Here is a 576,716-nt window from a genome sequence, read left to right as displayed (position 1 = left end):
TCTTTGTGACCCCATGGTCACATGCTTCTATGTCCTTCTCTGTCCTCCACTATCTCTTGGAGTTTGCTCAGATTCATGTCCATTCAGTCAGTGATGCTATCTAACCATCTCATCTTCTGCTGTCCCCTTCTCTTCCTGCCCTCAATCTTTCCCAGCATCAGGGTCTTTTCCAATGAGTCAGCTCTTCTCATCAGGTGGCCAAAGTATTGCAGCTTCAGCTTCAGCATCAGTCCTTCCAATGAATATTAAAGGTTGATTTTCTTTCGGATTGACTGGTTTAATCTCCTTGCAGTCCAGGGGACTCTCAAGAGTCTTTTCAAACACCACAGTTTGAAAGCAATTCTTTGGCTCTCAGCCTTCTTTATGGTCCAATTCTCACATGCATTCATGACTACTGGAAAAACCATAGCTTTGACTATATGGGCCTTTGTTGGCAAAGTGCTATCTCTACTGCCTAACATGCTTTCTATTGTCATAGCCTTTCTACCAAGGAGCAAGCGTCTTTTAATTTCATGGCTGCAGTTACTGTCTGTGGTGATTTTGGAGCCCAAGAAAATAAAATCTGCCACTGCTTCCATTTTTTCCCCTTCTATTTGCCATGAAATGGTGGGACTGGATGCCATGATCTTAGTTTTTTAATATTGAGTTTTAAGCCAGACTTCCCTGGTGGCTCAGATGGTAAAGAGTCTGCCCCAAATGTGGGAGACCCAGGTTCGATTCCTGGGTCAGGAAGATCCCCTGGAGAAGGAAATGCAACTCACTCCAGTATTCTTGCCTGGGAAATCCCATGGACAGAGAAGCCTGGCAGGCTACAGTCCATGGGATTGCAAAGAGTCCGACATGACTGAGTGACTAACACACCCAAGTTTTAAGCCAAGCAGTAAGCTGAGAAAGGCTAATTGGTAAGGATTGCTTTGGTTTCTAATTTGCATTATAATTTAATCTTGTCTAAGGCTCCTTCCCATAAATTCCTGAGTTACTTAAGAAATGCTTGATACAAATTGCAATATATGAGAGAGAAGATACTTTCTCTGCTACTTCAAAAATAAATATGCAATCAAAATAGCAAATGGGTTATAGCATATATCTTCTTCACAGGATGAAAAAGCAGGTTCATTTACAAATAGAATGGATCAGAACTAGAAAATATGTTAGTAAGGTCAGATTTACCTGATTACTGATTATGGATGAAGCAATTCTAAAACTACTTTAAATATGTTATAGAATGAGTGAATGCGTTAATATGGTTGGGAGTCACACCACACATGAAATTGAGAAAGACAAAGAAAAAAAAATACTCTGAGATGGGAATGAATTGGAATTGTACATTCCTGTGCAAACTCCTGATTTCTAAAATATGAATCTGTGCACAGATATGGATGCATGTCAGTATATGTATATATGACCATGTATGTGTGTGTGTTAGTGTTTTTTCATAGCCCTGGCTGTTGAAAGGGCCAAGAAATAAACATAGCACAATAAAAAGAACCATACGGTGACAGACATTATATATCTATTATTATTATTCACTTAACCCTGGGTTCCTTATAAAAATGACTGCAGGATTGGAGCAATTGAGATGGAAGATGATCCTGCAGCATTAGCTATGCAAAACAGTAAGGAGAGATAAAACAATTATGTGGGTCTGTCACAAGAATATGGGAGCTTGAGTGGGCTCCCACAGCAAATCTGGGTTACTTTGAACATCAAAATAATTATGAACAAGAATAAATTATAAATTTAAAAGAGACAAATAGATAAATAAGTGGGAGGAGGAAGAAGATCTTTTCTTACAGTAAAATACCAAAATAACGGTTTACTAGTAAGGCTCAATATTTACTACCCTTCAGAGAATCTACTAATTGTATAGAAAGTGTAGTAACCACAGGCTGGAGAAATTAGGTGACTCTTTGCCTTGACCCATAGATCAAAATTGTCATCAAAATGAAGGGTGGCTACATATCAGTGTGCCTTCAGATGTGACTATCTGAACAAGATACAATATCGCTTTGGTATCTTTCCAGTCATTTGTGCATAATCTGAATCTAATTATGAGTGATACATCATGCAAATCCCCAAATGAGGAACAGTGCTGAAGAAAAGAGGGAGAGAGAGAGTTCTTCAAAATGCTGATATGAAAAGGAAAGAGTGTGAAGATGTTTCAGATTAAGAAGACTAACTCATCAGAACTAAATGAAAAGCTTACTCTAGATGATTTTATATGGGAAGACAAGCAATTTTATAATGAACATTTTGTATCAGTTAACAGAATTGGAATATTTAGGGTAGATTAGATAAAAGTATTCTATCAATGTTAAATTTACTGGAATTGATAACTGTGAAAAAATATTCATATTTTCGCCCCTATCTTTGGACTGTCAGTATCATGCTTAGAAAGATAGAATGCTTTGCTATTTGGGAATAAATAATACTGGAGAATAACAATTTAAATTGGGTACTCAATTTTTTGGTATGGTTTAATTTGTATTTTCTATTTTAAAATGAAACTAAAATGTTCAAACCATTTTGTATTTAACAATGAGTAATTACCAATAAGCTTAATATTTGAATGATGAATGAAACAAATATTTATTGGTCTTCATTTATTGAGGAATAATTTTTCTGACAAAGCTTTATGGTATCACAAATTTACCATCCTTTCCTCTCATTTGACTTACCTAAGTAACCCCTCAAAAATCATATTTTTGTGCACAAAAAGATTCAGCGTTTTCTCAGATGTGTTAATTCCTTGATGGTCAAAATGTTCTCTTCTGTGATACCTACTGTTCTCTCATACAACTTTGTCCAAAATTTACATGATTCAAACACACATGTTCTTCATTCATTTTTGCTTATTTACTCTTAGAAATTAGTGGGTTTTTTCCTTGTGTGTCTATTCAAACTCCATCATACCTTTACTGGTTAATAGTTTGGCACTGAATCTCAGTAGTTGTCCAGCATTTTATTAATAGTTTCATAAAATCTTGATGTTGCCACTTTTACTTTGTCATCAGTTTGCTCTATACTGTATTGTATTCTTGCAAGAATTCAGCATTTCACAAAACACTGACCATAAAAACACAAGGAGGGAGGGAAATTTGAATTCAGACCAATTTTATGAGTGTTCAGTTCACTAATAAATAATATTGTCTTGTGATTATTTTGCTTCTTCATTTACCTTGTAACCATGGAAACATGGAAAATGAATATTGGAAAATTAGAACCACTTGTATATGTTTCCTGGCATATACTTCTACTCCAAGCTATTCTCCTAAAGATTTTGAACCTTGTCCAGAATGTCTTGCTCCAACAATTACAGCACAGCTCATGTAAGACTCTACCACACCGAATCTGAAACTGGATGAAGACCAATCCTACCTAATTTGCATAGGGACCTTGAGCTGAAAGGGCTAAAGTAGGCTAGGGAAACCCTGGTTTTGTTCCAGTATCATGCAAGAGGACAGAAGAAAGTACTCTCGAAAACAAAGAACAAATTAACATCAAATTGCCCAGTTAAATATCGGTATATGTCATCTACAAAAGAAAAACCTGTAGGCACATGGATGTTGTCTGTTAAGATCCATCCATTGATCCAGTCAAAGAATATTTAGTGAAGATGTTCCATGTATGAAACACGACTGTATTCTACAAGTCAGAGGTGGTAAAGAGGGAGTGCATGAAATGAAAAGAGAGTGAGGAAGAAATATTGTTTACCTGATGCTCTACCTTCATAACACTAAGGAATTCTTATACTCCTGAACAGTGATTTACAGTGGAAAAAAATTATCCTGAAAATAAGATTGAAATTAATGATTTTTAATATTACAACAAGTTGAATTGTTTTAGCATGCCTCAAATCTAAAATCAGTTTTTATTTAACTGATTAGCAGTTAAGAGGGCTTCCTTGGTGGCTTAGCAGTACAGAATCTGCCTGCAATGCAGGAGACCTGGGTTTGATCCCTGGGTCATGAAGATTCCCTGGAGGAGGTTGTGGCAACCGACTCCAATATTCTTGCCTGAAGAATCCCGTGAACAGAGGAGCCTTGCAGGCTACAGTCCCTAGGATCGCACAGAGTAGGACACAACTGAAGCGACTAAGCCGCAACAGCAGCAGTTAAGACTATATTGTTCTCTGGAAGAGGAAACCACTGACCCAGCACACTGGTGTGAGCTGAGGATAAACATTTAATAAATAAATAAATTGCATGGACCCAAGCGGAGCTAAGATGCATGTGGTTATGAAATCATACTTCCATTTGTAGGCCTCTGTTCTACAAATGTGGCGTAAGGAAACATTTATACAAAGCTTCACATGCAGTTTAATGTATTACATTCTTTTAGCAGCTAGAATATAATAGTCCAAAAATCAATTCCCACAGGTCACATGAAGAATTTAGCGGTTTCAAAACAAGCAAAACTACATCCTACAGAGAGTACTACAGCCACTAGAAAATGTTTGATTCTAAGTTTTGAGGCTTATTTATCACAACAAAAACTTAGTTGGTTTTATCTATTCTCATAAACTTCAGATCTTTGTAGAATCTACAAGTTGAAAACTATGCCTATAATGCTAGGGCTTCTTTTCAATTTTCAATGGATTGTTTCTCACTGTTTGTTATAGTATTTATAGTTGGATTACATAACAGGATCATGCTTCCTCAATTATTTTGTTAAAAAGTACCTAAATAATTTAATGAGATTAACAGTTGGACACTCTGCAAATGTACTTAACATTATTCTAATCAGTCATTTGTTAACTGTATGTGCACAGCATTATAATAGGGCTAGAGGATTACCGACATGAAAAGAATACATTGGTCTCTGTACTGGAAGGTCACAGTCTAAGATGGAGATTAAGTCAAATATGAGGAAGTTTATTGATTGTGACCAAAGCAGAATGTTCCTTGCAGAAATCAATAGGGAAAAGAAAAAGAAAAAAAAATGCAATTATATCCACAAAAAATTACTTGCAAAGTAACCAAATATTTAATATAAATATAAAAGCTTAATTTCTCTCTTTACTAGATAAAGGTGGGAGTCATCCCCACCGGTCCAGGCATATGCTGTGCGACCTTAGTGCCAGCTTGGAGATCTCCCTCACGGAAGAGGTGGAGGGCAATGCCACACAGAATCAGGCAGTTACCAGCGCAGTGTGTCAAGTGTTCCTCCTCTTCCTTCTTGTGTCTTCCTCTCTTTTGGCAGTCAAGAACTTAGGATGAATTAGAACCTCTGAAGGAAATTACTGCAATGAGTCTCCCACCAGCAAACTCCCTGGCAAATGTCCCTGACTCTGGACGAGAGGCTCTTTGTAAGAGATCTCTCCTTCTTTCCTGCTGGCCAGGAAGCTTGCTGTCTGCACTCTGGAATTTATATTTGAGCTGAAGCTTGACTTTGCTCTCCGCTGAACTCAAAAAGCTGAACAATAGTAATAGCTAACATATATTGATCATTACAACGTGCAGATCCAATACTAATTGTTCTGAAAACATAGCCTTACAAAACAAATGAGCCCTCCCCCAACCTTCAACTCATGACTGAAAAATGCCCTAAGACTAGACAACTACCATTTAGGAAAAAACCTCAGATAATCTAGTATCTGACTCATTTACGGGATTCATTATTGATCACAGTATTATTTAATGACATATTGCTTAGACTTTAAGAAAATAAATTTGATTTCTCTAACATCCACTGCCATCAGCTGATGACAGAGATTTAGCCAGAACCAAAATATTTCGCTCTGTAAGACTCACTATGTCTCATCTGAAAGAGAAAGCATCATATGATTGAAAAGCACTCAGTTTGGAATTCAATTGCCGATTCAATCCAACTTATGTTTCCAAAGTCAGCACCCTCTTTTACTAACTTGTGATGGCAATCAAGTCATAAACTCATATGTAAAATGACTGATAATATGAGACAGTTATGTATTTTTCAGGATGACAATACATATAAAAAGTTTTTTGAGATTTTATATACACATTAATTGGTCTTCCCTGATGGCTTTCAATCTTATGATGGATTTAGAAAAGGCAGAGGAACCAGAGATCAAATTGCCAACATCCATAGGATCATCAAAAAAGCAAGAGAGTTCCAGAAAATCATCTATTTCTGCTTTATTGACTATGCCAAAGCCTTTGACTCTGTGGATCACAACAAACTGTGGAAAATTCTTTAAGAGATAGGAATACCACCTGGTATTTCTGAATGCAGGTCAAGAAGCAGCAGTTAGAACTGGACATGGAAAAACAGACTGGTTCCAAATCAGGAAAGGTGTATGTCAAGTCTGTCTATTGTCACCCTGATTATTTAACTGATATGCAGAGGACATCATGAGACGTGTTGGACTGGATGAAGCACACGTTGGAATCAAGATTGCCGGAGAAATACCAATAACCTCAGATATGCAGATGATACCACCCTTATGGCAGAAAGCGAAGAAGAACTAAAGAGCCTCCTGATGAAAGTGAAAGAGGAGAGTGAAAAAGTTGATTTAAAACTCAACATTCAGAAAACTAAGATCATGGCATCTGGTCCCATCACTTCATGGCAAATAGATGGGAAACAGTGACAAAATCACTGCAGATGGTGACTGCAGCCATAAAATTAAAAGACACTTGCTCTTTGGAAGGAAAGTTATGACCAACCTAGACAGCATATTAAAAAGCAGAGACATTATTTTGCCAACAAAGGTCCATCTAGTGAAAGCTATGGTTTTTCCAGTAGTCATGTATGGATGTGAGAGTTGGACAATAAAGAAAGCTGAGCACCAAAGAATCAATGCTTTTGAACTGTGGTGTTGGAGAAGACTCTTGAGAGTCCCTTGGACATCAAAGAGATCCAACCAGTCCATCCTAAAGGAAATCTCTCCTGAATATTCATTGAAATGACTATTGCTGAAGCTGCAACTCCAATACTTTGGCCACTTGATGTGAAGAGCTGACTCATTTGAAAAGAGCCTGATGCTGGGAAAGATAGAAGGCAGGAGGAGAAGGGGACGATAGAAGATGAGATGGTTGGATGGCATCACTGACTCAATGGACATGAGTTTGAGTAAACTCTGGGAGTTGGTGATGGACAGGGAGGCCTGGCATGCTGCAGTCCATGGGATTGCAAAGAGCTGGACACAACTGAGTGACTGAACTGAACTGAAATGGTCGCTCAGAGGGTAAAGAATCTGTCTGCAATCCAGGAGATCTGGGTTCCTGCGATGCGGGAGACCTGGGTTCAGTCCTTGGGTTGTGAAGATCCCCTGGTGGAGGGCATGACAACCCACTCCAGTATTCTTGCCTAGAGAATCCCCATGGAGAGAAGAGCCTGGCAGACTACAGCCAATGGGGTCACAAGGAGTCAGAAAGGACTGAGCATCTTTCACACACATACATATTAATTAGATTTTGGTTTATGCTATAGTAATATACATATTTTTCTTAGAATCAAAAACTCTTTCTCATCTTGATATCTTCCTTTAGCACTCAGCACTATGCCCCATCCTAAATAGGAATTCAGTTAACGTGTTCACATTTGTATTGTTTAGATTCAACTTTTCAGTATGTAAATTACACATTATTTAGTAAAAACTTTTAAACATAAACTGTTAGCATTTTCTGCAAAACATCTTGTGAGCAGATTATTTTATATCAGTGTTTCTGATTTATATTGAAATTCCTATGAAGTGACCTCTAAGTGTTAAAACTAACAGATATGTATATATCCTCATAATAGTTGTAGAGATAGTTCTTACTGTTAAAAGATTATCAGGAAAGAAATAACATTATTGAGACGTTAAGTGTTTTATCCAAAGGCTGGAGTGAGTTAGTGAACCCCTGAGAATTGAGCGAATCTCCAGATCATTAAGAGGACATAGTTTCCTGGTCCTTCCGTCAGACTGGGTAACAGGGACCTTTTGCTCTGGATGCCAATCCTGAGAGGACCCCATGTATTTCAAATTGACACACAACACACCTAAGGAAAGTTTTGGAAAGTTTCATAACAACTTGGACCAAGATAAAAATCCACCCAAAAAGAACATTCAAACAAACTGAGTCACTCAGGCCAGAGGGATATGAATGTGTGTGTGTGTGTGTGTGTGTGTGCGCGTGTGTGGAAGGTGGTAAGATGAGCAAATCATGGCTTCTATCTGAGGGAAATAAAAAATATGACTGTTTTTGTTTAAGTTTCACTGTGCAGGTCTTTGAAGATGGGTGACATAGCTCTTAGAACTGCCCAGAGATGTGGAGTTAGAAAAGTGATAATGTTGAGGAGCTACTCTTTCTGCACTCTCTGGGGACTTTGTCCTGGCCGGGCAGGTTCTGTCACCACCAAGGCCCTGCCTCCAACCTGCCATGTCACGTCAGGTCTCTTCTAAGAGAGACTCAGAGACTATAGGATGGAGGAACTGAGGGGAATAGTCCAGGCCATGAGGATAGTTTGATTTATAACTTGTATGTTTTTAGAAATATGTCTGTGGGCTTCTTGATCTGAATTCTACAAATGTTGGGAGACGGTCCTTTCCACATTCTTTCATTTACTCTTCTTCTCTCAAAAGCCTGATACAAAAGTCTTATTCATCTCAAAGGCAATAATAGTTGGGAAAGTGAAAGTGAAGTCGTTCTGCCGTGTCCGACTCTTTGTGACCCCATGGACTGTAGCCTACCAGGCTCCTCCGTCCATGGGATTCTCCAGGCAAAAGTACTGGAGTGGGTTGACATTTTCTTCTCCAGGGGATCTTCCTGACCCAGGGATTGAACCCAGGTCTCCCACATTCCAGGCAGACACTTTAACCTCTGAGCCACCAGGGAAGCCAACAATAGTTGGGAGAAGAGTACAGATCTATCCTAAAGCTTCCCCAAATGCAATTGTCGAATAAGCTAACAACAGTGCCACTAAAGAAAACTAGATCTGACAAATGCATGTTCATTACAAACGTACTAACAAATTTGAAGCTTCCTGGAAATTAATTTAACTCTTTCATATTTTCAGATGATAAGAAATTTGAAGTCAAAGGACTGAGTGAGTTTCCCCTGTTTATTTTTTTTTTAATCTAATACCCGTATAGTGTGCCAAGTAGTAAGTGAAAAATAAGAGGATACCAAGTGACTTGGAGATTCTAATTCAGTTACAATGGTCATTTGAAAAGATGAGGCCATTAAAAGGACATATGGATAAAGGAAAGAAGTGAGTCACTTGAATGTACAGAGGAAGAATGTTGAACATGGAGAGAGTAGGCAGATGGGTATACATTTGTTGGTTTGAGATAATGAGTAACGTGGTAAAAAATGGGGTCAGAGAAGTAGCCAGGGCCATATCAGGTAGGGCTCTGTGCACATGGTAAGGATTTTAGTTTTTACACTGAGTGAGATGGGTGAAAAGGAAAGACTGAGACCAGGAGAAGGACATGCTGTGACTTATGAGGACAAAGGATCAGGGTGGTTGATATGTGGCAGAGTTTGGAGGAGGTAAGAGAGAAGCAGGGAGACCAATTAGAACCCAGGACATTAAGGGCAATTTGGTCACCCAATGTTCTTTCTGCACACTCTACCTCCTTTTGTGTGAACAGCCGTTCTTGGAAATTCACAACTCTTTGTTATCTTTAAATTTGTTTAATCTCTCTAATATTTCCTTTCAGAGGCAAGATGAGACATTGTTTCTTTTGCCCCTTCTTTCCTTATCTTTATTTTTAGTTGATAAAGCAAATTTGTTAAGATCGTACAGTGTTTTCTGATGCTATTATTACTGTCATTCTATAAATTGAAGCAAAATTAACACATTAAGTTGACAAATACCAGTGATGGGTTTTTTAATTCGGCAGAGTCTTTGATAGTACACTTCTCTCATTTAAATTGAGCCTGCTATATATGTACATTTATGCTAAATTTATGCATTTATATTTAATTATATTTTATGTACCACTGTATATTCACATATAGGGTTTCCCCGGTGACTCAGCAGTAAAGAATATGCCTGCAATGCAGGAGATGAGGGTTTGATAATTGGGTTGGGAAGTTACCCAGGAGGAAGGCATGGCAACCTACTCCAGTATTCTTGCATGGGAAATCGCATGGACAGAGGAGCTTGGCAGGCTACAGTCCATCAGATAGCAAAGAGTCAGACATGACTGAAGCGACTGAGCTTCATACATATAGTATTACAATATAAAGCATTATAAAGATATATGTCACAAAAAATTATAAAAGTTGAATATAAATAGAATTGGTAAAATTATACCCCTGAACTCTGAAAGATCATTCTGTACATCCCTGGAGGGTGCTCTCCACTTTGAACACTCACTAAAGTTGTAGAGGCTTAATTACATGAAAGTCACTGCCTTTGAAACCGGAGTGCCTACTGCCAACTCTTCTTGGAACCACAAAGTCTGTGCATGAATTTTGAGATTTTGAGGCATCTCAAGGACAGAGATGAATATAACAGGGGTATGGGAAAAGTCTGAGAAGGTGAAATTGATTCAGAAAAGGGATAAAGACAGAAGAGAAAGAATGCAGAGGCTCATCCACGGGAGCTGAAAAGAAGTATTCTGCTCTAACTTCCATGTTCTATTTTTCTGACTAGCTAATCATGACATTGGGCTTCCCTGATGGCTCAGTTGGTAAGGACTCTGCCTGCAATGCAGGAGACACAGCTTTAATCCCTGGGTCAGGAAGATCCCCTACAGGAGGTAATGGCATCCCACTTCAGTATTCTTGCATGGGAAATCCCATGGACAGAGGAGCCTGGCAGGCTCCATGAGGTCACAAGAGTTGGACTCGACTTGGTGACTAAGCAACCAATCATGGTATTGCTTTCTTTCTGTATTATAGCTATATACTTTTCGAGATATTGAAGCCATTAATCACAGGTTCTTCCCTAGTTAAGTCTGTATTCATAATCATTACATATTTATGTCTCTCTCTATACCCATCTCCATATTACTATATAGAGATATATATGAATGTCTGCCTATCTATCGATCTATCAATCTATCTGTGTATCTTATGTGTCTATCCATCTGGCATCCAGCTGTCTCTCTCTATTTATGGAATTCTTATTGGTGTACTTCTCTTAGTATACAGATATGTCAAGATTTATGCAGCACACTCTACCGTGGCTTCCTGAGAATGGGGAGGACACATATTTAACCATCTCTTCTGCATTCATTTTCCACTACTGACATGAAAATATCCAAATTAATGGATATTTAATTTGAAAAGTGTCCCAAATGTACACACACACACAAAAAGAGCATTTCATAATGACTTCAATAGGAAAAATAATTGAAATTTCCCATTATTACATGCACAAACTAAATGCAATTCCAAATACCCTTAAGATTCCAGGTGAATCAGGAAGATACTACATAATTCTTTGGAGTAAATCATCATAGTCTCTTTTTTCCCAATTCATTAAATGGTTTTTCTGTTGAACCAATAAGCTTCATCAACAGACAGTTTGACTTTGCCTTCAAAAGACTTCCCCCTCTAAGGAGGTAGGTAAAATCTCATATGAACTTCAGAAATTTGCTAGGCTTCTCATAAGGCTTTCTGATGTTTGCTGCTTCTCATAAATGTGACTGAAGCCATCTCCTCAGTTCCACTCTGTTTTCAATTTTTATTCCCAAAATAATCTCTTTAGGTTCAAATTTATCAGTAGGCAATCAGCAAGGAGAACAAAACACTACTTATAAAGATATGTTTTTGAAAGGCATTTTCTCAGGAAGTTCATAGTAACAGCTGCATAATTAGAATTTTACTTTATTTTTTAAATTATGAATTCTATTAAATTTCATTAAATATAGAAAAAATATAGCAAATATCCCTGAACTCACCATTCAGCTTTATCAATCATAAAATGATGACATATTGGCTTATTCTTTGTTTATAGAGCTAATTTATGCTTATCATCCCCTTGCAAATCTTTATGTTATTGCTCATCTCTGTACCTCTGATGAAGAATATATATAATGGCTTTACCAGTGTGCAATATCATGTCATAACATTGCAATACAATAATATTACATAATAAGGAATTTTTGATAACAACACAAATATTTTCAGTAACTTGCTTTTTTATTTTGTTTGTTTTGGAAAAGAAAATATACTGATAAAATATTCTTATAGCCCACATTTTTCTCTCTTTAATTTCATTAAAATGTTTTTATTACTGCTTTTCTCCTCACTATTTCTTTGTTCTCCTTTGCCTTTAAGTCTATGGTTTGATAAGAGATATGCTTCCTGGCTTGATTGTCTGCATTTCTTACATTTTCCCCTATTTTTCTATCTCTATGTTGCTGTACTCTTCATTTTAAATTTCCTGCTCTATATCTTTTAGTATCACTATTAATTTGGGAAAGGAAATTAATGGTTTATTGAAACAACTTTTTATTGTGCTCTCCTAATTCTGTTTTGAAGCAGTCCATTCTTGTTTAATAGATGTATTGTTTATTCAAACCAATCTGAGTACGGAAATTATAATTTTATTACTTACTTTGACTCTCAAAGTGATTTGAGAATTTGTTGTTCTGTTTTATTCAAGTAGGCATTTCTCTCTTATGCTGTTGATTTTCTCCAAGTGTCTTGTGATTCTCGGTTGTCAGTTCATATTTGTGAATAAAAGACCTGGTCAACTAATATGAGTACCTAGTATGGGAAACTTCCACCACTGAGTAGGCTTTTTCCCTAACAAGATTTGTCTTCTAATGGTAGTACTGACCATTGTTCTATAAATACGGATAGAGGGTTTCAATGTTTAACTTCATTTTAGGTTATAGGATAAGGATCAACCCTTCCCCTAATTTCTAGTCCCACAACAAGCTCACCTTTGTTCTCCTATGTCTAGGCTCACGATCAGAACTTCTTAAGTATCAGTTCAGTTCAGTTCAGTCGCTCAGTCGTGTCTGACTCTGCGACCCCATGAATCGCAGCACGCTAGGCCTCCCTGTCCATCACCAACTCCCGGAGTTCACTCAGACTCACGTCCATAGAGTCAGTGATGCCATCCAGCCATCTTATCCTCTGTCGTCCCCTTCTCCTCCTGCCCCCAATCCCTCCTGGCATCAGAGTATTTTCCAATGAGTCAACTCTTCGCATGAGGTGGCCAAAGTACTGGAGTTTCAGCTTTAGTATCATTCCTTCCAAAGAAATCCCAGGGCTGATCTCCTTCAGAATGGACTGGTTGGATCTCCTTGCAGTCCAAGGGACTCTCAAGAGTCTTCTCCAACACCACAGTTCAAAAGCATCAATTCTTCGGCGCTCAGCCTTCTTCACAGTCCAACTTTCACACCCATACATGACCACAGGAATTAAGTAAATTTCTTAAGTATATTATTAGATATTTTAGAAGCAGTTCTCTCCTTTTAAACAGGGGGTAAATAAACTCCATATCATGACAACCATTTGTTTTGTAATAATAAGGGTAGATTTGTAAAAGTTAATGGAGCTGACTAGCTTTTCCTTCAGATTATCCTAAATTAAATACCATGAATTCTGCCCAATAGGCCTGCTGTCGAGACAAGATGGCAGAGTGCTCTGATTTGAGAATAGAATACTTTTACTCTCAAATTTAGTCTTTTGGTACATACAGCTTTATGGTCTGCCAGAATTCTTTTGCTGGTAGGTGTTCTCTTATTTTAAATAATTCTATTTCAATGAAATGCAAAGAAAAGCAAAACAAAATTTGTTTGTGAAACATTTTACTGCTTGAAAAATAGTATCAACTGCTCAAAAATCCTGAGTAATAAACTGTTATGCCCATAAGGAGGTTTTACTATCCAGGCTGCTCAGAATCACTCTCCTTCAATCAGTCCTACATTCAATAGCCACATGTGCTTCCCAGGAGCTAACTTTCATGCCAATAAATTGACTGCATTCCACTATCCCAGGGTTGGAGATTCTGCCAAATTATCTCAGGCAAGGAATGCTTTGTCAGTGACCCTGACGAGGCAACTGGAGAAGCCATCTGTGATGTGAGTGGAAAATCCATGCTTCACTATCATGTAGAAGGGCAGGCTTTATTGGCTCTCAGCTGCCCTTAAACTTGGCATGGAGCTTGATGGCACTGCACTCTCTTTGCCAGTTTTCAGAAGGCTAGAGGGCCTACTTATTTTTGAGCAGTTTTCACACATCCTGCTGCCAGGAAACAGAGTAAATCAGATCCTAGGCCCTGAAAACATGATTATACAGGCAGTCTTTGGCCTACGAAGACGTTATTTGTTCCTCAGTTTTATGAAGCTTAGTTGCCCTACACACACGTATTAGCTTTCTAGACCAGCCCAAGTTAACTCATAATCTAAATGAATTGGAAGTAAAAAGAGCCATAGTTCAAGCTTAAGTGATGCATTTAGTGATTTTTGTACATCAAATCCTTCTCAGGTCCAAAGGTGGGAGGACTGCACCAGTGAAATGAGGAGGAGGGAGACCAGCGATTTCCCTAGACATAGAAGTAATGTATCTTCCGAACTGCATCACCACTCTCTCCTAGTTACCCTCAATTTTCTGTTAAAATATCTAAAAATTAAGATATGAATTTGATTTGTATCTCCCCTGCTTAAAAAATTTCAAGAATGTATAATTTCTATTCCCTGTGACTAAAATGCTCTTCCCAAATGTTTCAAACTCATTTTTTCCCAAGATACAAAATTTTTTGTCAAAGTCATGATAACTACCATGGTTGGTTTTCCTCTACAAGTATGCTTTATTAAAAAAAAGTTATAAAATCCTATGCTTTTCTACATGATTTTTGGTACCATGTATAAGGTGCTGTGAAAACAAGTTTCTAGACTGAGATATAGACTCACTTCAGAAATCACAACTTTCTGTATACCTATTTATATTCCCTGAAATAGTGCTCTGTAAAATATATATAGAAACTATGAATCTACACCATAATTCTAGCTCAAAAAGAGCATAAGTATTTTATATGTTGTTATATGTGATTTTCAAAACTATGAAATTTAAAAACATCATTTCTTCATTGATTTTATATAACAGAAATTCTAGATTCTGCAAGAAAGTCTATTTTTTTAAGCTGAACTGACTTCTGGATTTGCTTCCTCAGGCTTCAGCTTGCCAGGGATTTGCTACAAAATTCAATTGCAAAAAGGCTTGTTTTGACAAATTAATTAAAGGATTAATTATGGACACCCATTCTATAACTTTTGAGTGCCAATACAACTGGAGAAAGATTGACTTGTATTCATTTTATAGTTGACTCATGGATGTTAGGGGATGAATTTAGTACAGTAATGATGTCTGATTTGCTGACACTCAGGAAATAGCTTTATAATTATAAAATATATATAGATGTATAGATATGATACCAAAGTATATATGTGTGTATATATATATATATATATATATATATATAGTTGTTCAGTTGCTAAGTCGTGTCCAACTCTTTGCAATCCCATGAACTGCAGCATGCCAGGCTTCCCTGTCCTTCACTATCTTCTAGAGTTTGCTCAAACTAATGTCCATTGAGTTGGTGATCCCATACAAACATCTCATCCTCTGTCGTCCCGTTATCCTCCTGTCTTCTATCTTTACCAACATCAGGGTCTTTTCCAATGAGTTGGCTGTTTGCATCAAGCAGCCAAAGTATTGGAATTTCAGCTTCAGCATCAGTCCTTCCAATGAATATTCAGGGTTGATTTCCTTTAGGATTGACTGGTTTGATCTCCTTGCTGTCTAAGGGATGCTCAAGAGTCTTCTCCAGCACCACAATTTGTTTTTATCTTTTTTAAAAAAAAATTTATTTATTTTAATTGGAGGATAATTACTTTACAATGTTGTATTGGTTTTGATTCTTCAGCGTTCAGTCTTCTTTATGGGCCAACTCTCAAGAACATGACTACTGGAAAAACCACAGCTTTGGTTATGCAGACCTTTGTCAATGAAGGGATGTTCTGCTTTTTAATATGCTGTCTAGGTTTGTCATAGATATTCTTCCAAGGAGCAAGCATCTTTTAATTTCAGGGCTGTGGTCACCATCCACAATGATTTGGAAGCCCAAGAAAATAAAGTCTGCTACTGTTTTCACTTTTTCCATGTCTATTTGCCATGAAGTGATAAGAGTGGATGCCATGATCTTAGTTTTTTGAATGTTGAGTTTTAAGCCAACTTTTTCACTCTCCTCTTTCACCCTCATCAAGGAGCTCTTTAGATCCTCTTCACTTTCTGCCATTAAAGTGATATCACCTGTATATCTGAGGTTCTTTATATTTTTCCCAGCAATCTTGATTCTAGCTTGTGATTCATCCAGCCAGGAATGAGGTACTCTGCATAGAAGTTAAATAAACAAGGTGACAAACTACAGCCGTGACATTATTCCTTTCCCAATTTTGAAACCGTCCATCGTTCCATGTCCAATTCTAACTGTTGCTTCTTAACCTACATCTAGGTTTCTAAGAAGACAAATAAGGTGGTTTGGCATTCCCATGTCTTTAAGAATTTCCACAGTTTGTGTGATTCACACAGTCAAAGGGTTTAGCATAGTCAATGAAGCAGAAGTAGATTTTTTTTTCTTCTGGAATTCTCTTGCTTTTTCCGATGCTGTAAAGAAAATTATTATATAGGAACTTGGAATGTTAGTTCCATGAATCAAGGTAAATTGGACATGGTCAAGCAGTAAATGGCAAGAGTGAACATCAACATTTTAGTAATCAGTGAACTGAAATGGACAGGAATGGGAGAATTTAATTCAGATGACCATTATCTACTAATGTAGGCAAGAATCCCTTAGGAAAAATAGAGTAGCTCTAAGAGTCAACTAAAGAGTCCAAAATGCAGTACTTGGGTGCAAATCTCAAAAATAACAGAAAGACCTTGGTTCATTTCCAGGGCAAATAATTTAACATCACAGTAATCCAAGTCTATGCCCCAATCATTAATGCCAAAGAAGCTGAAGTTGAATGGTTCTATGAAGACCTATAAGACATTCTAGAACTAACAGCAAAAGGTGTCCTTTTCGTCACAGGGGATTAGAATGTAAAAGTAGGAAGTCAAGTAGTACCTGGAGTAACAGGCAAGTTTGTCCTTGGAGTACAAAATGAATAAAGCAAAAGCTAACAGAGTTCTGCCAAGAGAACACACAGATCATAGAAAACACCATGTTCCAACAACACAAGAGACAGCTCTATACATGGACATCTTCAGGATAATCAATACTGAAATCAGATTGCTTATATTCTTTGCAGCCAAAGATGGAGAAGCTCTATACAGTCAGCAAAAACAAGACCTGGAGCTGACTATGGCTCAGATCATGACCTCCTTATTGCAAAATTCAGGCTTAAATTGAAGAAAGTAGGGGAAATCTCTAGGCCAAATTCAGGTATGACATAAATTACATCCCTTATGGTTACACAGTTGAGGTAATGAATAGATTCAAGGGATTATATCTGGTAGACAGAGTGCCTGAAGAACTATGGAGAGAGGTACATAACATTGTATAGGAAATAGTGACCAAAACCATCCCAAAGAAAAAGGTATATACAATAATCATGCTTTTTCTTCTCCTCCTCCTCCTTCTTTTTCTTCCCTTTTAAGACATTACTTTCTAAGAGTATTTTCCCCCTAAGGTGTTATTTACTTTTTTAAAGTCCCACTTGATACTAGTGACATGTCTAGAGAATGTCTGCCTGAGTTAATCCACATGGCACAGGAAAGAACTTGGAGATTAGCTTCCCCAGCATAGAAGCCCTCTCCAGAGAAATGCAGGTTCTCCCAGAGCTGATGTGTTTTAGAGTTCCTCAGCATCTGAGAAGCTGGGACTGTGCAAAGCACCACAGGCACCATGGTTTGTAGCTTCACACAGACGGTGTCTTAAATTACAGCTCCCACAATGCATGGAAGGATGACAGAACATCCCCCCACCTTACAATAGCGCAACCCAACCAGGACCTCATCAGCCAACATCTCTTTTCATCAGTCGAAGCCCAATAAATTATTCGGCACTGTTTGGATCACAGGCCACTCATTGAATTCTGCATAGTCTATAAAAAACAAATAAAACTCTGTAAACCAAACAAACTTTAGGTTAAAGGGTGTCTTTAAAGCACCAACTGAGTTGTTTGAATTTAAATCTTGAATATTGTTATGGCTGTATCCTACTTATTGAAGTCATGAAGACAAAGAACTATCGCCTACACTGAAGCCACTTAAAATTTCTCTCCATTCACTAGCATGTATTGTCTCTAAAATTGTGGTATTCATTCCTAGGCTGCCTTACATTAAGTAGGAAAACTCTACACATTTAAAAATATTTCATTCTGATATCATGCCATGCACAGAAGATACTCAATAACTGTTTTTTTTGGATGAACTCTAGCATGAAACCACATCGTCACATGCAGCTTTAGGCATAGGAAGGGACCAGAGCTGTCCTCTGTTCCTTTTCCCATAGCAGATACTTGCCACAGCAGACGTCTCAAGGCAGGGCTAATATGCCAACTTATTTCCAGAGTTGAGATGGTAGCTCTTCTGTTCAGTCCAAAGAGAGGAAGATGTATGTAGAGCCAGGAACTATGCAGAACTGAACTCCTCAGCCACAGAATTTTGAATCTTCCATGACAAGCTAGAGTTTATTTTCTATTCTGTAAAAATTATGCAAAGGAAGATAATTTATTTTTCAGTGGTATATTAATTAGCAAAGTAGATAACAAATCTTGTATGTTTACATTCAATCTTATATCATGCAGTTCAGTCATTTGGACTAAAGGGTTAATTACCATATTAGCTAAGGTCACATGACCGAGAGTTGCCATACATTTTAAAAGAACTCTTCAATATACAGACTATTGCTTAGAATATATATCTGACCTGTGCTGTGCTGTGCTAGTTGCTTAGTCGTGTCCAACTCTTTGTGACCCCATGGACAGAGGAGCCTGTGGGCTACAGTCCATGGGGATACTCCAGGCAAGAATACTGGAGTGAATTACATCTGAGAGGAGATAGCATACTCTGCCAGCATTCAGCATACACAGAAAGTGAAGACAGAGTTATAAAGAGTGTGGCAGGTTGAAGGCAAAAATTAACAGTCCCTTACATTTGTACATTAAAACTCAACATTCAAAAAACTAGGATCATGGCATCTGGTCCCATCACTTCATGGCAAATAGATGGGGAAACAATGGAAATAGTGACAGACTTTATTTTCTTGGGCTCCAAAATCACTACAGATGGTGACTGCAGCCATGAAATTAAAAGACACTTGCTCCTTGGAAGAAAAGCTAAGACCAACATAGATAGCATATTAAAAAGCAGAGACATTATTTTGCCAACAAAGGTCCATGTAGTCTAAGTGATAGTTTTCCAGTAGTCATGTATGGATGTGAGAGTTGGACTGTAAGGAAAGCTGAGCACCAAAGGATTGATGCTTTTGAACTGTGATGTTGGAGAAGACTCTTGAGAGTCCCTTAGACTGGAAGGAGATCCAACCAGTCCATTCTAAAGGAAATCAGTCCTGAATATTCACTGGAATGACTGTTGCTGAAGCTTAAAATCCAATACTTTGGCCACCTGATGTGAAGAACCGACTCATTGGAAAAGACCCTGATGCTGGGAAAGATTGAAGGCAGGAGGAGAAGGGGATGACAGAGGACAAGATGGTTATATGGTATCAACAACTGGATGGACATGAGTTTGACCAAGCTTCAGGAGTTGGTGATGGACAGGGAAGCCTGGTGTGCTGCATTCCTGGGGTCGCAAAGAGTTGGACACAACTGTGACTACACTGAACTGAACTGCATTCATAATATCAAAGTATGATGGTATCGCTTTACTGAAACCCTCTTTCAAATGTATTATTGCAATGTAATGTAAATGTATTATTACAAAGTAATAAATGCATTATTACACATTTAGTGTATTATTACACATTTAACTTTACGATCAGGTGAAATTCACTTTGCTTACTATACTTGCATTAAAAAAGTACTCAGTTCAGTTCAGTTCAGTTCAGTCCCTCAGTCATGTCTGACTCTTTGCGACCCCATGAATCGCAGCACGCCAGGCCACCCTGTCCATCACTAACTCTCGGAGTTCACCAGACTCATGTCCATTGAGTCAGTGATGCCATCCAGCCATCTCATCCTCTGTCGTCCCCTTCTCCTCCTGCCCCCAATCCCTCTCAGCATCAGAGTCTTTTCCAATGAGTCAACTCTTCACATGAGGTGGCCAAAGTACTGGAGTTTCAGCTTTAGCATCATTCCTTCCATAGAAATCCCAGGGCTGATTTCCTTTAGAACGGACTGGTTGGATCTCCTTGCAGTCCAAGGGACTCTCAAGAGTCTTTTCCTCAACAGCACTTTATTACCCAGTGGTCATTTCCCCACTAAAAGCTTATGTTTCCACATGTAGAAATAGTACTTTCCTTTGACCTAGAAGTAATTGATAACATATAAAATCATCATTTCCACAGTTTATTGTGATCCACACAGTCAAAGGCTTTGGCATAGTCAATAAAGCAGAAATGTTTTTTCTGGAACTCTTGGTTTTTCCATGATCCAGTGGATGTTGGCAATTTGATCTCTGGTTCCTCTGCCTTTTCTAAAACCAGCTTGAACATCTGGAAGTTCATGGTTCAAGTATTGCTGAAGCCTGGCTTGGAGAATTTTGAGCATTACTTTACTAGCGTGTGAGATGAGTGCAATTGTGTAGTGGTTTGAGCATTCTTTGGCATTGCCTTTCTTTGGGATTGGAATGAAAACTGACCTTTTCCAGTCCTGTGGCCACTGCTGAGTTTTCCAAATTTGCTGGCATATTGAGTGCAGCACTTTCACAGCATCATCTTTCGGGATTTGGAATAGCTCAACTGGAATTCCATCACCTCCACTAGCTTTTTGTTTGTAGTGATGCTTTCTAAGGGCCACTTGACTTCACATTCCAGGATGTCTGGCTCTAGGTCAGTGATCACACCACTGTGATTATCTGGGTCATGAAGATCTTTTTTGTATAGTTCTTCTGTGTATTCTTGCCACCTCTTCTTAATATTCTGCTTCTGTTAGGTCCATACCGTTTCTGTTCTTTATCGAGCCCATCTTTGCATGAAATGTTCCCTTGGTATTCTAATTTTCTTGTAGAGATCTCTAGTCTTTCCCATTCTGTTGTTTTCCTCTATTTCTTTCTGAGGAAGACTTTCTTATCTCTCCTTGCTATTCTTTGGAACTCTACATTCGAATGGGAATATCTTTCCTTTTCTCCTTTGCTTTTCGCTTCTCTTCTTTTCAGTTATTTGTAAAGCCTTCCCAGACAGCCTTCCCATTTTGCTTTTTTACATTTCTTTTCCATGGGGATGGTCTTGATCCCTGTCTCCTTTACAATGTCACGAACCTCCGTCCATAGTTCAACAGGTACTCTGTCTATCAGATCTAGTCCCTTAAATTAAAAGACTCTTACTTCTTGGAAGGAAAGTTATGACCAACCTAGATAGCATATTAAAAAGCAGAGATATTACTTTGCCAACAAAGGTCCATCTGATCAAGGCTATGGCTTTTCTAGTAGTCATGTATGGATGTGAGAGTTGGACTGTGAAGAAAGCTGAGTGCTGAAGAATTGATGGTTTTGAACTGTGGTGTTGGAGAAGACTCTTGAGAGTCCCATGGACTGCAAGGAGATCCAACCAGTCCATCCTAAAGGAGAGCAGTCCTGAGTGTTCATTGGAAGGACTGAGGCTGAGGCTGAAACTCCAATACTTTGGCCACTTCATGGGAAGAGTTGACTCATTGGAAAAGACTCTGATGCTAGGAGGGATTGGGGGCAGGAGGAGAAGGGGACAAAAGAGGATGAGATGGTTGGATGGAATCACCAGCTCAATGCACATGAGTTTGGGCAACTCCGGGAGTTGGTGATGGACAGGGAGGCCTGGCGTGCTGCAATTCACAGGGTCGCAAAGAGTGGGACATGACTGAGAGACTGAACTGAACTGAACTGAAAATCATCATAGGTTTCTCATCAATAGAATAAATGCCAGTTAGCTCTAAATGGCCCCACATTAGCGATCTTCCAAAATTTACATAAATACATTCGATTAAGGAAAGTTTGAGATCCATTAGATTTAAAATATCTTGGGGACAAGCCATTTTTAGAAAGATTTTGTAATATATCATTCCAAAGGTAAACTCTGTCTCAGGCATGGTTCTTTTTCTCCATACTTGATCCATTGGAGCAAAGACTGCTGTAAAAAGACAGAAAACATGGGGTATTGGTTCCAGTATAAAATCACACTTTCACAAATTTAAGTGGACATTTGATGTAGCAATCTCAATATTTATCTTCAGGCATTTCATTTGTACCATTAATTCTTTTCCACTATCCAATTTTTGTCTCATTTTCAACGATCCAATTTTTGTAACATTGTGAATTTCAACGATCCAATTTTTGTAACATTGTGAATTTTCTTCCAATGTACAAGTTTTCTACTCCTTGGCAAAAAACTACATCTACAGCCTTTACATCACTCTTTTCTATTGTCCAATAACAAGCTCTCTAGCCTTTTATTTAATGTCACTTATTGTCTCTAGAATCTTCACAAAAAACAAAACAAACTTGTTCTCAATTAGTCATACACTCTCAAACATAAAGTATCTCCTTCTCAATTATACCAGCTAAAAAAGAATTAAAAAATAAAACCTCTTTTAGTTAATATTCCACTTCCCTCTCTGTGACTCAATAATATCTATGCTCTAATTGATTTTCTCATAGAATAATTTTCTTGCAGTGGACTATATATCAACTGTGTGTGTGTCTGTGTGTGTGGAGGAATTATGAATCTATTCCCTCCAACTTTTAGGCATATTAAAAAAAACTCAGTTCAGACTCTGAGGACTTCTGGATGTACATATAAGATATATACAATTTGTCGTGTGTTGTATATAAATATATATAATCTACTATACATATTTATACATAATAAAATGTAAAGTATGAGAAGTATATGATGTGAGTCTGATACCACATTTCTCCACATATATCTGTGACTTAGAAAACTGCCTCTACCCAGGGCTTGAAATTCTTGTCTCTTTTTAAATCCCCTACATTATTCTTCTGCAATCTAAATTATCTTGCCAGAACACTCACTTCTTGCTACAGGACCCTTAATATTGATTCATTCGACAACAAACATTTATTGAACCCCTGTATGTTTGAACCTCTATTCTGTGCCAGGCTTTGTGCTAAGTATAGCAGAGCCAGACAGCTTCAGAGGGCTTATAATCTCATGAAAGAGGCTACTAACAAACAAGAAAAAAATTTATGCAATTCGCAGGGTTGTTTTTTTTTTCTTATTAACCATAAAATGTTAACACAGTGCTGTAGCTGTGAAATTCTAACCTAAGACCTTTGTGTTCTCTAAATGCTGGGATGATGGTGGTAGAATCTCCTTAGAAACTGAACAAAAATCTTATCTTTAATTGCATAAAACCATGGTAGGCAACACTGTTAAATTTCCCTCAGCCATAGTGGCCTGGAATGATAGATTAATGGAATCAATTGCAATTTTACATTGGATAACAGAGAACAGAATCAGCAAATGAATTTTTTCAACAAGACAGAATGGCCTGATCTCTCCTGAGACATTTAAGTACCTGACCCTAAAGAAAGGAAAAGGGTCATAGCAGCTCTTGTACTGTACAACCTTCCTCTGTCTAAGCAAAATTCTTCTCGTCCCTGGGGATGTGGTGGGTTAGGTGCTTTCTCCTTTGGATATGAAATATTGGCTAAATAGTTTGTAGTTTTGTAGTCAAAGAAGAAGGTGGCTGCCTTCACTTTTCACCTCTAATGAATCTTTAGGAGAGAGATTAAAAGAATAAAAAGAGGTCGAAAATAAGTTCTAAACTTTCTGCTATTTTCTATCATTAATGGAGTTTCAGATTTAAAGATAAGGCCAAATTAGCCATGAATATTTCGAATCCTTAATTATGAATGAGTAACTCAGACTACTGACATCAAATTACTGTTGGGAACATACTATTAATTAACCTCAGAAGTGGGGAAAATAAAAAAAAGAAACAAGTTTTTTCTTTTGCTGACTATCCACCCTAGTTTTGATTATTAAAAATCAGAAATCCAAAAGCAGATATGAGTTCAACCCATATAAAGATAAGACCATGTCCCAAATGCAAATCAGTTTCCTAAAATTTTACTGAAGGTTACACAAACTTGGTAAACACATACACAGTATTTCAAAAAAGAGTTGGAGTTTTTCTTGATGTTGTTAGTTAATTCTGGAAAAAGAGAAGAATGTGGGCTTTGGAATGGGTATGTCATGAATCCTGGATACCTGGTAAAATTATTAACAATCATTGGCCCCAAAATTAAAAGGATGAGAATTTCATAACATATGATAGCAATAAAATGGATTTCCATTTATCTGAAACAGTTTAAGTACAGTTACTATTTCTGTTGTTTGAAAATATGACTTCATTAATTCTGAATTATATTTGCTGCCAAATATGTCAATAGCATATGAATTGCCTGGATTCAAAGGAAGAAAAAATATCAGAAATTTGAACATGATATAACAGCTATCAAAATATTTGTAGAATGCTTATGAATGTTATGGCCTCAAGCTCTTCACTTTTGTGCAATTTCTAAGGTAGAAACTTGGCTAAATGTGTGAAGTCATTAAACTATATCTGACTTTCATGCACTGATACTTGCATTCCTTTACTTTACAAAAAGGCTTTAAGAAATAAGAAGGATTAATAAAGTCATTTATGTTTAAATTAAATATGATTTCTGTAATATGTATATTCATGTTCTCTAGAAACAAAGAGCAAGCTTAAAACTTGCATCTTACATGAAACAATTTTATGGCTGAGTTAGTAATTTCCTGTCTCTAAATGCATATAGTTATTATCTGCAAAAATGTTTTCTTCCTGGAGTTCCAAAACAGTCTTTTGCACATTCACTGGGACTTTAAGTCAAGGATAACACAGTGAAGTTTCATCTAGACAGCGAATGGTCAGAGTAATCCAATCTCAGTTACTAACCCTCTTGAATTTAAAATGTCCCCAAGATATTGCTGCTGTGGTTGTTGTTATCTTAAACTTGGGCTGAATTTTTATGTCCATAGCTACATAAATGAACAAATCTCTTGTAACAGGTTTTTGGAGAGATGAAAGAGAAGAGAAAGAGGATAAAAATAGTTAAAGGATAAAAAAAATCAAATGAATATCTCTTTGTCCTTTTTGAAATGTGTGAATATAAACTCACACACACACAAATATATCCATCTACATACTCAAACATATATATATACATTCATATCCACATTGTCTTATTCAATATCCTTCTAATTATATTATCTTTACAGTATGGAGGGATGATGAGCAAAAAAAAAAAACATGATTCAGAGCAAATAATCATATTTTCTCTCTTGAACTCAACTTCTTAGTATTCTATGCTTCCTTACCTGACATGTCATTTCTGCTCCACCATGCAAACCCCTCAATTCATTTACAACCTTGACATTTGAACATTCTCTCTACACCCTAATAATTTAGTTCCCATAATGTAAATCTCTTAAATTGTGATAGAGAGGCTCAAAATATTAACCATAATTTTATACCAGCCAGGTATATTAATTGGAAGAGAAAATATCAGTTATTTCACACTATTCAAACCCTCCCTTGCTAAGTAATACCACACTGTAGTACAGAATATTTCTATATATAATAGCTTCAAATTTTACAGATGGCCTGTGTCAGGCACTCCATCATTATTTACCACTGTTCTGTTGGGAAAATGTTATTATTCACATTTTACATACAAGGAAACTGAAACATAAAAGGTTAATTACCTGATCCTGATTCTGACCCAAACTCTAATCCTGATGTTAGGGTAAATAAATCCATTTTGAACTGAGATTTTAATTTAGTTGAGTCTTACTCTGTAACCCTTGTCTTTTCTATGCCCTACATGCCCTACATTTTTTAAGGCATTGGTCACTAGCTTTTAATTAAGTGTCAGGTACATTTATGAGGAGACTAACAGCATTTAGAGAATAAGATATAGAAACCCCAATGCAGAGCATTCTGTGTGTAAAATAGAAAAAGCACACATATGCCTGAACTGTCTGGTCCCACTGAGATGAATTGTAACAGCAACTCAAATATCTAAAATAGAGGCACAGTTTTCCCCTGCATCTCCCAGTCACCAAATCATTCATACTTTCCCACAATCAAGGAATAAGTAGTTTTAGTTAAACGACAGTACACTGGGGATGGATAACTAATGCTGTGAGACCTTGTTTACACCTGGATCCAACAATATGTCAGGAATCATAAAATGCCAGTTTTCTTGACAGTTCACTTATTTCATTTATGTTGGAGGTCACCAGAATTTTGTTTTTCCCATAGATGGTTTTATTACAAGAAAAATATCCAATGACACTTAAGGTCCTAGATTTAGATTTTGAGATAAACCTGTCACTGGAACAATGGCATACTGAGAGCTCCAGTGACTGAAAATGCCTGAAAATCTCAAAGAATATATAGACTGAAAGGTTTAGCAGTACAAAATTTATGAAGTGACAATACCTCCATTTCTAGGTTAAGTTCATTTTGTAATTTCAGAAATTATTGACCAGGATTTCTACTTAAGTTTGAAAATATATACTAAATATGTTGATTCCATAAACTCACATTTTTGCCTAAGTTTTCTGGCCCTAAAACCAAGGAAAAAGAGGTTATTTGATTAAAGCTCAGCCACAAAGAGTCAATGTAGCTTTGATCCATTCTCTGTATGTACCATGTTTTTTCATTTATTATTAAAGAATAGCAACTAAGGCACTAATGTTTGGGAGAATGGGTGGCATAAGGAGATAGAGAAGCAATTTATATAAATATTGATCTTCTCTGAAACAGAAGGAAATAGAGGGCCTACTGTTTTGTTTTAGAGAGACAAGTAAAAGAAGTGATGGGGATTTTCCTTACACTGTTTCTATTATCATATGTTCTTACATTTGACCCCCATTAAATGGTGCTTACTACACATGGTGGTGCTAGTGGTAAAGAGCACTACCAATGGTAGTGGTAAAGAGCCTGCCAATGTGGAGACATAAGAGACACATTTGACTCTGGGTCGGGAACATCCCCTGGAGGAGGAAATGGCAGCCCATTCCAGCATTCTTGCCTGGAGAATCCCATGAACAGAGGAGACTGGAGGGTTATAATCCATAGTGTTGCGAAGAGTCAGACACGACTGAAGCAAATTAGCAAGCACACAAATAAGATCGTAAATGTATAACAGTGCTATAAAGTAGGTTTCATTATCTTTATTTTAACAGATTAGAAAATCATGATCATACTAGTTTCCCAGGTTCATTCTGTTAATGAGTGTTGGAATTATTAATAGTATTAGAACATCAAAATGATCTGTGTTGTCTTTACCACACAACAGAACACAAAGAGACATAAGGGAACTTTGAGGGGAAATGGGTATGTTACTTATTTAGTTGTGGTGAAAATTCTACGTGTATATACACAGGTCCAAATTCATCAAACTGTTTTCTCTAAATATGTATAGTTTACTCTATTAAATTATACCTCAATAAAGTTATTTTTAAGTTCAAAAGCATGCATTTTGTGAGAGGAAGAAGAGGCTGAAAATTGACACAAACTATCACACTATTAAAAAGATAAAAGTAATGGGCTAAGTTATGTAATAAGTTAAAAAGACAGACAACTGGATCCCTGTTGATAATATTCAGCAGATATTAACTCCAGGCTTTTATAGCGAAAGAAAAATAAATGACAAATGACTAATTATTTAAGTAACTACGAGCTGGTTTTTCCATTACATGCAGCTGGATGCAGTCCTGAGTGATAAAATATTAAGATATAATGAATGGAGCTCTGCTCACATACGACAAAATAGAATCAATTTGTTTCAGAAATATGGACTGATAAACAAAAACAAATTGGAAAAATAAATATAGCAGAACAGCACAGGAGAAAGATAAATGATGCTAGAGACCAAAGAAGATTAATAGTTATATTTTGAGAGAGTTCAGTCCCCCGAAAATTCGCAATATTTGGGTTTAATAAGTGATAAATAGGAGGTGAGAAGTCAGAACTGGAAGAGTTATTACCAGACAGGATATAGAAGAGTAGCGACTGATCATGAATGAGAATTGCACTCAGCTAGAAGGCAATGGCAACCCACTCCAGTACTTTTGCCTGGCGAATCCCATGGACAGAGGAGCCTGGTAGGCTATAGTCCATGGGGTCGCTAAGAGTTGGACACGACTGAGCAACTTCACTTTCATGCATTGGAGGAGGAAATGGCAACCCAGTCCAGTGTTCTTGCCTGGAGAATCCCAGGGACAGAGGAGCCCGGTGGGCTGCTGTCTATGGGGTCGCACAGAGTCGGACATGACTGATGTGACTTAGCAGCAGCAGCAGAACCTAGACGCTGGTCATTGAGGAAAAATAGAGATTCTGTGTAAGAAGCCTGGTGACCTTAAAAGCATCTCTAATTCTTAACAAAAATGGTTCAAACAAATTAAGGATATGAACAGAATGAAAGAATTGGAAAAGATCTAGTGAGAAACAAATTAACAGAAGACTCAGTTCAGTCAGTTCAGTTCAGTCACTCAGTCGTGTCTGACTGTTTGTGACCCCATGAACTGCAGCACGCCAGGCCTCCCTGTGCATCACCAACTCCCGGAGTTCACCCAAACTCATGTCCATTGAGTTGGTGTTGCCATCCGGCCATCTCATCCTCTGTCATCCTCTTCTCCTCCTGCCCCCAATCCCTTCCAGCATTAGGGTCTTTTCCAATGAGTCAACTCTTCGCATGAGGTGGCCAAAGTACTAGAGTTTCAGCTTTAGCATCAGTCCTTCCAAAGAACACCCAGGACTGATCTCCTTCAGAATGGACTGGTTGGATCTCCCTGCAGTCCAAGGGACTCTCAAGAGTCTTCTCCGACATCACAGTTCAAAAGCATCAGTTCTTCGGCATTCAGCTTTCTTCACAGTCCAACTCTCACATCCAGACATGACCACTGGAAAAACCATAGCCTTGACTAGACGGACCTTTGTGGGCAAAGTAACATCTCTGCTTTTCAATATGCTATCTAGATTGGTCATAACTTTCCTTCCAAGGAGTAAGCATCTTTTAATTTCATGGCTGCAATCACCATCTGCAGTGATTTTGGAGCCCCCCAAATTAAAGTCTGACACTGTTTCCACTGTTTCCCCATTTATTTCCCATGAAGTGATGGGACCAGATGCCATGATCTTCGTTTTCTGAATGTTGAGCTCTAAGCCAACTTTTTCACTCTCCTCTTTCATTTTCATCAAGACACTTTTTAGTTCCTCTTCACTTTCTGCCAGAAGGGTGGTGTCATCTGCATATCTGAGATTACTGATATTTCTCCTGGCAATCTGGATTCCAGCTTGTGTTTCTTCCAGCCCAGCGTTTCTCATGATGTACTCTGCATAGAAGTTAAATAAGCAGGGTGACAATATACAGCCTTGATGAACTCCTTTTCCTATTGAGAACCACTCTGTTTTTCCATGTCCAGTTCTAACTGTTGCTTCCTGACCTGCATATAGATTTCTCAAGAGGCAGGTCAGGTAGTCTGGTATTCCCATCTCTTTCAGAATTTTCCAGACTTAGTCTTGATAAATATAAGGAATTGGAAGTAGCAATTAAGACCAGAGATAATAATTTGTATCAAGAGAAACATCATAAGACAGTCAAGCCAGGAAAGCTTCATTTTTAAAGCAAAATGCATTCAAAATGCTTATTAATTTTGAATGACAGCTGAATGAGATGGTACATGTGGATTTAAGTACAAAAAAATTGCATAACACAGATTCTGATAGTATAGACTATGAAAAAAAGAAAAAAAAATAACTGTGACACCTAAAGTTGCCAATCCCTTCTTTAAAGTATAATTTAATTAATTAATTTGGGCTTCCCTGGTGGCTCAGCAGCAAAGAATCTGCCTGCAATGCAGGAGACATGTGCAGAAGACCCAGGTTCTATCCCTTGGTTGGGAAGATCCTCTGGAGAAGGAAATGGCAACCCCCTCCAGTATTCTTGCCTAGAAGACCTCATGGACAGAGGAGCCTGGTGGGTTATAGTCCATGGGGTCGCAAGGAGTTGGACATGATGTAGTAACTCAACAACAACAAAATGTATTAATTAACTAATTAAATGTAATAATTTCCATTCTTCATTTCACCTTAACAGTGAAAATTTAGCAAAAAAATTTGAGGCTGCTGCTTCACCTGTTTTCTTAAATATGGTATGACTAAATTCATAGAAAGTTAATCTATATGAAAGAATAAGTAACCTAACTCAAGTACTCAAGTTACAGCCATAACTGTAATTATCTGGTTGTATATGAGAAATAGTCTTAGTTAATGTGCTCAAAATTTGTAAGTTGGTTCATAGAAAAAGACAATTCAAGTGAGAAGTTGTAAAATAAAGTTTACTGTATTGTAGACTTATTTTCAATCCCTGAATGACTCCATCACTTCTATGAGATGTTGAGTAGCAGGTTAATAAACAAATATCTCTCCTTCAGGTTTCAACACCATGATTGTTTTGGGATCAAAATTTCTGATTTTCAAACCAGCTGATAAATGTTGCATTAATAACTGTTTGATCTACAGCCAGTATTTTTCTTTAACATGTATCTGGTGATTGAAGTAACCTATTGTATTTTTTCCCTTCCTTCACCATAAAGAGCTATACACAATTGGTTTTCAAGTTTTTCTTTCTATCAAGTGAAATGAAGACCTGGCCTAAAACCATGGAAAAGCAATCTAACTGCAGAGCCTTTTTTAGAGTTTAATGATTTTTTTCACCCACACCAAATTTAATAGTATTTTTAAGGCAATTCACCTTCATCAGCTTTTTCCAAATTATTCAAGTGTTCAAAGAAATGGTTTTCTCTTTCATTTATTTACTTGCTATGGGTTGACATACTATTTTTTAAATTATGTAATTGCATAAGTAAACCAAAATGAACTGCTTTGGGAAAAAATAAACAAACAAACAACTGTTCCTAAGGCTGCTTCTGCTAAGTCGCTTCAGTCATGTCCAACTCTGTGCGACCCCATAGATGGCAGCCCACCAGGCTCCCCTGTCTCTGGGATTCTCCGGGCAAGAACACTGGAGTGGGTTGCCATTTCCTTCTCCAATGTCCCTAAGGCTAGTGAATGTTAAGTATGTTTCAGGGCTATGCAAGGGACTTCCTTGGTGGCACAGATGGTAAAGAATCTGCCGGCAATGCAGAAGACCTGGTTTGGATCCCTGGGTTGGGAAGATCCCGTGGAGGAGGGCATGGCAACCCACTCCAGTATTCTAGCCTGGAGAATTCCATGGACAAGGGAGACTGGCAGGCTACAGTCCATGGGGCCTCTACGAGTTGGACATGACTGAGTGACTAAGCACACAGAAATATTGAACATTCTTCCTGGATTTGGAGAATTTCCCAGATTCTGCATTAGGCTTTTCTGAAACAGAAGCTAGAATTTTTTCTGTCAGTCTCCCTTATAGTTAAGATATGGGCACATTAGGAAGGAGGTTAATTACCTATATTCTCTTTCTGAGGAGAAATAGTGGGTATAAGATTTGATTTTCTGATAGGTACAATGGTGAAGAGTTCCAACAGCAGTGACAGAATCTGATACGAGGTTGTCAGTTACAAACATTGACTGTCAATGGATCCAGTGTACCTGACTGCTCTCCTCCAAGCAACGGCCCTAGAAACTGATGCACCATTTTGGCCATGCCTCTCCCCATAAAACAAGGCGTCCACAGGACAAAAAGGAAATACCCACCTAAAGCATGTGTTCCTAATACATTGTGGCAACTCAAAATCCCAACATTTCCAGACCAAAGGGTCTTTTGTTAGTCTTTTTCAAGCTTATTGCTGAGTCAGTCCTTCTGAAGGCTAATTGTACCATACCTACGTATCTCCAGGCCACAAAAGGCTTAATGTGGACTTAACTGAAGGCAGGAGGAGAAGGATATCCACAGAAATGTTCATGAGGCCCCTCTTAGGGGAAAAAAAAATCAGGTATGTGAGAAGAACAGAGGTCATAGCCAGAGTTCTAAATCTAGTAAGCTGCTCCAGCTCCTCAAAGGCTGGGGCAATCATACATCAAATGGTGCAGTTAAGTTCAGTCACTCAATTGTGTCCACCTCTTTGTGACCCCATGGACCACAGCACTCAGCATGCCAGGCCTCCCCGTCCATCACCAACTCCCAGAGTTTACTAAAACTCATGTCCATTGAGTCGGTGATGCCATCTAATCATCTCATCCTCTGTCGTCCCCTTCTCCTCCTGCATACAATCTTTCCCAACATCAGGGTCTTTTCCAATGAGACAGTTCTTCAAATCAGGTGGCCAAAGTATTGGAGTTCCAGCTTCAACATCAGTCCTTCCAATGAATATTCAGGACTGATTTCCTTTAGGATGGACTGGTTGGATCACCTTGCTGTCCAAGGAACTCTCAAGAGTCTTTTCCAACACCACAGTTTAAAAGCATCAATTCTTTGGTGCTCAGCTTTCTTTATAGTCCAACTCTCACATCCATACATGACTACTGAAAAAAAACATCACTTTGACTAGATGGACATTTGTTGGCAAAATAATGTCTCTGCTTTTTAATAAGCTGCCTGCTGCTGCTGCTGCTGCTAAGTTGCTTCAGTCGTGTCCGACTCTGTGTGACCCCATAGACGGCAGCCCACCAGGCCCCGCCATCCCTGGGATTCTCCAGGCAAGAACACTGGAGTGGGTTGCCATTTTCTCCTCCAATGCATGAAAGTTAAAAGTGAAAGTGAAGTCGCTCAGTCGTGTCCGACTCTTAGTGACCCCATGGACTGCAGCCTACCAGGCTCCTCCATCCATGGGATTTTCCAGGCAAGAGTACTGGAGTGGGGTGCCATTGCTTGATAATAACTTTTCTTGGAAGGAGCAAGTGTCTTTTAATTTCATGACTGCAGTTACCATCTGCAGTGATTTTGGAGCCCCCCAAAATAAAGTATCTCACTATTTCCACTGTTTCCCCATCTATTTGCCATGAAGTAATGGGACTGGATGCCATGATCTTAGCTTTCTTAATGTTGAATTTAAGCCAACTTTTTCACTCTCTTCTTTCACTATCATCAAAAGGCCCTCTAGTTGTTCCTTGCTTTCTGGCATAAGGGTGATGTCATCTGCATATCTGAGGTAATTGATATTTCTTCCTGCAATCTTGTTTCCAGCCTGTGCTTGATCCAGTCCAGCATTTTTCATGATGGAAGTCCAGCATTTCTCATGCAGTCTGGCATTTCTCATGCATAGAAGTTAAATAAGCAGGGTGACAATATACAGCCTTGACATACTCCTTTCTGATTTGGAACCAGTCTGTTGTTCCATGTCCAGTTCTAACTGTTGCTTCCTGACCTGCATACAGATTTCTCAGGGGGCAGGTCAGGTGGTCTGGTATTCCCATCTCTTGAAGAATTTTCCACAGTTTGCTGTCATCCACACAGTCAAAGGCTTTGGCATAGTCAATAAAGCAGAAGTAGATGTTTTTCTGGAACTCTCTTGGTTTTTGATGATCCAACGGATGTTAGTAATTTGATCTCTGATTCCTCTGGTTTTTTAAAATCCAGCTTGAACATTTGGAGTTTCATGGTTCACATACTGTTGAAGCCCGGCTTGGAGAATTTTGAGCATTTATTTTGCTAGAGTATCAGATGAGTGCAATTATACAGTAGTTTGAGGGTTCTTTGGCATTGCCTCTCCTTGTGATTGGAATGAAAACTGACCTTTTCTAGTCTGTGGCCACTGCTGAGTTTTCCAAATTTGCTGGCATATTGAGTGCAGCACTTTCACAGCATCATCTTTTAGGATTTGAAATAGCTCAACTGAAATTCCATCACCTCCACTAGCTTTAGGCCCACTTGACTTCACACTCAGGATGTTTGGCTCTAGGTGAGTGTTCACACCACCGTAATTATATGTGTCGTGAAGATCTTTTTTGCGTAGTTCCTCTGTGTATTCTTACCACCTCTTTTTAATATCCTCTGCTTCTGTGAGGTCCACACCAGTTCTGTCCTTAATTATGCTGTCTTTCCATGAAATGTTCCCATGGTATCTCTAGTTTTCTTGAAGAGATCTCTAGTCTTTCCCATTCTATTGTTTTCGTCTATCTCTTTTCATTGAGCACTGAGGAAGGCTTTCTTGTAGCTCTTTGCTATTCTTTAGAACTCTGCTTTCAAATGGGTATATCCTTCCTTTTCACCTTTGCCTTTAGCTTCTCTTCTTTTCATATCTATTTGAAAGGCCTCTTCAGACAACCATTTTGCCTTTTTGCATTTCTTTTTCTTGGGGATGGTCTTGATCACTGCCTCCTGTACAATGTCAGAAACCTCCGTTGATAGTTCTTCAGGCGCTCTATCAATCTAATCCCTTGAATCTATTTCTCACTTCCACTGTATAATCATAAGGGGTTTGATTTAGGTCATACTTGAATGGTCTAGTGGTTTTCCCTGCTTTCTTCAATTTAAGTCTGAATTTGGCAATAACGAGTTCATGATCTGAGCGACAGTCAGCTCCAAGTCTTGTGTTTGCTGATGTATAGAGCTTCTCCATCTTTGGCTGCAAAGACTATAATCAATCTGATTTCAGCGTTGACCACCTGGTAATATCCATGTGTAGAGTCTTCTCTTGTGTTGTTGGAAGAGGGTATTTGCTATGACCAGTGTGTCATAAGCTTGGCAAACTCTATTAGCCTTTGCCCTGCTTCATTCTGTACTCTAAGGCCAAATTTGCCTGTTACTCCAGGTATTTCTTGACTTCCTACTTTTACATTCCAGTCCCCTGTAATGAAAAAGTCCATACCATTTCTGTCCTTTATCGAGCCCATCTTTGCATGAAATGTTCCCTTGGTATCTCTAATTTTCTTGAAGAGATCTCTAGTCTTTCCCATTCTGTGGTTTTCCTCTATTTCTTTGCATTGATCACTGAGGAAGGCTTTCTTATCTCTTCTTGCTCTTCTTTGGAACTCTGCATTCAGATGCTTATATCTTTCCTTTTCTCCTTTGCTTTTCACTTCTCTTCTTTTCACAGCTATTTGTAAGGCCTCCCCAGACAGCCATTTTGGCTTTTTGCATTTCTTTTCCATGGGGATGGTCTTGATCCCTATCTCCTGTACAATGTCACAAATCTCTGTCCATAGTTCATCAGGCACTCTATCTATGAGATCTAGTCCCTTAAATCTATTTCTCACTTCTTCTGTATAACCATAAGGGATTTGATTTAGGTCATACCTGAATGGTCTAGTGGTTTTCCCTACTTTCTTCAATTTCAGCCTGAATTTGGCAGTAAGGAGTTCATGATCTGAGTCACAGTCAGCTTCCAGTCTTGTGTTTGCTGACTGTATAGAGCTTCTTCATCTTTGGCTGCAAAGAATATAATCAATCGATTTCAGTGTTGACCATCTAGTGATGTCCATGTGTAGAGTCTTCTCTTGTGTTGTGGAAGAAAGATGGGCATGATAAAGGACAGAAATGGTATGGACCTACCAGAAGCAGAAGATATTAAGAAGAGGTGGCAAGAATACACAAAACTGTACAAAAAAGATCTTTACGACCCAGATAATCATGATGGTGTGATCACTCACCTAGAGCCAGACACCCTGGACGTGAATTCAAGTGGCCCTTAGAAAGCATCACTATGAACAAAGTTAGTGGAAGTGATGGTTCCAGTGGAGCTATTTCAAATCCTGGAAGATGATGCTGTGAAAGTGCTGCACTCAATATGCCAGCAAATTTGGAAAACACAGCAGTGGCCACAGGACTGGAAAAGGTCGGTTTTCATTCCAATCCCAAGAGAGGCAATGCCAAAGAATGCTCAAACTACCATACAATTGCACTCATCTCACACCCTAGTAAAGTAATGCTCAAAATTCTCCAAGCCAGGCTTCAGCAATATGTCAACCGTGAACTTCCAGATGTTAAAGCTGGTTTTAGAAAAGACAGAGGAACCAGAGATCAAATTGCCAACATCTGCTGGATTATGGAAAAAGCAAAGAGAGTTCTGAAAAACATCTATTTCTGCTTTATGGACTATGCCAAAGCCTTTGACTGTGTGGATCACAATAAACTGTGGGAAATTCTGAAAGAGATGGGAATACCAGACCATCTGACCTGCCTCTTGAGAAACCTATATGCAGGTCAGGAAGCAACAGGTAGAACTGGACATGGAACAACAGACTGGTTCCAAATAGGAAAAGGAGTACGTCAAGGCTGTATATTGTCACCCTGCTTTTTAACTTATATGCAAAGTACATCATTAGAAATACTGGGCTGGAAGAAGCACAAGCTGGAATCAAGATTGCCAGGGGCAAATATCAATCACCTCGGATATGCAGATGATACCACCCTTATGGCAGAAAGTGAAGAGGAACTAAAAAGCCTCTTGATGAAAGTGAAAGAGGACAGTGAAAAAGTTGGCTTAAAGCTCAGCGTTCAGAAAACGATCATGGCATCTGGTCCCATCACTTCATGGGAAATAGATGGGGAAACAGTGGAAACCGTGTCAGACTTTATTTTGGGGGGCTCCAAAATCACTGCAGATGGTGATTGCAGCCATGAAATTAAAATACACTTACTTCTTGGAAGGAAAGTTATGACCAACCTAGATGGCATATTCAAAGCAGAGACATTACTTTGCCAACAAAGGTCCGTCTAGTCAAGGCTATGTTTTTTCCAGTAGTCATGTATGGATGTGAGAGTTGGACTATAAAGAAAGTTGAGCGCCAAAGAATTGATGCTTTTGAACTGTGATGTTGGAGAAGACTCTTGAGAGTCCCTTGGACTGCAAGGAGATCCAACCAGTCCATTCTAAAGGAGATCAGCCCTGGATGTTCTTTGGAAGGAATTATGTTGAGGCTGAAACTCCAGTACTTTGGCCACCTCATGCGAAGAGTTGACTCATTGGAAAAGACCCTAATGCTGGAAGGGATTGGGGGCAGGAGGAGAAGTGGATGACAGAGGATGAGATGGCTGAATGGCATCACCGACTCAATGGACGTGAGTTTGAGTGAACTCCGGGAGTTGGTGATGGACAGGGAGGCCTGGCATGATGCAATTCATGGGGTGGCAGAGTTGGACATGACTGAGCAACTGAACTGAACTGAATAATGAAAAAGACATCTTTTTTAAGTGTTAGTTCTAAGTCTTGTTGGTCTTCATAGAACCAGTCAACTTCAGCTTCTTCAGCATTACTGGCCAGGGAATAGCCTTGGATTACTGTGATATTGAATGGTATGCCTTGGAAATGAACAGAGATCACTCCGTCGTTTTTGACATTTCATCCAAGTACTGCCTTTCAGAATCTTTCATTGACTAGGATGGCTACTCCATTTTTTCTAAGGGATTCTTGCCTTAGAAAATGGTCAGCTGAGTTAAATTCAGCCATTCCAGTCCATTTTAGTTCACTGGTTCCTAAACTATTTGATGTTCACCCTTGCCATCTGTTTGACCACTCCAATTTGCCTTGATTATTGGACCTAACATTGCAGGTTCCTATGCAATATTGCTCTTTACAGCATCAAAGGTGCAGTTCTGGCTTTTCTGTGGTTTCTGTGGGCTATCTCATATTTCAGACAAGTAATTTTTCTACTTAACTTATCTGGAAGATTCTCCACTACAGGAAACTGACAGTTAGCCTGACTGACTGATGCACTAGATAAGCATATGAGCAACAGATAAGGGTAGAAAGCTGCAAATTTACTGGAGGGCAAGCTCCTTGTTGTCCAGTGTCAGAAATATCAGTCCACTTTGTTTTCAAGAGGACTGAAAAGACTAAATGAACTAGTAAGTTTAATCATTTGAATTCATGTCCAAGGTTGACCTGAAGAGCTAAGAGGACATACTTTGGTACATGTATAGGCAGACTTGGTCAATGACAGGAGAAATTATCAGATTAAAATTCAAAGTGATAACTCAGTTTTTCTGTTTAGTATGCTTTAAATAACTATAAATTATATAGCAAAAAACTTATATCCCAGAGTTCTTTTCTGAAAGAATGAGTCAGTATAATAGCCACAGAATTTATTCATTTTGATAATAACAAGTGCAAAATAAATAATCACAATAGAAATATGCTAATTATCACATTTAATGTTATTAACTTATAATGGATAAATATTATTGAAATTTTTTCTCACTTCTTTTCTTTCTTTCCTTTTTTTTTTCCTTTGTTGAAGGTGGTTTGTTCTGGTAAAGTGCAAAAATGCTCAATAATTAAATTAATAAGGATCTATTTTAAGACTTTCTTTCAATTAAAGACTGTGGCAAGTATATTACTGGTACTTGATAAATCAATTTTGTGATTTTTTTAATATAATTTGTCATCTATTATTTTACTACAAAGTGTTTCCCCATCATGCACACTAATACTGAATTATAGCTAAGTTCTGAGAAGGAAGTGAATTAGAATTCAACATTAGTCGAAACCTAATCCCAAGTTCTTCAAGCAAATAGTTTTTTATTTGACCTATCCAGAATTGGCAAAATTTCCAAATATTTAACACTTTTAGACATTAGCCTTTATAGCAAAAAAAAAAAAAAAACTTTGAGGTTAATTATCAGTAAAGCTTAAAATAGCATGGGATGTACAGGAAATTAACTTACTGTGGTGGGTCTCCACTAGATCTATGTAATCCCAATTTCTAGTAATACACTTCTGTACCATTAACAATTTAATCAATATTAAAAGAAAATCTATGCAATGCATATAAATTTCCACTAGGATTTTGTTTGTGCAGGCCTGTAAATCAGCTTCCCCTATTGATGCTATTTTTCTAATTCAGGCATGTAACCATAACTACTTTTTGTTTTTAAACTATTCTCATCTTGAAAATGAATAAGACTTCTTGCTTAATTTTTCAGAAAGTGATAGGGATGGCAAAACATCAAGTATTCCTCATTGTATGTTTTTTCCACATTGGAGAATACTAACCTCCAAACACAGCATGAAGGGCATTTGTTTTGCTTTGTATTGTTTAGTTTTTGCTATTCACCACTTTGACCATAGTTATAAATTGCTTATTTTAACACCAACAGTGAAAACAATAAATCATACTACCTTCAGGTAATATGAACTCTTGGTTTATAACTTTACACACACAGAATAATGAAAGCACAATACATGTGCTACCTCCCAGTGGCTACTGACGGGAACTACTCAACTGAAAAGCAGCAGTAGAAGCCACTAAGCTTTTTACATATTCTTGAAAATAGTTTTTCAAAAGTGAACATTTAGCAACTAAGACAAATTGCAACTGATATAATAAAACTTGGAGGAGTTTTAAGAAAATGGGCCTGGAAACAAAGTATTGACATCAACTGACATTTATATCCCCAGATAATTTTTAGAGTAATATTTAAATGAGTGTAATAAATGTTTTTATTTTTAATACAGCATTAAGCGTTTATTAATCACTAACTGATAAATCTTTGTTTCCCAGGCACAAATACACATCTTTTAATAACACAGAATACTATAAAGAGGAGCAGATTTTGCCAGAACAGAGAAAAGGTGAGAAGAAGGAACAAATTGAAGAAGCTGAGAAATTTAATGAGAATAGAGAAAACAGAAAGGTGCTAGAAAAATTTCCCTGATATTTTATTAGAAGAAATATTTATATATTCTCCCTTCAAAACCTCTGTCTTTGTATTTTGAAAAAATAAATTCTTAGAAAGATGTTTTTCTTAGCATTAAAAAGTCTCATCTTCTATGAATAAATAGTTTTATACACAAAATTATTGTCACGTTCTACTAATCCAGAAAAACTTCATTACTATAAACAAAGAAAGGGGTAGCTAGAAATACACCCACAGACACGGACACAGTTAATCAGACTATGAAGCAGAAGACTAAGTCCACAGCAAAGTAGTCACTCTTGGAAATATAGACGTTCCCTAAAAAGAGAATACCACAATCCCTTGAGGGCATTAGAATGGTTTTCCAGCCCCACAGAGGCAAATATTCACCAAAGAGTGGCAATACTTGATTAAATTGACTTCCATCTTGAAAAGATGTCCAGGAGTATTAAAAGAAGTCTTCAGGCCAAATCCCCAAGTTGAGTGACTCCTTCAGAAATGAATTTTACCTCTGTCTAAAATCTTTCCCAGTATGCCAGAGTTGACCTCTGCATGCCATCCTGTCTTTGACTTTGAAATTGCTCTTCTGATTTGAGCTATCTGTATACCAGCCATCTGCTCTGACCCATAGAATAGTAATTTCTCAATCCCTCCTAAGAGTTTAGCAGAATCTCTTTCACTTCTGTCCTCTTCTAACTCTTAAACTAGTTGTTTGCTCTGATCTGTTTCCATCACATTTTTGACTACTGAATTAATAGAGTTTTAATTTTTTTTATACAAAAAGAATTATCTGGGCTGCTTATTTCATAAGCTTTTTTCATAAGCTTCCAGATTGCTACCATCCCTCTACTGTCTGGAAAATCCCAAGTCAGTTAAACCTAAGGAGGAGCCCAGAATTCTGGATTTTAATATGTCAGAGTTGAGTAAATATTTATCCATCAATGACCTACCTACCTCTTGCTATGTTCCACTATCCTTTGTTGTTCAATCGCTAAGTCGTGTCTGACTCTTTGCGACCCCATGTACTGCAGCATGCCAGGCTTCCTTGTCCTTCACTATCTCTGAGAGTTTGCACAAACTTATGTCCATTGAGTTGATGATGCCATACAATCATCTCATCCTCTGTTGTCCCCTTCTTCTCCTGCTCTCAATCTTTTCCAGCATTAGGGTCTTTTCAAAGGAGTTGGCTCTACGCATCAGGAAGCCAAAGCATTGAAGCTTTTCTATAATCGAGTTAATGCTGACAATTTGTTCTCTAATTCTTCTGCCTTTTCTAGATCCAGCTTGTACATCTGGAATTGCTCAGTTCACCTACTGCTGAAGCCTAGCTTGAAGGATTTTAAGGATTACCTTGCTAGCATGTGAGATGAGCTCAGTTGTATGCTAATTTGAACATTCTTTGGCATCACCCTTCTTTGGGATTGGAATGAAAACTGATCTTTTTCAGTCCTGTGGCCACTGCTGAGTTTTCCAAATTTGCTAGCATAATGAGTGCAAGACTTTTACAGCATCATCTTTTAGGATTTGAAATAGCTCAACTGGAATCCCATTACCTCCACTAGCTTTGTTGGTAGTAATGCTTCCTAAGGTACTGTCTTCACACTCCAGTATGTCTGCTCTAGGTGAGTGATCACACTATCATGGTTATCTGGGTCATTAAGACCTTTTTTTGTACAATTCTTCTGTATATTCTTACCACTTTTTCTTAACATATTCTGCTTCTGTTAGGTCCATACTGTTTCTGTCTATCTTGCATGAAATGTTTCCTTGGTATCTCTAATTTTCTTGAAGAGATCTTTAGCCTTTCCCATTCTTTTGTTTTCCTCTATTTCTTTGCATTGTTCACTTAATAAAACATTCTTATGTCTTCTTGCTATTTACTGGAACTCTGCATTCAGATGGATATAGCTTTCATTTTCTTCTTTGTCTTTCACTTCTCTTCTTTTCTCAACTATTTGTAAGGCCTCTTCAGACAACCATTTTTGCTTTTGCATTTCTTTTTCTTGGGGACAGTTTTGATCACCACTTTGTACAATGTTATGAACTTCCATTCATAGCTCTTCAGACACTCCGTCTATCAGATCTAGTCCCTTGAATCTATTTGTCACTTCCACTGTATAATCATACAGGATCTAATTTAGGTCTTATATGAATGGCCTAGTGGTTTTCCCTATTTTCTTCAACTTAAATCTGAATTTTGCAATAAGGAATTGATGATCTGAGCCACAGTCAGCTCCAGATTTTGTTTTTGCTAACTGTATAGACCTCCATCTTCAGCTGCAAAAAACATAATCAATCTGATATTAAAGTTATTCTCCAACCCCACACACAAAATAAGCAAGTAAGCAAACAAAAAATTACCCACAAAGTGAAACTGACACTGTAGAGGCTGAAATTTGCATTGAATCCTAGAAAACAACAGTGCTTTGACCACCCAGAGTTATTCTATAGATGTGTCTCAATGTTTCTGAGATCTTCACATAACCTAGTTATGTGATTAATTAGTCAGCTCTCAATGTTTGCCTCATCTGCAGATTCAGAACATCTCATTTTTGAGAAGATTAAATGTTCCCTGGCAGGAGAGTATCTTGAGAATATTCTTGTTCAAACAACCATTAACACTATATGAAATTTTGTTTACTTATTCAAATGGATTACTGTCTAAATTCCCATTGTCTAACTTTTTTTATAGACTAGGTCCATATCTTCTAGTTCTCTTACTTTTTAAATTGGTCCCCCTTTTTCTTTTTCCAGCACCCTAAATTTGATTAGCTGCCTGACAGGATGTATGCTGTTTTATTCTTCCCTGGCTTATGGCCTCACTGGAGTAGTCCACATAATCTATAATAATTGCTATTTCTCCACTGTTTAGATGGATTCCAAATCTTGGCTTATATTGGCTTTTCCCATTAAATCACTGCCAAAGTTCTAGTTTATCATCAAACAACCTTTCCATCATGAAAAGTTATGACTTTGCCTTCTAGTCCCTGCTTCCTGAGAAAAAGTAAAAAGTCAAGAAATTAAAAAGAAATTTTGGGTGTTTCCTGTATCCCCCACCCCAATCATTGCCCTCTTAAATGACATTTCCAATAATTATTTCATGAAGTCTCATGTAGTTCCATAAACTGTACTATGTAACCCCACAAGAGACTTAGCCTACCAGAACCCCTTGATTGATATTTTTCTAACTCTAAAAGATGAACACAGCACTTTGAACCTTTCACGATTTAAGTTGAAGGTATAGGGTGTCCAACAGTATTTGTTAAACAATCCAAGGAATACCAAAATCTTTTATGAGGCAAGGGTCCATCATGTTTACATAAGGCTAGAACTCAATGGGAGTGATGTCAAGGTCAGGAAGAATTTCCCTAAAGTGAACAAAACAAAAACATATCTATACTCAAGATCCTTGTTGAATGAATATATTAAAGGAGTGGCTGTAATGAAATTTTAGAACACTGAAATGAAATACTAACTGTGGTAATAAAAATTGGAAGTTATGAGAAAGAGAAAGATAAATCCAACTGAATGCAGGGTTCCAAAGAATGGCAAGAAGAGATAAGAAAGGCTTCTTAAGTGGACAATGAAAAGAAATAGAGGAAAACAATAGGATAGGAAAGATTAGAGATCTCTTCAAGAAAATTGGAGATACCGAGGAAGTGTTTCATGCAGAGATGGACAAAATAAAGGACAGAAATGGCAAGGAATTAACAGAAGCAGAGAGATTAAGAAGAGGCAGCCAGAATACACAGAAAAAATACCCAAAAAAGGTTTCAATGACTCAGACAAACATAACATAGTCCCTCACCTAGAGCCAGGCATCCTGAGTGCGAAGTCAAGTGGGCCTCAGGAAACACCACAGTGAATAAAGCTGGTGGAGGTGATGGAATTCCAGTTGAGCTATTTCAAATCCTAAAAGATGATGCTGTGAAAGTGCTGCATTCAATATGCCAACAAATTTGGAAAACTCAGCAGTGGCCACAGGGTTGGAAAAAGCTAGTTTTCATTTCAATCCCAAAGAAGGGATTGCCAAAGAATGTTCAATCTACCATACAATCGTGCTCATTTCACATGTAGCAAGGTAATGCTCAGTATCCTTAAAGTTAGGCTTTCACAGTATGTGAACCGAGAACTTTCAGATGTACAAGCTGGATTTAGAAAAGGCAGAGGAACTGGAGATGATATTGCCAACATTTGTTGGATCACAGAAAAAGCAAGGAAATTTTAGAAAAACACATACTTCTGCTTCACTGACTATGCTAAAGCCTTTGTCTATGTGGATCACAACAAACTGTGGGAAATTCTTTTAGAGACTGGAATACCAGGCCACCTTACTTGTCTCCTGAGAAACCTGTATACAGGTCAAGAAGCAACAGTTAGAACTGGACATAATATAATGGACCAGTTTAAAATTAGAAACAAGAGTACATCAAGGCTGTATATTGTCACCCTGTTTATTTTACTTCTACGCAGAGTATATCATGCTGCGCTGGGTGACTCACAAGCTGGAAAGAAGATTGCCAGGAGAAATATGAAGAACCTCAGATATACAGATGATACCACTCTAATGGCAGAAAACAAAGAGGAACTAAAGAGTCTCTTGATGAAGGTGAAAGAGGAGAGTGAACATGCTGGCTTGAAACTCAACAGTCAAAAAACTAAGATCATGACATCTGGTCTCATCACTCCATGGCAAATGGGGGGAAAGTGGAAACAGTGATAGATTTTATTTTCTTGGGCTCCAAAATTACTGCAGAGTGTAACTGCAGCCACAAAATTAAAAGGTGCTTGCTCCTTGGAAGAAAACTATGACAAACTCAGACAAGTGTTCAGTTTAGTTCAGTCACTCAGTTGTGTCCAACTCTTTGCGACCCCATGAATCGCAGCACGCCAGGCCTCCCTGTCCATCACCAACTCCGGGAGTTCACTCAGACTCACGTCCATCAAGTCAGTGATGCCATCCAGCCATCTCATCCTCTGTCGTCCCCTTCTCCTCCTGCCCCCAATCCCTCCCAGCATCAGAGTCTTTTCCAATGAGTCAACTCTTCCCATGAGGTGGCCGAAGTACTGGAGTTTCAGCTTTAGCATCATTCCTTCCAAAGAGATCCCAGGGCTGATCTCCTTTAGAATGGACTGGTTGGATCTCCTTGCAGTCCAAGGGACTCTCAAGAGTCTTCTCTGACATCACAGTTTGAAAGCATCAATTCTTCAGTACTCAGCTTTCTTCACAGTCCAACTCTCACATCCACACATGACCACTGGAAAAACCATAGCCTTGACTAGATGGACCTTTGTTGGCAAAGTAATGTCTCTGCTTTTGAATATGTTATCTAGATTGGTCATAACTTTCCTTCCAAGGAGTAAGCATCTTTTAATTTCATGGCTGCAATCACCATCTGCAGTGATTTTGGAGCCCATAAAAATAGTCTGACACTGTTTCCACTGTTTCCCTATCTATTTCCCATGAAGTGGTGGGACCAGATGCCATGATCTTAGTTTTCTGAATGTTGAGCTTTAAGCCAACTTTTTCACTCTCCTCTTTCACTTTCATCAAGAGGCTTTCTATTTCCCATGAAGTGGTGGGACCAGATGCCATGATCTTAGTTTTCTGAATGTTGAGCTTTAAGCCAACTTTTTCACTCTCCTCTTTCACTTTCATCAAGAGGCTTTTTAGTTCCTCTCCACTTTCTGCCATAAGGGTGGTGTCATCTGCATATCTGAGGTTATTGATATTTCTCCTAGCAATCTTAATTCCAGCTTGTGCTTCTTGTGTATTAAAAAGTAAAAACAGTGCTTTGCCAACAAAGATCCTTAAAGTTAAATCTATGGTTTTTCTGGTAGTCATGTACAGATGAGAGTTGGACTATAAAGAAGGCTGAGCAGCAAAGAACTGAAGTTTCTAAATTATGGTGCTAGAGAAGACTGTTGAGAGTACCTTGTACAGCAAGGAGATCAAACCAGTCAATCCTAAAGGCAATTAATACCTAATATTCATTAGAAGGACTGATGCTGAAGCTGAAGCTCCAATATTTTGGCCACCTGATGCAAAATGAAAGCTGCTCAGCTGTGTCTCACTCTTTGAGACCCCAAGGACTGTAGTCTGCCAGGTCCCTCTGTCCGTGGAATTCTCCAGGCCAGAATACTGGAGTGGGTAGCCTTTCCCTTCTCCAGGAGAATCTTCCCAACCCAGGGATCAACCCAGGTCTCTCTCATGGCAGGCAGATTCTTTACCAGCTGAGCCACAAGGGAAACCTGATGCAAAGAGCCCAGTTACTGGAAAAGACCCTGATGCTGGGAAAGACTGAGGGCAGGAGGAGAAGGGGACGACAGAGAATGAGATGGTTAGAGAACCTCACTGACTCAATGGACATGAGTTGGAGCAAATTCCGGGAGACAGTGAACAGAGAAGCCTGGGGTGCTGCAATCCTTAGGATGTCAAAGAATCAGACATGATTTGGTGACTGAACAACAAATGTCAAGTGTAGATTTGGTGTATGAAATGGTGAAGGATAAGATTGGAGCATTAGGCAGGAGCCATTTTGTTAGAGGCATAAAATGTGTCCCTATAAACTTTTAACACTCTGGAAGTCAACAGAAAAATAAAATCTCACTGAAGTGGTTTGAGTAGAACAGTGAAGTGAAGTGAAGTCACTCAGTCGTGTCCGACTCTTTGCGACCCTATGGACTGTAGACCACCACGCTTCTCTGTCCATGGGATTCTCCAGGCAAGAGTACTGGAGTGGGTTGCCATTTCCTTCTCCAGAGGATCTTCCCAACCCAGGGATTGAACACAGGTCTCCTACATTGTAGGCAGACGCTTTACCATCTGAGCCACCAGAGAAGTCAGTACATGATTATATTTTCAAATAAGGGAACTTATTCTAGAAGAAATATAGAGAATAACTTGGAAAGGTAGAGATTGGAAGAAAAGATATAACTTAAGCTCTGGTGTGGTAATTTCAATAAAATTATTTGTCACATCTGCACACTTTGGTTCTGTGTTCTTGGTATTTACTTTGCCACATATGTCATGCCCTGATTTCACTTGTTTAAGCCATTTAATATATTTTTTCAGGTAAATATTTGCATGCGTGTATGTAAATACACAATGTGTATATATATAAATATGCATATAAATATTTGTGTATAGGTTTATAAATAAGCATACATGTATTCAAGCAATGAACTCCGGGAATTGGTGATGGACAGGGAGGCCTGGCGTGCTGTGATTCATGGGGTCACAAAGAGTTGGACACGACTGAGCCACTGAACTGAACTGAAGTGATTCAAGCATTATTAAATATAAATACACATGATATAATACATGTAGGCATCCTCACTCTTAGGAATATCCCTTTTATTCTAATAATTAAAGGAGTCAAATACATTATCTGTGAAAAAAGTCAATATCTAACCTCACTGAAATGACATATGATGATTTAATATGATATATGAGTAATTTTTAGCCCTTTTAATAAAACCCCCATAAAAATAAGTTAGGGCAATGATACTATTACAAAGTTCTAACTATGGTCAACCACATTTCTGAAAGTTTTATACAAAATAAGCATGTACAGAGTTAAAGAAGCAGGAAGCGCTAGAGGCAAAATATTTTAATGAAAAAAGGGTAAAAATTGAAAATGCTCATAAAAATAGATATTAAAAACATAATAGTATCCATTGCCTTGGGAAGAGCACTCAACAATTACATTCCTCAAACTAGAAATTGATAGCAATGAAATTATTCCCACAAGGGCAACTTAAAAAATTCTAATATAAAAGAGAATCACTCTGGAAAAGACAATTTATTTACAGTCTGAGAGAGATTGATTTCTAATGTGATTATTTAAATGCAAAAATATTATTGAATTTTTATATTTCAGCTTTTATTCATGAAATTCTATTTATATTACTTTCTACATTAAACATTAAAAAATAAAATGAGAACTCATATTGGGTTGCCACTTATTCTAAGCTTGGTAGACTATTCTTTCATTTCATTCATTAAAAAAAGACACGAATTCTATTTTATATGACACTAAATATGTTTTAATAATATGGAAAATAATTTATTATTCTCCACTGTGCTATTAATATTATGGCAGTATATTTTCTCAATAAGAATCCAAATAGTCTCTTCAGAATTAAACTGGATGCTGTACATGCAGGATTATGATTCTTGGTAAAATATCCAGAGTTTTTCACACACACACACACACACATATATATATATATATATGAGAATCAACTACCCAGAAAGATTTACCTTTTCATGCTATTGTTTTAGAAAAGAAGAGGTAGTATGTACTTTTCTCAAAATTAATTTTCTCCCAAAATTTAAAGTTGATATATATATATATATATATATAAAGTAGGATGAAAAATAAGCAATATAGGTATGTAAACTGTTGAGAACTGTATTTCATAGGCATCACGTTTTCTTTTTGTATAAGAAGCCATTTCCCGAGCAAAACAATTGCTTTAAGATGACTCTGTCCTTCTAAATTGGGAATGTCTTTGATTAAATAGATAAGGAACTACAAGATAACAAGACTTATAGTAAATAAAATATATACTTGTTAAACATTACAAAAAATTATCTCCCTTCCTACAATAAACATCAATAAGAAACAACACCAATCTAGTACACACCAAATGCTTTGTCTCGTTCAGATAGAAAGAGAAACACAAGAAAAGCTGCCACGTCCTCCTGGTTTGGGAAGAACTCTTGTGAGTCAAGTTTCTGGGAGAACAACATGGCATCCCTCTTTAAAAAAAATTACTCTCTAATGCATTACTTTGCTGCTGCTGCTGCTAATTCGCTTCAGTCATGTCCAACTCTGTGCGACCCTAGGGACTGTAGCCCACTAGTCTCTTCTGTCCATGGGATTGTCCAGGCAAGAATACTGGAGTGGGTTGCCCTGCCCTCATCCAGGGGATCTTCCTGACTCAGGGATCAAACTTTCTTCTGTCTCCAGTATTGGCAGGCACATTCTTTATCACTAGTGTCACCTGGGAAGCCCAATGCATTACTCTGAGATTCTCTAATGACTTTTTTTAAGTCACTAAAAATGGGGGAAATAAAAATGTGATTTTAAGAGTGTGAATCTGTCAGCTCTTCAGAGTGTTTACACCCAGGCTCTCCTACTTGACCCAAGAAACTGTACTCTTCAAGGAAGCTGCAGTGAAATGCAGGGGAGCTTTATAGGTAGCCACTCACAAACCCACCTATCCTTGATTGAAAAGACTGGAATACACTAAATAGCTATTCAGTGGGGTTAGGGCTTCTAATTACTAAAACTGTGTTTAATATGACCTTTCAAAAATGGCTCAGTACTAAATCAAAATATTAGATCACAATTAAGATAAATATTCTTTGTCAATTCACGTCATCTGATAAAAAGTGCAGTGAGATTCTAGAGGGCATTTGCTTTCTTGACAGGGGGGCTACCTTCCAATACCAGTTGAATGAACACCACAGTAGTAATTTCTGAATAAGTTATTTTTTGCCATATAGCTAATCACCCCAAAATTAGTCACTTCAAAAAGAAGCATTTATTTTTCGCATTTCTTGACTGAAACATGAAAAATACTTATATATTTTTGTGGCTTTACCGGATTGTTCTTATGGTCTAGACCACTTTCCTGGGCTGGATACTCTATGAGGACCACATTCACGTGCCTGAGCGCTTAACTAGTACGACAAGGATGGGTACTAAACATGGATGGCTGATGCCTCTCTTCATGTCTCTTATCCTCTAGAAGTGTAGCCCAGCTTGGTCAGGCCATGAAGGCATAAAGAATCAAGACAGAGGAAGTCTCAACATGAACACTCTCTTAAAACCTCAACTTATGTCATGTTTGCTAATGACCACTGGCCAATGCAAATCACACATCCAAGCCTAGAAGAAGCAGGTGGAGTGATAGAAACCACTTTGACTTGTGAGAATGTTTAAATAGAGTGGTGTTTTTGTCCAGATTACCACAATTTCCTAAAGTTCAAAAAAATCAAAAAAATCAAATTACATTTCCAAATGTAATAATTTTAGTAATTTAAAAGAGAAGTATTTAAATAGCTCAATGTAGCATTTGCTTTTGGTTATGCCAACTAATTTTTATATTTTAAACCTCCAGAAAAATGACAGCATATCAACAAGATATTGAAATGTTAGGCCAGTATGTTTCCCCACCCTGTGTTCATCACATTATAATACTGTTGTTGGTAGAATAATATATTCTCCTAAAAATGTCTACATCCTAATCCTCAGAACCTGTGTATATACTACCATACCTGGCAAAAGAGACCTTGCAGATAAAATTAATTTAAGGATGTTGAAATGGGAAACATTCTGAATTATTCCATTGTACCCAGTGTAACTGAGGATCCTCACAGTCATGCATGAACAAGATGGGTGAGTAAGTTGACGTGAGTCAGAGGGAGATTTGAAGATATTTTCTGCCGTATCTGAAGGTGGAAGAAGGAGCCACAGGCTAAGGAATGCAGGAAGCCTCTAGAAGGTGGAAAGGTCAGAAAAATAGGTTCTCCCTGTCTCTCTGAAAAGAACATAGCTCTGCCAACTACTTGGTTTTATTCTAGTGAAACTAATTTTGGACTTCTAATCTCCAGAACTGTAAAATAATAAATGTATGTTATTTTAAGCCTCTACATTTGTCATACTTTATTACAGCAGCAATAAGAATCTAATAAAAATATGATAGGTATTATTGTTATCTTGTTACCTTTACTTTCCCTAATAAAAGTAAATAAGCATTTAAATTCCAATGCAAATTAGATAAAATGCATGATCTTACTGAAATCTGCCATCGATTATGTGTTCCATTGTTCTATCAAAAGCATTCAACAGGCATTATTCAGATACTCTGTATAAACTTTAATTCTATCTTTTTCCTTGACTTTCGTATTCAGTCCTGCTGCTCCTATATCCTCCAATTTCTGAAGAATCTGTCCTAAATTTTATCATTCCAAATTTACTCTATTGGCTCCAGTCTCAATATTTCCTGATGAAATGATGGCAATGGCTCTCTAACTGGTCTTCCTGCCCCTGCTTTTCTCTAGCTTTATTTATTCTAACCATTGTTTCTGTAAGATTTTTGTCCTTTAATTGTTAAAATTTTATCATGTCTCTGCACAAAAATATCAGTGGTTACAGTCTGCCCACTGAAATATCAAATTATTTAGACTTCCTAAATGCCAATTTACTTTTCTTGGTCCTCACTATTTTCCTTCAATGTCATATTCCGTATCCACACTGCAATGTTTTCCATGATACTACACTTTATTTTCTTCATGACTTTCCCCATGCACTTCTGTTTTCTGAGAATACTTTCCCAAGTAACTATATTTCAAAGCTCCTCTTGGTGAAACTCAAACATCATCTCCTTTAAAACTTTCCTTAGAGCTACCTTCTTCTACCTTTGAAAGCCCACAGATTGTGTTTTACCTCATGACAATTACAGCATGTACCAGATATCTGTTCTCTTACTGACACATATTAGCCTTTTTTTCTGACAATAAACCCCCAACTTTCTTCTATAAATAATATTTCCCTCTTCACTCTATTTACTTCAAGTGGATCTCATTTTATTTCCAACTCAAGGTAAGTGAAGTAGGCTTGGTCAAGTAAAGGCTAATTTTTTTTTATAGTGATTGGTTCATGGTTGACCACATTATCCAGTCAAAAACAATGAGACTCAGTAGGGAGTGTTGCTTAGTCTACTGAGAGAGCAGTACAGGCTGCAGATTCTGGTTGCTTTCTTACCATTCCAGAATCTCTGAAAATGAAACCAACAGTGCAGAAACCAGAGTTGAATGATGAAGCAATATTCTGTCTACTGACAGCTTTGAACTCCTGAAACCAATAGAGCTTGGACTTCAATTATTTGAGTTGTTTATTTTTTTCATATGGAACGTTCTCAGGTCTTCTACCATCTGTAACATAACCTGGAATATACAAACTATAATAGCTTGTATTTTCTTTACTTAGGGACATGGATGGTTTCTTCCAACAGAATAAAACATTGAAATGAAGGTTTATGGATGATATATATTTACATCTATCATATTCCCTTGCTTGTAATAGGAATTTATGTATTCAAAAGAGGACTATCTTTTAATTAGTAAGTTTATGTGTTAAGGATATTTGAATCACAGATCTGGAAAATAATGTTTTCCTATCTTTAAATAGGAGAGTAAAAAGCCATCTAACAAGTTCAAATTATTTTCTGGTTTTACAGATCCCCAGAGGAAGACTATATATTAATATTCTTCTTACTAAGCACAGTTTCTCCAATAACTCATTTCAATGTGCAAACCTTAATGGCTATATATTCATTCTACCATATCTAATTTATAGCTTTTTTGCTACCATTTTATTTCCCAATTAATTTTATTGTTGTATAATGTGATTATCAAACTACTGTCTCCTAGCTCCTTATCCATACTTAAACATTTTGCTTTATGATGCTGTCTGGGGACTTTGTAAACTATTATGTTTTTCCTTTGACAGCTGATGTCCTTTTAATTTGGCCAATAGGCAACATCAGATAAGTTGGTCAATAGGAAACATAGGTTTGGAAAGCAAGAAGATAGAGAATCTTCTCCCTGTCTCCATGCTGTTCTTGTCAGCATTGCCACAGCAGCAGCTCTTACTTTGGCAGTGTCAGTTGGCACCAACCTTCAGCTCCTTTGGCATCCCCCGCTCTGAGACCAGTTTCCTGCACCTTTTCATAAATACACATAGTGATCACGCCATGTGCCAGCACTGTGAGGTCCTTCCTATAAACTTAAAGATTCTGTTATTCTCAACCTCATTCCTCTATTTTCCTAGCTTTAGGAATGGTTGTTATTTCCTAAAATTATTAGCTTTGTGTTATCTCAGTGTTCTTTTTTTCATTCCCTTTATGCATGTTTAACCAAACCTTTGTATATTCTCTGTCAAAGCACCTAGTATGGTTTCTGTTTTCTTGAGTGGACCCAAACTGACACACGTGAATTTACCTATAATGAATTATAATTATTCTATTTCCAAGACCACCATTCTTGTATGAGTTAACATTTTCATGAGGGGTTCAGGATTGGGAACACGTGTACACCCGTGGCAGATTCATATTGATGTATGGCAAAACCAATACAATATTGTAAAGTAATTAGCCTCTAATTAAAATAAATAAATTTCAATTAAAAATATATTAAATTGAATCATTTTCTCCTTATCCTATTTTTAGCATTTCCATCTCTCCCTCAACCTTAGAAAAGCCTGACACACCAATTCAGTGTGCTTCCCTGGTGACTCAGTCGGTAAGGAATCCATCTGCAATGCAGAAGACTGCCTGCAACACAGGAGACCTGGATTCGATCCCTGGGTCAGGAAGATCCCCTGGAGGAGGGCATGGCAACTCACTCCAGTAATCTTGCCTGGAGAATTCCATGGACAGAGGAGCTTGGCAGGTTGCAGCCCATGGGGGTCTCAAAAAGTCAGCCAGGACTTAGTGACTAAACCACCACCACACAATTTAAATATGTCTTTCTGACTTTCAAAGCTTTCTATCAGCTGTTCACAGGTCCCAACACCATTTCACCCACAGTCAAAACTCAATTACTTTTCTCAATGTTCTACATTATGGATAATTAAAAATCCCCAATGTAATTTAATAATTCAAGTCTCAGTTACAATTTCTTTTTCAACAGGAAATGAACCAAATAGATAAACTAGATGAATAAATTATTTTTGTATATGTCATCCCTCCCTAGAAAATGCATTAATTTCTCTATCCCTCTTTCCTTCTCTCTCTCACACACACAAATGCATGCACTGTGATTGTGTTTCTTTTTCAAACTGTGGTGCAAGCCCACCTTCCCATGAAAGTTTAGTGAGTTGCTAGTAATTGTCATTACTGGGCATCCCTGGTGGCTTAGATGGTAAAGAATCTGCCTGCAGTTCAGGAGACCCAGGTTTAATCCCTGGGTCAGGAAGATCCCCTGAAGAAAGGAATGCCAACCCACTCCGGTATTCTTGCCTGGAGAATCCCATGGACAGAGGAGCCTGGCAGGCTGCAGTCCATGGGATAGCAAAGAGTCGGATGTGACTGAGCAGCTAAGCACACAGAAACACAATTGCTGCTACTACTTGCTGCCTGCTTCACACAGGCTAAGCTAACAGTCCAGGGCAAAGGGCAAAGTTTCTCCATTTAACTCAGATATGAAGTTTTTAATAAGAAGAGAACAATAGAGATCTTTTTGACAGAAGTTTTTGCCACAGAGATGACATATAATTCTGAAACTTATATGACATAACCCATATTAATCCTCTAATTTATCAAGTCAACTAGTTTGAAGCCTCACGGAGTACTTGCTATTAAAATTGTATGTACTAATTTATTTATTAAGCACTATTAGTCTTTAAAGGTAGACCTGCCAGTTATGTAACAATGCCAAATTTACAAAAATATTTCATCTAAAAACCAAATTTATTTTTCATAAACTACACATCAGTAGGAGAAGACAATGGCATCCCACTCCAGTGCTCTTGCCTAGAAAATCCCATGGATGGAGGGGCCTGGGGGGCTGCAGTCCATGGGGTCGCTGGAGTTGGACACAACTGAGCGACTTCACTTTATTTTTTCACTTTCATGCACTGGAGAAGGAAATGGCAACCCACTCCAATGTTCTTGCCTGGAGAATCCCAGGGACAGGGGAGCCTGATGGGCTGCTGTCTATGGGGTCACACAGAGTCGGACATGGCTGAAGCAACTTAGCAGCAGCAGCAGCACACATCAGTAGGACCTTATCATATTTCAATAACTATGAATTTATATGCCATTTATAGTATATTTTACCTATTCATATTAAAAGGTGGTATTGGGAACACCCTGATCTTTGAATAGCAAATTTTATATATTCCTCCTTATTTTTAAATACTACATTGTTTAATTATTTTCACAGATATATAACTTAGAAGAATAACTTAATTCAATGGTCTTTCAAAAAATAGAACTTTAATAAATTTGAATGGAATAGTATTTCGATACATTGTGCACAGTACTTTAAATAACATTTTATAAAAAACTTCTATTGCCTATAATGTATAAGTTCTTTAAAGTATTTACTCAGTATATAAAAAGCCTCTAACTAAAAGAGTAAAAGATTCTTGAAAAATTTAATATGCTATTTTAAAGAATTGTCCATATAATCGTATTGTACTAGATAATGAAATACACAGAAGATGTAATTTGGCTGTAATTTAACACAGCATTTGAAATACTTTGTAAATAAAGAAAGTAAAATGTATTAATGCATGTGTTTAATAAACCAGATACATGTAATCATATGTGGCATACATTATCTTAGTACATTCAACCACTTACCAGGTCACCAAGCAACTATTTTGAGGATTTACAACTTGTTCACATTAATGAGCTTCTTGTTTTTGTTTAGTTGCTCAGTTGTGTCCAACTCTTTTGCAGCCCTCTGGACTGTAGCCCATAAGGCTCTTCTGTCCATGGGATTTCCCAGGCAAGAATACTAAAGTGGGTTGCCACTTCCTTCTCTAGGGGATCTTTCTGACCCAGGGATTGAACCCACGTGTCCTGAATTGGCAGGTGGATTCCTTACCACAGAGCCACTAGGGAAACCCATTAATGGGCTTGGGGGGTGTTAATATTAAAGAGAAAGGAAAAAGAAAAGAGGGAAAGCTTGAGGCCCTGCCATTATCCTTAGGAAAAAGTTATTACCACAAGAGTCAGTGAGCTTTGTAGAAAAAAGTGAGCACATTACTTTAGACTGTGCCTAAGGGAAATAAACCACCAATTTAGACCAAGAAGAACAGAGAGCAAGCATATCACACAGGTACAATTACAAAAATCTAAGATTGTGTTTTTCATTAGCTGGCATTTCAAACCATTCTTCACAGTAATATTATGTGTCAATATTATATTCTCAACCTTCCTCTTTCCTACCCTTATAATTGATTTAAACAACTGCTCATTCCCTTCACTACGCTTTTTTCAGAGATGCTTTCCCTGCTTCATGAGTTTAACTTCCTGCCCTCCTGGATTTGTCCTTCCTTGGATCACACTCACTCTGATAATTATTTGCATTCCTTTTCTCATGTTTGGACTTTCCATCCCCTTTCTTTCCTTTATTCTAGCTTACAAACTGTTTCAATCCATTGACCTACACAATCCCTTTCTTTGATGCGGGTTTACCTTCAAGAGGATGATTTACCTGCCTCTCTTCACTGCTAAAATTTTGCAAGACGCGATCTATGTTTACATTCTCCACAGCCTCAATCCCCTCTCTGAACTCACTACTATATATATGCTATACCCTCCCACCCTAGACTTGCAAATCCTTTCACTCACTTTTAATTGCTATACTAACAGAATTCTCTACAAAATGTTGTACTATTGGATACACCCTACTTACAATTCTTTCCTTCATGACTCTCTTTAGAGACTGCCTATGTTTTCAAACTCCTTTGTTGGTTTCACTCATGCCCCTTTAATCATTATTGTTGTCCAGAGTTTCAAACTCCAACTTTTTTCTCACACTTCAGCTTCCTTTTCTATATTCTCTTTGTATAGCTTTAAGAAACAATGTTTTGAAGATAGATAGATAGATCAGAGAAGGCAATGGCACCCCACTCCAGTACTCTTGCCTGGAAAATCCCATGGATGGAGGGGCCTGGTGGGCTGCAGTCCATGGGGTCACTAAGAGTCAGACACGACTGAGCAACTTCACTTTCACTTTTCACTTCCATGCATTGGAGAAGGAAATGGCAACCCAGTCCAGTGTTCTTGCCTGGAGAATCCCAGGGACAGGGGAGCCTGGTGGGCTGCTGTGTATGGGGTCGCACAGAGTCGGACACGACTGAAGCGACGCAGCAGCAGCAGCAGCAGCAGACAGATAGATAGATATAGATGGATGTGTATATAGTATTAATCTAGAGCTACCATAACAGGAAACGACAGACTGGGTGGCTTATTTATTTTCTCATAATTCTGGAGGCTAGAACTTGAAGATCCAGGTACTTGCAGGATTGGTTTTTGATGAAACCTCTCTTTTTGGCTGGCAGACTGATGCCTTCTTGCTAACATGACCTTTTCTCTGTATATGCACTTTTCTAGTGTTTTTTCCTCTTATAAGGAAAAGAGTCCTATTGGATTAGGGCTCCATTTTACAACTTCATTTAACTTTACTTATTTTCTTCAAAACCCTATCTCCAAATACAGTCACCTTGAGGGGGTTAGAATTTCATCCTTCGAGGACTGGGTGGGCATAATTCAATCTGTAACACATACGTAATATTCAAAGCTGAATATTCATTGGAAAGACCAATACTGAAGCTGAAGCTCTAATATTTTGGCCACCTGATGCAAAGAGCCAACTCCCTAGAAAAGACCCTGATTCTGGAAAAGATTGAACGTAAAAGGAGAAGAGGGTAGCAGAGGATAGACGGTTAGATAGCATCAACTGACTCACTGACATGAATTTGGACAAACTTTGGGAGATACAGCCTTTTGATGAGTTTGAAAGAGGGAAGTGAAAAAGCTGGCTTAAAACTCAACTCTCAAAAAACTAAGATTGAGGCATCTTCTCCCATCACTTCACAGCAAATACACAGGGAAAAAGTGGAAATAATGACAAATTTTCTTTTCTTGGGCTCCCGAATCACTGTGGACAGTGACTGCAGCCATGAAATTAGAAGATGCTTGCTCCTTGGCAAAAAAGCTGTGATAAACCCAGACAGCATATTGAAAAGCAGAGATTTCACTTTTCTGACAAAATTCCATGTAGTTAAAGCTATGGTTTCTCCAGTAGTTGTGTATGGATGTGAGAGTTGGATCATAAAGAAGGCTAAGCACTGAAGAACTGTTGCTTTCAAATTGTGGTGATGGAGAAGACACTTGAGAGTCCTTTGGACAGCAAGAAGATCAACCAGTCAATTTTAAAGGAAATCAACCCTGAATATTCATTGGAAGGACTGATGCTGAAGCTGAAGCTCCCATATTTTGGCCACCTGATGTAAAGAACTGACTCAGTGGGAAAGACCCTGATACTGGGAGAGATTGAGGGAGGAGAAAGGGATGACAGAGGATGAGATGGCTGGATGGGATCAACTCAATGGATGAATTTGAGCAAACTCAGGGAGACAGTGAAGGACAGTAGTCCATGAAGTCAGAGAGTCAGACAGGACTTAGTGACTGAACACTAACTACACACACACACACATATACATATATATATATATATATGTAAAGTGAAAGGATATACAGTTGTCCATCTGTATCCATGATTTCTGTACCCACAGTTATGAAAGGTCAACTGTACTATATTATCATGTATGAAGGAATAATGCATTTGTGGATTTTATTATCTGTGAGATTTTCTGGAACTGATTCCCAGCAGATACCCAGATGACTTTATAATATGTGTGTGTACATTTTTCAGGACTTTTCTATGTGGGTATTCTTCTGAGAAACAAAATAATGAAAACATTTTATGGTCAGATGTTAAAAATTATATTAATAACTGCTGCTTCTGGAATAATATATTTTTAAATTAATAAATAACTTTTAAAGCACTTCTAGGTGCACAACAAAACTGAGCAGAAAGTACAGAGATACATCTTGTATGTCCCCATATCCTGTCCTGGCACATGCATAGTGTCCTCCGCTATTTCCATCTCACACCACGGTGGTACATTTGTTACTCGAGAAGAGAGCCTAGAGAAGACCAGCAGAAAAAAGTCCATACTGAGCAGTGGGGCAGGTGTCACAGTAACCACCTAGCCACCTCACCACAGTAACAGGAAAGGGGACTCTGAATAGTTCCACCGTTGGACAATACCTATGGATTACTACAGAAGATTCAGAGAAGAGGTTCCCAGAGAACTCTTCTATAGAAAGACTCATCAGCGTCTTAGAGTAGGAAGTTTTCCTTGCTAGGGACTCTGGGCGGCTGTGGCATATTTGAGGTTTTATTACGCTATAATTTCCTGTTGCAGGGTAGAATTATTTATTGAACATTTTTACTACTAATGTTAAATTTGTATGCAGGTCAGGAAGCAACAATTAGAACTGGATGTGGAAAAAACAGACTGGTTCCAAATAGGAAAAGGAGTACGTCAAGGCTGTATATTGTCACCCTGCTTATTTAACTTATATGCAGAGAACATCAAGAGAAACGCTGGGCTGGAAGAAGCAAAAGCTGGAATCAAGATTGCCGGAATCAATAACCTCAGATATGCAGATGACACCACCCTTATGGCAGAAAGTGAAGAGGAACTATAAAGCCTATTTACTTTTTGAAAGTGAAAGAGGAGACTGAAAAAGTTGGCTTAAAGCTCAACATTCAGAAAACGAAGATCATGGCATCTGGTCCCATCACCTCATGGGAAATAGACAGGGAAATGGTGGAAACAGTGTCAGACTTTATTTTTGGGGGCTCCAAAATCACTGCAGATGGTGACTGCAGCCATGAAATTAAAAGACACTTACTCCTTGGAAGGGAAGTTATGACCAACCTAGATAGCATATTGAAAAGCAGAGACATTACTTTGTCAACAAAGGTCCATCTAGTCAAGGCTATGGTTTTTCCTGTGGTCATGTATGGATGTGAGAGTTGGACTGTGAAGAAAAGTTTAAAAATAAAATAAAATTAAAAAAAAAAAAGAATTGATGCTTTTGAACTGTGGTGTTGGAGAAGACTCTTGACAGTCCCTTGGACTGCAAGGAGATCTAACCAGTCCATTCTGAAGGAGATCAGCCCTGGGATTTCTATGGAAGGAATGATGCTAAAGCTGAAACTCCAGTACTTTGGCCACCTCATGCGAAGAGTTGACTCATTGGAAAATACTCTGATGCTGGGAGGGATTGGGGGCAGGAGGAAAAGGGGACGACAGAGGATGAGATGGCTGGATAGCATCACTGATTCGATGGACATGAGTCTGAGTGAACTCCGGGAGTTGGTGATGGACAGGGAGGCCTGGCGTGCTATGATTCATGGGGTCTCAAAGAGTCAAACACAACTGAGCAACTGAACTGAACTGAATATTAATGTTCTGTGACATTATTGTCAAGATATTTGCACCTGGTATTCAGGATGGTGCCATATGTGAGGCTGTCAAGTGGTGAAACAATTCCAGGTTTCTGGATAAGGAATTGATCTGAGTAAAAGTGCCTTTCTCATGTCATCAAGTTTTGTTTATTTTTTTCTCTTTTTATTTGCTGTTTTTGTAATATTGTCACCTTTGATAAAGAAGATTTGTAAGTAGTGACCACAATGGTATAAATTCCTTTTAATAAAACATTTTAACTACATAACAGACTCTGTATACTCCTTTGATGTTATTGTTCAGTCGCCCAGTCATGTCCAACTCTTTGCAACTCCATGGACAGTAGCACACCAGGCATCCCTGTCCCTCACCATCTCCTGAAGTTTGCCCAAGACCATGTCCATTGCATCAGTGATGCCATCCAGCCATCTCACCCTCTGATACTCTCTTCTCTTTCTGCCCTCAATCTTTCCCAGCATCAGGGACTTTTCCAATGAGTCAGCTGTTTGAATCAGGTGACCAAAATACTGGAGCTTCAGCTTCAGCGTCAGTCCTTCCAATGAGTATTCAAGGTTTATTTCTCTTAGGATTGACTGATTTGATCTTCTTGCTGTCCAAGGGACTCTCAAGAGTCCTCTCCAGCACCACAGTTCAAAGGCATCAATTCTTTGGCATTGTGCCTTCTTTATGGTCTGCCTCACAACTGTACATGACCACTGGGAAGACCACAGCCTGATATGGCTTCCCTGGTGGCGCAGACCTCCATACTACAGATTAAAATTAATTCTGACAGCTCCCAACAAATTGTGCAATATGCGACTTCTTACCCAACAAAAATATATTAATCTGCAAGTAATAAATGTTTCCATAAGAGCTTAGCATACTTTGGAAGTAGGTTGGCATTAGAGTAATCTGTTCCTAGCATAAATATTTTGTATTTGTGCTATAACAATTCATTCTTTGTTCATAAGTATAATTTATGAAAAACATCATCTAGTAAATACTAGTAGCCTTCCCATTTTACAATATTCAAATATTCCCATTTCAATGAATATTCCAATGAAATTGGAATTGTGAGGAAATAAAGTGCTATACCCTAACTCATCTTAGAAAAAGATGATGAAATGGAATAATAAATGTATGTGTCCTAAGTCTTATTAAGTTTATTTTTAGGTTTATTGTCAAGCTCTTTCTTTGCTCATATATTACAATAAACCCCCTCAGAACTGCTGGCTCAGAGAAATTATTTCAAAAAAATTTAACATTCACAAAAAATGTAATGTTGTTACCTTACTAGAAGATTTGAAGGAAAAAAGACTTAAAAAGGCATGTATTGAATTAGCCACTCAAAGGCTAAATTGAAAATAATAAAAAGAATTATTTAGGACATACATTTATTTACTTCATGCTCTTCAATTAAAATCTTGATAAAGAATCAAACTCTGCTCATAGAAACTGCCTTTGTTGCTAAACTTTTGCTTTCTTTAAAAATAAAGATTTCTCTATTTTGTGATATCTCAGTTCAGTTTAGTCACTCAGTTGTGTCTGACTCTGCAACCCCATGGACTGCAGCATGCCAGGTTTCCCTGTCCACCACTAACTCCCAGAGTTTGCTCAAATCCAAGTTCATCGAGTCGGTAATGCCATCCAACCATTTCATTTTCTGTCGTCCCCTTCTCCTCCTGGCTTCTATCTTTTCCAGCATCAGGGTCTTTTCCAATGAGTTAGTTCTTCACATCAGGTGGCCAAAGTATTTCATCTTCAGCATCAGTCTTTCCAATGAATATTCAGGACTGACTTCCTTTGGGATGGACTGGTTTGATCTCCCTGCTGTCCAAGGGACTTTGAAGAGTCTTCTCCAACATCACAGTTCAAAAGCATCAGTTCTTTGGCACTCAGCTTTCTTTATAGTCCAACTCTCACATCCATACATGACTACTGGAAAAACCATAGCTTTGACTAGATGGACCTTTGTTGGCAGAGTAATGTCTCTGCTTTTTAATATGCAGTGTGAGTTGGTCATAGCTTTTCTTCCAAGGAGTAAGTGTCTTTTGATTTCATGACTGCAGTCACCATCTGCAGTGATTTTGGAACCCCCCAAAATAAAGTCTCTTACTGTTTCCATTGTTTCTCCATCTATTTGCCATGAAATGTTAGGACTGGATGCCATGATCTTCATTTTTTGAATGTTGAGTTTTAAGCCAACTTTGTCACTCTCCTCTTTCACTTTCCTCAAGAGGCTCTTTAGTTCTTCTTTGCTTTCTGCCATAAGGGTGGTGTTATCTGCATATCTGATTTCTGCATATCAACATTTCTCTTGATTCTAGCTTGTGCTTCATCCAGCCTGGCATTTTGCATGATGCAATCTGCATATAAGTTAAATAAGCAGAGTGACAATATACAGCCTTGATGTACTCCTTTCCTGATTTGGAACCAGTCTGTTTTTCGATGTCCAGTTCTAACTGTTGCTTCCTGACCTGCAAACAGATTTCTCAGGAGGCAGGTCAGGTGGTCTGGTATTCCCATCTTTTGAAGAATTTTCCACAGTTTGCTGCAATCCACACAATCAAGGGCTTTGGCACAGTCAATAAAGCAGAAGTAGATGTTTTTCTGGAACTCTCTTGCTTTTTCCATGATCCTATGGGTGTTGGCAATTTGATCTCTGGTACTTCTGCCTTTTCTAAATTCAGCATGAATATCTGAAAGTTCACAGTTCATGTACTATTGAAGCCTGACTTGGAGAATTTTGAGCATTACTTTCCTAGCGTGTGAGATGAGTGCAATTGTGTAGTAGTTTGAGCATTCTTTGGCATTGCCTTTCTTTGGGATTGGAATGAAAACAGACCTTTTCTAGTCTGTGGCCACTGCTGAGTTTTCCAAATTTGCTGGCATATAGAGTGCAGCACTTTCACAGCATCATCTTCTAGGATTTGAAATAGCTCAACTGGAATTCCATCACCTTCACTAACTTTGTTTGTAGTGATGCTTCCTACAGCCCACTTGACTTCACATTCCAGGATGTCTGGCTCTAGGTGGGTGATTACACCATCATGCTTATCTTTTTTGGATGGTTCTGTGTATGATATCTACTGTGCAGTAAATACAATTTAGATAAATGGAATATTTATAAGATCAGATTTGTGGTTTGGTTTACAAATTGTGGACCATGTAACAGTGAATCTGTATAGTAACTTTACTATATCAACTCTGAGTTCCCTATGTCTCTTGAATGACTTCCAGGGTATTGCTTATAGGCAACTGGAGAATTTGGGGGAAGCTCTATATTTGTGAAAATGCCATGCTTGTCTATACAATGCTTTTTAGCAAAATGCCGAATTTAAAGCAGTTGAAATAAAGTGACCAGGATGGGAAGAGATGAGATTTGAGCAGATATAAAGGAGACTGGAGCAAAAGGGAGGAATAGGTTATTGGAATTGAAGAAGTTAAAGGAAATTTCAACCCTGGAGGTAGAGCCCTACATCCATCATCAAATGAGCTAGAGTCAGTTGCCTGAGAACAGCTTTAAAGGAGAGGCAGAATTTCTGCATTAGTTTATCAAGTACCTTTCCCTACCTCCCAACTAAAATTGAAAAAAAGAGAAGAAAAAGCTATTACCATGTATTTAACATCTTATAAGGTGGCAAAATTTTAAAAGTTACAATAAAAATAGATTTGTGTCACTCCAAGTTAAGTAATTGAAGGAGACTGTAGAATCTTTTCAAAACAAGCTATTTCAAAATGTATGATTAATGAAAAAAAAAATGGAAGGTGATGGGCAGGAGGGGGGCAGGTTGTCTAGCACATTCCTCCTATAAAGAATTGCCTATAAAGAATCTCAAATTCAGGTTCTGTGTTTGTGACAGTGATGTAGGAAGATACCGAATACACCTCCTCCCACAGGCACACTGAATCTGTAGCCACTATGAGGCAATTCCCTCTGGGGAGAGGAAACGAACCTAGAAGGAGCAACTCACACACACTGGGAAACCAGGGCGGGAACCCGCACTGTAGCAAGTAAGAGAGACTGAGATACAATCTGGTTACGACCCCCACCCCTGGTGTGCCAACCCACAATCAAGGGTGCGCTCAAAACCTCAGCTTCTCCCTGAGGAGCAAAGGACTTGGGCCCCAATAGGCACCTCAAATTTTAAGGTTGCACTTGAGAGACCAGACCCCAAAACGTCTACTTTTGACAGGCAAGGGGAGCCTAACAGGACATGACTGATGAAGGTAAAGCAGTGTCCCGAATGGGATTGTGGAAGAGAAAGAGGCATTAGGTAAAAGCAACAGAAAAATAAAGAAAGCTAGCTTAGTTAATAATATCGGTGTATGTAACTGAGTCATATACCAGGTATACATTGCTGTAGACCTGAAACTGAAACAACTATATTTCAACTAAAAAAAAAAAAAAAAAAAGAAATACATGAAACAATAATCTCACAATTCTGAAGGAAAAAATTCCCAAACTAGAATTATTAAATAATCATGCTGTCATTTACTGATAAGCATAGAATGAGTATTTATTAGACATGCAATTTCTTGAAAATGTATTTCCCCTGAATCTTTTGTCAGGAATCGTGATCATTCCATCAAAATAAGGAAGAAACCAAATAAAGTGGAAAGCACTGGCTCTGGGATACTAGGGCTCTGACCCATGAGAGAGACGAAGGAAATTCCAGGATTACATCTATGCAGCAGACACAAAGATCATTTATACTAGATCACATCAAGAGGACAGAGGGCTCCAGGAGGAATATCTTTAAGAAAAAGAAAATATGCATTTTATTAACTTTCAAATTTGTTAGAATATATTAAGAAGGGATACATATTATTGCAGAGTTTGGTGATTAGTGATAGAAAGAATTGAGAATTGAGTAAATAAAAAATGATGCAATTGCTAACTCCTGGAACACAAAAGGAGTAAAGAAAAGAAATAAAATTATCACACATTGTTGGTTCAGTTGTGGATAATATTTACATAATCTTCATAAGGTAAACTTAGGTTGTGACCTCCCCAAAATTATGATATGAAACTCAGTGGGAAAATAAAAGAAATAAACTTATTTCGGGTGGTGGTATAAAAAATTATAAGCTTCAATACTTTGGCCACCTGATGCAAAGAGCCAAGTCATTGGAAAAGACCTTTATGCTGGGAAACATTGAAGGCAAAAGGAGAAGAGAGCAGCAGAGGATGAGATGGTTGGATAGCATCACCAACTCAGTGGACATGAATTTGAGCAAACTCCTGAAGAAAGCAGAGGACAGAGGATTCAGGCATGCTACAGTCCATGGGGTTGCAAAGAGTCGAACACAACTTAGCAACTGAACAGCAACAATTGAAAAATTATATCCCCGTCTTCCATAATGGGAAATCAGTAGATACTATCTAAAACAGAAAAATAAGAGCAGATACCACTGAAATGTGATATTTAGAAATTTAGATTGCATATATTTAAGGAAACAGCCAGACAGGTGGGAAGTGTTTTTCAATGAATAGTAAAACTCAGAATGGGAGGGGAAAGACTTGTATTTGGGGCTCTAAGCCCATGGGTAGCTTCTTAATCTTCTACATGAGGAACACATGACATTTCCATCAAGAAATCTAGACAAGGTTGAACATGTTGAGGTTCAAAAACCTAAAACTGTGTCAATCCTTAGAGAATTCAAATTAGAAAGATTTTAATGTAATGAGGAAATAAGTTCTTTACATTTACCTGTAAGATATATAAAAAATGAAAATAATAATATATATTCATAACTTTTATCATTAATAAAAAAGATGGTGGGAGATTTCTTTATCGGGTAACCGGTAAGCAACTACTTAAGGCGTCAGAACACTGTTTAGCATCTTTATTCTTAATGAATAAGATTGTAAAAATCCTCCTATAATATGGGAAGAGCCATAGATTACAAGATTTCTGGCATATAATTCCAAATTGACACATAATAAGTGATTTTCTTTTTTACAAAAGTTAAATGAGTAAAGGAGAAGTCCAAGGAAAATAACACTAAAGGATTTTTTTTTTTTTTTGCTTTCAGAACTAATCTGAAGTACTGCAGCTTTGGATAGGGAAATAAAAGTTCTGACCTGAAAAATAACTAAATCACATTTTAAAAGTTCTTTTTGTCTCTTAAAAACTCATATAGAAATTTCAGCCCACTTGCATTTCCATTATCCTCCAACACAGCATACAAAAACCAGAAATAAGTGCTATTTAAGATAATTATATTTGAAAGTGAAGGAGGAGGAAGAAGTAATTAATCACAGCTTCAAAGAACCAAAAAGTTACATGAGCCAGCAAAGTATCCAGAGAGAGATGGTTTAAATTATTAATATGTAATCTATACATAAATAGGTATACTATTATTTACAAAATTATCTAGACATTTTCTTTTTGAATCATAAAACCACGTTTAGGAAGGAGTATCCACACATATTTCAATATTCTAAAATTGGTTACACGGACTCTTTTTTAACATTTTATAAAACATGTTATATTAAACAATTCCTTAATTGTATAATGGGTATACAGAGAAAATTTTTTTCAAAAAATCTCCAGGATCAGAATTTTGCTTTGGAAAAATATGACTAAATGTGAGCAGTTTTATTATGTACTGTCAGACTGAGGTGCTTTTACTGTTTTGAAGTTTATGGCACAATTATGACCCAGATTACTTCTATACTGGTTTCTGAATGGTCTCAAATATTACTTTTCTACAATACAATCCTTTTAATACCAATATCATGTGATCCTGTTATAAATGGAAAGGAAGACTTAGATATACAGTGTGTCTTTTCATGGCTAGGATTTCTTCTTACCTATAACTGTTCAGAACAGAGAAGGAGAGTGGAAGGGAGTGAAGAATCTAACACAGCTAACTGCTAACATAGTCACTAAAACCACTGTGTTTCATCATGCTGTCTTTTATACCTGGAATTCATTTCTCATCTGCCCACTTTCTTACTACTGACAATTTCATTACTTGACAAACCTTTTTATGGCCTCCCTCCACTAAACCCTTCCCTGACTTCTCTCAATGGTTTGTTAATGTCTTTGTATTTTAAGTTGCAGTTTTAATTTTCTATCTCTAACAAAGGGATGTGATGTTCCTCAAGAATAAGAAACCCATCAAGGTCACCTTCACACCCACAGTGCTTAGCAACATACTTGGAAAATCTCTGTTCTTCAGTTAAACGTCTGTCAACGGAATGAAAAAATAAGTTAAAAATTACAAACATAATAGGTGTCTATCCATGTCATCTTCCACTTTATCTTTTGGGTCATTGGTCCTATTCTTACTCTTTGCGTGAGTTCACACTACAGGGCTACTCTTAATCAGAAGGATTTGTTGCAAGTATTTCCCAGGGAGAACCATACTGATCCTTTTTATGAAGGTCTAACTTGTAGCTATGACTTGTGAAAGTTTATTTATGCACCAAAGGAGCACTATTTGTTTTATGGGCCTGCCTGCTGCCTGCCAAGTCGCTTCAGTCGTGTCCGACTCTGTGCAACCCCATGGACTGCAGCCTACCAGGCTTCTCTGTCCATGGGATTCTCCAGGCAAGAACACTGGAGTGGGTTGCCATTTCCTTCTCCAATGCATGAAAGTGGAAAGTGAAAGTGAAGTCACTCAGTCGTGTCTGATTCTTAGCGACCCCATGGACTGCAGCCCACCAGGCTCCTCCATACATGGGATTTTCCGGGCAACAGTACTGGAGTGGGGTGCCATTGGCTTCTCCCGTTTTATGGGCCACTGGTGCTTAAATTGGTACCTGAGTCATTGGGATGTAGTGAGTTAACTGTTAAGCATTGTTTTCCCCCCTGTTCAGTCTTTCCTTTCCTGCTTTCTTACTCGTCTTCCTCTGCCTTGTGTCAGTGATAATGGTTATCATTGCTTATCTCTAGTATTATATTGGTATCAGTTGAAAAGAAGCACAATGTGAGAGTTGTGAGTTAAGTTTTATTTGCGGCAAAATGAGGACTATAACCTGGGGGACAGCCTCTCAGATAGCTCTGAGGAACTGCTCTGAAGTTGGGCTCGGGGGCAGGGGGTCAACATATATACGATTTTGGTGAAGGGGTATATGTGCAGTCAAGCACACACTGCAGCAGAGGCTTGCTGCTAGTCACAGCAAGATGACTCAATGAGTGACTTTAGTGTTTTTCTAGAAAATGTAAGAAGTTGGACTCATAAAATCATCTGAAAATATCTGACTACCTGAAGGCCTGTTCTGCCAGTTTTTCCCAGAGCACAGAGTACCTCATTCCTGATCTCTACTCTGAACTCCTTTCAGGGGATGTTGAAGGGCAGAGACCACCGTGGCTAGTAACATCATTCTTATAGAACCTGATGGCAAGTGACAATTTTTAGTTGGTAGTGGTTACTAAAATAATTCCGGACACTTAAAAGGCCACACAAGCTTCATAAAATAGAATTAGAGTGTCTTGTAGGAAGATTTAGTGAACTGTAGGAACAATTTAGTGTACCTAATGGTATACCTTAGTGTAACACATTCAATTTTATACTAAGCTCAAGGTTTTTCTGAAGGAGCTACATGGGCCTCTTATATTTATTTCTGAGCACTTTCATTTCCCTGCATTTTTTTTCCTATAGAATCTATGTTTGGTGAGAATTTAAGAATAAACAGATAATCTTTGGTTATCTACATGAAATGGAATGTTGCCTTCAATTCTATTATTTTGCATTTACAAAAGAAGCTATTTTAAATAAAGCTGTAACTATGTCTGCCATGACTACATAAGGAAAATCAATCCTGATTAAATACAAATATGCTTTAACTTTCATCTCCATTCTATTTCCTCTTCCTGGAGAGATTCGATGAGCTGTAAAGAAAGTAAACCAATGGGGTTACTGGAAGTGCTTATTCCAGTGAGATGATGCTTCTCTGATGGAGTACTATACACTTACTGGCTCTGCTGTTACCCTGGGTTGTGGTATATGGTGTTTTTTACATTGCCCAGGGCTGCTGCTTGGAGTTTATCAGGTTTTGTTGTTTTCAGGAAATGTACATATATATTAACTCAGAGTTCAAAGATACTAAAATCTTATATTTCACTGTCATTGCAAAGAGACTACTACTATAGCTTACTCTTCATAGTCAGTCTTTTCTTTGTCAACTATAATAACAGAGAAATTAAGTAGATATTCGACATGGAGTAGGAGACATTTACTAGCTATTTGGCTCTATTATAAGATCAGCTACTACTGAAAATGAGAAATATTTCTAACTAAGAGACCAAGAAATCTATCTTTGCTCTCTTACATCGTCACCAATGGCTGACTTTTTTTTTTTTTTTTACCACTTGCATTATGAAGCTAATAGACTCTTTAGGTATTAGGGATGCTTAGTAGATACCTATCGGTCTGATATCTATGAAAGAAGCAACATTCATTCCTCACAGGCAGTATACTGTAACTTCAAAATGTCCCTTACTTGTAGGCTACCTTTGGGTTGTTCCATCTGGATTTGCTCTTCAAATCTCAGTGCTGAGCCAGGGTAGAATTTACCACCAACCTTTTTATTTAGAGAACCTAATTTAGAGTATCGAGAACATCCATTTTCATACTCAGTTCACACTCAGAATTTCTTTTTACAACATTGTCTTGTCCATTACTTGTGTCCATGTGTATAAAACCCCTACTACGTTATAATTTCCTCTAAATATAGAGATCTTGTTTCATTCACCTGTGTGTCACTTCTTTGTCAGAGCCTTGGAAAATCATTCATATATAGTATAAAATGAGTCATTGAATATTTGCATATATATATATATGTATGTATTGACCACCTGGTTCAAAGAGCCTACTCATTGGAAAAAAACCTGATTCTAGGAAAGAGTGAAGGCAGGAAGATAAGGGGATGATAGAAGATGAGGTGGTTGGATGGCATCACCAATGCAATGGACGTGAGTTTGAGCAAACTTTGGGAGATAGTGAAGAACAGAGAAGCCTGGTATACTGCAATTCATGAAGTCACAAAGAGTTGGACATGATTAGTGACTGAACAACAACAGTACGTATTTTATATATATTCCAAGCAATACTAGATTGATTCTAGATGTACCCACAGTAATGAACTCTATTAAATTAAAGTATTCCCTCATTTAATTCTATGGTTTCCTTAGCATGTCTTTACTTTGAACATTGTGTCGCAAGTATGATGTTTTTTAGGTGTTGCTAATATACACTATTAATTCTGTCTTGTTAGCTATGTTGACAAGAGCTGTCTGTTTTCCTGTGATGCTTTTGAATGAACCCAGAGGCTAAAATTTAATTTGCAGACTCAGTGAAAGGCTTGAACATTGCTAAGTTGCTTTCTCATGACACAGAAAGACTCTCATCTGGGACTTCCTGGCTCATATACACAGCCTCCTCACATGTGATCTCTTATGTTTCAAGATGGTAATGCATCTCTAAACTGAAATTGATTTGTAAATTCAATTCATATTAAAAATACCAGGAAGCGAAAGCCAAGGCACTGAATTAGTGAGGCAGATGTAATACAAATATAAAATATAAGTAATTTTGTTCTTGTCACCCTGATCTTCACACATTTTATCTATGTTTATCTTCCTTATTCCAGTTAAGAACATTTAAGAATAATTTAAGCAGCAGAGAAGGATTTTATGCTCAGCAATAACAAAGGCAAGAAGAGAATCCCAAGGTGATATGATGACTGCTGAAGCTGAAGCTCCAATACTTTGGCCACCTGATGCAAAGAACTGACTCATTGGAAAAGACCCTGATGCCGAGAAAGGTTGAAGTCAGGAGGAAAAGGGGATGACAGAGGATGAGATGGCTGTATAGCATCATCGACTCGATGGACATGAGTTTGAGCAAGCTCCGGGATTTGGTGATGGACAGGGAAGCCTGGTGTGCTGCAATCCATGGGGTCACAAAGAGTTGGACACAACTGAGCAACTGAACTGAATGTGATATTCTAGTTGGGATGCTGGAACAGAAAAAAAAGATATTAAATAAAAACTAAGAAATATGAATAATATATGGGCTGTCAAAACTTTTAAAAAAGAGGACAAGAACTTCTTGAATCAAACATTATACCTCACCTTATAAATCTGTATAAGAGATCACTGGGATGTGGTGAGATGCCACTTCAATTTTTAGTAAAAGCTATTCCAGTGAGTTAATGAAAAAGAAGGCTCTGTTTTCTACTATAAATGAAGGAAATTTTTATGAAAAGTACACACCTCTGTATTATATATAGCCTCCTTTTTCACTTTTATAAACATTAACCTTTTGCCCCAGTAAGTTACAGTGTGGACTTAACGGTATGAATAATTTCATTGCTTTTTATCTAAAATCAATTTGAGAAATAAGACAATGTTTCAGTACCTGCCAAAGCCCTGCCATGTATAGAACTTCCATTTCCATCTAAGAGCAATGCCAAGTCACATACTTTATGTTTCTCTGTATCACCACTTTTATAATATGTTATTTCACATTTCCTCTTGAGAATATTTGGCTTGTCCACTCATTCCTAAATCTTATTCTTCATGTAGTTTCTATAGATTTCAGAAGAAGAAGATTCAAACGTACTTCCAGGGTGGAAAAATGAGTCTCTTATTATTATGATTTATAACTTTATCAGGATTACTGCTTTTAGAATCTGCACGGATCATACTTTGTATTAAGAAACCAGTCAGGACTGTAGATTTATTCATGTCAGCTGTGAAATATTTACTCCCTCTACTCCTCTGTAACTTCAAATGTCTTTAGCACCCTTCTCCTCAGCCTTCTGAGATTAACTAGACATCTCTGGTGGGCAACATGAACTCTGGCATGGGAGGCAGAAGATCTGGTTTTTAAAAAAACTAGAATAGAGTTGCATTGTTCACTTAAGAAGGCTTTCTTATCTCTCCTTACTATTCTTTGGAACTCTGCATTCAGTTGGGTATATTCTCTTTCTCCTTTGCCTTTGGCTTATCTTCTTTTCTCAACTAATTGCAAGGCCTCTTCAGGCAACCATTGTGCTTTCTTCCATTTGTTTTCCTTTGGGTTGGTTTTGGTCACTGCCTCCTGTCCAGTGTGATGAACCTCCATCCATATTTCTTCAGGCACTCTATCAAGATGTAATCCGTTGAATCTATTTGTCACTTCCACTGAATAATCATAAGGAATTTGATTTAGGTTATACCTGAATGATCTGGTGGTTTTGCCTATTTCTTCAATTTAAGTCTGAATTTTGCAATAAGGAGCTTATGATTTGAGCCACACTCAGGTTCAGGTCTTGTCTTTGTTGACTGTATAATGTGTCTCCATCTTTCCCTGCAAAGAATATAATCAACCTGATTTCAGTATTGACATGGGCATCTGGTGATGCCCATGTGTAGGGTTGACTTGCATTGTTGGAAGATGTTGTATGTTATGATCAGTGTGTTCTCTTGAAAAACTCTGTTAACCTTTGTCCAACTTCCTTTTGTACTCCAAGGCCAGACTTGCCTATTACTCCAGGTATCTTTTGACTTCCTACTTTTGCATTCCAATCCCTATGATGAAAAGGACATCTTTTTTGTTGTTAGTTATAGAAAATCTTGTAGGTCTTCATAGAAACATTCAACTCCAGCTTCTTTGACATCAGTGGTTGGGACATAGACTTGGAAAACAGTAGAAGAAAACAATAGAATTGGAAAGACTAGAGATCTTTTCAAGAAAATTAGAAATACAAAGGAAACATTTCATCCAAAGATGGACACAATAAAGGAGAAAAATGATATACACCTAACAGAAGCAGAAGACATTAAGAAGAGGCGGCAAGAATACACAGAAGAACTGTACAATAGAGGTCTTAATGACAGATAACCATGATGGCATGATAATTCCCCTAGAGCCAGACATCCTAGAGAGTGAAGTCAAGTGGGCCTTAGGAAGCATTACTATGAACATAGCTAGTGGAGGTGATGGAATTCCAGCTGAGCTATTTCAAATCCTAAAAGGTGTTATTATTAAACTCCAACGTTTCCAGCAACATTGGAAAACACAGTAATGGCCACAGTATTGGAAAAAGTCAGTTTGCATTACAATCCCAAAGAAGGGTAAATGCCAGAGAATGCAGAAACTACCATACAATTGTTCTCATTTAACATGATAGCAAGGTAACGTTCAAAATCTTTCAAACTAGGCTTCAACAGCACATGAACCAAGAACCAAGAACTACCAGATGTACAAGCTGGATTTGGAAAAGGGAGAAGAACTAGAGATCAATATGCCAACATCCATTGGATCATAGAAAAATTAAGAGGATTCCAGAAAAACATGTAGTTCTTCTTCACTGACAATGCTAAAGCCTCTGACTGGGTAGACCACAACAAACTGTGGAAAATTTTTCAGAAGATGGGAATACCAGACCACCTGACCTGTCTCTTTAGAAACCTGTATGCAGGTCAAGATGCAACAGTTAGAACTGGACATGGAGCAACAAACTGGTCTAAAATTGGGAAAGGAGTACATCAAGGCTATATATCATCACCCTACTTATTTAACCTCTATGCAGAGTATATCATGCAAAATGCTGAGCTGAATGAATCACAAGCTGGAATCAAGATTGACAGGGGAAATATTAATAACCTCAGATATGCAGATGACACCACCCTTATGGCAGAAAGTAAAAAAGAACTAAAGAGCCTTTGGATGAAGGTGAAAGAGGAGAGTGAAAAAGCTGGCTTAAAACTCAGCATTCAGAAAATGAAGATCATGTCATCTGGTCCCATCACTTCATGGCAAATAGATGGGGAAAAACTGTAAACAGTGACAAACTTTATTTTCTTGGGCTCCAAAAGCACTGTGGACAGTGACTGCAACCATGAAATTAAAAGACACTTGCTCCTTGTAAGAGAAGCTATGACAAACCTAGACAGTGTATTAAAAAGCAGAGATATCACTTTGCCTACAAAGGCCTGTATAGTCAAAGCTATGGTTTTTCCAGTAGCCATGTGCAGTTGTGAGAGTTGGACCATAAAGAAGGCTTAGCACCAAAGAATTGATGCTTTCAAATGGTGGTGCTAAAGAAGACTCTTGAGAGTCCCTTGGACAGTAAGGAGATCAAACCAGTCAATTCTAAAGGAAATAAACCCTGAATATTCATTGGAAGGACTGATGCTGAAGCTGAAGCTCCCATACTTTGGCCACCTGATATGAAGAGTCAACTCATTGGAAAAGACCCTGATGCAGGGGAAAGATTGAGGACAGGAGGAGAAGGGGGCGGCAGAGGATGAGATGGTTTGGATGGTATCACTGACTGAATGGACATGGGTTTGAGTAAACTCTAGGAGATAGTGAAGGACAGGGAAGCCTGGCATGCTGCAGTCCATGGGGTGGCAAAGAATAGGATCTGACTTAGTGACTGAACAACAAGAATAGAACTGGCTGTTTATTCTTGGATCAATTCTGTTCCCTGGGTATCACTTTTATGACAGATTGGTTACAGTGGGTTCCTACTAAATCTAACAATCTATGGATCTGGTATGTATATGGTAAATAGGAAAATGATGAGAGAAGAAGCAGAGTAAAAAGTTGGTATCAACAAGGGCTACTGCTTCTGCTGCTAAGTCGCTCCAGTCGTGTCCGACTCTGTGCGACCCCGTAGACGGCAGCCCACCATCCCTGGGATTCTCCAGGCAAGAACACTGAAGTGGGTTGCCATTTCCTTCTCCAATCCACAAGGGCAGAAAGGTGTAAATCGCCTAGTTGACCTTTACTGACACTCAGGTTAAGTCATTACCACTTCAGAAAGCTTCTGTGGGCCCACTCCTAAGCACAGCTACCAAGGAAGCCATTCCTCCTGCCCCTTACTAGAAGTAAACTCTCCCTTTCTGATCTCACTTGGTGCCTTGTTCCCTTTATAATCAATGAATGGCTTCTACATTCAATTATAATTCCTTATGCATCTCAAAGTATGTATTAATGAGTGAAAAAATAAATTAATATATGAAAAAGTATTATGTTAATCTTACTTGAGTATACTAAATAAAAATTTGAATGCATCTGGCTATGTCTTCCATGCCTGAGAAAATTAAAAGGTTGAACAAACTGTTTGAAAGTCATTACAGACTCTTTTCACAAAGCATAGAAGAAAACATTAGTATCCAAGCAACAGATAAAATGCTTCTGAATCTGGCAAGCTTAAAGAAAAAAAAAGAAGAAAGACAAGATATATGCTTTAAGAGGAAAGGTACTCATAATTATATCCCACTTTAAGACAGGCAAAACTAAATTCTCAGAGCCTTCAGTCTATCATTCAAACATTTATTGAGGTGCTGGGAAAGAGCCAAAACTGTATAAAACACAGCCCCTCCATTTAAGACACTTCTCAATTAATAAAGAAGATAAAACTGAAGACAAATATAATAAATAAGGTGGAAGGCAGATCAAGTATGCTAGTAATGGTTTAGCTCAAAGCAGCATGACTTTTCAGGACCTCCTTTAGATCCAGCATGGGGCAGGGCATCAGAAAAGACTTCGTAAAAAGGAGCAACTTGAACTTTACCTCAAATAGATGATACACAGGACTTGACGGAGGCAAGAGCAGAAGAGTGGTGTGTGTGGGTGTGTGTATATACACTTATTTTCTTGTTTTCTTTGCTAGATGTGTTCTGTTTGCCCCTTTGGATCCAGAAAGTTGCTTTCTGTTCAAAGAATGACCTGAATGAACTATGGCAGGAGATTCTCTCATGCTTCCCGTTGGGTTTGGCTGGACAATGAGGAGCCCTTGAACAAAACCAGACAGCCTAGAAGGCAGGGAGAGTACTTATTCCCCTAGATCCTGTACTGAGTGATTGTCTCAGACTGACAGAGTTTCTGGACCAATGTCTTAACTATTTTTAAGACAATGCTATTTACACAACAATTTTGCTTTCAATTTCTAGTAACTACTCCACCCTTCCCTAAGACCTAAGGTTAGCTAATAACTACACTCTTCATAACCCTAGGGTCCTGCATTATTCTCTGTAGCTTTCCTAAATCTTTGTAAATATGTTTTTAATAAATTAATTTTCAAATTATTTTAATGTGAACATGCTGTTGGTTCTCTGTTGGAATACTGATACCTACAGCCCTAGTGAGGATAGGGGTGGGAAAAGCACATGTGTACCTATGGTAGGATGATCAGAATACAGAGATTCTACCTATTGGGGAAATCACAAGATGTTATCTGGAAGAAAGTAGAAGATCATGACCAATTCTTCCCCAGTTCTGAATGACAATATTCAGAGACATTTCTGAACTCAAATGAACTTAAGAATGAAGCTTTGTAATTTAGGACCTTTTTCTATATCTCCTTCCATCTTTCCTGAGCTCCAGGTTTCTCCTAAGTGACCATGTGGTGAATCCTCCTCAGGCCCTTGTCTCTTACTCATCTACTCTAAGATGTTCAGACTTGACAAGTTTTCTAAACCAAATTCATTAACATGGACACTCACATGTCATAAAACCAACTGAAACTATATGTGAAAAGTGTAGGTGTATGTGAATTTTTCTTGTGAGAGGGAATTATTGGTTTTCCTCAGACATTTAATTGGTTTTCCTCAGACATTTAACAGGGGAAATAATTCTCCACCCACCACCCCTCCCAACACACACACCCTGCTTTAATGTGAATGACTTGTCAGTTTCTGATACAAAGCACGCGAAGGAACGTAGGGGCAGGCTGAACACTGCCGATGTGTCATGCGTACATCCTGCAGCGCTGGTCCACAGGACGGCCGCAGCAGTGCCCTGTTGCACTCTTGAGTTAAAATGGCTGGACTCTGATCACAAATCTAATTAAACTAGATGATATGAAAATTTTTCTTAACTTTTAGATCCTAAACTTTCTCATGTACAAAATAAGAATAATAAAAAATAAACATAGCAGAGGAACATTATGGGAAATAAGTGAGATATTGTTCTCGAAAACTTCTTGTAAACTATAAGCACCCGACTCAGGAGATTTTTATTTTAAATTAATCTCTTGCCCTTTAGACAGATGTGTGCATGAGTGCTCAGTCCCTTCAGTCGCGTCTGACTCTTGGCAACCGCATGGACTGTAGCCCACCAGGCTCTTCTGCCCATGGGATTCTCCAGCCAAGAATATTGAAGTGTGTTGCCATACTCTTCTCCATGGGATCTTCCCCACCCAGGGATCGAACCCAGGTCTCCTGCATTGCAGGCACATTCTTTACTGTCTGAGTCACCAGGGAAGCCAGCATCTAATGATTTCCAGGTCCCAATGTTTTGTGTATTTTTGTAAATTAGTTCACATCGTATCAGAAAGTGATCACTAACCTAAACTGATTCTGAAACTAGTGCTTTTCTGAAATTCTTCTCTTGACAATTTCTGCACAATTAATTGCAGCAATCTCACACTATTTTACTTGGAAATGTTGAAAAATTGGATTTAACATTTCTGAAAATGCTTTGTCAGGAATAATATGTATTAAGTCATATATTATCACTTTCTCACCCATTATAGGAAAGTTTATGAGGCATCTGAAAAATTACATTTATTTTAGCGCCTTGAATAAATTTATTGTTGTGAATCTAGACAAATTATCACTGTGAAGAACTGAAAGTTATTCAAATTCCACTCCTTTCATTATTGTGTCATTTTGAACAATTTGCCAAACTCCTTTCAGTTGTTTCAACTAAATTTTGGATAGTAATATTTAGTTCCTACAAAGAACAAAGATAAATTCTGTGGATCTTCTTTAAGCTTCCTTTGCACTCCTCCCCCAACTGTGGAGAACTGCCCACAGGCTGCTGGGGCTGTTAAATCAGAGTGAAAGTGTGGGAAGCCTGGGAGTTTGCATTCTTCTCACAAAGATCTTTAATCAACGACTGACTGGTACAGCTCCCATCTAAAATCAGGATACACCTGAAGATACATAGGTTATCAAGATACATAACTTTCCAGACTTCTCCTGTAGGATAAGGAGATGCTAGCCTCCACAGAGCATGTGTTTAAGTTGCTTCAGTCCTGTCTGACTCTTTGCAGCCCCATAGACTGTAGCCCACCAGGATCCTCTGTCCATGGGATTATCTAGGCAAGAACACAGAAGTGGGCTGCCATTTCCTCCTCCAGGGGATCTTTCCAACCCAGGGACTGAACCCACATCTGCATTGGCAGAGGTGTTCTTTACCATAAGCGACACCCGAGAAGCCCTATCCTCCACAGAGCTTTGCCTAAATCTATCCATGTTGCCTTCCTTCCACTTTCCCCTCTTCTTACCCATCCCCTTAGTGGATTCACCCAGGAGCCCTTTGACAATAAATCACTAGCAGAAGTACCCTCATTCCAAGGCCACCACCAACCTAAGACATATAGTGTCCAGAAAACTGTATACAATTGACAATGAGAGGGTATCGTAATAATACCATATTAACATCATTAGTTCTAAAAAGAGTAAATTCTGAATGTGTTTATTTTATTCTCATCAAATAACTCTTGGAGAACCTAGATTACTTTATTTTAGGATCATTTAAATGCATTCATCCAAGGCCACATACAAATTTAATAAAAATGTAAGTTCTTAGACAAAAAAGGAATATATGGGAAAGTATATTGATCAAATAGATACCAAAGAGATACCTATTTACTTAAATATATATATCTCTATATCTTTATCTACAGATTAATCAGATAATCAAACTTTGGGTTACATTTCTATACAGAAAACAAAACCACAAAGAATCTGTGTGTAGTTAATGACATAAGGCAAAATATTATTTGAGAGGTAAATAAAAGGGCCATGAATCCGGAGTCCTCAGTCTTGTTCCAACTGTTGACTTCATATGCTCTTAAGCCTATTACTTAATCCAATTTTCTCAATATTTTGTAAGATGAACTCTGCCCTTTATTTCAAAAGATAAACACATTTCAAACAATGATAAATTGATTAAATTTCTCTGCTAGCAGGTGTCACATTAAGCTTTAAGATGAATCATGATTTATGAGTAATTAAATATATTTGTGGATTGCATTACTCTGAAGAACTGCATTTTTTATCATCTGATTTCCTGCATTGATTCAGAGAGGAAGGCTGGGACTCTGAACCCACAACTGCTCCACACAGGGGGAGCTGTGGGTTCTGAGTTAAGCAGCGAAAGTCTAATGTCACAAGTATGTTGTTTCCCTATGTAGTTTAGCAGTAGGAACTATTAGAAACCATTATTAGGCACCATTCCTTACATATGAAACAAGTCCACTCAGTCATAATTTGTACTCCTGAAATATCTTGTTTAAACTTGCTGACATGGATAAATTTATTATTCCTATTTTTTAGATTGGCAAACTGAGTTTAACTTGCCCAAGGTCTCATTACAAATAGGTAGGGGAGGTGGGATTTAAATCCAACAGTCTGAGCCCAGTCTCTGCCCTTATCTATTATGATACTCTGGTATGAGAAGAGAAAAAAGTCAAATGCTCCCATGAGGTAAGGAGTTGAGGGTTTGTATAAACATTTTAGTCAAAGTTAGGCTAGAAGCATCTATCGCTTTGTTCTAATAATTCAAGTATGCATTGTGACATTATTAAATTCACCTTTTCAAGTCTTACTTTTTCCTTTCTATGTTATATCAAGTCCACAAATAGCAGATGATGAAATCGGGTTCCTGAAACTTGTAACAGGTTTCATATACATTTCTTTCTTTTAAGAATATTATTTATTCTGCTGTCATGATTGTATTGTCAAACATTAAATTATTCTCTGACCTGGACATTTTTACTTATTGATTTAGTGTTTTAAAAAACTCACAAATTCTTACTTTACTTCCCAATGAAGTTGAAGTTGCAAATATTGTGTTTCCACAGCACTGCATGCCAACAGATAGTTTCAATATTTTCTCCTTTTCCTTTTGCTATTTTTGCTATATTTTAACAGATATTAAAAGATTTGCAAAGGAAACCAAGAAGTGTCCTACAAGGAAAGGAATAAAATGAAATGCCAGACTACCACACCATAAAATAGAATATGAAATATTTCTGATAATTGCAGTGACTTAATCTGAGGTCACAGCAGAAAACAAAGTAGGAGAAGGCTGGTTTACACACAATGAAAATCCTTCCTGTTCTACCCACTGTGCCCCTATGTAAATGTTGCCTGTGTGTATAAATGAAAAGAGCTGTTTCAGGAAAGAGCTTGGAATCTAGGAGTCCAGCATTTAGTTTCAGAATGGTATGTAAGGGTACAGCTTAGGAAACCATAGGAAGGATGTCTTTCTTCTTCTCCTGCATCCTAAAATTAAGTAGGATCACAACAAGGTCTCATGACTCTGTTGGCAAATCACGTTAGAAGACAGTGACAGAACTAGATTGCCATGCTGATGTTGATAAAAGAAGGAAGATATTTTAGAAGACATGTGTTAGGAAGTTCAGAGTTGCTTAACTTAATTACTAAGATAGATGTGATATTAATTAATATGCCCCGATAATCAAGCAAACACATAGATTACGTTCAGTTCAGTTCAGTTCAGTCACTCAGTTGTGTCTGACTCTTTGCGACCCCATGAAGTACAGCATGCCAGGCCTCCCTGTCCATCACCAATTCCCAGAGTTTACCCAAACTCATGTCCATTGAGTCGGTGATGCCATCTAACTATCACATCCTCTGTCATCCCCTTCTCCTCCTGCCTTCACTCTTTCCCCAAAACCAGGGTCTTTTCAAATGAGTCAGTTCTTCACATCAGGTGGCCAAAACATTGGGGTTTCAGCTTCAACATCAGTCCTTCCAATGAATATTCAGGACTGATTTCTTTAAGAATGGACTGGTTTGGTCTCCTTGCAGTCCAAGGGACTCTCAAGAGTCTTCTCCAACACCACAGTTCAAAAGCATCAGTTCTTTTGCATTCAGCTTTCTGCATTCCAACTCTCACATCCATACATGACCACAGGAAAAACCATAGCCTTGACTAGACGGACCTTTGTTGACAAAGTAATGTCTCTGCTTTTGAATATGCTATCTAGGTTGGTCATAACATTCCTTCCAAGGAGTAATTGTCTTTTAATTTTATGGCTGCAGTCACCATCTGCAGTGATTTTGGAGCCCAAAAAATAAAGTCAGCCACTATTTTCACTGTTTACCCATCTATTTGCCATGAAGTGATGTGACCGGATTCCATGATCTTAGTTTTCTGAATGTTGAGCTTTAAGCCAACTTTTTCACTCTCTTTCACTCTCATCAAGAGGCTTTAGAGTTCCTCTTCACTTTCTGCCATAAGGGTGGTGTCATCTGCGTATTTGAGGTTATTGATATTTCTCCTGGGAATCTTGATTCCAGCTTCTGCTTCCTCCAGCCCAGCATTTCTCATGATGTACTCTGCATATAAGTTAAAAAGCAGGGTGACAATATACAGCCTTGAAGTACTCCTTTTCCTATTTGGAACCAGTCTGTTGTTCCATGTCCAGTTCTAACTGTTGCTTCTTGACCTGCATATGGGTTTCTCAAGAGGCAGGTCAGGTGGTCTGGTATTCCCATCTCTTTCAGAATTTTCCACAGTTGATTGTGATCCACACAGTCAAAGGCTTTGGCATAGTCAATAAAGCAGAAATAGATGTTTTTCTGGAACTCTCTTGCTTTTTTGATGATCCAGCAAATGTTGGCAATTTGATCTTTGGTTCCTCTGCCTTTTCTAAAACCAGCTTGAATATCTGGAAGTTCACGATTCCTGTATTGCTGAAGCCTGGCTTGGAGAATTTTGAGCATTACTTTACTAGTGTGTGAGATGAGTGCAATTGTGTGGTAGTTTGAGCATTCTTTGGCATTGCCTTTCTTTGGAATTGGAATGAAAACTAACCTTTTCCAGTCCTGTGGCCATTGCTGAGTTTTCCAAATTTGCTGGCATATTGAGTGGAGCATTTTCATAGCATCATCTTTCAGGATTTGAATTAGCTCCACTGGAATTCCATCACCTCCACTAGCTTTGTTCATAGTGATGCTTCCTAAGGCCCACTTGACTTCACATTCCAGAATGTCTGGCTCTAGGTCAGTGATCACACCATCATGATTATATGGGTTGTGAAGATCTATTTTGTACAGTTCTTCCGTGTATTCTTGTCACCTCTTCTTAATATCTTCTGCTTCTGTTAGGTCCACGCAAGTTCTGTCCTTTATCGAGCCCATCTTTGCATGAAATGTCCCCTTGGTATCTCTAATTTTCTTGAAGAGATCTATAGTCTTTCCTAGTCTATTGTTTTCCTCTATTTCTTTGCATTGATCGCTGAGGAAGGCTTTCTTATTTCTCCTTCCTATTTGGAACTCTGCATTCAAATGGGTATATATTTCCTTTTCTCCTTTGCTTTTCCCTTCTCTTCTTTTCTAAGATATTTGTAAGGCTTTCTCAGACAGCCATTTTGCTTTTTTGCATTTCTTTTCCATGGGGATGGTCTTGATCCCTGTCTCCTTTATAATGTCATGAACCTCCGTCCATAGTTCATCAGGCACTCTGTCTATCAGATCTAGTCCCTTAAATCTATCTTTCAAGGGACTCTCATGAGTCTTCTCCAATACCACAGTTCAAAACCATCAGTTCTTCTGCACTCAGCTTTCTTTATAGTCCAACTCTCACATCCATACATGAGTATGTTAGTAAGGAACAACATAGACTTTAAGTAACGGGTGAGGCTTTGGACCAGGAGACAAGTCTAGGATCTGAGTTTGAGTCCTACACTGAGAGTCCAATCATGCCATAGGTCAGATGCCTGCAACCCTGTCATTGGTACCTAAGAATAGACACTCCTAAAAGCAACAAAGAAGACTGGCCCAAGCAATAGGTAAACTTTACCACTACAAGGATTGCCAAATGAAAATTAGAGAAGCTAAAAATATTGCAGGACCTCACATAGCAAGGGAAGAAAAATCCTTACCATAAAATCTTAGCTAATGTGTATTAAATGCCTGTAATATTTTTTGATGACATATTTAAGCTTTCTCTACACTTCAACAGTTACTATACAGAGGAAGAAAATAATTTGCAGTGCTTTATGGGAGAAAGTTCATTCGGCAATAATATTTTAATTTGGATTATTGTGTCAATTAAATGTAGACATTCAGCTAATGGAGTTTTGTTTTAAATCAAGTTACATGTGGCAACGTTTTTATAACAATAAAGATCTTTATTACAGAAGCAGAAAAAATTCAATAGTAGTTGATTTATGCAACTCACCAGTAGTTGCCAGTTTGCCTTAAGAGAATTCCATTTTGAACTGCATCATGCACCACTGAATGGCAGAATTTCAAAGGTTACTTAAGCTAGTACAATCAGCCCAACAGCCCACATAGAACTTTCACAGCTTTGAAACTAAGGAATTTCTGTGTCCTGAGAACATGGAGTAAGCAGAAACAAAGGGTAGATATTCCAAGCAGTCAACTAAAGGTCATTTCCACCTAAAAAGAATTAAACAAAATAGCCAGATTTTACTTGTCTAAGTATCTGGGCTAAACAGCTCACATTGCAACACATTACAATTTTCTTATTCTCTAGCTCTTTACTGTCTCCTTTAAAAAGTGTTCAGGATTCCCTTGCCAGAAAATTGTCCAGCTATTGAAGAAATCCCCAATTAAGTCTCCCCTTTGGAATGTGAATGCCTTAGAGGTGTGGACTGGCTCTTAAGTTTTCAGTGCGTAGCAGAATAACCGGCATTAGAGTAATGTTTCAATAACTAGAGGAACTGAAATGCCTAGTTCTCCTCTCACCTTTGATTTCTTCTGTTTCTAATCATCCTTTTTATTTTCCTCTTCTGATTTTCTAATTATAAACATTTCTTAGATTCTGTGTTGGGCCTTCTTTTTGTCTCATATATGGTATCTTTTTTTTTTTTTTTAATCAATGGTAGCTCAGGTGGTAAAGAACCTGCCTGCAATGCAGAAGACCGAAGTTAGATTCCTAGGTCATGAAGTTCCCCTGGAGAAGGGAAAGACTACCCACTCCAGGGTGATTCGGTTTCTCTGGTGGCTCAGATAGTAAAGACTCTGCCTGCAATGTAAGAAGACCTGGGTTCAGTCCCTGGGTTGGGAAGATCCTCTGGAGGAGGGCATGGGGACCCACTCCAGTATTCCTGCCTGGAGAATCCCCATGGACAGAGGGAGGCTACAGTCCATGGGGTTGCAGACAGTCAGACATGACTGAATGACTAAACACAATGACAATGATATATCAAACTTGATATGCCATTTCTTCTAAGGTATATTTCCATAGCCTCCTCAATTAGATGAATTTTTCTCTCTCTTTTACTCATAGTATTTTGTACCCGAAGGTATGTCAACTCAGTTTATTTGGCCCTACATAATAGTTACTGAAGGACTTGATTTATATATTAAAGAGTGATCACTGTCAGAAATTATAACCAAAGCTAACCATTGATCCAAAATAATATAAGCCAAACTGTTTATGAATGCAAAATCAAAGTTCAATTTTTAATCTGAGAGAACCATTTCAAACCAGAAAAATTATATATATATATATATAGAGAGAGAGAGAGAGAGTTCTAAATCACTGAATGTGAAAAAATAGGGACCAAAAATTGCTCTCTAGAAGTAGAGTTAAGTTTATTTGATTACTACCTTTTTTACAGTTTCCACATTCCAATTACTCGTCTTTCTGCTCGCTCTCAGATGAAAACTTTGCTTCTTATTCTATGGAGAAAACAGAAGCAATAGAAGAGAATTTTCACAGGATGCCATGACTGTAACTATCAAGCTACCTATCTTTCTGCAAATCATTCTGTCTTTACTAGAGTCATTATTGAAAAGCTGTCAGGGTTCCTATCTAAAACCAATGCTTCTACTGCTGCACTGGATCCCATCTCTGCCATCAGTCAAAGACAATTACTCAGTAATTGTCCACTCTGTCTCCTGAATCATCAGTTCCTCACTTTTCATTTTAATATATCCTTCCCATCACAAACAAATGTGCTGACCTGCACGAGGAATTCAAGAAGGAAGGAAAGATTGGAGAAAGGGAGGGAGGAGGAAGGAAAGAAAAAAAAGAAAGAAAGAATAAAGAAAAAGTCCTCTAGATTTCACATGTGCTATCATGCATTTCTCTTTTCTGTTTAAAAAAGAAAATTATTATAAATACTTTCTCTGCTAGTTTTCTCCACTTCTTATACCCCCATCCCTCTCAAACTTACTTTAATCCAGCTTTGACTTCATTGCTCCATAAAGAGAGCTGAGCACCGAAGAATAGATCCTTTCAAACTATGGTGTTGGAGAAGACTCTTGAGAGCCCCTTTGACTGCAAGGAGATCAAACCAATCAATCCTGAAGGAAATCAACCCTGAATATGAGTTGGAAGGACTGATGCTGAAGCTGAAGCTCCAATACTTTGGCCACCTGATGCAAAGAGCCGACTCACTGGAAAAGACCCTTGATGCTGAGAAAGATCAAGGGCAAGAGAAAGGGATGACAGAGGATGAGATGGTTGGATGACATCACCGACTCAATGGACATGAGTTGGAGCAAGCTCCAGGATATGGTGAAAGACAGGGAAGCCTGGTGTGCTCAGTCCATGGTGTCACAAAAAATCAGACATTATTGAGTGAATGAACAACAGGGAGGCAAACGAATGAAAAAAGAGAAAATCTTCATTTCTCTTTTAACTGAAAAACTTTATTGGGTTTTGGATCTCAGGATTAACTTCTCCAAGTCCAGTCACTTGACCAGTGGCCTTCATGAGAGGGAGATGGCCTCCTGTAAAAACTCTAAGGAAATGGCAATAAATGAGCTATGACCAAGTGCCATCAATTCAAGTGCTACCTTAATCATGAATCTGAAGGAGCATTAGAGGTAGGCTAAGGTTGTACAACTACATCAACAGGTATGGACCTCAGCCTTGTCTATGATCATATTAGGGGGGGAGCCAGTGCTCTCTGGACTACACAACCTAAAAGCTTTACACCCCAGTGGGCAGAATCACTTACTCCAAGTGAGATATCAGCCCACTGTGCCCTGTGCCCACACAGTGATGTTTAAATATTGTGTCTATATTCATCATAAAATTGGTATACAATTTTTAAATGTTTTATTTTCCCTTTCAGAGAAGGCAATGGCACCCCACTCCAGTACTTTTGCCTGGAAAACCCCATGGACAGAGGAGCCTGGTAGGCTGCAGTCCATGGGGTCGCTAAGAGTCGGACACGACTGAGCGACTTCACTTTCACTTTCCACTTTCATGCATTGGAGAAGGAAATAGCAACCCACTCCAGTGTTCTTGCCTGGAGAATCCCAGGGACGGGGGAGCCTGGTGGGCTGCCTTCGATGGGGTCACACAGAGTCAGACATGGCTGAAGCGACTTAACATAGCAGCATTTTCCCTTTATCAGGTTTGGTACCAAAGATAAATTGGCATGATAAAATCAGTTATATAATTCACTATCAAATCTGTCAGGGATGAATGGGAAGGGGTATTGGAAAATGGGTAGTCATTTTGCCAAAATTCTCTGTCTGAATCTCAATCGCAATTAAAGTATACTTGAATCAGTTTTCTGAGATCATGATCAGACATTTTCCCAAAGCAAAATATTCCTTAGTATCCTCTGATGTCCTTTAGGAAGCCCAGACTCTTTCTTCCATCCTTAAAGCTTTATTAATGAGAAAATAGTATAAATTTTATTTTATTCATATTTCTCACACAAAAATGCATGAAAATTGACCTCAGAATAAAGAGATCAAAACTGTAATTTTCTGTGTGCTGTTATTTTCTATTTCTGTTAATAGATTTCTTTTGGGTACTTTTAGTGTCTCCCAAATATCTCCCCTCACTCTATCTATCAGTGTATATTTTGGGCTAAAGAATGAAGAACCAAATTTCATCTTTAAAAACTGTATTTATATTAGTAAAGAGAAGTAATGGGAGTAATTGACTGATATATTTGCACTGCTGAATTAAAACCCTAAAAACTATTTTTCCTGACAATGTAAGAATTTTGCTCTTAGTAATATTTTTTGAAGATGCATTTTACTGTTCCTAAATGGAAAATTACTATATAAAAATTATTTTTTCATTTAGTTTTTTCATTCAAATTTAAACAAGTTTTATAATTCACAACATATCAAACCTCACAAAATTATTCAAAGACAGTTTCAGTGTAATTTTTTTAAAAGAGCATTTCCTCTGTATTCTCTATTATGCATTTGCTCATAGGTTAGATTTCATAAGAGAATTGTAGAATTAATATTCTAGTGCAAATAGGATGTAGTGTATCATTTTGGGTACATTCAAATGTACGCAAATAAGACTTCCTGAATAAGCTCTAATAAGACTTCCTGAATCATTGAATTCAATCTTAACATAATTTACTTTAGGAAATGCTAAGTGAATGTCATTAACCACTCAACACATTATATCTTAGAGTGTCTTAAATCTTGTTTCTATTTTATTTAAAATGGCTGGAATAAAATTGCATTATGAGTTTACTGGGGAAAAATAAATGAATTTCTCATAAACAATATGAGTTAAATTTAAAGACATATTAATGCAAATGTGCTTTTACTGGCATTGAGTAAAATGCAAACTCATTGTTTTGCTGTATTCATTACAATGACAACCAAGTCAACTATAGGTTTGATCGCCTATTTAGAAGAAAACTATTTGGTAATTGATACTAGATGAATGTATTTATCAAGATGAAATGAGAATATTTACTCTAAATGATATAATACTACATTGTCTTAATTTAATTGGATTTTTAATTTTTTTAGTATGACAGACATAATGAGAAATGGGAACTACCTGATTCCATTCCCTCTGGACACAAGAACAGAGAACGAGGACATAAGTCAACAGAGACTCAGTGGCTAACAACTAAGTCAAACAAGAACAAGCTGAGGAGGTAAAAGGGAGGTGAAGGTAAACCAGTGGAAAGAGGGGAAACTGAACTGTTCAACAGCAAGGAGGAGCTGAATCGGATACAGGAGTATGAATACAAGGTGAGAAGAATGACAGAAAAACCTTGTAGCTATAGAAGAGAAAAATAAAGTTACAGGAGTTTAGGAGACTATCAAGTTTATACTTAGGATATATTGTTCTCTGTATTAATTTGCATATGACATATGTATTTACAGATTGTGCCATGGGGAACCTGCCAATAGATCATACTTTTATTTTGAATTATTTCATTCAAATTTACAAGCTGCAGTTTATCCAATATAAGGTACTATAGAACAGTTTTAATATTAGTTAGTCTTCTCACATTCACAGGCTCTCAAGAAATTTCAATATTTTTGTAGGTACACAAAAATTAAAGGAAAATGTGCAAAAAGTAATTGACACTGATCTTTCAATGTATTACAAATCTACAGATTAAGAAACTGGATTACCTTTACATTCATCCAACCAATTGAATCTTTGGAAATTAAGAATCAAGATGTTTGGAATTATGATATTTCATTTGTAATGGTAAAGTTTTTATTTTAAATCTGCTAATTTATTGATTAGCATGCCTAAATGCTTTTAAGGACATTATTTTGTAATTCAAAATAATTGACTATTTTTCTCTGTAAGTTATTTCATTTTCCATAAGCTACATCATGATTTGTTCTTAATGTACTTTTCAAAAAGCAATAAAGATAATTTGTTCTTGTGTAACATCAACTTAAAATAAACAACTACAGTCTGTAACTACAGATGAGGTAAGAGTGAACATTTGGAAATTAAAAATAATGAAAGAGAGAAATAAACATATTCCAATTGAGATGGTGTAATAATTAGAACAAGACCAGGAGCTGACTGTGGCTCAGATCATGAACTCCTTATTACCAAATTCAGACTGAAATTGAAGAAAGTAGGGAAAACCACTAGACCATTCAGGTATGACCTAAATCAAATCCCTTATGATTATACAGTGGAAGTGAGAAATAGATTTAAGGGCCTAGATGTGATAGATAGAGTGCCTGATGAACTATGGAGTGAGGTTCGTGACATTGTACAGGAGACAGGGATCAAGACAATCCCCATGGAAAAGAAATGCAAAAAAGCAAAATGGCTGTCTGGGGAGGCCTTACAAACAGCTGTGAAAAGAAGAGAAGCAAAAAGCAAAGGAGAAAAGGAAAGATATAAGCATCTGAATGCAGAGTTCCAAAGAATAGCAAGAAGAGATAAGAAAGCCTTCCTCAGTGATCAGTGCAAAGAAATAGAGGAAAACAACAGAATGGGAAAGACTAGAGATCTCTTCAAGAAAATTAGAGATATCAAGGGGACATTTCATGCAAAGATGGGCTCGATAAAGGACAGAAATGGTATGGACCTAACAGAAGCAGAAGATATTAAGAAGAGATGGCAAGAATACACAGAGGAACTGTACAAAAAAGATCTTCATGACCCAGATAATCACGATGATGTGATCACTGACCTAGAGCCAGACATTCTGGAATGTGAAGTCAAGTGGGCCTTAGAAAGATTCACTATGAACAAAGCTAGTGGAGGTGATGGAATTCCAGTGGAGCTATTCCAAATCCTGAAAGATGATGCTGTGAAAGTGCTGCACTCAATATGCCAGCAAATTTGGAAAACTCAGCAGTGGCCACAGGACTGGAAAAGGTCAGTTTTCATTCCAATCCCAAAGAAAGGCAATGCCAAAGAATGCTCAAACTACTGCACAATTGCACTCATCTCACATGCTAGTAAAGTAATGCTCAAAATTCTCCAGGCCAGGCTTCAGCAATACATGAACCGTGAACTTCCTGATGTTCAAGCTGGTTTTAGAAAAGGCAGAGGAACCGAAGATCAAATTGCCAACATCCGCTGGATCATCAAAAAAACAAGAGAGTTCCAGAAAAACATCTATTTCTGCTTTATTGACTATGCCAAAGCCTTTGACTGTGTGGATCACAATCAACTGTGGAAAATTCTTCAAGAGATGGGAATACCAGACCATCTGACCTGCCTCTTGCGAAACCTGTATGCAGGTCAGGAAGCACCAGTTAGAACTGGACATGGAACAACAGACTGGTTCCAAATAGGAAAAGGAGTACTTCAAGGCTGTATATTATCACCCTGCTTATTTAACTTATATGCAGAGTACATCATGAGAAACGCTGGACTGGAAGAAACACAAGCTGGAATCAAGATTGCTGGGAGAAATACCAATCACCTCAGATATGCAGATGACACCACCCTTATGGCAGAAAGTGAAGAGGAACTCAAAAGCCTCTTGATGAAAGTGAAAGTGGAGAGTGAAAAAGTTGGCTTAAAGCTCAACATTCAAAAAACGAAGATCATGGCATCTGGTCCCATCACTTCATGGGAAATAGATAGGGAAACAGTGGAAACAGTGTCAGAGTTTATTTTGGGGGGCTCCAAAATCACTGCAGATGATGACTGCAGCCATGAAATTAAAAGATGCTTCCTCCTTGGAAGGAAAGCTATGACCAACCTAGATAGCATATTCAAAAGCAGGGACATTACTTTGCCAACAAAGGTCCGTCTAGTCAAGGCTGTGGTTTTTCCTGTGGTCGTGTATGGATGTGAGAGTTGGACTGTGAAGAAGGCTGAGCACCGAAGAATTGATGCTTTTGAACTGTGGTGTTGGAGAAGACTCTTGAGAGTCCCTTGGACTGCAAGGAAATCCAACCAGTCCATTCTAAAGGAAATCAGCCTTGGGATTTCTTTGGAGGAAATGATGCTAAAGCTGAAACTCCAGTACTTTGGCCACCTCATGCGAAGAGTTGACTCATCGGAAAAGACTCTGATGCTGGGAGGGATTGGGGGCAGGAGGAGAAGGGGATGACAGAGGATGAGATGGCTGGATGACATCACTGACTCGATGGACGTGGGTCTGGGTGAACTCCGGGAGTTGGTGATGGACAGGGAGGCCTGGCGTGCTGCGATTCATGGGGTCGCAAAGAGTCGTACACAACTGAGCGACTGAACTGAACTGAACTGGTTGAATAATTAGAAAAGAGCCAGATAAGTATAACAATTTGCACACTTAATGATTTTCAGCCACCAGTTCCATTTTTTTAAAGCATCATCATTCTCAAGAGCTGCTTTTGTATATGCAAGACAGGTTGAGAACACTATGCCTTCTTGTTCCTTTAAAACTTCCCACTCCAAAGAATACTTCATGTGTTGAAAATGGTGATGCTGCAAATTTTGGAAAAAGAAAACACTCTTTATGTATTTACAAATAAATGATTGGGATTTCAATCAGAAGTTTATATATCCCATGAAAACTAACCAAGTATTTTAGATGCTATTTTATAATAGAAGATTCCATTTCTATTTCAAAAGATTAAGTAAGCAATATATAAATAAGCCAAAGAACTGACACTTTTGAACTGTGTTGCTGGAGAAGATTCCTAAGAGTCCTTTGGACAGCAAGGAGTCAAACCAATAAATTCTGAAGTAAATCAACCCTGAGTATTCATTAGACGGACTGATGTTGAACCTAAAGCTCCAATACACTGGCTACCTGATTTGAAGAGCTGACTTATTAGAAAAGACTCTCATGCTGGAAAAGATTGAGGGCTGGAGGAGAAGGAGATGACAGAGGATGAGATGGTTGGATGGCATCATCGACTCAATGGACATGAGTTTGAGCAAACCCTGGCAGATAGTGAAGGACAGGGAAGCCTGGCATGCTGCAGTCCATGGGATCACAGAGTCAGACATGACTTAGCAACTGAACAAGTATAAATAGGCTCACAATAATTTTCACAAACCATTATTTTACTCAACAAAATTTTGGGTGCCTACTTCATACTAGTCATTTTTCAAGGAACTGGGGATACTGTAAATAACCAAGCAAATAAAATCTCTGAATTCATGGAGTATACATTCTAGTTTAAAAAGACATACAACATACAAATATAGTATGTGTATTGGCTCCATCTTCCTGTCCACACTTTTTGTATTCTAATTAGTTCATCCACTGAGGTCCATGTAATTATAGTAACTACATATTTACTTTCTCAAATGTCTCAATAATATTAATTAGATATAAATTTTCTCCTTTTTATTAATTCTTTTCCTTGGTGATAGTTACTGTTTTTTTCGTTTGGTGTTCTTTTCAAAGGTGTTTAATTTCCTAAAAGTATTATTGATCTGCATTTGACTATTTATGTTTGAAGATGAGGTCTTAAATTAACTATTGGTATATCTGGAATTTATTTGGTGGTGGTTTAATCGCTAAGTTATGTCTGACTTGCAACCACACGGACTGTATCCCATCAGGCTTCTCTGTCTGTGGGGTTTCCCAGGCAAGAATATTGGAGTGGGTTTTCATTTGCTTTTCCTGATTAAGAAGTTCTGATACTTATATCAGAAAAACCCTGATGCTGGGAAAGATTGAAGGTGGGAGGAGAAGGGGATGACAGAAAGTGAGATGGTTGGATGATATCACCGACTCAATGGACATAAATTTGAGTAAATTCCTAGAGTTGGTGATGGGCAGGGAGGCCTAGGGTGCTGCAGTCCGTGGGGTCGCAGAGTCGAACACAACTGAGCTACTGAACTGAACTGACTGAACTGATACTTAGATGTATTGTCCTATCTCAAAGGAAAGGTTTAGCTTGAATTCTGGGCTTACATGCTACCAAAAACTTTCACTTCAGAGAAAAATCTTTTTGGATTTATCTTAGGGACCAACTCCATAGTCAGTCAGAAACTGTCTCTCTATTTCCTTCTATCATCCCAAACTCTCACCATTAGTTAGAATTAATTTAGACACTGATAGGCTTTTCCTCGGAGAAGGCAATGGCACACCACTCTAGTACTCTTGCCTGGAAAATCCCAGGGATGGAAGAGCCTGGTAGGCTCCAGCCCATGGGGTCGCTAAGAGTTGGACACGACTGAGTGGCTTCACTTTCACTTTTCACTTCCCTGCATTGGAGAAGGAAATGGCAACCCACTCCAGTGTTCTTGCCTGGAGAATCCCAGGGATGGGGGAGCCTGGTGGGCTGCGGTCTGTGGGGTCACACAGAGTTGAACACGACTGAAGTGACTTAGCAGCAGCAGCAGGCTTTTCCTAGAGCTCCAAATCACACTTGGAATATTAAGATATATGTTTCATTTGTTTAGAACTTAACATCAAGGTTTTATTACAGATTATTTATTACACAGTTCAGCTCAATAGCTACAGAAAAGTAGAGGCAGATACAGAACTGCTCTAAATGCAAACTTTAATTCATTTCTTTAGAGGAACACATCAGACATTTTCTGTTATTTGTATCTGTTAATTCTGACCTGATAGCTTCTCTGAGGTTTTTAAGGAGCTCAGTTCTCACCTAGTCTGGTGTTGGTACTTTTTTCAACTATGTTTTTATATATTACTCTGTGCTTACATATCCATACCAAGTATGCAACATTTTCTTATGTGTTCTTAAATTTTACATTCATTATTTTGTACCAAATAATTTTTCCACTAAGCATTATATATTTGAAATTTCTTTATGAGGATAGATTTATCTCTAGTTCATTCAATTTAACTGTACCATTAATTTATTTTTCAGTTCTAAAGAACAGGTGCCTCTTATTTTCCCCAATATATTTTAAACTGAAATTAACCACAAAATTATTATCTCTTATGCATATCTGCAAGAATTATTCTGAATCTTTAGTTCTCAAAGTTTAGTCTGAAGGCCCTTGGGAGTACATGTGAGGTCAAATGTATTTTTACAATACTACTAAAGAATCCTTTGCCTTTTACATTCTCATAAGTGAATTCACTGAATCATTATTTCCAAAATATCCAATGGGTAGTATAATAAAATTTTGCACGGTTATGAGACCTGTTTAAAGTATAAGAGAGATTAATGCATCTTAGTGTAAGAGTACAAACCATTTATTGACATGGCTACAGAATCCACACTGCAAGTAAACATTTTAAAAGTAATATTTATTGAGTTCTGGTGTAGCATAAAGAAGAATATCCATAATTACATAAAAAGGTTATTCAAATGTTCCTTCCTATTCAACCAAACAACATACTGAATCAGCATGAACATAGACATAATATGAATCTGTGTTCTATTAAGCCAGATAAAGAGACGCAAGCAATGCCACTCTTTCCTCTAATTTTTCTCTGTTTTAAAAATAATTTTTCATTAAATGTGTTATTTTAATATGTAATGAATTTATTATGCTGTTTAAAAATATACCAGTGAATAAACTTTTCCCAATTTTGAGAATTAAACTTTTAAATTTCTATAGGAATAGAGTATATATTCTCTATGAATGTATATATGTGTGTGTATATATATATATATATATATTCTACAAAAGCAAAATTCTTAGAGGCCTTCAAATAATGTTTTATAGTTTAAAGTTATCCTGAGTCCATAAAAGTTTAAAAACTATTTTTATAAGGGTCTACACTTAACATTAAAAATAACAAGGTGTAGGATATGTGGCAATTTTAGCACATACTGAAAGTTATTCTTCAGTCCTGTTGTACCAAGTACAATGCCATAAGCGATTTGCAAGGATCTTTATTTTTCCATATCTCTAGTAACATTTTAAATACTGAAAAATTGCATTTTGTTGTATGATTTTCAATATCATGGGTGTAAAATGATAACCAATTGTGTTACTTTTTATCCCCTGCTTATGACAAAGGGCATATTGCTTTTTAAACCAGATTATAAAGCATGTTCCAGCTCATAATGGTTCAGTTAGCTAAATGAACATCCTGGATTTGCTTTTCAAAGAGTACAAGTCTCACTCCTTACCATTTTCACATATTAGAACTCATCAAAATGTCTGCACAATGTGCCCTAACAAAGAATTTCGGATAAAACAGGAAGATGGCTTTGTGAACATTCTTCACCCTGACTGGATTATGTGTAGCTCTGTTTCCTTTAAATAGCCTAGGTAATGTAAGATTAGCTGCATGTCCTCACTGCAGTGATGTTTTGGCTTCTCTATGTCAGTGAAGTAGGTCACACCACATTACTACTGAAAGTAATATGGTCAGAAGAAATAGTACAGGCTGCAGAGACAGGAAATCTGCTTCTTTCATTTCTTAATTTTTGAAAGAAATATTAAGAAAAAAAAATCATTTTATAATTTGAAGTTGTTAAAATTAGTTGACTACATTTTAATTAGAAGAACTTAATAAACATTTCAAGAGAAAAATGTAAGTTGAGGTCAAATTAAACCATTTAAAAGAAAACATTTAAAACTAAGAGAGCATTTAAAGCATTTAAAAATAAGAGAATTTGCAACCAATTAAAAAATAATAAAATATAGATATTTTAGAAGATTCTAAACATAAAACAAAAAATAAAAGAAAGATGGAATTTAATATCACAAAAATAATGAGCTATGATCAGAAGAATAAGATTTGTGGAAAAAATTAAAAGATAAAATAGTGGTTAAGATTTAAAACTTTTAAAAATCATCATAAAATATAAAAGATGGTTGATATTAAAATGTAAAAACATATCATTTTAAAAACCAAATATTTTAAAGTCAAAAAATTTAAAAATGTTATTATCAAAATTTGCTCTTATTTTAGATGAATGATAGATTACAGTTAGGTAGCTGGACAGACAGACATATATAATTATATATGCAGAGCCTAACTTTTAAGATTATTATTTTCACATTAAAATTACAAATTAAGGTCAAAAGAAATTTCTAGTTTAGGTCTATCCTCCTAGGCAGCAGTTGAGAAAGGGAATTTTCTACTTGAACCTTCAACTAATGTCCCTCTGTTAGTTCCAGCTCACATTCTGGGTCATGAGAACTTATTATACTCCTCTCTTCAGTCCCAGATACTATGGTGTTCAGGTTTCCTAGAATAAACAACCTCTTAGTACAAAGTTCAGTTCAGTTCAGTTGCTCAGTCGTGTCCGACTCTTTGTGACCCCACGGACTGCAGCACGCCAGGCCTCCCTGTCCATCACCAGCTCCCAGAGTTTCCTCAACCTCATGTCCATTGAGTCGGTGATGCCATCTAATCATTTCATCCTCTGTCGTTCCCTTCTCCTCCCACCTTCAATCTTTCCCAGCATCAGGGTCTTTTCAAATGAGTCAGTTCTTCACATCAGGTGGCCAAAGTGCCAGGTAGCTAAACCCAATTATGCTTCTTATAATCCGAAGTCATTTAGAAATAGTAGAAATAGCACCACTAATAATAAACTGAGGACACTGGCAATGTAAGAAATTTACTCTCTATTCTGTTCACTGCACTTCTCCCTTTACTCATTCCTCAAGACCTGTGGAAATCTTGGTAGAAATAAACTCTCAAATTCAAAGCCACTTCCAAAGGTCATCAGTCAGCATCTGTGTTATTTCTTCTATGGCAGGAACTCAGTCTTACGTACCAACCATAGTCACATGAGAGAGACCATGTTGCTGCAAATTCAGTACAATAACTGCAAATTGTCTGTTTTTATTTTAGTTCAACCAGTGATCTGCTTACATGTTAAAAATGAATTTAATGTCTACTTACATAGTAGTATAGTTTACATAGAACTCCAGTCCACAAATATTATAATATTCAAATTATTTAAAGAACTGAAAAAAAGTCTACTTAACAACACCTAAAATTGTGTTATGAAAGATAATTCCATATGAAAAGATGCTCCTCATCATATGGCAACAGGGAAATGCAAATTAAAACAAAAATGAGATACCACTTCAGTTCAATCTCTCAGTCATGTCCGACTCTTTGCGACCCCATGGACTACAACATGCCAGGCTTCCCTGTCCATTAAAATTCCCAGAGCTTGCTCAAACTCATTTCCATTGAGTCAGTGATGCCATCCAACCATCTCATCTTCTGTAATCCCCTTCTTCTCCTGACTTCACTCTTTGGCAATTTGATCTCTCGTTCTTCTACCTGTTCTAAATCCAGCTTGAACATCCGGAAGTTCTAGGTTCATGTTCGGTTGAAGCCTGGCTTGGAGAATTTTGAGCATTACTTTGCTAGCATGTGAGTGCAATTGTACGGTAGTTTGTGCATTCTTTGGCATTGCCTCTTTTTGGGACTGGGATGAAAACTGACCTTTTCCAATCCTGTGGCCACTGCTGAGTTTTTCAAATTTGCTGACATATTGAGTGCAATGCTTTCACAACATCATCTTTTAGGATTTGAAATAGCTCCACTGGAATTCCATCACCTCCACTAGCTTTGTTCATAGTGATACTTCCTAAGGCCCACTTGACTGCACTCCAGGATGTCTGGCTGTAGATGAGTATCACACCATCAGGTACACATCTATTAAAATGGCAAATCCAAAATACTGACAATGCCAAATGCTGCTAAGGATGTGAAGCAAAAAAATCATACATTGCTGGTGGGAATTCAAAATGGTATAGCCACTTCAGAAGACAATTTGACCTTTTCTTACAAAACTAAACATACTTTTACTATATGATCTGGCAGTTGTGTTCCAAAGGAGCTGAAAAGTTATATCCACACAAAAACTTGCATGGAGATGTTTATAGCTGCTTTATTCATAAGAGACAAAATTTAGAAGCAAGCAAGATGTCTTTCAGTAGGTGAATGGATAGGTAAACCCTAGTACATCCAGATTATGGAATATTCAGTTCAGTTCAGTTGCTCAGTCGTGTCCAACTCTTTGCAACCCCATGAATCGCAGCACGCCAGGCCTCCCTGTCCACCACCAACTCCCAGAGTTCACTCAGACTCACGTCCATCGAGTCAGTGATACCATCCAGCCATCTCATCCTCTGTCATCCCCTTCTCCTCCTGCCCCCAATCCCTCCCACCATCCGAGTCTTTTCCAATGAGTCAACTCTTCACATGAGGTGGCCAAAGTACTGGAGTTTCAGCTTTAGCATCATTCCTTCCAAAGAAATCCCAAGGCTGATTTCCTTTAGAATGGACTGGTTGGATCTCCTTTCAGTCCAAGGGACTCTCAAGAGTCTTTTCCAACACCACAATTCAAAAGTATCAATTCTTTGGCGCTCAGCCTTCTTCACAGTCCAACTCTCACATCCATACATGACCACAGAAAAAACCATAGCCTTGACCAGACGGACCTTTGTTGGCAAAGTAATGTCTCTGCTTTTGAATATGCTATCTAGGTTGGTCATAACTTTCCTTCCAAGGAGTAAGCGTCTTTTAATTTCATGGCTGCAGTCACCATCTGCGATGATTTTGGAACCCCAAAAAATAAATTCTGACACTGTTTTCACTGTTTCCCCATCTATTTCCCATGAAGTGATGGGACCAGATGCCATAATCTTCGTTTTTTGAATGTTGAGCTTTAAGCCAACTTTTTCACTCTTCACTTTCACTTTCAGGTCAGGTGGTCTGGAATTCCCATCTCTTTCAGAATTTTCCAGTTTATTGTGATCCACACAGTCAAAGGCTTTGGCATAGTCAATAAAGCAGAAATAGATGCTTTTCTGGAACTCTCTTGCTTTTTCCATGATCCAGCAGATGTTGGCAAGTTGATCTCTGGTTCCTCTGCCTTTTCTAAAACCAGCTTGAACATCAGGAAGTTCACAGTTCACGTATTGCTAAAGCCTGGCTTGGAGAATTTTAAGCATTACTTTACTAGCATGTGAGATGAGTGCAATTGCGTGGTAGCTTGAGCATTCTTTGACATTGCCTTTCTTTGGGATTGGAATGAAAACTGACCTTTTCCAGTCCTGTGGCCACTGCTGAGTTTTCCAAATTTGCTGGCATATTGAGTGCAGCACTTTCACAGCATCATCTTTCAGGATTTGCAATAGCTCAACTGGAATTCCGTCACCTCCACTAGCTTTGTTCCTAGTGATGTTTTCTAAGGCCCACTTGACTTCACATTCCAGGATGTCTGGCTCTAGGTCAGTGATCACATCATCGTGATTATCTGGGTCATGAAGATCTTTTTTGTACAGTTCTTCTGTGTATTCTTGCCATCTCTTCTTAATACCTTCTGCTTCTGTTAGGTCCATACCATGTCTGTCCTTTATCGAGCCCATCTTTGCATGAAGTGCAACTAAAGTAGAACTTTAGACCCGCGAAAACAGAAATATATGTAGTGCCAGGAGAGACAGCACTGGCATTTCATAGAACTAAGAACCTTACTGACAAACCAGTAATCGGAATTTCTACATCCTTTATTTATTTCAATAAAATACAGTGCTTCTGCTTTGAGGAACAAAGGCTTAATCCATAAGAGGAAGTAGATATGCTGGTATTTTTCTACACTGATCCTGAATTTGCTGAAGATTCAAGAATGGTGAATGTTGATCTCATTACTCTTTCTTACACTTTTTTTGAAGCAAAGGAGGGGCACAAGTTGCCAGTCCCAGGCTATAATTCAAATCACCAAGTCCTGCTTCAAATTTGTGATTTTTAAAAAATCATGTACCTTGTCTTCTCAGAGAATTATTTATAATAATGTGAAGCCTCTGTTTTAAATGTTATGTAAATTACATATTACATATTACAAATGATGGTTCTTTTCTTCCCAACTCATTTATCCTACTTAGAATATATGACTGATCAAAACCATGTATGTTGGCAGAAACTTGATGGTTCAGCTCCCCTTTTAGATTATCAGCACTTCATACTTGTAGCAATGAAATTTTATTATTATTTCTCAAATAGTTTATTTTCATTACGAACAGTCACTATTTTAAAAGCTCAAAATGAAAGAGGAATCACTGAGTCCTAACAGCTTGCCCAAAGACTACATTTTGATTTCAAATCTGACTGTATTTTCCCTTTAAGATCTAAGGCTATTTTACATATGAAGTACTAAATAAGTACTTTGAAATTCTGGTATCATGAAATTTAAATAAAATGCATTAAGTATATCTAGTAGGCTTCCAGCATTTCTTGTGATAATTCCAAGTCCCCAGATTTTAAATTGTAAGTGAGATTGTGAAGATTTACTAACATCAGAAGTTCTTCTGGAAAAAAAAAGTTATTGAACTGTTTTAATAGTAATTCATTTGTCATTATAATTTGTGACAAACGAAAGTATAAGTTATTCTGAATGTTTTCCAACAAACTTTCTTCCAAAAAGACAAAAAAGACCATTTAGTGTTATAAAGAATGGTATTTAAAGGCAACCAGTGTAGAATCCAGTGACCTCTTGAAGGTACCTGAAATACAGTTGAACTACAATTATCAAAGCTTTCACAACTCATAATTCTAAATAAGAGTGTTATTTATAAAGAAGTGCAAGTTGATTTTTACATTCAACTTTAGTTAAATAAAGGCACTCAATTATTCTTCCTGGATAAAAAAATGTAATGATACATATACATATAGTTCAAAATACAATATAAAATAATTACAGCTTGTTGCTACAAAAAATAAAGGCAAAAACAATATATGAATTAATTTAGCATTCAATAATACATAAAAATTAGTCACAATCACTGCATCAAATCATTTATACACATCAAAGTGTAGATGGTACTTCATGATTTTTAGACTACTCAAATTTTAATTTACTAGAATTAAAATAATTCTGCAGTTAGATCATAGATATCCCATTTGTATTCCCTGGCCAAATTTTTCTCCTTCTTTCCCTGTGGGTCTTCAGTTGTGTTCTGCCCTCGGAGAAGCACCCCACAAGGCAGAAGATGAGGATTTAACTGATTAAACCCTGTCAAAGATTGAGTCTCTGTATGTTCCAATTATGTCAAAATCCACTGGATCTAAGAGCTAAAATTAACACTAAGTCTCTTCTTGTCACTTGGGCTTTCCAATATTAGCACAAACAGACTTTAAAAAACAATCATTTGTGTTAGTAACTTGCTACTGATGTTTTATATATACATACACACGTGTGTATGTATATATACACACATGCCTTTATATATACATACACACAAAATAAGCCTTATCCTGGATAAGAGGAAGAAAGACCTCCAAAATGTTATTTTGGGTCTTCAAAAAATTGCTTAGAAATATAGTAGGCAATGTAAATGTACAAAAAATGTATAATGTTTTTAAATGAACACAGGAATGTTGACTTAATGTGTTAACAAATTCGTTTTAAAAATAACTGCAATAGGATTGATGGACTATATCTGAGGGAATTGTAAGAACTATTCTAAATCTAGAGCTATGTTCCAAGAAGATGAAATTAGCTCACCCATTTATTTCTCTTGACTTAAAAAAATCTCACTGAAATATCCAAAGAAATTTTTTTTTAAAAATTAAAGAAAACCCACAGTACTAATGAAAGATATAAATGACACCACTGATACACCGAAGCATGGAGGACTTTCTAGAACAGGTACACAAGAAGAGATCAAATTGATGGTATAAAACAATCATTGCTGGGCATACAACATATGGCTTCATAAGCAAAAAGGGTCTCCATGGGAAATAAATAGAAATGTTCAATAATTTTCAAGCTCAGAAATGTTGGAGCTGAGGTACCAGAGCCATGGGTGGTAAGTGTAAATAACTAAAGGACTTGCAAAATCCTAATAATGTCCAGAATGAATTAATACTGAGACATTTTTCTTAACATGGGTGGTAGGGTCTTGAAATAGCCAAGATAAAAAGGGAATAATATCCTACTTAGGCTTGGGCAGGCTCAAGAAATAAAGAGAAAAGTACATCCTTCACAGTAGAAGTTAACTTTCCATGTCACCATGATATTTGCATCCATAATTTTCATTGGCACTCAAGGATCTAAGGAGACACTGCCACAACTAAAATCCCAATAGATACTGGAAGATAAATGGGTCCAAGCATGACTTGGATTGGGAGTGAGTGAGAGTGATGAAAAGATCTTGGTGGATCTTCCAGGTGAATACTCTCTAGCAACCAAAGGCACCAATCTGGTAAATGTCTGTGGACCAGGAAGGAAGGCTCAGAGTCAGTCAGTGCCCACTTGGTACGTGTAGAACTTGCTCACGAATTTCCACAACATGTTTACATTTCAAGAGGGACCCTCAGAAGATGAAAAAAAAAAAAAAAAAACAAAAAACCTGTAAGCACCCCCACCTCCTGCCTCTGGCAACCATTAACCTAAAGTGACTAAAGGGAATCAAAATGTATAATACAAATTTCAAGTTATAAAATAAATAAGTCAGGGGGGAATAATGTACAGCATTGTTGCTATCATTAATAATACCGTATTGCATATTTGAAAGTTACTAAGGGTAGATTACCGAATTCTCATGATAAAAATTTTGTAACTACAAAGAGTGACAAATATTGACTATACTTATTATGGTAAACATTTTGTAATACATGTGAAAACTGAATTATTATGTTGTACACCTGAAACTAATATAATGTTATATGTCAATTATATCTCCATAAAAATTGCAGAGAGAACTCACTCTAGTTATTTATATGTGTCAATACAAACTTTAAATTAATTAAATGCAAACAAAATTGTTCTAACTTTAAAAGTACAGGCTTAAAAAAATCTAGCTATATTGTCGATGAGATTTAAGAGAATGTGACATCGATTAAATTGTATTATTTTGTTCTTAAAAAAAGGAGGCTGAATAGCAAGGAACATAATTGTCTAATCATGAGGTAAAGAGTATGCTTAGTTTTGTAAGAACTTGCAGCCTGTTTTCTAAAGTAACTGTAACATTTTGCATTCCTACCAGCAATGAATGAGAGCTCTTGCTTCACATCCTTTCCAGCATTTGGTGCTGTCACGGTTTTCAATTCTAGCCCTTTTAATAGGTGTGTACTGGTTTCTCATTGCTGTTTTGATTTTCTAGTGATATATGATGTGAAGCATCTTTATATATACTTATTTGCTTTTTGTGTATTTTCTGGTGAATTGTCTGTTTTGATCATTACTCATTTTTTAACTTGTTTAATTTTTTATTGTTGAGTTTTTAAGAGAGTTGTATGTTTATTTGGGATACCATTTTTTAAATCAGGTAATTGTTTTTACAAATATTGTCTCCTCATCTGTGGCTTATCATTCTCATTCATAGAGCATAAGTTTTTAATTTACCCAGATAAATTTAAAACTTATGTCAAAAAACATGTGTTTATACAAATTTCTTCATAATTGCTAAACTTGGAAGCAACGAAGATGTTCTTAAAATAAATGAATGGAATTTTAAAAAAGTGTAGAACGTCCATAAAAGAGTATTACTCAACAATAAAAAAGAAATAAGATATTTCATTACAAAAAGACGTAGAGGAATCTCAAAAACATATTGCTAAGTGAAAAAAGTCAATCTGAAAAGACTACACCATATTTCAAACAAAGTATCCTGAAAAAAGCAAAACGATGGAGAAAGTAGAATGATCAGTGGGTTGCCAGGGGCTCAAGATTAGTGGTGGGAGGGATGAAAAGGAGGGACAAAGAGGAGGAGCATAGGAGGTTTTAGGAGAGTGAAACTATTCTGATAAAATAGTGGTGGATATACATCATTATGCATTTTTTAAAACCCACAGAATATATAAGACAAAGAGGACAGTTTACATTAGGGTAAACTAATGTGGACTTTAGTTAATAATAATGTACTTATACTGGTACATCAATTATAACAAATGTATCATACCAATACAGACAGCAAATACCAGAGGAAATGGCAATCCGTTCCAGTATTCTTGCCTGGAAAATCCCGTGGACAGAGGAGCCTAGTGGTCTACGGCCTATGGGGTTGCAAAGAGTCACACATGACTTAGTGACTGAACAACAACAACAAACACGGATGGAAATAACAGGAGAGACTGTGGAGGGGAGGGACTCTATAGGTACTCCTTGCACTTTCCAAAGGACCTTCCTGTAAACTTAAAACTTCTCTGAAAATAAAAAATTTATTAATTTTGAAAACATGTAGTCTGTCATATAATAAGAACAAAAGTAGCTTTAAAAAAAATTAACACATATTGTTAATAAAGATTAGAATTGTTGTTCAGTTGCCCAGTCATGTCTGACTTTCTGTGACCCCAGGGATTGCAGCACGCCAGGCCTCCCTGTCCCTCACCATCTCCCAAAGTTTGCCCATGCGCGTGTCTATTGTATCAGTGATGCCAGCAGCCAGCTCATCCTTTGATGCCCTCTCCTCCTTCTGCCCTCAATCTTCCCATCATCAAGGACTTGTCCAGTGAGTCAGCTGTTTTCATCAGGTTCAGCTTCAGCTTTAGCATGAGTCCTTCCAATGAGTATTCAGGATTTATTTCCCTTAAGATTCATGGGTTTCATCTCCTTGCTGTCCAAAGGACTCTCAGGAGTCTTCTCTAACACCACTGTTTGAAAGCATCAATTAGAATAGATTAGAATACACCCAACTTAAAATCAAAATGTTGTTTAGAAGGTGAACTCAGGTGGATGAAACTGGAGCCTATTATACAGAGTGAAGTAAGCCAGAAAGAAAAACACCAATACAGTATACTAACGCATATATATGGAATTTAGAAAGATGATAACAATAACCCTGTATACGAGACAGCAAAAGAGACACTGATGTATAGAACAGTCTTTTGGACTCTGTGGGAGAGGGAGAGGATGGGATGATTTGGGACAATGGCATTGAAATATGTATAATATTATATATGAAATGAGTCGCCAGTCCAGGTTCGATGCACGATACTGGATGCTTGGGGCTGGTGCACTGGGATGACCCAGAGGGATGGTATGGGGAGGGAGGAAGGAGGAGGGTTCAGGATGGGGAACACATGTATATCTGTGGCAGATTCATTTCGATATATGGCAAAACCAATACAATATTGTAAAGTTAAAAAATAAAATAAAAAAAAAAGAAGGTGAACTCAGGTGGTTAAGAGCAACAGGAAAAGGAAATTTTAAAAACCATAATATCTGTTTGGAAGTATAATTTACATAGTTTAACATTCACCCATTTTAAATGAATAGTTCAATGATTTTTTTAATACATTTATAGAGTCGTATAATAGCTACCACAATTTAATTTTTAAAACATTTCTATGTAGCCCCAAAATACCCTCATGACACTTTGTAGTTAATCTCAGTTTCCAGTCTTGGCCCAAAGCAATCACTGATGTGTTTTCTGTCTCTATTCAAATATTGAATTATGGAGTCATTCAATATGTAGCCTTTTCTGTCTGTTCTGTTTCATTCATATAATGTCTTTGAGCTTCATCCATGTTACTACATGTGTCAGTAACTTGTTCCTACCCATTTCTGAGTAGTATTCTAATATATATATATATATATATATATATAAAACACGCACACACACTTCATTTTGTTTATCCATTTCATAGTTGATGGATTTTGGATTTTTCACTTTAGCACTGTTATGAATAATGATAACATGAATATTCACAAAGTTCTTTTTGTAAACATTTATGTTTTAGTTCTTTGAATAGATACTTAGAAGTGTAATTGCTGAATTTTATGTTAAATATACATTTAACTTTCTAAGAAACTACCAAACTATCTTCTAAAGAAGCTTAAACATTTCACATTTCTACCAGAAGAATATAGTTTCCATTATATATGGAAAGTTTCCCCCATATCTTTGCCTTCATTTGTTATGATTGGTCTTTTGGTTTATATTCTTTCTAGTTGGTATATAATAACATCTCCTTTCAGTTAGAAATGGAAAACTTGAAAGAAAAATATGAAAAGAAAGAAAAAAAATAAAGAGATGCAAAAACAGGTGACAGGATTTTCAGAAAAGTAAATTGAATGCAGTGAAGAAAGAATAACAAAGATGTGGTTTCAGTGAAAAATATTGAATAAAGATATATACCCAGATGTGCTTTTGGAGACCTTTACAAACTCCAGTGAGAAATTTAAAAAAAGCATGCCAATTTCTATATAAATATTTTACCTGAAATAAAGATAGTCAGATTAATATCAGTCTTATTACTCACCATGCTAAATTCTAGGAGACACCATAGTAGCATTTACCATATTGAAAACAGATGATTTTGAACTTAGATAACCACTCCAACTACCATTCCCCTCAAAAAGGCAAAATAAAATACCCAGTCAACTTGCTTGGGAAGAAATAGGAAAAATATTATAGCTAAATTAAAACATAAATATAAAAGAATATAAGAATCAAAAAATGGTAGCAAGGCATAAATGTCATAAACAAATGATTGCAATATTATATAATACTGCTACATAGATAAATCTTCTGAGAACACAAAGGAGAGACATTTCAACAGTGAATATATAAAAGTGGTCACAATATGTGAAGATCTTTATATTGCAAATTAATTCCTGTAAGAAGTTAACCACAATGAAAGAAATACAGAAAAGCTAAGAAGATGAAACAACTTGACCAACTGAGAATTTTAATCTATGCCATCCCTAAACAAGGATGATGGGCATGTGAATCAACTGTCCACAGTGGCCGGGATATATATCAACCTGACATCAAGACCTTTTATTTACCAAAGCCCATCTAGCAACTGTTGCCTCTGAATGTCTAATCTAACAGCAAGAGATCAATGCTGAGTCCCCATATGGCACTTGTCCTCAGGGATATCAAATTGCAACCAGATGGCAAGTTGACTACAGCAAGTCGCTTTCCTTGAAAGGATCAGAGATTTTTTTTTTCCCACAAGAATAAACATTTATTTCAGGTGTTGGTTGGTCTTACCTGAACATAGAGCCTCAGTTAGCACCATTTTTTGCTTTCTTAAGACTTTAACTGAAACATTGGCTTTTCCTTTGTCTTAAGTCTACCAACACTCAGACTACAACGACACCATTGGCTCTCCTGGGTCTCTGGCCTGCCAATTGCAGATCTTGGAAACTCTCATCCTCCATAATATCACATGAGCCAATTGCTTACAGTCAGTCAATCTCTCTGTCTCTTTCTGTCTCTGTCTCCACTCAGAGAAAGAGAGAGAAAGAGATTTAAGTGGTTCTGGTTCTCTGGATAGTCCTAACAAATCTGATGGAATTGTCGTGTTATTAAAGAAAAGAGTAGGCTGAAGAATTTTACACAGAAACTACATACTTGATTCTCCCTTCAAACCTATAAAATATAAGAGACTAAAGCATGCCTCATATTGTCCTCTTTTTGCTTTATTTAGCTTTGAGCTTCTAAGTCTATCCAGGCACAAAGCAATCATGTTGGGAAAAGCTAGAGTATTTGCTTTCTATTACTGTATATCTGATTATGACAGCTTAGTGGCCTTAAACATCTATTTATTAACTCAGCTTTATAGGTCAGGAGTTCAGCCAGAGTGTGGCTGAGTTCTCAGCTCAAGGTCTCACAGGCTGAAGACAGTATCAACCACGCTGCATTCTCACTTGGAAACTCTGACAGAAGATCTGCTACCAAACTCACTGAAGTTGTTGGAAGAATTAATTCCCCTGGGGTTAAAGAACCCAAGCTCCCTGTTGTATTGCTAGCTGTGGATGGGGGACAGATCCCAGCTCCTAGAGACTGTTCTCAGGTCCTTGCCAAATGGTTTTGTCCAACTCAGCAACAGAGAATAGCCTGTGTATCAAATTCCTTTCTGACTTTGATTCTCCCTGACTACTGTTTCTGAGACTATCCAGAGAAAAAAATCTCTGCTTTAAATGGCTCATATGATTAGGTCTGGAATAGCAGAGATAATCTCCCTGTTTGAGCTTCAGTTCAATTTAGTCGCTCAGTCATGTCTGACTCTTTGTGACCCCATGGATTGCAGCATGCCAGACTTCCTTGTCCATCATCAACTCCCAGAGCTTACTCAAACTCATGTCCATCTAGAGGTGATGTCATCCAACTATCTCATCCTCTGTTGTCCCCTTCTTCTCTCACCTTCAATCTTTCCCAGAATCAGGGTCTTTTCAAATTAGTTAGTTCTTCGCATAAGGACTTCCCTGGTGCCTCAGACTGTAAAAGCATCTGTCTACAATGTGGGAGACCTGGGTTCGATCTCTGGGTTGGGAAGATCCCCTGCAGAAGGAAATGGCAATCCACTCCAGTACTACTGCCTGGAAAATCCCATGGACAGAGGAGTCTGGTAGGCTACAGTCCATGGGGTCGCAAAGAGTCAGACACGACTGAGCAACTTCACTTCACTTCACTTTCGCGTCAGGTGGCCAAAGTATTGGAGTTTCAGCTTCAGCATCAGTCCTTGCATTGAATACTTAAGACTGATTTCCTTTAAAATGGACTGCTTGGATCTCCCTGCAGTCCAAGGGACTCTCAAGAGTCTTCTCCAATATCACAGTTCAAAAGCATCAATTCTTCGGCGCTCAGCTGTCTTTATAGTCCAACTATCACATCCATACATGACTACTGGAAAAACTAAAGCTTTGACTAGACAGAACTTTGTTGGGAAGGTAATGTCTCTGCTTTTTAATATACTCTCTAGGTTGGTCATAACTTTTCTTCCAAGGAGCAAGTGTCTTTTAATTTCATGGCTGCAGTCACCACCTGCAGTGATTTTGGAGCCCGCAAAAATAAAGTCTGACACTGTTTCCTCTGTTTCCCCATCTATTTCCCATGAAGTGATGGGACCGGATGCCGTGATCTTCGTTTTCTGAATGTTGAGCTGTAAGCCAACTTTTTCACTCTCCTCTTTCAGTTTCATCAAGAGGCTTTTTAGTTCTTCTTCACTTTCTGCCATAAGGGTGGTGTCATCTGCATATCTGAGGTTATTGATATTTCTCCCGGCAGTCTTGATCCCAGCTTGTGCTTCATCCAGCCTGGCATTTGGCATTATATAATCTACATATAAGTTAAATAAGCAGGGTGACAAAATACAGCCTGGACGTACTCCTTTCCTGATTTGGAACCAGTCTGTTGTTCTATCTCCAGTTCTAACTGTTGCTTCTTGATCTGCATACAGATTTCCTCAGGAGGCAGGTAAGGTGATCTGGTACTCCCATCTCTTTCATAATTTTCCACAGTTTATTGCAATCCACACAGTCAAAGGCTTTGGCATAGTCAATAAAACAGAAGTAGATAGTTTTCTGGAACTCTCGCTTTTTCAATGATCCAACAGATGTTGATGATTTGATCTCTGGTTCCTCTGCCTTATCTAAATCCAGCTTGAACATTTGGAATTTCACGGTTCACAAACTGTTGAAGCCTGGCTTGGAGAATTTTGAGCATTACTTTGCTAGTATGTGAGATGAGTGCAATTGCCTTGTAGTTTAAGCATTCTTTGGCATTGCCTTTCTTTGGGATTGGAATGAAAACTGACCTTTTCTAGTCTGTGGCCACTGCTGAGTTTTCCAAATTTGCTGGCATATTAAGTGCAGCACTTTCACAGCATCATCTTTTAGGATTTGAAATAGCTCAACTGGAATTCCATCACCTCCACTAGCTTTGTTCACAGTGATGCTTCCTAAGGCCCACTTCAGACTTGACTTCAGACTTCCTGAGGCCCACTTGACTTCGGTCTCCAGGATGTCTGGCTCTAGGTGAGTGATCACATTATTATGGTTATCTGGGTTATGAAGATCTTTTTTGTATAGTTCTTCTGTGTATTCTTGCCATCTCTTCTTAATCTCTTCTGCTTCTGTTAGGTACATACCATTTCTGCCCTTTATTGTGCCCATCTTTGTATGAAATGTGCCCTTGGTATCTCTAATTTTCTTGAAGAGGTCTCTAGTCCTTCCTATTCTATTATTTTCCTCTATTTCTTTGCAATGATCAGTGAAGAAGGCTTTCTTATCTCTGCTATTCTTTGGAACTCTGCATTCAAATGGGTATATCTTTCCTTTTCTCCTTTGACTTTAGCTTCTCTATTTTTCTCAGCTATTTTTAAGGCCTCCTCTATAAACCATTTTGCCTTTTTGCATTTCTTTTCCATGGGGATGGTCTTGATCACTGCCTCCTGTACAATGTCATGAACCTCCATCCATTATTCTTCAGGCACTCTATCAGATCTAATCCCTTAAATCTATTTGTCACTTCCACTGTATTATAGTAAGGGGTTTGATTTAGGTCATACTTGAATGGTCTAGTGGTTTTTCCTACTTTCTTCAATTTAAGTCTGAATTTGGCAATTAGGAGTTCATGATCTGAGGCACAGTCAGCTCCTGGTCTTGTTTTTGCTGACTGAATAATGCTTCTCCATCCTTGGCTGCAAAGAATATAATCAATCTTGTTTCAGTATTGACCATCTGGTGATGTCCATGTGTAGAGTCTTCTCTTGTGTTGTTGGAAGAAGGTGTTTGCTATGACCAGTGCATTCTCTTGGCAAGACTCTGTTAGCCTTTGACCTGCTTCATTTTGTACTCCAAGGCCAAATTTGCCTGTTACTCCAGGTATCTCTTGACTTCCTACTTTTATATTCCAATCCCCTGTAATGAAAAGACATCTTTTTGGGGTTTTAGTTCTAGTAGGTCTTCTTAAAACCATTCAACTTCAGCTTCTTCAGCATTACTGCTCGGGGCATAGACTTGGATTACTGTGATACTGAATGATTTGCTTAGAAACGAATAGAGATCATTCTGTCATTTTTTAGACTGCATCCAAGTACTGCATTTTGGACTCTTTTGTATATTATTATGGCTACTCCATTTCTTCTAAGGGATTCTTGCCCACAGTAGTAGATATAATGGTCATCTGAGTTAAATTCACCTATTCCAGTCCATTTTAGTTCACTGACTCCTAGAATGTCAGTGTTCACTCTTTCATCTCCTGTTAGGCCACTTCCAATTTTCCTTGATTCATGGACCTAATGTTCCAGGTTCCTATGCAATATTGCTCTTTACAGCATTGGACTTTACTTCCATCACCAGTCACATCCACAACTGGGTTTTTTGTTTTTGTTTTTTTTTTTTTGCTTTGATTCCATCTCTTCATTCTTTCTAGTGTTATTTCTCCACTGATCTCCTGTAGCATTTTGGGCACCCTCTGACCTGGGGAGTTCATCATTTAATGTCCTATCTTTTTGCCTTTTCATGCTGTTCATGGGGTTTTCAAGACAAGAATACTGAAGTGGTTTGCCATTTCCTTCTCCAGTGGACCACATTTTGAGATTAACTGTGCCTTAAAACATAACCTCATCACAAGAGCAAATCTACCACATTTACAGTCTTGGAGATCAAATGGGATCTATATACAAGGAGGAATTTGGAGAGCCATCTTGGAATTCTGCCTATCATAATCAGTTAGAGGAAAAATGACAGTTTTTGAAAATTACCAACAAGTAAAACCTAAAATCTTATTTTCACAAATACAGCATTCAGAACAAGTCACTTTTTAAATACTTTTGTGAATAAAAGTTTGCTATATTTTGTGATGATTCTTCATTTTTCATTTCATGACCTGATTATGTGCAAACAATTTAAAAAATAATTAGGAAAAATCAAAGACTAAGCCTAAGGTTCAACTGTATAATGTCCAGGTTTAATTTTTCATTTTGGGTCATTTTACCCCTAGCTCAACTTCTTTGATTCTCTGTCATGAGATAAAACTTATATATTACTAATATAAAACATTGATGATTAAAAAAAAGATATTCCTGCTTGAATGTGCATAGTCCAGTGTGGCATTTTACTCACAAAAATTTATATAAATGTTAATTCTAAAATGATACAAATTGTCCACGTACATTACCATCAATAGCTATAAAGATAATGCTTGTATCACCCTGTATTTTTATTATGGATCTTATGTAAGATACTTTAAAGACTCACTTCTTGTCTTCAAACTATTGCTCTCACACTTCCCACTCCCAACTCTGAGTCATATTCATTTTTATACTAATCCTTTTAACTGTGAAGTAATTTATTTGAGCTGACATTCAGGTACTTCAAGTGTAGTCATGTATATAGTTTTAAATTTAAAAAATTATTGAGGATAGTACACTCATTCTAGACTTGAAATTTTACATAACTGGCTACATTGGCTTTTCTTTTAATTCGTATTTCCAGCTCCAATAATATCTGAAAATTTTTATCTAAAAATTTATACCAGTTGTATTCTTAAATAACACTGGAATTTCACACATTGGATGTTTATTACCAAATTGCAGTTCTCAACTTGGAAGAGGACTAGTTCCCATGGTGATGACCTAGAGCTTCAGATTCTTTCCAATAAAGAAATCAGAATCAACTCCGACTAAAAGCCATCCCAAGGAATCTCCCAGGATTGAGTTAGGAATATATCCACTAATACCTTAAAGTCAAAGACACCAGCAATGGCCAATTGTGACCATAATGTATGATAGCAAACAAGCTCAAATATGGAAGGGTTTCATGAGGATGGCACAAAGTGATTTCTTAATATTTGATCCTGCTAATACTTTACACATCTCTGGAAATATAAAAAGTCAAATAAAAAATCTTTTCTTTGTAAAGCTAGACTAAATCATTGCAATTCTTTGTATGGAAGAAAAAGAGATTGGGCTACAGATGCTGCTTAGCTGGGTGTAAGCAGAGTCAGGGGAAAAGATTGGTATTTTCATCTTGATAGCAGCTGCAGAGCACTGTGGGGCATGTTTCTATTTACATAAAGATTAGTTTAGTTATTCTAGAAGTTTTGGCACTGATAACACAAGAGTGAGAAATCCAAGGAACTCATGACTGTGAAGTAGAAAGATTCTTTTAAGTACCAGTTAACAGGACAAATGGAAGGCAAATAAAAGTTTCTAGACCTTGTTAAACTTGATAAAAACCTACTTAGAATACTACTTTTGCCAAGGAACTTACACAGTTTAAAGCAGAAAGACTACATTTTCTACTGAGAAATGAAGAAATGCTGTTCAGTGTTGTTTCACAGGGGAAGATAAATCTTTAAGTTTATGGAGGCAAATAAACATAATATTTGGACTAGGGAGTGCTTAGCAATGTTGCCGTTTAATTAGAAGTAGAGTAATAATGTGTATTGCTGTTCTGATTAAGACCAGGCAATAAGTGATTTTTACTGTGAAGGCCCAATAATTTTTAATTATTTACCCAAGTTTCTTCACTTGTAAAATGCCATAACATTTATTCTACAGAGAAACATCTTTTGTCATTATAAGAATCATTATTTTTAAAAGTTTCTATGATTGTTTTTCCCTAGTGCTATGCCGGGCACATAACAAAATCTGTTTTGAAAGACGCAGAGAGGTCATCTAGCTAGTCAGAAGGGCAATAGGGAACTATGTCGATAGGGATAGATATTTTTAAAGTACAGATAATTCTCACCTCTTGGAGCTTGCAGTCGAATGGTTTAGTGACAGTGAATTAACTCAAACTTGAGCTTAGTAAGGCCATGGATGTGACTTGGAAGCTTTCTGAAGGATGAAGGGCATGAATTCTATAAAATGAGGCCTTTCACAGAGGAATTCATTCAAAACTGCACCTAAAAGAAGAGGACAGAGAGAGTAACAGTTGTTGGAGAGGGCAGGCAAGAAATGTGCTGTGAGAAGTTGCTTAAAGTATATTTTAAAGTGTTTTGGAGTTGATGAAGAAAATATTTCCAAAATATTACAAAGTTAAGTAGAAGACTCCTGATTTTCTACATAGTTCTCCTTCCCACCATTTTTATTCTGAAATTTTCTTTGAAGGCTTCAAAGGCAATTCATTGTTCTCACTGGCTCTGTTTACATTCATGTAACATTCACATATCATGCCAATATTTGGATAAATCTATCTCGCTCAGTCTCTCTCTCTTTACCTATTTATTCAACAATACTATAAGACAATCAAAATGTATACCTCTGTCTTCTCTGTTTCTGAATACTTATGGAATCTATCTCAGTTAAGCATATATAAAAAATTTCAACAAATGTTTATTAGATTGGATAGTTTGTACAACATATATATGTATAATAACACAAACTTTTTCCTAGATTTTACCATAATATGTTCAACTTTCTCAGATTATATGTGGTATTTTACCTTTGGGTTTCCAAAAATGATTTTCCAATGAAAAGGAAGTATTTATTAAATCAAACAAATAATATAATTGAATAATGATCCATCTTCTAAAGTTTCAAGGCTGTCTCTAACAAATGGATAACACATAATTTGGCATTTCCAGAGGAGATATCATAAAGTTTAGTTTACAGAAACCTCAATCTGTGAGTCCATCTTTGTTTGCCTTCTTTCTCTTGGAAAAAACACAAAGAGAAATTTCCTCTGTATTGATCACTATGTATGGCTTCACAGGGTGAGAAACAGGCAGAGGAAACAGTAGAATGCATGGCTAGAGGATCTGTGTGAAAAAGAGGTCTGCCTCTTGAGTGGTCAAGAAATATCACAAGCAGAGAAAAATGATTGTCAGGAATTCACGTAGGCTGATTAGAGGGCAAAGTGACCCAAGCAATTTCCTGAGATGGAGTGCATTTTTCTCCTGTGTCTTGGAGAGTTCATCTTTATGTCACTGTGACCCAACCAGTTTCCCAGGATACAGCCAGTGTCTATGTGGGGAAGGGCTGAAAGGACAAGTGGATCTGAATTTGTGCTCTTGGTCACACACAAAAATGCAACCTAAATTTAAAAAGCAAGTGTATGTTTTAAAAACAGGCTGTAACACTGAGAAACCTATCATAATAACCAAATGATCTTTGGAACTCTAAAGAATAATGTCACTTCTACTAACAGCTAAAATTTCTCCCATTGTCACCTGATCCTCAGCACTGCTCTCTTTCTCATTCTCTGAATTGGAATCTGCTTTTCTTTCTTCAGCTTACAGATGTTATTTGCCTTAGATCAGGCCCCATCATGTTTATTATAATATTTTTTCCTTTTTTCAGGAGTTTCTCTGTGTCCATTCCCTCCACAGTCCTGTACACCAGTTACCTGTCTCTCTGCTATATCTTCTACCAGGGTGGATTTCAATTACAAGTATTTGTTGTGTCCTTTCATACTTAATTAACTACTAACATACTTAATTTCATACTTTAAAAACTACTAATAACTCTATCTTACCAACTAGAAAAGGTTAATCTTCCTTAGCATAATATACAAAGCCCTTTCATATATGACCCTATCAGTTCAGTTCAGTCACTCAGTTGTGTCTGTCTTTTTGTGACCCCATGGGCTGCAGCACACCAGGCTTCCTTGTCCATCACCAACTTCTGGAGCTTGCTCAAACTCATGTCCACTGAGTCGGTGATGCCTTCCCACCATCTCAACCTCTGTTGTCCCCTTCTCCTCCCGCCTGCAATCTTTCCCAGCATCAGGGTCTTTTCCAATGAATCGGTTCTTCACATCAGGTGGCCAAAGTATGGGAGATTCAGCTTCAGCATGAAGCTTCCAAGAAATATTCAGGACTGATTTTCTTCAAGATTGACCGGCTGGATCTCTCAAGAGTCTTCTTCAACTCCACAGTACAAAAGCATCAGATCTTCGGTGCTCGGCTTTTCTTACGGTCCAACTCTCACATCCATTCCCCTGTGGCTTCCCGTGTGGCTCCACTGGTAAAGAATCCGCCTGGAATGCAGGAGACCTGAGTTCAGCTCCTGGGTTGTGGAGATCCTCTGGAGAAGGGAAATCCTACCTACTCCAGTACTCTGGCCTGGAGAATTCAATGGACTGTGTGTCCATGGGGTTGCAAAGAGTCGGACACGACCGAGTGACTATCACTCACATCCATACATGACTGCTGGAAAAATAATAGCGTTGACTAGATGGACCTTTGTTGGCAAAGTAATGTGTCTGCTTTTTAATATGCTGTCTAGGTTGGGCATAGCTTTTCTTCCAAGGAGCAAGTGTCTTTAAATTTCATGGCTGCAATCACCATCTGCAGTGTTTTTGGAGCCCCCCGAGATAAAGTCTCTCTCTGTTTCCATTGTTTCCCCATCTATTTGCCATGAAATGATAGGACCAGATGCCATGATCTTAGTTTTTCAAATGTTGAGTTTTAAGCCAGCTTTTTCACTCTCCTCTTTCACCTTCATCAAGAGGCTCTGTAGTTCCTCTTTGCTTTCCGCCAGAAGGGTGGTGTCATCTGCATATCTGAGGTTATTGACATTTCTCTCGGCAATCTTGATCCCAGCTTGTGCTTCATCCAGCCTGGCATTTCGTATGATGTACTCTGCATATAAGTTAAATAAGCAGGGTGGCAATAGACAGCCTTGACGTACTCCATTCCCAATTTGGAACCAGTCTGTTGTTCCACGTCCAGTTTCAACCTTGCTTCTTGACCTGCATACAGATTTCTCAGGAGGCAGGTAAGGTCGTCTGATAGTCTTCCTCAAACTCACCTTTACCCATCTGCACACTACCACAATTCCAAGCTAGAACTTTGTGTACATATCAGGAGCTGTGATACTCTAAACACACTTGCAACTCCCCTCCTTGTGTTGTTGACTGCCCTCTTCGGGTTACCTGGAATAGCCTCCACCATTTTTTCCTTCATTTTATTCCTTTGAAACCCTTTCAAATGCCCCACATAGAATTAGATACACAGTATTTTCCTGCACCCACAGTATTTTGTACATAGCAAAATTGATTCATAGTTACTGAACTGCCTTATATTTATGTTTTTTTTTTTTTTTTTTTTACCTCTCTCAAACAGCAGCCTCCAGAAGGACAGGGGTATCTTGGCAATCTTTGAATTGAATTCTTGATCTAAAATAATAGGTGACTGAATGCCACTGATCTGAATAAATCCTTTTTTTTCCTAGTTCAAATTATGGCTGACCTTATAAATTCTCAAATACTTTATTCATATCAAAGACTCTTCTAATTTTCTGCCAAACTGTTCTATATTATTTGAAAATCAGGCTCCAAAGTCACAATGACAACCAGGTAGAAACTTTATAAAAAGCCTCTACCATCTTACAACTTTAGGACAACTGAGTTTTGTGACAACTCAGGAAAACAAATCTTCTCCACTACAGGACTCTCCAATTAGAAAAGAAAACACTAGTCTCATCATGGTAAGAGTATCAAAAAGATTCTAAATTTCAAGTGGGGGAAGGGTCTGCCTCTGATTTTCAACATGCTGTAGGATTTTACTACTCCAAGTGTGGTGTACAGATCAGCATCATTATCATCATCTTGTTGTCAATTAAAAATACAGAATTTCAGCCTCCTTCCAGACCTACAAAATAAGAATCTGCATTTTTTAAACATCCTTAAGTAATTAGTATGCATATAAAGGTTTGAGAAGCACTGCTCTGGAAGAGATTACAATATAACTGTTAAGCCATATTCCTGTGCTCCTTAGAGATGATGGAAATTAAAAGAAATCCTAGAACTGAGGGTCCCCAAGCAATGACTGTACTTTGTAAATTTCCCATTGTGTGTGTGTGTGTGTGTGTGCTAAGTTGCTTCATTTGTGTCTGATTCTTTGTGACCCTATGAACTGTAGCCTGCCAGGCTCTTCTGTCCATGGAATTCTCCAGGCAAGAATACTGGAGTGGGTTGCTGTGCCCTCCTCCAAGGGATCTTCCTAACCCATCCAGGATGAAGCCTTGAGGGTTGCTCAATATCCACAGAAATTCTCTTAAACCCATCTACATCTGCTAGAGATGGGTAGTTGTTAGAGGACACAGAGGTGAGGGCACTCTTGTCCAGCAAAGAATGGAAAGTGCACAGCTTTTGCAAGGACACATATGACACAGTTCAGAGGACTTGTCAGTGGCACAGTGGTTCTTATACCTGTGCCTGAGTGTGCCAGGCACCTTAAAATGATCATAGATTGTGTCTTCCCAGTTGTAAACAAACAAATTTGCATTCAATCCCCTTAATTCTCAGGCACATAACTTGCAACATTTTTCTCCTTCAGCGTTTTCACTTATAAAGGTAAATTAATACAGGTTGAGCTAAGTTTATTGGGTAAAACAAGGAGGGTCAACAAATATTCATGACTATTCGTCACATGCCAGGCACTGGGAATACAGTGATACAAAAGACTGAATTGCTATCTCAAGGATTTTATTGTCATCATAGAATTAAATATGGTGTCTAAATTTCATGCTTTGTTTCATATAAGACTGGCCACACACAAAATATTCCATTGGAAAAAATAAGTTTATATGGCCAAATAAATTTGGAAAGTACCCTTTGATCTGTTTGAACAGTACTGTTTGAATAGTACTGAAAGTACTGTTTGAGGATGAGATGGTTCAGTGGCATCAGTAACTCAATGGACATAAGCAAGTTCCAGGAGTGAGTAATGGACAGAGAAGCTTGGTGTGCTGCAGCCCGTGGGGTCGTAGAGTCGGACCCTGAGCGACTGAACTGACTGACTGCTTGATCACAGTAAGTTTGTGTGTATGTATGTATAGTATGCTTATGTGTAAATACTTATGAATATACCCAAGTAATGCTGTGAGACAACTCTTCATGTGAGAAATAAAGCTTCCCTAGCTCATACATTATGGGCTTCCCTGATGGCTCAGATGGTAAAAAATTTGCCTGCAATGTGGGAGATCTGCCTTTGATGACTGGGTCAGGAAGATTCCCCTGGAGAAGGATATGGCAACTCCAGTATTCTTACCTGGGAAACTCCATGAACAGAGGAGCCTGGTGGGCTACAGACCATGGAGTTGCAAAGATCTGTACATGAATGAGCAACTAACACTTAGGCAGCTTAACTCATACATTATAGACTGTTTCTATTCAATTTTCCTTTCACAAAATAAACTATGTCATTTTTATTTACTTCATCTATCTCTTACATCAACGTTTATTTAAGCATATGCATTCTCTCCCTGACAAATGTCCATACAGTCAATGCTATGGTTTTTCCAATAGTCATGTATGGATGGGAGAGTTAGATCATAAAGAAGGCTAAGCACTGAAGAACTGATGCTTTTCAATTGTGGTGCTGGAGAAGACTCTTGGGATCCCTTTGGACTGCAAGGAGATCCAACCAGTCAATCCTAAAGAAATCAATCTTGAATATTCATTGGAAGGACTGGTGCTGAAGCTGAAGCTCCAATACTGTGACCACCCGATGTGAAGAACTGACTCATTTGAAAAGACCCTGATGCTGGGAATGATTGAAGGCAGGAGGAGAAGGGGATGATAGAGGATGAGATAGTTGGATGGCATCACCAACTCAATGGACAGGAGTTTGACTAAGCTCCGGGAATTGGTGATGGACAGGGAAGCCTGGTGTATTGCAGTCCATGGGGTTGCAAAGAGTCAGACAGAACAGAACAATAACAACAATCCTTCTCCTTTCACACCTCTTCTTTCTTTTTCAATTTTTTTTCTAGCACAGTCTGAAAACAAAAGCTTGGATTTGGATTAAGCCTTAATTGTATTTAGGAATCAGTAAAAGTGACCAGGTTTTAAAAAATTGATATTTTGGTCAATGACATCACTGGTGTGGTGTGTGTGGCATTTTTTGTTGCTGGTGTTCAGTCTCTAAACTCTGCCTTTTCTAAACCTAGCTTGTACATCTGGAAGTTCTCAGTTCACATATCATTGAAACCTAGCTTGAAGGATTTTGAGTATAACCTTACTAGCATGTGAAATGAGTGCAATTGTCTTGTAGTTTGAACATTTTTTAGCACTTCTCTTCTTTGGGATTGGAATGAAAACTGACCTTTTCCAGTCCTGTGGCCACTGCTGAGTTTTCCAAATTTGCTGGCATGTTGACTATAGCACTTTCACAGGATTATCTTTTAGGATTTGAAATAGTTCAGCTGAAACCCCATCAGCTCCACTAGCTTTGTTTGCAGTAATGCTTCCTATGGCCCCCTTGACTTCACACTCCAGGATGTCTGGCTCTAGGTGAGTGATCACACCATTGTGGTTATCCGGGTCATTTAAACCTTTTTTGTTTAGTTCTTCTGTGTATTCTTGCCACCTCTTCTTAATCGTTTCTGCTTCTGTTAGGTCCATACCATTTCTGTCCTTTATCATGCCCATCTTTGCATGAAATATTCCTCTGTTATCTCCAATTCTGTTGAAGAGATGTCCAGTCTTTCCCATTCTATTGTTTCCCTCTATTTCTTGCTATTGTTCATCTAAAAAGACTTTCTTTTCTCTCCTTGCTAGTCCCTGGAACTCTGCATTCAGTTGGCTATATCTTTCCCTTTCTCTCTTGCTTTTTGCTTCTCTTCTTTCCTCAGCTATTCATAAAGCTTCCTCAGACAACCAATTTGCCTTCTTGTATATATAACATCTATCTGCTACCAAACTAAATTTAAAAGCTACCATATATAAAACATGTGAATAACAAGTTCCTACTGTAGAGCACAAAGAGTTGCATTTAATATTTTTTTAATAAACTATAATGGAAAAGATACTGAAAGAGAATATGTACGTGTGTGTGTGTGTGTGTATGTATAACAATCACTTTGCAGTACAGCAGAGACTAGCATAACATTGCAAATCAACTAAACTTCAATTTAAGAAATATTAAATGTTTTACTTCTTTCTCTGAAACCATAGAGTGTGTCATTTTCTTGACTTAAGATATTATATTTTAAAGCCCACAAATTTACAGCTGCCTTGAACCATATAACACTGGAATAAATTACTGTTAAATATTCCTTAACTGTGTTCTTTCTGGCATGCTTGCACACCTACTCTTTTTTGTTCTTGTTGTTATTGAATCTTTTTCCTATTCACTATTCTGTTTGAAAGAGTTGAGGAAAACACCATGGAGTAAGTGATATTTAAAATTATGAAGGATAAACAGAAAATTGCATGTAAGATTGAGTGCTCAATCGCTCGTTCATGTTTAACTTTTTGCAACCCCATGGACTGTACAGCCCACCAGGCTCCTCTGTCCATGGAATTTTCCAGGCAAGAATACTGGAATGGGTTTCTATTTACTCTTCAAGCATATAAGAGTAATTTCTTCAATACTGCAAATCTCCAAAGTGCCAAAAAATAAGTCCACTCTTTAGCCTAGTGTCTTAGTCAGCTTGGAGTGTGATAATAAAGATATCATAGACTAGGTGGTTTGTAAACAACAGAAATGTATTTCTCACAGTCTGGAGGCTGGAAGTCCAAGTTCAGAGTGCAGCCTGGTTAGGTTCCTGTAAGGGCCCTCTTGTGGGTTGCAGACTGCCAACCTTTCCTTGTATCCTGACATGGCAGAAAATGGACAGAAGCAATCAACTCTCTGATGACTCTTCTTTGGGCACTCTTCCCACTCATGCCAGATGCACTCCCATAATCTCCTCTAATCCTAATTATCTCTCAAAGAACTCACCTCCTAATACAGTCACATTGGGAGGGCAGAGTGTTAATTTGGATGGGGAGATGGAGTGGACAAACATTCAATCCCTAACGCTTAGCACTCAGGAGTCTTGACAATTTTGCCCATTCACCCTCCATTTTAACACCCTTCTAAGTGAAGTTTCTTATCTAGTCAAACAGGCCAACTCATTGTTTCCTGAATATAACTTTTATATGTCTCTTTTTGTCTTTGGTGTCATGTCCCCTGCTTCTGTCTCCTTCCTAGCCAACCTCAAGGCACAGCTTGAATCCTACTTCCCTTGAGACGTCTTCCTCCATTTGCCCCAACATATTTCTTTACAATCAATGTCTCTCATTTGACACATTAACAATCTTAACTTATATTTTCACTTATCTTTTTATGTTTAAGTTCTGTGGTCTTTCAGCTATCAGAGGTCAGAGGGTTCTTCTGTAAAGAGCCAAATAGTAAATATTTGAGTACCAAGGGTCATAATCTAGGATATTGTAAAAGTATTCATAAAGCAGAGAAAAATTTTCCAAAATGTCTGATGAAATTTATATATGTTAATAATAACTGAGTACAAATGCATGTAACACAGATTTATTAATGAGAAGAATACATTGCAATTATTTGTTGGGGAAGATAAGATTTTCCTTATTTAGAGTTCAAAGTTAATGCTTTCTATAATCAAACTTAATTACAAATATATATCTATTATTGCTGACCTATAATAAGGTTTTGTATATTTCATCTTTAAAAATGTCTTTTCCTGTAAACAGATATTGTCAAATATTGATGATGCTGATATCAATCCACAAGATTTTAATTAAATATATTCATCACTTTTAGGCTCTTCTCTTGATATTTACCTTTAAGTACGCCACCTAGATAGCATATTCAAAAGCAGAGATATTACTTTGCCAACAAAGGTTCGACTAGTCAAGGCTATGGTTTTTCCTGTGGTCATGTATGGATGTGAGATGTATGGATGTGAGAGTTGGACTGTGAAGAAGGCTGAGCGCCGAAGAATTGATGCTTTTGAACTGTGGTGTTGGAGAAGACTCTTGAGAGTCCCTTGGACTGCAAGGAGATCCAACCTGTCCATTCTGAAGGAGATCAACCCTGCGATTTCTTTGGAAGGAATTATGCTGAAGCTGAAACTCCAGTACCTTGGCCACCTCATGCGAAGAGTTGACTCATTGGAAAAGACTCTGATGCTGGGAGGGATTGGGGGCAGGAGGAGAAGGGGACGCCAGCGGATGAGATGGCTGGATGGCATCACTGACTCGATGGACGTGAGTCTGAGTGAACTCCGGGAGTTGGTGATGGACAGGGAGGCCTGGCGTGCTGCGATTCATGGGGTCGCGAAGAGTCAGACACAGCTGAGCAACTGAACTGAACTGAATGTAATTGTGCTCTGAGGAAATACACTCACTACAATTTATGTGGGAATGGAGATCTCGCTTCTCTTTTTAACTTTTGACACTGCCGGAAGTATATAAAGCAGCATGATATTACTTGTGATTCAAGAATGTTAGTTGTCAAAATGACTTTACTGTTGTGTAAATTCCACATATAAACACTATTTTGTCTCACAATTGTGGTTAAATTCATCAAGAAATATTATCAAGTCTGAAGCAAAAACTAACTTCCAAAGTTGTTCAGTATTTGATAGTAGTATCTGAGGGTGGTTCTTCTTCCTCAGGAAAATTTCACCTCATTCTTGAGCACCACACACACACACACACACAGCAGAAAATAAAACAACAACCAAAAGGACACTGCTAAGCCTTCAGACCCCTCTCTGGTAAGGCAAGTCAGGATATTCAAGTCCACAAGAACAAATGAAGTTCATTACTGGCACTATTGATTCAATAAGACATGATACATTCAAATATTTTCCATAAAGTACCTGTTAATAATACAATGGATAAATCATAGGTTTTACACTCCTTATATTTTTCACAAGCTTTACTAACTTGCTCAACTATGTCCTTTTCTGCTTCACACATATTTTTAACACCCTACGTGTTAAAAACCTTAGAGGGTTCCACTTAAATATGTACTGAATTAAAGTTTTCTAAAAGAGTTGGACATGACTGAGTGACTGAACTGAACTGAAACTTTGAAAGTATTCTCACAGACTGTTCGTAGAAGCTAATCCTTTAGTCACATCAATCTCATCACTGCATTCTTGAAAAAAAAAGTGACAGTGTTGTTAATATTGAGGAACTCATCATGAATCAAGTACAATTACTCAAAACAATCTGCCTGTTTTCCTTTTAATGTTCTCAACAATTCATACAAGTATTCTTGCCTAAGGGCTAATAGACTTAAACAAGTATTTTCCTTTTAGCAAATTTCATCTCCTGCAATCAAGCATGATTTAATTAACCCACTATTGGTAAGTTTCCTTCCCTGCTTGATTAACAAAGGAGATGCTTGGAAACTTTGGTTGTGCATCATTTTCATCTATCTTTTTTTTCTTGGAAAAAAATTCTGTCCTGATAAGGTAACCTTAAATTTTCTAATCTTTTTAGACCATTGCCTTCCCATATTAGAGATATTATTATAGGTATTTAGCATGGTAATGTTCTTTAAACCCAGTTACAGTGTCATTGCTTAAATAACAGAATGTTTTGCCATGTAATTTAATAACAAAATAATCCCCACTCCACTCTGCCTCAAAAGGACAACATTCAAAGGGCACTTATATCTTCTTTTCTTGTTTTGACATAATGGATTTTCACTGGTAATCCATCCATACATACATAGACACACGAAACAAAATATTGAGCTAATACACATGACACTTGAAACAGCCTTGAGTTATAACTGTGTCTCAAAAATTTTGTAGTGAAGTGCACAGTGATGAGCAGAGCACAATGTAAGTTCTATATTCCAGTTACTCAATTCTGTCATTGTAGCATGAAGTCAGCCATAGACACTATATAAACAAATGAAAGTGATGTGATCCCAGTAAGTTTATTTGTGACCACTTAACTTTGAATTTCATAATTTTCAGGTATCAATAACTGTCATTGTTTTGTTATTATCCAATCATTTTAAAATGTTAAAGCAGTCTTAACAAAAGGACTATAGAAAAACAAGTAATGGGTTTCCCTTGCCCACAGGCCATAGTTTGTTGACCCCTAAATCTCTACCACTGTGCTTAATATAAGCCTACCCACAAAGTAGGCAATCAGGAAATACTAATTGTGTAATGTGAAAAAAGACACATTGATGTATTAATTTAACATAGTTTCTGTAAATAGAAGTATATCCTCTAAATCTGTATTAGTTAAAAAATGTCTGTTGTTTATTAGAGAGGAAATACAAGTATACTCTGAAGTATCTATTTGTAAATAGAAGCCAATTACCTACTGGGTATTGGAGAAGGAAATGGCAACCCACTCCAGTGTTCTTGCCTGGAGAATCCCAGGGACGGGGGAGCCTCGTGGGCTGACGTCTATGGGGTCACACAGAGTCGGACACGACTGAAGTGACTTAGCAGCACCTACTGGGTACTAGTAAAGTACAATAATTTGGGCTTACAGTCCATGGGATCATAGAGTTGGACACAGACTTAGTGATTGAACAACAAAAATGTGGGCTTATCTGAAGCCACATCTACCTATTTGGATCAGATTATACTGGTATAAGGAGAAGGCAATGGCAACCCACTCTAGTACTCTTGCCTGAGAAATCCCATGGATGGAGGAGCCTGGAAGGCTGCAGTCCGTGGGGTCGCTAGGAATCAGACACGACTGAGCGACTTCACTTTCACTTTTCACTTTCATGCATTGGAGAAGGAAATGGCAACCCACTCCAGTGTTCTTGCCTGGAGAATCCCAGAGATGGGGGAGCCTGGTGGGCTGCCGTCTATGGGGTCACACAGAGTCGAACACGACTGAAGTGACTTAGCATACTGGTATAATGCTGGATTGTTTTAAAATGTACAATACCAACATTTTCACTTGTTGTACATCTAAATTTTAAAAATAATGCTTTCAATTTTGCCTCTGAAAGAATTCAAGAAGTAACAACTGTAACAACTTATATTCAGATTTTTTTAAACTTATTTGACTGTTTTTCTTATTCCAGTTTGCATCCTTGGAAAGCCACACAAAGTAAATAATTTATTTCTGTACATTGAGACATTGAGTTCTGTTCTTGAGACAAGTGGGAATTCCATTTTGCCCTAAAAACCAATTGAGAACATTCAGGCAGCTTGGAACATTTTCTATTTTGATGCCTGTGGAAAATGAATCCTTATTTAATAAATTAGCCCCATGGGTTACTTATAACATATTCCCAGACTGTAACTCTTTATTATCTACCTACAATGAGTCAGAGCTTGAAACATTCTAAAAATGTTTGGGGAAAAAACAGCAGAACATATGTTTAATTCACTTTATGTATATCCATATTTATTAATTTAATATACATTTAAACTCCTTTTCTTTCTTTTATCTGATCATCTAATTATTTTGCTATGTGACATTATTCAAAATATTAGAGGCTGAGTTAATATTAACTCTCCAAAAGACCACCAGAAACTCTGGTGCTCAAGAAAAACTTATTTTATAAAATCTACTGCATAAGAGAGGGGGGATCAGGGGAAGTTATTTATGCAGATTTAGGATCCAGACTAAATGTTTTTAAGCAGTTCTTAGAAGGTAATGGTTGGATTGGGCAGAGTTTATGATACAGTTGCTTTGAAGTTGTGAGCAGTTACTACTCAATGCAAGTAGTAATGAGGAAAGTCTGATATTAGATAAATATGCTGATATTTAGTGTATTTGTTTTTGACTGCTGCATAATACATCACCCCAATCTTAGGGGCTTAAAACATTTATTATCTCACAATTTCTTTGGGTCTGGGCATAGCTTAGCTGGGTAGCCTTGCTTTCTACTTCACTGAGAAAAGCAGTGAGAACATACACAAGTTCCTTCTACCACATTTGCAAAACCAAGTTCATGAGTTGTAATGAGCTCTGCCATCATTACTAACATGTACAAAGCCTCTCTGCCCATATCCAAGGCCAAAACCTCCATTGCCCCATGTCACCAACTCAAGCACATCAGTAGTTTTCTCTTTCTTCTCACTGTGGGATTTCTTTTTCTCTTATTCAATCATTTGGATCAACAGATAAGCATTTCTATTTCAAAATATAGCTTCTTATATTTAAGATATATATATATATATATATTTAAATTTCTCATTCCCTTTTAGCTAATGGACCAGTTTTATGCATCACTTTATAGAAATTTGAAGATTTTTGTGTACTTACTGCCTCAATGTCTTCCATTCCAATCCTCTCTCTTACCCACTATAATTAAGCTTTATTTCCTTCAATCTACCAAAGTGGTTACTAAGTGATTGTCTGTAAGGTTCACCCTTCTATATTCCACTGTAGATTCAACTTTGTATTGCAATATGTTGGTTCTGGGACTCTGCAAAATACCTTTCTGATTTACCAATATGTGTCACTAATGAGAAGGCAATGGCACCCCACTCCTGTTCTCTTGCCTGGAAAATCCCATGGATGGAGGAGCCTGGTAGGCTGCAGTCCATGGGGTCGCTAAGAGTCTGACACAACTCAGTGACTTCACTTTCACTTTTCACTTTCATGCATTGGAGAAGGAAATGGCAACCCACTCCAGTGTTTTTGCCTGAAGAATCCCAGGGACGAGGGGGCCTGGTGGGCTGCCGTCTAGGGGGTCACACAGAGTCAGACACGACTGAAGTGACTTAGCAGCAGTAGCAGTCACTAATGAGAGTCTGCAAGTCTGGAAAAAGATGAAATGACTTGCTCTTCCTATTTGCTATTATAGGTTTCCTGTCTGCTTCTTTTGTGTCTGTGTGGGTAGGTATATTATTCAAGCAATGATTCTTCACTCTGACAGTAGCAGTATCCAACTGTAACAGCAGCTGAATGTATTTTGCATTGTTTTCAACACTTTTAAAACTGGATTCGTTGTGCCACCACACAGAAGCACAGCACTAGCCAGCTGGATTCTCCTTCTTCAGTCAAGGTCAAGTCTAGAGTAAGGTCAGTGAGGAGCTAAAACACATATTTTAAGAAGGAACTTCCTCTTAAGTTGTGCACTTGCCAATCAGGGACCTGGCCTCAATACAGTAGACTTGTCAGAGCTGGACAGTCAACATTCTCTGCAGATGGGCTTCTCATAGAAGTAAGTCCTATGCATGATTTTGAGCCCTTTGTCTTTAAGCTGTGAGAAATAACAGTTACTTTAAATGCTGCTGAGGAAGTCCTTCCACATTCACACTTTGCCTCAGATTTTCATTGTTTTTTTTCTACTGCATAAGTGGTACTTGGCAACAGCCATTTGATTTCCCTGTCCTTATAAATACTAGATATTCTGAATTCTCAAAATCCTGAGATATTGTGCCAACAGCTGCATTCCCTTCCTCTGTTAGCCCATCCCAGGGAATGTTGTTATGGCACCTTGATAGCATGCCAGAGGTATCGCTTTTCCACTTGCCACTGGTGATAGGGTTCCCAAAGTCAGCAGCTGGCTAGTGGCCCAACTTCAAAATCCATTTTAGAATCAGATTCCTTAGACCACCCCCGGCACCAGCTGTCTAAGATCGGATCTCCTAGAAGATATTCTAAGACAAAAATTTGCATGCAGGACAGAAATTTGGGGAGCACCCTTGGAAATCAGCACTTGTGAGGGACTGGCTAAAAGGAGGAACTGAACTTTAAGAGCCACAACAGAGGCTTCACTTGATCCTATAAGGAACATTAAAATGAGAAGGCTGTTTCGTGAGGTTGCAGCTTGAACCAGGGGGGCTGGGGATCTACAGCCAGCATCTACTAGTCCTTGGTAATGGCTGCCCCCTGTGGAGGGGACATGATTTTGGCTGAGCGCAATTCCAAACAAGAGGTTCAGCCAGACACATTAGCAGTCAAATCCATCAGGAGCCCAGATCTGAGTGCCTCAGTTCAGAAGGGGAGATCTAATCAGTTTACCACAGCATCCATAGCAATTGTTAAATATTATATAACCATTTCTGGACTTCCCTGGTGGTTCAAATAGTAAAAAACCCGCCTGTAATGCAGGAGACCTAGGTTCGATCCCTGGGTTGAAAAGATCCCCTGGAGAAGGGAACAGCTACGGACTCCAGTATTCTTGCTTGAAGAATCCCATGGACAGAGGAGCCTGGTGGGCTACAGTCCATGGAGCTGCAAAAAGTCGGACACGTCTGAGTGGACTTACACTAAATAACTAACACTAATCATTTTTATTTTATAAATATTGTAGAATTATTAATTACAATTAAATGTTAATGACTTTATAACTCTGACATTGAATTTGTGGAAATGCATAGCCTCGATGCATGTTTATCAATCCATATAAAAATAATCAGCCACTTATTAATAATAAATGATGTATTCATACATATAAATATGTATTATCGTAAATATATATGCTAATATTTTAACATATCTCCCTTGGAAATTTTAGTAACCAGAAAAGAGAAGCCTTATCAGAATGAATTATCTTTGTTTTAAAGTCAATTGTAAACAAATTTGTAATTACCATTTCCAACTTTTCTATTTATTTATATTCAACTACTGTCATTTCCTTCTATAACTATGAATGACTAAGAGATTTTGTTTCCATCTTGTGTACTGAACTGAAAATATTCTTAATTTTCACTTGCATGGTAAAAGCATATCATTGGATGACTACTCAGAAATAACTTAAGAAAGTAATTAAATAAGATTAAATATGCATTGGTATTCAAGAATTCAGAGAGAGACGAACTTAGACAAAAAAAGATTTAGAGTTATGAGAAATACATAGTCCATAGTATTAATTGGTTAGAGATGTGATTTTTTTTTTATGTTTAGCAAGATATTATGGTTCTAATCTTGTCAAAAATATTTGAAATAGAGCATATTTTCTATTTAAAAATCCTAGTAGCAGCAAGTATAATCACCTAGTAAAAATTTGAATATATAAAGTAGTATAAGTATACCAATCAGTCTTTTACCGCACACTGTTTAAAGGACAATATGAAAATTAGAGAAAAGGCAGCCTTTTGGAACTATTTGGGTATGATTAACCACATTGTTTGCACATTGAATCAAATCATCATGAAACAAAAGAATATATTGTCAGGGTCCACCTGCTTTCAAAGCTTTCACACATTTTGTAGGAGTGTCAAAATACTACCTCTTTGGAAGATAATTGCATCAAGGAGCTCAAAAACATAAGTGTGCATTTTTGGTATATGTTTATGGAGTACATAATGATTAGTGGAGAAGTGGTAACAGAAAACTCAGTGTTTTTCTTAGATATTTAAATTAATTCAATCAATAAATACTTCTTGGGTACTTTTTTGCCAGACATTGTCCTAGATATGAGGGTACAGCAATAAATAGAAGTGGATAAAGCCCATATCTCATAAAGTTGAGAGACTCAGAAGATACTCAGTTTTTCTTTCATCTTACATCTGGATAATTTAATTAAAAACTATTATTTTAAAATAAAAAAAAAACTTACATGGACTAAGCTTATTCCTAAATGTCCTAAAATTTAAATAAACCATGAAAGAAAAGTCCTGGTAATTTCTGGGATATGTATAAGGTCCTTCCCTCTTATCTAATTAATTTCTACACACTGTGGGTGGCTTTCAGTTCAAAGTTCTTTCACTCACTCACTCTAGGCTAGATGAAGTCCCTTTGCAAAATATTATCTTAGCATTCTATATCAATCCTGCAGAGCATTGGTAAAGACTGCATTCATTAACTTGCATGATTATTTAAGTATTGTTTCTCTTCCTTTTCCTGCTTTTTGATTCCCAGATAATACGCCCCATCAATATCATAGTTCCTTGGAATTTTGCTCTCAAAAAAGTTCTTTATATTATTCAATTAAAAGTTGCTGCAAAAACATAAATTTCAAATATAAAAATAAAGAAAACACATTTAAATATCAAAATGTAACCAATAAGACAATAACTACTTGAAAGAAAGTTCAACTTCTGTAATAACTAAAGCAGTGCAAATTAATAATGCTTTTATCAATCAAATTGGAACAAATTTTTAAAATATATGATGTGCTGAAAAAGACATACATTATAGGAACAGAAGTGCTAATTTTAATAACCTTTCTGGAAAGCTTAAAATACACAGAGTCCTTAAAAATAGAATAGTCTATCTTTTGAGTCATTAATTTCATTCATAGAAAATTAGCTTAAATAATTATTAATATGCATGCTCAAAATTTCTGGACAAAGATTTCCACCCTGAAGTATTTATTATTTTGAAAAAAATGGAAAAACATTGTATAAATTTTTAAAATAAGTTATGGTACTTCCAAATAATTGAATATTATTTTTCAATAAATAACTTAATCTACACTTATTAATTTTATGATTAAAGAATACATAATGTTTAAAGCTATGGGAGAGAATATGGCAGATAAGTAAATAATTGAGAATTTGAGAAGGTAGCTTAATGTGTTGGGGACCTTAGAACATAGGATAAAAAGTTGGAAGAGGGAAGAAATAGAGTTCTTTCCATGATGGGAATCAAAGAAAAGATTACAGGGATACTATAGAAAGCCACCTTCACTATTGGCCTGAGACAAGTACAGGTATAACTGGAAGAGAAATTCCCATGCCCTTAGATAGCATATGAAAAAGTAGAGATATTACTTTGCCAACAAAGGTCCGTCTAGTCAAGGCAATGGTTTTTCCAGTGGTCATGTATGGATGTGAGAGTTGGACTGTGAAGAAAGCTGAGCGCCAAAGAATTGATGCTTTTGAACTGGGGTGCTGGGGAAGACTCTTGAGAGTCCCTTGGACTGCAAGGAGATCCAACCAGTCCATCCTAAAGGAGACCAGTCCTGGGTGTTCATTGGAAGGACTGATGCTGAGGCTGAAACTCCAATACTTTGGCCACCTCACGCGAAGAGTTGACTCATTGGAAAAGACCCTGATGCTGGGAGGGATTGAGGGCAGGAGGAAAAGGGGACAACAAAGGATGAGATGGCTGGATGGCATCACCGACTCGATGCACATGAGTTTGGGTGAACTCCAGGAGTTGGTGATGGACAGGGAGGCCTGGCGTGCAGCAATTCATGGGGTTGCAAAGAGTCAGATACGACTGAGTGAACTGAACTGAACTGAGTTGGATATCAGATAGTTTTCTTTTAAGATGTGAGTTTTAGTATAACATCCACCAGCACACAGAATCTAACCCTTGAAAAACACTTTTAATCATTAGCAATATCCCCAACTCACTTCACAATAAAGTTGTGACCTTCAATGGCTTTCTATAAGTGCACATTAAATAAACAATGATAAAACACAAATGTGGAATATAAACCAGGAAAATTTTAGTAAAGCAATAAAACTAACTTAGCATCCTTCAACAATTTACATAACCCCACATTGTGAAAAGATATAAAATCATCAGCCACCATTTTTCTAAAACTTCATAAACAGCAACGCTACAATAAATCATCATTTCAGTTTTGACAAGAATGGTGTTTATTTTGGGACCTCTCAGGTAGCACAGTGGATAAGAATCTGCCTGCCAATGCTGAGGACATGGGTTCGATCCCTGGTCCAGGAAGACTAAGCCCATGTGCCACAACTCCTGAAATCTGTGTGCTCTAGGCCCCACAATAAAGAGTATCCCCCACTCTCTGCAACCAGGGAAAGCCCTCTCTCACCAATGAAGACCCAGCACAGCCATAAATACATAAAAGTGTATATTTTTAAAAAGATTAGTGTTTATTTTGATCCAAGATAAATATGAAAATGTTGGCTTCCAGGCTTTAAAGAAGCAATGGCTGAGTGAACAAAACAGGGCTCTGGGTCATTAGGTAAAGCTTTCTGAGTGAGTGAAAGTCATTCAGTCGTGTCCCACTCTTTGTGACCCCGTGGACTATACAGTCCATGGAATTCTCCAGGCCAGAATACTGCAGTAGGTAGCCTTTCCCTTCTCCAGGGGATCCTCCCAAACCAGGGATAGAACCCAGATCTCCTGTGTTACAGGTAGATTCTTTACCAGCTGAACCACACTGAAAACCCAAAACTTTCTACTACATCTCTAGTACTGCAGATGGGAAAGATAATCATTTACATAGGACAGAGGTGAGTGAGTCAGGAAGGTATCCTAGCAGTTATAAAAGTCTTTGGAGCCAACATTTTTATGAGACAATTCATTGTTAGGGTTTAGAAAATAGATTTTTAATGATATCATTTTGCTAGTTATTCACATCTCAATACAAATTAATCCACCCCCCATTTTCTTACTATAGGAGACACTCAGAAAGGTATGTAAACATAGGATAACTGAAGAAAGGTCATGGAAAAAATTATAATAAAATTGGCAAAACAAAGGCACATATCATCTAATGCTCGATTTTATTTCAAGTCAAATCTGACCTAGTCTATTTAATAACAAATAAAACTATTTAAAATAATTTCTTTAGAAGATTACTGAATTTTAAGATATGCAATCATTTCAAAACTGTCTCATGCCTAGGGAGTCATAAAAATACCTGCTGAGTCATGGCGATGAGGCATCACCACATGAAGTTTAAAAAGACTGGTTCTTTTTATGACAGTCTTTTTTCTTTTGAAAAAAATCACAGCCTTCAAAAGAGTGTTTTCATAATGTTGACAGGTGTACTGTGATTACTCATCAGGCCATGACTTCATATAAAAACGGTCTTTCCCCCCACCATAGTTAAACCTCCATTCCACTTAAAAAATAGATGCTAGTTACAGATCGCATTCATTAAATTTTCAACAATTCACAGCAGTGGAGTGAATAGGAAAGATGTGAATAAAGATGTAAAATTCAACTGTTTAAGTTGGTTGGCCAGTCAAGTTGATAAAAATAACTGGTTCAAGACACAGCATGGTGGCATGGAAAAAGCATGGAATTTTGGATTAAAGAGATATAGGTTTGAATCTTCTTTTGTAAACACTGGTTTTGTAAGTTTAAACAAGTTATTTAACTTCTTTGTGACCCATTTTTTTTCATGATAACTCTGAATGAAATAATCCATACCTTGTGGAATTCAACTGAAGAATAAATGTAAACATACACACATATACCTTATCTCCCAACTTGTCCTCAAAATGCAAAGAGGACATTTATTTGGTCATACCCTTTTGGTATTCTCTGACCTTCCAAGTTCCTTTTTAGAGAGATACATAAAGCTGACTGAAAGAGAAAATATTCTTTAAAGCTACTACAAAAGCTGTAATCATTTAGAGGTCAGAGAACATAAACTGAAATGAAAAACAGTGGTCATCTGAGAGCTTGATTAGATCACTCATCTCCCGCCTGAGCAAAGCCGATACCTGAACCAGGCCTGAAGCAGGATATTGGTTAGATGGATAGACAGGGGAATCAAGAGAAAACTAGCAGTCATGGAAATAGCAGGGTGGATTGTACCACAGATTTTTAAGGATTGGAAAATTCTTGTGGTGACTTAAAAATATGTTGCTATTTGACTGGAATCTGTGAGAAAGAAAATTCTAGATAAGGAATTTACATGAGAACATGGGGACAAATCCTATCACAGGTGTTTATTCAAGACTGTGACTGTCTAATTACGTGGCTTGAATCTGAGAGAAAAACAGAAAATAAGATTCCTCAAGCTATCTCTCAGAGTTCATATGAAACCCACACTCGCTCCTTGACAGTTTCTAAGTTTTTACAAATCATTGCTTCAGTGGAAGACCTCTCAATATAAATTTCTTAATTTCCTAAAAGCTGCTAATGCCAGTTGAAATTTTAAAGTCAAAAATTACATTTTGTTAAATCTTTATAAATGTGTGTGGATGTGAAATTTTTTCAATCCTCTCATCGAAAAAAGACCTGGTCAGAAATTTCAAGCCTTCTACAACTGAATCATACATCCAGTCAAAGGAAAAAAAGATGTGGTTGTTTTCAAAGATCACTTTGAAATTTGAAAAAATGAACCAGGATCAGTTTATTTTTTTCCTTTGACTCCATGCATGTGTGCTAAGTTGCTTCAGTCATATCCAACTCTTTGTAATCCTATGGACTGTAGCCTGCCAGGCTCCTCTGTCTATGGGATTCTCCAGGCAAGAATATTGGAGTGCGTTGCCAAGCCCTCCTGCAGGAGATCTTCCCAACCCAGGGACTGAATCTAGGCCTCCTGTGACTCCTACATTGCAGGCAGATTTTTTACTGCTGAGCCACAAGGGAAGCCCCAGGAGCTAATATTAAGTAAAACGGTTTTCTTTATCAGCTGTCATCTAATTGATTTTCAATTTTAATAATTATTCCTAATTACTTAGAAAGTTTATATAAATGAAGTTGTTAAACAATATAAGAAGCTTTTAACACTTGTATCAGTTTTTCCTCATTCTGTCTATTCTTAAGAACTCTAGCTATCCAAAGTGGGTGAAGAATCAAAAGAACACTCTGAGAAAATATTTGAAATATTCCACTTCTCTGGATTTCTAAATAAATATTGATTATTAAGCAGAGTACAGTTGAAATTACAATGCTGAATTAAATATATTTTCATTTTCCATTTTCCATTTCCATTTTCATTTTCCATTATGTGGAAAACATAGTCTCTGCTGTTAATTAAATTAGAAAATACTTATTTGAACATTTAATGCCAAATATATGTAAATACATTTAAACTTTTTGCTTATCATATTCATGAAGAAAAACTAAGTACTTAAAATGTAACTTCAAAAAGTTCACACACTTAATATTCAAAGTAGCTAAGGGATAGTGCTATAAACTTATACTGCTGCTGCTAAGTCACTTCAGTTGTGTCCAACTCTGTGCGACCCCATAGATGGCAGCCCACCAGGCTCCTCCGTCCATGGAATTTTCCAGGCAAGAGTACTGGAGTGGGGTGCCATTGCCTTCTCCATAAACTTATACTAGTCCAGCTTAGATTCATGTGTGTAGGTCTTTTAAAGTATTTTTAGTCTCTTTTAAACTGTCCTCTATCTTTGCCATCATGTACTTAGTTTCTTTAAAATATATAAATTTAAATAATCATCCAGATAGTATTTTATCTATTTCCTATATTATTGTCATTTGGAAAACTATCTTCAACATTTCCAAAGAAACATTTATATAATTTGGTACTTAGAGTAATTCCTCTGTCTCACTCTTAATGATCATTATTGCTTTTTACTTGTTGTGGCAAAGTTTCAAAAATAGTGTTTATATATTATATTGGGCTTACCTTGTGGCTAAGCTGGTAAAGAATCTGCCTGTAATGCTGGAGACCTGGGTTCAATCCCTGGGTTGAAAAGATCTCCAGGAGAAGGGAACAGCTACCCACTCCAGTATTCTGGCCAGGAGAATTCCATGGACAGTAGAGTCTTGGGGTCACAAAGAGTCGGACATGACTGAGTGAATATTAATTTTCTAAAGTTGCTGTAACAAAATAACATAGGCTGAGTAGCTTAACCAACAGAGACTTATTTTCCTACATTTATGGATGTTGGAAGTTCAAGATGAAGGTGTTTGCTGGTTCAAGTTCCCCCAAGGCCTTTCTCCTGAACTTACAGATGACTCCTTCTCTCTGTGTCTTCATATGTCCTCTCTGTGCATATATCCTAGGTATTTTTCCATGTCCAAATTTCCTTCTTTAAGGACATTAGTCAGATTGGAGTTGGGCCCATACTAATGACCTCCATTCAAAAACTTAATCACCTCTTTAAAGGTCCTATCTTCAAATATAGTCACATTGTGAGGTACTGGAGGTTAGGACTTAAACATAAGAAATTGGCAAGATACAAAATTTGGCTTCTGTGTAGATCTTTAGAAATACTTGGTTTGCAAATAGAATTACTTTGAAAAACTTTACTCAAAGGTAAACAGTTCAGAACCAAAAATGGTCAAATATTCATGGTCACTTCACTTGAATAGCTGAAATACCTGGAGGGAAACAATTATTTGCAAACAGAAATACCATCTAAAGAACAAAGATAATTCAAGAGAGTTTTAATGTAGTAAAGTCTAGTAAAATATTTAAGTAACTCTCTTTGAATGTAAAAGGCAAAGTTCTTCCCTTACTCACTGTATAAAAATAGAAAAACAAAGATAAGTGCATAATACTCTGAATTCCCTAATGGCTCAGACAGTGAAGAATCTGCCTGCAATGTGGAAGACCTGAGTTGGATCCCTTGGTTGGAAAGATCTCCTGGAGAAGGGAATGGCTACCCACTCCAGTATTCTTGCATGGAGAATTCCATGGACAGAGGAGCCTGGTATGCTACAGTCCATGGAGTCGCAAAGAGTCAGAGACGACTAAGAATAACACTTTCACTGAAATAAAAAGTCAATGGTATTCAGGTGTTCACTAGACACATGAAAGATATTTTTTAGGCTTGGGGAAGAAGGAGAGGAAAAATTGATTTCATGGAAAGAGGTGAATCCTCACAGCAAGTTGTCATCATCAGAGGACCACTGCCATTAGAATCTCTCTTGATAAGGAAATAACTAAAGCAATTCTAAGAAGAATGACGTCTTATGTCAAATATGAAGTTGCTTTCTTATGACTTAGGTAATAACTCTCTGCCTCCCTCAAAACATTAGTAAGCCTTTGTAAATTTCTGCTACACACAAGTTGCTGGTGTTCATTTACTGGTCATGTCTGACTCATTGTAACCCCATGGACTGCAGCGTACCAGGCTGCTATGTTCTCCATTATCTCCTGAAGTTTGCTCAAATTCATATCCATTGAGTCAGTGATGCTATCTAACCATCTCATCATCTGTTGCCCCCTTCTCCTTTTGCCTTCAGTCTTTCCCAGCATCAGGGTCTTTTCCATACCTGAGTCAGTTCTTTGCATCAGGTGGCCAAAGTATTGGAGCTTCAGCAACAGTGCTTCCGATGAATATTCAGGACTGATTTCCTTTAGGATTGACTGGTTTGATCTACTTGCAGTCCAAGAAACTCTCAAGAATCTTCTCTAACACCACAGTTCAAAAACATCCATTTTTTTGCATTCAGCCTTCTTTATGGTCCAACTCTCACATCTGTCACAACTACTGGGGAAACCATAGCTTTTACTATACGGACCTTTGTCAGCACACAAGTACATTGGAGTAAATTGTCAAAACAAGAGAAGGGAAGGAGATTATGTCACTCTAAAAAGTGTGATGCTGAAAAGAAATATTAATTACAGGGATCATTTATGAAGACATTTATGATAAATTAAAAATATATAATCATGATGATGATGATATAAGCCCTTTTGGAAATACTGGAGATAAGATTGGGATTACATATTGTGGGACATGGAATGGGAAAAAGCCATATTGCTCTCTCATTAACATAATGGACAGCCTCAGATGATTGGATACTTTGGAGACATCTATGTTATTCAATCACGTAAAACAAATAACAGTATTTTACTATGAGATTTCCAAAATATGAATCTCTTTCTTGCTTCTCCATCTCTAGACTATCATTGGGCTTTCTCTTTCCATGAGAATCTTGAATGGCCTTATCAATCATATGTTTATTTCTGTTCAAAACCTAATTTTTCACTCAGTACTGCCCTTATGAAAGCATTTTTATCTTTGTTCATTTTCAGTCACCTCAAAACTTTTTATAACTACATATGTCAATAACCTAAGAATGTAAAGTAACTATACACACATATGTATAACTGAATCACTTTGCTGTACACCTGAAACTACCACAACATTGTCGATCAACTATACTCCAATATAAGGTAAAATGTAAACTGAAATGACTGTTGAGTATAAAGGAGATAAGGAATGTAAATACTGTCAACTATTACGGATCAATGTCTTGGTATTTTAGTTTAGTTTTTTTTTTTTAATAGCTTTCTTTTTTAGTATAACAACTATCAAAAGCTATGTCCATCAAAAAGGGGAACATAAAGTTCATTAAAAAGAAGACATTTAACGAAGACAAAAGGGAAAGCACAATGAAAAAAGAGTTAGAAGTAGATCGCACCAAAGTTTTATGTCTTTATTTAATCAGTTCTCCTAAATTCTATTCAAGTGTTTCCTGTTTACTTCTTAATTAATGCAGAACAAGTGTGCCACTTAAAAAACAATTTTGGCAAGTTTAAAGTGGTAAAAAAAATTTAAAAAACACACTAATATGACCCTATATTTTCAATTCCAGCATTAAACTATCTAGCCGACTTTCAGCCTTAACATGGCCTTTTGGAAAGCCCTTTTCATTTTAGCACAATGAAGTATGACTGTGAAAGTTTGTTATTTTGAAAAAAATAAATGAAATGTCTTAACAGCACCATACAAACTGACAGTCAACAAGCCAGTGCTATTGCCTGAATGATGGGTGAGAAGCCTCATGAATGACTGAATATTACAAAAAATAATGAGATGATGTAGCCTTACATAGAGTGGAAGTTTTGAAGGATATCACCAGGTAGTGCATGATGTCTCCAGAAGCAATTCTGTTGGTGAGGTGTGCTGTGCTAAACAAACCTTTGAAAACAGCATTGGTGCTTAATAATAAAAGTCTCCTCCTGCATATGGGGTCTAGGAGTAACACATCATTCATGTAATTCTACTTGATGAGCAAAAGGTATGTTGTATTTCCACTGTCTTATGCATAGGCCATCAGCGAAAGGTGAAGAAGTTACTCTAACTTTGGGTGCATTACTAACTCAAAGTTCACTCTCATAACCAAAGCATAAACTTCCATTTTCAAATGTCTGTAATTCTATAAATATATATATATATATACACATAAATTTGGTAAGATTAAAAATCTTCTCCAATTCTCTAGCTCAAACAGACAAAGATTAATTTCAAATCTTTTCAGCTAACTAGGAAAATTATTGCAACTGTTGATTTTTTATGTTTATTTTCTAGGTAAACAAGGTAATTGTACAGAGTAGAGTAGATACAGTCATAGAAAAACACAATCTAAAAAATGAAACAAAAACAAACAGGTACTTGGACAAAACTGAAAGACATTGAGTTAAGGCTAAATCTAAAGGCTAAGTCTTAAGGCAAGATTTAAGCCTTCATGTAATATATGTGGATATATATGTTAATTAAAGTTTTAAATAAAATCACCCTACATATGAACATCATTTTTATTTTGTAGTCTTTTTTTTTCCTAGAGGTTGCTTAATATTTATTTTGGATTCTTTTTTTTTATTCCCCTATACTCTCTTGTTTCTAATTTTTCAATAATAAATTTGTATTGATTTTAATAAAAAATATTGTTTAAAAGATGATCAACCTCATATATTAATAACAAAATGAATAAATGTTGGCTTCTGCATAAAATTATACATTACTTTAGAAATATGAACTAATCTCTTTATTACCTATTTTCCTTTTTACTTTTATACACAAAATATTGAAATTAAATACTAAAAATGAAACAAAAATTCATTAACATTTGACTATTTTTAAAAAAGGAAATTTAAGCAGAATGTATGACTATCCCACCCTACCTCCACCCCCAAAAAACCACATACAACTATATGTTGAGGCAAGTTACATAAATGATAGGAGAAAAACAGATGGTGATTGATGTTGTACTCAGTAGATAGATTAGAACAGTAGGTGAAGCCAAGTTTTCATTTGAAACAGGCATTCTCTCAAAAATATCACTGACTTAGGTAACTGTGATACTTTTTTCTGATTATAGGGTAGTTCATTTAATGCATAGAATTTTTGTTGTGTATTCAGTGAAGAATAAATTCTTTTTAATGGTTTGCATTTTTAAACAAAAGCAAAGTATCTTACATGGCTTATTTTATACAGCATGCCTATACAAATTAATGCTTGATGCAGATACTAGGGGTTACTCAAAGAAACAGCCATAAGAGTAATGAACCTTTCCACTAGGAAAGAGGGAAATGTCTAGATTCTATCTTCACTAACTATTTAGTTACTAGTTTGGATGGATGAATTTCCTTCATAATTTTTTTCTAAATGATATAAAGAGATCTTTGTAAAGTCAAATTTTGTAGAAACAAAGAGTTATAAAAGCTAAGTGCTGCTCTTGAACACAACAAGCAAGTAAAGTATGTAAGAACAAATTCAAACTCAGGTCCTTTGTCTGGAATCTATATTCCGTTTGTCACACTACATACTACATACTACATACATTAGGCACCAGGAGCATTGGGGACAAAATATGGCCCCAATGCAGGAGTAACTGAATAATAAAATGATGAGTATGATATAAGAAATTATCATACAGACTAATAGGACAGGGAATCTGATATAGGAAAATTATATAGCAGCCCAAAGATATTATGAGTCTAAGCTAACTTCAGCTTTAAGGACACATACAGGTTGAAAGTGAACTACCTGGAAAGTGAAGAAAAGTGGTAGTCGCTTAGTTGTGTCTGACTCTTTGTGATCCCATGAGCTGTAGCCCACCAGGCTCCTCTGTCCATGAAATTCTCCATGCAAGAATACTGGAGTGGGTAGCCATTTCCTTTTCCAGGGGATCTTCCCAACTAAGGGATCGAACCCACATTTTTTATGTCTCCTGCACTGGCATGGTTCTTTACCACTAGCCCACCTGGGAAGCCCTTTTGTGAACTACTTTCAGTTCAGTTCAGTTCAGTTCAGTCACTCAGTCGTGTCCAACTCTTTGTGACCCCGTGAACTGCAGCACGCCAGGCCTCCCTGTCCATCACCAACTCCTGGAGTTCACTCAAACTCATGTCCATCGAGTCAGTGAAGCCATCCAGCCATCACATGCTCTGTCATCCCCTTCTCCTGCTGCCCCCAATCCCTCCCAGCATCAGTCTATTCCAATGAGTCAACTCTTCTCATGAGGTGGCCAAAGTACTGGAGTTTCAGCTTTAACGTCAGTCCTTCCAATGAACACCCAGGACTGATCTCCTTCAGAATGGACTGGTTGGATCTCCTTGCAGTCCAAGGGACTCTCAAGACTGTTCTCCAATACCACAGTTCAAAAGCATCAATTCTTCGGCGCTCAACCTTCTTCACAGTCCAACTCTCACATCCATACATGACCACTGGAAAAACCATAGCCTTGACTAGAAGGACCTTTGTTGGCAAAGTAACGTCTCTACTTTTTAATATGCTATCTAGGTTGGTCATCGCTTTCCTTCCAAGGAGTAAGTGTCTTTTAATTCCATGGCTGCAGTCATCATCTGCAGTGATTTTGGAGCCCAGAAAAACAAAGTTTGACACTGTTTCCACTGTTTCCACATCTATTTCCCATGAAGTTATGGGGCCAGATGCCATGATCTTCATTTTCTGAATGTTGAGTTTTAAGCCAACTTTTTCACTCTCCTCTTTCACTTTCATCAAGAGGCTTTTTGGTTCCTCTTCACTTTCTACCATAAGGGTGGTGTCATCTGCATATCTGAGATTATTGATATTCCTCCTGGCAATCTTGATTCCAGCTTATGCTTCTCCAGCCCAGTGTTTCTCATGATATACTCTGCATATAAGTTAAATAAGCAGGGTGACAATATACAGCCTTGACGTACTCCTTTTCCTATTTGGAACCAGTCTGTTGTTCCATGTCCAGTTCTAACTGGTGCTTCCTGACCTGCATACAGGTTTCTCAAGAGGCAGGTCAGGTGGTCTGATATTCCCATCTCCTTCAGAATTTTCCACAGTTTGCTGTCATCCACACAGTCAAAGGCTTTGGCATAGTCAATAAAGCAGAAATAGATGTTTTTCTGGAACTCTCTTGCTTTTTCCATGATCCAGTGGATATTGGGAATTTGATCTCTGATTCCTCTGCCTTTTCTAAAACCAGCTTGAACATCAGGAAGTTCACGGTTCACATATTGCTAAAGCCTGGCTTGGAGAGTTTTCTCCAATGTTGAGCATTACTTTACTCGTGTGTGAGATGAGTGCAATTGTGCGGTAGTTTGAGCATTCTTTGGTATTGCCTTTCTTGGGATTGGAATGAAAACTGACCTTTCCCAGTCCTGTGGCCACTGCTGAGTTTTCCAAATTTGCTGACATATTGAGTGCAAAACTTTCACAGCATCATCATCCAGGATTTGAAATAGCTCCACTGGAATTCCATCACCTTCACTAGCTTTGTTCATAGTGATGAACTACTTCACCCTCCAGCCATTCCACTGCTTGGTATATATATAAAAGAAATGGAATCTGTATCTCAAACAGCTATCTGCACTTCCATATTCATTGTGTATCATTCACAATGGCCAAAATATGGAAATAAACTAAATGTCCATTGACAGATGAATGGATAAAGAAGATGTGGCATATTATACATATATATATATATCTTTATATATTCCTAGATATGTAGGACTATTATTCAGCCATAGAAAAGAAAAAAATTCTATCATTTTAGACAACTTGAATGAAACTTGAGCACATTATGTTATATGAAATAAGCCAGACAGAGAAGACAAACACTGTATGGTCTCCCTTATAGGGACAATCTTAAAAAAAAGTTCCAAACTCATAGTGTAGAGTAGTAAGATGGTTACCAGGGACTAAAGTAAGGGAGAAATGGGAAGATGCCCATTAATGAATATGTCTTAAGTTATAAGATAAATAAATTCTGGGGATCTTAATTATACCAAAGCCTTTGACTGTGTGGATCAAAACAAACTGGAAAATTCTGAAAAAGATGGCATTACCAGACCACCTGACCTGCCTCCTGAGAAATCTGTATGCAGGTCAAGAAGCAACAGTTAGAGCTGAACATGGAACAACAGACTGGTTCCAAATCAGGAAAGGAGTACATCAAGACTGTATACTGTCACCCTGCTTATTTAACTTTTATGCAGAGTACATCATGAGAAACTCTGGGCTGGATGAAGCACAAGTTGGAATCAAGATTGCCGGGAGAAATATCAATAACCTCAGACATGCAGATGACACCACCCTTAAGGCAGAAAGTGAAGAAGAACTAAAGAGCCTCTTGATTAAAGTGAAAGAGGAGAGTGAAAATGTTGGCTTCAAGCTCAACATTCAGAAAACTAAGATCATGGCATCTGGTCCCATCACTTCATGGCAAATAGATGGTAACAGTGGAAACAGTGAGAGACTTTTTTTTTTTTTTTGGTGGGGGGGTGCTCCAAAATCAGTGCAGATGGTGACTGCATCCATGAAAGTAAAAGACGCTTGCTCCTTGGAAGAAAAGTTATGACCTACCTATAGAGCATATTAAAAAGCAGAGACATTACTCTGCCAACAAAGTCCATCTAGTCAAAGCTTTGGTTTTTTCTAGTAGTCATGTATGGATATGAGAGTTGGACCATAAAGAAGGCTGAGCACCGAAAACTGATGCTTTTGAACTGTGGTGTTGGAGAAGGCTCTTGAGAGTCCCTTGGATAGCAAGGAGATCCAACCAATCCATCCTAAAGGAAATCAGTCCTGAATATTCATTGGTAACACTGATGCTGAAGCTGAAACTCCAATACTCTTGCCACCTGATGTGAAGAACTGATTCATTTGAAAAGACCCTGATGCTGGGAAAGATTGAAGGCAGGAGGAAAAGGGGATGACAGAGGATGAGATAGTTAGATGGCATCACTGACTCAATGGACAGGAGTTTGAGTAAGCTCTGGAAGTTGGTGATGGACCCGGAAGCCTGGCGTACTGCAGTCCATGGGGTGGCAAAGAGCTGGATACGACTGAGCAACTGAAATTAACTGAATACTCAGCATAGTAACTATGCGTAATACAGTATTGTACACTTGAAAGTTGCTAAAGTGTTCTCATATAAAAAAGGCAACTATATGAGATAATTAATATGACTGTGACAATCATTTCACAATGTATACATATATCAAATCATCACATTGTACACTAAATTTATACAATTCTATTTGCCAATTATATTTCCATTAAACTGGAGGGAAAAAAATCTTTAGTGAATCTGCATTGCAAATAAATATATTAATACAATTTACATGAGTATAAATGAGTGACACCAGTGAAAAGGGCATGTCTAAAAGTAATCTCATTTATAATATTAATAGTGGTAAATGTTGGAAGATTCAGACTTTTTAAAACTCTGGAAATCCCATTGCTGTAGCAATCTAGGGAGCATTTATTCAGGAAAAACACTGAAATTTGTTAGGAACAGTGACCTTTGTCATATTTCAACTTGTCCTATTTCTATTTCACACTCAAAAGCTATGCAATAGCCTCAAATCCAAGCTCCCATAATCGTGATGAAAACCAACAACTTGACAGTCATGGGAGAGGTTAGAATGGTGTTGAAATTCTTACAAAGCTACTTTCCCAGAGAACTGTCATTACTGACTGTCTGGTAGTTCCTTTGAAGACTCAACCTGCAAGAGAGTTTTTAAATGACCTGACTCAGAACTGTCTCAGTGCAAACAGCCTTTTCCTAGAAAGCAATTTTTGAAAACAGGGAAAATAACAACCTTTCTGCCAAGCAAGAAAAAAAAAAGAAGAAGAAGAAAAGAAAAAACTAGGGAAAGCAACAGACTAAAAAAAAAAAAATGTTCAAAAGGAAAACTTGGATGAGATATCTATAGGAAGATCTGAAAAACTCTGACACATTCCTAAGATCCTGCAAGACTAACTCAGTGTTCTAAACTGCATGGCAATTTACATACACAATCATATCTACCAAATAAAAATACATGTTCATATATTTTGTTATAATGGTGCCTCACTCATCAAGAGGAGGTTTATGTATCATATTATTTCAATTACTTGCTAGTTGATCTCCTGTTTCCATTTCAGTAACCCCCAAAGTATCTTTCCAACTGCTACCAAGATGACCTGATGATAACTCCTCCATTGAAATTACTTTAATTATCTGTAGACTGTTATTTCAATTTCTAAGTATAGTATGAGATTTACTACAGCCTCCAAGCTCTTCAACACCATCTCTGCTCTTCATTCCCAAGCATGATGCTCTTCTCTAGCTGCACTGAACTAATTTCACTTTTGAGGTCTAGACCAAACTGTCGCCCATGTCTGTCCTTTTCTCATCAAATACTATTTGTTATTGATTACAGCCAAGCCAAAATTGTTTTATATGAGGGAATGACCTTATCATGGAGAAGAAGGAACAGACTCAAAATAAATGGCATAGAATATTGATGCAAGTAGAGACATTAAAAAGCAGAAACATTACTTTGAGAACAAAGGTCTGTCTAGTCAAAGCTATGGCTTTTCCAGCAGTCGTGTATGGACGTGAGAGTTGGACCATGAAAAAAGCTGAGAACTGAAGAATTGATGCTTTTGAACTGTGGTGTTGAAGATTCTTAAGAGTCCCTTGGACTGCAAGGAGATAAAACCAGCTAATCCAAAAGGAAATCAATCCTGAATATTCATTCGAAGGACTAATGCTGAAGCTGAAACTCCAATACTTTGGCCACCTGATGCAAAGAACTGACTCATTGGAAAAGACCCTGATGCTGGGAAAGATTGAAGGCAGGAGGAGAAGGAGACAACAGTAGATGAGATGATTGGATGGCATCACCAACTTGATGGGCATGAGTTTGAGTAAGCTCCGGGAGTTGGTGCCGGACAGGGAAGCCTGGCATACCGCAGTCCATGAGGTCACAGAGTTGGTCATGACTGGGCAACTGAACGGAACTGATTGATGCAAGCATTTTAATCACATCTAACTAAACATACATTTACACTCATTCATATTTTCCTAATCTATTGCCCACATACTTGGGAAGACAAACATTATAAATGAAAGGATACAGGCTGGATAACTTAGTGTTACTGACAATTAACTGAAGACAGGCTGTTATTAATACCTTAGTTTTATGCTATTTGTGGCATGAGACAACCAGTGAATCTTCAACTTTAAGCAATGCAGGTGGATTTGCCATTGTTGTTAGACCTGTTTCTGGCTTAATTCTCTAGTTGAGAATGGGTTTGGGTCCAACTTTAGAGTTCTTTTTTTTCATGAAGTATATGTTCATTTGCCACACACACCTCTGAACATCAAACAGTTGTTGTCATTGATACTGATTTTTATTAACTAATATTAAGTCATTACTTCAGTAGAGTTCAGCACTTTAAAATACAACATAGGTAAGTTTATTGACATTAATAATTCCCACAGTGGTACTGGTTAATCTACTCTATATTTGGTAGAAGGCACAACTATAATCAGTAACACTGAACATTCAATCAAATGTACCCTTTGGCTCACTTTACCACCACAAGGGACAAAAAGGGTATGGACCTAGAAGCAGAAGATATTAAGAAGAGATGATAAGAATACACAGAAGAGCTATACAAAAAAGATCTTAATGACCCAGGTAACCAAGATGGTGTGATGACTCATGTACAGCCAGACATTCTAGAGTGTGAAGTCAAATGGGCATTAGGAAGCATCACTACAAACAAAGCTAGTGGAGATGATAGAATTCCAGCTGAGCTATTTCAAATCCTAAAAGATGGTACTGTGAAAGTGCTGCACTCAATATGCCAGCAAATTTGGAAAACTCAGCAGTGGACACAGAACTGAAAAAGCTCAGTCTTCATTCCAATGCCAAAGAAAGGCAATGCCAAAGAATGTTCAGGCTACCACACAATTGCCGTCATTTCACATGCTAGTAAGGTCATGCTCAAAATCCTCCAACCTAGGCTTCAAGAGTACATGAATCAGGAAATTTCACCCGTGTACACCTGTGGTGGATTCATGTTGATGTATGGCAAAACCAATACAATATTATAAAGTAATTAGCCTCTAATTAAAATAAATAAATTTAAATTAAAAAAAAAGAAATTTCAGATCTGCAAGTTGGATTTAGAAAAGGCAGAGGACATACAGATGGCTAACAAACACATGAAAAGATGCTCAACATCACTCATTATCAGAGAAATGCAAATCAAAACCACTATGAGGTACCATTTCACACCAGTCAGAATGGCTGCAATCCAAAAGTCTACAAGCAATAAATGCTGGAGAGGGTGTGGAGAAAAGGGAACCCTCTTACACTGTTGGTGGGAATGCAAACTAGTACAGCCACTATGGAGAACAGTGTGGAGATTCCTTAAAAAACTGGAAATAGAACTGCCCTATGATCCAGCAATCCCACTGCTGGGCATACACACTGAGGAAACCAGAATTGAAAGAGACATGTGTACCCCAATGTTCATCGCAGCACTGTTTATAATAGCCAGGACATGGAAGCGACCTAGATGTCCATCAGCAGATGAATGGATAAGAAAGCTGTTGTACATATACACAATGGAGTATTACTCAGCCATTAAAAAGAATACACTTGAATCAGTTCTAATGAGGTGGATGAAACTGGAGCCTATTATACAGAGTGAAGTAAGCCAGAAAGAAAAACACCAATACAGTATACTAACGCATATATATGGAATTTAGAAAGATGGTAACAATAACCCTGTGTACGAGACAGCAAAAGAGACACTGATGTATAGAACAGTCTTATGGACTCTGTGGGAGAGGGAGAGGGTGGGAAGATTTGGGAGAATGACATTGAAACATGTATAATATCATGTATGAAATGAGTCGCCAGTCCAAGTTCAATGCACGATACTGGATGCATGGGGCTGGTGCACTGGGACGACCCAGAGGGATGGTATGGGGAGGGAGGAAGGAGGAGGGTTTAGGATGGGGAACACATGTATACCTGTGGCGGATTCATTTCAATATTTGGCAAAACTAATACAATATTGTAAAGTTTAAAAATAAAATAAAATTTGAAAAAAAAAAAAGAAAAGGCAGAGGAACTAAGATCAAATTGCCAATATCCGCTGGATCACAGAAAAAGCAAGGGAATTCCAAAAAATCACCTACTTCTGCTTCATTGACTACGCTGAAGCATTTGACTATATGGATCACAACAAACTGTGGAAAATTCTTAAAGAGATGGGAATACCAGACCACCTTACCTGCCTCCTGCAAAATCTGTATGCGGGTCAAATGCAACAGTTAGAACCAACATAGAACAGACTGGTTGCAAATTGGGAAAGGATTACATCAAGACTGTATATTGTCACCCTGCTTATTCAACTTATGTGCAGAGTACATCAGGTGAAATGCAGGGCTGGATGAAGCACAAGACAGAATCAAGACTGCCAGGAGAAATATCAATAACCTCAGATATGCAGATGACACCACCCTTTTGGCAGAAAGCAAAGAGGAACTAAAGAGCCTCCTGATGAAGGAGAAAGAGGAGAGTGAAAAAGTTGGCTTAAAGCTCAAAATTCAAAAAACTAAGATCATGGCATCTGGTCCCATCACTTCATGACAAATAGATTGGGAAATAATGGAAAAAGTGACAGACTATTTTGGGGGGCTTAAAATCACTGCAGATGGTGACTGCAGCCATGAAATTAAAAGACTCTAAATTCTTGGATTAAAAGCTATGGCAAACCTTGTTGTTGTTCAGTCACTCAGTCATGTCTGACTCTTTGCCACTTCTGGACTGCAGCATGCCAGGTTTCCTAGTCCTTTACGATCTCCCGGAGCCTGCTCAAAATCATGTCCATTTAGTCAGTGATGTCATCCAACCATCTCTTCCTCTGTCATCCCCTTCTCCTCCTGCCTTCAATCTTTCCCAGCATCAGGGTCTTTTCCAATGAGTCAACTCTTCGTATCAGGTGGCCAAAGTTTGAGTCTTCTCCAGCACCACAATTCAAAGGCATCAAGTCTTTGGTGCTCAGACTTTTTTAATAATAAACCTAGACATGGTATTAAAAAGCAGAGACATTACTTTGCTGACAAAGTTCCCTATAGTCAAAGCTATGGTTTTTCCAGTAGTCATGTGTGGGTATGAGTGTTGAACCATAAAGAAGGATGAGTGAGCACCAAAGAATTGCTGCTTTCAAATTGTGGTGTTGGGGAAGACACTTAAGATTCCTTTGGACAGCAAGGAGACCAAACCAGTCAATTCTAAAGCAAATCAATCCTAAATATTCATTGGAAGGACTGATGGCTGAAACTGAAGTTCCAATGCTTTGGTCACCTGATGCAAAGAGTTAGCTTATTGGAAAAGCCCCTGATGTTGGTAAAGATAGAAGGTAGGAGGAGAATGGGACAACAGAGGATGAGATGGTTGGATGTCATCACTGACTCGATGGATATGAGTTAGAGAAAGCTCCAGGAGATGGTGAAGGACAGAGAAGCTGCAGTCCATTGGTTCACAAACAGTCAGACATGACTGAACAACTGAACATCATCAACAACAACAAGCTTAGCTCCAGAAAAAAATAAATTACCTTTCTTTTGTGTACAAAATCACTTTGTAAACGCCACTGTAAGAGTACTTATCTAATTATATTAAATTATTTATATTGTGAATTCAAAGCTTGAATATTTAGAGCAGGCATAACTACTGTATTTTCTTTGTTATATATTTTCAGTGAATCACATAGTTTCTGATATACAACATATACAGAATAATATTTCTTATGTTACACTGAATCTGAAATTTCCAAAATATGATTGAAAATCCAGGAAATAAACTTCTGACCCAAAAAAACTCTTCAGTAGTCATTGAATTCATCACCTCTGCATTCTTATTATTAAATATCAGTCCTTGAGAGGGGTCCGAGGTGGTGGCATTGGAAGACCCTGCATTCACCTCCTCCCATAGACTCAACAAATTTACACCTACATATAGAGCAACTCCTCCTAAAGAACACTGAGGAGTAATTGAACAGACAACATACACAAAATGACTACATGGAAATGGGTAGAAAAGATGGAGAAACAGGAACTCTATCGTTATCACAGTGGCCTGCAAGAGGGAGGGATATTTCTGAGAGGCCAGAGCACAGACTCACCCATTTTAGGACACAGTGAAAAGACAGCAGTTTAAAGGGAACCTAGATTACATGGGAAGAAAATCCATTTACTAACCCTATAATTTCTTTCAAACAGGCAAGAAACTGCTGGAGACCTCCCTGGGGGCTGGAGGTGCTGGTAAGCACCATTGTTTGAGTCCCCCTGGGACTCTTTCCGGCCTCCGTTTGCTCCAGCCCTATCCAGCCCACCAAGGTGACCTCAGTGCAGCAATCGCCAGCGTCTGCCATGGCCCACATCCACTCCAGCTCCAGTCAGTCGGTCAAGGCTCTCAGGTGCAAGAGGTCCACAGAGGAGACAGTCCCACACAGGGCCATTCCTTCAAGACCAGGAGGTAGCTGCTTTGCTTAATTCATAGAAACAATAACTGAAAGTCAAAGTGAGGATATAGAGGAATGTGTTCCAAATGAAAGAACAAAATAAAACCCCCAAAAAAGTTCTAGTGAAACAGAGAAAAGTAATTAATCTGATTAAAGAATTCAAAGAAAAAGTCTTTGGGATACTCACTAAACTCAGGAGAATGGAGAAACTAAGTAAGAACTTCAACAATGACTTAGAAAATATAAATAACCAGAACTGGAGTATAATAACTGAAATAAAAAAAAAAAAACACTAAAGGGAATTAACACCATATTAAATAATACAAAAGAACATATAAGTGATCTGGATTCTAGACTAGTGGAAATAAATCAGAATAGCAAAAGGAAGAAAGAAACTTTTTAAAATGTATATCTGTGGCGGATTCATTTCGATATATGGCAAAACCAATACAATATTGTAAAGTTAAAAAATAAAATAAAATTTTAAAAAAATGATGAGGGTTTAGGGAATCCTGAGACAACATCAACTGTACTAATAGCCTCATTATAAGGACCCCAGAAGGAAAATATTGAGAGAAGGGGACAGAAAACATATTGAAAAAAATAATGCCTCAGAACTTCCCTAAGGTATGGAAGAAAACAGATGTTCAGGTATACGAATCACAGAGAGTGCCAAAGAAGATGAATCTAAAAAGGTCCACACCAACAGATGTTATATTAAAATGAGAAAAGTTAGAAAATTGTAAAGGCAGCAAGATTTAAAAAAAAAACAACAACAACTAATCTCATAAGGAAACTCTATAATACAATCCACCGATTTTTCATCAGAAATTTTAGAGATCAAATGGAGTGGCAGAATATATTAAAGAACTGAAAGAAAAAAAATGTATAACCAGAATACTCTATCCAGTAAGGTTATTATTCAGATTTAAAGAGAGAGAAAAAGTTTCCTAGATAAGGAAAAGAAAATTTACTGGCCTTACAAGAAATGTTAAAGGGTCTTCTTTAAACATAAAAGAAAAGGCCACAACTAGAAACAAAAAGATATATGAAAGGAAAAATCTCCCTAATAAAGGAACATCGATAGTAAAAGCAGTGGGTCAGTCACTTAAAAAGCTAGTATAAGATTAAAAGACAGAAGCAGTATAATCAACTATAACTATAATAAGCAGTAAAAGGATCACAAAATAAAAATATGTAAAATACTGCATCAAATGCCTAAAATATGCAGATGGGAGTAAAAATGTAGTGCTTTGAGAATGCTTTTAAATATAAGTTCAGTTCAGTTCAGTCACTCAGTTGTGTCTGACTCTTTGCGACCCCATGAATCACAGCACGCCAGGCCTCCCTGTCCATCACAAACTCCCGGAGTTCACTCAGACTCACGTCCATCGAGTCAGTGATGCCATCCAGCCATCTCATCCTCTGTCATTCCCTTCTCCTCCTGCCCCCAATCCCTCCCAGCATCAGAGTCTTTTCCAATGAGTCAACTCTTCGCAGGAAGTGGCCAAAGTACTGGAGTTTCAGCTTCAGCATCATTCCCTCCAAAGAAATCCCAGGGCTGATCTCCTTCAGAATGGACTGGTTGGATCTTCTTGCAGTCCAAGGGACTTGGCAGCTTAAAACAGATAACCATATATACAGTCAATATATATATAAACATCATGATAACCATAACCAAAATCCTACTATGGATACACAAAAAATAAAGAGAATGGAATTAAAACATAACTTTAAAGAAATCCATCAAGTCACAAGGGAAGAAACCAAGAGAAGACAGGAACAAGGAAAAAAAAAAAAACTACGAAAATGAACAAAAACAACCAGAAAACAATTAACAAAATGGCAATAACTACATACTTACTAATAGTTACTTTAAATTTAAATGGGCAAAATGCTCTAATCAAAAGACATAGGGAAATGAAATAGATTTTAAACAATTAAGACTTATGTATACGCTACCTACAAGAAACTAATCTCTGATCCAAAGACACACATGGACTGAAAGTGGAAATGCAAACAAGTGGAAGCAAAAAGAAATCTAGGGTAGAAATACTCATATCAAACAAAGTAGATTTGAAAACCAAGCTGTAACAAAAGCCAAAGAAGGACATTATATAATGAGAAAGGGGTCAATTCAACAAGAGGACATGACATAGTAAATGTTTATGCACTCAACGTAGGAGCACTTTAATATATAAAACTAGTATTAACAAAAAATAAAGAAAGAAAAGAAGCAGAATACACATTGTTTTCAAGTAAACATGGAACATTCTCCAGAATAGATCACATTTTAGGTTACAAATTAGTCATAATAATTTTTAAAAATTTGAAATCATATGCAGTGTCTATTCTGATGACAGTGAATTCAACTACAAGGATAAAACTGGGGGAAAAAAACATAAACATTGAGAGACTAAACAATAATCAAACCATCAATGAAAAAATCAAAGAGGAAATTAAAAATACTATGAGATAAACAAAAATGGAATTACAGCTGTCAAAAATCTATGCAGTGGAGCAAAAGCAGTTATGAGAAGGATGTTTATAGTGATACAGGCTTATCTCAAGAAACAAGAAAAACCTTAATTGAAAGGTACATTTAGAGAAACTTTAAAAAAAGAACAAAGCAAAGTCCAAAGTTAGTAGATAGAAGAAAATAATAAAGATCAGAGCAAAAATAAATGAAAAAGAGACTACATCAAAAAGGTCAATGAAGCTAACAGTTGATTCTTGGAAAAGGCAAAACTGACAACCTTTAGCCAGCTGTATCAAAAAAGAGGGCACTGAAATACATAAAATCAGAAATGAAAGAGGAGAAATTATAACTGACAGCAAATAAACACAAATGGCTATAAGATAATACTATGAATAATTATATGCCAACAAATTATACAACCTAGAAGAAATGGGCAATATCCCAGAAACATAATCTTTCCAGACTGAATCATGAAGAAATGGAAAATATGAGTAGACCAATTACTAATAACAAACTTGAACCAGTAACCAAAGAACTCTCCTTAAACAAAAGTCCAGGTCCAGATGGCTTCACAGTGAATTCTGCCAAACACTAAAAAAAGAGTTAATACTCATTCTTCTCCAATTATTTATTCCAAAACAACTGATGAGGAAGGAACATTTCCAAACTCATTTTACAAGACCATCTTTACCCTAGAAGCAAAACAAGACAAAGATTAAAAAAATAAAAAAAAAACAACACAGGCATGTATGCCTGATGAACATAGATGCAAAAATCATCAATAAAATATTCGCAAACAAAAGTCAACAACTGTTTAGTAGGATCACACAGGATGAGAAAGTGGCATTCATTCCAAGGATGCAAACAGGGTTTGACATCCATAAATCAATCATTGTGGTATACCACATGAACAAACTGAAGGATAGAAATCATATAATCATCTCAATAATATAGAAAAAGTATTTGACAGAATCCAACATCCATTTATGATAAATTATTCTTTAAAAAGTGGGTATACAGGAAACATTGCTCCATACGATAAAGACCATGTATTACAAATTTTGAGCTAACATCATAATAAATGATGAAAAGATAAAAGCTTTTTCTCTAAGATCAGGAACAAGACATGGATGCTCACCCTTGCCACTTCATTTAAATATAGCATCAGAAGTCCAAGTCACATCATTCAGACAACAAAAAGAAATAAAAGGCAGCCAAATCAAAAAAGAAATAAAACTGTCACTATTTACAGATTACATGATACAACATATAGAAAATCACATAGACTCTGCCAAAAAAAAATATTAGAACTAATAAATGAATTCAATAAAGTTGCAGGATACAAAATTAATACATGGAGGTTAGCTGCATTTATATCCACTAATAACAAATGATAATAAATCTACGGAAAAGGAGGCAAGAACATTCAATGGGAAACAGACAGTCTTTTCAAAAAATGCTATTGGGAAATTTGTCAGTTACATCCAAAATAATAAAACTGGACCACTTTCTTATGCCATATATATAAATGTAACCAGAGTAGCCATCAAGGTCAACAAAAGAGTCCGAAATGCAGTACTTGGATGCAATCTCAAAAACGACAGAATGATCTCTGTTCGTTTCCAAGGCAAACCATTCAATATCACAGTAATCCAAGTCTATGCTCCAACCAGTAACGCTGAAGAAGCTGAAGTTGAATGGTTCTATGAAGACCTACAAGACCTTTTAGAACTAACACCAAAAAAAGATGTCCTTTTCATTATAGGGGACTGGAACGCAAAAGAAGGAAGTCAAGAAACACCTGGAGTAACAGGCAAATTTGGCCTTGGAATATGGAATGAAGCAGGGCAAAGACTAATAGAGTTTTGCCAAGAAAATGCACTGGTCATAACAAACACCCTCTTCCAACAACACAAGAGAAGACTCTACACATGGACATCACCAGATGGTCAACACTGAAATCAGACTGATTATATTCTTTGCAACCAAAGATGGAGCAGCTCTATACAGTCAGCAAAAACAAGACCAGGAGCCGACTGTGGCTCAGATCATGAACTCCTTATTACCAAATTCAGACTGAAATTGAAGAAAGTAGGGAAAACCACTAGACCATTCAGGTATGACCTAAATCAAATCCCTTATGATTATACAGTGGAAGTGAGAAATAGATTTAAGGGCCTAGATCTGATAGATAGAGTGCCTGATGAACTATGGAATGAGGTTCGTGACATTGTACAGGAGACAGGGATCAAGACCATCTCCATGGAAAAGAAATGCAAAAAAAGCAAAATGGCTGTCTGGGGAGGCCTTACAAATAGCTGTGAAAAGAAGAGAGCAAAAAGCAAAGGAGGAAAGGAAAGATATAAGCATCTGAATGCAGAGTTCCAAAGAAGAGCAAGAAGAGATAAGAAAGCCTTCTTCAGCGATCAGTGCAAAGAAATAGAGGAAAACAACAGAATGGGAAAGACTAGAGATCTCTTCAAGAAAATCAGAGATACCAAGGGAACATTTCATGCAAAGATGGGCTCAATAAAGGACAGAAATGGTATGGACCTAACAGAAGCAGAAGATATTAAGAAGAGATGGCAAGAATACACAGAAGAACTGTACAAAAAAGATCTTCATGACCCAGATAATCACGATGATGTGATCACTGACCTAGAGCCAGACATTCTGGAATGTGAAGTCAAGTGGGCCTTAGAAAGCATCATGACGAACAAAGCTAGTGGAGATGATGGAATTCCAGTTGAGCTATTTCAAATCCTGAAATGATGCTGTGAAAGTGTTGCACTCAATCTGCCAGCAAATTTGGAAAACTCAGCAGTGGCCACAGGACTGGAAAAGGTCAGTTTTCATTCCAATCCTAAAGAAAGGCAACGCCAAAGAATGCTCGAACTACTGCACAGTTGCACTCATCTCACATGCTAGTAAAGTAATGCTCAAAATTCTCCAAGCCAGGCTTCAGCAATATGTGAACCGTGAACTTCCTGATGTTCAAGCTGGTTTTAGAAAAGGCAGAGGAACCAGAGATCAAATTGCCAACATCCGCTGGATCATGGAAAAAGCAAGAGAGTTCCAGAAAAACATCTATTTCTGCTTTATTGACTATGCCAAAGCCTTTGACTGTGTGGATCACAATAAACTGTGGACAATTCTGAAAGAGATGGGAATACCAGACCACCTGACCTGCCTCTTGAGAGATCTGTATGCAGGTCAGGAAGCAACAGTTAGAACTGGACATGGAACAACAGACTGGATCCAAATAGGAAAAGGAGTATGTCAAGGCTGTATATTGTCACCCTGCTTATTTAATTTATATGCAGAGTACATCATGAGAAACGCTGGGCTGGAAGAAGCACAAACTGGAATCAAGATTGCCAGGAGAAATATCAATCACCTCAGATATGCAGATGACACCACCTTTATGGCAGAAAGTGAAGAGGAACTCAAAAGCCTCTTGATGAAAGTGAAAGTGGAGAGTGAAAAAGTTGGCTTAAAGCTCAACATTCAGAAAACGAAGATCATGGCATCCGGTCCCATCGCTTCATGGGAAATAGATGGGGAAACAGAGGAAACAGTGTCAGACTTTATTTTTGGGGGCTCTAAAATCACTGCAGTTGGTGATTGCAGCCATGAAATTAAAAGATGCTTACTCCTTGGAAGGAAAGTTATGACCAACCTAGATAGCATATTCAAAAGCAGAGATATTACTTTGCCAACAAAGGTCCATCTAGTCAAGGCTATGGTTTTTCAAGTGGTCATGTATGGATGTGAGAGTTGGATTGTGAAGAAGGCTGAGCGCCAAAGAATTGATGCTTTTGAACTGTGGTGTTGGAGAAGACTCTTGAGAGTCCCTTGGACTGCAAGGAGGTCCAACCAGTCCATTCTGAAGGAGATCAGCCCTGGGATTTCTTTGGAAGGAATGATGTTAAAGCTGAAACTCCAGTACTTTGGCCACCTCATGCGAGGAGTTGACTCATTGGAAAAAACTCTGATGCTGGGAGGGATTGAGGGTAGGAGGAGAAGGGGACGACAGAGGATGAGATGGCTGGATGGCATCACTGACTCGATGGACGTGAGTCTGAGTGAACTCCGGGAGTTGGTGATGGACAGAGAGGCCTGGCGTGCTGCGATTCATGGGGTCGCAAAGAGTCGGACACGACTGAGCGACTGAACTGAACTGAAATGAATTCAAGACTTAAATGTAACACTTGAAATGATAAAACTTTTAGAAAAAAACATAGGCAGTAACCTCTTTGATGTTGATCTTAACATTGTTTGTATATGTCTTTCCAGGCAAGGGCAATGAAAGCGAAGATAAACAAAAGGGGCTATATTCACTGAAAAAGCTTTTGCACAGCTAAGGAAACCATCAACAAATGGAAAAAGCTGCCTACTGAATGGGAGAAGATATTTGAAAAGAATATATCAGATAAGGAAGGGATTGATATTCAAAACAAAGTATACATACATACATATCAATTTTTTTTTTGGCTATTTCTATTATCTTTAATTGTATTGATTGGCATGTGACAGACAATATTCTGAGGATATAGTAACTTTTTGTTTTCATTTTCTATCACTGCGGCTGCTAAGTTGCTTCAGTCATCTCTGACTCTGTGGGGCCCCATAGAAGGGAGCCTACCACGCTCCCCTGTCCCTGAGATTCTCCAGGCAAGAACACTGGAGTGGGTTGCCGTTTCCTTCTCCTACATATCAATTTTTAAAAACCTATTTTCATAGACAATATACAGATTCCAAACATTCACATGAAAGATGCTCAGTATCACTAATATTAGGGGAAAGAACAATGTGATATCACTCCACACTTGCAGAAATGGAATTCATCAAAAAGACAAGAAAAAAAGTGTTCGTGAAAATGCAGAGAAAGAGAACACTGGAGCACTTGGTGGGAGAGTAAATTGGTGCAGCCACGATGGAAAACAGTCCAGTACTGTTGTTTAGTCGCTGTCGGTCCAACTCTTTTGCGGCTCCATGGACTATAGCCATCCAGGCTCCTCTGTCCATATATAGAGGTTCCACAAAAATTAAAAATAATGCCACCATATGATCCAGCAATTCCACTTCTGAGTATTTATCTGAAAGAAAACAAAAAACACTAATTTGAAAAGATATATGTGCCCTTATGTTTATTGCAGCACTATTTACAATAGCCAAGATATGGAAGCAACCTAAGTGCTCAGCAAAAGATGAACAGATAAGGAAGATGTGATAAAGATATCACAGATAAAGAAGATGTGTATTACACATACACACACATACATATATGTGTGCTCAGTGCTTAGTCGCTCAGCTGTGTCTGACTCTTTGCAATCCTGTGGTCTGCAGGCCACCAGACTCCTCTGTCTACAGGGTTATTCTGACCAGAATACTGGAGTGGTTTGCCATTTCCTCCTCCAGGCGATCTTCCCAACCCAGGGTCTGAATCCACATCTCCAGTGACTCCTGCATGGGCAAGCAGATTCTTTACCACTGAGTCACCTGAGAATCCCATACACACATATATGTGAAATATTACTCAGCCATAAAAAGAATTAATCTTACAGTTTGCAGCAAAATTAATGTACCCAAAGTATTATGCCAGACAAAGAAAAACAAATACCCTAGGACTTCACTTACGCACATAATCTAAAAAAACAAAACAAATGAACAAACAAAACCAGAAACAGACTTATAGATACAGAGAACAAACTGGCGGCTGCCAAAAAGGAAGGAAGAAGTAGGATAGACAAAACACGTGAAGGGGATTAACAGGTACAAATTTTCAGCTATAAAGTAAATGTCATAGGGATATAATGTACTATATAGGGAATATAGTCAATAATACTGTAAACTTGGTGTAGTGACAGATGCCAGCTGGCCTTATTGTGGTGATGATGTCACAATGGATAAAAAATATGGACTTGCTACATTGTACACACAAAACTAACATAATTTGGTATGTTAATTATAACTCAATAAAAATAAATAAATAAAAATGAACCCTTGAATACTATGTTTTTAATGTCTTTTTATTGTTATATGTGACAAAATAGGAAGCATGCATAAACACTTTGGTTCCATTATGGTATGACGGCTATCTCAAGTAATTGCGCATATGCAATTATTTAAGTTGTGAGTTAAATTAGCCACTTTTTTCATGGAATATCAGTTTTATTTGAAAGAAATAATCACAGAGATACTGGTTCACACTTGGAAACAATAGCATTTTTTCCCCAAAATGAACAAAGTAAGCCTCACAAAGAAAATAACTAATAGATTTTTTTTTTTGACAATAAGACATTTTGAGTGTTCAAGAAATTCTGGGAAACTTTTAACTGCCACCATGAACTTGGAGTTTTGTAAATGATTCTAGGAAGAGCAGGGTAATATTAATACATGTGATTTTTTTTTATTTTTTTTTTGCTATTGCCTAACAAACTAGGTCAACGTTTGGAAAATCTGCATATCTCAGTAAACTAATATTTTCCAAATGACAAATGAATGATATTACAAAGTCTAGTATGGGTAAGAGATACTTTTAAAATGTGACATAGAACAATGAATTTTAATGTAATAAAGTAAGAAAAATTCACTGATAAGACATTTCACATTGCAAAAACCCTGTAAGAAACTACCACTTATTTAGTTGGTAATAGTATGCAAATACAATATCTAAAACGTTCTGGAAAGGCTGTTATACCCTTTTCCAACTATTCCTCTGTGTGTGTCTGAATATTCATTATCTATGTCAGCCAAAACAACCTAGTGCAACAGATTGAAACAGAACAGTTATGAGAATCTGCTGCCTTCCCAAGCCAGAGATATTTTTTAATTGTATAAAAGTAAAAGCAGTGTCACTCTTCTCACTATTTTTGTTTGTTTTGGAAAGTATAGCTATTTTTCATTAAAATAGATGAATTTATGTTTAAATGAATTTATGTTGAAGTGCTATGAATTTGTGTTTAAATGAATAAATAAAATTTTACTATCTCAACTTCAATTTCTAATATCTAAAAATCAATTCATATAACCTACATAAGTGAAAGCACTTTAGCATCCTCAATAACTTTTAAGAGTGGGGAAGAGACCTATATCTAAAAGGATAAGAACTTTCTAACACTGCTCTGCTCTCTGTAGTTACTTTCATGCCTTGCTTTTGATATTTTTGTAAGTCTCTCAACACATTCAGCGATGTCTTTGTTTAACTCAGAGCAGTGCTGAGTTTAATTATTTAAGTATATTCTGCTTAAGAAGGAGAAGAATCAATTGTGTGTATGTGCGTAGATGTTTAACAGACTAAGCATAAGCTCTAGTCAACCAGAAAATCCACTTAGGATGAACAATTCATTTCACTAATAGTGCATTATTTCATTAATTTTTAAAAACTCAATGAACTTAATTTTACTTTATAATAGAAAGATATTTAGACTTTATTTTAAACTTAGAAAAAAAGTGAATCTTAACAAATTAGAAAACTATTCACTCTTTTTTTTTCAATTTTTTAAAACTGAAGTATAGTTGATTTACAACACTATTAGTTTCTGGTATATATCCACTCTTTTTGATTCATATTTTTAATCATAGTCTTCAAAAACTGAAAGTCTATTTTTCATTACTCATTTTCATATGTAAATATATCTCACAGATGAAAAGATAAGTTTTATTTTTTAACAAAAATTTACATTCTAGAATTACAAAACCTCAGAAAAATCAGTTAGTCTGTGTTTCTTAACATGTTCAAATACCAATAAACTGATTTAAACATCAGAAGTAGAGACAGGAGGAGCCAAGATGGCGGAGGAGTAGGACCGGGAGAACACTTTCTCCCCCACAAATTCATCAAAAGAGCATTTAAACGTCGAGTAAATTCCACAAAACAACTTCTGAATGCCGGCAGAGGACATCAGGCACCCAGAAAAGCAACCCAACTCTTCGAAAGGAGGTAGGAAAAAATATTAAAAACAAAACAAAAAAGAGACAAAACAGGGAGGGACGGAGTTCCGTCCCGGGAAGGGAATCTTAAAAAGAGAGAAGTTTCCAAACATCAGGAAACCTTCTCACTGCCGAATCTGTGCCGAGCTTTGGAAGCACAGAGGGCAACATAACAGGGAGAAAAAATAAATAAACAATTTAAAACTCGCAGATTGCGAGCCCTACGGTAACTCCCCCAGCAGAGAAGCAGCGCAGACGCCTGCATCCGCCATTAGCAAACCGGGGCTGGGCAGGGAGGCGCGGCGCGGGCTGCATCGCTGAGAGTAAGAATCTGGCCTGAATACCCTGAGCGCTATCTGAGCGAAATAATTTGGGCTAGCAAACCAGACTGTGGGATACCTACCACGCGAAAAGCCAGCCCTAACCTAAGACCGCCAGGCCCGCGCACAGAACAAAGGACTGAACAGAGATAGCCGGCTGCAGACCTTCCCCCTCCGGTGACAGGCAGCCAGAGCCGGAAGGGGGCAATCGCAGCCCCAGAGAGACATTATCTATAAAATTGTAAGCAGGCTTCTTTGCTAACTAAAACTTCTTGGGGGTCTGGACGGTCAACATCTGCCTGAGAAGGTGCGCCGGTTTTACATCCAGATAACCGAGTGGCGGGGAGGCGATAAGTCGCAACATTGGCGCTCGCCTAGGAAGAGCAAATTGGCGCTTGGACCTGGGAAGAGCACAAAACGCAGGCCCAACTGAGTCTGCGCCTCTGAGGACTACCCGAGTGCCTGAACCTGAGCGGCTTGGACCTGGGAGGTGCATGCAGCCCAGGGCCAGCCTCGGATTGTTCCTGGCGGAACAACCTAGAGTCCGAGCAGTGTGGAGAGGGAGGCTACACGCGCCGTGAGCAGGGGCAGACCCAGGGTGGCTGAGGCACTGCGAGCCCACGCCAGTGTTATTTGTTTGCAGCATCCCTCCCTCCCTCCCCACAGCGCGACTGAACAAGTAAGCCTAAAAAAAAAAAAAGTGTCCTCCACCGTGCCTTTTGAGTCAGGGCGGAAACCAGATACTGAAGAGACTAGCAAACAGAAGAAGATATAACAGAGGGAAACGCCTTGGAAGCTACAGGCAATAGATCAAAACCCTGTGGTTACTACGGACTACATAGGAAGGGGCCTATAGATCTTGAGAAATATAAATCTGACCAAGGAACTAGCCAAAAATGAACTGAACCCACAACACCCACAAAAAAAAAAAAAAAAAAGTCCTAGATATATTTTTAGTATTTTTACGATCATTCTTTCTTTTTTTTTTAATTAAAAAAAATTTTTTTTAAGTCCTCTATTGTTCCTTTAATTTTCACTTTTATAACCTATTACTTTGCAAAAAAAAAAAAAAAGACCCTATTTTTTTCTTCTTCAGCAAACTTCATATATATATATTTTATAATTTTTTGACCTTGTTTTTTTTGTTTGTTTGTTTTTGTTTTTTTCTTCTTTTCTTTAACATTGTATCTTTGAAATTCCAAACTCTACTCTAGATTTTTAATTTTCACTTTTTGGTATATGTTATCAATTTTGTACCTATAGTTTTTTTTTATATAATTTCTGTGACTTTTTTTTTTTTTCTTCTTCTCTGTTTCTTTCTCTTCTTCTTTTATATAACATTGTATATCTGAAATTCCAAACTTTACTCTAGATTTTTAATTTATGCTTTTTGGTATTTGATATCAATTTTGTACCTGTATTTTCTGTATAATTTTTGTGACATTGTTCGTATTTGTTTGTTTGTTTTCTCTCTTTATTTTTCTTCTTCTTTTTTTTTTTTTTTTTTTTAACATTGTATTTTTGAAATTCCAAACTCTACTCTAGATTTTTAATTTTTGCTTTCTGGTATTAGTTATCAATTTTGTACCTGTACTTTCTTTATAATTTTCGCGACCTTGTTTGTTTTTGTTTGTTCGTTTTTTCTCTCTTTCTTTTCCTTCTTCTTTTCTTTAACATCGTATTTTTGAAATTCCAAACTCTACTCTAGATTTTTAATTTTCGCTTTCTGGTATTAGTTATCAATTTTGTACCTGTACTTTCTTTATAATTTTCGCGACCTTGTTTGTTTTTGTTTGTTCGTTCTTTCTCTCTTTCTTTTCCTTCTTCTTTTCTTTAACATCGTATTTTTGAAATTCCAAACTCTACTCTAGATTTTTAATTTTTGCTTTTATGTATTTGTTACCAATTTTGTACCTTTAAGGACCCAATCTTCAGGACCCATTTTTCACTAGGGAGTGAGATTACTGGCTTGACTGCTCTCTCTCCCTTTGGACCCTCCTTTTTCTCCACCAGGTCGCCTGTGTCTCCTCCCTAACCCCTCTCTACTCTACCCAACTCTGTGAATTTCTGTGTGTTCCAGACGGTGGAGAACACTTAGGGAACTGATTACTGGCTGGATCTGTCTCCCTCCTTTTCATTCCCCCCTTTTATCCTTCTGGCCACCTCTGTTACCTTCCTCCTTCTTCTCTTCTCTGTATAACCCCGTGAACATCTCTGAGTGGTCCAGTTGTGGAGTGCACATAAGGAAGTGACTACTGGCTAGCCCACTCTCTCCACTATTGATTCACCTCATCTCATTTGGGTCACCTCTAACTCCCTCCTCCCTCTTCTCTTCTCCATGTAACCCTGTGAACCTCTCTGAGTGACCCTCACTGTAGAGAAACTTATCATCTTTAATGTAGATGTTTTATCAATGGTGCTGTATAGAAGGAGAAGTTTTGAAACTACTGTAAAAATAAGACCGATAATCGGAAGCAGGAGACTTAAGTCCAAACCCTGACTCCAGGGAACTCCTGACTCCAAGGAACATTCATTCACAGGAGCTCATCAAATGCCTCCATACCGACACTGAAACCAAGCACCACACAAGGGCCAATAAGTTCCAGGGCAAGACATACCAAGCAAATTCTCCAGCAACAAAGGAACACAGCCCTGAGCTTCAAGATACAGGCTGCCCAAAGTCACCCCAAAACTATAGACATCTCATAACTCATTACTGGACATTTCATTGCACTCCAGAGAGAAGAAATACAGCTCCACCCACCAGAACACCGACACAAGCTTCCCTAACCAGGAAACCTTGACAAGCCACCTGTACAAACCCACACACAGCGAGGAAACACCACAATAAAGAGAACTCCACAAACTGCCAGAATACAGAAAGGACACCCCAAACTCAGCAATTTAAACAAGATGAAGAGACAGAGGAATACTCAGCAGATAAAGGAACAGGATAAATGCCCACCAAACCAAACAAAAGAGGAAGAGATAGGGAATCTACCTGATAAAGAATTCCGAATAATGATAGTGAAATTGATCCAAAATCTTGAAACTAAAATGGAATCACAGATAAATAGCCTGGAGACAAGGATTGAGAAGATGCAAGAAAGGTTTAACAAGGACCTAGAAGAAATAAAAAAGAGTCAATATATAATGAATAATGCAATAAGTGAAATTAAAAACACTCTGGAGGCAACAAATAGTAGAATAACAGAGGCAGAAGACAGGATTAGTGAATTAGAAGATAGAATGGTAGAAATAAATGAATCAGAGAGGATAAAAGAAAAACGAATTAAAAGAAATGAGGACAATCTCAGAGACCTCCAGGACAATATTAAACGCTACAACATTCGAATCATAGGGGTTCCAGAAGAAGAAGACAAAAAGAAAGACCATGAGAAAATACTTGAGGAGATAATAGTGGAAAACTTCCCTAAAATGGGGAAGGAAATAATCACCCAAGTCCAAGAAACCCAGAGAGTACCAAACAGGATAAACCCAAGGAGAAACACCCCAAGACACATATTAATCAAATTAACAAAGATCAAACACAAAGAACAAATATTAAAAGCAGCAAGGGAAAAACAACAAATAACACACAAGGGAATTCCCATAAGGATAACAGCTGATCTTTCAATAGAAACTCTTCAAGCCAGGAGGGAATGGCAAGACATACTTAAAATGATGAAAGAAAATAACCTACAGCCCAGATTATTGTACCCAGCAAGGATCTCATTCAAGTATGAAGGAGAAATCAAAAGCTTTTCAGACAAGCAAAAGCTGAGAGAATTCTGCACCACCAAACCAGCTCTCCAACAAATACTAAAGGATATTCTCTAGACAGGAAACACAAAAACGGTGTATAAACTCGAACCCAAAACAATAAAGTAAATGGCAACGGGAACATACTTATCAGTAATTACCTTAAACGTAAATGGGTTGAATGCCCCAACCAAAAGACAAAGACTGGCTGAATGGATACAAAAACAAGACCCCTACATATGTTGTCTACAAGAGACCCACCTCAAAACAGGGGACACATACAGACTGAAAGTGAAGGGCTGGAAAAAGATTTTCCATGCAAATAGAGACCAAAAGAAAGCAGGAGTAGCAATACTCATATCAGATAAAATAGACTTTAAAACAAAGGCTGTGAAAAGAGACAAAGAAGGTCACTACATAATGATCAAAGGATCAATCCAAGAAGAAGATATAACAATTATAAATATATATGCACCCAACACGGGAGCACCACAGTACGTAAGACAAATGCTAACAAGTATGAAAGGAGAAATTAACAATAACACAATAATAGTGGGAGACTTTAATACCCCACTCACACCTATGGATAGATCAACTAAACAGAAAATTAACAAGGAAACACAAACTTTAAACGATACAATAGACCAGTTAGACCTAATTGATATCTATAGGTCATTTCATCCCAAAACAATGAATTTCACCTTTTTCTCAAGCGCACATGGAACCTTCTCCAGGATAGATCACATCCTGGGCCATAAAGCTAGCCTTGGTAAATTCAAAAAGATAGAAATCATTCCAAGCATTTTTTCTGACCACAATGCAGTAAGATTAGATCTCAATTACAGGAGAAAAACTATTAAAAATTCCAACATATGGAGGCTGAACAACACGCTGCTGAATAACCAACAAATCACAGAAGAAATCAAAAAAGAAATCAAAATTTGCATAGAAACGAATGAAAATGAAAACACAACAACCCAAAACCTGTGGGACACGGTAAAAGAAGTCCTAAGGGGAAAGTTCATAGCAATACAGGCACACCTCAAGAAACAAGAAAAAAGTCAAATAAATAACCTAACTCTACACCTAAAGCAACTAGAAAAGGAAGAAATGAAGAACCCCAGGGTTAGTAGAAGGAAAGAAATCTTAAAAATTAGAGCAGAAATAAATGCAAAAGAAACAAAAGAGACCATAGCAAAAATCAACAAAACCAAAAGCTGGTTCTTTGAAAGGATAAATGAAATTGACAAACCATTAGCCAGACTCATCAAGAAACAAAGGGAGAAAAATCAAATCAACAAAATTAGAAACGAAAATGGAGAGATCACAACAGACAACACAGAAATACAAAGGATCATAAGAGACTACTATCAACAATTATATGCCAATAAAATGGACAACGTGGAAGAAATGGACAAATTCTTAGAAAAGTACAACTTTCCAAAACTGGACCAGGAAGAAATAGAAAATCTTAACAGACCCATCACAAGCATGGAAATTGAAACTGTAATCAAAAATCTTCCAGCAAACAAAAGCCCCGGTCCAGACGGCTTCACAGCTTAATTCTACCAAAAATTTAGAGAAGAGCTAACACCTATCCTGCTCAAACTCTTCCAGAAAATTGCAGAGGAAGGTAAACTTCCAAACTCATTCTATGAGGCCACCATCACCCTAATACCAAAACCTGACAAAGATCCCACAAAAAAAGAAAACTACAGGCTAATATCACTGATGAACATAGATGCAAAAATCCTTAACAAAATTCTAGCAATCAGAATCCAACAACACATTAAAAAGATCATACACCATGATCAAGTGGGCTTTATCCCAGGGATGCAAGGATTCTTCAATATCCGCAAATCAATCAATGTAATACACCACATTAACAAATTGAAAAATAAAAACCATATGATTATCTCAATAGATGCAGAGAAAGCCTTTGACAAAATTCAACATCCATTTATGATAAAAACTCTCCAGAAAGCAGGAATAGAAGGAACATACCTCAACATAATAAAAGCTATATATGACAAACCCACTGCAAACATTATCCTCAATGGTGAAAAATTGAAAGCATTTCCTCTAAAGTCAGGAACAAGACAAGGGTGCCCACTTTCACCATTACTATTCAACATAGTTTTGGAAGTTTTGGCCACAGCAATCAGAGCAGAAAAAGAAATAAAAGGAATCCAAATTGGAAAAGAAGAAGTAAAACTCTCACTATTTGCAGATGACATGATCCTCTACATAGAAAACCCTAAAGAGTCCACCAGAAAATTACTAGAAATAATCAATGACTACAGTAAAGTTGCAGGATATAAAATCAACACACAGAAATCCCTTGCATTCCTATACACTAATAATGAGAAAACAGAAAGAGAAATTAAGGAAACAATTCCATTCACCATTGCAACGGAAAGAATAAAATACTTAGGAATATATCTACCTAAAGAAACTAAAGACCTATATATAGAAAACTATAAAACACTGGTGAAAGAAATCAAAGAGGACACTAATAGATGGAGAAATATACCATGTTCATGGATTGGAAGAATCAATATAGTGAAAATGAGTATACTACCCAAAGCAATTTATAGATTCAACGCAATCCCTATCAAGCTACCAACAGTATTCTTCACAGAGCTAGAACAAATAATTTCACAATTTGTATGGAAATACAAAAAACCTCGAATAGCCAAAGCGATCTTGAGAAAGAAGAATGGAACTGGAGGAATCAACCTACCTGACTTCAGGCTCTACTACAAAGCCACAGTTATCAAGACAGTATGGTACTGGCACAAAGACAGAAATATTGATCAATGGAATAAAATAGAAAGCCCAGAGATAAATCCACGCACATATGGACACCTTATCTTTGACAAAGGAGGCAAGAATATACAATGGATTAAAGACAATCTCTTTAACAAGTGGTGCTGGGAAATCTGGTCAACCACTTGTAAAAGAATGAAACTGGACCACTTTCTAACACCATACACAAAAATAAACTCAAAATGGATTAAAGATCTAAACGTAAGACCAGAAACTATAAAACTCCTAGAGGAGAACATAGGCAAAACACTCTCCGACATACATCACAGCAGGATCCTCTATGACCCACCTCCCAGAATATTGGAAATAAAAGCAAAAATAAACAAATGGGACCTAATTAACCTTAAAAGCTTCTGCACATCAAAGGAAACTATTAGCAAGGTGAAAAGACAGCCTTCAGAATGGGAGAAAATAATAGCAAATGAAGCAACCGACAAACAACTAATCTCAAAAATATACAAGCAACTCCTACAGCTCAACTCCAGAAAAATAAACGACCCAATCAAAAAATGGGCCAAAGAACTAAATAGACATTTCTCCAAAAAAGACATACAGATGGCTAACAAACACATGAAAAGATGCTCAACATCACTCATTATCAGAGAAATGCAAATCAAAACCACTATGAGGTACCATTTCACACCAGTCAGAATGGCTGCGATCCAAAAGTCTACAAATAATAAATGCTGGAGAGGGTGTGGAGAAAAGGGAACCCTCTTACACTGTTGGTGGGAATGCAAACTAGTACAGCCACTATGGAGAACAGTGTGGAGATTCCTTAAAAAACTGGAAATAGAACTGCCTTATGATCCAGCAATCCCCCTGCTGGGCATACACACTGAGGAAACCAGAAGGGAAAGAGACACGTGTACCCCAATGTTCATCGCAGCACTGTTTATAATAGCCAAGACATGGAAGCAACCTAGATGTCCATCAGCAGATGAATGGATAAGAAAGCAGTGGTACATATACACAATGGAGTATTACTCAGCCATTAAAAAGAATACATTTGAATCAGTTCTAATGAGGTGGATGAAACTGGAGCCTATTATACAGAGTGAAGTAAGCCAGAAGGAAAAACATAAATACAGTATTCTAACGCATATATATGGAATTTAGAAAGATGGTAACAATAACCCTGTGTACGAGACAGCAAAAGAGACACTGATGTATAGAACAGTCTTATGGACTCTATGGGAGAGGGAGAGGGTGGGAAGATTTGGGAGAATGACATTGTAACATGTAAAATATCATGTAAGAAACGAGTTGCCAGTCCAGGTTCGATGCACGATACTGGATGCTTGGGGCTAGTGCACTGGGACGACCCAGAGGGATGGTATGGGGAGGGAGGAGGGAGGAGGGTTCAGGATGGGGAACACATGTATGCCTGTGGTGGATTCATTTTGATGTTTGGCAAAACTAATACAATTATGTAAAGTTTAAAAATAAAATAAAATTTAAAAAAAAAAAAAAAGTAAAAGCAAGCAAAAAAAAAATAAATAAATAAACATCAGAAGTATAATTTAAGAACGATATTGACCAGCATTTATAAAAAAAATGACTATGTAAATTCATAATCTCAGAGTTAAACTGAAATGTACCTAGTATGTACTTTTAACACAAACAGAATGGGAAAATTCAGATTTATCATTTTAGCACTTAACTTTAATGGTTAAAGTTAATGGCAGTTTCCTTTGCTGAGTGTTTCATAAGAATTACATCAATTCATTTGGTCATTTAATAAATATCTATTGGATCATCTTTCATGTGCCAAGGATATAGTGATAAACGGATAACCTGAAGTGCAAGAGGCAGTCCAATATATTTTATGTTATTATAATGTAGGTGCAGAAGGAAAGTAATAGAAAAAAGGAGAGAAAAGGGAAGAGGATGGATTACATTCTTTCAGAATGACTGATCAGTAATCCAGAACCTGAATAAAATAAGGGATAGAGTCATGAAAAGAGCTGAGGGAGCAGTGGGTAGACAGAAAGAACCGCATACATAGCTGTGCCAAGCCAAAATAAGCTTAGTTTCACCTTGGGTCTCCGGTATTCAATATCTCAGTTCTTTGGAAGTAGTTACTGCTATTAATCCTTTTCAACATATGAGGAAGGTGAGAATCAGAGAGATAAAATTATTCCTGAAGATCTCTTTGCTAGAATGTATTAAATGCTAGATTTCCACACAAGCAATCTGATTTCAGAATGTGAATTGTGTCTATCAATAAATGATGTCACTTAATATGAATCCGTGATTCTAACGGCTGATCTATGATTCTGCAGTCCCTCATACTAAACTACAAAATCTTATCATGACATACATCATAAAAAATAATTCATTTCTTATAATCTGCAAGCTTTTAAAATTTGAAACCATATTTAAATGCACATTATTTTTAAACTATTAGTATAACACATGCAAATCATGTGCAAGTTATCTTTACACTGTTCTGTTAAAACCAAAAAAAACCCAACAGACTAGTCAAATTTCTAGCCATTACTTTAAAAAAGTGATCAACTGAGAATTTTCATAAAGCCAGAATTAGAAACTCAGAATACAAGTTGGGGTTCATGCTATACATGAACAGTAAGTGACTTTTGCAATAAGATTTGGAAAAATGCAGGAAGCCAAGCAACAAGGCTGAATGAACTCTGGCATGTCCTACCAGGAGACCAGAGTGCAATAAGAAAGCAATTAATTCAGAATCTATGACTTACCTGTATCTAGACATACCATGCCCATCCTCTCCACCCATATACCCACAGCAACCCTGCCTTTATCACTCCGCTCTACCTCTGTTTCTTCTGTTTGTAAAATACATTGTTGTTTTCCCTGGTTGATGTTGTTCAGTCACTCAGTTGTGTCTGACTCTTTGCAACTCCATGGACTGCAGCACGCCAGGCTTCCCTGTCTCTTCACCATTTCCTGGAGTTTGCTCAAACTCATGTCCATTGACTGATGATGCCATCCAACCATCTCATCCTCTATCACCCCCTTCTCCTCCTGGTTAACATTCTATTAATTCCTCCTGTCTTTTCTTCTTGCCTTTCCCCTTCCCTGTTTCTCTTTTCTCACTTATTTCTTACAATACTCATTTGGATGTAACTCAGAAGAGTTGCTGAGGTCCAAAATTATAACTGAAATATACCTTCATGGGAACGTGTGTATCTACATTTATGTGAATGAGTACTTGTGACTGACAAATTTCTAGTTAAAAAAATCCAGTATACATAAAATATGTCACATCTGACAAAGGGGATACTCTAGAGTAGTTCATACTCATTGACTAAGAGATAAAAAATATCTCAACAGTAAATTTGCAAGCCCTGAACATTTTAATCCTCAAAGGATTTTACTAGTAAAATAGGAATTACCCTAAAGAAACTAAACTGTAGTATATATGATATGATCTAACAATGAGTGAGGCAGAAAAATATATTTAATTTTCAAAACAACTGTTAAGGAAATGCAAAGGTGAAGCAATAATTCTGAATATAGAAAAGGTTTCATTTCTAGATATCTGTAGAATTTTTTCTCCACTTCTTCTCTCTTTAATTTTCCTTACAGAAAGGTTTATTGATGGTCTCTAGATGCATAGCTTTGGAGTATGGTAACTAGGCATAAAGGGATAAAAATTAGGGAATATACTCCTTAGAAAGAATGTTAGCTAGACGGGTCAGTGTCTCAAATCTAGTCAACCTAAGGAAGTCTCCCAAATGTCAGGAATGAGTTTAGCAAGGTGCTCAAGGTCTGAAAAGTATCCATCTGGGGAAATTTCCTGAGAGCCAGTAAACTGGAAAGGAACATCAGAGGGCCAGGAGCAAACGTTATTAATTAGTTTTTCCTTGTGTGGGTCAGAAACTTTCAACAGGAAAACAAGTGAACAAACAAAGCAATCTTTCTTCTCTGTTGGCTGACTGCATTGAATTCAAATTTGAGAGCCTGTATAACCGGATTTTTTTTCTGGATCCTGTCCCTAAATTTTCTACTCTGTCTGCAATTGTTCTTCTATATGACTCCATGCCCCAGTTTAACTGATGTTTCCATACTTCTCAGGGACAACATAATGAACCTTTACCTTGCCTTATGCATATCTGTACTCTTTCCCCAGACTTTTTTTCTCTCCACGTCACTTGTCTACCTCTCTTTCAAGGTCCCTCTCATTATACCTCTTTTCTTTCAGACTGCAGATCCATCAGGCTTCTTCCCTTCATATTGTCTATATGAGTAGCCATATCTATATCACATTTGACATAAAACTGTATTTCTTTCTGTTTTAATTCTATTGAGCATAATTCCTGACAGGTATTTAATATTTAACCAATATTAGGTCCATTCTCCTTCTCAAACTATGTTGTATCATCTATTCATTAAGAAAGTAAAATACTGAACAAGAACTCAGTTCTTCCTCAATTTTCTCAAGACAATTATTACTTTATTCTAATGGCATATCTCTGGTGTTTTTTTTTTTTTTCTGAATTGGTTAAGTCTTTTAAAAACGATGCTCATAATGCAAGCCAAATAGCATATGCCGTATGATGTCAAACACTTATTTATAGCTACATGTTTAAGGAAAGAAGACAGCTGTTAGTGCATATTGGGTGGCTTTGCTTTTTCTTGTTTAACATTTTCCCCTTTTGTTCATAGTTACAAAGAAGAATGTTTTGGTGAGTTTCATCAGGGAGAAATAATGTGTGCAAAAGTAAACTTATGCTATTTTCAGCATTGTTACTATTGTTACTAAGCATTGCTAAGTTCTAGGTATTGTTGCTTATTAATGCCACTGGAAAACACACTGAAGAGAAGGTTTGCATTATGTTGTAGATATGTCACCTATTTTTTTTTTCTGTGACTCATACTAGACTTTATTTCAAAGGAAAAAAATGCCCTCTGTAAGTAATTTATTAATATTTTGATTATTGATGCTTTTTGTAAAGGTAAAAACTGATACATCCTATACACAGCAAACAGAATTACCTCTTCAGCTGAAACCTGAAAATCTCGAAATACATAAGATAATGAAGTAAACGTAGTTGCAGGAAAATATGTCACTTATGCAGATTCTTTTTTTTTTTCTAATTTTATTTTATTTTTAAACTTTACATAATTGTATTAGTTTTGCCAAATATCAAAATGAATCCGCCACAGGTATACATGTGTTCCCCATCCCGAACCCTCCTCCTTCCTCCCTCCCCATACCATCCCTCTGGGCTATCCCAGTGCACCAGCCCCAAGCATCCAGCATCGTGCATCAAACCTGGACTGGCAACTCGTTTCCTACATGATATTTTACATGTTTCATTGCCATTCTCCCAAATCTTCCCACCCTCTCCTTCTCCCACAGAGTCCATAAGACTGTTCTATACATCAGTGTCTCTTTTGCTGTCACCTATTTTTGAAACAATACTTTAGTACTTATTTTATGCTATGTTCCTGAGGCCAAGATAAATTATTTTCTCTGCCCTGTAACTCCCATTTTAAATCAAAGATAACGGACTATTTTTACCTTTCAGAATTTTGACAATAGAAATCTCAATATGGTGTGACCAACTTTAAGCAAAACCATCAAGTCAAACATCAAGTATTGAAGCAAAGAGAAATAGGGTGGTAAAATGTCATATTAAAGTCATCAGTAAAGTACAGGTTAGCCATATTAATCAATACAAGATAAAGAGCCAGTGCCATATTATTGTTGTTTGGGTTTGTTTTTTGTTTTTGGTTTGTTCTATTGCAGTCACATTTTATGCACATAAAGATAATAGCTTGTGAAGGAAATCATATTATTCAGGGGCTAGAGCAGGTAATGTAGAAATGGTCTTTCTGAATGGTATTCCTAGGGAACAGAATGGTCGGTAATCTTTGTTTGAGGTTTGATGAAGAGGAAAATAGAAAGGTTTCAGCTTCCAAGGCTTTAAAATTGAAAAGAAATCACTGTAATAATTTATCAAATATATTTTACTCTTTTGTATTTTTAAGTGAATAAAAATCTCAAAGTTACATAAATTGTATAGAGTAGATGAGACCCAATCAGTGTTATAAAAGTGAAGAACAAGGAGAAATACTTTGATAGTCACTGACATATTATCCACTGGTTCATCTGGAAGCTAATATCTGTACTCTTAGGACAAGCATATCCTGGTAGGTAGCCAGGGATCTTAAAGTGTGTCAGAATCATAAAATGTGATGATGATGTAATCTAATCACCTGCATAATTCTGACTTCTCCAAATTCTCACTTTTCATATTCAAAGTAATAATAAGAAGTTCTGTGAGAGCAAGTTTCCATCTTTTCACAACTAGGTTGCTCCCTGTCTTAAATTAGATTTTGTCATTACTCAGATATTTTGCTTTCTCAGTCTTCTTTCTCTGGGCTTTCTGAGCACAAGCAGAACATCACGATTCCCCATGAGACCTCAGATCTGTTCTTTCTTTTTCCTAGCTGACCACCACTGCTCCACTACTGCTATAATTAATTAACTTCATTGAAAGGACAAGCTATTTTCTGTTCCATGTATAATACAGCACTGATACCCATTCAGGTGTTATCTGATTATCATGTTTATAATAGTAACAGCTGGACTCATCATTCATAGCAAAAAGGTAAAAAGAATTTGGGGAAGTAAAGCAGTAAGAGAACGGTCTTTGCTTGCATATAGATTTTGGTATATAGGTTCTTGAAATCTACTTTGCGGAAGAGAAATCAGAGAAAACATGTTGCACAGACAGATACAGCATGTTAATAGATGTAAAAGTTGAAGTTTCTAAAAAAATATATTCTCCCTTTATTGGTCTTTAGATGCAAAATAATTTCCAAAAAAAATTCAAAATGGATATTTGGGGAAATTTACAAGCTGATTCTTACTTGAACGCAAAAGAGCAAAAACATAAGTATGGTCAATAGGCCTTGAGGAAGAAAAACGAGGCAGGTGAAATTGCCGTATGATGTATCAAGACTTACTACAATGCCACAGCAACTGAAAGAGGTGGTTGTGGGTCTCAGAAAGAGAAAATAACTTTTAAAATCAAGAGAAAAAAATACAAAATTCAAGATAGCAACACACTGGGGCAAAACTAGCAGGAAGATGAGAGCAGTACATACAAGTAGCTTCTGTGGTACTCATAATCTTCAAGTTTTTCAGATGTGAATTTTGTTTTATTATGCTTCATAATTCACCTATAAATGTACTATTTTGTATTACATATTGATGCTTTAAATAAAACATTTTAAATACAGTAGAAAATAATATATCATCATTTAAATAAATACAAAAATTAAAACTATACATTTAAGTGCATAAAAAAAAATGTGGCAAGATTCACACCAAACTTGTAACAGCTTTTAATCTCTGAAAGGGAGAACGTATTCAGAAAGAACAATGCATTATTTTGGTGCACTATCTTTTCAACATAATAATCCACTCATACTTTTGCTTCATTAATTTTAAAATATTAATAAAAAGTGTGAACTTGGCCAGAAAACTTCTTAATATAAATCTTTACATATCATTTGTATTATAAGATATAAAAAATGTACCCTCTTCCTGGTTTCACTTATGCCAAATAATATGAGTATCCATAAATTTTTTTTTAACCCAGGAAGTTAGAGTTGGACTGAAGATTACACTGATCTATTCTGGAAAGAGAGCCCAAGTATTTCAGCTAATATGACCTCAGATGATAGACTAGCATAAAAAATTAATATATTATAACTAATATAAACAATATATTTATAATTTATATAATTAAACTGTGCATATTTATATGTGATATATAAAATATATAATAAAATGGAAAATTGAATGTCATGTTTTGGGGGGGTATGCTTAAACACCTAGAAATAGCTGCTATGATAGTCATCGTTACTTAAAATTGTTAGAGACTATATAAATGAATGTAATAACCTAAAATACTTCAGCAATTTATAACAAATGCATCTGCATCAAGGAGTAGAAATCACCTGAGGAGGCCCCAAAATAAATTAAAATCCTTTCCCTTTGTTAAATTTCAGTCACTCAGTCCTGTCCCACTTTTTGTGACCCCATGGACTGCAACACGCCAGGCTTCCCTGTCCATCACCAACTTCTGGACCTTACTCAAACTCATGTCCATCAAGTCAGTGATGCCATCCAACCATTTCATCCTCTGTCGTCCCCTTCTCCTCCTGCCTTCAATCTTTCCCAGCATCAGGGTCTTTTCCAGTGAGTCATTTCTTTGCATCAGGTGGCCAAAGTATTGGAGTTTCAGCTTCAGCATCAGACCTTCCAATGAATATTTAGGATGGATTTCCTTTAGGATTGACTGATTGGATCTCCTTACAGTCCAAGGGACTGTCAAGAGTCTTCTCCAACACCACAGTTCAAAAGCATCAATTCTTCAGGGTTCAGCTTTCCTTATAGTCCAAATCTCACATCCATACATGACTACTGGAAAAATCATCGCTTTGACTAGAGAGACCTTTGTCAGCAAAGTAATGTCTCTGCTTTTTAATATGCTGCCTAGGTTGATCATAGCTCTTCATCCAAGGAGCAAGCGTCTTCTAATTTCATGGATATAGTCACCATCTGCAGTGATTTTGGAGCCCAGGAAAATAAAGTCTCTCACTATTTCCATTGCTTCCTTTTCAATTTGCCATGAAGTGATGGGACTGGATGCCATGATCTTTATTTTCTGAATGTTGAGTTTTAAACTGGCTTTTCCACTCTCCTTTTTCACTTTCATCAAGAGGCTTTTATTTCCTCTTTGTTTTCTGCCATAAGGGAGATGTCATCTGCATATCTGAGGTTATTGATATTTCTCCCAGCAATGTAGATCCCAATTTGTGCTTCATCCAGCCCAGCATTTCGCAAGATGTATTCTGTGTATAAGTTAAATAAGCAGGGTGACAATATACAGCCCTGACATAATCCTTTCCTGATTTGGAACCAGTCCATTGTTCCATGTCCAGTTGTAACTGTTGCTTCTTGACCTGCATACAGATTTCTCAGGAGGCAGGTTAGGTGGTCTGGCATTCCCATCTCTTGAAGAATTTTCCACAGTTTATCGTGATTCACACAGTCAAAGGCTTAGGCATAATCAATAAATCAGAAGTAGATGTTTTTCTGGTATTCTCTTGGTTTTTCTATAATCCAGCGGATATTGGCAATTTGATCTCTGCTTCTTCTGCCTCTTGTAAATCCAGCTTGCACGTCTGGAAATTCTTGGTTCACATACTGTTGAAGCCTGGCTTGAAGAATTTTGAGCATTACTTTGCTAGCATGTGAGATGAATGCAATTGTGTGGTAGCTGGAACATTCCTTGGCATTGCCTTTCTTTGGGATTGTAATGAAAACTGACCTTTTCTAGTCCTGTGGCCACTCTGAGTTTTCCAAATTTGCTGGCATATTGAGTGCAGCACTTTCACAGCATCATCTTTTAAGAGTTGAAATAGCTCAACTGGAATTCCATCACCTCCACTAGCTTTGTTCATAGTGATACTTCCTAACACCCACTTGACTTTGGACTCCAGGATGTTTGGCTCTAGATGAGTGATCACACCATCATGGTTGTCTGGGTCATGAAGATCTTTTTTGCATAGTTCTTCTGCATATTCTTGCCACCTTTTCTTAATATCTTCTGCCTCTTTTAGGTCCATACCATTTCTGTCCTTTATTGTGCCCATCTTTGCATGAAATGTTCTCTTGGTATCTCTTTCTTTTTTTAATTAATTAATTTTAATTGGAGGCTAATTACTTTACAATATTGTGGTGGTTTTGCCATACAGTGACATGAATCAGCCATGGGTGTATGTGTGTCCCCCATCCTGAACCTCCCTCCCACCTGCCTCCCCATCCCATCCCTCAGGGTCATCCGAATGCACCAGCCCTGAGCACCCTGTCTCATGCATCAAACCTGGACTGGCGATCTGTTTCACATATGATAATATACATGTTTCAGTGTTGTTCTCTCAAATCATCTCACCCTCGCCTTCTCCCACAGAGACCAAAAGTCTGTTCTTTACGTCTGTGTCTCTTTTGCTATCTCACATATAGGGTCATCATTACCATCTTTCTAAATGCCATACATATGTGTTAATATATGGTATTGGTGTTTTTCTTTCTGACTTACTTAACTCTGTATAATAGGCTCCAGTTTCATCCACTTCATTAAAATTGATTCAAATGCATTCATTTTAATAGCTGAGTAATATTCCATTGTGTATATGTACCACGACTTTCTTATCCCTTAGTCTGCTGATGGACATCTAGGTTGCTTCCATGTCCTAGGTATTGTAAACAGTGCTGCAATGAACATTGGGGTACACGTTATCTCTTTCAGTTCTGGTTTCCTTGGTGTATATGCCCAGCAGTGGGACTGCTGGGTCATATGGCAGTTCTATTTCCAGTTTTTTAAGGAATCTCCACTGTTCTCCATAGTGGCTGTACTAGTTTGCATTCCCACCAACAGTGTAAGAGGGTTCCCAGAATTTATTGTTTGTAGACTTTTTGATAGCAGCCATTCTGACTGCCGTGAGATGGTATCTCATTGTGGTTTTGATTTGCATTTCTCTGATAATGAGTGATACTGAGCATCTTTTCATGTGTTTGTTAGCCATCTGTATGTCTTCTTTGGAGAAATGTCTGTTTAGTTCTTTGGCCCATTTTTTGGTTGGGTCGTTTAATTTTTCTGGTATTGAGCTGCGTGAGCTGCTTGTATATTTTTGAGATTAATTCTTTGTTAGTTGCTTCACTTGCTGTTATTTTCTCCCATTCTGAAAGCTGTGTTTTTACCTTGCTTATAGTTTCCTTCCTTGTGAAAAGCTTTTAAGTTTAATTAGGTCCAATTTGTTTATTTTTGTTTTTATTTCCATTACTCTGGAAAGTGGGTCATAGAGGATTCTGCTGTGATTTATGTCAGAGAGTTAGTTTCTGGTCTTACATTTAGATCTTTAATCCATTTTGAGTTTATTTTTGTGTATTGTGTTAGAAAGTGTTCAAGTTTCATTCTTTTACAAGTGGTTGACCAGTTTTCCTAGCAACATTTGTTAAAGAGATTGTCTTTTCTCCATTGTATATTCTTGCCTCCTTTGTCAAAGATAAGATGTCCATAGATGCATGGATTATCTCAGGGCTTTCTATTTTGTTCCATTGATCTATATTTCTTCTTTGTGCCAGTACCATACTGTCTTGATGACTGTAGCTTTGTGTTATAGTCTGCAGTCAGGCAGGTTGATTCCTCCAGTTCCATTCTTCCTTCTCAAGATCGCTTTGGCTGTTCTAGGTTTTTTGTATTTTCCATACAAATTGTGAAATTAGTTGTTCTAATTCTCTGGAAAAATACTGTTGGTAGCTTGATAGGGATTGCATTGAATCTATAGATTGCTTTGAGTATTTTCATTTTCATATTACCTTTTCACTATATTGATTCTTCTGATCCACTAATATGGTATATTTCTCCATCTATTTCTGTCATCTTTGATTTCTTTCATCAGTGTTTTTATAGTTTTATATATATAGGTCTTCTGTTTCTTTAGGTAGATCTATTCTTAAGTATTTTATTCTTTTCATTGCAGTGGTGAATGTAATTGTTTCCTTAATTTCTCTTTCTGTTTTCTCATTGTTAGTGTATAGAAATGCAAGGCATTTTTGTGTGTTAATTTTATATCCTGCAACTTTACTATATTCATTGATTAGCTCTAGTAATTTTTTGGTGGTGTCTTCAGGGTTTTCTATGTAGAGGATCATGTCATCTGCAAACAGTGAGACTTTTACTTCTTTTTTCCCCAATCTGGATTCCTTTTATTTCTTTACTTCTCTGATTGCTGTGGCTAAAACTTCCAAAACTATGTTAAATAGTAGTGGTGAGAGTGGGCACACTTGTCTTGTTCCTGACTTTAGGGGAAATGCTTCCAATTTTTCACCATTGAGGATAGTGTTTGCTGTGGGTTTATCATATATGGTTTTTGTTATGTTGAGGTATGTTCCTGCTATGCCTGCCTTCTGGAAGGTTTTTATCATAAATGGATGTTGAATTTTGTCAAAGGCTTTCTCTGCATCTGTTGAGATAATCATATGGTTTTTATCTTTCAATTTGTTAATGTGGTTTATCACACTGATTGATTTGCGAATATTGAAGAATGCTTTTATCCCTGGGATAAAGCCCACTTGGTCATGATGTATGATCTTTTTAATATGTTGTTGGATTCTGTTACCTAGACTTTTGTTGAGGATTTTTGCATCTATGTTCATCAGTGATATTGGCCTGTAGTTTTCCTTTTTTGTGGCATCTTTGTTTGGTTTTGGTGTTAGGGTGATGGTGGCCTCACTGAATGAGTTTGGCAGTTTACCTTCCTCTGCAATTTTCTGGAAGAGTTTGAGTAGGATAGGTGTTAGGTCTTCTCTAAATTTTTGGTATAATTCAGCTGTGAAGCCATCTGGTCCTGGGCTTTTATTTGCTGGAAGATTTTTGATTAGAGTTTTGATTTCTGTGCCTGTAGTAGGTCTGTTAATATTTTATATTTCTTCTTAATTCAGTTTTGGAAGGTGATACTTTTCTAAGAATTCGTCCATTTCTTCCAAGTTGTCCATTTTATTGTCCTACACTTGTAGGACAATAGTAGTAGCTGAGAGTAGTCTCTTATGAGCCTTTGTATTTCTGTGTTGTCTGTTGTGATTTCTCCATTTTCATTTCTAATTTTGTTGATTTGATTCCTCTCCTTTTTTTTCTTGATGACTCTGGTTAATGGTTTGTCTATTTTATGTAACCTCTCAAAGAACCAGCTTTTAGTTTTGTTGATTTTTGCTATAGTCACCTTTGTTTCTTTTTCAATTATTTCTGCCCTAATTTTTATGATTTCTTTCCTGCTACTAACCCTGGGGTTCTTCATTTCCTCTTTTTCTAGTTGCTTTAGGTATAAAGGTAGGTTATTTATTTGATTTTTCTCTTGTTTTTTGAGGGAAGCTTGTATTGCTATGAACCTTCCCCTTAGCACTGCTTTTACTGAATCCCATAGGTTTTGGGTTGTATTTTCATTTTCATTTGTTTCTATGCATATTTTGATTTCTTCTTTGATTTGTTGGTTATTCAGAAGCATGTTGTTTAGCCTTCATATGTTTGTATTTTTAATAATTTTTTTCCTGTAGTTGATATCTAATCTTATCTCATTGTGAACAGAAAAGAAGCTTGAAATGATTTCAGTTTTTTTGAATTTACCAAGGCTAGATTTATGGCCAAGGATATGATCTACCCTGGAGAATGTTCCGTGTGCACTTGAGAAAAAGGTGAAATTCACTGTTTAGGGGTGAAATGCCCTATAGATATTAATTAGATCTAATTGGCCCATTGTATTGTTTAAAGTTTGTGTTTCCTTGCTAATTGTGTGTTTAGTTGATCTATCCATAGGTGTGAGGGGGTATTAAAGTTTCCCACTATTATTGTGTTACTGTTAATTTCCCCTTTCATACTTGTTAGCATTTGCCTTACACATTGTGGTGCTCCTATGCTGGGTGCATATATATTTATAATTGTTATATCTTCTTCTTGGATTGATCCTTGGATCATTATGTAGTGTCCTTCTTTTTCTCTTTTCATGGCCTTTATTTCAAAGTTTATTTTATCTGTTATGAGTATTGCTACTCCTGCTTTCTTTTGGTCTCCATTTGTGCAAAATATCTTTTTCTAGCTCTTCACTTTCAGTCTGTATGTGTCCCTTGTTTTGAGGTGGGTCTCTTGTAGACAACATATATAGGGGTCTTATTTTTGTATCCATTCAGCCAGTCTTTGTCTTTTGGGGCATTCAACCCATTTACGTTTAAGGTAATTATTGATAAGTATGATCCTGTTGCCATTTACTTTATTGTTTTGGGTATGAGTGTATAAACCTTTGTGTTTCCTGTCTAGAGAAGATCCTTCAGCATTTGTTGAAGAGCTGGTTTGGTGGTGCTGAATTCTCTCAGCTTTGAGATCCTTGCTGGGTACAGTAATCTGGGTTGTAGGTTTTTCTCTTTCATCACTTTAAGTATGTTCTGCCATTCCCTTCTGGTCTGAAGGGTCTCCATTGAAAGATCAGCTGTTATCCTTATCAGAATCCCCTTGTGTGTTATTTGTTGCCTTTCCCTTGCTGTTTTAATATTTGTTCTTTGTTTTTGATCTTCATTAATTTGATCAATATTTGTCTTGAGGTGTTTGACCTTGGGTTTATCCTGTTTCAGACTCTGGGTTTCTTGGACTTGGGTGGCTATTTCCTTCCCCATTTTAGGGAAGTTTTCAACTATTATCTCCTCAAGTATCTTCTCACGCCCTTTCTTTTTGTCTTCTTCTGGGACTCCTATGATTCACTTCTTTTAATTCTTTTTTCGTTTTTCCTCTCTGACTCATTTACTTCCACCATTCTATCTTCTACCTTCACTTATCCTATCTTTTGCCTCAGTTATACTACTGTTGGTTCCCTCCAGAGTGCTTTTGATCTTTGTTACTGCATTATTCATTATTTATTGACTCTTTTTATTTCATCTAGGTCCTTGTTAAACATTTCTTGCATCTTCTCAATCTTTGTCTCTAGTCTATTTATCTGTACCTGCATTCTGTTTTTGAGACTTTGGATCATCTTTACTATCATTATTCTGAATTCTTTTTCAGGTAGACTCCCTATCTCCTCCTCTTTTGTTTGGTTTGGTGTGCATCCATCATGTTCCTTTACCTGCTGAACATTTCTCTGCCTTTTTCATTTTGTTTAGATTGCTCTGTTTGGGGTGGCCTTTCTGTAGGCCAGAAGTTTGTGGTTCCTCTTTATTGTGGAGGTTACTGCCTGTGGGTGGAGCTGTGTGTCTTAATCACCTCCAGGTTCCCAGCCACTCGGTTTCCTGGGTGTGCCATGAGAGTGCTGTCTCAGCTGTGCCAGGTGTCTCCTCTGGGGAGCTGATCTCTGGCTGCAACCCTCCTGGCAGATGTCAAATGTCCAGGATCCCAGGAAGATTTGGTTAGCAACTGGGAGCCTGCTCACACTGTGGTGGAGGATGCCATCTCTGGGGCCAAGATTGCCCCTTGCCTTTTGGCTCTGGTTGTCCCTCGCCTTCCTCTCTGCCTCAGGCAGGGAGTAGGGGGGCGGGGATGGGTTGGACCACAGCCAGCTATCTCTCCTCAATATTGGCTCAATCCTTTGTTCTATGAATGGGCCAGGCTGTGCCTTAGGTTTAGAGCTTTTCACCAGAAAGTTCTCTCTCTCTAGCTTTTTTTTTTTTTTTTTTCCCCTCTTTCTGGCTATTTCAGGTTACCTCCCTCAGATTGTCCTCAGGGCATTCAGGCCCTAGCCTAAGCATGCAATCCATGCCTCCCTGTCCAGCCCCCCCAGATCAGTGGTGGGAGAGTCTGGGCTACTTCTCTGCTGGGAGTTATGGTTAGGTGCATATTCTGTGGGATTTTTTTTCCCCCTCCCAGTTATGTTGCCCTATGAGATTCCAACACTCCTCACAGACCTGCCGGTGAGAGGGTTTCTTGCTGTTTGGAAACTTCTCCTCCTTCACAACTCCTTCCCTGGGATGGGTCTCTGCCCTTAACTCTTTTGTATCTCCTTTTGTCTTTTATATTTTTTCCTACCTCCTTTCAGAGAATAGGCTGCCTTTCTGGGTGCCCGGTGTCCTCTGCCAGCATTCAGAAGTTGTTTTGTGGGAGTTGTTCAGCATTCAAACGATCTTTTGATGAATATGTGGGGGAGAAAGGGGTCTCCCTATACTATTCCTCTACCATCTTAGGACAGCCTCTCTAGTTTTCTTGAAGAGATCTCTAGTCTTTCCCATTCTATTGTTTTCATCTATTTCTTTGCATTGATCACTGAGAAAGGCTTTCTTATCTCTCCTTGATATTCTTTGGAACTTTGCATTCAAATGAGTATATCTTTCCTTTATTCCTTTGTCTTTAACTTTGCTTCTTTTCATAGCTATTTGAAAGGCCTCCTCAGACAACCATTTTGTCTTTTTGCATTTCTTTTCCTTGGGGATGGCCTTGATCACCACCTCCTGTACAATGTCATGAACCTCTGTCCATAGTCCTTCAGGCACTCTGTCTATCAAATCTAATTCCCTGAATCTATTTGTCACTTCCACTGTATAATCATAAGGGATTTGATTTAGGTCATACCTGAATGGTCTAGTGGTTTCCCTACTTTCTTCAATTTAAGTCTGAATTCAGCAATAAGGAGTCCATGATCTCCCTTCTTAATTCTGTTTTATTAAAAAATAAAACAAAAAGTCAACATAGAGATTGAAGCATCATCCTTATTCCTAGGAGGTGAAGCAGGTGCATGTGTTCTACTTATTTTGGCCAATATGACTTGTTAATACGTGAACAAAGCTGATGTTCCCACTCAGTTCTGTCAGTGCTAGAAGTGGATCCACCCCAGAAGGGGCTGAGATCCTAAGCACTAGAATGGCCTCGTGCTCCACATCCCAGCAGTGCTAAGGGGAAAAGGCCTGCTAAACCAGCTTCTCACAGTGACCCATTAAATAAAACACTCCACACCCAGGAGGTCTTAAGAGGTTAAAAAGAAAGAAACAAGGAATGTCTCACAAAGAGTTCTTTTTCTATCTAGAAGGTGATATCTTTTCCTCTCCTCTTCACCAACAGAACAATGCTCAGGCTTGTTCCTCGAGGCATCTGCACCATCAGAGAGTGTGCTAGAAATGCTCTGGGTTCTTTCTCAAACAAATCAGAGTCTCTGAAGGTGGGTTCCAGCAGTTTGAGTTTGAACAAGCTTCCAGTGATTTTAATGCACCTTAAGTTTGAAAAATGCTTTGTCTTATTGCATTTCATTATGTACATGAACTTAGGTTTTTCTGCTTCAACATGAAGACAAATAAAATAAGACACTATATCTAAAATAATAGTGCAAATACTTTGATGAGATTTGATTAAATGAAAAGATCAATACACTGGGGAAAAAAGAGGCCAGTGCTGAAATATTTTTCCCACTTATTTCTCTCTTAAATTTGATCAAATACTCAGATTCATCTTTTATAGCTACAACAATAAGATTGGACCAAATGACTTCTATGATTTCTTCAAACTCAATTTTAAAATTCTTTTTGATCTCTGAAAGTGTAAAAATCATATTGAAACATGATCTTAAACATTTTTTTAACCATTTCCTTACCCCTGTTTTGTGCACTCTGGTCCTCTCAGTCACTCATGTAGTCAACATACTTATATTGGATACTTACTGTTCAGGCTTTGAGGAGTGGGGTGAGAAATACAAAGGTGAATAAAACCCTAACAGAATACACAAACCTATAAGACAGAGGTATATTCCCAGTAAAAAGAAGGGGAGAAAAGTGACATTGTGACTTAGAGAAGAGTTACTATTTAATTAAAAATCAGAATGTATTTATGATAGTAAAAACAAAACTTATAACTTATTTGTTGGTTATTTCATTTTTAGTGATTTAGTGAATAAGAATTGTTATTTGCACTAATTAGAAAGCTAGGTTTTCTTAGAACTATTATTCTTTGTACAAAATTATTGTATAGAAAACAGACTTTCTTTTATACATTCTTACCAAAAACAAGCCTATTTTTCTCCTGCTGGTGCATACTCACCTGGAGAAAATGAGCTTCTGCTCTGCCATCTCTCTTATTTTGCTAAGACTAGATTTCAGTTGGGGTTTGCCCTCAAAACAAAAACAAATCTTTCTCAGCTGTCCAGTTCTGTTCCCTGAAACACTAATAAAAAACTCTTCATCCAAGGGTCATTATTTGAGGTTACTCAACTGCCACCTTCTACCCTTAAAGCCTGAGAAACAACCCAAGTTCCTCTTAGCCTCAAGGTGACTATACTGATATTCTTAGTTACCATGAAGTTATTAAGGTATTTTCATGAATTGAGTCCAACTTTTAATAAACCATAGGTTCAAGGGGCACAGTTTGCTTCTCTGAATTTACCTAGATTTTTATGGAGAAAGGAGGTTCAATAAAAAAGTGGTAATTCCAAACATTTTTTCAATATCTTATTGACCTATGTGCTTAGATCTTGACTTTGAGTATTATCATTAAGAGGAGTGGCAGATTTAAAGTCACAAATTAAGTTTACTTGGAATGAATTTTGCATTTATATTCATTCCCAGGACAATAATCAGCCAAGTCCTAAAGATAGCTCAAGATTGTGATTCTTCCTCACTCAGAACGTCAGTCTTCCTATATGCTACCCAGTCTATAACTACTTTTATTCTGTCAAGTGTCCTAAGCAATCCACTCATGTATTCTTTAATTTATTTGCTTCTTATGTATATTGTAGTGGGTTTTCCCAGGTGGTGCTAGTGGTGAAGAACCTGCCTGCCAATGCAGGAAACATAAGAGACGAGGGTTCAATCTCTGGGTCCAGAAGATCACCTGGAGGAGGGCATTGCAACCCACTCCAATATCTGCCTGGAGAATCCCATGGACAGAGGAGCCTAGTGGGCTACAGTCTAGAGGATCTCACAGAGTCACAGAGGCAGACGCAACTGAAACAACTCAGCACAGCACACATACGCAAATCCATTATGTGCCACACACTCTACTAAATGCTCCAGCAAATACAACATTGCTTAGACACTCAGTTCCCCAAGACCTTGCAATCTTAAGGGAAAGATGTTTGAATGGAAGTGGTTGAAATATCCATGGAGGGTCCCCTATACAATCTTCATTACAAATCTACTTCAAAATAAAACATTAAACATATACTAACAAACCAAAACAAAAAGTTCTGAACTTTCCAAAAATACCTTTTTGATCTATAAGGATTCATTACATTTATTGTTGTTACAAGAATAATTCTTTATAAAAATTTGCTCCACAAAAAATAAATGGATTGCTTAGAACATTATAAAGAGTCCCAGTATTGTTGAGGAGTCATAAGACCCTAGTCTCATTCTCAGACTGATGATTCTCCATGCATGTGACCTTGACAAAGATAACCTCTCTGAACTTCAGTTTCTTTATCTGTACAAAAGAGATATTAATACCTGTCTGATTACCTTTCAGGGATAATATGACAGTAATATAAATGATGAAAAGCAGAAGTTAATTTAACTTGTAAACACAGCAAATGCATGTTTTTATTTATGACTAATGAGCTAAAAGATAATGGACTGATTTATTTAACTATTAAATATCATCCTTAGTAAAGGATTTGTGAAGCATTGTTTCTTATTTCCTCTGTCTTGTGTAGTGAGTCACATCCAAATGCATAGAGGGTAAGAAAGTCTTACTTCTACTTTTCCTCCTTTTCATTTCTGATTATTATTTACAAGTAAAAACATTGTCTGCCTGAAGCTTCATCCCTTTTCCTTGCTATTTCTCTCTCTCAAGACAGGTGCTAATGAGGAACAAAATGAGAAAAAGCAAAACATCAGGAGAGCAAGGATTTTACATTTCACACAAAAGATAATCAAACTCTAAATAATTATAAGTTGATATCAAAAGAATAAGAATGTCTATGAATTTCCATAATTGCTTTTTCTAAAATAGAAATGGCATTTCAACTTTTGTGATATTTAACATTTCAGGTTCAGATTCTTTTTAGGGAATATTGACTGGGTATTTCTAAACTGAGGGCTTATTTAAAGGGCATCTTTTTATATAAATCAATATCCAGACATGTTGAAAATAATTTAACCATTTTTAAACCAATTCTACTTCCTTTACTCAACTAATATTTGGGTGTCATATTAATTTCAATAGAACATAGTATTAGATTAATTTATGTTATAAATTATGGGTAAAATTTTGGTTGCAGTTTAGTCTGAAGGGCAACAGACTGTGACACCAACCCTGCCACAAAATACTTGACCACAAGTCAAGTAAAGTCTACGGGTCTCTATTATCTTGTATATTAAATGAGAAATTAGTTCTAAATGATCCTTATGTTTACATCTATGTTTAACTTTCTGGTTTTTATTTCTTCCCTTCATATAATTACTAACTACATATGTACAAGAAAATTGTTATCAAAGATTAATTTGTAGAACAATTTCTCTGAAGTTAACAGCCATATTTAGGGAAAAGATCTTTCTCCAGGACCTCAAAAATACAACATACTAAATATTGAGACTTACGGACTACATCATTGCAATACAAAAATCATCAGGTGGCAGGCTTTCTCAGCTTTGGCCCTATTAACACTTTGAACCTGATGACTCTGCATCAAGGGAGAAGCTGACTTGTGCACTGCAGGATTTTAACTGCATTCCTGACCTCTATCCTCTAAATGCCAGGAGTACTCCCCCAAATCTCAAAAATTTTCCATAGATGTCCCTAAATGTTCCCTTGGAGAAGGAAAGGAGAAAAAACCACCCCTGGCTGAGAACCACTGAGCTAAAAAATGGTCAAATTCTTGGGTTATCAAGATTTGTTACTCCAAAATCACAATTTTTTTACATAAGTATAATTTATGGTCCTCAAACACTGAAAATTTTCCCAAAATTCTTCAATTCTGTAAGCAGCATTATCAACATAATGATTATGCAATATTTATGACTACAACAATAATTTCCTTTAGAATTAGATAGTGAAAATATACATGGTATATTAATAGGCTAAGATATTTTTACTTCAACAATTATCTTATAAGATTGTTAATTTCCAAAAGAAAATCCTGGGGCAGCAAATTGTTACGGGATTTTATTTTCAATGAATGAGCTAGAAAGAGATTGAACAAGAAAAGGTAGTTTCTTATGATGATAGTTCAATACAGAAGAAAACAGGCTTAAGTCTCTGGAAAATTAGACAACTGTCATGCCACTTCCTTTAAGAATAATCTCTAATAAAGCAAAATTTTTTCTGATGTGGTTTGAGAAGGAAGAGTAGAAAGTGGTTCGAAGATGGGGTGAATGTACATAAGTCACGTGTTGACCATTTTAAAGATAGTACAGTTGTAAGCCACAGTGGTTACTCTTAAGCTATGAAGAATTTTCTAATATTTCATGCCCTATAGGTTTACTACTCATTCCAAAGAGGTTTGCTTGAAACATGCTGTTTATTCAACATGATTTTGGCTAGTTATTTATATTTTTAGCAGACTGTTTTGCATAAGATATAGGTGCTTTTAAAAAGTAATGCCTGAGGACAAGGCATGACTCATATCTAGGAAATAGAAACTTTTTTAAAGTACTGCATATTGCAGGTGCTGTGAAACTAAAGACTAGAGTGCCAAGTGTTTTTAAAAACACAAGTATATGTTCAGTTCAGTTCAGTTCAGTCACTCAGTCATGTCCGACTCTTTGTGACCCCATGAATCGAAGCACGCCAGGCCTCCCTGTCCATCACAAACTCCCGGAGTTCACTCAGACTCATGTCCATCGAGTCAGTGATGCCATCTAGCCATCTCATCCTCTGTTGTCCCCTTCTTCTCTTGCCCCCAATCCCTCCCAGCATCAGAGTCTTTTCCAATGAGTCAACTCTTCGCATCAGGTGGCCAAAGTACTGGAGTTTCAGCTTTAGCATCATTCCTTCCAAAGAAATCCCAGGGCTGATCTCCTTCAGAATGGACTGGTTGGATCTCCTCGCAGTCCAAGGGACTCTCAAGAGTCTTCTCCAACACCACACTTCAAAAGCATCAATTCTTCGGCACGCAGCCTTCTTCAAAGTCCAACTCTCACATTCATACATGACCACAAGAAAAACCATAGCCTTGACTAGATGGACCTTTGTTGGCAAAGTTATGTCTGTGCTTTTCAATATGCCATCTAGGTTGGTCATAACTTTCCTTCCAAGGAGTAAGCGTCTTTTAATTTCATGGCTGCAGTCACCATCTGCAGTGATTTTGGAGCCCCCAAAAATAAAGTCTGACACTGTTTCCTCTGTTTCCCCATCTATTTCCCATGAAGTGATGGGACTGGATACCATGATCTTCGTTTTCTGAATGTTGAGCTTTAAGCCAACTTTTTCACTCTCCACTTTCACTTTCATCAAGAGGCTTTTGAGTTCCTCTTCACTTTCTGCCATAAGGGTGGTGTCATCTGCATATCTGAGGTGATTGGTATGTCTTCCGGCAATCTTGATTCCAGCTTGTGCTTCTTCCAGCCCAGCGTTTCTCATGATGTACTCTGCATAGAAGTTAAATAAGCAGGGTGACAATATACAGCCTTGACGTACTCCTTTTCCTATTTGGAACCAGTCTATTGTTCCATGTCCAGTTCTAACTGTTGCTTCCTGACCTGCATACAAATTTCTCAAGAGGCAGATCAGGTGGTCTGGATTCCCATCTCTTTCAGAATTTTCCACAGTTTATTGTGATCCACACAGTCAAAGGCTTTGGCATAGTCAATAAAGCAGAAATAGATGTTTTTCTGGAACTCTCTTGCTTTTTTTGATGATCCAGCGGATGTTGGGAATTTGATCTCTGGTTCCTCTGCCTTTTCTAAAACCAGCTTGAACATCAGGAAGTTCACGGTTCACATATTGCTGAAGCCTGGCTTGGAGAATTTTGAGCATTACTTTACTAGTGTATGAGATGAGTGCAATTGTGCAGTAGTTTGAGCATTCTTTGGCATTGCCTTTCTTTGGGATCGGAATGAAAACTGACCTTTTCCAGTGCTGTGGCCACTGCTGAGTTTCCAAATTTGCTGGTATATTGAGTGCAGCACTTTCACAGCATCATCTTTCAGGATTTGAAATAGCTCCACTGGAATTCCATCACCTCCACTAGCTTTGTTCGTAGTGATGCTTTCTAAGGCCCACTTGACTTCACATTCCAGGATGTCTGGCTCTAGGTCAGTGATCACACCATCGTGATTATCTGGGTCGTGAAGATCTTTTTTGTACAGTTCTTCTGTGTATTCTTGCCATCTCTTCTTAATATCTTCTGCTTCTGTTAGGTCCATACCATTTTTGTCCTTTATCGAGCCCATCTTTGCATGAAATGTTCCCTTGGTATCTCTGATTTTTTTGAAGAGATCTCTAGTCTTTCCCATTCTGTTGTTTTCCTCTGTTTCTTTGCACTAATCACTGAGGAAGGGTTTCTTATCTCTTCTTGCTATTCTTTGACACTCTGCATTCAGATGCTTATATCTTTCCTTTTCTCCTTTGCTTTTCGCTTCTCTTCTTTTCACAGCTACTTGTGAGGCCTCCCCAGACATCCATTTTGCTTTTTTGCATTTCTTTTCCATGGGGATGGTCTTGATCACTGCGTCCTGTACAATGTCACGAACCTCATTCCATAGTTCATCAGGCACTCTATCTATCAGATCTAGGCCCTTAAATCTATTTCTCACTTCCACTGTATAATCATAAGGGATTTGATTTAGGTCATACCTGAATGGTCTAGTGGTTTTCCCTACTTTCTTCAATTTAAGTCTGAATTTGGTAATAAGGAATTCATGATCTGAGCCACAGTCAGTTCCCAGTCTTGTTTCTGACAGAATGTGGTCCACTGGAGAAGGGAATGGCAAACCACTTCAGTATTCTTGCCTTGAGAACCCCATGAACTGTATGAAAAGACAAAATGATAGGATACAGAAAGAGGTCAGTAGGTGCCCAATATGCTACTGGAGATCAGTGGAGAAATAACTCCAGAAAGAATGAAGGGATGGAGCCAAACAAAAACAATACCCAGCTGTGGATGTGACTGGTGATAGAAGCAAGGTCCGATGCTGTAAAGAGCAATATTGCACAGGAACCTGGAATGTCAGGTCCATGAATCAAGGCAAATTGGAAGTGGTCAAACAAGAGATGGCAAGAGTGAACGTGGACATTCTAGGAATCAGCGAACTGAAATGAACTTGAATGGGTGAATTTAACTCAGATGACCATTATATCTACTACTGCGGGCAGGAATCCCTCAGAAGAAATGGAGTAGCCATCATGGTCAACAGAAGAGTCCATAATGCAGTACTTGGATGCAATGTCAAAAACGACAGAATGATCTCTGTTCGTTTCCAAGGCAAACCATTCAATATCACAGTAATCCAAGTCTATGCTCCAACCAGTAACGCTGAAGAAGCTGAACAGTTCTATGAAGACCTACAAGACCTTTTAGAACTAACACCCAAAAAAGATGTCCTTTTCATTATAGGGGACTGGAATGCAAAAGTAGGAAGTCAAGAAACACCTGGAGTAACAGGCAAATTGGCCTTGGAATACGGAATGAAGCAGGGCAAAGACTAATAGAGTTTTGCCAAGAAAATGCACTGGTCATAGTAAACACCCTCTTCCAACAACACAAGAGAAGACTCTACACATGGACATCACCAGATGGTCAACACTGAAATCAGATAGATTATGTTCTTTGCAGCCAAAGATGGAGAAGCTCTATACAGTCAACAAAAACAAGACCAGGAGCTGACTGTGGCTCAGATCATGAAGAGGATAAGAAAGGAATGCAAATAGGCTACAAATCTAGCTTCTTCTACGCACCTGCAGATTACTGTCCTTTCCAAAGCACGTAAATTCAGCTCTCCAGGCACTTCTTTGTCCACCTCTAGTCTATAAACTACTTCTGCCCCCAGATTGGGTACTGAACAAACAGATTCAAAGTTCTCCTTAGTAAAAGAGATTTCTCTTTTCTTTAGTGTTAGGAAAAGGATATGACTTTTAAAATCACATTTGTACAAACTTCAATCTGTTTAATAAAGTTTCAGGTCATAGGAAACAATAGATATCTAAGTGAAATGGAAAAGAGGTGCTGTTTTCTGGTCAATTCAGGGTAAAGCCAAACAGAAATAATTATGTTGGCCCTGATTAGCTGCTTGGAATAGGGTAGCACCTTTTGATTTGGATTATCCAAATAATTATCTAGAATTTCTATTTAAATACCTTTCTACAATTTAACCTTAGTGTATTAACTACTTCTAACCATAAGTAATAACAATGAATAGTAGTAATGAAAAGTTTAGCAATGAAAGTTTCAGAAAAAACTAATTACTTCAATTTAAAGTAAAAGTCCACTTCCACTAGATGACATCATTCAATTTTGTAGTCTGGCTTTTCTTCTGAAAAGAGGAGAAATGTAACAAAATAATACCTAAGTTTAAAATCCTGAAGTGAAAGGAGCTATAATAAAAACTGTTTTCCTTTAATGAGAACAGCATAGTTAAAAACAGCTCCTCTTTTCTATTCACTTCTCCAAAATATTCTACTACATAAAACCTGGAATCTTACTTCTATTTAAAAGATAAAATGAAAGCATTCTTTAACAATACACAGAAAAAGAAAGTGAGAGTGTAATTCTTAACGTGGTATTTCCCAGTTTATTACTGAAAACATTTCCAATCACATGGATTCAAGTCTTATTTCTGCCACTAACTAGCTATGTGATCTTAGACAAATCTATTTAACTTCTCTAAGCCTCAGTATTTTCAATAATATGATGAGTCGGACTTAACAGTATTAAAGATCATTTTCAATACTTTAAAGAGTATGAAATAGGATATATGGCTGCAACATAATGGGTCTGATTTTTAACAAACACTGAAGAATTTTAAAAATTCAAAAGTTTCTGTTCTTTAATATTGGTATGTGGAAAACTACACACTTATTCTCACTTATTCTGTTGATTTTGCAATTATACCAAATACTCGTTAATTTTGGGGGGTCTTTTATTATGAGAATTTTATTTGCTATACAAAGAAATAAGATTGACTAATTTAAGTACATATTTCTCTTTTAAAACAAATAAGATGGCATAACCTACTAAACCACTGTTTTTGTTACATTAACTTGGAATGAATTTTAATTATTTCAAAAAGTAACATCCATCCTAATGGATTAAACTTTGCTATACTCTGAATAGTAAAAAAAAAAAAAAAAAAAATACTACCAATGAATGATAATTCCAAAAGCAGAATTTAAAAAAATATATTGGCAATATCCTTGGCCTAAACTATTATGTCAAAAGAAGAAAATGCCAAACTGGGGATTAAATCAAATACATTACTTTATGCTTATACCTTATTATTTTAATTCCTCAATATTTGGCTGGGTTGCTGTGATGGTTGATTTTACCACATCAGTTTTATTTCTCTGGAGAACCCTAGCTAGTACAGGTATTACTGTAAAATGGGATATTGAATCCGTTATATACTTTTGAGAGCTCTTATTTTGATTTAAAAACACACAAAGTTGAAAAGGTAGTTCAGCGACCTCCTTTGTACTTTTTACCCATTTTTCTCAATGATTATATTTTACATAATTATAGTACAATATCAAAACCAGGCTTTTCACAATGGACAATGTGTGTATGTAATTCTAGGTCTTTTGTCACATGTGCAGATTCACATAACCACTACCATTATTAAGCTATAGTATATCTTATCATGAAAGATTTGTCTTGCGCTAGCCCTTTATAATCACATCCACCCAAGCTTCCTTTCAACTTTAGCCCCTGATAACAGCTAGTCTGTTTCCCATCTCTATAGTATTACCATTTCTGTATATATGATGAAATTAAAGAATATATCCTTTTGAGATTAGCTTCTTTTACACAATATAGTACTTTTGAGATTTGTCCAAGTTGTACATTTCTGGTGTTTATTGCTTTCTACTGCTGAGTAGCATCCATGGTGCAAATATACTACAGTTTAACAAGTCACCTATTGAGGGACTTTTTGTTGTTTCCATTTTTTTTATATATACTGCAGATAAACTGCTTTGAATAACTGTGTTCATGTCTGTGTGTGGACGTAAGTTTTCATTTTTCTGGGGCAAATGACAAATAGTCGTTACTGGGTTGTATGGTAAGCTGGTAAGCACTTGTATGTTTCCTTTTAAGAAACTGCCAATTTTCCAAAGTAACAGCGAAGTTTTACATCCTATCTAACAATATATAAGTGATCCAGTTCCTCCACACATTCACTAGTAGTTGGTATTGTCACTTTTTATTTTAATTTTTCTGATAGGTATATGGGCTTCCTTGGTGGCTCAGACTGTAAAGAATCCACCTGCAATGCAGGAGACTCAGATTTGATCCCTGGATCGGGAAGATTCCCTGGAGAAGGGAAAGACTATCCACTCCAATATTCTTGCCTGAAGAAGCTCATGGACAGTGGAGCCTGGCGGGCTGTAGTCCATGGGGTTGCAAAGAGTCAGACACAACTGAGTGACCAAGCACATAGCACAATAGTTTATTGTGGTGATATTTCACAGTGATTTAAATTTGTATATTTCCTAGTGGATACTGAGTTCAGACATCTTTTAACATTTTTATTTACCATCTGTATAATTCCCTTCAGTGAAATGAAACTTCATGTTTTTTGTCTTTGTTAAAAATGTATTGTCTTCCTTTTTGTAGCTGAGTTTTGAGAGCTATGCGTATATTCTAGATATGAATTCTTTGTCAGATATGTGGTATACAAATGTTTTTATCAATGAGCAATGTTATTTTTATCCTCTTAGATCTTTCAGAGAGCACAAATTATTGAGTTTTTTTCATAAGGTCCCATTTATCTTTTATTTTTAATAGAATATGTTTTGGTGGCATGCTTAAAAACTCTTCCACATGCCTTGGGCCCAAAGATTTTCTCATGTTATCTTCTAAAAGTTTTATAATTTTACTTCTTGCACTTAATCTAGAAGCTATTCTTTGGTAAAAGTTCTGAGGTTTGGATCAAGGTTGGTTTGTTTGTTTTGCCCACTGACATGCAATTAATCCAATTCCATTTAATGAATATACTAGCTTTCTTCCATTTAACTGCTTTTGTAACTTTGTCAAAAGTGTGTGGGAAATAGCTTTATGGGGTCATCTCTGGATTTTCTATTCAGTTCCATAGATCCATGGATCTGTTCCTCCAGTAATATGACACAGTCTTCAGTACTGTATCTATATTATATCTTAAAATTTCATAGAACACAACTCCAATTTTTATCTTCTTTTGAAAATGCTTTTGTTCTTTTTCTTGTCATATAAATTTTACAATAGTCTTGTTAACATCTACAAAAAATCATACTGAGATTTTGATAGGAATTATGTTAAATCTGTTTACTAATTTGGGGAGATCTTGAGATCTTTACAGTGTTGAGTATTCCAAACTATTAGACAGTATGTCTCTTCAGTTATTCAGATCTTTGGTTTCTTTTTCATCACTATTTAGTAGTTTTTAGCACACAAGTCATGTTCTTTGCAAATTTATCTTTTTGAGTAATTTAAATGATATTGTAATTTTTATTGCAATTTTCACATTTTCATTGCTAGAAATAAAACTATAGTTGATTTTTGTGTATATATGTTATACCCTATGGCCTTAAACTGGCATAATTATTGGGTATGGATTTTTTATTCAAAATTTTGGATTTTCTATATAGAAAATTGTTGTCTATAAGTAGGGACAGTTGTATTATTTCTTTTTTGTTTTTCTGACCTATATGCCTTTTATTGCCTTTTCTTGCTTTATGGTCTTGGCTAGAACTTCCAATAATGTGTTGAATAGCAATGGTGAGAGGAAACATCCTACCTTTAACCAATTATGGAGGAAAGCATTCCATCTTTCACAAATATGTGAGTTTCAAGTTTTTCTAGCATATATTTTTATCAAGTTGAAAAAGTTCTGTGTTTCCACTTTTTTGATAATTTTTATCATGAGTCAATGTTGAATTTTCTCACATGTTCTTTGTGCCTCAATTGATATGATCATGTGATACCATTTCTTTAGCCTCTTAATATGCTGAATTACCTTGATTTAAAATATTGAATCATATTTGCATCTTTGAGATGAAACTCACTTGGTAATGTTGTTTAATTCTTCTCACATGTTGCTGAATTCTACTTGTTAATATTATGTTAAGAGGTGATTCAGGGCTTCCCTGGTGGCTCAGCTGGTAAATAATCTCCCTGCAATGTGGGAGACCTGGATTTGATCGCTGGGTTGGGAAGATCCCCTGGAGAAGGGAACAGCTACCCACTCTAGTATTCTGGCCTGGAAAATTCCATGGACTATACATGGGTTGCAAAGAGAGGGACAGGACTGAGCAGCTTTCACTTTCAAGAAGTTTTACATCTATATTCATGTGGATACTGATCTGTCATTTTCTTTTGTGGGGGTGTACTATCATTACTTAGTTTGGTATCGGGGTAATATTAGCATCATGTAATGAATTAAGTGTTCCCTCTAATTTTTTTGGAAAAAGACTGTATAGAATTGATGTTAACTTACTATAAATATTTGGTAGAATTCTCTTGTGAACCTATCAAAACTTGGAGATTTATTTTGGAGAGGTTTTAATTATAAATTCAATTCCTTCAATAGTTAAATAATCAATATCATTTTTATATGAGTTATGGTATTTTGTGCATTTCAAGGAATTTGTTCATTTCATCTATGTTTTTAAATATACATGTGTAGAGCTGTACACACATATATAATAATGTCCTTTTATTATTTTTGATGCCTCCAAGATCTATAGACATATCTTGTTTCAATTATTAATAATTTGTGACTTGTCCCTGTTTTGCTTTTTCAGTCTTACTAAAAAAGAGTCACTTTTATTGATCTTTTCAAACAACTGTTTGTTTTATCCATTTTCCTCATTTTGTCTTCATTTTATTTGATTCCTGCTCTATATTTATTATTTTCTTTATTCTGCTTGCTTTAGTTTGCTCCCCTTTTTCTAATTTCTTGATATGGAAACCTAAGACTACTGATTATGGGTTTTTTTCTCATTCAAATGTAAGCAGTTAGTATTGTGTGTTTCCCTCTCAATACTGTTTTAGCTGCTTTCCACATGTTATAATATATTTTGATTTTTGTTCAGTTCAATATGTTTCCCTTGAGACTTCTTTGACCCATGGATTAATTAGAAGTGTACTGTTTAGTTTTCCAGTGTTTCAAGGATTTCCTGTATGATTTCAGTTCTACACTGGTTGAAACTTGTTTTATGATCCAGGCTATGGTTAATCTTAGTAGATGCTCTGTGGGCAATTGATTAAAAAAGAAAAGTTATTTTCAGCTAGTAATTGTTCTATAGAAAATTGTTCTATAAATGTTGGTAATATCCTTTTGTTTGATGAGAGTGAGAGTTCTTCAATATTCATACTGATTTTCTTTCTAGTTGTTCTATGAATTATTGAGGGGTATTGAAGTTTCCAATTATAAATACATTTGATATTTGATTAGGCTGATATTGTAAACAAGATATTATGGTTCATAATATTTTTAAACAGTTTATTCCTTATATTCAAAGATGTTACTCGATTTTTTACGTTTGTCTTTTGCGTGCACGCTAAGTTGCTTTGGTTGTGTCTGACTCTGCGACACCAGGGCCTGTAGCCTGCCAGGCTCCTCTATCTATGGGATTCTCCAGGCAGTGGGTTCCCGTGCCTTCCTCCAGGGGATCTTTCCTGACCCAGAGATGGAACCTGCATGTGTTCAGCACTGGCAGGCAGGATCTTACTACTTGTGCCACCTGGGAAGCCCCTAATATCCAGTCAATTTCTATGCATTCTTAAAAGTTCTGATAATTCAATTAGTGCTCATAATTCTAAGTAAATCATCATTTCATATGCAAAGTACAAACATACTGACTTTGTTTTCAATTCCTTTAAGTCCTATTTCTTTTGTTATTAACATTGGCTAAAAATTCTGGAAAATACTAAGATGGTTGTCATCACTGTACCTCATTTACATAATTATCTTTTCCAGTAGTTAAAAATGTTAATGCTTAATATGTACTATAGCATGGAAAATATGCCACAACATAAAAATTCCATACTGAACTCACTTTTTAGAGTGAGGGTGCAGAAAGGGGAAGGGGAGAAACTTAGTGACTGAGACAATTCTCTTATGTACCTTCAGCAACGTCTAAGGGAAACTGTGGAGGTCAGGCAAAAATATTCTCCTACTGAGTAGTATGTGCTTCGGTTTCCTTACTGAACTCAATAGGATTAACTGATTTCTATTGCTCCAAGACCTACTCTTTTTCTTAACATCCTCTCTGTATTTTCTAATTTATGTTTGTCATTTGTTATAATGAATATAGATAGATATATTTTTATCAGGATTGAATATTGTAAAAGGTAGTGATTCATGTATGTCATTAACAGAAAAGTAAATACTGAAGAGTACAAAATGTTCTGAGCTTGTATAATGGAATCTAAAAGATGTTCATATGTTTAAAAAATAAATTCATCTTCTATTTTCAAACTATTTTGCAACAAGCTCAGACTGTTTTAGAAGCTATTTTCTCTTGTACCAATATAGGATGAGGTTACAATGACCAGAAAGTCAAAGGATAGAGATAATTTGATCATTATGGTGGTTTTTCATAAAAATTTGCATTTACAACAGAGAGTACAGATCCAGGTGAATTGGAGAAAGAGAAAAAGACAGAGACAGATAGACAGAAAGAGAGATAGATAAAGAAAGAGGGAGAAAGAAACTCTGCAAGGGAAAACTTAATTTTTTTGAGTGGCTGGCCTACTGGTATTATAAAAGTAAACCAGTCTATAATAATTTTAACTAAATTTTTAACCATAACAATGGTTAAAAAAAAAAAAACTTTAGATATTTTTTGATACAATGTTGATAATTGGGTGCTCTATTGTCCATAATCATGCCATCCAAAAAAAACATTTTTATACAGACAATGAAATATTTATTTGATTAAAAAGTATAGTATCAGGAATCTTAAAAAACAATAATACTGGTGTACCAACCCATTGGGCTTCCCTGGTGACTCACTGGTAAAGAATTCACCTGCCAATACAGAAGATGCAGGAGACTCAGGTTCAATCTCTGGCTTGAGAAGATCCCCTGGAAAAGGAAATGGCAACCCATTCCAGTATTCTTGTCTAGGAAATCCCATGGATAGAAGAGCCTGGTGGACTACAGTCCATGAGGTTGTGAAAAGTCAGACAGGACTTAGCAACTAAGTATGTGCACACACACCAATTCATTAGTTAATCTTTCAATAATATTTTTCATAGAAGAAAGTTATTATGCATTTCTTGAAAGAATGAAAGCAAATCTAATTTAAATGACCTATAGGTATATATACTTTCAACTCACCATTTTTCACTGGAATAATTATGATTATGTATATATTAAAAGAGATCAATATTTTAAACAAAATAAAAATTTTACTTAAAAGTCTGTTTTACAGAAATAGTCGCCCCTCAGTGCAGTTATCATATGAAACGTGGAGGAAAAATAATCAGTCCCACCAGGCTCCTCTGACTATGGGATTCTCCAGGTAAGGATACAGGAGTGGGTTGCCATGCCCTTCTCCAGGTGATCCTTCCGGCCCAGGGATCAAACCTAGGTTTCCCACATTGCTAACTAATCTTAAGTATCCACCCAGGGAGAAAATGAGAATGCAAATATGGGTAAACCAGGATTTGTAATGTATTCATTTTTTATTTAAACATTTGATAAGATTTTTTCAAAAAGAAATTATGTGATGGAAATATTTAAAAGGATTTATTTCCTGGCTTAGAGAGAGGAAGCAGGAAGAGGATAATTGAAAAGTCCTCTTAAGCCTGTGTAAACAACAGATTCCCTGAGGATGACACTTGGACCAGCTTTACATGGTATATTATAAAGATGCTACTTAAAAGTCTGTTTTCCAGAAATAGTTGTCCCTCAATGCCATTGTCACGTGAAACATAGGGAAAAAATAAGCAATCCTTAGTAATAGAATAGTACTTGTTCTGTCTCCAAAACAAGGTTTTGTAACAGTCAAGGTTCAGTGTAGCTGAAGACACTGATACACGTAAGTAAGAATATCATTGAGCTCATATTGTATTCATTCAGGGGTGAAAAGAACTCAGAGGAAATGTGAATCCTGCTTTTCAAAACAACCCTGGTGTTAAAAATATGCAGAATGCTTGAATTAGCTCCACATATGCAAAATCATTTGAGGAAAATACAGAAAAGGAATTCATCTCGTTTTGGGCAAATTGACCAACTCTGAGGTGAAATACCAAATAAGCCAACATAAATTGTTTGTGCTTGGTGAGGGCCAAGGACTGTCAGGAGACTCATGTCTAACTAATCTTGAAGTATTCACCCAGGGAGAAAATGAGAATGCAAATATGGGTAAACCAGGATATGTAATGTATTTATTTTTTATTTAAACATATGATAATATTTTTCAAAAAGAAATTACGTGACAGAAATATGTAAAAGGAATTATTTCCTGGCTTAGAGAGAGGAAGCAGGAAGAGGAAAAGTGGAAAGTCCTCCTAAGCCTGCGTAAACAACGGATTCCCTAAAGATGACACTTGGACCAGCTTTACATGGTATTTTATAAAGAAAAATAAATGACTCAATCAAAAAATGGGCCAAAGAACTAAATAGACATTTCTCCAAAGAAGACATACAGATGGCTAACAAACACATGAAAAGATGCTCAACATCACTCATTATCAGAGAAATGCAAATCAAAACCACTATGAGGTACCATTTCACACCAGTCAGAATGGCTGCAATCCAAAAGTCTACAAATAATAAATGCTGGAGAGGGTGTGGAGAAAAGGGAACCCTCTTACACTGTTGGTGGGAATGCAAACTAGTACAGCCACTATGGAGAACAGTGTGGAGATTCCTTAAAAAACTGGAAATAGAACTGCCTTATGATCCAGCAATCCCACTGCTGGGCATACACACTGAGGAAACCAGAAGGGAAAGAGACACGTGTACCCCAATGTTCATCGCAGCACTGTTTATAATAGCCAGGACATGGAAGCAACCTAGATGTCCATCAGCAGATGAATGGATAAGAAAGCAGTGGTACATATACACAATGGAGTATTACTCAGCCATTAAAAAGAATACATTTGAATCAGTTCTAATGAGCTGGATGAAACTGGAGCCTATTATACAGAGTGAAGTAAGCCAGAAGGAAAAACATACAGTATACTAATGCATATATATGGTATTTAGAATGATGGTAACAATAACCCAGTGTACGAGACAGCAAAAGAGACACTGATGTATAGAACAGTCTTATGGACTCTGTGGGAGAGGGAGAGGGTGGGAAGATTTGGGAGAATGGCAATGAAACATGTAAAATATCATGTAGGAAATGAGTTGCCAGTCCAGGTTCGATGCACGATGCTGGATGCTTGGGGCTGGTGCACTGGGAGGGCCCAGAGGGATGGTATGGGGAGGGAGGAGGGAGGAGGGTTCGGGATGGGGAACACATGTATACCTGTGGCGGATTCATTTTGATATTTGGCAAAACTAATACAATTATGTAAAGTTTAAAAATAAAATAAAATTAGGAAAAAAAAAAAAAAAGATGTCCAATCTTTCAAATAATGTTAAAGTTTCCATGGACTCAAATGTTATTCTGATGGATAGAAAGCAGCCTTAATGTAAAAAAAAAATGAGTGGATAGAAAAATAATAACTGATTTTTAACCTTCTATGTATGATATACTTGTCAAATTTATTCCCAAATCTACTTACAATGAATTAGATTCCAAAGAAAGAGCTAAACCAAAGAACTACATTTTAAAAGTCAATGTAAATTTCCAACTGTTGACCAAAACCTTCAGGGTGGAGTGTTGACTAAATGACTGTAGTTGAAAAATAAGCAATGCTGGCCATTGTAAAAACAATTTATTAGAAGAAAAACAAAGAGAGAATGCAGTATAGTTCAGAACCCAAATCATCACCTTATGGAAAACAGAAATTTAAGTTAGTTCTACTTAGAGAAGAAAGTTAAAGCCACATAGGAATGCTGTTTGCTATTGTTTTTGCTGTTGCTCTTATTGTTCATGGTGGTAGCAGTGTTTGGTGGGGTAACTATTATTATTATTCATCTTTTTCTGGAATCCTACAACCCAAACAGGTGACCTGATAAAACAATATTTGGGCTTCCCCGGTGGTTCAACTTGTTAGGTAGGTAGAATAGAGAAAAGGAGTCCAAAATGGTGGTGGCTAAAAGACAAGGAAGGGAAAAGCCCGCGAAAATAGAACAAAACAAAGTCTGAGGACAGGAGTGAGGACCTCAGGTAAAACAAACAACACTCCTGGCTGGCCCAATTTACATGGGACAGGCCCAGGGAGAGATAAACATACAAACAGAGGAGCTAAAGCTAGCTCTCTCTCTCTCTCCCATGCCTGGGGCACTCTTCTCCTCGTGTCTTTGGATTGTCGTGCCCTCATGCCTCGAAGATGGATTTTCCTGCTATCATCTAAATAAAATAGAGCTGTAACACTGATTTGTCTAAGAGCTATAACATGGTCCTTTTGAGACCTGAGAGCTATAACAAGACCCGAGAGCTGTGATATGCCAAGGGGGCTTTCATGTCCGTCTCTCCAAATCTTTGTTGTGACAAGACAAAGAGCCGAGGAACATACACTCGCGTGACAAACTGATAAAGAATCTGCCTGCAATACGGGAGACCTGGGTTTGATCCCTGGGTTGGGAAGATCCCCTGGAGAAGGGAATGACTACCCACTCCAGTATTCTGGCCTGGAGAATTCCATGGACTGTATAGTCCACGTAGTCACAAAGAGTCGGACACAACAATATTTACCATAGGTCAAATAATTTTGAGTTAAATTTTTGCTGATGAAGAATCTCCTGCTCCATGAACTGTCACACTCTGTGCTCATGAGAAGATACCAGTGACAGATTAGACCAGCTCGTCACTAGACCTCAGATAAAAATAATTTTCCTTTATTTTGGTATGCTATTATTTGGCTTCATTTCTACTTGGCTGTTCTGACTTGCCATCCAAAATGAAATTAGGGTTTGATTGTAAAGAAAATAATTATGGAGTCCTGATTTCATATTTCAGATAACATTAAGACTTAGAATAAAGAGAGAAATTAGTTTACCACAGAGGTATGACACCATATCTCTAACTAGTAATTCAGTAATTTGCCTGGCTTTGTCTTTAACTTACATCTCTTCTCTGTGACACAGAGGCAGCTATAAGAAGCTAGTTGAAGATTCCAAGAATGAGGATTTCATCCATCTCAAATACAGTTTTATCTCCTTAGAAATAAGAGACAAGTTGAAAAAAAATTTTCTGCTGCAAAGGACATTCTAAGATTAAATGATAGAAGACTTTATATTGGTTCTGATGTGGTAAATATAAGATGCTAAGGGGAAAAATTCAACCTCTAGGAGATTTTGAAGGCCAAAACAGTTTTAAACAAATGTCGTAAAAATGTAAGTCAATTTCATTCAGTTCAAAGGCAAGATCTGAAGGAACTGCCATAGTGAGTCAGCATCTACCTCAAGAGAGCTGTTTGGTAATGGTGGTTCACTTCATTGTCAGTTTTGTGGCCTGTGGCCATTTGTAATTGTGTTCTTGATTGACAGTGGTTGGATTGAAAATCAGGTTGGAAATTAATGAACTCAATACAGGAAATCCACTCTTGCTTTTAAAAATCACTTAATCAATTACAATCACTCCATATTCTCATCACTCATGACTTAATCCCTGGAAACTTCCTAAATACTGATGTAAAAATACGTAACTATTTTAGAGATACTGAATATTTCTTGATAATTCCTGAATTCAGGAAGTTATAACTCAAATGAGACAAAATTAACACATCTGATATGGTAACAAATAAAATGTACATCAATTCTGCTCTGAGATAGAACAAATGACATCGGACCGGAAAATGATGCTGCAAAGATTTTTCTAGACTGAAAGTAAAAGAATAAAAAAGGGGGAAAATGTAGATTTCTTCAACTCAACATTGATTATGGGTTTCCCTGGTGGCTCAGATGATTAAGAATCTGCCTACAATGCAGGAGACCCAGGTTCGATCCTTGGGTCAGGAAGATTCCCCTGGAGGAGGGCATGGCAACCCACTCCAGTATTCTTGCCTGGAGAATTCCATGGACAGAGGAGCCTGGTGGGCTATAGTCCACAGGGTTGCAAAGAGCCAGACACGACTGAGTGACTAACACTTTCACTTTCATTAGTGAGAACTCTACAATTTTCTAGGTAAAGGGTATAATTAATCATAAGTATACTTGGGTATATTATGTATGAAAGTAAAGGTCAAGTGATCGAACCATCGGAACTGCAGAGAGAGCCCATTTAAGCCTTAGGAAAAATAAACAAAACTCAATTTTCTTTTTTTGTATGTGTGTGATTGGAATAATTAAGATCTAGTACTCTTACCTGGAAAATCCCATGGACGGAGGAGCCTGGTAGGCTGCAGTCCATGGGGTCGCTAAGAGTCGGACAGGACTGAGCGACTTCACTTTCACTTTTCACTTTCATGCATTGGAGAAGGAAATGGCAACCCACTCCAGTGTTCTTGCCTGGAGAATCCCAGGGATGGGGGAGCCTGGGGGGCTGCCGTCTATGGGGTCGCACAGAGTCAGACACGACTGAAGCGACTTAGCAGCAGCAGCAGCAGTCTGTTAGCAGGCTTGATGATTATAATGCAATATTGTCTATTTCACTCTACTGTGATTAGATCTCTGGGACTTACTTGCTACTAGTTTTAAATTTCTGCCCTTAACATAAGACAGGTACATTGAACTATCACTACAATGACTATCATATAACAATATATAAACATATCAAATCAACATGCTATAGACCTTAAAATTAAATGATGCTGTTGGTGGACTATAGTCCATGGAGTCTCAAAGAGTCAGACAACAATTTAGTGACTAAACAACAACAATGTATGTCAAATATTTTTCAATAAAAACAGAAAACAGAACTCAAATTCCACTAACAGAACAAGTTTGCTCTCTCTCTCATTCTTTCTTGCTCTATCTCTCCTCAATTTCAGGTAAAGTTAGAAAAAGAAATTTAGGATCAAACTGGCCTAACTTAAGTGAAGTGCCTACCCTCATCTGGCAAATAAAATGACCCCCCTCTCTCCCTGCCAATGGGTGGAGGCAAGTAAAACATTATTCTATGAAGCAGGTTTCAAAAGAATAAAGGGCATGCAAGAGGAAGTTAACGATTCTCAGTAAATAAATACATAATACAATTGTCCAACTTTGGGGGATAACAAAATCTATCAAATTAAACATTCTAGTCAATTACAGAGCATATAAATGGTATAAATATTAAATGTCAAAAGCACATATATCTTCAGTTTTAAAAATGCATCCATGCCAAAGTTTCAGAAGCACTAAGAATATTCAAGAAAACAATGAAATAAGACCTGAACTCTAACTCATGAAAATAGTAAGCTTTACTAGTTGACAATGTACACACACACAAAAGTCAAACCAACAAACAGCAACAAATATAGAAAAAAGTACATTTTATTCAAGAGGCATTGAAAACTTATTCAGAATTTGTTGCTCCTTTATTTTTAAAAAATAAATAAATAAAAACAAAGCATTCACACTCCAGATGTGTGCTGTGCTTAGTCCCTCAATCGTGTCTGACTCTTTGAGACCCTATGGAATATAGCCCGCCAGACTTCTCTGTCCATGGTATTCTCCAGGCAAGAATACTGGAGTGGGTTGCCATTTCCTTCTTCAGGGGATCTTCCCAACCCAGGGATCGAACCCAGGTCTCCCACATTGCAGGGAAATTCTTTACCGTTTGTGCCACCAGGACCTTGATAATATCCTTCATGCTGTGCTGTGCTTTGTTTAGTCACTCAATCTTGTCCAACTCTTTGAGACCCTGTGGACTGGCTCATCTGCCCATGGGGATCCTCCAGGCAAGAATATTGGAGTGGGTTGCTGTTGGGGGCCAGAGTGAGGTACTCCGCCCATGGCGAAGGTCATGAGGAAGGAGGCTCGACATACGCAAAGGCGGGATCAAGCCTCAGGAGTCCCCCTGGAAATCCTCGAGTGTCTACCACCATAACCAGAGCCTGCCTACTTTACTACTTTGTGCTCTCACCTACACCTCTGACTTTACGGGGGGCTGTCCCCCACCACCTCTTTCGGAGAAGGAGTTAACCTAGAGCTCCAGTCAATAAAAACTCTTGGGCATGACAAGAGTGTTTTAACCTACAAACTCCTCTGAAGGTTCTCTAGCCTGCCTGACAGGCTTGTCTGGCCACATGTGATTGCTCACAGCCTCCCAACCGTGAGAGGCACGAGATGCTTTAAACCCTCTAAAAACAGGTTCTTTAGAGAAGTTAGAAAACTATAAGTATAGTGGGCTGATTAGAAATTGTGTTGGTGAAGGGTTTTTCATTTGTTGAGCCAATGTTTGTTGCTAAGTCTCCACATCCCCTGCCCTTACACACATTAATGAATATATAGAAGAAATAAGTATTAACCTTTGATATTAATCACGTTAGACCTTAGGCTAAGTAAATTCTTTCCTTAACTAAAACCCACTACACCCTCACCCTATAGGAATGTAACTTTATTTGGGTGGTGTCTGTTTTAAGAATAATCACCCCTGGAGAAATAAGTGTCCTGGTTGACTGACCATTGTCACAAGGAGAGGGTCATAAATTGTCAGCAGGCCCCCCTGGCCAGAAAATGATGTAACACCCCTAAGACCTCTGTATACATTTGTATGAAGCACCTGACTTTGATAAAAGTCAGGACTGCTGATCCCGCGTGACTTTTGCATAACATCTCAGTGTATAAAAGTAGACCATGGAAAATAAAGAATTGGGATCAGTTTCTCGAAATACTGGTCTCCCCATGTCGCTCTCTCTCTCACTCTGGCTGAGTCTCCATCTGGAGCGAGGAACCCACCATGCTTACTAATTATGCCTGGGCTTCTAAGATCCGACCGGGGAGGCCTCAGTGTCTCCTCTCCTTCGGGAGAATGGAAGGACGCCTGTGGCCTACGTAAGTGGTGCAAACTTCTTGTCTTGAAGTTTTATTGGTCTCCAGCGTAAACCAAGCCACTCAGCCTCTTTTCTCCACTGAATTTTCCTACTGAGCTATCCTCATCCTATTGCTCTTTATATCTTTGATAAAATATTTAAATAAATAGGTCGCCGACGCCGTCCCCGCTTCGAATACCCTGGATCAGCCGAGGCAGGACCCCGGCAGGTTGCCATCCCTCCTCCAGGGGATCATCCCAATTCAGGGATCGAATCCAGGTCTCCTGCATTGCCAGAAGATTTTTTTTAATCATTTGAGCTACCAGGGAAGCCTGAGAATACTAGAGTGGGTAGCCTATGCCATCCCAGGAGATCTTCCAGACCCAGGAATCGAACCAGGGTCTCCTGCACTGCAGGTGGATTTTTTACCTCCCAGCTACCAGGGAAGCCCAATATACTTCATAGCTAAAAGCCATTCCCAGTGGAAAATAGAGGCAGTATATTTGAAATTAAAAGTGGTGCTCTATTTACTTGTTTTGTATAGTAATTTTCTTGGGTTGTCAAATTGATTACTAAAAATAATACCACCTATTATAGAAGTGAATTGAAATAAAATTGGTACAATTATTAAAGTGGATGAAGTATTATTACTTAGAGAGAAAAAAAATTACTAAACAGAAAGATGTCATATATTAAGCTGCTTTTTTCTCTTAAACACTAGAAATTTTAAATCTCCTCAAATGTAGCACTTTCTTAGGTGAGAATTTTCCAAGAAATATTCTGTTTTTTAGTGTAAAATCTGTGCAGATGTCAAACATCTGATGGTGAAAAACCAAGATTATATTTAGCTTTAACTCAGAGTTTTTTGGAGAAGTGGATTTATGTTTACTTTACAAAGGCATATGTTCATTTTAAGTGTTAGTGTGTTGATGAGAAGAGAAGAGAAATATTTTAAGGTAACAATTATAAAGGCAAGAGGAATAAAAATAAATAACATTTGTTGCTGAAATCTCAAAGATTACTTAATCCAAACAAGTTAATATGCATGAAACTATATTTTCTAGTAGATTTGACTCTAGAAAAATTGAAAGTATCTAATATACATGCTTATTAGAGTGTCCATGTTAGTGTTGACATAGTGTGTTCCCACTCTAATATAATGTAATATAATGTTTCCCATTTCTACCAAGAGTCTAGTAAAAAATATTATAAAATTAAACATAATCAAGTTCAACTCAGAGTATATATTTCTGCATTGTATATGCAACTAGATCACTTAAGGGTTATTCACTCTGTTATAAAAACCTTTTCATTTTTGTTTAGTTCCTAACTAGCCATTGAGTAAACTATATTAGCATGTCAAAAGCTGACAGTTAAAACATAAGTTTATTATTATTAAGGCTTAGATATGTGTGCTAAGTTGCTTTCATAGTGTCTGACTCTTTGGGACCTTATGGACTGCAGTCTGCCAGGCTCCTCTCTCCATGGGATTCTCCAGGCAAGAATAATGGAGTGGGTTTTCATTTCCTACTCCAGGGGATCTTTTTGATCCAGGTATAAACCCATGACTCTTAGTGTCTCCTGCATTGGCAGGGGAGCTCTTTACCACTAGTGCCACCTGTAAAGCCCCCAACTCAGAAAAAGCTGGAAACAAAAGCTACTTTCTTGCAATTCCAAGATTGCTGGAAAGACTGCCACCCCCCTTAATCAATCTCTCCATGCTTGTTAGTACCTATACTTCCTGTATCAGTTCAGTCAGTTCAGTTCAGTCGCTCAGTCGTGTCCGACTCTTTGTGACCCCATGAATCGCAGCACGCCAGGCCTCCCTGTCCATCACCAACTCCTGGAGTTCACTCAGACTCACGTCCATCGAGTCAGCAATGCCATCCAGCCATCTCATCCTCTGTCGTCCCCTTCTCCTCTTGCCCCCAATCCCTCCCAGCATCAGAGTCTTTTCCAATGAGTCAACTCTTCGCATCAGGTGGCCAAAGTACTGGAGTTTCAGCTTTAGCAAAATTCCTTCCAAAGAAATCCCAGGGCTGATCTCCTTCAGAATGGACTGGTTGGATGTCCTTGCAGTCCAAGGGACTCTCAAGAGTCTTCTCCAACACCACACTTCAAAAGCATCAATTCTTCAGCACTCAGCCTTCTTCACAGTCCAACTCTCACATCCATACATGACCACAGGAAAAACCATAGCCTTGACTAGACGAACCTTTGTTGGCCAAGTAATGTCTCTGCTTTTGAATACGCTATCTAGGTTGGTCATAACTTTCCTTCTAAGAAGTAAGCGTCTTTTAATTTCATAGCTGCAGTCACCATCTGTAGTGATTTTGGAGCCCAGAAAAATAAAGTCTGACACCGTTTCCACTGTTTCCCCACCTATTTCCCATGAAGTGGTGGGACCGGATGCCATGATCTTCGTTTTCTGAATGTTGAGCTTTAAGCCAACTTTTTCACTCTCCACTTTCAGTTTCATCAAGAGGCTTTTGAGTTCCTCTTCACTTTCTGCCATAAGGGTGGTGTCATCTGCATATCTGAGGTTATTGATATTTCTCCTGGTTTCTTCCAGTCCAGCGTTTCTCATGATGTACTCTGCATGGAAGTTAAATAAACAGGGTGACAATATACAGCCTTGATGAACTCCTTTTCCTATTTGGAACCAGTCTAGGAGTTTATAATTCTTCTCGTTTTTGAATCCACTAAAATTAAAACCACATGGAAAGGGTAATACTTTAAGGAAACTATCTGTTAAATATCCTTCAGAACAAGGGAGATGCATTCAGCTTAGAATGGCTGTTATCGAAAAGACAAAGAATAACAAGTGTTGGGAAAGATATGGAAAACGGGAATTCATATACTATTGGTAAGAATGAAATTGGTGCAGCCATTATAGAACAGTGTGCAGGTTTCTAAAAAACTTAAAAATAGAATTACCATATGATCCAGTAATCCTTCTTCTGGGTATATATCCAAATAAGCAAAAGCAATCTATTGAAGAGATACCTGCACTCCCATTTAACTACCACTTACTCAAAATAACAAAGATATGAAAATAACGTACATGTCCATCAATGCATGAATAGATGAAGGCATGAATGTGATATATATACATAATGAAATTTTATTCAACCTTTAAAAAAAGGAAATCCTGTCACTTGCAACGCCATGGATGAAACTTCAGGACATTATGCCAACTGAAATAAGCCAGACACAGAAAGATAAATATTGCATGATGTCACTTACATGTGAAATCTAAAATAGTGTAACTCATAGAAGCAGAGAGTAGAATGATGGTGGCCAGGGGTGGAGGGATAGAGAACTGGAATGAGGAGATGTTGGTCAAAAGGTACAAAGTTTCAGTGATGCAAGATGAATGAGTTTTGGAAACATACATCAAGAGGACTACAGTTAATAGTACTGTATTCTATACTTGGAATCTGCTAAGAAGACAGAAGTGACTTTTCTGGTGGCTTAGACCGTAAAATGTCTGTCTACAATGCAGGGGACGTGGGTTTGAGCCCTGGATTGGGAGGATCCCCTAGAGAAGGAAATGGCAATCCACTCCAGTACTATTGCCTGGAAAATTCCATGGACAGAAGAGTTTGGTAGGCTACAGTCTATGGGGTCCCAAAGAGTTGGACATGATTGAGCAACTTCAGTTTCAAGATGACAGATCTTAAATTAGGTATTTTCAATATACACACAATGGTAACTTTATAAAGGTGACAGATAAGTTATTTAGCTTGATTGTGGATCTTTTCACAATGTATAAATATATTGAAACATCAAGTATGCTACATTAAATCTATACAATTTTTAAGTGTCAAAGATTTCTCAATAAATTTATTTTATTTCAAAAAATAAAATAAATTATTTCAAAAAATAAAATAAATAAAATAAAATAAAATAATTTCAAAAAATAAAATAAATTTATTTTTTGAAAAAGGATATAATTTGAATAGGAAACAACATCATGATTCTGGTATGTAATATGGAAAGAAGAAAAACTTGGGTAGGAATGAGAAGTAGTTTGGGGAAGGATAGGCTTCCCTGGTAGCTCAGCTGGTAAAGAATTTGCCTGTAATGCAGGAGACCCTGGTTCCATTCCTGGGTCAGGAAGGTCCCCTGGAGAAGGCATAGGCTACTCACTCCAGTATTCCTGGGCTTCCTTGGTGGCTCAGATGGTAAAGAATCTGCCTGCAATGTGGGAGACCTGGGTTTAATCCCTGGGTTGGGAAGATCCCCTGGAGTAGGAAATGGCAACCCACTCCAGTATTCTTGCCTGGAGAATCCCCACGGACAGAGGAGCCTGGCAGGCTACAGTCCATGGGTCACAAGGAGTCAGACACGACTGAGCGACTAAGCACATCACAGCACACCTGAGAGCCTTACTCAACACCCACACAGGACTTTGATGAATCTCAGGAAATAAGTTTAGGGAACTAAGCAAGTAGCTAAAGACTACAAGTCCTAAAGCACTCAAAACAAGCATATCTAATTAATATATCATTTAGAACTCTACATTTCTGATGAACTGTTTTTTAAAATAAAGGGAATAATAAAGCAGAAATTAGATTTGTGGTTACCTGAGGGAAGGTGGCAGAGCACTTAGGTAGTGTCAATGTTATTGCCAATGTAATTAATCTTAAATTGGAAGGTGGATTCTCAGGTGTTTGTTTTAATTTCATGCTTCACAGTTTTCATATACCCTTTGATATAACTCAAATATTATTAATTTTTTGAATGAAGCACAGAAGAAAATAGTTATGTTCATATATTGCTAAAGACTGGCACTAGGTTAAACAAGGCTAAATGTGTGCAGAAGTACTGGAAAGACGTCATGGATTTCCTTTTTTTTTTTTTTTTGCATTAATGATTGTCTCCCAGGCTGCATGCATGAGGATTGGAGGTGCTGCCACAAGGCCAGGAAAACTCTCTGGGAGGTATGCATGATAAGAACTCTGACAGCTCTCTGGCCCTTTGAAGACAGAAGCAGACAAAGAAATTGAAACTGGACACATGAATCTGGCTGAAAGGCAAAACTCACCCTGGTGAACAATGTCAGAGCAAGACAGTAGCTAATTCAAGAAATATTTCAAGTTGCTGTACTGTGCTTAGTCGCTCAGTCATGTCCCATGCTTTGCAACCCCATGGACTGTAGCTTACCAGGCTCCTCTATCTGTGGGGATTCTACGGGCAAGAAAATTGGAGTAGGTTGCCATCCCTCCTCAAAGAGATCTTCCCAACTCAGGGATCGTACTCAGGTCTCTGCATTGCAGGCAGATCCTTTACCATCTGAGCCACCCTGGTGAACAATGTCAGAGCAAGGCAGTAGTTAATTCAAGAAATATTTCAAGTTGCAAGAAGACAGAAATAACATAGGAGGTATTTCAAAGTTTAAAAAAAATAATTTTTTTTTAAAAAATAGAAGGATAAGACAAGCCACAGACAGAGACAAAATATTTACAGAAGACATATCTAATAAAGGACTGTTACCAAAATATACAAAAACTTTTAAAATATAGCCATAAGAAAATGAACAGTCCAATTAAAAAAATGGGCAAAATACCTGAACAGATAACTCAGCACAGAAGATATACAGATGTCAAATAAACACATGGGGAGTTGTTCAAAGTCATATGTCATTAAGGAATTGCAAATTAAAACAATAATGAGGTACCAATAAATATCTGCAAACAGTTGACTCATTGGTAAAATCCCTGATACTGGGAAAGATTGAGGGCAGAAGGAGAAGAGGGCGTCAGAGGATGACATGGCTGGATGGCATCACCGATGCAATGGACATAAATATGGGCAAACTGCGGGAGATGATGAGGGACAGGGAGGCCTGTCCCTGCAGGCATGCTGCAGTCCATGAGGTCGCAAAGTCAGACATGACTGGGCGGCTGAACAACAACAACACTAAATAACCTATTGTGTATTAGTCTCTCAGTCATGTCCAAGTTTTTGCAATGCCATGGATTGTAGCCTGCTAAGCTCCTCTATCCATGGAATTCTCCAGGCAAGAATACTGGAGTGGGTAGCCATTCCCTTCTCCAGGAGATCTTTCCAACTCAGGGATCGAATCTGGATCTCCTGCATTGCAGGCCGATTCCTTACCATCTGAGTCACTATAGAAGCCCAACTATTAGAATGACAAAAATCCAAAACACTAATACCACCAAATGCTGGCAAAGCTATGAACCAAAAATTACTCTCATTCATTGCTAGTGGGAATTCAAAATAATTCAGCTATTTGAATGACAGATTGGCAGTTATCTTTTATCCTAAGATCTAGTAATCATGCTCCTTGGTGTTTACTCAAGTGAGTTAAAAAATTAAGTCCTCACAGAAACTGTACACATATTTGTACAGCAGCTTTAATCATAACTGCATAAACTTGGAAACCACCAAGAAGTCTTTAAGCAGGAAAATGGATAGACAAACTTTGATATATCCAGCCAATGGAATATTACTCAACACTAAAAAGAAATGAGCTATCAAGCCATGAAAAGAAATGGAGGAAAATTAAATGCATATCACTAAGTAACAGAAGCCAATCAGAAAGCTAAATAATGTAGGATCCCAACTGTAAGACATTCTAGACAAGGCAAAACTAGAGACAGTAAAAAGGTTAGTGATTCCCAGGTGTTGGGGGAAGGGGAGAAGGAGGGATGAATAGACAGAGCTCAGACAATTTTTAGGTTGATGGCATTATTCTGTATGATTCTACAATGGTAAACACACTTACCAAAATGCACAGAATGTACAACATCCCGAGTAAATCTTTATATAAACTGAAGACTTTAGGTGATAATGATGTGCCAATGTAGGTTCATCAGTTATAGCAAATGTACCACTCTGGTGGGAAATATTGATAGAAGGAAGGTCTTATCTGTGTAGGGTCTGAGAATAATTGGGAATTCTTTGTACTTTCTATTCAGTTTTGCTGTGAATCTAATACTCCATTTCAAAAAATCAACTTGAAATCGCTGAAGACCAGGTATAATCAGAAAGTGGATAATGAGAGTATACTTTGGCATCAGGAACACAGATAAGCAATCTCCACAAAAGATTCAAGTAAAAGTAAATTTTAATATTAAATCAACATTCAATCCAGCAAGAAAACACATTTCAGCCTGTAAAGAATCAAAGTTTAGAGTATCAGTGTGAAAGTAGGTGAGCCATGTTTTTTTAAGAAAGGATAATTGACTGAAGTAAAAAATATGAGTGCATAAGTAAATTTAGATGTGGACCCAATAAGTACATTCCCTTAAAAAGGTAGCCAGGCTTAAAACAGTAGACTAGTGCTCAGAAATGCAAAGATTTGAATAATCGAAATCAACTATCCTGTTAATATTGCCATTATAATGTGTATTCAAGAAGCAGCTTCTACTAGGTTTGAGCAAGCTTGTCAGATGACTAGAATAAATGTCAAGCTCCATCTAGGATAGGACAATGCTTATATCCTGTTCATCTCAGAAATCTTAATTTCATCAGGTTTGCTTTGAATAAGATTTAATCTTCCAATGTGAAATTTTAGATACACTGTCAGAATAATAGAATAGATTTGCTACAGTAAGACCAACAGCAGAAACTATCAGAAAAGCTCTCTTTAAATGATGATCCAATTATAAAACTGCTGCTGCTGCTGCTAAGTCACTTCAGTCGTGTCCGACTCTGTGCAACTCCACAACTATGGGATAGTATTTCCAAAACCCAGGTAAGGACACATATCCAGATACAGGAAGCATAGGGGGTGGGTCCCGAACAAGATGACCCCAAAGAGACATACAGCAGGACATATCATAATTAAATGGCAAAAGTTAAAGAGAGGATTCTGAAGGAAGCAAGAGAAAAACCAAGAGTTAGTTATAAGGGAACCTCCATAAGGCTATCAGCTGGATTTCTCTGCAGAAATTGTTCAGGCCACAAAGGAGTAGCAAGATATATTCAAAATCCTGAAAGGTAAAAACCTACAAACTAGAATATTCTACCCAGGTTATCATTTAGATAGAAGGAGAGAGAAAAAATTTCTCAGAAAAGCACAAATTAAAAGAATACAGCAATACTAAACCTACCCCAGAAGTGTTGAAGGGTCTTCTCTAAATGGAAAAGAAGCAAGAATCTATATGAAGGGGGAAAAAAATCACAATAAGAAAGGCAAATATATAAAATGATTGAAGATCAATTAAATAATCCAGCACATAGATTAAAGAATAATAAAGAAATTCAGCAAAAGGATGAACAAGAAAATGTAAAACAGGACATCAAAATCACAAAATGTGGGGGAGGGAAGTAAGAAAACATTGGTCTTTTAGAATAAATCTACACTTATATGACTTCCAGTCTGAAGCAAGTGGAGATAGTTATGGATTAATGTACTTGAAAATCAGGTTTATCACATATCAAAGACATATGATAGATTAAAAAAAAATAAACACAAGTATAATTCAAAAGAAAACCATTAAACTACAAAAGGAAAAATGAAAAAAAGAAAGGAACAAAGAATAAGCACAAAATCAACTGGGAAATAAAGTTTAAAATAGCAGTAAATACACACTTTTAAATAATAACTTTAAATATCAACGAACTAAATGCTATGACTGAAAGACTAGAATGGCAGGTTGGTTAATAAAACAAGAACCTACAATCTGCTGCCTACAAGAGACACACTTTAGGGCAAAAGATACACACATACTGAAAGTGAGGGAGTGGAAAAAGACCCTTCATGGAAATGGAAATGATGAGAAAGTAGGAGTAGCAATACTCATATCAGACAAAATAGACTGTAAAACAAAGGCCATAAAGAAAAGAAGGATACCATATAATGATATGAGTCAATATAAGAAGAGGATATAGAATCATCAGGCAGCATCACCCCTCAGCATTTTTCATTCTATCTCATTTTTCCCTTCTTTAATTTCTTTCTCTCTGAGTTAACTGCAATATCATCCTTGTAAGAAGGTATCACTTTCTAGATGCAATCCTTCCTGTTACCAAGAACTTTTGCTTGAGGGAAAGTACTGAAAGATGTTTTTTTCGAATCCATAAAAATTCTTGTTCTTATGCAAAACTAGAAACAATAGAAAATTTAAGCTTAAAAAAAATCTCAAATTGCAATTGTAACACTAAGAGAAAACAATAACTGTGTTGTATATGAATTTATAAAAATCTTACTTGGGCTACCTGAAGCTTTTGTTTGTTTGTTTGTTTAAACCTAAAGCTTTATCCTCTCACTTTAAAAGTAGATTTTTAAAATATTTAATTAGCTTTCGTATCAGCTGATTCATGAAACCTGGGCAGAACTTTATAGTCAAGAACTAAGCATAAATGAAGGCACAGTTCTATTTAGAAGTCACTGTTCCTTTGATCTGAATAAAAATATGTATGGCTATGTTAGAACTCAATTTGAGTTCTAAAACAAATATAATGACGAATTATACAAATTTCCTACAAAAGAGTTAATTTGTTGTTGCCAAAACTGAATTTCTAAAAGCCGGAATACTTCTCATGCATCAGTTTTTTAAAAAAATACTTCAACTGAATAAGAACAAAACTTACATGAAAGTGTTCTTAAGAGTTTGGAGAGTGAGAAGTAAAGGAGACAAGCAATAGAAAATAGAACTGAACCATTTCTTGAGTCTCTTTATGCAAGTTTTGCTGATTCTTTAGTGAGTTAGAAGATTAAAAAAAGAAAAATAGTTACAGATTCCATGTTACTCTTTTTTAAAACATGTGTCCAATACAAAACTTTTTTCCCCAAACACTTCTAACTTCTTACATTGGGAAGGGTCCAAATTTGGCACCTTCTATCTCAGAGTCAGGGCTGGGGCTGTGGCAGCCTGTGGCAGGTGTGGGAACAAGCCTCTGATGGGGGCTCTAGGAATGTGAACTCTCTCAGGTCCAATCTTTGCTCATCCTTCCCTGTTTTTCACGACTCCTTCCTCATCAGAATGGTGAGATGAGTGACACACTTGGATATGTTTCCTTGCAACCACCAAATGTCTCTCAGTTAATAAATGAATCCATGAATAGACATATTTAGACAGAGATATATAAAGCATTATGTCTGAATCACCTGTTAAGCCTGAATATACAAGAGGAGTTTGTAAGTAATGAAAATGGTCTTCTAGAATTCTCAGCAACATGGTTAAAAAAAATCTAAATTCACGCAGTTTTCAGTGGTAAAATGTATTATCTGTAAATAGCTAATGGGCTTCCCTGATAGCTCAGTTGGTATAGAATCTACCTGCAATGCAGGAGACCCCGGCTTAAATCCTGGGTCAGGAAGATCTGCGGGAGAAGGGATAGGCTACTCACTCGAGTATTCTTGGGATTCCCTTGTGGTTCCGCTGGTAAAGAATCCACCTGCAATGCAGGAGAGCCCAGTTCGATTTCTGGGTTGGGAATATCCCCTGGAGAAGAGAAAAGCTACCCACTCCAGTATTCTGGCCTAGAGAATTCCATACATTGTATAGCCCACTAGGTCACAAAGAGTCAGACATGACTGAGTGACTTTCACTTCAATAAATAGCTAAATACAGCCAGTACTGGAATTTTGAAACTTTTAAGGGAAAAAAAATCAAGTAAATTATTCAAAAAATAATAAATATTCCATAAAATATTAAATACTAAAAACATATTTCATAAAATAAAAATAGCAACTAAACTTCTATCATGTTCAAAGAAACTCTGGTCAAAATTAAGGTCAACTTTATTCCAATCATCTCATTTTCTCTTAGCATACTAGATTCCAAAATTTAGAATAATTTTATTTTTTAATTAAATATTATTTCTAAGAGACATAACTAAATGTCTTGATACTTACTAGAGTTCCCAATCTATTCTAATTCATAAGCCACCTACTAATATAATGATCTATCTCTCTCGCTACTTGATGCATCTACTGTACATTTTGATGTATATCATATTGTCTGAAATCTATCAGATTTCTCTTCTCTAGAGCAATAGTGGATATTCATGACTCTGGCGCTAAGATTTCTCCTAAGTCACCCAAAAGAGAGAATATTATATTTTGACTAGTTCTGATGCCCTGTGTATTTTTATCAAATAGAAAACAATTGCATTGTTGTATATTTGTCATCTTCTTGTCGGTAGGAATTAAGATCGGCATTTCTTTTTAGCCTCACTATATCAATATTGCCTCACTACTAGTCAATGCCCTTCGAACACACATGAATTGGGTGTGCAAACTGTTCATGAAAAGGAAGTTAATCTGTCCGCAATGGTCACTTCTTTTCTAAGCATGTTGCATGGATGCTATAGAAAGAATATCATAAACAGTCTGAAGATAGCCAGAACACACAAAATAATTACAACATGTCTTTGCAATACCTTAAAGTATTCTAGAGAATATATTATGATATTTATTTCATTTATTTTAAATGAGCCTGACTCTTGCTACAAATTTTCATATCAGCATAAAACTGTGTAAGATATAATAGTTTCTTATAGGATATGGGAACCTAGATTTGAAGAGGTCACTGTCCGAGACTGAAAAAACACTCTAAACTGAGAAACTAGCCACTCTCATAGTAACTCATCCTTAGAGATGATTTGTAAATGTACTGCTGCTGGTTGAGATGAAGTGTTCCTCAGTCTCCATCAAGAAGATCAAATTATATTCACAAGATACTGTGAACATAACATTTTAAAGAAATTAGTCATTCAGTTAAACTGTAACTTAACTTACTTAAAGATGATCCTTGTTTCTTTAGCCCAGAAGGGACACTTCCCATGCAGAGGAGAATTTTACTTCATTTTGCCAGGCAGAAGCTTACAAGCAAAAGGGAATAGGAAGCTAACATAATCAGATCAAACTGTTCACTAATATCATCCAGCTCTCTTTCCACTGGTTCTATATAAATCAAGCTACCTTTTTGCATTTTCATGCAAAGAGAATGTGCTGACCAGCTGTATTTCCTTCCTCTTGGCAGATTTACTTCTAATTATGAATTACAGAACTAGCCTTCTGGATTATCATGGGTCTCTTACAAGTTTCATTAGCATGAGTCAGTTCCCCTGAGTCAGATCAAGTCTGTGTTTAATGGTGGGATTGAATTTCTGGGCTCACGAAGCTGAAAATCTAGTCTTTAAGGACCAGCAGCCCCACAAAGGTATCACATGCCTAGGGACCATAGCTGAATTTCCAACTGAACTTTTAGCATGCATCTTTAACTGAAAAAAAAAAAAAGAAGAAGAAGAAGTATTTGAAAAGCAGGCAATTCCCTTTTAAAAGTTCAGAAAAAGATAAGTTACCTAAGAGGTTAGGTAGGCAAATCCTAAGGGAGAGGCCCTCTCAGCACTATTTCAGTTCTCTCACTTGGCCAGTCTGAAAGTGCAGAGTGAAGCACAAATGTAAGCATTTATTAACTGAATCACATCAACTCAAGATAATTATATCTCAGTCAAATCAGGCCACAAAACCTGCATGTCTGCAACTCTAAGAGGGTTAGGGTGGTCAATGCTTACTTTATCAGACAATTACAACTGTCCATCTTATCTTCCTAGATAGATAAAAACTTGCTCCCTCTTAGGTAACTACAGGCAAATGTTTAAAAAGTACAAAATAAAATTGAGAAAATCATCATCTGTTCTAATTTAGATTAATGTGGAGATTCTTCAGTTGTCCAAGGTGAGAAATTATATAAACCAATATTTAGAATATACAGAGTCACATTACAATTTTAAAGACAATGCATTATATACATGTAATTCCAGTTGAGCTATTTAAAATCCTAAAAGATGATGCTGTTAGAGTGCTGCACTCAATATGTCAGCAAATTTGGAAAACTCAGTAGTGGCCTAGAAAAGACCAGTTTTCTTTCCAATCCCAAAGAAACACAATGCCAAAGAATGTTCACACTACCGTACAATTGTGCTCATTTCACGTGGTAAGAAGGTAATGCTCAAAATCCTTCAAGATAGACTTCAGCAGTATGTGAACCAAGAACTTCCAGGCATACAAGCTGGATTTAGAAAAGACAGAGGAACCAGAGATTAAACTGTTAACAAACTTTGGATCATAGAAAAAGCAAGGGAATTCCAGAAAAAACATCTGTCTCTCTCTGCTTCCTTGAATATGCTAAAGTGTTTGGCTGTGTGGGTCACAACAAGCTGTAGAAAATTCTTAAAGAGATAGAAATACCAAACCACCTTACCTACCTCCTGAGAAATCGGTATGCAGGTCAAGATGCAACAGTTAGAACCAGACATGGAACAACAGACTGGTTCCAAAATGGGAAAGGAGTACTTCAAGGCTGTATATTGTCAACCTGCATATTTAACTTCTATGAAGAGTACATCTTGTGAAATGCCAGGCTGGATGAAGCACAAGCTAGAATCAAGATTGCTGGGGGAAATATCAACAACCCCAGATATGCAAATGATACCACTTTAATGGCAGAAAGTGAAGAGGAACTAAAGAGGCTCTTCAGTTCAGTTCAGTCACTCAGTCGTGTCCGACTCTTTGCAACCCCAGGAATCGCAGCATGCCAGGCCTCCCTGTCCATCACCAACTCCTGGAGTTTACTCAAACTCATGTCCATCGAGTCGGTGATGCCATCCAGCCATCTCATCCTCTGTTGTCCCCTTAGCTCTGAGGAAAAGGGGCTCTTGATAAGGGTCAAAGAGGAGAGTGAAAAAGCTGGCTTAAAATTCAACATTCAAAACACAAAGATCATGAGTCCCATAACTTCATGGCAAATAGATGGGGAAAAAGTGGAAACTGTGACAGATTTTATTATCTTGAGGCTCCAAAATCACTGTGGACAGTGACTGCAACCATGAAATTAAGAGACATTGGATCCTTGGAAGCAACACTATGACAAACCTAGACAGTGTATTAAAAAGCAGAGACATAACTTTGCAAACAAATGTCCATATAGTTAAAGCTATGGTTTTTCCAGTAATCATGTATGGATGTGAGAGTTGGACCACAAAGAAAGCTCAGCAGCAACAAATCAATGCTTTCAAACTGTGGTGCTGGAGAAGACTCCTGAGAGTCCCTTGGACAGGAAGGAGATCAAAGCAGTCAATCCCAGATGAATCGACTCTGAATATTCACTGAAAGGACTGATGCTGAAGCTGAAGCTCCAATACTTTGGTCACCTGATGCGAAGAGCTAACTCATTGGTAAAGACCCTGATGCTGGGAAAGATTGAAAGCAAAAGAAGGGACTGTCAGAGAATGAGATGGTTATATAGCATCACCAACTCAACGGACATAAATTTGAGCAAACTCTGGGAGATAATGGAGGACAGAGGAACCTGGCAGGTTACAACCCATAGGGTCACAAAGAAGTCAGATACAACTTAGTGACTGAACAACAACAATGGACACCATATTTCAGCACTAAAATAAGATATGCATCATGATCTCAGCAACCCAAGAGACATGGAAACCAATCAGATATACTGCAAGTAGTCCTGACTCTTCTCTACATATCAAAGACAACGTTTCATTGGCCTACTAGAATCTACTTTCTGAAATCCAGCTGGAAAATATGTTAAATAGCCATAACCATAGGAAAAATAATGCTGATACTATTTTATTGGAAGCATTATTTATTTACAAAATATTTTGAATAAGCTGAAAGATACTATGGTGAAACATGCTTGGAAAAAGTATTTAGAATCCCCTTTTCTCTTAAGATTGCTTTAACTATTCAGGGTATTTTGTGATTCCAAGCAAAATTTAGGATTGTTTTCCTATTTTGTGCAAAATGTCACAAGAATTTTCATAGAGACTGCATTGAATTTATAGATCACTTTGGGTATTATGGACATTTTAACCCTTCCAATCTATGAACATGGGATATGTTTCCATTTATCTATGTCTTCTTCATTTTATTTCCTCAGTGTTTTATACTTTTCAGGGTACAGAACTTTCACCTACTTGGTTAAATTCTTTTCTAAGTGTTTCTTTTCGATGCTTTTATAAATGGAATAGTTTACTTAATTTCTTTTTTGGATAGATCATTGTTAATATATAGAAGCACAACTGGTTTTTGTATGTTGCTTGTATCTTGAAACTTTACTGAATTTGTTTGTCAGTTCTAATAGTTTTTGGTAGTGTCTTTGGGGCTGCCATCTATGGGGTCGCACAGAGTCGGACACAACTGAAGTGACTTAGCAGCAGTAGCAGTAGCAGTTGGGGTTTTCTATATAAAAGATCAAATCATCTAGAAAAAGAGACAGTTTTACTTCTTCCTTTCTGATTTGAATGCTTTTGTTTCTTTTTCTTGCCTTATTACTTTAGCTAGAACTTCCAGAACTACATTGAATAGAAAAGGTGAGAGTAGGCATCCTGTTTTGCTCCTGATCTTAAAAGAAAAGCTTTTAGTTTTTCACCATTGAGTATGATCCTAGCTGTGGGCTTGACATAGATAGCAATTATTATGTTGAGTTACATTCTATCTACACCTAATTTGTTGTTGTTGTTGTTTTCACTAAAGGTGTTGAATTTTGTCAAATGCTTTTTCTATATCTCTTTAGATGAGCATATGACTTTTATCATTTCTTTTGTTAATGTAATCTATTAAGTTGATTGAACAAGAGAACAAACCTGGAGGCATCACACTTCCTGATTTCAAACTATTAAAATGTTGTAGCAATCAAAGCACTATGGTATGTCATAAAAAGGCATATAGATCAATGAAACAGAATAAAGACCCAGAAATAAACCCATGAATATTTGGTCAAGGTATTTTCCACAAAGGTCCCAAGAATACACAGTGAAGAAATGATAGTCTCTTTAATAATTGGAAAACTTAATAAACGAATAAATGGAGTTGGGAAAACTGGATAGCCACATGCAAAAAGGTGAAACTAGACACATATCTTCACAGAACTGTTCAACTTCAGCTTCTTCAGCATTACTGGTTGGGGCATAGACTTGGATTACTGTGATATTGAATGGTTTACCTTGGAAACGAACAGAGATCATTCTGTCGTTTTTGAGATTGCATCCAAATACTGCATTTCGGACTCTTTTGTTGACCATGATGGCTACTCCATTTCTTCTGAGGGATTCCTGCCCACAGTAGTAGATATAATGGTCATCTGAGTTAAATTCACCCATTCCAGTCCATTTGAGTTCACTGATTCCTAGAATGTCAACATTCACTCTTGCCATCTCTTGTTTGACCACTTCCAATTTGCCTTGATTCATGGACCTGATTCCAGGTTCCTAATCAATATTGCTCTTTACAGCATTGGACCTGCTTCTATCACCAGTCACATCCACAGCTGGGTATTCTTTTTGTTTGGCTCCATCCCTTCATTCTTTCTGGAGTTATTTCTCCACTGATCTCCAGTAGCATATTGGGCACCTACTGACCTGGGGACTTCCTCTTTCAGTATCCTATCATTTTGCCTTTTCATACTGTTCATGGGGTTCTCAAGGCAAGAATACTGAAGTGGTTTGCCATTCCCTTCTCCAGTGGACAACATTCTATCAGATCTCTCCACCATGACCCACCCGTCTTGGGTTGCCCCACAGGCATGGCTTGGTTTCATTGAGTTAGATAAGGCTGTGGTCCTAGTGTGATTAGATTGACTAGTTTTCTGTGAGTATGGTTTCAGTGTGTCTGCCCTCTGATGTCCTCTTGCAACACCTACCATCTTACTTGGGTTTCTCTTACCTTGGGCATGGGGTAAGATGTCCTTTTGGTAAGATGATACCAAAAAAGATGTCCTTTTCATTATAGGGGACTGGAATGCAAAAGTAGGAAGTCAAGAAACACCTGGAGTAACAGGCAAAATTGGCCTAGGAATACGGAACAAAGCAGGGCAAAGACTAACAGAGTTTTGCCAAAAAAATGCACTGGTCATAGCGAACACCCTCTTCCAACAACACAAGAGAAGACTCTACACATGGACATCACCAGATGGTCAACACCAAAATCAGATTGATTATCTTCTTTGCAGCCAAAGATGGAGAAGCTCTATACACTCAGCAAAAACAAGACCAGGAGCTGACTGTGGCTCAGAGCATGAACTCCTTATTACCAAATTCAGACTTAAATTGAAGAAAGCAGGGAAAACCACTAGACCATTCAGGTATGACCTAAATCAAATCCCTTATGGTTATACAGTGGAAGTAAGAAATAGATTTAAGGGCCTAGATCTGATAGATAGAGTGCCTGATGAACTATGGAATGAGGTTCGTGACATTGTCCAGAAGACAGGGATCAAGACCATCCCCATGGAAAAGAAATGCAAAAAAGCAAAATGGCAGTCTGGGGAGGCCTTACAAATAGCTGTGAAAAGAAGAGAAGCGAAAAACAAAGGAGAAAAGGAAAGATCAACATCTGAATGCAGAGTTCCAAAGAATAGCAAGAAGAGATATGAAAGCCTTCTTCAGCGATCAATGCAAAGAAATAGAGGAAAACAACAGAATGGGAAAGACTAGAGATCTCGTCAAGAAAATTAGAGATACCAAGGGAATATTTCATGCAAAGACGGGCTCGATAAAGGACAGAAATGGTATGGACCTAACAGAAGCAGAAGATATCAAGAAGAGGTGGCAAGAATACACAGAAGAACTGTACAAAAAAGATCTTCACAACCCAGATAATCATGATGGTGTGATCACTGACCTAGAGCCAGACACCCTGGAATGTGAAGTCAAGTGGGCCTTAGAAAGCATCACTATGAACAAAGCTAGTGGAGGTGATGGAATTCCAGGTGAGCTATTTCAAATCCTGAAAGATGATACTGTGAAAGTGCTGCACTCAATATGCCAGCAAATTTGGAAAACTGAGCTGTAGCCACAGGACTGGAAAAGGTCAGTTTTCATTCCAATCCCAAAGAAAGGCAATGCCAAAGAATGCTCAAACTACCGCACAATTGTACTCATCTCACATGCTAGTAAAGTAATGCTCAAAATTCTCCAAGCCAGGCTTCAGCAATACGTGAATCGTGAACTTTCAGATGTTCAAGCTGGTTTTAGAAAAGGCAGAGGAACCAGAGAGCAAATTGCCAAATCCGCTGGATCATGGAAAAAGGAAGAGAGTTCCAAAAAAAAAAAAAATATTTGTTCTGTGCCAAAGCCTTTGACTGTATGGATCACAATAAACTGTGGGAAATTCTGAAAGAGATGGGAATACCAGACCACCTGACCTGCCGCCTCTTGAGAAAACTGTATGCAGGTCAGGAAGCAATGGTTAGAACTGGACATGGAACAACAGACTGGTTCCAAATAGGAAAAGGAGTACCTCAAGGCTGTATATTGTCACCCTGCTTATTTAACTTCTATGCAGAGTACATCATGAGAAACGGTGGTCTGGAAGAAACACAAGCTGGAATCAAGATTGCTGGGAGAAATATCAATCACCTCAGATATGCAGATGACAGCACCCTTATGGCAGAAAGTGAAGAGGAACTCAAAAGCCTCTTGATGAAAGTGAAAGTGGAGAGTGAAAAAGTTGGCTTAAGCTCAACATTCAGAAAACGAAGATCACAGCATCTGGTTCCATCACTTCATGGGAAATAGATGGGGAAACAGTGGAAACAGTGTCAGACTTTATTTTGGGGAGCTCCAAAATCACTGCAGATGGTGATTGCAGCCATGAAATTAAAAGATGCTTACTCCTTGGAAGAAAATTTATGACCAACCTGGATAGCATATTCAAAAGCAGAGACATTACTTTGCCAACAAAGGTTCGTCTAGTCAAGGCTATGGTTTTTCAAGTGGTCATGTATGGATGTGAGAGTTGGACTGTGAAGAAGGCTGAGCGCCGAAGAATTGATGCTGTTGAACTGTGGTGTTGGAAAAGACTCTTGAGAGTCCCTTGGACTGCAAGGAGATCCAACCAGTCCATTCTGAAGGAGATCAGCCCTGGGATTTCTTTGGAAGGAATGATGCTAAAGCTGAAACTCCAGTACTTTGGCCACCTCATGCGAAGAGTTGACTCATTGGAAAAGACTGTGATGCTGGGAGAGATTGAGGGCAGGAGGAGAAGGGGACGACAGAGGATGAGATGGCTGGATGGCATTGCTGACTCGATGGACGTGAGTCTGAGTGAACTCCGGAGTTGGTGATGGACAGGGAGGCTTGGCGTGCTGCGATTCATGGGGTCGCAAAGAGTCGGAGATGACTGAGCGACTGAACTGAACTGAACTGAACTGAGACACATATCTTACATACACACACAAATGTCAACTCAAAATAGATTAATGACTTAAATGTAGGTCTGAAACTGTAAAACTCCTAGAAGTAAACATAAGGCAAAAATTCCTAGACATTAAGTTTTGGCCAAGATAATTTTTTGGATTTGGCACCAAAACAAAGACAACATAAGGAAAATAATTAAGTGGGACTAAACCAATATTAAAATTTCTGCCCAGCAAAAAACAAACAAAAATCAACAAAATTTGAAAAGTATACAAAATGGAGAAAATATTTGCAATTCAACTATGTGAAAAGGGGATAATATCTAAAATACATAAAAAATTCATTCAGATCAGATCAGTCGCTCAGTCATGTCCAACTCTTTGCGACCCCATGAATCGCAGCACGCCAGGCCTCTCTGTCCATCACCAACTCCCTGAGTTCACTGAGACTCACATCCATCGAGTCAGTGATGCCATCCAGCCATCTCATCCTCTGTCGTCCCCTTCTCCTCTTGCCCCCAATCCCTCCCAGCATCAGAGTCTTTTCCAATGAGTCATATCTTTGCATGAGGTGGCCAAAGTACTGGAGTTTCAGCTTTAGCATCATTCTTTTCAAAGAAATCCCAGGGCTGATTTCCTTTAGAATGGACTGGTTGGATCTCCTTGCAGTCCAAGGGACTCTCAAGAGTCTTTTCCTCAACAGCACTTTATTACCCAGTGGTCCTTTCCCCACTAAAAGCTTATGTTTCCACATGTAGAAATAGTACTTTCCTTTGACCTAGAAGTAATTGATAACATATAAAATCATCATTTCCACAGTTTATTGTGATCCACACAGTCAAAGGCTTTGGCATAGTCAATAAAGCAGAAATAGATGTTTTTCTGGAACTCTCTTGCTTTGTCCATGATCCAGCGGATGTGGCAATTTGATCTCTGGTTCCTCTGCCTTTTCTAAAACCAGCTTGAACATCTGGAAGTTCACGGTTGACATACTGCTGAAGCCTGGCTTGGAGAATTTTGAGCATTACTTTACTAGCATGTGAGATGAGTGCAATTATGTGGTAGTTTGAGCATTCTTTGGCATTGCCTTTCTTTGGGATTGGAATGAAGGTTCTAACATTTTCCAAAGAAGATCTACAAATGGCCAATTGGAATATGAAAAGGTATGCAGCATTACTAAACATCTGGGAACCACAAATCAAAACCACAATGAAATACCACCTCAAACCTGTTAGAATGCCTGTTATCAAAAAGACAGGTATAATAGATGTTGTAAAGAATGTAGAAAAAGAGAACCCTTGTATACTGTTAGTGGGAATGTACATTGGTATATCAATTATGGAAAATGGTATGAAGTTTTCTCAAAAAAATTAAAAATAGAGCTGTCAGCAATCTCACTTCTGGGTATATATATACAGGAAATGAAATCACTGCATTGAAGAAATATCTGTATTCCCTTGTTTGTTGCAACATTATTCAAAACATCAAGATATGAAACAACCTGAATGGGATAATGAGATACACACACAGAAACACACACACACAATGGAACATTATTCATCCTTAAAAAAGAAGGAAATTCTATCATTTTAGCAAATAGGTGAACTTGGAGGACATTATGCTAAGTAAAATGAGATAGGAAAAGACACATACTAGGACTTTGCTGGTGGTATAGTGGTTAAGAATCTGCCTCCCAATGCAGGGGACCCAGCTTGATCCCTGGTCAGAGAACTAAGATCTCATATGCCTTGGGGCCACCAAGCCCTTGTGCCACAACTAGAGAAGCCCACACAACGCATCAAAGAACCCACAGGCTGCAGTGAAGACCCAGCTCAGCGAAATTTTTTAAAGAAGAAGACAAATACTCTATGTTATCGCTTATATGTAGAATCTTAAAACAAACAAACAAAAAAAAAGTTGAGCCACAAAGTATAATGGTGAGAGAGGTAGAAGAAATGGAGTGAGGTTGATTAAATAGTACAGACTTTCAGTTACAAGATGAGTAAGTTCTAAGGCTCTCTTGTATAGTATGGTGACTCGGGAGAATGATTGTGAACTATTAATACCTTGACTGTAGGAATCACTTGAAATCACATATATAAAATTATCACATTGTATAATATAAATGTTTTATAATTTTACTTGTCAATAATACCTCAGTAAAGTTGGAAAAAAAATAAATAAAATTTCCTTTTCTGATTGTCATGGTACATTTTTCCAAGTCTTAGAATAGTTCATGCCAAATCCAAATCTCTTTTCTTCATGGGGATGATGCTGAATCAGGTCAAGTGGAATAAGAGGATTATAGATGTATTTCTGCTAATGGATTTAGCAATCTGGCCTCAATCATTTTGAATCGCATAAGTCAAGATAAGAAATATGGGGTAAAGGTGTGGACATGATATTAGGAACAAAGAAAACTGTCTCACAGTGGTGTTATATGATTTATTAAATACACACATGCATAGAGTTCTGATATGAGTGTAAGCTGCACTAGGATCATGAAAATTAATCAGTAAAGATTTCAGTTACTAAACTAACAGTTATAAACGCCACATCTACTATGTGAAATATTGGATAATGATGAACTGTTACTTTGATGACAAAATCATTATATAGGTAATATAGGCAATAAGAAGAGATGTCTAGACAGGGAAAAAATTAACCATTCTTTAATTTCATAGGAAACCACTACCAAAATGAAGAAGAGTTGACTTTTGCTGTTGTTGTGTAAAGTGTGTGAACTGATGGTCTCTCTGAAAGAAAGATGATGGCCAGGAGTTTCTGTTCTAGTCAGTCTATAGCACATTTTTTAATGGCAAGAAGTCATTTTTTGAATTTGAATTGTAGATAGTGAAGATGCACTGCCCCCACGTGTCTGCACTAGGATTTATTGGATTAAGAAAAGCATTATTTTCTGCTCAAGGCAAATTGGCCTTCAAGAAAAAGGAATTTGTATTTTTTATCATCATATCTTGTGTTTTTATTAGAGCTTTGGTTCTTTCTTCAGTTGTATCACAAAAGATAAAAATGAAAATACTGAAGTAGCATAATCCTCTTGAAGAGAACTGAAGAAACTGTTATAATTGCAGGTATATTTCAATGGAAGTTCTTTATTTGAATTTCTTTATCACACAAGTATAATAGGGCATTTATCAACATTGCAAGCTTTTATGGCATAGGTAAAAATGTTGAATTGTGTTGAGAAACCAACTATCTTAAATCATACACAAGAGAAATAAACAATTTCTTTTAAACAAAATAACAAAAAAACAATATTTTTAAAAACCTAACCCTCCTAGGACTTTCTGTCCATGCATCAAATTATATATTTGAAGCTATATATATATATATATATATATATATATATATACACACACACATATATATATTCAAAGTTAGATCAACAGTAATGTATACTGCCTTTTTAATGCATGTAATATATTTTTCCAAATGCTTTCATGTGCATTATAACACCTGATTTCATCTTGGAGTATGGAATCAGTAATCCAGCAAAATGAGTCAGACATGTTCCAAAGAAGGAGTAGTATTGTAGCATTTTAAGTATATATTCAAATGCTAATACCCAAGACTATTACTTCATAACACAGACCCTTAGAAAATGAAAAATTCCACCTACATTTTATTCTCCTGAAACAGCCACTACTGTTCCTACATCTAAGGACATGCAAGTATGAGAATAATTGCAAAATTCTGCCAACCCACTTCATTTTTCTTAAAAGGCAGTACACATTATCTCTAAGAAGTTTGCAGAAATAAAATTAATGAAGTTTAATTCTGTAAAGTTGCAAATGTACCAAAAAGTTGTTAATCCTAGATACATACACAGGTACAGTAAGAAAGACCAAAATAGTCCTTGCCCATTTAGTTATTTAAATTTGAGATAAAACAAACCTGAACTTCTACCCCTGTTGACTGAAGTGTAGTCTTTGACCACGGTCAGTATATATCAAAGGTTGTCCCCACTGGGTTTATCAATTAGTTTCATTCCAGAACTCTACTTCAGTCTCTCAGACTTCAATTTTCTCAGCACCTGACAATAAAGATTCTAAAAATTCTCACTCAAAGGAATAAGAAACACAAGTTTGCTTCATGTGTATGTGCTTAGTCACTCAGTCATGTCTGACTCTTTGGACCTCATGGACTGTAGCCCACCAGTCTCCTCTGTTCATGAGGATTCTCCAGGCAAGAATGAATACTGGAGTGAGTTGCCATGCTTTTCTCCAGGGGATCTTCCCAACCCAGGGATTGAACCCAGGTCTCCTGCATTGCAGGTAGATTCTTTACCCTCTGACCACCAGTTCAATTCAGTTCAATTGCTCAGTCGTGTCCGACTCTTTGTGACCCCATTAACTGCAGCATGCCAGGCCTCCCTGTCCATCACCAACTCCTGGATCTTGTTCAAACTCATGTCCATTGAGTTGGTGATGCTATCCTACCATCCCATCTTCTGTTGTCTCCTTCTCCTGCCTTAAATCTGTCCCAGTATCAGTGTCTTTTCAAATGAGTCAGTTCTTTGCATCAGGTGGCCAAAGTATTGGAGTTTCAGCTTCAGCATCAGTCCTTCCAATGAATATTCAGGACTGGTTTCCTTTAGGATTGACTGGTTGGATCTCTTTGCAGTCCACGGGACTCTCAAGAGTCTTCTCCAACACCACAGTTCAAAAGCATCAATTCTTTGCCGCTCAGCTTTCTTTAGAGTCCAACTCTCACATCCATACATGACTACTGGGAAAACCAAAGCTTTGACTAGACAGACTTTCGTTGGCAAAGTGTCTCTGCTTTTGAATATGCTGTCTAGGTTTGTCATAGTTTGTCTTCCAAGGAGACTGCGTCTTTTAATTCCATGGCTGCAGTCACAGTCCACATATGTAAATTATGAATGATAATAATTTCTCATTTATCTCATAAATTAATTTGTCAGAATGAAGTAGTTAAAAACTGATAAAATACCAAGTCCTATAAGAACAAGGTTATATTCAAATTAAAATTTTTATAGAGGACTTAATCTCTCCCTTTATGTGGATATCTCTAAATGTAATTCAGAAAGCCTAAGTGGAAAATGGTTGCAATATTTGACTATTTACAATTTAAAACTATTGTAAAATAAAATGGCATATAAAATAAATGACCCAATAGAAAATATATTATGATTATGGTACATAAGCCACCAAGGAAACCCTCACAAAAATATCCTAATAGCCAAAATTGCAAGAAAGTGCTGTTGAATAAATCAAGAAAATGCAAATTGAACTACATACGTTTCTGTCTCTGTTTTCTACAGCACAAGGACACATATTAGAAAACTGCATAAGAGCCTCTACTTGCAACAGATCAGGAGCTAGTAAGGCTTTTTTTTTCTGTCTTTGGAGAACAATTTGATAACATTTATTAGAACAAATATGCATAACCTTTGATAGAACAATTCCACTATCAATAATATCTCCAAAAGTATAAAAACAGATGCTTAATGTAGCATTGTTTGTTGAAGTAAAAAAGTTGGAAACAATCTAAATATTCATTAATAGAGGAGATTCTATCTTATTAATACATTAGAACCTTCTACCAAGTGATGAATGTAAAGAAAATGCTCATATAATATTTAAATATCTCTGAGAAATACAGTAAATTAAAGATAATGAAAGAAAATTATGAGGAAAACATATTAATAAAACAAATACAAATATGCACATATACATGCTATTGTGCTAGTACTATGTATGTGCTAGATCAAAACAGAGAGAGAGAGAATATACAAGCTAAACCATTATCCTGAAAGGGAAATTGTGAATTATATGATGACAAAAAGGAAAATTCTCCAATTTTACATGCATACTTACAGTGCTTACATGTTGTACAAAAAAAAAAAAAATACATATAGATGTGTATCGTTTGAGAAAAACTAAACCAGACATATGGGACTGAAAAAGGCACTGGGCTCTATTTTATTCATTCCACCAACAAGGTTGTTATTAATTAAGATCAACTGTATGGGTTTTCCAGGTGGCACAGTGGTAAAGAATCTGCCTGCCAATGCAGGAGATGCAAGAGACACGGGTTCAATCGCTGGGTCAGGAAGATCCCCTGGAGGAGGGCATGACAACCTACGCCAGTGTTCTTGCCTGGAGAATCCCCATGAACAGAGGAGCCTGGAGGGCTACAGTCCATGGGGTCACAAAGAGTTGGACATGACTGAGTGACTGAGCATGCATACACAAAAAGTATACATGGTATATCAAAAATAAGGATAAATGTCATAAAACATGTGCCTTAATGATTAAAAAGACAGAATACAGCAAAGATTATCAGGACTATACTAAATGCTTTTCTTCCCAGGAAGAATGAGTATTTTTATCTATATTTTATTTGTTTACACATTTATTAATCACTTTTTAAATATGTCCTAAGTACCTGGTTTCCTGCATGCCCTTGAACACAGCCAGATAGAATAATAGCTAGTCTTTAAGGTTACACAAGTTAGTGAAAGGAAAAGCCATGAAACTTTGCCCTGAAAGATCAGAAGAAATTTGATTGAGCTTAAAGACAATTTTGAGTTCTTCAGGAAGATCACAATGGGAATGGACATCTATATATGAAAGCAAGAGGACATGAAATAGCATGACCTACTCTGCTTCAGCCCCATGCTTTTGTCTGGGGATCTGAAGATTAACAGAACACAAGGAAGAGATAAGTAGGTTGTGTGAGAGTAGAGTGTTTGTGGCAGCTGTGGATATCAGAGTGGAAAAAGGGTCAAGTCATGTCAAGATATATTAACAAATGGTCTTGGAAAACAATGAGATATTGGGTGTAAGAAGGAGGAATGATGCCAAGTTTTCTAAAAAAAAAATTTTTTTTTTAATTTTGACACCAAGAACTAAATGGGATAAGCAGGTAGAGAAACAAGTTTTGAAGAAACATGAGTTTTGTTTTCAATATGGTAAATCAAAGCTGTCTCTTCAGAGTGAATCTTTGTAAACAGGTGGACACAAGGAAATAAAACTAAATAAAAAGGTAGTACTGAGAGTTATCAGTATCTAAGTGGAAGTTTATGCCAGAGTAAAATGCTGAGCCAAGTAAAATAAAATAGGGTAAAATGGGAAGGGAGAAAAGAATGGAGTTCTGAGCAAAACCAACCAATACACAGAGGATACATTAGAAAATATTTACAAAGGAAACAAAATGGGCAAATTTCCAAATAGCTATCCAAAAAAACCTGTAAAATTAATTAGGAAAAGGAAGTAAGGAGTAAAAGAGAGTGGTAACTAGTTGGGGAGATCCTACAGACCCTAAACTAATAGTATATGATTTCTAGGAAAATAAAGCAGACATGCAATCAAAATTAAAGAAATCGGATGTACATTCACTAGGAATGCCAAGTCCCTAGGATTCCTACAGAAAATAGGTTTTCCTCATGTGAGATACTCATGTGCTTAGTAATACACATGCTTTAGGTATACAGTTTTTATTAAGCTAAGAAGAAAATACCTAGAATAAAAATATTTGAAGTTTCTTGATTTATTCCAACAGAGATTTCTCCTTGTGCTTTATGATCTTATTTTCCCATTTCTCAGTTTTCAGTTATATATAAAGTAGGCATAGGTATTCTTGAAATTGAAACATGAAGAGAGCAAAGTCTAGAAATCAACATCTGATTTTTTAACAAAGGTGCAAAAGCAATTGAATGAATGAAGTAAGCATGATCTTTTCAATAAATGATGCTGAAACAATCGATGTCCACATGAAAAAGTAAAAAAAGGAACCTAGATGGAGATCTCATATCTTACACACACACACCACTTAGAGTGGGTAACATACCTAATATAAAATGTAATATTACAAAATTTCTAATAATAAATGATGTTGAGCATCTTTTCATGTGTTTGTTAGCCATCTGTATGTCTTCTTTGGAGAAATGTCTATTTAGTTCTTTGGCCCATTTTTTGATTGGGTCATTTATTTTTCTGGAATTGAGCTGTAGGAGTTGCTTGTATATTTTTGAGATTAGTTGTTTGTCAGTTGCTTCATTTGCTATTATTTTCTCCCATTCTGAAGGCTGTCTTTTCACTTTGCTAATAGTTTCCTTTGATGTGCAGAAGCTTTTAAGGTTAATTAGGTCCCATTTGTTTATTTTTGCTTTTATTTCCAATATTCTGGGAGGTGGGTCATAGAGGATCCTGCTGTGATGTATGTCAGAGAGTGTTTTGCCTATGTTCTCCTCTAGGAGTTTTATAGTTTCTGGTCTTACGTTGAGATCTTTAATCCATTTTGAGTTTATTTTTGTGTATGGTGTTAGAAAGTGTTCTAGTTTCATTCTTTTACGAGTGGTTGACCAGATTTCCCAGCACCCCCTGTTAAAGAGATTGTCTTTAATCCATTGTATATTCTTGCCTCCTTTGTCAAAGATAAGGTGTCCATATGTGCGTGGATTTATCTCTGGGCTTTCTATTTTGTTCCATGGATCTATATTTTTGTCTTTGTGCCAGTACCATACTGTCTTGATGACTGTGGCTTTGTAGTAGAGCCTGAAGTCAGGTAGGTTGATTCCTCCAGTTCCATTCTTCTTTCTCAAGATAGCTTTGGCTATTCGAGGTTTTTTGTATTTCCATACAAATTGTGAAATTATTTGTTCTAGCTCTGTGAAGAATACTGTTGGTAGCTTGATAGGGATTGCATTGAATCTATAAATTGCTTTGGGTAGTATACTCATTTTCACTATATTGATTCTTCCAATCCATGACCATGGTATATTTCTCCATCTATTAGTGTCCTCTTTGATTTCTTTCACCAGTGTTTTATAGTTTTCTATATATAGGTCTTTAGTTTCTTTAGGTAGATATATTCCTAAGTATTTTATTCTTTCCGTTGCAATGGTGAATGGAATTGTTTCCTTAATTTCTCTTTCTGTTTTCTCATTATTAGTGTATAGGAATGCAAGGGATTTCTGTGTGTTGATTTTATATCCTGCAACTTTACTATAGTCATTGATTAGCTCTAGTAATTTTCTGGGGTACCATTTCACACCAGTCAGAATGGCTGCAATCCAAAAGTCTACAAATTATAAATGCTGGAGAGGGTGTGGAGAAAAGGGAACCCTCTTACACTGTTGGTGGGAATGCAAACTAGTACAGCCACTATGGAGAACAGTGTGGAGATTCCTTAAAAACCTGGAAATAGAACTGCCTTATGATCCAACAATCCCACTGCTGGGCATACACATTGAGGAAACCAAAAGGGAAAGAGACACGTGTACCCCAATGTTCATCACAGCACTGTTTATAATAGCCAGGACATGGAAGCAACCTAGATGTCCATCAGCAGATGAATGGATAAGAAAGCTGTGGTACATATACACAATGGAGTATTACCCAGCCATTAAAAAGAATTCATTTGAATCAGTTCTAATGAGGTGGATGAAACTGGAGCCTATTATACAGAGTGAAGTAAGCCAGAAGGAAAAACACCAATACAGTATACTAATGCATATATATGGAATTTAGAAAGATGGTAACAATAACCCTGTATACGAGACAGCAAAAGAGACACTGATGTATAGAACAGTCTTATGGACTCTGTGGGAGAGGGAGAGGGTGGAAAGATTTGGGAGAATGGCATTGAAACATGTAAAATATCATGTATGAAACGAGATGCCAGTCCAGGTTCGAGGCACGATACTGGATGCTTGGGGCTAGAGCACTGGGACGACCCAGAGGGATGGTATGGGGAGGGAGGAGGGAGGAGAGTTCAGGATGGGGAACACAAGTATACCTGTGGCAGATTCATTTTGATATTTGGCAAAACTAATACAGTTATGTAAAGTTTAAAAATAAAATAAAATTTAAAAAAATTTCTAGAAGAAAATGTAGGAGAAACATTATGTAAATTTGAGTTTTGAGATGAGTTTTCAGATATAATATCAAAAGTATGATCCATGAAATAAAAAAGGTAAGTTAGACTTAATTAAAATTTAAACTTTCTGCTCTGCAAAAGCCGTTCTTAAGAGAATGAAATGACAGGACAAATTATGGACTAGGAGGCAATATTTGCAAATGATATGTGACAAAGGACCTATCTAAAACTTGTGAAGATCTCTTAAAGCTCAGCAATAAGAAAATAAACAACATGGTTAAAATTAAGCAAAAGATCTAAAGAGGTATCTCACCAAAGAAGATAAACAAATGGCAAATAGGCATATGAAAAGATGTTCCACAACTTTTCTCATTAAGGAAATTAAACTTAAAGCAACAATGAGATACTATCACACATTTATTTAAATGGCTAAATTCCAAAACCAAACAAATTCAACTGCTGGCAAGGATATGCATCAACAGAAACTCTCCTTCATTGCTTATGGAAACACAAATGGTACAACCACTCTGGATGGCAGTTTGGGAGTTTCTTACAAAACTAAAAGTGGTCTTATCATAGGATGACAAAATTCCATCCTTAGATATTCACCCAAATGACTTACCCATGTACATGCACATAGAAATCTACAGCAAATGTTTAGAGTAGTTTTATACATGATCATTAGTTAATGATAATGTGTTCATATTGGTTCATTAATTGTATGACAAATACACAATACTAATGAAAGATATTAATAATAGAAGATATTGCATATGGGGTATACAGCAACTCTGTACTAACTGAATATTTTATGTAAATCTAAAGCTTTCTAGATTTAAACATTTACTTCAAAAATTAACTTTGACATGGGATAGAACCTTTTTTTTTATAAAACACTGAAATTCAAATAATAGTTATTAGTGACTAATCTAATTCAGGTAACGTGATTCCTTGGGACACTAGCCCACCATCTTCTAAGTCTGCTGCTTTCCAAATAAATTCGCCATTCCTTGACCCAACAACTTGTCTCTTGATTGATTAATTGGCCTGTAGTGTGTTAAGTAATAAGAGCTTAGATTCAGTAACAAATCTACCTGGAAATCTGTAGGCAACCCTGAGAAAAATGTTCTCTGTTTGGGGAAAGGGGTATTAGAGAAAGGAAAAAGACAAAGGAAAGATTTAGAGTAAACAGCCAAATAAAGCACAGATGAGGACAGAAAAGACGCAGGCCATGAAGAAGACTGAGACCGTCCCCGCTTCAGATTGGAATCTCTATATCTAACAAAGAACATGATGAAATCGTAGAGTCATTGCTATAGTAGTAGATGTCACTGGCTCAAGAACAAGTGCGATGAGATTAAAGAATGAGGCTGTTGTTCATGCCCAAGTTAAGAAATGAGTCTTTCTAGTCTCATTTTATTTCAAACTTTTTTGAGATTTTAATGGTGAGAAGTGAAATTCTTTGCTGAGAAGTAATTAAAACCATACCGCTAATTAAATAAAAGCAGATTGGAAAATAAGCACATTTTTAGTATACTGAGCTTGTGAATTTACTGCAAAATGTATGCACTGGGAAAACAGCTTTGCTATGAATTAATCCCCAATGGGCTTTTAAACTAAAATCATTTACAACCAAATTCAGTTTTCAAGAAGTCACTAAGCTTCTCTTGAATAAGATGTTTATTTGAATATTGCTTCTATTAAGTATTCATAAAAAAAACCCTAAGCATTTAATCTGGCATAGTACCTAATTGACGTAGAGGCCAGATATCAAGGTTATAGTAATCACTGACACTAACTGACTTTGCAGACTTTGGTAAATCAATTACTGGTGTGAGTCAACCCCACTCACAGTACATACAAAAAGCTATTTCTGTCCCTCCAATCACAGAATTGTATTAAGGTTCTAGAAAATCCAGTGTTTAAAATATACAACATGTAAGAGCATCTTGTAAAATTTAAAAATGGCTAAGTAATATAAATTGAAAAGAATAATCCAAAATAGTAAGAGATATTTAACCAACTCCTAAAATATAGTAAATATCCACTATTTACTAGACAGATAGCTTTTAGGAGGAGTAGTCATATAAACTGAATTCAGCTTTTAAAAGGAAGCCTTAGGAAGTGATTCATTAAAATATCTTAGCCATTAAAATTTCCTGGTAAATCCCACGTCCTGAGAACTAATCATGTCCATTTTAATTTTCAGGTATATGTTGAAAATGTCAACTTTATAATAATACAACAATTAATTTTATTTATTGAAGCTCTTTTAAAATATACAGGCACAATTTTTTAAATTTCATAAAATCATTTGGTCTAGAGAAATTAAAATAAGAATCTATTTAAACTGAAAAGATACTTTCAATACTGAATAAAAATCAAATATATACAGTAATATAAATGGACTATAAAGAGTTCCATGTTACTTTGACAGTATTATTTTATTTTAGCATAAAACTACAAAATGGAAAGGTCAAGAGATAGACAATCTACCAGACTGATAATAAATGAATTTACAAAATTATCTAGGCAGTACTAATAAATACTGTAGATACAATAAATTAACTGAAGGGCCAAAGAATGCCAAGAGCCCAATTTCCCACCAGACATGTTCAATCATAAATGAGTTTGTAAGCCCCAGTCTAGGATTCTAAAATTAGATCAATCTCTAATTATTACATTATATTATGTATACACCAACTGGTCTGATCCCCTGAAATAAACATGGGCTCTTCTTTTTTCGGAAATCCATAGGAGTTGGCATTTCTTATTACATTCTATCTTATTTTATAGGAATAGTTTCCTCAGATTATTTGATGACAAACCTGTCTGGGTTTTTTTTTTTTTTTTTTTTTATGTTTTGCTTTTTTTTCCAAGTTATCATCTTAAATAAGATGTTCTTTGGAAAACATTTGGGAAGTGGTTGTTTGTGACCACTGCTGTATTCATCAAAAGATGACTTCAAGAACACACTTGAAAAATGCACCATGCCTTATTCATAGATGTGTACAGTGCTGGATTTACAGTGTCAGGTACACAACATATGACTCTTATTGAAAAGCATTCACCAGCAAATTCTGCTCCTCATTTGAAGAATTTAGTAAGCACAACATTTTAAAATGTGATAATTTAATGTCCAGAAAGACTAAAAAAAATCTAAAAAATACCATGTATCAATTTAAAGTATAGTGAAAGTATTTAAGGCAAACTTAAAGAACTTAAAAATTATTAATTATTTAATAAATGGTGTATTCTTAATGCCACCATTTAGTAGAATACATATAATAAATAAAATATTTTTATTTTTAAAATTTTATTTACATATAAAGAAACTGGTTGTGAAATAGTTCTCAAACTTTACAGTAGATTTTATGTTTATCTAAAGATACATTTATAAATCATAGAGGTTTAAATATTATTTTAATTTAAAAATATTGGATGTGAAATAAACAAAAGTGTTCAGCATTAAAAATCGTGAAATATCAACATCTCACCAAAATGGCTAAAATTTAAAAGACTGACAATACCACGTGCTGATGAAAATTTGAGTAACTGAAATGTTTTGATAGCAGAAGGTAAAATGGTAAAACCACTTCAGAAAACTACTTAAATATTTTCAAAAATCAACACATATATCTCAAAAACTCAATCATAAAGACATACATCCAACTGAAATAAATACATGTCCATCAAAAGATATGTACAAAAGCTGGGATAACCAAAATATCGATCAAAAGTTAAATAAATGCATTGTTGCTTATTATTTATTCAAGGCATTCTAAAAAAACAAAGAAAAAGAATGAACTACTGCCATATGCAATGACATAGAGAAACCTCACACACATAATGTCAAGATGGAATAGAACTAATAACAAACTAAAACTATAGTGGATACAGATTTTCAGATATCAGGCAACAGGTAGCAAAGAGATAAAAAATGAAGTGAGCCCCACAGTGTGGTCCATGGCTAGTGGTGCTCTACGCTCAGTGATGGACAACAGAGTGATGGTCTCACTGAGCTTTGGAGACAGAAACTGGAATCCGGGGACTGAAGAGGAGGCTGGGAAGGGTACCAGAGAGAAAGCATCTCCAAAAGAGAGAACTAGGGAGTCTAATGATAGTGATCATATGATTAATCATCTAAACTACTTTGGGGAACAAAAGACCGTACTATTAATAATCATGACAGGACAACACATATAAATCTGATGTGTCTTTAGCAAACAGGTATAATCAACCCACTTCCATTTTCCTCCATTTTCCTTGTTTCCACAAAGAATTGCTGTTGAAAGTTGGTCCTAAACATTATTCTGAAACATATTGGTTGTCTCTGTTGGAGGCTCTCTTCCTGCCAGACCCAGTTGTGAGATTCCCTCTTGCACTCTGCTCACAGTGCACCTGGTTTACACGCATATGACTGGTTTACCATTCAGTCACTGGTAACTGAAACTCCATGACGGGTCAGAGATTCTGGCTTGAACAAACTTATAGCATCGCTCATATACTTTGCCAAACTCAGCTTCCATGGATCTTTTTAAAGGGCTGTGATGGTTCTCCAATCTTAAAAATATACTAAAAAATGTGAATTGTGCACTTTAAAAGGTTAAGTTTCAGTCAGTTCAGTTCAGTCGCTCAGTCGAGTCCGACTCCTTGAAATCCATAGACTGCAGCACACCAGGCCTCCGTGTCCACCACAAACTCCACTTACCCAAACTCATGTCCATTGAGTCAGTGATGCCATCCAACCATCATTCTCTGCCATCCCCTTCTCCTCCTGCCTTAAATCTGTCCTAGCATCAGGGTCTTTTCCAAGGAGTCAATTCATATTAGGTGGCCAGAGTACTGGAGTTTCAACTTCAACACCAGTCCTTCCAATGAATAGTCAGGACTGATATCCTTTAGGATGGACTGGTTGGATCTCCTTGCAGTCCAAGGGACTCTCAAGAGTCTTCTCCAATACCACAGTTCAGAAGCATCAATTCTTCGGTGCTCAGCTTTCTTTATAGTCCAACTCTCACATCCATAAATGACTACTGGGAAAAACCATTGCTTTGACTAGACGGACCTTTGCAGGCAAAGTAATGTCTCCGCTTTTTAATATGCTATCTCGGTTGGTCATAACTTTTCTTCCAAGAAGCAAGCATCATTTAATTTCATGGCTGCAGTCATCATCTAGAGTGATTCTGGAGCCCCAAAATACAAAATCTACCGCTGTTTTGTTTCCCCAACTATTTGCCACGAAGTGATGAGACTGAATGCCATGATCTTCGTTTTTTGCATGTTGAATTTTAAGACAACTTTTTCACTCTCCTCTTTCACTTTCATCAAGAGGCTCTTTAGTTCTTCTTTGCTTTCTGCCATAACAGTGGTGTCATCTGGTTATTGATATTTCTTCTGGTAATCTTGACTCTAGCTTGTGCTTCATCCAGCCAGGCATTTCGCATGATGTACTCTGCATTTAAATTAAATAAGCAGAGTGACAATATACAGCCTTGACATACTCCTTTCCCAATTTGGAACCAGTCCATTGTTTCATGTCCAGTTCTAACTCTTGCTTCTTGATCTGAATACAGATTTCTCAGGAGGCAGGTAAGGTGGTCTGGTATTCCCATCTCTTGAAGAATTTTCCACAGTTTGTTGTTATCAATGCAGTCAAAGACTTTTGCAGAATCAATAAAGCAGAAGTGGATGTTTTTTTTGTATTCTATTTCTTTTTCAATGATCCAACAGATGCTGGCAATTTGATCTCTGGTTCCTCTGCCTTTACTAAATCCAGCTTGAATATCTGGAATTTCACAGTTCATGTACTGTTGAAGCCTGGCTTGGAGAATTTTGAGCATTACTTTACTAGCGTGTGAGATGAGTGCAATTGTGCAGTAGTTTGAGCATTCTTTGGCATTGCCTTTCTTTGGGATTGGAATGAAAACTGACCTTTTCCAGTCCTGTGGCCACTCTGAGTTTTCCAAATTTGCTGGCATATTGAGTGCAACACTTTCACAGCATCATCTTTTAGGATTTGAAATAGCTCAACTGGAATTCCATCACCTTCACTAGCTTTGTTCATAGTGATGCTTCCTTAGGCCCACTTGATTTCGCATTCCAGGATGTCTGGCTCTAGGTGAGTGATCACACTATCATGGTTATCTGGGTCATGAAGATCTTTTTTGTATAGTTCTGTGTATTCTTGCCACCTCCTCTTAATCTTTTCTGCTTCTGTTAGATCTATACCATTTCTGTCCTTTATTGTGCCCATCATTGCACAAAATATTCCCTTGGTATCTCTGATTTTTTTGAAGAGATCTCTAGTCTTTCCCATTCTATCTCACTCTAAGTTTCACAGAGTTGAAATAAATTTCTATGTCCAAGATGGGGCCACGCCGTCTTGGCATATCTTTGGTGCCATGTCAGCACCAGAACTTATGTAACTTTGATATCCCTATAAAGCCATTTTATCAGAAATGCAGTATATCCAGTCAGCCAATCCCAAATACCAAGCCAACCCATGGCTCTATACTTGCTTCCTTGTGCTTAATCCATTTTTTATTTTTCTTATCCTTGCTTCTTATTCTTTGCCCTATAAAAAAGGTTCCTGCTTTCTGCCCTATTTTGCAGTTCTCTGGGTCCTTGGGAATGAATACTGCCCAGTTCATGAAATATTAAACTATTGAAATGTTAAAAAGAATTTTTTTAACTTGTGCCGGGCATAAAACACTAGTCCGAACTTTCTCCCAAGTGATTTTAGTTTGGGATCCTCATGAAATCTCCACTTCAGTCATGCTGTTCTAAATTTGCATCTCAGGAGACTTCCCTGATGATCCAGTGGTTGATAATCTGCCTGCCAATGCAGGGGACATGGGTTTGATACCTGGCCTGGGAAGATTCGACATGTTGCCCAGCAACTAAGCCCATGCACCACACACTGGAGCCCATAAGCCACAACTACCCAAGTTCAAGCACCCTAAAGCCCATGTTGGCAGCAAGTGAAGCCACTGCAGGGAGAAGCCCACCCACTTTAACTAGACAGTAGCCCCCTGCCCACTGCAACTAGGGAAAGACTGCACATAGCAACCAAGACTCGGTGCAGCCAGAAGTTAAATACATAATAAGATGGTAGATATGCACCAAAAACTGCAGTCCATGGGGTTGCTAGGAGTCAGACACGACTGAGCGACTTCACTTTCACTTTTCATTTTCATGCATCGGAGAAGGAAATGGCAACCCACTCCAGTGTTCTTGCCTGAAGAATCCCAGGGACGGGGGAGCCTGGTGGGCTGCCATCTATGGGGTCGCACAGAGTCGGACACGACTGAAGCGACTTAGCAGCAGCAGCAGCATGCTCCAAAAATAAAATCAATATATTTAGATTTCAGAAAGTACAAACAGCGAATCTCAGAATTTCTCTCCAGTAAGGTTAGCTTTAGTTTTCTTAAGTAAATTGGTGCAGCAATCATTTCATTGTACCTCCACTTTATCTCCTATGCCAAAATCTAGCACAAATGATTTGAGCATCTAGTTGGGGAAAGGAGACAGGTTTTCTCTGTAGAGCATGACTCTTCAAAAGAATCGATATTAGAAGGACAGCAAGGGGAGGATCAGAGCTAGCTAAAGAGTATTCTTCTATGTTGTAAATAAAAATTTTGAGAATTCCTCCTTGCAAGGACTTGATTTAAACTATCTTTATATAGCTCTCACCATAGTTGATGTTTTACATTTATCTATTTATCTGATCTTTCCCTTCAAACTATAAACTCCCTGAGGGCAGGGCCTGTGTCTTCTCCATCTTACAGTTTTTTCATATCACCTCTCCCAATTCTCCTACAGAAGGCCCTTAACTGTGTTTTGAATTAATAACATTGGGTTTTATTCAGGTTTGGAGTTTAGAATGCTGTATAATGGTTCTCTTTCTGGAACTCATGCTGCTCATAGTGGAGAACAGTAAGTAGCCAATCCATTACAGAAATGAATAAACAATCCTGCATTCTGTGAAAACATCCAAGGAAATGCTACCTATGAGGTCTTCTCAGTAGAGATTTGAACACACAGGATAAAAATAAAAGCAATGTTGCAGGCCCTCTCCCCCAACAGCTTCAAATATGTGCTTTGGTTTGAAACAGATGGATTTTCATTGAGCACAATACTCTGACAGCTAAAAATAAAACAAATGCCCTTTCTGATACTTTAGAATACCCAAGGCCCATGATTCAAGAAAATACATGGAGAAATGTCATCACTTATTTAACTCCTGTAAAGAGTTTCCAAAATAAAATTGCTGATGCTGCTTATCTTGGTTCATGTAAATATTTTTAAAGGAAAGGATCTAGATGCCTTTTTATGCCTCAGCACTATAATAGATAAGATGTAAAAGGACTCTAAGTCCCTAGGGATAAATCAATAATATTTTTATATATATTAGAAGCTATTTTAACTCACAGAATACTCAGAGAGGCCTAATTTGATTTCTTTCTTATAAGCATTTGGGAGATACAAGTGTTTTATTTCAATTTTATAGATGAGGAAACTGAAGGGTACAGAACTGAGGTGATTTTTCCAAAGTCATCACCCCAAGGTTAATGCTTCCACATCCTGAACTCTTATTTTTTAAATCATGCAGTTTTGCTACTGATCTTTTGGTACTATAGTGTTCTTATTCCCCTTTATTCTACCTTGGTGTCTGTGGAAAATATTGCTAATGAGGTACTTTCCTCTAGCAGGGTTACCATGTGATAGCAATTTCCACCTTGACTCAGAGCAGTAGGAAAAATAACAAAGGAAAAATTACAAAGAGCATCTGCTGATGATAGCAAAGGCTGTAGAGGGGCTAGAATGGAAAATTCTGGGAACAAGACTGAAGCTTCCCCTAAAAGCTACACAGCACTTTATGCATGGATCTCTTAGCAATTTTTCTTCAGTCATCAGTGGATGACAATGATCTAGAATGTAGGACTGCAGTAAGCAAGTTTAAGTGGGCTAACCACGGAAAATGACCTGAGAATTTGCATGTACTGCCACAATTTATACACAACCAAGAAATTTTATGGTGCAGCATTAAATAAGAATGACAGCTAGTTAATGTCTGTAAGTGATGACCTTCCACTTCCCTCATGTCTTCGCAATAGCAGCGGATGCCTTACACCAGCATTGATTCCTGCCATTCTAAAGCTGCTTTCAAAGGCTTTTCTACTGCTGCAGTAAGTGCCAATGCAGCTATACTGCTCCATTTTAACTAAGCTCTTTCCTTATAATCTAAATCCTTCATGCCAATTACCATAACTATCAGCTTTAATCTGACATTTCAAAAAACAGAATTTCAAATATCAAATACACATTCCATATATCTCTTCCTACAAAAACATTCAAACTGTGCTAGTATTTGGTTTCAGGATTCATTCATCTGATCAAAATTAAGTAATAAACTGGTTGAAGAAAAACTCTCAAGTCAATTTTGGAAGAATTGAGGAAAATTTTATTATGGACTGGATGTTAAATGATATTAGGAAATTATGTTCTTTTATTAGGTGTAATATGATATTGTGCTTTTTAGAGGGAAGTCTATTTTTAGGAAATACCAATTGAAGTATTTGTAGGTAAAGTGTAATGATATCTGCAACTTACTTATTGAATTTAATCCAAAAATAAATATACATATGTATACACAGAAAAAGTTATAGATGATTAAATAAATGAAGCAGATATAAAAATTACTGAATACTTTGTGGATATATTTGCTAACAGAGGTACTGAGGTAAACAAAGTTCCTGACTTCATAGTCCAGTAGTCTAATTAAAGATATGCAAATATAATAACTATTGCAATTTGTAATGAATATAGTACTAGCAGTGGAGGAGGTAATGGCAACCCACTCTGGTATTCTTGCCTGGAAAATCCTATGGACAGAGGAGACTGGCAGTCTACAGTCTACAGGGTCGCAAAGAGTCAGACATGACTCAGCACGCAAGCACACTAGCAGTAGGTAGCAAGATACTTGAAAGCATAAAAGCGGAAGAAAATAATTCTACCTACAGATGTGAAGTGAAGACTTCCACAGGGAGTGATGCCTATAGAGGGACTTAAAAATATATACATGAACAGGAAAGACATTGGCAGAGGGAAGGGATGGGCATCACTGTGGAAGCCTGAAATAGAATAAAAGGGTTAGGAAACAGCACACTCTAGGTGACTAGGCCCCTGAGCATGAGATAGAAAGAGTGAGAGATAAGTCTGGAAAGTCATGCAAACTGGGGATCTGATAAGAAGAGTACATTCTACTAAAGAGTCACAATATTTTCCTAGAGGCAGTATGAATCCTTAAAAAATGTTTAAATTGTGTTAGCTTGACTTATTGTGGTGATCACCTCACAATATATACAAAATGGAATCATTATTGCATACATCTGAAGCTAACAATGTTACATGTCAATTATATCACAATTTTTAGAGTTGTTAAGAAAAGGATCGGCTTTCCAGGTGGTTCAGTGGTAAAAATTCCGCCTAACAATTTAGGAAACACAGGAGATGTGAGTTCAATCCCTGGGTTGGGACGATCCCCTGGAGGAGGAAATGGCAATCCACTCCAGTATTCTTGCCTGGAAATCCCCTGGACAGAGAAGCCTGGTGGGCTACAGTACATAGGGTCACAAAGAGTTGAACACAACTAAGCGATTACACATGCACATATGCAAGAAAGGGTATGGAAAGCTCATTAATCCATGACTTATCAACTGAGTAGTTATTTGAACTCCTGGATCAAAACAACTTCTTGGTTAGCATCTTACAAAAATAATCCTAAATCTCACAACAATTTGAAGAAAATAATGACAATTTTTCTGATTAAGTGAGCCAAGTCTAAACAATTAGGCCCAGAGAAAGCATACCAATGGAGATTAAATACTGGAAGCTGTTAATTAAATAACACATAGATAAATATGTGTCAATTAAGAAAATATGACATGCACATATAAGGACTAGAAACTAAACCAAAGAAAGATAATTTAAGGAAAATGGTTCACAAATATTGGAAGATTAACTTTTAAAGGAAATCAACCCTAATGTTGGATAGCATCACCAATTCAATGGACATGAACTTGGGCAAACTCCGGGAGATAGTGAGGGACAGGGAGGCCTGGCATGCTGCAGTCCATGGGGTCACAAAGAGTCAGACACAACTTAGCAACTGAACAAATCTGAATATTCATTGGAAGGGCTGATGCTGAAGCTGAAGCTCCAATACCTTGGCCACTTGATGCAAAGAGCTGGCTCATTGGAAAAGACCCTGATGCTGGGAAAGATTGAGGGCAGGGGGAGAAGGGGATGACAGAATGAGCTTTTGGATGACATCACCAACTCAATGGACATGAGCTTGAGCAAACTCAGGGAGAGAGTGAAGGACAGGGAAGCCTGCTGTGCTGCCATTCATGGGTAAAGGGTGAGACAAGAATTAGTGACTGAACAACAAAAACTTTGAAGAACTTTTCACCAGTGTGTTAATCCACTCATGAACACTGAATTTTTTTCATCAAAGATAATTGGCTATTCATTCAAGCCTATGAACAAACAACCCTCCTAAATTTTTAGGAGTTGATACTGGATACCAAATGGCAAATGAATATAAGGTCTCAGTGAAATGATTATCCAATACAGAAACTATGTTTCCATATGCACTTTGCATTTTGAAAAATCCACCTTTATATACAAATAAAGAAGCTACACCTCTACTGCTGTCTGATTTTGTTTAAGCCTATATTTACCTTTTAAAATTTGGTCAGTGTAAGATTAGCTTGGTTGCATCCTCAGACTCAATTTCCCTATTTTTTTAATTTTAACTTTTTCTTCACAAATCATATATACTGGATACTGCAAGAAAGTACATTTTAAGTAATTTTTCATTTTAGTTTTGTCAGATGCTGTGTATATGCTGGTAATGCTGTGTATTATCACCCTACATAATTAACTACTATGCAGAGTAAGTACATCATGAAAAATGCCAGGCTGGATGAAGCACAAGCTAGAATCAAGATTTCTGGGAGAAATATCAACAGCCTCAGATATGCAAATGATATCACTTTAATGGCACAAAGTGAAGAGGAACTAAAGAGCCTCTTTTTTAATTTATTTTTTAATTGAAGGATAATTGCTTTACAGAATTTTGTTTTGTGTCAAACCTCAACCTGAATCAGCCATAGATATACATATATCCCCTCCCTTTTGAACTTTCCTCCCATCTCCCTCCCCATGCACCCCTCTAGTTGATACAGAGTCTCTGTTTGAGTTTCTTAGTCGTTCAGCAAATTCCCGTTGGCTATCTGTTTAGCATATGGTAATGTAAATTTCCATGTTACTCTTTCCGTACATCTCAGCCCTCCTCCCTCTCCCCATGTCCACAATGCTATTCTTTATGTCCGTTCCTCCAGTGAATTCTTCAGTACCATTTTTCTAGATTCCATATATATGCATTAGAATACGGTATTTATCTTTCTCTTTCTGGCTTACTTCACTCTGTATAATAGGTTCTGGGTTCATCCACCTCATTAGAACTGACTCCAAGGCATTCCTTTTTATGGCTGAGTAATATTCTATTGTGTATACGTACCACAACTTCTTTATCCATTCATCTGTCGATGGACATCTAGGTTGCTTCCATATTCTAGCTATTGTAAACAGTGCTGCAATGAACAATGGGATACATGTGTCTTTTCAATTTTGTCTTCCTCAAGTTATATGCCTAGAAGTGAGATTGCTGGGTCATATGGTGGTTTTATTCCTAGTTTTTTTAAGGAATCTCCATACCATCTTCCATAGTGCTGTATAGTTCCCTTTTCTCCACACCCTCTCCAGCATTTACTGTTTGTAGATTTTTTGATGATGGCCATTCTGACCGGTGTGAGGTGATATCTCATTGTAGCTTGGGTTTGCATTTCTCTAGGAATGACCAGTGTTAAGCATCTTTTCATGTGTTTGTTAGCCATCTGTATGTCTTCTTTGGAGAAATGTCTGTTTAGGTCTTTTTCACACTTTTTTGGGTTGTTTGTTTTTCTGGTATTGAGTTGTATGAGTTGCTTGTATATTTTGGAAATTAATCCTTTGTCAGTTGTTTCATTTGCTCTTATTTTCTCCCATTCTGAGGGTTGTCTTGTCACCTTGCTTATAGATTCCTTTGCTGTGCAAAAGCTTTTAAGTTTAATCAGATCCCACTTGTTTACTTTTGTTTTTATTTCCATTACTCTAGAAGGTGGGTAAGAGAGGATCTTGCTTCAATTTATGTCATCAAGTGTTCTGTCTATATTTTCCTCTAAGAGTTTTATAGTTTCTGGTCTTACCTCTTGATGAGGGTGAAACAAGAGAGTGAAAAAACTCATGTTTCAGAGTAAAAAAGTCACGTCTGACTCTGCGACCCCATGGACTGTAACCCAGAAGGCTTCTTTTCCCACGGGAATTTTCAAGGCAAGAATACTGGAGTGGGTTGCCATCTCCTTCTCTGTGGGATTTCTGACCTAGGGATCAACCCTCATCTCCTGCACTGGCAGGCTGATTCTTTACCATGGTTCCATGTGAGAAGCCTGCTGTGTATAAAACATACTCCTAATAACATGAGATGTTCTAACTTCACTTTTCAGACTTAAAACTTTTACAGGGCTTAATGTAACACTATTTAATTTTTTTCTCTAATTTATCAGAATGAGGAATTATGGCTTATAATCACATGGTTATAATCTAGTATGGAAGAAAAATAAGAATTTTAATGCAAAGATCTATTTAGGAGATAGTTTTTGGGAAATTTTAGAAATAAAGTAAATATACTTAAATATAGTTTCTTAATAGATTGCTGGAGGAGTACTCAAAGAAAAGAGACAAGAAACTTTAAAGTAAACAACATTAAAATCCTTAGCAAGCACTTGTATACTAGATCCCTGGGAGGAATTATAACATCTGTTGGGTTTTTCCTAATGTGAATTCCTGGGCTACCAATTAGAAATGGAAAATTACTTGAGTTGCACATGTAGCCCACAGTAACTAATCAGATTCTAGGATTCTCCCACACTAGCCTTTTGGTCATACCACTAGAAGAAAACAAAGAAAATGTTGACATTGTCAGAGAAGAAACAGAGAGCTCTTTATCTACTTAAAACTAGGATGGGCGGAGGAGAGGGAAGCAGTGAGGTTCTGAAATCTCCTTGAAGCAGCTCAGATTAAAGAAGATCAAAGCAACAGGTTTTGCCAACTGGGGAATGGACAGTTTGGGTTCCTTTAGCAATGATCCCTCTGATAAGCCACCTTGCCAAGGTTGCTCCACCTACCTCATGGAGCTTTATATCAAGTGTGCAATTTCCTTATTTCCTCTGCTTACCGTGTTTCACTTGAGGATTTGAGTACAAGAAACATCAAAGTGATTATACTTATGAAATGTAGATTTTCCTCTTCTTGACCCTAGCTGGATTTTCAAGAAGAAATGGCCCTTTTACAAGCTGTGATGGAATGTGGCTTTGGAAATTGGTAGGATATAACCAATCAGATGTGCGCCAAGACCAAGGAGGAGTGTGAGAAGCACTATATGAACCATTTCTTCAATAACCCTCTCTTCCCATCTACCCTGCTGAACCTGAAGCAAGCAGAGGAGGCAAAAACTGCTGACACTGCCGTTCCATTTCACTCTGCAGACGACCCTCCCCGACCTACTTTTAACTCCTTGTTTTCTCAGGACATGGCAGGATACATGCCAGCTCAAGCAGATTTCATACAGCAGTTTGACAATTATGCGAAGTACTTGAGAGATATTGATTTTGTCGAAGATGACTGGGACATTCTACATGCTCTGAAGATGGCTGTAGTAGACATCTATCATTCCAGGATGAAGGAGGACAAAGATGAAAAAAAATTGAGATCACGAATTAATCAACCTTAGGAAGTTTCAGTTAATGGAACGATGATACCCCAAGGAAGTCCAAGATCTTTATGCAAAAAATGAGGTGATTTGCAAGGACAGTGGGGCCGGTGGGGCCTGACAAGTTCATTGAAAGCCAGGCATTGGAATTTGAACTCCAAAGGGAAATCAAAAGGCTCCAGGAATACAGGACAGCAGGCGTTATCAATTTTTGTAGCGCCAGAATTTACAATCACCTCAAGAAGACTCAAGAAGAGGAACCCCTCAAACACAGAATGCGCTCTGAGGTCCTCCAGTGCATCAGACAGCAGCGCCTGCCAGCAGTGGCTCCACCCGCAGGCTGACGTTGACTCTGGCTTGAGTCCTTCTGTTCGAATGACTTCGAATTCAGGTAGATGAAGTGTACTGCCCTTGAAACTCAGCGGCCTCCCTGGCACAGAGAAGTTGAGTGAAAAAGAAAAGGAGCTCTGTTAGATGGTGAGGTTGGTCCCAGGAGCCTATTTAGAATACACATCTGCTCTATTGAACAAATGTCACAAGCAAAGGGGCTTGAAACTGGCCCAGGCGAGAGCACTCATCAAGGCAGACATGAACAAAACCCAGAAAATCTATGATTTCATCATCTGAGAAGGATACATCACCAAAGCCTGTGAGGCTCCCCAGGAGTATTGCGGGCCAAAGGGCCGCAAGGGCATTCTGGAGCCTCATTTTTTAACTGAATTCTCATTGAGAAAAAAGGGAAAGAAAAAAGGAAATCTTCAGTTGTATTAGTGTCTACTTTCTTCCCCACCCTGCTTTAAAATACTCCTCTTGTTGGTATTGTACTGCAGAGTTATGTGCTAGATAAGCTATTATTAATTGTGTGTGGGCATTCATTCCTAATACCTCTTGTAACTAAAACAAGAACCATAGTACCACACATCACAGTATTGGTAGAAGTAGAACTAAACCAGTCTGTAGTCCCAGGAGTCCAGCTCAGATCCTCGTACCTGCTTAGGAGGTTGGTTTTCTAATTATCTGTTTTGCATTCAAACATTACACACCGATGTTAAATAAAGAGGCTATATAGAGAGAAAGCTTTCTCCTTCTGTCTGAGATTTTATTTTTAAGCTAACAACTTAGGTTTATGAGCAGAAAGGAGGAAAACCTCCCCCATGATGGTCTTGTCCCAAACTGCACCTTGAACTTGAATGTTTGGTTCTGTAATCTGCAGTCTGACTCTCTCAACTGCAGAAGACTTTTTGAGTAGGTTACACCCGATATAAAATGTCTCTGTTATTTTTAGAACGAATGGATTAAAATGTTTTGCTACTTAAAAAAAAAAAAAAACTAGGATAAAGAATGCAAGATGCAAATAGCCAGATTATTATTACTTTTTAATCAAGAAGCACCTGAGATAATCCTGTTAAGTTTTCCATTGAGTTCATGGCCTAGAAAATTTAATACAGCCTTCAGGGAACCTGCAGGCACAACACAAAGGTGCCATCTAAAATTTGAAATATTTAAAATCCCAGTATAACCTTTAAAAATGCTTGCAAATTTTGTATTCTTCTCCTTAATATATCAATGCTTCTTTTGAAGTAAAAATGGCTTCAGCTACCTACAAGTTAAATTACTAGCCCTTTTCATAAATCTTTGAATAAAACCAATGTTTTCTAAGATAACCATGCTTATTTCCAGCTTTATATTTCCAAAGCATACTCAGCTGGAGAAGAATGACCCAGAAAAAATCTAAAGGTTTCCATGTAAAGATCACATGCTTAGGATAACACTGAGGTCTCTAGTGCTCCAGAGAAGGACTATCTGCTCTTCAGTTAGTGAAGACTGTTGGTATTTTATTCACTCATTCGTGTCTGATTCTTGAAACCCCATGGACTGTAGCCCACCAGGCTCCTCTGCCCATGGGATTTCCCAGGCAAGAATACTAGAGTGGGTTGCCAGGCCTTTCTCCAGGGGATTTTCCCCATCCAGGGATCAAACCCAGGTTTCCTGACAGGTAGGCAGATTCTTTACTGTCTTAGCCACCAGAAATGTCCAGCTTCCCACCAGGGAAGTTGATATTTTAAAGGTATTTTTCATTACTAGGGGAACTACTAGTACTATGCTACTATTGGTCATGTCTTGAGATCAGAGAAGAAAAAGAAATTATATTTTAGGTTAAACTAAGAAAAATTCGAGGGAAAAACGATGATTTTCCCAGCTTTGGCTCACCTTTAGATCAACAGCAACTGAACTTAAAAGCAAATGCCACAGTTTTGCCAAAAGAAAACTGTAAGGTTTTAGGCCCCACAGTAGTCAGACAGCATAAGGTAAGCGAGTATGATTAGAAATCTGAATAAGAACTTTCTTTTCCTTATTTTTTCAACTGCCTATATAATTGACTATAACATTTGTTGCAGGTGTACAACATAGTTGTTCAACACATACACATTATGAAATGACCTCCATAAGTCTAGTAACGGTCTATCACCGTACAAAGTTTTAAATTATTGTTGATTATATTCCCTATGCTGTACATTACCTCCCCAGGACTTACTTATTATATAACTAGAAGTTTGTACTGGGCTTCCCTGAAAGTTCAGTTGGTAAAATATCCACCTGCAATGCAGGAGACCCTGGTTCTATTCCTGGGTTGGGAAGATCTGCTGGAGAAGGGATAGGCTACCCACTACAGTATTTGTGGGCTTCCCTGTGTTTCAGCTGGTAAAGAATCTGGCTGTAATGCAGGAGACTTGCGTTCGATTCCTGGGTTGGGAAGATAGCCTGGAGAAGGGAAAGGCTGCCCACTTCAGTATTCTGGTCTGGAGAATTCCATGGACTCTATAGTCAACAGGGTCGCAAAGAGTCAGACACAACTGAGTGTAAATGCTGTGCTGTGCAAAAGTTTATACTTATTAATCTCCTTTGCCAATCTTATCCATTCCTCCACCCGCCTCTCTTCTGGCAACCCACCAGTTTGTTACCTGTATCTATGAGTCTGTTTCTGCTTTGTTTTGTTTGTTGATTTGTTCTTATGTTCCACATACAAGTGAAATTATACAGGATTTGTCTTTCTCTGTCTGACTTATTTCACTTTGCTTAATACATTCTCGATCCATCCATGTTGTTGTAAATGGAAAGATTTCATTCTTTCTCATGACTAATATTTCATTTCTTATATTAATAGCATCTTCTTTATCCATTCACCTATCAGTGAACACTTAGGTGACCTCCAAGTTTTGGCAACAATAAACCACTGTGATGAACAAAGAGGTCATATATTTCTTCAAATTAGTGAGTTTTGTCTCTTTGTATAGATGTCAAAGAGTGGAATTGGTGGGTGGTATGGTAGTTCTATTTTTAATTTTTTGAAGAATCTCTATGCTGTCTACCATAGTGGCCACACAAATTTATATACTCACCAATAGTGTAAGAGGGTTCCCTTTTCTCCACATCTTCTCTAGCATTTATTGCTTATAGATTTTTTGATGACAACCATTCTGATCAGTGTGAGGTGATACCTCATTGTAGTTTTGATTTGCAACTCTCTAATAATTAGTGATATTGAGAAGCTTTTCATGTGTTTGTTTTCCATCTGTGTGTCTTCTTTGGTGAAATATCTATTTAGGTCTTCTGCCATTTTTTCACCAGGTTGTTCTTTTTATTATTGAGCTGCATGTGCTGTTTGTATATTTTAGAGATTAATCTTTCATCAGTTGCCTCATTTTAAAATATTTTCTCTCATTCTGAAGATTGTCTTTTTGTTTTGTTTATAGTTTCTTTTGTTCTGAAAAAAAAAAAGTTTAATTAGGTCCCTTTTGTTTATTTTGTTTTTATTTTCATTACTCCAGGACATGGGTTACAAAAGATCTTGCTGCAATTTATGTCAGAGAGTGTTATGCCTGTGTTTTCCTCTAAGAGCTTTAGTGTCTGGCTTACTTTTATGTCTTTAATCCATTCTGAGGTGTGTGTGTGTGTGTGTGTGTGTATGGTGTTAGAGAGTGTTCTAATTTCATTCTTTTACATGTAGCTATCCAGTTTTCCCAGCACCACTTATTGGTGAGACTGTCTTTTCTCTATCGTATATTCTTGCATTCTTTGTCACAGATTATGTATGTGGGTTTATCTATGGGCTTTCTATACAGTTCCATCGATCCATTTTTTTGGTAATATGCCAGTACCATACTGTCTTGATTACTGTAGCTTTGTATTGTAGTCTGAAGTCAGGAAGCCTGATTCCTCAAGCTCCATTTTCTTTCTCAAGATTGCTTTGGCTATATGGGATTTTTTGTATTTCTATATAAGTTGTAAAAAAAATTTTGTTCTATGAAAATTTCTATTGGTCATTTGATAGAGATTACACTGAATTTGTAGACTGCTTTGGGTAGTACTGTTAAATGGGTTTTTAAAATTCTTTTCATAGTTCTCTCTTTCTTCTCTTTCTCTCTTCCCTTGTGACTTGATGACTATCTCTAATGTCATAACTGAATTCCTTTCCTTTTAATGCTTGTGTATCTACTGTAGACTTTTGGTTTGTGATTACCATGAAGTTTATAAATAATGACATAAAAACAACCTAAAACCTATATATATATGTGTGTATATATATACACACACATACATGTTTTACATGTGTGTATATATATATTCACATATATAGGTTATATATTATATGGTTATAGGTTATAACCATATATATGTGGTTGTCCCTTTTAGGCTGTCTATCTTTTAAGTTGAAATGCATTTTAAAAGCCTTATATTTTCATACCCCCCAAGTTTTTATATTTTTTATGTTATATTTTACATGTTTTTATTTTGCATATTCTGTAAGTGGTTATTATAGATTTGGACGATTTTTACTACTTTTGTCTTTTAACCTTCTTACTAGTTTTATAATGTTACTATAGGTTTGCCTCTACATGAGATTTTTTTCTTTCATAATTTTCTTATTTCCAGTTGTAGCCATCTCTTCTCCACTTAGAATAATCCTTTTAACATTTCTTGTAAGGCCAGTTTAGTGGTGATGAACTCCTTCAGCTTTTGCTTGTATATAAAACTCTAAATGATAATCTTGCCAAGTCAGGTACTCTTGGTTGTCAATTTTTTCCCTATCATATCATTCCACTTCCTTCTAACCTGCAAAGTTTCTGCTGAAAAGTCAGTTTATTGTATTCTGGGAGCTCCCTTGTACATAACTAGCTGTGTCTCCATTGCCACTGTTAGTTTCTTTACCTTTGCTTTTTTCATTTTAATTATAGTATGTCTTGGTGGGGACCTCTAGATTCATCTTGTTTGGGACTCTCTGTGTTTCTTGGACCTAGATGTCTGTTTCCTTGCCAGGTTAAGGATGTTTTCAGCTATTATTTCTTCAAAAAGTTCTCTGCCCCTTTCTCTATCTCTTCTCCTTCCAAGACCCCTATAATGTGAGTATTTCTGCACTTGATGTTATCCCCAAGGTCCTTTAAACTATATTCATTTTTCTCATACTTTTTTCTTTTCAGCTTCCATTATTTTCACTACTCTTATCTTCTAGATCTCTGGTTCATTCTTCTATATCATCTAATTTACTGTTGATTCCCTTTAGTGTACTTTTTACTTTAGTTGTATTCTTCAGTTCTGGTTGATTATACATTTTTTATCTCTTTGTTGAAATTCTCACAGTGTTCATCCATTTTTATCCCGTTTTGTGACCATATTTATGACAATTATCCTGAACTTTTTATTGAGTAGATCAAAATATTTCCATTTTGTTTAGTCCTTTTTCTGAGGTTTTGTCTTGGTCTTTCATTTGGAACATATTCTTCTGTCTCCTCATTTTGCCTAATTCTCTGTATTTAAGACTTAAGTGAAGTCGCTCAGTCGTGTCTGACTCTTTGCGACCCCATGGACTGTAGCCTACCAGGCTCCTCCATCCGTGGGATTTTCCAGGCAATAGTACTGGAGTGGGTTGCCATTTTCTTCTCCAGGGGATCTTCCCCACCCAGGGATCGAACCCAGGTCTCCCGCATTGTAGACAGACGCTTTACCGTCTGAGCCAACAGGGAAGTCTCTGTGTTTACTTCTTTGTATTTGGTAGGTAAGTTATATCTCTCAACCTTGGAGAAGTGGTCTTATGTAGTAGATGTCCTCTAGGACCCAGAAGCACACCCCTCTCTGGCCACCAGAGCCAGATGTGTAACAGGTATTCCCAATGTGAGCTGTATGCACCTTTCTGTTGTGGTGGTGATGACTGCTACAGTCACTCTGGTATTCAGGGCTGACTCCTGGCCCAGCTGGCTGCAATGCCCAGCAGTGCATGACTGTAGGTACATTCATGTACATTCATGTAGCAAGTAGGGTAGGCCCTCAATGTGACTCGGTATAAGGAACAATGGTATGTTACTGCTGCTAGGGGGCAGAAATCCCCAGTTCACAACCACTGCAGAGGTTCTGGTAGGCAAGGCAAGCCCCTAACACAACTGACTATGAGACTGGTGTTGCATAACCACTGCAGGAACTGGTTGGTGCCACAGGCCCCTGGAAGTAATAGTATAGAAGGAGTATTTCAAAATGGCAGTCCTCTAGTATAGCTGTCTGCAAAGTAGAATAAGATCACAAAAATTACTGCTGCCAGAATCTCAGTCCCCAGGGAGTGTTACAGCTGCCTCCTATCTCTCTTCAAGTTTAGCAAGTGAAAGTGAAAGTGAAGTCATGTCTGACTCTTTGCGACCCCATGGACTGTAGCCTACCAGGCTCCTCCCTCCATGGGATTCTCCAGGCAAGAGTACTGGAGTGGGTTGCCATTTCCTTCTCCAGGGGATCTTCCCTAACCAGGGATCGAAACCTGGTCTCCCGCATTCCAGGCAGACGCTTTAACCTCTGTGCCACCAGGGAAGCAAGTGGCACCTTTCAAATTGCTGCCTCTACATTGGGACTCAGATTGAGTGAATTTTGCATGTGCCCTTTAAGAGTGGAATCTCAGTTTCCCACAGTTGTTTGGCTCTCTGAACATAAGCCCCGCTTAGTTTTCAAAGCCCAACATTTTGGGGGCTCATATTCCTGGTACAGACCCCCAGGCTGTTGAGCCTGAGTGAGGGTCAGACGCCTTGCTCCTCAAGAAAGAACTTTGTAGTTGTGACTTTTCTTCCACCCTTCTGGTTCACAGTACTGGGGATACGGGTCCTGACTAGACCATATCTCCACCCCTCCTACCTATCTTTGGAGAAGGAAATGGCAACCCACTCCAGTATTCTTGCTTGGAGAATCCCATGGACAGAAGAGCCTGGTGGTCTGCCATCTATGGGGTCGCACAGAGTTGGACACGACTGAAGTGACTTAGCAGCAGCAGCCTACCTATCTTGTTGTGGCCTTTTCTTTATATGTATTGTTGTGGAACATTTTTTCTGCTAATCTTCAGGTCATTCTCAGAGATGGTTGCTCTGTAAGTAGTGGCAACGCTGGTGTGCCCATGAGAGGAGGTAAGCTCAGGATATTCTTACTTTATAATCTGGGTTCAGACCCAGAGCCAGAACTTTCTGCTGGGATAGGGAAGAGTGCCATCGCTGATGGAGAAAGGTATATCTCTGAATGCATATGATAAGTAAAAGGGAAAGTGTTAGTTGCTCAGTCATGTCCGACTGCGACCTCAGGGACTGCAGCCTGCCAGGCTCCTCTGTCCATGGAATTCTCCAGACAAAAATATTGAGTGGGTTGACATTTCCTTTTCCAGGGGATCTTTCTGACCCAGGGATTGAACTCGGGTCTCCCACATGGCAGATTCTTTACCATCTGAGAGGTGCTAGGCATGTACAGATGAGTCACTAAAGTTCTGTTTACCCTTCAGATCTCAGTCTAGCCATTGTTCCCTCAGAGAGGTCTCTCTTGATTCTCTGGTGTTAGTTTCATCAGTCTGTTCACATATCCTGTAGACTCTTCTTAAACCGATAAATATTTGTGTTCTCAACTTAATTGTGTGAGCCTTTAAGATATGCTGCAGGCAGTGTACCTTATTCTCACTGTCTTAAATATAGTGAGCCCTCATTAAATGTAAATTGGTTACTAGATTAAATAATGACCACTTTACTACCAGACATCAGTGGTAAATAAATAATAATAATTGGATTTATGCTCCCTCTTTCTCTCTTTTCATTAATACATTCCTTCCATTTATGAGAAGTGTATATACACCTAAATAACCTTAAAACTTTTCTGTAATGGCTTATTTTCTGAACAAAATAAAGCAGATCTATCTTATCTTTCCCAGATCCATTTATGTTGGATTAGCATGCTACCCTCAGCAGCCCTGAGTGCTGCTGGACTACCCTTCATTCATACCAATATTATCATTTTGGTGAGGCTATTAAACAAATAACATAATACTTGGTGAAACAGCTTAAAATTAAGATACAATACAGCCAACATAATTGCAATAAACTGGAAAGACACATGGAGAAGGGGAGTTTCTTATTTACTGGGGCTCTTCCCAAATATAAAGATGCAAATTTCTAAGAGAGAGAAAAAGAATTTAAAACACACACAAAACAGGTCCTACTCAATGAATTATGACTTTTTGGTTATTTCTCCCAAGTAGTTGTGAATGCAGACTGTAAAATATTAATCAGGTTCAGTCTCTATTTATCATGCAGGACAGATGGAAAACTCAGATATAAATGTTATTAGTCTTGATTCAGGTCATTTGGAAAAGTATCTTCTGGAGCTAGCATGCACTGGTCAGAGATTAGAACAAATGTGATTGGACAGTAAAAGCAAAATGATGTCATTGGTTATGTCATCTGAGACAGGTGGTCTGTAGGTTGCACCTTAATTCCCATACCATCTTCAATCTGTCAGAGAAAATTAATGACTCACTCCAAACAACAAATGACTGTTGTTTGGGGCAACAGAACAAATTCTTTTGCAAGGTCACTACATATGAGCACCACATACTTTATTCATCTCTGACTGAGACAATCAAGAGAGAAATAACAAATTTGAATCTGACATTGCTGTCCTACCACTGTGGCATTAGGAAAGCTAGAGAATCAGGACCTTTTATATAAAGAATATGACATGGTCAAAGTGCTACAAGGGATAAATGATTTAAGAAAAAAAATTTGGTCCTCAGATATATGATTTAGAGATCAGACACATAGGAAAAAGCCCCATCTCTAAAATGTTGACATAGCAGTGGAACCTGCTATAGTATCGAAAATTTATTTTCACAAGAGTCAAGGAATTTAAGAACTATAGCATGTAGTGGCACACAAATCTTTTTTTCAGGCATTTTGTCATCTGTCTCAGCACTGTACTCAAATGAGTGGGGAAGCCCAAGTGAGTGAGAAAGTTCAAGTTTGCTAGGCTACAAATTGTTGATTTTTTCTTCAGGAGCAAATGGACTAATTAACTGACCATGGATTTTCCATCACAAGAGTTCAATCATAGGCCAAAATACCACTTAGTAGAGATTTTAGGTATAGATACAGTCTTTAACATCCCCTTTAAGTCTCATATTTCAGACTACCAAATCATCCTGTACTTCTCCATATCACATTTAGCTCTTATAATTATTTCTTTAACAGCATTCTTCCTGTAAGTACCACAAGGTCAGGAGCTAATTCTACCTTCTCCACTGTGGTGTGCTCAGAGACTAGCACAGCGTCTAACAGATAGTGTTTAATAAAATGCTGTTTATTAACTGACAAGTCTTATAAACCTGAAAAAGAGTGATTGTTTGAATTAAATGTTTTGAAATAAAATTGGCATGTGCTGTGCTGTGCTAAGTTGCTCAGTCGTACCTGACTCTTTGCAACACTATGAATTGTAACCTACCAGGCTTCTCTGTCCATGGGGATTCTCCAGGCAAGAATATTGCAGTGGGTTGCCAAGCCCTCCTCCAGGGGATTTTCCTGACCCAGGGATCGAACCCAGGTCTCCTGCATTGCAGGTGGATTCTTTAACATCTGAGCCACCAGGGAAGCCCAAAATTGGCATGACTTCCTCCTAAATTTAAATGGAAGGTATTTTAAAGAAAGTTTAGATTATTGTAACTTCTGAAGTTTCGAGTTAAAATACGTGGAGTTTTAAGCTGACTTCATGTTTCATTATTACAGGGAAATAATTATCATGTTAATAATAATAAATATCATTCCTAGTTTCCTAAACCACTCCTAGTAAATATTTGTAGGTATGTGTGTGAAATATATATATATATATATATATATATATATATATATATATATATATAAAACAGAATACATAGAGAATAGAGGCTTCCCAGGTGGAGCTAGTGGTAAAGAACCCACCAGCCAATACGGGAGACATAAGAGATGCAGGTTTGATCCCTGGGTGGTGAAGTTCCCTGGAGGAGGGCATGCCAATCCACTCCAGTATTCTTGCCTGGAGAATCCCATGGACACAGAGCCTGGCGAGCAACAGTCCATAGGGTCACAATCAGTCGGACACAACTGAAGAGACTCGGCATGTACATGCACACATATAGAGAATATATGTAAAAGAATCATATAAAGAGAGGTAAAGCATAAATAATATAAATAGAGGCAGCTGTATCATTCCAAAACTTTTATTTCCCTTGAATTATCATTGAAATGATAAAATTTAGTTAAATATTTTCTTCCAAATAAGTACTGTTGCTACTTCTGTCAAAATTCTTTTGGAAGTTTTAGAAATTTTTGACAAGTACAATAATAAAAATAAAGATGCCACCAAATTAGGTATGATTAATATTGGGAGGAAAAATCATAAAATCTAAAAAGATTCTGCCTTCAGATTACTTCAAAACTGACTTCGATTTCCCATTTTATTTTCATGAAACTAAAAATCAGAACTGTAGAATATAGTGTGATTTATTTCAGAAAGATGACAGGCATTATTTTGCATACTCAAATGAGAGACAACTGACTCACATCAAAAGACTGACAATGAGAAATTTATGAATTTTAACTTAAAATGTGCAAACTTTGAACATACAATTTCTATTATTCTCTTCTTTCACTTTTTTTTTCAAATATCACACTGATAGTATTAATTGTATAAATCAGGGATTTCCCACACCTCTCAATGTCAAGAGCTGCAGACTCAGGGGTTATGGGTGGAATGCCTGCAGGCAGATGTATCTGTAAAACTGAATGCCTTTACAAGGATCATGTATCCACCGGTTTGCTGTAGTTGATACCACTTTCCCTTATTCTACACTAGCCTTCTTACACATGTGCACAGTCTCCCTGGCACTTTCTGAGATCATTTGATTTTTTTGACCCCAGACTTAGACAAACCCCTAAGAAATAACAAAACATTTTTTCCCTTTATTCAATCAAACGTCATGCCTCATAGATATATGTATAATTATGTGCCTTCATGAAAATAATGCAGTGCTCGAATGATAGTAAAAATACTAATGCAACATAAAAAATTCAGAATAAAACATATATGAATAAATAATAAAATTTAGAAAGATTACACAGTATGTAGGCATATGGCCAGATGTTTTTTATGCAATATATTATTCAGTGCTCAAAACTATGAGAAAGGTAATATCATTATCACCATTTTGTAGATGAAAGTACTAATGTTCATCAAAATAAATATCTTACCCGAGGTCAACTAGTAATGGCTAGATTGAAATTCAATAGAAGTGCATTGACCACATATTTGCACTGTTAATCACAGTAATATTTTATGTGTGCGCATGCACCTGTGTGTGTGTGTGTGTGTGTGTGTGTGTGAAGACAGAAAGACAAAGATATTGCATATATGAAAGGGCAACTTTTCCTTTCTTCTCAACAATACAAGAGAAGACTCTACACATGTACATCACCAAATGGTCAACACTGAAATTATATTGATTATGTTCTTTGCAGCCAAAGATGGAGAAGCTCCATACAGTCAACAAAAACAAGACGGGGAGCTGACTGTGGCTCAGATCATGAAATCCTTATTACCAAATTCAGACTTAAATTGAAGAAAGTAGGGAAAACCACTAGACCATTCAGGTATGACCTAAATCAAATCCCTTATGATTATACAGTGGAAGTGAGAAATATACTCAAGGGCCTAGATCTGATAGATAGAGTGCCTGATGAACTATGGAATGAGGTTTGTGACATTGTACAGGAGACAGGGATCAAGACCATCCCCATGGAAAAGAAATGCAAAAAAGCAAAATGGCAGCCTGGGGAGGCCTTACAAATAGCTGTGAAAAGAAGAGAAGTGAAAAGCAAAGGAGAAAAGGAAAAATATAAGCATCTGAATGCAGAGTTCCAAAGAATGGCAAAAAGAGATAGGAAAGCCTTCCTCAGTGATCAATGCAAAGAAATAGAGGAAAACAACAGAATGGGAAAGACTAGAGATCTCTTCAAGAAAATTAGAGATACCAAGGGGACATTTCATGCAAAGATGGGCTTGATAAAGGACAGAAATGGTATGGACCTAACAGAAGCAGAAGATACTAAGAAGAGGTGGCAAGAATACACAGAAGAACTGTACAAAAAAGATCTTCACAACCCAGATAATCACGATGGTGTGATCACTGACCTAGAGCCAGACATCCTGGAATGTGAAGTCAAGTGGGCCTTAGAAAGCATCACTATGAACAAAGCTAGTGGAGGTGATGGAATTCCAGTTGAGCTATTTCAAATCCTGAAAGATGATGCTGTGAAAGTACTGCACTCAATATGCCATCAAATTTGGAAAACTCAGCAGTGGCCACAGGACTGGAAGAGGTCAGTTTTCATTCCAATCCCAAAGAAAGGCAATGCCAAAGAATGCTCAAACTACCACACAATTGCACTCATTTCACATGCTAGTAAAGTAATGCTCAAAATTCTCCAAGCCAGGCTTCAGCAATACGTGAACGGTGAACTTCCAGATGTTCAAGCTGGTTTTAGAAAAGGCAGAGGAACCAGAGATCAAATTGCTAACATCCGCTGAATCATGGAAAAAGCAAGAGAGTTCCAGAAAAACATCTATTTCTGCTCTATTGACTATGCCAAAGCCTTTGACTGTGTGGATCACAATAAACTGTGGAAAATTCTGAAAGAGATGGGAATACCAGACCACCTGATCTGCCTCTTGAGAAATCTGTATTGCAGGTCAGGAAGCAACAGTTAGAACTGGACATGGAACAACAGACTGGTTCCAAATAGGAAAAGGAGTACGTCAAGGCTGTATATTGTCACCCTGCTTATTTAACTTCTATGCAGAGTACATCATGAGAAATGCTGGACTGGAAGAAACACAAGCTGGAATCAAGATTGCCGGGAGAAACATCAATAACCTCAGATATGCAGATGACACCACCCTTATGGCAGAAAGTGAAGAGGAACTCAAAAGCCTCTTGATGAAAGTGAAAGTGGAGAGTGAAAAAGTTGGCTTAAAGCTCAACATTCAGAAAACGAAGATCATGGCATCCAGTCCCATCTCTTCTTGGGAAATAGATGGGGAAACAGTGGAAACAGTGTCAGACTTTATTTTTCTGGGCTCCAAAATCACTGCAGATGGTGACTGCAGCCATGAAATTAAAAGATGCTTACTCCTTGGAAGGAAAGTTATGACCAACCTAGATAGCATATTCAAAAGCAGAGACATTATTTTGCCAACAAAGGTTCGACTAGTCAAGGCTATGGTTTTTGCAGTGGTCATGTATGAATGTGAGAGTTGGACTGTGAAGAAAGCTGAGCGCTGAAGAATTGATGCTTTTGAACTGTGGTGTTGGAGAAGACTCTTGAGAGTCCCTTGGACTGCAAGGAGATCCAACCAGTCCATTCTGAAGGAGATCAGCCCTGGGATTTCTTTGAAAGGAATGATGCTAAAGCTGAAACTCCAGTACTTTGGCCACCTCATGCGAAGAGTTGACTCATTGGAAAAGACTCTGATGGTGGGAGGGATTGGGGGCAGGAGGAGAAGGGGACGCCAGCAGATGAGATGGCTGGATGACATCACTGACTCGATGGACTTGAGTCTGAGTGAACTCTGGGAGTTTGTGATGGACAGGGAGGCCTGGCGTGCTGTGATTCATGGGGTCGCAAAGAGTCAGACACGACTGAGCGACTGAACTGAACTGAACTGAACTGAACTGAAGAAGGTAGATTTTGACAAAGGTAATACCTTCCAGTTACATTATGCTGAACAGATCACTGGCTGAACAAACTTCAGTGAACATGCAGCCATTTGGCAGAATAAAATCTTCAACATCATTATTATATGGGGTGTCATATTGTATTATAATACACTAAAGTGTCTGTTATCTTTATTGCTTTTTTTTTATTGATGTGATGGATACTATAGGACATAATGCCTGAAACCGTAACAAATATAATTTAATATAATGACTTTAAAGAAATAAATTGGAAAAGGTATGAAAAGATAGCAAGAGCTTATTGTATGGCAAGAATTGACTGACATTTTACATGTAGAGTATAACAACAATTTTTATAACATTTTCTATAAGGATGTACTCTAGTTCTTAAGTTGTTTTAGTAATATGAAAACTTCTTATTAACTGAGTAGATTTAATAAGCCAGAACTATAAATTTAGCTGAATATGTACTTTAGTTTTAGCAATACATAGCTTGATTGTACTCATGAAATAGTATGAGTTTCATGTGAGGTAAATCGTACAGACTGACCAAGAGAATAAATACTGGTGTCAAATAACTCCTGTTTGAATTTGGTAGCACCTTTTTTTTCTAGCTGTCTGATATTTGAGCTATGAATTAAATTTTTTAAATTCCAACTTTTCCATATCAAGAATAGCACTCTATTGTATGCTGTTAATAGTAACGATCAAATTATATAAAACAAGAGAAGCACTTATATGGTAAACACCAGTCATCATAGCTGTTATTAATATTAAAATATAATGATACATATGGTGATACCATTAAAGATGTAGAAATGGGAAGAGCACAATGATTAATTTCTATAAATCAGACTTACCACAAACCTTATCTTCTCTCTGAATATGAATTTGTGATTCCTGGTTGGTCTGATGTGATAAGCATCTGTAGGGTGATTGCCTATTGGATGGATGACAGGTTTAACTGTTAGTTTTGAACAACTAGACTCAGAAACAGTACTAACCACAGTACATTTTTAAAAATAAAGTGTAAAATCATGAGATTATTTTTTGTTTCAGCAAGCATCCTTCATCTTGTCTCTCTTACTGAATGTATATATAAATCCTAGACATAATAGATGGAGCAGCTATCTGAGAACATCAGTATTTTCTTATCTGGTTTCAACAAAATTTCAGATCTGTAAGTGGACATCAGCACACACAAGAAGCTCTGGAGGAGAAGACATCAAGTCAGGTAGGAGGATTAGGAAAGCGGCCTCATAATACTCAGAAAGAGAAGTGGATAGCTCTCTCTTTCTTCTCACTGTTGTCTCTTGCCCCAGCTCATGATGACTCATGAGGGCTTACCACTATGGAGGAGGATAAATATTCCCTCTAAAAAAATGGAACCATGAACCCAAGATGTGGGGAGTATGTCAACTGCTTTTATGTCTCTGTGATTCCACTGTTTGGCTCCAGACATGATCACATTCAAAGGAAATGAGTGGAAGAACAGGGCAAATAAAATCCCATATTGCAAGTCAGAGGATTCCTGGGGAATCAGAAAGTATTAATGAGATTATAAAGAGGGAGAATATTGGGAAATAATTCTTATAAATGAGCTTATGAACTACTGAACTCACCACTGAGCTGTGCATATATACTTTTGATCCTAAACAGTGTATCATAGACTTTTTGAAAACAAGTAAGATATAGATCACTGTCTAGATCTCAGACTGGCCACTGGGTAGCACACACATGTGGCAGATACAAAGAGCACTGTAAAGGCTTTGAAGTAGAACTGATGCTGTAAACACAATCAAAAGAAGGCCAAACTGGAACTTTTCATCCGAGTGGCATTGAATGTTTTTCCTGCTAAAACAAAAATGTAAATATTTCTAATAAAATTTTAAGAGACTCAGTGTCTCATAAAGCAAAATGTCCATGATACAACCCAAAATTACTTGGATATGAAGAATCAGGGAAATCTAAATATGCATGGAAAAAAGACAATCAACATATACCAACACCAAGTTGACAGAGATACCAGGACTTGTTTGACAAAGACTTTAATGAAGCTGTTTTTTTCTTTTTAAATCTTATAAAAAATAAAGACAAAAACTCTTGAAATGAATGAAAAGATGGAAACATACTACTAAGAAACAGAAGTTACACAGAAAATCAAATTGAAATTTTCTAACTGAAACAATAATCAAACTTTTAAAATATCATTTGATGGGCTCAATAATCAGATCTGAGAGAGTAAAGAGTAGATAAAACTCTAATACAATTATGTAAAGTTTAAAAATAAAATAAAAATAAATAAATAAAACAGATCAACAGAAATTATGCATTTTCTTTAACAGAGAGAAAGAATTTTTAAAAATATTTAAATGCCAATCCAGTGGAAAGCTCTTCTAGTAGACAGGTTACTATCACTGGTTCTTCTGACAGTATTAGTCTGGACCAATATTTAACTAATGCCAGGCTTTCCTCTCCAAGGGCATGGGGTATAGCTAGAATAGTGTAGGCTCACTCATACGTATTTTCTGCTGTTTTCCCATCATCCAATTGTGTGATTTATGATTCTGCTACTGCTGCTGCTAAGTCGTTTTAGTCGTGTCTGACTCTGTGCGACACCACAGATGGCAGCCCACCAGGCTCCCCCGTCCCTGGGATTCTCCAGGCAAGAACACTGGAGTGGGGTGCCATTGCTTTCTCTGGATTTCTGATTCTAGGTTTTAAATAATTTGTAAGTGTTCAGTTTCTACACAACTTTATCACCTGCTAAGAATTTAAAAATCACATTCTCTGCTCAGCTGTTAATGCTAGGATCCATATTAGTTTTATAAGCATTTCTCTGTTTTAAACAGCTTTGTTTAGGCTTTTGGCTTATGAATTTTATTTACGTTTGTTCATAAGAAATGTAAGAGTGGAATGTTAATAAATGTCAGTATAGCTCTGTAGTATCAAGAACTTAAAAATTTAAAAATAGATTGGTTAAAAAAGATTTGAAAAAACTTAAGATTTGAAAAAACTGGAAACTACTATCTTAAAAAAAGAAAAAGAATAGAAAGTATAAATAGAAAACAAAAATAATAAAGGAAATCAATGAACGTAAAAACTGATTAATAAAATTGATAAAATCCTAGCAAGACACACGAAGAAAAAAATACAAAAGACATAAATTCCCAATGTGGAGAATTAGAGAAAGAATATCACTACAGAGCATGTAGACATTAAAATGGCCATTATGGAATACTATAAACAACTCTACACACATAAATTCAACAACTTAGATAAAATGGACCAATTTCTTGAAAACTTAACTACCAAAACTAATCTAAAATTAAATAAATAATCTGAATAGTTTTAGAACTACTAAAGAAATTGAATCAATAGTTTAAAATCTTCTTTTAAAGAAATCTACAGGTCTGGGTTGTTTTGCTGATGACTTTTGCCAAACATATAAGGAAAAAATAACATCAATCCTATAAAACATCTTCCTGAAAATAGAAGAGTAGAGAACCCTTTCTAATTCATTTTCTGAACTCCAGCATTAATCTGACACCACAAGTGGGCAGACAGGATAAGAAGAAACAACTACCTACCAATATTCCTCACGAGTAAAGAAGCAAAAAAATCTTCAGCAAAATATTCACAAATTAAATCTAGCAATATATTAAAAGCACAATGAACAACAACTAAGTGGAGAATTATAGTTAGAATGCAAAGCGAAGTTAAAATCGCTTACTTCTGTCCAACTCTTTGTCTGCCATCATCCCCCTCCCCACAATGGACTATAGAGTCCATGGAATTCTCTTGGCCAGAATACTGGAGTGGGTAGCCTTTCCCTTCTCCAGGGGATCTTCCCAACCCAGGGATCGAACCCAGGTCTCGCACATTGCAGGCGGATTCTTTACCAGCTGAATGACGAGGGAAGCCCAAGAGTACTGGAGTGGGTAGCCTATCCCTTCTCCAGCAGAGCTTCTTGACCCAGTAATTGAACCGGGGTCTCCTGCAGTGCAGGCGAATTCTTTACCATCTGAGCTATGAGGAATGCAAAGGCTGGCTTAGTATTTGAAAATCAATCTATATAATCTCTCACATTAATAGAAAAAAAATAATTATCATTTCATGTAGAAAAAGCATTTGACAAAATTCAAAATTTATTCCTAATAAAAACTCTCAGCTAACTCAGAATAAAAAGGAATTTCTTCTATCTTATTTTTAAAAGTATTTAGAAACCTTCAGTGAATATCTTATTTAAAGATGAAAAACTGAATGATTTGCCTCTAACATTGTGAACAAGATAAGGATGTTGGTTTTCACCACTCCTATTCAACATCTTATTAGAAGTCCTAATCAGTGAAGTAAGCTACCAAATAGAAATTAAAGGTATATGGATTGAAAAGGAAGAACTAAGATTTTTCCTACTCATTAATAACATGATTGTCTATGTAAAAAATCATAATAAATCTATTTTGAAACTCCTAGAGCTAATTTGTGAGTAAAGTAAAATCACATAAAACAAGGAAAATACACAATATATTTCTATATATCACCAATTGGAAATTGGAACAATTACAAACCAAAATTTAAAAATAATAGTATGTATAATATCTCCAAAAAATGAGATTATTAAATATGAATATAAAAACATCTGAATTCTGAAAAGTGAAACTGATGAAAAATTAGAGATAGCATAAATAAATGAAGAGGTCTATGGTGATTATTACATTTTAAAATTATAAATTTCTGACAATGTAAAGCACTAGTTTGAATGTGGAACAACTGACACTCTCATTCATTATGAAAATGCAAAATGAAACAGCCATTCTTGAAAAACAGTTTGACAGTTTCTTACAAAGTGAAATATGGATATATTTACCATATGACTCAGAATTTCCACTCCTAAGTATTTGCCCTAGTATAATGAAAACATATGTTTACATAAAAACTTTTTTTTACAGACGTTTTCAACAGCTCTACTTATAACCATCCAAAACTGAGAATAGCCCAATGCCCTTTAATAGGTTAATGATTAAACAAACTGTGGTACTTTTATGCAATGAACTCAACAGTAAAAATGAACAAACTCAATACATAGAGTGTTTTGAATAAATCTCAAAAACATTATGGTGAGTGAATTAAGCCAGTCTCAAAATGTTGTGTACTGTACAATTCAATTTTTATGATATTCTCAAAAAGACATCTGTAGTGACAGAGAACAATTTATTGGGTGCCAAAGTTTAGAAGTAGGGGTAGGGTATTACTACAAAGGGGTTATTTACAAAGGGGTAGCAAGAGGGAGATTTTGGGAGTCACAGAGCTCTTCGTGTAATTTGTGTAAACACTACCTTGCTGTTGTAGTGTTCACACAAATTTATAAAATTCACAGAGCTATACCTCCCAAAAGGCAATTTTACTGCATGTTAATTCTTAAAATTAAGTGAAATTAAAATACAGTTCAACAGAAGCTACTTGTATTCAGGATAATTCTCAGCCTAAAATAATAGGGAGCTAAACTAATATTGCCTTAACCAAAAATGCTTTATTTCTCATATATAAGAAGTCTCCAAATAGGCATAAAAATGATTAGCTGCTTGGAAATGCTGTCAGTACACGGGTACTTTGTATTTGCAGGTCATTCTCCTTAGCCTGTTGACTTCTCATCCTTCTGCTAATGTTGCCCCTTGACTAAAATACGGCCACACTGGCGCCAGGTATTAAGCTCTTGCTTAAGGCTGAAAGATGTGGTTAAGAAGAAAGTCATATCTGCTCTTGAGACCACCCACTCCAGCAAACTTCTCTTTACATTTTATTGGCCAAAATTGAATCATTCACCCACCACTACCTTGATTGTGTATCCAGTCACTAGTGAAGAATTCAGTTGTTGTTGCTATTTAGTCACTAAGTTGTATCTGACTCCCTGGTGATTCCATGGACTATAGTTCACCAGGCTCCTCTGTCCTTGCAATTCTCCAGGCAAAAATACAGAGGGCATTGCCATTCCTTCTCCAGGGGATCTTCCTGAGCCAGGGATCAAACCTGCATCTCCTGCACTGCCAGATGGGTTCTTTACTACTGAGCCACCAGGGAAGCCCCCTGGAGAATTTAGCAATTACCTTAATTCTACAAATCATGATTAATCTCCAGGGGCTGGAGTAGAGGCCTACTGCCTGAAAATTAAGCAAAATGTACAAGAAACTATCTATTTCCACTAATTAAGAGTATGACCTAAAAATGTCTTGTCTATTATTTCCACATGATATATGAAATTTTTTGAAGAAATTTTTAAAGTATGTTCTTTTTCTCTAATTAAAACAACCATTTCAGATTTCACCACAGTACTCTAATATATCCAGCCTATATGATAAAAATGCATTTCAGATAAGATTAAATTTATTTGTCTTCAAAGACTTTAAAAAATACATTAAAAAGTGTACATGAATATATACATAGAGCAACTACTGCTTTGAATATCTACAGAATATCTACTGCTACAAATATCTAACAGAAATGTTAACAGCCAAAATGTTTTCATTCTATGCACAAATCTTTCAAAACATTTTCTTTCATACAGTTTTCCAACTACTTTAAGAAAGAGTATTTTCTTCAGAATTGCTTAAGTACCGCATGATAACAGGGCATTGTCAAGTAAAGCATATTTGAGGAAGGCAACAAAGAGGTGAGGATATATTCTCACAAAGTTCACATTTCCTTTTTATTTTAAAAGTCTGCATTGTTTTGATGCAGCCTTTGCTCTCATTTCATCATTTATGCTCTGAGCAAAATTTCCAACCAGAGAAGAAACATTTGGTACCTTGGGTTGTTTGTCCTTTTATAGCCTTGCTGATCTTTGCTTCTGGCAGCTCCTTACATTTTGTGGTTTCCCATGGAGTATGCAAAACACAAAGAAAGGTGTATTTTAGTCTAAGGTGGTGTCAAAGAACAATATCAAGTGTTCATGTAAGCGTCTGCCAGTGCCTTAGCATTTTAAAAAGCTCAGATGGAAATCCAAATGCAATTCAAGCTCTTTCTTAAGGTCTTATATAAGTCATCTTGCTAACCTAATGGTACATTAAAAAAAAATACTAAGGTCTACTGAGCAGTGTGCAGGTAGATCAAATATAAACCACTAACTACATGCTGTACCAGCTATAAAATACAGGTACAGTGTCTGGTTACCTTCCCCTTAGGGAGAAAGAGGAAGCAGTTGTTCTGTCAGGGGAGTATGTAATTTCCTTGGTTCTATCTCATCACAACAAAAATTTGGAGCGACGGACGTTAAAGCCCTCAGACAGATGGTGTCACAGTTCTTGGACACATCAGTGTTACAGCTCCCAGACAGATCAGTGTTACAGCTCTGTTTTATTTAGAAAATAAAGGAAAATACATCCTCGAGGCGTGAGGGCATGCCGACCCAAAGGACACTAAGAGGAGAGAGAGAGAGAGCCCTTTGGCTCCCCTTTTTATATGTTTTTTTTTCTCCTCCCTCCCTGGGCCTGCCCTATGTAAATTGGGCTAGCCAGGAGTGCTGTTTTTTCTACTTGGGGTCCTCACTCCAGCCTCAGAGCTTCCTTTGTTTTATTTTTGCAGGCTTTTCCCTTCCTTGTCTTTTAGCCACTGCCATTCTGGACTCCTTTTTCCTACTCCAACTACCTAACAGTTCTAAGCAATTTCTGTCCACTTCAGAAGATGACAAGTTTCTTTAAAGATGGCAACCTATTAAAAGTAAGATGGATATGACTGTGAAATTTCACTCATCATTTAGAAGAAGCCAAACAAAGTAAAATCTCCTTCTTCCCACTCTCAGTCCAATTTCTGGCACTTGGCTGAAGCATTCTGTGAAGAGAGAATGAGGACGATTCTCTGCATGCACACACCCAAAGAAAACTGTACTAACCACCATGTTCAATGAATAGATTTATCCAGGTAATGTCATTTCAAGAATCTAATCCAATACCATAGGTTAGGTTTTGTTTACAAAATATATTTTGTAAAATTATAAAATTATCTGTTTCTGTGAAAAGTACAATAGTTTACTTGAATATGTAATTCACTAAGTTTTAAGATAAGTTTTTAAATTCCCAGCACTTCCTTTTACTCTTAGAAAATTAATTTAAATTCAGCTTCATCAAGAAAATAGCATCTATCAGATATAAACTCCCATAAATTGATTACACTTTATTCTTACCTACAATTGCTTTCACTGAACTTTACCTCTAAGGCTTCTGCCTCAAAGGAGTTGTGGGGAGGAGATATTAACATGCAAGACAAAGAATCCCTCTTCTAATACTCAACTTCCACTGGGATTTTATTTAATGTTTTATATAACTGATACTACCTCTCTGGTAAACTTCTTCTAACTCCCACCAATCAAATGTTGCCCTTTGAAAACACAGTATTAATTTGACATTATTACTGTATTCTCTTTATTTCTTTTACTCCCAAATTCCTGCAATGAATGATGAATGTAAGAGAAAATACTTTTCTCTTTGTATTATTCATTATAAACAATCTTTTCTACTGTTAAGCGTGTGCATGTGTGCACATGTGCATACACACACACACAAACACACACACACACATACACCTTACCCATGTCACTCTTCAGTACAGGTCAGTGCTCCATGTAATAGTCACTTGGAGACCTACACTCTTTCCATCTTGTGAAACAATCTTGGAGGAGAAAGAGAGATTAATCCTGTGGTTTTACAATGACTTTCTCATTTTAGTGCTTCCTAAAGTGGTGGCTCTGATGGTTAAGAATCACCCTGCAATGCAGGAGACCTGGGTTTTATCTCTGGGTCGGGGAGGAATGGCAACCCACTCCAGTACTATTGCCTGGAAAATCCCATGGATGGAGGAGCCTGGGAGGCTTCAGTCCATGGGGTTGCAAAGAGTCAGACACGACTGAGCAACTTCACTTTCTTTTCTTTTGGGAAGATTCCCTGGTAAAGAGAATGGCTACCCACTCCAGTATTCTTGCCTGGAGGATCCCAGGTGGGCTATTGTCCATGGGGTCACAAAGAGTTGGACATAACTGAGTGACTAACACTTCCTCATTTTACATGTCAGCAATGCAATGTTAAGTGTGGAGAGATAGGAAACTAGTTTAAGAGGCTGTAGAATAAAGGGAAGAAGCACAAGAGCCCTGCTAGTTGTCATAACTAAACATAAGGTTCACCTCCTTTGGAAAGGATATTCAAAGCCCCAGATCTACCAGTCCCAGAGTTCAAACCCAGGCTCCACTACTTACTAGGTGTATAACCTTGAGCAAATTAGTTATCATATCTGAAATTCATTGTATTTATCTGTAATGTTAGTTAAGTAACAGCACCTACCTCAAAGGATTACCGTACAAATTAAATGGATTACTATCCATAGGGTATTTTGAAAGTACAGATCACATAATAAGCCAAGTCAAAAGGTTAGACTTTATTTTTCCATATTTTCCCCTAGATTATAAATTCCTTAAGTACTGGCACTATGAAAACCTTAACAGTGTCTGACAAACAGTGTTTGCTTAATACAGGCACATCAAATGCGTAGCATATATGAGTGAGTGAATGAGTGACAGTCGCTCAGTTGTGCCCGACTCTGTGACCCCAGGAATGGTAGCCTGGGGTCTTCCTCTATCTATGGAATTCTCCAGGCAAGAATACTGGAGTGGGTTGCCATATCCAAAATCTCATGTAATATACATATACACAATATATTAGAGAAGAAAATGGCAACCTACTCCAGAATTCTTGCCTGGAAAATTCCATGGACAGAGGAGCCTGGCTTGCTGCAGTCCTTGGGTTTGCAAACAGTCAGACATGACTTATCGACTGAACAATGATACTGTATATATATGATGTACATATATATAAGCTCATATAATGGTTTCATGAGTTCTGTAAGATAAATATTTTAATCTCCATGTAAATAGATGAGGGAAAGGAGGTTAAAAGAAATCGTATAATCTACCCAAAGTCATACAACTAATCAGAATTCAAATCCAGGCCTCTCTTTCTGTAGTGTTCTTTTCCATTACTGCACACCATCTAGAAGTGGGTAAGCCAATTTACCTACTATACGACCATAGCAGCATTTATTACATAGCTAAAATTATTTTTTGTGTGAATCTTCTCCAATTCTACCAATTATTCAATTAGCAGGCAACATGCTATATTTAATTAATGGTCAGTGTTAGCAACATGGATTAAAATGGGATCAAAGAACAAATTGAATTAGAGGGAGAGCCAATTAATTTTTAAACAATTGAATATCTTTGGTGAGGGAAGACTCATGATGACTCCAAGGTTTGCAGCTTAGCCATTAACTAAGATTTAGAGCATTGCAAAAAGAGAAAGTTGGGGAAGAAAGCTGTCTAGGGGGGCTTGTCAAGTAAGCAGCAGGACAAACAGACCAGTGATCCAAAGGAGAGGTCTGCCCCAGATAGAGGTGTAGGATGCAGCATCATATAGATAGACTAAAAAACATAGACGAAAGGGAGTTCACTCAGAGATTTAAATGAGACTTTTTTAGGTGTATGAAAGTTCAGGTAGCATGCAAGCAAACTGAACTAATAGTAACCTAACATCTCGCACTTTTTCCAATGTATCCCATAGTTCTAATGTATTCCTGGATATAATTATTTTACCTACTCTCCAACTTATCATTACTTCAGTTGGTTAATGATATTAAGATATTAATTAAAAAAGGAAACCATTAGACTAAGGTGGTTCTAATGCATTAGTAACCTGTGTAAGGAAACCAAACTCTAACCTAGAGTCAATTCAAGTAAACATATCTGTATCTGAGAAGATAAATTTATGAACAACCAATCACAAACAGAAAACTAGGCTTTCCCAATTAAGGTATCAACTTGAGATACAGTCAAACAATTTTCTTGCTTCACTACCACATAGGCTCTTCAAAAGTGTTTCCTCTGAGTCCTGTCAGCAAAAAGCTTCTAACCACATTCAGTTTGCACGCATGATAAGACACGTGAGTTGTGTTCCACTGTTTGTGACCCTGTGAACTGTAGCCCACCAGGCTTTTCTGTCTATGGGATTCTTCATGCAAGAATACTGGAGTAGGTTCCAGTCCCTTCTCCAGAGGATCTTCCCAACCCAGGGATTGAACCCGTGTCTCTCATATCTCCTGCATTGGTAGAGAGGTTTTTTACCACTAGCACCACCTGGGAAGCTTTTGGTTTGGCGCTGCTCAATTCAAATTGACGCTTGCTAAAAATTCTTGAAAAATTAAATGTGCCTCAGTTTATTTTTCAACAGAAGAAAATGTACAGCGCAAATGCAATATACCACATTGCATTTTAAAAACTGACCTTGATTACTGACTTCTAAAATGAAAGATTTCAACTTCAAGAAGTTTCTAGCAACTTATAAATGAAGAATGAATGGGAGTCAATAAAGTATCAGTGAATAGAAAACCCAATTTTAGAATAAGACACCAATGCTATTTGGACACAAATGACCACCTATCCTAAATGGAAATAATTTTGTTTGTCCAGGATCTATTCTTTCTTCTGGTAAAAGTATCACAGTTTTGATTTAAGGAAATAACTTTTACCTATGGAGTACAGCCTTTTAAGATTGTAAACCAAGGAGTTTAATTCTCTTCTGACCAATGGGTGCATGGATGATCCCAGTTTGGTAAGTAAACTCTGGTTATCTCTCAAAATTAGAAGAAATTTGTTCAGAAAATATATCTATTACACTCTCCACATATCAGACTCATTCTAAAAATAAAATATCAACTTGTGCTTCCAGAAAACTATTTGATTTTGAATGTATGCTTTACTTTCCTATGTACTAGAGTGTTCTATACTAATCACAGGAAATATAGATCACAAAATGGAGTATTTGTCCTTCATTAACATTATTAAATTTGCATATCTGAGGTTATTGATATTTCTCCCGGCAATCTTGATTCCAGCTTGTGCTTCTTCCAGCCCAGTGTTTCTCACGATGTACTTGGCATATAAGTTAAATAAGCAAGGTGACAATATACAGCCTTGATGTACTCCTTTTCCTATTTGGAACCAGTCTGTTGTTCCATGTCCAATTCTAACTGTTGCTTCCTGACCTACATATAGGTTTCTCAAGAGGCAGGTCAGGTGGTCTGGTGTTCCCATCTCTTTCAGAATTTTCCACAGTGTATTGTGATCCACACAGTCAAAGGTTTTGGCATAGTCAATAAAGCAGAAATAGATATTTTTCTGGAACTCTCTTCCTTTTTCCATGATCCAGAGGATATTGGCAATTTGATCTCTGGTTCCTCTGCCTTTTCTAAAACCAGCTTGAACATCTGGAAGTTCACGGTTCACGTATTGCTGAAGCAAGGCTTGGAGAATTTTGAGTATTACTTTACTAGCATGTGAGATGAGTGCAATTGTGTGGTAGTTTGAGCATTCTTTGGCACTGCCTTTCTTTGGGATTGGAGTGGAAACTGACCTTTTCTAGCCCTGTGGCCACTGCTGAGTGCTCCAAATTTGCTGGCATATTGAGTACAGCACTTTCACAGCATCCTCTAAAAGTTGGCTTATAGCTCAGCATTCAGAAAACTAAGATCATGGCATCTGGTCCCACCACTTCATGGGAAATAGATGAGGAAACAGTGGAAACTGTCAAATTTTATTTTTCTAGGCTCCAAAATCACTGCAGATGGTGATTGCAGCCATGAAATTAAAAGACAATTACTCCTTGGAAGGAAAGTTATGACCAACCTAGACAGCATATTCAAAAGCAGAGACATTACTTTGCCAACAAAGGTTTGTCTAGTCAAGGCTTGATTTTTCCAGTGGTCATGTGCGGATGTGACAGCTGGACTATAAAGAGAGCTGAGCACCGAAGAATTGATGCTTTTGAACTGTGGTGTTAGAGAAGACTCTTGAGAGTCCCTTGGACTGCAAGGAGATCCAACCAGTCCATTCTAAAGGAGATCAGTTCTGGGTGTTCATTGGAAGGACTGATGCTAAAGCTGAAACTCCAGTACTTTGGCCACCTCATGTGAAGAGTTGACTCATTGGAAAAGACTATGATGCTAGAAGGGATTGGGGGCAAGAGGAGAAGGGGATGACCAAGGATGAGATGGCTGGATGGCATCACTGACTCAATGGACATGAGTTTGAGTAAACTCCGGGAGATGGTGATGGACAGGGAGGCCTGGTGTGCTGCGATTCATGGGGTCACAAAGAGTCGGACACGACTGAGCAACTGAACTGAACTGAACTGAACATTATTAAAGAGGAAATTTTACTTCATTTTTACCACAAATATCTAGACAAAAATATTGAATTTAAGAAAAATAAAAACTTAATAGCCTACAAACAATGATTGTTTAAAAATAATATTTAAAATATTAGGTGTTGTATAGCATCATAAATAGGGAAGACTTTCCGAAACATATAACCAGCTCACAACCCATATCTCTCTCTCACCTGCTATTTTGGTAGAAGTGATATAATTATCATTAGAAACAGTTTAAGTATTCTTTCTTTAAATTCACCTGGATATGGTCTCCTGAGAGGAAATGTAGACACCTTGAAGCTGCGGAGGGGATCAAGCACCCTAAGGATAATGGCACTGCAGTTATCGTTTCTGTGGTTTTGGAGACCATACTTGGAACTGGGGCCCCAGTGTTCCACATCAGAATCCCAAGTCGCTGCTCTGAGCTATAGATTCACAGCACTTGCAGGTAGAGTTTACCTCTCTTCTGGCCTCAGGTGTTTCCGCCCCTCCACAGCTTTTGCACCAGAACCTGACCCCTGACTCCTCTGCTCCAAAAGAGCCCCAGCACTTTGGGGGCAAGGCATAAAGGAGAATTTGGGTTTACTTGACAGGCGGTATGAGCCACACTTCCTAAGAAAGTGTGTGAGACAAGAAGCCTCAGGCACCTGAAGCACCTAGGTATGTGTCATCCCAGGAACTCTTGGAACACCCGGTAGTCTCGCAAGATCCCAAGCAATCACCCTTCCTCTGGGAAGAGTGGTTGACCCCAGCCCCCGCGGGATTGATTTTGCCTCTCTCGGAGCCTCGGAGCATCAGCCTCTGGGCTTATGCTCACCCTGCCCTTCCACGGGACCTGCACTTCCTTCTCCAACACACCAAAGCCACACAGCACACCGCGCTGGCTGCTTCTGTGGGTTCCTGTCTGCCTTCCTGGGAAGTCCCGCAATCCACCTGCCCATAGGCCGCAGCTCCACCCTCAGTCATTAAAGATGTTAAAAAAAGAACTTTTCCTAATGAAGCGGTTTAGCGGAAGGGCCCAAGTCCCCATAGCAGGGTGCTGGCAGACGGCTGGGTTAGAAAGAGAGAGCAATGTCTGGAGACTGTTCTTCAGCAGAAAGGCTTGAGGAGCAGTCTCCTGAGGCAAATTCTAGATGCCTCACAACTGCCTGGAGGAACGACTGCCCTCAAAGATAAAGGAACCCTGAGCTCAGCTTGCTGCAGCCTTTGACCTTGCCAGACATAGCCCTGGTCTTCTAGGAGCCTGTACCTGTATCCTACTGCTTCGGCCTGGTGTCCTGGACTTCCGGAAAACAGCAGACTCCGGTAGGTGCAGCGCAGTTCCCTCCGTAAGCAGGGCCTCAGTTGTTACTGCCCTTCACCTCTTCTGGGACAAGAGTCCCACTTCTCGCTCTTTGCCAGCCCCCAGGACAAATTAGAGCCACCGTGTGACTCTCATTCTTGGGTCCTTTGAGTCCAGGAAGTGTCTGCAAGGATGCGTCCCCGCTTGCTAGGTGCCCCGAGCCAGACTTCAGAATGACTTCAGAATCACACAAGGTCTCGTCCAGCAGGTGTTCCTTGGTTCTGTCAGTAAGTAGCTTCTTGCTTGGAGTTTCTGGGTGATAGACCTAGTTAATGCAGTTGTATGGAAATCTCTTTGACATGATCTCGCGAGATTGACCAGGTTCAAGGAAGGATGGGAAGGCATAGAAACCTATATCAAGGTGACACAGGCCGCCGGAATGAATGAGTGAACATCTAACTTGCTGAGATTATTATTCGTGTGGAATGGGAAAGGAGGATGAGGGGGAAGGTTCCTAAGATTTATAGCCAAAATAATAATTAATATAGTATTATTAAAACATTTGTTTATATATGTAAATTAGGTAATATAAAAAGATACTCATGAATCACACCTCTGTATAAAAAGTAGACAAACATAAACAACCATAATTTCATCACTATTATAATAAGCATTGACGTAATTACTTTTTTTTAAGCTTTCATAGTTGTAGCAGCAGCAACAAAACATCCCTCTATCCAAAAGTTTCTCTATCAAAAAATAAAAATAAAAATTTCCTGGCCTATCTATTTAGATTTAATTTAATAATCTAGCTAGCCATTTTAGATTAATTATAGGTTGAATAAAATAACCAATAGTTAAGAATGAGATATTTGCACTTGAAGATCTGGGGAACGTAAAGAAAAATAGCCTAACAGTAGAGAGAGGGGTGGCAGATATACCAGATCATCAGTCCTCACTGTCGGTACCCAAGGCACAAGTCTATTGTCTCTCACTCTGAGTCCAGCTGTCAGTCACCAGTTGTTAGGAAAAGTGGAAAATTAGGATAGGAAAATTGTTACTCTCCCTGCTCTTAGTAATCAACAAATTCCAAGAATAGAAGACAATCAAATGGAAATTAAACCAGTCCTCACATAACTTACTAAATGAGGCCTCACAGAACTTACTAAATGAGGATTGTTCCAAGAAATAATCTTATAATGGTTTTCTGTAAAATGTCTAAACTTAGCTTTAGACAGAAGAATTTTTCTTAAATCTATCTATTCCTTTGTCTTTTTTATTCCCTCTTCTTGCCTTGTTTTCCCCTTTGTACCCAATATGTATATTATTGTCTCTTACAAGCAGTCAGATTCATTTCTCAGGGGAAATAAAATGATATCTAACATTTTATAAACCTTCTTCCCATTTCTTTTAGCTTTTTAATTCTGAATGATACTGGGGATTATTTATATCCTTAGAATATCTTTAATTTTTAAAAATATATAGAACAGTACCTAGAAGAAAATAAAAATTATCATAAAGATTTATCCATTTTTAATAACTTTTCTTTTGGAGCACAGTTGTTTATTTTTAATTCACTTTCTTATTATTCAGAGTTACATTATTATATACCTCAGGCTTTATTTTCTGGTATATATCCATTTTTAGAATGTTCTTCAGTATGAGTTTATATGGTTAAGTGAGTCCAGTATTTTTAGCTTGTCATTATTAGAATTCATGGCCTCTGTTTTGATCTTTGTTTTGTCAATCCTGAGATTTGGTTATTTGTTTTATACTCCAGCCATGAACTTAAAAAACGCTTACTCCTTGGAAGGAAAGTTATGACCAACCTAGATGGCATATTCAAAAGCAGAGGCATTACTCTGCCAACAAAGGTCCGTCTAGTCAAGGCTATGGTTTTTCCTGTGGTCATGTATGGATGTGAGAGTTGGACTGTGAAGAAGGCTGAGCGCCAAAGAATTGATGCTTTTGAACTGTGGTGTTGGAGAAGACTCTTGAGAGTCCCTTGGACTGCAAGGAGATCCAGCCAGTCCATTCTGAAGGAGATCAGCCCTGGGATTTCTTTGGAAGGAATGATGCTAAAGCTGAAACTCCAGTACTTTGGACACCTCATGTGAAGAGTTGACTCATTGGAAAAGACTCTGATGCTGGGAGGGATTGGGGGCAGGAGGAGAAGGGGATGACAGAGGATGAGATCGCTGGATGGCATCACTGACTCGATGGACGTGAGTCTCAGTGAACTCCAGGAGTTGGTGATGGACAGGGAGGCCTGGCGCGCTGCGATTCATGGGGTCGCAAAGAGTCGGACACGACTGAGCGACTGATCTGATCTGATCTGATCTGATACTAGGGATTCTACCTCACTAGAGCTGCCAGATATAGCAAAGAAAAATGTGGGGTGTGAAGTTAAATTTGAACTTCAGGTAAGAAGCATTTTTGTGTGTAAGTACGTCCCATGCAATAGTTGGGTATACATGTTATAAATAATATTGTTTATCTGATATTCAAGTTTAAGTGCATAAGCTATAGCAAATAAAAATATAAGACATTCAGTTAAATTTTAATTTCAGATAAACAGTGAATGATTGTTTATTATAAGTATTTTATCTGGTAACTCTATACTCCATCAAATTTAGAATGAGGGTAGAGTGGAGGGATAGGACAGTTCTACGTGGGATCATTTCCCCGGTTCAGAATGTAGCACTAGAACTTCAATTCCAAAGGCCAGGGATCTCCACAATGCTTCTTCAGAAGGTAGGAGCTGGGGAATGGGTGAGGCTCAACATTCTATTTGCCTCCACGTTGGGGGTATTAATGGAAATTCTCCCCTCACTAAGAGGGGTCCTGAGCTTGGGTTTAGTGTGAAGAACCATACCAGACTGTGCTTTTCTGTTCTGCTCAGAAATATTTCTCATTCTACCCAGAGAGTCTGGGTTTTTGTTTGTTTCTTTGCTGTGGTTTTTAAATTAAATTGTCCTATTTACCCTATGTGAATGGTGTTGGTAAATTTATTGTTAGTTGCTTTTTTTCTCTTTTCCATTTTTTTCTCATGTTTTCAGGGTTTGACAGAGAGAGTGGAGTCTATGGAGATCTTGCTTAGTTTAGAAATGCTCTCTTTAGAATTTCTTTTAAATCTACACACTTTATAAATAAAATTGTTTCAGGTAAAATCTTGCAGTAACAGACAAGAGCATTTAGTGTGTTGGTTGGTATTAGAGACTGCCTGACTCTCAGGCCTTTGAGTTAAATCACACAGGTTCAAAGCTCAATTCTACACTTTCTGGAAACCCAAGCAAGGCTCAGCTTCATTAAACCTCACTGTCAGCGGGGCATAATATAGCACTGCTTTCCTTACAGATGTTTTCTGAGAATGAAATGAATAAGGCATGTTATTTAACAATGTCTGGCACATAGAAAATGCTCAGCAAACACTGGTGACTCATTGTTTCAACTATTAAAATATATCTTTCTATTCTTAGACTCACAAAACATTAGAACTGGAAGAAACCTTCACACTTACAAAATGTTAAATGCATGTGGTAATTTATTATTTCTAGGTACAATAAATAGTGAATAAGATACTGTTGTCTAAATGTCACATTTCTCAGCACTATTGCTTTCCTGGGAAGGAGGGGTTGTTAAGGAAAGTTGAGATTTATCTATAGTAAAAAGAGCAATACTGTATTTAGAATGATTTTTCTAACTAACATGGTAATTTCTGATGCTAGAAACCTTCCATTTCTCAGACTGGGTTTGTTTTTTAAACTGTTGGTGTTGTTGTGAAATAGGGGTCTTTGAATGAGGAAAAGACAAGGCAATACAAACAAGTAGACTCAAATACCTTGTAGCTTAAAATTAGGAGAAAATAAACAGACATTTTCAGCATTTGAGCTCACCCTGATGCCTTCCTCAGTGACAAAGGATGTCCCTATATAGTGTGACAATGTCTGTGGCTGGTTTTCTCCCCAGAAGGCTGTATGCGTAAGCTGCAGCTCATGTCCTTCAACAATTTCAAGGCCCAAGAGAGCACTTGCTCTGTCAGATTTCATGCAAAGACTTGATTCAGTAGTCTGACAAGCATGGTTCTCTCTCTTGTCTGAGCTCAATTTTTATTCTAAATTTTAAAAATTTATTTTATTATTATTTTATTTGCACATTTTGATTTATTAAGTGATTAAAAAAAGAAAAAAGTTATATTTGGAAAATTCAAACTGTTGCTGCTAAAGCTTCTTTTTTTAAATGCATAGGATCTAGACAATCACATTCAGTATTGAGACATACTGATGAAACTAAGATTACAAGTTCGATTCTCTCATAGACCAATTAGCTTCTTTTGTTTCTCATCCAGAAGATGAGATGGTCATTCATTCAGCCATTTATGAAGTGCTTAGTATTGGCCAAGCGTGGGCCACAGTCTAAGGAGAGATTAGTGCTTAGTTAGGACAAGTCTTTGCAATTAAAGAGCATGTTGTTCAGTTGACTGTGCCCCTGATTCCATCTGGCCAAACTATAAGAGTAGGGAAAAAAATCAAAGAAATTGAAGAAAAGGTGAAGAAAGAAATAGAAATGTAGCACAATTTCTGGAAACTAACCTATGGTGGAATCATTTTTGTATACAAATGAAAGTTTACTCAACAGATACTGCTTTTGCAAGTCAATATCCAATACACGACAATAGTGAATAATACTGATACGAAGCATGGTGGTTCCATTGCAGGAAGTTTGGTGATACAAAAAAGGAGAAAAGGTAAAGTTAGACTCAAGATCACAGTCCTTGAGGAAACAGACTTAAGTAGTTAAGACAACTTGTTCTTGTAACAGAAGTCTCCTTGACATTTCAGAAGTGGGCTCTTGTAGAGTCAAAGAAGATAGGGGATGAGTCAGACAACTACAGATATATGCAAATGAAGAGCAGATTCATTTAATTCATACAGTAATGTCAAACTATTTTAGAGTCTCAAAATTCAATTATTGTTTGTCCAGTTAGGAGCCACCTCTGGATGTTATAAAAAAGAGATTTCCGTTAATCATTTGGTTGCTCATACTGTGAATTCAATAAAGATTTTTAAAAACATGAAATTATTTTAAACGTTTTAAGGGACACTTAGAGTAACACAAATCACTATTTTATTTTATGGAGTTCAAGACCATTCAGACATCCTCTGATAATGTGTTATGCAAAAATATTTTGAAACTTGTGAAAGTAGGAATTAAGGGGAATCAGTAAGATAGCCTTCCTAGAGAAAGAACATGTTTTTCATGTTTTGAGACTACTGGCTGCTTGGTAAGTTCTTTCTCAAAACAACAAATGTTATTTCTTCTATGCCATTCCATAAGCCTTACTCCTATAAAAACAAGTTGGGAGGTTAAAAATAAAAAGAAAAGAAGGGAAAGAAAAGGAAATAGAGAAAGAAAGGAAAGAAGGAAGAAAATAAAAACCAATTGAGTGTAAAAACAAATTTGTGTGTATAAAAATCAACTAACAAATATAGTCAAGTAATTCAGTCTTCATAGAAAGATTTAAGAGTTCGTGCATATGTTATCAGAAAAAAAGATGAGAGGATTATTTCAAAATCTTCATTGAATCTGTCCTCCATGGCTAACAATAGATATTTGGCAAAACCAATACAATAGTGTAAAGTTTAAAAATAAAATTAAATTAAATTAAATTTAAAAAAAAAATCAAAAAATATTGAAGAAAAAAAGATAGCCCTCGTCTGTTGTTTCATAAACTTAATTTTTCCCACGGTTGATTCTGTGCTTCAGCTCTTTTCATGTGGGCTGTAGACCCTAAGGGTCCATTTGTTCTGTTTGTTTTCATGAGAAGCTTGAAACATTGTCTCAACAAGTTTGGTCAACTTCCATGAAATAAGTTTTTCCCTTCCTTTCTATTCTTTTTCTTCTTCCTTCCTTCACTTCTGGATCCCTTCCAACTCCTAGTAAAATATGTTTTGGTTTTGTTTTGCTTTTTACTACTGACCATTATAGAGATTTTCTTTCCATGTAGAACTATTTCTCATCAGAAGCATTTGGACAAAATATATTGTAACCAAAAAACAATAAAGTATAATTGGTATTATAAATTTAGGTTAATTTTAAATACTTGAAATAATAATCATCACTTAAAATCCTTTTGAGTTGACTTAACTTCAAAGCCATGCTTAAAATTTCAGAAAGGAAAATTTAATCTTTACAAAAAGCAATAAAGCTTACCAAAAACTCCAGCAATTTTGAAATAAGATAGAAAATGAATTCAAATATACTTCTAATATTTAATGCACTTTTTTGCATAAATGTTGCATTGATTACATGCATTCACAGGAGACAAAAATAATATGTCTAGACAGCTGATGGCTACGTGAGTAGCCTGGAAGTTTTTAGGGTTCAGAACTGAATATATTTAGTTAGAAGCCTTTCTGTATGGTTTCACAATTAAGATACATTTTAAATTACATTTTGGATACTGGCCAGCTCTTTTTCAGAACTTTATTTATCATGTAAAAAATTCTAAGAACCGTTGAATCATAGATGGCAGCAATTGTAACACTTCCTGTCAGAATTTTTATTTTAAGGAATATGTAAATTATCTTCTAATGGACAAAGATTTCTGAAAGTTATGAAGAATACATAGTACTTTTGCCCATGGTTTCTCCTATAAAAAATTAATCTGGCTTGTTAATTCCAAAGTCATCATTCTTCATACATAGGGAAATATATTCCATAATGCTGTACTATGAATAGTACATCCTCATCTCAGCAGATATGAAAGTTGTACTCTAGCAAGAAATAGTTGGGGACAAGAATCTCACATATCGATTTCAACAACACATTTACATTTCTTTCCAGGGTTCTTTGCCCATATGGTGTCCCCTCACATCAAAAAGAAAGCAAGCAAATGAATATAAACAACAATAAACCTTGACTACATATACATGTGTTGTGAAGTGAAGTGAAGTCGCTCAGTCGTGTCCGACTCTTTGTGACCCGTGGACTGTAGCCCACCAAGCTCCTCCGTCCATGGGATTCTCCAGGCAAGAATACTAGAGTGGGTTGCCATTTCCTTCTCCAGGGGATCTTCCCGACCCAGGGGTCGAACCCAGGTCTTCCACATTGCAGGCAGATGCTTTAACCTCTGCGCCACCAGGGTACATGTGTTGAGTTCCCGGTAAAGTACCATAATGCAATTCAAAAGATAATGAAAAACCAATGACAAAGCTTCAGAATGCCTAACATTTCACAGTTGTTGTTGTTGAATCACTCAGTTGTGTCCGGTTCTTTGAGACCCCATGGACTACAGCATGGTAGGCTTCCCTGTCCTTCACTATCTCCACAACTTCTTAAATAGTTTAGCTAGTGTTCTGCACAACTTAATATCCTTGTTTATCTTTTCAATCAGACAAGGTGCAATTAAATGATAATTCCACTGAAAAGACCTATGCTAATGGGAAATGCAAACTGCATATCTGAGAAACTAAAATGTAAATACTGTAAAAAAAATAGCATATGAAAATTAAAAAAACAAAACCCCGCTGAAGTATGAAGAAATGGCTCCAAACAGTGGAGACCTAGGAAATAGCAGCACCATGAAAAAGATTAATTTGTCCTGGATTAATCATGAGTCTCTCTCTCCCTCTTTCAGTCTCTGCCACTGCCTCTGATTCTCTCTTGCCTTTATGAAACAAAGAAAGAAGAATTTGAAAATGATAGTTTTTCATGTGACTACTCTTAACCAGTCCACAAATAAAATTATTCCCATACATCTTAGAAATTGTGGGAAGCTTCATCTGAGTTAATAATGCAACATGAGATCTATAAACAATTGCACTGATGTAATAAATACACATTTTACTTTTAAAATTTAATTTTCTCCTTTTAATATTTCTTGATGTACTGGAAAATATTTGTGAAATATTAATCAATCTTTTTCCTGCTATTTTCTCCCATACTGTCCTTTTTGCCTTTTGCCATGTTCAAACTACTATTAGTTTCTTTTTTTAATGCCCATTTCCTCAGGAGAGGGATACATTAGATAAAGGAATTTGAGGGTCTGGGAAACAAGGAACAGCTGCTCAGTAGCCCAGAGAGTCATAAGAAAATATCAACACCATGGATAAATTGGTGGAATCTGAGAATAGGAAGGTCAGTATGCTACTTGGAGAATAAAACACCCCAGAAGCAGCAAGACCCCAGGGGAAAAAATAGATATCTATTGTGCATGGGCTTCCCAGGTGACATGGTGATAGAGATACAGGTTCAATACCTGAGTCAGGAAGATCCCCTGGAGAAGGAAATGGCAACCCAATCCAGTATTCTTGCCTAGAAAATTCCATAGGCAGAGGAGCCTGGCAGGCACAGTTTGTGGTGTTGGAAAGAGTTGGACATGACTGAGCATGGACCTGTAGCAGTGCATGGGCAGACAGGGCTGCAGACCAAATTCTCAGAGAGAGCCCCCTGAGCTGGTGAGGCAAGAAAGCAGTCAGACAATTCCCATTATCACAAGAACGGCATGCAAACAGCAGTACCCGCTGATCTAAAATAATGTTAAAGACAGAACATACAGTTATATTTCTTTACATCTAATTTCCATGGACTGAGATTTGTATCCAGCTAATTTTCAAAATAATTATCACTTTAAAATGTCATCCTCCATCCATATGGCATTTCTGGGTTTAGCTGAGGAGTTAGAACATGGAATCTGACGGCTTCATTTCAAATCCTACCTCCTCTGCTTATGAGCTGAGAAAGTGATTTAGCTGCTCTGTGCTTCAGTCTCCTAATTTAATAAAAATAACACCCACTTTCTGAAGTCATGATAAGAATTAATGTCAATATCTGTGCTACTTAAATTCTTAATAACGAAACAAGAAATAATATATAAAAACAGATGACATCGAGAGATGGGGCTTCCAATTCAAGATGGTGGAGTAGAAGGATGTGGACTCATCTCCGCCTGTGACACCACTGAAATCACAACTAGCTGTTGAACAACCACAGATAGGAAGAAAACAGGCAAACCCACCAAAAAATACACCCCACATTCAAAGATAAAAAAGAAGCTGCAAAAAAGATGGTAGGAGTGGTGAAAACATGATAAAATTAAATCCCTTAACTGCTGGCTGGGCGACCCACAATGTCGAAAACAATAATGCCAAGGAAGTTCTCTCACTGTTTTGAAGGTTCTGAGTCTTGCATCAGGCTTCCCAGCCTGGGGATGTGGAAAGAAGACCGGGAATCACCAGGGAATCTGACTTCGAAGACCAGTGGGATTTGATTACACAGTATCCATAGGACTGGTTCACATACTGCTGAAGACTAGCTTCAAGGATTTTGAGCATTACCTTGCTAGCATGTGAAATGACAGCATTTGTATGGTAGTTTGAACATCCTTTGGCATTGCCTTTCCTTAGGATTAGAAAGAAAACTGACCCTTTCCAGACCTGTGGCCAGTGCTGAGTTTTCCAAATTTGCTGGCATATTGAGTGCAGCACTTTCACAGCATCCTTTTTTAGGATTTGAAATAGCTCAGCTGAAATTACATCACCTCCACTAGCTTTATTTGTAGTAATGCTTTGGTGTGTGAACTGAGAACTTCCAGATGTACAAGTTAGATTTATAAAAGGCAGAGGAACCAGAGATCAAAATGCTACCATCCATTGGATCATAGAAAAACAAGGGAATTCCAGGAAAACATGTACTTCTGCTTCATTGACTACACTAGAGCTTTTGACTGTGTGGATCACAATGAACTGTGGAAAATTCTTAAAGAGATGGGAATACCAGACTACCCCACCTGTCTCCTGAGAAACCTGTATGCAGGTCAAGAAGCAACAGTTAGAACCAGACATGCATGAAACAACAGACTGGTTCTAAATAGGGAAAGGAGTATGTCATGGTTATATACTGTCACCCTCCTTTTTTAACATTCACAGAGTACATCATGTGAAACTGGTATCAAAATTGCTGGAAGAAATATAGAGATAATATGGATATGGATATGCTCTCCTCAGATATGGAGATGATAGCACTCTAATGGCAGAAAGCGAAAAGGAACTAAAGAGCCTCTTGATAAGTGTCAAAGAGAAGAGTGAAAAAGCTGGCTTAAAACTCAACATTCAAAAACCTAAGATCATGGCATCTTGTCCCATCACTTCTTGGCAAATAGATGGGGAAAACTGACAGACTGTATTTGCTTGGGTTCCAAAATCACTACGGACAGTGACTGCAGCTATGAAATTAGAAGATGCTTGCTCCTTGGAAGAATAGCTATGATAAACCCAGACAGCATATTAAAAAGCAGAGACATCACTTTGCTGACAATGGTCCATATAATCCAAGCTATGGTTTTTCCAGTAGTCATGTACAGATGTGAAACTTGGACCATAAAGAAGGTTGAGCACCAAAAAATTGATGCTTTCAAATTGTGGTACTGAAGAAGTCTCTTGAAAGTCCTTTGGATAGCACAGAGATCAAACCAGTCAATTCTAAAGGAACTGAACCCTGAATATTTACTGGAAGGATTGATAGTGAAGCTGAAGTTCCAGTACTTTGGCCACCTGATGTGATGATCAAACTCATTGGAAAATACCCTGATGCTGGGAAAGATCAAGAGCAGGAGGAGAAGACGTCAACAGAGGATGAGATGGTTGGATGGCATCACTGACTCAATGGACATGAACTTGAGTAAACTCCAGAAGATAGTGAAGGATGGGAAGCCTGGCATGCTGCAGTCCATGGGGTAGCAAATAGTCAGACACAACTGAGCAACTGAACAACACAGGACTGGGGGAAACACAGACTCTACTCTTGGAGGGCACAAACAAAATCTTGTGCAAGCCAGGACCCAGGGGAAAGGAGCAGTGACCTCACAGGAGACTGTACCAGACCTACTTGTTAGTGATGTAGGGTCTCCTGTGGAAATGTGGGTTGGCAGTGACTTGCCATGGAGACAGGGGAACTGACATCACCAGTCCTGGAAGAGGCCTCTTGGCATAAGTACTCTTGGAGGTTGCCATTGTCCCTACCATACAGCCAGTAGACCCCAGGTCTGGGTCACCTCAGGCCAAACAACAGGGAGTGTGCATAGCCCCACCCATCAGTGGATAATTGGATTAAAGTTGCCCACCAGAGCAAGACCCAGTTTTCCCACCACAAATCCCTCCCATCAGAAAGCTTTTACTAGCCCCTTAGCCCCATGCACTAAAGGGTAGACGGAAGAAACAAAAAGAACCACAATACCTCAGCAGCTAGAACCAAAACCACATCACAGGAAGTTAACCAGGATGAAAAAACAGAGGATTTTGTCCCAAATGAAAAGACAAGGTAAAATCCTAGAAAGATAACCAAATGACGTGGAGATAGGCCAATTTTCCAGAAAAAAAAAAAAAAATTCAGAATAATGATAGTGAAGATAATTCAAAATCTTGGAAAAGAATAGAGGCAAAGTTTGAGAAGATGCAATGAATGTTTGTCAAAGGCCTAGAAGAACTAAAGTACAAACAAACAGAGATGAATAATATACTCTGCTGTGCTTAATCACTCAGTCATTTCCAACTCTTTGCAACCCCATGGACTATAGCCCACTGGGTTCCTCTGTCCATGGGATTCTCTAGGCAAGAATACTGGAGTGGGTTCCCATGTCCTTCTCCAGGGGATCTTCCCAACCCAGGGATTGAACTCATATCTCCCATATTGCAGACAGATTGTTTACTGTCTAAGCCACCAGGGCAGCCCAAGAATATTGGAGTGGGTAGCCTATCCCTTTTCCAGGGGATCTTCCTGACCCAGGAATCGACCCAGGGTCTCCTGCATTGCAGGCAGGTTTTTACCAGCTGAGCTATCAGGAAGTCCAGAATCAATAGCAGAATAACTGATGCAAATGAATGGATAAGTGACCTGGAGGACAGGATGGTGAAAATCACTGATGCAGAACAGAATATAGAAAAAAGAAAGAAAAAAAAAATGAAGATAGCATAAGAGACCTCTGGGACAACATTAAATGCATCAACATTCACATTATAGTTGTCCTGGAAGGAGAATAGAGAGGGAAAGGATGTGAGAAAATATTTGAAGAAATAATAGCTGAAACTTCCCTAACATGGGAAAGGAAATAATCAAACAAGACCAGGAAGCACAGAGAAGCCCAGGCAGGATAAACCCAAGGAGGAACACACTGAGACACATAGCAATCATAATGATGAAAATTAAAGACAAATAAAATATGAAAAGCAATAAGGAAAAAGTTGCAAATAACATACAAAGGAACTCCCATGAGGTTATCAGGTGATTTCTCAACAGAAACTCTACAAGCCAGGAAAGAATGGCATGATATATTTAAAGTGATAAAAGGGAAGAACCTGCGACCAAGAATACTCTACCCAGTAAGACTTTCTCACAGATTTGATGCAGAAATCAAGAGTTTTCCAGATAAGCAAAAGTTAAGAGAATTCAGCACCACCAAACCAGCTTTACAACAAATACTAAAGGAACTTCCCTAAGCAGGGAAGCACAAGAGATGGAAAAGACCTACACAAAATAAACCCAAAACAATTAAGAAAATGGTAATAGGATCATACATATCGATAATTACCTTATCTGTTAATGGATTAAATGCACTAAATAAAAGACAGATTTGCTGGGCAGATGAGAACATGGGCATGTATGTACTTCCACTTATCACATCACTCTACTTAACCCCTAAAATTGTATGTAATTATTTTATATTGTTAGGTTATTCATGAACAGTATGAAAAGGCAAAATGATAGGATACTGAAAGAGGAACTCCCCAGGTCAGTAGGTGCTAATATGCTACTGGAGATCAGTGGAGAAATAACTCCAGAAAGCACGAAGGGATGGAGCTAAAGCAAAAACAATACCCAGTTGTGGATGTGACTGGTGATAGAAGCAAGGTCCAATGCTGTAAAGAGCAATATCACATAGGAACCTGGAATGTCAGGTCCATGAATCAAGGCAAATTGGAAGTAGTCAAACAGGAGATGGCAAGAGTGAACATGGACATTCTAGGAATCAGTGAACTAAAATGGACTGGAATGGGTGAATTTAACTCAGATGACTTACTACTACTGTGGGCAGGAATCCCTTAGAAGAAATGGAGTAGCCATTTCTTCAGTAGTAACGCTGAAGAAGCTGAAGTTGAATGGTTCTATGAACCCTACAAGACCTACTAGAACTAACACCAAAAAAGATGTCCTTTTCATTATAGGGGACTGGAATGCAAAAGTAGGAAGTCAAGAAACACCTGGAGTAACAGGCAAATTTGGCCTTGGAATACAGAATGAAGCAGGGCAAAGGCTAATAGAGTTTTGCCAAGAGAACGCACTGGTCATAGAAAACATTCTCTTCCAACAGCACAAGAGAAGACTCTACACATGGACATCACCAGATGGTCAATATTGAAATCAGATTGATTATATTCTTGGCAGCCAAAGATGGAGAAGCTCTATACAGTCAACAAAAATAAGACCGGGAGCTGACTGTGGCTCAGATCATGAACTCCTTATTACCAAATTCAGACTTAAATTGAAGAAAGTAGGGAAAACCACTAGACCATTCAGGTATGACCTAAATCAAATGCCTTATGATTATACAGTGGAAGTGAGAAATATATTCAAGGGCCTAGATCTGATAGATAGAGTGCCTGATGAACTATGGAATGAGGTTCGTGACATTGTACAGGAGACAGGGATCAAGATCATCCCCATGGAAAAGAAATGCAAAAAAGCAAAATGGCTGTCTGGGGAGGCCTTACAAATAGCTGTGAAAAGGAGAGAAGCAAAAAGCAAAGAGAAAAGGAATGATATAAGCATCTGAATGCAGAGTTCCAAAGAATAGCAAGAAGAGATAAGAAAGCCTTCCTCAATGATCAATGCAAAGAAATAGAGGACAACAGAATGGGAAAGACTAGAGATCTCTTCAAGAAAATTAGAGATACCAAGGGGACATTTCATGCAAAGATGGGCTTGATAAAGGACAGAAATGGTATGGACTTAACAGAAGCAGAAGATATTAAGAAGAGGTGGCAAGAATACACAGAAAAACTGTACAAAAAAGATTTTCACGACCCAGATAATCACAATGGTGTGATCACTGACCTAGAGCCAGACATCCTGGAATGTGAAGTCAAGTGGGCCTTAGAAAACATCACTAGGAACAAAGCTAGTGGAGGTGACGGAATTCCAGTTGAGCTATTTCAAATCCTGAAAGATGATGCTGTGAAAGTGCTGCACTCAATATGCCAGCAAATTTGGAAAACTCAGCAGTGGCCACAGGACTGGAAAAGGTCAGTTTTCATTCCAGTCCCAAATAAAGTTCATTGGAAGGATTGATGCTGAGGCTGAAACTCCAGTACTTTGGCCACCTCATGCGAAGAGTTGACTCATTGGAAAAGACTCTGATGCTGGGAGGGATTGGGGGCAGGAGGAGAAGGGGACGACAGAGGATGAGATGGCTGGATGGCATCACCGACTTGATGCACATGAGTTTGAGTGAACTCTGGGAGTTGGTGATGGACAGGGAGGCCTGGTATGCTGCAATTCATGGTGTCGCAAAGAGTCGGACACGACTGAGCAACTGAACTGAACTGAACTGTTTTCCATCATGGCTTGCAATTGTAATTATCGTTTATTTTTTACCTGGCTATTGATTGTGAAAACTGATAAACATCTTTTACTCTTGTGTTATGTAACTATTATTCACTTAATACCAATGTATCATGATTTGTCAACATAAAATAATAAAATTCTATATCACTAAAACTACCATTTAATACAAAAACTTGTAATCTTTTTTTAATCAGATGCATAACTGAATTATCTTAGAAATTTTTGAAAAATGCAAATGCCCAGGTAGTGCTATTTTTCTCCAAATTTCCAGATGTATTTTTTGAGCATCCATGAGCAGCCATGTTAAACAATGAGCAGCCATGTTTAAAAACAATTGTACTATATGATGATCTTTTACTTTTATTTAGTTTGTTTCACTTTTTCTGTTTTATATTCAGTGCTCCCATTTCATCGAGTTTATATTTCCCAGTTTCTCTGTCTCTTTTTGTTGTTGGTGTTCTTTCTTAAGCCTTTATCAACTGTTGTAGAAAAGCTTCTGTATGTACACACGCATATATAGTATGTATAATATAGTATATATATTTTTTAAATATATTAATTTTTGCTTAGCTAAAAAAATGCATAACATTTTGGTTCCAGTTGTTTGATTTTGTGTGAGTAGAATGCTAGATTTCTAATTTATAGTCACTCAAAACTTTGATATAGTTCCATGTATTTTAGCAACTAGTATTACTGCTAAAAGTCTAGGACATTTATTATTTTAGTGATTTAAAGGCTTCTCTAGTAGCTCAGTTGGCAAAAGAATCTCCTTGCAGTGCAGGAGACCTGGGTTCAATCCCTGGGTCGGGAAGATCCCCTGGAGAAGGAAATGGCAACCCACTCCAGTACTCTTGCCTGGAGAATTCCATGGACAAAGGAGCCTGGTGGACTACAGCCCATAGGATAGGAAAGAGTCGGGCACGACTGTGTGACTTTCACTTTCTTTCAGTAATTAAAAAAAAAACTTCTAATTCTGTTCTGAGAATATAAAGAAATGCTATCTTGTAAAAAAATAAAAAAGAAAATTAACAAAGTGATACAGTGTTATTAACTCATTACAGATTTTTTTTCAAATTTCACAAAATTTTATGCTAGTGTCCATTATTTGTTTTTTTACTTTATTCAAGACTCCACATTGTATTAACTGCATGAGCAGCTTCAGCTGCATGCAATAAATTCTGGTAAATTCTCTTTTCATTTTTATTCTATTACAAGTATTTTCTAATTTTCCTTGTTATGGCTTCTCAGATACACCCATTATTTAAAAGTGGACATTTAATTTCCAGATACGTGGGATTTTGTTTAAAGTATCTTTAATATTAATATCTCACTTTGATACTAATTCCTCATTTAAATGCTTTCTTCTTTGCAATCACCCTCTGTGTTTTTTTTCAGTCTGACTTTAGTGAGGCTTTTGACGACTAAGTTGAAGATCTCTCTTGGTAAATGTCACATTTCTCTTGAAAAGATGTGGATTATTTTCATATATCTTTTGATATTGATTTCTAACATAATGCCACAGTAATAAGAGAACAGACTCTGTACAATTTCAATACACTTTTAGACCATGACATTTTTTCACCTGGTTTTATGTCCTTGATATGTTCCACTGTCTCCTACTTTACAGTCTATGAGAAGGTGAATAGAATTTGTTTCCTGTTATGTAAAAATTATATAAATCTTAATTATGTTGAATTGGTTCACAGAGTTTTCAGGTCTACTGCATCCTTCTACTTCTCTGTATATTCATTCTGTTAATTTTTGAGAGTTTGATATTTAAACTCCAACTAAAACTTGATTTATCTACTTAAAAAGACTGTAATATATAATGGAACTATATATAAACTTGTTCTGTATTTTCCAAGTCTCCTGTAAATGTGTTATCTTACTTTCATAATTTAAAAAAATAGATGACATCAAAAATGAAGTAACTGAACCAGTTTGCTCAAGGATAGTACAAATGCTAAGTAAAGCACTGTGGAAAGGAGGGTAAGGGAATGCACAAATCAAATTCCAAAACCATGCCAGTCACAACTACATTTCTTCATTAAAGGTCCCCATCATGTATTGAGAAAAAGGTGCAGAGAAGTGAGACATTTAAATACAACATCACCATTCATAAACCATCACTGTTAACAATGTGATGCCCTTTACGATATACACTTTTAAAGATTCTCGTTCTTTAACATATATCATAATACCCATTTTACTATATAACAATATATGTGTACTTTATATTGTTTACACTATTTTTCACCTAAAACCACTATAAAATCATTTTAATATTTATACATAAATGTTTACTACACTTTTAATTCAAACACTATGAATTTTTTATCTTGATTATGAATAAATAATGCCAAATTACTTTCTAGATTTTGCCATTTTATAATAAGTAGATATTTATTATCTAGAAATGTGTCTTAAATGTTCTCTTCCACCAGTACAGTATTGTACATTTTCCTCCCTATAGTCTAATTTCTTTTTTGAATATATCTCAAACAGTCTCAAAACTAGCTGCTTGTCTGACAGGAATTTGTGATATAACATAAGGCAGTATGAGTCTGACACCTGCTGGCTACTTCTGAAGTTGCACAATTACCTGTTTAAATTTAAATTGTAATTTCACTTTACAGAACAAGGAGAATCTGGTCTCAGTGTTTCTTTGTGAAGTAAAGATCATTTGTCATTTTGGGCAGGTATTTTGGATTCTAATTTTCTTAATAAACTTATTTATTACTTCATATTTTTGATTCTTGAAATGGGTCAATATTTTAAGTTGAAGCTTAAGAAAGACTTAAAACTCAATATTACTTAAATTTTATTTAAAAACTGTCATTTGATATTTTAACTTACTATCAAGTATAATATATTAGCAATCTTTTTTAAATTAATATTACCAAATCGATTATTCTTTAAAACATTTTTTAAAACAAAGAAATATTACTCCACCATTCAAATAGAAAATAAAACTCCCATTCAGGAATTTTTATTATTAGTTTCTAAAGCTGAAACCTATCAGCTTACCAGTATTGTAATTATAATGACAGTATATCAGTATTTTGATCTTTACACCACTTAGAATTTTTCCCCCCAGATAATCATTAGCATCTTTACTTTTCATGGATGCTTTGAGTACATCCTGATTTATTTAATCATCCACCTTTTTATTTAAGTGCTCACTGTTTCCAATTTCGTTTGACTCAAAATTAAGCAAATTAATCATTTATCATAGATACTTTATTTTAAAAAATTAGACGTTCTTACACTTGAGAGATTTAAAGTAGTGTCCAAGATGAATATTATTTAGGCATTTAAAACTAGTATTAAATATAAGTAAATTCTAAAGCCAACTAGGTATGATAGGGATTTATGTTTTGATCTGAAATATTTCTAATGGACAACTATTCATCTGATCTGCATTTGTGTGAAAAACTGACCTAAGCATAAGAAGGAATGAGACACAGTTGTCTCATTTCTTGCACTGAAAAATACCATTTTTTGTGGAGATGAGATTCAATAACCATTTATAATGCAAAGCAGAAGTGAATCACTGAATGGAAAAGGTCAAAGAAAGATGTGACTTCCAGAAAGAATATTCAAGGAAGGCTTCATCTATAGGAAAATATGAATTTCATGTTTCTTCTTTGACCCATTCCATTTCTACATGTTAGCAAAATTAGGATTTTTATGGTCTGAATCACATGAGAAACCTTGAGGTACTATTACTAGACATTGAAGTGGGATTAGGTAGAATTTGCTGCATAATTTCCTATGGTTAATTATTTTTTAAAAATTGTGGCACATCGTGTTCAAAGGAATACTAGTAGGGCTGACTTTCTGCAGATGTGGCTATTTTCCCCAGATTTACCTATTCCTTGCAAGATCAGATTCAATCCACACATTACACAATCACTGCCTCTGTTGTGACATAGTAATAAAGATACAGTGTGGCTTTCAAGTAATAGAAGGAATTTTATGAAGATGCTCAACATACAAAGTGGCTTAAATTGCAGCTCCTGTGTTAAACCACGTGGGAATAAGCCTGTGAAAGAGCTGGTCAGACTTCCCCAGCACTTACCTTCACTCTTGCTTCCTCTCACTGAAACTTGCCCTTCTTCGAGGAGCTATAGCAGAAAGAAAAAAGCAGCCCCTGACATTAGAGAACCAACCTGACACCACAGCCACTGTTTTTAGAAGCTGTCTGGGTGCTCATGTTCTTGTCTTGCTGGACGTAAAGAATCTCACAGAACAAGAAGGTCACTCTTCAACCATGAAGTGTGTGACAAAACAAGACCGCTTAATAGTTTTGTCTAAGCAGAGAAAAAACAAGGTCGCTAAGCAAACAGCAAAATAATCTAATAGCTTCCTCTCCAAGCTAATATGACCACATTGAGTATATTTCTTCTCTAGAATGATATACTATATAGTAATATGCTTTATGCTTACTCGGACCCTTCCTCCAATCACCTAACTGAAACTCAAGTTCTTTCCAACACACTCTTTTTGAGACCCCCATGGTTTCCTATGGTATATACACTTCCAATGTGTGTTACTGGTGGTCTTTGATGGAGAAGTACAATTAACTTTTATGTTAATCTTGTATCCTGCAAGCTTAACTCATGAATTAATTTTTCTAGGTGTTATATTTGGTTGTTTTTCCAATTCAACAATTTTCTGTTGACTGTCGTATTGCCCATAAACAAAGAGTTTTGCTTTTTCCTTTCCAGTCTGAGCACCTTTTATTTTTTGTATTTCACTGGCTAGCTGTTGAATAGAAGGGCTCAGAGCATGAATATTTGTTCCTGATCTTAGAGGGAAAGTAGTTTCCCACTATTAAGTACAATATTAATTGTAGTTTTAATCGATGCCATTTATTAAGTTAAGAAAGTTCCTTTCTATTTTTACTTTCAAAAGAGTTTAAATTAGAAGCGACTGTTGGAATTTTTTGAAATGCTTTTCCCTGCATGTATTAAGATGCTCATATACTTTTCTCTTTTAGTTTGTTACTAAGGTAAATTGATTAATTTTTTAAAATTAAATAAACTTTGCATTTTCAGGGTAATCCAGTTTGGTCTTCCCAGGTGGCGTGAATGGTAAAGAACTTGCCTGCTAATGCTCAAGACATAAGAGATGCAGGTTCGAGCCCTGGGTCGGGAAGATCCCTGGAGGAGGGCATGACAACCCATTCCAGTATTCTTGCCTGGAGAATGCTGGTGGAGCCTGGTAGACAGAGGAGAGAGGAGCCCGGTGGGTGACAGTCCATAGCGTTGCAAAGAGTCAGACACGACTGAAGCAATTTAGCACACACATTTGATCATGACGTGTTATTCTTTTAATATATTGTTGGATTTGATTTTGGTGAAATTTTGTTAAGAACTGTTCATGCATATCATGAGAGATGTTGGTCTATAGTTTGTTCAGCTTTTTATTGTAACCTCCCTGTCTAGTTTGGATATTAGGGTGATATTTGCCTCATAAAATAGTTCAGAAGCAACCCCTCCACTCCCGTTTTCTGTAAGCACATTTTTCTTCCTTAAATATTTGATATTTTCACTCCTTTTGTTTCCTAAGACAAATATGCTGTCATCTTTATTTTTATTTCTTCAAATGTAACTTGGTCCCCAATCTGCCTGGAAGAAGGGGAGGACTTTTAATATTTATCTCTATATCAGTGATTTTTCGCAATTTTATTATGTGACCTCTTCACTCTCATCTCTGCTTCTGCTGCTCACTGTTATGTAGCCACACTGATTTGTTGGCTGTTTTTCTGAATATTCTAAGTATGCTCCAACCTCAGAACATTATGCTAACTGTTTTCTATGCTGGGAAAAATCTTTATATGGCTCTTCATCCCCTTCAAGCTTTTACTCAAATAGCACTTTTTCACTGATGCCTGTATAATCATCCCATTTAAATGACAAATCTCCTACCACTTCCATACCACCTTTCTTATCAGCAGTATAATTTTCCATAACACTGATCACTTTCTAACATTCCATACAATTAATACATTTTTATATTTCTCTTCTGCTTCCCCAACTGGAATGTAAGCCATAAGAGAGCAAGAAACTTTGTCTATTTTGTTTACTGTTGTATACTTAGAATCTAGAACAATGACTAGAATAGTCTATTGTCATAAAATATTGTTGAAACAATTAATTAATTATTAAACAAATGAAGACTAAATTAAATTTATGCTTTGAAAATAATATTTGAAATAATAATTATTTTTGGTTATGATCCATCTGCACTATAATATACCTGATTTTATCTTTGTCTAAAGTGAAAGAAATGGAGAAGAAATTGGAGAAGGAAATGGCAACCCACTCCAGTGTTCTTGCCTGGAGAATCCCAGAGATGAGGGAGCCTGGTGAGCTGCCGTCTATGGGGTTGCACAAAGTCGGACACAACTGAAGCGACTTAGCAGCAGCAGAAAAAGATCTATTTCTGCTTTATTGACTATGTCAAAGCCCTTGACTGTGTGGATCACCACAAACTGCGGAAAATTCTGAAGGAGATGGGAGTAGCAGACAACCTGACCTGCCTCTTGAGAAATCTATATGCAGGTCAGAAAGCAACAGTTAGAACTGGACATGGAACAACAGACTGATTCCAAATCGGGAAAGAAGTACGTCAAGGTTGTATATTGTCACCCTGCTTATTTAACTTATATGCAGAATACATCATGAGAAATGCTGGGCTGGATGAAGCACAGGCTGGAATCAAGATTGCCAGGAGAAATATCAATAACCTCAGTTATGCAAATGACACCACCCTTATGGCAGAAAGCAAAGAACTTAAAGACCGTCTTGATGAAAGTGAAAGTGGAGACTGAAAAAGTTGGCTTAAAGCTCATTACTCAGAAAACTAAGATCATGGCATCCAGTTCCCTCTATTCATGGCAAATAGATGGGGAAACAATGGAAACAGTGGCTGACTTTATTTTTGGGGGCTCCAAAATCACTGCCAGTGGTGACTGCAGCCATGAATTTAAGAGATGCTTACTCCTTGGAAGAAAAGGTATGACCAACCTAGACAGCATATTAAAAAGCAGAGACATTACTTTGCCAACAAAGGTCCTCCGTCTAGTCAAGGCTATAGTATTTCCAGTAGTCATGTACGGATGTGAGAGTTGGACTATAAAGAAAGCTGAGTGCTGAAGAATTGATGCTTTTGAACTGTGGTGTTGGAGAAGACTCTTGAGAGTCCCTTGGATGCAAGGAAATCCAACCAGTCCATCCTAAAGGAAATCAGTCCTGAATCTTCATTGGAAGAACTGATGCTGAAGCTGAAACTCCAATACTTTGGCCACCTGATGTGAAGAACTGATTCATTGGGAAAGACCCTGATGCTGGGAAAGATTGAAGGTGGGAGGAGAAGGGGACGACAGAGGATGAGTTGGTTGGATGGCTTCACCAACTCAATGGATATGAGTTTGAGTAAACTCCAGCAGTTGGTGATGGACAGGGAAGCCTGGAGTGCTGCAGTCCATGGGGTTGCAAAGAGTTGGACACGACTGAGCAACTGTTCTGAATTGATACCTCTTAGGGGCTTTCTTTGGAGAAGGCAATGGCACCCCACTCCAGTACTGCCTGGAAAATCCCATGGTCGGAGGAGCCTGGTAGGCTGCAGTCCATGGGGTCGCGAAGAGTCAGACACAACTGAGCGACTTCACTTTCACTTTTCACTTTCATGCATTGGAGAAGGAAATGGCAACCCACTCCAGTGTTCTTGCCTGGAGAATCCCAGGGACGGGGGAGCCTGGTGAGCTGCCATCTATGGGGTCACACAGAGTCGGACACGACTGAAGTGACTTAGCAGCTGCAGCAGCAGCAGCAGGGGCTTTCCTGGTAGCTCAGTTGTTAAAGAATCCACCTGCAAGGCAGGAGACCCTGGTTAGACCCTGGCTAACCACTCCAGTATTCTTGGGTTTCCCTGATGTCTGAGTTGGTAAAGAATCCACCTGCAATGCCAGAGACCTGAGTTTGATCCCTGGGTTGGGAAGGTCTCCTGGAGAAGGACATGACAACCCACTATAGTATCCTTGCCTGGAAAATCCCCATGGACAGAGAAGCCTGAGGGAGCTACTGTCCAGGGGGTTGCAAAGAATTGCACACAACTGAGCAACTTTCACTTATACCTCTTGCCTTCAAACAATGGATATTCTACAAAGCTCAGTTTTGATGTTCATGAACAGATCCAATTTATGATTTTAATTAAACCTGCCACACATTTGATTTTCAAACTTATGTATCCAATTCATTTTCTCTCTCCCCCTCCCCCTTCCCTCCCTCCCTCATGATTTAAACCAAAAGTGAGATCTGTTGTCTAGAAAAGAGTAAGGACATCTTGGTCCTGTTCAAACTTTTATCACCAATAACATTTTTTTTTTACCTTTTTCTTCCTCTTTTCTTCTGAGGTCCTCTGTTGATCCTTAGACTTGACTCAGTTGTCCCTGGAATATCTGAGCCCTTCCCTCATGGGGGGAAAGTGGTTATCAAAGATGTAGACCTCATTTCCTAGAAAAGAAAGAGATATTTCCCATTTCCCATAGTCCCATAAACATCTCTCATATTTCACTGACTTTACTTTTTGTGTGTAACTGAGTATTTTTATTATACTTTTTATAAGTATATAGTTGAATTATATACTTTATATAACATATATACTTTATATACATAAACATATCAGTTCAGTTCAGTCATATAAAAGTTATAATTGATGTACAATATTATATATTACAAGTAAATTACATAATGATTCAAAAATGTTAAAGGTTATGCTCCATTTGTGGGGCAGGGGTTGGGGGGGGTGCTTCCCAGGTGGTACAGTAGTGAAGAATCAGCCTGCCAATGAAGAGACACAAGTTCGATCCCTGGGTGGGGAAGATCCCCTGGAAGAGGAAATGGAAACCCACTCTAGTATTCTTGCCTGGAAAATGCCATGGACAGAGGAGCCTGGTGGGCTATCATCCATGGGGTTGCAAAGAGTCAGACATGACTGAGCGCACATACATATACTCCATTTATACTTAGTGCAAAATATTGGCTATATTCTCTGTGCACAATATGTCTTCGTAGCTTATTTTGTATGTAATAGTTTGTACCTCTTAATCCCCTACCCCAGTATTGCCCCTCCCCTGTCTCCTCTACCCGCTGGTAACTGCTAGCTTGTTCTCTATATCTGTAAGTCTGTTTCCTGTTTGCTTTATTTTTTTAGATGCCACATATAAATGACTTTAATTTGCTCCATCCTGTACTAATCACTGAGGATAGAAGGTGTACAAATTTATTAGCTTAAACAATTTAATCCCAATAGCTGAAAACAGGAAAGACTACTTTGAACATCATAAAGGTGGAATAAATGTCAGGGAAGAAATGAACAAATGTCTACTACATTCAGTTCCAGTTTTCTAATTTTTTTATTGCCCTCAACTCCAAGTAGGATATTCCTCAAAATGGCATCTCAAGTACATTCCCTTTGTCTTTCATCCTAGTAACTCATTCTCTACTCATGTTTTGGGTCTTACTCACAATTGACCTTTAAACTTTCTGAATCACATTTTCTTCCCCCCTCAATATTCCTTTAATTTACTTTATTCTTCAATTATCTATGTTTATTTCAATCCAACTAGATTATACATACATTAGAAGCTCAGGATATGTTTAACATCTTTTGTATCTGCCTTCAGTATCAAATAGATTATCAAGCACATAATTTGCATTCAATAAACAATTGCAGGATAATCCCATTATCATCAAATAGACAACATTTTGAGGCAAAGAGCAATGAAGTTGAAAATAGACTTGTGCCTTTAGTATCAGCCCTATCTCTTACTCACTCGCCAATTTTGCACAAGTTATTTAACCTACAAGCCTCATTATTACTATTGTTACTGAATCCAAGCTCATACTGTTCATCACATGACAGGCGTCAATCAAGAGATGAGGTGTTGGGGCAAGAAATAGCAACTTTATCCGGAAGGTCAGCAGAGTGAGAAGATGGTGAACTAGTGTAGTGTCCCAAAGAACCATTTTACCCGAGTTAGAATTCAAACTGCTTTTATACTAAAAGAGGAGAGGATGTGGCTGGTTATTGAAAACTTTCCGGTTCTGGAATCCTTTGTTCTTGCAGCTGTCCTAGGTCTGGTTACAGTGATCCTATAAAACTCCAGCAAGACAATTGTTATTTTGTTTTCTGAGACTGTTCATTATACCTTTAAAAGTTAAGCCTGGGAGGCAGTCCCTTGAAAATGGGCTGTCATTTATAAGTCAGTCTATAGGCAACATTCTTTTACAGAGGGACTGAGCCAACGTGAGTAAGCACAGGCAACAGAGCACAAAGGTTAGAGTTAGAGGGATAGATTCCATATAGACTCAGGTTTGCTCTTCTCTGTTACACACTCTATAAAATAAGCAAATTTCTATATGCTGTGCCTCACATTCAATTGTGGAATCAATTAGAATGAAGTGTTTTCAAAAGTAAAGACATTCATATAGAAATTCAGAGAAGAATCTGGCAACAGATTCTGAAGTTTTTAGGGAACACTTGCAAGAGGAGAGAATAGCTGAGATTTTAAGTGTGAATACCCTTAGAATGAGGAGCTGGAAAAAAAAAGTGTTCCAGCTGGGGGAAGGGAGGAGGGCCAAAAGTTCAAGAAGTAATATAACATTTTCCTTGAACCACAAGAAAAACAGCCTAACCTACACTCATTCCTGTCAAATGTGATTGGAAAAAAGAAGACTTTTGTCGTGACTCTTGACAATTGGAAGTGTGGGATTTTCCAGTGTTTTAAGTGATTCTCAACTCTGACTCCATGAGATGTCAGGAGTTAAAATCACAGAAAGGGAAGGAACAGTAAGAAACTATCTGGTTCTTACCACTTTAGTTAAGAGAATATCTTAACTTTCTAAATCAGACAAGAGACCAACTTACATATGACAAGCTTTCACAATCTCCTTTAAATGTAAATTCCTACTGTATCATTACATTCATCATAATACACATATAAATGATTTAGTGCCAAAATGGCACCAATGTCCAAAAGCCTTCATTCCGAAGAGTCAGACTGTCTGCCAAACAGAAGGCTACAGAAAGGCTGCCAGAGAGAAGTTCTTTGTGAAAACAGCTATAGTCCTGTGAGATAAGAGAAAATGCTACTGAGCCAAACTTGAATCTACTAGCCCACAAGCAGTAAAGTCAATCTACTGACGCTGGGTTGTGGTGAAGGAGAAGACAGAGTTCATTGCAATGTGCTAGACAAGGAGCCTGGGGCAACTAATGTTCAAAAAGCCCAAGTTCCCCAGTGGGTTTTCAGGGAGGCATTTTTAAAGGCAAGGTGATCACAGGGTTTGTGATCAAATCAGCTCATGCGTGATCCTCTGATTGGTTGATGGTGAAGTAGCAGGGCAGGATGACAGAAGTTAAGGTTATTAATCCTCAAACTCCTGTAGGTCTTGGGGCTACGTACTCATGATCATCAAGTGCTTAACATCTTCTGTTTGATGGGATCTGTAAAGCAACTCAGGAAATGTGCATGAGATACTGTTATCTAAGTAGTCAGAAAGGAACTAGTAGATCAGAGGACATGGGGGCAGGGTCTGTTCCAGGAAGGCCCCATAGGGTCCTGCTCAGTTACAAAAGATAAACCCGCTGTTCTCTGCCACTAGTTCCTTGCATAGTGCTCCTAAAACCCTTGTATTTCCTTAAGTAATGAAAACACTGCTGCTGCTGCTAAGTCACTTCAGTCATGTCCAACTCTGTGTGACCCCATAGATGGCAGCCCACCAGGCTCCTCTGTCCCTGGGATTCTCCAAGCAAGAATACTGGAGTGGGTTGCCATTTCCTTCTCCGAAATGAAAACACTAGGAACATCTTTTCTTCTAATGAGGTGACCTTGGGGGCACTCTTTGATAGGGGCTTGTCACCCAAAAAACAAGTCATGACTAGAAGCTTGGAATTTTCAACCTCCCCCAACCCCCACTTCTCCAGAGAATGGAAAGAGGCTGAAAATGCAGTTAATAACTGATCATGCCCATTCCCTGGTGGCTCAGGCAGGAAAGAATCTGCCTGAAATGCTGGAGACTTGGGTTCGATCCCTGGGTCAGGAAGATCCCCTGGAGAAAGAATGGCTGGCAACTCACTCCAGTATTCTTGCCTGGAAAATCCCATGGCCAGAGGAGCCTGGCAGCTATAGTCCAGGAGGTCACAAAAGAATCATGAGGTCATGACTTAACAGCTAAACAACAACAATATACAGAAGCCACTATAAAAATCCCAATAGTGTAGGAGCTTCCAAGTGAGTGAACATCTCCACCTGCCAGGAGGGTAACACCCCCTCCCCCAAATCTGTGGGACAGAAGCTCCCACACAGCCCTCCCAGACTTTGCCCCATATATCTTTTCATCTGTATCCTTTATCATTTTCTTTAATAAACTGGTAAATGTAAGTATTTCCTTGTGTTCTGTAAGCTACTCTAGCAAATTAATCAAACCTCAGGAGAGTGTCACGGGGAATCTTTGATTTGTAGAAGTTTTGGACAACCTAGGGACCTTCTACTTGCAGTTAGATGATTACTTCAGTTAGAATCACTTAACTTAGTCTGAAGTAGAGTGGGAGCTATCTTGCGGGACTGAGCCCTTAATCTGTGGCATCTGACACTATCTCTAGTTTCAGGGTATTAGAATTTAGTTCAGTTGTAGGATACCCAACTGGTGTTACAGAAAATTGCTTAGTGAAGGGGGGAAAATGTCACACATTTGGTGACCTGAAGAGTCAGAAATGAGGTGTTCTGTGTGAGTAAAGTAGACACACTGGAGAGAAACACAGGAGGAAACCTGAGTCTCGCTAACAACAAGCCTCAGCTCTACACCTGATTCTTTCCATGGCTATAGCTTCTCATTGTTGGCGTGTGGTTAATGTAAGCGTGATATTCCTGAGAGAAATAGAAAATACCCAACAGGATTATTACCTAACAATAAGGACAAACAGGAAAACAGACGGAGGTCATGAGTTATGTTTCAAATCCCTGGCCATTTGACTCTAGCAAACAAATGTAAACAATGTAAAAATAACATCTACAGGACACCAGTATACTTTCTCTAGTATTTGAGCCATCTAATTTTAGGAAGGAATTCTTAGGAATTATACTGATAAGTTTAAAATTTAATAATCACATAATATTAATTTTCCTAAATAATCAGCTGAAATCTTTCTTAAATAATGCTATTTAAATTCTTGAACTCAATGATACATCTTTATAAATTTCAACTTTCTAAATATCATATAAGGAATAGATAATATCCTTATAAATAATAAATATAATGTGCTTACTTAATTCATATTTATTGACTTATTCATCTCACTATTCATGTGCATTATTTCAGAAAAAAATTAATTATAATAGAGCATTATATTTCCTCAGTATTTACCTTTAAATATAAGACACTTAAAGGTGTTTCTCAAATGAAAAGATTTTTTTTTCTTTTTTTTAAAAAAATTTTATTTCTTTTAATTATAAATATCAAAATGAATCCACCACAGGTATACATGTGTTCCCCATCCTGAACCCTCCTCCCTCCTCCCTCCCCATACCATCCCTCTGGGTCGTCCCAGTGCACCAGCCCCAAGCATCCAGTATCGTGCATTGAACCTAGACTGGCATCTCATTTCATACATGATATTTTACATGTTTCAATGCCATTCTCCCAAATCTTCCCACCCTCTCCCTCTCCCACAGAGTCCATAAGACTGTTCTATACATCAGTGTCTCTTTTGCTGTCTCGTATACAGGGTTATCGTTACCATCTTTCTAAATTCCATATATATGCGTTAGTATACTGTATTGGTGTTTTTCCTTCTGGCTTACTTCACTGTGTATAATAGGCTCCAGTTTCATCCACCTCATTAGAACTATGAAAAGATTTTTATTGCCGGTAGGAGTACAGAGAAAGAAAACTACATTCACTGTTGAGTGTATAACAGCCCAATGCTTACCCCTATATATTTATTAATGATGATTTAATTATATTTAAAATTTTCAACTAGAAATCCCAGTGTCAGGATTTTGTATTTATAGATAGATCCACAAATTGTATCAAAATATATGGTCAATGATGTCATTTCAGCTTCTTTGTATTTGTAAATAAACAGCAACAACAAAACACCAAGAACAAAAAGAGCAAAATCTGTTTTGTCTGCAGGAGATTAACGCGTTTGGGGATACTCAGTTACCAAAATGGGAAACAAAAATGATTGCTAATAGTTAAAGCTCTTCAAAGTGCATAGTCAAATGTAAAATTCTAGGTGCAAAACGTGATGTTTTATATGATCTCCTTTTTGTATGAAACAACAAAAAGAATATATGAGAAGATACACCTCAATTTTCTTTTTCCTTCTCTTTGAAAAAACTGGAAGAACTCAGAAAAAAAAAAAAAAAGCTTAATGATAACTGCCTTTGGGAGGTGGAATGAGAGAAAATAGGGGGGGAAATTTTTATTTTTTAATCCTGTAACTTTCCATACTGCTTAGTTATCTATCTTTGTGTGTCTATAGTTTTTACTGTTGTTTCTAATTGCTTTTAATACCACTGGTGTTATGTGTAAAGTGAGATTAGAGGCTAATCTAATCTTTTCCTTTCTAGACTATTATGTGCTTTTTAAAAAAGAATCATAAGTCATAGGTACATGTTTTAACAAAGAAAATTGGAAGTCTGGCTGCTGAGGGCCTTAATCATGGCTGTGAGTGTGGGGACTTTGCAGGAGAGGAAGATGTATGTAATGTTTCAAAATTATTTAACTGCAGAACTTTTTTAAAAAAGAATATCCTCAGAGACCAATATTTCCCACAAGAAATGTTAGAAAATTCTGACTTCACCTATCAATAAAATATGCATTGAGTGTGTTCCTTCTTGTTTTTGTTAATTATAGAGATGATAAAATGTAGTTGACTTAAGTCCTATAAGTCCTTTTACCTTGATTCATATTTTATAGCAACTAAACTTATAATATCGTAGTTTAGACCAGAAGTCAGCTTTTTTGGAAGAAACCAGATAGCAAATATTTCAGGCTTTGTGAGCCATATGTCTTTGTTGCAGCTACTCAGCTCTGAAGATACAGAAGGAAGCGACCATGGACAATGTATAAACAACTGGACATGCCTATAGCTCAGTAACATTTTAACTATAAGACATATAGTAGTCTGGATTTGGCTCATGGGTCATAAATTGCCAATCCCTGATTAACATTATTTTTCATGCACATTATTTAAAATAAGAATCAAAGAGTTCTGTAAGTAGTAAGTTGTATTTTTGGATCCAACACTCCATAATTGGCTAGGCAGTTCTATTTAGCCAAGGGTAATTCTCCTGGATTGCTGACAGCTGAGGGCTGACTGCCTGCAGCATTCCCAGCAATTTTAGAGAAAAATTCCTTTAGTCCAAAAAGGGGATTTGGGGACACACAGTTTTCACTATGATCCTCATTTTAACATATCCAAATCTGATTGCTATCAATATATATTTACTTATTTGTTCAATGCTAGAATATACCAAAAATATTTTCAAAACTGCCAACCTATCTCAGTGAAGGTTTGAAGGAGGAAAACTGGTAACTGGAGTTCAACATTGCTTTAGCTGTTTTTCTCATCTTAAGGTATGTAATTCAATCACTGTGTTCAGAGGTTACTAGTGTTCTTTTTTTCTTCCCTTCAGTGTGCTTGTTGTATTTATCTGAAATACACTTAGATTGGATTGTTTCTGTTTGTATTTCATTTTAGGATTTCTTCTTCAGCCTCTGTTAATTTTATTCATTTGTTCACTCCTTCACTCTGGTTTGGGAAACATAACATGATTCCACAAGTCAAACTTATACAAAACATACACTCAGAGAACTATCAATGCTCTCCACATCCCTTTCCCTCATTCATAACCCTTAATTCTCCCACTGTGATCCCACCCTTTCACTGTAAGTAACCAGTCTCACACTAACAAATACTGTTGCAATTCAGTTTAAGCAAACAAGTTTTTCTTTTTTTGGAGCTGTATCTTCAGTTAATTCATAAAGGCAGGTTTGCTAAGTGTTTTACATTATTACATTTTAAAATATTGAACCCTTGAATTCCTGAAGTAAATTCCATTTATGTATAATGCATTATTTCATTATAATAGATTCTGTTCACCAATATTTTATTTCATATTTTTGCAATAACATTTATAAGTGTAATTAGACAGTAATTTTATATTGTTGTACTGACCTCATCAGGTATAGGCATCATTGTTACACTTTCAACTAAAAAAGAATTAAGAAATTTCACAAAGCATTGGGAAAATTTTATTTTTAAAGGTTTTGTAGAATTTTCCTGTAAAAATATCTGACATTGGTGCTTTTCTGTAGAGTATTTCCTAGAAATTTTCTCTATCTCTTCTACAGAACTTGTTATGTCTTCTAGAAACAGTATCTTTTTAATCTAGGCTTTTACATTATTTATAGGAAATGTTAGCGGTTTCATATGCTTAAAATTTATTCTCAATATCTTATTTTACTCACTGTCATGTATTACATTTTCTGTTTTGTTCCATTTTTCTTCCATTTTTGGTGTTTCTTTCCATTTTTCTAATTAAATCTGTTAGCGGTTTATTCTTTTCAAAAAAACAAGAATTTGAGTTATAAATTAGATACAATGTTTTTATATTCCTACCTCATTTAATTTCCATTTTTATATTTATTAGTTCCTTGTGCGTGTTTGATATGTATGTGTTGCTTTATTGGTGTTCTTTTATTAGATTTTTGAGTTGGGGATTTATTAATTTTCATTTTTTCATTTTTATTAATACAAATGTTTAAGGTTATATATACATTTTTCATTGATTTTTCATAAATTCTGAGATATAGTAATTATTTAACATTTTAAGATAATTGTAGATTTACATGCACTTTATAAAAGTGATACAGAGATCCAGTGTATCCTTCGTTCACCTTCCCCCAGTGATAACAATTTGCATATCTATCAGCCTTATTAACTTCACCAGTTTTTCATGTGTTTGTGTGTATTTAATTCTATGCAATTTTATCAGTTGTATAGATTTGTGTAACTACCCATCACAATCAAGATACTGAGCAGTTTTATTACAAAGACCCCTTGTGTTGCCAGTCTGACCTTAACATCAAATAAATCTGGTCCTCATTTCTATAATTTTGTAATTTCAAGAATCCTGTATAAATGGAAGGAAACAGTATATAGTCTTTTCAGATTGGTTTCACTTTAAAATCCTTCCAAGTGGTGTACATCTATAGCTCATTCCTTTTTATTATTGCAGAGTAGTAGTCCATGACGACTACTACTCCTACTACTACATACACTACAAAGTGTATGTAGGACACTTTGTTTCACCATTTGCCTATGGTTCAGTTCAGTTCAGTCACTAAGTCATGTCCAACTCTTTGCGACCCCATGGACTGCAGCACACCAGGATTCCCTGTCCATCACCAACTCCCTGAGTTTACTCAAACCCACGTCCATTGAGTCGTTGATGCCATCCAACAATCTCATCCTCTGTCGTCCCCTTCTCTTCCTGCCCTCAATCTTTTCCAGCATCAGGGTCTTTTCCAATGAGTCATTTCTTCGCATTAGGTGGCCAAAGTATTGGAGTTTTATCTTCAGCATCAGTCCTTCCAATGAATATTCAGGACTGATTTCCTTTAGGAATGACTGGTTGGATTTCCTTGCAGTCCAAGGGACTCTCAAGAGTCTTCTCCAACACCTCAGTTCAAAAGCATCTATTATTTAGCACTCAGCTTTCTTTATAGTCCAACTCCCACATGCATACATGACTACTAGAAGAACCATAGCTTTGGCTAGACAGACTTTTGTTGGCAAAGTAATGTCTCTGCTTTTTAATATGCTTTCTAGGTTGGTCATAGCTTTCCTTCCAAGGAGCAAGCATTTCATGGCTGCAGTCACCATCTGCAGTGATTTTGGAGCCCCCCAAAATAGTCTCTCACTATTTCCATTATTTCCCCATCTATTTGCCATGAAGGGATGGGACTGGATGCCATGATCTTAGGATCATGATTGTAGGATGCCACCTATGGTAAGACATCTGAATTGTTTCCAAGGTTTAGCTGTTATGAATAAAACTTCTCACAAACATTCATGTACAGGATTTTGCATGGACATACATTTTTGTTCCCCTTGAAATCATGTCCAAGAGTTTAATTATTAGGTTGTACAGTAAACAAGTTTAGTTTTATGAAAAACCTGCCATATTTTTGTCCAGAGTGATTGTATCATTTTACATTCCCATTAGCAATATATGAGTGGTCTGGTTTCTCAACATCCTCATTAGCATTTGGTGTTATAACTACTTTTTTATTTTAGCCATTCTGATACATGTTTGGAGAAGGCGATGGCACCCCACTCCAGTACTCTTGCCTGGAAAATCCCACGGATGGAGGAGCCTGGTGGGCTGCAGTCCATGGGGTCGCGAAGAGTCGGGCACGACTGAGCAACTTCGTTTTCACTTTTCACTTTCATGCATTGGAGAAGGAAATGGCAACCCACTCCATACACATGTATAGGACTACCTCAATTTGGTTTGAATTTGCATTTTCCTACTGGTAAATAATGTTGTACCTCTTTTCACATGCTTATTTGCCATCTGTATATCCTCTTCAGTGAAATGTCTTCTCATGTCTTTCACCAATTTTCTAATTGGATATTTTTATTATTTTAGAGTTGAATTTGAGAGTTTTGTTTTACATATTCTAGCTACAAGTTCTTTTTCACATATGCAGTTTGCAAATATTTTCTCCCAACTGCTAGCTTGTCATTTCATCCTCTTCACAGGATAGAGCAAAGGTATTGTAGAGCAAAGATTTATAACATTGATGAGATCCATTTTATCGGTTTTTACTCCTATGCTTCTTGTATCAAATCTAAGAATTTTTTACCTAGTCCTTTATCTTGAAGATTTTCTTCTATATTTTTTTCTAAAATCTGATAGAGTTGTACTTTACACTTAAGTTCATAATCAATTTTGGTTAACTTTTGTAAAAGATATGACATTTAGATTAAGGTTTATTTTTTCTGCTATGCCCAGTTGCTCCAGGATTGTTTGTTGAAAAGTCTATCCTTCCACCATTGCATTGCTATTACATCTTTGCCCAGACTATGTTTGCAAAAATATAGCTGTTCTTATACCAACACCACACAGTCCTGATTCCTATAGCTGTATTAAAAAGCTTTAATATCAGGTCAACTCATTCCTCCCACTTTATTCTTTTTTTTTTTCTAAAGTATTTTCACTATTCTAGGTCCAGTGATTTTCCCTCTAAATTTTAGGACATGCTTATCTATGTCTACAAAAGAAACTTGCTGGAATTTTTTTTTTTTAAATAGGCATTACATTATAACTATAGGTCAATTTGGGCAGAACTGACTTTTTTGTTATACTGAAAGTGAGAAGTGAAAGTGTTAAGTTGTTCAGTCATATCCAACTCTTTACAGCTCCATGGACTGTAGCTCACCAGGCTCCTCTGTCCATAGAGTTCTCCAAGTAAGAATATTGGAGTGGTAGCCATTCCCTTCTCCAGGGGATCTTCCATACTCAGAGAAGCAACCCAGGTCTCTTGCATTGCAGGCAGATAGCTTCAGTAAATAAACATAGTTTGCCCCTTCATTTATTTAGATTTTTTATATTTCTTCATCAATATTTTGTAATTTTAACCATACATGCATTTTATATTTTTGCACATTTATTACTTAAGAATTTCATTTTCTCTGGAGCAACTGTGATATTGTGTTTTTTGGTTTGATTTCATTCTTAGTACATTAATTAATTTTTGTCTGTTAACCCTGTATCCTGTAACCCATGTTCACTTCTTTAGTTTGAGAAATTTCTTTTTCTGTGTGCTGTTCTATGCTATGTTGTTTTTGTCATGTCTGACTCTTTGGAACCCTATGGACTGTAGCCTGCCAGGCTGCTCTGTCCATGGGTTTCTCTAATTAAGAATAATGGAGTGGGTTTTCATTTCCTTCTCTAGGGGATCTTCCCCACCCAGGGATCAAACTCACATCTCTTATATCTCCTTCATTGGCAGGTGTGTTCTTTACTACTAGCACCACCTGGGAAGCCTCTTGTAATATTTTACATAATAATTGCAACAGTAAATATAAACCATTTACTTCTTTCTTTCCATCTGTAAACATTTTTATTATTTTTCTTACCTTATTGCACTGGCTATAGTTTTTATCATTATTTTTTGAAGTTCTTTCATTTTAAATTGTGTTTTCTCTTCGACAGATATGTAAATTGTCTTTTATGTATTTTTCATCCTTTGACATCTTGGAGACTTACTAACTCAGGAGAGACTGCCCTCTCAAGGCAACCTAATTCCTACAGATGGTAAACAACTTACCTGGAACACGTCTTTCTTATGAAAATCAAACAATTCAAAGCCCACACTCCCAACTACTTCCTTTATCAGGTTTTCACAATCTGGGCCACTGTCTTCCGGTCCTAAATGCCCCAAAGCCTGGTATCAGACAACTAGAGACAAGCCCTTTGCTCTAGAGTCTGCTAAAATTCTTTGCACTAGTCAATGCATAGACAACATATTAAAAAGCAGAGACAATACTTTGCCTACCAAGGTCTGTTGTATCATCAAACTTGTGGTTTTTCCAGTAGTTATGACGGATGTGAGAGTTAGAACATGAAGAATGAATGCCAAAGGATCGATGCTTTTGAACTGTGGGGTTGGAGAAGATTCTTGAGAGTCCCTTGGACTGCAAGGAGATCAAACCAGTCAATCCTAAAGGAAATCACTCCTGAATATTCATTAGAATGACTGATGCTGAAGCTCAAATCTCCAGTACTTTGGCCACCTGATGCACAGAGCCAACTCATTGGAAAAGACCCTGATGCTGGGAAAGATTGAGGGCAGAAGGAGAAGGGGATGACAGAGGATGAGCTGGTTGGATAGCATCACTGACTCAATGGATATGAATTTGAGCAAACTCCAGGAGATAGTGAAGGACAGGGAAGCCTGATGCTGCAGTCCATGAGGTCACAAAAAATTGGACATGACTGAGCAACTGAACAATAACAACAAGCCAATCCAAAATCTGTTTATCCTGGAACAGCCTTGCCTGTTCCTTCCAGCAGAAACCACAATTAAAGTTCTTGCCCATATATATATATATATATTTTTTTATTTTATATACATAATACTTATATAATATATATATTTATATTATATATATATATATATTTTTTTTTTTTACACTGTCTGCTTTCTGACCAGCCCTGGTGCTTCTCTGTGGACCCCTAAAGCAAGGTATGCCCCTTTTTCTTGGGATCTGTGAGTATAACAAACTATCTTTTCAATGGCAATTATCTCCCAATCTGTTGATGTTGTTATACCTAAATAATAATAAAACCCATATTTTAAAATAATCAAACAGTTGTTTAATAGAAGTCTTTTATTTCTGGTGGAAAGACTCTTGATTTTTGTGCCTTGTAACTGACTTCTAGATTTATTGCATTGTTAAAAAATCAGTCTATTCTGTTTAATCAGTGTGTAGAAAACAGAATCTAACTATAAGGTCTACCTAGTTAATTTCATTATACAGATCTTTTACATACTTAACTGTTTGTTCTCTTTGTGGCCCCATGGACTGTAGCCCACCAGGCACCTCTGTCCATGGGAATTCTCTAGGCAAAAATACTGGAGTGAGTTGCCATGCCCTCCTCTAGGGGATCTTCCCAACCCAGGTCTTCTGCATTGCAAGGAGATTCTTTACCATCTGAGTCACCAGAGAAGATTTTAATCTTAGAGAAGTATGTAAAAACTCTCTTATTTTTAAAAGTATGTTTCTATCAGTGTCTTCCTTACGTTGTGTGTAATGCCCACTTTGTATAGTTATTTGGTACATAGATATTCATAATGATTACATTTTCAATTTAAATTTTGGCTTTGAGATAAGATGTAACTTTTTTTCCATGTTTAATACATGTTGACTAAAGTTCTTCTTGTCTGATACCAGAATTGCAACCCATGCTTTCTTACTGTTTCCATTTGCCTGGTATACCTTTGTCCATCCTTTTGTTTTTAACCTTCATAAATCTTTTGTTTGGGTGTGCTCTTGAATGCATTACAGAGTTCAATCCCACTTTGTCGGTTAAGCTGAAAATCTTTTTCTTTCAATAGATGAGTTATGCCCATGCATATTCTTTTTAAGTCTAATATGTTTAGTCTCTTATCTGTCCAACTATTCATGTTACAATTACTATGTCTATTATATTTACTTTCTCTAAGAGATATGATTTCTTTACATGTTTATTTTTAAAAATAAATAATTGTATTCTTGTCCTAATGGTTATCCTTATACCTTTTCAAGAGTCCCTTTATTCTAGTTTTCTTATTTAATTTATCCTATCTCATTAGTTTGTAATGGTACCCTTTAACTACACGTATTGTCTGTACAACAGTTAATGGATTTCTTGTTACTCTTTTTCTCACCCCCTTCTCCCACTCTATTATTTCTATCATCATAAGATATGCTATTAAGTTATTCTTTAATGCTCCATTCCACAGTTTTTTCAGTCTTAGATCATCAATTTAAAATATTAAATGCTCACTATTTGTTCTTCTGCTGCAGTTTCCTCTTGGTTGAATAAAGTTTCTGCTCTCTTAGATTGCTTAAAAAGTAATCCCTAGTATCTTGAAGGCTTCACATTTTTCATCTGTAGCTTTAACACTTGAAAGAGAGTTAAATAGGTTTAAAAAAAAAAGTCCTTATTCATAAGTTTTTTTCTTGAGTAGTCTGAAAATATTGCTAATTGTTTTCTTTCTTTATAATTGCTTTTGAGGAAACTGGTGACAGTCTAATTTTGATTTGTTTGTCTGGTTAGGCCTGGAGGCCTTGATAATTTCTTTATTTTTAAAGTTCAGTAGTTTACTGAAATATGCCTATGGCTTGCTTATTCTAGATCAGTTTTCACAGATAATTGGGAAGCTCTGCAGATTTATATTTATTTCAGGAAAGTGTTCTTATCCAATAAATATAGGATATTAATATTATTCCAGTGTTTTTCCTTCTTTAGTAATTTGTTATATTTATGTAGATTTTCTTTGTTTGTCTATTTCAACCATTGCCTCTCTGATGAATTTTACTCCTTACTTTAATTTTTATTCTCTTTGCTGTTTTCCTAGTTTTATTTCTGAGGTATCTTATAATTTAGTCTTATATTATTTTCCTCTATTTTCTATTTCCTTTTTTCAGATCAATCATCATTTTATTTCTTTATAGGTTTGGTACAGTTCTGTTCTTTTTAAAATTTCTAGTTCACTATTATTGGGATTTTGTTATATTAACAAATGTTGGGAATATTTTATTTCAGAATATTGTCTAGTTTCCTTCTGTGATGTGTGTATGTGTGTACATACATGTGTGTGTATTTCATTAGCTATAACAGTTTAATTCTCATTTGTGGTCTTATCACTTCATGGCAAATAGATGGGGAAACAGTGGCTGACTTTATTTTGGGGGGCTCCAAAATCACTGCAGATGGTGACTGCAGCCATGAAATTAAAAGATGCTTACTCCTTGGAAGGAAAGTTATGACCAACCTAGACAGCATATTAAAAAGCAGAGACATTACTTTGTCAACAAAAGTCTGTCTAGTCAAGGCTATGGTTTTTCCAGTAGTAATGTATGGATGTGTGAGTTGGACTATAAAGAAAGCTGAGCACCAAAGAATTGATGCTTTTGAACTGTGGTGTTGGAGAAGACTCTTGAGAGTCCCTTGGACTGCAAGGAGATCCAACCAGTCCATCCTAAAGGAGATCAGGCCTGGGTATTCATTGGAAGGACTGATGTTGAAGCTGAAACTCCAATACTTGGCTACCTGATGTGAAGAGCTCTCATTTGAAAAGACCCTGATGCTGGGAAAGATTGAGGGCAGGAGAAGAAGGGGATGACAGAGGATGAGATGGCTGGATGGCATCACTGACTCAAAGGACATGGGTTTGGGTGGACTCCAGGTGTTGGTGATAGACAGAGGGCCTGGCATGCTGCGGTTCATGGGGTCACAAGGAATCAGACATGACTGAGCGACTGAACTGAACTAAACTGTGGTCTTATAATAGCTTTGTGGAGATCAAAAAATTCATTTGCATTGCATTTTATGAGCAAAGCTACTGGTTTATGGTGGTCTAGAATATTCTTAGTCAAAAAGTGACTCTCCACTGCCCATTTTTCAGTATAGGATAATGCAGTATTTTTAACAGTATGGCACTTTGGGGGCAATATTTGTGTTTTGAGTTTATTGTTTCTGTTGTGTCTTTCAAAATTTCTCCATACTTTCTCCTTTTTCTCTCCCTGTGTACAATTTCCAGAGTCTGCTCCTCTCTTCCTTTCTATCCTATTTTTCACAGAAGAAATAACTTTCTAAACTGCATACTTTTGAGTCCTTTATCTATAGCCAGCACTCTAATATACAAGAGTTTTTTGGCAGTATTTTAGCACTTAGTATAGCCTTCCTTTTTTATGGTGGTGATCTTAGTTCAATATTAGGCCCTCTATTTCCTTCTCCTATCTTCCAGACAGTTTTTTCAAGATGTCTACCCTTTACTGCATGCAAACATTTGGTAGGAACTCAAGGAACAGCTCATCTCAAAGTGGCTCTTATTTTTCTGCTTACAGGCAAGTTGAAGTGGTAGCGTCCTCTGTTTTCCACATACACTGAAGGCTTGGGATTTGTGTGGTTTTCTTTGTTATCATTGTTGGTTTGTATAGTTTTGAAAGATATGTTGGGAGATATTAATTTAGGTGGCTCCCATTACTTTGACTATCCCAAATTATGGTACATAATTTAAAGAATAATAATTGTGTTCTATCAGTAAGCTCTTAATTGACTCCTTAAGATTTTAAGATTTTTCATATTATGGATCTAATTTACTTTTGTAGGTTCATTAACCAACACTTAACTCCTAGTCTCCTCATTCTATCCTTCCTTCTAGTAATTGGTGTTACAATTTTTAGCATTCCTTGATTTTGCCTTGTACTTCTTATCTCTGTACATTTCTTTATGCTTTTTTCTCCTTGACAAATGTCTCCATTAATTATTCAGTAGTTAAAAATACTTTTTGTCCATTGAGTTTCTACCTTTTCCTTCCCTTAGTTGTAATAAAATGCTTACTCTATGATCATATAAAAAGAACTCAAATTAGGAGTCGTTTCCCACTCTTCATATTGGTACCTCAGCATGGGATCACTAGAAGTAACATACAAGAGTGTATTTTTCTCTTTCTCTACAAAATGAGTAAATTCAAGTAAATCAATCATCTATGACTCATTAAAGTTGAATTCCCACTTAGCATTTTGATAACATATGGTGAACTTTTCCTTGATAAACATTATAATTATCAAGTTTCAGTTCCTGCAATATTTCATATTCTTCCAAAGAGACATTTTAAAGACATGGAAAAATTGTATTATTAAATACCTGAATTTTTATTCCTAGAATGAATATTTTCTACTTTTGTCCAACTGCTACATGAAACATAATCAGGAGCTTGACTGCCCATTTCAGTTTTTTTTTTTTTTTTTTAGAAAGCCAGGCTTTCATAAAAATACGTCACTTTGATATTGTTTAATTTATAACTGTGAGGTAATTGACCTATACTGTCCCTGGATTCATGAACTTGGGTGTTTTTGCATTATATACAAACATTTATAGCAGAATAAGAAGGAAATAAAACTTTGGGAAGTCTAATTCTCTGACAATCCATTATGACTCTATCAAGATTCTGAAGCAACTACTGCATTTAAGTTCCTAACCATTCTTAGACTGTGGGGATTGTTCTTGTCAACTTAAATTTACCTGGTCCTTGTAGATCCAACTTTATGGCATAAGTTTGATACTGATTTCTTGTATTTTGTTTATTGAACAGCTTCTTGATATAATTCTGGTAAGCCCCAGAGTATACTAAAATGAAGTATAAAAATATTGAAACATTATTCTTCCTAGCCTATATATAGGCAGGCACTGCATCATCTACCAAACTGCCCCTTAGAAAACTGATTTTTGGTGTCTTCTTAAATGCCCCTGACTTTCTAAATGGTGCTTTGCCAGATCAATCATTTCACTGAAGGAGTGTAGGTAATTTTTATAATTAGTGGAATTTTCCTTATACCCCTCAAATCAGACCACTGCACAGACAGCTGGCCTTGATATCAAGACACCAAACACAAGCCTTTTCAGAAATCAAGTTTAATGCTCTTTAGCTGATGAAAAAATAATGACTTGTTTCCTGGCTGATTTTCTTACTTTCTATTTTTCCCTCCTTCTACTTTGCCCTCAAGCATGCACACAAACTGCATTTTTTCCAGCCAAGGTGGAAGATGTGTCAGCTCAGAGGCAGAGCATAATGACTCTCCTCGGTCAAAAAAAAAAGACATGTTATTTTAAAAATTTGGTAAGAATTATTAATATGAAAAATAGTAGGAAAACAGTCAAAACTGTTAGTAACCTTGCCAGATTATCATCTTTGCTGCCTTTTAGCCATGACCTTCCTTCCTGAAGGATGACTATCATCTTTTCTTTCTTTTTCTCTCTTCCTTCCTTTATTCCTTCCTTCTCTTTGTCTTTATCTCACTCTCAACCATTGCCTGCATTCTCATGCAGGAGAACAGATTAGAATAGGAGAACCTGAAAGAGATTTGTACTAAGTGGAAATAATATTTCAAATTCTAATCCATGTAGACTGGCAGGAGAATGATAGCAAAATGCTTTGTACCAAGATTGTACTCTGCAGTGTTTCAGATTGATTTCAGTGATTTCTCTAAAGGCTGCTAATATCACCAAACATACATTAATTTGTTTTATCATAATTTTAGTTTATCATAAAACTAGTTTATATTTTTAATACACAGATAGAATTTCCTATCAATGAGATTTGATGTGCACCTCATTAGAATAGGGTTCAGAAAAAGACTTCTGTATTGTCAATTGACTTTACCCTGTTTTTGAAGCAAGTTTTAAGTGAATAATTAACGAAATATAAACTTGGGGAATTAACACCAACAACTGGTATTTGGCTTGTTCCAAAGTAAACTCTACAAAGATTGAATATATGTATCTATTAAACCATAACTAGTGAAAGTGTTAGTCTCTCAGTCGTGTCTCTCTGTGACCCCATGGACTGTAGCCTGCCAGGCTCCTCAGTCCATGGAATTCAAATTCTCCAGGCAAGAGTACTGGAGTGGATTGCCATTCCCTTCTCCAGGGGATCTTCCTGACCCCGGAATCAAACCCTGGTCTCCTGCATTGCAGGCAGATTCTTTACCATCTGAGCCACCAGGGAAACCGTAAGTAAGGTGACCTTAAAGAATTTAGATAACTACTGTACACTTTCAGCTCGTCTCCCTGCTTCAACATTTGCTATCCTCCATTCTCCACACAGCAGTCAAAGCAATCCTTTAATAATGTAAATCAGGTCATGCCATGCTTCTGCTCAGCATCATCCTGTGACTCTTACGTCAGAGCCTGTGTGTTTCTGACATAAGAAAATACCTATTTGCCATTCTTCTTTGAGAGTTTAACCCTTAGTGTATTCACAAATGTCTAGAATGAACACTACGTCTTCTACTTTCTCTCAGAGATAGGTGTGGCCATCAGACAAGGTTTTATTCAGTGAAATGTCATTACGCCTTGATGCCATAACACTCCTAGATGAGAACATAGGCAAAACATTCTCTGACATAAATCATAGAAATGTTTTTTACGTCAGTCTCCAAGACTAAAAATAAAGGCAAACATAAACAGTAGAACTTTATCAAAACTTACAAGCTTTTGCACAGCAAAGGAAACCATAAGCTAAGCAAAAAGACAACCTACGGACTAGGAGAAAACATTTGCAAACCATGCAACCTACAAAGGTATAATTTCCAAAATATACAAATAGCTCATACAACTCAATAGCAGAAAAAACACAAACAATCAAATCCAAAAATGGGCAGAAGACCTAAACAGACGTTTCTCTTAAGAAGACATACAGATGGCCGTCACTAATTATTAGAGAAATGCAGATCAGACTACAATGAAGTACCACCACATACTAATCAGAATGGCCATCATTAAAAAACAAATGCTGGAGAGAGTGTGGAGAAAGCACCGTCCTACAGTGTTGATGGGAACATAAATTGATGCAGTCACTGTGGAAAACAGAATGGAAGTTCCTTAAAACAACTAAAAATAAAGTTGCCATATGATCCACCAATCCTACTCCTGGGTATATATCTGGAAAAAAAAGATATATGTACTCCAGTGTTCATAGCAGCACTATAATAGCTGAGACATGGTAGCAACCTAAATGTCCTCCTACAGATGAATGGATAAAGAAGATGTGGTAATAATATACAAAGGAATACTACTACTTGGCCTTAAAAAATAATGAAATAATGCCGTTTGCAGCAGCACACATGACCTAGAGATTAGCATACTGAGTCAGAAAGAGAAAGGCAAATACTGTATGATATCACTTGTGTGTGGAATCCGAGACAGGACAGAAATGAACTTATTTATGACATAGAAACAGACTCACAGACATAGAAAGCAAACTTATGGTTACCAAGGGGGAAAGTGCATGGGGCAGGGATAAATTAGGAGTTTGGAATTAGCAGATACAAGCTATTATATATGAAATAGATAAACCATTGGACCTACTACTGTATAGCCCAGGAAACTGTATTCAATAGCCTGAAATAAACCATCATGGAAAAAAAAAATGTGTATGTATTTATAACTGAATGACTTTGCCATACACCAGAAACTAAAACAGCATTTAAGTCAAGTGTATTTTTAATTTAAAAATATCTTGAGCACTTTTGGGGATATAACTTTATAAATAGAGTAAGTCCCTTTCATAGGAACGAGTTCCATCCCAAGAGCACTTTCCTAAGTCCAATTTGTTCATCCAACAGTTAGCCTAGGTACCCACCTAGCACAATTGGCTATTTAGTACCGTACTGTAATAGGTTTACAATATTTTTACACAAATAATACATTAAAAAGCAAACAAAAATAAAACATTTTTAATCTTACAGTACAGTACCTTGAAGAATGCAGTAGTACAGAACAACTGCTGATGCTTCTTAGCAGTACCAGCTACATTACTGCTGCTTTTACACTTGCTTCTGGACATCCTGGGCTTCAGATAAAGATCTGGTACTACTGCACTCTATACAACAGTGTGTGTGTGTTAGTTGCTCAGTCACGTCTGACTCTTTGCAACACCACTGACTATTTCCTGCCAGGCTCCTCTGTCCATGGAATTCTCTAGGCAGAAATACTGGAGTAGGTAGCTATTCCCTTCTCCAGGGGATCTTCCCAGCCCAGGGATTGAACCTAGATCTCCCACACTGCAGGCAGATTCTTTACCATCTGAGCCACAAGGGAAGCCCCACTCTAATAAAATACTGTATAATAAAATACACCAAAGCGCAACTACTTGTAGAGGATGGATGCACGTGACAATGTACACTAGATGCGTGAACTAACTTATATGATTGGACATTTGAACACACGTTCACGTCCGAAATTTTGCAACATTTGTATGTAGGGGACTTATCTGTAGAAGCATTTTCTTTGTTCCCTTGTACTTTCTGATTATTGAAATGCAGAGTTGATAGCTGGAGCTCCTTCAGTCATCTCAGTTCCTGAGGCTAAAAGCCATTCTGAGCATAACTGAAGAGCAAGATAGAAGGAGCTATGACCCTGCCAATTTTTTGAAATTTTTGATGCCTGTATATTGATGTCTTTATATGAAAGACAAGCAATCTTCTGTCTTTCAGAAGCTAGTCTAAATATAAATTTTTCATCATTTGCAGCTGTACCTAATTCTAACTTTCACGTGACTGAGAATAAAATTAAAATTCTCTCTATGCCCTATGTGTTCCTTGGCTAATTTTATCCCTTATTTCCTACCCTTCATCCACATTCAGTCTATTCTGGCTATACTGAACTTCTTGCTACTCACTGGACACATCAAGCACATTATTATCTTTGGGTCTAGGTGCTTTTTATCCTTCATTCTGTCATTCTGTCCTGGAGCACAGGACTACTGGGCATGTCTGGTCTCTGTATGGACTTCCTCTAGAAAAGACTTCTAACCAGTATATCTCAAATAAAAGCACAAGTTAATCTTTCATCATCTACTTTATTTTTGTAGCATGTATTAATCCCAGTTAATGTATTTTTTATTTGCCTCTTAGTTTATCTATCTTTCCCCAGAAGCTAAATTCCATGACGTACACATTTAATTGCCCCTCTGTCTCCCAGACCAAGAACGATTCCAGGCATTTGGTCCATCCCAAGACCAAGAATGCACATTCCAGTGTGCATTCTTGAATGTATGAGCATATGAATAGTTGACTATTCATGAACATACCCATTTATTCTTCTTATATTATTATCCTACCTGTTATACCCAGGATAGTTTAGGCTGGCAAACTAATATGATGCTCATAATTTTTTGATGATGAGTTTGTTAAAGTTCCCTAGATCCTTCAAAGTTCCATTTTGTTCACTTTCGTGTTGTTGGTTTCATTTTTACACACAGCAAACAGGAAGAATCTTGCTGAAATAAGACGCTAAATTTAGTTTTCTTTGTTTGTTTTTGATGGGAAGAGACCCAAAATGGAAATGCAGTGAATTCCATGTATCCCATCCTGAATATGACTGTTTTTGACAAGGTATCAGGTCAGATCAGATCAGTCACTCAGTCGTGTCTGACTCTTTGCGACCCCATGAATCACAGCACGCCAGGCCTCCCTATCCATCACCAACTCCCGGAGTTCACTCAGACTCACGTCCAGCAAGTCAGTGATGCCATCCAGCCATCTCATCCTCTGTCGTCCCCTTCTCCTCCTGCCCCCAATCCCTCCCAGCATCAGAGTCTTTTCCAATGAGTCAACTCTTCACATCAGGTGGCCAAAGTACTGGAGTTTCAGCTTTAGCATCATTCCTTCCAAAGAAATCCCAGGGCTGATCTCCTTCAGAATGGACTGGTTGGATCTCCTTGCAGGCCAAGGGACTCTCAAGAGTCTTCTCCAACACCACAGTTCAAAAGTATCAATTCTTCGGCGCTCACCCTTCTTCACAGTCTAACTAACTCTCACATCCATACATGACCACAGGAAAAACCATAGCTTTGACTAGCCAGACCTTTGTTGGCAAAGTAATGTCTCTGCTTTTGAATATGCTATCTAGGTTGGTCATAACTTTCCTTCCAAGGAGTAAGCATCTTTTAATTTCATGGCTGCAGTCACCATCTGCAGTGATTTTGGAGCCCAGAAAAACAAAATCTGACACTGTTTCCACTGTTTCCCCATCTAGTTCCCATGAAGTAATGGGACCGGATGCCATGATCTTCGTTTTTTGAATGTTGAGCTTTAAGCCAACTTTTTCACTCTCTGCTTTCACTTTCATCAAGAGGCTTTTGAGTTCCTCTTCACTTTCTGCCATAAAGGTGGTGTCATCTGCATATCTGAGGTTATTGCTATTTCTCCCAGCAATCTTCATTCCAGCTTGTGTTTCTTCCAGTCCAGCGTTTCTCATGATGTACTCTGCATATAAGTTAAATAAGCAGGGTGACAATATACAGCCTTGACGAGCTCCTTTTCCTATTTGGAACCAGTCTGTTGTTCCATGTCCAGTTCTAACTGTTGCTTCCTGACCTGCATACAAATTTCTCAAGAGGCAGATCAGGTGGTCTGGTATTCCCATCTCTTTCAGAATTTTCCACAGTTTATTGTGATCCACATATCACATTATTACAATTCAGAATTCAGGAAATATACTGATCTCACACTACTATGGGATTGTTTGGCTGTATTGTTTTATGAGCAAGAGTGGAATTTTCCCTCAATGAATTATTGTACAGTCAGTCATACTGGTAAGATGTTAATTCTGGGGAAGAAAATCAACCTGCAGTGGTATGCCACAGGCAGAAAAGTTTGAAAAGCTTTCATCTTCTCTAAACATTTTGGACATGCAGCCTGGGCTCTAAGAGAGACATTGGGAGTGCTATTGGTAGAGGCAGGCTGGATTTAAGCAGGAATGAAGTTAGGTAAGAACTCTGTAGTATAGGGCTTATCATTGAATAATTATAAATTTTATTATATGTGATATTTCCCTTCCAGTATGGTCAAGCCTTCAATAACATCTGGGAAATATTTTCTATGTCATGATGAATAAAGAGAAAGGAAACTATTCCACATCTTAGAATGAATCAGAAAGAAAGCAGAAGCCTCTTCCAAGATTCATGGTGCCAGGTCTGTCCCCAAAATAGTGGCAATTAACCCAGGCAGTACAGCTGAGGCAGCATCATCATAGCCTAAAAAGGAAGTTAGAGGGACAAACCAGAGCCTGAACTCTGAAATACTGTCACAAATTGTCAAAATTGAGAATTTTTGAGAAGGTATTCATTTTTGCACTAAAGCCTTTGGGAGGGTAATTCCATTTTAATGAAGGCTACCTAGATAAGATCTCTTCTGTATTTTATTTTCTTTTCTTGTCCAGAAAGTTTTCAGCAAAGAAGAAAGCATTTTTCACATTGTACTGAAAATTGCTGCTTAATTCCTCCCCCCGCCCCCAGCTCTAGCCTGTAAATTCTTTAGGACCTGCTTCTTTCATCTGTGTATTCCCAGTGGCTAGCACCCTACTGAGCAAAGTAAATCCTCAATAATTGCTTGTGGAAGGCATAAACAAGCTTTTCTCAGAGCATTTACAGTCATTCCCATGATTTGAATGAAATAATGTACATAAAATATTTTTCATAACAATGTTAATTGAATCTTAAGTGGTGCTGAGGGCCTTTTATAAACACACACTGAAAAATGAGCAAAGAAAATTTCAGTAACACTTATTGCAAAAATGCTCTTGGTATTGTCACAGAAGAGGATATGAAATGAAGTGAAAAGAATGCTCTGTATCACTTAAATACAAGAATTTAATTCCCACATTCTTGCTATTCCTATTCTGTCTTTCAAGACACACAAAACTAGAATTTGGAATGGGAGAGAGCCTGGGACTTCCCTGGTGGCTCAGCAGTAAAGAATCCGCCTGCAAAGCAGGAGACGATGCTGGGTTTGTTCTGTGGGTTGAGAAGATCCCCTGGAGTAGGATGTCAACCCACTCCACTACTCTTGCCAGAATAAGTCCCACGGACAGAGGACCCTGGTGGGTTACAGTCCTTGGGGTCGCAGAGTCAGACAGGGCTTAGAAACCAAGCACGTGAGCATGGAGCCTGGGAAGAAACACGGGAATACATGGATGCCCTTCTCTCAGCCCAACTGTGACCTAATTCTAAGAAAACAACCCAGCTTCAAATTATGATCTCTCTTAAACACCTTAATTTCCTTCCCCAAAGGTAAGTCCTTGAGGTTTCTGAGGCTAAAGTAAAGGACTGGCTGATGCCCAGCTTTCTCCCTCACTACATAACTAGTTTACAACAGTTTTGCTAGGTATAAATTAGTAAACTCTACCGAATTCTATGTGGTGTAAAAGGAAAGCCAGGTAGAAAATGAACACGTTAAGTTTTTGTTTGATTCTCAGTGGTTCAAAACTCATAGAAGTCAACTGTTTGCCACAGATCACAGGATTTTGCAATTCAACTGTGTCATAGTCCATTCATTTGGCAACATTCTTTCTCAAGTCTCTCCAGTATAAGGGTGCCTGTCTTTTAATGTCTCATTTGGGTTGAGAAGTTTCCAGCCTAGACTCAATCCTATGGATACTGATTTCTTTTCTGAAACGTATTATGTAATCGGGGCCCATTTAATCCACAATGGTAGGGGCACAGATACAAAATAATTAGTACTTTGGCAAATTTCTATGATTAAAACAGAAAAGTAAGAATGATAGACACATTTCACATGGTTTAAAGTCAGGTTCAGCTCAGTTCAGTCGCTCAGTCATGTCCGACTCTTTGCGACCCCGTAAATTGCAGCACGCCAGACCTCCCTGTCCATCACAAACTCCCAGAGTTCACTCAGACTCACGTCCATCGAGTCGGTGACACCATCCAGCCATCTCATCCTCTGTCGTCCCTTTCTCCTCCTGCCCCCAATCTCTCCCAGCATCAGAGTCTTTTCCAATGAGTCAACTCTTCGCATCAGGTGGCCAAAGTACTGCAGTTTCAGCTTTAGCATCATTCCTTCCAAAGAACACCCAGGACTGATCTCCTTTAGAATGGACTGGTTGGATCTCCTTGCAGTCCAAGGGACTCTCAAGAGTCTTCTTCAACACCACAGTTCAAAAGCATCAATTCTTCGGTGCTCAGCCTTCTTCACAGTCCAACTCTCACATCCATAATGACCACTGGAAAAACCATAGCTGTGACTAGACAAACCTTTGTTGGCAAAGTAATGTCTCTGCTTTTGAATATGCTATCTAGGTTGGCCATAACTTTCCTTCCAAGGAGTAAGCATCTTTTAATTTCATGGCTGCAGTCACCATCTGCAGTGATTTTGGAGCTCAGAAAAATAAAGTCTTTCACTGTTTCCACTGTTTCCCCATCTATTTCCCATGAAGTGATGGGACCAGATGCCACGATCTTAGTTTTCTGAATGTTAAGCTTTAAGCCAACTTATTCACTCTCTGCTTTCACTTTCATCAAGAGGCTTTTGAGTTCCTCTTCACTTTCTGCCATAAGGGTGGTGTCATCTGCATATCTGAGGTCATTGATATTTCTCCTGGCAATCTTGATTCCAGCTTGTGCTTCTTCCAGCCCAGTGTTTCTCATGATGTACTCTGCATATAAGTTAAATAAACAGAGTGACAATATACAGCCTTGACGTACTCCTTTTCCTATTTGGAACCAGTCTGTTGTTCCATGTCCAGTTCGAACTGTTGCTTCCTGACCTGCATATAGGTTTCTCAAGAGGCAGGTCAGGTGGTCTGGTATTCCCATCTCTTTCAGAAGTACCCCAAATAATACAATGTCTGCTGCCATTTAACAAAGGAATATCATTTCTTTCTACAACTGACTTTAATGTACACATTTTTGCATCATGAACCCAGACTGTACTTTCACCATGAATTAAATCCAAACAATACCATAGAAAATAGCAAGGCACCACTTAATAGGTGTGAAACCAGAAATCTAATATCCATAAATAAGAACCAGTTTTGTAAATTGTGGTTTTCTCCATATAAATTTGTATTATTTCTGTCATTTCTTCGTATACTTTTGTAACATTTTAAAAGAGCACAAAACTTTTATTTCTCTTTAGATAAAATATACATATTTTATAGAGCTTTAACTCTTTTTTTTTTTAACTAAAGATTTTTCTTTGCACCAGCTAAGGAAACTTCAGTGCATCACTGAAAGCAAAATTAGACTATAATTTGATCATTGTTTTCAGAATTTCAGAAGACGTTTTTAAAACAGAATATTTCTTAACTCAGAATTTTAATGCATTCTGAGCTATCTGACCTAGAAGAGTGTCATCAAGAGACTGGTGTCTGTCTCACTTGCAAACTTAGAGTGCTGAATACTGTCTTAGCCACAAACTGTCTCCTGCCACTATAATCACTGTGAACCCTGGTTGATCACCCTTATCTCCTGCTCCACATGACAGCTACTATAATGGCCCCAGAACCCCTATTCAAAGAAACAAATACATGAGTGAATGTAATTAGGATAGGGAGGTGACACGAATGGTAATATATATATACATATATATATATATATATGTACTCTCGTATTTTGTGTGTGCAGATATATTTTTATAAATGGGCAACGTTTTGATTGAACCTTGATTATGGATTTATTTCCAAAATAAAATAACATTTTTTTCTTGTCAGCAGAAAGCTAAACTGGCTCTTGTAGCTCTGGTGGAGAACAATGAGAGATTTAATAGAAATTATTTATATATAATTTATATATGCAAATTATATTATATATATTATTTATAAATAATTTCTATCTTTTGTATAACTGCTGTCAACTGAAGAAAAAAGCACACTTAAAAGTTGTGAGTTAGAAGAAAACATAGGCAAAACACTCTCTGGCATGAATCACAGCAGGATCCTCTATGGCCCACACCAGAGTAATGGAAATAAAAGCAAAAATAAACAAATGGGACCTAATTAAACTTAAAAGCTTTTGCACAATGAAGGAGACTATAAGCAAGGTAAAAAGACAGCCTACAGATTGGGAGAAAATAATAGCAAATGAAGCAACTGACAAAGAATTAATCTCAAAAATATACACAGAGCTCATGCAGCTCAAATCCAGGAAAATAAATGACCCAATCAAAAAATGGGCCAAAGAACTAAACAGACATTTTTCCAAAGAAGACATACAGATGGATAACAAACACATGAAAAGATGCTCAACATCACTCATTACCAGAGAAATGCAAATCAAAACCACTATGAGGTACCCTCTCACACCAGTCAGAATGGCTGCTATCCAAAAGTCTACAAGCAATAAATGCTGGAGAGGGTGTGGAGAAAAGGGAACCCTCTTACACTGTTGGTGGGAATGCAAACTAGTACAGCCACTATGGAGAACAGTGTGGAGATTCCTTAAAAAACTGGAAATAGAACTGCCATATGACCCAGCAATCCCACTGCTGGGCATACACACCGAGGAAACCAGACTTGAAAGAGACACATGTACCCCAATGTTCACTGCAGCACTGTTTACAATAGCCAGGATAGGGAAGCAACCTAGATGTCCATAGGCAGAAGAATGGATAAGAAAGCTGTGGTACGTATACACAATGGAATTTTACTCAACCATTAAAAAGAATGCATTTGAATCAGTTCTAATGAGGTGGATGAAACTGGAGCCTTTTATACAGAGTGAAGTCAGAAAGAAAAACATCAGAACAGTATATTAACGCATATATATGGAATTTAGAAAGATGGTAACAATGACCCTATATGCGAGACCGCAAGAGAGACACAGATGTAAAGAACAGACTTTTGGACCCTATGGAGAAGGCAAGGGTGAGAGATTTGAGAGAATAGCATTGAAACACTTGTATTACCACATGAGAAATAGACCGCCAGTCCAGGTTTGGTGCATGAGACAGGGTGCTCAGGACTGGTGCACTGGGATGACCCTGAGGGAGGGATGGGTAGGGAAGTGGCAGAGGGGTTCAGGATGGAGAACACATGTACACCCATGGCTGATTCATGTCAATGTATGCCAAAACCACTACAATATTGTAAATAATTTTAGTTTAGTCGCTCAGTCATGTTGGACTCTTTGCGACCTCATGAACCACAGCACACCAGGCTGCCCTGTCCATCACCAACTCCTGGAGTCCACCCAAACCCATAAGTCGGTGATAACATCCAGTCATCTCATCTTCTTTTGTCCCCTTCTGCGAAATCTAACTGTTGCTTCCTGACCTGTATACAGATTTCTCAAGAAGCAGGTCAGGTGGTCTGGTATTCCCATCTCTTTCAGAATTTTCCAGTTTACTGTGACCCACAGAGTCAAAGGCTTTGGCATAGTCAATAAAGCAGAAATAGATGTTTTTCTGGAACTCTCTTGCTTTTTCGATGATCCAGTGGATGTTGGCAATTTCATCTCTGGTTCCTCTGTCTTTTCTAAAACCAGCCTGAACATCTGGAAGTTCACATTCACTTATTGTTGAAGCCTGGCTTGGAGAATTTTGAGCATTACTTTACTAGCGTGTGAGATGAGTGCAATTGTGCGGTAGTTTGAGCATTCTTTGGCATTGCCTTTCTTTGGGACTGGAATGAAAACTGACCTTTTCCAGTCCTGTGGCCACTGCTGAGTTTTCCAATTTGCTGGAATATTGAGTGCAGCACTTTCACAGAATCATCTTTTAGGATTGAAATAGCTCAACTGGAATTCCTTCCCCTCCACTAGCTTTGTTAGTAGTGACGCTTCCTAAGGCCCACTTGGCTTCACATTCCAGGAGGTCTGGCTCTAGGTGAGTGATCACACCATTGTGATTATCTGTATCGTGAAGATCTTTTTTGTATAGTTCTTCTGTGGATTCTTTCCACCTCTTAATATCTTCTGCTTCTGTTAGGTCCATACCATTTCTGTCCTTTATTAAGCCCATCTTTGCATGAATTGTTCCCTTGGTATCTCTAATTTTCCTGAAGAGATCTCTAGTCTTCACTGACTCAGTGGACATGAATTTGAGCAAATTCTGGGAGACAGTGGAGGACAGAGGAGCCCAGCATGCTACAGTCCATGGGGTAGCAGATTTGGACAAGATTTAGGGACTGAACAACAACAAGGTTCATGTAAACACTGAGATACAAAAGTAAGACATCATTACAAGTATCTTAGTTCTACCTCTTTACTGTCATTGCAAACATTAGTTTGTTTTCCATCTTTATCATCTTCTCATTTCAAGAATTTCATAGAAATGGAATCAGACCTTTTGAGACGGGCTTCTTCACTCAGCATAATTAGTTACATAATTAACTGCAAACCTTGAAATCCATCTAAGTTGTTGCATATTTGTTCCTTTTTATTTCTAAGCAATATTCCATGGTGTGGATGTAGTGCAGATTGCTTAAATATCAATAGTTACCCTTGCAAAACAATTTAGTTGCTTTCAGTTTCAGGCTACGATAATTAAAGCTGCTGTATACAGTCATGTACTGGTTTTTAGTGTGAACCTATGTTTTCATTCCTTTGAGATAAATGCCTAGGCATGTGGTTGCTGTGTCACGTTTATTATTTTTAAGAGACTGCTGCACCATCTTTCAGTGTCTGTGCTGCTGCTAAGTCGCTTCAGTCGTGTCCGACTCTGTGCGACCCCATAGACAGCAGCCCACCAGGCTTCCCGGTCCCTGGGATTCTCCAGGCAAGAACACTGGAGTGGGTTGCCATTTCCTTCTCCAATGCATGAAAGTGAAAAGTGAAAGTGAAGTCGCTCAGTCTTGTCCGACTCTTCGCGACCCCATGGACTGCAGCCTACCAAACTCCTCCGCCCATGGGATTCTCCAGGTCTGTACATTCCTACAAACAATATATAAGATCTCATTCTGTGCATCCGTGTCAGCGTCTGTATTGTCAATATTTTTTATTTTAGCTATTCTCATACGTATGTAGTGATAGCTCTTTGCGATCTTTATTTCCATAATAACTAGTGATGTTGAACACCTTTGTATGTACTTATTTACCATTTATATGTACTCTTCTGTGAAATGCTTCTTCATGCCTTTTGCTCATTTTCTACTTGGATTGTTTGTTTTGTTGTTAGTATTGAGTTTTGAGGGTTCTTTATATTTTCTAAATGAGTCCTTGGCCAGATACGTGACTTGCAAATATTTTCACCCAGTGTGGTTTGTCTTTTCATCTTCTTAAAAACGTCTTTTGCAGAGTAAAGGTTTATATTTTTGATGGATCATAATTAACCATTTTTTTCTTTTACAGATTGTACTTTTGATATCATTTCTGTGTACTCTTTACCAAGCCCTAGGTTCCAAAGATTTTCTCCTATTTTTCTACTAAAGGATTCATAGGTTATTTTTTTGCCTGTAAGTTTGTTCACTGTAGTTTTTTTAAAAAGTACATAAAATTTGCCACCTTATCCATTTTTAAGAGTACAGTTTAGTAGTATTAGGTATACTCATATTGTTGTTACAAAGGTCTGAACTTTTTCATCTTGCAAGACTAAAACTCTGTACTCTCAAATAAACCTTCTTTCCTCCCTCCTCCCCAGCCCCTAGTAACCATGATTCTCCTTTTTTCCTATGGATTTGACAATTTTAGATACCTCACAGAAGTGAAATCATACAGTGTTTGTGACTGACTCATTTCACTTAGCATAATGTCCTCAAGGTTCATCCATGTTGTAGCAGGAAACAGGATTTCCTTCTCTTTTAAAGCTGAATAAATCGCATTGTATGGCTATGCTGTTTATACAATTTGTGGAGTTCTCACAGCTAGTATACTGGTCAAGAAGCAACAGTCAGAACCCTGTATGAAACAACTGGTTCAGGATTGAGAAAGGAGTACAGCAATGCTTTTTATTGTCACCCTGTTTATTTAACTTCTACATAGAGCACATCATGTGAAATGGGAAACTGGATGAATTACAAGCTGGAATCAAGATTTCCATGAGAAATAACAACAAGCTCAGATATGTAGATGATACCATTCTAATGGCAGAAATTGAAGAAGAACTAAAGAGCCTCTTGATGAGGGTGAAGGAGGAGAGGTGAAAAAGCCAACTTAAAGCTCAATATTTAAAAAACTAAGATCATGGCATCCAGTCCCATGACTTCATGGCAAATAGAAGAGGAAAAGGTGGAAGCAGTGAGAGATTTCCCCTTAGGCTCTAAAATCACTGTGGATGGTGATTGCAGCCATGAAATTAGTTGACAATTTCTTCTTGAAAGAAAAGCTATGAGAAACCTAGACAATGTGTTAAAAAGCAAGGACATCGCTTTGCCAGCAAGTCTGTATAGTCAAAGCTATGGTCTTTCCAATGGTCATGTATGGGTGTGAGAGCTGAACAATAAGGCAGAGCACCAAAGAATTCATGCTTTCAGACTGTGGTGCTGAAGAAGACTCTTGAGAGTCCCTTGAAAAGTAAGGAGATCAAACCAGTTAATCTTAAAGCAAATCAACCCTGAATATTCTTTGGAAGGACTGATGCTGAAGCTGAAACTCCAATACTTTGGCCACCTGATACAAAGAGCTGACTCATTGGAAAAGACCCTGATGCTGGGAAAGACTGAAGGCAGGAGGAGAAGGGGATGACAGAGGATGAGATGGTTGGATGGCATCACTGATTCATTGGACATGAACTTGGGCAAACTCCAGGAGACGGTGATGGACAGAGAAACCTGGCGTGCTGCAGTCCATGGGATTGCAAAGAGTCAGACACAACTTGGCAACTGAACAGCAACAACAGTATGGCTATACTATGTTTATCCAATTCATCAAGTTAACAGATTTTTGCTTTGCTTCCACCTCTTGGCCATTGTGAATAGTGCTTAATGAACATGGTTGTGGAAGATTTAGGTGTAAGCCTTATAATGAAATTTGTGATCCATTTTGAGATATTTTTGCAAAACATGTGTGGTTTAAGATGCGTGTCATCATTTGTATAATCAACTCCTCCAGCAACATTTGTTGAAAGACTCTTTGGCAGTACTTGTATGGGGCTATTTCTGATTTCTTTATTCTGTTCCATTTTTCTGTATATCTGTCCTTCTGTCAGAACCACACAGTCTTGTGTTAACAGTTGTGTAATAAATCTTAAAATTGAATGAAGCAATTCCTCCAACTTTATCCTGATTTTTAAATATTATTTCAGCTTTTCTTTTTCCCTTTCCAAATAAATTTTAGAATAATTTTGCTTTATTTATTTATTGTTTAGTAAATATCTTCAGGATAAAATCTTATTGGATTATAATGAGTAAATCTGTATATCACTCTGGGGAGAACTGGCACTCCTACTTTCTTTCTTACATGGCATACATTTCCATTCTTTTACTTAACTATTTCATCATTCCATTTTCTTTTTCTCGCATTCCTGTGGGTTACTAGAACATTGCTTTACACTTCATTTTGATTTATCCAAAATGGCTTTTTATATCTTTGTTAGCGGTTGCTCTAGGTATCATAATATATAATTTATTACAGTTTACTGATAGACATTTCACCAGTTTGAGTGAAGTGTAGAAACTTTATCTTCTCTTATGTCCCTTTATACTCCTGTTTATAATGTAAGGATATTAAATATTTTCTTTACATTTACATTACACTGACAACCAGATCAGGAAATGATGTGATTTTTGCTTTAATAATCAAAAACAATAGAGAAAAGTCAAAAGGAAAAGAAAGTCGACTGTATTCACTGATATTTTAACTCTTGCCATTATTCTGTTTATAATATTGCAGAATTTTTTCTTTTACAATTCCTGTCTTCTCAGAGAATTTCTTTAAATCATTCTTTTAGGATGGAAGTGAGATTTCAGCCTTCCACTAGGAGTGAGAAGGGGGCCTTGTTACCCTTCCAGGTGTTACCCCCCCAGGTGGGGTAAATGTCTCCCCACTCAGCTTTTTGTGCTGGTTGTGGGGGTGGGGCCACAGTGGTAGTGTTTGGCTGGAGTAGAACAGTTACTATCTAAATGTTTTTCTGCCTTACTAGATTATTTCTTTCATGGGAGAGAGTTTCCTGGATCTGAACTCACTGGTATTTCCAGGCTGTTGGCTTCTGTAGCACCTAGTCTGGAATATATGAGGCAACAAGAAAAAATCAGGAATCTTATTGGTGTGTCATACCTTGTGTCCCAAAGTTCCTAGTTGGCCTGCATTCTTCTCTTCACATTTCAGAATATTTTTCTGGTTTTTTAACAAGGCAAAATGTTGTTAGCTATATTTAGGGAGCAGAATAGGGGGAAATATGTCAACTACATCTTTCCAGAAGTGGATCTCCCCAATCATTGTTTGTTTAATCTAGTCATTACCCAAATACAGTCACTCACCCCCTTTAAATTGACCTAAAATGCTTTACAACACAAACATTTATTAGCCATTAGCCATTTTAATATGTGTATATAATTCAGTTGAGTCAAATATAATATATAGTGAAATATGCTATTATCCTCCCTAATGAGTTTTTCTTTTTGCCTTGACTGTTAAAATGCTCTATTTGGAATATTGATTCTCTTTTGTAGCAGTAGACATTTTTGTAGATTCCAAATTTTGAAATATTTTGTAACCAGTTTTACCAAAATCAATTGAAAATGACACTGCAGTGTTGAAAAAAAAATTTGTGCAGGACAAACAAATATGTCCTATACATTAATTTTATTTAAATGTCCGTTTATGTCAAGGCCACTGTTGTCTTTTTTATTTCTAAATATATCTTACTATGTTTGGAAAATTCCTTTCCAACTTCCTATTTGATGTGTTAAAATACAGATTCCCAGCTGTAGGTACACTTTTTTTTGCTGGGCTTGGGAAGGATGAATTGTTTGACAAGACTTGAATCTCCTGTGTGTATAATTTAAAAAGTCAGTGTTTTCTATTATCTAGTGCCTTTATATTCACATTTAAATAATTAAAAATTTAAAATACATTCTATAATGCTTAAATTTTTAATCCAGAGTACATTTTATTGAATTTAATTACATATTAGGCATATCCTTTGAGTTAACACAACAAAAAAACCTTAAACATTCTAATACAAACATTTTCTGTACTGTTTACATAATGCAGAATGGCGTTAGTGAGAATTTAGACATACATGTTAAAAAAAGAAAACCACAATTATTTGAAAATATGTTGTAATAAATCCACGGTGCTTCGTTTGTTTTTTTTTTAGTAAAATTTATGGGCAAATTTCTATCTTAAAAGACACAAAAGCAGTTCACGTAATTATACTGTGTGATATTTTTGTAGCATTATGTACCATTACAGTTAATTACAAATACTATTAAGTCTAATATTTTCATTTGTTTATCAAATAATCTTTAAAAAATAATTTGTGCTAATTATATTCTGAAGTAAATTACAAATTAAATAGCAGAATCAATTTTTATGAATAAAAGTGCTTAAACATAATAGATAACACACCAAATAATACAAGGACTTTAACCAATACCATAAACAAATTTCACTAGCTTTCTCCCATTTGGGACATGAGAAATGAAGAAATAGGTGTTATAGGTTAATCACATGATTAAAAGTAATTTTGACAATATTAGTCATGAGTGAGCTTCACTGATTTCAAAAATAAATTTTATTATAAAGGCATAATCAGGCATTCCTGACTTATTGAGAATCATATGGATATTATCATTATGACACATTAATCATGAAGATAAGCAAATCCAAAGAATTGTCCAGTTCATTTCACAGGCCATCAAAAATACAACTTTGCTTCCTAGCTTCTCTTACAACTTGTGAATCACATTTTTGAATGCTGATACATTTATAGTACTGCTGAAAAGTAATAAATCTTTAAGATTACTAAATTGTCTCATAGGCATCTCACCTGGCATTTACTAAGGATAGTTCTTTCCCTGAAGGTGAATTTCAAAGTGTTTATTATTCAGACTTAAGATGTTACTGCTGTGCCTAGGCTAGATTATCCATTCAATTCTTTGCTCCTACCTACAGGTAAAAATGTGACTTACCATCTGTTTTCCATTTGTCCTTATAAAATTATAAATAGCACTTTCTTTCATTCTCATTGTTTGGATGATAAATTTTATGGTCACACTAGTTATTGAGAAGTAAAATTAGGGAAAAAAATAAAGACTCCAAACAAGCAAAAATATATTGATTCCTTAGCACCACTGCAGGGATAGCATAAATATGCCACAGCATAGGTTCTATAAGCCTTAAGAATAAAATTATGGAACTTATTATATAACTAACCATCTAAAGGAGTCAAATTTTTAAAAAAAAAGACAGTTTATAGATAATAGCCTGATTTTTCTAAGACTCTCCTTAGTAGAAGGCCAAAGGTGTTCACCATAGTTGTTTAACCTAGACTCATTATGGAGAACTCCTTGGATTTCAATTCCCAGCTCCAAATACTTAATCTCTCAAGCTTGTTTCCTCATGTATAACACAATATGTAATAGTTTCTATAGCATAAGATGATGTGGAAATTAAATGAGATAAAACATTTCAAAGTATTTAGCGCAGTACCTGTCACATGCTAAGCACTCAACAAATGTTAGTCATTACTATTTAACAATACGATATACCATCAATAAAGAAATCAGTTGATAAGCTGCACATGTAACTGACCTTCCAGATATACTGCAAATATATTTCTAAATATCATGTGAAAGAAATACACAGAGAGTTCCAGTTTTCTTTATATCTCTGCTAGAGAAGATAAATTCAGTTAATCAAAATCAAAGTAGATAACATACATATATACAATTTAAGATTCCAAAATAATTGAGTCATTCGTCTATTTTTCATTCATTCAATAAATATTAATTCAGAGAAAGCTATAATAGGCCAGTGTGCCTTTTAATTAATACTAGAACACACACTTTTGAACTTGCTCCCACCTAAAAATGTTAATCGGAAGTACCTAATTCATTGCAAAACTTGTTCCATTAGAGAAGATTCATTTTCTACAAAGAAGTAGATTCAGTAAATAATTTTGCATAAATCTACTTAAATGCCTCAAAGATGAAAATCCAGGGAGTATGTGAGCAGAACTGACATTTCTTTTTTTATGTATCTGATTATCAAATACAAACTTACAGAGACCAAAGTAAAGATAAACTTACAGGGACCAAAACTAAACAATGAAAGCTTTCTAAAAAATATATTTAAGATAAAGTTTTGAATTGGATTCTGAGATACTCTAGGGTACTATGAGGTATTGGCAGGGAGGAGGAATGAGAAAGTTAGTGGAGTGGACACTAATATCTACAGTGCCATGCAGAGAACTACAATTGCTAAAATTCTTTACATATATATAAAGTCAACACATTACCATACTGAAATAAAGGAGAAAAATAAGGTTAACATTTGTACTACTAATAAAAGATAAAGGACAATGGGAATTTAGATAAGTTGAAAGCAACATACCCTGTAGAATAGTTTAGGAGTCACAACTCTTTTTGCTCATTAGATTATTACACATTATTAAAATTCGACAGAAGTTTTTATTATATTGCTACTGTTTTTCAAAGAAGTGGAAGCAAACACTGAAGTTACAAAGGACTGGTTTATCTCTGTTAAAATATTTTGTTTCACTTCTGATGTCACAATTTAGATTCTTCTTCTTTTTTTTTTAATTTAATTTTATTTTTTACCTTTACAATATTGTATTGGTTTTGCCATATATAGAAATGAATCCGCCACAGGTATACATGTGTTCCCCATCCTGAACCCTCCACCCTCCTCCCTCCCCATACCATCCCTCTGGGTCGTCCCAGTGCACCAGCCCCAAGCATCCAGTATCATGCATTGAACCTGGACTTCTAAAAATAAGTATAAATTTATAAAATTTTATTTTCACCTATACATTTATCCATTCACTACACACCCATGACATCTACAATGTACCTTCTCTGTGGTAGGTATGGGACAAGCAAATAAAATCAGAATCCAGGAAGGAGACACATAAAAGCATATGTATAATACAGGTAAATAAGCACAAAAAATGTGGAGTTATTTGAGCACATATGATGGTACAGAGTCAACTGGGAATGAGGGATCTGCCAGGAAGTAACATCAGATTCAAGTCTTGAAGGCTAAACTTGAGTTCATCAAAGGGAGGCACACAGTGGGCAGCACTCTGGATAGACTCTCTCTTTGTCAAGGCTAAATCAAGACAGTGAAGAAAGATTAGTGACTTGGAAAACTGCAGCATTAAGATATGGCAAAGGGGAGCCTAAAGAGGTCTGTCATGAGACCTGGCACATTATGCTCCATAGTGAGATTTGTGTTTTAGAAATATGGCCTGGCACCAATGCTAAAGGGGCATCTCAGGTGGTTCAGTGGTAAAGAACCTGCCTGCCAAGGCAGGAGATGTGGGTTCGATCCCTGAGGTGGAAAGATCCTCTGGAGAAGGAAATGGCAACCCACTCCAGTATTCTTGCCTGGAAAATCCCATGGACATAGGAGCCTGGTAGGCTACAGTCCATGGCGTTGCAAAGAGTTGGACATGACCGAGCAATTAAGTGCACACACACACACACAAAGCAATGCAAAAAATGGATTAACAGTAGATGAGGCTGATGTAGGAAAATCATGACCTTAGCTGTTGCAGCTGGTGAGCATGGAGGTAGGGGAGGCAATGAGTGGATTGATGAGCTGTTAAAGAGGACAAAGGAACAGAAATTCACGACTAATAAATATTAGTTAATAGAGGAAAAGAAAATGGCACAGTGAACTTTAGGTCTTGGCCTGGGTAACTGGATGCTAAGAAAAAAAAAAAAGAGAGAAAAAGACTACAAAGTGAAGATTTACATTAGAGCATAAACTGAATATGAAAATATCTGGGAATTTAAGACATCATTAAATCTACTTAATATGCAGCAAAACTGTTAGCTGGAAAGATGAAGAGAATTCCCAAGGTGTCTAATATATATAAACGTGGCGTAATTTTCCTACTTCAGCTTTTCTGCTTGCTCTGTATTTTTAGTCAATTTACAATTGGTCATTTTTAGTTAATCCATTCATGATGTTAACCATGAGGTTACTTAATGGAAGCATTCCATTTTTTAACCTAACAGTGGTGAAATAATTTTCTGGAGGTTCCCCAGAGAGACTCTGAAAAGTCAAAATTCAACTTTAATTTCCTTTAATTTCCTGAGTACCTTTTCTGCTTAAAGTTACTGAACTTAATTTTCTTTGCTAGGAAAAATAGCAAACACTGACACTTAAAATTTCAATTTACTACATAAATATTTCAGATTATTTTACATTGGGACAGCAATTTTTCTTTTTGAGAACCATTTTAGTCTAAATAATGGTGGTAAAATAGAAGAGTACATACTGCATATGAGCTACAAATTGTATGGGGATTTGTATATATCTAGTCACAAATGCATTTGAATTGGATTTAGTCAAAAAGCGGGTCTGACTAACTTTTCATTGAATTCAAATTGTTCAGATTTTTTTTTTTTAAAGCATGATTTTTTTTTCTTTTTTTTTTCTTTAATAGAAAATTATTTAATTAGTATACATGTGTTCCCCATCCTGAACCCTCCTCCCTCCTCCCTCTCCACACCATCCCTCTGGGTCGTCCCAGTGCACCAGCCCCAAGCATCCAGCATCGTGCATTGAACCTGGACTGGCATCTCGTTTCATACATGACGTTTCACATGTTTCAATGCCATTCTCCCAAATCTTCCCACCCTCTCCCTCTCCCACCGAGTCCATAAGACTGTTCTATACATCAGTGTCTCTTTTGCTGTCTCGTATACAGGGTTATCGTTACCATCTTTCTAAATTCCATATATATGCGTTAGATTAACTAAGTGAACTGCTTGGGTGCCATCATATAGATACCACCCAATATCATTTGGTCAAATTAATAATTAACTAAACCAAAACAAATGCCTGGCTCGTGGCTCTGAGACAAGAATATGATGAAACCTGCCATTACTTTAATGATGTAGTCTATTCAGTAAAACTTTTGTGGGTAGTTCACACGTTTTATGCCCCACAGTGCTGCAACAGAGAAGCTTCTAAGTACTATTTAACATTAATTAAGATGCCATATAAAGCATAATTTTTCACTATCTCAATTTTATTATAATTTTTTCACCCAGAATATCATACAAATTTCTGTAAAGTATTTTTTTCAAATAATTGAACTTCTCTTTTTCAAGCATTAGTCCCCTTTGTCACCAAGACCATGGGTCTTCACCACCATCCCAAACCTTCCCTCTTTGCCTGTAATTGTTCTGATCCCCACTGCACTGTGAGCTGGGGGACAGGGGACTCATAAGCACCACGGATCCCCCAGCAGGATTCACATATTGTCTTCAACCTAACCTAGTATCCTGCTGTATGATACCAATATTCCATTCAAAGCCACTGACAACCTTTCATGGCTATTCAGATTTCAATCAACTTGGTTACGGTGAGTTTTATAAAATAATTTAGTTATACACACAATAGAAAGCCTAAGGCACTGTCAACAACATAGAACAACTCTAACACTTCTTGATTTCAGACAAAGACATTAGTATTAGAAACCACTAACGACGCTTTTTGAGATATTTAGCCAGCCATGGATACCACCATGAAACACAGACGCATGTCTACAGCAGTGAGACATCATGTCTATGTGAACCTTAGTCCTACAACATCAACAACAGCTGTAACTTAAGAAATCCAAAACCCACAGCTTAAAATAAAAAATGCTCTCTAGGAAGTCTAAGAATCACTTTAGCTTAATGTGGGAAAACAGTGGAGATGAGTGGGATGAGACTGAGAAATTTGCTTCTGTGGAGATGGAGATGGGCAAGTGTATAGTTTTACTTCTTTGCCTTCAACCAATGTTTTCATAGGAGAAGTATGTTTTCCTTGTGGTGACTGCCCCCTAACCGTCATTAACAAAGGTAGACAGTGCTGATTTCCCCGTGATGACACTTCTTTTCAATATGACTGAAGAATGAACTTTACATGAAATTATTACAAACACTTCTACACCTAGTAAACATGACTGGGAAAAAAACCTTTTTAAGACAAATGGCAAAGCTTTGTTTTTAATGAATTCTTTGGTTATAAACAGGTCTAGAGTGACATTCACTCTGTGTACTGTTTGGTTTTGCTGGTGTCTATTCTGCGTGTCCCTTAAGGACTGGAATGAAATTAATTATCCTGGGTTATAGCTCATAGCACATACTTAATACAATTTACCTTGCTTTAGTGTAAAATACAGAATGAAAATATATTTGTAGATCTGAAATTGCATATATTATTTACAAAGCTACTACTGAGCATTTTACATAAACTTTTCATCCTTTTAAAAGTAAAAAATCACACGTTCTTAACAGGAAGCAGAAATAAAGCTGAAATGCAAACTCTTTGTACATCTTCCTGTGACTCTTGACATGATGTTTGTCACTCACTGGCCCACGGATTCCTGAGTTACATAAAGCATAATGAAGCATAATTAGCACATCCTGGTTATTCTGTAACAACTTATTATTATTTTAGCAAAGCAAAAATTCCTGGAAGGAGGTGATCCAAAATTGCTAAACCAAACAGTTCCTACTCAAGAGAAAAATGATGAAATATGGAAATTGTGATCCTCATCAGTAAAGAAAATAAACTAATATTGATTCATTCACAGACTAGATGTATAGGAATATATGAGAATAAAATAGGAGAATCCAGAAAAATAGAGAGAGAAAAAAATAAGACTACATAAAAAGTTATAAAATAACTTGGCCTGTGGTGACAGAAGAAAAAATAGACATCTACAATGCAACTGATTCACTTTTAGATTGGTTGTTACATGTTCTCTGGTGGAAAAAGGATGCCATTTATTTATTGTGTAATGAGTATATTCCCCTATAATATCCAAGCACATAGTGAATGTCTAGGTCTTTTATGAAACTAAAAAAAAGGAGATGGATTAACAGGCTGTGCATATTGAATTTTACATTTTATTTAGAAGGGAAGCATTTGGAAGCAACTTACATTTTTTCTGTGCCTAGGGCCACTATTTTCTATACCATTGCTGTCATCCAATTTCCTGTATAGAAAACAAAAAAGAAAATTACTATATGTTTACACAGCATCAGACTAAGTCAGTACACCATCTATATCATGGCCATCAAGTTAAAATATGAGGTCAACAGAGACAGGATTTATTCTTGCTAAAAATGGTGTTTTACTCATAATGTTGATTTTATTTGCATGCCATTGCTTGGAGAGGAACCAATGCCACAGATGAATGACAAAGGCTTGTTTATTTTATGCAGAGAGAATTGCTTTTCCCCAAGCATGAGTGAAGGTTTCAGTATATGGCCTAACATATGTTGCTTTGACCCATCAAGATAATAGCCAATCTGGAGGTCAGCCAGTACATAGATAAAGGTGCTATAATCCAACATGTTTATACACTGAATTAGAGGTTAAGCATGGCTCTTTGTCTCCTCAAAGTGCATCAGAATAAGACCACAACATGGGCTCCAGATTCTTAAGACAAGAAAGACTAAACTAGGTTACAAGGGTACATAATTAATACCCTTCTAGATCTTATGGGCAGGCTTGAGCTTGTTAAACTAGTCTCACCAGATAATAAATTGAACCATATAATCAGTTACATCAAAACTGGGAGAAGAAGTTGTAGGTAAAATTGCGTGGGTTAAATATCTTGGTGGATCAGATAAATGAATGAGCTCTTCATTGAACTGACTAGCTTGTTATACTCTTAGAATTATTTTTAAAAGTCATTTTAAAAGTCATTCATTCTGTGAATAGCTGGTATCTAAACACATACATAAGCATCAAATACAAAATATATTGATAAACACTATTCTCTTTAAAGACAAATTTATCTCCTAAACTAAAAATTCTAAAAAAAGCATTGCTAAAAGGCTTCTCTAAAGGAGTCCATGTGCCCTTCATACTTGAATTAAATCTAAAGATACTAACAAAACCTAAAGATGAGAAATGTGACTTGCAGGGGAATGGAGGGGAACACTGTGGAGGCTGAGCTGGGAGAACAAAAGAATCCAGGCAAGGGTATAATTGTTTCAAATATCTGAATAACATCATGTTTTTTATGATTCCAAGTGTAAGAAAGGTAATCAGCACATGCAAACCAGAAAGATAAAATGTTCAAGTTAATATGAACAAGTTCTCCAGAAAGAGGTTCACATCCTTTTCAATCATAAAAGTCTGATTCTAAGATTAACATTTTTTTTTCCTTATCTGGGGTTATGGAACTCCTGATATAATTATTTTATGCCCTTACTTTAGAAGCTTTGTCCTGTTGATTTGAGTGAACTTAGTAAAAATAACTATTTGAAAAATGTCTATGAATGTACGCATGACAACTATCCGCTCTAGTCTTGCTATTTAACTGTGGTTATAGCACTTACACCTCAGAGCTCGTCTTGACTGATAAAGATAAATTGCAAGTGTCCGTTTGGGTTGGTAATAGTTGCTCAGGCTTCCCTTTTCCTAGGTTTCCTTTGGCTGCTTTACTCTGGTCTCATTTTCCAGACCCTGGCTCTATTACTTGAACTTCAAACCCAGTTTTGGGCAATTCCCTCAGCCCAGCAGAGCTGGGCGCCGCTCTCAGTTCCCTGGCATGGTGGAACCAACAACTCCCACTGTCACCAAACCAAATGACATCACTGGTCATTTTCTTTCTAGTTCTCCTCCTGCTCAGCTCAACTCTAAACAAAGGGGGCTGTAAAAGAAATAGTGACACAATTTGTGTTCTCAGACAAATAATAACAAATAGAATCCTACGTCAATGCTTTTCAACATGACAGAGAATCAGAATCAGTGATGGATACTTTAAAGAAATATAGATGCTCAGGCATAGAAGGCATTCAATAACCAAAGCTTCTGCTAAGCACTTTTACACAGAGAAAGTCATTTAATCCTGAAACCTTATGTGGTAATGTCATTAAACCCATTTTGTTGAAGAGAAAACAGAAGTACAGCGAGGTGTTGCAGACAGTAAATGCCACTCTTCACCACAAATGGACATGTGCAGAAAATAACACACAATATACTCTTGTACCTTTTTTCTCTAACTGCAAACATTTTATTTAATTTCATATTTATCTGTATTTTATTCAAGGGAAAATTATTCTATAAAAAATAATACTTACAGCTGTTCACCTTGTTCAAATTCTTTCCCATCATCTGTGTAACAAAAGAAGAACTTAACTGTTAGGCTGGTTTATTATTTTTGTGGAACATATATGTGCAATTCTACTTTCCCCTGACTTCTACATCCATGACTGCCCACGCTGCTCTGCAACGAGAGGGGACAGCTGCACATCCATCATGTCTACTCCTTCCCTGCTCCCCTGACTTGCTGCTTTGATCAAGCAAAACATTGGCTTCCCTGATGGCTCAGCACATAAGGAATCCACCTGCAATGCAGGAGACTCGGAAGACACGGGTTCAGTCCCTGGGTGGGGAAGATCCCCAGGAGAAGGAAATGGCAATATGCTCCAGTATTCTTGCCTGGAAAATGCCATAGACAGAGGAACCTGGCTGGTGACAGTCCATGGGTACATGCTGAGGTATAACCGACAAGAATTGATCAAGCCTCGTCTAGTGCCTGGGATCATCAAAAACAGGACTGACTGACTTGTAATGATTGAAGTTACTAAATAGCACAAAATAGGAAAAAATACAGAATGCAAGATAAATTTTCCTAGGGGGCCAGTGGTTTCTCAGTCTGTAAACCATTAGGAACAGGCTATGAAAACAGATCTGGCAGGCAATGTCTCTTTTATGAGAATTCAAAAATGTTTGATAATACATTTTTAAAAACGAGTTATCTAAGTGGAAGAATAATTGTTTATCTTTGAGATCTTTTCTATTAAGTTACCACAGAATTTTCTAATATTCTAGTACCAAAGCATGTTATCACTTAATTGGTGTGTTGGTACCAGTAACACCAAAGAAAGGGGGACAAAAGGCATATTTTAACACTAAGCTTTTTAGGAAGTTGAGAAAAGAAGTCCATCAATATAAGCTCCTAGCTCACAGTTATCACTGATATTAACATAAATACCACTACAAATAACACAAGTTAGGTTTTTTCCCCAAAACTCTAAAGCCACTGTAATGTAGTAAGCCATAACATGAGAATATTATCTAAAAAAAGAAATCTTACCTGAGGGCTTCTTTTTCTTTTGAGTATACATTTCAAAAAGCAGAATAGCAGCCACTAAGAGAACAACCTCAGCAGCTATTGCACAAAATACTTTAAGGGGAACCAAATAGCTGAGCACGACGAGTTTAACGTGTCCTTCACTCTCCCCTAACTCGAATATTGCATGGCACAAGTAAGTTCCCTGATCGTCCTCTGAAAGTTGCGTTATCTTGAGCCTTGTTTCATTAGCATGTTTTCCACTGATCACATACTTATCATTCACTGGAACACCAATAGGAACCTAATATAAGGAGACATTAAAATTCATTTCTGTTATATTCCATAAAAAAATATATGTCCTGAATGATCTAGTTTTGAGTGAAAGCTATAAGACAGTACCAAGAAAACAGCTTAGTAGCAAAAGGGCATATTGAAATTTGTGAGAAGTTATACGTAACAGCCTTGTCTAACTCAATGAAACTATGAGCCATGCTGTGTAGGACCTCCCAAGATGGACGGGTCATGGTGTAGAGTTCTGACAAAACGTGGTCCACTGGAGAAGGGAATGGCAAAACACTTCAGTATTCTTGCCTTGAGAACCCCATGAACAGTATGAAAAGGCAAGAAGATAGGACACTGAAAGATGAACCCCTCAGGTCGGTAGGTGCCAAATATGCTACTGGAGATCAGTGGAGAAATAATTCCAAAAAGAATGAAGGGACGGAGCCAAAGCAAAAACAACACCCAATTGCAGATGTGGTGGGTAATGGAAGTAAAATCCGATGCTGTAAAGAGCAATATTACACAGGAAACGGGAATGTCAGGTCCATGAATCAAGGCAAATTGGAAGTGGCCAAACAGGAGATGGCAAGAGTGAACATCGACATTTTAGGTATCAGTGAGCTAAAATGGACTGCAATGGGTGAATTTAACTCAGATGACCATGATATCTACTACTGTGGACAAGAATCCCTTAGGAGAAATGGAGTAGCCATCATAGTATACAAAACAGTCTGGAATACGGTACTTGGATGCAGTCACAAAAATAACAGAATGATCTCTGTTCATTTCCAAGGCAAACCATTCAATATCACAGTAATCCAAGTCTATGCCCTGACCAGTAATGCTGAAGAAGCTGAAGTTGAATGGTTCTATGAAGACCTACAAGACCTTCTATAACTAACACGCAAAAAAGAGGTCCATTTCATTATAGGTGACTGGAATGCAATAGTAGGAAATCAAGAAATACCTGGAGTAACAGGCAAATTTGGCCTTGGAATACGGAATGAAGCAGGGCAAAGGTTAACAGAGTTTTGCCAAAGAACACAATGTCATGGCAAACACCCTCTTCCAACAACACAAGAGAATTCTCTATACATGGACATCACCAGATGGTCAATACTGAAATCAGATCGACTATATTATCTGCAGCCAAAGATGGAGAAGCTCTACACAGTCAGCAAAAACAAGACCGGGAGCTGACTGCGGCTCAGATCATGAACTCCTCATTGCCAAATTCAGACTTAAAGAAAGCAGGGAAAATCACTAGACCATTCAGGTATGACCTGAATCAAATCCCTTACAATTTTACAGTAGAAATGACAAATAGATTTAAGGGATTAGATCTGATAGAGTGCCTGAAGAACTATGGATGGAGGTTCATGACACTGTACAGGAGGCAGTGGTCAAGACCATCCCCAAGAATAAGAAATGCAAAAAGGCAAAATGGTTGTCTGAGCAGGCCTTAAAAATAGCTGTAAAAAGAAGAGAAGCTAAAAGCAAAGGAGAAAAGGAAAAACATACCCATTTGAATGCAGAGTTCCAAACAGCAAGGAGAGATAAGTAAGCCTTCCTAAGTAATCAGTGCAAAGAAACAGAGGAAAACAACAGAATGGGAAAGACAGAGATCTCTTCAAGAAAATTAGAGATGCCAAGAGAAAATTTCATGCAAAGATGGGCACAATAAAGAACAGAAATGGTATGGACCTAACAGAAGCAGAAGATATTAAGAAGAGGTGGAAAGAACACAGAAGAATTAGACAAAAAAGATCTTCATGACCCAGATAACCACGATGGTGTGATCACTCACTTAGAGCCAGAAATCCTGGAATGCAAAGTCAGGGGGCCTTAGGAAGCATCAGTAGAAAAAAGCTAGTGGAGGTGAAGGAATTCCAGTTGAGCTATTTCAAATCTTAAAAGACGATGCTGTAAAAATGCTACACTCAATATGCGAGCAAATTTGGAAAACTCAGCAGTGGCCACAGGACTGGAAAAGGCCAGTTTTCATTCCAATCCTAAAGAAAGGCAATGCCAAAGAATGTTCAAACTACCATACAATTGCATTCATCTCACACGCAGGCAAAATAATGCTCAAAATTCTCCAAGTCAGGCTTCAACAATACTTGCACTGTGAACTTATTGATGTTCAAGCTGGATTTAGAAAAGGCAGAGGAACCAGAGATCAAATTGCCAACATCCATTGGATCATAAAAAAAAAAGCAAGAGTTCCAGAAAAACATGTACTTCTGCTTTATTGACTATGCCAAAGCCTTTGACTGTGTGGATCACAACAACCTGTGAAAAATTCTTCAAGAGATAGGAATACCAGACCACCTTACCTGCTCTTGAGAAATATGTATGCAGGTCAAGAAGAAACTCTTAGAACCAGACATGGAACAACAGACTGGTTCCAAATCGGGAAAGGAGTACGTCAAGGCTGTATATTGTCACCCTGCTTATTTAACTTATATGCAGAGTACATCATGAAAAATGGTGGACTGGATGAAGCACAAGCTGGAATTAAGATTGCCAGGAGGAATATCTACAACCTCTGATATGCAGATAACACCACCCTTATGGCAGAAAGTAAAGAAGAACCAAAGAGCCTCTTGATGAAAGTTAAAGAGGAGTGAAAAAGTTTGCTCAACATTCAGAAAACTAAGATCATGGCATCCAGTTCCATCACTTCATGGCAAATAGATGGGGAAACAATGCAAATAGTAAGAGACTTTATTTTGGGGGGCTCCAAAATCACTGCCAATGCTGACTGCAGCCATGAAATTAAAAGACGCTTGCTCCTTGGAAGAAAAGCTATGAACAACCTAGATAGCATATTAAAAAGCAGAGACATTACTTTGCCAACAATGGTCCACTTTTTCAAAGCTATGGTTTTTCCTGTGGTCATGTATGGATGTGAGAGTTGACTATAAAGAAAGCTGAGCACCAAAGAATTGATGCTTTAGAACTGTGGTGTTGGAGAAGACTCTTGAGAGTCCCTTTTGGACTGCAAGGAGATTCAACCTGTCCATCCTAAAGAGATCAGTCCTGAATATTCATTGAAAGGACTGATGCTGAAGCTGAAACTCCAATATTTTGGCCACCTCATACAAAGAACTGACTCATCTGAAAGACCCTGACGCTGGCAAAGATTGAAGGCAGGAGGAGAAGGGGACAACAGAGGATGAGATGGTTGAATGCCACCACTGACTCAATGGACAGGAGTTTGAGTAAGCTCTGGGAGTTGGTGATGACAGGGATGCCTGGCGTGCTGTAGTCCATGGGGTCCCAAAGAATCAGACACCATTGAGCAACTGAACCGAATTGAACTGATACATAACATAGCTCAATTCCAATCAGAGTTTGACCTTTCGGAGGTAGCAAACAAAGGAAAAGGATACTTTGCTTTAAGTGCTTAGCACTGAGTGTTTGAAACTACAGCATGCAAGTCATCATGGGTAAATAGTCTATTGAAAGTAGACATACAGGAAAATTCCATCCATCCAGGTTTCATGTTAGAATACATGACTAGCTGTTCAAAGTACTTCCTCCTTCACAAGTGCAGGCATACATTCATTAAATCAACTATTAAGTTAATAAAGCTATTAAACTGATCATTTCTATTAAGGAAGCTCCCTGGTTCTTGACCCTGGGAGTTCCTCAGACTGGAACGGAAATCTTCAGGCCTTTGAAGCTGATGTAGAAGGACTAGCAGACATTCCTGTGAGCCTGGTAAGCAAGGTGGTCTGTATACTTTCTGTCTTTTCAAAGCTGAAATTCTCTGTCTTTCAATCAAGTCGGTTTCTGGAATTCACTGGGTTTTCTTCAGTCTTTTAAGATCCATACCAAGCTATTTGGGGGCTGATTTATTTAATTACTTAAATTAAATTTTATTCTTAGGCCATTTGCTGCCTTCATTGCTCTATCATTCAACTGCAGTGATCAATAAATGCTAATCTGAATACAAGTATTCTTGGAGATTATCTGATGAAGAACTGTGAGTTTATTATTTGCCAAAAATTATATCAACCTGGCTCTCTGTGCACAGCATTGCCTGTGATCTTGTTACAAAGGTACTCTCTAACTCAGGGCTGATAAATCAAAGCACCTCATGTTTAGTAGGCACCCCAGGTTGAGTCTAATGCAGATGGTTCATGTACATTTTGAAAAAACACTTGACCTAAAGTTTTGACTTGTACTCTCTTCGCTGCACTTTTCTTATATCCTAATATGATCCATGCTTGGGGCTAAATTGAGAGACCTTTAGTAAGATGGAAAGAAGCACAGACTGTATTCTAAAAGTTCAATATAATTATATTTGGCTATTTTTTGTCTAGTATGACATATGTGGGCTTTCCAGGTAGCTTAGCTGGTAAAGAATCCACCTGCAATGCAGGAGACCCTGGTTCAATTCCTAGGTCCAGAAGTTCCCCTGGAGAAGGGATAGGCTACCCACTCCAGTATTCTGGTTCAGACAGTAAAGAATATGCCTGGAATGCAGGAGACCTGGATTCAATCCCTGGGTCGGATGATCCCCTGGAAAGGTCATGGCAACCCACTCTAGTATTCTTGCCTGGAGAATCCCCATGGACAGAGGAGTCTGGCAGGCTACGGTCTATGAGGTTGCAAAGAGTCAGACAGGACTGAGTACTTGTCAGCAGCAGCATGTTTTTCTTAATATCAGGTCTTTGAAAAGCCATTCATTTTTAGTAGGAATTTAAAGTATCTGGCTTCCCCTAGGTCCCTGGAGGCATGAAAGAGGTCAGTGACACTAAAAGAACCCAAAACCTAAGTTTAAGTTACCTAATTTTCATTCTTTCCTTAAATAGTGCCACTATATTGCATTCTATCACACATGTGTCCAGAGACAGAAGCAGGAAAAGATAACTTCCTTTTTTTCAAGTTACTTTCATGAAATGATAAGGAAAAAAAAGAATCATTTTTGTTGGGGTTATACCTAAGCTTATCAACTAAAAATGAATTGTAACTTTCAGTGAATTTAAATAAATTGCTAATTGTAAAAACAAAGCACCAGCTAATGAAACATTGGGAGTATCTTCAGATATATAATGTAAAGTGCTGAAAACATCAAACAACTCCATTCATCACTGTTCTTTCTCCATGATCATGTATTTAAGAACAAGATAAGAGAAGTAGAAATAGTCCTAAGAACTTTGAGTATAATACAATCTTATTACTTATCAAATAAATGTGTTTATTTTGTAAGTCAAAGAAATATTATCTTACCTGTACACTCCCATTGCCACCGTACCAGGTCCAATTTAAAGGAAGACAATCTTGACATTTACACATCAAGACAACTGAATCCCCCAAGTAAGTGATCAATGGTTTGTTTTGTCCATTAATTTCAGGAACTAAGGAAAATGTAGAAATATACATATTACTAAAAAGTCTGAATGGCGGGATGTATTCAAGTTCAATATAATTTATCCTTTCATTTTTTCATTTATATATGATTTTCTTTCTGTAGTTTTAGTTCTATATAAAATGAATCAATGTACAGTATTTAGGATGGACCATTGTAGTAGGTAGGTTCTCTGCACATTTAATGAGAGGAATAGTCAGTTCAGTTCAGTTCAGTCGCTCAGTCGTGTCCAACTCTTTGCGACCCCATGAATTGCAGCATGTGAGGCCTCCCTGTCCATCACCAACTCCCAGAGTTCACTCAAACTCATGTCCATCGAGGTGGTGATGCCATCCAGCCATCTCATCCTCTGTCGTCCCCTTCTCCTCCTGCCCCCAATCCCTCTGAGGATCAGAGTAGGTAGGTAGTGCAATGTAATTGTCAGTAGTCTTGCCTGGAGAATCCCAAGGACGGGGAGCCTGGTGGGCTGCCGTTTATGGGGTCGCACAGAGTCGGACACGACTGAAGTGACTTAGCATAGCATAGCATAGAAAGAGAAGAAAGGTCTTCTATTATGAGCCTAATAACAGTTATAAATATTGTAATAAACTGTTACATACTTTGGATATGAAAGAAACTTGATGTTTTTCAAGTCTATTTTTCCGTCCCACCTACTAAATTACTTTAGAACAAATATTTCTCTTAAAGTTTACCCTTAGATGGCACTTAAGTAAGGAGACAAAATTTTTAGGATTTAAAATTCTTAGTTCATACAAATTTATGAAAAGGGTTGGAGAAGGTGAGAAGATGAGAAACAGAGGAGATTTAAGAAAGAAAAGAAAGAAAACGAGATTAAAAATTCTTCCATGTTGTTTTGTTAAAAAAAAAACAAAACACCTAATAGTCACTGTGATAATCTATTTCATAAAGTTAGAAGCAGATGCCATTAGTAACAGACTAAAATTGAGTACTAAATGTAGAAAAATTAAGTTTTAAGGCTATGAATAACTTGGTATGTGTGTGCTAAGTCACTTTAGTCGTGTCCGACTCTTTGCAACCCTATGAACTCTAGCCCTCCAGGCTCCTCTGTCCATGGGATTCTCCAGGCAATACTGGAGTTGGTTGTCATTTCCTTCTCCAGAATAATTTGGTAAGAAAATTAAAACAGAACAACACAAGCAAAGCAATAAAGGTCAACCAGTAGCCTCCATGATGAAATCAATTCCTTCTGATGGACCTCAAGGGATGTATTAGAGAATGTACATTTATACTGGAGATAGAAACTTATCAACAAAGATGACTTTTGTTGATATTTTTTCTTTTACTAATTTTAGCAGGTTTTGTGTTTTGTTTTTCCTTTTTGTTGGTTTGCTAGCAGAGAGTGTTTGAAATTATGTGTACATTTTAATAATATTATGTTGACAAATTTTATAAGATATTGTTTGCTATTCGTTATCCTATTTTTAGATTTTATTTTGGAGAGGGTCAGGGTGGAAAATGGAAAGATCAATTTTAGTTGCTAAAATTAGATTTCCAGATTAAATATATTTTCTAAATGCTCTTGGCTTTCTACTCCCCAAAGATAACTGAGCATTTTATGGATATGTGAATTATAAAGATGAGGAAGGGGAAAATAATCATAACAACTAGAAAATAAATTCTGACTTCTATATCCACTTGTATGGGCTTCCCTGGTGGCTCAGATGGTAAAGAATCTGTCTGCAATGCAGGAGACCAGGGTTTGATCCCTGAATCGGGACGATCCCCTGGAGAAGGGAATGACAACCCACTCCAGTATTCTTGCCTAGAGAATTCCATGGACAGAGAAGCCTGGAGGGCTACAGTCTATGGAGTTGCAAAGAGTCAGACACAACTGAGCAACTAACACACACACACACACACACACACTCCTCCACATAACCACTTGTATAGGGGATAAAAATAGGGTTGGATTTCTTCACAATTTGTCTTTAGGTGATGAACGTTATAGTGACGAATGTGGGAAGTCTTCCATTTTCCTTATGGTTTCACATGGGGCTAAATACAATTGCACACATCACCCTCTCCTTCATCAGTAAATCTGCCCAGCATAGTGTTGAATGAGGCACTGCTAAAAATAGAGATGCAAGAGAGAAAGATATATCACCAGTGCAAATGGTCCAGAAATCTTAAGATGGCAGAGCAATCTATAAGTCAATGATTACTGTACCTGTTATAACCAAGCAAACCCATTTAGACAAGATGGAATGAGGTATAATTTTACATTAACCAAATGTGTGAACTGCCAATCATAATTTATAATCACCCCCACTAACAGTTTATGAGCACCTAGAAAGGTACCACTAGGGCGCTCCTGAGGAAGGAGAGACGTGAGACACATGTGACTGTTGTGACTGAGCTCATCCCAGTCACAAGAAACTGGTGAGCTGATCTTGCCAGAGAATATTCTGAGCACTCCTTCTGAGAGCCTACTAGCATCCCATATTCCCTTTCAGTCACCATGAGGCTGAGGGACTTTAAGGGAAATGTAGTCATTATTTGTCCATTTCAAAGATCAGACCATTAGTGTTTGAATTAGTCAGCACAATGTGACGGTGATGTGACAAACGTAAGATTTAGGTCCGGGAAATATCTGAGTTATAATTATAGTTTCAGTGTCACTAGCGTTGAGGACATAGGCAGATTATACCCCCCCGCCCCACAGTGTTACTGTAAAGAACTAAGTACAGGAACATAATATATCACATTGCTTGGTGTAGAGCAGTTGTTGTGGTTTAGTTGCTAAGTCGTGTCCAACTCTTTTGCGACTCCATGGAATGTAGCCCACCAGGCTCCTCTATCCATGGGATTTCTCAGGCAACAATAATTGGAGTGGATTTCCATTTCCTTCCCCAGGGATCTTGCTGACCCAGGGATCAAATCCACGTCTTCTGCACTGGCAAGTGGATTCTTTAACGCTAAGCCACCAGGAAAGCCCTTGGTGTAACGTGAACACCACAAAGTTCAAACTTTTGTTGTGTCCATGTACTGGTACTGCTCTTCTTAATAGAGCTTTCTTATGATTTATAACGCCCATGGCCTTCCTACATTAGCCAGCTTAATGGTGTAGATTATTGTCATGTGCAAGAATGATTTCTAGGCCATGTGGAAGACAGAAGAAATAAAACACAGAATGAAAAGAGAACTGGAAATTCATCTGAATTCATTTCAGAACTTTAAGAATGTATGAAAACACCCCTGAATGAGGAAAAGCATCCAAACTGAGTCTTTTACAGAACACCCAGCTAATCTGAGAAAGGTGATTTAAATGATGGAAAATAAAAAATGAATTCACAGGGGACAACATCCAGAAGAATGATGAAACAGTAACTTTGAGATGCTGGTGGTGGTACCAATTCATTCTTTAATAATATATATATTTAAAAATTTGCTGTGAAGCTGTAAAACAAATTCTACTGCTTGAAAAACTCATTCAAGTCCTTGGCTAACATAGATGAATAAGAGTTTGTTTGTATAAGAATTACAATTTAAGTATAAATTAGAACAATTTAAATCAGGGGACCTAATTACCTCTCCTTACCATAAAAAGAAATGAAATTGGTTAAAAGTTAAAAAGAAATTATTGTTTCCAGAACTATGTAGTATATGGAGCAGAAAGAATAAATGGAATAATAACTTTACATATTATTATAAAACCTAAGAATATAAAGAAAATGGCCCATTCAATACATACTGAATTTAACAAGGCAGAATACAGCAAGTAATACTTTGATACACTGTGAGCTAAATTTTTAAATACTATTCACGTGTCTTTTTATAATACAAGTAAAGAGGGTATCTCTCATGTAAGTGTTGTTACTAGATCATTTTTTTTTTATCCAGTTCAATTTCCTCTGTGGCTACTCCTTCAGGGCCATTTGAAGGTCCAGACAGCACTCTAATAGAAGAACCCATACAAGAAAGGAGAAGGCAATGGCACCCCACTCCAGTACTCTCGCCTGGAAAATCCCATGGATGGAGCAGCCTGGAAGGCTGCAGTCCATGGGGTCACTGAGGGTCAGACACGACTGAGGGACTTCACTTTCACTTTTCACTTTCATGCACTGGAGAAGGAAATGGCAACCTACTCCAGTGTTCTTGTCTGGAGAATCCCAGGGACAGGGGAGCCTGGTGGGCTGCCGTCTATGGGGTCACACAGAGTTGGACACAACTGAAGTGACTTAGCCTTAGCCTAGCCATACAAGAAAACCAGAAGCAAAGCTAGCACCCAAAAGAAGACTGACTGTACATACTGACATGAACATGAGAACTGTATTTTAAGTTCCTGAAAAATAAGACAATAACTTTAAACGTCACAATGTTAAAAGGTTTAATTTAGCCTGAACCAAAGAACATATTTTGTTTCGTTTTTCTTATGGTAGAGCCAGTTTCCTCAGGAGGCACTGGAGAAGAAGACAACAGAAGTCTGGGGAGAGGCTGGATTGAATTCCCTGGTGACCTCGGTATTAAATTCCCTACTCTCATTCAACCCTCCAGTTTTTCAGTCCTAGATGGGGGTGAGTCCTGGATGGGTCATATTCCAGGGCACAGATTGGGCCTTGTTTTCTAAGGCTAGGAATCTGGAGGTATAAATAACTCAGCTTCATACTCAGCATGTTTTTTTCTGGTTTGGGAGGGTCTCTCCTCCTATCTGGGGAAATAAGTACCAAATTGAGCTTGGACTGTGAAAGCATAGGTGACCGTGCTTTGGTTTAAGGTTAGTAAGACCTAATTGAGAAAAAAGAAGCCACCCAAGGATTTCAGCAAGGTTTGCAGCCAGGTCTGGCCGATAATGAGATGTTATTTTTCTCTGGTGTCTCTTTTCTGTGTGTATTTCCATATTTGAGATTTTTCTGTGAAGAGGAACGACTGTGCCAGGTAAGAATGGAGTTATTCTTGGGTCTCCTGACAAAACATTATCAGCTCAGGAGCACTTTCCAATCGGACTCCATTCCAATATTCCCAAGAGCTGACATGGTTTTACTACTAAATGGAGTATGAGAACACAGAAGTACTTTGAGGGATAAAGTCCTACCTGGAAAGATCAACTCTACTTTTGGAGAGGCCTCAATTAAAAGACTGGCTTCCCTGGTGGCTGAGGGTAAAAGAATCTGCCTGCCAATGCAGGAGACATGGGTTCAATCCCTAGGTCGGGAAGATTCCTTGGAGGAGAAAATGGCAACCCACTCCAGTATTGTTGCCTGGAAAATCCCATGGAGAGGAACCTGGCAGGCTACAGTCCATGGAATTGCAAAGAATCAGACACAACTGAGTGACTAAGCAACTAAACACCTGCAGATTAAGTAGTTTTGAGCTTGGTTAACATAGAGATTCTTTTCTGAAGCCACAAGGTTCCTTCCAAACCTCAGATGGAACACAGCCACCCTTCTTGAGTTCCACATGGAGAGGTACAACATCTACATATTTGGCACTGCTTTTTCATACTGTAGCTCTGATACAGTTATTTCTGGAGTCAGGCTAGGCTCACCTTAAAACAAGCACTGCTTTGAAGATAAACTGTGAAACTGGTTTGGTTGAGCACCAGTTAAGGGCACAGTTTTGGCTTTCCCAGCTTGTGGATCTCCCAGACACCTATTCTGCTTTTCAATTTCAGCATTAATTTTGGAAATTAATCAGGCCATGCTTCAGCATGGGAATGTGTGTTGAAATATGATCAAAATATTGAAAATTCACCCACAAGCTAAGAATCAAAAGTAGACACAGGTAACATTTGAGACGGCAGAAGATACATTGGCCTGCAGTAAGCCTCTAAGAGGCACAGGCTTGGAAGGCATAACTGGTAGCTGAAGGGTGCTTTTCAAGAAAATCCTGGGTATTTTATGAGGTTTGGGTGAGGAACACATGGGTATGCTATGAAAGCATCCCAGGTTAAATGTTAACTGCAGATAACTGGCAGTGACTGAGGGATACCACAGGGAAACAAAACACATTCTGTATTCTTTGCATCTCTTCTGTTTCCTTGATGATACCCTAAACTAAAAACCAAAGTGATATTAATCACTGCTCTGGTATGCTTTCTTTGGCTGTTAAGAGTGATGTGCATCCAACTTAGAAAAGGCACTATACTCAGGGAACACTGATTTGTTCAAACCTCCAGAGGTAACAGCTGGTTCTGGGTTTCTGCTTATGTTTAGAAATATTTACGAATAGAAGGACAGTGTTAGAGCATTCTAATGTGTCCTGTTGACTTTATGGGACTCTGGATAAAGTAGGACACACACTCTTTGGGTTGAAAGAATTCAAGTTTTAAGATAGTAAATTTGCTGATTCAGATGTGTCAAGGAAGGTAAGGTCTAGGAACCACTTAGTGGAAGTGAAAGCCCTATGGAGCTGTAAGCTTAGAGATTTCTATTTGCATATTTGTGGACTAGAAAACATCAGCCTGTATCACTTTTGGCTCAAGGATATTTAGGTGTTATTGAATTAGAAAAAGATTCTCCCATGTAGTCAAAGCCAGCTAACTAGCATTCTATTAATACACTATACACTTCTATCAATACACTTTGAAGCTGAAGTTCCAACTGTTTCTATTATTCTGTTCTTCCCTACTTTGACTTGTTGGATGCTCCCAGGTGAGGACAGATGGCTGGGAGAAGAGAGGTTTCATAGCACTTGGTACTATCAAAATCTCACTGTGTCTTCTAAGTTCTTTGTCCTATTACTTATTCTTTACCAACAAAATTTCTGCATCTTGGTACTAAGAACTTTTAACACTGATTGTTATTATAGACATGTTCAGTATCCACTTTAGAATATTTCACCTTCTGCTGAAAAACATGGTAGACCACCACTGCTCTTTCTCAGTGAAAGGTAATCACTGACATATTAGCAGTTGCAAGCTTCAGGCATGACCTTTGCTTTCTCCCTGTACTGTCACCAACAGACAAACACACAAAGTCAGCAGGTTTTTTTTACAACATACTAATCAGGGATGTTCAGGTTTTTTATAATCTTGTAGTACAGTCAAAGATGGAGAAGCTCTATAGAGTTAGTAAAAACAAGACCTGGAACTGACTGCTGCTCAGATCATGAGCTCCTTATTGCAAAATTCAGGCTTAAATTGAAGAAAGTAGGGAAAACCACTAGGCCATTCAGGGATGAGCTAAATCAAATCCCTATGACTATACAGTGGAGGTGACAAATAGGCTCAAGGGATAAAATCTGGTAGACAGAGAGCCTGAAGAACTATGGATGGAGGTTTGTAACACTGCACAGGAGGCAGTGACCAAAACCATCACAAAGAAAACGAAATCCAAAAAGGCAAAATGGCTGTCTGAGGAGGCCTGCCAAATAGCTGAGGAAAGAGGAGAAGTGAAAGGCAAAGGAGTAAGGTGAAAGATATATCCATCTGAATGCAGAGTTCCAAAGAACAGCAAGGAAAAATAAGAAGGCCTTCCTAAAAGAACAATGCAAAGAAACAGAGGAAAACAATAGAATGGGGAAGATGGGAGATCTCTCTTCAAGAGCATCAGAGATCTCAAGGGAACATTTCATGCAAGGATCATGATAAAGGACAGAAACAGTAAGAACCTAACAAAGCAAAAGAGATTAAGAATAGGTGGCAAGAATACACAAAAGAACTTTACAGATAAGGTCTTACTAACCCAGATAACCAGGATGGTATAGTCACTCACCTAGAGCCTGACATCCTAGAGTCTGAAGTCAAGTGGGCCTTAGCAGGAATTACTAATTTTAATTAGAAAAGACCTTGATGCTTAGAAAGACTGAAGGCAAGAGAAGGAAGCAGCAGAGGATGAGATGGTGAGATGGCATCACCAACTCAATGTACATGAATTTGACCAAACTCCAGGAGACAGTGGAGGACAAAGGAGCCTGATGTGCTGCAGTCTGTGGGGTCACAAAGAGTTGGACATGACTTACTGACTGAAAAACAACAGTAACAAATCAACCAATTCCCATAAAAGGAGAAAGAGGGACTTTGCTGATAAACTGTTTGGAGGTCTCAGGTGCATGCACTCCAGTTGACTCATGTAGCAGAATTTGGTGGGGGGCGGTGCTCAATTAGAGGATAAAATAGGCTCAAATAGAGGATAAAACGGGCTTTTCATCTACACTCAATTGAAAAGATAACCTTTCTTAGGAAAAGTCATAAACAATCCACATGGAAAAATAGTAATACAGGATATTTGTAAAAATATACACTAGTCTAGAAGTCTTATAAGACCTAAACAACCATAATATGAATTATTCTCAAGTGCTGTTAAATTATACTCAAATGAAATAATTCCTCCAAGTAACAGTCACCTGAAATAAACAGAATTATTTTACCAACACGAATCTTGAAGGGCCCAAATTATTAATTATATAAAATCTTTAAGATATAGGACACACTTAAAAGTTACACTGTTAAGTGGGCATTTAAAACTAATACACTGAAAATAAACTGTTTCAAGAAATCTATCAAAAGCAAAAAAGAATATATTCAGTGGCTCTTTGTATTCCTCAAGCACTTGATTTCAAACCTAGACCTTGTGTAGGTGCTTCTAACAAAAGCCAGCATCAACCTAGTTACTCAAAATAGATATAAATCAAGAGGCCGCCTTTAAGATTGGCATTAAATTTCTTAGTGTTAAAGTGTTAGTCACTCAGTCATGTCTGACTCTTTGCCACCCCATGGACTGTAGCCTATCAAGCTCCTCTGTGCATGGAATTCTCCAGGCAAGAATACTGGAGTGGGTAGCCATTCTCTTCTCCAGGGACCTTCCCAACCCAGGGATCAAACCAGGGTCTTCTGCATTGCAGGCATATTCTTTACTGTCTGAGCCACCAGGGAAGTCCCGAAAACATGGTACATTGTAAATGAAAATGCTTCTCTTCACATTAGAGGCCAGAATGACCAGTTCCAAGTAGTAATGTAAGAATTTATTATGAGTGCTAATAAGAAAAAATGAATTTAATATTCAAACTTTGAATAGGTATGACAGTACATACTTCTAGAAAACCGTGCTATTTAGAAGAAGAGAAAAAAGCAATTTTTAAAGCTGAATCTCCTGGAGGCACTTTGAGCCTCAAGATTTGATAGGCATTTCCTCAAGACCTCTAGCCTTTCTTTATGCGTTTAAAGGAAACACAATAAATTGTTTACTAGGGTTGTGTGTGTGTCCACAAGTTTAGTATCTGTTAGCTCATTAGAATGGTTGCAGCGGGCAGAGAAAAAGACTGGGGAAAGAAAGGAAAAGAAAAAAGAAGAAAAGAAATAAGGGAAGGAAATTTATACAACGTATCTAACATTCACTAGGTTAAATTAGGCAAATAGAGGAAAGATGGTTAAAAGAGAACATCCATGATCAAAATAATCAAAAGATGATAACAGATTCTGCCTTTGCCAAGACCAAAGTGCATAAATACAGAATTTATTATATTTATTCAGTAGGAACATATACAAAACCACCTGAAGGAAATGAGTCTGCTTGCAGAGGGACTACAGGGAGGCATGAATGAGGCAACGAGCTGAAATCATGGCTATGATGGAGCCAGCCATCCTGCTACTGATGGGACTCTGGGGACAGTATACTTCGTCAGAGCAGCTAGCTGTTAATATCATAAAATATGATTTTTTTGTGAAGATAATTACCCAATTTGAACAACTAGTCTATATTATGAGATTAAGACCTTTAAAGTTTTGGTTTAATGGTGGCAAGAGAAAAATACTTTGACTTGTTTTTTGTTTGTTTGTTTGTTTTTTCCCCATGGGGGAGAGCTGTGGATTACAGCCTAGGGTTTGGCCTTATTTGATTAAATCAAAAGCAGGCAACCTTTATGCATCCCCGTATTATTTTTAAACCTTATAGGTCCCTAAAATCTCAAGTTTTAGAGCCACTGATACAGAACACCAAAAGCATAATCTCACAGGTTAGGAGTGCAATAATTCAGACACCCAGAAGAATATTATGAAAGCTCTGGGTTTAGAGAGCTAAATAAATAAGTAAATTCAAAAGAGTGCTACAAGAAATGTATAAATGACCTGGCAGCCTGGTCTTTCAAACTAAAACCTGTATTTTCAACTGGGAAGGCACTGGGAAACTCCATTTTCAATATCACCACTTATAATTCCATGGAAAGCATATGATGACTTTCTTAGTATTGTAATTATCATTTTAAAATTTGAGGATTCAGAATTCTGTGAGTATAACGCTAGATTACTTAAAGTTATTACTCTATAAATGATTAGTACTGACCTTTCAAATTAAATGTGCCCCTTTGTTGCTTTTTCTCGCCAAAGAAACAAGAATAGCTTCCCATCTGTTTGCTGTTAATGACGGCGACCCTAAAGATAATTTATTTTATTAATACAGGCTTAGTTCTCAAAAACGCTTCTTAATGAACACCAAAAGACTCAGCCTTTAATCAAAATTTTAAAAAAGAAACAATTCTGTAAATGTGCAAATTAGAGTATTAGCATACCATTCAAGCGACAGCAAAGGAAAGAATGCTCAGTCAGCAAAAGTATCTAGAATTTAACCGATTTCATACAGGTTAAAATCGTGTATGCTCACCTATGTTGGGTATACAGGATGCCTCCCGTTGCATTGACGAGATAATTACCCTCAAGTAGTTTATCACCTTTCTTCCAAGTCACATTTACTGAATTCAAATCTCCAGATGGTGTGAATTGGCATATGAGCTCCACATTAGAAGGTCTTTCTAAAGTGATATTTTTTTCTACTGGCATATTGGAGTGTTCTACTAGCCACAAAATAAAACAAACGAAAAAAGATGTACAAGTTACATTTAGGGAAAATTCAACATATAAAAAGTTTAAATAATCAACAATAGTGCTATATCTACAGTTACCTAATGTAACATTCCTTTGAAGCATTATTCCTCTGTCAACACAGATTTGGTTCCCTTTATTATTTTCTTTGATAGGCATAGCTGGAAAAAAAAGGTTTGTTGCAACAGTAATAGAATCACAAAAGCCTAACTCTAAGATCTTAATCTACTCAAACTCTTGCTAGCTGACAAGGATATAGGGGGAAGAGTTCTATTTAAAGAAGTGTCATATGCTCCTGACCGGGTAGAAACAGTACAACTGGAAACACAAAAACTAGTGGGAACAGATGGAGAAGGCAATGGCACCCCACTCCAGTACTCTTGCCTGCAAAATCCCACGGACGGAGGAGCCTGGTAGGCTGCAGTCCATGGGGTCGCTAAGAGTCGGACACAACTGAGTGACTTCACTTTCACTTTTCACTTTCATGCATTGGAGGAGGAAATGGCAACCCACTCCAGTGTTTTTGCCTGGAGAATCCCAGGGACAAGGGAGCTTGGTGGGCTGCCGTCTATGGGGTCACACAGAGTCGGACACGTCTGAAGTGACTTAGCAGCAGTGGGAACAGAAAGGAGTGACTGTTGTAACTCCTTTTACTGATCATGCTATTGGTAGTTACTACAAGAATGTTTGTGATTATACTTTGTATGATATACTAATTCTCTCATTTCCAGTTTTCTTAAATCCGTAAGAACTTGTAGGAATGGGATAAAGATGCAGTTGTGGGACAGAAGAATTTAAATAAACATCCTGCAATTCTGAGTTTTCACTGCATTTGAAATACCAGTACAATGCCATTAGGTGATATATCTATATATTAATAGGAAGATGTAAACATTTATTTATATATATATATCAAACTTTAGGAAGATACATAGAGCCGACTTATTAAAATTTTGAACAGTGGTAAATTAAAAACAAAAATCAAGTATGCACACTGCTCTTTCTATACTAATTGTACCACTGGTAACCAAATAAGAAAGAAGGATAACTTTCTCTTTATAGAATTTCAACAAATAAATGCAGAAATCACAGGAACAGGCATTTTGCATCAACCGCTGCAATCATCTCAACAACAGAATTGTGTGTCTGCTGAGGAGGAATACCACATTACCTAAGAATTAAGTTTGTCCAAAAAAAAAAGTAAAGTGGAAGGGAGCCCTAAAACTAAGTCTCTCAATCCAATTACTAGTTTTTGGGAAATACAGAGAATAGAAAAACATTTTAAAACATGCATTTTAAAAAAAGTAAAACAAATTATAATATTTAGGGATGTACACCTAAGTGACAAAACAATCTTAAAAAGCACGGAAGAGACTATACAAAAATCAGACCAGTGATGCTTACTTCTACTGGGAAGGAAGAGGCTGGGTTTGAGAGAGGACATTGCTTTATAGAAACACATTTTCCATCTCATGTTCAATAGTATAGTATCATTAAAAGCGTAATACAGAGCCAAAACGTAGAAAGAAAAAAACTGAATTTAAAACAGCATAACATCACTCTTAATTACATTTAAAACTTTACAAAAATGCTTCTTTAAGCAATCAATGGCTAGGTGCAAAGTTTTTCGAACAGTGAAGTACAGCTAGTGTGAAGCGCTTTGTGAGCGAGCACATGCTTGAAATGACTACCCATGTAATTCCAAAACTGCTGAACTGAATTTTATGGCCAAAAAGCAAAACAAAACAAAACTCCTAGGTATGGAAAGACCTTAACAAAATCCAATTATACAGGAGAAAAAAATATGAGTCAGGTAAAACTGAAGGGATTTATACATTTCAGCAGATGTACATGCACAAATTATACTAGGTACTAGTAACAGGAGAAAATGTTTCTAGATCTGCTGTATTTGGTCCTGAGCTTCTGTTTTCTGTAAATTTTCCTCGCTCTAGGACAGCCATAAATCCTAGTCCTGTCTGTCAAAGAAATCTACTTCTTCCTAAGAGTCTCTGTCTATAGAATATTCTATCCTGCCACATTACAGAAAGTGCTTTCTCTTGGGTTAAAAATGGCCTACTTAACCTGATGACTTCTTTCCAAGCGTGTTTTTGTCTGATGTCTTCGAAACATCAGATGTTGCCAGAGACTACCTCTATGTGCTCAGTCATATCCAACTCTTTGCAACCCTATGGACTGTAGGCCACCAGGCTCCTCTGTCCATGGGGATTCTCCAAGCAAGAATACTGGAGTGGATTGCCATACCCTCCTCCAGGGGATCTTCCCAACTCAGGGATCGAAACCAAGTCTCCCACATTGCAGGTGGATTCTTTATCATCTGAACCACCAGGGAAGCCCCACTCCTCAAAATTCCCTTTGTGTGCTCAGTCACTAAGTCATGTCCAACTCTTTGGGACCTCATAGTCTATAGCCCACCAGACTCCTCTGCCCATGGGATTCTCCAGGTAAGAATACTGGAATGAGTTGCCATTTCCTTCTCCATGGGATCTTCCTGACCCAGGGATGGAACCAGTGTCTCCTGTATCTCCTGCATTGGCAGGAGGATTCTTTACCACTGAGCCACCTGGGAAACCCGAAATTCCCTTAACTTTGCTCTTGTTTCACAATCCTAACATTGTGAAAATGTGTACATTAATTAATGTGTACATTAATTCTTCCAACTACCCCTAAATGTTGTTCTCCCTTGGGACTTTGCTCTCTAGTCTTTTTACTTTTCAATTTGACCTTCCCATGTTGGACTCAACTATTATTTCTAATATCCTTTATTTGTAAAACTGTTAGCTCCATTCAAGACTTTCTTCCTGACCTCCAGGCCCACAGCTCCAGCTGTCTACTGAGCATCTAAATCTAGATATCCCAAATGTTCTTCAATTTCAAAAGGGCCAAGGGAGATGCATTAGCCTTCTCTTCTCCTGACCCCTAAGAAAATCACATCCAGTAGAATTCAGTTGATTTTTATCTCTGAAATGTAAGATTTGCCCAGTTGTCTCTAACCCCCTTACTTAGAGGCTTTGATGAGATTGAGAACATGCTACTCTCAAAATATGGCACCTTGGTATACTAACTATCTTAAGCTGAAGGAGTTTGTGAAAACAGCAGAAGCAGGAAGGTCACTGGCATTCCCCTTGCCCACCTCTCCTGAAACAGCTCATAAAACCCTGATGCAAAGGTGCCCTCTCTGTACCTGGGGCAAAGGAGCATCTTTATCTCCAAAGACAAAGGGACACATAGAAGAATTCTAACAACAGGATTTTCTAAATTTCTCCCAGTTTATTACATGTATCTCATACTCTCTATCATATTCTCCTACAACTATTCACTTTTCATCAAGCCTAGCACAAAAATATGCAGATTTAACTGTTTCCCTGGGTCTTCATTTCCTTATGAAGGATGTGTGTCACATAAAACTTACATTAAATTAATATTCATGCTTTTCTCCTATTAATCTACTTTTTCAGTTTAATTTTCACACCCAGTCAGGGACCCCCTAAGAGGGTCCAGGAAAACCTTCTCCTCCCCTACACTTTCATTATCTTTCACCAGGACCAGAAAAATGACTTCCTAACTTCTCTTGACTACAGTTCCTCTTCTGCTTGTTCTCTATAACAACAACAAAGTTGTCCTTCTAAAGCAAAACTTGGATTATTTATCTGCTCTGATTAGATACCTTTCATCTGCCAAAAAAGGGGGGGGGTATTCTTTTTCTTTTAATCATAGAAGGAACACTTACCATGAGACCTACCATCTCATCTGTAGGCACACTGCTGTATAGTAGAACTGACTCATCTTGCATAACTGAAACTTAGTACATTTGACTAATACCTCCCCATTTCCCCCTCCCACTAGCCCCTGGCAACTACCACTAAATTCTTTGCTTCCATGAAACTGTCAGTCACTCACTTGTGTCTGACTCTTTGTGATCCCATGGATTGAAGCCCACCATGGTCTTCTGTTCATGGAATTCTCCAGGCAAGAATACAGAGGTGGGTAGCCATTCTCTTCTCCAGGGGATCTTAACTTAGGGCTCAAACCTGGGTCTCCTGCATTACAGGTGGATTCTTTACCATCTGAGCCACCAGGGAAGCCCTTGCTTCTTTGAATTTGACTATTTTGGATACCTCATGTCACAACAGCCAAGATACAGCAACACTCCATCCATCCATCAGTGATGAACAGACAAAAACAATGGGGTATATACAAACAGTGAAACATCACTCAGCCTTAAAAAAGAAGGTAATTCATTCAGCAACAATATACAGCAACATTGATGGACTCTAAGGACACCATACCCATCGACACCACACCATGTGAAATAAGGCAGGCCCAGGACAAACACTACACAGTTCCACACATATGGAGGGGTCTGCATCTCTGTAGTCTCTGCTCATAGCAGTCACAGCCTTTGCTGGTACTGCATGGCTCCTCAGAAGACTGAACTGGTTTGGTTTATTCCCCTCCTTCATTTCTGAAAGGAAAGCTGAGTTTGTAAAGAAAGTCTCAGGAAGTCAAAATGTCTAGGACATGTGGCAGACATGAGCATGGTGGACATGTGGACATGCACCATCACTCAAATCTCCAAAACACCCTTTCATATCTGACAAAACTCTGCTTTAGGGATAAAGTCTTTGTAGACATCTGTGAATCTCTTTCCCAGGTCTGAGTTGAGTTTATTCCTGCTGAATGCTGCTCATCCCAAGTCTTAACTTCTGCAGGGTTCCCCTGTTCAGAGCGAAGAGAGCTGGGCCTCGCTGCAGGGCAAGAGATGCTCAAGGTCAGAGAACCCAGAAAAGGCAATTTGATTCTTGCATTATATCTTTGGCCCCTCATAAGGCTGATGACAAACTTTTCTGGGGAGAACTGGCAGAGAGATGCCGTGCCATTATCACTCCTAGCAGGAAGCAGTGTAGAGGTATTTATGTTCCAGAAGGTGGTTCCAGGGCACCACGCTCTTCTTGGTGATGCGGTTAACTGGAGCCTCCCAACATAGCAGGAAGTTAGAATATGAATCATTCCCCCATTTCACAAGAGAGCGGCCTGATGTCAGGGGCTCTTGTAGGGGGAGGGCAAAACAAAGTATACTGGACACTTCAATTTCCCCATTTATAAAATGGGACAATATATATTTTATGAGACAATAGAAAGGATTAAATGAGCTATCATGAAAAAGTAGTAGTCATATAACATAGTAATTGCTGAATAATTACCCACTTCTTTCCTCTCACCATTTATCTCACTGGGGGTTATAACAAAGTTATCATGTATGTTGCTAAAAGTTATATATTAATTATATCATTTAATCCTCACAGCAGTTCCACAGTGTTAAATGCCATTATTCTCTCACTATTTCATGGATGAGGAAGCTAAAGCAAGCAGAGTTTGACTATCTTGCCCAAAATCAACCATAAATATAATAATAGCAGAAAGTCTCAAACTTAGGTGTGGCTGAATCCAGATTCTTATAACCAATAAATAGTATATCCCAGCTCTCAAAGATGTGAAATGCTCATAACAATGGAAATAACTTCATCACTTTCAAACTACTGAACCAAGATTTTAAATGAAAGAAAACATTAATAGAAGATGAAACAAATTTATAACATAACAATATATTTCTTCTGCTTGCTCCTCAGAAGAAAAGCTGTGACAAACCTAGACAGTATATTAAAAAGCAGAGACATCACTTTGCCAACAAAGGTCCATATAGTCAAAGCTATGTTTTTTTTCAGTAGTCACGTACAGATGTGAAAACTGTACCATAAAGAAAGCTAAGCACTGAAAAACTGATGCTTTTGAATTGTGCTGGAGAAGACTCTTGAGAGTCCCTTGGACAGTAAGGATCAAACCAGTCAATCCTAAAAGAAATCAACCTTCAATATTCATTGAAAGGACAGATGCTGAAGCTGAAGCTCCAATACTGATGGGAAGAGCCAAGTCATTGGGAAAGACACTGCTGATGGGAAAGACTGAGGGCAGGAGAAGAGGGCAACAGAGGACGAGATGGTTGGATGGCATCATTGACTCAATGGACATGAGTTCGAACAAACTCCGGGAGATAGTAAAGGACAGGGAAGCCTGGCATGCTGCAGTCCATGGGGTAGCAAAGAGTCGGATACAACTGAGCAACAACAACAAAACAATACAGCAGTGTGGTACTAGATGAATGATGTGATTAACATTTTTAATTAAAAATTCTTTTCTTCTCCAGTTTGAGACACAATTGCCATATAACACTGTAATAAGTTTACAGCATAATGTTCTGATTTATGTACATTATGAAATGATTACCATAAAAGTTTAAGGGACATCCATCACCTTATACAGATAGAAAATAAAATGAAAAAGAAAAAATATTTTACTTCCATTAAAACTGCAGGGTAGTCTTTCTTCTTGCCAAGTCACTCTCCAAGCCTTAACTGTTATCTCACTGCTTTTTATATATGCTAGTGTTTCTGCAGCCTAATTTCCTTCCCGTGAAGAAATCACAAGCATTAAAAACATGTAAAAAGTTTTATCTCTAATATGAAAATATTTTTGGTTAGCAAAAAAAATAGTCTGTCTATTTAACTCAATGGACAATGTTTCAACTTCCCCAAAACTCCACAAGTGCAATGCATTTCGGCTGTTTTACTGTGTTATAAAAGCATCCATGACATCTACATCTCTCAAACCATACTCATTTGCTCAGTTCCAGAATTATATTTTTAAAAAGAATGTTCTTTAATTCAGAGTAATTTACCTCTGTCCCAATACAGTCTTAACATTTTAAATGTATATGAACCTTTCTCAACATAAAAAAAAAACTGCATAAAAAATTGGCAAAGGACCTGAACAGAAACTTTTCCAAAGAAGGCATACAGATGGTCAACATGCACATGAAGAGATGCTCAACATCACTAATCATAAAGGGGCATGCACATCAAAAGCACAGTGAGATATCACACCTATCAAAATGGCTATTACCCAAAAGCCAACAAATAGCAAGTACTGATAAGAACGTGGGAAAAAGGGAACCCCTGTGCACTACTGGTGGACACGTGAAGTGGTGCACCCATTATGGAAAACGCTATGGAGGTTTCTCAAAAAATTAAATATAGAAACACCATACAATCCAGAAACTCCATTCCTGGGTGTTTATTCAAAAAAACAGAAGCATTAATTCTAAAAGATACATGCACCCCTATATCCACTGCAGCATTATTTACAATAGCCAAGATATGGAAGCAACCTAAGTGCCCAATAAGAGATGATTGATAAAGAAGATGTAATCTACACACGCGCACACACACACAGGAATATTACTCAGCCATAAAAAAAATAATGAAATCTTGCCATTTTGCAACAACATGAACGACTTAGAGGGTATTATGTAAACCAAAGTAAGTTAAAACAAGACAGTTCCATTTGCAACACGAAGGACCTAGAGGGTATTATGCAAACCAAAATACGTCAGAGAAAGAAAATTACTAAATGATTCCACTTCTATATGGGATATAAAAAGCAGAACAACTGAACAAACACAACCAACCAGAAACATAGTCACAGAAACAGAGAACAAACATATGGTTGCCAGAGGGGAGGTGGGGAGAGGGTTGAGAGAAATAGGTGAGAGAGAATAGGAGGTATGAACTTTCTTACAAAATACAGAAGTCACAGATGAGAAATATACAGTGTGGGGAATATAGCCAATAATAATGTAACATCTTTATATGGTTACAGATGGTGTAGACTTAACTAGACTTATAGTGTTGATCATTTTGAAATATAGAGAAATATATAATCCCTGTAATATGCACCAGAAACTAAAATAGTGTTGTAGTGTTATACTTTAAAAACAAACAAACTCATAGAAAAAGGTATCAGACCCGTGATGACCAGAGGCGGGGGTCTGGGGAAGGGAAACAGGATGGTGGCTAAAAGGTACAAACTTCCAATTATAAGATAGGTAAGTACTAGGGATGTAATGTACTTCTTGCTTCTTCTGTCTGCCCTCTGTTGGATGAGGGTAAGAGGCTTGTGCAAGCTTCATGATGGGAGGGACTGCCTGTGGGGAAAACTGGGTCTTGCTCTGATGGGTAGGGCCCTGCTCAGTAAATCTTTAATCCTAGGTAGAGCAGTGTTCCGTTGCTGTTAGTTGTTTGGCCTGAGATGACCCAGTCCTGGAGTCTACAGGCTCTGTGGTAGAGCTAATGTTGATCACCAAGGGGACTTATGCCAACACGTGCCTTCCAGGATTGGTGCTGCCAGTGTCCCGGTCCCCACAGCAGGCCACTGCTAACCCATGACTCCACAAGAGACCCTCAAACACACATAGGCAGGTCTAGTTCAGTCTCCCGAGGGGTCACTGCCCTTTTCCCCTGGGCCCCCTGCACAAGGTTTTGTTTGTGCCCTCAAAGAGTTTCTGATTCCCTGGATCCCATGGAAGTCCTATAATCAAATCTAGCTGGCCTTCAGAGTCAGATTCTTTGGGGATTCCCAGTCCCTTTGCTGTATCCCCAGGTTGGGAAGTCTGATGTGGAGCCTAGAACCTTCATAACATTGTAAGAAATTCTTTGGCATTACTGTTCTCCAGTTTGTGGTTTGCCTACCCAGCGAGTATGGGATTTGATTTTAATGCGATTGTGCCCTCCTACTGTCCTGCAGATCAAAAAGCAACAGTTAGAACCAGATATGGAACAATGAACCGGGTTCAAAATTGGGAAAGGAGTATGTCAAGGCTATATATCGTCACCCGGCTTATTTAACTTAAATGCAGAGTGCATCATGCGAAATGCTGGGTTGAATGAATCACAAGCTGGAATCAAAATTTCCAAGAGAATTATCAACAACCTCAGATAGGCAGATGATACCATTCAAATAGCAGAATGTGAAGAAGAACTAAAGAGACTCATGATGAGGGTGAAAGAGGAGACTGAAAAAGCAGGTTTGAAACTCAACATTCAAAAAACTAAGATCATAGAAACTGGTCCTATCACATCACAGCAAATAGATGGAGGAAAAGTGGAAATAGTGACAGATTTCATTTTCTTGGGCTCCAAAATCACTGCAAACAGTGACTCAAGCCATAAAATTAAGACACTTGTCCTTGGGAAAAAACAATGGCAAACATAGACAGCATATTAAAAAGCAGAGACATTACTTTGCCAACAAAGTCCATATAGTCAAAACTATGACTTTTCCAATTCATGTACAGATGTGAGAGTTGGACCATAAAAAGCACTGAGTGCTGAACAATTGATGCTTTTGAATTGTGGTGCCGAAGAAGACTCTTGAAAGTCCTTGGGACAACAAGGAGATCAAACCATTCAATCCTAAAGAACATCAACCCTGAATATTCATTGGAAGGACTGATGCTAGAGCTGAAGCTCCAATACTCTGGCCATTTGATATGAAGAGCAGAATCATTGGAAAAGACTCTCATGCAAGGAAAGATTGAGGGCAAGAGAAGAAGGGGATGACAGAAGATGAGATGGTTGGATGGCATCACTGACTCAATGGACATGAGTTTGAGCAAACTCTGGGAGATAGTGAACAACAGGGAAGCCTGGTATGCTACAGTCCACGGGATGGCAAAGAGTTGGACACAACGTAGCCACTCAACAACAACAAAAAGGGATGTTATCCTGTTCAACAGGATAAACATGATTAACACCTGCTGTATGTTATATATGAAAGTTGTTAAGAGAGTAAAGCCTAATAGTTCTCATCATAATGAAACTTTTTATTTTTTTGCTCATACCACATGACTTGCAGGATCTCAGTTCTCTAACCTGCAATTGAATCTGGGTCACAGAAGTGAAAGCCTGGAATTCTAACCACTAGGCTACTAGGGAACTCTCTTAATTTTTTTATCTGCATAGGATAGTGGCTATTCAATAAACTTATATGGTAATAATTTCATGATGTATATAAGTCATATTATGATGTATACCTTAAACAGTGCTATATGTCAATGATATCTCAATAAAACTGGAAGGGGAAAAAAAGTATGTGGACCTTTAAGCCATTTGTAACCTTCCACTCCAGTACTCTTGCCTGGAAAATCCCATGGACGGAAGAGCCTGGTAGGCTGCAGACCATGGGGTCGCGAAGAGTCGGATACGACTGAGAGACTTCACTTTCACTTTTTCCTTTCATGCATTGGAGAAGGAAATGGCAACCCACTCCAGTGTTCTTGCCTGGAGAATCCCAGGGAGGGGGGAGCCTGGTGGGCCGCCGTCTATGGGGTCGCACAGAGTCGGACATGACTGAAGCGACTTAGCAGCAGCAGCAGCAGCAGCAGCAGACCTTAATGGGTTCATTTAGGAATCATATCATGTGAAATAAAAATCTACTTTGTTCTTACATTTAAAAAAAAAAACAAATGGAAAAAGCAAATTAAAATTTTTCACATAGGACAGTGTTTCCAAACATGCTTTAAAAATAGAAACTCTTATTAAAAAGAGGTAAGTACATTAAGGACATTATGCTAAGTGAAATAACCCAGAGACAGAGAAAAAAATACTGTATGATTTCACTAATATGAAAGTGAAAGTAGCCCAGTCATCTCCAACTCTTTGCGACCCCATGGACTGTATAGTCCATGGAATTCTCCAGGCCAGAATACTGGAATGGGTAGCTTTTCCCTTCTCCAAGGAATCTTCCCAATCCAGGGATCAAATCCAGGTCTCCCGCATTGCAAGCAGATTCTTTATCTGCTGAGCCACAAGGGAAGCCCAAGAATATTGGAGTGGGTAGCCTTTCCCTTCTCCAGCAGATCTCCCCAACCCAGGAATCGGACCCAGGTCTCCTGCATTGCAGGCAAATTCTTTACCAATTGAGCTATGAGGGAAGCCCCTTCATTAATATGTGGAATCTAAAAAGAAAGTCAAATTCAAACAAGCAGAGAGCAGAATGTTGATGTTATCAGGGACAGAAGAGGGGTGGGGACGGGGTGATCAAAGGGTATGTATGAGGTTGCAGTTACATAGAATGAGTAAGACTAGAGAGTCTAAGACTTTATAGCTACTATATATAGGCATAAAGACTATAATTAATAACTCTGTATAGAACACTGGAAATATGCTAAGACAGTAGGTTTCAAGTGCATTCTTCACACACAAAAAATGATAACTATGTGAGAAGATGACATGTTAATTAGCTTGACTGTAGCAACATGTATGTGTATGTGTGTATAGGCATGTTGTGTATCTATGTACAAATTTTAAGTGTGTGTGTATATATATATATATATATATATATGTGGAAAATTTTAACTAAATAGACATTCCAAGTCAAATGAGATTTAAATCACAGGTGACAACAGAGTATGCAGTTCAGTTCAGTCGCTCAGTCATGTCTGACTCTTGGCGACCCCATGAATCGCAGCACGCCAGGCCTCCCTGTCCATCACCAACTCCCGGAGTTCACTCAGACTCACGTCCATCGAGTCAGTGATGCCATCCAGCCATCTCATCCGCTGGCGTCCCCTTCTCCTCCTGCCCTCAATCCCTCCCAGCATCAGAGTCTTTTCCAATGAGTCAAGTCTTTGCATGAGGTGGCCAAAGTACTGGAGTTTCAGCTTTAGCATCAGTCCTTCCAAAGAAATCCCAGGGCTGATCTCCTTTAGAATGGACTGGTTGGATCTCCTTGCAGTCCAAGGGACTCTCAAGAGTCTTCTCCAACACCACAGTTCAAAAGCATCAGTTCTTCGGCCCTCAGCTTTCTTCACAGTCCAACTCTAACATCCATACATGACTACTGGAAAACCATAGCGGGATTATAAAAATACTAATATTCTCCCCCCCCAAAATAATCCATAGATTCAGTTAAAAGTCAGTCAGATCCAAAAAGGATTTTTTATGGAACTTGGTTCCAAACAAAAACTCCACTTGAAAGAGTAAAAGTACAGGAATTAGAAAAAGCTAGTTTTTGAAAAAAAGTAACAAAAGTATAATGTTTCAAGAAGTAATATTAATTTGTTAGTGATGCTGGAAAACACCAAGAAAATTAATGATATAAAATAAGCAGAAATTTTCAGATTGCAAGTTGGAAACAGTAGACCAGAAAATCAACTTAATTACCATCAGATTTGTTTTTTAATGGGTTGTAAGATAGAAATCATCAAAGTGTAACACATCTATTACGTGTGGGTGTTGCTTGACATGTGCATGCATGCATGGTAGTACATCAGTTCACAAGGTAAATCGTTCCTTACTTTGTAGAGCACTATTAAAAGTTTGAAAAACATTTAAACGGTAGAGAAACAAAACAGCATAGGGGAATTTGTAATATGATCAGGGTGGTATTTCAAAATAGTAGGGAAAAAAAGAACTATTCAGGCAAGGATTTAGGGACATTTGGGGACATATATAAAATGTCTATATAAAATAATACATCTATATAATAATGTTAGTGTTCTATCAGACACAATACAAAGAACCATGTTTTAAATGGTTTAAAAATGGAAGGTTAAAAAACTCCTATGAAAATATTAACAGAAATGTGTAAATAAAATTTAATACACAATAAAAAAAACATGTAAAAAATTAAAGAAAGAATATTTGCAATTTTTCTAAAAAGTAAAAATTACTACTCAAAATTTATAGCTGTCTCATTTGTATAAACTGAAGACCATATAAGCCCAATGGCTTCCCTGGTGACTCAGACAGTAAAGAATCTTCCTGCAATGCAGGAGACCTGGGTTCCATCCCTGAGTCTGGAATATCCCCTGGAGAAGGGAATGGCTATCCACTTTAGTGTTGTTGCCTGGAGAATTCTATAGACAGAAGAGCCTGGCAGGCTATCATCTCTCGGGTCTCAAAGAGTCAGACACTACTGAGCAACTAACACTTTCACTTTTTTCATAAGCCCAATAGACAATTGAATAAATGATATTAACATATAAATGCACACATATACATCTAATTCCAGAATGCAAATTAAAACAACAGGTAGACCTTTTCATGCTCATAATAGCAAAGAGTTTAATAACATCAAGGCTGGTCAGGATCTAGAGAAAATTATACTCAAATATGCAAACGGGGGGAAGGATTAAATTATCAAGATACTTTGGAGGCTAGTTTGCAAGTAGGTGTTAAAATGTGCATAGTTTCTAATTCAGCAATTCTATTTTGTGGTATTTATCCTAGAAGAACACAGACAACCATGCCCAGAAAGAGATACGTAGAAGTGTCTGTTGCTCTATGGTTTACATTAGAAAAAAATTTAAGCAAACTAAGGTCTCTTGAGAGAAAAATACCCAAGCCTGTGTATCTATACTGTACACACAGCTAAAAGAACATGCTACATGCATAGATGATATGGCTAGAGCCCCCAGAATTAATGTTGGAGGATGACCAAAAAAAAGCAATTTTCAGATGGATACATATGGGTTTATAATATTAATATTAAAGAATAGCCAAAAATACTATATAGCTTCTATGGTTACTACACACATAAACACATACATTGTACAGAGATTACCACTGGCAAAAAGAGAGAGATCTGAGAATGGAAGCAGTGAATAGTCAAGTCTGACAAGTTTTGTTTTTATCCCCAGAAGTTCTATTCAGCTATTTTTCAAAAGTGATTTTTTTTCCCTTTCAGTTTTACTGAGACATGCTTGACATACAACCCTATGTAAGTTCAGTGTGTACATCATAATGACTAGACCTATATATATTGGAAAATGATTATCCATCACCTTATACAGATACCCCCCAACATATATATATATATATTTTTAATAGCATAATGTTCTTTTCTCATGTTTCAAGTATTGCTTCCTTCACATCCTTCCCCGGTATTCTAGAGTCTGAAGTTCTAGAAGGTGTAATCCCACTGCTCCTTAGTGGATGCTCAGTGTTAGAACTGCTTCACTGCACTTCACATTTCTGTCTCGCAAGCAGGTCCAAATATGAACTGCACAGCCAAGGAGAACGATTCCTCCTTCCACAGATGTTTTTCATTTGCTTTCCTGCAGAAGTATCACCTGTCAGGGTCATTTTTGTGTTATTTCTCAGGTTGGAAGCTCCTGTATCATGCAAGTAACGTAAATCTGAATTACAGCCTCAGGGAGAGCAGGCTCTTGTCTTAGAAAACTCATGGAAATCTTTTGTTTTGGTGCAGAACAAAGCTACAACCAAGAAGCCAGCTGAGCATCTCCTTGTGCTCATCAGCTGTTTTTTACACTATGTGAATCCTTTCTCTGTGTTTATAGAATTCTGAGGGTTTTCAGCTCCAGCTTTCTGGGGCTTTTCAGTTCCAACTCCCCTCTTTGCCTAAATTCAAGGCCTTGTTCTAAGTCTGTGGCTATGAGAACTCAAGTGCCTTGGCAACAAACACAAGGAAACCTAATATGACATCAATTCACAATTGGATCCCTAGTCTAATTATAATTCTTGACAAACAACTTAAGTTAATTTTGCAGTGTTTGCCTTTATAAACTTCCCCATTTTGTAGTCCAGTAGAACACAATTCAAGTGCTTCCTGAATCTGTCTCCTGGGCTATAGTCTTCCATTTGGCTCAAGTAACACTCTTTTCCATTCCTATTATAGACTCGTTTATTGATTATATCTTTTGGCAGTACTTAGCTATATACTTAAAAGATTTTATATTTAAAAGAATGAATGTTGCTATATTTTAGATTTTCTAGATGTGTCAAGAGAACTGTCAGATTCTCTAATTTATTGTGGGCTAGAAATAACATTTTAGTATTTCTTCAAATGAATTCATTTTTATTTATGTAATTTAAAATTCATTAAAAGATGCTGGATACATATCAGAGAAACAGAAACAGTACTTCTCTATTTGCGCTTTACTGGGGACATAGCTTTTAACTTAATTCTCAAAGATGGGGAGGATCTGAAATCAGCAAAAGGGCAGGGAAAAGGCTTTTAATTGATCAGGTTCCCTGTCCCACTTATGCTCAGCACCATCATCTAACTTTTTGGTGAAATTTTTTATTAAATGTTAACAACCATGTGATTATTAAATCATCTGTCTCCCCACGCTGAGGGGACAGGGAACAGTAATACAGCTATTCTTTTTTATGTGTCAACCAGTGGTTTACAATTGAGGATAATTTTGTCTACTAGGGGACATGTGACAATATCTGGAGACATTTTTGGTTGTCACAACTTGGTAGGTGCTGCTCAAATGTAGTGGATAGAGAGGCCAGGGATGATGCTAAACATCCTACAGCGCCCACAACCATGCACCCCCTGACCCCAGCAACAGAGAATTATCCAGCCCAAAATGTTAATGTTTATGATAATGAGAAACTCTAGCGTAAAACAAAAGCTGCTGACAGCTACTATCAATTGTGTTACTATGACGGATCCCTCTTCCACCTTCTCTTTCACTCTCTGTATATATTAGGATTCACAATCCTTTTCCTCTCTACATCAACAGTCTACATAAGATTTGATAACTGGTGATCTGCTTCTGAGAAACATCCTAAACAAGTACACCTCACTGGAATCATCCTCAGATCTTCTCAGCAACAAAGTGTCTGAGCAGCCAAATGTAAGAGACAGTTGTTTCTTTCAGTTCAGTCGCTCAACTGTGTCCGACTCCTTGTGATCCCAAGAACCGCAGCACGCCAGGCCTCCCTGTCCATCACCAACTCCCACAGTCCACCCAAACCCATATCCATTGAGTCGGTGATGCCATCCAACCATCTCATCCTCTGTCGTTCCCTTCTCCTCCTGCCTTCAATCTTTCCCAGCATCAGGGTCTTTTCAAATGAGTCAGCTCTTCGCATCAGGTTGCCAAAGTATTGGAGTTTCAGCTTCAACATCAGTTCTTTACGTTTTCACAAACTCACTGACCAGTCACTTAAGCCTGGAATCTGAATCCTAACCCTAGACTTCCTGTCTAGCTGGTCTAAACACCATGGCTGCCTTTCCCTTCCTGGACTAATCTTTCCAAATTTTACTCTGTGCTTTAATATACTCATCTGTCCCTCCAATGCCTGCTTTGTCTACCTCCCTGTCTCATCAGGTCCTTGCCAGGACAGCTAATCACATCTTAAAATGGTAAATAAAATGTGCCAGTGGGGACAGCCTATGCCAGCATTACCAGGGTAGTCAAGAAAACTGCCAGCAGATGTTTTGATTGTAACCTCTTTGGTTAAATTGTAACACACTGATGGAGACACCGATCACTAACATACACAGAGGAAGAAAAAAATAAAACAATAAAGAAACACTCTGATTGCTGTAATACAAACAATGACTTCTGAATATTGACCCTGGGAAACCTAGCACAGTGATGTAAAAATAGTCCATTATTAAAAGATCAATTTTGAAACCCAGTGGTATCAGACAACTGGAAAAAAAGCATACCTTATTCTTAGGTCAGTTATACTTTTACAATATATCCACTATCTAAGCAAGTGCAATTTCCATGACAAACCTATTTAGCAAAGAACAATTAAAATACCCTCCTTTTCATTGTTTTTGAAACTTTTTCCATAGTCTCAAAAACAAAGCTAAGTTTCCTTAAAATAGGTATAATTATATTAGGAACACTGTTGAAAGAAATGAGTAACTGGGCATTAAGAAAGGCTGCGTACATAGTATAATGGTTAATAGCATAAGCCCCTGGTGCCAGAGAGTCTGGTTTGAAAATCAAACTCCCAACTTACCACCTGTGACTGTGGTCCATTCACTTGGTCTCTCAGTGCTTCTTTTTCCTCATGAGCAAGTTGCAAATAGTAGCAGTATCTATTGTTTAGGGTTCTTATGAGGTTTAAACTCAGTTATGTGTAAAAATACACATCTAGACATTACCTTGTATCTGTTAGGTAAATTACTAGCAATATTTTTAAAACATAAAACCAGTAGACAATTTGCTATCATGACTCAAAGGTCACACTGTTCACTCTCCAAGGCACAGGACCTGTTTCTCAGTCTCAAGCATCTTTGAGTCAGTATGCTATGAACTGGAGCCAACTCTACAACCAATGTCCACATTTAGATCTCTCTAAAAGAGACATTTTGTCCCAAAAGAGATGAATTTTTAAAAAGGCCACAGGAAAAGAGAAAATAATAAGCAACAAAACAGAAATGTTGCTAAGCACAATTCAAATAAACAAGGTGAAAATATATGAAAACATTCTCTTCATGAAGTACCTTAAAACTCCTAGTGATAACAAGAAGAAGAAAGCCTATGGTTCCTAATAAACTTGAGTACACCTTCAGATTTAAATTCTATATTTCAATAAAGGCAGTTCCTAAAACCAAACTTTTAGATACAAAGGCAACCAGAACAACAGCCTACCATAAAAAGGGTCACAGCTCAGAGACGCTGTGTTTCAAAGAAAAGTGAAAGTGAAGCTTGATCAGTCTTGTCCAACTCTTTGCGACCCCATGGACTATACAGTCCATGGAATTCTCCAGGCCAGAATACTGCAGTGGGTAGCCTTTCCCTTCTCCAGGGGATCTTCCTGACACAGGGATCAAACCCAGGTCTTCTGCATTGCAGGCAGATTCTTTACCAGCTGAGCCACAAGGAAAGCCCAAAGTTAATGTCATTTTTTTTTTCTTTTTTGAGTAAAATCAAATCCACACTTAAGGAATAATTATATTCCAAACATCTACTGCAATAGGGGAAATGCTGCAAGCTTTGGATCTACAGGCATCTCAACGTCAAATAGAAAAAAACAATTTTATAAGAAGGGGTAAGAGGGCTGGAAGGAATCCTTGAGAAGAAATGAAGCTTTTACCCAGTGGTAAAAGCAGACAGCACCACTGGACTGGGGTAATGCATTTACTGCTTACACAGACTGGGGGCAAGCCAAAGTCCAGGGGTCTGAGAGGAAAAGAAAAGCATGACTCAAGTTTGATCAGGCCAAGGTAGACAGGGTGTTGTGTTAGTTGCTCAGTCATGTCCGACTCTTTTGTGACCCCATGGACTGTAGACAACCTCTGTCCATGGAAAACTCAGGCAAGAATATTGGAGTGGGATGCCATTCTTTCTCCAGGGGATCTTCCTAACCCAGAGATTGAACCTGGGTCTCCTGCATTGCAGGCAGATTCTTTACCATCTGAGCCACCAGAGAAGCCCTAAGGCAGACAGTGAGTAATGGATAGTTGTGGACACCTGCTGTCTTGGATACTGTATGAACACTGGTTTTAATAGCAGTATCAGAAAAAAAGAGTGGCTAGGAGTGAAACCCTCCAAACAGGTTAAGTAAGTAAATAATCAGCCTGACATCAACTAAAAGTCCAATTTTTACTCCTTCTGTGGGCACCTGATCCTTCTTGCACCTGAGCTCCACTATACAGGATAAATGAGGGGTGTGCTCCTGCCAGCATTACCAGGTTAATGAATAGATGTGCAAACTTATGTCCTTACATAAATCTCTCTTAAAGAAACACTCCATCCTAACAAAGGAAACCAACCATTAAAACTTGTGAAAAGTAAACCAACAAGCAGCAACACAGGAGTGTGGTGATTCCTTTTTACAAGACGGAATACACTCCAAATACTAGAGTGGGGACATCTGGAAACAAACAGGAGTGGCACAAAGGCATATAGATGTTCTTCTGTCAAAAAATTCACTGCGAACATTCCAATGGTATCAGATTTCAGGGAGGGCACACCTTTTACTCACATTAAACAGAAACAGGGAAACCGTTCTTAAGACTAGAGGACAGTTAAAGACTGGACATAGGATTGGATAAAACTTATCAGTGACTTAATAAACAGGATTAGAATTTTAATTATACTTCTAATATGGTTCTAATATTGTTACTAAAACAGATAACCACTCTGAGTCATTTAAAGGGCTCTGAGATTACTTTTAAAACACTGGAATCCAAAACTGTGAGAAGAAAGCAGACCTGCATTTTATTTCTGGATTCTTTACTTGTTTTTCCATTGCACTGTCCCTGACTCATAGGTAACATCTTTAATTTCTTTGCCTAAAGCTCTTCCAGTAGATACATGAATTCTCCTCTCAAGGCAGAGTGACTTGAATGGCTGTACCAGCAAGGTGTGAGGACAGCAGAAGAGCATCTGCAAACTAAAATGAACCCTCCCCTCTCCTCAGCTGTCTTTCTTCTAGAGAACTTTTCTTAACCCTCCCAGCTGGACTGGCTGCCTCCTCCCTGCACTGGAGTACCTCACAGGTTTTAGCTGTATGAGATACTGGTGTGTTTCTCCCACCAGACTGTGAGCAGAATTTAGTACTGCATAAGGCAAAATACAGTGGCTTAATTAAAAATAAAAATTATCTGGGTATTATATTATTTGAAACATGAAACATGATACATTTACCAGTCATTGATATGCTATGACTCTCCAAGGAAAGGTTAGAGGACTTTGTCATCATTTCTTCCTGGACAGGTAGACTTGTAAAAGGTGCAGCTGTAAGAAAAAGAACATATGATTACATGTTATTATCAAGGTTAAATGACTGCATAAAAGCTATTTCACAGCAGCTAAAATACTATATTGTATATACACAATATTAATGAGATATTAATGTACATACATAATATTAATGTTTTCAGGAATCTCTGATTCATTATGTTTTAATATGCTCCATAGACATTTAGAAACACACTGAGCTAATGAGTGTAACAAAATTTCCAGTCTATATTTTTTCCTGAAAAATCCCTACTGACTTGTATCAGTTGACTTAAAAAAAAAACAACTTTCCTTATCCTACAATTTGTCATTTCTTTCTAATACATAAATGAAGACACTGAGAAATTAGATAAAGAGTGCCAGAAAATAAAAGACATCGAAAGGCAGGGAGCAGATGAGAGGACAAAAACGGACAGACAGATCATAATAAAGGACATAAAAAGTGAAGACAGAGAGAATGTACTGGGTGCTGGAGGGCGGACAGCACACAACACCTGTGCCTGTGCAGCGAAGTCTGTGCTGCTGTTTTCCAGCTCTGGGGACAGTACAGCCTTGTTTGCTTTTGTTTTCAGTTGTTAAGTCGTGTCCAGCTCTTTGGTGACCCCATCAACTCTAGGCTGCCAGGATGCTCTGTCCATGGGATTTCTCAGGCAAGAATACTAGAGTGGGTGGCCATTTCTTTCTCCAGGGGATCTTCCTGACCCAGGGATAGAACCCACATCTCCTGCATTGGCAGGCAGGTTCTTTACCACTGAGCCACCAGAAGCGCCCAAATAAGGAGAGTCTTTATTCCAAAAATTCTACTGTAATCGGGGAAATGCTACAAGCTTTGGATCTACAGGCATCTCAGTGTCAAACAGAAAAAAAACACTTTTCTTGTATACAGAGGGGTAAGAGGACTGGAAAGAACTTTTAAGAAGCAATGGGGCAACCTAGGGGGGAAAGCCGACGGCAGCACTGGACTCAGACTGGGGGCAAGCCGAAGGTCAGGGGTCTGAGAGGAAAAGAAAAGCCTGACGCCAGTTTGATCAGGCCAAGGCAGACAGTGAGTAATGGACAGTTGTGAACACCTGCTCTCTTGGATACTGTAGGAACGCTGGTTTTAATAGCAGTTATCAGAACAAAAGAGTAGTTATGAGAGAAACCCTCCAAACAGGTTAAGTAAGTAAATCATCAGCCTGACATCAACTAAAAGTCCAATTTTTACTCCTTCTGTGGGCACCTGATCCTTCTTGCACCTGAGCTCCACTATACAGGATAAATGAGGGGTGTGCTCCTGCCAGCATTACCAGGTTAATGAATAGATGTGCAAACTTATGTCCTTACATAAATCTCTCTTAAAGAAACACTCCATCCTAACACAGGAAACCAACCATTAAAACTTGTGAAAAGTAAACCAACAAGCAGCAACACAGGAGTGTGGTGATTCCTTTTTTACAAGACGGAATACACTCCAAATACTAGAGTGGGGACATCTGGAAACAAACAGGAGTGGCACAAAGGCATAAAGATGTTCTGTCAGAAAACTCACTGTGAACATTCCAATGGTATCAGATTTCAGGGAGGGCACACCTTTTACTCACATTAAACAGAAACAGGGAAACTGTTCTTAAGACTAGAGGACAGTTAAAGACTGGACATAGGATTGGATAAAACTTATCGGTGACTTAAAAAACAGGATTAGAATTCTAATTATACTTCTAATATGGTTCTAATATTGTTATTAAAACAGATAACTACTCTGAGTCATTTATGCAGAGTACATCATGAGAAACGCTGGACTGGAAGAAACACAAGCTGGAATCAAGATTGCCGGGAGATATGCGGATGACACCACCCTTATGGCAGAAAGTGAAGAGGAACTCAAAAGCCTCTTGATGAAAGTGAAAGTGGAGAGTGAAAAAGTTGGCTGAAAGCTCAACATTCAGAAAACGAAGATCATGGCATCTGGTCCCATCACTTCATGGCAAAAAGATGGGGAAACAGTGGAAACAGTGTCAGACTTCATTTTCTTGGGCTCCAAAATCACTGCAGATGGTGACTGCAGCCATGAAATAAAAAGACGCTTACTCCTTGGAAGGAAAGATAGCATATTCAAAAGCAGAGACATTACTTTGCCAACAAAGGTTCGTCTAGTCAAGGCTACGGTTTTTCCTGTGGTCATGTATGGATGTGAGAGTTGGACTGTGAAGAAGGCTGAGTGCCGAAGAATTGATGCTTTTGAACTGTGGTGTTGGAGAAGACTCTTGAGAGTCCCTTGGACTGCAAGGAGATCCAACCAGTCCATTCTGAAGGAGAGCAGCCCTGGGATTTCTTTGGAAGGAAAGATGCTAAAGCTGAAACTCCAGTACTTTGGCCACCTCATGCAAAAAGTTGACTCACTGGAAAAGACTCTGATGCTGGGAGGGATTGGGGGCAGGAGGAGAAGGGGACAACAGAGGATAAGATGGCTGGATGGCATCACTAACTCCATGGACATGAGTCTGGGTGAACTCCGGGAGTTGGTGATGGACAGGGAGGCCTGGCGTGCTGGGATTCATGGGGTCCCACAGAGTCGGACACGACTGAGCAACTGAACTGAACTCTGAGTCATTTAAAGGGCTCTGAGATTACTTTTAAAACACTGGTATCCAAAACTGTGAGAAGAAAGCAGACCTGCATTTTATTTCTGGATTCTTTACTTGTTTTTCCATTGCACTGTCCCTGACTCATAGGTAACATCTTTAATTTCTTTGCCTAAAGCTCTTCCAGTAGATACATGAATTCTCCTCTCAAGGCAGAGTGACTTGAATGGCTGTACCAGCAAGGTGTGAGGACAGCAGAAGAGCATCTGCAAACTAAAATGAACCCTCCCCTCTCCTCAGCTGTCTTTCTTCTAGAGAACTTTTCTTAACCCTCCCAGCTGGACTGGCTGCCTCCTCCCTGCACTGGAGTACCTCACAGGTTTTAGCTGTATGAGATACTGGTGTGTTTCTCCCACCAGACTGTGAGCAGAATTTAGTACTGCATAAGGCAAAATACAGTGGCTTAATTAAAAATAAAAATTATCTGGGTATTATATTATTTGAAACATGAAACATGATACATTTACCAGTCATTGATATGCTATGACTCTCCAAGGAAAGGTTAGAGGACTTTGTCATCATTTCTTCCTGGACAGGTAGACTTGTAAAAGGTGCAGCTGTAAGAAAAAGAACATATGATTACATGTTATTATCAAGGTTAAATGACTGCATAAAAGCTATTTCACAGCAGCTAAAATACTATATTGTATATACACAATATTAATGAGATATTAATGTACATACATAATATTAATGTTTTCAGGAATCTCTGATTCATTATGTTTTATATGCTCCATAGACATTTAGAAACATACTGAGCTTATGAGTGTAACAAAATTTCCAGTCTATATTTTTTCCTGAAAAATCCCTACTGACTTGTATCAGTTGACTTAAAAAAAAAAAAAAACAACTTTCCTTATCCTACAATTTGTCATTTCTTTCTAATACATAAATGAAGACACTGAGAAATTAGATAAAGAGTGCCAGAAAATAAAAGACATCGAAAGGCAGGGAGCAGATGAGAGGACAAAAATGGACAGACAGATCATAATAAAGGACATAAAAAGTGAAGAGAGAGAGAATGTACTGGGTGCTGGAGGGCGGACAGCACACAACACCTGCGCAGCGAAGTCTGTGCTGCTGTTTTCCAGCTCTGGGGACAGTACAGCCTTGTTTGCTTTTGTTTTCAGTTGTTAAGTCGTGTCCAGCTCTTTGGTGACCCCATCAACTGTAGCCCGCCAGGATGCTCTGTCCATGGGATTTCCCAGGCAAGAATACTAGAGTGGGTGGCCATTTCCTTCTCCAGGGGATCTTCCTGACCCAGGGATAGAACCCACATCTCCTGCATTGGCAGGCAGGTTCTTTACCACTGAGCCACCAGGAGCGCCCAAATAAGGAGAGTCTTTATTCCAAAAATTCTACTGTAATCGGGGAAATGCTACAAGCTTTGGATCTACAGGCATCTCAGTGTCAAACAGAAAAAAAACACTTTTCTTGTATACAGAGGGGTAAGAGGACTGGAAAGAACTTTTAAGAAGCAATGGGGCAACCTAGGGGGGAAAGCCGACGGCAGCACTGGACTCAGACTGGGGGCAAGCCGAAGGTCAGGGGTCTGAGAGGAAAAGAAAAGCCTGACGCCAGTTTGATCAGGCCAAGGCAGACAGTGAGTAATGGACAGTTGTGAACACCTGCTCTCTTGGATACTGTAGGAACGCTGGTTTTAATAGCAGTTATCAGAACAAAAGAGTAGTTATGAGAGAAACCCTCCAAACAGGTTAAGTTAAGTAAATCATCAGCCTGACATCAACTAAAAGTCCAATTTTTACTCCTTCTGTGGGCACCTGATCCTTCTTGCACCTGAGCTCCACTATACAGGATAAATGAGGGGTGTGCTCCTGCCAGCATTACCAGGTTAATGAATAGATGTGCAAACTTATGTCCTTACATAAATCTCTCTTAAAGAAACACTCCATCCTAACACAGGAAACCAACCATTAAAACTTGTGAAAAGTAAACCAACAAGCAGCAACACAGGAGTGTGGTGATTCCTTTTTACAAGACGGAATACACTCCAAATACTAGAGTGGGGACATCTGGAAACAAACAGGAGTGGCACAAAGGCATAAAGATGTTCTTCTGTCAGAAAACTCACTGTGAACATTCCAATGGTATCAGATTTCAGGGAGGGCACACCTTTTACTCACATTAAACAGAAACAGGGAAACCATTCTTAAGACTAGAGGACAGTTAAAGACTGGACATAGGATTGGATAAAACTTATCAGTGACTTAATAAACAGGATTAGAATTCTAATTATACTTCTAATATGGTTACTAAAACAGGTAACATTTAAAAGGCTCTGAGATTACTTTTAAAACACTGGAATCCAAAACTGAGGAGAAAGCAGACCTGCATTTTATTTCAGGATTCCTTACTTGTTTTTCCATAGCACTGTCCCTGACTTAAAGGTAACATCTTTAATTTCTTTGTCTAAAGGTCTTCCAGTAGATACCTGAATTCTCCTCTCAAGGCAGCGTGACTTGAATGGCTGTACCAGCAAGGTCTGAGGACAGCAGAAGAGCATCGGCAAATTAAAATGAACCCTCCCCTCTCCTCAGCTGTCCTTCTAGAGAGCCTTCCTTAATCCTCCCAGCTAACTGGCCGCCTCCTCCCTGCATTGGGGCGCAATGCCCTCATCACATTTGACTCCCATCTCACTATATTATAACTGTATTAGGTACTGGTGTGTTTCTTCCTCCAAACTGTGAGTAGAGATTAGTACTCCATAAGGAAAATACAGTGGCTTAATTAAATATAAAAAATTCTCTGGTTATTAACTTATTAGAAACACGATGCATTTACCAGTCACTGATATGTTATGACTCTCCAAAGAAAGATTAGAGTACTTTGTCATCATTTCTTCCTGGACAGGTAGACTTTTAAAAGGTGCAGCTGTAAGAAAAAAGAACACGTGATTACATATTATTATCACAGTTAAATGACTGCCTAAAAGCTACTTCACACAACAGCTAAAATGCTGTACTGTATACTATTAATGAAAAATAATGTTTTCAGGAAACTCTCATTCACTAGGTCTTCTATGTTCCACAGACATTCTGAAATACACTGAGCTACTAAATGTACCAAAATTTCCCTTCTATTTTTTTACTCAAAAATCCCTATTGCTTTACATCAAGCGGCTTAAAAAACAAACCTTCTCTTATCCTACGATTTGTAATTTCTTTATAAAATATAAATTACGACATTGAGGAATTAGATAAACAGTATCGGGGCGGGGGGAGGGGGAAGGCATAGAAAGGCAGAGAGAAGATGAGAGGACAAAGGGGACAGAGAGACCATAATAAAGAACATTAACAGGAAGGAGAGAGTGTGCCGGCTGCTAGAGAACAGGGAGCACACAGCGGATCCACAGGAGAGTCTGCGCTGCTCTCCGCTACGGTCACAGCCCAGCCTACCCTCCACCAAACTGACTTCCAGTCTTGCTATGTCACTGGTTTCTTCTCTCGAAAACTTTCATCAAAAAAGCAAGGTTTCTGTTTCCATCTGTCGCATTCTCCTCAAAGATTCCTTTTTTTTTTTTTTTTTCTAAACACCAGCTATTCTCTGTTTGACTTTAGGACATAGACATTACCTCCCAGGAAGACTACCCCAACTCTACCAAACAAGGCAGAGAAGGAGAAAGGCTCATTACTGTAAACTTGACTGCATTCTGAAAACTTTTCATTTACTTTAAATTAAACTTGAGCCTCTTTTATACCACATTTTTTAAAATTCTCTGCTTAAAAAGTTATTCCATTTGCAAGATTAGATTTCTAGTTGTTTCTTTTTCTAACATGTATGAAAAATGTTACCAAAGCAAGTTATCATTTTTGTTGCTTCAGCTTACACACCGCCTTTACAATATTGCCTAATTTTTTTAAAAAGTATTTTGAAGAACCCAACCCTCCAATATACCATGTTACAAAGATTTGGTCACTTCTAACACAATCTTGGAAGGTAGGATGCAGTTTCTCATAAAATCATCCTTTAACAAATAACATACCTAAATCACACTGCTCTCCAGGACTTCCCTGGTTGCTCAGCTGGTAAAGAACCCACCTGCAATGAGGGAAACCTGGGTTCGATCCCTGGGCTGGGAAGATCCCCTGGAGAAGGGAACAGCTACCCACTCCAGTATTGTGGCCTAGAGGATTCCATGGACTGTATAGTATATGTACGCTTTATATTTATGTTGGGCTTCCCCAGTGGCTTGGATGGTAAAGAATCCACCTGCAATGCAGGAAACCTGGGTTCCATCCCTGGGTTGGGAAGATCCCCTGGAGGAGGACATAGAACCCACTCCAGTATTCTTGCCTTGAGAATTCCCAAAGACAGAGGAGCCTAACTCTCAAATAAGCCCATGGTCCAAAGATTTGATCACTTCTAGTACAATCTTAGATAGCATATTGAAAAGCAGAGACATTACTTTGCCAACAAATGTCCGTCTAGTCAAAGCTATGGTTTTTCCAGTGGTCATGTATGGATGTGAGAGTTGGACTGTGAAAAAAGCTGAGCACTGAAGAATTGATGCTTTTGCACTGTGGTGTTTGAGAAGACTCTTGAGAGTCCCTTGGACTGCAAGAGATCCAACCAGTCCATTCTGAAGGAGATCAGCCCTGGGTGTTCTTTGGAAGGAATGATGCTAAAGCTGAAACTCCAGTACTTGGCCACCTCATGCAAAGAGTTGACTCATTGGAAAAGACTCTGATGCTGGGAGTGATTGGGGGCAGGAGGAAAAGGGGACAACAGAGGATGAGATGGCTGGATGGCATCACTGACTCGATGGATGTGAGTTTGAGTGAACTCCAGGAGTTGGTGACGGACAGGGAGGCCTGGCGTGCTGCGATTCATGGGGTCGCAAAGAGTCAGACACAACTGAGCGACTGAACTGAACTGAATACAATCTTAGAAGGTGGAATGCAGTTTCTCATATCCTTTAACCAAATAACATACCTAAATCACACTGCTCTCTGACAGTGATTATTTAGGAAAATATGCCCTGAGTTTCTCACTAGGCTGTCAAGAATACAAACTTCTCCTTCATCCACACCTAATATTCATTCATTCATATTCTCTGTCACTCTCTCTCAAACACACAGACATAGCCAAAAAGTTTATCAACATGAAAGTTCCTTTTTTTGTTGTTATTGGGCATAGCTCACTTAGAGGTTGCATTAAAGAGAAAGTATCTCAAGGAGATCAAGACAGATGCTCCACTCTATTATCTGTTCTGTGAAGCCTACAGACACAAGCTTGGATATTAGTACTTCCTTTGCTCAGGAGGTCTTTCCACTTAGCCTAGCCTACTGTACAGTGGAATACCATCATGAAGGTCTTCCATCACACTCTATCCCTGAAACAAGCTCATAACCCTTTTGAGATTGTCTGACACTTATTATCATTATTATTATCCACACTATCAACAACAATATGAGTGACATAAGCTGGAAGAAACACTGTCATTCTCATTTCACTTAAATAAGTGAACATAGAGAGCATACATGCAGGATGTCAATATGGAATATAAAGCTACATGGATCATAATGATATTGACTGAGGCCCACCATTTGTGACAGTCATTAAAATTTCAGAGTAGTACCCATTCATAATGTTGACTATAACTAGCCTGTGTGTTGTATACAAGCTTGCATGTGACCTACTGAATATGAAGCATGATCTACATCTTTGAATGACTCTGGTGTTAGAAGAGAACTGGAGAGAACACACCAGGGAGATGAGGCTGGGTTATCTTCACATTTTGCATCATCAGGACATGGATGGATGGGTCCACCTAGGGTCTACATTAGAGCAAGAAGCAAAAAAGGATCTAGGCTTGGCTTGGGCAAAAATCTGAATTTACGGAAGTTGAAGGAATAGGAGAAAAAGGAAACACCAAGCTTAAAGAGTAAGAAAACTGAAATAATTCCAGTTATTCTAGCTGTTGTGACTACTTCCAATTGCCAGGTCCTATCTTAAAAATATAACCAGACATCCACAAACCAGCCATCACCTGTATCCTAATTTTGTATTGCCTTTAAAGCATTCATGATCAGGCTCCAGATTCCACTGAAGTCCCAAGTGCAAAAGGGCATGTCTACTGTTGTGAATTTTGTCTTGGGAAGACCTTTAAGAGTCTTCAGTACAAGAGCAGGGCAGTCTGCACAAGGTGTCAGAAAAGCAAAGTGAGAAGCTCTTTGTTTAGCCAAGATATGTTTTAATCAAAAAAGTGAGAAGGTAAACCTTACTGCTTTCAGTAGGATGACAGGAGACTGACTCAGCCAACGATGGTATTTGAGGGAAACTGGCAGGACAGTCAGGCAGATGTGGTTTGAATACTTCCCCGAAAGGACTGGCTGAGTCACAAAAGAGAAGTACACAAAACGGAGAGGCAAAATTTGTATCCTGATCCAAATACTGCCACCGACGTGTTCCTTGGGGCTTCATTTCATAGAGGAAAGAAAGGAGGATAGAAAAGCTGCATAATATTGAGTGACGGCACCGAGATCGGAACACACATTCCTCAAGTTACCATGCTCACTCCTTTCTTAGTCATTACTGGAGGCGTTCCACTCGGTATTCTTTTACAGGTAGTGGCCAAAATGCCAACATAAGAGAGTAGCTAGCCTCTAGTAGTTGTGCTAGAGATTAAAACATTTTCTTTCTCTCCTCAAGGAACTGGGTTTCCCAGGCAGCACAATGGTAAAGGATCCACCAGCCAATGCAGAAGATGCAAGAAACGTGGGCTTGATCCCTGGGTGGGGAAGATCCCCTGGAGAAGGAAATGGCAATCCACTCCAGTATTCTTGCCTGGAGAATCCCATGGACAGAGGAGCCTTGAGGGCTACATTCCGGGGGTAACAGTCACACATGATTGAGTGACTGAGCATGCACACTGCACTTGGCAAATGGAGCATGAGGGTGTTGCGTCAAAGAATTGAGTAACATCTAATTTTCACCAGTTATTACTGTTTCATGGAAAATCGCAAAATGGTCTCTATTTAGATATCTTTAACATGTTACCTTTTAAAATAGGCATTGCTGGAAGGATTTATAATTTACACTATTAACATTTTTTAAATGAAATAAGCATGCCATGCTTTCTACTTAATATTAAAGAAACATTATCACATATTTAAATGGGGCCCTACTCAATTGAAGTAAATTCGGAAAAAAAAAAAAAAAAAAGAGGATCAGTTCAGTTTAGTCACTCAGTTGTGTCCAACTCTTTGCGACCCCATGGACTGCAGCAAGCCAGCCCTCCCTGTCCATCACCAACTCCCGGAATTTACCCAAACTCATGTCCATTGAGTTGGTGATGCCATCCAGCCATCTCATCCTCTGTCATCCCCTTCTCCTCCTGCCCCCAATCCCTCCCAGCATCAGGGTCTTTTCCAATGAGCCAGTTCTTTGCAACAGGTGGCCAGAGTATTGGAGTTTCAGCTTCAACATCAGTCCTTCCAATGAACACCCAGGACTGATCTCCTTTAAGATGGACTGGTTGGATCTCCTTTCAGTCCAAGAGACTCTCAAGAGTCTTCTCCAACACCACAGTTCAAAAGCATCAATTCTTCTGTGCTCACCTTTCTTTATAGTCCAACTCTCACATCCATACATGACCACTGGAAAAACCATAGCCTTGGACCTTTGTTTACAAAGTAATGTCTCTGCTTTTTAATATGCTGTCTAGGTTGGTCATAGCTTTTCTTCCAAGGAATAAGCGTCTTTTAATTTTATGGCTGCAGTCACCATCTGCAGTGATTTTGGAGCCCAAGAAAATAAAGTCTTTCACTGTTTCCACTGTTTCCCCATCTATTTGCCATGAAGTGATGGGACCAGATGCCATGATCTTAGTTTTCTGAATGTTGAGCTTTAAGCCAACTTTTTCACTCTCCTGTTTCACTTTCATCAAGAGGCTCTTTAGTTCTTCTTCACTTTCTGTCATAACAGTGGTGTCATCTGCATATCTGAGGTTATTGATATTTCTCTGGTCAATCTTGATTCCAGCTTGTGTTAAGTAACACTAGAAAACTGCTTTGGGTTTTAAGATTTGCTTTTACTTAAGTCAGAAAATAAGTTCAACTATATCTCTGTTTAAGAAGAAGCATTTTCTCTAACCCCTCCTGAAAATCTCTTAAATTTTATAATCTCAAAAGGATCTGAACTCCATTTAGAAAAAAAGTGTAAGAAAAAGCTATTAGTAGGATAAACACCATTCCTTGTCCTCCTCTCTCTTATCCACATTGTGGATACAGCAATGTATTGATTGCTGTGCTGTGCTTAGTTATTCAGTCTTGTCTGACTCTTCATGACTCCATGAACTGTAGCCCACCAGGCTCTTCTGTCCACAGGGATTCTCCACGCAAGAATACTGGAGTGGACTGCCATGCCCTCTCCAAGGGATCTTCCCAACCCAGGGATGGAACCCAGGTCTCCCACATTGCAGGTGGATTCTTTACTGTCTGAGCCACCAGGGAAGCCTGTATTGGTTGCTATCAACTGTAAAATTAACATTTTAAGAAGTTTTAGCATTCTGATATATAGCATTATGGGCTTCCCAGCTGGTGCTAGTGGTGAAGAACCTGCCTGCCAATATAGGCGGATGCAACAGACATGGGTTCGATCCCTGGGTTGGGAAGATCCCCTGGAGGAGGGCATGGTATCCCACTCTCGTATTCTTGCCTGGAGAATCCCATGAACAGAGGAACCTGGCAGGCTACAGTCCATAGGGCTGCAAAGAATCAGACGACTAAAGCGACTTAGCACACATATAGCATTATAAATGAGCAACCCAGTTACAGAAACAAAATAACCTAGGAATAGATAACGTATACTATTTATGAAACAAAGGCTTCATCAGAATATATTTCATCAGAATATATTTCCCCATGGAAGGAATACTGTATATAACCATGAGATCCCAGGCCAAATTCTAAAAGCCATTTAAGTCATGATACAGCTGAACTACAGCATTAAAACATCTAATTACCAATACTGCTTGTAAGCAGTACATTTAGAGTTCTACCTCTGGGTTCTAGAAATATAGTATTTCTATATTCCTATCCCCTATCTATAGCTTCATTACAAAAAAGAAGAGGAATAAGGCTACCTTGATTCCTACAGACCCCAGAGAGAGTGTGTCAAGATGTTTGGTAAGAAAATAAGCTTCTGATGGGAACATTTATGTCAGACTTTCTACGTCATGGACAGATAATAGTCTATATAGGGAATGCATATTTTTTTTTTACATAGTATGGGAACTATTAGACAAGAAGGTGATTTTTAGATTCACTTTTAAAAAATTAAAAAACAATTAAAAAGCCTAATGACAAAAGCAATGTATACTTTTACACAGCCTTATAAACCTACTTTTAAAACTTGGTCACACAGAAATGCAAACTGAACTTCTCTTTAAATATGATGGTTGCAATAAAATATATTTTGAAGGGCAGTGTGGAAACCCATATTTTAAACTACCTTTACATGGGTCATCAAGATATTTTAACAGTGAACTTATGCCAAATAAAACTAGCATTTCTGCTCTTTCTAGAGACTGGGTTTTTTAAACGTTTCACTGACTAGGTTATTCTTTGGAGACTGAGATATTGTTCGATGGTTTTCAACTAGGGGTGATTCTGCCCCCCACCATCACCATGCCCAGGGAATACTTAGCAAGGTCTGGAGACATTCAAGTTGTCACAATTTGTAGGGTACTACTTGTATCTAGTAGGTTACATTAGTTTCATAGGGTTACTATACCAAATTACCACAAATACGGTGCCATAAAACAAGATAAGTTTATTTTCTCATAGTTCTAGAGGCTAGAAGCCTGAAATCAAGGTGCCTGTTCCTTCTAAAGGTACTAGGTAAGGATTCTTCCTTGCCTCTCCTAGCTTCTGGGATGGGTGGGTCAGAGGGTAAAAGACAGCGAGAGAGAGCGAGAGCGAGAGCGAGAGCGAGAGAAAGTGTGTGCGTGTTCAGTCACTAAGTCGTGTCCAACTTTGCAACCTCAAAGGTTTTACAGTGTAAAACCCAATTAGCAGAGATGTTAGCTGAGGACACATGGTCATAGATGGCAGTAATGACCTGGTGACCATCCACAGAAAGAAGGGCCTTGACTTCCACCCACGTTATCTTTCTTGTATTGTCTTGTATATATTTATATATCTTCACAATCTTTCCCTCTTCTTTTCATTTCTCCCTTTATTTATATAGGGTATGGTGGTTTAGTCACTAAGTTGTATCCTACTTTTTGCCACCCCATGGACAGTAGCTCACCAGGCTCTTCTGCCCATGGGATTTCCAGGCAAGAATACTGGAGTAGGTTGCCATTTCCTTCTCCAGGGAATCGTCCCAAACCAGGGATTAAACCCTCCTGCATTTCCTGCAAGGACAGGCAGATTCTCCACCACTGAGCACCCTGGGGAGCCCCTGCCAGCTTCTGATGGTTGCCAGCATTCCTTGGGATTCCCTGGCTTGTAGCTGCATCACTCCAATCTCTGGCTCCATCTTTATGTGGTCATCTTTCCTCCTTGTGTCTGTGTCTCTTTATCCAAATCTTCCTTTCCCTTCTTTCATAAAAACCAGTCACTGGGTTAAGGGTCCACCCTAATCTACTATGACCTCATTTTACCGTAATTACATCTACAAAGACCCTACTCTCAAATTCACTTTCATAGGTACCAATGGTCAAGGCTTGAACACTTGAGGGGGTGGGGACACAACACACCCACTCACAGGTAGAGACCAGTGATACTGCCAAGCATTCGAAAGGATGCCCCCCCAACCCCTGCACCGCCCCAGCAGAGAATTCTCCAGCCCCAAAGGTCAATACTGCCAAGGTTGAGAAACCCTGATTTCAAAACAGGTACATCTTCAACCCTGATTTCTCAACGCAGTATTTAAAAATCTTCATATGACCCTGTGGCTCTGAGTTCCTATTTTACAGGTTTAAGTGCAGCTATTTTAAAGAGTGAACTTTTCTTACAACCTTCGTGGCTGGGGCCTATTTTGAGACTTGCACCAAGAGCTGTATGTGGTTTTAAAATGCAAACCAAGAAACCATTTACAGTCATTAGCTAGCTCCAGGCTCTTGGCTACCTCACAAAAGCACTCTAGGCTTCAAGATCAATCAGATGAGACACTCAAATTCCTTTGCAGGATCTCAGAAATGTAATTATGAGGCTGTCATAAAAAAATATTCTATCTTGAAAGTAGGGATACATTAGTAATGATAAAACCACAATAACTTTACAGATAACAGGAAAATATTATTTCCAAATAAAAGAGAAACACCATTTTTAAACATAATATCTATTATTTCTATACTAAAATATATTGAGATGTGCCTGAATAGTGACGTTTTATTGGGAGTAGAGAGTTTATTTTTAGTAAAACACAGTGAGGTTTTTTTCCCTCTATGTCAATGTGTGTGTCCAAAGTTGTTTATTTCTAAGGTTCATCTGATATTGTGAAATATGTGAAGCCAGCTATATAAAAGTAACTTGAAACGATTACAGTCCAGGACAAACAGTCTCAACACTTATAATCTGTCTCTGTTTGAGGACAAATACTCCTTTGAGAAACAGTACCTATTATATAAACCAATGACTGTTTCTCAACTATTCTTGTGGTGCATCAGTCAAGTCAAGAGTTCTCAGAGGTAACTTTTTTTTTTTTTTGCTTCTTTTCAAGCCATCTCAAACTAACAGAAAAGTTTTAAGTTCAGAATAAAGAATGTTTCCCCCACTGGAGAATAAGTTGCTGACCTAAAGACTCACTTGACCTTGGAAAAAAGACAGTATATTTCCTACAAAGGACACACCTCACAACACCCCAATACTGCTGTGAAAATCAGGAAATTAGGATTTTATGCCCTCTGATCTCATCCCACACTTTAATGGAGTTTCAACAGAAGTCTTTATAATGTACTTTTTATTCAAAGATTTCAGCTCAGGATCACATGAGCTGCCTTGAGCCACCGTGTCCCTCTATTCTCTTCACTCTCACAGCTTTGGTCTCTCCTGACTTTTATGACCTTGATGCTTACGCAAGTTCCAGGATAGTTACGTTGTAATACAATTAGATTTAGAGTAGACATCTTTGGCAGGAATATCATAGAGGAGACAATGCCTTCCTCTCACAGCATCCTATCAGAGGACACATAATTTTTATTTCTTTCCTTACTGATTTACACTTTGATCATTTGACTCAAGTGATGTCAGCCAGGATTCTCCACTTTAAATTATTCTTTTTCTCTTTTCATTAATACTTTGTGGCAAGCTACTTCCCAAAACTTTGTGGGAAGTTACTTTGAAACTGAAGAAGGAAATGACAACCCACTCCAGTATTCTCACCTAGAGAATTCTATGGACAGAGAAGCCTAGCAGGCTACAGCCCATGGGATCACAAAGAGTCGGACATGACTACACAATTATCACTCTCACCCACTTTGGAACTATATAATTTGTGCCTCATCAAACTTTCAATTGACTCAATTAATTTAGTTAAGTATGTTCTCATGAATACCTATATAAATCAATGGACATTTTTCAGTGGCTATGGATGCTAGTCCATCAGTATTATTATTTACTTTGATGCTCTGTTTATCAAGTGGGAGCCCCTTCCCTCTGGCTTCTGTATCCTTTTCACATTACTCACCATTTTTTGAACACTTCATTGCTTTCTGGAACAAAAGGGTCCAAGCTCATCACATCCCCTCCCCATTCCAGTCCTAAAATCAGCCATTTCTATATAAAGTTCTAGTTATTATTAGGAAGAAATGTATTTAGAATCAAGATTTGGGTACTAAGTATGCTCATCACTATGGGGAAATTGTTGCTCCATTTCAGTGGACAGAGCTAAGAAATCATTGTGTATATTCATATACACACATGCATAACATATATTTATATACACCTATATGTAATGGGTATAATATATATACAGTTGGCCATGAACAATGAGGATTCAAACTTTAAGGATCCAAGTCTACACATATTTTTTCAGTAGTAAATAATACATTACTATGTGGTCCACGGTTGATTCAATCCTTGGATACAAAGGAACCACACTGATACAGAAGGCTGACTATAAATTATACACAGATTAAGCTGTGTTGTAGAGTGGTCACCTGTAAATATATATGACATATATACGCATTATATGGGCTTCCCAGGTGGTGCTAGTGGTAAAGAACCTCCCTGCCAATGCAGGAGATGCAGGTTCGATCCCTGGGTTGGGCAGATCCCCTGGAGGAGGGCATGGCAATCCACTCCAGTATTCTTGCCTGGAGAATCCCAGGGACAGAGGAGCCTGGCAGGCTACAGTCCATAGGGTCACAAAGGGTTGGACACAAGTGAAGCAACTTAGCATGCATGCATGCATATGCATTATACATATATCTATACATACACATTCATATCGATGCAACCATTTATATAGAGAGAGACATAAGAGATACAGATAGATATTTAAAGTCACAACTTCACACTAATGCTGCCAGTTGCAATCTAACACCTCAAGATTCACGTTAGTTTTCCCTGTTTATTTCCTTCTTCTCTAGAGGAAAACCAGGGTTCTATTATCCTTGCCAACTTTACTTAGAGTAATCTAATCTCCCACTGCCGCTGCCACTCATAGCTCCAAGAAGTGTCTTCCTCACCCACTCAGGCTCCAGCGGCCTGCCCTGTCTGCCCCTGCATACTTGACTTCCATCCCATGATCAGGATCAGACCCCCATGTCATGGCTGTTTAGAAGCCCTTGCTTATAAGGCCTGAGGTCTGGTGCTACCTTTCTGCATGAACAGCCACCTCCTGTGCCTAGGGTATAACACTTCACACAGGGCTGCTCTTCTACCTGGAGGCCATCCTGACTGGCTCAGCTTCTAATGCCCTGACCTGAAACCTCAGGTTCTCTTTACCAAGGGGGATGATTCCTGCCTTTCCCCACCTAAAGGCTATTAGACCTGCCTCCCAGAAGGGAGGGAAGAAGGTGGGGACAAAAGACCAGGAAGAGGAAGAGCCAGTTGAACAATGTGTATATAATGTAATTGTAAATGTAACACTTTAGGGTCAAAATTTTGATCCATCAGATACAACCCTACTAAAGACAGGTTTACAGCCAATCTGTTCCTTTAAAGTTTAAATGCTATGAAAAGTAAAAACAGCTAAGGTTTTCTTCTTAGATACAGACTAGCAATGTCAGACATATGCAGGTGCTTGAATAATATTTATTGCAATGAATACTTATTACTGGGCAGTTGCTCTGCCTATCTCTTGAAAAGAAGGGAGCGTTGATCAAGGAAACATATAAGCAACATCATCTAGAGGTTAAAAACAATCATTTCAAATGACTCCCCTGCAAACATTTTTCAGTAGATAAAGCATGGCTCATTCCTTCAATTTGTTTCCCCCAAAGAGTAATAGTGGCATTTAAATATTCCCACTTATGTAATATTTCTCCTTCGATAAAGCTATTTTACATTTATTTAATTAAGAAACAGCCTAAAAGAATTAAGGTGAGTCCTTGTGCCAAACTTTATTCTAGGACTCAGACTGTCATCATGCCCTTCAGTCCAAATAAAGTATTTACCTCTACACACTCTGCTCTCTGTCAGTGATTCCAAACTTTCACACACATACACACCCACTTCAGAGAGACAAGTGAGTATTGTGTGTAAGAAAACAGTATTTGGAGTCGGACTGAACAATGCTAAACTTCCTGCTCTACTGCTTAACTAATTATGTGTACTTGGGCAACTATTTAGCTCCTTAAAATTCCAATTTCCTCATCTGAAAGTCAGAGATAATAAAAACTAACCCACAGAGTTATAAATTACATAGTGCAATGCCTGGCATGCAGTTGTTACATAGTAAATATGATATATTTATGATTTAAAAAAACACAATAACCATTTTTATTATTTAAATATGGCCCCAAATCTTAGGTTTATAGAACATCTCTTTTCAAGTAGTTCAAAAGCACCTAGGTTAAAAAAAAAAAAAGCAGTAAACTTCACAATGGTCTTTAGCAAAGAGGAAACTGAATCTCATCCAGTTTGATACAGAATCTATAAAGTGAGATGAGGCTGCCTCACAATTTTTAATTCTCCCTTGAAATGAGATGCTAAACTCATGTTTTTGATATGTCACATTCTTCCATAATTTTAGCTTAAGCGGCAGTTAAAAGTTCAGGACTTACACTACATATATAACAGACATTCAACAAAACATATATGGCATACATCATTCTATTTAAGACTTGTTAATTTATTCCACCTTCATTTGTTTCCTACTTTTTTTCTCTTTAGAAGTCTACTCTAAGTGTCAATTTAAACCTGACTCCCTGATACCAATGGAATACCTATCTAACAGTGCACTTTCTAGGTCGTATCATTTTAAAGCAGTGGTTTTCAACCTGCTTAGGATCATATGATAAAACTCACATGGGAGCTTTTAAACCTCCTGACATCTAGACTGAATCCCAGGACAACTGAATCAGAATTTTTAAGGCAGGATCCACCATATCAGTATTTTTAATGCTCACTAGTAATTCGAACGGAGAAGGCAATGGCACCCCACTCCAGTACTCTTGCCTGGAAAATCCCATGGATGGAGGAGCCTAGTAGGCTGCAATCCATGGGGTCGCTAAGAGTCGGACACAACTGAGCGACTTCACTTTCACTTTTCACTTTCATGCATTGGAGAAGGAAATGGCAATCCACTCCAGTGTTCTTGCCTGGAGAATCCCAGGGACTAGGGAGCGTGGTGGGCTGCCGTCTATGGGGTCACACAGAGTCGGACATGACTGAAGTGACTTAACAGCAGCAGCAGCAGTAATTCGAACATACAGTCAAGTTGAGAAACCAAGTTCTAGGACACACCTAAGATGAACTGGTCCTCACAAGTGCGATACTCTCAGGTGAATGACAGGTGAATGGGGGATAGCCCCAGGGTGGAAAAAAAAATGTCCTTGACCATTCTTTATAAGTGGTATGAATGAGAAAGTGGGGCAAGGAAATTTGGAAACTGAGGCAACCCAAAATGTTTTGTCCAAGTAGTTAACAGCTAGACCTGTTAAAGTACACTTATTTAAAAATGAATAATATTATTATTTGATTATCTTTCCATTTTTAAAATATGTTACAAGTCTACATGCAATAAGTTCATAAAAATGAATGCCTATGAAACCTTCAAAACCTTGTGTAGAGTAAGATCCTGCTTGAGTTACTGATGGGCAATATTTGCCAAGCTAGAGGCGATCTACTATCCTAATTAGCAGGTAATAATGTATAATACAGAAACTTGGCATTAGAAAGTACGTGAGATGGAATACTTTCATCACAAAAATTATAAACAGGTGAAGCTAAAATGGCAAATCCGGTGTTGCTTTGCACCAAAAATCCCTCTTTAAAAGTGTCTTACACAACCAAAAAAAAATAATAATAATAATAAACGAAAAACCTACAGTCTTCGTTTAGACCAAGGTGTAAAAGAAGATACACACTCACTATCCTCCGGTAGTGGGGCTTTGTTTGGTTAGTTGGTTGGTTGGTTGTGTTGTGTTGTTATTTAAACTCAGCTCTAAAAAACATCCTCAAAGCCACCCGCCTGCTAGGAAGGAGGAGGTGATATTTAAGCCTCACTATCGCGACTGAGCACACACGCATCGATTCAAGTGAAGGGAGGTGGCCTTGGAAAACGTGTCTTTCTGAAATCCTGCCACTTTAGACAGGCCAAGTCTCTGCCTTGCTCCCACCCGCAACCTCACGCCCTCTCCTAGAAACACATAAACACTCCGCTACTACCCACGTCCCCGTCTCGCGGGGCGCCCGAGTCTCCCGGCAGGTTGCGATAACCCACGCGTGGCCAATAGGCGGAGGCGGCCGTCGCCCCCGCCCGCGGCCGCCAGCATCCCGGGACTTCTGCCTCCCGATCCCGGCGCGCTCTCCGCCCGCTCCTTGGCCCTGCAACCATCACACCTGTGGAAAGGCCGTGCTCCAAGCTCCGGCGCAGCGCGGCGAGGAAGCACAGGAGGAGCAGCGGCAGGGACGGCGCCCGAGGCCCCCGCAGACCCTGGAGGGCGCGCATGACGCCAGCAGGTCAGCCGCGGTCCTCGTCCACCCACCGCCTTCGGTGCCCGGGGTCGCCGCGCACACTCGCCCGCAGCCCGGCGCCCGCTGCCAGGCCGGGGTATGGACACTCGAGAAAAGGCGGAGTGGGAGGGGCCGGCCGCCCTGCCGTCCTACGCCGAGACACTCGCACCGCTCCCGCAGCCGACCCAGAACACCGTCCGGCTCGCCATCAATTATGCAGCGCGCTGCCGCCTGCAGGCGCGCCCGGACGTGCGGTGGTCACACCCGCGCCGGCGCCTCCCCCGCCTCTGTCCTCTCCTCCCGGGCAGGTCAGGGAGGGAGGTTGCTAAAGACGCTGGCAGGCGACGCCTAGCCCATCTCCTGGGGGAGAGAGTGAAACCCTTAATATCTATAGATTCATCAGCACACTATTATGTGCAGAGGTGCAAACACCTCTGCAGCTCATATGCACCAAGGTTCAGTTATTTACTTTAGTGGGACTGAGGATGGAGAACACTTCTTCCTCCCGGCCATCCTGTGTTATTAAGGAGGCTTATGCATGCGCTGGTGGAAGGCAGTGTCCCTCCGCCCTGCATCTGGGCTAATCAGTCTTTACTCTGCCCACCAATCCTACACAGCCTCGGCTCTGGTCTCTGAAGGCTTAACCGGTTTGCTCTAGATTAAGCTTTCAGAGTCTCAGGGTGTCCCGGTGTATGTTTTCCTTTCGTTTGCTTAGGCTAGCAGTTTCTGAGAAGCCACCTAGAGCTCCAGAAACAAAACTATCGAAAGTAGACAACTGTGTAAAATGCACAAGCCTGTTGACCTTTGTCAAACTCCGACACTAATGTTATCCCTTGCTTACTGTAGCTTGGAATTTTTCAGTGCTCCCAATGAAATAAAACAACTAAAAGGTACTGCTTTATCTGAGGAAGAGGATGAAGGCTATGGATCATTGAAAAAAAAAAAAAAAAGGACTGGGGATAAAGCTAAAAATTATTAAATATATAAAGAGTAATTTTCACAACATAAAAGAGCAGTAAGATGTGATAATTCTCCAAGATGTTATAATACGTTAAAAGATACATTTTCTTTTTCATGAACTTTGTTCCCTCTTCCTTTGTCTTTCCAATGTCGTTTGATAGTCATGCATTGAGAATTTATCAGTATCAAAAACAAAAAAAGAAAATGTTAGATCCACATTTTGAAAATTGGAGCACTAAACAAGAGCTATGCTCCCCTCCAACAGGAATGACTAATTTTTAATTGGTATGTATTGTAAAAATATTCCTCTGTTTCCAATTTATTACATAGACAAAACTTTGAGGGAAAAGGTAGGTTATCTAAATTTGAAGACAGAGAATATGAGTAATACAATTTGTTAAGCAGCACTAAATATCTACCAAATACCAGGCTCAGTGTTCGGTGCATGTACTGTATGCATATGAGTCTAGAGAGCTATTTATCTGTGATCTACAAATCTAAGGAAGCCCTCTTCTCAGACAGGAAATTATGGCTATAATGATTAAATCTTCCTGAAGGAAACCTTTTGCGAGACCCTGAAGAACTAAACACTTTTCACCATTACCCTCTTAGGACCTTTGAGCAGACTTGCTAAACCCAAACTGCCAGATCACTGTGTGCTCAATCACACCCTTGTCTTGCTGCCCGGCCTCCTGTCTCAGGACTATATGCAAAAGTTTCCCTAGGCCTTTGACGAGTCCTAACAGTAAACACTTCTCAAAATAAAATGTTCTCTGACCTACCTTCCCCAATTAACCCTATTATCTCCTTAAGCTCAAATTCACCTTTTTTCAAATAAGCTGACCACATTTAAAGAAAAATTATCTTCCCAGGCAAATCAATGTGTCTATGACCAGGAAAAAGTAACTTGCCACGTTGAAGCTAATTCCCACTTGCCTTTTGTTGTTCTAGCAAAATAAATTGATGAAGAAATATAATTCTTGTTTTGCTAAGTATTTTGAAAGTTTTCCCCATTACTCCTGTCTTATATTTATATATTTAATATTTTTTAGCCTTATTCCCATTCCATTTTTTTCAAATGATCCATATCCTTTGAAACCAGTTTATATACTCCTTCCATATACAGCTTTTTCTGATCTTTCTGGTCCAAACTAACCTTTCCCTCCATGGTGAATTAAATAAGGCCACACCTGCTTTGACATGGTCCTTGTCACGAGGTATGCTGAGTGTCCTGTACTTCTCCTCGGGCTGAGTGGTCTCTGTGACTCCTGTTGAAATACTGAATGTTGCTGAAGTGACACTGTGTGAGTTTCCGGATCTAGACCACAGGAGCCTCCATTTCCTTCCTCCCTTCTCTTACAAGACAGCTGTCACGCCAGAAGTGTGACAACCTTGAGATCACCGTGCTGTGAGAAGCCCAAACTACATGGAGGACCGGAAGGATGAGATGCCATAAAGAAAGAGGGTGTGAGGGTCAGTAAGGTACTAGATTTTTGCAGGACCCTTCTTGAAGCTTAAAACAAGACCCAATGAGTGCCACATGATGCTCCTTGAAGCAGAATAATTGCTCTGCTGATCCCTGCCTGAATGCCTGTCCCACACAATTGTGACATACAAGAACACTATTGCTTTAAGCCACTAAATTAAGGGTAGCTTATTCTCCACAATAAATTATCCAAACGCTTTCCTCTAAACTCATGCTGTCCCTGGGGTTAATTTGACAATTAATAATTTACATCCTTGTCTGTAGCCTTCATTGTTGCATTCAATCTCCATTTAAATATTTGTTGTTATTCAGTTGTTAAGGGAGAAGGCAATGCATCCCACTCCAGTACTCTTGCCTGGAAAATCCCATGGACAGAGGAGCCTGGTAGGCTGCAGTCCATGGGGTGGCTAAGAGTTGGACACAACTGAGTGACTTCACTTTCAGTTTTTCCTTTCATGCATTGGAGAAGGAAATGGCAACCCACTCCAGTGTTCTTGCCTGGAGAATCCCAGGGACGGGGGAGCATGGTGGGCTGCCGTCTATGGGGTCGCACAGAGTCGGACACGACTGAAGTGACTTAGCAGCAGCAGCAGCAGCAGCAGCAGCAGTTGTTAAGTCATGTCCAACTCTTTGCGACCCCATGGACTTCGGTACACCAGGCTTCCCTGTCCTTCACTATCTCCTGGAGCTCACTCAAACTCATGTCCACTGAATTGGTGAAGCTATGCAACCATCTCATCCTCTGTTACCCCCTTCTCCTCCTGTATTCGATCTTTCCCAGCATCAGGATCTTTTCCAATGAGGCAGCTCATTGTATCAGGTAGCCAAAGTATTGGAGCTTCAGTTTCAGTCCACCAGTCCTTCCAATGAATATTCAGGGTTAATTTTTTTAGGATTGACTGGTTTGATCTCCTTGAAGTCCAAGGGACCCTCAAGAGTCTTCTCCAGCACCACAATTCAAAGATGTCAATTCTTCAGTGCACAGCCTTCTTTATGGTCCCACTCTCACATCCGTACATGACAAACAGGAAAAACCATAGCTTTGATTACACGGACCTCTGTTGGAAAAGTAATGTCTCTGCTTTTTAATATGCTATCTAGGTTTGTCATACCTTTTCTTCCAAGGAGCCAGCATCTGTTAATTTCATGGCTGCAGTCACCATCCACAGTGACTTAGAAGCACCAGAAAATAAAATCTGCTGCTGCTACTGCTACTGCTGCTAAGTCGCTTCAGTTGTGTCCGACTCTGTGCGATCCCATAGACGGCAGCCAACCAGGCTCCTCCGTCCCTGGGATTCTCCAGGCAAGAACACTGGAGTGGGTTGCCATTTCCTTCTCCAATGCGTGAAAGTGAAAAGTGAAAGTCAGGTCGCTCGGTCGTGTCCGACTCTTCTCGACCCTATGGACTGCAGCCCACCAGGCTCCTCGGCCCATGGGATTTTCCAGGCAAGAGTACTGGAGTGGGGTGCCATTGCCTTCTCCATAAAATCTGCTACTTTTTCTATTTTTTCCCCATCTATTTTCATGAAGTGATGGGATCAGATACCATGAGCTTAGTTTTCTGAATGTTGTATTTTAAGCCAGCTTTTTCACTCTCCTCTTTCACCTTCATCAGGAGGCTCTTTAGTTTCTCTTCACTTTCTGCCATTAGGATGTATCACTTGCATATCTAAGGTTGTTAATATTTCTCCCAGCAATCTTGATTCCAGGTTGGCAGTCATCCAGCCCAGCATGTTGCATGATGTTCTCTGCATATAAATTAAATAAGCAAGGTGACAATATACAGCCTTGATGTTTACCTTTCCCGATTTTGAATCAGTTCCATGTCTGGTTCTAATTGTTGCTTCTTGACCTGCATACATGTTTCTCAGGAGACAGGTAAGGTGGTCTGGTATTCCCATCTCTTTAAGAATTTTCCACTGTTCGTTATGATTCACACAGTCAAAGGCTTTAATGTAGTCAGTGAAGCAGAAGTAGATTTTTTTTCTGGAATTCTCTTGCTTTTTCGATGATCTAGTGAATGTTGGCAATTTGATCTCTGGTACGTCTACCTTTTCTAAATATTGTACATCTGGAATTTCTTGGTTTACATACTGTTGAAGGCTAACTTGAAGGATTTTAAGCATAATCTTGCTAGCATGTGAAATGAGTACAACTGCGCAGTAGTTTAAACTTTCTTTAGCATGGCTCTTCTTTGGGACTGGAATGAAAACTGACCTTTTCGAGTCATTTGGCCACTGCTGAGGTTTCCAAATTTGCTGGCATATTGAGTGCAGCCCTGTAACAGCATCATCTTTTAGGATTTTAAATAAATCAGCTGGAATTCCATTACCTCCACTAGGTTCATTTGTAGTGATGCTTTCTAATGCCCACTTGAATTCAGACTTCAGAATGTCTGGCTCTAAGTGAAGGAACACAACATGGTTATTTGGTTCTTTAAGAACTTTTGTGTACCAGTTCTGTGTATTCTTCCCATCTCGTCTCAATATCTTTTGCTTCTGTTAGGTCCATACTGTTTCTATACTTTATTGCACCCATCTTTGCATGAAATGTTCCCTTGGTATCTCCAGTTTTCTTGAAGAGATCTCTGCTGCTGCTGCTAAGTCACTTCAGTCGTGTCCGACTCTGTGTGACCCCATAGACGGCAGCCCACCAGGCTCCCCCGTCCCTGGGATTCTCCAGGCAAGAACACTGGAGTGGGTTGCCATTTCCTTCTCCAATGCATGAAAGTGAAAAGTGAAAGTGAAGTCACTTAGTCGTGTCCGACTCTTAGTGACCCCATGGACTGCAGCCTACCAGGCTCCTCCGTCCATGGGATTTTCCAGGCAAGAGTACTGGAGTAGGATGCCATTGCCTTCTCCAGAAGAGATCTCTAGTCTTTCCCATTCTATTATTTTCTTCTATTTCATTCCACTGTTCACTGAGGAAGTCTTTCTCATTTCTCCTTGCTATTCTTTGGAATTCTGTATTCAGTTGGGTATAGCTTTCCCTTTCTTCATTGCCTTTTGCTTCTTTTCTTTCTTCAACTATTTGTAAGGTTTCCTCAGACAACCACTTTGCCTTCTTGCATTTCTTCTTTTGGGGGGGATTGTTTTGGTCACTGCCTCCTGTACAATATTATGAACGTCTGTCCATAATTCTTGAGGCACTCTGTCTACCAGATCTGATCCCTTGAATCTATTTGTCACTTCCACTGTATAATCATAAGGGATTTGATTTAGGTCATGCCTGAATGGTTAGTGGTTTTCCCTCCTTTGTCTATTTTATGTCTGATTTTTGCAATAAGGAGCTCATAATCTGTGCCACAGTCAGCCTCAGGTCTAGTTTTTGCTGACCTTATAGAGGTTCTCCATCTTTGGCTGCAAATAATACAGTCAGTCTGATTTTGGTATCAACCATCTGGTAATGTCCATGTGTAGTGTCACCTCTTGTGTTGTGGGAAGTGGGTGTTTGCAATGACCAGTGTCTTCTCTTGGCAAAACTCTGTTAACTTTGCCCGGCTTCATTTTGTATTGCAAGGCCAAGCTTGCCTGTTAGTCCAGGTATCTCTTGACTTACTACTTTTGCATTCCAGTCCCTTATGATGAAAAGGACTTTTTTGTTTGTTTTTGGTGTTAGTTCTAGAAGGTCTTGTAGAACCCTTCAGCTTTGGCATTAGAGGTTGAGGCATAGATGTGTATTACTGTGATACTGAATGGTTTGACTTGGAAATGAACCAAGATAGTTCTGTCATTTTTGAGACTGTACACAAGTACTTCATGTCAAACTCTTTTGTTGACTCTGAGGGCTACTCCATTTCTGCTAAGGGATTCTTGCCCACAGTAGTAGCTATAATAGTCATCTGAATTAAATTCACCCATTCCCATCCATTTTAGTTCACTGAGTCCTGAAATGTCAATGTTCACTCTTGCCATCTCCTGTTTGACCACGTCCATCGTACCTTGATTCATGGACCTAAAATACCAGGTTCCTATGCAGTATTGTTCTTTACAGCATTGGACTTTACTTTCACCACCAGACACATCCATTACTGGGTGTCATTTCCTCTTTGGCCCAGACTCTTCATTCCTCCTGGAGCTATTTATCCTCTTTTTCCCAGTAGCATATTGGACACCTACCGATCTGGAGAAGCTCATCTTCCAATGTCATATATTTTTGCTTTTCATACTGTTCATGGGATTTTCAAGGCAAGAACACTGAAGTTGTTTGCCATTCCCTTCTCCAGTGGACCACGTTTAGTTGTTATGTGATTATATCTTCTTTCCCAACTATATTACAACTCTTTTCAGTACCTGGAAGTAGTTCTTTTTATGTCCTGCCATGTCTTAAAAAAAATAATACTTTTAGTGTGCTCTGTTTTTTACTTGTTTACTTGTTAAAGGCTCACTATAGGCAAAATATATTGTTTTCTGTGTTTTCTCTTTTTTGTAGTAAAATAATGCTATAAAATCCTTAGGTTTGTTTTTTTTCCCCTTAAGCCATCATTGAGTGGAAAGGGTATGACAAGATCCTCAGTTCACTCAGTCGTGTCTGACATTTTGCGACCCCATGGACTGCAGCATGCCAGGCTTCCCTGTCCATCACCATCTCTTGGAGTTTACTCAAACTCATGTCCATAGATACATGATGCCATCCAACCATCTCATCCTCTGTCATTGCCTTTTCCTCCCACCTTCAATCTTTGCCAGCATCAGGGTCTTTTCAAATGAGTCAGTTCTTCGCATCAGATGGCAAAAGTATTGGAGTTTCAGCTTCAGCAACAGTCTTTCCAATAAATATTCAGGACTGATTTCTTTTAGGATGGACTGGTTTGATCTCCTTGCAGTCCAAGGAACTCTCAAGAGTCTTCTCCAACATCATAGTTCAAAAGCATCAATTCTTCAGCTCTCAGCTTTCTTTATAGTCCAACTCTCACATTCATACATGACTACTGGAAAAACCATAACTTTGATTAAATGGACCTTTGTTGAAAAAGTAATGTCTCTGCTTGTTAATATGCTGTCTCAGTTCAATTCAGTTCAGTTGCTCAGTCGTGTCCAACTCTTTGCGACCCCATGAATCGCAGCATGCCAGGCCTCCCTCCATCACCAACTCCCGGAGTTCACCCAAACTCTTGTCCATCAAGTCAGTGATGCCATCCAGCCATCTCATCCTCTGTCATCCCTTTCTCCTCCTGCCCCCAAACCCTCCCAGCATCAGAGTCTTTTCCAATGAGTCAACTCTTCACATGAGGTGGCCAAAGTACTGGAGTTTCAGCTTTAGCATCAGTCCTTCCAAAGAATACCCAGGACTGATCTCCTTTAGAATGGACTGGTTGGATGTCCTTGCAGTCCAAGGGACTCTCAAGAGTCTTCTCCAACACCACACTTCAAAAGCATCAATTCTTTGGTGCTCAGCTTTCTTCACAGTCCAATTTTCACATCCATACTTGACCACCAGAAAAACCATAGCCTTCACTAGACGGACCTTTGTTGGCAAAGTAAGGTCTCTGCTTTTTAATATGCTATCTAGGTTGGTCATAACTTTCCTTCCGAGGAGTAAGCGTCTTTTAATTTCATGGTTGCAGTCACCATCTGCAGTGATTTTGGAGCCCCCCAAAATAAAGTCTACCACTGTTTCCACTGTTTCCCCATCTATTTCCCATGAAGTGAGCGTAACTTTTCTTCCAAGGAGCAAGTATCTTTTAATTTCATGGTTGCAGTCACCATCTGCAGTGATTTTGGAGCCCAAGAAAATAAAGTCTCTCACTGTTGCCATTGTTTCCCCATCTATTTGCCATGAAGTGATGGGACTGGATGCCATGATCTTAGTTTTCTAAATGCTGAGTTTTAAGCCAACTTTTTTACTCTCCTCTTTCACTGTCATCAAAAGGCTCTTTAGTTCTTCTTCACTTTCTGCCATAAGGGTGATGTCATCTGCATATCTGAGGTTATTGATATTTCTCCCAGCAATCTTGATTCCAGCTTCTGCTTCATCCAGTCCAGCATTTCTCATGATGTACTCTGCGTATAAGTTAAATAAGCAGGGTGACAATATACAGCTTTGACGTACGCCTTTCCTGATTTGGAACCAGTCTGTTGTTCCATATCTGGTTCTAACAGTTGCTTCCTGACCTGCATACAGATTTCTCAAGAGGCATGTCAGGTGGTCTGGTATTCCCATGTCTTTCAGAATTTTCCACAATTTGTTGTGATCCACACAGTCAAAGACTTTGGCATAGTCAATAAAACAGAAGTAGATGTTTTTCTGGAATTCTCTTGTTTTTTCGATGATCCAGCAGATGTTGGCAATTTGATCTCTGGTTCCTCTGCCTTTTCTAAATCCAGCTTGAACATCTGTAAGTTCACAATTCATGTACTGTTGAAGCCTAGCTTGGAGAATTTTGAGCATTCCTTTGCTAGGGTGTGAGATGAGTGCAATTGTGCGGTACTTTGAGCATTCTTTGGCATTGCTTTTCTGTGGGATTGGAATTAAAACAGACTTTTTCCAGAACTAACACCCAAAAAAGATGTCTTTTTCATTATAGTGGACTGGAATGCAAAGGTAGGAAGTCAAGAAACACCTGGAGTAACAGGCAAATTTGGCCTTGGAGTACAGAATGAAGCAGGGCAAAGATTAATAGACTTCTGCCAAGAGAATGCACTGATCATAGCAAACACCCTCCACCAACAACACAAGAGAAGACTCTACATTTGGACATCACCAGATGGTCAACACCGAAATCAGATTGATTATATTCTTTGCAGCCAAAGATGGAGAAGCTGTGCTCAGATCATGCGCTCCTTATTGCCAAATTCAGACCTAAATTGAAGAAAGTGGGGAAAACCACTAAACCATTCAGATCAGATCAGATCAGATCAGTTGCTCAGTTGTGTCCGACTCTTTGAGACCCCATGAATCCCAGCACGCCAGGCCTCCCTGTCCATCACCAATCCCAGAGTTCACTCAGACTCACATCCATCGAGTCAGTGATGCCATCCAGCCATCTCATCCTCTGTCGTCTCCTTCTCCTCTTGCCCCCAATCCCTCCCAGCATCAGAGTCTTTTCCAATGAGTCAAGTCTTTGCATGAGGTGGCCAAAGTACTGGAGTTTCAGCTTTAGCACCATTCCTTCCAAAGAAATCCCAGGGCTGATCTCCTTTATAAGGGACTGGTTGGATCCCCTTGCAGTCCAAGGGACTCTCAAAAGTCTTCTTCAACACCACAGTTCAAAAACATCAATTCTTCATCGCTCAGCCTTCTTCACAGTCCAACTCTCACATCCATACATGACCACAAGAAAAACCATAGCCTTGACTAGCCGGACCTTTGTTGGCAAAGTAATGTCTCTGCTTTTGAATATGCTATCTAGGTTGGTCATAGACCATTCAGGTATGACCTAAATCAAATCCCTAAAGAATATACAGTGGAAGTGAGAAATAGATTTAAGGGACTAGATCTGATAGACAGAATGCTTGATGAACTATGGATTGAGGTTCATGACATTGTACAGGAGATAGGGAGCAAGTCCATCCCATGGAAAAAAAATGCAAAAAAGCAAAATGGCTGTCTGAAGAGGCCTTACAAACAGCTGTGAAAAGAAGAGAAGCAAAAAGCAAAGGAGAAAAGGAAAGATATACTCATTTGAATGCAGAGTTCCAAAGAATAGCAAGGAGAGATAAGAAAGCCTTCCTCAGTGATCAATGCAAAGAAATAGAGGAAAACAATAGAATGGGAAAGACTAGAGATCTCTTCAAGAAAATTAGAGATCCCAAGGGAACATTTCATGCAAAGATGGGCACAATAAAGGACAGAAATGGCATGGACCTAACAGAAGCAGAAGATATTAAGAAGAGGTGGCAAGAATACACAGAAGAACTGTACAAAACAGATCTTCATGACCCAGATAACCACGATGGTGTGATCACTCACCTAGAGCCAGATATCTTGGAATGTGAAGTCAAGAGGGCCTTAGAAAGTGTCACTTGAACAAAGCTAGTGGAGGTGATGGAATTCCACTTGAGCTATTTCAAATCCTGAAAGATAATGCTGTGAAAGCGCTGCACTCAATATGCCAGCAAATTTGGAAAACTCAGCAGTGGCCACAGGACTGGAAAAGGTCGGTTTTCATTCCAATCCCAAGAGAGGCAATGCCAAAGAATGCTCAAACTACCACACAATTGCTCTCATCTCACACACTAGCAAAGTAATGCTCAAAATTCTCCAAGCCAGGCTTCAACAATACATGAACTGTGAACTTCCAGATGTTCAAGCTGGATTTAGAAAAAGAGGAACCAGAGATCAAATTGCCAACATCTGCTGGATCATTGGAAAAGCAAAAGAGTTCCAGAAAAGCATCTATTTCTGCTTTATTGACTATGCCAAAGCCTTTGACTGTGTGTATCACAATAAGCTGTGGGAAATTCTGAAAGATATGGGAATACCAGACCACCTGACCTACCTCTTGAGAAATCTGTATGCAGGTCAAGAAGCAACAGTTAGAACCAGACATGGAAAAACAGACTGGTTCCAAATAGGAAAAGGAGTACATCAAGGCTGTATATTCTCATCCTGCTTATTTAACTTATATGCAGAGTACATCATGAGAAATGCTGGGCTGGAAGAAGCACAAGCTGGAATCAAGATTGCCAGGAGAAATATCAATAACCTCAGATATGCAGATGACATCACCCTTATGGCAGAAGTGAAGAAGAACTAAAGAGCCTCTTGATGAAAGTGAAATAGTAGAGTGAAAAAGTTGGCTTAAAGCTCAACAATCAGGAAACAAAGATCATGGCATCTGGTCCCATCACTTCATGACAAATAGATGGGGAAACAGTGGAAACAGTGGCAGACTTTATTTTGGGGGGCTCCAAAATCACTGCATATGGTGACTACAGCCATGAAATTAAAAGATGCTTACTCCTTGGAAGGAAAGTTATGACCAACCTAGATAGCATATTCAAAAGCAGAGACATTACTTTGCCAACAAAGGTCCATCTAGTCAAGGCTTGATTTTTCCAATGGTCATGTGCGGATGTTAAGAGCTGGACTATAAAGAAAGCTGAGCACTGAAGAACTGATGCTCTTGAACTGTGGTGTTGGAGAAGACTCTTGAGAGTCCCTTGTACTGCAAGGAGATCCAACCAGTGCATCCTAAAGATCAGTCCTGAATGTTCATTTGAAGGACCGATGTTGAAGCTGAAACTCCAATACTTTGGCTACCTGATGCGAAGAACTGACTCTTTTGAAAAGACCCTGATGCTGGGAAAGATTGAAGGCAGGAGGAGAAGGGGACAATAGAGGATGAGATGGTTGGATGGCATCACCGACTCAGTGGACATGAGTTTGCATAAACTCCGGGAGTTGGTGACGGACAGGGTGGCCTGGCGTGCTGCAGTCCATTGGGTCACAAAGAGTCAGACATTATTGAGAGACTGAACTGACTGAACTGAACTGATATTTGTTATTTTCTTGTACAAGGGGTATCACCTAGCTTAAGGTCATAGACCTACATATGCCTTGGGAAAACATTTTGGTTTGTGCACAAGCAGCGTTTTGAACTTGTGCTGACCTGGCATTTCAAGGTCCACACTGTTCTTCCTTAGTTTATCAGTGAGAACCGCAACTGATCTACCTGACATACTTTTATCTGGGTTATGCTGTATTGCTATATTTTGCTTTTATTTTTTTCTCATGGTGAGTTTCTCGTGGCTTAGCCAGAGCAACAGACAGCTAACTATTAACCCCTGCACCAAGTGTATCTTTAACTCCCTTCTAGCAGGATCCCCAAACCAGTCACAGCATGCCATTCGATCTGTGAGAAAGTATGATGCATGAGAAGTTAGAGTAGAAATAGATGGCCCTATTAAGTAGTTTCAGTCATAAACCTTACTTTAGCAGATTTTACAAAATAATCATACAGAAAATGCACATAATACTATATCCCAGTCCCAGAGCCTTAGAATGCATCTGTATGAGTCACAGATCTGACTTCCCCTTCTAACCAGACTTGCCTATTACTGGGATTGGAGGAAGTGTCTGTATTTGATATGAGTAGAAGTTATATTAGGGCTTCCCAGGTGGCTCAGTGGTAAAGAACCAATGTAGGCCACTCAAGAAATGTGGTTCGACCCCTTAGTCAGGAAGATCCCTTAGAGTAGGAAATGGCAACACACTCCAGTTTTCTTGCCGGGAAAATTCCATAGACAGAGGAGTCTGGCAGGTTACAGTCTCTGGGGATGCAAAAAGTTAGACATGAATGAATGACTGAGCACAAAGGAGTATCTGCTTTTGTTTCAAACAATAATTATGAAGAAGAGTTGCCTGTTGGATAGGGCTGGTGTGAATATTTGACATTTTTAGGACTTAATGTATTTTGCAAACTCTTCTGTATTTGGGAAAATTAACACTATGAATCTTGCTTGCCTCCCTTCATTGAGGTCAGAACTCAAATACTAACTTCTCCTGCAGCTAGCACTCAGGTACGTATCCTTGCATTTGAACTACCCAGGTGAGTGAGACTGATTCAGAGATAAACAGGGTGGCATTCCTGCTTTTGCAGGGCAGCGCTCCCATCTGGCTGGTGTAGGTGGCAGCAGGAATTTCAAGAGCAAATTCCTGATGCATAGACAGCATCAGTGATGGAGGCAGTGGTGGATGTGGGCCATTGGGTTCTGGTGCTTCATGTTTGATGGAGGAGGTGTCAGTGGGGTTCATATCAGACCAGTGTACTGCATGCCCTTTGGTGTTCCTGAAAGTGTATCCTTGAGTCTGTTTCTTCAACAATCCACAGTAGTACCTATTAAACTTTAAGAGGTTATTTTTCTGATTAAACTAGCCAGACTGGATTTTGTTGTTTGCAATGTTTATGCATAACATAAAAATGCTATGCATAAAGATGTTGAACTCGACTTATCACTTTTTATAAAGAAGTAAAAATTCAATTGTAAATGCATAGCTTTTCAATTGTCAGATTGGCAAAGATCAAGGATCTGATTTGTTGGCATTACTATAGGGAAACAAACCCTTTCATTGCTGAGAATATAAACGAATGATTTTGAAGAAAAACAATGGTACAGTATTTATCAAAGTATAAAACACAAATATCTTTTGATGAAGAAATATTATTTCCATGATTATATTCTACATATACACCCTTGTATGAGCCACTAAAGAAATGTACAATGATATTGATTTTTAAGCTGCTTGTAAATGGAAGTATTAAGACAAGATAGATGCAGTCAAGCAAGACGTAGTAAATACATAGTTGAGGATTCACAGAATAGAACATTTACCTGTTTAAAGGAGAAAGCTCTATAAGAATGAAACAGATATACTGTTAAAATAGAAAAGCTAGGTGTGCGACAGTGGGCATGGAATGTCATCATCTATATGAAAAGAAATAGGCATTCAGAAATATTTTACATAGATTTGGAAAATTCCTGAAGAAGGCAGCACAAATAACCATCATTTCTGGGGAGGGAATCTGGGTTGAGGGACATGCCAAGAGATGGTTACTTTTCAGAGAATGTGTGTCGCTTTTGAGTATTTTATTTTATTTGGCTACTCCAGGTCTTAGTTGTGGCATGCGAGATCTAGTTCCCCGATCAGGGGTTGAACCTGGGTCCCCTGCATTGGGAGCTCAGACTCTTCGTCACTGGACCCCCAGGGACACTCCAGGAGGTTTTTTTCTTTAGTTCAACTCTGTGACAACTGTGTATTGCACATTGTGGTACATGGGACGCAAAGGTAAACCACACACTGTTTCCATATTTAGGGAGCTAAATAACATAAACAGGTGATTGCTGTTGTTCAGTCATTCAGTTGTATCCGATTCTTTGTGACCCCATGGACTGAAGCACACCAGGTTTCCCTGTCCTTCGCCACATCCTGGAGCATGCTCAAACTCATGTCCATTGAGTCAGGGATGCCATCGAACCATCTCATCCTCAGTTGGCCCCGTCTTCTCCTGCCTTCAATCTTTGCCAGCATCAGTGTCTTTTCCAATGAGTTGGCTCTGTGCATCAGATGGCCAAAGTATTGGAACTTCAGCTTCAGCATCAGCACTTCCAATGAATATTCAGGACTGATTTCCTTTAGGATTGACTGGTTTGATCTCCTTGCATTCCTAGGGACTCTCAAAAGTCTTCTCCAACACCTCAGTTCAAGGGCATAATTTCTTTGGTGCTCAGCCTGTGATTAGGGTGTACACAGATGCAGTGGGAGCCAGAGTAGAAGCTCTTGAAATGCACAAAGGGAATTTTCTGGAGTAAAAGGCACATAGAAATTGAAGGGAGAATTAGGCAGTAGAGCTATAAGCAAAACTATTCCAAGCTTTACAAAAAAAAAAGAATCAGATATTAATTTAGTTAGGTACATAAAATAATCAACTTCAGGGGAATTATAAGCATTTTAGGATGAGCATAGTTTGGGTGGAGGAAGATGTGGAAAAATAAATTAAAAAGTTATTTAATGTCCTTAGATATTGGATATTATCCTTACAGAATTTTGCCAACAAGTTCTCATGACTTGTATTTGTATTTTTGCTTGTTTTCTATTAATGGGAAGTAGCAAATTCCATCTTTATATTTAGTACTTTACATACTAATGTCTGATATAATGCCTTTCTCCAATACAATCTTAAAACTAAATATTATTTTCAAAAGGAGCTAAGCCATGCCATATTTCCATTTTCATTTTTGCAGTTTCCTAGGATCTATTTCAAATCCTAAAAGATGATGCTGTGAAAGTGCTGCACTCAATATGTCAGCAAATTTGGAAAACTCAGCAGTTCAACTTCAGCTTCTTCAGCGTTACTGATCAGGGCTTAGACTTGGATTACTGTGATATTTTGAAATAGTCAAAGAATGTTTTTTGAACTATTCAAAGAGAGTTTGAAGTAATCAATAAAATGGGAGGCATGACTGGGGACACAGGAGGCTGACTTCATCATACCACAACAGATACTTTCTGCTTACAAAGATACTAAATAAAAGTTGCTTGGCTCCAAGGAATGGGGCTCTTGATCCAAGAGGGCTTGAGTCCCCCAGTCCCATCTTTAAAACTTTAATTCTGTCTCTAGTTTGTTTTCCCCAAACTGTGCATCGACCACTTTTGATCCCTGCCTGCTGAGCTGGTTCCAGCAAGTGGCACCCAACATGGGGCTGAAAAGTGAAGGATTGTGGAGAACGAAACTGCAGGTGAAATATCAATATCGGCTCACGGTCCTGAAGAAGAGGGATGAGGCCTCAGAAAATCCCCCTTTGCGGTAAGTAATGCTCTCTCAGGTATTGAAACTGGAGTTAAGCATGGGAAATTCAGAAAGCTTGGAACAGTAGTGGCCATATAAATGCCTCTTGCAGCAGGTTCTAAAAGCAGGAGGAACAAAAATAAGTAAGGGCTGGCTACTGGAGCTTTTGCAAACCATTGAGAAACACTGCTCATGGTTCCCTTCTCTGAGTATTTGAGATTTAGGGCCATGGAAGAAGGTAGGTAGTGAATTAGAGAAACTTCTTTGCAAGGGAGTGCCCTTGCCTGTATCTATCTGGTCTACTTGGATACTGAGAAAATCTATTTTAGAACCTCTTCAGACTCCAGAAAACTCAGAGGGAGTGAGGATGAATGTGAATCCCCATCAGAGGGAAGACCTGAATATCCAAAGCCAGCAGGGATAGAACAAAAAACACAGGAGGCTCTTAAAAGTACAGTTCCTTCTGTGCTTTTGCAGAGGATGAATTTCCTCTACCTCCACTTCCTCCTCCTCCTGTCTTAACCAATGGAGTGACGTCAGCTTTTCCTTCTTTGCCACGGGCAACAGTTCTGTCATCCCTCCAGAAAGGTATTTGGTGGGCTGACTTGGAGGCTATGACTATGACATTTCCAATGACAATACATGAATGAGTAGCTCCTAATAATAATTAGGATAATTATTGTTATCCTAATAATCCTAATGGGGTGTATGAGACTGTACACAAGCAGATTCCCTTCAAAATACTAAATGAACTTAAGCAAACTGTTCAAAATTATGGAGTAAATTCTCCTTTTACTGTGGAAATAGTGCAGGGACTAGCTGAGGGTTCCCATTTGATTATGGTGTCTCATGACCAAGCCAGATAGATCCCCATCTCTTTAGATCAATTGACAGGCAGTGGAAATTGGGGGAGGACTCAAGATCAAGTGCTTACGGAAGATCAGGCTATAGAACAGGAGAGGTGATACTGCATAAGAGCCTGGGAGAAAATAGAGGTTAAAGGACAGGCTTTCCTTACTTTGAGAGAAGACTTTACCTCCCCAGAAAGACAATCCCTGCTGGGACAACATCTTATTAGTCAGGCTACCCCTGTCATCAGAGCGATTTTGAACATTCTCTGGTTTAATTTTTAACTATGAAACTATGACTACAAAAAGAGAGAGATGACATTTTTGACACTGAATGGCCATGATATTATTTAGACTCCAGAGAACACTGGTTAAAATAAAATCTTTATTTGAAATTGCAAAACCAGTTCTCCTTGCATGTGCAATTAGAAAAAAAGTTGGCTTATTAAAATACTTTGTTGGAGCTCCATTCCTGAGAAACAAAAACAGGTCTGGGAAAAAACCTAAAGTTAACTCACATCATGTCCTTGGGATAAACAGCCCACTCTGTCTGGGACTCCAGCCATTAACAAATTGGGAGAACTCAAACCAAGAAAAAAAGAAGGCACAAAGACATTTTAAATATCAAGCAGAAAACTATGAGATCTCTGTCTATACGTCTGTCTAAATTGATATGTGACTCACGGTGTGTATTTGTCCTTGGACAAAATTACTAAAGGCCGATTCGTCAATGAGCTCTATTTAATTGGCCTAAAGAGAAGTAAACACGAATCAAACAATTCTAAATTCCAAAAAATTAAAGTAAAATGAATTTCAGGCTTGTGTGAACTAGGAAATATTCACTACTGGATTGATAGCTGGTATTAATGTGTGTTTACTGATCTAATTCACATAGACATTGTGAAGATAATTTTGCAAATGATATAGCTGTGGGTGATTTATATTTACCAGTCTACAGAACGATGATATAAAGTACAGTTTGTGGTTGCTGAAGGAAAGTAGGACATGTACGTTCAATAAAAAGGTATAAGGATGAAATTACTTTCTATTAAGGAAAAAGGAAATAAATCTGAACTTATAGGTGGCTGTTCTCTGAATGGGCAAATAAAGTGATGAATCCAGAAGTGTAAAAAAGGTCTGTGGCAAGTGGAAGAGAATTTTGTGCGTGATACAAGTTTATTAAGACATTACACTGCCTTTGAAATCTTTCATTGTCACTTTGACTAGGTGAATGACTATTGTTTCACAATGAATATAAGCTGGTACCAATCTGGAATTTGGTTTTCTCTTCCTGTTAAAAAAACAAAATCTTCTTGGAGTATAGCTTTTGATTACAGACTATGTAAATGTATTAGTCTTTAAGTGATTCATACTTGCTTTTAAAATCGTTGTTACTTTGATAAAATAAATGAGTGTTATTTCACAATGATCTATAGCACACATAGACAAAGCTCATTCTGCCTCTACAAAATTAACGCCTCATCAGGAAATTTAAAATGGATAAATAATGGCTATAAACCAAACAGTCAGGGCTACGGGAGGTCCAAGATGGCCACTTGGCTTTTCCTGGCTCCCTGACAAACCTCACTTTATTTGATAGTATAAAGCCTTTCCTGGCTGTAGGGTTAATATCTCACAGTGGGGAAAAAAAAATGGTTAAAATACATTTTCTGCAATCTCCAGTGATCAGGGAACCCACTTTGCTGGTCAAGTCAAGTACAGACACTGCAAAAACTTCATGAGCATCTTGGAGACCATTACTTTCACTGACGTCCTTTGTCGTCAGGCAAGGACCACAAACCAAAGGATTGGTTTCATGAGATTGAACAGGCTGCAAAATATGACTACAGTCTTCATGATTTTTTTGTCTGACGTGTTATTGGCTTCTAATCTTTGTTTTCAGATATAAAGAAACTCTTGTCCTCAAGTCACTGATGGTTTAAAACAATTTAGTGATTTACACCTGTGAGTAAAATTAAAACATTTTTCTTTTCCTCTCTACCTCATCCCTCCAGAAATTGGAGACATTTGGGTTCTGAACAGCCTCATCATGGTACAAAAAAGATTGTCTCCAGACATATACAAAAACCTCAGAGTATACTGGGGAGCTCTAAAAAAAAAAAAAATCCACCCAACTGATGTCAGGTCTATAACATCTAATATGTTTCATTGAATCTTAAGTTCTAGTTTTGTTAATTAATGTCCATATGACTCACTTGTTAAATTGTGGTTATGTTACATTGCTAAGAGGCTTCATTAAATTAAATTAAGAAGGACATTCATTAATTTAAGTTAAAAATATCCTTCACTGAAAAGGACACTGTAAGTTTGTTTCTAAAGCTTATCTCAGTACCAGTCTTTGAATAAAGATCAGATGCTCTGCAACCAGAAAATTAGCAACTAGATATAGTCATTTAATAAACTAAGTCAGATGACTTAAAAATGTCACTGGGCTATACCTAATAAAAGTTCTTGACTCAAGTTCTTACTTATGATTTTACTATTACTGCTAACTAAGTTGTTTTCTGTATTGCCTGTTTCAAGAATTGTTGTCCGTTACATTAGGTGCCCAATATGCTACTAGAGATCAATGGAGAAGTAACTCCAGAAAGAATGAAAGGATAGAGCCAAAGCAATAACACCCAGTTGTGGATGTGACAGAAACAACACCCAGTTGTGGATGTGGTGATAGAAGCAAGGTCCGATGCTGTAAAGAACAATATTGCATAGGAACCTGGAATGTTAGGTCCATGAATCAAGACAAATTGGAAGTGGTCAAACAGGAGATGGCAAGAGTGAACGTTAACATTCTAGGAATCAGCAAATTAAGATGGACTGGAATGGGTGAATTTAACTCAGATGACCATTGTATCTACTACTGTGGGCAGGAACCCCTTAGAAGAAATGGAGTAGCCATCATAATCAATAAGAGTCTGAAATGCAGTACTTGGATACAATCTCAAAAACGACAGAATGATCTCTGTTGGTTTCCAAGGCAATTCATTCAATATCACGGTAATCCAAGTCTATGCCCCAACCAGTAACCCTGAAGAAGCTGAAGTTGAACAGTTCTATGAAGACCTACAAGACCTATTAGAACTAACACCCAAAAAAGATGTCCTTTTCATTATAGGGGACTGGAATGCAAAGGTAGGAAGTCAAAAAACACCTGGAGTAACAGGCAAATTTGACCTTGGAATATGGAATGAAGCAGGGCAAAGACTAATAGAGTTTTACCAAGAGAATGCACTGATCATAGCAAACACCCTCTTCCAACAACACGAGAGAAGACTCTACACATGGACATCACCAGATGGTCAACACCGAAATCAGATTGATTATATTCTTTGCAGCCAAAGATGGAGAAGCTCTATACAGTCAGCAAAAACAAGACCGGGAGCTGACTGAGGCTCAGATCATGAGCTTCTTATTGCCAAATTCAGACTTAAATTGAAGAAAGTGGGGAAAACCACTAGACCATTCAGGTATGACCTAAATCAAATCCTTTATGATTATACAGTGGAAGTGAGAAATAGATTTAATGGACTAGATCTGATAGACAGAGTGCCTGATGAACTATGGACAGAGATTCATGACATTGTACAGGAGACAAGGAGCAAGACCATCCTCAACAAAAAGAAATACCAAAAATCAAAATGGCTGTCTGAAGAGGCCTTATAAACAGCTGTGAAAAGAAGAGAAGCAAAAAGCAAAGAAGAAAAGGAAAGATATACTCATTTGAATGCAGAGTTCCAAAGAATAGCAAGGAGAGATAAGAAAGCCTTCCTCAGTGATCAATGCAAAGAAATAGAGGAAAACAATAGAATGGGAAAGACTAGAGATCTCTTCAAGAAAATTAGAGATCCCAAGGGAACATTTCATGCAAAAATGGGCACAATAAAGGACAGAAATGGCATGGGCCTAACAGAAGCAGAAGATATTAAGAAGAGGTGGCAAGAATACACAGAAGAACTGTACAAAAAAGATCTTCATGATCCAGATAATCACAATGGTGAGATCATTCACCTAGAGCCAGACATCCTGGAATGTGAAGTCAAGAGGGCCTTAGAAAGTGTCACTTGAACAAAGCTAGTGGAGGTGATGGAATTCCACTTGAGCTATTTCAAATCCTGAAAGATAATGCTGTGAAAGCACTGCACTCAATATGCCAGCAAATTTGGAAAGCTCAGCAGTGGCCAGAGGACTGGAAAAGGTCAGGTTTCATTCCAATCCCAAAGAAAGGCAATGGCAAAGAATGCTCAAAGTACTGCACAATTGCACTCATCTCACACACTAGCAAAGTAATGCTCAAAATTCTCCAAGCTAGGCTACAACAATACATGAACCATGTATTGTTGTTCAAGCTAGTTTTAGAAAAGGCAGAAGAACCAGAGATCAAATTGCCAACATTCACTGGATCATTGAAAAAGCAGTAAAAACATTGAAAAAGCTGAAACCCCAATATTTTGGCCACCTGATGTGAAGAACTGACTCATCTGAAAAGACCCTGACGTTGGGAAAGCTTGAAGGCAGGAGGAGAAGGGGACGACAGAGGATGAGATGCTTAGATGGCATCACTGACTCGACGGACGTGAGTCTGAGTGAACTCCGGGAGTTGGTGATGGACAGGGAGGCCTGGCATGCTGTGGTTCATGAGGTCACAAAGAGTTGGACACGACTGAGTGACTGAACTGAACTGAACATTATCAAATGTGTGACTGAGCCATTGATATAATGAAGGTATACAATTCCATGTGAAATCCATAGTTATAATGGATGTAACTCATATATTTTCCTTTGGTTAGCCCTCTTATGTATATATGAAAATTGATACATTCTCTCATTTTATATGGACCACTACTCAATCCAGTGAGACTAAAAAAGACATAAAAATGTCTTTTTTATCTGTACAAAGACATTTATATGCTTTATCTGTACATTTATATGCTTTTATCTGTACAAATACATTTATATGCTTGTTTGCTGTTATAAAACTACCAAAAACTAAAAATGATAATGGCCCTGCTTATACCAGTAGAACATTCCAACAATTTCTTAAAATTTGGTTTATAAAACATTCTACTGGCCTTCCCTAAAATCCACAAGGACAGGCCATAATGGAGACAGCTAATCAATCACTTAAACATATGATACAAAAACAAAAAGGGGGATATGCCATGGGACAATAAACAATATTGAATAAAGCTTTATTTACTCCTAATTTTTTGAATATTTTGACACAAATTATGGAAACTTCAGCTGAGTGACATTTTCAGGCTACATCCACAAATACAACTAAGCCTGTGATTTGGTGGCAAGATCCACTAACAAATACTTGGTCACTGGGGAAGTTAATTACATGGGGAAGAGGGTTTGCTTGTATCTCCCTAGGAGAAAGTCTAGAACCTGTGTGGATTCCAGCTTGTAGAGTAAAACCGAGCAGAAACAACCAGTGACTCCAGGCAACCTCATCATGGTTATGCTTGTCCTGATAACCATCGCAGTGAATATACCCCTGGCTTCAGCAGAAGCAAAGAATTATACCTATTGGGCATATGTACCTAATCCCCTGTTACTAAGACCTGTTAATTGAGGTGAAGGATCTATCCCTGTTTATGTTAATGACTCCTCCTGGTCCAGAAGACAAGCATTGCCCATTCATCAAAAGGAAGAGGGGACCTCCTTTATTTTATTTTTTTATATAAATTTATTTATTTTAACTGGAGGTTAATTACTTTACAATATTGTATTGGTTTTGCCATATATCAACATGAATCTGCTACAGGTGCATATGTGTTCCCCATCCTAAACCCCCCTCCCTCCTCCCTCCCTGTACCATCCCTCTGGGTCGTCCCAGTGCACCAGCCCCAAGCATCCAGTATCATGCATTGAACCTGGACTGGCGATTCGTTTCATATATGATATTATACATGTTTCAATGCCATTCTCCCAATTCATCCCACCCTCTCCCTCTCCCACAGAGTCCAAAAGACTGTTCTATTAATCTGTGTCTCTTTTGCGGTCTCGCATACAGGGTTATCATTACCATCTTTCTAAATTCCATATATATATGCTTTAGTATACTGTATTTGTGTTTTTCTTTCTGGCTTACTTCACTGTGTATAATAGGCTCGAGTTTCATCCACCTCATTAGAACTGATTCAAATGTATCCTTTTCAATGGCTGCATAATACTCCATTTAATAGTACTTTGGGTTATGACACTTAGCCTCTTTGCCTGGGTGCTTACCAGGGCTATCTTAATCTATCAATGCAGGCTTTGCTTTCTGTAAATTCTTTGAATAGAATTCACACTAAGGCTCAACTGTATTTACTAGATTGAGCTTTGGATATCAAGAGACTGATCAAAGTAATCTAACTAAGCCAGATAGACCCTTATGTGAGAACAGACACATATGGGCCAACTGACAAGATCAAATACACTGGGATAATTGTCACGGAATTGAGGGGTGATATTACTTAGTGGTTCCCATGGAATTGTCTGGGACTAGTCTCCTAAGGGGTATGCAGTCTCTAATTGCTCAAACCATAACTCATCCTGCAATCCTTATAAAGAGGTGCACTGGCATGTGTCTGTATATAAGCACACTAATATTACTGCACATTCAGAATATCCCATTATCTGACATGGCAGTGGCATGTCTCTGCCACAGCCACAGCTCGAATTGCTGCTGCTGCTGCTGCTAAGTCACTTCAGTTGTGTCCGACTCGGTGCGACCCCATAGACGGCAGCCCGCCAGGCTCTCCCCTGTCCCTGGGATTCTCCAGGCAAGAACACTGGACTGGGTTGCCATTTCCTTCTCCAATGCATGAAAGTGAAAAGTGAAAGTGAAGTCGCTCAGTTGTGTCCGACTCTTGGTAACCCCATGGACTGCAGCCTACCAGGCTCTTCCATCCATGGGATTTTCCAGGCAAGAGTACCGGAGTGGGTTGCTGTTGCCTTCTCCACAGCTCAAATTAGGTAGGGCTCCAACACAAATATGAAAATTGGTCATAAGCCTGAAAAAATATCAAATTTGCTATGGAAATTATTCTCATTCCACAAATTAAACTTTGACATTCAATACATCAGCAAATTGGACATTTTATACTCAAGCTTGTGTTGATGAAAGTGAAAGAAGAGAGTGAAAAAGTTGGCTTAAAACTCACCATTCAGAAAACTAAGATCATGGCATCTGGTCCTGCGGGGAGCGAGCTCCGCCTCTGGCAAAGGTCATGAGGAAGGAGGCTTGGCATACGCAAAGGCGGGATCAAGCCTCAGGAGTCTCCCTGGAAATTCTCGAGCAATCTACCCCCAAAACCAGAGTCTGCCTACTTTCTGCTTTGTGCTTTCACCTACACCTCTGACTTTACGGGGGGCTGTCCCCCACTACCTCTCTGAAAAAAGTTAGCTTACAGCTCCAGTTAATAATTCCTGGGTGTGACAGTGTTTAACCTACAAACTCCTTTGGAAATCCTCTAGCCTGCCTGAATAGGTTTTTCCGGCCACATGTGATTGTTCAGAGCCTCCCAACTGTGAGAGGCAGGAGATGTTCTAAACTGTCTAAACACAGATTCTTTTGAGTAGTTAAAAGATTGATTAGAAATTGTATTGGTGAAGGGATTTTCACTTGTTGGGCCAATGTTTGCTGCTAAGTCTCCATATCCCTTACCTGCTGTGTCCCTGGCAGTGTATTGGTTAATATAATTGGTGTAAATAGTAGCTTTAATGTTTGTAACCTGGGACCCTTGAGTTAATTCTTTTTCTTGTTGTAGCCCACCACACCTTTGCTCTGTAGGAATGCAACTTTATCTAATGCTTTTGGAGGGTGGCTCCTGACCAATCACCTTTAGAGAAAAATAAGTTTTCTGAAGAAAAGGTCTTAAAATGTTAACAGGCCTCCGGGCCAGAAGATGATGCAAATCACCTAAGCTTTTGCATATGATAAGTTTGCAGGAAGAAAGCCTGGCTTGCTGCCTGACTCTACCCCTTCCCCCATTATCCTCTATGCATAACTTAAGGTATAAAAACTACTTTGGAAAATAAAGTGCGGGCCTTGTTCACCGAAACTTGGTCTCACCATGTCGTTCTTTCTCTTACCTTCTGGCTGAATTATTCAGCCTCTTTTCTCCACTGAATTTCCTCACTGAGCTATCCTTATTTCAGCCTCTTTTCTCCACTGAATTTCTTCACTGAGCTATCCTCATTCTATTACTCTTTATATCCTTAATTAACATTTAATTAAGCAATTGTTTCCTGATCTTCGCCTACGCCGTCTCTCCTTCGAATACCCTGGATCAGCCGGGGCTGGTCCCCGGCATGGTCCTATCACTTCAAGGCAAAAGAAATGGGGAAATAGTGGAAACAGTGACAGATTTTATTTTGGGGGCCTCCAAAATCACTGCAGATGGTGACTGCAGCCATAAAATTAAAAGATGCTTGCTGCTTGAAAGAAAAGTTATGACCAACCTATACAGCATATTAAAAAGCAGAGACATTACTTTGCCAACAAAGGTCCGTCTAGTCAAAGCTATGGGTTTTCCAGTGGTCATATATGAATGTGAGAGTTGGACTATAAAGAAAGCTGAGCACCAAAAAACTGATGCTTTTGAACTGTGATATTGGAGAAGACTCTTGAGAGTCCCTTGGACTGTAAGGACATCCAACCAGTCCATCCTAAAGGAAATCAGTCCTGAATATTCATTGGAGGGACTGATGCTGAAGCTGAAACTCCAATAGTTTGGCCACCTGATGTGAAGAACTGACTCATCTGAAAAGACCCTGATGCTGGGAAAGATTGAAGGCGGGAGGAGAAGGGGATGACAGAGGATGAGGTGGTTGGATGGCATCACCAACTCAATGGACATGAGTTTGCATAAACTCTGGGAGTTGGTGATGGACAGGGATGCCTGGAGTGCTGCAGTCCATGGGGTTGCAAAGAGTCGGACACAAATGAGCAACTGAACTGAACTGAACTGTGTTGGGGATCCATATGTGATTGTGATTGGCACTATAACTATTAAGCAGACAGAAAGGAACCTGACCTGCCAGGATTGCAAACTATATACCTGCTTGAACAGTTCTTTATTGAACTCTAATCATTCCTATGTGTGGAGAAGGAAATGGCAACCCACTCCAGTAATCTTGTCTGGAGAATCCATGGACAGAGGATCCTGGCAGGCTACAGTCCATGGGGTTGCAAAGAGTCAGGCATGACTAAGCAACTATCACTCACTCATGCCTATGTGATTTTGCATAGACATTTAGGAGTTTGGCTCCCATTAACTCAAAATAGGCCTTGAGAACTCTCCCCTGACATGCATACTTTGCTCACAGTACTAAATACTATTTTGCAAAGTTCCAAGCATTTTATTGGGCTCCTTATTGCCACCATAATGGGCATTATTGCCATCACCACCACAGCAGCAATGGCAGGAATAGCTCTCCATCAGTCGGTACAAACCACCACCTTTGTGCAGGAGTGGCACCAAAAAAAATGCCAGTTCTGCTTGGGGAGCCAAAACTCATATAGACGAGGAGATTAACAACAGGTTGGTGGATTCAGAAAATGCAGTGCTACTCGTAGGAGAAGAAGTGCAAAATCTTAAATTACAAATACATTTAAAGAGTGACTGGAATATTACTACTTTTTGTGTGACCCCCCAGGAGTATAACCATCTGAACACTCCTGGGAAAAAGTTAAATGGCACTTGCAGGACCATACAACTGACAACTTTACTCTAAATATTAAAAAGCTACAAGCAAAAGTCATTGGCATACAGCATGCTTCTCTTAGACTATTACCAGGTACAGATACACTTCAAGGAATATCAGAGGGCCTTAACTCATTGAGTCCTCTCAAGTGGATCAAAAGCATCAGAGGTGGTTTCACTGGAACACTAGCTATGTTCTGCTGTTTCACTATAATCTTCTTTAGTCCTCAGATGCATGTGAAAACCCTCCAAGAACTAATGAAGAAAGAAGTTGCGAGATCAACATATCTTCTGGTACAAAAGCGAAAAGGGGGATAGGCAGAGGTTAATAGTCAGCCTCCTGTTGCTCTGACTAAGCCGTGAGAAAATCACTATGGGAAAAAAATAAAAGCAAAATATAGCAATACAGCATAACCCAAATAAAAGTACATCGGGTTGATCAGTTGGGGTTGTTATGCCCTGCTAAGCTAAGGAAAAACATAGGGTGGACCTTGGAATGCCAGGTCAGAGCAAGTTCAGAATGCTGCCTGTGCACACACCAAGATATTTTCCCAAGGCATATGCAGGTCTATGACATCCAGCTAGGTGATACCCCTTGTACAAAAAAAAAAACAAAGATAATTTGAAGTAATCAATAAAATGGGAGACGTGACAGAGAACACAGGAGGCTGACTTCATCATAGCACAACAAATACTTTCTGCTTGCCCAGACTCTAAATAAAAGTGATGTGGCTCTGAGGAACGGGGCTCTTGATCCAAGAGGTCTTGAGTCCCCTGGTCCCATCTTTAAAACTTTAATTCTGTCTCTAGTTTCTGTTTCCCAAACTGCGTGTTGACCACTTTCAATCCCTACCTGCTGCACTGGCCGCAGCAACTTGAGATTTATTCGAATAGAATTTTGTGTTTTGTGATCCCTTTAGCATAGAAACAAGTTATTGCTAGCCACCCAGTCTAGAAATGACTTAAAGGTATACAGAGCTTTTACTGTGGGACTCACCCTGTATTGACTGAGGCAACTCTGGACATCCCAACATAAAGGTGAAGAGGGATAGACTGAGTCCTGATACGCTATTATCACTTGGCACCAGAAGTAAGTTGAGAGGGAAAAGGATATCTTTGCCAGATCAAAGTGTTATGGACTGAACTGTGTTCCCTCAAAATTTGTATACTGAAGTTCTAACCTGCCAGCATCCTTGAGTGTGAGTGTATTTGGAGATGATTACTGACTTACTGGACAGGAATCTGAGCAAACTCCAGGAGTTAGTGGAGGACAGAGAAGTCTGGTGTGCTACAGTCCATGAGATTGCAATGAGTCGGGCATGGCTTAGCGACTGAATAGCAAGGTCAAATGAGGTCATATGGACAGGCTCAGAATCTAATATGTCTAATCTTGGACATAATCCAAGATTATGGAAGAGACAAAAAAGGATGTACAGAGAGAGAAAAGGCCATGTGAGGACACAGAGCAAAGATGGCCATCTACAGGGTCAAGGAAGGAAGCCTCAGAAGAAACCAAACCTGCTCGGGTCACTTGTCACTGTCAACTTTGTTTTGGTGGTAACTTCTCTCAGTATACCTTTTTTGTCTTATGACTTTATCACCAACAATTATGTATTATGCATTCAGATTAATTAATCTTTCAAAAAATGGCTTTTGCTTCTGTCACATATAGAAAAGCCTTCCTTATTTTAAGAAAAATATAAAAGTGTGATTTATTCTAGTATTGTTTTGCTTTCTCTCTTTATCTTGAATTTTTGATGCATTTATAAACTGAACAGTTATGACTCATCTTCCTGTCATATCCAATCATCTTTTATTTTAGAATTTCATTTTGCCTCTGTGTTTGGGGCAATTAAGTTATCCACTCATTTAAATGAATTATTCGTTTATCTGTTTAATATTCCTGTTTCTCATATTTCAAGCAAGCTCAAACAAGTGACACTGTTTAATTAAAACTATTGGGAAGAGGGCTAACCACACACATGAATGAGAAAGGAAAATTAAATAACCTGAATATACCCAATAATCTGATTATTTAGCCTAATGGAAGTAAAGATTTCACAGCTGGACTGATTCTCAAAGAGATCTAGTTCAAGTTCACATTTTAGAGATAAAGCAATTTACAGAAGGCAAAATCAAAGATGTCAAAGCCTGATGCAGAAAATTTCATTTCAGCCTTTGTAATAGAAGTGAGAGGTGAAGGAGGGGATGGTGAGAGAGGACATTTTCCACTATAAATGATTTAAATGTCTCAATTTTTATCCAAACATTTGATTTTATTCAGAGACTTTTATTTCAAAATAGAGCCAATATATTATTTCCCATGATATTTTAACAGTTTTGATAAATTAAAAAAAGAATAAGATTGACAAGTTAAATAAAGCTGCTTGATCTCAACAATTAGATATTTGGCCATTTGTGCTGCTGTCCTCAGGTTACCTCTATGGCTCAGTGGTAAAGAATTGGCCTGCAATGCAGGACACAGGTTGGGAAGATCTCTTGGAGAAGGAAATGACAACCCACTCCAGTCAGTATTCTTGCCTGAAAAAAATCCCCTGGACAGAGAAGCCTGGCGTGTTCATGGGGTCACAGAGAAGCTACAGTTCATGGGGTCACAGAGTCATATATGACTGAGCACCCATGTACGTTTTAACTTTAGTATTGCCCTCACTTTTTCATTAAACTGTCGCCAAAAAAGCATACCATATCTTAGTGTTTACAACCTCCTAGGTGCTCTATAAATGTGTTTTCGATGACATGGTATGAGAAATAAATAAATAAATCATTACCCTGATTTTCGTTCTGATACAAAGCAGCTTTGTAGTCATTCTGGAAGATTAATGGTTGCTAAGGAAAATGTGTAGTTAATAAACTTAGGTATTATTTAAGGCGCTCTTGACATAGAGGGAAAGACAGGAGGATTAGCTTTCCTCAATGAATAACTTATAAAAAATGGATTTAATATTTTTAAAATATTAAAAAAGAGCAAACTCAGCCTGTGGAGACAGTCTTGCATGTTCATACTGGTTAAGAGGATGTTTGGAGGCAGCGGTTTTGAGACCGAACATTACCACTTAAACTTTTTGTAAATTTGGGTACATCACTTAACTGCTCCAAGCTTCAGTTTCTTTTCCTATAAAATAGGGAGATAATACATGTCTGCCAGTGTTGTAAAGGTGAAAATAACAGTCTTGGCAGCACTGCAAATGACAAAACAAAATATGTGAATGTTTGTTGCTATGACTATTATTATAGGTTTCAAAAAAGTGGTTTTTTTTTTTTCTAGTTTTGTGCTATCAGGGAGGAAAAAAATTTTTTTTCTGCCTTCCTAGGATTTTCTGGCTGGTCTAAGAATTAAATTAATTTGAGCTAGATTAACAGGAGAAAATCAAAAGCTTAATAACATGTATACATGGGAGAGACCCAGGAAAGCTAAATAACTATCCAAAATGGCCAAAACCCTTGCTTTGGGACTGCAAAGGGGAAGAAGGCAACTGACACGGAAATGGGAAAGCAAATATTTGGTAAATAAATATTGTCTGGACCAGACACAATAGTAAACAAAGAGGGCTCTTTTCTCCGGGCCTTGCTGAGTCTGCAACACACCTAGCCCAGATTCTTTGCAGATAGAGCTAATGATAGCTCTATTCCGGGAACAGACCCTCTATATAAAGTCTGTTAGGTAGTTAAGGGGGAGGTAAAAGGAACAACTTTTTAAGTCTTCTGTTTCTTGAAAATAGCTAGCCTATGGTCTTCCCTGGCTGTCTAGTGGTTAAGATTCCAGGCTTCTACTGCAGGGAGTGTGGGTTTCATCCCTGATCAGGGAACTAAGATCCCACATGATGTATGGTCAAATAAATAAATAAAATTTAAAAGCAGGTAATGGTCAATAGTAGGAAATAAGAATTTAAAAAAAGAAAACAGCCTAAATCAATCCTTATTCCAAAGAGCCACATTTTGAGGTGGCAGATTTTGTTCCCTCACAGTATCGAATGCATCCATTTGGGGCTGTGCCTTATTGAAGCTGCTACCAAGTCAGTCTAGTGGGTTAAGAAACAGATTTTATTGGCAAAGCACAAAGTATGTGATGAGCAGAAAGACAGGCACAGGTCCTCCAATACCTCTCCTTATCACACAGAGAGCTATTCTAGGGCCAGGGTTCTCCACTGGTCACACAATATAGGATTGGCAGTCAGAGGGAAGACCCTACCTCACTGTTGATAAAGAGTGCTTATCAACAGACATTCTGAATTTGGATTGCTGGCCACATATAGGAGTGGCAGACAAAAATCAGCTTCCAGTAGGCTGTGGCCTTGGTGCCAGTGGAAAGCTATATTTAGGCACAGCTACTTTATGAGGAAGGGGGATGGAGGCTAAAAGGCAGGGCTAGTGAATTCTGTGAAGTCCAACTTAGAAACAGTTAGATCCCTAGATGCCCACTTGTATCATATGTTGTTAGGCAAATGCCCTTCTTCTACCCTCAAAGAGAATTGGAGAGGATAAAACTGAGGGTCTTTGGCCTTGAATCTGCAGACTTGAGGATATAGATACCCAGGACTGGATACATAACTTAGGGGGTCTATGATTCAAAACTTACAATTTCAAGATGATTATAGTAGATGATGAAATCAAGTACAGGTCTCTTCTCGGGGCTCAGTGTGACTATACAATTTGATTTTGCCTCCATAGAGTTGGTCACATAGTATTTTACTGAAAATAAAAGGGTCAGTGTCTACACACATACTGAATATTGAACACTGGAAACCATTAACTAAGGAGCTGTTACATTTACTTTACAGATAGGAGATGGAAAGAATATTTTCAAGTATATTTGACCAGCCCAAGGATCCCTCAAAACATATTATTTAAAACCATCGTCAAGTAAAGTTTAAAGTCAAAGAAGTCCCATACACTCACAGGGATTAAAATAAATTTATATTCCCACAATTTTAAACAAAAATAAACAACTACCAGGTTGCCAAACACTCAGGGAAATATTTAATATGGAAGAGAAGCCAGAACAGAAAAAGCACGGTTTATAAGCTATATATATATATAGAGAGAGAGAGAGAAATTTTAATAGAAAAATATCATCAAACCCCTCATATTGAGACAATATTACATCTATGAAAAAAATGAACAAATGCAAATGAACATTCAGAAAAGAAAAACGATATCAGATTTTAAAACACAATAGAAAAAAATGAAAGAAGTTTTGGAAAATAAAGTTAAGAGAAATCTTGTAGAAAGTGGAGCAGAAGGACAAAGATTACTGTAAGAATGGAAAGAAAAAGAATATTAAATGATTAGTCCAAGAGTCTCAACATCCAAATAAAGATTAAACAGAGACAACAGAGGGGAGGTGATCAACGATGGGATATTAATAGTTCAAAAACTAAAACAGAAGGAATGCAGGCTGAAGAGTTCCTTTAGTCAGATGAATGAAAGTAGACCCATACCAAAGGCACATCATTGTGAAACTTCAGAACACTCTGGTCAAGGAGAAAATTCTATAATTCTATAATTATAATAATTTATAGAATTATAGAATTTATAATTCTATAATTATAATTACAGAATTCTAAAATTCTATAATTTCAGCTAGAAGGAGAAAGGGATATTAGAGGTGGTCAGAAAATAGAATGGCTTTGATGTTTCTTAGCAAAAGAGAAATACCTCCAAAATTCAGAAGGAAAATATTTCCAACTTAGAATTCAAAGCCCTGTTGAATGGTCAAATATGAGAATGAAATAAACCATGTTAATGTATGAACAGTTTCAAAAATTTTATCTTCTATGCATACTTTTTCTCGGCAAGCTACTGAAGAAAATCCTCAAAATCAAGAGAGTAAATCAAACTGAAAGGGGAAATACAGGAACAGAAATCATCAGGATGACACTGAAGGGATATGATAAATGCACGCAGCACAAAGCACCGTGAACTCAGACTGGAGTAGTGTAACTTGTTGAGGGCTCTCATTCCTGTCTCTGCAACAAATCAAGTAAGACGGAGATGGGAGCCACAAGCAGTAGTTCCAGAAGAAAAAGGTGAAAAATTCAAAGTATGAAGGAAAAGGGGAGTCCTAGAATGATGCTTGTGCTTCAAAAAAGCGTCCAACCAGCTCAGACAGGAAAAAGAGGGTCTCCAGGAGGATTGTTTCCAGAAAAATAATAGAAATGTCTAAATTTACCAGATGTTATTGACTTTGTTGAAAATTATATTGTACTTAGAGGTACTAATGATAAGTGGTGGAGGGAAATAGCAATTCTCACAAACATGCCCACAAACACACACAAGAGAGAAACAAAAGGAAGGAAAAAAAATATTCATAATACACTAAAACTATCAGCTGCGAAATATACTTACATAGGCTTAATAATGTAAACATTGAATATTTAGCAATACCACCAATAACACCATGATAGAAATTTAGCAATAACACCACAAGGTCAAAAGCGGTATATTTTGAAAGAATAATTCAACATTAGGAAACTATAGAATCTGCCTTCCAATGCAGGAGAGGTGGGCTCAGTCCCTCGATCGGGAAGATCCCTTGGAGTAGCAAATGGCAATGCACTCCAGTATTATTGCCTGGAAAATTTAATGGACAGAGGACCCTGGCAGTTTACAGTCCATGAGGTTCTAAAGAGTCAGACATGACTGAGCATACACCCATGCAGGTAATTTACTATTTTATATTAATGGAGAAAATATACATTTATCTCTATATCTACTCAAAATGTGTTTGGTAAGAAGTCAACGTTGATTTTTCTATTAAAACAATAACCCAAAACTTTGAGTAAACAAGGGATAGAAGGAAGCTTTTCTTTGTCTTATGTAATTATGGGTCTCTAGCAAAAACAAAAATATATGCTTAACAACAAGAATTCCAATCAAAGTAAGAACAAAATAAATCACAAATTTTAACTATGTAAAATTTAAAATAAAATATATACATGGTCGCTCAGTCATGTCCGACTCTTTGCGACCCCATGAACTGTAGCCTGCCAGGCTCCTCAGTCTGTGGAATTCCCCAGGTCAAAATACTAGAATGGGTAGCCATTCCCTTCTCAAGGGGATCTTCCCAACCCAGGGATCGAACCCAGGTCTCCCACATTACAGACGGATTCTATACCTTCTGAGCCACCAGGGAAGGCCATACATGATGAAAGACATGACAAAACAGAGATGAAATAAAGATTGGGAGAAAATATATACAGTGTATCATCTATAAATCTTTAATATTCTTAATATTAAAAGGATACTGATAAATCAGTACAAAAGTGAAAGACTGCATTTGAAAAGAATGGAATGGGATGCATGTGAGACAATATATATGTAGATAGATAGATTAGACTTAGTCTTAAAAGTCTGGGTAGAAAGTGGAGTCTGTTGCAGTTTTTTAACTTTCTTTACTAAGCTCCAAACACAAATCTCAGCTGATGGTTTCTATAATGAGCTTCTGCATGGAGTAGAAATAAAAAGGACAGGTAGAGTCATCAGCAAAGTCATTGGCACAGAGACAACCTGAAAAGTAAACAGCAACTTTATTCCCATCATGGGATCCATGGAGGAGAAGGTGCAAAGTAAGTACTGCAGCTTCTCTGTAACTTTTAGAACTTTGAGGGGATGAATTACATTCTCCATTTGTGGCTCAGCCAGACTACTTAAGCAAAGGAAAAGAACTCTATTGTCTTGGCAATGCTGTGGGAAAAAAAAAATTTAGAAATGCCAGCCCCATGGTTGGCAAAGCAAATAAACAGGGCAGGTCAGGCCAGTGCAGTGGTGTGAGTCAGTGAGTTGGCCCCAGCAAGCTGGCTGAGAGAATCTAGAGAGGTTTGCCACAATGGTGGAGCCAGGAAGGATGGTCAAAGTATCTGTTACAGCACCTGGGAGACAGAATCACCAACCTGTAAGCCACTGTAATATCCTCTCCAGAGTCTCAGTAAGTTGGCCAGAGATAGCTTAATAATTTGCAGAACTCAGTGCAAAATGCAAATGCAGGACCCTTATTCAAAAAGCAGGAAGAAGTTCCATTACCAGTACTTAACTATACAGTTTTTTTTACTTTCTTCTGTGGTCTCTCCCTTGACTTTTCATGTCTTTTTTATTTCCCATGTAATGGTGTTCTGAGTAAAGAAAAGTTTGTTTTTAATTATTAGAAAGAATTTTATCATTCATCTTTATGCAAGACCCTATGCTCTTCCCCAGTAGTATATTGGACAACTTCTGACCAGAGGGGCTCCTCTCCCAGTGTCATATCTTTTTGCCTTTTCATACTGTTCATGGAGTTCTTGTGGCAAGAATACTGGAGTGGCAAGAATACTAGAGTGCTGTGCCATTCCCTCCTCCAGTGGACCACGTTTTGTCAGCACTCTCCACTATGACCCACTGTGATCCATTATGACCCTACTCAGTCTTGGGTGGCCCTGCACTGCATGGCTCATAGCTTCACTGAGTTACACAAACGCCTTCATCATGACGAGCCTGGGGTCCCAGATTAGGTACAAATATAAGAGCACTGAACTCATTTGCACAATCACTGAAAGCACCCAATTCATATTTCACAGCTTATATGTGTGTGTACTTTGTTCTTACCAAGTACTGCACAAAAGTGACTCAACTGTTTTTATTTTGTTTTTTGACTCATGCACATATACCTTCAACTTACTACAAAGTGAAGAAGGACTGACATGTGATGGAACTAAGACCCGCCCTCGCTTTCCTTCTTTGTCATTTTCAGTGTAAGATGAGGACTCATATCTTACATATATTGATTTCAAAAGTGACCCAACTTTTGCACATCAGCATTTATTAGTGATGAATACTTGGTACATTAACCTTTAAAAGATTATAATGTACAAACAATAAATGTACCTTGTATTTCAATATTTACTTTCCTGAATAGATAGGTCTATTATATATCAACTATGCTATGCTATGCTAAGTCACTTCAGTCGTGTCCGACTCTGTGCAACCCCATAGACGGCAGCCCACCAGGCTTCCCCGTCCCTGGGATTCTCCAGGCAAGAACACTGGAGTGGGTTGCCATTTCCTTCTCCAGTGCATGAAAGTAAAAAGTAAAAGTGAAGTCACTCAGTCGTGTCCGACCCTCAGCAGCCCCATGGACTGCAGACTTCCAGGCTTCTCCATCCATCCACGAGATTTTCCAGGCAAGAGTACTGGAGTGGGGTGCCACTGCCTTCTCCGTATATCAACTATACCTCAATAAAAAAATTATATAACAAAACTTTAGAATCTATAGAGAAAATATTTTATATTTAAAGTAATCAAAAATGACTATATCAGATATGACTATAAATACACAGCAAATTTTTTTTTAATTCAGAATTATTGTTTATTTTTACAGCAATTGCCAAATTTTTGTCTTAAATTTGAATTTCCCAAAGTTCCAGTAAAATAGAGTCTGGTCCTAATATGTCTAGCTGTCTGTGTGTGTGCATGTGTGTATAATGTATGGAGGTACTCATCACTGTATATTAAGTAGGATCTGAGCCCCAAAGAATTGATGCTTTTGAACTGTGGTGTTGGAGAAGACTCTTGAGAGTCCCTTGGACTGCAAGGAGATCCAGCCAGTCCATTCTGAAGGAGATCAGACCTGGGATTTCTTTGGAAGGAATGATGCTAAAGCTGAAACTCCAGTACTTTGGTCACCTCATGCGAAGAGCTGACTCATTGGAAAATACTATGATGCTGGGAGGGATTGGGGGCAAGAGGAGAAGGGGACGACAGAGGATGAGATGGCTGGATGGCATCACTGACTCGATGGACATGAGTCTGAGTGAACTCCGGGAGTTGGTGATGGACAGGGAGGCCTGGCGTGCTGTGATTCATGGGGTCGAAAAGAGTCGGACACAACTGAGGGACTGAACTGAACCGAACTGTACCTTGTTTATAGACTACCAGTTTCAGTTTGGGCTTCCCTCATAGCTTAATTGGTAAATCATCTGCCTACAATGCAGGCGACCTGGGTTCGATTCCTGGGTTGGGAAGATCCCCTGGAGAAGGAAATGGCAACCCACTCCAGTATTCTTTCCTGGAGAATCCCATGGACAGAAGAGCCTGACAGGCTACAGTCCACAGGATCATGAGTCGGACACAACTTGGCAACTAAACCACCACCACCACGAATTTCAGTTAAAGTAAATGCAAATCTGCTTTTATGAAATTATAATATTTAACTTTAAATATTACATATATTTATTTCTATTTCTGTTTTGACTATGCCAAAGACTTTGACTGTGTGAATCACAATAAACTGTGGAAAATTCTGAAAGAGATGGGAATACCAGACCATCTGATCTGCCTCTTGAGAAACCTATATGCAGGTCAGGAAACAACAGTTAGAACTGGACATGGAACAACAGACTGGTTCCAGATAGGAAAAGGAGTATGTCCAGACTGTATATTGTCACCTTGCTTATTTAACTTGTATGCAGAGTACATCATGAGAAATGCTGGGTTGGAGGAAGCACAAGCTGGAATCAAAATTGCTGGGAGAAATATCAATAACCTCAGATATGCAGAAAACACCACCCTTATGGCAGAAAGTGAAGAAGAACTAAGAGCCCCTTGATGAAAGTGAAAGAGGAGAGTGAAAAAGTTGGCTTAAAGCTCAACATTCAGAAAACTAAGATCATGGCATCTGGTCCCACCACTTCATGGGAAATAGATGGAGAAACAGTGGAAACAGTGGCTGACTTTATTTTTCTGGGCTCCAAAATCACTGCGGATGGTGATTGCAGCCATGAAATTAAAAGACGCTTGCTCCTTGGAAGGAAAGTAATGGCCAACCTAGACAGCATAATAAAAAGCAGAGACATTACTTTGCCAACAAAGATACATCTAGTCAAGGCTATGGTTTCTCCAGTGGTCATGTGTGGATGTGAGAGTTGGACGATAAAGAAAGCTGAGCAACAAAGAATTGATGCTTTTGAACTGTGGTGTTGGAGAAGACTCTGAGAGTCCCTTGGACTGCCAGGACATCCAACCAGTCCATCCTAAAGGAGATCAATCCTGGGTGTTCATTGGAAGGACTGATGTTGAAGCTGAAACACCAAAACTTTGGCCACCTGATAGGAAGAGTCAAAGGCCCTGATTAGAAAAGGCCCTGATGGCTGAGCAAGATTGAAGGCAGGAGGGGAAGGGGACGACAGAGGATGAGATGGTGGGATGGCATTACCGACTCAATGGACATGGGTTTGGGTGAATTCTGGGAGTTGGTGATGGACAGGGAGGCCTGGTGTGCTGTGGTTAATGGGGTCGCAGAATCGGACATGACTGAGCGACTGAACTGAACTGAACTGATTACATATATTCATCAGGTAGCTCCACTGCTGCATTCTGCATTGCATATAAATAGACTTGGACTATAAAATGATATCTTTCTCTATATTCTCTTCTAATGAGGAATTTCATCATTATATGTATGTTATAAAAATTTCATACCATTAGACATACAATTAGACTTAAAGTATAACTAGAAATAGTTATCTATTTAATATCTTTTATTGACCTGAATTATAATTAATCATCTAAAACATTTGTTAGTTTGTCTAGAGTATTTTCCTTAATTCTATTTTGTCTGCAGAAAAAAAAATTCAGAAACTCTCAAGTTATAAAAGTAGTACTCTAAGGGAATGGAAGTAAATGAGATGGCCTTAAAATACCTAAATTCAGTGCAAATTACATATACAGACACATACATCTATATAGAAATATATGTATTCATATATATTGCCAGGAGCCGGTGAGGCATTCCACTCGTGACAATGGTCATGAGGAAGGAGGCTCGGCATACGCAAAGGCGGGATCGAGCCTCAGGAGTCCGCCCGGATATTCTCGAGCATCTGCCCCCAAAAAACCAGAGTCTGCCTATTTTATTGCTTTGTGCTCTCACCTCTGACTTTATTGGGGGCTGTCCCCTACCACCATCTCGCTCTCTCTGTCAAAGAGTTAACTTACAGCTCCAATTAATAAAAGTTCCTGGGCAATTAGGAGTGTTTAAATCCAAACCCCTCAGATGGCTCTCTAACTCGCCTGACAAGTTTACCTGGACTCCTGCAGCTATGCATACGATTGTTTACAGTCACGGGAAGCTTAAGATATTCTAATAGCTTAGAGCCTCTCAGAGAGTTAGAAACTGTCAGAATAAAACTAGTAAAAGATTTCATTGATGAGCCAATGCTTGTTGCCAAGTTTTTACATCCCCTGAATTGTATCCTTGAATATGTATTAATTAATATAGTTGGTATATAGAAAAAATAAGTAGTGGCCTTGGTGTTAGTAACTTTAGACCCTTAAGGTAATAAATTCTTTCCTTTGTTGTAAACCCATTACACATCCGCCCTATAGGAATGCAATTTTATCTTCGGAAGATGGAGCCAAACCTTAAAATAATTACTCTTAGAGAAAATAAGTCTCTGTTGATAAGTCCTTGTCAAGAGTCATAAAATGTTAATAGGCCTTCTGGCCAGAAGATGATGTAAATCACCTAAGCCATTTGAATACGATAAATTTGCAGGAAAGAAACCCTGGTTTTTGATAAAGATCAAAAACTGCTGACTTTGCATCCCCTATTATCCTCTATGTGTAACTTAGGGTATAAAAACCCCTGTGATGGTATGGGGAGGGAGGAGGGAGGAGGGTTCGGGATGGGGAACACATGTATACCTGTGGCGGATTCATTTTGATATTTGGCAAAACTAATACAATTATGTAAAGTTTAAAAATAAAATAAAATTAGAAAAAAAAAAAAGAAAATAAAGCTACGGGCCTTTTTCACCAATGCTTGGTCTCCCCATGTCATTCTTCCCTTTAACTTCCAGCTGAGTCTCCATCTGGAGCGCGGAACCCACCATGCTTACTAATTATACCTGGGCTTCTAAGATCCGACCGGGGAGGCCTCAGTGTCTCCTCTCCTTCGGGAGAACGGAAGGATGCCTGCGGCCTACGTAAGTGGTGCAAACTTCTTGTCTTGAAGTTTTATTGGTCTCCCGCGCAAACCAAGCTACTCAGCCTCTTTTCTCCACTGAATTTTCCTACTGAGCTATCCTCATTCTATTACTCTTTTATCTCTAATTAACATATAAATAGTTGCCTAGGCCATCTCTCCTTCGAATACCCTGGATCAGCCAGGGCTGGACCCCAGCAATATATTATTTAAAATTCATACATATGACAAATTTTTCAGTTTAATAAATCTGTATCCTCAAAATATGTGATTAAAGAAGTCAGAATATTTGACTGAAATCCAAATATTCCACAAAAAAGCAAAATTCAGTGTTTATTAGCCTTTAAAATATAAGCATATATATAACTTAAAAATAATCAGAGCATTTTTGTATATGAACTGATTAGTAGTACTAAAATTGCAACACAATTCTGTCAAATAGCAATAGCTGTTCCATCTAAACTTCAACTTTCTCAGTCTAGGATCAAACCTAAGCTACTTTCAATCCCTATCTTTCTCAAATTAAACTATGTAGTAGAATAGACAAACCAGAAATGCACTGCAGTTTGAAAACTGCACATCACTGAAGCTCTGATACTGTGATTTTTTTTAATCTGATACTGATTGATTTTTAAAGATATTTGACTAGAAAATACTTTTAAACCTCTAAAAATCAACATGTCTCAAAATATAACTACTACAGCAAAGTCCAACTTTAACATTGTAATCAATTGAAGTTATTTTGGTTAAAAAATCTGGACTCTGAATAGATAATGTTCTGTTTAATACTTCTATGTTATATTCATGACAGCATTGACTTTGAAATTTATTATGACTTCAGATTCTGTGTAGTTGTTTTTGTAGACTTTTCAATATTTTGTTATGGAATAATTTGGAATAATATTCCAGGTAATTTTGATATGAGAATGAGCTTAATGGAGTTGAAATGCCAATTTTGAGTCCTATTTTTTTCCTTTAGAGAGCTCCTTCTTGCCATAATCACCGCATACCTACCCACTCTCTATAATTTGCATTTTCTTACAGGCAATCCTTGTTGCTATATTTCTCTCATATATATTATTGAATTTATAAGCCTGTATCTAATTATTACAGAAGAGAAATGGATCAATAGAAATATAATTGAAAATATCTTACTGCCTCAAAATTATTCTAATTACAAATGAAATATTGCAAAATTCTGAAAATAGTATATCAGCATCTTTTTAAGGAAATGGCCAGTTCTTTGCATGTGGATCAAGTCAGAAAATTTATTGGTGTTTGATTTACAGGTGATCCATGGAGAGAGCAATAAAATGTGACCTAGAACCCTCATAGCTCAGTTAGTAAAGAAACTGTCTGCAGTGCAAGACACCGGTTGGATTCCTGGGTCAGAAAGATCCACTGGAGAAGGGATAGGCTACCTACTCTGGTATTCTTGGGCTCCCCTTGAGGCTCAGTTAGTAAAGAATCTGCCTGAAATGCAAGAGACCTGGGTTCAATCCCTGGGTTGGAAAGATCCCCTGGAGAAGGGAAAGGCTACCCACTCCAGTATTCTGGCCTGGAGAATTCCATGGACTGTATAGTCCATGGGGTCGCAAAGAGTCGGACACAACTGAGCGGACACAACTAAGCGACTTTCACTTTCCCTAGAATCAGGATAGTGATTCATTGATCCAGTCCTGACTGTAGGTGTCACTAATAGTCTAATGGTGACTCAGTAGCTTACATATGAATATAATATATTCATATTATAGATGACCTTTTGTGATTCTGCTTATTTTTCCTTCAGTTTGTTACCATACCCCTTTAGATGATGGTTCTCAACCTGAGTTACACACCACCATCAATTCTGGAAATGTCTAAAAACACAGTTTCACAGTACAATCCAATTCAGATCTATTGATTCAGAATCTTTCAGAAGAAAATCTAGAAACCTAATCCTAGCCTCCATCCCTCTTGCCCTTCCTTCCTTCATTTTTCCTTCCTCCCCTCCCTTTTTCTCCCTTCATTTTACTAGGATGAAAGTCATTGGTGTACGATGGAAGAGAGAAACAAAGAAATAACGAAGAAGTCAGTATCAAAAAAATCCTTGCTTTGAACAAAAGCAAATGCTCAAATATCTTAGCTCTGAGTTGCTTTTTTTAAGTGGAAAATATGATGGTTTATCCAGCTCATTTAAAAGTCACACTAAAGTGTCTGAAAACAGATATAAGACCAAAAAAAGACAGCCTCCACCTTATGCCCTTTAAAATGTCGTTGGGACTTCGCCTTCCAATGCACAGAGTGTGGGTTCGATCCTTGGTCAGGGAGCTAAAATCCAACCTACCTCAGGGCCAAAAATCCAAAACAAAAAACAGAAGCAATATTGTAACAACTTCAATGAAGACTTTTAAAGTGGTCTGCACCCAAAAAATCTTAAAAATAAAATATGAACACAACTTTCAGTAGTTCCCACTATTATTTTCCTGTAGTATTTTATTGAAACTTCTGGAGATGCTTTTCTGAAGGCCCAATCTGATGGTTGGTTTATTTGCCTACCTGTATTTCTATAGTATGAATTCCTTAAAAGAAATTTAACAGTACTGAGCTTGTCCTCAATTTTTCCCAGTGTGCTCTGCTATTCATGGCTTCCACTGGCTAAAACACCCTTCCCCACCCTATTCATCTCTTGAATTTCCTCTTTATCCTTCTAAATGAAGCTTGAACATTCAGTAAATAATTATTGAGTGCCTCTCTAATGCCAAGAATTGTGCTTGCACAGAAAATACAAAAGTGAATTAGGCTTTGTCCCTTCACCAAGGATATTACTGTCTGGCTGTTGAGAGTGATAAGTAAATAAACAATTACAGCAAAGTGTGATAAGGATGATGCTGAGAACACTTCGCTAACACCGCAAAGCAACGTATCAATTGAACTAGAAGGCCATGATAAGATGAAGCTCCCAGTATCATGTGTCTCTACACTGTCCTTGAAACTTTCCTCTTAATATTAGCATTTTTATCATTTGAATGAAAACATAAAAAAATACTTTTAGTAAGACTTGAGGGAAAGCAAAGCTTCAGATGAGAAATCTAATACACTAGAGAGATGAACTAAGATCCAAGCTAATATCAGCAGTCTAGTTTGAGGGTCTGAAGTCAAAGTAATTGCATTTAATAAGGGGAAACTCTAGCATGAAGTCCTAGGCAGGCAGTCAGGAAGGGAAGATGAACATAAAATGGAGGAGACCAGGGAAAGTAGGAACCCATAAGCGCAAGTTGAAACCACAGAGGGCAGACTGAAACCTATGTCAACTTTTGCTGCCTGGGACCTTGGTGACAAAGATATCCTGCAGAATTTCCAGGGTCCTTTGTCACAGAGGTAACACACACACCTGACCCAGGATTCGGGGTCAGGTAAAACTGAAATGAAGCTGACCGCAGATTCGGGGCAAGCTAGAGCAGTTGCAGGCCCAGCCAGCTGCTACCTCCACCCAAGGAAGTGACTCAGCGTATCAGAAACGTGTGTGAGCTAAAACAGAGCTGTTGGCTCCCTTGACCCTCCAGTCTCCTAAGGATCTCCCTCGTGGCCCACGCTAGCACACAAGAAAGGGACTTAAGGAAAATGTGGTTCCGCGTCTCCAAAATGACACATCATGAAGTGTCATGGTCTGCACCATGGGTTGAAAAAGAATTTCCAGACACGAGGCAGAAAGAGAGGAAAATAGAGCTTACGAGGGCAGGAGACTCTGTTAGAACAGACGACTGGTCAAGGGAAAGCCAGTGACCAACATGGGTCATCTGCCTGTTTTTATAACCCGGAAAAAAGGAAGGAGGTAGAGATCTTGCCTTATGGGGGAGGAACATATACTTTCCTTATATGGAGAAGGAGAAGAACAGGACGAATACCTTTCCTTATATGAGACAAAAGGAGACAAGCCAGGCTGCCCTGGAGGGCTCAAAAATTTAGCAACAGTTGCAACATTGTGAGAAGGACGATAAGCATCTGGTGCTTTCTGTTCCTGTGTTCTGAGGCTCCTCCAGTTTATTTTGTTCTTTAGTCCTCTGGGCACCACTTGAAGCCTGAATAATAATGGCATGATGTGGACAAACCGGTTACTTAAAAATACTCCATACTATCTGTTTTCTCATACTTAATAATTGAACTGATTGGGTAAACAGTACCTACAATCAATTCTGCATATTGCATTTTAAGATGTCCTTGGTGGATCTGAGGATGCACATTATAATTCCCAGGTGGCACTAGTGGTAAAGAACCTGCCTGCCAATGAAGGAGACATGAAAGATGCAGGTTCAATCCCTGGGTTGGGAAGATGCCCTGAAGGAGGGCATGGCAACCCACTCCAGTATTCTTACCTGGAGAATCCCCATGGACAGAGGAGCCTGGTGGGCTACAGTCCATGGGATCACAAAGAGCCCAACATGACTGAAGTGACTTAGCATGTATATATATATATATATATACACACACACATACACACACATATATACATATATATACACATAAAGATCCCGGTGATTCTTGAAATTTTTAAGGAGCTCTCATGTAGAAGAGGTAATAAGTTTATTTGGTTTGCTGCAGAGGTTGAGCAGTTAAAATGTCACAGAGAGGTAAATTTGGGGAAATTTTTGGTTTAATTTAAAGTCTAAAACCCAATATGGAATGCACATTCTACAAAGGCAGGTAATATTGTGTATGTGTGTGTGTGTTTATCTGCGTGTGTGCACGTGTGCTTTTAATTTCCAATATTCAGTACATATCAGCATGTGTGTAAAATGATCTTCAAAAGTTTGTTGGATTAATCAACTAACTAATGGACAACTGGGGAAATTTTCTAACAAATGAAATTGAACTAGCTAACTGAAATGAACTATGTATGTATTCTATAATTCCATTATATCACTAGTAAGCTCACCATCTCTTCACAAGCCTGTGCTATTAACATTACAAGATGGTAAAATTCAGGAAACAGGAAAACATAAGCAACCTTCATAAAAGATTCATAGAAATCTCAGATCTTAGAGAAATCAGTTTAATAAAATCATAGGGTCCAGTTATAGGGTCCAGCCAATGAACCTAAAAAGGGTACAGGGAAAATAATTTTTTCCTCCCCTATAGTCTGAAAATTGTATTTTATTTAGGGAGTGTAAGTGTTTTGAATTTCACTAATTAATTGTATTCTATTGGCCTGCTTGGTTTTCACTTTTTCAGTTTAACATCATTTAAAAATCTATCCATGCTCTTTAAATAGCTCATCAGGCTCAGTGTTTCTCCCTGCCACACTGTTATTCCTAGTATGCTTTGATAATTTTTTTATCAATTTTCCTGGTAAAAACAGCAAGAACAATCCCTTATGATTATACAGTGAAAGTAATAAATAGATTCAAGGGATTAGATCTGATAGATAGAGTGCTGAAGAATATGGATGGAAGTTTGTGACATTGTACAGGAGGTGGTGATCAAAATCATCCCCAAGAAAAAGAAATGCAAAAAGGCAAATGGCTGTCTGAGGAGGTCTTACAAATAGCTGAGAAAGAAGAGAAGTGAAAAGCAAAGGAGAAATGGAAAGATATACTCATCTGAATGCAGAATTTCCAAGAATAGCAAAGAGAAATTCAAAAGCTTTCCTAAGTGAACGGTGCAAAAAAATAGAGGAAAACAATATAATGGGAAAAACTAAAGATCTCTTCAAGAAAATTAGAGATACCAGGGGAACATTTCATGCAAAGATGGGCACATTAAAGGACAGAAACAATATCTACCTAACAGAAACAGAAGGTATTAAGAAAAGGTGGCAAGAATACACTGAAGATTAATACAAAAAAAGATCTTAATGACCCAGATAACCATGATGGTGTGATCACTCACCTAGAGCCAGACATCTTGGAGTATGAAGTCAACTGGACGTCAGAAAGCTTCACTTGAACAAAGCTAGTGGAGGTGATGGAATTCCAGCTGAGCTATTTCAAATTCTAAAAGATGATGCAGCTAAAGTGCTGCACTCAATATGTCAGCAAATTTGGAAAACTCAGCAGTGGCCACAGGACTGCTCAGAAGGGAGAAAAGATCGCAGGGAGAAATATCAATAACCTCAGATATGCCGATGACACCACACTTATGGCAGAAAGCAAAGAGTAACTAAAGAGCTTCTTGATGAAGGTGAAAGAGGAGAGTGAAAAGTTGGCTTAAAACTCAACATTCAGAAAATGAAGATCATGGCATCCATTCTCATCACTTCATGGCAAATAGATGGGGAAACAATGGAAACAGTGACAAACTATTTTCTTGTGCTCCAAAATCACTGCAGATACTGACTGCAGCAACAAAATTAAAAGACCCGTGCTCCTTGGAAGAAAAGCTACAACAAACCTAGACAGCATATTAAAAAGCAGAGACATTATTTTGTCAACGAAGGTCCGTCTAGTAAAAGCTATGGTTCTTCCAGTAGTCATGTGTGGATGTGAAAATTGGATTGTAAAAAAGACTGAGCGCTGAAGAACTGATGCTTTTAAACTGTGGTGTTGGAGAAGACTCTTGAGAGTCCCTTGGACTGCAAGGATATCAAACCTGTCAATCCTAAAGGAAATCAGTCCTAAATATTTACTGGAAGGACTGATGCTGAAGCTGAAGCTCCAATACTTTGGCCACCTGATGCAGAGCTGACTCATTAGAAAAGACCTTCATGCTAGGAAAGATTGACGGCAGGAGCAGAAGGCGATGACAGAGGATAAGATGTTAGATGGCATCACTGACTCAATGGACATGAGTTTGAGCAAGCTCTGGGAGTTGGTGATGGACAGGGAATCCTGGCAGGCTGCAGTTCATGGCGTGACAAAGAGTCAGATACGACTCAGTGACTGAACTGAACTGAACACCTGGGATAACTTGTGATGTGAGGTATGATTCCAACTTAATTTTCTTGAATTATATCAGTTTCCTAATGCCATCTACCAAAAAAATCTATTGTTTTTGCACTCACTTATACTGCAGCATTATCATATAGAAAATTCATATATGTGTTTATACACATGTCTATATATATTCCTGAGGAGAAGGCAATGGCACCCCACTCCAGTACTTTTGCCTGGAAAATCCCATGGACTGAGGAGGCTGGTAGGCTGCAGCCCTTGGGGTCACAAAAAGTTGGACACGACTGAACGACTTCACTTTCACTTTTCACTTTAATGCATTGGAAAAGGAAATGGCAACCCACTGCAGAGTTCTTGCCTGGAGAATTCCAGGGACGGGGGAGCCTGGTGGGCTGCCGTCTATGGGGTCGCACAGAGTCGGACACGACTGAAGCGACTTAGCAGCAGCAGCAGATATATTCCTGAACTTGCCATTGTGTTCTGAGGTCTTTCTATCTGTGATGAATTCCACATTGGTTTCATTATTATTGTATCATTATTATGGCTTTTTACTATGCTTTGATCTAGCAGGATGTGTTCCCATTCTTTGCTTATTTTTTAGATAAAAGTAACCAAATTATTCAAAGACCTTTATTCTCCCATGTATATTTTTTAATATAATTCCTAAGTTCCCCTAAACATGCCTGATTGAATTTTGATTGAAAATAGGATAGCATCTCCTTGAAAATATTGACCATGCATATTTTAGACCCTTATTCTGTCTGGCCCATTAATCCTACTGACTTTTAGGTTTCAGTGTATTGCCTCTCTTTTATAACACTGCCACGACAGTTTCCTAATTTTTTTCCTGTGTGCTGGTATTGGAGAATTAGCTACTTTGACAAGTTATATGTGCCCATGGCAGGTTTGAAATTCAGGCCCTAAATTGCAATAAGCTGGAAAGTGTAGAAATGGGATGGGTCCAGAGAACATGAGGTTTAACAATCAAGGCTCAACCATTCTATTTTAAAATGCACCTTCCTCCATACAGCACCAGTAAGACTGAAGGACATCCTGGGGTCTCCCGCTTCCCACCCCTGGTATCATTCAGTGTTTACCAGGAGAACTCCAGCACTGTCCTGTATCACCCTTCTGTGTTTGGTTTATGCAGCTTCCATTCTAGGGTCAGTCTCCCCCTGACACTGTTAATGTCACCATCACAGGTCCTGCTTATTAGTTCAGATTATCCAGAAAACTTATTAGAGTTGGCAGTTTGCAACATTAATAAAACACATTTTTAGACTTTTATTTCCCAAGGTATGTAAATGAGGGAACTCCCCAAGTGGCGTGAGTGGTAAAGAATCTGCCTGCTAATGCAGGAGACACAAGAGATGCAGGTTCAATCCCTGAGTCAGGAAGATAGCCTGGAGTGGGAAGTGGCAATCCACTCCAGTATTCTTGCCTGTAAAATTCTACAGACAGAGGAGCCTGGAAAGCTACAGTCTACGGGGCTAAAAAGGATGGGACATGGCTGAGAGACCCAGCACACATATGTGTATATGAAACCAGTCACAAAATTTCTAGCTTGCCAGGTAATGCAGTAGAAATTTATCAAGCTAGGAAAAAAAAAAAAACAACACTACTTTCTCTCTATCACAGTTCAGAGCATGATTGTACACACTTTTCTATGTAATAAAGTACACACATACACAGAGAAAGGACATTCATTCATGGGGAAAGGGAATGAGTATATGTACAGACTTGGAAGTAAAATTGCCTGGATTGGAATCCAGTGATACTTTTGAGTTACTACATGACCTTGCACTAATTATTTAACCTCAGTTTCCCCAATCTACCAGCTACCTACTTCACAGGGTTGTTGTGAAGTTAAACTGAATTATTATATATATATATTAATACATATATGCATATATGTGCATATAAAATTGGGTCTAGTACATGGTAAGTACCTCATAAATGTTGACTGTTGTTATTATTATCGTTGCCTTCAGAGATTTCAGGAGCTTGAAATTTTTTATCACTGTTATTTATTTTTTTCTCACTGTTATTGAGAAAATAAATTTATTTTCTCTGTTATTTATTCTTTTCCCCATTTTGTGCCCTCTAGTGGTAATTTTAAACATGACTTGCTTGATTTTACATGGATTCTTTTCCTTTTTGTTTTTTTAAATGTGTTTATTTTTTAATTGAAGGACAATTGCTTTGCAGAATTTTGGTGTTTTCTGTCAAATATCAACATGAATATAAACCTACTTTTTTTCTCTGATCTTATTAAACCCAAATTATTTTACCTGCGATCTTATACGTGTATGATTGCAGGCAATTTGCAACCATCTTTTATGGATTTGGTAAGGAATAGTTTGAGGATTGTTTTGCAAAAGAAATTTTCTTCTCTTCGGTGCTTGTTTGGATTCATTTCTCAAGGAAGGCTTTGTCCAAAAGCAATCCCTTTCTCTAGAAACTAAAACTCTGCCTTTACCTTGCATTCCCTACAATCTCTCCGTTTTACACCTTGTAAAAGTAACAAGACATTTTTACATTGGCAGTGTTACTTCCCTGCCTCCTGAAATGTAAGCATTAATCTACAAAGATAACGATGTTCCAAAAATAAAATGGTAGCATCCATAAGCTATTGGAAGCTTAACCAAATAATGATAAAACACTTATCTGAAGCTATTGGTTGTCTTGAAAAATCAGTCAGCTTCCCTCCCTTCCCTTCCTTTCCTTATTAAAACCTTTACTTATTCTCACTCTGAATTTAGAGATAAAGCAGATTATTCTTTTTTTCCAGCTCTCCTGAGATATAGCTTCATGTAAGTTTAAAGTATACATGTGGTGATTTGATACACATATATTTTGTGAAACAACTGCCATAATAGGATTAATTAACACCTCCATCACCTCACATAATTCCCATTGTGTTTGTGTGGTGAGAACATTTACAATCTACTCTCCTAGCAACCTTCAAGTATATAATAAAATATTGTTGACTATAGTCACCATACTGTACTTCTAGAACTTACTAATCTTCTAACTGGAAGTTTGTTCATTTGATCAACATCTCTCCATTCCCCCTATATGCCAGTCCTGTCATCCACTCTTCTACTCTTTAAAACAGATTATTCTTAACTGTTTTATGGTGAAGGAGATTATTGTCAATTGGTATAAGCTGCAATTGCCCAGTCCCTTCCCTAATTCCCTTTCCCCTGCTGTTGTTCAGACATTCAGTAGTGTTCAACTCTGTGACCCCATGGACTTCAGCATGCTAGGCCTCCCTGTCCCTCACCATCTCCAGGAGTTTGCCCAAGTTCATGTTCATTGCATCAGTGATGCCGTCCAGCCATCTCATCTCCTGATGCCCTCTTCTCCTTCTGCCCTCAATCTTTCCCAGCATCAGGGACTTTTCCAGTGAGTTGTCTGCTCAAATCAGATGACCAAAATACTGGAGCTTCAGCATCAGTTCTTCCAGTGAATATTCAGGGTTGATCTCCCTTAAGATTGACTGGTTTGATCTCTTTATTGTCCAAGGGAATTTCAGGAGAATTCTCCAGCACCACAGTTCGAAGGCATCAATTCTTTGGCACCCTGCCTTCTTTACGGTCCAGCCCACAACCATGCATGTCCACTGGGAAGATCATAGACTTGACTATACAGACCTTTGTCAGCAGAGTAATTTCTCTGCTTTTCAACATACCGTCTAGGTTTGTCATCTGTTTCCTGCCAAGAAGCAAATATCGTCTGATTTCATGGCTACAGTCACCATACACAGTGATTTAGGAGCCCAGGAAGAGGAAATCTGTCACTACTTCCACCTTTTTCCTTCTATTTGACATGCGGTAATGGGGCCAGATGTCATGATCTTAGTTTTTTTAATATTTAGTCTTAAGCCGGCTCTTTCACTCTCTTCCTTCACCCTCATCAAGAAGCTATTTAGTTCCTCTTCACTTTCTGCAGGAAAAAAATCTTAAGTTTTTCCCCCCACTATCAGAAATAAAAGCAAAGACCTAACTGGAATTTTTCTTTTTCTATTTTACAGACTTAATTTTTTAGGGTGGTTTTAGGTACACAGCAAAATTGAGAGAAAATTAGGACATTTCTCATATGCTCCTCATAGGGATAAACTTCCCCATAACCAGCATTCTTAATAACAGATCTTAGATATTTTTACAACACAGCTCTTTATATACATTTTTAAAATATCACCTTAGACCACACAAACAGCAAATAGACATATCATGCAGTGGGCTATATTAAACTGTAAGAAATTAATCGAGTTATTTGAAAGACCCTGTATTTTTATTTATATCCCAAAAAATTAAGTCAGAAAGGAGAATTGGAATAATAAACTATATGATTTAGTGAATACATCAAATATTCAAAAAATGATCTTGAGCTACTTAATTTATTCATACATTATTTTGTCCTTGATCAGAATAGGGACATAAATATAAGAGAAGGAAAGAACCTCCCTCATAATGAGTTGTCTGGTTTGACTGATAACATTTATTTCATGATCCCTAAAACTTCCTTCTCTGAGCTTGGAGTGGAAAAAAGCTTACTATAAAGAAAATTTTATTACCTCTCCTTTCTAAGTTAGTGAAAGAAGGCATGCCCTTTTGATGTAGATTGCAATCATTACTATTGAGTAAGAAAGATAAGAGCAGAAAAAGATGGAGAAAGCCTGACCACTTGCTTCGGAAAAGAAGTATGAGTCACTCCAAGAATGGCCAACGAGGACTTTTCAGGAAGAGACTTAAACTAGATCCATAAGCCATGACTGGCAAACAGCACAGGTATTAGAAATCAATTTTTGCTACCAGTTCTTATCAACTTTCTCTCAGTTTTAAATTCTACAAGCATAATCCACGTAAGCTAATATACCTATGATGAGTTTAGATTATATACTAAGATTTATTTAATACATTTACTTTAATTCCATTGGATGGAGGAGTTAGCAAAAGCAAAATAAAATTAAAAAGAGAGATTTTTTTTTTTTAATATTTAAAGAAGAGACAAAGTTTGTCTCTTCTGACCAATCTCATCAGGCTCCTCCAAGTCTTCCTCTCTACCAGACCTAAAGCTTGGTCTTTAAAGACTTAAACAGGGATTCCCAAGTAGTATTAGTGCTAACAAACCTGCCTGCCAGTGCAGGAGACATAAGAGACATGGGTTCCATCCCTGGATTAGGAAGATCCACTTGAGAAGGGCATGACAACCCACTCCAGTATTCTCACCTGAAGAATCCCATGGACAGAGCAACCTGGAGGGCTACCGCCACAGAGTCACAAAGTGTCAGACATGACTGAAGCAACTTAGCACAAACACATTGTTTGTAATCGCTCAAGACCAGAGAAAACTCACAGCTGCCTCCAAAATTTACTGTGTGTTCCAGCCAAAACCTGAAGAGGGAGCCCTTGTCTCCAGCCTTGATGGAGGATAGGAGCTTAACTTCATTAAACAATAAATGCCAGTTAGCAAACCCAGATGGCTTTCACATGGACCAATTCTCCTACCTGCTCTTTGTAATTTTTCACTTTCTTGATTTTATGAGTCCTCATTCACTCCCTTCTCCAGTCACTCCTTCTGCTTTTAAAATGCCCAGTCACTTCTGTACAAATCAAAGTTGAGTTCACTTCACACCAGACTCTTTTCTCTATGCGATGTTATATTGCTGATTCTCTGTGCAATATTATACTACTATCCTTACCACTTTCATGTCTAGCTTTATCTCTGACAGAGGAAGTAGAAGAAACAGAAAAAATAAGATGTTCCCTCTCAAAAGAAAAATGCCCAGTCCAGAAAAAATAATTGAACTAAAGGGAAATATATGAACTCACTAATTGAAACATGTTTTATTAGTGCTTACTGTGGAGTCCTATCCCAATAACCTACAGGTGGGAGGTACAATAAAAAAGCACCAGACTAAACTGTTGGTCGCTCAGTCATGTCTGACTCTTTGTAACCCCAAGGACTGTAGGCCATCAGACTCCTCTGTGCATGGAATTCTCCAAGCAAGAATACTGGAGTGGATTTTGCCATTCCATTCTCCAGGGGATCTTTTCAACCCAGGGACTGAACCCGGATCTCCTGCATTGTAGGCAGATTCTTTACCTTCTGAGCCACCAGAACTTACTCTATTCAAGACTTTAGTCAATGAATATAGCAGAGGACAGAATGTAATGTGTAAATCAAAATACACAATACAATTACTACATTTCTTCTGTACAACACACAGACAGTGAAAGCGAACAGACAACAAAGACAAGTGAATTTCAGTCTATGAAATAAGAAAGCAGATAAAAAAGATCCAAGAAGTTGGAAATCAAGAAATTAAAATATGTAAATAGGTAAGAAGTGGACAGTTGGAATTTCTCCATTTTTCTTCAGGAACTACATTAAAAAAAGATTTAGCAAAACAACCATTAAGAAATACCACACCTTAAAAATCCAACCACCAGAAATATTCATGCTATTCTTACTTGAATTTTTTAAATTATTGTACTTCTTCTCTCTGCCTGCAATCCAGGGGATGCAGGAGATATGGGTTTGATTCCTGGGTCAGGAAGATCCCCTGGAGGAGGGCATAGCAACCCACTCCTATATTCTCTCCTAGAGAATCTCATGGACAGAGGAGCCTAGCGGGCTGCAGTCCATGGGATCACAAAGAATAGAACAAGACTGACGTGGCTGGATGGCGTCACTGACTCGATGGACGTGAGTCTGGGTGAACTCCGGGAGTTGGTGATGGACAGGGAGGCCGGGCGTGCTGCGATTCATGGGGTCGCAAAGAGTCAGACACGACTGAACGACTGAACTGAACTGAACTGAAGTGACTGGACATGCATTTAATCTCTGTATTTTAACCGAACTTTTTAGTCATTTACATTTTTACATATTTTACTTATCTGATAATCATGAAATAGGAAAAATCTTCACTATTTTCCACTCAGATAAGAAATGCTGCTATGAAACCTGCAAATTTATACCAGAGATAGGCAGTGAAGCACTTCTGAAGTGTGTTTGCTTTCTTCATCTCTGCTCCAAAAACGCAATTTCAGAAACTTTTTTTTTTTTTTTTTTACCACATAAAGGCGTAGTTCTTTTTAAAAATGGCATTGGAACCACTGGAAATTCTCTTAAACTACAAGCACTAAGTATAACATGTTTTATATTTAACAGTAACAGCAGTTATTCTATTCTTAATGAGAGTCTACATTACAAAATAAAAAGAATAGTTTAACTTAGGGTAACTGATTCCATTAATTTCTTTCTGATGATTAATATATGTATATATTGCTTTACGTGTATTTAGAAACTATTTTTATCTTATTCTTAACATTACCTGTAAAATTTAGGTACCGTAGCAAAATTTTACAAGCTAGGATTTTACTCAAATCCTATCTTCCAATGGAAATCTGCCTGTGTATTCTTTTGGCAGTCTATTTTGCCATTTATCCATCTGTAAAATTTTTTGATCTTTTACAGTGGGCTGGACACTATTTTAGGCGCTGAAAATACAAAGCAAGCAAAAGCAAAAAGGGCTCTGGCCCTACAGAACCTGTGTTCAGTACAATGACCTAAGCTAAAGTGTAAAACACAGTGCAAAGGACTCGGGAAGTTCTCAAAATCAAGAGCTCAGTGCAATCGCGAGATGAAGCAAAATAGCAATAATAATACTGTAATCTAGGTTTTGCTCAAAAAGTGGGCCTCTGCTTCAAATTTTATTACAATCAAAGTACAAAAATGTCACTAGAAAGACAGCACTTGGGATCGAGATGGAAATGTATAAGAAACTGCTCAAGTTAATGGAATGGAATTAATCATATTTTAAGATTTCTGGTGTGTGATATTTCATTTTTTAAAAAACAATTTTAATGTGTACATTTATTCCCAAAGTATCTGCAGAGAGAATAGACTAGTATACAGTACGGGCTCCTATCTTAATATGCTCACTATAGCTGAATGTTTATACCTTGGGATTTGTGAATGAAACTAAATGTTTACTCCTTGGGCTTTGTGAAAAAGTGTCCTAAATATTTCTTTCTCACAAATTTAAGTTAGGTAGAATATTGTTACTCATGCTTATAGCTAATTTTCTGGGTTTTTTTTATATAGTTTCTATATATATCCTTCCTAGAGTGTATCTTAATTGTAGAGGTTTTAACCATTTGATTTTTCTTTCCTGTTCAGTTGGCTTTGGTTTGTGTTGTTTATTTGTTTTACCTTGTTCTGTTTGCATGGAGATTTAAGAGTAAACAGTTTATATATGAATTTGTATATGCATTGGAGAAGGAAATGGCAACCCACTCCAATGTCCTTGCCTGGAGAATCCCAGGGACGGGGGAGCCTGGTGGGCTGCTGTCTATGTGGTCGCACAGGGTCGGACATGACTGAAGTGACTTAGCAGTTTATATATGAAAAAAAGACACTGACAAGAAACATCCTAAAGGGCTCATTCTCATATATATTTATATGTGTGCATGTGTGCTAAGTCATTTCAGTTGTGTCCAACTTTTTGCAACCCTATGGCTCCTATGGAGAAGGCAATGGCACCCCACTCCAGTACTCTTGCCTGGAGAATCCCATGGACAGAGGAGCCTGGTGGGCTGCAGTCCATGGGGTCGCTAAGAGTCGGACACGACTGAGTGACTTCACTCTCACTTTTCACTTTCATGCATTGGAGAAGGAAATGGCAACCCACTCCAGTGTTCTTACCTGGAGAATCCCAGGGACAGGGGAGCCTGGTGGGCTGCCGTCTATGGGGTCACACAGAGTCGGACACGACTGAAGCAACTTAGCAGCAGCAGTAGCATGGCTCCTCTGTCCATGGGATTGTCCAGGCAAGAATACTGGAGTGGGTTACCATGCTGTCTCTCCTCCAAGGTATATTCCCAACCCAGGGATTGAACCCACATCTCCTGGGTCTCCTGCATTGGCAAGCAGATTCTTTACCACTGAGCCACAGGGGAAGCTTAATAGATTTATATTATACAAATACATGGGCTTCCCAGGTGGTACCAAGCTTCAGAGGTAGCTCAAACAGTAAAGAATCTGCCTGCAGTGTGGGAGACCTGGGTCAGGAAGATCCCCTAGAGAAGGAAAGACAACCCAAGTATTCTTGCCTGGAGAATCCCATGGGCAGAGGAGCCTGGCAGGCTACAGTCCATGAGGTCACAGTCAGACACAGCTGAGCGACTTAATATAGTATATACTCCAGGTGGCGCTAGTGGTAAAGAATCTGCCTGCCAATGCAGGAGACACAGGAGATGCAGGTTCTCCTGGGCGGGGAAGATCTTCTGGAGAAGGAAATGGCAACCCACTCCAGTATTCTTGCCTGGAGAATCCCATGGACAGAGGAGCCTGTCCATGGAGAGACAATCTATGGGTTTGCCAAGAGTCAGACATGACAGCAACCAAGCACACATGCCTATCAATTTAGTTTTATAAGGAATTTGCTCATGCAGTCAGGGAGACTGAAAAGTCCCAAGATCTGCAGGCTAAGCAAGCTAGAGACTCAAAAAAGCTGAAAGCATAGTTCCAGTCCTTAGGCCAGTAGGCTTGAGACCCAGGAAAAGCTAGTGTTTCAGTTTAAGTCTGAAAGCAGGAAAAACTATTATCTCAATTCAAAGCCAGTCAGGCAGAAGGAGTTTCCTTTTACTCAGCTTTTCTGTTCTATTCCTGATCCAAATATGAAATCTCATCCAAACACCTTCATAAATATATCCAAAATAATGTTTCACCAAATGCACGGGTCCAGTCAAATTGACACATAAAATTAACCATCATTCGTGACTTTAATTAGTATCCTTTGTCTTCTCAAGCTTACAAATAATTCCATAGCATTCAGAGGAAAGAGAGAGAGAGTTGACACAATAACAACCCACTGACAACTACTTACTGCATACTTACTGTTTGTTCAGAGACTGCCTTCTATGTTTTGGTCATCTGTCTGTGAATCTAATCTGTGCAATCAGACCTAATCCATTTAGGTATATGCAGCAGGAGGTCAAGATGAGATGAAGAATTTTCCTGGGAATTTAGGTAGTACTAAAGGGGGAAAGGTTAGCACACAGAATGAACAAGCAGAAGTAAAGATAGGGATAGATATGACACATTAGGATAGAGAGTTCAGTTTACTTGGAGCAGAGTATGCCTATGTATCAGTGATGGGAAATAAGGTTAGACAGATAGGGATGCGGTAGTCCATTTATGAGAAACTTGAAACTTACATAGTGCATCTGTATAGTGCTCTACAATTTTAAAACTGCTTTGAGATATTTATCTTTTTTTAATCCTTTAAACAAAACCACTTTTAACAACTTTGTAAGGTATATATTGTCATTATTCATTTTTATAGTGGAGAAGGCTTATTATTGTATAGACGTTGGAGCACTCATCTGATTCCTACATCCGTGCTCTTTTCCCATTGAAATGCCATTCAAGGACCATTTAGGATTCTTGAGCAAGGAGTGTTACTATAAAAACAATGTTTTAGAAGATTTGATCTTAGTTTATGAGATGCATTGAAGAGTGGCACCTGGAAGTCAGGAGGAGGCAATAATGCTTTGTGCTTATCCAGGCATTAAGTGTTACCACAGAACAAAGAAATGTAGGAATATTGATATGCGTGCAGTCAGTTTTAAAGGAAGAAATGACAAATTCATATGTGTGATCTATTAATATGTATGTAGTAAGATATACAATAAAGGCATAGAGATAAGAGAAATAGATCCCCACTTTAAAAATTTAGAGAGATATATTTTATCTATTTCTAAGTTTAAATTCACCTTAGTTTTAAAGCTGTACAAATGTTCAATGTCATTTTTGTCTTACATCATCTTGTGATACCCCTCACATTTAAGGGGAAAAAGCTCTCACAAGAAGTTCATTCTCATAAATTTAAAATCATCTCATGGAACACCCAACAGATTCAAACAACTTGAAAAAAAGATAATTGTTGAAAGTACTTCTATGTTTAAACTACTTTTTTTTTAAAGTCTCTCTTTTCTCATGATAATGACCTTCATTATAATACTGCTAAAAATATCTCACAAACACTTTTGGACAATGCTCATATATAGAGTGTAGCTCATATATAGAAAATTGAAAAATAGGCCCTTAGCAAGAGAGGATTGAGAGAGAAGGCTATTCTGAGAATTTAAAAATCAGAACAAAATGAATCATTAAATTTCCACTTATTTTTAAGATACACATTGAAAGCAAACTTTGAATTTAATTCAATTGACCTCTGTTTCCTTTCTGGTTTGATACAGAACAAACATATATTCCTTTAGGATAAGAAATTGTCCAAGCAAATAAAATAAACGTAGTTCTTGTAGACTCAGAGCAAATCCAGTCATTTAAAAGACTTTGTCATCATATTTAGAGTAACAGTCAAAGGAAAATTGGCTTTTATAGGTAGAGTTTATACTGACCAATTCTCTGTTTTGTTTGGTTTTGGACACTTACTCATTTAGAATTTAGATAAGAAATAAAATATTTTTTTCAAAATATTTTTAAAGATTTTTATATGGATCATTTTAAAAGTCTTTATTGAATTTGTTACAATATTGTTTCTATTTTATATTTTGGGGGGTTTTTGACTATAAGGCATGTGGGACCTTAGCTACCCAACCAGGGATCAAATCCATACTGCCTGCGTTGGAAGGCAAATTCTTAATTACTGGACTGCCAGGGACGTTCCAAAACACTTGTTCTTTATCTTACATAAAGATTCAAAGAATGAAAAAGAAAACACAAAATAAATATGACATAGTTTCTACTATTTAAGAGTTTAGAAAAAGATTTATGAGTGTCAGAAAAATTGAGCAATTGTTGTTTTAGCCAAACTCACTACATGTGAGGAAGAAATAAGTCCAAATTGAGTTTATCTAAATCAATGGTAGAGTTACTAGGGTGAATGAGAGTAGGCACGATGGGTATCAGGTGGTTGAGAGGGAATGTCCGTAATAAAGCTTCATCTAGATCTGTCCTGCAGGACGGAGCACATCTGAAACGGCAGTGGGGAAGGACGAACAAGCTGGATGAGTGTGAGGCACAGCTTGACTATTGGGAAGTGTGGGGCCAAGGGCCCTGCATGTTAATAAAGAGTCTCTAACTCAGTGGAGGGGAAATTTTTTTTTTAAAGCAGCATGAAAATCTATCATGAGACTTCTATAGACTCAAGATACTTCAAAATGAAACTGGCCAAAATGCCAAACCTTACATATTTTCCACCAGAATGCAGAAATAGAGATTCTCTCTAAAAGTATGATGTTTTGATTTCCTGTAAAAAGAGAAAGCAAGGGAAAAAGGAAAGAACATTTTGTCAGGCTGAGTTAAGTACTTTCTTACAAAAATAAAGTTCAAGATTAATAGTAATTAGAGGGGAAGGCAGGTAGGGGGAGAGCAAAATGGCTTAAGGGATCAAGTGTATGGTGACGAATGGAAACTAAACCATTGCTGGCGAGCACGCTGTAATGTATACAGAAGTCGGAATATAATCTTCTACACATGAAACTTATATAATGTTATCAGCAATATTGCCTCAATTTTTTAAACCATCAGCAAAAAAAATGTAGTTCTGCCTTAGACTATCTTTTTGTTTCCTATTGGCAGAAAAAACAAACAATACAATTCAAACAAACCTTAATATAAATTTTATTTTCTTCCTCTTTACCTTATGCATAGTTGAGCTACCTATGGATCATTTATTCCATCTACAAAATTGCAGAAAAAAATTTTAAACCTTTTCCCAATATTTTACAGAAATAATAACCTATTTGTGCTTCATATTTGATTGGCTTCATGTAAGTTTATTTTCCTTTAAAAAAATCACATATCAAAATGTGAGAAACGTTCCTTCCCCCATCTCAAGCTATGTTTCAAATTGCTCAGGTGGTGCTATCATCAGGACTTTACCTATTCTTTCTGCATATATGATAATCATCATTTGTGTTTCTTACAAGTCTTGTAATTTTTACTAAAATACTGATTTCCTGCTGAGATACTTCTAGTGCATACACACCATATTTTTGTTTTCTTTCACCCATCTGCTGGTTGTGAACATCAAACTATAACTGATATCCAAATAATCAGAATCGATGTTGGTAGAGGGTCAGAACTCAGTAACTGAAGACTAAAGAAATGAGTGACTGGATGAATGACAAATGAATGGATGTTAAATACAGCCGTGTGGGAGAAAGGATATATTGATTATATCTGTAATTGATCTGGAAAAAAAAAAAGATAAATATCCTGGCAAGATAAACTTGTATTTCAGCATTCAACTAAAATTACAAGTAGAGAGTAGAAACAATTGTAAAATTGTATCCTGTGTAAGTAATACATACAATTATTCTCTGTGTAAAAGTTTTACGATATTGTAGATAAGATTAACGTCACTTTGAATATAATACCATGGATGATACATATAATATTGATTTGTGGATATGTGGAGTTCTTTTCCCCAAGTGAACTTTGAACAGATGTTTTGTAATAGAAATGAGGGACAAAACCAAGGCAGACTATCTACACAGCAATAATAGAAATAGTTAATAACTCCTAAATTCCAGTCACTTTTTAAAATACTTATGTGCACATTAACACACTTAAGCCTTACAAAGACCTGAGGTAGTTACTAGATTCTTCCCATTGTGCAGATGAGTAAACTGAGGCATTTAGAGGTTAAGTGATTCCTCCACAGAAAATGTACAGAGAAAGGGGAGCCTATGATTGAGTACTGATCAAACAACCACCACTGACAGGCAGTGGGCATCTGTGTTGGTGCAGAACAGGCTCCCACCCAAGTTAACTCACATTTCTCATGTCTGTGGAATACTCTAGCAGATTCTAGGATTTATATTCTATTTACCAATTGGTTGTTCTTCTCATATATGGGAAATCTGCTTCAGTTCTCAAATGTGTTTCTTCTTGATGAATAACTGAATCAAATTCACAAGTGGGGACTCAGATATACCAACGTCTTCTGGAAATCAATATTAATATACTCTTGTTCAACACAGATGATACCAACTAAGCATCATGCCCATAAGCTACACATCAACATGTGAGGCATCTTCAGTGTGCCTGAATTGTCCTACCCTTGTGTTAACTTACACATTAAATTCTATGTATCTTTCAAATTCTTGCTAGGCTGCCATCTCCTCAGTGAAGTCTTGCTGCCCTGTATTTTTTTCTGTCTCGTACATGCTGTTAGTATGGCACCATTATTCTAGATTAAAAATTTTTTTACATGCCATTCTCACACTAGGCAGTCAGATTTTGAGACTAATTATGCTGTTAGGGTTGCCCAGGTCTGATGTTAGATGCATTGCAAATGCCTGAGAAATAAATTGAAATCTGACTGCTATATCAGCACCGTTGCAGTCTGATTTACACGACTACCTTTACAGCTCTTTTTAGCTAGGACATGAATTAACTCCCATTTGCTTCATAACTTCCCCCAAATAGTCCACAAAGCTATATTCTTCCCATATGCTTCATTCTTCCTATTTTATTGATATTCTTAGTAATATTTTTGCATTTGGAGGGAGCTTTTTATATGCCTATTAAATTTAAGAAGAATTCTACCAATTCAAAGTCCCCACATATATTGATAGTGGCAAATTTAATACAGTGCCCATTTTTACAAAAATATATTGTCCTTAGAATTATAAAAAACAACATCTAATTCTACCAAAATGAGCTTACTAGCAATTGTTATTCCCACTCAAGGATAAATTCACTTTTCAAATAAATTTCCCTGACTATGAAGTTCTGTAAAAAGTAACTCCTATTTCTAGCAGGAAAGCCGATTAAGAAACCCTGCCATCACTGTAAATGCCTAGACACAGCAGGTGAAATATAACAAAACTTATTTTAAGCGCCTAAGTAAGTTTTCAACAAAGAGGCGAATTGGTGAGTACCAGAAATAAACTGGAAACTGAAAACCAAATGGTAAGCATGTGAATGGAACCTGAGACGGTCCTGTGATGTGTTTTTCCTCCCAGAACTTTAGGGACTCAAGCTGTACATTCCCCAAGACAGGAGGAACAAGGGGTGTGCTCTCCAGCCTGTGCAAGACAAAGAATTGGAACTTAGAGAACGGAGTGGGGACCCTTACATGTCTACACGTTTGGTGGATGATTTATTTTTTTAAATTGCCCAATGTCACGGGCAGATAATAAGAAAGCTTATCCCATCTCTTCCTCTGCTCTATGTGGAAAAAATATATATATATTGGGGAATATATTATTACACAAATATATTCCCAAATAAAGTGAAATTCTAGTCCTATGGTTACAACGGGCTTGAGGGTAAAATTAACATGTACTGTTAATGTGTCATAGTGTCCCTGAGGCAGTGATTACCATTAGGCGACCTGGTACAGCTAACACAGAGCTGTTCGGTATACATGTGTTCTAGGCCACGTGTACAATCTCACAAGAAAGGGAAGACAAAAGTGCTGGAATAAACTAACAATTAAGAACTAACAGCACGTATGGAAATCACAGAAAAAAATAGCCATGAAAGAGACTGATCAGACACAACAGGGAAATTAGAGAGACTCAAGAACTTGAGCTGCAGAGAGGTAATCTAAAAGGGAGTATAAAAATATTACTTACCAATTTTTAAAACTTTTATAAATGCCCACAGGAATAAACATGGTTGTGTTGACAGGTAACACAAGTAATGCACAGACACAGAGTGTGGAGGTCTACAGGAAGTAGAGATCAGACAGTCAAGATGAGAAAAACAGACCCGTTTAGGGGAAACAGTTTGAAGGAGAAGAATTTAGTAAAAATAGCATAATTTTGGTGCATATTACAAAACCGTGAGGAGTAAGGTTAACCACATAGAATAAGTCCATTTCAGGGCTTCTTAGGTGGCCCAGTGGTAAAGAATCTGCCTGCCAATGCAGGAGCCACAGGAGATGCAGATTCCATCCTTGGGTTGGGAAGATTCCCCTGGAGGAGGAATTAGCAACCCATTCCAGTATTCTTGCCTGGAAAATTCCATGGACAGAGGAACATGGTGGGCTATAGTCCATGGGGTCGCCAAATGTCTAACACAACTGAACGGACTGAGCATGCACGCAAGCCAAGCAGAAGTAGACAGTGTGGTTGGTTTCCAACATCCACCCCCTCACTTCCCCGATTAGAGGCAGTATAACGGGAATGAAACTCAGTTTTGGATGGGTGTGCTTTATCCTCCTTGCCCAAACCATGTGTGACCTAGAATGCAGTACTTTAATAGTGAAGGACAGGGAAGCCTGGTGTGCTGCAGTCTATGGGATCTCAAAGACTCAGACACAACAACAACAACTTTAACTGTAGGAACTCTGCCTGCAAACAGCCCCTTGACACTCCATGCCTCTGGTAAATTCTATTCCCTTCTGAAAGTTTAGTGTCAAACAAGATAAAAACAAAACAAAACACACAAATGAAGCACTTTAAAATATCCCTGCTGCCTTCAAAGCAGTACGTATGTAGTAGCCTAACAGATATTTAGAATTCTGATTGGGGTAATGAAGGAGAAGGGAATGCAAGTAATACAAATACAAGTGATGAGGTGATAAATGTTTCAAAGCCAGGTGGGGGGTTAAGGGCTGATTTGTAGCCTTTGCTGATTTCTATGATATAAGCATTCCCACCATGACTGACTTCAAGCTTCCCTTTAACAACCAGCGTGCAAAATGTCTGATTATTTAACACTTGATTATCTCAAACCACTACAAGTTGGCTCCAGCACACTGCTGTCAGCCGACACTCAGAAGACAGTATTGTACCATCTCAGATACACCCTCCCATGAGAGTCGTCTATTGTATTTTCCTAACTGGTTGTATCAACCCATGGATAGTAAATATTCTCAGATTCCATAAGTAGTGTTACTGCCATCTTAGGTGTTTGATGGTAATGTGGACTTTGTCTTTGTCTTCAGATAAATAGAAAATTTATACTAATGGAAAATTGGGAAACAATAAACCAGAGTCTATTTTAAATTGGACTCCCAAGCTATAAAATATTATAATATTTCTAAATTTGTTGATCATTTACTCAGCAAAATGTATTCAACACTCTCTAGGCACAGTTTGTCTTCAACCAACCAAACAATTCCGTCTCCCCTGCTCCCAGAAATGTTCTTTAATTTGGTTTTAAAATATTCCATTTATTTCTTCTATGTAAACAGGATAACAGGCAATATCTGTACACAATAATCATATTTTATAAGTATAAATTGTGGAAGGAAAGAAACATACTTAAATGTTTAAAATATGACAGATCATGGTAAAACATCTGCAAGCAGAACTTTTTTTTTAAATAAGCCACCTGAATTTTGGCAAGTCACAAGATCAATAATCCACTATGAAAGTAATTAAAATAATTGACTGTAGTACTTTTTGTAATAGAAAAAATCTGAAATGTCCATTAATTAGAAAATAAATTTGTGATAAATCCATAAAATGGAATGTTACATAGCAGAGAGGATGAATAAATCCAAGCTATACAAATCCATATGGGTGAACCTTACAAATTTAATATTGAAAAAAACTGCCAGCTTATATATATAATATGATGCTTCTTAAATAAAAACTCTAAAACTTTTGTATATACATATTATCAGTTCAGTTCAGTCGCTCAGTCGTGTCCGACTCTTTGCGACCCCATGAATCGCAGCACGCCAGGCCTCCCTGTCCATCACCAACTTTATACATGGACTTATATACATATAATCTGCCATTCATGGTGGTAAAACAGAAATCTCATGAAAGTATTTCAGTAACCTCATAAGTTGAAAGAAACTTTATGGTATTAAAAAGAGATTCATAATTAGCTTTATCTATATCAGAATGTTTTATTTCTAAGTTGGTGATTTGCATACAGATTTTTGTTTACTTTTTGTCCTTTTGGAATGTATGAAAATTTCCATATTTTAATAATTAAAAATGTAAAATCCATTGACTAAACATTTATAGCTTCACAATATTTTGTGATTTAAACATTAGTCAACAGAGTATTATACTGTGCATAAAAATCCTCATTAATCTTTCCTACTTTCAAGTTTGGAAATTAATTTCTTAAATATTTAATTAACAATATGTCACTAATGTTATTAAGGATACTCTACGCAATTTCAAATCATAACTTGCAGAGTAATATATTTATAAAACATCAGAATTAATAACTAGGAATGAGAGATTAGTGTCATCTTACTTAGAATAAATATAAAGATGACACAAATTCAATCTCTCTTTGTTATTCATCATCCACGTTTCATCCCAGGAAGATCTACTAGATTTTTCATGCTCAAGATTTGTGATGTCATGTGAATGTGTATGCTGGTACATGTGTGAACACAAATATGTGTTCCCATGTATGTGTATCCAGAGAAAAGTGTCTGTGATATAATTTTTAATTATGGAAATTGATCCAAGGAACAGAACACAAATTGTAATTAAACAGGAATATTTAGTTTTTCTGAAACTAAAACATTGATTAAAGAGACCCAAAGAGATTAATTCTCTGACCTAGAAACCCTAGCTTTGCCAAATTCAGTATTGAAATTATATATTGGATATAAACACTGTTGAGAAAACTGAATAGGCTAAGGAGAGTATTTCTTCTCCTTCCATTGAATTTTAAGGTCAGATTCAGGCAAAAATTGCCTTGCAAAGGGTTGGGTTTGGGAAAACAAAAGTCCAATTAACCATAGATTTTCAAAATTCTATCCCCAGTGGTCTAGTGGTTAGGATTCTGCACTCTAGAAATTCTAGGCCTCCTTTGATCTCTGACCAGTTTTGTGACCTTACTTCTCTGATGTTATTTTTCTATTTCATTTTTCTCTCACTTGTGTAAATTATCCGATGTTCTCTGTGTTTACAATCCATTCTGATTATATTTATTTGTTATAAAATATTTAGTAGAATTTTTTTCCCCAAGACAACCCATGACTTACATGTGCCTCAGAATTTCCCCTGAGATACAGAAAGTTTCCTAGCACTACAAAAAATGAAACAAGATATTTCTCTGGTTCATCCTTGGTAGGAAAATTTAGATTACTTGGCACCTAAAAGAACAAATAATGTACATGTACTTTCCCCAAAATGAGGAGAAATAGGATGATTTACTAGTGCTTGAACTTTTCTAGTCAGCAAGGGCCACGCAATTTTTTTGTGTGTGTAACTAATTTAACTTTATCAAATTCTAGCACAAATTTATTTAAAAAAATATATTTATGACCCTATATGGAATATTTTTATGCCCCAAGTTACAATTTAAGTAGGATTTATTTACTTTCAAATGGATTTGTCTAACATTTTAAATATTTAATTTAAAAAATTAAATCTTAATTCAAATTTTAAGGTGAACATTTATTGCATAAGGTGGTATTCAGCTTTATTTTAATTAAAATGTTATATTAATTGACATCTTGCATACATAAAAATGAACTTATGGTGATTCTTTTCATTCTGTTTTGTTTCATTTTTAAGTAAGGGTCGAGTTGCAGGTGTGACCAAACCAAAACCTCAATAATAATCCTTGTAGATGAATGAATATTCTGAAATGTACAACTCTAGTTTGATAAAGTAGTGAAGATGAGCTCATGGTGGAAATAAAATATAGTGATATCATCACAGGGGTTCCCTAGTGGCTCAGTGGTAAAGAATCCACCTGCCAATACAGGAGATGCAGGTTCGATCGCTGGGTCAGAAAGATACCCTCTAGAAGGAAATGGCTACCCACTCCAGTATTCCCACTTGGAGAATCCCATGGACAGAGGAACCTGGTGGGCTATAGTCCATGGGGTCACAAAGAGTCGGATATAACTGAGCAACAACAACAATACCATCAAAAGAAATTTAATCTGTACCTTCATAAGAAATGTTGCTTTTTTAGGATGAAAGTACAATTAATTGCCACATATCATTATTTGTTTGAAGTAGTCAACTCCTTTGCCTAAAATAGTCCAAGAGGGAAAACTTCCCTTTCTTTCTTTACCACCACCAGCAAATTTCCCCAAAACTTAAAGGACAAGTTATCTTACACTTACAAATGCTCAACTGGCTTCTCGAGTCTTCTGACCCCAAGAATAGACTTTTGTCAGGTGCCTGCCAGGTTCCCATGTCCACATCTGTCCCCCGGACTCAACAGGCTGCTTGCTGGAATGTCCTGCTGTCACCACTGGCCCTTCATCTGCCAAAACCACCAGTGTCTCCACTCTCCCGGGTGTCAGCTGGCCCAGCATCACCCTCATGCACCAGCCACCAGGAGAACTGCAGCAGCCCATGTGCTCAGGCCCGACTTCATAGATTTCACCGTAGCTCTGTTTCCTCCCATCACATCTAGATCCAGGTAAAGTATTCCGCCCTGAGACCTGAAACAGAGCTCTGCCAGCACCTAATAACAGAAGTGTGCAGGTTTAATGCCCCATAGACTAACTTAGACTAAATAGAGTCAAGAAAATGGGAAAAGCTAGCAGATAAATTCCTGTACTTTCCTTGTCTTTCAGACTGTTCTGAGTAACTAAGATTCCTTAAGACCTTCCTCGAAGACTTCCACACTGATTGTCAGAACTATGTTGTGCTTCCTTCTGAAGCTGTGGTTGCTGGGTCATGGACCACTTTTCTTTCTTCCTGAACTCACCTCTTTGACCCACACTCTTGTTGCCCTGGCACTGATCCTTCCCATAAAGTCTTAGGATGCAGGCTCTATTTTTCAGGGAGAAATAAGACATCAAACTTTGGGGGCATACCTAATCTTAAAGTTGTAAGAAATCTAAAATACTATGGAAATAATTAGAAATCTTTCTGCAAAACTCCACTTGAATATCCATAGTTATCATGCCTTAACAAGTCCCCAGAGTTTAAAAAAAATACAAAAGACAAAGTTCTCCTTAATCCAGGAAATTAACCTAGTTCAGGAGAAGATTTTGTTTTTCATACAGCTCTGTACCATGTGATGTAAAATTCTTACCATTTTTTAAACCTCAGTATAGACTGGTAAATGATAACAAAATAATTGGAAAATGAGTGTTTTTAAAGAAATATAGGAAACATATGATTAGTTTACTATGGAAAATAGATTTTATGAACAGTAACTATGAACATTAACAAAAAAAACTCTTTCAGTTTTTTTTTTCTTATGGTCTTTATTGAGGTATAATGTATTAATACAGTTGAATGAGTTGTGTTAGGATATTTGCATCATCCTAAATAGTTCTCTCATGACCCTTTCCCACTCATAGCCCAGGCAACCACTGGTCTCATCCGCTTTTCATCTGCTTTCACTTTCTGTCACCATAGAGCAATTTTGTCCATTCTAGAATTTCATAGAAATAGAATCATTACACACACACATTTGTATTTATGTGTGTGTCCAGGTTCTTTCTCTCAGCATAATGTTTTTGAGGTTCATCTATGTATTAATAGTTGTGTCTGTTAGTGAAGAAGTGAAGTGAAGTTGCTCAGTCGTGTCCGACTCTTTGTGACCCCATGGACTTGTAGCCTGCCAGGCTCCTCCATCCATGGGATCTTCCAGACAAGAGTATTGGAGTGGGTTGCCGTTTCCTTCTCCAGGGGATCTTCCCAACCCAGAGACCGAACTGTGGTCTCCTGCATTGCAGGCAGACTCTTTACCATCTGAACCACCAGAGAATCAGTAATTTGTTTCTTTTTCTTGCAGGGTAATATGCCATTGATCACCACATGTGAATGGACCTTTTCATTGTTTCTCATTTCTGCCTACTACCAACCCAGCTGCTATAAGCATTTATGTGCAAGCTTTTGTGTGGGTATATATTTACATTTATTTGGAGTGAATATCTAGTAGAATTACTGTATCATATGGTAACTATATGTTTAACCTCACTACCTGTTTTCTAAAGTAGATGGACCCACAAGAAATGTACAACAGTTTCAGCTGTTCTGTATCCTTCCCAATGTTTGACATTATTAGTCTTTTTGATTGTAACCATTTTAGAAGGGAGTGTTATCTCTTGGCAAGTTTCAGTTTGTGTTTCTCTGCTGAGTAATGATGCTGAACATCTTGTGCTTATTATCCATGTCCTAACTTTTTGGAATGTGTCTGTTCACAACTTTTTTTCATTTTTATTGATATTTCTCTTCTTACTCACTTTTAAACAATAGAACCCTTCAGTATCTACTGAAGTGTCTTGTGGTTTGCAAATATGCCAGAACATTTTAATTAAATTCATGAAATAAAAACAATTAATTACCTCAGTTTCTGCTTTTAGCCTCCTTCCTCAGGAAACTCCAGCTCTTCTCGCCTTCTGTCTGTTCTTAGAACAGGCCTGGTTTTATTCTCCACCTCACATTGCTCTTGCAATTAGCTCTGTTTGAAATTCTGCTTCCTTTTCCCCTCATGAGATAGACTCCTCATCTTTCACATATCAGCTCAAAAGTCAACACCCAGTCCAAAATAAAGCCTTCTATGTCATTTCCTGTGACATCACCCTGTTTCCAGCACTCCTCATAAGCTGCAGTTATATTTTTCAATTTATTTACTTAGTTGTTAATTGTTTCCATTCCCCCATACCTGTGCTCCCTGAGAACAGGCACCACGCCCAACCTGTTTTCCAGAGCCCCCAGCACGTTGCATACTGCAAAGCCACAATGGGAGTGGAATAATATTTACTGCTGAATGAATGAATACCTCAGTTCTCCATGAGTCATTAATTAGAGGGTCAGCATTTATATAGAGAAATCATCCCCTGAAGTCCTGTTGAAGTTTTAGGCAGCTCTCAGTAACTCACAAATGGGTGTGTCCCTGAACCTTGTTTCTACTCAGGTGAGTCTAGGATAAAAGAGGCTTCAAGAGTTTTCCTACATGACTGTGTGCACCTCCAGGAATTCCAAGCAGCCACAATATAGTTCTTGGCTTTTTGAGACTCCCTGTCAATGTTGAAACTTTTCAGAATGAGTTTCTCAAAATAAACAGGATCATCCAAAGTCTATTGACCTATTTCTGGCTCAATGAGAAACTAGGCAAATCACGCAATGAGTGAGCCCAGTAGAAGACAACAGGGAATGGTGAGTAGCTCGAAAGTAAAAGTGTTAGTCACTGAGTCGTGTCCAGCACTTTGTGAATCCATGGACTATCCAGTCCACCAGGCTCCTCTGTCCATGGAATTTTCCAGGCAAGAATGGATAGCCAATCGCTTCTCCAGAGGATCTTCCGGATCCACGGATCGAACCCAGGCCTCCAGCGTTGCAGGCAGATTCTTTACCATCTGAGCTACCAAGGAAATCTGGTGGGTAGCTTGGTGAGTGCCAAGTGTTGTCACACTAAAATGCAGGATCAGTTTTACCCAATATCCTGGTTTATGAATGATTAAGTGAATGAAGACAGATTTACTCATAGGCTGTATCTCTTAGTAATCATGTTAATATTGGCAAGTAACTTAATCTCTAGTTCATCTATTTTGGTGTGTGTGTGTGTGTTTTTTAATGTGTGTGTTAGTTGTTCAGTTGTGTCCCACTCTTCGCACCGGTTGTGGTGCACCAGTTTCTCGTTGCGGTGGCTTCTCTTGTTGCAGAGCATGGGCTCTAGGGCACGCAGTTTTTAGAAGTTACAGCTCCCAGGCTCTAGAGCACAGGCTTACTAGTTGTGGCACACTGGCTTAGTTGCTCTGCGGCATGTGGGGTCTTCCTGCACCAGAGATCAAACCCATGTCTCCTGCGTTGACAGGTGGATTCTTTAGCACTGAGCCAGTAGGGACTCCTCTCTTTATCTTTAAAGTCGGATACGACTGAGCAACTTCAGTTTATTTTTTCACTTTCATGCATTGGAGAAGGAAATGGCAACCCACTCCAGGGTTCTTACCTGGAGAATCCCAGGGATGGGGGACCCTGGTGGGCTGCCGTCTATGGGGTCACACAGAGTCGGATACGACTGAAGTGACTTAGCAGTAGCAGTAGCAGCAGCAGGGATAATAAGATCTAGTATGTAAGCTATTTTCTGGATTAAGTGGAAAGCTAGTAGTGAAGTGAAAGTTGCTCAGTCATGTCCAAGTCTTTGGGACCCAGTGGACTATGGAGCCTGCCAGGCTCCTGTGTCCCAGGCAAGAATACTGGAGTGGGTTGCATTCCCTTCTCCAGGGGATCTTTCCGATCCAGGAATTGAACCCAGGTCTCCAGCATCGCAGGCAGATTCTTGACCATCTGAGCCACTAGGGATTAAGTGGAATGCTAGTATAGTGCCTGACATATAGTAGAACTTTTATTTTGGTTGTTTATTTCCCAATTTAAATCATTTATGTTTACATGTATAAGAAAGCAAACATTTCCCAAACACATACTGTATTTTTCTATTCAAATTGCTCCTAATAAATATTCACTAATAGCATTAAAAGTGTAATGTGTCTTGGAGCAAATAGATAGCAATTATATAACCTAGAGATTGCAGCAATAAATGAAATAAAAGTCCATGTATTTAAAAAGAAGGACCATAAATTCATATTACTAAGTGAAAAGTCAATGTGAAAAGGCAGCATACTGTATGATTCCAACTGTATGACATTCTGGAAAAGGCAAAACTATGATGGCAATAAAAAGATCAGTGCTTGCCAAGCGTGACGTGAGGGGAGAGATGAACAGGCAGAACACAGGGGATTTTTTAGAGCAGTAAAAATACTCTGATATAATAATGATGGGTATAGTGTATATGTCGTTATACATTTGTCCAATCCCATGGAACATAAAACATCAAGAGTGAACCCCAGGGTGAGCTATAGGGTTTTGGTTAATTATGGTGTGTCAGTATAGGTTCATCCTTGGTTTAAAAAACAAAAAGCATCATTCTGGTATGTGATATTAACAATGAGAGAGGTTATGCATGTGTGAGGTTAGACAGTGTATGGGAAATTTCTATACTTCCCTTTAAATTTTGTTATAAACCTAAACTTGTTTAGGAGAAAGAAAAGATATAAGGAGAAAAGGAAAGATATAAGCATCTGAATGCAGAGTTCCAAAGAATAGCAAGAAGAGATAAGAAAGCCTTCCTCAGAGATCAATGCAAAGAAATAGAGGAAAACAACAGAATGGGAAAGACTAGAGATCTCTTCAAGAAAATTAGAGATACCAAGGGAACATTTCATGCAAAGATGGGCTCAAGGAGGAGCCAAGATGGCGGAGGAGTAGGACGGGGAGAACACTTTCTCCCCCACAAATTCATCAAAAGAGCATTTAAACGTCGAGTAAATTCCACAAAACAACTTCTGAATGCCAGCAGAGGACATCAGGCACCCAAAGATGGGCTCAATAAAGGACAGAAATGGTATGGACCTAACAGAAGCAGAAGATATTAAGAAGAGGTGGAAAGAACACAGAAGAACTGTACAAAAAAGATCTTCACGACCCAGATAATCACGATGGTGTGATCACTCATCTAAAGCTAGACATCCTGGAATATGAAGTCAAGTGGGCCTTAGGAAGCATCACTACTAACAAAGCTAGTGGAGGTGATGGAATTCCAGTGGAGCTATTTCAAATCCTGAAAGATGATGCTGTGAAAGTGCTGCACTCAATCTGCCAGGAAATTTGGAAAACTCAGCAGTGGCCACAGGACTGGAAAAGGTCAGTTTTCATTCCAATCCCAAAGAAAGGCAATGCCAAAGAGTGCTCAAACTACCGCACAATTGCACTCATCTCACACGCTAGTAAAGTAATGCTCAAAATTCTACAAGCCAGGCTTCAGCAATACGTGAACCGTGAACTTCCAGATGTTCAAGCTAGTTTTAGAAAAGGTAGAGGAACCAGAGATCAAATTGCCAACATCCACTGGATCGTGGAAAAAGCAAGAGAGTTCCAGAAAAAACATCTATTTCTGCTTTATTGACTATGCCAAAGCCTTTGACTGTGTGGATCACAATAAACTGTGGAAAATTCTTCAAGAGATGGGAATACCAGACCACCTGACCTGCCTCCTGAGAAATCTGTTTGCAGGTCAGGAAGCAACAGTTAGAACTGGACATGGAACAACAGACTGGTTCCAAATAGGAAAAGGAGTTCGTCAAGGCTGTATATTGTCACCCTGCTTATTTAACTTATATGCAGAGTACATCATGAGAAATGCTGGACAGGAAGAAGCACGAGTGAATCAAGATTGCTGGGAGAAATATCAATAACCTCAGATATGCAGATGACACCACCCTTATGGCAGAAAGTGAAGAGGAACTAAAAAGCCTCTTGATGAAAGTGAAAGAGGAGAGTGAAAAAGTTGGCTTAAAGCTCAACATTCAGAAAACTAAGATCATGGCATCTGGTCCCACCACTTCATGGGAAATAGATGGAGAAACAGTGGAAACAGTGTAAGACTTTATTTTTCTGGGCTCCAAAATCACTGCAGATGGTGACTGCAGCCATAAAATTAAAAGACACTTACTCCTAGGAAGGAAGGTTATGACCAACCTAGATAGCGTATTCAAAAGCAGAGACATTACTTTGCCAACAAAGGTCCGTCTAGTCAAGGCTATGGTTTTTCCAGTGGTCATGTATGGATGTGAGAGTTGGACTGTGAAGAAGGCTGAGCGCCGAAGAATTAATGCTTTTGAACTGTGGTGTTGGAGAAGACTCTTGAGAGTCCCTTGGACTGCAAGGAGATCCAACCAGTTCATTCTGAAGGAGATCAGCCCTGGGATTTCTTTGGAAGGAACAATGCTAAAGCTGAAACTCCAGTACTTTGGCCACCTCATGGGAAGAGTTGACTCATTGGAAAAGACTCTGATGCTGAGAGGGATTGGGGGCAGGAGGGGAAGGGGACGACAGAAGATGAGATGGCTGGATGGCATACTGACTTGATGGACATGAGTCTGAGTGCACCCCGGGAGTTGGTGATGGACAGGGAGGCCTGGTGTGCTGCGATTCGTCGCAGAGTCAGACACGACTGAGCGACTGAACTGAACTGAAACTTGTTCTTAAAAATTGTCAAAATAAAGATAATACTTCAATGAAAAAATTATTTTCATAATCAATTTAATAGAGAAGAGATTCATGCAAACTCAAAAATAACTTTTCTATATATTCTTATTAAACATTCTCTAAGCAATAAGTCATATAACTTGTGCTTGACTTTAAAAAATTGTTGTAGTGCATTTATTTGGCAATATTATGGAATTAGATATTATATTCTGCTTATATTTTCCAGACAATCCAATCTTACTCTGTGAAATTTCCTTTTTTAAAAAAAATTATTTTATTAATTTCAGTTGAAGGATAACTGTAATACTGTGATGGTTTTTGCCATACATCAACATGAATCAGCCACAGGTATACATGTGTCCCTCCATTCTGAAATTTCTTTAAAAATAACATTGTCTAAATATATACTATCACTTATTGTGAAATATAAACAATACATTTATTTATAAAAATAGATACAGACTCACAGACATAGAAAGCAGACTTACTTTTCCCTTACCCAAGGGAAAAGGAGAGGTACAGGGGCAAATTCGGGGCGTGGGATTAATGGATACACAAAACAACAAGGATTTACTGTACAGTGCAGGTCAAGAAGCAACAGTTAGAACCAGACATGGACCAACAGACTGGTTCCAAATTGAGAAAGGAGTACATCAAGGCTGTGTATATTGTCACCCTGCTTATTTAACTTATATACAGAGTATATCATGAGAAATACCAGGCTGGATGAAGCACAAGCTGGTGTGAAGATTGCCAGGAGAAATATCAATAACCTCAGATACGCAGATGACATCACCCTTACAGCAGAAAGTGAAGAGGAACTAAAGAGCCTCTTGATGAAAGTGAAAGAGGAGAGTGAAAAAATTGGCTTAAAACATGCTTGGGGCTGGTACACTGGGACGACCCAGAGGGAGGGTATGGGGAGGGAGGAGGGAGGAGGGTTCAGGATGGGGAACACAGGTATACCTGTGGCGGATTCATTTCGATATTTGGCAAAACTAATACAATATTGTAAAGTTTAAAAAAAAAAAAAACAAGGATCATGGCATCTGGTCCCATCACTTCATGGCAAATAGATGGGGAAACAATGGAAACAGTGACAGACTTTGTTTTCTCAGGCTCCAAAATCACTGCAGATGGTGACTGCAGTCATGAAATTAAAAGATGCTTGCTCCTTGGAAGAAAAGCTATGAGCAACCTAGACAGCATATTAAAAAACAGAGACGTTACTTTGCTGACAAAGATCCGTCTAGTTAAAGCTATGGTGTTTCCAGTGGTCATGTATGGATGTGAGAGTTGAACTATAAAGAAAGCTGAATGCCAAAGAATTGATGCTTGAATTGTCATGTTCAAGAGAAGACTCTTAGAGTCCCTTGGACTGCAAGGACATCAAACCAGTCAGTCCTCAAGGAAATCAACCCTGAATATTTACTGGAAGGACTGATGCTGAAGCTGAAATTCCAATACTTGGGCCCCTTGATATGAAGAACTGACTCCTTGGAAAAGACCCTGATGCTGGGAAAGATTGAATGAAGGCAGGAGGAGAAGTGGACGACAGAGGATAAGATGGTTGGATGGCATCACCGACTCTACAGACATGAGTTTGAGCAAGCTCCGGGAGTTGGTGATGGACAGCGAAGCCTGGTGTGCTGCAGTCCATGGGATCACAAAGAGTCGGACACGACTGAAGGACTGAACTGAATTGAACTGAACAGGGAGCTATATTCAGTATCTTATAATAACCTATAATGGAAAATAATGTAAAGTTGTATACCTGAAACTAACACTAATCTACTATAGTTAAATAAAAATAACTTTGTCTAACTATAAATTATAAATGTGATGCAGGTATTATTATATAGCAACTGGACATCAGAGATTAATCAAATTGTACAAAGTTAAACAAAGAAGAAGTCCCTATTCAATGTCATCTTTGACATCCTGAAAGATGCCATCTTTCAGGACAGAGAAGAAGAGAAATTTGATGAAATAAAATGAGTTCAAAAATCACATCTGAAATCTAAGGATATATAAGTAAAGTCAGCACCTGTATGCAGATGAGTCTCAAATCTACCTAACTATATGCTCCACTTCATGCTGACCACACATACTTGTATGTTCTATTGTCACTTAGACTCTGTGAGCCTAGAAGAAATATCTTTATCTCTGTAAAAATAGTTTCACTTTCTCAATTAGAATCCATTTTATCTCCTCAATCATTAAAGGCTTCAGAGTAATCACTTGTCTTTCAGTCTTTGATTTCAAATCTTGTGTCTAACCAGTTACCAAGTTCTAAACATTTTCTAATGAGATAAGATTGTTGGCTATTTCTTACTTCCTTTCTTGGGCCTCAAACCAGAAAGGGGAAAGGAAATTCTAAATGCAAGAAGCAGAGTTCAGTCATTTGCTTATCATGGGAAGAAGGAGCTTGTGAATTTAAAAATAGCCCTTGCCTCGGGTCCAGTGATCAAAATCTATTCTTGTCTCAGCTACTAACTAGCCTTGTGACATCAGATAAGACACTTCCCCTCTCTGCTTCAGTTACCTGATCTTCAAAATGGTGGGGAGGTGGGTGGTTTAAAATAGATTTTAAAATTCTGTGTGATCCTCCCTCTTGGCATATTTGTCCCCTTTTTTCCATCCCACTGTAGCTAGTCCAAATATAGACACTTATCACTTTATTTGTAGATTTAACATCACTTCAAAAATCACTGAAACTCTTTGCCCTAAAAGCCACCTTTGACCTTACAGACAGATTTAGCTTTCTAAAATACCATTCTTTGTTCATTTCTTACCTAAAATGGCTAGTAGGGTTCGTTAACATCACATTCCTGATCTTTCTAAATTACCTGCCACTGAAATTTATCATACAAACCACTCACACAATCAGCCTTTCTGCTCCAGTCAATCTGTATCACTCATTCACATGAAAACAGAAACTGAGCTTTCTCATTTCTTCTCTTTCGCTCATTTCATGTCTACAAGTCTTCTCTACCTGGAGCATCCTCTTTATTTACCCACTGAAATCTTGCCCTGCTCACATTTCACATCCTCAAAAAAAATCTGTCCCAATCGCTCCAAACAAAAATGTGTTGTCTTGCACCTGAACTCTCATCAAGTGAAGAGACTTGAGTGTTAATAGGTGGGATGGAGAGGGGTCTCTTAGGCTGTGGGGATGAAGAACCCAAGTTGGGTGCATGGTGGTGAGGGATCCCCATCACTACTCTCCCCCAGCCATTCTGCTGAAGTACCTTAAAAAAAAGACAAAGTACTTCAGCACGGGCTGTTGGTGCCCTGCCTGTAATCCAACTGCACTGTGCATGCCAAGCACTGCTTACTAGGAGCACTCAATTCTCTGGCTGAGGACTCTGTGGTTCCATGCAGAGCAGGCCATAAGTTCCAGGGAGCTAACAATCCCAAGAGACACCGTCAACCAAGGAAGGATGAGAGTCTGTGGATGAATAGCCTAGTTTCTTTGCTCCTCAAGCAGAATAATTCTGAGGGATGTTCCATCTAGCCTTCCAGAGTTTCCAGTGGGATGGAGCCCCAGTTGCCCACAGCGGTAACCTACATAAGAACTTTATTCTCAGTCTTGCTTCTTCACTTCCCACTCAGTGCTTTGGGAGGTCAAGTCCATTTAAATTAAAGTGAAAGTCACTCAGTCGTGTCCGACTCTTGCAATCCTGTGGACTATACAGTTCATGGAATTCTCCGGGCCAGAATACCGGAGTGGGTAGCCTTTCCCTTCTCCAGCAAATCTTCCCAACCCAGGGATCAAACCCAGGTCTCCCTCATTGCAAGCAGATTCTTTACCAGCTGAGCCACAAGGGAAGCCCATTCTCCAGTGGATCTTCCCAACCCAGGAGTCCAACTTGGGTCTCCTGCAATCCTGGCAGATTCTTTATCAACTGAGCTATCAGAGAAGGCAAATTATTTGCTCCCAAATACTTGTCTTGGGGATCTGCTTCTGAGAGAAATGTATGCGTCTTCTAAGTATTTTTTTTAAATCTTTTTTCTTTGGCCTTATTTTGACTTATGTGATTTAATCATTTCAGAAAACTGCAATTTCATTTATGCTTTCAAATTTGTTGATATTTATGCATTATGTTCTCTAGCTTTATTTCCCATACTTGTAAGAATGTTTATTTGTTTTTCAGTAAATTATCTCTCAGTTCTATTGATCATCATTTCTGATTTTTGGTTATTATTGCTTCTATTACGCTTGTCATTTTCTATTTTATTAGTGTCTACTTTTAATTTTGGTATTTCTTCCTCCATGTTCTCTTGGTTTACTACATTTCTAAGACTATAGCTAAATTTATTCTCAATGTGTCTTGTCTTTTAATTATGGATATAAAATTATACATTTCTATCAAATATTAATTTAGAGCCACAAGGTAGAACATAAAGTGCCTTTTCTATGTATTAATTTTAAATATTTTAAAAAATCTCCATTCTTATATAGTTATTTAGCAATATGTTATTTCCAAAATTACTGTATTTTATTAGATATCTTTGGTTACTGATTTCTAATTTTATTTAGACTAGAGATTTGTGGACTCTTTACTGTTACCCTTTGAATCTCTTAAAATTTTTGTCTAAGGTAATGATTTGTTTCTCTAAAGTTTCAAAATATCTGCTTAAAATATACATTCTCTGTTGAGTAAACAGAACTCTAATCTATCTATTGACTAAAAAATATTACTTGAGTTTGGGAATTTCAAGACCTGATTTTGTCTGCTTAATCTGTCAATTTCTTAGTTAGTTGGTTAAAATACTGTACCATAATTATTCAGTTCAGTTCATGCTCGCTCAGTTCACTCAGTCATGTCCAACTCTTTGTGACCCCATGGACTGCAGCACACCAGGCCTCCCTATCGATCACCAACTCCCAGAGCTTACCCAAACTCATCGGTGATGCCATCCAACCATTTCATCCTCTATCGTTCCCTTCTCCTCCTGCCTTCAATCTTTCCCAGAATCAGGGTCTTTTCAAATGAGTCAGTTCTTTGCATCAGGTGGCCAAAGTATTGAAGCTTCAGCTTCAACATCAGTCCTTCCAATGAATATTCAGAACTGATTTCCTTTATGATTGACTGGTTTGATCTCCTTGCAGTCCAAGGGACTCTCAAGAGTCTTCTCCAACACCACAGTTCAAAAGCATCAATTCTTCGGTGCTCAGCTTTCTTTATAGTCCAACTCTCACATTCATATATGACTACTGGAAAAACTATGCCTTTGACTAGATGGATCTTTGTTGGCAAACTAATGTCTCTGCTTTTTAATGTGCTATCTAGGTTGGTCATAACTTTTCTTCCAAGGAGCAAGCATCCTTTAATTTCATGACTGCAATCACCATCTACAGTCATTTTGGAAAGCAAAAAAATAAAGTCTTTCACTGGCAACCCACTCCAGTATTCTTGCCTGGAAAATCCCATGGATGGAGGAGCCTAGTGCGCTGCAGTCCATGGGGTCGCGAAGAGTCGGACACGACTGAGCGACTTCATTTTCACTTTTCACTTTCATGCATTGGAGAAGGAAATGGCAACCCACTCCAGTGTTCTTGCCTGGAGAATCCCAGGGACAGGGGAGCCTGGTGGGCTGCCGTCTATGGGGTCGCACAGAGTCGGACACGACTGAAGTGACTTAGCAGCAGCATTGTTTCCACAAATATTTGCAAATAGATGGTTTCTCCATCTATTTGCCATGAAGTGATGGGACCAGATGCCATGATCTTCGTTTTCTGAATGTTGAGCTTTAAGCCAACTTTTTCACTCTCCTCTTTCACTTTCATCAAGAGGCTCTTTAGTTCTTCTTCACTTCTGCCATAAGGGTGGTGTCATTTGCATATCTGAGATTATTGACATTTCTCCTGGCAATCTTGATTCCTGCTTGTGCTTCATCCAGTCCAGCATTTCTCATGATGTACTCTGCATATAAGTTAAATAAGCAGGGTGTCAATATACAGCCTTGATGTACTCCTTTTCCTATAAATTTGAGCTTTTTTTCCTCTGTAATTGCATCAGTCATACTTTCTTTATATATTGCAAAGTTCTGATTCAGTACCCACAAGTTTCAACTGTCATATTTTGGTTGATTGTTCATTTTATCATTATGAAATATTTTCCTTTGTCACGTTGAACATATTTCATCTTGTGGCTTCACAGATGGTACCAAGTTCTGATTCCCCACCGTACATGGGGCTTTGAGACTTGGCTCTTCTCTCTCTGCAGGTGCTGAGGCTTCAGCCCTTGTGAATTTTTTAGGCAACAGGCACTGCACAGGTCTAGTGTTTTCAAATCTGACTTCTTGATACATACATTTTCTGTTTCTGGCAACTAGACATCTAGACACTTTATTTTCTTTTTCTGATATTAAAAATTCTATTTATATCATTATCTGTATGTCTACCAATCTGCTTTTTAAATACGTTTATATATGCATACACATTATATATATATTTATATACACACACACATATATTTGTATACAAAGCAAGAAGAGATGCATACATGTACGTGTAATGTATACAGAAGGAGGAGTGCCCAGAAGAATCGGTGTATTAACATGTGTTTCTTCTGCCATCTTGACGTTGAATTCTATCTAATCTTTTCTTAAATAGAAAATAAATATAATTAATTGACGTTTCTATCCAACTTCTTGAATTGAAAATGTATTTCTTTCTTTCATTTGGAAATGATTTTCCTCAGCAGTTTAGTGAATATCCTCATTGCTCTCCTATGAATGTTGCCCAAAATATTTCAATAAATGTTGCTAACAACTACTTAGCCCTTTCACTAGAAATGCAAATCTCCCCTCGAGCAATACTACTGATGTATTTCTATAAACTCCTTGTTAAATGCTTACTGCTTTTAAAAATGGTACCTGGGCTGATGCCCAAGCTTACATTAAGAAGGGAATGGTATTAATGTGCCCTTTCAAAAGCATTTTTTATAGCCTAGCAGGAAGAAAAACCACTTTACTCTCATAATTTGCTTTATGCATTTCTGTTATCATTGCTAATTAGAGTATCCCAATAAAGCATTTATTTATTAAGTCTCTTCAGTTTAGTTTCCTCAATTAGTAAAATTTATTTTCCTCTCTCAGTAAAATTTCTTTCTTCCCATTAAAATTTTATACAATTTGATTGGATAAAGAGTATAAATGGATGATCAAAATAACTAATGGCAGAGAGATTGGCTAAGTTAATGCTTTATTTGTTTTCTTTTATCATCCTATTCAGACTTTAAAATTCTAGATCATTTTCCTTTCTAAAAGTAAAAATGTCTTAAGAAGTTCTAAATCTCATTTAGCCAGACACATCCACTTATGTCTTTAACAATTTAGAATGTGTTTTGACAGATATTCTTTCTTTCTTTGCTGTCTAGATTGTAATTTATGGTTTCATTTCACAGCAGTTAAATATTGCAGTCATTTTCAGGAAAAGAAAAAAAGTTACCATAATCTAGCTACCTTTATACTGTCATACATGAATCATTGAGAAAATTTTAGGAATCTATCCAACTGCATTTCTCATAAAACACTCTCATGTCTGTATAATATGCAGTGCCAAGACTTATATCTGTGTAGCTTATAAAATTGAGATAACTGAATAAAGCAAAAGTAATTAAATAAAGCACATTTTGCAAGTACAGTTGTGACCATGTAACTTGAACAAAGCCTATTAAAGCAAGTTTTGTTTAAATGTATTTTCTTACATAACATCTTGCCGCATTTTATAGAATATTAATTAGACATAAAGTAGATATTTTATATGTTAGCCCCCCAAAAAACATATTCTATTAATTGATTGTCAATCACTGGTAATTATCAAAAAGATATGATTCATTTTCTCATCAAGATTAGAACTGTTATCCCAAATATGACTGAACTTAAGATTTTTAAAGAGGTAAAATGAAATCATTTTTTTAAGATTAGAATCCCATGGACAGAGGATCCTGGCAGGCTACACCAGGATGTGTAGTGTTGCAAAGAGTCAGACACAACTGGAGTGACCCAGAGTTATTATAATAGCATAACTTGTTTTATTTTATTTTAAATGAGATTTCAATCAGTTCAGTTCAGTCCCTCAGTTGTGTCCAACTCTTTGCAACCCTATAGACTGCAGCACGCCAGGCCTCCCAGTCCATCACCAACTCCCAGAGCTTACTCAAACTCATGTTCACTGAGTTGGTGATGCCATCCAACCATCTCATCCTCTGTCATCTCCATCTCCTCCCACCTTCAATCTTTCCCAGCATCAGGGTTTTTCTAAATGAGTCAGTTCTTTGCATCAGGTGGCCAAAGTATTGGAGTTTCAGCTTCAGCATCAGTCCTTCCAATGAATATTCAGGACTGATTTCCTTTAGGATGAATGGGTTTGATCTCCTTGCTGTCCAAGGGACTTTCAAGAGTCTTCTCCAACATCACAGTTCAAAAGCATCAATTCTTTGGCGTTCGGCTTTCTTTATAGTCTAGCTCTCACATCCATTCTTGACTACTAGAAAAACCAATGGTTTGACTAGACAGACCTTTGTTGACAAAGTGATGTCTCTGCTTTTTAATATGCTGTCTAGTTGGTCAGATTTACACACATTTAAAAAGGGAGTTGGAGAAGGCAATGGCACCCCACTCCAGTATTCTTGCCTGGAAAATCCCATGAATGGAGGAGCGTGGTGGGCTGCAGTCCATGGGGTCGCTAAGAGACACGACTGAGTGACTTCACTTTCATGCATTGGAGAAGGAAATGGCAACCCACTCCAGTGTTCTTGCCTGGAGAATCCCAGGGACGGGAGCCTGGTGGGCTGCCGTCTGTGGGGTCGCACAGAGTCGGACACAACTGAAGTGAAGCAGCAGCAGCAGCAGCAAAAAGGGAGTTATGTGATACAATTTACTATATAATTTGGTTTATAAATCAAAAACATCTTTTTTTTAACATGTGTCTCTTCTAACATTTGATCTTGAAGTCTATCTAATCTTTTCTTCAACAGAACAAAGTTATTGGTTGGCATTATCATTAAAAAATATCTAATGAACTGGCTATTAGTATATTGTGTTTTCTGATTTTATCTTAGTTTGATTATCTTAATTTATTATCTTGAGAAAACTGTTTTTTTATGTATGCTTTCAAATTTTTTGTTGTTGTTTAGTCACTAAGTGGTGTCTGACTCTCTTGTGACCCCAGGGACTGTAGCCCACCAGGATCCTCTATCCAATGGATTTCCCAGGCAAAAATACTGGAGTGAGTTGCCATTTCCTTCCCCAGGAGACCTTCGCAACCCAGGGATTGAACCAGCATCTCCTGTATTGGCAGGCGGATTCTTTACCACTGAGCCACCAGGGAAGTCCACTTTTAAACTTACACATATGTATTTATTTGTAATGCTCTCATATGATCTTTGTAATGTTTACTGTAGCTTTAGTTTATGTCTCAGTTTTCATTTTTAACAAAAATGACTATTATCATTTTCAATATATAATAAAAATAATTACTTTGGTCATATATTGAATCTATTCATCTCTTCCATTTATATCACTGACTCGCTTTGATCTTGAAATTTTAAGCTTCTATTATTTATTTTTTATTACCAACTGTGTTTATGGAAATTACTTTCCTATTTAGGGCGAATCCTTTAAGAGCTTCAGATGAAAATATTTGATAATAGGGCAGTTTCACTTTTGATTCATCAACAGTGTGATTTTTCTCCCAGTTTAGTAAAATTTCTGAATGCATCTCTTATTTTTGTAAATAATCATTTTCCATTATAACAATATATTTATAATTGCTTGAAACTATCATAGTGTAATTTTCTTCATTGGATTTCCCAATTTCCAAGCTATTTTCTTTTGACATCTGTAACTGCAATGACTCATGAAGCTTCCTCCATAACAGGACATAATTGTTCAGTGGGTGAGAAGACTCAAAGGAAGAGAATGGATCAAAGATTAACAGGGGGAAATGAGCATATAGATGTCTTTACGCTTAGAGCTCCACAGAACATCCAGAAAGTCTAACTGTATCCACGGGTTTTGGCTTAGTGGGAAAATGAAAGTCTGAGGAACATGAGAGAGAAAGAAGAGAATGAAGAAAGGAGGAGAGCAAAAAGAAAGAAGAAAAGGGAAATAGAAAGGTAAATGGTGATTCCATTTAAATTCTTTAAATTGTATTACAGAATTTCTTTCAGTTGTTCAGGCTCTGTTTTAGAACAAATGCAATCATAAGTTCAACAAAAGGATAGCTTTGTAAGTAAAGGGAAAGACATCATACTTCACCTTCAGACTATTTTCAGCATTAAGAAAAGGGAGCACACAGACTGTGGCAAATATGGAAGCCATTGTGTACTCAATAGGCTTTGCCATTGAGTTTTTATTTGCTTTATTTTTTGTGAATAGAGAAGTTTCTGGCTAGTGCTATATATAAATATATACATATACACACATACACATATATATGTATACTTGAATACAAATAAGGGTTCCTTTGAATTTGAAACAAAGTATAGTCTTGACATTATGACAAACACTCATTTTATGCTTTTATAACTACTTTCAAGTAAGCATTTGAAACACTTTGCAGTCTCAACATATTATTAAATAGTCAGGCTGATGCAATGTATTTTAAAATAGTATGACATTTCTAACAATTTGGACTTGAGCTTTAGGCTTTAACACAAATTGCTTGGACATTGAAGTGATGTATACTTGTCTTCCAATACAGTGTCTAGAGCGATTGTTTAAAAATATAAATCTTATCACTTCCCAGCTTAAATCCTCTAATAGTTCCCCAAGGCCAGATTCCTTAACAAAATATTAATAGTGCCAGAAAGAAAAGTCCAGGCACATGGGTTCTCCCTTGCTCCCTATGTGCCAGCCACCAATGATCATGTTCTAGTTGTTTCAAAGTTCCATAATCCACACGTCCTGAGCATCTTTGCATTGCCTGCTTTTTGCTGAAATGTGAAATGTGTCCACCATCTTTCCAGCTAACTCTTGTTTTGTGTGTGAACTCCAACTTTACTCCATGAAGTGCTAGATTAGATCACTTCTCTTTGTCACGTGCTCATTTAGGTTCCAATATTTTCTTTTATACCACTTGTCACAACTTAACACTGAGTGAAGGTAAAATAAAAAGCCACTATTATATATTACACTGTGAGTAAAAATGGACCTTATCAACTTTACTCACCATTTTATCCTCACTATCTAGCACTGTACTTAGGATCAGGTAGATGCTCAGTAAATATTTCTGGCTGAATGCATGAATACACAGCATGATTGCTGTGGCTTTAAAATATATATTGATGAAAATAATTACAATCACAAATAGAAATTTCATCATTTTGTAATTTATATAGGTGAATTCAGATATTTCCAAGAGTCTTACCATGTCCACAGTGGACATAAGATTAATTTTTCTGAAAATGGTGGCACTGTGTTCCTTTTCTGTGTTCTTTTCTCTCCACTGTATTTAGAAATCTTAAATTTTATTGTTGTTATTCAGTTGCTCGGTCGTGTCTGACTCTTTGCGACTCCTTGGACTGCAGCACCCCAGGATTCCCTCTCCTCACCATCTCCAGGAGCTTGCTCAAACTCATGTCCATAGAGTCGGTGATGCAATCCAACCATCTTGTCCTTTGCCGTCCCCTTCTCCTCCTGCCTTCAATCTTGCCCAGCATCAGGGCCTTTTCTAATCAGGGCCTTTGACTCTTCCCATCAGGTGGCCAAAGTATTGGAGCTTCAGCATCAGTCCTTCCAGTGTATATTCAGGATTGATTTCCTTTAGAATTGACTTGTTTACTCTTGCAGTCCAAGGGACTCTCAAGAGTCTTCAACACAGCTCAAAAGCATCAGTTCTCTGGCATTCAGCCTTCTTTATGGTCCAACTCTCACATCCATACATGACTACTGGAAAAACCATAGCTTTGACTAGATGGTCCTTTGTTGGCAAAGTAATGGCTCTGCTTTTTCATATGCTGTCTAGGTTTGTCACAGCTTTTCTTCCAAGGAGGAAGTGTCTTTTAATTTTGTAGCTGCAGTCAGAATCTGCAGTGATTTTGGAGCCCAAGAAAATAAAATCTGTCACGGTTTCCATTGTTTCCCTGTTTGCCATGAAGCAATGGGACTAGTTGCTATGATCTTCGTTTTCTGAATGTTGAGTTTTAAGCCAGGTTTCTCACTCTCCTCTTTAACTTTCACCAAGTGGCTCTTTAGTTCCTCTCCACTTTCTGCCATAAGAAATATATATGAGAAGAAATAAGAAATATATATGAGAACATGCGGTAGTATCTTAGTTTGAGTCCCCCAAACACATCCCCAAACAAGTAAACCCTGAAAAAGCAATTCAAGTGTAAGTTGTTTAAATAGATGACCTCAGGAAACACTGGTAGCAGAGAGAGAAAGTGAAACAGGACATGGAGACAAATTTAAAAGCATAATAATGTAATAACAACACAGTAACAAGGGTGTGTTGTGAGGAAAGTTACTACTTTGAGCTTTGGGACCCAATGTAGAATGTGCATTTCAGTGTTACCCTACTTGAGGAGCAAGGGAGCTGGGATATTTCAACACTATCTCCCATCATTTGGGGTTGAAAGATGTTCTAAAGGGGTGCAAATTTCCCAGAACTTCCAACAAACTACTATGCAACAGTATAACAGCCTCCAGTTGCCAGAGAAAGCCAACAAAGATAGTATATGTTGTTCTTAGAAGTCTACCGGCATGTGCTAAAATGCTAAGAACCTAGAGGACCTAGCAGAGCATGGAGTTTGCTTACAGTTGTTGTTCAGTCACTCAGTTATGTCCAACTCTGCGTAGCTCATAAATACTTCTCCCGCATGCTTAGTTGCTCAGCCATGTCCGACTATTGTGACCCCATAGGTTGTAGTCCACCATGTTCCTCTGTCCATGGGATTCTCCAAGCAAAAGTATTGGAGTGGGCTGTCATTTCCTTCTCAGGGGATCTTCCCAACCCAGGGGTTGAACTCAGGTCTCCTGCATTGTAAGCGGATACTTTACCGCCTGAGCCACCAGGATCGCAGTACACTATGAAATATTTTGATGATTCTAAATATTCAGGGGGTCAATAACCCATGTTTTAATCATGATATTCCTGAATGAAGTGTTAAAATTGTTGGTGGTCCGTTGTATTTAAAAATGGACCACCAACAATTTTAACACTTCATTCAGGAATATCATGATTAAAATAAGGTTATTGACCCCCTCACTATTTAGAATCATCAAAATATTTCATAGTGTACTGCGATCCTGGACAGGTATAGACAATAGTGAGTGGCATCGCTAAACCTATACAGGAGCAGGTAGCCCTTAAGAAATTCTTGGGGAAAGAAATTAACACACCATTTGAAGGCTTAGTCTAAAATGATTATAAAAATGCTTCAAGACATGTGTGAATACACTTTGAAAAATAATTTAGCAAACAGTAGGCCATTTCTTTTGTTTTTTTTTTCAAATTGACCAAACTTGCTTTCCAAGTGGAAGAAAACATACAAAGACAAATAAGAATATGGATCCTAAGGAGATAAAAAAAGAGCTGAAGTGGGAGAAAATCAAAATGAAGATATTGGTTATCTTGTGGTATTTTCACATAGGTCTGATAATTCTTGGAATTATTATACTGGAGTTAAATCTTAGATATTTTACATAATATCATTATCTTCCCACCATAAATATAAGCTACCATGGATAAGGCAATGGCACCCCACTCCAGTACTCTTGCCTGGAAAATCCTATGGACAGAGGAGCCTGGTAGGCTGCAGTCCAAGGGGTCGCTAAGAGTGGACATGACTGAGTGACTTCACTTTCAATTTTCACTTTCATGCACTGGAGAAGGAAATGGCAACCCACTCCAGTGTTCTTGCCTGGAGAATCCCAGGGATGGGGGAGCCTGGTGGGCTGCCATTTATGGGGTCACAAAGAGTCGGGCATGACTGAAGTGACTTAGCAGCAGCAAGAGATTGTATATGAATGAATATTGCACTTGTATAGTGAAATAAAATATTGAATTTATCTTGTTTTTAAATAAAATATAATACTGTGTACATATTTATTACCCTCATAATATGGCTAGATAATAAATACTGTTCAGTTCAGTTCAGTTCAGTCGCTCAGTCCTGTCCGACTCTTTGCAACAGCATGAATCGCAGCACGCCAGGCCTCCCTGTCCATCACCAACTCCCGGAGTGCACTGAGACTCACGTCCATTGAGTCAGCAATGCCATCCAGCCATCTCATCCTCTGTCGTCCCCTTCTCCTCCTGCCCCCAAACCCTCCCAGCATCAGAGTCTTTTCCAATGAGTCAACTCTTCGCATGAGGTGGCCAAAGTACTGGAGTTTCAGCTTTAGCATCGTTCCTTCCAAAGAAATCCCAGGGCAGATCTCCTTTAGAATGGACTGGTTGGATCTGCTTGCAGTCCAAGGGACTTTCAAGAGTCTTCTCCAACACCACAGTTCAAAAGCATCAATTCTTCGGCTCTCAGCCTTCTTCATAGTCCAACTCTCACATCCATACATGACCACACGAAAAACCATAGCCTTGACTAGACGGACCTTTGTTGGCAAAGTCTCTGCTTTTGAATATGCTATCTAGGTTGGTCATAACTTTCCTTCCAAGGAGTAAGCATCTTTTAATTTCATGGCTGCAGTCACCATCTGCAGTGATTTTGGAGCCCAGAAAAATAAAGTCTGCCACTGTTTCCACTGTTTCCCCATCTATTTCCCATGAAGTGATGGGACCGGATGCCATGATCTTCATTTTCTGAATGTTGAGCTTTAAGCCAACTTTTTCACTCTCCACTTTCACTTTCATCAAGAGGCTTTTTAGTTCCTCTTCACTTTTTGCCATAAGGGTGATGTCATCTGCATATCTGAGGTTATTGATATTTCTCCCAGCAATCTTGATTCCAGCTTGTGTTTCTTCCAGTCCAACATGTCTCATGATGTATTCTGCATATAAGTTAAATAAACAGGGTGACAATATACAGCCTTGACGGACTCCTTTTCCTATTTGGAACCAATCTGTTGTTCCATGTCCAGTTCTAACTGTTGCTTCCTGACCTGCATACAGATTTGGAAACAATGCCACAAAGTCAAAAAACTTTCTGATTGTTAATGAGAATATGATAATATCTAAATTTACAGGGGTATATCTATAATGAAAATAATTACTGCAAACAATACTTTCAGCAGACATAGTGATATGCATTGTTTCAACTAATCCTCAAAACATTCCATTTCAAAAGTAGGAAACTAAGTCTGCACTAAACATCTAAGTATATGTTTCCCACCTTCAAAAAAACAGTAGAAACTTTGAATTAGTCCTACCTCAATTTTCCCCTAACAAATCCAACAATCTTGTCTTCTTCTCCATTCATTTTCTTCTTCAAAGTAAAAATAAGCAACTGACCCTCTTTCTGTTGAAGACCAGTCCTTTCATAGCTTCTCTGAATCAGCTTATCTTTTGACTTAGGAAACTGACATCACCAACTATCCTTCCTTGCTTCAACCACATCAGCTTTTAAATACCTTCATATCTTTTCCATATTTAAAACCAGTAAAAACAAGCACAAACAAAACAGAAAACCTCACTATTAAATCCCTCGCCACCTACCCCTTCAAACCAAACTCTTCTAATAAGTTGTCCATATTCACGTTCATTTCCTTCCCACTTATTCACTCCTCACTCCCCATTCTCTCCCTCATTAAATTATTAACCTGATAGATTTTTTTTCAACTTCATTGTGCTTAATCTCCTCGTGACTTTTGTACCTGTTAACCACTCTTCCTTCCCTTGGCTTCATTGGTGTTGTTCATTCCCAATCTTTTTCTCTTATTCTGTCTGCAACTACTCAGTTTCTTTGTCAACTTTATCCTCCTTTACCCACAGATGAAATTCTTCAAGGCTAGTGCTTTCTTTCTGTATTTTATCAAAGCAAAGTAAAGAAGGTTGTGTCTGGGGAACTTGTAACTAAGGATAGATGTGTAAGTAATTCAGACAATAGTGACTCTTCCATTGTAGAGACATTAATTATATGAGACATTGTATGCACTTTCAATGTATCTGAGTTTTGTAGAAAACACATTAGAATAAATAGAAAACCTGACTGTCATCTGCTTTTTTAAACTGTAAACCATTCTAGAACCATCAGTAGCTACATTTAGAAAACAACCTTAGATTTAAGAAAGCTCTAGTTTGTTGAAACACAGGGAAGCCTGGTGTGCTGCAGTTCATGAGGTTGAAAAGAGTCAGACATGACTTAGGGACTAAACAATAGCAAGTGTGTGGGAAGAGATATTACTTTTCTTTCTTCATGGGACTGGTCATATAAGACACAATGTGACATCTTACATTTCACCGAAAGATGCTTTTAGGATTAAATGCTGTTGCATTGACATGATCTAGTTATACTCCCCACCATGTGGAAAAGAAAAATCTTAGCCTCACTATATTTCATTGCTGACTACTCTGGAGACGTCCTTCAATTCTCATATCCTGGTTATTCCTTATTCTTGCCCTTGAATTGTCAAAATGTAAATCAAATTCATGTGTATTACCGGTCTCATCTATGACTGCTTGGCAGGCACAACATGGATTGCTTGTATAGTACAGATTACAGGAAAAAACACAACTGAAATCAATATCAGTTACTTTTCTGAGAATATTAAGAACCCTGAACAGGTGAATTGCTGCTGTGACTATTTTTCTGTGCTAAAATATATCCAAATACTACTGTTGTCTTTACTTTGTTTTATTCCTTGCCAAATAGGGTTGAAATGAAGATTATTGTTGTAGGATGCTGATTCATTTTTAGTAAAGTTCCACTATAGTATAAGATATTTACAGAACTTGAGGAATAGTGACATATTAAGACATTTCATCACAGGTATTGGCTGGTACTAAACTTGAGGAACCAGAGATCAAATTGCCAACATCCACTGGATCATGGAAAAAGCAAGAGAGTTCCAGAAAAACATCTATTTCTGCTTTCTTGACTATGTCAAAGCCTTTGACTGTGTGGATTACAATCAACTGTGGAAAATTCTGAAAGAGATGGGAATACCAGACCACCTGATCTGCCTCTTGAGAAATTTGTATGCAGGTCAGGAAGCAACAGTTAGAACTGGACATGGAACAACAGACTGGTTCCAAATAGGAAAAGAAGTACATCAGGGCTGTATATTGTCACCCTGTTTATTTAACTTATATGCAGAGTACATCATGAGAAACGCTGGGCTGGAAGAAACACAAGCTGGAATCAAGATTGCTGGGAGAAATATCAATAACCTCAGATATGCAGATGACACCACCCTTATGGCAGAAAGTGAAGAGGAACTAAAACGGCTCTTGATGAAAGTGAAAGTAGAGAGTGAAAAAGTTGGCTTAAAGCTCAACATTCAGAAAACGAAGATCATGGCATCCGGTCCCACTACTTCATGGGAAATAGATGGGGAAACAGTGGAAACAGTGGCAGACTTTATTTTTCTGGGCTCCAAAATCACTGCAGATGGTGACTGCAGCCATGAAATTAAAAGATGCTTACTCTTTGGAAGGAAAGTTATGACCAACCTAGATAGCATATTCAAAAGCAGAGACATTACTTGGCCAACAAAGGTCCGTCTAGTCAAGGCTATGGTTTTTCCAGTGGTCATGTATGGATGTGAGAGTTGGACTGTGAAGAAGGCTGAGCGCCGAAGAATTGATGCTTTTGAACTGAGGTGTTGGAGAAGACTCTTGAGAGTCCCTTGGACTGCAAGGAGATCCAACCAGTCCATTCTAAAGGAGATCTGCCCTGGGATTTCTTTGGAAGGAATGATGCTAAAGCTGAAACTCCAGTACTTTGGCCACCTCATGCAAAGAGTTGACTCATTGGAAAAGACTCTGATGCTGGGAGGGATTGGGGGCAGGAGGAGAAGGGGATGACAGAGGATGAGATGGCTGGATGGCATCACTGACTCGATGGACGTGAGTCTGAGTGAACTCCGGGAGTTGGTGTTGAACAGGGAGGCCTGGCATGCTGCGATTCATGGGGTCACAAAGAGTCAGACACGACTGAGTGACTGATCTGATCTGATCTGAAACTTGACAATAAACTGATATATTAATAAAATGCATGATCTGAAGAGTCTGCTAAACTTTAACAAAATATTATTTATATAAGGAATAATGCACAGAGATATATACTTTATGCTGCTTGTTTTATATAGTAATATAATGGACTGGGAAAATTTTAACAAACTTAATATTTATCATGAGGCTAGAAATGGAAAATTTTAGCATGCTGAATTTCCACAGTGAGTTTTATAATTCTTATTGAGAAAGATTGATGATAAACCTTCACAAGTGTAATCAGTAATGTAATCACTTAAACTAGTCATGCTTGATCTATTCTACTACCTAAATTTTGCTGACAGTATTATTTCTTATTCTTATGGTTATTTTGTTTGCGTATTATTAGTAAAATGTAGAATCAGCTAAAAATGTTAACTATGATTTTTTTTCAAGACTGTAGGTCTTACATTTATGAGTCCCATTGATCTCAATGTCAGCAATCTACAACATTCTAGAATTTTAGTCTAAGTTTTCTAGCTGTTTATTTACATATCCTAAACATTTGCCATGCTACTACATGATCTTAATAATTAAAATTTAACTGTCTTGAATAATGGTATTTTAAATAATGATATTAGAAATATTGTTAAATATTCTAATTAAAGTCCAATATTCAAATAAAATTAGAAATGTAAGTGTCCTAAATAATGTTATTCAGCATTGAGTTACCTAAATTTGACTGTGCTGTCACCCAACTACTAGTTACACAATTTGTTTCAATTTCTTTGTGTTTCTGATTTTAGAAACTCTAAAATGATTACTTCCAGAAAATAATTGTTTATAGAATTTGCAAATAGCTGTTTCAAAGATTTATTTAAATTTGAAACACATATTTTTAATCATGTATCAGTATAGCCTGTCCTTCAGTTCAGTTCAGTCACTCAGTCGTGTCCGACTCTTTGCGACCCCATGAATCGCAGCACGCCAGGCCTCCCTGTCCATCACCAGCTCCCAGAGTTCACTCAAACTCATGTCCATCGAGTTGGTGATGCCGTCCAGCTAGCCTGTCCTAGAATGGGATATAAATTAATCATACAGTATTATTCTTGTGTTTGATTTTTTTGGTTCGGTAAAGTATTTTTGAGATTTACCCATGTTTTCACAGAGTAGATTTGCAGCAATCTCTTCTGAGGATAGCATGAAAAATAGACATTTCAACTGTGCCTTTAGATTCTCAATCAGGTTGATGGAAACAAATAGCCCCAAGTCATTCACCTTAAAACCTAAATAAAGAAACACGCAATCGGCCAACCGGAGGTAAAAAATTGGTATAGAATTTAAAGACTCAAGAGACAGTTTTCTATAACAGATTAACCTGGGATATCCTCTAATGCATATTAGAAGTCTCCTTTATATACAGTTGGGAAGGTTCCCTGGAGGAGGAAATGGCGACCCACTCCAGTATTCTTGCCTAGAGAATCCCATGGACAGAGGAGCCTGGAGGGCTACAGTCCATGGGATCGCAAAACGTCGGACATGACTGAGCAACTAATACTTATACTCATGTTTTCATCTGTCTCAGCAATTTGTTCCTCTTTATTGCCTTCCTCAGCAATCAATGCAAAGAAATAGAGGAAAACAACAGAATGGGAAAGACTAGAGATCTCTTCAGGAAAATTAGAGATACCAAGGGAACATTTCATGCAAAGATGGGCTCGATAAAGGACAGAAATGGTATGGACCTAACAGAAGCAGAAGATATTAAGAAGAGGTGGCAAGAATCCACAGAAGAACTGTACAAAAAAGATCTTCATGACCAAGATAATCACAATGGTTTGATCACTCACGTAGACCCAGACATCCTGTAATGTGAAGTCAAGTGGGCCTTAGAAAGCATCACTACAAACAAAGCTAGTGGAGGTGATGGAATTCCAGTTGAGCTATTCCAAATCCTGAAAGATGATGCTGTGAAAGTGCTGCACTCAATATGCCAGGAAATTTAGAAAACTCAGCAGTGGCCACAGGACTGGAAAAGGTCAGTTTTCATTCCAATCCCAAAGAAAGGCAATGCCAAAGAATGCTCAAACTACTGCACAATTGCACTCATTTCACATGCTAATAAAGTAATGCTCCAAGCCAGGCTTCAGCAGTACGTGAACTTCTAGATGTTCAAGCTGATTTTAGAAAAGGCAGAGGAACCAGAGATCAAATTGCCAACATCCGCTGCAAGAGAGTTCCAGAAAAACATTTATTTCTGCTTTATTGACCATGCCAAAGCCTTTGACTGTGTGGATCACAATAAACTGTGGTAAATTCTGAAAGAGATGGGAATACCAGACCACCTGACCTGCCTCTTGAGAAACCTATATGCAGGTCAGGAAGCACCAGTTAGAACTGGACATGGAACAACAGACTGGTTCCAAATAGGAAAAGAAGTACATCAAGGCTGTATATTGTCACCCTGCTTATTTAAATTATATGCAGAGTACATCATGAGAAACGCTGGGCTGGAAGAAACACAAGCTGGAATCAAGATTGCTGGGAGAAATATCAATAACCTCAGATATGCAGATGACACCACCCTTATGGCAGAAAGTGAAGAGGAACTAAAACGGCTCTTGATGAAAGTGAAAGTAGAGAGTGAAAAAGTTGGCTTAAAGCTCAACATTCAGAAAACGAAGATCATGGCATCTGGTCCCATCACTTCATGGGAAATAGATGAGGAAACAGTGGAAACAGTGTCAGACTTTATATTTTTGGGCTCCAAAATCACTGCAAATGGTGACTGCAGCCATGAAATTAAAAGATGCTTACTCCTTGGAAGGAAAGTTATGACCAACCTAGAGAGCATATTCAAAAGCAGAGACATTACTTGGCCAACAAAGGTCCGTCTAGTCAAGGCTATGGTTTTTCCAGTGGTCATGTATGGATGTGAGAGTTGGACTGGGAAGAAAGCTGAGCACCAAAGAATTGATGCTTTTGAACTGAGGTGTTGGAGAAGACTCTTGAGAGTCCCTTGGACTGCAAGGAGATCCAACCAGTCCATTCTAAAGGAGATCTGCCCTGGGATTTCTTTGGAAGGAATGATGCTAAAGCTGAAACTCCAGTACTTTGGCCACCTCATGCAAAGAGTTGACTCATTGGAAAAGACTCTGATGCTGGGAGGGATTGGGGGCAGGAGCAGAAGGGGACGACAAAGGATGAGATAGCTGAATGGCATCACCGACTCGATGAATGTGAGTTTGAGTGAACTTCGGGAGTTGGTGATGGACAGGGAGGCCTGGCGTGCTGCTATTCATGGGGTGGCAAAGAGTCGGACATGACTGAGCGAGTGAACTGAACTGAACAGAGTTGCTAGGTAGTATTCCACTGCATAAATTTATTCATTCATTCATGTGTTGAAAGATGTTTGGGTTGTTTCCCGTTTGGGAAGATAATGAATAAAAATGCTACCAACATCTGGTACAAATCTTTTGTGCACATGGATTGTCATTTCTCTTGAATAAATATTTATTCTGGATTTTTTTTGGTCTTAGGGTAAGTATCTGTTTAACTTTACAGGAAACTTCTAAACTGTTTCCCAAAGTAATTGTATCATTTTGCATCCCAACCTGCAATGTGAGTATTCTAGTTGCTCCACATTCTGACCAACACTCCATTTTTTTCTAGTCATTGTAGGACTATAGAACAGTGAGACCACACAAATTTTTATCTTGGAGACCACAGGATTTCTGAAATCAGAAGACAAAAATATAACAGAGTTTTTAACTGTGAGATTGCAAGTTAGTGCTGTATCTTTTGATTTCTGGATTTGATTACTAAGTAACATACCCACATTAGAGTTTTACCTGGGGTTGAGTGTTTTCTTTGCATTTGAGACTTCCTCAGACTCAAAGCCCTCATTCATCAGCTCAAAAGTTCAAAAACACTTGACAGGTTTCACTTACACAAAGCAAAGATTGTCTCTCTTCTAGCAGCTTGCTCCTCCACCTATCCTCAGCAACTGCACCAGGTAGAAATGTTCTCCATCCTTTGCTCACCTGTGAAGGGTTTATCTCTCTAGAGAGCATTTAGTTCTAGATTTATTTGTGCCAAATAGGATTGTCACAAAATGGTGGTTTTAAACAAAAGCATCAATTTTCAGTTTATTGGACAACTTGTGTCAGTAGGAGTGGAGGTCTTTCACGTTCTTTTTATAACCTAACCATAAGCAGGGCTCTTACCAAAAAAAGAAAAAAAAATTGTTTGCTAATTTGAGCAAATTCCTAAGGATTTATTCCAAGAAGAACATTATTAAGTCAAGAATAATAAATGTTTTCATAAAGATTGCCAAAAAAGAAAGATGATGAGGGTATTATTTGTCAATAGAAATCCTCTGCTCCTTTTTGCACAGAGTGTTACTGCAGAGATTTGAAACAGGACTCATTGAATTTTATTGCATTTATTCTGTCAAAATATTTGTGTACTGTTTTCAAACTTATTTGCATGACATGCTCTCTCCTCATCCACCACACATTTATTTCAAGAGCAATCTTATGACCTTTCCCCCACTTTTACAAACAAAATGAAATAAATGAGAATAACTACTATTGGGTATGGGATTTCTTTTTGCAGTAATTAAAATTTTCTCAAATTGATTGTAGAGATGGTTGCACAATACTGAATATAATAAAAATCATTGAATTGTATATTTTATATATGTGAATTATATGATATGTGAATACTATCACAATAAATCATTACCTAAAAAAATTAAATAAGGGAAGGAAATAGGAATGTCAATTAAGCTTCTGCAATATGACCAACCTAGACAACATATTAAAAAGCAGAGAAATTACTTTGCCAAGAAAAGTCTGTCTAATCAAGGTTATGGTTTTTCCAGTAGTCATGTATGGACATGAGAGTTGGACTATAAAGAAAGCTGAGTGCAGAAGAATTGATGCTTTTGAACTATGGTGTTGGAGAAGACTCTTGAGAGTCCCTTGGACTGCAAGGAGATCAAACCAGTCAATCCTAAAGGAGATCAGTCCTGGGTGTTTATTGGAAGGACTTATGTTGAAGCTGAAACTCCAATACTTTGGCCACCTGATGCAAAGAACTGACTCATTTGAAAAGACCCTGATGTTGGGAAAGATTGAGGGCAGGAGAAGAAGGGGATGACAAAAGATGAGATGGTTGGATGGCATCACCGACTCAATGGACATGAGTTTGGGTAGACTCTGAGAGTTGGTGATGGACAGGGAGGCCTGGCATGCTGTGATTCATAGGGTCACAAAGAGTCAGACATGACTGAGCAACTGAACTGATGAATATGTCTCCAATAAGTGAATTCTCACCCAACTGAAAACCAAAATCAATTTTATGGGGCAAGTTCCTAGTACATTGAAAAAAAGTAAAGTAAGAAAATAATCTGATCTACCAGAATATTATCGCAATAAATATAGCAAGAATGTACTGAATTTATATTTGATGTCAGGTACTGAGCTCAACATGGACTTTCCTGATGGCTCAGACAGTAAAGCATCTGCCTGCAATGCAGGAGACCCAGGTTTGATTCCAGGGTCAGGAAGATCCCCAGGAGAAGGGAATGGCTACCCACTCCAGTATTCTTGCCTGAAGAATCCCATGAACAGAGGAGCCTAGTGTACAGTCCACAGGATCACAAAATGTAGGACACAACTGAGTGACTAGGTACACACACACACACACACACACGCACACACATACACTGAGCTAAACTTTATAAATGAATTCTCATTTAATCTTTATATCAACTCTAGAAAGTTACTATCATTGTATCTTTTTGTAGATGAGAAAACATACTTAGACCAAAGAAAGTAAATGAAAAGATCCAGAGCTCAAATTCTAGGTTTGTCTGATTTAATTTTTTAATCTATTGCTTCCCAACATTACAGCATAATATCCAAGAAGATTCCATTGTTGTTGATTGTGGCCAAAAAATCTACACATTAAGATACCCACATCCAGAGTCACAAAAAGGCTAAAAAAGTATTTAATAGCATATACACATCAAATCAGCCTGTTCTGCTGAAAACCTAGACCTAGGAACTAAAAGCCTAAATGGAGAAATCCTAAATTCTTCAGAGGTTAACTGGAAGCAGGGGGTGCTGATAGATCTTCCACTTATAACTCTACTCCTGTTCAACATCAGTTTAAAAGCTCATTGATCCTGTGTCCAACCACAATAATAATACTTCAGCTTCTATGACACTTTATAGTCAATAAAGAGATATAGTATTGGTTAAGACAACTTATGGCCAGCCTTTTGAGAATTATTGAATTTAAGTTTTGCAAGAAATCTTTGAAATTTTATTTTATAGGTAGGGACACAATTCCCAGAGAAGCTAAAGCAATTTTCCAAAGTAAAGCAACTTTTTGGAAAGAAAATCACAAGTGTCTCGGGTGTCTTGAGCCAGGATCCAGGAATTCTTCTCCCATGTTGTATTGGTTATTACTGATTAGTAAATGTTAGTCTCCTTTTCTCTCTGCAGTCCATTGTAAACACCCAGCACTGGGCCAGTAATCATCTGTGATACTGCTTCCATGGTCTCTAGTATAGCCTGCTCTCAGATTACAAACTCTGGAAATAAACTTGGCGTAATCCCAGACTCTGCTCCTGCCAAGTCCAATTTCATCAGGGAGTAATAAAGAACAACAATACGCATTTTTACTTTAATGTTCAAAGAACGCTTCTGGATCATTGAATTTTGGACAGCATTTCATCTGTGGGATGGAAATTATTCTAATTACCACACGTTTACCTTATAAAAAAAGAACACCTTTTTTTTTCAGAGCAACATCGCCTAAACAATATTGAACTGAATAAAATTAAATTTTTCTTGCACTGAACAGTAGTCGTGAAATGATGAAAAATACACAAGAAATTATGTTTGCCACTGGAGAAAACACTGGATGATTAGAGAATTTTATGGAAATAACACTTTAGAATTTTATACTGTGTGCATTCGTACATGTGCATTCAACAACAACAAAAAAAGAAAGAATAGCATATAAATCTTGGTCCAAATTTACTGAAATTCTATTATTTTTTCGTTCTTATGATTTTTAATCTTCTATGACAGGTGAAACCAGGTAAGTAAACTTGTGAAAAAATTGTATGCTCAATAAATGGGACTCTTAAATATGTCCCTGTAAAGTACCTGGCCACTTACAGGGATCCTGGAAAACTTCTTCAGGAAATTTGGGAGAAATATGGGTTCATGTATTTGCTATAAGTTAGAGCTCCTCATGAAAATATTACCAACGATTAACTCTATTCTGTTTGTGAAGTTAGCAGAAGGGGAAATTGGTAACCAGGCTGCTTTGGTCACCTTAACAAAATACCATAGACTGAGTGGCTTAAACAACAGAAATTGATATTCTCATGGTTCTGGAAACTTGAAGTTCCAGATCAAGGTCTGGCAAGGGCAATTTCTGGTGAGAACTTTCTTCTGGCTTGTAGATGGCCACCTTCTAGCTATGTCCTCATGTGATAGAAAGAACAAGCTCTCTGGTGTTTCTTATTACAAGAACACTAACCCATATGATGGAGGAGGCACAAATATTCAGCCCATAGCATGTGGTTAGACTAAATAATCATATTTTTATTTTTCATGTCATTCTATTTCTGTATAATTTATTTTACTATATTATTTTTAATTAATCATATTACTATTATTATATTAGATGGTGATATGTATGGAAACTTTTCTGAGGTATATAGTTTAGTGTTATTTGGTTAAGTATCAATTTTCAGTTAAACTCAGAAATAGCATGTACTCCTTGAGTCTGTCAGAAGAGGATATCAAAGTACTATGGCCTATAGTTAATTTTTAGACTCAAGGCTTTTGGCTTTCATTATATATTTTTTGATGCTATAGATATCTGTTAAGTGCAGAAATAACCTTTATATTTAACAAACACATATGTCTCTCAAGTTTAGAGTAAGTGAAAGTCGTTTAGTCATGTCCAACTCTTTGCGACCCCATGGACTATACAGTTCATGGAATTCTCCAGGCCAGAATACTGGAGTGGGTAGCCTTTCTCTTCTCCAGGGGAGCTTCCCAACCCAGGGATCCAACCCAGGTCTCCTACATTGCAGACAGATTCTTTACCAGCTGAGCCACAAGGGAAGCCAAGTTATGTTAAAGCTATGTTAAATATTTTTGTTATGAAATTGATACTACTGCTTGATGAGGGGAATGAAAGAGCAAAATTTACTGATCAAATTTGTTTTTCCATACAGTCTCCAACCAAGAATGAGTCTTGGTTGCTAAGAAGATTTCCCCTGGGGTTTTCTTTAAAAGGTTATAATGTTAGTTTTCAATGACTGTCCTTAATGTAGTAGTTGTGAAATCAATCAAGTGTAGTTATCCTTCACCTGGAAACTTCTCAGACTTCATCTAATGGATCTTTAAGTTGTTTGTACAGATCACGGGTCAGTGAATTAAGCAAGTGGTTTTGTTCTTAGTGGTGGTGTTAAATGAGACAGTACAATCAACAGAAAACGCTATGGCTTTTCTTTACTGGAAAGTAAAAATAAACATTATGAATATTTTTCATTTACAGGTTACAGTGAAACCACTTGTCCCTGCCTTCCAGCATGACTATTACTCATCTTCAATCAACAGACAGCTGGGTATACAGCATTTGATAAACTAGCTGAGTATTTGACGCTTGCAGTACTTCCTAAATTATAATGTGTAAGTGACCAGTCAAGGAAAATGTCAAACTGCCCTTTCTAACTTTTAGGTCCAGTAGGTGTAGGATGGTCCAGTTTCAGGTGTTGCCTGAAATTCTGCAGTTTTATTGGTGATACTAATGTTGCTGGCCCAGACCACATTTTGGAGAACAAGGCACAGTCATTTCTCTTAAAAATTTACGAAACAGAGAATGATAAATGTAACATTACTAGCTTCCCCTTTATGGGTGCTTTGAGAAATGGTGAGATTATATATGTCAAGCAGCTGGCCCAAGACAGTTCAACAATGATAAAACCTATTAGTTGCATAAATAAGAAACTATCTATTATGTTTAATTTTATATAGCTTTATTTACTTAAGGCAGAGTTTGGACGGCTTGTTATGGTAGCATGGGCACATTGACATGAGTTTGTTGAAAACGGTAAACTTCTTGGGAATTGATTTCCAAAGTGGGAGAAAACTCAGCAGTGGCTTCCAGTCACAGTGATGACAAAGTAAACGCAGTAATAGCATCTGGCAAAGTTAAAGTTTGGGAAACCAGTGTGGATGTTTTTGCAGCGATACAGATTTGACTTGATGAGAGCATAGGGGTAACAGTAGAAATAATGAAAAAGGGGTAAGAGAGACCAGTGTTTATTGAATGGCTACTCTCAGCCAGGCAGCATCATTTCTTTTACACTGGTTGCATATCAAACAAGCTGGGAGACTTTCAAATGTCTGCACACATTCAGGTCTCAATCAATAGAATCTCTGTAAGACAGTCCAATAAAATCTTTTTCTAAAAAAATGTACTTATTTATTTATGGCCTGCCAGTCTTAGTTGCTGTGCACCGGCTTTCTCTAGTTGCGGCAAGCAGGAGCTACTCTTCATTGCAGTAAGCGGGCTTCTTATTGCAGTGGCTTCTCTTATTGCAGAGCATGGACTCTAGGTGCTCGGATTTCAGTAGTTATGGTACGTGGGCTCATTAGCTGTGGCTCATGGGCTCTGGAGCACTGGCTCAGTAGTTGTGGCACATGGGTTTAATTGCTCCTAGGCATGAGGGATCCTCCCAGGTCAGGGATCGAACCCATACACGCTGCATTGCAAAGTGGATTCTTAACAACTAGATCAGCAGGGGAATACCAAGCAAATCTTCTAAAATGCTCTTCAAAGCCTTCTCTTATAGCAGGTGCACCCTTGTTTGCCTGGAAGACTTCCTCACCCCAGAAATCCTAGAGGGAAACCCCCACTCCTTTCCTTCCCCACTTGCCCTCCTCCAGCCCAGCCACTTTCATGTAACCTTCCCCAGGGAAGAGCTAAGTAGTTATGGCAGGCACCTGTCCTCTGCTCCTCTGACAGCCTTCTGTTTACTCTCAGAAGTCTAGATTTAAAGTAAAAAATATTTGGAGATTAATAACTCTCTGCTCTACCTAATTCCTCTAAGGCACTGTAGATGCCTCTGTTTACAAAGGAAATACTCAAGAGGAGCAGACAAGAAAAAGATGCACGCAGTTCAATATTGCATGATCCTTCATTGCTACAGTAAATGGCCTGAGTCAGGGTCTGATTCTAGGTCGAAGTCCCAAGTACATATTATTCCTACTCTTCTTTGCTGCCAAGCATTGCAAGCTATCCAGGAAAAAGCAATTAAATTAGTAATAAATTTTGCTCTTGCACTTTTAAGACAGGAAAGAAATAAAAGTCATTATTTCATCTCACCAGAACTGTACCTTGAAATATTAAGACATATAGTACAGTAATCATAACAACATCTTTATCCTGAGCGACGAGGCTGTCACCACAGGTCCCAATTTCATTACACATCTCCAACTCCTCACTTCATATTTTGGCTCAACTCAGATTTTAAAAATTGAACATCATTCGTTGTTATAGATCTTTATCTCCCACTTCTGCCTTTTCAAAGCTTCTCTTACACGTCTTACTTGTCTTAACTGTATTGAATCTCTTCTATCAGAACACAATTTGTAAAGTTTTACCTTCCCTGAAAAGAAGAATTGAGCAGACCCAGTTAAAAACATATATGATTCACGTCAATGTATGGCAAAAATGACCACAATATTGTAAAGTAATTAGCCTCCAATCAAAATAAATTAGGAAAAGGCAATGGCACCCCACTCCAGTATTCTTGCCTGGAAGATCCCATGGACGGAGGAGCCTGGTAGGCTGCAGTCCATGGTGTCGCAAAGAGTCGGACACGACTGAGCAACTTCACTTTCACTTCTCAGTTTCATGCATTGGAGAAGGAAATGACAACCCACTCCAGTGTTCTTGCCTGGAGAATCCCAGGGACAGTGGAGCCTGGTGGGCTGCTGTCTATGGGGTTGCACAGAGTTGGACATGACTGAAGCGACTTAGCAGCAGCAGCAGCAACAGCAGCAGCAAAATTAATTAATTAATTTAAAAGAAAAAACCTGTATGTATTAATAATCCCATTACAATTCTGAGTCCCTTTTCAAAACTGGCATTTCCTCAATATGTATGTTTTCTTCATCTGTGTTCTTTTAAAGTTTTAAAAGCATATAGTATTGCATTGCCCTCTGTTCTTTTCTCTGGAACCTCTCTAAAATACATCTGTTATGATTTCCTGGGAACAATGATTTTCAAGCCCCACTTACACATTAGAATCTCTCCAGGTCTTTGAAAAATATTGTTGCTTGAGACCAATTAAATCAGAATCTTTGGGGTAGGATCAAGGTGTGAGTTTATTTTTACATGTTGGAACTGAGAATTGCTACTTTGAGTCAAGTATTACTTTGAAAATGACAGCAACAACAAAACAACCCTAGGGCATGCATTTAGCCAGAGGATCCCTAGGAGGGTTTGGAAACCTAGTAACTGGAGGGTTCCCAAGAGACAAATTTGGATGTCACAGAATTGGAAGACATAATTCAATCAAGGATACTGAATCAGTTACCAGGTACTGTATTTACAGTCCTTGTATCAGCCAACTCTCCTCTGCTTGTAAGAAGTACCTCTTGCTCAAAATCAGTATTTTAGATAATGGAAGGTCAATGACTCAGGTTTCTGTGATCTGCACGGAAGACTAAGGACAGGTGAGCAGAGTCAGGCTTGCCTTAATTGTCTTCTCACTCTGTAACCCCTATGATCCCTAAATTTTCTAGAGTAAACATGTCCTTTACAGATTCATCAACAAAGGGCCCAGAATGTCTAGCTAAAGCCCTGCCACAGGGGCTGCAGGCACAGAGGAGCACCGTAGGGTAGCCTGTGGTTCTGAACTTGAGATTAAGCACTGGATGTCTTACTTGTAATAAGTGTGTGTGTGTCTGTGTGGGGGATCAGTCATGGCCCACTCTCTGTGGCCTCATGGAATGTAGCCTGCCAGTTTCCTCTGTCCATGGAATTTTCCAGGCAAGAATACTGGAGTGGGTTGCCAATTCCTACTCCAGGGGATCTTTCCAACCTAAGGATCAATATTGCTCTTTATTTTGAACACAGTAATCAATCTGGGCCTCAGGTTCCTCATCATCAAAAGGGTATAAGATCAAGTGCCATACACACCTCCAAGGATTCCATAAAGTGAGACAGTCATAAAGCTAAGTGCTTGAAAGATTATAATATACAATTCAAACAAAAATGATTTTGATCACTGTGATTATTTATAAATGATGAATTTAGTCCATGTTCTATGTGGGGACCAACTTCTTTAGTAGAATGAAGTTTAGGAAGTAAAAACAAAGTGGAAAACAGTCTCACTGAAGTACATTTAATGATATGAACACAGTGAAAATGAAAGAATTTTTAAAAGAGAAGAAAGACATCCTGGGCATTTGTAATGACAGTGAAAGGAGGAAAAGGAGGGGGAAAGTGGTTTTTCTAAAAAAAATTTTTTTTTTTTTTTTTTTTTTGCTTTTTCTGTAATGTGTACCTCCTGCCAAAACATACTTGCTCTCCCTTTATCAACCCAAGCATTGTTTAGGGGAGAAGTGACTGACCTTCAAGTTGAATTGCCATAATTCCAAAAGAAACTTTTGTTGCTTTCTAAGGCAAAATAAAAATTCAGTCTTTATCCTTATTGCATTCTCCAGGGAAATTTCAGCTCCTCAGAATAGCCCCTGGGACTTACTGCTGAAAGACTATTTGGCTGCTCTAGAGAGAAAGATCTCAAAGTTCCTCCGAGATGCCACTATAACTGCTCATTTCAGATACTTAGAGGCAGAATGTTTTCACTCTTAAAATAATTTTTCTGAGACATGTTTTCCAAAGAGATTGCTAATATTAAAATTCTATATCATAGATTACTCACTAATAAAGAGGTTAACCTCCTAACAAACCAGGAAGATTGTAAAATATTTTATGAATACCTAAGGCTGCTGTCACAAACAAGAAAATGGTAATACGCAAAGGACAATGTGTTGCAAAGCCATCAGGAAGAATTGTGTTCCATTTAAGTTCTGCCATGGTTGCTCCTCTATTTTGTTTTCCCTTAACATTTGTGAAATTAGTCAATGCGATATTATTTTACTTCTACACTTACCTTTGGAAGTGATTATTTAAAAATCCATGAAAACGTTTCCTCCTTAAAGGCAAAATTGCACGTTATTCAGTATGCATTTAGCACTTGATAAACACTTATAAAGTACATAGTAATATGAATCACATGATAATTACCATTTTCACAAGTCAAGTGTAATTTTATATCAGCAATCTCATATGCCTAATTACATAAGACTGACTTATCAATCACTTTTTCAAATATCAGGTTGTTTGTATTTCATTTGTAAATATCTTTAAAAAAGGTTTTCCCATCTATGTCAGAAAAGGTAAGCTAAGTGTTTTTTTGTCTCATGTAGTCATTTGTACTTTACGGCAATTAAATGGTACTTCTTCATGTTATGGTGGTTCCAAGTGTTTAAAAATATTTTTTCTTTATATGTCTTAGCATTTTTTGTTTGGAGGCTTTGGAGTTTTATTTTGGAGACAATATCCAGCTGCTGAAGACATTTGAGCCTGAGATTGAAGTAACAAAAGTCATATTTTATGACAAATAATCCGGCAATGTAGATAGAGTAGACAGAAAGTGAAAGTCGATCAGTCGGGTCAACTCTTTGTTACTCCATGGACTACAGAGTCCATGGAATTCTCCAGGCCAGAATACTGGACTGGGTACCCTTTCCCTTCTCTAGAGGATCTTCCCAACCCAGGGATCAAACCCATGTCTGCTGCATTACAGGTGGATTCTGTACAAGCTGAGCCACAAGGGAAGCCCCAGGTTAGAAAACTACTATAATTGTTCCATGTTCCTAAGCCCAGAAATATTTTAAATTTAATTTTTATCTTATATTAAAGTATAATTGTTTTACAATCTTGTGTTAGTTTCAGCTGTCTAGCAAAGTGATTCAGTAACACATATCACATATCCATTCTTTTCCAGATTCTTTTCTTATATAGGTTATTGCCAAATATTAAGTAGAGTTCCCTGTGCTATACAGTAGGTCCTTGTTGATTATCTATTTTATATAAGTAGTGTATATATGTTAATCACAAACTGCTAATTTATCCCTCCCTGCCACCTTTCCCCTTTCTTAACCATAAGTTTGTTTTCAAAATCTGTGAGTCTGTCTCTGTTTTCTAAATAAGTTCATTGGTATCATTTTTTTTTTTTTAGATTCCACATACAAGTGATACCATATGATATTTGTTTCTCTGTCTGACTTACTTCACTTGGTATGGTATCTCTAGGTCCATTCCTGTTGCTGCAAATGGCATTATTTCATTCTTTATGTCTGAGTAATATTCCATTGTATACATGTACTACATCTTCTTTATCCACTCCTCTGTCAATGGATATTTAAGCTGCTTCCATGTCTTAGCTATTGAAAATAGTGCTGCAGTGAACATTGGGGTGAAGTCTTAACAGTTTTGTTGTTCAGTCACTAAGTCGTGTTCGATTCTGTGACCCCATGGAGTACAGTACACCAGACTCTTCTGTCCTCCACTATCTCCCTGAGCTTGCTCCAATTCATGTTCATTGAGTCAGCGATGCTATCTAAACATCTTATCTGCTGCCACCCCCTTCTCCTTTTGCCTTCAATCTTTCCCAGCATCAGGTTTTATTTTTTATTTTAATTATATTCCTTTGATATCTTGTAAATAGGTATATTGAACCAGAATGTTTCAGCTTTAGTTTTTCTTGGGCTCAATATGTTATCTATATACATAACTCACAAGTAAGTTAACAGCATTCTTATTTCTTTAACACCATTTTCAAATTGTGTTTATTCAAACTTGATAAGACAAATCGCTAAATTTCTACTCTACAGATACTTAAGCAAGTTTTTCCTTACCATTTCATTTGGTCAGTCTTACTCTTCACTTGTCCTTCTGCCAAATTAAAAAACAATGTTTAAAAATTTATTTCATAATAAGAAATATGGGTTTCCCTTTAAGTCACTACTAGAAATCACAAATGTTAATAATATCTAACAAAGACATATTTAAGGTGATGGCGCATCTTTCAAAACTGATTTAATTCCATTTTCATGACTTTTGAATACCCACAGAATAAGAAATACCCACAGAATACCCACAGATAAGAAATAGCAAAATGTTACAAAGACTGCATACTCAAATTGTCACTGCCTTTTCCATTCTATTTTCTAGGATATAGTTCACATTTCAGGATCATTTGTCACCAAACTTCCTGCCAGCTTCCAAAATGCTGGTTCCCAGAAAGCCTGGACTTCCCAGAGAATAATCACAGTTGTTTCCCTTTGCATTTAATAAGATCCTTTATCAATATAGTGAGTCCTCTCTTCCCCATCCCAATTTTCTACCCCTTAATTTTAGTGTAGGCACATTTAGAGATTGTTTTGCTTATTCTCTAGACCCTTCTTTTGGGCAAATGCTTTTTCCCTTACCTAGTTTTGTGTTGACCTCTTGTAGTAGTTATGTAAATGCTTTCATGCGCAAATTCTGCATTGTCTTAGTTTCAATTTCAGGAGCACCTTAAAGATGTTCATCTACAAATCTAACCAACCATTTCTTTCTTACATAGCAGAATCACTCGATATTTGTTTGCATCTATTTATTTTCAGATTGGTCTTTCTCCATGAGGGAGGGGGAGGGTAAATGTGAAAGTGCTTGGAGTAAGGAAGAGAGGGATGGAGGATGGGGAAGGTGAGGCAGAAGGGAAGGAAGGAGAGGAGAGCAGAACAAAACCGGTGAATTCATTGCTTCCTCTGAGTCTATTACTTAACAGAAGGACCCCCCTGTCCAAAAGTTCTTAAGACTAAGGGAAGGAAAGACATTGGGGGAAGCATTTGAAAAATGGTGACGGCAATGTCAGTGTTAGTCTAACAGAGAGGTACATAAAGACGGTAATTATAAAAAGACCGGATGTTATATATGCTCAGTTCTTCACATTTTTAGAGGGTTTTTCACCCTCTCTCACCCAAGGCCCAGCTCTGACTCAGGCAAATATCCTGGTTCATATCTGATCAACTGTTAGCATTTGTCTCTAATGTTTTCATTTTCTCTCTCCTTTATATTAAAACTCAAAACCCAACTCTAAAACAGCCTTACACTGAATTTTCCTAGTCATTAATCCATGTCTTCACAGCATAATTTTGAATAACAACCACATAAATTCACATTATTTTTCTCTTGGATTGTTAACATAAAGCTGGTCATCAATGGATATAGCTATTTTCAGAAGCTATGACAGGAAAATTAAACTGGAGTTGGTTCTGTAAAGGGGAAAGAGTAAAATCTGTCTGGGGCTGAAGAACTGAAAATCAGCTTGGGCTGAAAAATGAAAAAGAAGTCCTGCCCTTAAGCAGGTTGAGAGCAGCAGACACAGATAAAACCAGTTGTTCACAGGAAACATTGTTTCTTCCAAGGTCACGCAGCTACAAAATACACAAAGATCCTTCTTTGTGTGACCACTGCTTTGTCACTTATAATGCCTGCAGCCCTGCTTTGCTATCCTCGCCCATCCATTAGGATTCTTAACCACTGACTCACCCAGGAAGCCCCCATCTATTACTGCTGCTGCTGCTAAGTCGCTTCAGTTGTGTCTGACCCTGTGCGACCTCATAGATAGCAACCCAGCAGGCTCCCCCATCCCTGGGATTCTCTAGGCAAGAATGCTGGACTGGGTTGCCATTTCCTTCTCCAATGCATGAAAATTAAAGGTGAAAGTGAAGTCGCTCAGTCATGTCCGACTCTTAGCGACCCCATGGACCGCAGCCCACCAGGCTCCTCCATCCATGGGATTTTCCAGGCAAGAGTACTGGAGTGGGGTGCCATTGCCTTCTCCGCCATCTATTACTGGGGATACTCAATTACTGTGCCACACTGGCCTCATGCTAAGTAGCTTCAGTCCTCCTACTCTTTGGGACCCTATGGACTGTAACTCGCCAAGGTCCTCTGTTTGTGGGGATTCTCCAGGCAAGAATACTGGAGTGGATTGCCTGTTCCCTCCTCCAGGGGATCTTCCCCAACCAGGGATTGAACCCGCACGTTTTACATCTCCTGCATTGGCAGGCGGGTTCTTTACCACTAGCGCCACCTGGGTTTTTACTAATCCTGCTGCAGAAAGAGCATCTGACCCAGAACAGGTCTCCCTTTCCCTGGAGAGCTTCCTCAGAATCCTTCAGCAGGAACTGAAACCTCACCATAAATAGTACCCTCCTCCCCTCTGTGGAGGCTTCCCAGGTGGCACTAGTGGTAAAAAATTCCCCGCCAGTGCAGGAAATGTAAGTGATGTGGGTTTGATCCCTGGGTGGGGAAAATCCCCTGGAAGTCAACATGGCAATTCACGCCAGTATTCTTGCTTGGAGAATCCCATGGACAGAGGACCCTGGTGGGCTATGGTCCATAGGGTCACAAAGAGTTGGACACAACTGAAGCGACTTAGCATGCATGCATGGCCCCTTGTGGAGAGCACCATTCATGGTTCCTCTGCACTATGCTCCAATGCTTGCAAGCCAATAAATACCATTTTGTCAAACTACAGGTTTGAGAGTGGTAGACTGGGTGGTTGAGCTTTAACAGATGTCAAGTAGAAGTTGGAGAGTTTAACTGATTTCCTTGGATATTTGGAGTTTTAAGATTTCCCACATGCCAGAAGTTGTTTGGGTGGTATACAAATTATAAGAAAAACATGTCTTTGAAGAAATCCTTTGAGACATAATGAAATAGTATCTGAGTGAGGATTCATGATTTCACCTAAAGCTGACAACTTTCAATAATAAAAATTTCTTACAATGATGAAGACACAACTTTTCAAAAAGACGTGACAGTTTGGCTAAGAAGGAATAAATTTCCATCAAGTGTTTAATTTTTAACAAGTCCAATGAACTCTGGGATTTCTCTTTTCTATCAAACCTTGGATCTCCTTGGCAAGTACCCAGTATAAATATTTACTTCCCTTCACTCTTCAAACAGGTACTGCAGGGCATATATACCAGTAGCATTTGATTCAGAAGATTACTGTGGGTATGGCCTATGTCTGAAACACCTTCCTCAGTTTTATGCACTGCAGCTTCAGAATATATTTTTTATCTGATGAGAAATATCCTTTCCCACCATCCTCATCCTTTTTCAGAATAGTCTAAATTGTTTAGACTTTTTATTCTACCAAATACATTTTGTTAAAATGTTGTTCTATTCCAAAAGAAAATTCTATTAAATGTTCCCCATTGTAACTTTATGTAAAATAGCATCAAACTTCTAAATTAATTCAAAAGCAATTGAATTTATAGACTCAGGACTCGGTATGCTTCTTTTTCAAGTACTGTTTCTCAGTAAAATTTCTTTTACAGATGTGTACCTAATATTTTTACTATTTTAAATGTAAGATTTATTATTTTTCTTTCTTTATTTTTTTTTTCATTAATAGAAACTGCCTTTAAAACTAACATGCTATTAATTGTGGTACCTCACAGATGATCCATGTATCAATCAAATTGCTCAACTCATTATTTTTCTTTAATATAAATAATACTCATGACAGGAAAATTTAGAAAGTGCAATATATATGTGTATATATATATATATATACACACCATATATATACATATACTTTATACTCTATATATATCTATAGATATATATACCATATCTCTATTTATATAGAGATACAAGGGCTCCCCAGATAGCTCAGTTGATAATCCACCTGCAATGCAGGAGACCCCGGTTCTATTCCTGGGTTGGGAATATCCACTGGAGAAGGGATAGGCTACTCACTTCAGTACTCTTGGGCTTCCCTTGTGACTCAACTGGTAAAAAATCCATCTTCAATGCAGGAGACCTGGGTTCGATCCCTGGGTTGAGAAGATCCCCTGGAGAAGGGAAAGGCTACCCACTCCAGTATTCTGGCCTGGAGAATTCCATGAAATATATAGTCCATGGGGTTGCAAAGAATTGGACATGACTGAGCGACTTTCACCTTCTTTTCTCATATCATCATACTCCTATTAGGAGCATTAGGAAAATTTAGAAAGTGAAATATATGTGTGTGTGTATATATATATATATATATATATATATATATATATATTTCATACTCCTAATGGACCATAGTATCATCTTATCTAAAAATATTAACAATTATATCCCATCTTGTTAAAAAAGTTCTACTCTATTCTTGTTCCATGCTTTAGTACGCAGAACAATGGCCTCCCAAAGATTTTCATGTCATAGTCCCTGGAACCTGTGAATATGCAAAAGGAAGCTAAGATTGCAAATTGAATTAAAGTTGCTAATCAGCTGGCCTTTAAATAGGGAAATTGTCTTGATGGTCCCAGTCTAATCACCTAAGTCCTTAAAAGCAGAGAATCTTTCTCAGCTTCAGTCTGAGAAGGATGTGAAGACAGAAGAAGGTCAGAGAAGTGAGACTTGAGAAGGGCTGGCCACTGCTGGCTTTGAGCCATGGAATAGGAATGACTTCTAAAAGCTGAGAAAGTCTTCTCCCACCGAGCCTTGATTTTTTTTCTCAGTAAGATTCTTGTCAGATTTCTTATCTACATAACTGTAGGAAAATAAATTTATGTGTTTTGTGCAATCAAGTTTGTGATAATTTGTTACCACAACAGTCGAGATTAATACACGTCTGTACATTGATCTGAACAGTATTAAATAATAGTGTCAAATTTGGAGTGGAGAAAGAGACATTTAGGTCCAAAAAACAAATGAGGCTTCCCTCCCTCAGCAATAAATGATACAAGAATTCCCTTCCACTTCATAAAATTTAATTAAATTTCTAATCTAATTTTATTGATCTGATTTCTAATGATACAGTGCCCCATATTTCATTTTTCTGGTTTCCTTTGTTTATTTCTATTTGTTACTTTCTTGACATACCATTTGCAAGGGATTATACAAGATTTCTCTACATCCATTTTTAAAGGAAATTTGAGGTGGCATCTTATCTAATGGGTTCTTATTTGAAATTCATATCCCTTTTAAAGTATTGACCCTTTTTGGTACTTTTGCCATCATATCTCTTTATACTGGGTATGACAAGACTCAGGTCTTATGTCTGTATTCTTATTCATCTTTTGACTTTTACCACATTTAAATTCCATTTCTAAAGATAGACTCAATATACATAGCTACCAACCTTGCCCATTCTCCTCCATTTCTCTCTACAGATCCAGTGGTCATAAGTAAGGTGAATATCAGTCATTATCTTCCCAGTTATCTTCCTTTCTCTTCCTTTTTAATTGCACAGTGCTCTCAGACTAAATCATGGTGGCCCACCCCTCCCTAACTATTAATAACAGGTAGTACATAAACCAAGATTCTTTTTCTCCTGGGAATCTAAATCTTTATTAGAATGCTGTGGTGTTCTTTTTCAAATTTTTTTATTATTTTTTTAAATTAATTTTTATTGGCGTATAGTCACTTTACAATGTTGTGTTAGATGGTGTTTTTGAAGTTGACTTGTGGGCTCTCAAAAGAAACTGTCTCTGAATTTCTGACTGAGATGCTCAAAGCTGCCACAGTTCTATTTTTCTTTTTTCCTGAGGCCTGATTATCCTGGTTTCCCTCTACTGTGTGATCTATGCAACATCTTCCCTTTACATTCACTTACTGACTTAATTTAACCAGAGTCATTTCCTAATTAGCCTCAGACTGATGCACAGAAGATAGTGATCAAAATGATACATAATATTCTCACCTTTCTGTAGATTAGTGTAAAAGTACTTCTTTGTGTACTATCTTAGTTAAGAATCTTTTAGTTTTACTGTCAGATTGACGATAACAAGAAGAAAGAAAATACGTTAAGTATGAAATATAAGAATAAGAACACATTCTAGTGGGATCTCGCCAGTGACTCCAATGTTACCAAATATGCCTTCCAAGTAACTCTTGTTTTTCCCGAAGTGAGAAGCTGCACAAGAGATGTTGGAGTGACACGGACCTTTGTTTGCAAAGTAATGTCTCTGCTTTTCAATATACTGTCTAGGTTTGTCATAGCTTTTCTTCCAAGGAGCATCATCTTTTAATTTCAAGGCTGCAGTCTGCCCACCTGTGAATGGCTACCAAAAAAGAAAAACGAGAGAGATTAACACACTCCTTTCCAAAGGCTGGCCCTTCCAGAAGCTATTTTGCAAGACTGAAGCCCCTTTTTACTTTACTTCCTCACTGCCTCTCCCTCTCTCTTCTGCCTTTTGCCTTTAGTTCCCCATTGCTGCTCTCCCTCTGGCTCTATAAAAGAACCTGGCATCCAGACCATGATAAGACAGTTACTTTGAGACTTCATCTACCATCTTCTTGGTCAGCCAACTCTCTTAATAAAGTTGAATTCTTTGCCTTAACACATCGTCTCTCAGATTTACTGGACTGTCACGAGGTGAACAGAGTCAGGTTGGACTTGGTAACAAACTCACTCCGGCCCTCAACTGCTGAATACACACATGTGTGTTAGTCACTTGGTCATGTTTGGTTCTTTGCAACCCCATGGACTGTAGCCCGTCAGGCTCCTCTGTCCACAAAATTCCCCAGGCAAGAATACTAGAGCGAATAGCCATTCCCTTCTCTAGGCAATCTTCCCAGCACAAGGATCAAACCAGGGTTTCCCACATTGTAGTCAGATTCTTTACCATCTGAGCCTCCAGGGAAACCTGAATGGCGACATATAAATAAGGAAAGCTTCCATATAATGTGGCTTAATGGTCTACATGGCAACAAGGGCAAGACATTTCAATGACAAAGAAATGAGTGATAATGAAGACAATTATTGAGGGAAAAGCAGAATGGCATATTGGCACCAAATATGTTAAGTAATAGATACTATAAAATAAGATTTAATAGTGGATCTGTTAGTTTGATTTCTTTTGGCTAGAGAAACCTTTTTCTAAATGATTAAGGCATCCACTATCTTTCCCCTCCTCACAAATGAACATTTATAAAACTGAGTTGCCCCCATCCCTTTTACTGGAATTAATCTATGGGAGAAAAATTTCAGAGCCCAGACAACAATACATATAAAATTCATTTACCCTGAAGGGGCAATAAAAGAATTTTTTTGAAAAGTTACTCAGGCATCTCTAAGAATCTGAAGAAAAGTTGGAATACTTAACCACTGGACTAACTCAGAGAAACTGAGAAGCAGTAGTTCATGTTTTGCTGTTTAGTTACTAAGTCATGGCTGATTCTTTTGCATCCCCATGGACTGTAGCCCACCAGGCTCCTCTGTCTATGGGATTTCCCAGGCAGGAATACTGGGGTGGGTTTCCATTTCCTTCTCCAGGGGATCTTCCCAACCCAGGAATCGAACCCATGTCTCCTGCATTGGCAGGCAAGTTCTTTATCACTGAGCCACAAGGAAAGCCCAAGAATTCATGTATTTTCCTTCTGTAGTTCTGTTAGGGGAAGCACACTGATTGAAACTGCCCACCGTGGCCAGGCACCATAGTAACCATTTGCATGAGTTGTTTTATGACAGGAGATCCTGATAAGGAATACGGAACTAATAAGCCACCACCAACCAGAAGAGTTCGGAAAAGGTCTAAAGGAGACACCACGTGTCCGTCCACTTCCCAGAATCCCTCTCACTAGTATCCATCTTGGCCCAGCGATGCCTGCGCCACTAGGAAAGACTCTGAATTAGAGTGATTGGCCAAAGACCAGCAGGAAACTAATCCCATCACCATAAAACCCGACATTGCGAACCACGCGGTTCTCCTGGGTTCCCTTACCCTACTGCTCTCCACCCGGGTGCCCTTTCCCAATAAAGTCTCTTGCTTCGTCAGCACATGTGTCTCCTCGGACAACTCATTTCCGAGTGTTAGACAAGAGCCCAGTTTCGGGCCCTGGAAGGGGTCCTCCTTCCTGCAACACTTCTACCAGGAATTTAACTTCCTTCTCAAAGTTAGGGAGTTCTGTGATCTCCCTGTGTGAGAAATGAATGTGAAAAAGCATTAGGACAACAATCAACAGTAATATACTGGCAACCAGAATGACATATCCTAACACAGGACTCTCACAGCTGTAACATTTTCTAATTTCTGTGCAGGGCTTCTTTGTGTTTTTTCTTTTCCCATCTAACCTCTAATATTCTGCTTTTCAGTCTCTCTGCCTCTTGATTTTTTTTCTAATTCTTAGGCCATTCAATTGCATTTTGTCATTTTGAAAATTGATTATTTGTAATATCTTTTGATTAATTTTTCTATTAAAACTTTTATCATATTTAACATATTTCATTATTCTCCAAAAGTTTTTAAAGTTAGAAATGATCAATGGTTTCCTTTCCAATGTTATCTTTCTTTTATATATATGATATATGAAGTATGAAAGCAAGTCACAAAAGCTAGAGTGAGAACATCTTATTTTTATAGAAATAATGTGTATATAACAAATTTATACACCAAGTCTAAATCTAACTTACCAAATTGTAAATAAATCAATAAAATGAAAGTGGAAAAGAATAAGTCAAATGATACCACATGGGAAACAAGCAACCAACCAAATCCAAAATGTGGGAAATTCTTCACAACAATGGACCTAATTTCTTCAACAATAAAAGTCATAAAAATCAGAGGGAAGAGAAGCAATTACAGACTTAAAACTTTGGTTTGTCACAAAATCCTTGTCAGTATCCTCATTTGCAAACAAACAAAAGAACAATTAAAAAAAAACTGTTAAAATATGCTTTTGAGAAAATCAGGAAAGCTGTATTAAGGAGTAATTAAACTTCGTTATGTGTGATAATGGCATTCTGGCTATATTTTTTTAAAGTCTGTCTGTTAGAGATGCACACTGAAGTACTTCCTAGTGAAGTGTTGTGATAGGTGAAATTTGACTTAAAATATTCCAGTACCACTTGTCGAACTGTGTGTGTTGGTGTGGGGTGGGGAAATAGATAACAAGGTTGACAGGATGTTGATAATTATTAGACAAGGGGATTCATCATGTTCACTCTCTACTTTTATAAATTTTTGAAAATTTCCATAGTATAGGTGATGAATTGCTGGATGACTTCCTTTCTGTGTTTTCTAGGTTTCTACTATGATATATTAGTATTAGTTGTGCAAGAATAAAATTTTTAATATTTTAAAGGTGTGTCCTATATTTTAAATGCATTCCCATTTCTAATGGAATTTGTTCATCTTCTATGTGCTACTGCCAGCTTTTCAAGTTTTGAGAAATAAATTTTGACATTATCAGGAAAGGTGCCATCTTCCATCACAAGAAGGTTTTAAAGTTCAATTGGGATCACATTTCTGCAAATATAGTGTAGCCATAACAATATTATCCAGATGCATTGTTATCTGTTATTGACTTGTTTCTTGCTTTTCTTTTCCTTTTCTCTTTTCATATTACAATCCAAACTGTTAGCACACATACATAAATATTGTACACAGACTTTCATCTTATCGTCTATTGTATTGATTGCTATTATTTGGCTTCAGAAATTGTTTTTCTTTATTCTCTTGTCCCTGAGATGCAGCTAAAATCTCCTTTGAATAACTTCTAGATGCAGGAAAATTATCCTCAGATAACTTTTCATATTTCCCTGAAGAGTACCCCTATTAAAAATTCTCATGTTCTCCTCTCAAAAGAAAGTGCAATACTCTCAAGAGGGAATTGTAAAATATCTAGGTGCATGGAAAACACTGAATAATAATAACAAAAACAACAATTTGCTTTCCCCTCCATACCCTTCAATTTATCTTTCTGCTTCTTCCATTTGTCTCCAGGCCTATTGTTATCGCCCTGCCCTTGTCCTCCTAGTTCTTCCAGGCATTATGGTCCATTTCATTCGGTCTGTTAACCTTATTTCTTTGAGCCTTTTCCTTTATTGATTTACCCATATATTCTTTTCCTCTTTCTACCTTTCCACTGCTAGACTTAGATAAAACTTCTTTCCCAAAATAAAAACAGTCATTTGGACAGGATATCCAATTTATTTCTTTAATTTTCAGTTTTATTTTTTGGTTTGAAACTGGCCGGTTCCCCTCTTTTCTTGTTATGACCAGTTACTCAGAATCCACAGGGCCTCCAAGGGACGCTTCGGGGTTGTATAACCAGCTCCTTCATTCTAATGATGAGAAACTAGAAGCCCATGTTTCTGACTCAATACTGAAACTCTTTTCATGACACCTCAATTCATCATGCACTTTAATGGTCATAGTTTATATTTGCATAATATTGGGCTGTCCAAAAAGTTCTTTCAGATCTTACAGAAAAACCTAAATGAACTTTTGAGCAACCCATACTATTCCTTTGTAGTGGCTTTCACATCTATCTTCTCACTTGAATATAGTTTAATAGCCACTCCTGACCACTAACTTCTAGTCATATTAGCCATGGCCTTGGGATATTTCTGTCCTGTGACTGCTCCTCCTTACTCTAGGCCCTCAGATAACAGCACAGAATCCCACATTGTATTGTCTTTAATGCTTTTCACTCTCTGGAGAACACATTTTGTTATATGCTCCATTATCATGGTAATATTTGCCTTCAGTTCAATGTGGAAGCATTAAAATGTGCATAATATATATCCTTTTAAAATATTATCTTAAAAAACATCACTTGGGGTGGAGAGGAAGTAGATGAGTAAAGAAAGGGTATACTTCCTCCCAAACAAATCAACCAAGAACCTCCTACAAAAGCTATGACCACAATCTGGATAAAGGAGGTTCACTTCAACAACAAAAATGTAAGAGCCCAGATACTCCTAGATAGAACCTCTTACTACTTTTCTGTGGAACTTCAATGTTCTCTAAACCTTTTCACACATTGTCTCTTTTTCTTCTCTGGGGTGTCCCATCCTAATCTATACATAATTCTTTTTTTTTCTATAAATTAGTTATGTCCTTTTCTTCCAAAAATGTAGCACTTTTCGCTTTTTTTTTTTTTTTCTCAGCCTGAGTCAAAAGGAACGGGAGAAAATCAAAACTTCAGATCTGTTCCTTAAGCCCGCAGAATCAATAGAAGCACAGTGGTGTTTTTCACCTGGATATTTTTAGCATCTTGTATGGCTCCTGCCACCTGCAGATGTTCAGGGTGTAGATCAATGAAGAAATGAAAGACCTCAGTGGCATTTCCATGGCATGCCCTCCCCCTCCACAGGTTCTCACTCAACCCACCTTCCTCTAGAATGTGTTGTTTTACTTGTTTAGTAATTTACCCATTGGTTTGAGACCCATTTATCGTTTAGACCATGTGGCTGTTGTCTCACCAAGTATTGATTCTTAATACAGCCCTGGAAGGAAAGCAGGGAACTTTTCAAAAAAGTGTTTAAGAAAGAGCGAAATTAAGCCCTTTGTTTAAAAGCACACAACAAGTTTGTGACAAGTCTGAACTAGACAGAACTCGAGTCTCTGGCTGAGAGTTCAGTGTTCTTTAAACTACACTGATTCTCAGAAATAATAAAAATTCCCATAGTGCAATCCAACTAAGAAGGTAATAGATGTATGAAAGAGATCCATCACACAGAAAGCATTTGACCACACATCATCCTGGTCCCCATGATGTGTTTTGTTTATATACTTTAGTTGGGTAGCAGGCACTTGGCACAACAACTGTCAGAATGAATTGAGGCCACAGTTTCCTGTGGCTGAATGTGTTGAGTCATTTCCCTTAGTTCACACTTCCACCTTGCTCTGTCTTCTAAGTTATTATCATGGTTTTAATCTCACCTTTATTTTGACAGTTGGGATATTTTTTAGACGTTATCCACTCTGGTACTCTTGCCAGGAAAATCCCATTAGCGGAGGAGCCTGGTAGGCTGCAGTCCATGGGGTCGCTAAGAGTTGGACATGACTGAGCGACTTCACTTTCCCTTTTCACTTGCATACATTGGAGAAGGAAATGGCAACCCACTCCAGTGTTCTTGCCTGGAGAACCTCAGGGACGGGGGAGCCTGGTGGGCTGCCATCTATGGGGTCGCACAGAGTCGGACACGACTGAAGTGACTTAGCAGCAGCAGCAGCAGATAAAATACTGATTCTCACTTACAAGCCTCTAATCCTTCCCCAAAGGAATTGGCTATTTGATACAATAGCTAAACCAGTAGGAGCAACAGCACTTTTAGGAAGACATTAAAAAGTTGTTTCCAAAAACAACAGTCAATTTACAGAAAATAGAAACTGAAACTTGAGATGATTGCCAACAGCTTTTTCTAATGTGTACTCAGCTCTTTCCCCCTCAACCCTCCATGATGTAAATTAAAAGCTATTTGAAAAAAAGACATTACCATTCAGGTGAGAAAAAACAGCCAAATCACTAAATTAGTTAAAAGACATGATTTCTGATTTCCAACTGTTGTCATATTCTTTTGTAATATAGTCATTATTTCTTCAGGCCTCTATAATATTCTACTTAACTAATCATCAAGTAAGGAAACTCTAACTTCTCTATTATGTATTATTCTATTATTTTAATCATTTATTTGATAAAACTCAGCTTCCTTTATATTCATGTAATATTAGCAGTCTAAAAATGACATTTCTCAATGAACAGGATGAATCATTTTGGGGAATAGAGAATCAGGTAATCACCATCAGGAAAATTAGAAAAGAGAAAGAGTCTAGGCAGTTGGAGGGAACACAGTTAAGGCTGCAGAATGAAAATACTGGAGAAGCTTGTTGGAAGGGCAAGACCTAACACATTTACCCTTTACACTTGTAAAGTATTTTGCTTCTTGCCTCTGCTTGAATGCCTTTTGTCATTTATTATGACTGGATTTATTGTTCCAATAGGGTTGTACCTAGAGTTTTGACCACAGTCAGAACAAACAAATCACTGGATTGAGTTGAAGCCATAGATTAATGACATAGTAGGGATTCATGCACAGATTTGCTCTATCACCATCTCAGATTTCTCTTACCATCAATCCATCCCACTGGTGCTCTGTGAAGGTCATCAGAGCTCAGTATAATTTCAGTAAGGTTTTAACTGAAAATGGCCTTATCATTTGGTGACATTCAGCTGTTTACAACCAAGAAGCCACTCCCCCTGTTGAATGGTTACTTGTACATGAGTCACCCAATTAGTGTCACTTTTCCCAACAATACTCAAGCTCTGGTACGTTAAACACTGCTTTCCATAAGCCCAGCTCCCCCCATCACTGATGATCCAAAGAATCTAAATTATTTCCCTGTCTTTGTCAAAGCCATTTCTTGTCATTGTATTTTTGCTTACATTGTTTCTACTTAGAATTTGTATCTGCTTCATTTTCCATTTCATCACTCTATCATCTACATTCTATGCAAATTGTCGATTATCAGAATTGATCTTAGCTGACTCTCCATCAAACTGTTTTGCCTGAACTCACCCTGAAACAACATTTTTCTCTGCTAAATTACCACTTGTCGTACATTAGTGCAAGTCTTCTCTAACTGTCATGAAGTGGAGTAGATGAGGTGAAGATGGAACTTAAAATTTGTTCTTTAAGGCAGACTCTGGGAGAATAGGCTTGGCTGGCGGTGATGTATATCTAGATGATGTTTTCAGAATCTGAAGATGGTAACAACCAAATACCAGTGCAAACCCAGGCAAGCTATCAATCAGTATGCTGCTACTGCTGCTGCTGCTAAGTCGCTTCAGTCGTGTCCGACTCTGTGCGACCCCATAGACAGCAGCCCACCAGGCTCCCCTATCCCTGGGATTCTCCAGGCAAGAACACTGGAGTGGGTTGCCATTTCCTTCTCCAATGCATGAAAGTGAAAAGTGACAGTGAAGTCGCTCAGTCATGTCCAACTCTTAGTGACCCCATGGACTGCAGCCCACCAGGCTCCTCCTCTGTCCATGGGATTTTCCAGGCAAGAGTACTGGAGTGGGGTGCCATTGCCTTCTCTGATCAATCAATATAGGGGCCTACAATTAAGTATTTCAAAGAATGGATAAATCAACTTGAGGAATTGGTAAGTAAATAGAAGGTGGACAGGCAGGGGTATGGTGAGGAAAATGGCTAAGAGATAGCAAGACTGAAGCATGGCCTAAATTGTTAAGAAATTAAGCCTGTCTGAGTCACTGAATCAATTATAGGGCATAAGACAAGATAAGAACACAGATTAGGTCAGGGTTAGCAGCAAGGGTGAAATAATATTGAGTTCTGAAATAATGAGCTAGAAATATTTAAATCCTCCTTGCCGAAGGTAAATATAAAGGACATTTCTTGGCTCTGGGTGAATTTCAGGTCTTTTGTTAAGGAGGCTAGAGCAAAAATACTCTCTTCCACTGAAAGTGAGCAGTGAAGCATAAAATCCCAAATATAGCTGCAGGTTCTATCACCTACTGGTTTGTGTGTATGGAGTATGAAAAGAAGGCTCAGAAACAAAAGCATACGGAAAAACATGCGAGGCAGCACCTACTTACAAAGAAATACGAGGAAGTCAGACTTCAGAAAAACTAGCCCAACAAATTAAAAAGCAGGTCAAATTTTTTAAAGCAAACACACAATATTTGGAAGACTATCAATTTTACATTCGCCTGTTCATGGTGGAAGACAGCAATTTTATGTTTACCATATTCATAAAATTCACGGCCTATCTTCAGACAATAGCATTATCGACAATAAAGTCACTTTCATTAAGGAGATAGCGACTAAAAGGAAATACTCCAAGAGTCATTTATTTGGAAGACTAGAACTAGACAGTCTTTTATTTATTTTTTGATTATATCAGGGTGAAGTGTGAGGGTTTTTTTGTTCTTTCTTTCTTTCTTCAGTGGTGGGATGTGGTGAATGTGCTTATAATGGTGGCAGTACCAGGTGTCACTTCTGCTTTTTATGGTGCTTCCTGTGGTCAAGTTTCCTTCCCTGTAGGACACATTTGTCTACCTACATTTGCTTAACATTTTCTCAATCAGTATTATTGATTTTATATTTTACTTTGACTTATTTGCATGGATGTAACAAGAAATGTTGATTAATATAGAATTACTTCTTTGATTTTTTTTAAATGGGACATATGATACTAAGATTCAAGAGTTTACTTCTGTCTATAGGTGTATAAAGCCGTATGCTTTTATTTGTATGTATTTATTTGTTCAGATGAGAGCAAACTAACCCATCCAATTCATTCTACCTGATTTCACCTACAGTACTTATAATTTCAACGGTGTCCTTTTTATAAAAGACACACAAATTTCTCACTGTATTTGTCCTGCCAAGAAGCGACAATCTTTTCTATCTCCAGGGCTGAGATTTTGTAGTCCATATCAGGAACCAGATCAGGTTCCTGAAGGATATTGTAGGCATCATTTCTGCATGCAAAACATAGAACTGGTTTTTATTTCTTGGATCTATCTTATCTAATTAAATGGAATTTGTAGCATGGGAATGGTAAAAATTTGCTTTTTCCAATTATATGCAGGTAGAAAAGAAAACCAGCTCTTATTGAACCAATACAAATAACTACATTGTCATGAAAAGTAAAGGTCTTTATTAAAAGTAACTTTGGGGAGAGGGAAGTAAGTTTATACACTATCTAACCACTACAACTAATTTTATGAGTGCTTTAACAGACAAAGTCAAATGTAGCATGTCATAATTTTTTCTTACAAAATCATTATTTGTATTTTTTCTTGGAAACTTATTAGTTCCTATTCTATATTAAGAATTTTCATAAGCTATTTTTTTTCTCAGCAATGAGGATTCAGGTTTGAGGTGCTTCATTTGGTTTTTACACATTTAATCTCTTAAATTGAGGGTTAGAGATAGATTTAAAAGAAAGAAAAGGGGTTGCTCTCATGTTCATTAAAACAAAATTAGATTAACCCCAATCAGATCACTTTATTAAGTCCCTCCAGTCCTAAGCAATCACTTCTTCTTTTACTGGCCTTGAGCTGTGCAGTATACCTTCATGAATGCAACAGCTTCTAGATTACAAGCCTTGGAAATCCTGACTCATTCACTGGGTATAGTTAGAATATTGTTTCTGAGAACAAGGTTAGCTCATTTGGGAGGCTGACATCCATGAGTCAGTTTCCTGTGGTATCAAGACTGTCTGCCATGTCTGGTGCAGTTCTTTCTGAAGCTCTTTTGGTATTGCATCTAGAGGCCTTTAGGTTTTGTTTTGTTTTGTTTTGTTTAAAGAAAACGTTGATAGCAAGATTGAAAAGTCTGCTCTATTTTGTGTCATCAACATGACAATGGAAGAAAATGAAATTCTCTTTTGACTTATCATATAGATTCACTTAGTGAAACTTTTAACAGAGAATGCCATAAAAGAACAAGCATACTAAGGACACTAAGAGAATTCTGATACATCTCTAGGGCCTTTAATTTACTACATAAGTATATATTATTTTCGGAGAAGACAATGGCACCCCACTCCAGTACTTTTGCCTGGAAAATCCCATGGACGGAGGAACCTGGTAGGCTGCAGTCCATGGGGTCGCTAGAGTCAGACGACTGAGCGACTTCACTTTCACTTTTCACTTTCATGCATTGGAGAAGGAAATGGCAACCCACTCCAGTGTTCTTGCCTGGAGAATCCCAGGGATGGGGGAGCCTGGTGGGCTGCCGTCTATGGGGTCGCACAGAGTCAGACACGACTGAAGCGACTTAGCAGCAGCATATATTATTTTAGTCACCAGTTGATAAGGTTATTTAAAAAAATTAATTGGTAGACAGTTATACCAGTCTTTGCATATGATTATAAATATACTTCAATCCAACCTGAAATGTGCATATAGTTGTTACAATGTAGCCATAGTAATTATAAATAATTACTCTATTTAATTAATCTAGGACTTTTTTAACTTGTTAGATTTTCTTATATTGTGGGCTAAAAAACAGAATGGCTCTCACTGTAGTGTTGAACTAATTAAGGATCTGGAGAATGGAAAACATCACCTTTATTTCTTATTTCTTGCAGATCTGTGGGGTTGCCCAATGGTCATCTGGGCTCCCAGGTGGCGCAGTGGCAAAGAATCCTCCTGCCAATGCAGGAGACACATGATACACAGGTTCAATTCCTGGGTTAGGAAGATGCCCTAGAGCAGGAAATGGCAACCTGCTCCAACATTCTTGCCTGGAAAAACTCCATGGACAGAAGAGCCTGGTGGGCTACAGTCCATGGGGATCACAAAAAGTCAGACATGACTGAACACAGTGATCATCTAGGAAAGCTAGAAACATTGTATTCATAAAAGACGTCTTAATAGTTTTAGGACTTTGAGTTGGAAGGTTAAATTTTGAAAAAGTAGTATCAAAAAGAGTGTCAACAATAGAAGTTTCAGGGTGAAGGGTTTTGCAATTAGATAGCCCCAGCTGGGCTTCCAACTCAATTCAGCATCCCAGCTGTGATGGCGACGCTCTGGGAAAGCACAACTTTTATAAGAGCAGGAATCTCATCGAGGTCCCTGCACCTCTACACCAGCCGATTATACCCCTGTACCCGCTTTTCCCTTCAGTCCCTGTCCAGGGATCAGATACTGGGGCTTAAGATGGAGCTCTCATGAGAAAGGCAGAATAAAGTAAATATGTCTTCTTCTGAAGACTTAATTAAGTTTTTTCATGACCTAGGTGCCACTACCGTTGCTTTTGTAGCAGAGGTTGTGGAAATCTTGGCCAATAGCATCTGGCCACTCCCCCAGGGGTTTGTGAGTCTGGGCTTTCCCTTTATCAGTTAGCCAGAGAATTCATGTAAACACATCCTGCCTTAGACTGCACTGTTGTATGGATCTGCTGCTCAAGGAACATCAGAAGGCAGACAGCAAGTGCTGGGACATTTCAAAGACAAAAACAGTCTTCAGAGAACAGTTGGTGTGCAAATGAAGAGGAAAGGCAGTTATTCCAACTTATCAGGAAATTCAGAGCTTCCACTTTGTCCTCAGAGAGTTACCAGCTTTGTAACTATAGTGTCCAATGACTTTTACAAGTTAAAGTACAGAAAGAAGAGGTCAGAAAATGTTCGTTCACTTTATTTATATGATAGTGGTTACCCAAGCATTAGTCATCAAAGCTGTTACATTCTTGAATGTAACCCAAAAAATGAAGCTATTTGGAAGACAAGATGGTTCTGAATACAATTTCTTATGAAGAATGAATTTTCTATTTGTAACAAATTATACTGCATAACTATCCAAATTCTCAAAGCCTTGGTATATTAAATCTCAAAGGCTTTAAGAACTTCCAAATCAACAATCATAGACAGTCAACTTAAAGATAATCTTTGTTGGGGTCTTTCAAAATTTAGAACTTAATTTTCTGACTTGTAAATGTTTTACTTTTTAGTTAGTGGCAGAAAAAAAAAATCTGTATTATGCCAAAGCAATCTGGACATTAGTTGTTAGTTATATAATAGATGCAGAAAATTTTTCTGTATCCATATTAACTGTCTCACATCATTCATCAGCTTTCATTCTCTCCGATTAGGGTAAAGTAAGTAAGCCTTGCTGGCTCAGATGATAAAGAATCCACCTGCAATGCAGGAGACCTGGGTTCGATCCCTAGGTTGGGAAGATCCCCTGGAGAAGGGAAAAGTGACCCACTCCAGTATTCTGGCCTGGAGAATTCCAGGGACTGTATAGTCCGTGGGGATGCAAAGAGTCAGACATGACTGAGCGGCTTTCACTTTCACACTTGCATTTCTTCCAAGGAGCAACCATCTTTTAATTTCATGTCTGCAGTCACTATCTGTAGTGATTCTGGAGCCCAAGAAAATAAAGTCTGTCACAGTTTCCATTTTTTTTTCTCATCTATTTTTCACGATGTGATGGGACCAGATGCCATCATCTTAGTTTTTTAAATGTTGATTTTTAAGTCAGCTTTTTCACACTCCTCTTTCACCTTCATCAAGAGGCTCTTTAGTTCCTCTTTGCTTTCTGCCATTAAAGTGGTGTCATCTGCATATCTGAGGTTATTGTTATTTCTCCTGGCAGTCTTGATTCCAGCTTGTGATTCAACCAGCCCAGCATTTCACATGATGTACTCTGCAAAGAAGTTAAATAAGCAGGGTTACAATATACAGCCTTGACTACTCCTTTCCCGATTTTGAACCAGTCGGTTGTTCCACGTTCCAAGAGACTTTCTAAGAGTACAGAGCTGTGTTGCTACAAATTTCTATTTCCTGTGTTGCTACAAACAACAATATTGTTGTTGGCATGTATAATTTATGTCTAAAGGGCAATTCCTAACCTGGTAGGACACTAAATAAAGACAAGAAAGCAAAGGAGGTGCTAAATGTAAGTGTACTTGTGATCTCAAGCTCTCTAATTACTCTTTTGTGATATCAGACTCTCTAATTGCTCTAGGGTTCTGAAAAAAGTAACTGAACTTTTAGTTAGACAAGTAGTCATAACTGTCTTGACTCAGGCTTCCTCTCTAAGACTCCATGCCTAGTGAAAAAAATAAAATTTAAAAGAATTGTCAGAAGATATAAATATGAATGTAAGCTTTAAACACCCAAGGACAAGAATAATAAAACGCACAAAATAAGCACAGTGATAAGAAACTGATAATTAGAAACAAAAAGACAAATTGATTATTAAAAAGGAGATTTTGTTAAAGAGTTATTCAAATATATAACAAAAGTGAAAGCATTAACCTTTGCCATCTGGAAGGCAAAAAATAACTGTACTATCTCTGCTAAGAGCAGACTAGGATACAAAAGATTGATTTACTATTTTAAAATATCAAAAAGAAAACCCAAATACTATTCCTTTTTGGATCATCTATATTAGATTTTGCAATAAGAGATTCAAAAGCTCTTTTATATTTTATAGATCAACTCATTAAAATTTAAAACAGCTCGATCCAAAAACTGTAAGCATTGTATTGCTCATTTAAACTCATTATTTACAAGTATTATGAATTGTATAGTGAATAAAGTTTACTTCCCTCACATATTCCACCACTGTTTTACACCCTCAAATATGTATTTTAAAATCTAACTTGGCATCATGGCACAGGCATAACAATTTTACTTTTCCAAAAAAGTTACTCCCTTTTTGTTCTGATAAATAAAGCCTATTATCTTGCATGTACTTTGCCTATAATCACACTGACAACTTCTTAAAGTAGTAAAAATATACAGTGCACCAATAGGAGTTAAAGGTATTTTTTGTAAACACTGTTCATTCTCTTATCTGATAGCCACTCTATAACATATAAAAGTAAGGGACATGGACATAAAAAAATTTTGAGTATCCAGATTTATCTTAATGTAGTCCAAGTTCTCAGAGTTAAGTAGTATATTAAAATTCAATTTGGGATGACACATTGCAGAGAAATGGAAATACATATTAAAGTTATGTTGAATATGAAATTTGAAAAGTTTTTCCCAGAGTATGTGATTTTACCTAGACGATGTAGTGATTTGTAACCCCACCTTAAGTTCCAGAAGAAATAAAACTTTTTAAAAGATAATAATTATTATAATTCAAATTAGTTGAACCATAAAACCAACATGAGACATTTAGAGACCTCTGATTAATTAGGGTATGTTATAAATTAGAAAAAAAAATGCTAACATCAGTTCTAACATTGTGATAAAATCAGGAAGAAAACATAATTTATTTAAACCAAACTATCCAACCATATTAATTTATTTAAGAATTTCCCACAATTAAAAATATTAGTAAGCTTAATTTTAATTAAATAGAAAACCCCTTCAAATTTGGTTTTAAAGTACTGTATATATGGTCAGGCCACTCAGGATGGCTGCTGTTTCGCTCACTGTCCATCTCCTGCCTGACAAGTGCCTGCTTCACTCATATCTTACCACACGACTGACCTTCCTATATTCTTGCCCAAGGCCCCAGCTTATCAAAGAGGGGCCTGGGGCAAGTATACAGGATGGTTTTTCACTAGTAACTAATGTGCTCATCTGACACTGACATCAATTCCCCTACAACTGGTAATCAATCCCCGCATCACTCCCACCCCTGACTCGAGGAGCGAAGGCTGCCACCAAGCCCTGTCTGCTGTCAGCCACACATGGTGGAGCGACTCCCCAGGAACTGGCTTCAGACCTGTGGGCTCCACCACTCAGTTAAAACATGGATATCTCTGCTACTGGTTCTGGGGTCTTTCTTCCATTTTGAAGCTGAGCAAGCACAGGCCTTGTAGTCCTGTGGAATGCAACCCACAAAGGACCAAAGTCCTTAGCATTATTCAGTTCCTTTTACCCATCTGCCTTCCTTTGCTTCTTCTCATCTCATATAGCAATAAAACCCATTAATTCAACTAAGAGCTAAACCTCTGTATTTTTCCCTCCAAGCTACATACAGATCATCAAGTTACATGCATTTATATGGATAAGTCAGTGAAAATAGGAGCTTCATTCAATTTAAGAGACTGCTTACCTTAATTTATTAGTTTTCTCCAGAGATAGTAAAATATATTAGAATTTATTCAAAAGATATTTACATCACACAACAGAAGGTCATTATTGTATTCTGGGCCAGTGATTATTTTCTCCCTATTTTCTTATGTACCTTTATGTGCTGTTTATTTATAGTCCTCATCTGGGTCAGATTATGGGTCAAGTTAGGGACATAATTGTTGAGATTTAGTAATACCTTATTTTTGGCATACCGAATATTCCTCGCATCTTACTGTGATGCATTTTTATATTTCTGAGATTTTCCTTTTGAGAGAAAGGAGAAAGATAAAAACTTGAAACTCTTTAAAGTTTTCAGAAGGGGATACAACTCCAGACAAGACAAAAGCCACAGATCCCACAACAAAACGTATTCAGACTCACGAAAAACTTGGTTCAGGCAAACCAAGCAAACACCTCTCAAACGTCAGAACTCTCTATGTTACAAGCCATGCAAAATTTCTTCATTTGCTACTACAACAATGTTTCAACCTGAATGTGCAGGAGAATCACCTGCAAGGAAGGCTTATTAAAATGCAGATTCCTTGCCACTCAATCGGCAATAAGTGCTTAAGTGGGTAAAGCCCAAGAATTTGCATTTCTCACAAGTTTCCCGGTAAGGCTGATAACACTGGACCAAGGACTACTTTGAGAACCACTGTCCTAGAATGTTCACAAGATAACCAATTTTTTTGTCCAATTAATCTCCAAAAGATTCCAGAGAGAAAAAAATGAAAGACTGGTAACACTAAAAAACAGACCACTCTAAAAAGTTGATTAACCTTTTCTCGTAAAAATAGGAAAAAATGTGCATTTCATTTCACAGTCACAAAAAAGCTTTACAACTTCACTGACAGGTTAGAAGAAAGCATAGGACACTAAAGCTCACTGACCCCCAGGTCTCAATGTGTGGTTCTCCATTCCAATAGGGCAAACATTTTGAGCCCCTGTTGTTACGCCGCCAACAACAACACAGAGGATGCTAAAAGGTATCAAAATCTTTGATACAAATAGACCAGAAAAAAAAGAAAGGCTATCTGTCATATTCCCTAACACTTTCACCTAATAAAAAATGACTCCCTGGCATTACACAAAATCAAGGAGCTGTGGTCTGCCAAGTTTCCAAGAGTCTTGGACACAGAGACCCAAAATTAGAACATCTGGGTTATTCAGGCTTAAGCAATATCACATGTGGGTTATGTCCAGCCCAGCTCCAGACCATGCAAGTCTCACTGGTATTCTGCTTTGTTTTCACTGTTTTTGCTATTCAAGAAATCTAAATTTTTGAAATTTCTTCATTTTCTTTTAGGAGGACATAAATACGTTGATACAAAATTTTTATCCCAACTTCTTTGAAATTTTATTAAGAATTCCAGAATAAAAGAATCCATCACTTTCCAATTTTTTTCTTAGTTGTACAAAAACAAGGAGGAATAATCGAATTATTCATTGCCTCAATGAAGGCTGACCCCATTTAGCAATACAGTGGAGGATAAGTTGGAACCAATGTCCTCAGAGCTGTCAAAAATACACTGCACAATGTGATTCACCATGGTGTTTTAAGATTTGGGGTTTTTTTTTTTTCAATTTTATTTTATTTTTAATTGGAGCATAACTACAATATTGTGATGGTTTCTGCCATACATCAACATGAATCAGTCATAGGTATGAAATTTATAATTAAAATTTTACCCTTTATAAAGTCTATGGTAAACTTTATAAGAGCTTCCCAGGTGGTGCTAGTGGTAAAGAACCTGCCTGCTAATGTAGGAGACTTAAGAGATGCAGGTTAATCCCAGGGTTGGGAAGATCCCCTGAAGGAGGGTACGGCAACCCACTCCAGTATTCTTGCCTAGTGAATCCCATGGACAGAGGAACTTGGCTGGCTACAGTCCATAGGGTCGCAAAGAGTCAGACACTATTGAAACGACTGGAGCCCACAGGCATGCAAACTTTATAAATGTAATTTGACTTTACCACTTCCACTCAGGTAAACATACTGATTTTCTTGTCATACAGTATGAATATTTATATCAGTTCAGTTCAGTTCAGTCGCTCAGTCGTGTCCGACTCTTTGCAACCCCATGAATTGCAGCACGCCAGGCCTCCCTGTCCATCACCAACTCCCGGAGTTCACCCAGACTCACGTTTATTGTGTCAGTGATGCCATCCAGCCATCTCACCCTCTGTCGTCCCCTTCTCCTCCTGCCCCCAATCCCTCCCAGCATCAGAGTCTTTTCCAATGAGTCAACTCTTCCCATGAGGTGGCCAAAGTACTGGAGTTTCAGCTTTAGCATCATTCCTTCCAAAGAAATCCCAGGGCAGATCTCCTTCAGAATGGACTGGTTGGATCTCCTTGCAGTCCAAGGGACTCTCAAGAGTCTTCTCCAACACCACAGTTCAAAAGCATTAATTCTTCGGCGCTCAGCCTTCTTCACAGTCCAACTCTCACATCCATACATGACCACAGGAAAAACCATAGCCTTGACTAGACGAACCTTTGTTGGCAAAGTAATGTTTCTGCTTTTGAATATGCTATCTAGGTTGGTCATAACTTTCCTTCCAAGGAGTAAGCATCTTTTAATTTCATGGCTGCAGTCACCATCTGCAGTGATTTTGGAGCCCAAAAAAATAAAGTCTGCCACTGTTTCCACTGTTTCCCCATCTATTTCCCATGAAGTGGTGGGACCAGATACCATGATCTTCATTTTCTGAATGTTGAGCTTTAAGCCAACTTTTTCACTCTCCACTTTCACTTTCATCAAGAGGCTTTTGAGTTCCTCTTCACTTTCTGCCATAAGGGTGGTATCATCTGCATATCTGAGGTTATTGATATTTCTCCTGGCAATCTTGATTCCAACTTGTGTTTCTTCCAGTCCAGCGTTTCTCATGATGTACTCTGCATATAAGTTAAATAAGCAGGGTGATAATATACAGCCTTGATGTACGCCTTTTCCTATTTGGAACCAGTCTGTTGTTCCATGTCCAGTTCTAACTGTTGCTTCCTGACCTGCATACAGATTTCTCAAGAGGCAGATCAGGTGATCTGGTATTCCCATCTCTTTCAGAATTTTCCACAGTTTATTGTGATCCACACAGTCAAAGGCTTTGGCATAGTCAATAAAGCAGAAATAGATGTTTTTTCTGGAACTCTCTTGCTTTTTCCATGATCCAGCGGATGTTGGCAATTTGATCTCTGGTTCCTCTGCCTTTTCTAAAACCATCTTGAACATCTGGAAGTTCACAGTTCACTGATTGTTGAAGCCTGGCTTGGAGAATTTTGAGCATTACTTTACTAGCATGTGAGATGAGTGCAATTGTGTGGTAGTTTGAGCATTCTTTGGCATTGCCTTTCTTTGGGATTGGAATGAAAACTGACCTTTTCCAGTCCTGTGGCCACCGCTGAGTTTTCCAAATTTGCTGGCAGATTGAGTGCAGCACTTTCACAGCATCATCTTTCAGGATTTGAAATAGCTCCACTGGAATTCCATCACCTCCACTAGCTTTGTTTGTAGTGATGCTTTCTAAGACCCACTTGACTTCACATTACAGGATGTCTGGCTCTACGTGAGTGATCAAACCATTGTGATTATCTTGGTCATGAAGATCTTTTTTGTACAGTTCTTCTGTGGATTCTTGCCACCTCTTCTTAATATCTTCTGCTTCTGTTAGGTCCATACAATTTCTGTCTTTTATCGAGCCCATCTTTGCATGAAATATTCCCTTGGTATCTCTAATTTTCTTGAAGAGATCTCTAGTCTTTCCCATTCTGTTGTTTTCCTCTATTTCTTTGCATTGATTGCTGAAGAAGGCTTTCTTATCTCTTCTTGCTATTCTTTGGAACTCTGCATTCAGATGCTTATATCTTTCCTTTTCTCCTTTGCTTTTCGCTTCTCTTCTTTTCACAGCTATTTGTAAGGCCTCCCCAGACAGCCATTTTGCTTTTTTTTTATCTAGGTCAATAAAAAATCACAACTGTTATCTTACATAACTGCATAATATCAACATATAGATATAAAATATGTGTATGTATATATATGTATGTGTATGAATATATATGTGTACATATAACTTAATTTTAAAAGTTATTTAATCTTTCTCCTGTTGATGGAGGTTTACCATGGTCCCATATATTTTGCTACTGCAAACACAGCAGCAATAAACATCTAACTTTCTGGAATCTGTAACAAACATCGGTGCGTTAATTTCCGTAGGCTCGAATCCCAAAAGTAGAACTTCAAGTCAAAAGGTATTTTGTCTTTAAGAAAAATAATTATTATTCACAGTTTACTTTACGAAGAGTTTCCAGTTCACATTTCCATCAACATAAAATGTTGATATTCCAAAATCCTCATCAGCACTGCATTTTTTAATATAATCTGATGGACAAAAAAACAAACTAGTTTCTTCTTTAATTTGAAATTCCCTGTTCACTAATGAGATTAAACATCAACATTATTCCTTTAAAATGCAAATTCTGAAAATATGTATAACTATAATAAATGTCAAGTCTGTAAGCCAAGAGTCCTGGAAATTGAATTCCTATGGAACAAGTCACTGGCTGTGGAGATGGAAAGTTCCTATATAAATCCTAGTTCTTCCACCTACTGGTTTTGTAAATGTGGGCCAGTTGCTTTTCTCAGTTTCGGTTCCTATACTATTTAAATTGGACTACATCATCATATCTACTTCTTGGGGTATTGCAATCACGTGAAGGAGTTAACACCTGTTAAAGTGGTCAACTCAAGCCCTGCCACATAGAAAGAAAGCAACAATAGTGACTGGTATTACAAGTACCCTTACCATCTTCTAGTATGTTCTCTAGGATCCTGGGGGAAACATGTGGATGCAGAACAAGAGCAGAATGATGTCAGCTGATGATCTCAATGTAGTCACATTTTAAATATCTTGAAATATTTTGCTGGCAAAACAGAAGACACATACTGTCTTAATTGGGCGCTGATCATGTATTTAACCTCTAGAGGCAAACAATATGAAGTCAGAACATCAGCACCTACCCTTTCCCTCCACCAAAAAAATTAAGCAAAACAAAAAGAAGCAAAAAAAAAAAACCACCACATAAACACAAATCTTAGTGAGTTCATGTAATTCTGACTGCTGAAATGGTAGTGTTTTGAAGATTGAACTTTCTTCATAAGTGGATAAGTGTCCCCAGTGAAACCATATAATCATCTCATGTACCCACTCACTGTTTCTCTTACAAATTTTTACAAATTTTCTATCAGTTCAGTTCAGTTCAGTCGCTCAGTTGTGTCCGACTCTTTGCGACCCCATGAATCGCAGCATGCCAGGCCTCCCTGTCCATCACGAACTCCCAGAGTTCACTCAGACTCATGTCCATTGAGTCGTTGATGCCATCCAGCCATCTCAAATTTTCTATGTGTCTCTGTAAATTCACTCATTCTTTCCAGTTTCCTATTCTTATACTTTGAACCATTTTATCAGTTTATAACATTTACCGAATGGTAGTTTGCATTTGTTTATCTTTGGCTGATTCAAAACACTTGGTATAATTTCCTTTAAATGATCTTCCTCCCATCTCATAACACTGCATTATTTTCAATTAATTTCCAATAAACTTTTAATTGCCCATGCTCTGTGAAAGCTAACAGAGCTAATCCCTGTTTAAGCTAATGGGCCCAACTTTTTCAATAAGCAAATCTTTCATGAAAGCCGCTGACAAGCCAGAGATTAACTGAATCTAGTTTCATTATTTCTCACTTTCCTTGATCTTTCTCTTACTCTCTGAGAAATAGTCATAACATCCTGGTGTTGGTAAATAGTATGATAAAAAATAGAGATTGCAGTCCAAGAAGCCAGAATATTTTTTTTGTAAATCTGGTGTGTTACTTCTTGAGCACCAAGATTCAGCAACAACAACAAAAAATGCTAAATTCATATATTCTACTGCAATTTCACTGTCAGGAACTTATCACACAGATAATTTTGTGAAAGTACATGTACCAAGATTTGTTATTAATGTAATTGGTAGTGGATTGTTTAAATGAAGTAGTCATACAATGCAGTTGTTAAAATAAGACTATCTTGAAGATAAATTATTAAAAATGCAAAGCCTAGGTAATCATTTTCCAATGTATACATGTATCAAATGGTTATACTATGCACCTTTAAACGTACATAATGTTGTCAATTCTATCTCAGTAAAGCTGGGGAAAGAGCACAAAGCCTGAGTTACACAATCCTTTTGTATAATTCTAAAAGATAGTTATATTTTCTAAAACTTGCTTAAGATATATATTCTATACTGGGGGATATGTATTAAAAATCATTTTTAGTAAGGCAAGAAATCGCCAGCAGTCATTATGTTCAGGAAAAGTTCTAGATGTCTGGTGGTGGAAGACTAGAGGAGGGGAATTTTATATTTTATTTTTATCTTAATTTAATTCTTGAATTTTCTTATCAGGTGCATGAATTCTCGGGTAAATGAAATTATAACTGTTTCTGTTTTCTCCTATTTATTTTTGTGCATAAAGAAAAATAAGTCTTACGAACCTATCTATAAAGCAGAAACAGACTCACCAACATAGAGATTAGACTTGTCATTGCCAGAAGGGAGCAGGGAAGGAGAGGGATAGACTGGGAGTTTGAAGTTGGTAGATGCAAACTATTACATTTAAAACAGATAAACAACATGTCCTAATTCATAGCACAGGGAATTATATTCAATCTCCTGTGATAAACCATAATGGAAAATATTTTTTTAAATGTATACATGTGTATAACTGAGTCACTTTGCTGTATAAGTAGAGATCGGTCTACCAGACAGATAGCACAACTTTATAAGTCAATTACACATCAAAAAAAAAAAAGTCTCATCTTTTTTAAAATTTTGTAATTTTAATCCACAATTTTTAGGAAAGTACTCCTCTATCTTCCTATTTTCTTTCACAAAGACTGTTTATGTTGTACAATTATTTTTAAGACAATGATCTTATGAAGTAGGTACAAAAAGCAACATGCCTCCTTTGGGTCAAACTATTTTCAGGTTATGAACAGAATTGTGTAATGTCATTTTTAAAGACCTTTCTCTGATCTATCAATCTACAAAGTTAAATAGCTGAAATCGCTTCCAAAACAAATTCTTTTGCAGTCAGCAAAATGAAGCAATTACATGAATAAGTTTTTCCACTTGGCCTATTTTTCTGCCCATGGTTATTAATCAGTCTCACTGACTACATTTTCCATTTTACATCCACTTTCAGGCACTACTCCAGGTGGCCAAACATTTCGCATTACGTAAATAAAACAAAACCTTTGCCCATTTAACAAATGGGTGTACTTCATATCTAACACTTCCAGCCTCTTTCAAAGCACTCAAAATACACAATATTGTTTCTATAAAAGGATGCTCAATACTCTCATTCTATTTGGCTAACTGGAATTTAAGTGAAATTTTACTCTAGCCAATCTTAACCAAAAAACTGAATTAATTTAAAACAGTGCCCCATTATGGACCAGCTTTCGAGACCTTTGGCTTGACTGTATGACTGCTTTGTCTTGTCTCTTCTGAATTCTAAGTCTGAAGACTGTCTCTTCTGAAACAGCTGTTTCACATAAGGATTCTTCTGAATGCTGGTTCTTAACCCTGGCTATGCATCAGAATCACCATTTCTTTACTACTAATATTCTGGACACAATCGAGTAGAGATTTGGGTTTAATTGGGACAAAGTGGGGCCAGGAAACTTTTTTAAAGCTCTAAACATGATTCTGTGATGCCCATACATACATCTTGGATCTCAAACAAGCCCAAACGCCATTCTACTCTGGGTCTTCCTAGATGCTTTCACTAGTTGCAGCAAGTGGCGGCTACTCTCTAGGTGCGGCGCGCATGCTTCTCACTGCGGTGGCTTGTCTTGTTGCAGAGCACTGGCTCGAGGTGCACGGACTTCAGCAGTTGTGGTGCACAGGTTTAGTTGCCCTGAGGCATGTGGAATCTTCCCAGACCAGGGATCAAGCCTGTGTCCCCTGCTTTGGCAGGCAGGTTCTTGACCACTGGACCACTAAGGAAGTCTACCACTCTACATTAATGATACTTCTCTTACATTTAATTCAAGTCCTTACGACTGACAGATTCCTATGGGCTGACCTGGCCTAGTGGTAATACAGTTGTATCAAATCTACTTACAGTATCTGTGTTCTTCATAGAAATTGCAGTGTTCTAAGATTAATGATTCTTTGGTCTGAGAGCTTTAATGATGCTTGCTCCACTCCCAAAGTCTAGAGTGTGACTGGGCATTGAGATATTTAGAATTTTTTCCAAATGATGCTTATGTGTAGCCTATGCTGAGAAACACCCTGTAGGAACAAGATATTTAATAAAATTTAAGTCCTATCCTGTCAAATACAGTGCCCCTCTTTCCAAAGAAACCCCGAGTACTGCATCTGATCACAGGATAATGACAGGCAAAGGGAAACAAAGTAAAATCACTATATGGACATAAATTCTGTTTTTTTGACACTTGGTTTGTAAATTTCTGTGTTAGAGTTCATTATTAGAATTCTGTCTCTAGAAAACATATTTTCACTCTGCAATACAGGGCCAGGCCTAGGAAAAATACTGAGATTAGAAGTTTTTTTGCCATGGCCTCCTCTCAATTTCTTTTATCCACTTCTCTTTTTTCTCTATCCAGGAAACTTCCTTATGTGGCAATCTCAAAAGGCTGTGCTCTCAGTTAATTAGCTAAGACATTAGCTTTCAAAGGTATATTTTCTCACAAGGGTGTAGAGTATCAATATTTAATAAGGAAGATTATGAGAAGATTTCAATCCTCTTTTCAGGGATATTATATCCTCTCACTCTATTCATCAGAATAGTCAAGTCTCTAGATTAAGATGGAAATTCACAGCTAAAAAATGAATTCCTGTTGTGTCCAGTACCGTCTTGATTTTAGCAACAAAAGTTCCACATCTAGACAATACTTAATTCCTGAGCAAATTGGGAGATTGATCGCCGCCACCCCCTGCCCTTTTTCTATCGGTGTCTCTCCCTTTCATAACTGGCTCACAAACATGGTTGCTGTGGCCTGTCTGTTTCTATTTTACAAAATTTGTATGTTTAAATAGTAAACCCCAAAGTGATGCTATAAGGAGGTGGGGCTCTGGGAGATAATTAGAGCATGAGAACTGAGCCCTCAGGAATGGGATCAGTGTCCTTGTGAAAGAGACCCTATGGAGATCCCTCTCCCTTTCTGCCATGCAAAGTGAAAGTATTAGCTGCTCAGTCAGGTCTGACTGTTTGCGACCCCATGGACTGTAGCTCGCCAGACTCCTCTGACCACAGGATTCTCCAGGCAAGAATACTGCCATGTAAGGATATGTGAAAAGACAGCTGGCTATGAACCAGAAAGTGGACTATTACCAGATACCAAATTTACCGGTGCCTTGATCTTGGATTTCTAGAACTGTGAGAACTATGAGAAATAAATTTCTGTTGTTTATAAACCACCCAGTCTGTCGTAATTTGTTACAGCAGGCTAAGCAGACTAAAACAATGGCAAAGGTCACAATTAAAAAAAAAAATTATTTCAATGTATTACTCGTTTCTGTCTTTGTGTTTTTAAAATGTTTCATACTCCTTAAGAAACACCAGAAATATATAGAAAATAGTAAAGAATAAAATAAAAATCATTGACATTCACTATTAAAATCATTCAGTATTTTTTCTCTCAATTTAACTTATTCTTATTAATGTCAAAAGAAAAAAATCAGAGCTTCACTCTTGTCAAACAACTGTCCTTTGCCTCTAGACAATTTTGGACAAATAAATAGCTTAATTCTATCCAAGCTTCCCTTTTACAGACTCCATGTCTATTCTGTTAAGACATCATTTCCTGAGACAGAATAAATATGGTTACTATATATATAAGCTTTCTGAGTTAAACTACAATTCAGTTAGCTTTCCTAAGTTTGTAACAATTGGATTTTGAATGACCACAGAATAGCAAATTGCTCATTTTTTAAAAATTCAATTCTTGTAATATAACTACAATTTGGGGTACTTTTTGTCTCATGTTCATATTCTTTCTCTATTTCAAAGTCCAGGTATATTTCCATATTTACATGTTTGTTGTTGTTCAGTCACTCAGTCGTGTCCCAGTCTGCGACGACATGGACTGCAGCACACCAGCTTCCCTGTTTTTCTCCATCTCCTGGAGTTTGCTTACACTCATGTCCACTGAGCCAGTGATGCATAAAACAATAATGATATTATAGTGTACATACAGATTTATATAATGCTGTTTTGAAAAACAATTAAGTGGACGTCCCTGGTGGCCCAGTGGCTAAGATCGCATTCTCAATGCAGGGGCCTAGGTTTGGTACCTGGTCAGGGAACTAGATCCCACATGCTGCAATTAAGAATTCACATGCTGCAGGGAAGATCAAAGATCCCACAGGCTGCAACTAAGACACACACAGCCAGAGAAACAATTTTTTTTAAAGAATATTTTCACCCTGCTTATTTAACTTCTATGCAGAGTACATCATATGAAATGCTAGGATGGGTGAATTACAAGCTGGAATAAAGATTGCTGGGAGAAATATCAACAAGCTGAAATATGCTCGCACTCTCATAGCAGAAAGTGAAGTTGAACTAAAAAGCCTCTTGATAAAGGTGAAAGAGTGAAAGAAGAGAGTGAAGAAGCTGGCTTAAAATCAACATTAAAAATTAAGATTATGGCATCTGGTCACATCTCTTCATGGCAAATAGAAGGGGAAAAATTAGAAGCAGTGACAGATTTTATTTTCCTGGACTCCAAAATCAAATCACTGTGAATCGTGACTGCAGCCATGAGATTAAAAGATGTTTGCTCCTTGGAAGGAAACATGTAACAAACCTAGACAGCATATTCAAAAGCAGAGATACCACTTTGCCGACAAAGGTCCATACAGTCAAAGCTATAGTTTTTCCAGTAGTCATGTACACATGGGAGAGTTGGACCATAAAGAAAGCTGCGCACCAAAGAATTGATGCTTTTGAATTGTGGTGCTGGAGAAGATTCTTGAGAGTCCCTTGGACAGCAAGGAGATCAAACTAGTCACTCTTAAAGGAAATCATCCCTGAATATTCATTGGAAGGACAGATGCTGTGGCTGAAGCACCAATACTTTGGCCACCTGATAAGAAGAGCTAACTCTTTGGAAAAGACCCTGTTGCTGGGAAAAATAGAAGACAGGCAGAGAAGGGAGCAGAAGAGGATGAGGTGGTTAGGTAGCATCACTGACCCAACGGACATGAGTGTGAGCAAACACCAGGAGATAGTGGAGGACAAGGAAGCCTGGTGTGCTGCAGTCCATGAGGTTGCAACAAGTTGGACATGACTTAGTGACTAAACAACAACAGTTAAATACTGAATATATGTGAAATACTTAGAAAATATGTATAAGATATACACATTCATTGTAAAACAATTATCTCCAAGTTTCAAAACTAAGACATTGAGACTTCCCTTGTAGCTCAGTGGTAAAGAATCAACCTGCCAATGCAGGAGACTCAGGTTGAACCTGGTCTGGGAAGATTCCAGACGCCATGGAGCAACTAAGCCCATGTGCCACAACTACTGAGCCTGCGCTCTAGAGCCCAGGAGCCACAACTACTGAAGCCCTAGAGCTAGTGCCCTGCAATAAGAGAAGCCACCTCAATGAGAAGCCCATGCGCCAAAACGGTAGAGTATCCCCCATTCTCCAAAACTAGAGAAAACCTGTGTGTAGCGACGAAGACCCAGCACAGCCATAAATAATTTAATAAATAAAATTATTTTTAAAAATGGTTTTTAAAAAACCAGGACATTGAGATATCTTTAAAGCCCACCTGCTTAGACTAGGCCCTCTCTTCCCTGTTCTACTCAATCATTTATTGGGTCCCAAACCAGTTTGTTCTCAGATTGCTTCCTGCCTCCTCTACTATTTTGTATTTCAGGAAAATACATTTCTAGGAATCTGTGAGGCATTGAGAGAAGCCAGGTTAACAGCTCTCTGTCTCATATGGTATCTCCTGCAAAGTTTGTCTCTTTTAAGGGGGCCCAGCTCCTGACAAATTGCCCCTACTTTCATTATGACGACTACAGTAGACAATGCTAATCTTAGCCTAGCACCTGCCTGAGATACTGGCCTCCTGTCTCTGATAATGATACTTCCTACCACTATCCTTCTGCCCCTCGGGGAATTCCTGGCTTCCTGTTCTTAAATAGCTAGCTCACCATGCCAGGTTTGGCTTCCATCATCTGGTAATCAATTATCTCCATTAAATCTCTGCTTGAAAGACCTAGAATAGTTTCTGATTTATAAGTGGACACTAAAAGCTCTTCTATTTCTAGTTTGCTAAAAGATTCATCAAGCTTAATTATTTAATTTTATTGAATTTACATTCTGCATCTCCTGAAACAATGATTTGCTTTCCCTCTTTTAACTTAATGTGATGAATTACATTTATAGATTCCTTTTTTCTATTGTTAAAAATCCTTGCATTCATAGAATAAGCCATTTTCATATTATATTATCTTTGTCATAGATTGCTAGATTTCATTTGCTAATTTTTAATGTAGAATTTTGCCTTTAGTTTCAAGAGAAAAATTGATTATAATTTTTCTTTAGTGTACATTTCTTGTATAATGTTGGTATCAAGATGGTAGTGACCTCAAAATATGAATGAATAACTCTTCCTTCTTTTTTCATTCTGAAAAATACTGTATCTACTTTTTGCTTTTTGTGTGACAAGAATAATACCGTTCTTGAAAACATTTGTTAGAATTCACCAATAAAAATGTCTAGGCATATAGGTTCTCTTTTTGTGGAAAGGATTTTTACTTCTAATTAAATTAAATATCTTTAATGCTTAGGAAAATTTTTAAGTGTTTTTATTTCTTCTTGACATTGATAAATTGGAATTATGAAAAGTTCTCAGATATGAGCTCCACAAATATAACATTTTCCTTATATAACATATAAGAATATAACATTTTCCTTATGTTGATCACATTAGATATTGACCTTATTTTTCAATATCTATTCACATACCCATTTTACATTCTTCCCTGTGCTGTATCCAGTACAATTTTTTCATATCTTCTAATTCATTTATTTTATCTTTGGTTGTATCTAATCTAGTATTTAACTTATCCATTAAGATTTTAATTCTAAGGTTTTTTTTAATGTATAAAAGTTCTCTTAAATTCAGTTCCCAACCTGCTTAATATATTATATATATATTTCTAATTTATATTCCTGGCAAACTTCTTTGATTTCTTTAAACATATTGAACATAGATTTTTATGGTTATGTAGAGAAGGCAATGGAAACCCACTCCAGTACTCTTGCCTGGAAAATCCCGTGGACGGAGGAGCCTGGTAGGCTGCAGTCCATGGGGTCGCTAAGAGTCAGACACGACTGAGCGACTTCACTTTCACTTTTCACTTTCATGCATTGGAGAAGGCAATGGCACCCCACTCCAGTGTTCTTGCCTAGAGAATCCCAGGGATGGACGAGCCTGGTGGGCTGCTGACTATGGGGTAGCACAGAGTTGGACATGACTGAAGCGACTTAGCAGCAGCAGCAGCAGTAGTTCTAATATCTGAAATCATTATCATTCTAGTCTGTTTTTGCTCATGATGACTATTAGCTCATAGATTTTGTGATGGTCTTATTTTCAATCTCATGTTTAATGGAATGCTGTCAGTGGTAATTCTTTGAGACCCAGGCTACATATGGATTTCTCCAAATATGTTTTGCTTTTGTTTATCTAAGTTCTTGGCGATAACACAAATTGGGGCAAATATAAACTAAATTTTCCCTTTTTTTATTAATTAAACAGATAATGAGGTCTTAAACTACAAATTCATGTGAAGATGGACTTGTGATTTTTCCCTCCTCAACCTAGCACTAACTTTGAGGCAGAAAAATTTCCTAGTTGGCCCCTTCTGAGAGGCACGTTTTTTTGTTTTGGGGTTTTTTTTTTCCCTAATTTTCTTTCTCACTGAAATTATTCTCCTTTGGAGTTCTGACTTTAAGCAGATTTCTCGATAAGACTGATACTGAGCAGTCACTAAGTTTTGTCTCTCTCTCATTTCCCAGATCATAAAAATTGAATCCCAGGGTTTCAGGGACAGGACTGTCCTATGGAAGTCTCTGGTTTTGGTGAGCCTTCTGAATTCCTGTATTCTCCTCATGTTTAGCCTATGGGGTTTATTTTAACTCCTTTGCAGGTCAGCAAAACACATTTAAAATTACAGGTACATTTTTTATGGAATGTGTACATGTTATATAGGAAGATGATGTACATGAATTGAGGTTCAGCAAATCTAGACTACCATATTTCTGATAGAAAAATATCTCCTGCTTTTTGAAAATATTTTATTAGTCACTTCTATTGCCATTAATATTTTATAAATGTACTTTAAAATAAGTTCACAGCATCTTTAATATATTTTTGTTATCCTATATTTAACTAATCTGTCCCCTCCTCTTTGTTTTTTGGAAGTGAGGGTTGTATTCAATTCTGTTTGAAGTATGCTCCAATAAATATACATCTATACAAGAGTGATTATTTCATAAAGAGTGATTAGTGAATTATGGTACATATGGATTTTTGAGGATTGAGGTATATATGTTTTCAAATTTCAGAGTATAAAATGGTACCATTTTATACTCTGAGCAACTACTAGTCAAAGTACCGACTTCTTGCAGTCCTACAAACCCAAGTCTTCAATGTTTTTATGTCTGTAAATCTCACAAATCTTTAAAAGGCTTCTTATTATTTCACTTTACATTTGTTTGATTACCAGAATACTAAATTACTCAGCACTTAATCATCTAAACAATTTTTATATTGCTTTTTATATTAATATAAATTCTGAATCACTATTTTCTTTATCCAAAATTGTCTCCTAAGGAAAATTATATGGAACTCTATTCATACCTCTTAGATTAGATTGTTTTCTTATATTTATATTCTGTGAAATGCAACAGCATTATATATTAATTATGAACAGTTGGTTACACATATTGTATTTATTAGCATATTTTTTTCTGTAAATCTAAACATCATAAATCTTCCTTTAAATAGCTTTACAGAATTTCCTCTGGTTTTAATGATTGCAGGTAAACCTCTTTCTTTCATTTCCTATTGCTTCTGGCCGTTGCTGTCTCTTCTTTCTTCCATAAGATAAATAAAAATTTTTGTACCAGACTCTCTGACATATTATTTCTTACTCCCAGTCCCCCCACAACATTTTAAGGGTTGAAACTGACCTTTTCTTCTATTCTTCTTATTTCAAATTACTGGTGTGTCAGTACCTGGGAAATCTCATCAAGGGTTTAACAGTTCATACCCTACTGACTCATTCTTTATTTCAATTTGATCTTCCTTATTCTCATTCAATTCTATTTTTTTATGAATATAAGTTCTTCAAGCTTTTCGTTCTCTAATGCCTTTTCCAGGATAGCAGTTGTAACCCTTGTTTGCCCTCATTGAACAAAAAGATAAAATGTGCTAAGATTCTTGGAAGCTAATTATTTTACCAACTTGAAGACAAGAAAATTGATGTACTGATAAATAAATGGGAAGCTTAAGGTCATGTTCCTCACAAGTGGAGCAGAATTGGGAATCCCTGGGACTCTTCTGGGTTTTATTCTGAACAGGTTAAATATATCATTTTTTTAATTTAAGTTTTTCTATGTTCTCTGATACTTGTTTACATTTGTCCAGGATTGCCGGGATAAATATCAATAACCTCAGATATGCAGATGACACCACCCTTATGGCAGAAAGTGAAGAGGAACTAAAAAGCCTCTTGATGAAAGTGAAAGAGGAGAGTGAAAAAGTTGGCTTAAAGCTCAACATTCAGAAAACTAAGATCATGGTATCCAGTCCCATCACTTCATGGCAAATAGATGGGGAAAGAGTGGAAACAGTGGCTGACTTTATTTTGGGGAGCTCCAAAATCACTGCAGATGGTGATTTCAACCATGAAATTAAAAGACGCTTATTCCTTGGAAGGAAAGTTATGACCAACCTAGACAGCATATTAAAAAGCAGAGATCTTACTTTGCCAACAAAGGTCTGTCTAGTCAAGGCTATGGTTTTTCCAGTAGTCATGTATGGATGTGAGAGTTGGACTATAAAGAAAGCTTAGCACCAAAGAATTGATGCTTTTGAACTGTGGTGTTGGAGAAGACTCTTGAGAGTCCGTTGGACTGCAAGGAGATCCAACTAGTCCATCCTAAAGGAGATCAGTCCTGAGTGTTCATTGGAAGGACTGATGCTGAAGCTGAAGCTCCAATATTTTGGCCACCCAATGGGAAGAGCTGACTCATTTGAAAAGACCCTGATGCTGGGAAAGACTGAGGGCAGGAGGAGAAAGAGTTGACAGAGGATGAGATAGTTGGATGACATCACTGACTCAATGAACATGAATTTGGGTAAACTCCGGGAGTTGGTGATGGACAGGGAGGCCTGGGTTGCTGCATTCCATGGGGTCTCAAAGAGTCAGCGACAACTGAGCGACTGAACTAAACTGAATACTTGTCCGGTTTCTAATTCTTAGAACTTACTGCTCACAAAGGGGCCGTGGGATCAGCTTAACTTGGGGACTTGTTAAGAAGGTAACATTTCAGAACCCTCCCAGAGCCATCAAATCAAAATCTGCAACTTATCAGGATCTCCAGGTAATTTGTATGTGCATATCAGTTCAGAAGCACTGCTCTGGCAGACTGGAAGACTCTTCTACCTGCCTCATAAGTTGCAGGTGACGTAATTAGTTAATCAAGCAAAAGGTTCACATTTCTTAAGGAGAAGGAGCAGTCACTGGCTGTGTTTTGAGTGGCAAAATGGTTTATTCAGTCCTCATTAAACACAGAGATGTTAGAGACCCAGATCAAGATTATTAATTTAAGACACGCCTGTGATGCAGTTGCATTTGCTGAATGAAACTGCCTAAACAATTTGACGCAAGTTTCTTCTTTCTTCTCTTTGAGGAAGAAGGAAGAAACAATAAGCTTACAGAATGCTAGGAACTAGAAGCCAGGTGGCAAAAACACGCTATGCAACCTACTCCATGTCATCATATTGCTTTCTTGAAAACATTGTAGAGAGGCAGTTAGCGTTCAAAAAGCCAACGACTCCTTGCCTGGAGAATTCAGGGACAGAGGAACTTGGTTGGATACAGTCCATGGCATCACAAAGAGTCAGACACAACTAAGTATGCACACATTTAATTCTAAAAAAAATTAAAAGACATGCTGTAATTTCACTTCAAACATTTTATGGAATACTACTTATAATTCTTTTATTTTTGCTTATTGAACTCTGATTAGCAATATGTAAAAACTAATTTATTAGCAATCAACAACTTCTCTTCTTCTGAAAAGCACATATATTTTTTCTATTAACTGTAGAAATTGAGATTCTGGGAAGTATACATAAACTTTGTGATCCTGAATTTTTATATTTTCATATTGAAGTTACAATCCTCTTGCATCATGAAGAAGTACTTAAAATGGTTTAGGTTATATTTAAATATTGTTGGATGAAATATACTTAGTGACTGAAGCAAATTATGATACAAACCACATGTTTTTCCGTACCAAATTAAATGAAATGGGAAAAAAAGATAGTTCGATATAGTGTCTCTGTTTCAATATTGCACAAATCAGATGTATGCATATTCTAACATCCTTGTTCAGTCACTCAGTTGTGTCCATCTCTTTACAACCCCAGGGACTGTAGCATGCCAGGCTTCCCTGTCCTTCAACATCTCCCTGAGCTTGCTCAAACTCATGTCCTTTAAGTCAGTGATGCCATCCAACCATCTTGTTCTTAGAATATATATTCTAATATACATATTAGAATATATATATCTGTCTCCTCAAGCTTCTCTTAGAAATAAAATAATTCATAAGTAGACAAATTGTGTGTGTATATAATAACAAAAGAATGGAGAGATCTAGAAGCCAAATTGCTTGAATAGTCAGCTAAGTACTTTAAGCAATATGCATTTTAACTCCAGCAATTTTTGTATTAAACTTCAGTGATAAATAAGCAGAGTATACTGAATATCATGAGTGTTTTTCTCGATGAATCAGGGTTATCTCAACACAGTGCCAATGTCACATAGTTTGGAGTTAAAAAGTGACTGCGCTTGGGACTCTTGAAGCCTTGGGGGTTGGGGGGCGGGGTTGCCAACAGTATATGAAAAGAATAACACGCCAGTAGAATTTAGCAGCCTGTAATCGTGGGACTTGGCAGGCTCTACAATTCTGGTCTACATGACGCAATGAATGCCTGTTCCCTGTTTTTTCCTAACCTGGCTCATTTTGATTTCTTCACCTCTAACTCTTGTTTCTGTTTTATAGTAAACATACAAACACGTATGCCAATAAGTAGGGGGAGGATGGGAAAATTGCCAGACAATTCTGTTTAGTATTTTTCTTTTTTCCAAACTATGCACCACAACACCGAAAAAAAAATTAAGAATTTCTGTACATTCAAGAGCCTTCAGTACTTACACTGGTTATTGCAAAGTTTGCAGGAGTCAAAATCTGTTGAAGATTCACAGGTCTGTGATGCTTAATTTTGTGGGTCAATTTAACTGGACCACAGGGTGACCAAATATTTGGTTGAACATTGCTTTGGGCTTTTCTGTGAAGGTGTTTTTGGATGGATTGATATTTACACAAGTAGACTGAAGGAAGCAGATTGCCCTCCCTAATGTGAGTGGGTTTTACCTAATCAGGTGAAGGTCTGAATGGAATAAAAAAAGCTGACATGCTCTTGAATAAAGCACTTCCTGCCAGACTTCTTTTGAACTGGGCCATCAGCTTTTTTTCTGTTCTCACAATTGAACTGAAACATCAGCTCTTTCTTGCTCTTGAGCCTGTCTGTCTTTGAACTGAAACTATATAATTGGTTCTCCTGGGTGTCCAGCTTTGGTCTTATCCTGAAAATCTTGGGACTCGCCAGCCTCCATAATCATGAGAGTCATTTCCTTATAATATATACATATATTATATAATGTATAATATCCTTCTAGTTCTATTTCTTCAGAGAACTCTTAACACAAGGTCCCTCATGTAATTTCAGAATTTTGACTAAGAAGTAATAATGAAAATGTATTTCTTACAGTGTTCTTTAATCTCCTGCTATTTCTTGTATGTTTGTTGTTGCTCAGTCATGTCTGACTCTTTGTAACCCAATGGACTGCTTCTCTGTCCTTCACTATCTTGTGTGTATCATGTTCTTATCTGTGTGCATAGTTATTATTACAAGATCAGAGGCTAGTGGAGGTATTTGTCATGACCTCTTAACTTATTCTTATATATTCAATTTCCTGACCAATTCATGCTTTCCTTTTGCCCATCTCTGAAAGATTTGGGGACAAGAAATAGATTAGCTCAGGGTGGCTATATTAAAGATAAATTTATCTTCAATCAGCCTGCTTTCTGGAAAAGAGTCTAGTGAAATTACTTCAGATTTTCAAATTCATTAAATGGGTTATACCCTGGTGGCTCAGATGGTAAAGAATCTGCCTGCCATGTGGGAGACCCAGGTTCTATCACTGGGTCAGAAAGATCTCCTGGAAAAGGAATTGGCAACCTGCTCCAGTATTCTTGCCAGGGAAATCCCATGGACAGAAGATCCTGGTGAGCTACAGTCCATGGGGTCACAAAGAGTTGGACACAACTGAGTGACTAACATTTTCACTTTTCATAATTTCAAAATCATTAAATGGCTTCTAGATCTAGAGAATAGAGTTGACCCTCTCCATTCTCAGATGGTTATAAGGAATACTGCATCTACAAAAAATATGATGGAAGCAGAATCTTCAGCTGCATATTCAACAGCTATTTCCCGTTCCTCCTTGATAACAGATCCCTATTATCATTTAGGTTCCTAGTCTCAATTGATGAATCATGGAGTCTGAGTCAACAGGGTACTATCATTTTCTCTTTTTCTGTGATTGTTTCAGAGGCAAGTCTGTGATCTCTTTCTGACCTCTGAGATATAAGAAGAAGTGTGTCGAGAGCTTCTGGGAAAGATTTCACCTCTAATAAAAAAGAAGGCCTTTTTTTGCCCTATTCTCTATTTTCCTACTTTGGAAGCTTTCAAATAAGTAGAGCCACAAAGCTATTAATAAGTATGTGGTGATGAGCCTGAAGGTGACATTCAATACCCTGAGGAGGGTAGAGGGAAAGGATAGAGGGGGGGGATGGTTTTTTAAGATACCACTGAACTGCCAAACCAACTGTAGGACCCAATACCTTAAGGCTTCTCGTTAAGTAAAAATCAAATGTTACAGTGTTAATTAGGCTTTCTATTGCTTTCAGTAGACACAACGTAGCTGGGATAATTTAACATGATTAATTATGTATTGAATGTGTGAATTAGTCTTTATTTTTCAGTGGCTTTTTCTGGTTACTTTAGCTTCATACTGAGTAGCCTACCTTTTCTTGCATTATATATAATTAGATTATGTTAATTTCTGTTACGTATTCTATTGACATTTCATTAATTTGATACCCTGTGGGTGCCTTTACTTGCATAATGTAATCCTCAAACATACATTATTAGAAATAAAGTATTTTCTTTACCCTAATGGTCTAAGGTACCCCTCTGAAGTTCACAGAATTAAGCAAGATGCTTTTTTTATTTTTTGCAAAATAACATTTTTGTTCTTTAAGAAACCTCTCGATTGACTCCAGGCCATTGTAGAGATTGAAGTCCTATCAATGGGACAAACATGACAACATGAATTGCTTATCAAGAAATGAGTGCTACACAATTAACAAGTCTTCTTCATCGGCCAACAGGATCCATGTATGTGGACTTGAGCCAACACAGATTCTGAAGATGCAGTAAGCTGCGTGAATTTACTCTCTGCACTGTTGCCCCTTCTCATCTGTATCTTCATGGGCAGTTCCCTATGGCCAGTTGATCGATGACAGACAAACTAAGCCTGATTGACAGGAGTAAATGCACAATATATCAACACCATACAAAAGTAGATTGCTTAGGCATTATGGTCCACTTGAGTGTAATCTTAACAGAACTTTAGGACATGTATTTGGTTTTTCACTATTCCTGTAAGGGGGGATAGTACTGATTTATATGTAGTGGGTAATGATTGTGCTAAATGATTAGGAACTTAGAAGGAACAAGATTGGAGAATGGATAACAATGAATTTGGGGGAAGAGATTGGGGAATGAACCAGAGTATGATAACATCTGTGCTTAATGCAAATGCTCACCAAACTACTGTCAAGAAGATTACCAATCAGATATTCAGGTGTGACACAATCTCTTTTACCAGGCACTATGTTGCTTGTTCTGAAGGCTAGTGACCAAAGAAACCTTGGTGAGGGCAATAGGGAATATGCGTAGACTCAGCATATGCCCTGTTCCTCACCAGAGCCAGTTTATCTGCAGCACCGTTAGGTGTCCAACATGCAAGCCACAGGGATCAAAGCTAAGCACCCAATAATACGTCTTGGGTGTACAAACCACTCACCTTTTGGCAGACTCATTGATAATTCTGACAATCCTCTATCAGAGTGGTAATGGGAATTTTGTAACTAGAATAGATGTTTATTCTAGGATTATGTTGTCTCAATCTGATACTACTCTCCATGAGCATATCAAATGCTTCATATGATGCCATGGTATTTAATTCTACGTTGCTTGTATGTAAGGAACCTGCTTCATAACAAGAGAGTTGTCGTTGAGTTTGCCTGTCTCACCATTTATCCTCTCACCCTAAAATAACTGTTATTACAGAATGGTGAATATTCTGTTAAAGACTCGGCTCTACTGTTGAGAGACAATGAGTTGTAAGGTTGAGCTGATGCTAGAAGATGTGGTGTGTGTTCTGAAACTAGTAAACAAGTCTGAGCTTGTACAGGAAGAGTAAATATTGAATACAAGAGCCTTTGATCTGGGTTACAGATGTCATTTCACCGTTACAACTACTGATTCCTTTCAAACTTTTGTTTCCTATCTCTGAGATTCTAGGCTTTCCTGAATTAGTACCCAAGGGGAAGATCGACAACAAATATTCCATTGAGTGAGAGGATAAGACTGCTATGTGGACTTTCAGTGCTTCTCATGCCTGTGGACAAACAGCTAAAAATTTAAGTTGGATCCGTTGTTGGCTGGGATAATAAACCTTGACTTTCAAGAGGAATTAAAATCTCAATTTCTGAGAAAAGTAGAAAGGATCCAGGGGATTCCATCCAAAATTTTGCAAGTCCTGTGGTAAAAATTAATGAAGGCTAATTGCCAAAATTTGGAAGCAACCAAGATATCCTTCAATAAGTGGCTTGGTAAATAAGCAGTGGTACATCTGCACAATTGAATATCATTCAGTGATTTTTTTTTTTCAGAATGAGCTATCAAGCTATGAAAAGATATGGAGGGAATAGATGCATTTTGCTAACTGAAGGAGGGTAGTCTGAAAGGGCACACTACTATAGTATTTTAACTATATGACATTCTCAAAACTGTATGGAGACAGTATAAATATCAATGGTTGCCAGGAGTTGGCGGGAGGGGGATAAATACATGGATCATGGGGTTTTTAAGGCACTGAAACTATTCAGAGAGATGCTTTGTCGATACATAATAGTACACACTTGGAAAAAGCCACAGACCTGTGCAACACAAAGACATAACCCTCATGTAAACTATGGGCTTTAGTTACTAAAAGCGTATTGGAGAAGGCACTGGCAACCCACTCCAGTACTCTTGCCTGTAAAATCCCAGGATTGTACAGGTGGACAGAGGAGCCTGATAGGCTGCAGTCCATGGGATCGCTAAGAGTCGGACACAACTGAGTGACTTTACTTTCACTTTTCACTTTCCTGCATTGGAGAAGGAAATGGCAACCCACTCCAGTGTTCTTGCCTGGAGAATCCCAGGGACGGGGGAGCCTGGTGGGCTGCCGTCTATGGGGTCGCACAGAGTCAGACATGACTGAAGCAACTTAGCAGCAGTAGCAGCAGTGTATCAATATTGATTCCTCAATTTTAACAGAAGTACCACATATATACAAGATGCTAAACTTGTTTGGAACTCTCTGCACTTTCTCACTCAATTTTTCTGTAAACTTATAACCACTCTAAAAAATGAAGTCTATTAATTTTTTTTAAATAAATTAAGAGTGACCACAGCAAGTGCACACAAATAGATTATGAAGGACATTTCTGTTGAGAGTGAAGATTTGGTTACCTTATAATGTAAAATCTGACTGTCAGAGATGTTAGCGGAAGACACATGGTCATGCTGCTGCTGCTGCTGCTGCTGCTGCTGTGTCGCTTCAGCACCAGTAATGACCTGGTGACCATCCACAGAAACAAAGGCCGTAACTTCCACTCATGCCTTTTTTCTGGTATTGTCTTGTATATATTTATATATCTTCACAGTTTTTCTCCTGTTCTTTCCTTTCCATTATTCCCTCTTTTTTTAATGTAGGGTATATTGGAGGTTAATTTTGAAACAACACATGAAAAAATATCAAGACAGTATTAGTGATAGACTGAGAAGAGGAACGGACATCATCCAGAACTCTTGGACTTAAAGTAAGTGTTATGACTAATGAGATTTGCAGATTATCCCCTTGTTGGAGGAACGTAGGAAAGTGTGCACTTGGAGAAATCATTGTATTATGTTAGGAGAAAATATCGGTTTTTTGCATTATTGAAAAAATGAAAGTTTACATTAATATTGAGCAAATCAAAGCATGAGTATTTATTACTATTTGAAGTTTGTTTCTATGTTTGAGGAATTCTCTGGCCTATCAGTCTTGATGGAAGCAAAAAACTATTGCTTTAGAAGCTGGGCTTCCCAATTGGCTCCATGGATATAGAATCCACCTGAAGTGCAGGAGCCACAGGAGATGTGGGTTCAATCCTTGAGTCCAGAAGAACCCCTGGAGAAAGGCATGCAACCCACTCCAGTATTCTTGCCTGGAGAATCCCATAGACAGGGGAGTCTGGCAGGCTACAGTACGTGGGGTAGCAAAGAGTCAGAAGTAAGTGAGCAGGCACACACACTTTAGAAGCTAAATTGCCAAATGCATGCTTTCTGTGCCCCCTTGCAGCTGGAGTACCACAATATGCTTTAGATTCTGCCAATTTGTTCGCCTGTGCTCAATTTTGACTTAAGAGTTCATAGAAAAGAAAAAGATTTAACCTTTCAGTTTCTAGTGGAGGCAATGCAGTAACTGCTAAAGTGTCTGTTGTGGTGTACAGTGGGCGTGATAGCAGTGGTTTAACAGTCCGCCTCGGATTGTGAAACAGGGACGAGCTACAGTGTTAGTTCTTAGCAGTGTTGTCAGCGGTTTCCTCTCTGAACAGTTCTACAGCATGCTTGGGGCATGTTTTCTGGCTGCTTAACTTTTAAGTCCGGTTTTCCAGCCTTTTCAACGGTTCCCAATATTTCTGTTATAAATTTATTTACTGTTAAAATCAGGCCTATTAGGCATCTGTAACTTATATTTTAAAAAATTCAAGAAAAATATAAGAGATGCACAGCATACATTTGTCTTTTTAAGATATAATCTATGTCACATCAGGTAAAATGAAAAAAATTCAACACGCTGAAGTGAGGTAAAGACCAACCATATCTTAAGCCTGGATGGACTTAGACATGTGACTGGACAGACCTGAGGTTTTTTGACTAAGTAGGAAACAAGTTATATATATTTGTAACTTGTTTTAAAAGGCCTGGAGTGTCTGGGTCCAAATGTCCTGGCTAAAAATGTTGATTCTAATCTTGTGGGAAAAGTAGAATATGAAAATACACTGATAATCTGAATCAGTATTTTTCAGTTCTAGGTAAAAACCTTTTTTAATATAGATTTTCAATAAATATTACATGGAAAAGGAAATGTTTGGTTAATTATAATGAAAACTGTAGGTGTAATCATAATTAGATTTTTTTTTTAATTTTTTACTTCTTGAAATGTTTAACATGTCTTGTGCTTTGTGGATCTCTAAAAGTGTGAAAAATACAGCTGGATATTTTCCAAATGTATTTGAACATGGACTATTTACTAATTAAGTTAGCAAACAAATATCCCCATAACTCTGGCAAATCTAGTATCGATCAATTGTGAGATAACATTTTGGTGCTAGTATATTTGAGTAACTTTGGTTGTGAGTAACAAAAAGCATAATTCAGACTGTCTTTTATAATAGAGAGAATTTTGATAATAGTAAAGAATTCAAGATAGTTTGATACAGAGCTTTAGCAATGACACAAAATAAATACTTCTTGTCCTCTCTGTGGGGCTTCCCTGGTGGCTCAGACAGTAAAGAATTTGCCTGCAATGCAGGAGACTGGGGTTCAATCCCAGGCTCAGGAAGATCCCCCCGGAGAAGGGTAATGGCTACCCACTCCAGTATTCTTGCCTGGAGAATTCCATGGACAGAGGAGCCTGGTGGGCTACAGTGCATGAGTGTCTCCCTTTGACATTATTGCTGCTGCTGCTACTGCTAAGTCACTTCAGTCGTGTCCGACTCTGTGTGACCCCATAGATGGCAGCCACCAGGCTCCCCCATCCCTGGGATTCTCCAGGCAAGAACACTGGAGTGGGTTGCCATTTCCTTCTCCAATGCAGGAAAGTGAAAAGTGAAAGTGAAGTCACTCAGTCATGTCTGACTCTTCGAGACCCCATGGACTGCAGCCCACCAGGCTCCCCCATCCCTGGGATTCTCCAGGCAAGAACACTGGAGTGGGTTGCCATTTCCTTCTCCAATGCAAGAAAGTGAAAAGTGAAAGTGAAGTCGCTCAGTCGTGTCTGACTCTTCTCGACCCCATGGACTGCAGCCCACCAGGCTCCTCCATCCCTGGGATTTTCCAGGCAAGAGTACTGGAGTGGGGTGCCATTGCCTTCTCCATTGACATTATTAGGTCTCCATTTTACTCTGTGGCTTGAAATTCCATGTCATCACACGGAACTACCTTATGCTTCCTCTGCCACCATCAGAGAGAAGCTATTTTCCACTCAGTCATTGAATAAAAAAGCTGTGCTCTGTTCTGATTTGATTAGCTGAAAGCATATGCTCCTTCCTGCATCGATGATCATGACCAAGAGTTCTTGGCATGGGGTTATCTCACTCAGATGTTGTCATGGCTGGGAAATTCACTATCTTTTTAAGGAGTATGTGTGGGTGGGGAACACTGAATGCTTAGGAGGGCACGATATGTATTTCCAACAATGGGTCACTACATGTATTTCCATTTCAGTAAACTTTGTCATTAAGATACCGCTAGAACAACAATCAAAAAACAGAGCCTGGCGTTCCCAAGTCTATTGAATTGACAAAATGAGGTTGTTTTCAATCGAGGAGTTTTGAGTCTTAACCATGCCCATATGTTCTAGCCCAAATTTATTTTAAAAACTTCTCAGATCCATATATTTAGGATATTCCATTTTTTGTTTATGCATATGTATATATGTTATTATAATGTATAAATATGTAAAATATTTGCACACAAACACCGCTACAGATATTAAACTTTTCACAAAAGAATGAAGAAAAATGATGGGTGCAGAAGTTGAAAAGAAAACTTTTGCTTTGTTGACATTTGTAGAATGTGCATCTAAATATTGTACTTTGTGGATGGATTGCTATTTTCACAATTATATTTGTTATGGCTTAAAATGACAGAAAGGTATTTTCTCACAGTTCCAAAGGATAGGAGCCTGAAATCCAGGTGTCAGCAGAGCCAGGCTCCCTCGACACCTCTATTGGACAGTCCCTCCTCGCTCCCTGTAGCTTCTACGAGGTGTTTGCTACCGATCCTTTAAGTTTCTTGTTTTATAGATGCATCATTCCAATCTCTGGCTCCATTGACGCACAGACTTCTTTTCCCTTTGTTTGTGTCTTCACATAGTGATCGCCCATGAATTTAAACACTACTTTAAAACCAGAAGATGAGATCCCTTAAACAAATTTGGCTCTCACCTAAAAGATGTCAAAGTATATGCTAGGGACTTCCCTGATCATCTGTGTGGTTAAGAATCTGCCTGTCATTGCAGGGAACATGGGTTCAATCCCTGGTCCAGGAAGATCCCATATGCCTTGGGGCAGTAAAGCTCATGCTCTGCCACAAGAGAAGCCACCGCAATGAGAAGCCTGCACACAGCAACCAGAGAGTAGCCCCTACTTGTGCAACTCGAGAAAGCCTACATGCAGCAAGGAAGACCCAGTGCAGCCATAAATAAATAAATAATTTTTTAAAGTATATAGTAGATGTACTTTACTCCTCAGTCTCCTCTGTAGAAATTTAGAAAGCCCCTATATTTCAGAAGGGCCTAACATATATAATTGCATACAGACACCAAGGTCTACAGTTGTCAACCAATTACTGTTGGAAAGCTACAGTATGTGCCATAGAGAGGGCAGCTCCTGGGTTTGCATTGGCTTCTAGCAGTTCTTTCTACTGTCTCCGCCATGTTTCATGTTACTGTTATTTAGTTACTGAGCTAACATGCTTATATTTATAAAGGATCTTGTGTGAGCCTGTAAATAATTAAAGACACATTAGCTCCCTGGAGGGCCAACATGATTCTCTGAACAAGCCAAGACACCTAGGGACCTAATCATGCAATTTCCCTAAAAAGCTTAGCTTTGAGGAAGAAGTCACATCACTCAGCAACGAGTATTATAATTACTCACAGCAGTTTGCCTGGTGCTCTATAACATTCAATTTACAGAATTAAAGGTAATACAATTCAAAAGAAAAATAGCTGGTTTTAGAGTGAATGGCTTTATCAACTATTGGAAATGTCTTTGGGTTACAGCCTCCATATTAGGGTTTTGCAAGCTTTATACTTTTAATTAATAACCAATTTAGCTTGCTATAACTTCCATTAAGCTTCTCTAGGACAAAATAAGTCAGAAATTGATTTTTGATTATAAGCCAAAAAGCAAAAAAGCCATAAGAACTGGGAAAATTTTGAAGAAAGAGGTCTACCAGGACTAGTCTTCCCAAAAGGATAAAGACTAATCAAACAGATAAAGAACCAGATATAGTACAAAAACCCTATAAAATGCACCAAGAAAAAAAAATTAATGTTTTAAGAAAAAAAGTTTAACCTGTCAGAAGATTTAGCAGTTTGGACAGGAAAAGAGCCAAATAAAATTCCAAGAATTACTTGAAGTCTAGAAGATGAAGCTTTAACTGTTCTCAAAAGAATTAGGATGCTAAAGGACATAGTTTAGTTAAAATTTGTGACACATGAGTTTTCTATAGTCTAATCTCCACTCAATAATTTCTAGCTTTTTAGAGTATTATATGTTTATATATAAGAATGTATTTCATTGGTTATTTAATCATAAACATCAGAACTATAATGGCATTTATTGGGTTTAAAATGAAAAATTAATGTCCCCCTCCCTCTCCCCTATCCACAATATTACCCAAAGGTAGGTGCTGTTAATAATTTCTTGATCAAGAAAAAAATAAATTTCTTTGTCAACCTAGTATGTTTCATTTACTTTTTTAAAAAGTAGTGTACTAGACTAGTATACATGCTATCTCTGCCTGCAATGCAGGAGACCCGGGGTCGATCCCTGGGGTGGGAAGATCCCTTGGAGAAGGAAATGGCAATCCACTCCAGTATTCTTGTCTGGAAAATCCCATGGACAAAGGAGCCTGGCGGGCTGCAGTCTATGGGGTCGTAGGAGTCGGACACGACTTAGCAACTAAACCGCCAACCAGCACCATTCATGAACCTTGATTTTATTATTTAATAATATGTCTTAGGGCCTTTTCCATAATAGTATATATCTCTTCCCACGCTTTTAGTTACTGCGTACTGCATCATTCAGATGTACAATTATTTATCTACTCATTTCTTTATCAGTGACTATTTACGTTGTTCCCAGCCTACCCTTGCAGACAACTCTGAAATGAATAATCCTTACACATATATTATTGTACATATATTGTAGTATTATTGTATATTGTACATATTGTACATATATTGTACAATATGTACAATATATTGTACAATATGTACAATATGTACATATGTACAATATATTGTACATATATTGCTCAGTCAAAGAGAATATACACTACTAATTTTGGTGCCTGTGTGTGTACATGCTCAGTCCATCTGTCTTGTCTGACTTTGCGACCCCAAGGACTGTAGCCCGCCAGGCTCCTCTGTCCATGGGGTTTCCTAGGCAAGAATACTGGAGTGGGTTGCCATTTCACCCTCCAGAGAATCTTCCCGACCCAGGGACTGAACCCACATCTCCTGTGTGTCCTCTATTAGCAGGTGGATTCTTTACCACTGAATCACCAGGGGAGCCCCACTAATTTTGGTAGATGCCACTAAATTGTACACCTGAAGTTTAATCAGTATACACACTCTCCAAGCGTGTGGGTGAGCACAGCCCTTGTTCCCAACCAGGTAGTCAGCAATGATGGATATTACGAAATATGTTTTGCCAATTTATTGGTGGAAAAATGGTGGTCAATGCTATTTGGATTTGAATGCCTTGAATTAACGTGATTGAGAATCTTTTCACAATTGGTAATTTGCCTCTCTTTGTTGCTTTTCTCTTTCTATGTATATAGGTTTCCCCTGCTTTCAAAAAGTAAAATGTTCCTGTGAAACATTTCCTAAGCCAAAATGGCCTACAGAAAATCAATTACCTTAGGTCACATCTTGCTAATGGACACACAACATAAATCAAGATAAAGCACAGATGCTCACAGACACAGTTTGAAGCTATTGGCGCCTTGATCCTGAGTTGCTGAGTGTGGTTCCCAGGAAGGTGCTTGACGACTCTGGGGGTGAGTGATGCCTCTAAGACAGTTCCCAGCAAAACAAATGCTGAATGTTATTTTTTTCACCTTTATTTTATAAAAGCAAAAATTTTCTTTAGACTTCTTTCAGTTAGTGAGAAAGCAGGTGCTAATATAAATCTTTTGTAAAAGTGAAGTGACAGAAAGCGAACTTCAGAAAAGTGAGGGATAGATGTACTTACCCATGTCGTCTTCCTTTCATCTGTGTGTTGGGTTCTTCACTGTTTCCTTAATAATTTGTAGGTTTAAAATGACCCCCTTATCAGCTGCATATAATTCTAACAATCTTTCTCAAGTTGTTAACAATGATTATAAAATTTCTTGATATTTTGAAAGATTTTTAAAAATATTTTATGTAAACTAATTTTATTCTTATACCATAAGTAGTGCTAGGTTTGGAGTCTTCCAGACCTCTGTGCAGACCACTTACAGGACATTTTCCTTGGAGATATATCACCTTTTCCCATTTGATTGTTGAGCAAAGAATAACATTACCAGTGTGAGGCACTCAGGAAATTTAATCAATGCATAATTGCTTTTAATCCTTATCATACTCTTATAAGAGTATTTGGGTAAAGTGTCTGCCTGCAATGCAGGAGACCTAGGCCGATCCCTGGGTCAGGAAGATCCCCTGGAGAAGGAAATGGAAACCCACTCCAGTACTCTTGCCTGGAAAATCCCATGGACAGAGAAGCCTGGTAGACTACAGTCCATGGGATCGCAAAGAGTCAGACACGACTGAGCAACTGCACTTCACTTCACAAGGATGATGAAACTTGTCTGAAGAACTTATGAAATTTGCCTAAACTCTTAAAAGAAGTAAGTGGTGAGACCAGAGTTTAAATCTAGGCAACATGAGTCTGAGTGGGAGCACTTTGCCTCTACAGCAGCTATTTTCTTTTGAGATTTCTAGTACAACGTCTTCAGCATTTACAACACTTATTTTTTGTGTCTCTCTCCAAGAAATCTGCTGTACGGTTGGGGATGCATTAATCTCTGCATTCCTCAGAGCATAGCACAGGGCTTGGAAATTAGGAAATGATGGAAAACATTCACTGAAAGACTTATTAATCTGTGATAGTTGTTATAAACATTCAATTAGTTGTTCATGATTACCAGTTACTAAAAGGAAGTCAAAAGAAAGAAATTACAGGTCTTTCCTCTAAGAATTTATAGTTTACTGACAAAGGTAAACTACACATACTTATGAATAACTGAAAGATATTTACAAAAGAATATCTGCTTAACCTCCAAGAGGCTGTGTTAATCATGAAGCAAACAAGTTTGTTCATAAATGGCTGAATGAATGAATGAATGGTTTTTCTTTGCCCTCCAGTTATTCTTTTTCCAAGATTGCTACTCTTGTCTTATTATTGTTAAAAAATGTATCAATCTGACCTTCTAACAAGAAAAAATTGTGTGTGGCTCAGTTTGGAAGCAAGGTATTATAGAGTAGAAATTCAGGATTAAGTTCAGATTCTGTGCTACTCTGCTGATATAGAAAAGCCTGATTTTTAGCTCAGTTCTCCAACTGAGTGCTAGATGAATGCTGGCAGTAGGAGATGGTGAGCCAGTACAACTGGCTTTGAAATATGGCTTTGAAAAACTCTGTCTCATTATGGCATGCCACATATGCTAACATTTGACCCTTGGAAAAAATGAGGGTATCATACTGAAATCTTAGAATTTTTTCATGTTGCTCCCTAAATGGATTTCTCTCTACTTCATTCTTATGTTAAGGGCAGACAGAATTCTTATTCATACAAAAGGGATAGTCACCTGAAGCTTTTCCTTCCAATATCACTAGAGTGACAAAGCTAATCAAGAGCTTATATTATATTTATATAATCATATATATTATATAAATATGTTGTAGATATATAGTAGGGGTCCCTAACCCCCAGGCCATGGACTGGGACTGATAGGTCCCTATTAGGGACTAATAGGGACTATAGACTGATAGGCCTATTAGGGACTGGCCTGCCCAGCAGGAGATGAGCAGCAGGTGGACAAGCCAAGCTTCATTGTTTTTACAGGGGTTCCCCATCACCTGCATTATAGCCTAAGCTCTGCCTCCTGTCAGATCAGTGGTGGCATTAGATTTTCACAGGAGTGAATACCCTACTGTGAAATGTACATGTGAGAGATCTAGGTTGCGCAGCGGCTCTTAATGAGAATCATCCCAAAACCACCACCACCACCACCCATCACCCGGATCCATGGAAAAATTGTCTTCCATGAAGCCATGAAGTGGTTGGGGACCACTGATACATGGGATATGTCACAGGCTGAGTTATGCCCCCATCCCGGTCATGTGTTGAAGTCCTGACCCCCAGCACTTCAGAATGTGACTGTATTTGGACAGAGGGACTTTAAAGATGCAATTAAGGAAAATGAGGTCATATCGGTGGTATCTAAACCAGTAGGGCTGATGTTCCTATTGGAAGAAGAAAGTTAAACACTGGTGTGCATGCACACAGAAAGAAGAAGAGCCTGTGAGGACAAAGGGAGAACATGGCCATCTACAAGTCAAGGAGAGCGGCCTCAGAGTGAAATCAAACCTGCGGACACACACTTCTAGCCTCTAGAACTGTGAGAAAGTAAGTTGTTTAAGCTGCACGGTCTCTGGTGTTTGTTTTAGCAAAATTAAAACACTAATACAGAATATGGATGTTTATGTATACATAAAAACATATATATACACACACATAGATACATGCCCTTTATATATATACATACATATGTACATGTATATATATAAACATTCTTTCCAATGGTATGTGGATAGCAAGAGAAGAAAAAAGTCTCACATCTCCCTTCCTTTCTGCTATTTTTAGACTGCAGACTCTCCTCTCAGAAATAAAGTAAAATACTAACAAAGCAAGCAGAAAGGAAAATAATACTATTTTTGACCCCTTTTCTAGAATTCCTGCAATGTAGCTCTTCATTTACATTGAGACGTTTATGTTCAAGGTTGTATTAACGTGGAAGAACTCACTCCTATTCCAAACATACAGAAATAATAGATAAAATGATAGAGGATACTTTTAAAATACATAGCTGAACCAGACTAATAGAAAAAAAATTGCTGTCTCCACCTGGCACAGAGCCAAACATCACATTGCAGGTTTCTGTAAGACCCAGGTCTAAGGATTGAAAGTTGGAATACATATTGAGAGAAAAAGAGAAAAGATGATAATACAAATTTGCTAAAAAATATTAGCATTAGAGTAAAGTGCATGTGGGTATTATGGGTGCTGCTGTGTTTTTAATTTATTTAATTTCAAACTTGTTTGAAATTGTTTTCAAACAAAAGATCTTTAAGTTAAAATCAGAGAGATACTTTAGGGTAACATTTTCACACCTAGGCTTTTCAGATACAGGTAGTACTCAAGCTCTGAGCAAACGTCTTACAAATAAATGCATAGCTACATATACCACTGCAAGGAGATCCAACCAGTCCATGCTAAAGGAAATCAGTCCTGAAAATTCATTGGAAGGACTGATGCTGAAGCTGAAACTCCAATACTTTGGCCACCTGATGCAAAGAACCAACTCATTAGAAAAGACCCTGATGATGGGAAAGATTGAAGCCGGGAGGAGAAGGGGACGACAGAGGATGAGATGGTTGGATGCATCAGTGACGTGATGGACATGAGTTTGAGTAGGCTCTGGGAGTTGGTGATGGACAGGGAAGCCTGGTGTGCTGCAGTCCATGGGGTTGCAAAGAGTTGGACATGACTGAGCGACTGAACATATACCACAGTGAAATTGCAAGGGATTGGTGGCAAGAGGAGAAGAGGACGACAGAGGATGAGATGGCTGGATGGCATCACTGACTTGATGGACGTGAGTCTGAGTGAACTCCGGGAGTTGGTGATGGACAGAGAGGCCTGGCGTGCTGCGATACATGGGGTCGCAAAGAGTCAGACACGACTGAGCGACTGAACTGAACTGAACTGAACTGAAAGATTCTCTGGAATGTAACAGGGGTGAAAGCAGATAACCTGCAATGAGAGACAGGTAGGTTATTGCAGACTTTTCTTCATCTGCAATGAGAACAGGCAATAGAGAAATAATATATTCCAATTTGAGTCATCAAACTAGAATTCTATAACCAAATAAACCATCATTCCATGGACTGGGATTACAGATGTTACCAGATGTATATAAGAGAGATTTACCTCACAGATGTCACTGTAAGTTTGCTTGCTAAGATAGTGGTAAATGGATATCTGATAAGCTTACTGGGAATTAATGAAGAGTTCAAAGCTTCCATCATGTGTCCCCACTGAACACACGGAGTTTTGCACTTGCTGTGGAAGGTGCTTCCACTACAAAGAAACTGCTGCAACTTCACCACCTCAAGTGTAAGAATTTCTCTTTCACTTTGATTCTTGGTCTCTAGTCCCTGCTCACGTGTATACATGTTTGTGTGACACAAGTCCTTCTCTTTTGGTTGTTTAATTCTAGACACTGTCTCTTTCAAAATTCTTTATATTCACCTCAACCATAAACAGAAGAGCTGTACTAAGTGATCCTGGTTAACTGCATTGACTGCATGGCTTGTATTTGGTTAGCACATTTCTTTATAAAATATTTTATGCTTAGATGGAGAACTCCATATAAACTCAACTAGGAGAATATTTTCTGTTGTAGTTATTGGACTCTTGGAGATGTACTGTTAATTTCTCTTCAGCAAACAAACAAGCCCAAATAAAAGTATTCAAAATATAGATGTTTTGATCATGCTTTGAAATGGTATATGAAGTAGCAAAAGGCAAATAATATTCAGGGGGAAAATGATTACTTCTTAAAAATTGGTGCTGAAGAAAGGGAAATGTATGAAGTGTGAGGAAGTATGTAAGAAAAGGTATGTAAGTATGTAAGAAAAGTTTGAACATAGTTGCATCTTATATTAAAACCTATCTGCTAAGAATTTCTGATTGGATAATGGCTAGGATGTCATAAGAATATGTCATATTCTTTCTTGCAGAGTGTCTGACACAGTTGCAAAAATTTATTATGTGTGAGTTTGAGGTATGAAGCAGGGCACCCAAAGCTGATGTTCTGGGAAAACCTGGGTGGGGAGGGAGATGGAAGGAGGGATTTAGGATGGAGGGAACACATGTATACCTATGGCTGATTCATATTGATGTATGGCAAAACCCATCACAATATTATAATTATCCTCCAATTAAAATAGTTAAAAAGCCAAAAAAAAAATCAATTTAGATTTTTCTAGAAGAAGAAAGCAATATGCTGTCTTTTAAAAACTAGTACAGAAAAATAATAATTATGAGAGGATCAGATCAGATCAGATCAGTTGCTCAGTCGTGTCCAACTCTTTGCGACCCCATGAATCGCAGCACGCCAGGCCTCCCTGTCCATCACCAACTCCCGGAGTTCACTGAGACTCACGTCCATTGAGTCAGTGATGCCATCCAGCCATCTCACCCTCTGTCGTCCCCTTCTCCTCCTGCCCCCAATCCCTCCCAGCATCAGAGTCTTTTCCAATGAGTCAACTCTTCACATGAAGTGGCCAAAGTACTGGAGTTTCAGCTTTAGCATCATTCCTTCCAAAGAAATCCCAGGGCTGATCTCCTTCAGAATGGACTGGTTGGATCTCCTTGCAGTTCAAGGGACTCTCAAGCGTCTTCTCCAACACCACACTTCAAAAGCATCAATTCTTCGGTGCTCAGCCTTCTTCACAGTCCAACTCTCACATCCATACACGATCACAGGAAAAACCATAGCCTTGACTAGACGGACCTTTGTTGGCCAAGTAATGTCTCTGCTTTTGAATATGCTATCTAGGTTGGTCATAACTTTCCTTCCAAGGAGTAAGCGTCTTTTAATTTCATGGCTGCAGTCACCATCTGCAGTGATTTTGGAGCCCAGAAAAATAAAGTCTGACACTGTTTCCACTGTTTCCCCATCTATTTCCCATGAAGTGATGGGACCAGATGCCATGATCTTCATCTTCTGAATGTTGAGCTTTAAGCCAACTTTTTCACTCTCCACTTTCACTTTCATCAAGAGGATTTTTAGTTCCTCTTCACTTTCTGCCATAAGGGTGGTGTCACAGGCCCATTAATTTATTAAGTACAGAGCGATAGCTCTATCTCCCTCTCTCTTGCCCTATTACTTTTACTTCTTTTCTCTCTATTTCACTTACTTTTCAGACCTCTGTGTGCCCACTGACTCTAGAGAGGGATGTGAAAAGGCAAAGCAAAGGAAAATGTTTTTCAGGCTTTGGTTTCTAAGGTTCTAAGCCTTAAGGAAATACAGAGGGTTCTAGACTTACCAAGGTATTTAGAGGCAGAGAAGAATTTTTTCCCACCTTCTCCTTAAACCAAAATGAAAAAAAATTAAAAATACTTCAGGTTCAAATTAGAAGAGAGAGAAGGGAGGATAATGAACTTGGGAAGAAGTAAGACCTGGAGAGAGGGCACCCTTAGGGTCACCCTAACAGGAAGGAGGAAAGTCGCAACAAGCAACGAGGACCTGCAGCCACAGGTGTCGTTGAGGGTCCAAGGAGCTGGACCTGAGCGAGCTGAGCAGCCTGCACTTGTGTAAGCAGAATGTGCTGCCTCACCACAGGGGTAATGCTAGCTGAACTTCCCCTCTCTGACCTTTTGCAGATTCTTTCTCTGGAACATCGTGCTGGAGGATCACAAGTGACCCCTATTAGTGTCCACGGGGGTGAAAATGACATCCCTAAAATGCCATTGGATGAAAGGGGATGGATGCATTTTATATGGATGAGAAAATCCTTGTTCCTGAGACCTGGTAATATTACCAAGCCAAATACAGGTCTCATCACCTGACTCACAGCAAAGCCAATTTATTGATGCTAGGTTATGGTGAAGGAAAGTACAGTGTTTATTGTAGGCCCAAGCAGGGAGAACAGGCAACTCTTGCTCAAAAGACCAGAACTCCCTGATGAATTTCAGAGAAGGGTTTCAGGAAAGGAAAAAAGAGGAAGAGGGTGGCCCGGTACCTGATCAACCTGTAGACATTCTTCTGATTGGTTGGTGGTGAGGTAGCCAGGTGGTATTTTGGGAATCAACATCAACTTTCCGGTTCCAACCAGTCTGGAGTCTACATACCGGAGGTCAGCAGTTGACTTCTTCCACCTAATGCGGGCTTTTGTATCTGCAAAACAATGTAAAGATATGGTTCAGGATTTTATTTATTGCCCCTGAGGAGGAACTAAAGATTCTTGACTTTGGTTTATGACTGAACTATTATTATTTTGTCTTGTTTGACTGCTTTCCTTTATTTTGGCATTTTCTCACTTTTCTAATTAAGCCTGCTCTATAGAACTCAGGGAAGGCTTAGGAGGCTAAAACATTTCTATAAATGATAGGTGGGGGATATGGGGGGAGTTGGTCCCTGTTAAGGCCGCAAAGGGTCCTGCTCAGTTCAGTAAGACATATCCCTACTACAGAGCCTACCACCAATGTCAGATAAGCAATATCTAAATGGCGCCTAGAAGTAAGATTTTACTGAAGAATTCATTTAGAAAAGAAGTCCTCTCTTTTATTTAGAGTTGAGAAAAATAGAGTAAAAGTAAAATAAACACCTCAGTTATGGAAGAGCCACAGTGTTCATTTTCTATCTTTTTGTTATTGTTAGTTCTGAATTAACTAAATCTATAATTTGAAAATCAAGGTAAATTTGTTTAAAATAAGTGAAAACATTTGAAAATCATGCCAATAATCTGAATAACCATTAAAAATTTTTAAATAAGGATAAAAATTAAAGCATTCATAATACCAATATTCAGAGACAAATACTTTTAACATTTTAATGTGATTTTCAAGCACATTGTGAGAGATGACCATTCAGATGTAAAGACGTTTACTTTGTAAAAGTTTAATTCCATACTGTCTTTTCGTCCTAGAAGGCACGTGTTGAACATGACAATACGGAGCCACCTGCTGTACAGCGGAAACCAACACAATTTTGTTAACCAATTATCCTTCCATTATTTTTTTTTTAAAGTGGAAAAAAATGGGAACCACCATGAGGGCACGAAGGTGTCTTTGTAGGTAAAAAGTTGGTTACTTCTATATTAAATTTTCTTTGCAAGAAACTCATAGTTTTCTAGTGCATACCAGCAATGGTCTGGTAGACTGTTTACATTGTTTTTATTGATTTATTTTGTTTTTACTCTTTATGTCAGTCAACAATTACTACAACAATGCTGAGTAATAAATCCACTCCAAACTTCGTGGCTTAAAATAGCAATCGTTCATTCTTATTTATGTGTCTGTTCGTCATTTAGGTTGGAGTAGACAGGACTTGGCTCCAAGTTGCAAGTTGAATCCAGATCTGCCCTACATGTTTGTCTGGGAACCAACAGATTCTTTGAGTTATGTTCTCCCTCTGGTGATAGCACAGGTGCAAGAGAGCAAGTCCAACCACACTTGCACATTTCAAGCTTCTGCTTGCTTCACACCTGTGAACAGCCTATTAGCCTTGACAAGTTGATGGACCAGTTCAAAGCCGAAGGCAGCAATGTGCACTATACCTGACAGGAGACCAAGAAGAATCACATTTCCAGCAACAGTTAGAAGTAGACTTTGCTCGTGCAGATTGGAGGGCAGGAGAATTACTGAGTAGTAATAGAATCTATTGCATTAAATTTCAGTACAAACATTGGATATCGTAAGTTTGCTTTGTCAATTCTTGAAGTGATTCTGTTCTGTTACGGTCAATGGTACTTACATTTTTGATTTATAAAGATTTTCCCTATGACAACTTTTCATGGATGACCCACTTTCATAAGATAGAAGAAGTACACATTTTTACTGAATTGGTCCTCACTAGGGTCTTCTGTAACCACTTTTCTATGACAGTAACTAGTGACAGCAATATTAATTCTAACTCCTGATTCTATATTAAATTTCTCTTGTAAACTATAAGAAGTTTACACAGGTAGAACAATCATTTTACACACAAAATATTCCCTAAACAGGGCAGTGGAAAGGCCAGAGACCCCAAGAAAAGAAAAAGTCAGATTCAGGAACTAAGACCCTGAAACTGCTTTTAGGGATCGGAAACTAAGGGAAAGGGAAGAAGGCTCTTGGACTGCTATGAAGTCAAGTAAGAAATTTTCAAGAACTGGTCCACTGAGTTTTCAAGAACCTGTCCTCTTGCCTTCATAAAAGCAAAACACTAAATAAAAACCAACAAAGTGACTCTGAAAAGAGTGCTCCAAGGTAGCTGCTTGTTTCAAATCACATTGCTTTCGCTATGTGTTTTCATCTCAACAGTCCTGGAAAGAATCTATTACTTTTTCTTCCTTTCTTCCTGCCATCTTTCCTTCCTCCCTCCCTCCTCTCCTTTCTTCCCTTCCTCTCTCTCTCAATCTCTTCCTCTCTTAAATAAGCTTTTTTTCTATATATATTCATAAATTTGAAACAATGTGAAAGCCCATTTAAGGTTATACCTCTGTTATTAGACTGAACCACACCTAAAATAACCTAGACAGAAAAGAAAAAAAAATATGGCAAGAGTTGGCAAAACTTCAGTTGGAAGTTTGCTAATGTCAACATTTCAGGAGGCTGGTATGCCAGGTGGCAGGAGGAAATAGACTTGTATTATATGGGATGCATGAGCTCCTGGCACTGACTTGAAGCAGTGCTGCTATTGTGGCTATGCTTGGTCTTGATGAAATCAAGCTTAGGTTGAGCCTGGCATAGCTCTAGGCTAAGCTGTTGGTTAAGATTGATTTGCCGGGACAGGCAATAACTTCCCTAGAACTGCAAGCATTTAATATAGTGTGACTATTTACGTCACCTTCTGCCAAGTTTGCCATACAAAGCTGTTGTTGAAGAGCTCCAGCCAGCAGATATTGAGCAAGTCATGTCATGTGTTTCCCCTTTCCAAATCTTTCAGTGGCTAAGAAATTCAGATGCCTATGCTTCGCACATAAGTATCTTCATAATTTGACTTGTGAGTAGCTTGCTAGCTTCGTCTGTAGTAATATTCTGTCCTCCTCATGCTTCATGCAGTGGCATAGTAAATGTTTCACTGTCAGCTCTCTGGAGAAGAACGTTGAGTGCCTGCTTTGCAGTGACTCTGAGTTCTGTGGTAAATATCCCTATTCCAGCTGATTTTAAGCTGCCAGTGTGAAATCACTGAACGTAAAGTGAGGAGGAGGTGCATACAATTGATCTTGCAAGCTTACAGGAGCCAGCTCAGGCACACCACTGACTCCAGACCTTCCCACAGCCTAGAATGTTCTTTACTTTCTTTACTTCTACTCTGCCTTCCACACTCAGCATCACTGATACCTGTCCCCCAACCCCCAGCTCATCTGAGTTATACGCCTGATGTCTGTGTTTCTATTTCGCACTGTGCAAGGGTTCTCTTTTTTCTTTTAATGGGTATTTATTGAGTGTTTTCTTTGTTTCACACATTAGCTTAGGCATAAGAGAAATTCTGTTGAACAGAGCAGATTACTCAGAATCAGGGCACATTTGCTTAGCCTTGTAAGAAAGAAAGACAAACAATATGTGTGGTAAGTGCAATGGAGCAGCACCAGCGTGGAGCACAGTCTGCAAGCATTTTCAGTATTTCACGGTAAGAATAAGATGAGAAGAAACCCAAACTGGGAGGAATAAAATACTACATTTTTGAGATATTTCACCTCCCAAAATATTATTGAACATCTCAGACCTAGTCTAGAGAAATGCAGTAAACTGGTATAGTAAATGAGACCAGTAAGAGATACTGTCTTCGTTCTTTCCCACATCTGCCCCTAAATGTGGAATAAGTAACAGACCTGGGTTTAACAAATCAGAATACTTCATCTACTTGACAGCAGCGATTATCTAAAAGATAGACCTTTGACCCAAAGCGGTTAACTATATTATCTTTAACCTGGGATTCATGTAGAGTTTTGGGGAAAAGAAGCCATCTTTCACCTCTACCCAGGCTTAATAAGCTGGAATGTTATAGGACTGAGATTACCAGAGGGCCATTTTCCCTATTTGGAAACATGAAAATGCCAAGCAGAAATGGAAATGAGAAGGGAGAGAAAATGGGTTGAATGAAGCTCCAGTTCAATTCCCTGAGCTGCCAGGTCTGCCAGCTCTTGCTTTGGTCCACTATACCACCCAAATGTATTTCTCCGTTGTCTGAGCCAGCATATCAAGTCTTGCTTTTGCTGGTGTGAGTGAGAGTTCTGTGATACAACCAAACGTTTCCCAACAAATATAGTAACCATGGATGTGAGCTGGAGGAGGTTAAGACTGGCTTATAAAAGCTGCACCTTCATTGAGGCACTCGTTTCATGTTCCTCCAGTTCCTTCCACTACCTAGAGTCTATGTGGGCTTCCAGATGGCATAGAGCACACGGACAAGGCCTACAAACATGAAGAAGAGGAAGTCCCTATGCAGGGACTTACCACTTACAACAAATACATCCAGACAATATGACAGACAACTACCAGGTAAATTGGGGAAGCCAACAAGAAACTAGTCAACTGTAGATAGGGGTGAGGAATAGAAGTTTTAAAAGCAGCTCTTTAATAATAGTTAATTTTTACTAAGCTACTCCTATATTTCTCTCTGTGTTTCCCAGGTGGCGCAATGGTAAAAAAATCCACCTGCTAATGCAAGAGATGCTGATTTGATCCCTGGGTCAGGAAGATTCCCTGGAGAAGGGAATGGAAACCCACTCCAGTATTATTGCCTGGAGAATTCCATGGACAGAGGAGACTGGCGGGTTACGGTCCATAGGGTCGCAGAAAGTAGGACATAACTGAGCACAGCACAATATTTCTCTTTACATGGGCTTATCTCATTTAAACGCCTTCAACTGTTAATGGCTATGGGCCATTGTTGTCCCCATCTTTCAGATAAGAAAAAGATTGCATATATTGCCCAAGTTTCCAATTCTAGTAAGTTAGAGAGCCAGGATTTGATCCTGTTTTACTCTAAAGTCCAGTGGGATGAGTGTTAAAGTTGTTCCACAGTTGATATCACAAAGAAGAGAAAGAACGTATAAGGGAAGTTTTTAGTTGAATTAAGAAAATATTGTAATTACACAGAACCCAGTTCACTGCCAACAAACAAACACAAACCCCAAATGTTCAGTCATCTAAAACTACTTGGAAATGCCATGTATTCCTCTTAGTTAGGTGTATTACAGACTCAACATTAATTAGAGAAAAACCTAATTAACTTTATGTAATCCACTTTCCCTCAAATTTACTGGAATCTGGAGCCATCTTGGGGGGAAATCTCATTATATAATATAAAGTTAATATCCCATGGGATGCTTTTGAGGAAATGCTTCTCTTTTTCAGAAGAAAGCATGAAATGTTGAAGGTCATAACAAAGTGAAATCAGTTAATCAATACATCTGTACTGAGCAGCTTCAATACATTCAGCACTGTGCCAGGAGCTATTTATGAGCAACAGAAACAGCGTAAGTAACAGGGGCAATCTAAATTTCAAAGAGCTTAAAGCAAAGCAATAAAAGACAATAATTAAAGCTTCAAGTCAATCCAATAATTATCCATTGAGTTACTGTGCATTAAGTTTAAACAGTCTCTTTTGTAAGCTCTGCAGTGGTTACTGAATTGAGTAAAACTAGTTTCTGCCTTCAAGGAACTTACAATCTAGAAATGCGGAGTTAGAGCAGAGGAAATATTAGTGAGTTGGAGAAATCAGAACAGACGTTTTTGAAGAAAAGAGTATGTGGTCTGAAGGAGTTAGCTTAAATCTGTATTATTTTTAATAAATAAAGACCTAAAATTACTAACTAAACAGTGCCTATAAAAGAAAAGGTGTTGCTGTCCACAAGACATAAAAACTCTTAGGAAAAAAGGAATAAAAATCCAGAAAAACCAATAGGAAAATAGAGAAAGACTACAACAGGCAGTCATACTCAATTATACTTATATACTCAAAAGACTATAAATTGCCAATAAGCATTTGAAAAAATGCCCAACCTCACTAATAATCAAGGAAATACAAATAAAAACAAGGTGAATATTTTTCATCCAACCAATTAGAAGAAGATTTAAAGATTGATAGTGCCTATTGTTGGAAACGTTGCAGAGAATTAGGTATTTGCAAAAAGAGTTGGCAGAGTATAAAACAAGATAGTTTAAGAGCAATTTGCTTGTACCTACCAAATAAAACACCAGTTCCCTATGATTCAATCAATCCACTTCTAACAATCTATCCCAAAGAGATCGTGGAAAATTTGCATAAAGATGTGCATTTATTGCAAATTATTTTAATCACAGAACATTTTGAAAAGACCATCATGACTGCAGAGGCATGGTTAAAATATAAGACAGTGCATCCATTCGATAAAATTCTCTGCAGTAGCTAAAAAAAATGCGCTAGATCTCTTTGCACTAAGTTCTCCAAGCCAGCGGAAGAATCAAGCTGCAAAACAATGTGGATTGTGTGGTTCCTTTTAAATTAGAATATACATGTATAAATCGATGAATAGATGTACATTTGTGTGTGGCTAGATGAATACAAGAATGGGAGGATTATTTTACAACTATTAATGCCAGTTACCTTTGGAATGAGGAGTAGACTTACAGGTTATGATAGATAGGAATTTTCAGACTTAATATGTCTTAAATGGTTTGCACTGAGAATATGTTCATGCAGTATTTATGCAGTCTAAAAAATAAACAAAGAAGAGGCATTTAAAGAAAGTAGAATTAAGACGGGGCGTACCTGGTGGCTCGGCTGTAAAAAATCTGCCTGCCAATGCAGGAGACACAGGTTTGATCCCTGGGCCAGGAAGATACCCCTGGAGAAGGAAATGGCAACCCACTCCAGTATTCTTGCCTAGGAAATCCCATGGACAGAGGAGTTGGTGGAATATAGTCTATGGGGTCACGAAAAAGTAGGACATAACTTAGCTACCAAACAACATCAAAGAATTAAGATAAAGATTGAGTGGAAGCTGAGAAGGATGAGTTTGCATGGGATGGTGATGAATCTAATCTAACTAGGGCTGTGGATGCATCTATAGTAGAAACAGGAATTAAAGTTTAATGAAAGACAATTGGGACTAAGTTAAAGAGACCCTTGGAACTAGAAAGAGCAGTGCAGGTTTCATGCTATAGTCTCAGTATTTGTTAAATTCACTAGGATTTTGAGGAAGGACCATAAAACCTCCACATGACCACTGTGCTGCTCTATTTGACCTTAGGTTAGGGAGTGTGGTGGCTCAGAGGTTAAAGCGTCTGCCTGCAATGTGGGAGACCCAGCTTCAATCCCTGGGTCGGGAAGAACCCCTGGAGAAGGAAATGGCAACCCACTCCAGTATTCTTGCCTGGAGAATCCCATGGACGGAGGACCCTGGTAGGCTACAGTCCATGGGGTCGCAAAGAGTCAGACATGACTGAGCAACTTCACTTCACTTAGGGAATGTGGTAAGGATCAAATTCAGGTGAATTTCATATCATACCACCTAAAATTCTCCATTTTCAAGGTCAAATTTGGTTTGCCCCTACTTTGGTTGTTAGATCAATAAGATGAAGTTAAGATAGCATGATTAGTTTCTCTCAAAGCAAAACTACCAGCTGCTTTATAAAGAAGTGTCCAAATCCCCTCATTTTAGAACAGGCCAGTTGGGGCTAGCTAGCAGGAATTTGAATTGTATGGATTTGTTTCCATTATAGAACAATTGCAAGAAGAACCTATATAAACCTAAAAATTGGCAAGAGCTTTGAGGTTGCCTTCCTTCCAGTAGCTTCCCATTTCTCTCAGATAAAATCTCACCTCCTCACTCTAGCTTAAGGTTCTTGGTTACCCCTTCCCATAGCAACCCCTCAGACTCAACCTCTGCCTTTTTGACTCTGATTCTACCACAAAGGCAAGTTATCACACTGCTGTTTCCATGGTTGACCAAGTCTGCTGGGCATTCCCATGGGCATTTGCTACTGATAACACCATTTGGGAAAGGGTACTGTTGTCTTTGACAATCCTGCCCTCAACCTCTTTTCTTAATCCCCATGGAATAGCAGAGCTCACGCTTTTACTTTAGACTTTACTGAGGGCTGGGATTCATTTGAGAAAGGAAGTTCACTGCAGGAAAGAGAAATATAACTGCCACTAGAAGAGGCTATTTTGAGAAGCCATAGGCTCCAGGCTGCCCTCAGAATCCATTATAGGACTTCTTGTTGGCCTAACTCCTGGCCTGATGCCATTAGTGGGGCCAGTTTACTCAGCAGTGAGACTTCTGAACGTTTATTTTCCTTAAAGTTCAGTTCAACTGCTGAAAGATTTGGATAGAGGAAAAGGTTCATTGCCCATCAGGTCCCACCTTAGCTAATGAACCCTTTTGTGCCTCAGTCTCCTCTTTTCTCAAATATGAAGAATAACAGTATAGCGTCCCTAGAGGGGTATTGTGAATTAAATGTTAACATAAGTAAAACTTTTAGAGCAGTATCAGGCTGGGCTACTAAGTTCTGAATAAGTGCGAGTTATAAATAGCTACATCACACCGTTGAACTTGCTGCCACATTTCCATTATGTTACACTTCTGCAGTTGAAGATTTTAGCATAGGTGAGGAATTTACATTTTTTTTTCTAGTAAATTCTATTGGTTGGCTTGGGATCATTTTTATAAACCAGTGGAACATTTTTGGCTAGACTCTATCATCTAACACATAGATTATTACGTCCAATTACTATAGCATGTCACAGAAATTGTCTCTCATTGTGAAAAAATGATTCCTTTTTAAAGCATAGTGATTGAGGGTCTGCTATTTACTATGTTCCTGAAGGCATGTGTGTGTGTGTGTGTGTGTGTGTGTGCGCGCGCGCACGCACAGTGTTTAAGGTAGGGATATAACCTCCTCATCTCAAAGGTGAATATAGTTTTTAATAAGACCACAAATAATCTAAATGTTTAAATAAGAGTCTGAGATGAGGTGGGGTAAGCAGGACACTGGCTTGTGAGCTGAGTTTGAAAGCACCATGTCATAAAGATCTAGCTTAGCAATATTGATGGCTTGGAAGTTTTTATTAGAGAAACTTATCTTGTAGAAATGCAGATAGAAAAGTTTTTTTTTCCTTATCCCTTAAAATTTAAAAATATTTAAATATACTGCACCTTCAGGGCATGAACAGAGTGAGGTTAGCTTTGTTTAACCAAAACACGGCAGCCTGTAAAGCCTGAAAAAAAAAAAAAAAATGTAGGGCAAATCACAAGAAGGCCTATTTTATGGAGTGAGTAGTAAACCAGGAGGTGATCCAGGGCAAAACATTCCATGCCTTTAAAACGATTTCAAATTTATTTGTGGAAAGAGTACTACTTTGGGAACACAAGCTTGATGGATAGACAACTATAAAATTATCTCTTGTGAGCTCATAGATTTTAAGTTTTTCGGGAATTTAGAGCACAGGACGGCAGGAGGAAGTGTTCATGATACCCAGTGTTAGGAGAAAGAGAAGAAAGTGCTTTTGGCAGCCAAGGGGCCTGTACAAAGCAACATGACCAGGAAAGACTTGAACCTGTCCTGCCCTAGTCAAGAAGCATTTCAGGAAGGGTGAGCAGCAGATGAGCCTCTACTCGAAGACTGCAGTGGTCCAAGTAATGCAGATGAACGTTTCCTCTTATAATTCACAATGAATGTGATGTATTCCAGGCTGTACAACAAATCATTTTGTGTTTTCTTTCTGCAAGACAGAGGAGTTGGGGCATATGATCTCTGGATGCTTTTCTCTCTAGAATCTAAAGACTCCATAAGGGATCACAGCCATTCCTAATTCTCCTAAAGAGCACATAGTC

At 37.9% G+C, this 576,716-nt stretch overlaps 1 protein-coding gene, 1 long non-coding RNA gene, 1 other non-coding gene and 1 pseudogene across 13 annotated transcripts; 2 read left to right on the top strand and 2 right to left on the bottom strand.

Annotated features, from left to right (window-relative positions):
- Positions 1 to 156,553: 156,553 nt before the first annotated feature.
- LOC132343227 (uncharacterized) lies at positions 156,554 to 297,988 on the bottom strand. The gene is made up of 4 exons (XR_009491955.1): positions 273,115 to 297,988; positions 271,337 to 272,358; positions 265,392 to 265,471; positions 156,554 to 157,229 (listed from the first exon to the last, which is right to left on the bottom strand). It is a non-coding gene; the product is annotated as an uncharacterized lncRNA (long non-coding RNA).
- LOC785429 (transcriptional adapter 2-alpha-like) lies at positions 248,761 to 251,108 on the top strand (annotated as a pseudogene).
- On the top strand, positions 283,066 to 283,160 carry MIR10163 (microRNA mir-10163). The gene has a single exon (NR_162193.1). It is a non-coding gene; the product is annotated as a microRNA mir-10163 (primary transcript).
- A 798-nt stretch (positions 297,989 to 298,786) lies between the features above and the next one.
- On the bottom strand, positions 298,787 to 468,741 carry EMB (embigin). Of its 11 annotated transcripts, none has more exons than XM_024981475.2 (14): positions 468,654 to 468,741; positions 388,230 to 388,319; positions 385,895 to 385,984; positions 382,711 to 382,800; positions 363,509 to 363,589; positions 363,211 to 363,400; positions 362,893 to 362,981; positions 352,516 to 352,643; positions 347,014 to 347,293; positions 345,995 to 346,028; positions 343,842 to 343,896; positions 302,074 to 302,198; positions 301,221 to 301,554; positions 298,787 to 298,899 (listed from the first exon to the last, which is right to left on the bottom strand). In XM_024981475.2, the coding sequence occupies exons 1-12, from the start codon at positions 468,724 to 468,726 to the stop codon at positions 302,157 to 302,159; spliced, it is 1,242 nt and encodes a 413-aa protein (XP_024837243.1). In that variant the 5' UTR covers positions 468,727 to 468,741; the 3' UTR covers positions 298,787 to 298,899; positions 301,221 to 301,554; positions 302,074 to 302,156. The 11 variants fall into 11 exon arrangements, with proteins under 11 accessions (XP_024837243.1, XP_024837244.1, XP_024837242.1 ...); XM_024981476.2 differs by lacking the exon at positions 468,654 to 468,741 and adding an exon at positions 404,637 to 404,697; XM_024981474.2 differs by lacking the exon at positions 468,654 to 468,741 and adding an exon at positions 402,407 to 402,606.
- Positions 468,742 to 576,716: the final 107,975 nt, after the last annotated feature.

The sequence above is a fragment of the Bos taurus genome, chromosome 20 (genome assembly GCF_002263795.3).
Source record: "Bos taurus isolate L1 Dominette 01449 registration number 42190680 breed Hereford chromosome 20, ARS-UCD2.0, whole genome shotgun sequence".
NCBI lineage: Eukaryota > Metazoa > Chordata > Mammalia > Artiodactyla > Bovidae > Bos > Bos taurus.
This window is presented reverse-complemented; position numbering and strand designations above follow the sequence as displayed.

Excerpts from the sequence above, each read along its gene's own strand:
- EMB (XM_059878885.1), bottom strand. The coding sequence starts at position 391,871 with ATGAAGCCCCAAGGAACACGTCGGTGGCAGTATTTGGATCAGGATACA. Across the intron at positions 382,801-385,894 it reads TCATAGCATATCAATGACTG|CTGCACCTTTTACAAGTCTA; the intron begins GTAAATGTATCA and ends TTTTTCTTACAG. Across the intron at positions 346,029-347,013 it reads AAAGAAAAAGAAGCCCTCAG|ATGATGGGAAAGAATTTGAA; the intron begins GTAAGATTTCTT and ends TTTGTTACACAG.